This window comes from Sminthopsis crassicaudata, chromosome 1 (genome assembly GCF_048593235.1).
Source record: "Sminthopsis crassicaudata isolate SCR6 chromosome 1, ASM4859323v1, whole genome shotgun sequence".
Lineage (NCBI taxonomy): Eukaryota > Metazoa > Chordata > Mammalia > Dasyuromorphia > Dasyuridae > Sminthopsis > Sminthopsis crassicaudata.
Window position 1 is genome coordinate 581,174,824 of NC_133617.1, and position 576,716 is coordinate 581,751,539.

General features: G+C 34.4%; 4 protein-coding genes and 2 long non-coding RNA genes across 19 annotated transcripts; 2 read left to right on the forward strand and 4 right to left on the reverse strand.

The window, feature by feature from the left end:
* Positions 1–2,298: 2,298 nt before the first annotated feature.
* Positions 2,299–142,446, reverse strand: CERT1 (ceramide transporter 1). 2 transcript variants are annotated; one of them, XM_074282296.1, is made up of 18 exons: positions 141,834–142,446; positions 132,424–132,558; positions 113,592–113,708; positions 77,433–77,540; positions 74,199–74,337; positions 61,920–62,003; positions 56,840–56,997; positions 43,717–43,809; positions 38,119–38,205; positions 34,625–34,720; positions 33,992–34,069; positions 23,033–23,128; positions 19,798–19,930; positions 15,366–15,436; positions 10,054–10,182; positions 9,251–9,380; positions 6,498–6,634; positions 2,299–5,479 (listed from the first exon to the last, which is right to left on the reverse strand). In XM_074282296.1, exons 1-17 carry the CDS (start codon positions 141,927–141,929, stop codon positions 6,507–6,509), a joined length of 1,878 nt encoding a protein of 625 aa, XP_074138397.1. In that variant the 5' UTR covers positions 141,930–142,446; the 3' UTR covers positions 2,299–5,479; positions 6,498–6,506. The 2 variants fall into 2 exon arrangements, with proteins under 2 accessions (XP_074138397.1, XP_074138398.1); XM_074282297.1 differs by lacking the exon at positions 33,992–34,069.
* Positions 141,736–244,370, forward strand: POLK (DNA polymerase kappa). Of its 4 annotated transcripts, none has more exons than XM_074282293.1 (16): positions 141,736–141,786; positions 153,043–153,197; positions 178,756–178,897; positions 183,397–183,516; positions 199,935–200,087; positions 215,525–215,656; positions 220,268–220,421; positions 223,108–223,362; positions 227,693–227,817; positions 229,475–229,641; positions 234,791–234,823; positions 239,662–239,758; positions 240,559–240,730; positions 241,478–242,380; positions 243,165–243,216; positions 243,433–244,370. In XM_074282293.1, exons 3-16 carry the CDS (start codon positions 178,766–178,768, stop codon positions 243,515–243,517), a joined length of 2,580 nt encoding a protein of 859 aa, XP_074138394.1. In that variant the 5' UTR covers positions 141,736–141,786; positions 153,043–153,197; positions 178,756–178,765; the 3' UTR covers positions 243,518–244,370. The 4 variants fall into 4 exon arrangements, with proteins under 4 accessions (XP_074138394.1, XP_074138393.1, XP_074138395.1 ...); XM_074282292.1 differs by lacking the exon at positions 141,736–141,786 and adding an exon at positions 142,467–142,676; XM_074282294.1 differs by lacking the exon at positions 141,736–141,786 and adding an exon at positions 142,765–143,366.
* Positions 147,500–156,061, reverse strand: LOC141551051 (uncharacterized). The gene is made up of 3 exons (XR_012484769.1): positions 155,985–156,061; positions 147,649–147,777; positions 147,500–147,569 (listed from the first exon to the last, which is right to left on the reverse strand). It is a non-coding gene; the product is annotated as an uncharacterized LOC141551051 (long non-coding RNA).
* On the reverse strand, positions 241,459–314,205 carry LOC141551049 (uncharacterized). The gene is made up of 3 exons (XR_012484768.1): positions 313,980–314,205; positions 307,209–307,317; positions 241,459–241,587 (listed from the first exon to the last, which is right to left on the reverse strand). It is a non-coding gene; the product is annotated as an uncharacterized LOC141551049 (long non-coding RNA).
* ANKDD1B (ankyrin repeat and death domain containing 1B) lies at positions 256,174–339,583 on the forward strand. 10 transcript variants are annotated; one of them, XM_074282306.1, is made up of 16 exons: positions 258,262–258,385; positions 263,925–264,185; positions 274,159–274,262; positions 278,641–278,739; positions 285,468–285,566; positions 285,669–285,773; positions 293,417–293,515; positions 294,680–294,778; positions 301,961–302,059; positions 307,842–307,940; positions 310,001–310,096; positions 312,720–312,818; positions 317,424–317,519; positions 332,419–332,620; positions 333,430–333,561; positions 338,865–339,583. In XM_074282306.1, exons 3-16 carry the CDS (start codon positions 274,215–274,217, stop codon positions 338,924–338,926), a joined length of 1,434 nt encoding a protein of 477 aa, XP_074138407.1. In that variant the 5' UTR covers positions 258,262–258,385; positions 263,925–264,185; positions 274,159–274,214; the 3' UTR covers positions 338,927–339,583. The 10 variants fall into 10 exon arrangements, with proteins under 10 accessions (XP_074138408.1, XP_074138401.1, XP_074138399.1 ...); XM_074282300.1 differs by lacking the exon at positions 263,925–264,185 and having other exon boundaries at positions 258,137–258,385; positions 338,870–339,583; XM_074282298.1 differs by lacking the exon at positions 263,925–264,185 and having other exon boundaries at positions 258,138–258,385.
* Positions 339,584–349,120: 9,537 nt separating this feature from the next.
* On the reverse strand, positions 349,121–406,101 carry POC5 (POC5 centriolar protein). Its single transcript, XM_074282308.1, is given in 13 exon segments — positions 349,121–349,525; positions 354,301–354,480; positions 359,145–359,281; positions 366,386–366,437; positions 366,439–366,540; positions 369,020–369,199; positions 371,469–371,573; positions 374,043–374,219; positions 377,178–377,383; positions 381,838–381,921; positions 386,596–386,737; positions 393,358–393,452; positions 405,754–406,101. Coding segments are annotated over 12 exon segments (1,587 nt in total). The 5' UTR covers positions 393,442–393,452; positions 405,754–406,101; the 3' UTR covers positions 349,121–349,387.
* Positions 406,102–576,716: the final 170,615 nt, after the last annotated feature.

A 576,716-nucleotide genomic window follows, 5' to 3' on the forward strand; every position in this document is an offset into this window, starting at 1 on the left:
TACAACAAAAATTCACAAAGTGAATGATCTGTATTACTGGAAGTAAAACATCTTCATTCTAATCATGAGAGGCCTCAATTTTATTCAAGAGGAAATCGCTTGGCCTCTCTAGGGATGCGAGCTGGAAGTCAAGACATGTGGAGCAACTTTGCTTCCCCTACATGTCTGCAGATTCCAGTTTTTCTTGTCAAGAATTTGTCTCAAAGAATGCCTGGAAGCACATGACCACTGGACATGTCATGACTGTGCCCAGCTGGGTTCTGGCAGAATGTTTTATCTGAGCTAATGAGTCAATATATCTAAGGCTTGCCAAGAACTTCACAAATATGAACTGATTTAGGTGTTATTATAATCGTCATTTTACAAAAGAGGAAAGTGACTTGCCTAAGAACACACAGCTAATTGTCTCAGATTGGATTTGAACTAGACTTTTCTGCCTTCAAGGTTAGCACCTTACCACTAAACCTCTTAGCTGCTTGCTGTATCTGTAGTTGTGAGGAATCTGATGGTCCTTTGAAGTTTATATGGATGGAAATCATTCTGTTATAAATCCAGATATTCATTCGCCTCAAGTGAGAAAAAAAATAAACACAAAAGAAACAGGCATCATGATTCAGGAGACATCTCTGGGTGGGAGATTAATAACAAATTTTATCCCTCGAAAGCCACCAGAGAAGAAAGGACCAAAAAGGACCAAGAGGAATGTGTAGATCCAATATATGAACTCATTTCTAGCTTCTCAGCCAGTTAAAAGTCACCACGGTACCAGCACCTCAGTGACTCATGGCAGAAGATGGCTCATCAATCCACCATACATTGGAGTGAAATGAGGCAGACAGTGTTGTGTGTGTTCTACACAACCCATCAAGGGAAAAAAATCTAAATCTTAGCACAATCTAAGGACTGGACACTCACTGGTCATTCCCCCATTACATGAATTATTATTGTTAAATAAACTTGCAAATTAGTATAATACACAACAAAATGTAGTGAGTGTATTACAGAGTTATAAAATAAGGAACCTTTTAAAGTAGGAGTGGGGGAAGAAGTCATGACTAACCAGGGGATTCAGGAAGACTTGAAAAAGATGCTGAGTCAAATTTTAAAGGAATTTCAAAGAGTAGAGAGGAAGAAAGGGCATTTGAAGTACAGGTATCCAAAAAAAAAAAAAAAAAAGAGTATTGTGTACCATATGTCAAGCACTATTGGCATATTGGGTAACTATTAAACTTCAACTTTGCTGAAGCTACTGTCAAAGTGTCTTTGCTGATTCTCTAGAATTCTGTTAGGTAACAAAGACACAAGTATCAAGAAAACAATAGTAATAATAATCCCTACTCTCAAGGAGCTTACATATAATTGTAAATTTATAAGTATAAATATAAAATAAATTTAAACAAATGGCTCCTACATTTCTAGTTCTAGGCATTAAAAAAAGCAAATAATTTCTTCAGGTTTTTTTTCACCCACAAGAATGTTTCAAGTGCTTCTTTATTAATGAATGTCCACTTTTTTATTTATGGTTAAGCTCAAATTTGTAGGGTAGGTAGCCCTGGGCAGCATTTTAATTTCCAATGCTCTTTGAAACACAATCCATTTTTTGAAGGTTCTTCCAAACTACAAAGATATTGAAGTATTTCTGCAGTTCTTAAAGAACTATATAAATGCCAGCTATAACTATTATTTCTTCTCAGCAATTATAAACATTCATCCTCTTAGAATCCATAAAAATTAGGAAGTTTAAAAAGCACTAACTGAATTTGTGGAAGCATTATTCCTAGTAAGAAGCAGGATAAGAAGGCAATCTAATCTTGTTTTGAGTATTTGCTAATCATATAGGAATAATCTAAGGATTGCTAAGACTTTCCATTTCTAATGATTCAATGAGAAAGATGAAAGTTTAATACTATAAGTAGGTTTGTTTCAAGTGTGGAAAATTATTTGATTCTCAGAGATTGTGTCTGAGGACAGAAAATGCAAACATTTCAACAAAATGGCCTTGTCAGAAACTGGACAGATACATGGATATTACTGATATCCTAATACTGATCTGTATAAAACCCACAAAACTGGCAATTTTCCTAGCATAGAATCTTCAAAAAAATAAACAAGGGATATTTTATTAACTCTCAGGACACCTGTTCTTTTGAACTTGTGTGAAAAGAAAAATTCTCTCATTTATATTTATCCAACAAACACTGTGTTCCAGAGAATGGCTGCAATTTTTCCATTGGTTTCACAAATGCATTTTGGGAGGACACTGGGTCAAAAAAAAAACAAAACAAGCAAGAAAACAAATTTGTCCATAATATTTTAATACTTTTTCCACTTTTAAATACTGGTTTTAATTTTTGATTGTAACATGGAAGATCCAATTAATTTTTTTAACATCAGGTTCATAAAGCTATCATAGAAGTTACACTCTACACACTCTCAAGGTACTTGAAAATCTTATGTTTTTGAGTCTGTAGATGAATAATGACAATAACCCTAATACATCTCAATCTGTACAAGTGTGACAAAATATTGGTGAATGATTTTTGGTGAATGGACAAACTGATTAGTTTAAAGAGAACCTACACAGCTTCATAAGAGAACCAGTTCTGTCCAACAGAATAAACTTGACAAAATAATCAAGTTCCCCCCCCCCCTCAAATAAGGAAAATTTCCTCAAAAGCAACTGACACTGATGTACAGACATAAATTAGTTAATGGGGAATTGACAAAATGGGAAAAGCCATTCCTCCTCCTCATTACACACACACACACACACACACACACACACACACACACACACACACACACACACACACACACACACACACACAAACTTATGTACTCAAAAGATACAGACACAAAGTTCCTCAGTCTGGCTGTCCCTGTTATTAATCCCCAAAAATATCCTGCATAGTAACCTACCCTCTTAAAATTCAGAGTCCCCTCCTGAACTGTACATTGGCTGTGCTGCACAGGGACAAAGCTCCTAATTCACCAATATTTTGCATTTTAGAATTTGCAGTATCTTTACCACAGCACAAAGGGGTATTAGAAGAGATGTGGACAGAGGGGAAAGTAGGAGGATACAAATTTAAAAGTATCTTCGGCATGAGAAGTAAAAATGATCTGGGGGAAAGAGCATCACTGATACTTAATATGTGGGAATTAGCCTTATGAAAATAGTTCTACAGGTTCTGAATATTTACTAAAAAGATCAGCACCTGGTTCTGAATTTTGAACTCTTTCCATTCTCTAAGTTTCACTTCTCCGAGTAGGGTTAGCACTAGAGAAGTACTAGTGCACTAATTAACAAGTTATTTAACAAATAGCATCTTTAGTGTGATCATTTTATTTACAGAATAAATTGCAAAAGTACATCACATTTAGTGCAAATGCAACTGATGATATTAAGATTTATATACTGTTTTTGTAAACTCTCCATAACTTTGTAAAATAAAGCTGTCCAATTAAATTACTAAACAGTTATTTGACTCTGTTCATGATAGTTATCAGAATTGCAATATTTATAACTGGGCATAAAGAATTTTTTTCAAATTCCCATCAGTGACTATGGTAAATGAAACTTTTTCCTCCCTCCCCCAACCTGATTGTAAAAGTAGATAAGATTTTTGAGGTATAAATTTTTCTCTTTGTAACATCACTATATAAAGTGTTCACTGGTGATGTAAACAGGTTTCATCATTTTTGTCTCATTTGCCTTACTAGTATTACCACCATATAGGCACTTTTCCACATATTCAAATCGTGAACAGCATGTTTCTGTAATAAGGCATATTCCATGCAAATAATTTTGAGAAAGGCAAATTAAAAAATAGAAAAATTTTATGGAGCATGAAATCTGCGTGCATGTAATGTAAGCACGTGTTTATATAAGCATTTTCTCTCTTTGTACAGAATAATAAATACTATTATATCTGATGCAAGTAATTCACTTCTAGGATTGTGGAGATTTAAGTGATCAGCCTCATCCCGTCATTAAATCATCTTGCATTAAACATCAAGAATCCATTATCATGTATGAAATATATACAGGACATGTTTCATACTACATGACTTTACAAAAAAGTATCAGACTTCTATTTCTACTGAGATGCATAAGTCAGCAAAACACCCAAGAAACGCCTCTGCGTTCTCTTTCAAAGACATAATCACCAAGAAGATTCTGAAGCCGGCAGTCATTTCTACTTCTTTAAAAGAGTACCATTTTCTGCCTCAACTCCAAGTTTTAAAGTTGTTTACAGTCATCTAAAAAGTTATTTTACATTTAAATTTTCACAGCAACTAAGGAGAACTCTGCAATTAAAATTAAGCAGAATCCTTTACTGTTCAATGAAGGTTCTGACCAAGAGGCAATAATAATATAACTCACATTTTCTATGCAAACTTCACAACACAGTTTTGAGACCAGAATCAGAAGGACCAGTAAACATGCCTTTTTTATGTACTGGGAATGTTGTCAAATGTCAAACTTATAAAGTCTGATCTACTTTAGTAAGTATTACAGTGCATCCTTTTGCAATTTCTGGAAAACATGAGCTCAGTAACCTTAATCATCTTGCCAGAAAACAGTCCTATCTATACCCAATAAGGGAAGAACAGATATTGATGCTGTTTTCAGGAAGGCAGTCTCTTGAAGGTCATAATAGAACCACTCTAGAAATTGCCAAATTGTGTTCATAAAAACAAACCCAAAAAACTATATAGCACATAGTACACAACTGAAAAATACAATAGAAATATAAAGATATCTGAGAAAAAAATAAAGCTTTTCACACTTTCTCCATCAGAACCAAAGTTCATCATAAGAGTAAGACAATAGAAAAGGCAAAGTCATTGGTTATTGACAGCCCTCAGTTATTGAGACATTTTACATGACAAGATGATTCATTATAGAAATCAGCAGCAATGGACTCTATGATTACACAAAGCAAAATCAGAAAAATCTGGCCATCTAGAATTGACTGCAGGCCTGAAAAAAAACAACAACAACAACAACAACAAAAAAAAACATACCCTTTATGTCTGGTGCACAGAAAGCACATATGTCCTTACCTTATGTGTTTGTATTATGTGCTTTAAAATTTGCACACAAAAACTCAACACATATATGAGGCTCTTAAGCAGGGTCATAGTAAATTAAAAGCTTTGCAAAAATTTCCCCAAATTAAAGCATTAATCCCCAGTTTGTGATTCAAAGTCCCCCACCCAAAGCAAGCAAATAAAAATATAGCCATATACATGTACTATTACATGTATTTGTAGTTATAATTAAGCAAGGAGAGCTAGTAGGAGAGAGCCAGTGTCAGATGTTCAGCATCACTGTGCAGAGTTTCTTCATTTCAGTGCAGAAAGCCAAAGTCGTGGGCCACAGAAAAGGCTGTAGATCCTACGTTCCAGCTTAGAGCATTCATTTTGGTTAATTCCTCCAACATGGAATGTTCACACAGCCTTGCTTTAGTCTCTGTAAAATGTACAAGAAGTTTAAATATGAGCAACATATTAATTGGAAGTCTTCAGAAGATCATTTGAATGAGTTTTTTCCTAATTACTGAATTCATTCATATGTTACTGGAACTGCTGGGATCCCAGAATTGTAAATGCATAGGAAGAACAGACCTTACAGGAAATTTAATCATCTTGCAGAACAAAAATCATTCCAAATTACAGCAGTTTTCAAAATGTTTCAAAATTGATGTTGGAGAGCACAGGATCTTACAAAAAGCTAGCTGTATATGAAAATGGCAAATGTTGTGATAAACCAGTTTAATATTTCAAGTCAACTGGTATCCTGGACATTTCAGATAATCTGAGATGTCAAAAATATTTAAACATATATCAGTATCTGGCAATAAGCTTCATTTTATTAAAGAAAAAAAATCCGGATTACAAAATAAATAAGCAGACTTAAAACCCTAATCATTGTTATCATTATAATTTTAGCTTAAGTGATCAATTCAACTTGTAAGGGGCTGGAGCTCTTGAGTCAAAGCACTGAGGTCGGACAATCGAGCACTCGAGGCTAATTACCGATTGGACAATACTCTATAAGAATATGCTTGGAAAACGGCCCTTCCCACTATCCTGTGCTGACCCAATCATTTGGTATATACAGAGAATTGTGGGGAGGGACGAGGAGGTGCAGGGAGACTAGCCAGAGTCACTTCTGGGCGGGAGATGAGGTGGTAAGGTTGCAGAGATCCTACAGATCCACTCCCACTCTCTTCACTTCTACCACTAAAGACCAAGAATAAAGACTTTTGCTTATCCTGACTCCCGCTGATTCTAAGGTACCCAACCTAATGCAGTTGCCACATCAACTCATGAATTTCCTAACACTTATAAAGGCTAAGAATATTAAGATTTCTAGCCTCATATGTATTAAAAGCAAATGACTTATTTTGAAAAGTTTTGGTATTAATAGTTGAACTTACTTTTTGATACTTACAGATATCACCAGACATACAAAGAAATAAGAATACCTGTTAATATTAGAACAAAATTGGTTTCCCTGTGGTTTTTTCTTGGACATAGGATGTGAACCGCTTTAGAAATTTGGGATATTCTCGTTTTGCCACTGCCCTTAACACTGATGCTGGTGCCCATCCTCCAGGGTTCACTAAATCAGACAAAGGGGAAAAAATAACATTAAAGCCCATAATTAAGAATACTCTCCAGTGTATAAGCTAGCAAGATTTATATTTATATACCTTGTCAAAATTCTTCTTTAGCAAACACTTAAGTCTAGACTAATTAATTCTTTTACTAAAAATGCAAAATTAAAAGATCCACAGTCATACATTAACATTTTAAATCCCAGCAAATAATGGGCTCTACACTTTATAAATAGGGATGAATTCTTATCTGGAAGTCATTAAGGCTGCAATACTAACTAGACAGAACAGGAACTTACATATCTAAAGTTTGACTTAATTGACAAAAGTATTATTTATGATCATAATCTCTTAGAAATTATAGGGACTAGTGGCAAAAGTACTGAACAAAGTATTAGGGAAATGAGTTCCAGTCCTAGTTCTGCTACTTGCTGAATGTTCTTAGGTAATCACTAATCTTCTCTGGACCTCAATTACTCTTCTCTAAAATGAGACAGTAGAATGAGATGATCTAAAGTCTTCTTCAGTCTTGGAAAATTCTATTACCTCTATGAATTTACTAAATGTGTAAAGCAAGGAAGGAAGTTGTCTCACGCCTACCTCACTGTAAGCAGTTACTTATCTTCATCCTGCTAGCTCTAAGAACTAAGAACAAATGTACTGTATGAAAAGATGTACATACAATAAACATTCAGAAAGAGCAAGAATATCACCAAAGCAAGCTCCTTGGAGACAAAAACAGAGTAGATTTTCCCCCCCTTTCTAATCTTACACTAGAGGAAAAAGAAGTCTACAATGTGACCAATTCCTGAATTAGAATTTTAGCTGCTATTAAATAATATTTGCCAATTTGGAATAATCTTACCAGCTGCATAGTATCAGGAATATTTGTTTCTAAAAATTAATGACTAATAAATTAGGACTAACATTTTTCCACACTCTACTGGTTCTTGAAACCAGACTGAGAAAAGCAGTCGCCAAACTAAGGCAGAATTATATTGGCATGGAATAGTTATTTCAATTTTCCCTTGTCCTAATTTAGCACCTCTACTGACATCTTTCTTCATTCTCATATGGAAAAAATGTTGATTTTAAACTTTTAATCATGTGCCATGCCAGTTACATTTTTAGAAGTTGTATGTATATAATATTTAGGTGGTACATCAGTATTCACAGGAAAACTATTATTGCAAGAGATTTAATGGATAACTTTGCATATGTGTACAATTAACTCTGAAAATATGCTTCACGCTTTGCACCATTGTAGTGATGATGATGATGAAAATAATAATAATGACAGTGTAACAATAAGAATTTGCACAGTGATTTAAAATTCGCAAAGCCCTTTAATACTGCATTGGGCAGATGAGGAAGAAACTGAGTGCCTGGCCCAGGATCACACAACTAATGGGTGTCTGAAGCAGGATCTATATGAAGCTTTTTCTGTTGCCAGGACCAGTGATCTTCCTCCACTGCTCCCCTCAGAGCATAAAAGGTTTTAGAATTGGGCTTAGAAAGGATTCTAGATGCTAGGAAGTCTAACTCCTTTATTTTTTATTCCTTGGTTTTTAACATGAGAGATACTTTTTACTATAAAGGAAACCAAGGCTCAGAGCGAAAAAAAAAAAAAAATCATTCCCTAATTAAGCAGCTAAGCTATAATGTGAACCTCAGTCTTGTGATTCTAAATCCAGCATCCTTTGCATCTTAAGAGTTAGCCTTAAAAGAGCAGTTTGGAGTCAAAGTAGAGAAGCAGGCATAAGGTCAGCCAAAGATCTTAACTGAAGTGAAAGATGGATGGTCTTATTAATGGAATTGCAGGAAGCCAGTGTCACTGGATAGAAAAGTATGTATCTGGGAGTGAGAGATAACAACTCTGGAAAAATAAGAAGCATCTAGATGATTAAGGGCTTTGAATACCAAACAGAAATTTTAACATTTAATTTAGTAAGTGATGAGAGAACCCCTGGAGTTTCAGAGTACTAGATGAATTGATTAGACAGACAATTTAGGAAAACCACGTGGGTGGCTGGAGGATGGATTTGAGAGTGAAGAGAAACTTGAGGCAAGTAGATACACCACTGACTATTGTATTAGGCCAGATGAAGGTGGTGAGGCAGAATGGTGGCAATGTCAGAAGAGAAAAGGGGGCATATTTGAAAGATGTTGCAAAGATTTAAGATGTCTGACAAATGGAGATATAAGATTAGAGATCAGAAGAGGGGTCAGGACAAGGTAAGAAAATGTGAGAATCCATCAGCAGAAAGATGACAATTAAATTCATGAATTCTGAAAAGATTGAACAAGTGAAATAGTATAGAGGGAGAAGAGAAGAAGGCCCAAGAAAAAGCCTTCTGGTTTTAAAAAGATTATCTTTTTTTCTTGAGGCAAGAAGAGTGAAAAGTAGGTGCAAATAATAAGGAAAACGTTCATCAAAAGCACTACTTTGGGGAGAATTATTGTTAATTTCCTTTCTCATTCTTTGAATTTTTAATTCTAAATGTTGTATAGTGAGGTAGTCATTTATTAATACCTTTCATACATTTGTCCTTTTCATCCTCTAATTACTACAAATGCATTATTCAAGCCATTAAGAGCAGCAATACTAAAAATTCACATACCATTAGCTACATATGTGATCTTGCATAGAATATTGTCTCGGCTTATTTCCTGGTTTCCCTCTGGTGGGCTTACCAAGGTTTGACATATCAAAGCAATATTTATTTTGGCACGAACACATCGATTGTTTACCTGCAAAAAAAATAACAAACCAATAGTTTTAGTAAATAAAAAATGTTTAATTAAACCAATATGTTAGATGAATGAAAATCCATTTTTCTTCTGATTTTTTCCTTAAAACTATTTAAATCAATATAAAAAAAGCAGTTACATAAAAATGGGAAGTACATGTGGAAAAACACCACCTCAAGTAATGCATTGCAAATGAAACAGAAGCAAATTCTGGAATAATCATCCTGGAAGAAAGAGGGGTGGCTTAAGAACCCCTGATGTAATTATAGTTACCATGAAGTTTACTATTAATTACCCTCAAAAGATATGATAAGAAGCTTTTCTGAGAGCTTTAAAACTATTTAAACACAACCCTAGGATAACAAATGAGCTATTATCATTAGTTCAGAACCTAAAATATTCTGAGTAATCCTGAAGATATGTTGCTACCACTATCAAATGTTCCTAATAAAGAAAAAATTATCCTATTCCCAGAGATATCCTTTGATACACCACATTTAGCTAATACTCAGCTACAGCTATAAATGAATGAAACAATTTTTCTTGTAGAGTTGCTCAGTTAATGCAACATCAAAGAAGAATCAAGCAGATACCTGGCAAGACTGCAATCCCTTTTGTTTTTTATTCAGAATTATGTCATTTTTTAGTGACAAAAAAGTTTTTAAGTACTCACAGGTGCACTATCATGATCCACAGAAAAATTACATACAATCCAAGTTTCAGGGTCATTTTCAGTCAATGCTGGAATCTTCCGAATGGCAGAGAGGTATAGCACATCACGTTGAGAAGCAGGCCACACCCTCTGTAGAGAAAGTAAAAACTTATTGAAAATATATACTATTTTTTTATTTAGATAATCTGATGATTCTGATAATATGTCACTACAAAAGCCAAACTAATATGCATTTTAGCCACTGACATTATGCAGAAGTAAAATATAGAAGTTTAGAAAATGAAAGCTGAGTTCTTCCTAAAAAGGGTTTAGCATGAAAATAAATTTACAGTTTTACAAAGCCATAAATTGAATAGCTGAAGAACAGCAAAGGTAAAGGACATCAAAGAATTTATAAACGAAAGAGAAGCAGAGTTGGTCATACAGTAAATGTAAGCAATGACTGGGGGATAATTCCACTGATACTCTTCTAATACTGAAAGGAAGAAAGGAAGGCCTCAAGAACAACGGCAAACTTTTAGAATGGGATGATAATTACACAGGCAGACCAAGCAGTGGAGGAAGAAGTTCCTGCATTAATGAGATGACAGATCAATGAAGATGATGATTACTGGGGAAACAGACCCATTTTAACTCTAGATAGGAACTGCACACTTCCAGAAAATATGCAGCTAAGAGTAGATAAAAATGTTAGACTCAGAATCAGGGACATCTGGATTTGAATCTCATACTTAATATTTAAAAGCCATTTCACCATAGCCTAAGTCTCACTTTCCTCCTGTACAACACGGATAGCACCTACATTGTAGTAATGAGATTCAAGTGAGGTAATGTATTAAGAAATGTGTAAACCTTCAAGTTTTACAAAAGGTTAGCTATTATTAGTCTAAATCATCAACTTAAGGACAGAAATAAAAATCAGGGACAACAGATTTTAAGAGGCAATAGTAACTAAACAAAACTTATTTAAAAGAATATCAAAACAATGAAACTAAAAATACTTTTATTACTCTGCCATATATTGGTTTCTCTACTGTAGTAGTGACTGAAGAATGGACTTTTTTGTAAATAAAATATCAAGTACCTTTACAGTGGTCATGATAACAGTTCTCTGTGCAACCTTTATATTTTTCCTTTTATATTCTTAAGTACACACACATATCTGTTAATATTTTAAAAATTTTAACTTTTTCAAAATAAATTTTAGCTCAAACATCTATCAAAAAGAATAAAGATTAGTTTATTGTAGTTTACTAGTTTATTTTTTAACTCAGATCCTTCTGGTAAATTTTCTTGCCTTAAACTCTCAAATAAATAAAATTTATGAACCATTAACAAAAACAGACATATTGGAATATTTAGTTTCCTTCATACTAGTAAGGAATATAAACTAAGAAATTAGTGTATTTTCTTGTACTATGCCTTTTAGAACTTAAGTCCTATTATTAAATTTCCCCTTCATTTTTTTCATGATTTTTCAATGTTTGGTCATTCATGGAAGACCTGGCTTCCCCTTTTATGGCATTGTTTCTTTTGTTTGTATTGTCAAAATATTTTGGAGATAACCTATTTCCCAGAGCCCTTTAAGCAATGCAGGTTGTGTCCTGAACCTGGCATAACAATAAAATTTTGTGCTCTCTGTATGCCATCAGCCTCTGGCAAAGTATATTGCTTGGACCAGCACCAAGTGCTAATTAAGGTACTTAACTCTCCTTATTTCCCAGGGCCATTCATCACATGTTCACAAACCCTGTTATGCTGTACTCCTCTTCCTCTCAAAGAATTCTGATTGTGCAGCCCACATAATAATCATAATATCCTTGACTTGAGGCAATGACTGTTCCTATGGGACTCAAGAACACCAATATCGTCCTAAGAAATGTCAACCATGAGAATTGTTTCAAGACCTAAGAATGTTATGTTGTGAGCCAACACCTTTCATGTATATAAGTGGTCCCAACATCAACAGCTTAAAGCCCCCCCCTTTTTAGGGTAGAGATACATCTTCCACCTGCAGCTAGTGTTTTCCTCACTCTAAAATTAATTAAACTTCTGTTGGTCTTCTGACTCTCCTGTCTCTAGCTTGCTCTGTTTTGGTTCCAGCCACCCATAGGTTAGAGGCAGGATCTAGTCTAGCTGATACTAAATGGTATCACAAGTGGGAATGAACAACTTTCTAGTACAGGTGGCAGTAAACTTGGTGTCACTGGAAATTTATTTCTCCAAAATCTGATGTTCCTTGTCTGATGAACCCACTGTCCTTTGTTCCAGTTCTAATCCCAGCTCAGCCTTTGACTGAGTTCAGCTTTCATTGTGAGGAATGTTCCAGGGCTTCTTTTCTTAACCTGGTTCATCCTAGATCATTCTGGTAAAGCTTTTTTTCTGCACATGTAATTGGCATTTCCCCCCATTTGCCATTTTTTAATTTGCTATTTTTATTTAGTGCACACCTCAGTTAAATTTGTATACCGAGTAACAGTTTATGGCTCTGGTTTTGTGTGTTCTAAAATTAGTTGAAACTAGTATTTTAATTGTGTGCTTGTTTGTATTTGTCTTGTTATTTTGTCTGTATCTGTGTCTCTGCATTTGTAAAATGTCTGTGCCATGTTCGTGCAATGACTTAGATTTTGTTACCTTGAAAGAAATATAGCCAGTAAGAACAACTTCTAAGAACTGTAGCAAGAGAAGACAACTGGGAAGATTAATGAATTTTCTTCTAATTTTGTCATAGCTGAAATAATTTTCCCAATAAGCAGAACTAATTCTCACTTTAGGCTTTCAGAAAGAGATTAGTTTAGAAGAAAACCTTCTAAGACACTTTTTTTTCCTGTCATTGCAACAGGCCAAGTTGGGACTACAGAAATAGGGGATAATCAAAGTTTAGAATCACTAACATCATCTTAGCAGATTTTGGAACTTGTGAGATAAATCATTAAGTAGTTTCACAATTAGTCATTTTAAAGTGGCAAAAGAGAATTGAGGCTTTCTGAAACATATCAGTAAGGTTTATGGTATCACTCTATACAGTATATATTAAGGAAAAATAAGGTTTAAATCTTTTTAAGTTTTAAAAGCAATTGCAAAATTAATAGTTTTATTGTTCTAGGGCACTGAAAGAAAGTTACTTTAGAAGAAAACCCAGAATGAAGAAAGTCAAAGGAAAAAAAGTGAATAGCAACCTCATGTTCATTCTTCCTTGGCTTTTCAGTTTTTATCCTATTTTGTCCCCAGATCTCCTCTGCAGCATTAAGAAAGCAAGGTATGGTCCTCTTAAATAAAGACTGGCATAGATACTGAAAAAGGAAAAGCACCCCAGAAGAGGACCCTTCCTATAAACCCAATGTCCCATACTTCCTTTCCCCAGAGTCATGTGTGATTGCCAACAAGATCATTATGATAGTAAACGGTGTCCCCTTTAATCTTTGGGGGGAAAGGGTTGGAAAGGGATCTTTGGGGAAGGGTGATCCAGAGTCTTAAAACCTCCTGGACTCTGGGAGGGGCCCACCCTCCTAGGGGTAACTCATTCAACTGGAAATCTCAGCCTGGGGCATGGTCAACTCCTCTACTGAGTTGAAGATCAACCCCAACTTGGGGATTGAATAAACCAATAAAACCAAAGGCCTGTCAATTCATTTTTGCTAATTCCTAACAGAAGTTTGCCTGCTAAGAAAGCTGTTTTCTTAGTGTAAACAAACCCATTCCTGCCACAAACCTGGAACCTGTATTCTTTGGGGTTTGTGAATTCTTTTGCAAAGCCTGCCACTGGACAAAGGGGATCTCATTGCTGTCAGGGGACCTCTCAACCCTCAATTCTCACACCTCAACAATTACAGACCATGACCTATTGTTAGCCCTCTCATTTCAGATTAGATTAAGAAAATACAATGCCAAAGAATTATAGGATAATTTAAAATGTGTTCCACCCTATCTGGGGGGTGGAGAGGGAGAGGAAGGGGGGAAGAAAAAGAGAGATAGTGAGGCTCCATATTGGAAGTGACCCCAACATTTTTGTGCCCTTGGGTATCTTTCTGCCCATCCCCTAGGATATCCTGCCCACCCTGCCCCAGCAGCTCCCCGAACTCAGCCCCTGCAGCTGTTGGGAAAGGACAGCCCACACAGTTAGCATTCCTTAAAACTCTACCACCTGAAACTATCAACAATGGGGAGACTGTCATCAGATACCCTAGCCCCTAGGAAGTGCCCTCTAATATACCCCTCTTTACCCTGAGCCTTAGTGAATCAGTGCCTCCAGGGCAAAGTGGGCTTAGCAGGTCCTTCCCAGCTGTTGCCTGGGAGAGTCCAGTGGCCCTGTCACCACTTAGAAAATCAGTATGAGGTGGGAGAGCCAGTCAGCCTGCCCTTGATGAATCCACTCTTCTGTTCCAGCCACAGAAAGAAAGTTCATCGTTCCCCCCAAATCCACCCTTGTTTTAGGTTCCTTATTTCTGTTGAAATTACCACTATTCTTCTAAACATCTAGATTTGCAATTTCAGTGCTATGCTTGACTGCTTATTTTTTCCTCATGAATTTTATTTAATCAAATAGATTTTTTTTTAATCTCCACATTACCTATGACATATGTCCTCCTCTCAACTTATATAGCCACAAAAGCCTTCTATTTGACCAACTAGCTTCAAATCTCCCTCACTGTAATCTATCCTCTTTCCAGCTGCCAAAATGATGGTCCTAAAGTGAAAGTCTTAGCATGTGAATTTAATAAAATGGAGTAGTTTTCTACTGCCTCTAGGACCAAACATAGACTATTATGGTATTTAGATAGAGTGCTTCATTAACTAACTGCCTGTTTCCTGCCTTTCAATCTTATCCTACTTTCCTCTGCTCAGTGAACTCTTATGTCCCCCCCCCCCCTGCTCCATTCACATAACTAGTCACTTCCTATACCCAGGCCTTCTTTGTATTGTATGTCTTGAAAGCTTAAAAGACACTTATTTTCTCTTCCTGGAATGCTTAGTTTTCTTGGAGATGCAAATCAAGTACCATATTCTCAGAGAGGCCTTTCCTGGTTTCCCCCTACTGCCTTCTTCTTTTTTCCTTCCTTCTATCCCAGGTTACTTTGTATCTGTTTTAATCAAACATAGATTTATGTGCATGTTGACTTCCTTGTTAAAATAAAAGATTCTTGGAGGCAGGGACATTTTTGTTTTTGTTATCTCCAGGGTCAAATGGTGTTTGGAACATAGACAGCCACTTTAAATCCTTTTTGGTGGATTACATGAATTACAGAGCAAGGTTTGGTATCAGAATATAATATATGAAAAAAAAAAAAAACAAAACCAAAAAAAGGTAGTACCTTGTGAGTCTGGTAAACGATGACTGCATTTTCAGACAACTTTTCTACAACATGGAAATTTTCTATAGTTGCTGAAATGAAAAAAAAAAATTAGACCAATAAATAACAATTTTTGTATCTTAGAATAGAATAAGTATTTCACATATTTATGTGACTATATTTGAATAGGTATGTGCCTGACAGTACTCAAATAAATGAGTTCATTCCCTCCTGAGGTCTTAAAGGTATTCTTAAAGTCAGAGGCTATCTGTTGGACTATTAAAAGAGAGACTCTGCAATGAACTTTTTTTCCCCCAAGACACTATATACTTTTAAGAACCCATCTGTCTTCAAGTTTTATTTTGTAGCAGAATGTACACTTGAAACTAATGGTTTCATATCAAATTTTATACAAAATAAGACAATTACAGGAAATTCCATGGAGATTGAGTGTTATTTTGAATCATCTTAGTATAGGAATAGGAGACTGTTAGGTTCTTACTAAGTGCTAAGTCGGTACTTAACAATTCTCTAGTTCCCGCCTGTACTGGGAGTTTTACTTGTGAACTCCTGGGGAGGAGCTTGCATGCTTAGGAGGAGCAAGTTCATTGCTTGAAGTAATTTTTCCCAGAAGCCTTTGTGCTATCCCATGCCCATTCTCTGGGAGGATAAAAGAGGGCGGCACTCCAGAGATAGAGTCTTGTCTGGACCAGACTTGAGGTGGCTCTCTAGAGGAAGAAGTCTCTCCTGTAGACCAGAGAGTGATTGGCAGTCTCTGGAGACAACAGCACATTACAAATTGGCATCTACAATGTGGGGCAAGGACTTTTGCTTATACTGACAAGGACTTATTTTGAACCCTTCAGAGGAGCTAGACCAGACCATCGCAGGAGACCTTTCATAAGATTATATAAAACCAGTGCAATGAGTTCTTCAGTGGAAAAAAAAAAAAAAGCAAAAAAAAGCAATATTTTAAACTATTATTTTAAAATTAAAAGAAGGTTTCACAGGCAGTCCAATGAATTAAAAATTAAGTCAAGTAACTAGTCAATAGTGATCAAGTAACATCAAACACCCAATATGTTCATCTTATTAAATATATTGAGCCTTTATAACAAAGACAAATAGAAAACATTAATAGCCTCTATACTAGGGTAATAAGTTGTACTTGCTAAATCATTTTCTAATATGCCAAAATCTAACTACTTCCTTATTTATTTAGTTCCTCCAACATATGTTTTCCCTGAGACAAGAAGGACCTGAATTCAGGTCTCAGATGCCTTATGCTGGTTCTGGGTTTCTGAGCATGTCATTTAACTTTTACATGCCCTAGGGAACTCTTTAAAAATTATATGAAGAGCAGCCACTCATCTAAATCAGGATAAGGAACTGTATCATGAAGTGTTCTCTTTACTGATGAAACTATAGGTATGATTTTTTAAAAGTGGACAAAGACTATGCTAGTATAAAAGGATGGACAAAATCCTACCAAGCACAACAAAAACAATGTCCCTGTCCTCAACTGACTTACAATTTAAAAGGGGCTAAGACACAAATAAATATTATAAAGAAGGAAAAGCTTTATGTAAAGAAATAGTTTCTAACTTTGTATGAAAGAATGATTTCAACAGACCACAATGAAGGAGTGTCTTGCCCAACAATACTGTATGAGGATGTATTCTGATGGAAGTGGATATCTTCAACAAAGAGAAGATCTAATTCAGTTCCAATTGATCAATGATGGACAGAATTAAATACTCCCAGAGAAGAAACACTGGGAAATAAGTGTAAACTATTTGCATTTTTGCTTTTCCTCCCAGGTTATTTTTTGCCTTCTGAATCCAATTCTTCCTATGCAATAAGAAATTCGGTTCTGCACACATACATTGTATCTAAGATATACTAGAACATATTTAACATGTATGGGACTGCCTGCCATCTAGGGAGGGGGGGGAGGGAAGGAGAGGAAAATTCGAACAGAAGTGAGTGCAAAGGGATAATGTTGTAAAAAATTATCCATACATATGTACTGTCAAAAAAAAGTTATAATTATAAAATTAAAAAAAAAAAAAAAAAAAAAAAAGAGTGTGCTGCCAAGTGTGATGCCAATGGGAATGAAATCAAAAGAGGAAGAACAAAGTCAGGGAAGCTAATTGTCCAATGTAGCAGAAATGTAGAATGTGAGAAAGGGAGACGAGAGAAACAAATTAGAAAGGTAGGGTGAAGCCATAAGTTATAAGGCCTTTAATGCTCAGTTATTCTATAAGAAACTAGAAGCCACTAAAAGTTTTTGAGAGATATAGCTAAGGGTCTAAGAATATGTATTATTTTTACAAAACTGTGAAGGCTGCAAAATAAAAAGGATATTTTAAAGAAAAACCATTTGGGACTATTATAGAGGTAATAAGTAACTGGAAACAATCAATGAAAAGCTTCAACAAGACTAGTGGCAATATGAATAGAGAAGAGGTCACAGACATGAGAGATGAAAGAGGCAAAAGTGAGAGCACTTGGTAGCATAAGGGATATGCAAAGTGAAAGAAAAGGAAAAACAAGTTTTTGAGTCTGAGTGATTAATGCTAACAACAGAACCAATAAATTTTAGGGACAAAGATGGTTTAGCTTTTGGACATAGTGAGTTTCATGTGCTGGTAGTACAATGAAGTAGAGATCTACAGATAGCCAGAAACTCAAAATTGGAGGTCAGAAAGATCCTGATTTAATATATGAAATCTGGAAGTAGTTTAGAAATAGATGATAACTAAAACCATGAGTGTAGGTGAAAAAAGTATAGAAAATAAGTGGATCAAGGACAGAGTATTAAGGAATACTTGCTTTTTACCAGGACAGTAGGATGAAATGAATCAATAAAAGAGACTGAGTACTAGTCTTCTGACTACTCTTAACTATTTAGGAGAACAGGAAGACAAAGTATCATGAAAGCCAAAGAAAGAAGGTACTTCAAGAGGAAAGGGATAGCCAAAGGAAAGGAGGGGGAGGAGGAGAAAGAGGATGAATTTGGTATTTAGGAAGTCAACATGTATCCTTGACATTTGGGACATAGCAGGGGCTCAACAAATGGCTTCCTGATTGACTTTGGAGAATTAAAGTGGTAATGTAGGAAGTCAGAGAGCAGGACTCTGAAGAGTAGGTGAATAGTGAAGAATAGAGACAGCAAGTATTAATCTCTCTAGAAGTTCACTACTGAATGGCACAAGACACACAAAATGGATGACATCATGGAAAGGATATATTTTGGGTTTAAAAAGTTGGGTTCATATTGCTTAACATTTTTGGACTTTTAATTTTTTCATCTGCAAAACAAGATTGGAATAACTGATCACTAAAGTACTTCCAGCTCTGAATCTATGAACTTGTGACAATAATTTGAAGGGGACAAGGTTGTTTGTTTTTTGTTGCTGGATTTCTGTTGTTGTTGTTTAATGACAGGGGAGAAACAGACACTGTTATTTAGAAATTAAAGAGCCCACTGATAGGGAGATACTGAAAATGAGTGGAGGGAGTGATTGATGGAGCACAATCTTGGAGGAAATGGGATGTGAAGGGCTGGGGTCAGTGGCAAAGAACAGGGAATTAAGCCATGACAAATTTAGGGACCACCTCAACATCTAATAATGGTACAGAGCATAGGAGGAAGGATAAGGACAAGTTCCATAGTATGGAAGAGAAAAAAAGGAATGGAAGGAGAAAAGGACCTTAGACTACTTCAATCTTCTCAGCAAAGCAGAAAGATCCTTTGTTAAAAAAAGGAGGACTAGAAACAAAAGTATAGGGAGTTCAAAAAGGGTTCAAAAGGACATAAATATATGATAGAAAAGGAACACTAGCCACAATAACTCAAATAGTTTCCTGACACTGATAATGATACTCCCTAGGTTACACTAATTACTTTGTGGCAGAATTGGACAATCATGAATATATAAGAGTTGATACATGAACATAGGTAAGCTTTTAAAGAAGTCAAATAAAAATTTTGACAGAAACAAATAGTCTACATTGAATTCTTACTGAAACATTTTTATTTATGAACTTCAGTGATTGTGTGTAAGTAAGCTTACAAAGACATCAGAATTCAATAGGGCTTTTTTTTTTTTTAAACTAGGTAGACAACATAATCTAGTAGAAAGAAGGGCTGAAAGATCAAGAAACATGGGTTCTACTCAGTTTTACCATTTACTAGCTATGTGATTTTATTCAAATAAATTCTCTGAGCCCATTTCCTTATCAGTAAAAAATGAGGATTCTGCCACCTGTCTTGACTATTTTCATATTTTTGAAAATCAAATGTACATTTCCATGTTAATCTTTGAAGTGTTTTACAAATTTTCTGGACATTAACTACTTTGTCTTTCTAAGTTTATTTCAGAAAAAAATTCAAGATTAAGAAATAATTTTTTTAAAAGTGGGATAAAGTAGATTAAAGATATCTTACTTTCCCAGTCATTGCGAACATCAACATTCCAGAAGTAACTGCAGACCTCATGTCCCGTCACTCCTTTGACTGCATGAGTAGCTTTCAGAGGATCCAAGACGATTCCATTTTCCTCTACCTCTCTTCTATAAACCTAAGGGGAATAAAATTTACTGAGAAGAAAAATTAAGTTCGAAAGACAACAATGCCTTCAAATGTAGTCTTTTTAAGGAACTATCTTCAAATCTATTTTCAAAATTAAATTCTCCTAGAATAAATTTGGAGTAAGCATAGGAATTAGATCAAATTCTAATTTATCTTCAGTGATTTAAGGAGAAGTTTTAAAATCATAAAATTTTTTATTAACTTTGGTAATGAGAACTATGAGATCTTTGGATATTTAAATTAGATAGCCATTATTTAGAATTCTGAATGATAAGCTCTGTGAAGTTACCATAACTGAGATCATCTGCTGAATCAAAAGCTGAGAAAATTAAGATACTTCATTAATTCCAATGCAAATCGATTAATCATAAATCATAAATCATAAATTGCATATTAGTACAATTTAATAAAAAGTTATTAAGTACTTACTATACAAGATACTATGCTAGCTGCCAGGGACACAAAAATAAAAAATTACATTTCCTACCCTCAAAATGCTTACATTCTATAGGACGTAAATAAAGATTTGCTCACAAAGCTTGTTGACTGACTCACAGATACAAAATGAAATTTATGTGACTTATTAAAGGAGGGCTTCATAGACAGCTAGTGCATAAACTAAACCTTAAAAAAGAGGATCCTGAAAGGTAGGAGCAAAGAAAGAGGGAATACAAGGCATTGGGGGTAGTGTGTGTGGAAGCAGAAATGGGATAATGTATGCCATTTTAACTGATACAAAGAATGCGTGAAACAAAAGTAAAGTGAAATAGTGCTTTGAAGGTGGAATTATATTTTTATGGGGCTTAGGTGTCTGGCTGAAAAGTTGGCATTTTATCCAAGTGGCAAAAAGGGACTAGTGAAGTTCTTAGGCAGGAGAATAATAAATGAGCAGCCTCTGTGTTTTAGATAGATTTTTTTCCACCTTTAAAAATGTTTTCTTGATGCTATTAAAAAAAAAAAATCATTTCCACTTTCTAATACCAGCCTCTTTCCCAACATATCTTTGTGAAAAAGAGCAGCTAAGCAACAAACCGACACAGAGACTGTAACTAACAGCACATGCCTCAAGGAAGATTGTTTTGGCGAGACTGTAAGGGGAGACTAGAGGTTGAGAGGATTGTAAAGAGACTCATGTTGATCACCAACTTCTTCAAGATATGTCTTCCCTTAGTTTCTCCAAACTATATCTCAGTTCTTTTACCTTTGGTAATAACTTTCCTTGATGACTTCTTGTCTTCTCTGTGACTCAATAAAAGGAAGTTTTCCTCATTGTCCTGAATTTGTGATTTTTCTCTAACATTCTCTCCCTTACTAATAAGCTCATTGCTACTATGACTTTAACTAGAATTTCTACCCTAAAGAGTCTAAAATCTGTATCTCTAGCTTTGACATAATTTCTGAGTTCTAGAACTGAATGCACAACTATCTACAACAGTGGTCCTCAAACTTTTTAAATAGGGGGCCAGTTCACTGTCTCTCAGACTGTTGGAGGGCCAGACTATATAGTAAAAATAAAAACTCATACTCTATCTCCACCCCTCAGCCCATTTGCCATAACCTGGCGGGCCGCATAAATGTCCTCAGGGGGCCGCATGTGGCCTGTAGGCCGTAGTTTGAGAATCCCTGATCTACAATATGGACTAGGTTCAAGCTAATTAATTTTTTTTTTCCTCCAAAATTCACTAGCTCAAAAGGTAGCATACTTGACTGGTTCATACTATTCACCAATCTCCCGTGTTGAGACTTTTGATATTTATTATTGTTATTCTAACTTCTCTAATCTCAGAGATCTAGTCCATTCTGAAAAATCTCTTGCATTTATCGTCCTCTGTTCCCACTATATACACTCTTTCCATCTTTTTAAGCTTTATATTTTATCCAGAAGCTAGCAGTACTCTGCACATAGTAATTGTGTGCTTGTAACACCTTTCACATGCTCTAAAAAAAGAGACAAATAAAGCATAATTCTCTGTAATTAACATTTTGCAAAAAGTTTCAAACATTTCTAGGATGAAGTGAAGAAAAATTAAGCTGCCAAAAGAAAATTTTAAACTAGCATGAAAAAAAACCAAAACAGAATTGTTTTGTTTAACTTTGCTATCATTTGGCCTAAATTCATTCAAGTTAATTTACTTAGGTCCTCAAAGATGTAGTTTATAAGAGCATAGGCATACAAACATCATTACTCTAATTACCCAAATAGCCAATTTAATGAAGAGGGAGGTCCAAACAAGATCTGACTAATCTTATTGCAAATAGCCTAATTCAACCAGTCTGAATGGAAACAAATTCTATGTTCTAATTCAGGAAGGCCAGATAATTTGTCATGGCTTTCTATCTGAATGTCAAATATTTCACAATGCTGATATTGTTTTCTTTTCCCTCCTTGAATTAAACAATAAAACTACTCTTCAGTGCTGCTCAGCAATTGTTTTATTCATTTCTTAATTCTCTGATACATCTGCCAAAGCAGTTGTTCCAAACCTTGACTCAAACCTCAAATATCCCTATCCCCCTACTCTCAACAAATTATTTCACTTGCTCTTTTAGTGGGGGGAAAATTAGCATAAACTCCCTGATTGAATTTCTAACTTACAATTTTTGTAATTACTAACTAACACCTACTAGATAAATAGTTTGGGACTGGGTCCCTTACTTTCTCAAATATCTCATTTATAAAACCAGAATCATATATACTACTACTTCACAAAGTGATTTTAAGGAAAGTGCTCTCTAGGTTTTAAAGCATTATATAAAAGACAGATTTACATAGAGCTTTAAATACTACTTCATCTTCTGTACTTCAAAATACCTCTTTCTTCTTCTTGGACCTCCCTTCTGTCTCAGAAGAACACATTTAACTTATCCAAGATTATCCTCTCCACTTGTATTCTTCATTCAATTAAAAGTTTTGTCAATTTCATTTTCTGTCTTTACTGATTGTTAACTCCATTTTATAGATCCTTTCTACCTTATAAAAGAAACTTTCTACTATTCTGTTGAATATTTTTCTTTCTTTTACCTTTTTAGTAAAATGTTATACAAATTATAAATTCTTAGATTAATTTCTAAATTATTTAATGGGCATTACCTTCATCTCTCCTTCTTCTACCACCAATTGCCAATTGGCATCTCCGCCTACATCCTGTAATGAGTAAGTCATATGGTTCTTCACCATCTCTTCAACCTTTAAATGAAGAACAGAAGACGCATTATAAGAATCCAAATTTCATTTATAGTTAAGGTACAGCCTCATTTAATTTACTAAGTTCCAGAAATGGTGCTCTTGGGGAGCTGAGCTCCAGGCATTAGTTAGTAGTTGTATATAATGCTATAAAGTTAGCCCACATTCCAGATTTTTCAGGTTAATTAAAGAATTGAGGGTCAAGGAAGAGAATGAAAAGATATGAATAAGGGAAAATATTCCAGGCAGGAAAAATAAAATCTGTATTACCTATAATCTTCTAATGAATGCTTTTATTCAGACATGTTCTTATGGAAAATGAATATGAAATATAAAGGGTAGAATGCTGAGCTTTCTTTAAGGTTTTGGTGAATGTTACTTTCTCTGGGAAATCCTCCCTCATGTCCACCATAGTTAATGCTCTCTCCTTCCTCTACCTGGCATCTAGTCCAATTAAATATTGGGACAAGATATCCTAGAAAGAGGATTATATTAATCAAAGATTTCCAAAGGAGATAATAAAATAATCCTTATTTCTTTAACAATACTTCCTATTTCATTCTTTTGTTATATATACTATGAAAATTTCTCTTCATGAGGTTTAAACACTTCTGCCTTTGGACCATAAGGTAGTTACTCCTACTCATCAGAAGATAAAAAATAGTCAAACTGCTTCATAATCTACAAAAAATGTATAAGCCCCATTTCTGCCAACCTACTATGATCAAAGAGCATGACTAAAACTGACAGATTGTTTCAGATTTACACCAAAAGGTGATCCTAGAAATGTTTCCTATCAAAAAGGACAACTTTTCACTGTTGGAAGGTTCATCTCACTTTATCTTTTCTGAGAAGACACCATCTACCATGAATTCTCTCTTTTTTTATTCAATGTAAAGTCCTTAATGTCAATCTTATTTCTTTTACACTCATTTCTGATAATAAAGTAGTTCTTATGCTTGCTAAGATTACTCCTTCTCTATATTAAGCCTTTGATCATCACATCTCCATCTTCTTTAGCAAATTCTCTCTACCCCCAATCATACCCCACTTTCTCATCCTCTCTCTCCCTATCTATTGGCTCCTCTCTTGCTGCCTACAAAAATTCCTCAGTCTTCTCTCATCTTTAAAAATTATTCATAGAACTCCAATATCCCCTTAAGCAAGAGTTCTAACTTCTCTTTCACAACCAAACTTTTTTTTTTAAAAAGCTCTCTATATAGCCATCACTTCTACTTTATCTCTTCTTTCTTTTCAATCCTTGATAATATAACTTTTAGCCTCAAAAACAACTGAAATTGCTCTCTAGAGTTTCTAATGATCAAATAGTACAGCACTGTCTCAATTCTTATGTTTCTTAAAGTCTCTGTAGCTTACCTGACACCAGTGACCATCATTTCTACTTGAAAATTCAGATAACTAAAATTCACTTACATTTATTTTGCATATATTTACATGCATGCATATATATATATGTATATATACATATACATACATATGTATATATATATATATATATATATATATATATATATATATATATATATATATATATACACACACACACGCACATACACATACCCACACACACACACAGAGCAAGAGAGAATTTTTTTTCCTGATAGAACATAAGCACCCTGAAAGATGGGATAAAATGCATTTTATTCACATTCCAGGTGCCTAACACAAGTATCTGGCATACAACAGATACTTAATATTTACTGGCTGACTTTTGCTTTGATAAAGGCTATTAACAATCTAAGTGTAGATTTGAACTCTATGATATAAAATACAAGCTTTGTGAAAAATCAAGTTTATTTGCAAAATGTGAAACCCTATTAAGCTCAGAAATCTAAGTCAAATATATGATTTCCCTAGTTTCTGGAGCAAAGGGACATTTAAGTTTTTAGTTCTGACTGACTTATCTATTTGTGCCTGGATGTTCTCTCCAATAATTTAGACTTTTGGCTCCCCAGCTTCCTTCCAGACTTAAGTCCAAATCAATCTCTCAAGGAAACCTTTCCTGGTCTTTATTTCACTCCACCACCCCCTTCCATGTTTTACACCTCTAAGATTACCTTCTATATACACTATCCTGCATCTATATAATGTGTAGCTAGTACTTAGCAAATGTTATAAGGTTTTCAAAGTGCTTTACATATGTTAACTCATTTGATCCTCACAACAACCCTACAAGGCAGGTGCTATTATTATAACCATTTTACAAATGAGGAAACTAAATCTAAAGAAAGTTAAATGAATTGCCCAGAGTCACACAGCTACTAAGAATAAGAATTCAAACTCCAGACTTCTTGAATTCAAGTCCCACACTCTATCCCACCAATGGAACCTGATGGCAAAGTCTATGTTTTTGCTTTTCTTTATAGCTCTAGAAATTGGCAGTACCTACATACTATAAGCAATTAATAAATGTTTGTTGGCTGAATAATTAGTAGGATATAAGCCATCTGAGTCCATACTCACTGGAAATTTTCTCTGAACCAATTTTCTGCTCTGTAGCCTTGCATCTCCTTCTTTCCTCCCTCACCTCTGTAGTTAGTAAATGATTTTTATTCATTCACTTATATTTTCTCCAAGGTCTTCCAGAGTATATATATTTCACTGTTATTGAAAGCATGATTTGTAAATGTTTCTTTTTTTTTTTCCCCTCTGAGGCTGGGGTTAAGTGACTTGCCCAGGGCCACACAGCTAGGAAGTGTTAAGTGTCTGAGACCACATTTGAACTCGGGTCCTCCTGAATTCAAGGCTGGTGCTCTATCCACTGAGCCACCTAGCTGCCCATTTACATTTGTAAATGTTTCTACTTGAGACAATTAAGAGACAAATGAAGTTCTTTTTTGCTATTCTATAATTTTAGCACTAAATTCCAGAAGAATTTTCATCACATGAATATATTACTTCTCTTATTACTAAAAGTTGACATTTTAAACTACACACAACCCTAAAATGTATAACATTTCAAATATTTACTATATATTTAAATATAAAATGGGGCACATACAAGTTAATGCTGAGAAAATTAAGTCTATTTTCTGATCAGTAAGACAGTTAGTTTAAACAGATTTGGCTTATTTGACCATAAATTCACACAAGTTTAAGAAACATTTCTTTTTTGTTTTTGGTGCTCTGTATATGAAATGTATTTGCTAGATCAACACTTCTGGTTCTAAAAGTACACAGACACAAACACACATAATACAAGGCAAGCAACTTGATCCAGAAATGAATTACAGATTTGAATATGTCACTCTCCTACCTACTCAACAATTTGTAGTGTTAGTGACTCCTGTTTACCGCAGGTATAAAATACAAATTTATCAGTTTGACATTTAAACGCCTCCATTCTGGCTTCAGCCTCATTTTATTACTTTCTTTCATATACTTGAAGTTCCAATTAGACTGGAACTAAATATTGGCTCTACTAACTATTCTTTGGGCTTTACATTCCATCTTCTACCTCCATATACTGTTGTAAAGTAGTCCCTCAAGCCAGGAATGCCATCCTACATCCCAGCCTCAAAGACCTTATGCGCGGCTCAAATACAATTTTTTTCTCTTAATGCTTTCTTCTAATCTCCTCAGTTATTAGGTTTTTTCCCTGCTTCAAATTAACTTGTATCTACTTATCCATAGAATTTATTACCTCCTCTGAATGAAGGCCAGCTTCTTAAGGGCAGAAACTACCTCCTTTGCCTTTGTGTTATAATGCCCTGCACAAGAAAGTTCTCAGTAAACAGAATTGAATTCTGTAGAGCAAAAGTTCTGCTCAAATCATTTTCAGTGATCAAAATTTGTGTTTCTCTGTTTAAAGAGACAGGTACTTTGCGTACACCCTTTAGTATCGAAGTTTGAGAAAAGAAACTTTTTTCCTAAAAAAAAATGGGAATAGACTATATGCCAACATCATCATTATGAACTACTCAAGAAATTCCATAAACCATTCATTATTAGGAAGACTGGATTTAACATGTTAAAACAACTTAATATTTAGGTACTATAAATGGAAATGGTCGTTTTTATTTGTAGCTACAAGGAAGTAAAAGTTCCAAGCAGATATGCTGAACTGCTATATAGATGCAATACTGTTAAACTCAAATAGAAAGAGGAACCACTAATCCATATATAAGAATCCCTGTGATCTGCATATCTGACATTTTTAAAATGAAATATTATCTGTTTTATTGTATTTTTATTTATTTTACTAAATATTTTCCAATTACATTCAAGCTGCACTGAGGAGTGTTGCAGGTCCCTTGGTAATATCTATACCATTAGGATAGGGTGAGGGACTAGACCTGTGATTTAATTTATCTATGGAATTCCTAGATAAGAAAACCCTTTGTATCAAGGCAGATTGGCATCTCCTCCAAAATTTACATTGTTTTAGATAGTTGTTTGAAGCAAAGCTTCTTAAACTATGAGTCACAACCCCATTTGGGTACAAACTGAATGTTGGAGTTGCTATACTTATGATTTATCAGTAAATGTTTGATTTGTATACCTACTTTTATATACTTTCTCAGGTGAAAAATGGTTGCCAGTAGATAAAGTTTAAGAAGACCTAGTCTTGAACACTGGAAGGTTAAGTGCCCTGAATAGAGTAAAATAGTCAGTATGCTTCAGAGACAACATTTGAACCTATATCTTCCTAGATTCAAAGCCCGCTTGCTTTCTACCACACAAAACTCCCTCTCATACACCTCTCATGTGAATATAACAATGTCATTTATATATAGTTAATAAGGATCAATCTCATATTGGTCCCCAAATTGACCACACTTTTGACTAGTATAAAAGCTGAGCATTGCTAGTAATTTACTTTTTAATAAACATATAGCATAAGTCTTTTTTTCAAGTTAATCTAATTGTCAATGTATACTACTTAAAATTCCTACTAATTGACGGAGACCTACATTTAATCCCAAATATGAGAAATATGGTAGGGTCAGTTCACCCACATCAGGGATATATAAAAAACAAACAAAAAACATGTAACTACTATATCATGAGAAAAAGACACATTAGAAGATGTAAAATGAACTCAAGATTAAAGGTAGTGAGCAATGTTGCTGTTAAGGAACAGATGACAAAACAAATTCTTCTTAACTGGGGAATGTATATCAAAATCATTAGTGAAACTAAAACAGAGTAATCTCACAAATCAGTGTCCAACTTTGGCAAACCAAAAGGTTTTTTTTTAACATAAACGAAACTTTTCCCACCAGCTTCCGTACCTCTTTGGATGTCTTAGTTATGTTAAAGACAAAGCAGAATTTGTTTTTGTAGGAATACCCAAAGTTTTTTAACGCTACCAAAAGCTACAACAGCATCTATGTGAAAAATTCACTTGTATATACCTTAATTTAACAAAGATTTATTTCACTCCAACTATACACATGCCAGATACCAAGTGCAGAGGCCACAAAGACTAAAAAAAAAAAAACGTAGTGCCCGCTATAAAGGAGTTCATGTTCTACTGTGGGTGAGAGCAGGTGGATAGTAGGAGAGAATGAGGGGAAACAAACATATACAGAAAATATTAACTAAAAACAAAGTAATTTTTTGAGGAGGAGCACTGAAAACTAGAATATTAAGAAAGGATTTCCTGTTAGTAGTACTTGAGTTGAAAGCTGAAGAAAGCTGGGGGTTCCAAGAGGCGGAGGTAAAGGGAGAAAATCAGAACAGGTACAGGAAGTGGTGTATATAAAGAGAAGTTAGAGTCGGCAAGATGTCCATAAGAAAAGTCAGCATGTTTGGAAAATTAAGTTTAAGTAATGTGTAATTAGCCCAGAACCAGATAAAGGACTTTCAACACCAGAAACATATTTTATCCTAAAATCAATGGGTAGCCATCAAAGCTTTGAGAACAACAGAATGACAAGGTCAGATTTATAGTTTAGGTAAATCAATTGGAAATAAGAAGGGTTGGATTCAGGAGTCTAATTAGGAGGCTATTACTGTAATTTAGGGTGGTAGCCATATGAAAAGAAAGAAATGGATTATTGTGAGAGATGCTAAGTAGAAATGATGAGCGCTCAATTGACTAATAGGATAGGGAGAAAGGGACAATAAGAATTAAGGGTGGTTCCTAGGTTTCAAACCCAGGTGCCTGAAGAATGGTGACACATTCAAAAGAAATAGGGAAGGCAGGAAGAAGGGCGAAGTTTAGTGGAAAAAGATGGTGAACAATTTTGAATATATTGAATCTGAGATACCTTGGGCTAACTGGGTGAGTAGATATCCAGCAGCAAATTTGATGTGCAGGACTAGGGTCAGAATTTTAGGGGTTAATACATAGATTTGTAAATCATCTACAAAAGATGATAATTGATTTTACAGGAGATGAAATCATCGTGAGAGAAGAGGGCCCGAAGAGTACTCTGGGATATACTTAGATAGAGGGAAAGACATACATGATAATACTTAGAGGAGACAGAGAAGAATCTCTGAAAGACAGGTATGGATTACAAAATTGAGAAGAATTTCATGAAACCCCAGGGAGTAAAATCTCTTCAGAAGGAAAGCTAATTCAGAGAGGTCAAGAAGGCAAAGACTGAAAAAGAGCCACTAAATTTTCAGTGAGAGATCACTGGTGAAAGAGACAGAAGCCATATTGCAAAGAAGAGAGTAAAAAAGAGTGAAAGTGAGAAACTGGAGACAATAAAAAAGTTTTTTCTTCACTGAAGCATATCAAACAGGTACTCAGAGATGACCAAAAGTAGTGCACAAGCCTGTTTTATTATGCAGCTGGATCATGCTTATTAATGATTAACACCTTGATATAGTTACTATGGTATCAATCATATATTCAACAGTTATCTTTTAGGTAGTTGGTAATCAATATATATTTGTTACAATAAGCATAACTTTAGAAGCCATAATTTTAGTTGGTCTGGAATGAAATACAGCTGATAACAAGTGATATGAACACAGGATGGAGAAAAAAGGTGGCTAATACACACACACACACACACATACTTCATTCCTGATAACGACATAACTATGTATCAGATTACATGCACATATTCAAAATTATTTTGTTTCATCCTTGGAGTGTTGCTTCTGTTCCCTTTGCTGCTTATTCTTCTGTTATCCTTACTCACATATCCTACAAGCCACTTTTTACCCATGACCATTTCAGAAAAACTGTTACTATAAGTCAACAATGAAATGATATTAATTGGCTACTGTCCAGGACCTGAATTCTAGTAATTTTATTCTTACACTTCAACTTCAGTAGTTTATCAATAACATCGATAAAAAAGCAACTCAGTGGCAAGAGCAGATCTAGTAACTTAATAGGTTAGAGAAATGCACATTTTTATTTATTTTGAACTTAACTTGATTCTATACCACACAAAGATGAAATCCCAAGACAACAGCCTTCTTGATTTGATGCTCAAACTTATTCAATGGATCATTGTACAGCCTGGCTCTATAAATAGAATTTTGTAGCAGTTTTCATGTCTTTTTGTTAATAAAATGTTTGATTGCTTTAAGTTTTCTTGAGATACTATGATTTTGCAGACTTAGGAAAAAATAGTCATTAATGGCTTAATGTCAATTTGTGGGGAAAATTTTAATGAAATATCTGGATGAAAACATAGTTAGAATACCTATCAAACTTAGGAGTATCAAACTTAGGAAAGATGAATAAGTTGTCATAACAGTATACAGAAAGATCTTGACTACCCAAAACATGTAGCTATATATCTAATAAGAAAATTTAAAATGCAGGGGTGCAAAATTCTCGATTTGGGTTATAAAAACAAGTTTTGGCTAGACAAAAATTCATTTGAAAAAGATCTGGGAAATATAGTGGATTACAAAGTGAAAATGAATTAACAGATCACTGTAGCAATCACAAAGCTAACAAGCTCTTTGGCTGCATTAAGAGGCCCTATCTTCAGAAAATAAGTAGTGACAGTCCTTTTACATTTTGCTCTAGTGAAGGGTTATCTTAAGTGGTATGCTTATTTTGAAAGAAGACACTAACAACATGGTAAATATCCAAAAGGTGACTTAAATGATGAGAGGATTTGCCATCATGCCCTTTAATAATACATGAAATTATTTGTTCAATAAATCATCAATAAGATTTTCATAATCATATAATGTTGAGTTAGAATTTTCCCTAGAGCAAAGCTTCTTAAAGCATAATTGCATCCTCAAATAGGGCCATGAAATTATGATTTATTATCAGCAAATGTTTGATTTGTATACCTGTATTATATAAGCCTATATCTTCAGCATCATATGAGGGTCTTGGGCTAAAAGGCATCACAAGTAGAGTAAGAAGCTCTACTCTAAAGGATAATTTTAACATGTGTAATAATCACCAATACTAAGTTAACTCAAGGTATTCTTGAACTTCATGGGGCAGTCAAACTCAATTAGGAGCTTGTTAATCATAATCTAGATGGTTGAGGTCAACAAGTCAATGCTAATCTCTATTTTCTTCTTTTCTTTATCTGTCACTGGAATGCTATTACCTGGATGTAAAGACTCTTAGCTCCCATATAATCTCTAATTCACCTTGAGAACAAGAAACACAAGAAAAAGAACTATGCCAGCAGAGCTCTAATCTGACACACCCCAATCATAAGCATGCACAGACAACCACCTCTAAATCTTCCATCTCTTCTTTGCAGCTTCTGTTTTCATAATATTAAAGGGAAGAGGGTAGAGAGAAATGAACACTAAGGATTTTTAGCTCTTTTTTTATTCATTACATGAATACATGCTTTACAAGCAGACTTGGAATTCTAGCTTTGTCACTGATTTGTTATGGATATATGGAAAAATCTACTAATTTACTTTTTATTTTTGCAAAATATGTATATATGGAAAGCATAGAAGATAGAGAAACAGCTCAAAGTTCCAGAACAGGTGGATTGTATGTCAGTGATTTCTGATTGGATTTATTTATGCTTTCCTAAATGATCTACACAAAACAAGTTTATCTGTTTTTGTGTTTAGGAACAAAATCTATCCTGGTAAATACTGAAAAATTTTGAGAAGGACACTAATATGTTAATATGTTCAAGAAAAAAAAAAACTTTTAAAGAGACATATTTTTAAAAAAGCTATCAGTATTAAATTTCTCTTCCTGTTCCAACTTCAGAGAAAAAATTGACATAAATCTGACTTACATGTAAAATTATAATTGGAAAATCTGTTTCATATTATGCCAAAAGCTTTTTTTAAATAGCTAAAATTTTCCTGACTATTCAGAAATTTTAAAAGTATATATATATAGATATCTCCCATTACCATTCCTTCCCCTAAATTATTTTACTGGCCCATTGAAAAATTTATTGCAGTAGCATGTAATATTAAACAAGAGAAATTTTAACTGTAGTATAGATTTAACAGTACATGCACCAAAATAGTTATAAAAACTCTGAAGGAATTGACATCAAATAACTAAGATAATATTAGCAACTACATATTATATATTATGATAGATAACTAAGTTTTTCTGGTAGTGGTACTAGATTCACAATGGAAATTTATAGCAGAAATTGATCATTCAACATTTAACTATTTTCTGTGTTTAATTATGAGCCTTGAATAAAGTAAGTGCTTGGTAAATGCTTATTACCTTATTAGGCCCAGTATTTTTTTTTTTTTTTTAAACAAGACAATTGGCCAGGAAAAGAGATGTAGTCTGTTGGGGCTATTAAAAAAAAAAAAAAAAATCACAAAACTAATAGCCATATTTAGGTATTGAACTGTAACAGTAATAGTAGATAGATTACCAGCAGAATAGAAAACTCCTTTGGCATTGTCAATTAGGTGAATATGTGCTATTCTGTCACTACTTCCCAGTTCTCTGATTGCTCAATGCTCGCCTATATTGTATGCTTGGACCTTTTCAATAACTATCCATCTCCCATCCAAAGTGATTATCTAATTCAAAAGAGAAAAGGACAGAAGGAAGGGGAGAGGGAGAAGAAAGGAGGGAGGGAGGGAGGGAGGGGCAGAAGAGAGGGAGAGAAGAAGAGAGGGGGAATGAGGGAAGGAGAAAGGTAGAGAGAGAGAGAAAGAGAGAGACAGATACACCCTTGAATAAAAACAAAAAATAGCAAAAGATGGACATAATCAAAATAATGATCACATGTATCAATGTAGTTTTAAAGCAACTCTACTTTAGTTATGCTTAAGCTACTAGATCTTCTTAAATACCTAACTTCAAAAGTCATTATTTTCTAATACATTGGGATAAAGATCTAGACCAAAATGGATCTCAGTTTATCTGAAAATAAAGGGGGTGGACTAAATAACTTCTCCAAAGTTCTTTTGACCTCTAGATTCTATGATTACATATATTAGAATGTCAATTTACTGATTTAATACAGAAAAAACCCTCTGATATAAGTAAAATGTAAATTATCCTAAGACCTTAAGAGTTGTACAGTACTAGAATGACCATGAGTAAAGAAGCTGAAGCCTCAAAAGTAGCAAAAACTTTAAAGTTATTGTACTGATTATAATTCAATTGTATTATTATTATAGACTCTCTTAACAAATCTCTATCATTTAGTCCCGTGTAATACCTCCTCCATTAGAAATGTGGTATCTTATATGAAGATAGTTACTATACAGCATATAAAAGGAAAAAATTCAAATTCCTTGCTCATGTATGCTCCAGGAGGTCAAAAGAGTACAAGCATGCATGGGAGAATAACTGTTTAGTAGAAAAAAGAATGCCTTTTTATTGTTTCTTGTTATTGATTTAGAACCAAAAAACCAAGTGACCTAACCCAAAGAATTCCAAGAACTAGAAAAATAGGATGAAACACAGTACATAACTCAAGTTCACTCCATGCATTTGTACAGTACCTGTGCGCTGAATCTGTGAACATCATCAGAGGCACTGACTAGATCAATGGAAGACATGGAGGAAGAGCGACTATAGGGCTACCAGAGACAGACAAAGAAAAAACCAAGTAATCAGAACAAAGGCACAATAGAGCATTCAGTACCAACTTCCAAACACAAGATAAAGAAAAGGAAAAACAAAGCACCATACGAAATAAGCACAGCAAAAAGTGCTGACTTCATGTACCTATTATGTATTTTGCTCCATTTTTTTTAAAAATAAGGAATGTAGCTTTTTACAGTACAAAGAAAAATGTCACTTAACCCTGATGGATGAAGAGCACTGATCAAGTTGCTTGTTTAATATTTCTGATTAATTTTTTATTTAAAAAAAAAGAAGAAAAATGCATTTAGTAGGATTTTTTTGTTTGTTTTACTTGGTAGGTACAGTGAAAGAACAGAGAGAAGAAAATGGCAAAGATACAGAATACAACAAATACAAATAATTTTCTTAAGTGATTTTTGAAGTGACAAAGTAACTGATAAATTTACTTAGGAAGGTTTGCAAATCATAGCATAAAATCTATTTTCAAAAGCTAAAGACAAAGTTATATGGCATAGCTTTCTATAAATTCTAAAGTTAATTTATCTTACCTGTTGAGCAAATCTATGAGTACCCACAGAAGAATAAACATCACTAGATGGTGGTAGGGATGTAGGCCAATGCAATCTGCTCTTTTCACTCTGTGACTGGAGGGAAAAGAATATTTTAAAAATATGTTGTAGCCAAAAGGTAGATCCCATTACCGGTTATTGAACACTCAGTTTTTATAAATCCATAAATATAGGGAAATCTAATAATAATAAAATGTTTTATTTTGCTAAATCCTAACATTTCATACCTGCCCATTATGCCACTAACTCACCCACCCATACAGCCACCACTGCCTTAGTCCACAGACAGATCATTGTTTTCAGACTATACAAATTTTCTTTTTGATCTACTTATATCTTTTACTCAAACCTTCTGAGCCTTAGTTTTCTTATAATAATACTTATACTGCCTATGATATCAGAGATGATGTGATAATAAAATGAGTGAGCAATATATACAATGAGTGAGCTTTGTAACTTTATTTTATAGTAACAGAATATATAATGAAAAGAAGACTGGATAGAAGAGATAAAAGATTGAGGGTAGAATCCTGTTTGTTACTTGTCCTAAGCACAGCAAGTCACTTTACTTTTCTATGCTTCAGTTTTATTAGTTTAAAAAAAAAAAAAAAAAAAAAGCAGCAACAGCATCATGTATTGGACAGAGATCTAGCCTCTGAGTAAGAAAGCCCAGGATTTTAAGTACAACTATTTCAAATTTGGATTTTAAAATAGGAGAAACACAGGCCAGTTTTAAATTACAAAGAAATCAATGAGCATAGCAAGATCAACCTTTTAACAAAAGGACTAACTTAAAATAATAAAAATACTGGGAGGTAGTACAGATATATTCCTTAATTTTACAGATGAGGTCCCTTACAGACCTAAAAGACCAACAAATGTTTACTTGCTAAGTATCTTCTGCTACTAAAGCAGTCAAAATACATATGAGAAACATCTCGAAGTGGCATAATATGCCTTCTAGTGGTGAAAGAGGTCAGGTGCACTATTACTGGATTAAGGCAGCCCAAAATCAGTTAAGATGAAAAGAAATGTTATATTTCAGATTCCACTGATGGAAATAAAGCTAATGTAATTGATAGAAAAAGCAAAAGTTAACAAGCACTAGTTAATTACCTACTATGTGCTCAGTAGCGCACTAGGCACTGGGAACACATTTACAAAAAGTGAGCAGATCCTGCTTCTTAAGGAGCTTATAATCTAACAAGGGAGGTGACATGGTCACAGATAAGTATGTATAGTTCATCTACTATAATGAGGGGAACAGGTTTAAATGAGTCTAGCTCTTATTCAAATAAGATCCTATGAAACAATTTAATATTATCATCTCCATTATATATCTAAGTAAACAGGCTCAGAGTAAATTGCTCTACAATCATAATAAATGACTATACTTTCTGAGGGAAGGTACCATACACACTTGCTTTACTAATTTAGTAACATATGTTAGTATATAGCCTTATGGACCCTAAATATTAAACAAGCTGTAAAAAAACAAATATAAGAGATATACAAAATACACTTATATAGGTAGTAGGATGGGTTGCATACAGCATTAACATTTGAAGAATTCTAAAAAGGACTCTTAAAGGACATGGTATTTCGACTAAGCCCTGAAGAGAACAAGGGTTTGTTCCAAAGATGTTTAAGGAAGAAAATGTTCCAGTCTGATTAAAAAAAAAAAAAAAAAAAAAAAAAAAGATGATAGAAGATGAAATGCCAAGTAGAGGAAAGAGCATATAGTTGAGTCTGCCTGAAGTACAGAATATTATGGGGAATGATGTTTAATTTCTCCATTATATAAAGCTACACTGTGAAGGTCAGTGAATGATAAGAGGATCCTAGAGGAAATGGAGAAAAAAGTAACATGATAACATCATCTGTTCTTTAAGGCTATTTAAGAATTATTATAAGAATTTGTGTAAATAAATTAGAGGAGCAAATGAATAATAGACAGAATCAATTGATGACATACAAGCAACTATTAGAACTAATAAGAGAGAATAAAAGTGAGGAAAAGCTGAAGAGAATGGAAAAAATGACAATGACTGGGACTGAAATAAGATATTCAGCATAAAAACAGAAGCATACAGCATAAAAGAAAGAGACTGATTTCTGCTAGTTTGTGTCATTATTACAAAGTTATAAATCTTTTTGGAGAGGGAAAGGGGAATGGTAATGCAGGTTATCTTAAATTGAGGGCTTTCTTTCACTTACTAAGTACTTACTTTCGTTACTAAGTAAAATAAACATTCAAACTATTACTCTTTTAATTGAGAAACTAAATTCATAGTATTGATAGAAGAAGGAGCTAGGATGTTTTTAAAGGAGAAGCAGAATAATACTACGTCTATTTATTTTGATGTTAAGTATACATGTAACACATAATGGTAGTATGCATACATGCATACACACAAAACACATTCCATGCATAAGTGATTTACTTGGTATAGGAAACTTCCAGTTGGGAAATTTCCTTTAGCAAAGATGAGCAGCTTTTCATGTTTTTGAGTTGCTAGGGTACAACCAAAAAATTAAGTAACTTGCTCAAGTTCAGCATTGCCAATGTGTCAGGAGCAATCCTTGAACCCAGTTTTCCTAACTCTGAGGCTATTTATATCCATTATACCACATGTCTATCAATAATTATATAGAATTTAATGAAAAAAAATTCTATATTCAATAGCAAGCAATTCTTAATGCTTTTCATTAGCAAAAAGTACTATAGTTCAACTTCCATTAGAAATAGCATTATGATGAAATGACACCATAAAATTCCAAAATCTGATACCATTTTAAGCAATATTAAATAAAAATTTTCAACAAAACAAAACAAAAAAAAAACTTAGATTCTCTATAGTTTTCTTTTACTGATGGAATTGACCTACTACTTTATTTTCACCCAAAAATATTTTAACAGAAAATAAAAATATCCAAAAATGCCAATTTATTATCACATGAATATCTCTTGAAATGAAAATGAAAGTACTAGGAAAAATTATTATCCATGAAATAACATTTTTGTTGTTGTTGTTGTTATTGTATATTTGCTCCTTTCCCCCCTGCCACAGCTTCCTGTGAATCTCTAGGGAAATGTAATCTTATCAACTCTAATGGACCTAAATTTATTTTATGTGTTTGCTTTCTGTGAGGACAGGGAAAGTACAAGGAAACTAACAGCAAAATTACCCTTATTGCAGAGTATACTTGGATGTGTTAAAGAAAAGCATATCTACCTTTCACTCCACATGTAATATTGTACTTCAGTCATACTTTGGCCTTGTAATGAAAAAGCCCAATGATTTCTTATCTACTATACTGAAACTAAAATGAGATCAAGAATATTTTTCAGAAAGATTTCTAAGTTCAAATCATTAATATGAAACAAGTTCATTCTTGACTTAAACAGAACCACTGCATATAAGAAAATGCTTACAACATTAATATTCATCTTAAAATATTATTAAAAATACCTGTTCTTCTATTTTATCTTGTCTGTCAAGAGCAGCTTCAACAGCATCAAAGAATTCCTCCTCATTAATCAGACTATTTGGACCTTCCTATTTCCAACACACAGGAAAAAAAAAAACATAATTAAACATACATTAGAACCATTCTCTGCTGCAGAGCTTTAATTCCAATATCAGTCTACTGAGATCTAATGCCATTAATTACATTAAAAAACAATTACAATGTCCCATATATAAAAGTTATAATTCTATAGTCATTCATTCAAATATCAGTACATACTTCATATAACGATCATAAATTGTGGGTAATACTAGCTAAACACATTAAATTCTTTGCCTTCAAGAAGCCTATAATTCAGTTGAAAAAAAAAATCACATACAGGGTTAAAAACACTACATTTGATTAAATGCTAAATGAGTCAAATAGTTGAGTCCTTTGAGAATTAAGAGAAAGAGAAAATTAATATGAACTAGACCAGGAAGGTCACATGAAAAGAAAAATAAGACATTCTGAGTCCTTAAAAGAGAAAAGTCTGAAAAAATTTCATTTCAGAAAATTAGAATAAGCAATGGGAAGGAAATTGAAACAAAAGTGATTGTGTCACAAAGTACATATAAAGGTGGCAAGGGATCACCTGGATAGAAAGTAGAAAAAGAATTGATAGTTTAGGCAATATATAATTTGGGCACAAAATCATGATAAAGTAATCTTGGGGAACGCCAACTACTTGACTAACTTTTGGAACTAGTGCTTCCTCTGCCAAAACTAGAGCAGCGAACAATTTCTTGACTAGCCTAAATAATAATCACATCCTTCATATATAATAACCAAAAAAAGGAGAAATCCATTTTGATCATTCTTAGCAATAACAAGGAAATGGATGCTGGGGTAAAAATGATATAAATAATAGAAGTCAGTGAAAACTCTATCACAGAATTTCTAGGAAAGCCTGGCATATGTCTCCAAAATTTGGGGAACCCAAATGTCTAAAAGTTTACAGTAAGGAGGGTTTCACATGAATGAAAATTTCCAGGGAAGTCAGCTTAGAAAGAATGGAAGAGTCTCTTTTTATCCAGCTCTAATGAAAATATTTAAATAAGTAATATTTATTATGACATATTTATGTAGTTCTTTTTTAGCTTTCTAGTTTAATATCAATCTCATAAAAGAAACTTAGAAGAATGTTTTCCTTTTCTGTTTCTGAAAATCTATAATGCAAATATCAATTCTTTCAAATACTATTAAATTTGAGAGAATTTTCCTTTAAATCTATTTAGATTATTGTTTTTCATTAATTCTTTACACTCTTTCACTCATTTTTTTTTTTTTTGAAAATGGAGTAAGATATATCTCTGTTTTTTTAAAAAAAATGTGAGTATTTTACTTTTTGGATAGATAAAGCATAATTTCTTTTGAATCATGACCTTTGTAGACATTTAGCTATATATGGTGGCTTCTGATAATTGTTTTATGCTGTTATCTTTTGTTTTTCCTATTTTCAATTTTATTTCCTTCTTACTTCTTTTAAACTTCTTTTACTTCTTAGCTAAACTTACTTAAACTTACTTTTACTTCTTAGCTAAAGGTTTACCAATTTTGTTATTTTTTTTCAAGGAAATATCTTTTAGTTTCATTTGTCTTTTGAGAGTGTTCTGAAGAATAAAATTCTGAAAACAAAATCATCACGATGAAGGGAGTTGTATAAAGAGAACAACATGGGGAACTCATCAACCTACTGAGGTTTTAAAGACATGTATTTAATACAAAAGCAGGTAAAGGAAACAGAATTTTTAAAAATATCATGATATATTCTATAATAAATGTCAGAAGAGTTAAGCTCAGAATGATTTAAAGCTAGTGTGAAAGCTAGGGAAAACAAAAATTATTTTTTGAAAGCCAAAGAAGGAATAGCATGACTATTTGGAGCACATGGGATAACTGATAAGAGAAGATGTTCATTTTTTATTTGACTTCTGCTTTCTACTCCAAGGAAAGTGATCTTTGGATCTAAAAGTTCTAGACAAAAAACATTGAATAGGTAGCAAGTAAAGTGTTCTAGTCATTTGGTCCAGTTGAATTTCATCTTTAAATATTTAAAGTACTAGTAAATAATAGTTGAACTGCTATTGGCAGTGTTATCTGAAAGATCATGGGGAATGGACCTGATGTACAACTAAAGAAGGGCGAATATAGTCCCAATTTTCAAAAAGGAGAATGGAATCTGTCAACTATAAGACAATCAGCTTGATTTGAATTCCTGATGTTTAAATTTTAGAATGTGTTACTGAATAGATGATGAGTAAACACAAAGAAACAATACTGTTTCATTAAGAACATATCATATTGCATTAAGCTTATTTCCTTTCTGAGCAATGGCGCTAGAATGATAGATCAAGAAAAAAGATAGTTTTACCAGGACTTTAACAAGTGCATTTGATATAGAATTCCGCGTCAATCTTGTGGATAAGATAAAGACCTACAGGCAATAGTACACTTATATGGATTAGTAACTGGATAATGAGTAGTGTGGAGAATAGATTAACTTGGAAAAAGGTATGCAGCAAAATGTACCAAAGATCTGAGTTTGGCTTTCTGCTGGTTAACCATTTCATCAATGATTTAGATAGATGCTGTGTTTATCAAATTTTTAGGTAAAACAAAGATAGCAGAGATAAGTAATTCCCTAGATGATGGAAGTAAAATGAGAAAAATACTAATGGGTGACAAGACTGGATCAAATCTGATAAAATTAAATGCAGTCTCAGTTTGAGTTAAAAAAAAAAAATCACAAATACATGATTACATATTAGTTTGTCTAAAAAAAGATTTAGGAGGTTTAATGAACTACAAATTCAACTGAGTTGAATTACATAAGCAAACATTCTAGATATAATGAGTGGGGATCTTTCCTGGAGTCTTACTCTGGTAGATTTCAGTTCTGAAAACTACAGGAAAACCTTTGATAAACTGTATAGATTTTAAAGGAAGGCAAACAGAATGGCAAAAGACTTAAAAATTTGTGCTGTATGAGAGGTGAAGGGATATTTATCGGGATGCTACAACTATGATTGTTTATCAAAAAGAAAGGAGGTGAGTGAAATAAATGACACACATGAAGAACAGTCTCAAGTATGTGAATAGATGAATTTGTCTAATTTGTTCTCTGGCAGAACCAGGAGAAATTGGCTTAAAAGTAGACCAATGTTACAATTAAATGAGTATCTTCACATAAGGCCCAAAACAGAATATGGAAAGAAGAAAATCTAGATTAACTAAGAAAAGTTTCCAAATAACTGTATCTATTAAAAAATTGAATAGTGTGGAAAGCAGAATATTCCCACACTTTGGAAAATATCCCTTAGTAGCTTAACTACCACTTGTTGGGTATGACATAGAGAGGATCCTTGTTCATGTTTAGCTTTGACTACATGGCCATTGAAGTAGCTTAGAAATTTGGAATTCTCTAATTATGAGACATATTAGTGCTCTGAGTAAATAAGATTAGTAAGGTTCAAAGAAATCTTAAGATTATAGAAATTTAATTATGATTTTGGGAATGATGCCTTCATTTTTTCATTATGTTTTGTCAAAAAAGATACGCATTTAAAATCAGATCTTTACTGACCGATGAGTCAAATCCAGAGCTCATTTCCCTACACCACGATTATCTCTAAGAAAGACAGACAGAAGGGACACCTAGATAGGGCAGTGAAAATTGTATGGGTCCTGAAGTCAGGAGGAATTGAGTTCATAATCCAGCCTCAGACACTTAACACTTACTAGCTATGTGACCCTAGGCAAAGTCACTTAAAGCCCAACTGCCTCACCAAAAGAAAAGAAAAGAAAGATATGGAAAGTATACAGATTGGTATGTATAAAGACAAGTAAAAATTTCTAAGTTTGAAGGGACACAGATATCTTAAAAAAATATTTTTCAAGTCATGAGGCAGAAAGTAAAGAACCAATTGAGAAGAATTTGAAGCTGTTAAACAAAGAAGGTCCTAAATGTCTTCTTTATATAATTCAATTTTGTCTGAGAGAAATATTAAAGTGAAGGAGAATGTAGGATTAAATAGAGAGAATGTAGGTAAAAAATCTAGTTGGTAGACAACTGAAAAAAAATCAAGGTTATGAGGAAACTGGAGTCTGGACTACAATGAAGATAAAATCAAGATGGAAGAAGAGATGAAAGAGTAAGAGATCACAGGTAAGATTAAAAAAAAAAGATATATAACTGAGAATCTAAACAAGAAGTCAGTTGGGCTTAAAAATGAGATCACTTTCATTGGATTTGGAGAGAAGTTTATTTCTCTTGCTTTTGGTTTTTGAACAAAAGTTCAAATATGACTTGGATTAGATTTTAGGTTATAGAAACATTCAAACACAGTCCATTAATTTTAAGTATCTTTATCTCTGATATTTTTAAATTCAGTTGTTAAAGAGTCTCACAGATAATTTATAGGCCAGATGATTTACCCACTGCCACAAAGTTATGAAATTTTATGAATTTTAAGATGTTTACCAAGTAATTATATGACAGACTGTTCATAATACACCACAATTTGCTATTTACAGAAGTGCTCATGTTTTAAAATTATGTAAATAATGTATTCTCATTTGGTTATCAATCACTAAGTTGATTTACTACATTGTTTTCAGAAATTCATTTATAAAATGTTATGTAGCTAAAATGTCATAAGTTCCTATGTACCTGGAAATAAGTGATGTCAATAAATGTTGGTTTCCTAAATTAAAAAAAATTTGGGAGAAAAAGCATACTTGGTAATTTTAACAGATCAAAAGGAACCAAACTGGTTCTTCAGTTAAAATAATCATGGAAAAATTTAATCTATAAGTATTACTTGGTAAACATCTTAAATTCAGATCAAGTTCAAAATCCTTCCTCAATGTCTATTTTAAAAACAGAATGGGTTCTGAGTTAAGATTCTTCCATTGGCAAGTTCCCTTCTTTTATTTGGGTTTTTAAATTGGAGGGCTGTGGGGAGGGGCACAAAATAATAAGCTCTTGCCGTATCATGGAAATTAATTTATGTTAGAAAACACATTTAGTTAATCTTATCTGAAGAGTTAATACAAAGAACTTAATCTGTTTCTGAGATCTCTTTATACTAAAACAAAAAACTCCAATTTCTCAAATGGATTAGGTCAATTTAATAACACTCTGATATTTTGTCATGAGAGTTCTCTCTTTTGACAAATTGCAATCACTCTAACTTAGTATATTATGTCTTGTGGAGTTGTTAAAGAGTCTCACAGATAATTTATAGGGTCAGATGATTTACCCACTGCCACAAAGTTGTGAAATGTCTGAAGGAGAATTTGAACTTAGCTAAGCTATCTCTCTGAAGGTGAAAAATTAAGTTAGAAAATCTTCCTGAACAATTAAAAAACATTAAATGTGCACTGATTGCTTTAAAATAAATTTAATAACTTGCTAATCCCTCTTAATGTTTTCTTTTAATATTCTCATTAAAGAGCAACAATGGAATTCAACAGTCTACCAAGTGGAAAAGGAAGCTTCTTAGTTAAGAGTTTTAGGAAGATTATTTTTTCTGCATTACAAATGATGAAACCTATACCTCATAATCTGGTCCTCCAAAATGGGATTTTTTCTTTAGTTCAGTCGCAGCGTTTTTGTAGGCTTCTTCTAACCTCCTTTTTTTCTCAATTTCCTGTTTAAAAAATAGGCAATTAACATAAATGAATTTTTAAAAAATACATATATGAATAAAATATTGCTTTACTTTACACAAGGCCCTCATTGCATCTAGAATTTGATCAAATAAGTTGTGGGTTTCTACCAAGTATGAGTAACTATGTATTATACCTTAGACTGACTTTTCAAGAATGTTGTCATTTATAAAAATATAAGACTAGAATTTTTTCCTAGATAAAATGACATGATCTGTCAAGTGGATTTAGTAACTACCAAAAGATCTTAATACATTAGAAGCAACAAAAAGGCCTAAAATAACTTTCAATAATTACTTCACTGATATACTTGTACCATGTTTGTATTTTCTCAATGAGTTCAGAGATATTTCTAAATAAAAGGATAGAAAAATTATTTGACTCCAAGGATGATGAATAAATACCTTGAAATAAAAAGAAGCCTTCTTTTACTTGTTTGTTACTGATTTATTGAAATTTTAGAATATTAAAACATTAAAGATTAGTGGCTGTATCTAGAGTCTAATAATTTGTATAAGTGTAACAACTTGCTTTTGATATTCAGTTTATTCATTTGTAAGAAGATAATACTTTTAATTAAACCTGTTCTCAAGATGACTAATCTAATCATTTTGAACTAAAATTTGTGACAAAGAACACAATCCAACACAGAAACTACATTTCTCTAGTATATAATTTTTGTCTTAGCAATTCTACTCTTCTTGGTTATAACAGAGAAAAAATTTTATTTCTCTTTTATAAAACTCTGAGTTTTTCCATTACTTAAAGAGTTTCTTTTTAGTTGTACAACTTAAATAGTTGTAGTTACTGTGCATTTGTTTTCTTGAGTCTGCTTGTTTAATTTGTTAAATTCTTCCAACTTTTCTTTAAATTATTCATATTTGGCTTTTCTTCCTAGACAAAAATATTCTATTCCATTCACATGTTTTTTTCTACATAAATTCCATACATATTTTGAAAACTTTCTATTCTTTAGCTATTCTTTATCTAATTGCTTGAGAATGCCATATATATATATGTGTATATATGTCATTACCATTTATTAGACTTTTATTTTTTAATAGTTTTTTAATTTTTCCAAAAACATGCAAAGATAATTTTCAATATTCACCTTTGCAAAACCTTGTGTTCCAAATTTTTCTCCCTCCCTCCCCCTCTCTTCCTCCTTCTAGACAGCTAGGAATCTGATACAGGTTCAACAAGCAATTTTTCTAAACATAATTCTATAGTCATCATTCTGCACAAGAAAAAACAGATCAAAAGGGAAAAACAAACACAAGAAAAAAAAAAGTGAAAATATTATGATTTGATCCACATTTAGTCTCCAGAGTTCTCTCTGGATGTAGATGGCTCTTTCTATCACAAGTCTATTTGAATTGCCCTGAATCACTCCATTGTTGAAAAGAGCCAAGTCCACCATAGTTGATCACCATATAATCTTGTTGTTGCTGTGTACAATATTGTCTTGGTTCTGCTCACTTCACTTTTCTGAAATTAGCCTGCTCATCATTTCTTATAGAACATTAATATTCTATTACATTCATATACTATTAACTTATTCAGTCACTTCCCAACTCATAGACATCCATCCACTCAATTTCCAGTAACTCGCCACTACAAAAAGAGCTGCTACAAACATTTTTGTACATATGGGTCCTTTTCCCTCTTTAATGATTTCTTCGGTATACAAACCCAGAAGAGATACTTGCTAGATCAAAGGGTATGCACAGTCTTATAGTCCTAGTCCTTTCAACATAGTTCCAAATTAATCTCAGGATGTTTAAATTATTTCACAACTCCACCAACAATGCATTAGTGTCCCAGTTTTCCCACATTCCCTCCAAAATGTATCATTATCTTTTCTTGTCACCCTACTCAATCTGAAAGATATGAAATAGTACTTCAGAGTTGTCTTAATTTGCATTCTAATCAATAGTAATTTATATCATTTTTTCATGACTAGAAATGGTCTTAATTTTTTCATCTGAAAATTATCTGTTCATATCCTTTTGACCATTTATCAATTGGGAAATGGCTTGTATCCTATAAATTTGAGTCAATTCTCTACATATTTTAGAAATAAGACCTTTTATCAGAAACACTGGATGCAAAAAATTTTACCAGCTTTTTGCTTCTCTTCTAATCTTGGCTTCCTTGATTTTGTTTATACAGGAAGTTTTTAATTTAATGTAATCAAAATGATTCATTTCTCATTTCATAATGTTCTCTAGTTCTTTTTTTGGCCAGAAATTTCTCTCTTCTCTACAGATCTGAGTGGTAGACTTGTTCTTATTTTTGTTCAATTTGCTTACAGTATCACCCTTTACATCTAAACCATGAACCTATCTCAAACTTATCTTGGTATAAGGTGTTAGATGTTTATCAATGCTTAGTTTTTGCCACAATTTTTTTCTAGTTTTCCCAGAAATTTTTGCCAAATAGTGAGTTCTTATGCCAGAAGATAAGAGTTTTGGAGTTTATTAAACACTAGGTAACTATACTCACTGACTTACTATGTCTAATGAACCTAACCTATTCCAGTGATTGATTCACTACTCTATTTTTTAGTTAGTAGCAAATGGTTTTGATAACTGCTGCTTTATAATATAGACCAAGGTTTGGTACAGTTAGGCTATCTTCCTTAATTTCCTAGATATTCTTGGCCTTTTGTTCTTACAGATAAATTTTGTTATTATTTTTTTCTATTTCTATAAAATAATTTCTTGGCAGGTTGATTGGTATGGCACTGAATAAGTAAATTAATTTAGGTGAAACTGTCATTTTTATTATATTAGCTTAGCCTAGCCATGAATAATTTATATTTTTCCAATTGTTTAGATCTGATTTTGTTTGTGTGAGAACTATTTTGTAATTGTGTTCATATAGTTCTTGGGTTTGTCTTGGCAGATAGACCTCCCAAGAATTTTATATTAAATATAGCTATTTTAAATGCATTTCCTTTATCTTTTGTTGCTGGATTTTGTTGGTAACATAGAAATGCCGATGATTTATATGGATTTATTTCATAACCTGCAACTTTACTGAGGCTATGAATGGTTTCAAGTCATTTAAAATTGATTCTCTAGGATCCTCTAAGAATACCATTATATCGTCTGCAAAGAGTGATAGTTTTGTTTCCTCATTACCTACTCTAATTCCTCCAATTTCTTTTTTCCCCTTCTTATTGCTAAAGTTAATATTTCTAGTACAACATTGAATAGCATTGGTGATAATGGAAAATCCTTGTTTGATCTCTGATCTTATTGGGAAGGTTCCTAGGACATCACCATTACATACAATGATTGCTGATTGTTTTAGATAGATGCTCCTTATCACTTTAAGAAAAACTTCATTTACTCCTATGTTCTATAGTATTTTTTAATACGAATGGGTAAGGCATTTCATCAAATGCTTTTCCTGTATCTATTGAGATAATCACATGATTTCTGTTAGTTTGGTTATTGATAAGGTCAGTTATACTGATAGTTTTCGTGATACTAAACCAAACTTACAGTACTAGTATAAATCTTACTTGGTCATAGTGTATTATCCTGGTAATAAGTTGCTGTAATCTCTTTGCCAACATTTTATTTAAGATTTTTTCATCAATATTCATTAGGGAAATTGGTCTATAATTTTCTTTCTCTGTTTTGGCCCTTCTTGGTTTAGGTGTCATCACTATATTTATGATATAAAAAGAATTTGGTAGCCCCCTTTCTTCCCCTACTTTTCCAAGTAGTTTACACAGTGCTGGAATTAACTGTTCTTTAAATGTCTTTTTTTTTTGGTTGTTTTTAAGTACATCATCATGTCATCTGCAAATAAGGGTAGTTTTGTGCCTGCTAATTCTCATATTAATACAACAGCTAATTATTTTTTAGAACTATGTAGTTCCTAATTAGTGTGAATAACAAATCTTCTGGAAGGGCATGTATTCAAATTCATACTATTTAAAAGTTATAATTTTGTAAAATATGGTAACTGGCTGTAGTCCAATGGAAATAGGTAGTAAAATTAAAATAATGAGACTTTCCTGGGAAATTCATCATTTATACTAATCAGGACCTAGTCAAATAATAGTTGAAAGAAAGAAACATTGCTCTAATCTTCTTTGTACTTGTTGAGGATGCTTCTTTTATTTCTACAATGCTCAAAATAAATTTTACATGTACCAACTACACATTCCAAGTAGTAGTAATCAAGCTGAGAAAATCTCATTCATTCCCCTTTCGAATAAACAATCCATGGGAAAGAAATTTAATTTTAATTCAAAATGCAATTTTAACTATTAATCATATAGTAACTCAACAAGCACTTACTAAATGTTTACTAGGGGCCAAGCACAAAGCTAAGTATTATGAATATAGAGAAACAAAGTTCCTGCCCTCAAAAAGCTCACAGTTCTAATAGAGGAGAAAACATGTAAACAACCATGTATATATGAGATATATACTGAATAGATAGGGGTGATGGTGATTAGAATCAGCAAGAGCTCTCAGCAGAAAATAGTTATAAGCTGGGTTTTGAAGGAAGCTTGAAGAGTCAGTTGGTAGAGGTGAGAAGGAAAAGTATTCCATCCTACTATATGTTGTTTACAGGAAACACACCTGAAACAGGATGAGACATTCAAACTAAAAGTAAAAGGGTGGAGCAGAATCTATTATGCTTCAGGCAAAACCAAAAAAGCAGGAGTAGCCATCCTCATCTCAGATCAAGCAAAAACAAAAATTGATCTAATTAAAAGAGATAAGGAAGGGCATTATATCCTGCTAAAGGGAAGCATCAATAGTGAAGCAGTATCAATATTAAACATGTATGCACCAAGTGGTGCAGCATCTAAATTCTTAAAAGAGAAATTAAGAGAGCTGCAAGAGGAAATAGATAGCAAAACTATAATAGCGGGAGATCTCAACCTTGCACTCTCAGAATTAGATAAATCAAACCACAAAATAAATAAGAAAGAAGTCAAAGAGGTAAATAGAATACTAGAAAAGTTTGATATGATAGATCTTTGGCGAAAGCTAAATGGAGACAGAAAGGAATATACTTTCTTCTCAGCAGTTCATGGAACCTATACAAAAATTGATCATATACTAGGGCATAAAAACCTCAAAATCAAATGCAGTAAGGCAGAAATAGTAAATGCATCCTTTTCAGACCATAATGCAATCAAAATAACATTTAATAAAAAGCCAGGGGAAAATAGACCAAAAAATAATTGGAAACTAAATAATCTTATACTAAAGAATGAGTGGGTAAAACAGCAAATCATAGACATAATTAATAACTTCACCCAAGAAAATGACAATAATGAGACATCATACCAAAATGTGTGGGATACAGCCAAAGCAGTAATTAGGGGAAGTTTTATATCTCTACAGGCCTACCTGCATAAAATAGAGAAAGAGAGGGCCAACGAATTGGGTTTACAACTAAAATTGCTAGAAAAGGAACAAATTAAAAACCCCCAGACAAACACAAAACTTGAAATTCAAAAAATAAAAGGTGAGATTAATAAAATTGAAAGTAAAAAAACTATTGAATTAATTAATAAAACTAAGAGTTGGTTTTATGAAAAAACCAACAAAATAGACAAACCCTTAGTAAACCTGATTAAAAAAAGGAAAGAGAAAAAGCAAATTGATAGTCTTGAAAATGAAAAGGGTGAACTCACCACTAATGAAGAGGAAATTAGAACAATAGTTAGGAGCTACTTTGCTCAACTTTATGCCGATAAATTCGATAACTTAAATGAAATGGAAGAATACCTTCAAAAATATAGCTTGCCCAGATTAACAGAGGAAGAAGTAAGTAGTTTAAATAGTCCCATCTCAGAAAAAGAAATAGACCAAGCTATTAACCAACTTCCTAAGAAAAAGTCCCCAGGACCAGATGGATTTACAGGTGAATTCTACCAAACATTTAAAGAACAACTAACTCCAATGCTATGTAAACTATTTGAAAAAATAGGGATTGAAGGAGTCCTACCAAATTCCTTCTATGACACAGACATGGTACTGATACCTAAACCAGGTAGATCGAAAACTGAGAAAGAAAACTATAGACCAATTTCCTTAATGAATATTGATGCTAAAATCTTAAATAAGATATTAGCAAATAGACTTCAGAAAATCATCCCCAGGATAATACACTATGACCAAGTGGGATTTATACCAGGAATGCAGGGATGGTTTAATATTAGGAAAACTATTAGTATAATTGACCATATTAATAATCAAATTAATAAAAACCATATGATCATCTCAATAGATGCAGAAAAGGCATTTGATAAAATCCAACATCCATTCCTACTAAAAACGCTTGAGAGTATAGGAATAAATGGACTATTCCTTAAAATAATAAGGAGCATATATTTAAAACCTTCAGTAAACATCATATGTAATGGTGATAAACTAGAACCTTTCCCTGTAAGATCAGGAGTGAAACAAGGTTGCCCACTATCACCATTACTATTCAATATAGTACTAGAAACTCTAGCCTTGGCAATAAGAGCCGAGAAAGAGATCCAAGGAATTAGAGTAGGAAATGAAGAAATCAAATTGTCACTTTTCGCAGATGACATGATGGTATACTTAGAGAACCCCAAAGACTCTGCTAAAAAGCTATTAGAAATAATTCAGAATTTTAGCAAAGTCGCAGGATACAAAATAAATCCACATAAATCCTCAGCATTTTTATACATTAACAACACAATCCAACAGCAAGAGATACAAAGAGAAATTCCATTCAAAATAACAGTCGATAGTATCAAATATTTGGGAATATATCTACCAAAGGAGAGTCAGGAATTATATGAGCAAAATTACAAAACACTTGCCACAAAAATAAAGTCAGATTTAAATAATTGGAAAGACATTCAATGTTCTTGGATAGGCCGAGCGAATATAATAAAGATGACAATACTCCCCAAACTAATCTATTTATTTAGTGCTATACCAATCAGACTCCCAAGAAACTATTTTAATGACCTAGAAAAAATAACAACAAAATTCATATGGAAGAATAAAAGGTCGAGAATTGCAAGGGAACTAATGAAAAAAAAGTCAGAGGAAGGTGGTCTAAGTGTACCTGATTTAAAGCTATATTATAAAGCAACAGTCACCAAAACCATTTGGTATTGGCTAAGAAATAGACTAGTTGATCAGTGGCATAGGTTAGGTTCACAGGACAAGATAGTGAATAAAAATAGCAATCTAATCTTTGACAAACCCAAAGATCCCAAATTTTGGGATAAGAATTCATTATTTGACAAAAACTGCTGGGAAAACTGGAAATTAGTATGGCAGAAACTAGGCATGGACCCACATTTAACACCACATACTAAGATTAGATCAAAATGGGTCCAAGATTTAGGCATAAAGAACGAAATCATAAATAAATTGGAGGAACATGGGATGGTTTACCTCTCAGACTTGTGGAGGAGGAAGGAGTTTGTGTCCAAGGGAGAACTAGAGACCATTATTGATCACAAAATAGAACATTTTGATTACACCAAATTAAAAAGTTTCTGCACAAACAAAACTAATGCAAACAAGATTAGAAGGGAAGTAACAAATTGGGAAAAATTTTTTACAGTTAAAGGTTCTGATAAAGGCCTCATCTCCAAAATATACAGAGAATTGACTTTAATTTATAAGAAATCAAGCCATTCTCCAATTGATAAATGGTCAAAGGATATGAACAGACAATTTTCAGATGATGAAATTAAAACTATTTCCACTCATATGAAAGAGTGTTCCAAATCACTATTGATCAGAGAAATGCAAATTAAGACAACTCTGAGGTATCATTACACACCTGTCAGATTGGCTAAAATGACAGGAACAAATAACGATGAATGTTGGAGGGACTGTGGGAAAACTGGGACACTGATGCATTGTTGGTGGAGTTGTGAAAGAATCCAACCATTCTGGAGAGCAATCTGGAATTATGCCCAAAAAGTTATCAAAATGTGCATACCCTTTGACCCAGCCATACTACTACTGGGCTTATACCCCAAGGAACTACTAGAGAAGGGAAAGGGTCCTGTATGTGCCAAAATGTTTGTGGCAGCCCTTTTCATAGTGGCTAGAAGCTGGAAGATGAATGGATGTCCATCAATTGGAGAATGGTTGGGTAAACTATGGTATATGAATGTTATGGAATATTACTGTTCTATAAGAAATGACCAACAGGAGAAATACAGAGAGGCTTGGAGAGACTTACATCAACTGATGCTGAGTGAAACGAGCAGAACCAGAAGATCATTATACACTTCAACAATGATACTGTACGAGGATGTATGCTGATGGAAGTGGATTTCTTCAACATAGAGAAGAGCTAATCCAATTCCAATTGATTAATGATGGACAGAACCAGCTACATCCAGAAAAGGACTGGGAAATGAATGTAAACTGTTATTTTTACCTTCTGAATCCAATTCTTCCTGTGCAACAAAAAATTCGGTTCTACACACATATATTGTATCTAAATTATACTGTAATATATTTAACATATATAAGACTGCTTGCCATCAGGGGGAGGGGGTTGGGGGAGGAAGGGAAAAAATCTGAATAGAAGTAAGTGCAAGGGATAATGTTGTAAAAAATTACCCATGCATATGTACTGTCAAAAAATGTTATAATTATAAAATAAAATAAAAAATTAAAAAAAAAAAAAAAAAAAAAAAAAAAAAGTATTCCAAGCATGGGAGACAACAGTTGTCTCTCTCTACTGAAGAGGCACTCTAAGGTAAAGAAGAAAAAAGTAGGCCAGTAAAGTTAGATCAAAGAGTGTGGGGAAGGTAGAGGGCAATATACAAAGAAAAGGGTATAAAAGAAGACTAAAAAATATGAAGGAGCTGGCTATTGTGTTAAAAATCAGAGGACTCAGTATTTGATTCTGTCTTTAAAAGGGAGCCACTGCACATTAATGTAATTGGGAAAATGGCTGTATCCATGCATTAATAATTAAAGTGGAATGTGGGCAGAGAAGAAATGAGTAGTTTTAGACATGTTAAGTTTCAGATGCTGATGACAATCAGTTTAAAAGAGCCGAAAAAAAGCCTTTGGTGACGGGGGCTGTAGCTCAGGGGACATTGAGGATGGTTACAAAGTTCTAGAAATCACCTGTGAAGAGTAATAATTGAACCAATGAGATCACCAAGCAAGATAACAGCTATGAGTCACAAAGATCAGAGTTCAAAATCCAGTTTCAGACACTTACTAGCTTTGTGACTGGGTAAAACATTTGAACTTTGTCTGCTTCAGTTCCCTCAATTGCAAAATGAAGATGATAATAACGGCCCCTACTTCCCAGGTTTGTTGTGAAGATAAGTGGAGGTAAAATTCAGAAAGCTCTTAATATCTTGCCTGGAACATAGTAGATACTTAATAAATATTAAAAAAACAAATTAAAAAAATATTTTTTTTATGCTATGGATTCTGTGACAGCATAAAATACAAAGAAAACCAATTTTATTGAATATATTACTATATTTAATGGGCCAAATTAAGGCCCATTAGTACAGAGAATTGAGAAGAGGGCTCACAACAGACCCTTAGGGAACATATTTAGTCTAAGTGACATGAAGATCCCACAAAGGAGAGAGAAAGAATGTTAAGGAACAATGTCATAGAAACCTACATTTCAAAGGAGAAAATGGTAGGAAGTATTTTTATTTGAATTTAGACTCTATGTCAATTCAGGCATAAAATGAAAAAATTATTTTAGTTAAAATCATTGAAATCAACAAAGGCCATTTTCCACACCAACAAATAAAATTATGTGAAACACACTAGTGAATATTATAATAGTGTCTTCTCCAATATTATTGATATATTACTTTAAGGTTTTCAATTTATACATATCTTAGGCAGAGAAGGAAAAATGACATTTCTTTGACCAATGATATATCTACATCCCATTATCAAGGGAATAAATGTGAACATGATTAATATAAAAATTATTTAAATTAATTTTATTTCCTTTAGCAAGTTATTGCTTAGGTCAAGTAGCACAAGACCATTAATGTTTATAAGGTTATAAAGAATTGACTTTTAAATGCTATTACCTCAAACTCTAAAAGCATATTTATTTAACCTATTAGGTTTTGTTTTTTTTAAATTTCTCCTTCTCTTCCCCAGTCTAAAGTGGTTCTTTTTGATTTCTGGTAGTATAAGTTATCTCAAAGAATATTTTATGTCAATAAAGCACATACATTACAGACCCAATAAGCCCAGTTGGCAATTTGTAGGGAGATAAGCTACTTTGCCTTTAGTTGAACAAAGGAAGCCTTTTGAATAGCCTTTTGATTTTTTTTCTATTTACCAATATCCATAACAGCTAAGAAAGAACATGAAATAAATAGTAGTTACAATATACTATAGTAATCTTTCTTTGAAAGAGCTGAATTACAAAACCTGGATGCTTAAAATATTCTTTTCTTGAATACCTAATACATCTATTGTATATTTCTTTTCTAATGAAAATGGAAAAAGACTATTTTAGGACTAATGAAAATTCTCCATTATTAGACATTTATTCCAAGATATTTCAAGAAGAGGTGGCCAAAAGCTGAGAGTTAGTAAAACTGGTAAGCTTAATGTGTGATTCTGCAGCATGAATGAAAAGGCCTGTTCTACTTGTGAGTGTGGGTGTTGTGTATTTACTACAATCATAAAAAGTTCAGCTTTAAGAATGGAGAACAGTCTATTCTTTATTTAGACACTTTGTTGACAATTAACCAAAGAAATTATGATAATCATAGAATTATAGCTCAGAATTCTAAAATTCTCTTTTCTTACTGGAATACTTGAGAACATCACTTAAAAATCAGTGTCACATCTCTGCTGTTGTCATGCATATCATGTATTACATTTATCATTCAATGGCCCTATATATATATATATATATTTTAATAATAGGAAACAATAGTAATAAAGTAGGTGTTCACTGATTAGGAAACATCCTAAATTGCGATATATGAATGTAAAGAAAAATAAGCAGGCTAAAAGAATTAACTATTAGAAGGATTCAGAGAAAAATGAGATTTATCTGAAAAGGTAAAGAGTAAAGCAATCAGAACCAGAACAATAAATACATTTATAATAATATAAACAAAAATATTAAATCCCAATTAATTACTATGATCAATTTTTATCTGGAAAAAATGATGAAACACTATGAGTGCAAAATATTGTATATGGAAGACACAATATTAAGTTTTGCTTATCTGTTTTTCTCTGCTATAAGGAAAGGATTAACCTGGAGGTGGAATGGGGAAGAAATTGACCATGGTGTAAAAACAAACGTTAATCATAAAACTAAAAAATCTAGATTAACCACTCTTATGGAAACCTAAAATATAATTCAAAACCCGATTCACCCATGGCAGAAGTAGGAAACTTTTTTTTCTGCCAATGGCTATTTGTATGTTTATAATATCATTTGCAGGCCATACAAAATTATCCATTTATAGAACTGAAGTAATGGGAAGCTCTCAACTCATCCTCTCCTGTGGTTACTTTAGTAAATGATTTCCTCACCCCAATCTATGGCCTACCCAAGAGGTCCAAAGACCAAGAGTTTGTCATAACTCAAACAATGTTCAGAAATAATGCCGTGTCTCTGCTCTGAGTTCAGGACTAAGTCCTGCCTCCAACATACCTTAACTCTGTGATTTGAAGCAAGCCATTTAATCTCTCAATATCCTAGGACATTCTCTAAGCAAATAAATTTTAGGCCAAGTGGAAGGAGTTTCCAGATTGATGCAATCATTAAAAGTAAATAAACAAAAAACCCTAAGCCTATGAGATTTTTGGCTTTGATCGAAATCACTGAATGGTATTTCCTATCAGAAAAAGAAATATTCTAAGTAAAGAATACAATAGCATTTTCATCGGTTTTATTTTAAACTTTTTGTAAAAGTATTCCTCTAAGTAAAAGTTCAATACAAATAGGTAAAGTATATTTAATGGGATATCACATTGATAGCTGAAGTAAGCTTAACTATGAATGCTGAAAAGTACTGACAGTACTAATAATTTGCTTGTAAAAAGTTGGGAACATTTTAAGTATATGACCTAAATTGTCAGCAGCCTAAGGACTGTGTCACTGTGTGCTACATTTTATTCTATAGTGCTCAGACTCAAATATTTTTTTTTTCCCCAAAAAAGCATAATATAAAAGCATCACAAAAATTTTAAAAGTCTTTATTTCCCTCAAGAGAACATGCTTCACAAATAACGAATAGTTGAGAACTAGTATATACCACAATTATAATGAAGTAGAGAGTTCAGAATCCCAACTTTTCAGGAAGTTTTTCCTAATCCCTCTTATTTCTAGAGCATCCATCTGTTGTTTGTAGGTAGGCTTTTTGTATTTAGTTATTTGCATTGTCTTCCTCATTAGACTAAGCTAGAAGCCCCTACTTGCAGAGTAGCATGAGCAAGATCTAACCTCAGACACCCACTAGTTCCAGTGACTTTGGATAAATGCTACTTTCCTCAATTTCCTTGACTATAAAATGGGAATAGTAACACCATCAACTATTGATGCTGTTGTGAGGATCAAACAATATTATAATTACAGACTGCTCACCACAGTGATAGGCACTTTAGTAGGTGGTACATAAATGTTTAGTCCTTTCCTCTTCCTTGCCTCTCCTGAAGAGCAGATTCTATTTTTATTTTTTTGCCTTTCTTTGTATCCCCAGTGCTTATGTCTGGTACACAATAACTTTTTAACACATATTTACCTACTGTCAGAAAACCTTTATAAAAATTTAAGTTTTTTGCTTTTTCAAAAGGTTATCCTTAAGGTTATCTTACCTCTTGCATTTAAGATTTTCTACATTGAAAATTTCAAGAGAAAGAATATCACTTACTATTTAGATCAAATTCAAACTTCTTTTGGATACTATTGATATCAGTTTCATTTAAATGTTATTTTAATCAAAATATCAATTTATTTTGAAGTTTTTTTTCAAAAGAAAATAAAAACTAGTCTTACCTTATCCAATCTCTTTTGCCAGCTGTCCTCACGTTTTACCATGAGTTCAATACAATGAGAAAGTGTTGCAAGTATTCCAGCAGTAGTTGCTTTAAATGTTATTGCTTCCCCTTTAAAGTCTATGCCATTAATTCCTTTGGGTGTCACATGTGGAAATACTGAAAAAGACATTTCAGTCAGCAACAGTTTTTTGAAGAAGAAAAAGTTCTACCATATAATGTTATCTTTAGAAAACTATCAGTGATGCTCTGGGATTGTATTTTTGCTCCTCAAGACCAACATTTTGCCCTTTTTTATCTAAAGGCTGTAAGTAAAGAGGATCATAACTGTGATACAGCTGTACATTTCATTTTTCTGGGTTTATTTCCTGGTATCTACTGGCTGTACTGCATATTCTGCACCCTGGGTATCATATGGGAGATGGGAGGAGAAAGACTTTATAAAAAGAACAGTCTGACAGTTTACAGTGGCACCTAATTATGGCAAGAATCACCTTAAAATTTTAAGCAACACTGGATTTTTTTTTTTTAAATCTGAAGGTAAGCAATAAAGCCAAATAAAGTAACATGAAGGTTTCAAATGGCTATTCAGTGCTTTTGAAAAGTTACAGAATCTATATACCAAATTGTGCTTAAATTCACTGTTTGTAAGATGATTTCATTCTACTAGCTTTATAATTTAAATAAAGAATTCAAGTAAATCTTATTTCTTCATTCAGTCCAAATCTCATCATCAAACTTATTTTTAATCATACTCTCTTAGGTAAAATAGTAATGGCTTGATTTTCAAATAACAGGCCTCCCATTCACTTACAGCAAGATTATACCTTGTGGCCTTATTGTCTTTTGGGGTTATTAGTCCCTTTTGTTATAATAATTAACTTGTCTCATACTAAGGATTTTAATTCTATATAACTGTTATTGTTCAAGCTTTACCTGGGAAAAATGATTCTAGGGCAAATGAAATTAAAATACTGGTTCTCTCTTGGTAATTTGTCAATATGAATATGTGTAGCACTTGAGTTCTATATAGGTCAGTAAGACTATCAAGGTTTTTCCATTCTAAGCATACATGGCAAGTTCTTAATATAACAAAGAAATGTTTGCTTGACTTCTGTGAAATAGTTAACTACCCTAAATCTTTGAGGATTGACAAAATCATCTCTAAGCTTCCTTGTTGTTAGGTTCTTACTAAGTGCTAATGAAATGAGATATTCTTACTGAGTGCTAAGTCAGTACTTGACAATTCTCTAGTTCCAGTCTTTACTGGGAGTTTTACTTCTGTGACCTCCTGGGGAGGAGCTTACATGCTTAGGAGGAGCAAGTTCATTGGTTGAAGTAATAGCACTTAGTAAGAACCTAACACCTTGTCTTTTCCTTTATTCAGTATGTGATGCTCTATGTTGTTGAATTTTATCCCTCTTCAGGAGGAAGTTCATATCAAACTCCCAAAGATTCAATACCTTTTTTTTTCATCATGTTTTCTAATGAGTTAAAAGCAAAGGTTAAAAAAAAAAAAACCCACAATCAAACAAAACAACACAAATATATTCTTTAATTTCCTTTGGGAAAAGGACAGAATATGTTTTACTCTAGAGTTGCTATGTTTTACTGAAGAGTTGCCATGAAGAATGAGGGAGAAGAGGCTACTTCGAAAACATGATTCCACAATTAGTAAATAAAAGAAAACAATTTAAAATTAAAAATGTGTCACTTAAACTCTGACCTTATAAAAATACCAAAAATCTTTTCTTTCTTTTTTTTTCTGAGGCTGGGGTTAAGTGGGGTTAAGGCCCAGGGTCCTCCTGAATTCAAGGCTGGTGCTCTATCCATTGCGCCACCTAGCTGCCCCCACCAAAAATCTTTTAAAAAATTTCAAATACTTGGAAAAAATATGGATCTAAAAAATCACTATATGAAAAATAGGCAAAAAACTCTTAATTGTAGCTAGTTTTGAAATTTTCACTCTGCTGAAAACTAATTCAAATTACATATTATATGGAAAATCAAGGATTTTCAAGCCAGAAACTCTGAAATTAAATTGTCACTTGAAACTTCATGGATTTCATACCTCGATAAGAGCAAAGTCTAGAGTAAGGAAGCAGTGAGGAAACAGTAAAATCCAAAAGACAGGAGGAATTCTTAACTTTTTTGTATGTTATTGACTACTTTGGCACTGTGGTCAAAAATATAAACTCCTTAGAATAATGTTTATAAATGTATATGCTTATAGGATTACAAAAGAAATAAATTACATTTAAATACAGTTATCAACTTTTTTTTTTTTTTTTTTTAATCTCACAGTTCTTTGGTTAAGAACCTTTGACCTACAATGAGGAAACAAAACTATCCCTCTTTGCAGATGCTATGAAGGTATACTCAAAAATGACTTGAAACAATTAAAAACTTTAGCAAAGTTGCAGGATATAAAACAAACTCATATAAATCATTGGTATTTCCATGTACTACTAACAAAGACCAGCAGCAAGAATTAGAAAAAGAAGTCCCATTTAAAATAACTGGAGACAATATAAAATATTTGGGAGTCTATCTTTTAAGAAAAACCAAGGAACTTTATTTAAAACAATTACAGAACACTTTTCACATAAAGTCATATCTAAACAACTAGAAAATATCAATTGCTCATCGGTAGGCTGAGCTAATATGATAAAAATGACAATTCTACCTAAATTAATCTACTTATCCAGTGTCATACCAATCAAATAACCAAAAAATAATAACAAAATTCATCTGGAAGAACAAAAGGTCAAAAATATCATGGGAACTAATGAAAAACAAAATACTAAGGAAAACTGTCTAGCACCAGACAAAAACTGTATCATAAAGCAGTGATCATCAAATTCATTTAGTACTAGCTAAGAAATAGAGAATGATGAATTAGTGAAATAAGGTAGGTACAAAGGACACAATAGTCAATGAGTAAAGTAATTCACTGTTTGATAAACCCATTGACACTTTCTGGGATAAGAACTCACTATTTGACAAAAATTGCTAAGAATAACACCCTATACCAAGATAATTTTGAAATGGGTTCATGACTTAGACATAAAGAGTGATACTATAAGTAAATTGAACAAAGTCTCTCTCTCAAATGTGGAAAAGAGAGGAATTTATGGCCAAAGCAGAACTAGAAATATTACAAAATGCAAAATGGATAATTTTGATTACATTAAATTAAAAGGTTTTTGCATAAACAAAACCAATGCAGCCAAGATTAGAAGGGAAGCAGAAAGCTGGGGAATTTTTTTTTTTTTTTACAGTCAATGTTTCTGATAAATGTCTCATTTCTAAAATATGTAGAGAATTGATTCAAATTTAGAAGAGTACAAGTCATTCCCCAATTGACAAATGGTTAGTTTTCAGATGAAGAAATTAAAACCATCTTTAGTCATAACAAAAAGATTCTCTAAATCACTATTGATTAGAAAAATGCAAATTAAGACAACTCTGTGGTACACCTCACACCTGACCTGTGAGATTGGCACAGCTGACAGGAAAAGATAATGATAAATGTTGCAGGAGATATGGGAAAACTGGAACACTAATCCTTTGTTGGTGGAATTGTGAAATGATTCAATTATTGTAGTGAGCACTTTGGAACTATCCCCCAAAGGCTATAAAATTATGCATACCCTTTCATCCAGCAGTGTCACTACTGGGTCTGTATTCCAAAGAGATCATATAAAAAGGAAAAGGAACCCACATGTGCAAAAATGTTTATAATGCCAAGAAATTGGACACTGAGTGTATGCCCATCAGTTGGGAAATGGCTGAATAAGTTATGGCATATAAATGTAATGGAATATTGTTGTTCTTTAAGAGATGATGAGAAGGCTGATTTCAGAAAAGCCTGGAAAGACTTACATGAATTGAGCCTGAGTCAAGTGAACAGAACCAGAATAACATTGTACATAGTAACAGCAAGATTATGTGATAATGAATTACAATAGACTCTTTGCTCTTCTCAGCAAATATAATGATCCAAAATAATTTCATATAGACTTGGAATAGAAAATGCTTTTTTTTCTATTGATTTTTCTCATCTGATTTTTCTTTCCCAACATGACTAAGATGAAAATATGTTTAAAATGACTGTATATGTATATAACCTATATGCTATCTTGGAAGAGAGAGGTAAGGAGAAAAAAACTGGAACTCTGATTCTTAACAGACATGAATATTGACAACTATCTTTAAATATAATTAGAGGGGAAAAAAAGAATAATTGACTTTCTCAGGATCACTTGAATACAGGTCCTCCTGATTCCACAGAGCTGGTGCTCTATTTACTGCACAACCTAGCTATTTCCTTTTCCTATAACTTCTGGTCTAAGCATTTTAAGTTACTGGTTCTGAAAAGCTATTTCCAGTCTAACTCCTGGGAAAATGATGATTAGAAGGTCTTTAGAAGGTTCTGGCTGGTTTTGATATAATGATTCCCATATAACTGTGTGTGTGAGAGAGACAGAAGAGAGAGACAGACAGAAAAAGAAAGGGAGAAAGAGAAAGGCACGCACGCAAAGGGAGAGGAGAGAGAGAACAGATACAGAGAATAGAGACAGACAATTTTGATTAGGCACGGCTAATCTGACCAGTATGTCTGTTGAATGTTGCATTTAAAATCCTCAAACCTGTTAGCTCCAACCTATCTTTCCAGTATTATTCATTACTCCTTTTTACTCATTCCAGCTAAATTGCATTCTTACTATTCCTTATACATGACATTACATCTTCTGTTTCTCATATGCTTATTCAACTTCACTTCTTAAAATTCTTATTTTCCTTCACAGCTCACCTCATGAAAACTTTTCTGATCTTTCTAGCTGCTAGTGCTTTCCCCCTACAAATTATTAAAAAATTATATTTGTATTATACTTGTCTTCCCTAACAAAATGTAATCTCCTTGAGGATTAAGATTATTTCACTGTTCTGTATATTCCTAGCATTTAGCACCTGATATAAGCAAACACTTTTATGTTTATGAATTGATGAACCAAAGCACCAAATATACCAACTTGCTTTTCAAAGAAAAAAAAATTGTTGACAAATGTGTTACTTACATTTTTCTTTATTGCCATTGGTATTATGCAATAAATCTCCATCAGTACGTGTTGTAGGAAAATCATCTTCATCATCTTCTACCACTAAACAAAAAAAAAATTATATATAGATATTAGGTTTATAGAATATCATAATAATCTGGAATGTATTTATTTCCAACTGCCAGAACCAACTTTGAGAATGTTTAATATAAACATGTAACTACACTAAAAAAGCCAATCCTTTTGAAATTCCATTTCCTGCTTTTCAATATCCTTTGTTCATTTTTTGGATTACAGTTGGTAGTTGGGGTAGGTACCTGCAATCACTTGGAATTTAAAAGGTTTCAAAGTCTAAACTACTATCAATGGCTAGGGTGAATACATTAGATACACTAAGTGTGACTCTCCTCAATAGTCCAGATCCCTTTATTTTTATTGCCCTCCTTTTTTAAGTATAATATGTGTATGTGTGTGTGTGGGAGGGGGGAGGATAAATTTGAATTTAAATTGAGCCACCCTTCCCTGACTTTTCTACAAAAGATCTTAGCTCTTCAATATTTATCTTCTGCATTTATTTCTAAAAACATATTCCATTTCCATTATCCACCACAATGTTTTCTTTATATCCATCTTCCCTACTTATTATTGTTGGCCTAAAACATGTCATCTCTGCTACCTTTACCCAAAGCCTTATGCCTTATACCAAACTATATCATTTTCTGGCTTGCCTATTTAATAATGTTGCAATACTACTTTTGTGTGCTGTGTGATAGGGAACTCTATTCAACTTAAGAAAAAGTTGTCTAAACTACATTGTATTTGTTTATCCTAGAGCTCAACAAATCCTGAGTTCTTGGACAGTCCTGGTATAAGTGTTATTTTCCTTTATCCCCCACTGAGGAATATATTCCTGCTATTCTCAATAAAAGATATTGTTACCTCTTTCAAAAAGAAAAAGAAATTTGCATATGAGGTGGGGAAAGAAACTGTATATTTACAAGTGAGAGTAGGCAGGAGGCACTCCACCCATGTACATGCCTCTTCTAAAACAGATGCTTATATTATTATTAGTGGTGATATTTTAGGTGTATATGTTTATGCACAGAGGTTGAGAATGAATTCATTTTATTTCAGAAATTTATCTCACATTTGTTCTCTGTTCCACCTCTACTATCATTACCTTGCTCAAGCTTACCTTATCCTTTTGCTTGGTTCATTATATCATTCTCCTAACAGATTTCCTTGCTCAAAGATCATCTGATATTTACTAGCTATATAATCTCAGAAAAATAACAACCTTCTAAATCATTTTTCTTCATCTGTAAAATAGGGATAATATCACCATTTCCTTCAGGGTGTTTTTTTTTAAATAAAGCAGTAATATGTTTTATGCTTTCCAAACCTCAAAACAGGTTATATAAATAAAATTAAATATTACCACTAAATGAGTAAATTTGATCTGATTCTGCGATGTCCCATTTCTAAACCTTTGCTCACAACATCACTCAAATTTAAAATTGAAATGTTCCCCTGACCTAATACTTTTACCTTTCCAACTCTTTCCTTTCCCTCAAAGATCCAGTTCAGGTTCCCTTTCTATTGATTACTTCTCTGCTGCCTTCACATATGTACAAATTTTACACATCCTTCTGGAGATAGAAAGGGGTAGTAAACAGAGAAGGAGAAAATGAGACAAAAAACAAAAATAATTTTACTAGATCATACCATAACCTCAAGTTGTTCTTTATTCTTTCTCTTCTCTTTCTTTCTCAAAATCCTTGAAAAAGCCATCTTTACTTCTCTCATTCAACTCTTAATAATCTACTTTTTAATATGATCAATTAATTGAAACTGTTTTCTTCAAAGTTATCAATTATCTTTTAACAGCCAAATCTATTGATCATTTTCCAGTCCTCATTCTTCTCAACCTACTTCTACCTTGGAAACTGTATACATTCTCCTCCTGGATACTCTTTCTTCTTTCTGCTCTTAATTTATCACTCTACTCTTTCCTGGTTCAAGTTGACTAATAGTTCCTTCCCAGTCACCTTTGCTGATGTATCATCTAAGTGATACCTTCTAAGTGCATGTATTTACTCAAGGGCCTATTATAGGTCATCTCCTCTTCACTTTCTGATGTGAACTCATCAGTTCCCATGGGTTTACTATGCTGAAGACTCCCAGACCAATATAGTCAGACTCAGGCTTCCTCTCACATCAATTACATATTTTAAGGATGTCTAAAAGTAGATACTTTTTTCTTCCACAGCTCATCATGCTCACAAACTTTTCTACTTCTATTTTTCCAGTCTTCCAAATCCATTATCTTGACATTATTCTTCACTCCTCACTCTCACTTATTTCCCATAGCCATTTAGATGTATAATCTTGTTTCTACTTCTACAACATCTTTCATATGTGACTCTTTAACTACTCACCCAATTAATACCTTAATTTGGCCTTCAGCACCCCTCTCCAAGTTACTACAACATAGTCCTAATCAATCTCATTTTTCCATTGACTCTAGAGTAAAAGATAAGTCTGTTTTGCTTTTAAAACACTTCGTAAACTTGTCCCAAACTATCTTTCCAATCTCAATAATCATTTTTCTCAAAGCAGTGTGTAATTCATTAATCTTTATTAATGATAAATTTTTCAGTTATGTCTTATTCTTTGTGACCATTTTTGGGGTTTCTTGGCAAAGATAATGGACTGGTTTGCCATTTTCTTCTTCAGCTTATTTTACAGAGAAAAAATCCAGCTTCTGAGGCTGGATTTGACCTTGGAGAGATTAATTTCTGCCTCTAGGTGTGGTACTCTATCTACCATACCACCTAGCTGCCCATTTAAAAGTCACTGATGAAAAACTGCTTTTATCTTCAATTCAACATTCTTCCTTTTGACTTCAGTCTTTTTATTTGTTGCCTCTTTACTACTGCTCCCTCCAATTTCCTTATACTTTATTCATGTCTTTAGCCTGGAAATACTAACCTCCTTCCTGGACCATGAATTCCATGACCAAATACTTTTCAACATTTCAATTTCCTTCGATCTATACAATTTTGCACAAACCTCACCAGATCATACCTAGACCAGTCAATCAGTAAGTATTTATTAAGCTTCTACTATGTAACAGGCACATTGCTAAGCACTAAGGATACAAAAGGAAAAGACAGACTGTTCCCTCAAAGAACTAAAAATTGAATGGGAGAAACAATAAGCAAACAAATGTGAATATGTACGTTATATATAGGACAAAAAGAAAATACTTAACAGAAGGAAGGCACTAGAATTAAGAAGGACAGGGAAAGATTTCGTGGAAAGGGTAGAATTTTAGTGGGAACTTAAAGGATGTAAGGAGGAGTATAACTGGAGCAGAGGGAAAGAAAGAGTATTCTAGGCATGGGTGAGAGCCAGAGAGAATACCCAGGGCTAAAAAATGGAGTCTCTTGTTTGTGGAGGCCAATCATTGAATAGAAAAATTTGTGTTGGAGAATAAGGCTGGAATAGTGGATAGCTAAGTTATAAAGAGTTTTGAATGTAAAACAGATGATTTTGTGTTGCATCATGGAGGTGAATATAGTTTAATAAGTGGGGGGTTGCATGGTCAGATCTGTACTTTAATAAAAATCATTTCCTGAGACAAATGGAAGATAGACTAGAGCAGTGGTCCTCAAACTTTTTAAATAGGGGGCATGACCCTCAGACTGTTGGAGGGCCAGACTATAGTCAAAACCTCACACTCTGTATCCGCCCCTCAGCCCACTTGCCATCGTTTGCCATAATCTGGTGGGCTGCATAAACGTCCTCAGTGGGCCGCATCTGGCCCACAGGCCATAGTTTGAAAACTCCTGGACTAGAGTAAGGAAACTCTTAGCAGGTGCAGGTTCTTGTAATCATCAAGGAGTGAGGAAATAATAGCTTGTACCAGGCTGGTGGTAGCATCAGACAAGAGAAAGGAACATATTCTAGAGATACTATAAAAGTGAAATGAACAGACCTTGTCAACAGATTGAGGGGATGCCCTGAAATTTGGGAGTTCATAATGACATGTAGGTTGTGAGCTGGGGGTACTGGATTGGATGGAGAGGTAGAGATGCTCTTCACAGAGAAATATGTAGGGAAGAGGATTTAGGGAAAAAGATAATGAATTCAGTTTTGGACAAGTGTAGTTTAATATGATTCATGGATATTCAGTTTGAGAAAGAAAGATGGAGTTATTAGTCTAGAGATCAGCAAAGAGATTAGAACTGGATCAAAAAGATTTGAGAGCTATCAGTATAGGAATACTAATTAAATCCAGAGCAGTTGATGAAATCACCAAATGAACTAGTGTAAAAGGGGAAAAAGAGAGTGTCAGAACAGAGATCTGTGGGACACCCATGTTTAGGGGGTATGATACACATGAAGATTTAGTAAAAGAGAATGAGAAGTGGTTAAGATAGATAGGCCAAGAATCAACTTAGAGAGACGCCCAAAAATCCCAGAGAGAAATGAATATCAAATAAAGGAGTATGGCAATGTCAAAAGTTGCAGAGAGGTCAAGAATGAAGATTGAGAAAAGGCTACTGGTTTGGCAAATAAGACATCACTGGTACCTGTAGGAGAGAGTAATTCTGGTGAAACGAGATTGGAAGTTGAATTGTAGAGTTGAGAAGAGAGTAAAAGGAGAGGAAGTGGAAGTATATTCTGTGGGTGGCCACCTCAAATTTAGTCACAAAAGATGACAGCAGGGACTGGAAAATCAAGTAACTGTTTTTTGAGAATATGGGAGATATGGGCATATTTATAGCCAGAAGGTAGGGCAAAATTGAAAAGAAATGAGAGAGTGGGGACAATGGAGAAAATGGAAGTCGGTAAAGAAAAGATGCAATTTTTTGGAAGAGTTAAGATAGAATGGGATCACTTGTGTAGGTTTCTCTTGACAATAAATAGGACCACTATTCATTGGGTAGGGATAACAGAGAAAATAGTGGCAGAAAGCACCTGAGTGATATGAGATGCAAAACAGAGGAAAATGGGAATTCTTGGTAAAGAACTTCAATTTAAATGTATGTATATATATATATATATATATATATATATAATATGACACAAGGCTATTAGTTGAAGCTGGGGGACATGAAAGATTTGGAAGAGAAACTTTGGAGAAAAGGCTAGTGAGCTAAGAAGGGAAATGTAGAAAGCTTGTCTAGCAGCAATGAGGGCTCAATTTGGGTTATATAACAATTTTGTAGTGAACTCAGTCAGGATGGGATTTTTCTCCACCTTAACACAGTTATATAGGAGCAAAGAAGGAAATGGTAGGAGTGAGCCAAAGGTAAAGCTTGGCAGGGCATAACAGCTGGTGGTATGAGGGATAAGGCATGTGAGAAAAAGCATAGAGCTGAAATGGTTCACTAAAGAGTCAAGATGGAGAAACGAGGAGAGTGTTTTCTGTATCTGGAAAGTACCCTAACTTTAGAGTATGGACTTCTCCCCACTAAGAATGTATGCCTACCAGCTAGACCTATTCTTTTATTACTGCTTGGTAATTTTACTATAGGTATCATCTGAGTTAATTATGACAGCTTAGAATAGTCAACTAAAATTTCTGATAAATTTAAAATTTATCTGTGATATAATTGAGATAGCATGATAAAATGGGAAGAATGGTGGATTTGGAAGAAAATGTAGATTTAGTAATTACTTAGTAAGTTACCTTGGTAACTACCTGCTAAGATATATAACTTGTAAAATACGTAAGGGGGTGGAAGGTATGACATCCAAGGCCCTTTCTAGCATAGAATATTTTATCTGCAAACATGGAACATGAAGAAAAAAAATTTTTTTTCAGCATCAAGACTAAAATGTCCACCAGATGGAGACATTTCCTAAGTTATGTTATCCTTTTCAGACAAGAAAAGATTTTCTTTAATTTGAAAAGAATCTGAAAAGTAGCTGTGTTTATAAGCATTAGTGAAAATTTTTTACTTTAAGAATTTTTATCTTCTGCAAAAGTATGCTCTTTTAGGCAAAGTGCTTTACTTGGAATTATGAGGTTATATTAGAGACTTTTTTACTATAAGGTATTTAAATCAATTCACCCTAATTTAGATATTAAGTATTTTCATTCTCTAGTCTGTAATAGAACCTCATAAATCCCAAGTAGAGCAGTGTTTTTTAGGGAGCTTTGGTTTTACTATGGGTTCTTTCTAATTTTATCTTCCATGAAGTTTTCATCTCAACTGTTACTGTTTATGCTAAACAGTGATTTCTTTTTATAACAACACAGGTAATTTTCCTTCTCCTTTCTTTTCTTTTTTGGCAAGGGAACTGTGGTTGGGTCACTTGCCTTTGGTCACACAGCTAATAAGTGTCAAGTATCTTTTAAGGCAGGATTTGAACCACCTAGCTGTCCTCCTCCCTCCCCCCCCCTCCCACTTAAAGCTCTTTTGATTAGGTTTACATGACTCAAAACAAATATACTGTTACCAGCTCTCCTTAAATTCACTGCATCCTTAGCCAAGAGGCTGTCATTTCTGTATTTTAAACTGTGGCCCAGAAATATAACGTTTTTTGTTAGATACAACTATTTTTAACCAGATATTTATTCCCCAAATCTACTCTTCAGCATTCATTGGCTTTGAGAGGTAGCAGTGATAGAAAGAAAAAACCAATCAACCAACCAATTATATTCCTAGAGGTTTTGTTTTTTTTGCGTGTGTTTTTTTTGGTAAAACTTTGTAATCTTTGGCAGTGTCTTTTGCTAATCTTCAGTTGGCTGTTTGGGTTTTTTTAATTGGTAGGATCATTTATATTCTTATAAATTACCAGATTTCATTAGCAGTCTTCCATTTGGAATAGTATTGGAAAGTTCTTGGTCACAAGAACTGGAGAAATTCTGGACATGACAGATCAACAGTGTCAAGTCATAAAGACAGAAAATGGATTTATATTTAAGGAATAGCAATATAGGGCCAGTAAGTGGTTCACAGAGTTTGTCATTCAGTTCTTTCAGTCATATCTGACTCTACGGGACCCCATTTGGAATGTTTTGGCAGATATTGAAATAATTTGCCATTTCCTTCATCAGCTCATTTTACACAAGTAACAAAATGGAGGCACATTGATTTGTTCAGGGTAATATAGATAGTAAATGTCTGACACCATATTTAACCTCCTCGAATGAATTTTACAAACGAGGAAACTAAAGCAAACAGGATTAAGTACCTCAGATCACACAGCTAGTAAATCTGGAGGATGATTCTTCCTTAAGTCCAGACATAGCACTCTATCTGCCACACTGCCTTGTGCCCCAGGAAAATAATATACTTCTCTATTGTTATTAGACTAATAGAGAGTTGTCTTAGAACTTCTTCGTAAGGGAACACTAATAATTATTACTCTTCCCTTTGAGCTTTGTGGGATTACTCTCATCTGAAAGAATTTGTAGACTTACTTTATCATTCCTTGGAAAGCAAGTAGGTATTTGTTTCTGAGAACAAGCAGCTACCTCTTTAAAAACATCTTACTTTTATATGGGGAGAAAGGGTGTCTTAGCTCCAAGTCTTTTATAATCCTTTTAAGTGATGTTCTTCTATTCAGAAGCTTCTAACATATAGAAAAATTTTCTCTGTTTCATCTGATCATATTTGTACTTCTTTTTACAATGAAACACCACTTGTTTTTTTTTTGTTGTTGTTGTTCTTTTGTTTTTGTTTTTAGGAGCTCTTCATCATTACTCTTAGATAATCTGGAGTGTAGAGGATCATTCCTCAAACCTTTTCAATTTGTGTTCTAACAAAAAGACTGGAGTTGGCAAGTTCTAATATAGTATTTGATCTGTCATCTATTAGCTCCTTTTATTATATGAATTATATAATCCTCTTCCAGATGTACATTTTGAAATTTTCTATGCATGTGTGTGTATATGTACGCATATACACATACACATTCTCTCTCTTTCTAGACAGAAATATGTGTGTGTCTAATAGCTGACACACACACACACACACATGTATATCTATGCTATAGCTTAGAAGCAATCAGTTTGTTACCTATTAGGTGATAATTAATTATGATTCTTTGTAGACAATTTATGATTTGAAACCAGACAACACCATCAGAAGAATAATGTTGTTAAAGAAGATGAAGCTATATGTGAGGCAGTAATGTGGGGTCAATAAAAGTATGGTGAAATTTTTCGCATATAATGTGGACTACTCTCTTCACTTAATCAAATGTGTATCCTGTCCATTTAGTGTAGTTTCTATCCAATATATATGGATCAATATATTAACCCAATGGTTTGCCCCATAGTCTGAACGATAGGCATTTTTATCTTTTGGGCTTTTAGTGTATGGCTTGATCTTCTGAGTGATCTTCTTTAATGAACTCACTAAAAAGTCACTAAAAATTCCATATTGTGGAATTTTATAATCAGCATTGTCATGGATAATAATTGTCATGGATGGATAATTAATTATTGATATTCTCAACACATTTTTTTTTGTAATAATGCCATTTATTTTCCCCCCCAATTATTTGGTATCTTTTCTGGTTTTTGGATATTCTGAAAATTGATCCCTCGTCATTTTTTGCTTATGTTGCCTCTACTAAGAAATGTCCTTGTGTTCTCATCCTGATACTCAGCCTGATTGCATTTTTTTAAAGCATCATTTTACTTCCTGCTGTGGTAATTCTACTAAAAAGGGGATAAATTTAAATTAATAGTTACCCAGGCAGACCTGCTGCATTTTTTAAGTACATATTGCAAATGTTGATTATAGTCTCAGCTGCATAGAAGATGGTTCTTGGATATGCAAATCCATATTATGCACACCTAACTTTACATAAAGAATTCTGAAAGAAATCTGCATTAAAAAAAAAAAACAAAACAAAAAACAACCCACTACCAAAATTATCTGTTAACCAACGATGCAATGTACACATGCATGTGCCCTCAAACCCCCATCCCCACCACTACCACCACCACTTTTATTTTTTGCTAAATTTCTCACTAAAATCAGGCACATGAAAGAGCTTTAACATTTTACTGCAACTAATTTCAATTCCAAAACTGAAATTATGATTAAAATGACGTTTGAATATTTGCAACAACTGGGGAAGAAAAGACAAAATCAATACTCACTGATTCAAACATAAAATATTCAATGACAAAGATTTGTATATATTTTTTAAAATTACTGTGGATGCGTATACTTCAAACCACAACTGAAGTGCAACCAAGATAATTTTTCCTAATGTATCTGATCTGAGCAAAATCTCAAAAACAAAACAAAAACTTTTAATGGATTCACATTCCCTCCTAAATCAAATACAAACTCTTTAACCTGACATTTCAATTCTCCACACTCTGATACCAATTTATTCATCTAGCTGTTACAACACATTACTACTCTTAAATCACTATTTCAGAAAAGCTGGAATCCTTTCTGCTCTCCCATCTTCCTCCTTCCAACTCACATTTTGAATTTATTTTGATCTAGAACAATCTGCTTTTACTTTAACTCTCTCTTCTGAAACCTTTTTCATTACCTCTTCAATAAAACCTTTCATAGTTCAATATTCTTAAAATTATTCCACTACTCTGACCTTTCCTACAATTTATTGTCTTCTATTTTCTAGAACTTCTAATTGCACATATTAGATCACTTCTTCCCTAGGTTGAGTTCCAACAAGGGTAGAGTTATTTTTTCATTTTTGATTGCCCATCATTGCATGGTTCCTTAGCTATCATTAGAAGGTAAACAAGTTTCTTAACTGAGTAACAAAATATGAAGAAGAAGAAAAGGAAATGACATTATCTCCATCTCCACCTATTGAAATAATTCCTTTTCTAAGGTGGCACATTTAACAACAAATCTTTTGATGATTTTACCTAGTGAGAAATTCTCTTTTCTTAACTCATTCTGCCATTTTATACCGGAACTAAATGTACCCAAATGAATTATTTGCCTCACGTTTTCCATAGTAGATTGTAAGATCTAAGAGGTCAAGGGCTATACTATATTCTTAACTATATCTTTCCAGCTCCTATCTAATATATGTAAGTCACTTAAAAATATTTTTGAAATAATTTATCTGTCAATATCTAAGATGTATTATAAATTACACAATTAAAATAACAAGTTCATATGGCCAAAGGAATATAAAATTGTGTGTACCATTTGACTCAGCAATAATACCACCACTAGGTCTGTATCCAAAAAAAATATAAAGTGGGGGGTGGAGAAGACACTATCTGCAGAAAAAATACTTATATTAGCTCCTTCTGTGTGGGCAAATGGAGGAAATGATCATCAATCAAAGAATGGTTAAACAGATTGCGACTGATTAACACTGTGCTATAAGACATGATGACCAGAATGATTTTAAATAAACGCGAAAAGATTTAATGAACTGATGCAAAATGAAGCAAATAGAAGTAAAGAGAAATTGTACAAAGTAAGAGAAATGTTATAGCTAGCATCTAAGACTTAGCTATTCTAATCAAAATAATTATACAAGACAATTCTGAGATTTAAGAGAACAAACTGATAGAATCTCAATGTAGACTGGGTCATATATTTTGTACTTTCATTATCTTTTGGGTTTTTTTTTGTTTTTTTGGGGGGGCTATATTTTCTTAGACTACGTGGCTAATATGCAAATGTGTTTTACATGACTGCAGATGTATAATCTATATCAAATTGCTTGATATATCAAATATATCAAGGAGGAGAAAGGAGAGAGAGAATTTCAAACTCAAAATTTTAAAAACTAAATGTTAAAAATTCTTTTTACACATAATTTGAAAAAATATAAAAAATATTTTAAAGGAATGGCTAGTTTATGCCCTGTCAATTAGATATAACTGGATGAACAATTTCAGTTATGTAATCCTTTTAAAACTTGAGATGTTCAGCTATTTTTCAGTTATGTCAGACTCTTCATGACCCTATTTGTAGTTTTCTTGGTAAAGTCACTGAAGTGGTTTGTCATTTCCCTTGACAGTTCAGTTTACAAATGAAAAAACTGAGGCAATTGTATTTAAGTGACTTGTCCAGGATCAGACAGCTAGTTAAATGACTGTCATATCTGAACTCACAAAGATGAATCCTCCTAATTTCAGGCCTAGCATTCTATCCACTATGCTGCCTAGCTGCCTGCAAAAACTGAGATACTTCTCACTATTTATAATGGTATTTAAAGAACATAAAATTTATTAGCACTGCTATTTCGCTATCAATGATGGTAAAGCAGATGTAGTGATGTTTTTAAATATCATGCCAACTACCATGTTCAATTCTATTTCTGTAACATGGTCATTAACTCTCTAAGGAATCACCTGTGTTTTTTCCTATCTCAATGCTTATTATTAATCTTTTTAAATTGTCATTTTGAAGTTATTACAATGATAATTCAATAGCTCACTTTGTAAAAATGCCCATTTTGGGGGGAGAGTAAGAAAAATGAAAGGATATATATCTGAGGAAGAATCCCCCCCCCCTTTTATGGAAGTAAAATGAATGGCTATTTGTCTTCTCTCTCATGAGAAAAAAACCGAATGTACTCTAGACATTTAATTTTAAGCTTATCCAATGATATCAAGAATAGCTAATTCAGGAAAAAAATCACACCATTAAAAAGTAAAATATGCAGCAAAGAATTTCATAAGAACAAGACCCAAAATATCAGGAAAGCCACTTACACAATTAAATTACTATTATTTATTATCTCATAGTGCTAGGAATTTCAAAGTTCATTCTAATTAACAGTTGTCAGTTTGTCAGAATGAAATCTACTAACAAAGTAAATAATTTGACAGGTAGACAAATTTCTATTTACTTAAGATCAAGACAAAATACCAAGTTGCTTTTCATTGAGGCAACACATGATTAACTTTTTTCCAATGGTCAAAGGCCCATGATATTGAAAAAAATTCTTTAACCTGTATCTAGAATAAGCATTCATAATAATTTGATAAATCTAGACCTCCATGGCAATATGATTTAAAAAACAATTGAATATACTATTTCCAAAAGACTTAACACTAAACTTATTTGAAATCGAGTAAATTAAAAATTCTGAAATGTGACAGGTTCTCTGAAGTGAATCATGAAATATCAGAAAAGTGCATTTATAATAAAGATGCTTTAAAAAGTCTTATTTGGAATTATGCTATAAATGTGGCTATTGTTCCTGATTTTGACAATTACCTTAGAAATGAAAATTCCCTTTTCTTTAGGGCAACTGGTTTTTAATGAATGCATGCTATAAGCAGAAATAGGGGTCAGCAATTGTCTAATTAACCTTTATCCCTCTGAAGTTCATCCTTGGAAACTGCATCTGCACAGGCATCAAAGTACTTCTGTAGAGTATCAACTTGTCTACATAAGATGTCTCTAAAGGTTTCCATTTCAGCCAATTTCTCACGCAAACTGTGGCCTTTCTGGGAGAAAAAAAAAAGACAAAAGGGAAAGGAATGAGCAAAAAATAATCCACATCTAGTAACTGTGCCTATTTTAGTGACCTTTCATAATCCTACTTATTGTATGATGTTTTTTTCTTATTAAAAAGAAGTCGTCTAGTTCTTATCAGGGCTAATGTTTATAAATGTGCTCTTGATTCCAGTTTCTTTCCAGAGTTTGTCTACTGATTATCCCTTCTTATCATTGACCTCTATTCACTTGGTTCCTAGACTAACATGATAAAGATCTGCTCCCTCCCCACCCCTAGCAGAAAACAAAATTTAAAAAAAAAAAAAAAAAAAAAAAAAAAATTAAGGTAAAAAGAAGAAAAATGTAAATAAAAACAAAAACCTTTACTTGTTTCTCCCTTCCTTTCAAATTACCCCCAATATGCTTCTTCCCCTTCATGGCAAAACTAGAAAACATTCTACTCCAGCTTTATCTTCCACTTACATCTAATTCCCTTATAATTTGGCTTCTGAGCTCACCAACTCAATGAAATTGTACTTTCCAAAAAAAATAATGATTTCTGATTTGCTAAATACCAAGACCGTTTCTCATTTTTTGTCTTTTTAAAAATTCTGTCACTATTGATTATCCCTTCTTCCTGGATACTTTCTAAGTTTTCTTAATGATGTTCTCTTTCAATTGTTCTGCATTCTTTTTAAATGCACTATTTCTCAATCACTTTTTTAATATCAACATTGACACATATCCTACTCTCCATTCATCCCATCCCCATTCCAGAAACAGCTGACTTGAAACTGAATGATTGAACCTAGAAGTAAGATCAACCTGGCGCATATAAACAGTGTACGTCCCATTTTAAAAGGGAAAAATAAATGCTGTTTTGAATTAAAAACTCCTTTTTTTGATATGGAAAAAGGAATGAAGTTAAAACTGTATTTTTTAAAAGTTAGATTGAAAATCATTGGATGTAACATAGCAAATGACAAAAAGATACAACAAAAATAATCTGGGTAGGAGTATAGAGAAAACACACAAAAGAAAAAATATCTTAGCCAAGTTATCAAAATTCCTCAAAGCCATGGATCATGGAATACCTTTTTTTTTTTTTTTTGGTGGTATTTTCAATACCAAAACATGAATAACCTATCAGGTGATCACAAAATAAGCATCAAAGGCCCTGAATTACAAACTCAAGTGGACATCAAGTCCAAACTCATCATTTCCACATGATGAACTGACATTTCCAAGGCCACATAGGGACTGAGCTGATAGTCAAGCACAATCTTTTGACTCCAAAGCTAACCCTCTGGCCATGGCACCAGCTTAGGGAAAAAACCTACTGTATGTGTAGAGCAGAGGCTCACAACATCCCATCCCAGGAGAACCAAATAACTGGGAAATGTTTAATGAACAAAAAATAAAATAAAATACAATACAATATAAATAATGTGAATTTGTGGTTTTCCAAATCATTCTTTGGCTTGTAGGATGAGTTTAGAAAATTGGTTTTTACCACAGAAAAGGCAAGAATGTCCAATGGCTCCAGTGGGCCCAAGGAATAAGAGTAATGACAAACCACTAGACATAGTATGACCATATTTTAACCTCCAAGAAATGATTCCTTTCATATGTGGACATTGTTTACAACTCAGATGAATAAGAGAATTCTTTATTCAAATGGTATCTAATATTACTGTATGTTTTAATTTACTTGGTAATTTTCCAGGTTAATTTCACAGTTTCAACAGCCAATTTCACAAACTGGTTATTTCTTAGCGTGAAATTATTGGAAAGTAAATTGTCCTTGATTTTAGCAAGTTAATTGTGGATATCTAGGTGATGCTTTGACAGATTGAATTATTACTTCTGTAGAGCTGGGAGAGGAATTTCAACCTCTTTGGGCCTTGGATGCTTCAAGTGAAACTTTAAGGGGTTGGAACACTTTAATTTCAGGTCCCCTCAGAGCTTTTAGGCTACAATCCCCCAAATAGGTAATCTTACCAAAAATAGATTTCAACTATTTAAGTAAAAAACAAAATTTCCTTAAGTTTACATATTCTGACTTTTCTACACCATTCTGAATAAAAACTTAAAATGTTTCAGTTATAAAAAGTGATGCTACTGTTTTTTATAATAGTTTTCCCTCATATCAGTATGAAAAATAATGATTTAACTGGTTCCCTTTTTTTAGGGACTGAATGTAAAAAGATGAATTACCCTGCTTGCTTAGTTTGATTTCTCCATTTTAGAAATAAGATAGTCAAATATCCTTTACATATTCACAAAAACCACTACTGCTATAAGAATTTTATTTATGTTTTACTCATCTATGACAAATTTAAGCACTTAAGCAACTTCTGCCAGTTCTTCTACATCTATAAGTCATAAACATATACTTTTTATAAAATTAATAATTTATTTGAAATTTTTATTTATTTTGACATTAGCATTCTCCTTCATACCAACAACTCTTACTTTCCAGCAATTAAGAGCTGGGTATTACCAAGTATTGATGATATGAACAAGAAATTTAACAAGTTAATGAGTATGTGACCTTTTGAGAACTATTTATAAAACTGCTTTTTAAAAGGCTGCATGAATTATACCTGAAAATAGATTAACTCATCATTAGAAATTGTAACCTCATTCTTCTGATACCTGAGCCTTTTTAGGTCTTAAAAAAAGTTTACAAAATAATCAAACATGAAAAAAATCACTTTAAAATGATGTAAAGAAATAAAATAAGCTGATTTTTTTATCTACTGTGTATGGAATTTTCTATTTTTTCATTTTTTTTTAGGGGTAAGAGAAGAGAAGGAAGAATAATATTTTGGAATATTTGTGGCAGAATTATAACTCATTTAGTTTGAAAAACAATGTCATATGAATAAGATCCCTTTTTTCCAACTACTTACTGCATGCTCTATATCCACAAAATAAAACTTAATGTTGTCAAATTATTTGGAAGCTAAATACCTTAATTGTGTTGGTCCCGCTCACCCTTCATTCTGACACAAATTAGTTTTTCTATTACTAAGGCTAAAAGATTTAAAATTTTTATTTTTCATTTATGTTTCATTCTTTTAAATTATTTGTAACAACTAACCTTGAATGATGAAGTAGATGTTGCTGAATACCCACTTGCTCCTGACACAAGTGATACCATTGAGCCATGTCGGCGTAAGCTTGATTCTGATCCATAACCAGATTCAGTCTAAAAAGAAGAAATTACAGATATTATTTCCAATGCAAACAAACTCAGTGAGTAAAAGCAATTTTCCTTAAAAAAAAAAAAAAAAAAAAAAAAAAAAGTTTATGGGGTAAACAATTTCAAGCAGCAGCTAAATGATTTAAGCCGCATCTGCAAACTTAATGATATACCTCTGAATGTTTTTAGGAAAAGATGTGACACTGCTCATTCTAATGTTCAAAAATGGGATAAAAACTCTGAAACTTCCAAAAAATTTTCAAAATATATAATGGATAATTTAACATTAATGTTAAAGAATCTGATTTCTCTTTTATTATTCAAATTCTAAATAGTTAGATCTGTGATCTTATTAATTTGGGTGTTTCCTCCACCAATGCAAGTCACAATCCATTCATGCCTGATTTCTCCACAATTCCAGTCCACATCCTCTCACAAATTTGCCACAAAGATCACCCTAAAATTTTATTCTCTCTCATCTTTTCAATCAGATTCCCTCAGTCTCCCCCATTTTACAATCTATGGGGCCCCATTTTTGCAGCCCGCAAATATAAACCAAGGTTTAAAAATCTAATTAAATACTATTATTAACCCCACAAACTTATAAGAAAAATCTGCACAGTACTAAGTACCAGTGCCTGGTATACATCAGGCACTTAATAGATGCTTGTTCCCTTTCCATGTCCTGTATCTTTCCTCTTCTTAAAGTCCTTAAAAAAAAAAAAAAAAAAAAGACTACATTTGGCACCTCTATTTCCTCTGCTTTTACTTATTTATATCTTCCTGACATGTAATGACATAGCATTCAAATGAAACCATTCTCTCCAAAGCTTCCAAAGATCTCTTAATCACCTTCTCAAAACCTCTGCAGCACGTAACACTATTGACCACCTAGTTCTTTTTATATATTGTATATTATTTTTACATGTACCTGGGTAAAAAATAAAATGCTAAAGAAATAAAAATTTAAGTAGAAAATTTTTAGGAGAATGAGGTAACTTCTTACTTAGAAAAGAATTCTAATCAATAACTGATATTGGAAAAAATTCAGTCACTTTTTACTGCTTACAAAATATTAACTAACCATTTTTTACTAACTAGTAATCAAGTTACTCTCACTCCCTTATCATAAAAATAGTTTATCCTAAATGAATACTGGTGATATCTTTCTCAAGAAAGAATGATCAATCAAAATTCAGTGCTATGGTTTATTCTATAACTCTTTATCTATAGCACAGTACAATAAATGTTGTAAATAAGAGACATAAGACTATTTTATGTTCAAGATACAATTTTTAAAACAGAAAAGATGCAGTACATTTAAAAAATATTTTTATAATTAAAAAAGGATTGAAGATGTGTAAAACAAAACTTTAGGTAAAAGAAACATTCATATACATGCAACAGTTTAATCCTATCACATGGAGCTCCTATTTCAAGTTTTCATAATTTATATTATAAAATGTACAATATAATGAATATTCTCATAGTTTATGTTAATTGCAGACAAGAAAAACTCTTCTTTAGATATGCCAAGTTCCGAGTGAAACTTAAGAATCATTTTTGAAATGCCTTGGCAATTGATACCCAAGCTAAGAAGTAGCACTAACTGTCCAAAAGGCAATGCTACTATCCTGAAGAGCAAATTTAAAAGACCGATTTGAGCAAAAAATGTCACTTGATTTATTTTCCAGTTTTTTCAAAAATTTCCAAAGTCCTTTTGACTTATTTCTTCATGATCACTAATTTTCTCTTCATATCTGTATCACTTTGAAATTTTAACAAATTAGCAATTTTTTTTGTAAATGGTATTTTATTTTTTCCAATTATATTTAAAGATAATTATCAACATCCATTTTATAAGATTCTGTGTTTCAAATTTTTGTCTTATCTCTGCCTCCCATACCCCCTCTTTCTAAGACAGCAAGCAATTTGATATAGGTTATACATGTACAATAATATTAAACATATTTTCATCACCACAGGAAAAAACAACAAAAAAAGTGAATATAGTTTATTTCACTTTGCATTCAGACTCCATAGTTCTTTCTCTGGATGTGAATACCATTTTCCATCATGAGTCTTTTGGAATTGTCTTAGAAATATTGCTGAGAAGAGCTAAGTCTCTCGTAGTTGATTATCTAACAATGTTATTACTATATATAACATTCTCCTGGTTCTTTTCATTTCACTTAGCATTAGTTAAGTTTTTTCCAGGTTTTTCTGAAATTCACCTGCTTATCATTTCTTATAATATTCCATTATTGTAACTATAATTTGTTCACCCATTCCTTAATTGATGGGCATCGCCTCAATCTCTAATTCTTTGTTAACACAAAAAGACCTGGTATAAATACTTTTATAGATGTTGGCCCCTTACCCTTTTTTATCTCTTTTGGATACAGACCTAGCAGTGGTATTGCTGGATCAAAGGGCATATGATGAACTAATATAGAATCCTTTGGGTATAGTTTCAAATTGCTTTACAGAATAGTTCACAACCCCACCAACAATAGCAATTTGGGGAATATGGTACATGTGTACATTCACACAAAATACAAATGATGCTGCTAAGGCAAAACACTGATATAGTTAAGAATAAGGGAGTAAAAAAATTCTCTAAAAAGAGATCTAAGGCTTAACTTCCCAGAAGTGAATCTTTAAGAATAATCTGAAAATGCTCAATGAAATTAGTAAGAAACAAAATTCAAATGATCTTCATCATTTTGGGAGTTATTCCTAATGATTCAGATCATAACTTATGATTCCTTTCCATGTCATCCTATAATTTTACCACAAAGGGTTCTACTACCATCACTGAGGCCTTTCTGAGTTTCTAATGATAAGAACATACCAATGGAACATTATTCCTATGACTCACCTCTGCCATATGAGCAGCTTTTCTCTTCTATCATAGTAATAAATGCCTTGGTGAATATAAACTGTTTTAGGCATTTTTGATTTTGATATGTGTAGATAGAAGACACCATATTGGAAAAGAGCCTTTAAGACGGTACTCCCCCTGCCCTCATTATCAAAAATAAACACTATGGGATCTTATAAATCACACAAATATTTTGTATAGATGTGAAGGTACCTCAAGCAGCCTAATTTGTAGATACATTTGTTCTAGTGCAACTATTATTCTCATCTTCATTCTGTTTCATTGTATTGCTGCATCCAGGAATGAATATGTGATGGTTCTACTATTCTTGATGGTGAAAAATCTTTTCTTCTTATTCATCTTGGCTATCTTTTTCATTGTCATCTTTAAATGCTCTTAAGATCAAGCATCTTCACACTTCACACTGTCTTCTGCTTCTTTATGATTTATGGATGATATTGCTAAAAATTGGCCATCATCTTCTATAATATTTTGGAAACTAATTTATTTTCTAAACTAGTGAGTTGCCTTTGCTATTCTTTCCAAGTCAGTCAGATTTTTAGTGACTAAGGTGCTTTCTGGGCTTTTTTGACCTTATAGAACCAACAAATTTGCCTAATAATAATAGCTTTTATTTATAGAGTACTTTATATATATCATCGCAGTTGGTTCCCCCAACCCAGAGAAAGATATCATTGTTACCTCTATTTTACAGACAAGAAAATTGAGACTGAGAATAGTTAAATAAGTTGCCTTAAATTGTATAGATAGTTTAGACACAGAGAATAGTGCCTAAGGCAAGTTTAGGACTTCCTGACTTTGAGTCCAGCACCACAAAATGACTATGCCACCTAGCTGCCTTTTTAGTATCAAATAACCATTGATAAAAAATTACTATAATCAGTGTTGGTATAACTTGTGTTATAATTGCTCATTTTTCATTGCTAATTAGATGTTTAGATCAAGATTAAATTATTTCAATTGTACACCATGTGTTTTTCTAATTATTTTTTTCTTTTTCTTGCCTTTTTTTAAAAACATTAATCCTGATCTTGTCCTGACAAGTCAGTGTTCTACCTATACAGAGACTGTTGACTTGGGGATAACTTGTTATCACTAAAAAGATTATTCCTGTTTGTTAATATACAATCAATTGCAGAGAAGATTTGTACGAAGTGATACAGAATGAGGTGAACAGAAACATTAAAGTATAATACTGTAAAAACTGAACTGTTAAAAGACTTAACTTTGAAATAGGCTACTTATTATCTTAAACAGAGATAGCTTCAATATGCAGAATGATACACAACATTTTTAGAATGGGAATATTTCCTGGCTGTGTCTATTTGGGGGAAGAAAAGAAAATCCTTGCTAATTTAAGAAAATAGTTAATTTTAAAACTATTTCATTATTTGAAATATTACGTGGTGCTCATTATTTCTTATCCAATTGTTCCCCACCTCCCCCCCCCCCAAAAAAAAACAAAAACTGTTAATGACATAAAGATTCCGGGCTTGTGTCAAAATATTCCAATCACTGATCATAAATCATTGGAGCTGAATGAGATTATCTGGCTCAAACCTCCCATGTAACAGGTGAAGAAACTAAAACAGAGAAATTAAATAAATGTATAGTTAAGAGATGAATAGTCAAGGAAGCAAAATACACAGATTGAAAATACTAAGTAAGGGTAAGCCAGACTTTAAACAGTGCATAATTAAATTTGTAACATGGGAGGAAACAATCAGTAGCTTTTAGTCATACTACTTTAATAGAATGTATAGGAAAGGCAAAAACTATATAAAAGGAGGCAAATTTGAAGGGGGAGAGAAGGTTTCTATGAGAACAACTTTTTTTCAAAGCAATATTTTAAAATTTGCTCAGAGATAACATGTCCTAGGAAATGTAGTACTAATGTAAGCCACACTGAGACCTGTGTTCGATGCTCACTTCTGACTATGAAAACCAGGAAAGAGTGAAAATATTATTTAAGTATTCTCAAGTTATCTAAAGTTGTTTGTTCAAAGTTAGTTTTCCAGAAGCAAATCTTGGGAGAGTCACAATCTCTGTAAATCTAATTTTCTTCAACTACAAAATGGGAATGATAATCTATGAAGTATTTTCCTTGCAAAGCTGTGTAGCCCTAATAAGAATATATAACATAAATAAGAACACAAATATTTTTCCTTTAGGTAGCCTCCCATAACCCACATTCAATACTTATTCCCATCTCTAGCATCTTTACTAATATTATAATTCTTTCTACTCTATACTTCTCTCTTGTTGAAAGAATAAATTAAATTGCTGCTAAGAGGATGAGATCAGAAAGAAGAGATTTATGCCAATGGTATTTTGTGGTAGGAAAAGTTCATTTGGATAATATATAAGAAGTTATTTCAACATAGATTAGCATGCCAATGACTCAGAAAAAAATCATCTTGATTATAAATTAACACTGGGAAAGTAAAACGTGATTAAGACACAATTTTCTTTGCCAAGATAGATATGATAAAATGAAGAGAGTATCATTTGGACAATATTTTGCTAACCAAGTCTAAGACTGAGTATTTACAAAGCTTGTATTAATTTATTTTTAAAGAGGGAAATATAACTGGAAATGGAAATAATAAAACTATCAATTTCTAAAACCTATTATGATGTTCCCAAGGATGGATAAATAACTTGCCTCCCAATATAAAATGAAGATTTTGGATATGTGGTAATGCAAGAGGTGAGAACTAGATATTTAGAAGAAAGTGAGAAAAGCTTTTTAAAAATGCATATAGGCTTGATCCACTCTCAATCTTCTATTCAAAAACCTTCATTTTGGCTATCTATCATGTACAGTATAAAATTCTTTAGCCGAGACTGAAGATCTTCTATAATCTTGTAACAACATACTTTTCCAGGTTTCTTTTGCATTCTTTCTCTTCACAAATTCTCCATTTTGACCAAAATTTACTATTTATAACAGAGCCGATTAGGTAGCTCAGTGAAGAGGGGCCTGAGTCTGGAGTCAGGAAAGCTTGAGTTTAAATTCAACCTCAGACACTTAAAAACTGTGACCCTGAGCAAGTCACTTAACCTGTTTGCCTTAATCCATTGCAGGACATGGTAAACCACTGTTATCTTTGCTAAGAAAAAACATGGACAGTATGGTTCATGGGTCCCAAATGGGTTCTATTCTCTATCTTATCTAGACTCCATCCAGGTCAGCTTCCATTCAAGAATGAATTGCCCAGTTAACTTACCTTGGTTAAAATCATTCTCTTCCTGCAAAATTCAATTTAAGTAGAGCTTTCTTCTTATTCTTCCTTCTACTCCCTCAATTCAACAAATCCTTTTCTCCTAACTCTTTAACTTAACACCTTAATTCCTCTACGCCTCACAATAAAGCAATGCTTTTATAAAAAAGCAAAGTAAATCAAACCAAAATAAATTATTTTGGTAGCAAAATGTTATAAGAAACAATTTCACATTAATGCAATATCATGTGAATGATTAAACAGAATTCTCTGACATAGTCACTTTCCAAAAATATGCATTTAGAATAAGGATTTAACCTCAGTTAAATTAATATATATGATGAAATACTTAAAAGAGCCATAGCATTTTCTTATTTTCACAATTATTAGTACCTTAGAAGTAATTATAAGATCACTAATTTTTACTAATTGGCTGATACACTAAGTGGTCATTGTGGCAGTTTAAATATCTTAATGAATACAATATTGTTTAATTCTATAAATGTCTAGAAAATCTTTGTTCTTGAAAGGCTGGCTAAGTTTTCACTGTACAAACTTGTACAAGATAAATGATTGTGAACAGATTAAAAATAATTACATAATTTAGGTTTGGCTCAATTCTATATAAAACATAAAATTAAAGATTTCATACTTTTAAATAATAAACATATCATGAAAGTTAGATAGAATTAGTTTTCTTGGTAAAAATAAAACCTCAAGTATCAATTTGGTTAAACTACAAAATCTTAAAATATACTGGATTATTACTTTAATACTTATTGGTTTGGAATCAGTACTTAAGTATTCGTGTGTATCATCAATCAATCAATAATAACTAAAATTTATTAAGGATCTCCTATATGCCAGATACTGTGCTAAGTATAAAAAATGGCAAAAAGACAGCTCTGCCCTTCAGTAGCTCATACATTCTAATGGAGGAAACAACCTGCAAGTTGTAAGTTATAAGTGTACATATAAGATGAACAACATAAAGGGAAGACTATCTCAAGAAGAAGTCACTAGTTTTGGGGTTTGGGAGTGGGAAAGGAAAGGACTTTTAGGGAAGCTAGATGGTACAGTGGATAGGGCACTAGCCCTCAAATCAGAAGGACCTGAATTCAAATTTGATCTGAGATATTTAATGCTTATTAGCTATGTGATCCTGGATAAGTCATTGAATCCCAATTGCCTCACCAAATTAAATAAATAATAAAAAGGAAAGTCCTTTTGCAAGCAGAATTTGAAGGCAGCCAGTAGGCAGAAGTGAAGAGGGAAAAGATTCCAGGCAAACAGAACATAAATACAAAGGTAGAGATTTAGGAGATAGATTGTCATATTCAAGGAAAAGCAGGAAGGTCAGTATAGCTGCATCCCAGTAGAGGAAAGGAAAATATAAAAAGACCAGAAAGATAGTTAAAAAAAAAAAAAAAAGTAATATTACACTCTTACATTAATTATTAACTTGTGATCCACTTTTTCCCTTCTGTTTTCAATAAAAGTCCAACTCCTGCTAAGGTCAATATATGAAGGACAAGGTTGATTGATGAGATTGTGCCTAGATCTCAAGGTATACACTCAGCACTTTTGGACTGGATCCCAACCAACTAGGAAAACCAATATCTGTTTAGAGTATACACAGAATCCAGTCTGGGGAAATCCTTATCCTAAGGAAAAGAATCCTTGTCCTTAGTCCCGTTCACTAGACTTTAGGGTGACAGCATTCTTAAAGAAAGCCAGCTAGAGAGGTCGGAATGAAAAAGCCTTCCCCAAGTCAGATTGTTTGGGGCTGATGAATCTCATGATCAAGTCACATGTTGAGCAGAAGGCACTGAAGAGATTTAGACCACCTCATCAGATGTCCACCAATCAGGGTTGAGATTTACTTGTCATAAGAATTCCCTTTTCAGAAGGTAAATAAAGTGTCCCAGAATCTCCCTTGATGTCTTAGGTTACCAAGAAAAACTATTCACCACAAATGTATTAATTGCTAAATAGATGAATTAATAAATTGGCTACTAATTACCTAGGAACTGTGATTCTCAGGGTTTTCAGTGGTTGTTGTAGGAAGAGAAGAACAGTTATTAAGGGTTTTAAAGGCCAAACCAAAAACTTTATTTTTAATTGGGAATAATTTTATCAACTGAAGAGGACAGATAGGAGAGATAAAAGATATGGTCAGACTTTCACATTAGGAAAATCATTTTAGCAGAAGGGAAGGAAATGGGTTGGAATGGAGTGATGCTTAAGGCGAGGAAATCAAATAGAAACCTATCACAATAGTCCATTTATGAGGAATTGACCTACACCAAGAAATGATGACCTATACCAGAGGAGGCTTTGTAAGTGAAGAAAAAAAGGACATAAATGAGAGAAAGTGTATAGTGAAAGAAATAAAATTTCACTGAAGACTGAATATGTGGGATGAAGAATGAAAAATGACACTAAGGTTGCAAACCTGGATGACTAAGAGATTCGAAGTGCCCTCATTAACAATGGGAAGTTGGGAAGAAAAGATAGGGTATGCAGAGTTCTGTTTTGGAAATACTGAATTTGAGATGTCTATGAGGCAGCTGATGATGCAAGAAACAGAACTTGCCAAAAAAAGTTTTGGCTGTATATATAGATCTGGACATAGGCATCCATGGTATTAAGTTAATAATAAATAACTAAGTCTGTTTAGTAATCCACAGAGAACATAATTCAAATGATTTACATTTACTTTTCTGTAGACTTTCAACTGAACAGGCCAGAATTAAGTTTGAAGAGCAAAAGTTTTGAAATAAGACCCCTGTTGGGTCCCACAGAGCAGACAAAAGTTTTGAAATAAGCAATCAATGTTGCCTACAAATCATTCACAGAATTAAATAGGTTCATGACTTCTTTAAAAATTAAGGCTTGCTTCTGACCATAGTTCTTTACAGTAAATATTTCAGAATAAGAAAATCATTTTTTAAAATGGCAATTTAATACTCTGATATTCTGGGTGATGGTTTACTATATTCCAATAAAGTTTTTTTAATCTCTATAATCACCTGTAGGTGTCGCTGTTTCACTTCAAGTTCATGATTTTATAGATATATATTATTCTGAACTCTGTTACCAGAATGTTTCATCTTATTCATTTATAAGGACTTGGATATGAATAATATTTTCTCCCTCCAATCAAACCTACCCTGATGATCTGCCTAAAATATTGTTTTCCTTAATGTGCACATGATCTGAAGACAATTAAGTCTTCCACAGGGTGGAGACAGGATGGCAGAGAGAAGCCAGAAAGTTGCCTAAGTGCTCCCCAATTTCTCTTGGAAACAATACTAAATGAAGCTTATAAATGGATTATGGCATGACTAAATCCACAAAAGATGAAATGAATGCCCAAAGGGCTATAAAACTGTGCATAATCTTTGATCTAGAAGTCTCATTACTGGGTCTGTTTCCTAAAGAGATAATAAAAAAAGAGAAAAGACCTATATGTGCAAAAATGTTTGCAACAGCTCTTTTTATAGTGGCAAGGAACTGAAAACTGAGGGAATGCCCAACAACGCAAATGGCTAACTGAACTGTAGTATGTGACTACAATGGAATAATATTGTGCTATATGAAATTGTGGGCAGGATTCTCTCAGAAAAACCTAGAAGGACTTCTGCAAAGTGAAAATGTACTTATTAACAAAGTAATATCATTACTGTAGGATGTCAACTGTGAATGACTTAGCTATTCTCAACAATACAATGATCCAACTCTAAAGGACTTGTGATGAAAAATATCCATTTTCAGAGAACTAATGGTGTCTGAATATAACTTGAAGCATACTTTATTTTTCTTGAAGTTTTTTTTGCCTTTTTTTTCTTTTTTAAAACAACATGACTAATACAAACTTGACTACCATCTAAGTAAGGAAGTAGGGAAAGGATTTAGAACTCAAAGTTTTATAAAATGAATGCTAAAACTTATTTTTAAATGTAACTGGGGGAAAATAAAAGTATACAAATTATTCTAACAATTTCACATTTTGAAAATGTTATATTAATCATTTAGGAATATATTTTAATCCTGGTGTGATTTACCACTGAAAAGAATCTTAGAAGTAATCGAAAATAAACCATAACCATTTAAAATTCCATATATTATCACTGGTCACTACAGTGCTAAAAGATCTCAAATAATAAGAATAAATTATCTCCTCCATCTTCCTCTCAAGTAATTATGTTTTTCCCCTCCATAAAATTCCTCCTTACGGAAAAATGTCTGCTGGAGGTATGAAAATGATCCTGAGTTCTCAAAGGCTGTGCCTGCCAAGTGTGGGTTCAAGTAAGTTCTGTTACTTATTAAAAAAAAAAAAAAAACTTCAAGAAAAGTTCCAGATCATTATTAATCACAAAATAGAAAATTTTGATTTTATCAAGTTAAGTCTTTGTATAAACAAAACTAATGCAGACAAGATTAGAAGAGAAGCAATAAACTGGGAAAACATTTTTATAGTTAAAGCTTCTGATAAAGTCCTCATTTCCAAAATATATAGAGAATTGACTCATAAGAAATTAAGCCATTCTCCAATTGATAAATGATCAAACGATATGGACAATTTTCAGATGATGAAATTGAAACTATTTCTACTCAATGAAAAAAGTGTTCCAAATCATTATTGATCAGAGAAATGCAAATTAAGACAACTCTGAGATACCACTATACACCAGTCAGATTGGCTAAGAGGACAGGAAAAAAACAATTATGATTGTTGGAGGGGATGCAGGAAAACTGGGACACTGATACATTGTTGGTGGAGTTGTAAACGGATCCAACCATTCTGGAGAGCAATTAGGAACTATCAAAAAGTTATCAAACTGTGCATACCCTTTGATCCAGCAGTATTACTATTGGGCTTATATCCCAAAGAGATATTAAAGAAGAGAAAGGCACCTGTATATGTAAAAATTTTTGTGGCAGCCCTTTTCATAGTGGCTAGAAACTGGAAAGTGAATGGATGCCCATCTGTTAGGATTCTTACAAGGTGCTAAGTCACTGGAATGGATAATTATCTAATTTAGCATGGGTCAGTATGATTGATTTGATCCTTCAAGGAGATGTTATGGGCTAGAACTTAAAACAAAGTACTGGTTGGAATTGGAATACAATGGTTAAATCTAAAGCACTGATTTAATCCTACAACAAATAATAATTTCCTAGTGATGAAATGATTGGTATGTACTCAAGTATGCAGCATATAAGCAAGAAGCTCTCAGAGTAGAGTGGAATTCAGATGAGGACTTCGAGAGATTCAGAGTCAAGATTCATTCCAACTTCCACCTTTGTGCTGGATGGAGACATTTGGACAAGAGCTCTCAGGGAACCAAGGAATCTGTTCCCAAGAAAACGATTACAATCTAGAGAAACAGAACATTACATTTCTTACAGAACAATAATATTCCATAACATTATATATCATAATTTACTCAGCCATTCTCCAATTGAGGGGTATAATGTTCTCTTATCTAAATTGTAATCGTTCTCTGGAAGCAGATCTCTTGGGGAGCTTCTAGAGGCAGTCTTCTTTTCAGTTCAGTTCAATAATCCCAAAATGCAGCCAGGAATTAAAAGTCTGGATCCTTTATTTTGTCTTTCAAAGTCCTTAATCTTTTCCTGGGCCCGGTTAGCTTTCTTAGAGGCCTATCTCTCTCTTTGGTTCCCTGAGAGCTCTTGTCAGAATATCTCCAGCCAGCTTCAGCCTCTTGTCCTCCCTTCCAGCATAAATGTGGAAGTTGGAATGAATCTGACTCTGCCTCCAAGAGTGTGGGATTGTGAGTTTCTGCCTTGTGAATCTCCTGGAAGTCAATCCTAGTTCTGAATCTCCCAAAGTCCATGAGCAGGCTTTTCCTTTAGACTTCTGAATCTCCTGGACTTGCGACTCTCCCCACTGAAATCCTGACTCTGAATCTTCCTCCCAGAGCTTGTCCTTTTATATATTCTCTAAAGGTGTGAAGTCTAATGTGTGAACCAAAGAGGGAACTCCCTTAAATGTGTAAACTCCTTTAAAGGTGTGAACCAAGTACATTACCTTGTCTCAAGTTCTGGCCCATAACATCTCCTTGTAGGATTAGATCAACCATACTGAATTAGATAATTGTCTCTATTCATTCCAGTGATTTAGCACCTTGTAAAAGTTCTAACACAGCAGGATGAATACAGAGAGGCTTGGAGAGACTTACTTGAATTGATGAGTAACTGAAATGAGCAGAATCAGATGATCATTGTACATTTTAGCAACAATGCTATATGAGGATCAATTCTAATAGTGGCTATCTTTGGCAATGAGAGGATCTAATTCAGTTCCAATCAATCAGTGATGAACAGAATCAGCTACACCCAGCGAAAGAACACTGAGAAATGAATATAGATTACTTCCATTTTTTTTTCTTTCCAGGTCATTTTTACCTTTCTAAATCAGATTTTTCTTGTTCAATAAGAGAATTGTATAAATATGTACATATATATTGTATTTAAGATATACTTTAACATGTATGAGTCTGCCTGCCATGGGGGAGGGGGGGTTGAGGGAAGGAAAGAAAAAGTTGGAATAGAAGTGATAAAAAAATTCCCCATGCATATGTCCTATCAATAAAAAACTCTAATAATTAAAAAAGAAACATATATAAAGAAAAATTACAAAGGCTCCTGTTTAAAAATTAGGAATTACACAAGAAATAGGATTAAACAATAACAACAACAAGAACAACAAACCAAGCCAAATACATTATGTATGATAAGGAAATTAATTAGTAATTTAGGAATAGATAGGAATAGATGGTTATCCATATGCCACAGTGTAACTGAAGTAATATTCAGAAACTCTGAGGCAAGGTACAAATTGATACAAATTGGTACCAAAGATACCTTCCAGTAAAAATGTATGAATGAATTGCAAAGTATACTACAGGAAGAGTAATCTAAGTTCATGAGGTCAAAGATTTAGTGAATCACTGGAATAAGTATTGTTACTCTTTGGACCTGGTACTACTCTCTAGTGTCCAGGAGAACAATTCCAATTCTTCTACAATGATAATTTTTTGAATATTTAAGGGAGAAAAAGATAGCAGTTTGAAAGACCAAAAAGTTTTCTAAGAGGTTAATAAACTCATTAGTTTCATATCAATTAAATCTTGGGGGTAAGAGGAAGAGAGATATGATAGCAGTGTTTATTCTAAGACATACTGGTACAAGCAACTCTTGGGAGATAAAGCCTCTTCATATTTGGGGTTAGCAAAAAGTGTGTACTACACACCCATTCTCCATATTGCAACAAAAGATTTCCATTTTAAATTTACAGTGTACCTCATATACTTATTAAAGTAATAAAGTAATATAGTAATAAAGCTTATTAAAAGGAGACTGTATTTTTATCTTATTATATTATTTAAAATATATCATGTGACCACTAGAGGGTATCAGCACAAAACACTGGACTTTGACAGCTGGCAATGGGGTTACTATTGGTCAAAGTACTATAGTAACCCTATTTCCTACTTTTATGACATGATCTACATACAACACTTTCCTTTTGACTTTGATTTTTGTAGTGTTAATTTCCATAACCTCTTAGGAAAAATGTATTTAAGTCTGATACTATTATAAATAATAAAATGTATTTAAGTCTGATAGTATTATAAATAATAAGTAGGTATGACAGTTTGCTATCTTTTATGGAAAAAAATATATTCCAAAATGAAAGAAAAAGTTATGGTTCAACAGAGGTAAGATTTACTCAGATGAAAGTAATGAACCAATTTTTATAAAATATTCTTAATATAAACTGGGCTTGGCTTATTCACTGTAGTGAATAATAACTATAGTTAATTAACCTGTATCTAGTGCAACATTTCAATAAACCTGCATTAAAATCTTACATGTGAATTTAAATAAGGTAATAAAAACTTATTTTAAGCATGCTTTTTACTAATGCCAGTTTATGTAAATTTAGTCTATTCTAAAACAAACTTATGTTTGATTTAGTACAACTTTATCTAATAGTGTAGAAAACAATGGCATAACTTTTCACCTTTCTTTATGAAAGTGAAATACAGGTATGGATCACTGCACATTCTGTCAGTTATTTAATATGCTGGTTAATTTTGAAGTATTTTCCCCCTTCCTCTTTTTTTTTTTTAAATGCCAACTTAAGAGATAGCTTTTTAGTCACCTCTCTAAGGAAATTTCAAAATGAAAACATCTAGCAATGTCATGGGATAGCTAGATGCAATAGTGAGATAGAGTGTTGGGCCTGGAGTCAGAAAGTTTCCTTTTCTTAAATTCAAATATAGCCTCAGACAATTACTAGTATAATCCTGGACAAGTAATTTAACCCTATTTGTTTCAGTTTTCTCATCTGTAAAATGAGTTGGAAAAGGAAAAGGCAAACTTCTTTAGTATTTTTGCAAAGAAAACCCAAATGGGTTAGCAAGAGTCTGAAAAAAACTGGAAAATGAATGAACATCAATGTCATAGTGAAAGCAAAAGATTCTATTTAAAAGTGGTAATAGTGATACCAAAAAGAAGGTCATTACAACAGTGTAAAAATGCACAGAATAAACCAGTTCAAAAGAAAGCATAGATAGGAAGATGATTTTTGAAAGTATCATAAAGGAATTTACCATATTCTTTGCAAAAAGCAAGTGGTATATGAAATAAGATATTCAGTTTTAGATATGATCCACTTTTGTGAGTTATGTATATAGAAAAGAGGGGTTTTTTTGTTGTTGCTTTAAGTTCAGAATAAAAATACAAATGTAAAGGAACATTAACATGCAGATTCAAGAGAAAAGTGGTTTTTCTCAATTTATCTTTATACCTAATCTTAATTATAAACTAGTTCATTCTAATCATTCAAGAGTTAAGTTTTTAGTCATTTGATCCTCTTCCTCATAATCTGGTCACTTATTAGGTTCTGTCATTTTTTATTAGTTGTCTCTCACAAGTTGCCACTTATTTTCAAATTCCACAGCAGTCTCCCTAGTTCAAATCTATATTACCTCATACCTAGACTCCTAGCTGCTCAGATTCAAGTCACCCATGTGGGTTGGTTATTCAAGATTTTCCAAAACATGACAATGATGTTTTACTTCTTTTATTAAACATTTTGCTCCAGCCACGTTTCCCTAGAATATATTTATAACTATTCTTCCCATCAATACTTTTGCTCAAACTGTTCTTCTCATCGAGAAATTTTTACTCATTTTTATATTTTTTAAAAGCCAAAAAGCTCACTTATTCCCAAACTAGATTATAAGCTCTATGAAGGCAGCTGTTTTTCCTTATACCTCCTTACAGTTCCAAAAATTATCTAACATAGCAGTTTGCACAATAATCATTTGATATATATGTTTCTTTTCAAATTCACACCTGCCCTTCTCAATGTTTTCTTCAACAGAAAATATAAATATATCTTATATTTATATGTACATATATATGCAAATAAAAAAATAAAATAAAATAAAATAAATATATATATATGTAAATTTTTTAAAAGAGTGTTGAGCCAATTATAGGAATAAAACATGTAACTAATACTTTTCTCCCCATATACTTCTTCCATTGAAAACTGGTGGTAGATTTGGCCCAAAAGTTAGCAAAAAGAGCCTATGAATTATTCCTAAGGTAAATATTCAATAAGTGAGTTGGAAATGCTTTTATAGGGGGGAAAAAAAGTTTAAAAGGAATCAAAACCACCACAAATCATAACCCCAAAGCCCAACTAACAACAAATTTAATAGAAATAATTGCTATTACTCTTTTCGTTATAGTTTGCCTTAGGTGAGAAAGGAATATTGCTTGGCCAAAAAAAAAAAAAAAAAAAAAAAAATCACTGATGAGGTAACTTTAACTGCAATTTTCAGTATTTTATCATCACTTTATGTGGAAGAGATGACAGTAACAGCATTAGGAACAAGAGTAAGGAGACAATAAATATTACTTTTTAAGAACCTTCCTAATCTTTATGATAGTGAATCAGTAACCTTAGAGATCACATAGTCTGGCCCCTTCATTTACAAATGAGGAAACTAAGGTCTTGGAGAAGTTAAATAATGTGAGAATATGTTTTTGTGCAATCAAAACAATATTTGTAAATTACTCTCAGCAATTGATATGAAAAATCCTGTCTTGGGTCCCCATTTTTCATAACCTTAAATGGTTAAAATTTAAATATTAAAAAAATATTTTAAAAAAGAAAGTAATAAGCCTAAAATAATTTTGTTCTATATTTTGTTCAGTGCTTCTTAGTTTCTTGGAAACCCAACTACCATGAGGACTGATGAAAATAGTTGGGGTAAAACAAATTAATTACTATAAGTACTCTCAGAATTCAGAAAAAAAGGGGGGGGACCATTCCAAAAAAACAGATGTTACTGATGATCAACAGTCTAACATGAGAATAAAAGCAGATGGACATGCTACATGGATACCCATGTACAAAGTTCAATTCTCAGTTTAATGAACACACTACTAGAGAATTTTTTACTCGCATTTGACCTAGACCTGTGATTTCATCTGTGTTTGAAACATCCAGTGTAGAAACATCCTCCAAAGATTTAAAGCAAAAATTCCTATGTAATTCTTAATGGTCAGAAGCTGAGGTACCTAAGAAGTTAAGAGACTTGTATAAAAACACATAGAAAGTAGGTGTCAGAAGTAGAACTTGAACCTAGGCCTTCCTAATTACAAGTCAAGGTCTTTTACTATATCAGTAATTAGATATAAATCATATACTACCGTTTTTAATTTTTATAAAGCCATGGAGACTAAGGGAAAGGATGCTGTTTGTCTATTTTTCATTTATATCTTTTTAGTATATACAGGATATATGCATTGAAAGGATTTAGCTATACAGAAGGATGAAGGAGAAACCAATAATCACTCAATAAATGACATCCTGTCACTCCTCCCTTAATTTATAATCCTTATGTTGAACAAAAAAAATATGATTATAAGAATTAGAAAAAGATGATTAAAAATAGGGAAATTTTCTGCTACTAATTTAACACCTTATTTTTGTTTGTAAAATAAGTGATTTAAATTAGATTTCTAAAGTCCCTTTGAACTTTAAATCACCTATCAGCAATTCTGTATCCTGTCTTGAAACCTGTATCTTGAGAAGACTGTAAGGCAATGGAAACTATGGTCCTAAAAGCTATGAATGGCTCTCCTACAAGTAACAACAAGAGATCCAGGATACAGCAACATAGCACCACAAAGGACAGTGATAATAAGCTCCAAATCCTCAGTACAGGAGAATCATGGGGAAAAGAGGGGAAAAAAAGAGAGAGAACACCAACATAGAGTTGTAAATTCGCCATATATGCTTTTAAAAGTCTTACTATCGTTGCTTTTGCATCCCATCTCCTGACTTTTCTTTTCTTCATTGACATCAGTGGCCAAAACATTAAAGTAAGATAGCACTGCTTCTACTTTAACAATTCAGCAATCAAACTACCTGAACAGGATATGCAATATAATGACAAAGCATTTCTGGCTCTTAAGCTCAATGAGCCAAGCATTAGCAAAGGAGTAGGAGGCTAGGTTTGGTCAAAAATTTTACTGATAATAAAAATGCCACCATTGCTACTTTTACTTCAATAGAAGAGGCCAAATTTCCCTCTTTGAAAGGCCTAGAATATCTTGTACACAGAAGGTTCTCCAAAAAGTTAACAAGCAAGAATAACCATTCCAAATTTTAACTGGCTATTCATAAGGCCATTAGGCTAGAATGCTATTATGCAACAATATAGGAACTCTCAATAGCATTGGATGGTTTTGAAATTTGAAAAGGCACTCTGCTAAATGACACAATAAATGATTGTTTTTATTTGATTGCCAGATAGGATAGCCAGATGGGAGAAGGCAACTAGAAGCTCTGAATGTATAAACAATAAGGATCATGTTTGCCTAGCTAATAATAAACATGCTAATTATTTTGTTCAATTTAGTATTAAAAAGGCAACATTTCCATCTGGAATACATGGTCATACATGAAGTACATGTAAACCAAAGACCATTACATTTCTAAGTGAAAACAACAAAACAAACAAAACAAAATCTTTAGCTGCTAGCCAGAGTATATTGCTTCACCTTTTTTACTGACCTGGGAGCTATGTAACCTTGCCTAAAAAATATAAAGGGGACAGGAACAACCAACAAAATAAACAAATCCCCCAACAACTAAACAAAAAAAGTTGGACATGCTCAATTGTGACCTTGCTGAAAATAATGACGCTACTAATAGTGGTTAAACCAAGCAGAATATCCAAATTATTCCTTCTCCAGTAATATGTGACTACGATAGAAAAACCCAACATTAACAGTTCAGAAAAATGGGGAGGGTGAAGAGGAAGGAATTATCCTTGATAGTACACAAAAAGCATGCTACCCAGAATCTAATTTGTCCTAATGCTTTGTCAAGACACTCATCAAAGAAAATATATTGCAAGTAGCCAGATAGCAGTACAAGTATTAAAGAGTCTTATTCAGGATCACACATTAAAAACTATAAGCTTTACTATAATCAGAACATTTTGGAATATATTACTTCCAAAGATATAAGAGATAGATTTACAGGAACCTTCAACCTTAAAGGTAGAAAAATCAGAGTAGGCTGCATAAATGTGGCATTGGATTGGAGTCTTGAAAAAGAATTTGCAATTAGATTCTAATGAACCTTGAAATTTCATCCAAATTAAGGAATACAAGTCTAAAACTGTAAGAAATGGGAAACCAACAAAAGCTTCTGATTTGTGAAGTCATACAATCACCAGATAAGAGCAGTTGAGATCAGACAGCTAGGTTAGGAAGAATATGGTGATAAGCAATAGGAGAGAGATAAATCAAAATAAAAATGCCCACTTGGTACTTAATTAGTTTCCTCCTAATCTAGCAATCCTGAAATCTTGGCAAAAACAATGATAATATTCCAAAATACATTTGAGTAAAAATTTGGCTGTCTTTAAGGTAAAATATTCTCAAATCAGATTTCACAATGAATTCTTTGGTTCTATATTCTGTGGCTTAAGGATGACAAATATATCATTCCAAGAGCCCTCCCCCAACAGATTAAGTGACTGAAGGACATAGTTTTCAATAGAATTACAAACTTTTGATTCTAAATCATTAGTAAGAGACATGCCAATGAAAATTAAGTCTGAGACTTTGCCTCAGCAAATTAGCAAACATGACAAAAAATAAAAAAAATTTAAAAGTCCATTGGATGATTATGAAAAAACTGGACACTTTTTGAGGTGTCTTTATGAATAATTCCACAATTATTGACTACTTTTTAGTCCCAAGATACCAGTACTATATATATATATATATATATATATATATATATATATATATATATATATATATATATATATATATATATATATATATATATATATATATATATATATATATATATATGTATATGTCAAGGTATATATGCCAAGAAAGGCAAAGACAAAAAGAAAAATCTCATTCATATTAAAACATTTACAGCAGAACTTTTTATAGTACCAAAAAACTAGAAAGAGAAATAGAGTAGGTAGGTGGCCATCAAACAAGGAAGGAAAAAACAACTATGATACATGAATGTAGTAATGCTCTACATTAAAGATGTATTAGATATTACATATGAAGATGCAAAGTGAAGCAGAACCAGAAAATTATTATGTATGATAATTACAATCAACTAAATGCAAGGAATAACAAAACTCATAATAACCAAGTTTTTTTGCATTATTATAATAGTACATATAATAAACATCATGCTACATGTAATAATACAACTATAACAAAGATGACATGAAAAAAATGTGCCTACCCTTTTTTTCTTTCTTCTTCTTCTTTATTTTATTTTTTTTTTTTGGCAAGACAGGTGCTACTCAGATTCAGTTTACATACTGGTTACTTTCTACCTGTCCTCTTTTTTTTATATATACTTTTTTTTTTTCAAAGAATACCTTTTTTGGCAGAGGAGAATGAAAACTATTGTATTAAGAAATAAAAGTGATAAAGAAGTAAAAAATGAATTTAAATTACAAACAAAACTTGTTCTATGTTCCATCCTTTGTTTTGTGTTTATGGAAGACCTTATTACCTCTATGGAGAAGTAGAAATTCTTCAAATTCAGATATTTCCAGGGAGAATATTGTGTAGGGGCAAAATGAGAAACAGAGCTATCACAGAGAAGCCTTCACAACTGAACTTGAAGGGACTGTAGAGAGGACAAATATGTATATGATAGAGCTATTAAGAAAATCAAATAACAGGAATGTTATTTGGTATTATACCCATAAAGACAGCAAACTGAGAATTGTTGACATGGTAGGCGGTGGTTTGGTGGAAAGCTCATTCCACACCCTTCTTTTAAAGGAAGTACAAGGGCAAACATGTCTACATTTTCTTACCAAGCTACATTCCTCTAGACTTCATTATCCTATTCATTGCCCCTCCTCTCTTCTTTTTATATATTATTTTCCCTCTTAAAGACTGTAAGCTCCTTGAGGGTAGGGATTTTTTTCAAAACTCTCCCCCGCTAAGCACAAAGATTGGCACATAGTATGTGAGCCTGGCACATAATAGGTGCTTAATAAATGTTATAGACAGACTGATTTAGAGACAACTAGATAGTATACAGTGTTTAAAATGCTAGATTTGGGGCTACTTACTAGATATAACCCAGGGCAAATCATTTTAAAAATCTCTAAGCTTTGATTTCCTTATCTATGAAATGGGAGGAAATACCTACCAAATGGGTTGTTGCTAGATGAGATATATGAAATGCATTTTAGAAACCTTAAAGGAATATATAAATGATATTTATTATTATTGTGACTATACTTGACAAATACTTCTTAAGTAACAGAGCAAAGAGGGAAATGAATATATGTGAAAATATTCATAATAGCTTTTTCTGTTGAAGTACCCATCCAAAAAAAAAAAAAAAGAGAGAGAAAAAAAAGAAAAGAAAGTGAGTGCCAAATGGGTAATGACTAAACAAATGATATATAAATGTAATACAATTTCAGTGTGCTTTGAAAAATGTCTAAAGGGATAGATTCAGAAAAACCTGGGAAGACTACAATATAAAAGGAAGAAGAAAAGTAATCATTAAAAAAAAACAAAAAACAAAAAAAAACCAGCCCAGTACTAAAAAGCTCATATGGGGACAAGGACAAAGACAGGCAAAGCAGTACTGGAATATGCTGTTAAATTTGAAATAAATTTATGTTTGTGTAGTTAGGCAAATGGGGTTAAGTGACCAGCCCAGGGTCACATAGCTAGTGTTAATTGTCTGAGGCCAATTTTAAACTCAGGCCCTCTTGACTCCAGGGCCAGTACTCTACCCAATGAGTCACCTAGCTGCCCTTGAAATAAATTTTAAAGGAAGCTATATATAGGAAAGATTAACAAGCAGTTTGTGGTTTTTCTCTTTCCATCCTTTTTTGTACAGGAAAATAGTCATTTTTGGTTGGTGTTTGATTTATAATATTAAAAATGGGACAGGGAAATGAATAAAATCAATTTGTATGAGCCCAGAACTTTAATGACAGATCATGTGTTCAAGTTTTTAAAACCTAAAATATATTATAAGATTGTTGGTACTTTGAATGGTACCACACAAAAGTCAAAAGCATGTAGGTGTGGTAATCTATCACAGAGGTAAAAACAAAACAAAACAAAGCACCACACCAATGAGACTACAATTTACACTCGTATAATCCTGCAAGATGTGCAAAATATTTTCCTGACAAGTCTATGATACTTGTTCAAGATTGTAATTCAGGTCTTGAACTATAAATCATTAATATCTATTTCAGAGATCAGAAAACAGGTTCTAAAAGATTAGTTAACAACTTGTCCATTAACACATAAACAGAAACAAATAAATCCAGATATCCTGAGTTATCAGAGTACAATTGACAAAAACAGTCTTGGAATCCAGAAAACCTGGTTTCCAGTCCTGCCTCTGACACATGGTTTTTGTGACGCTGGCCAAGTCATTTAATCTTTTCAATGCCCAATCACCAAGACTGTAATCTACAAATTTTTACAGGAAAAATGCACGTTCTCAATGGGAGTTCTTTATTCTCTATACCAATCAAGTGGTAGGACCCTCTTCTTACAAAGACATTGAAATTCAATAAATGGATAGATGAATGAAAACAAAAATCTCTAATTCACATAGTTTGCTATTTATCCTTTGTTTCCTAATTCCTACTTGTCCGTTTGTCAACTTTTCTATATTTTAAGACCTTTTATCCTATAAGCCAATAAATACATTTTTATTTTTCTAAAAGTGATATTACACTATAATTTCACTTTATTATCTCATTAATGATTGATTTCTGATGGGATTATTAATATTTTTTACCAAACAATCTGCTACCTTAGCATGAATCTATAATAACCTACTAGTTTCTAGATATAAAAGCAAACATCAAGGCCATTTATGGCTCATCACAGAAAGATGTTAAAGAAGTCAGTGAAATAGCGTAATGGATAGGAAGTTGTACCTGGAATCAGGAAGACTTAATTACATTCAAATTCTGCTTTAGACACTTAGTTGTGTGGTCCTGGGCAAGTCAGGTAACTTTTATGTGCTTCTGATTACTGATCCATAAAATTGGATATAGAATCTATCATCAAACTTATTACAAAAGGATCAAATAAGATATTTGTAAAGTTCTTTGCAAACCTTATAGGACTCTTTTAAATGCTACAGTTATTAACAATATTAATAAGGAAGGCAGCTTGTTATAATGGATATGGAACTACAGATCCAGAACTTGAGCATCTTTGTAAAAACACTTTGTAATAGAAAATATATTTCTAAAAATTACTTAGGAAAAGCAGTTGAAAATAATCATTGGTGGTGGGATGTTTACATTTTAAAGCTTTGATTTTTCTTTTAAAAAAAAGAATTCAAAGGGGCAGCTAGATGGTACAGTGGCTTAGGAGATAAGGTGTATTATGTAAAGAAGGGAAAGCCCAGTGTTACTGGACTGTAGGGTAGATGGAAATGAGTTAGGTATAAGGAGATTGGAAAAGTAAGAGAAGTTATGAAGGGCTTTGAACAATAAACAAGATTTTATATTTATCCTGTAACTGACAGGATCATTACTGAAGTTTAATGAATGGCATACTATGTGGGGATTGGAGAGAGGGACATATGATCAGACCCATAGTAAGAGATATCTGATTGCAGGATGGATTTGAATCAGGAGAGACTGGAGGTAAGGAAGATCAACTGGAAGATTATTGTAAAAGTCCAGGCATGCGGTAATGAGGAAGGACTTATATTAGTATGGTGGCACTATCAGAGGAACAGGGTTACTTAAGAAAGATGCTATGGAAATAAAATTAATAGGACTTAGCAACAGATTGGATATGGGAAAAAGGAGAGTGACAAGTCAGGGATGTTATCTAGTTTGGGAGTCGGGGTGTCTAAAGCAAAGATACTGCCATCTTTGGTAACAGAAAAAATAGGAAGACTTAGAAGGGCCTTGGAGGAAAAATTCAGTTTTGGGCATTTTGTATTTAAGATGTCTATCACAGACCCAAATTAAGATATCCAAAAGACAGTAGAAGATCTAAGTCTGAAGATTAAAAAAGAGAGCGATTTAAAAATTTCACCCTCATTCTACACATGGATACCATTTTATAATTACTTAGATGGAAGGATGCCTTGGAGGCAAGAGAAAAAAGTTCTATCAGATTCCTTAGTGATCCTCTGGGTACAATAGCATATCTCTTATCCTCCCTATTGACAATGAACAGTCTGATAGAATACATCTACATTTTTGTCAAGACCCTCCAATGGTTGAGAAATACCAGTATTATTTTCTTAAAATGAAAAATTTACCCTATTAAAGAGTCTAACCATTCACACAAAAAGTTATAACATCTTAACTAATTTAAACTAATATTCATAATACAAAATTAACTTTAAGCAGTTGTTCTATGTAAAGTAGACAGGCACACAAAGAATCTCTGGGTAGCTGTTATGAAATTTGCCAAAACTGTAGGTGATCAAAGCTGGCAAAACAGTCAGTGTGATTTTATATAACTGGCATTAAAAAGCCTGTTAAGGAATAACAGCTAAATTCAGCCACATAACCATTTGGTAATAGTTTTCCTTAGAAATTGGCAAACCTAATGAGCCGAGTCAAATGAAATAATGAAAAGAAATGGAAGCCTTTGGTAGCTACTTCACAATCAAAAGTATCTCCTAAAAAGTGTAACTAACAAAGCTGATTCACCAAGTTCTAAGAAAATTTAAAATCAACAGCAAGCAAACTTTAGGGAAAAAAAAAAAAAAAATCAAAGGTCCTTAGCAATATTTAGATGGTTCAACAAATCAGGTGTTTAATGAGAATTTAATGTACCCCATTTTAAAAATTGATGTTCAGTCATTTCAAACAGAACCTCCATTTTCTTGGCAAAGAAACTGAAGTGCTTTGCTATTTCTTTCTCCAGCTCATTTGACAGATGAGGAAACTGAAGCAAACAAGGTAAAATGATTTGCCCAGTTTCTGAAGTCACATTTGAACTCAGGTATTCCGAACTTCAGATTCAGTACTCTGCCCACTGCATTGCACCATCTAGGTGGCTGCCTCAACGTCTTCCCCAACCCCAACGTCTCCCCCAACCCCACACTATGTTCTGTCTGAGTAGGCTTGTATAAAACTCTTTAATAGGATACATAGAGAAACTGAAAAGATCTTCTGTAACGAGCTGTCGTCTCTAGAAGCTGCCGGATCACTCTCTGGGAAGAGATCTGCTGTGTCTTCTACTCAAATCTCTCTGACAGATTCTTCTTCCTGTAACGAACCGTTGTCTCCAGGCAGTTGCTGTTAACTCTTGTCCAGAGAAGTGACTTCCCTTCCTGCAGAGAGCCCCGTCAAGCCTGATGCAATGCAGAGTCTCTTCTATCTCTGGGAGTCCTCTCTTTTATTCTCCCAGAGAATGGGCGTGGGATAATGCAAGGGCTTCTGGGAAGAACCACCTCAGCCAATGAGCCTGCTCCTTCCATCAAGTCAACCTGAGTTCTCACCTTGTAATTGTCCAACCTGAATTCTCACCTTGTCACTATCCAGACAACCTGAGTTCTCACCTAGTAATCCTAACATCTCCCCCTTTCTTTTGATTTAAAACATAGGACAGTCATGATCTTGAAACATAAATCCATCAATATGGGAAGCATTACACATAATTACATAAATTACATAAGCACATAGTAACATAGTAACATAATACATGCTAGAAGTATATGACAAATAATATAATCAAATAATCATAAATTGAAAATTTATAAATGTCCATAAGTCCATTGTCCATTAGTCTCATCTTGTGTGAGGAAGTCCAATGATTCCTGCTGGTTTTTAAAGTTCTTTAACAGTCTTCTTATTATCCATGCTCTTTCAGTGTCAGATGTTTCTTAGATCTTCTCCTTTATTTTGAGGTCTTTCTCTTTTTCTGTCTCTCTCTGATGGACAAGGCGAATATGACTCGTTGGCACCCATCTGATTCCTTCTCCTGCTGAAGAAATACAAGCAAACCCTCTCCCCCAGGCAGCCAACCTATCTAATTTCCTTCTATTTACCACTTTCTAAATCTCTTCACATCACCTGGCAATTACATTGGAATTGTTTGCACTGGACACAGCCCTGTTGGTTTAAAAGGCCTGTATTCTCCCCAAGTGTAATCCATTTTTGCAATCTGATTGCCTTTTGGCTCACTTATCAGGTAATCCCTTTCTGCCATGTGATTGCTTTTCTGCTGGTTGATCAAATCAGAGTCCTGACCTTCTAAAGGCTCTTTGGGTGTAACATCAGCTGCCATCATGCCCCAAGTCTTTTTTGCCTGGGGCCCTGAACCTGGGCCCCTCATCCCATTTCCCTGAATTATTCTACACTCTGATACCCAATCTTCATAAACTTTTTTCAAAGGTAGTACAAATTTATACAATTTGATGCTTCAAATTAGTAAATAATTACTCCTGGTCCTCATGCAACACTACAGAAGATTGACAGAAACCAATGGGCTATTCTGAGATATACAAGCCAATTACAGTTAATGACTACAGAAACACTTTGATAATAACTATCCCTCTAATTAATCTGAATGTATTGAAATTTATCATTTGCATTTAATAACCAAATATAAGTAAAATGTAAATATCTTATGATCATTAAGATTTTAGAATTTATTTATGGTGATAAATAAAATGTCACTGGAATCCCTTGCTTCCTTCAAGGAAACTAGTTTAAGGGCCATCTCCTTAAGAACACTTTCCTGATTGTCCAAGTTGTTAAGTGTTCCTCTTTTCCCAACGGTTTATTTTGTTTATCTTCTACATTTACTCAACTCATTTGTAAACATGCTTTATTGACCTAGTAAAATGCAAATTCCTTAAAAGTAGAGACCATCATTTTTTATATTTGTGTCTACATCATACCACGCAATACTTGACATATAGTAATAATGCTTAATAAATGCTTGCTGATGCATTTTCATCACAAATGTCTTAAATGCCAAGATACTTAATTTTTTTTCAATAATTTTAAACTACTTGATTCTAACCAACTCTTTGGGCAAGATTTTGTTTATTTTTCTCTTAGCAAAAGCAAACTGTTTAATCTGAATCAATATTAGACTCCTACCTAACCTAACCTCACATGATTATTTTCTCCTCAAAATACTTAAAAATTATTACCCTTCTTAAATTCAAAAATATTCAATGTTATTTCTTAATGCTAATATGGAATTTATAAATTTACTAAAAATTGACAGAATTAAAGAGCTTTAAACAGAAACCACAAAGAAAATATATATTTTCTTCTTTTATCTTCCTTCTGATATTACAAAAATCTAAGAAATCGTATTTATTATTATTTTCACATGAAAACAATCTTATGCATGAGTGAGCAACAGTAATTATATCCTAAGAGAAAAGCTTTTAAACTTAAAAGGTTTTAAATAATCCTAGAATATCAATCTTAGTAAAACCCATTATAACTGAGAAAGTAAATCAATTTACTTTTCAGTTAAAATGTCTATATTAAATTCATAAATAACTAAATAAAGTACTGAATTAAGTGGTTAATATATGCTGAGCTTTGTGTTAAACACTGAGAATACATCTAAGACAAATAAAAATAGTGCTGGCTTGACTCTGTTGACAATAACCTATATCAAAATTCATCCTGATCTTCCCAAATTTCACTAAAACGTTTTATTCATTTCTTGCAGTACAATAGTATTCTATTATATTAATACATTATAAGTCATCCAACCATCCCCAAATTAGTGGACACCTATGTAGTTTTTCATTCTTTGGCATTACTAAAAAAAAAAAAAAAAATTAGTTTTGTACATAATGAACTTTTTATTCTTTCTTTGATCTTTTAGGGATACACATCTACTACAGCTCTCTGGGTCCATCTCCCTAGTATTTCCAAGAGACAATTACTCCAAAGAGTTTACAATTCCCTTCATCTTGGCCAGGATGTCATCTATGAAACCACAACACTTGCTCAGAAAAAGTGTTCTCTCAATGTATCAATTCCTCCTATATCCCCTTTCCCCCAACTTCGTTAGGATGCACTCCTACTATCTTGGATTAGGACTATTTCATATCCCCAGTTTCAAATCCTTCCTTTCTGCTATATCACCCATTCTTTTTTTGCTGAAACTATATAGCTGTCAGAGTTGAACTCTTTTACTCTTTAGAATATAATATACCCATTCTATTCTACATTAGCTATTTGAATTTCCTTTCCTTTTTATTTGAAAATTTCTTTCCTTGCTACAAAGTCTGCTATTAATGGGAACTTTTAGATTATGTGTTATTTTCCTTTTTTTTTTTTTTTTTTTTTTTTGTGCTTCATGTATCAGACTCTTCTCTACTTCACTATTTTTTGTGTTCCAAATCTGAAAGCTTTTTTTTTTTTTTTTTTTAAATTATACCTTTATTTACAAGATATATGCTTAGGTAATTTTTCAGTATTGACAGTTGCAAAACCTTTTGTTCCAATTTTCCCCCTCCTTCCCCCCACCCCTTCCCCCAGATGACAGGTTGACCAATACATGTTAAATATGTTAAAGTATATGTTAAATACAATATATGTATACATGTCCATATAGTTATTTTGCTGCACAAAAAGAATCTGACTTTGAAATAATGTACAATTACCCTGTGAAGGAAATCCAAAATGTAGGCAGACAAAAATAGAGGGATTGGGAATTCTATGTAGTGGTTCAGTCATCTCCCAGAGTTCATTTGCTGGGTGTAGCTGGTTTAATTCATTACTTCTCTATTGGAGCTGATTTGTTTCATCTCATTGTTGAAGAGGGCCACGTCCATCAGAATTGATCATCATAGAGTATTGTTGAAGTATATGACCTCCTGCCCTGCTCATTTCACTCAGCATCAGTTCATGTAAGATTCTCCAGGCCTTTCTGAAATTATCTTGATCATTTCTTACAGAACAGTAATATTCCATAACATTCACGTACCACAGTTTATTCAGCCATTCTTCAATTGATGGGCATCCACTTAGTTTCTAGTTTCTGGGCACTACAAAGAGGGCTGCCACAAATATTCTTGCACATACAGGTCCCTTTCCCTTCTTTAATATCTCTTTAGGATATAAGCCCAAAAGTAACACTGCTGGATCAAAGGGTATGCACAGTGTGATAACTTTTTGAGCATAGTTCCAAATTGCTCTCCAGAATGCCTGGATGTGTTCACAATTCCACCAACAATGTATCAGTGTCCCAGTTTTCCCACATCTCCTCCAACATTCCACATTATCTTTTCCTCTCGTTTTAGCCAATCTGACATGTGTGTAGTGGTATCTTAGAGTTGTCTTAATTTGCATTTCTCTGATTAATAATGACTTGGAGCATCTTTTCATATGACTAGAAATAGTTTCAATTTCTTTGTCTAGAATTGTCTGTTCATATCCTTTGACCATTTATCAATTGGAGAATGGCTTGATTTCTTATAAATTAACAGAGTCAACTCTCTATATATTTTGGAAATGAGGCTGAAGGTTTTTTTCTTCTGTATCCCCAAAAAACTTTCATACCAGAAATATTTTTCCTCATAATCTGCTAATTCATTTTAAAACTTCCAAAGCTAAAAATTCTGATGAGTTCCACTGAAACTCAAGAGTATGATTCTCACTATTATTTTATGGATTTCATTTGTCTTTTGAACCAGTCTGGCATTTCTTATTCTTTGTGCTTTGCTTTATTGGGATTCCACAGGGCTTTGTGTTTAATGAAGCACTTATTGAGAGCTATGTATTCTTTTTTAAGGTTTAATAGTAATCTTTTCTTCTAGTTTAAGGATTTTCTGTTGATTTGCCTGCTTGTGTTCTGGGTTTTAACTGAGTTTTCTTCCTTTTAAAATCTTTAGGATTTCAATGTTTTGTTTTTTGCTTAATGTTCTACTGCTTTTTCACTTATTGATTCCTTTCCCTTTGACAATGGGTACAACTCTGGGGATGGACTACAGAGCTTAGCACTCTCCCACGACAGGGTTTTATGGTTCCCTGACCTGGGTTGATGCTTTAACTAGTTTCTGAGGCAACAGAAAGAACTGGCTCTAGATGGATTCCAGTCCCCTTTTCCTTAAACCACACATATTGGCCCTCTGCCCCTAATTCTTTCTTTCTCTGGCCTGGCTCAGTTACTTTTCATCAGGTTGGGGGAAGGGCAGGGAAGGTATTGCAAATACACTCACTGTTGCACAGAGGGTCCTTAGCCTTGAGGATGCCTTCAGCAAAAAAGCACCATGCTCCCCACACCCCAGAAGGCTAGCAGAACTAATGACTGCTGCTTATTACCACTGTGAAGTGGGTAGGAAAGGATGAGGAATGCTACAGCAGGAGGAGATCACAGTGTTAGTCCTAAGCACAAACCCACAGGCTGCTTTGACACCCATTACAAGATAGGAGTTTCAAGATAAACTATGAATTTTCTGCCAGTAAGTCAAAGAGTAGCAACAAAACATATAAGAATAAAGGATTTTGAATGCCAGAGAAAAAACATAATTTCTGAAATGCTATATAACTCAAAAACAAATATAGTATGGATACTACTTAGCATTTTCTTTTCCCTTTTCCTCTCCAAAAGTTGACTGAAATATTGGAACTATACCTTGCTGAGTTCAAGGTATTTTAGGTAGGCATATATTGAAACCTTTAACTCAAGCCCTACCTCATAAAACAAGTCAAATCTGATATTATCAATAAATGCATTTCATGAAAACAAGGTAAAGTTAGGTAAATCAAGGACATTAAAAAAAAAAAAAGCAATAACATTTTTGGCACCCATTTCACTACAAATGTCAGCCAGGAACATTAGTATGCGCCCATCAAATTTTTTTAATTCTGCAGAACTCCTGATACTAGTGTTACCTGTCAATAAGAGCAAAATTCGGGAACATTAGTTTCTCAACATAAGTCTTCATCCAACATCCTCTAAGATGTAACATTCTGATCCTGGCAAGAAGATAAGGACCTTTCACTGCAGCATGTGACAAAGTGTTATTAGAATAGCAATTATAGCACAAAGTACAAAGAATTAAAACCTTTTCTGCTAAATCATTCTCTTTTCTCTTCTTTATGACTCCCCTTTATCTCAGTTATTATAAAATTTTCCTCAGCATTTTACCACACCTCCTTAGAGAAGCTTTACACTGAACTAAAAACCAGTGGAAAGAAAGTTCTTCCTCCAGAAAAATACATTCCAAGCTACATAAGGATATAAAGCAACATGCAAACTATGATAAGGGTAGTGAGGGATTGAAAGCAAGTGGTTAAAAGGAACAATCATAATAGGACAGCTTTTTCTGGAATCAAAATGCAAGTAAATGCATTGAGGAAAGGAGCATGATCAAACAAGGAGGAGCCAATTTGGGGGAAAATCTTTAAGAGTATAGGACAGGGAATATTGAACGCAGACAAGATATAATGAGTAATGAAACCAAGACTGAAGGATGGGGGAGAATGAGATATAACGGGAAAAAAGGTTAAAAATTACTCTCAAGATTCTAGCTTTGGGGTTAACAGAAAATAAATATTCTAATTGAAGATAAAGTTTGAGTAGAGGCTGGTAGATAGGAATCTAGAAGGCAAAAATACCTGTGGATCAAAAGAATAAAGAACCATGGCCAGGGCCCTAGAGAATTCTTAAAGCAAAAAGGAACTGTATTGATGGGAATACAGGAAATCAATATTAGAGGAAGAAATATCAATAATTGCACAATTAAAAATCCCAATGAGAATTTTATGTTTACTTATCCTGGGGAATATAACCTGTAAATCAGTAATATAATCTCCCATTGGTCAGTTTTGTCTGTATTTTCAATATTGAGCACTGAGCTTTATACATGCTGGGCACTCAGTATGGGATAAACTGAATTAACTCCAGATATTTGGGGGAAATGGGCATCATTCCAAAAAATTAATATAAAGTAAAAGAAGTTATAAACTATAAGATGTCTAAATATTATCATGCTATAAGCAGTACTGAATGTAGATAAATTCGGAGCAACATCAATCAACAAACATTTATGAAGCATCTTCTATGTGCCAAGCAATATGATAGGCTGAGAAATAAAACAGCCTCTCCTTTCAAGAAGATTACTTTCTACTAAGGCATGGGAAGAATTAAATAAATTAATGAAAAATAAACAGAACTAAGAAAATAATGCACTTAATTATTATACAACTATAAACCAAAAGAACTAAAAAAGAACCTGAATATTGTCGTGTAATTAAACTAAGAGATGAGAAAATACAGTTTTTTTCTTTTTGTTGAGATAGAAGAATTTGGATGTGGAACATTACAATACTATTAGGTTTGGATGATATAACATTCCTCTTTGTTAAACTTCTTAAAAACAAACAAACAAACAAACTTTGCTTCAAGAGAATGCTAGTTGAATAGGGGATTGGGAGGACAAATTTGAACATCAATGGAACATGAAAACCATGACATCAATAAAACTTGTTTAAAATGCACTTGAATAGGTGAGCTCTAAAGGCAAAAATATGATTAAGATAAATTAGAGGTAGGAAAAAAATTGTCTTCTCTTATACGATGATGCTATTCTAGTTTTACTGAACTTAAAAAGAATTTAAAGAAGTGGTAATATCAAGAATGTTTATTTAAAAAAAATGGTTCTCTAATCTAAAAGCAATGACAAGCACTTTGTTGAGAATATGGAAATAAACCTATTTCGACATAAAAATTAACAAATCTCCAAAAGGGATTTAAACTCTAATATAGGAGAAGTAGAAATAGATAAAATAGGACTTCTGTCTCTTCTTGTATTCTTTTTTTTTTTTTTAATAGCTTTTTATTTACCAGATATATGCATGGGTAATTTTACAGCATTGACAATTTGTTCCAATTTTTCCCCTCCTTCCCCCCACCCCTTCCCCCAGATGACAGGTTGACCAATACATGTTAAATATGTTAAAGTATAAGTTAAATACAATATATGTATACATGTCCATATAGTTATTTTGCTGTACAAAAAGAATCAGACTTTGAAACAGTGTGCAATTATTAGCCTGTGAAGGAAATCAGAAATGCAGGCAGACAAAAATAGAGGGATTGGGAATTCTATGTAGTGGTTCAGTCATCTCCCAGAGTTCTTTCGCTGGGTGTAGCTGGTTCAATTCATTACTGCTCTATTGGAACTGATTTGGTTCATCTCATTATTGAAGAGGGCCAATTAGAACTGATCATCATATAGTATTGTTGTTGAAGTATATAATGATCTTCTGGTCCTGCTCATTTCACTCAGCATCAGTTCATGTAAGTCTCTCTAGGCCTTTCTGAAATCATCCTGCTGGTCATTTCTTACAGAACAAAAATATTCCATAATATTCATATACCACAATTTATTCAGCCATTCTCCAATTGATGGGCATCCATTCAGTTTCCAGTTTCTGGCCACTACAAAGAGGGCTGCTATAAACATTCTTGCACATACCTCTTTTTGTATTCTTATATCCTTTTCTGGCTTCACAGGGTTTTTGTAGATTATTTTTAAGACCTTAGTCATCTTGTATTGCTATCTCCATGCACGTATGCATGTGAAGTTCTGAAGTTTTTCAGTTCCAGATTTTATTGTTGTATCTTCATCCAATACTTCCTTCCATGACTATCATCTCAGATTCCTATTTCTATTCTTTTTAAGAACTACTCACAAAGTGGGCCCATCAAAATCTCATCAAAACCAAGCCTATTGCTTCTAGTTAGATGAATGAAAAGTAAAACAGGAGGTCATTACACCTTTTCTTTTTTCATGGTTATTAGTACAGTTTAAAAACTCAGGGGCTTGTTCTGTCAAACTTTGGACCTCTTAAGCCAAGACTCTACTTATTGGAAAAAATGTTCAACAAGATTACTGCATGTAAATTTATCATATGGCACTAAAAGTTAATAATAACAGGTGCACTGGCAAGAATATAATCCTAGGGGGAGCTAGGTGGCACAGTAGATAAAGCACCAACCCTGAAGTCAAGAGGACCCAAGTTCAAATCTAGTCTCAGATACTTAACACTTCCTAGATGTGTGACCCTGGGCAAGTCACTTAACCCCAAATGCCTCAGCAAAATAAATAAATATAGTTTCTGATTTTCCCTTGGCAGATAGATTCCTAAATATTTTATACTATCAGTAGTTACTTTAAATGGAATTTCTCTCTGAAACTCTGTTGGACTTTGTTAGTGATATATAAGAATGCTGATGATTTATGTGGATTTATTTTGTATCCTGCAACTTTGCTAATGGTGTGGATTATTTCTAATAGCTTTTTAGTTGAATCTTTGGAGTTCTCTATGTATACCATCATATCATCCGCAAAGAGTGAACTAATCTTTAATTAAAGAAAAAGTGTCTGTTTCTTTTGTTTGATAATTTTCTAGACACATAACAAAATGTTAAAAAAAAAAAAAGTCTACTATCTGACAAATACTTTTGCATAAATACTATAAGAAAGCAGGAGATAAAAGTTATATTTACCTAGTTTTCCACTGGTCTAAGGAAAGTTTTATGATTAACAAAAGGAAAAAGAAACATGATCAATATTACTAAGAAACTACTTATAACAGGCTAGTTTTTCTTTTCTTTTTCTTGGCCAAATAATTAAGCAAGGTACTATCTCTGAACCAACCGAGAGCGACAAGAACAAATAGATGAAAAGATAAAAAATTATTTTAATATAGAGTAACATGAAGTTTAAACTTTCCCCCATTATTCCCTATTCCCATTATCATTCAATGAGCCAGTAAGAGGATCCTCAGATGTAATATTTAAGTTGAATTTCTACTTAATTGGTGAAAGCTGGCCTACAAATTACAAAAGTGGAGGAGTGTTACTAGTTTAATAAGCAAATTATTAGTAAAAGAGATACTGCCAAATATCTGTGGTATTTGCCTGCCTTCAATACACCTTTAGCAATGTATTTTTTTTTTTCATTCACACTTTAATATAGGCTATCATCATCTCTAAACCAGATTATAGCAACTGGTCTCTATAAAACCGATCTCCTAATCTTGACTTCTCATACCAATCTATCTAATATAAATATATACATATGTATATTTATACACTGTTGCCAGTTACTTTCCTCACAAATCAGACTGCATGACTCCTATACTCAAAATCCGGTGGGCTTCCAATTGCTTCGGGTAACAATATAAAGCAGCCTTCTAAAGGGCTTAGCAGTTCTGAGCCCAGAGCTACCAATCTTCCCTGAACATACCCTGCACCTCATAATATAATTTACTTACTCCTCTTTAGCTTTACAACTTTGTCCCAAACTACCATTATTCTCTCCCTTTCCCATACTAAGTTCTACCAAAACCCCACATTCTACTTTTCTTAGGCCCTCCCTAATTCCTTGAATGTACTCCTTTTACCTCTACTTTAAAAAACCTTTCTCTTTAAGATGCAGCTTAAGCACTAACTTTTATATGAACTGTTTCTTCAAATTCTCTCAACTACTATTACTAAGTTTTAAAGCACTATATATGTATATACACATAATATATCTGTGTATTCACTTTATATTTATGCTGAACATATTTTCTTATGTTTTTGTTTTCTACCATTAAGAATGTAAATTCCTTGAAAATAGGTTTTGTTTCATTATTTGTACTTCTATTTTTAATGCCTCCCTTGGCACCTGGCATACAGAAGGAATTTAGTTAGTACTTGAATGATTTGATTTTACCTTTAGATATTAAGTTATTTATGAACTTAACAAAAATTTAATAACTAATCAGACAGGGATGGACTTAAATATATTTCAAGAATTATATTTCAATGTGATTGGTTTCCTTTGTCATTCTATGTATTTTATTTAATGCATTTAAAAACATTATTCTAAGAAGTCCAAAAACTTCAAAAGGCTGCCAATAAAGTCCATAAAATATAAAAAGTTCTAAAACTCCTGGCCTAAGATAGTTACAGAATATATACTCACGTTCTCTGTTCCACTGCAATTTTGAGATAAATTCACTAAAGTATGTATTCTCCCTAAGCATACTCAAAACAGAAAAATCCAAAGAAAGAAATATGAACAATTAGGGAGGCAAAATGTTGCTCTGCTAAACAAATATTAACTTTACCAATTCTTTATCATAGCACTTTCCCTGAATTTTAGAAATTTAAATTAATTTTCCACTGTAAAAATTAAGTTTACACACAAGTTTTTAGGATATATCTATTATATCAAATAAGGTATACCTTTATTTCATTAATTTTCAACCCCCCCAAAAATTCTGTAATTTACTATCTTCTAAAGTTAAGAGGTTTCTTTATCCTTCTCTATTATTAATCTTCCCAATATAAAACAATAAAGACTCATACCTTGTGTTGTTCAATAGCATCTATCCATTGTTGTCTATGATCTGGATCCTGAGCTCTTAGATACCAGACACTATCATTTACACTAATATCAAATCGGCATTCATCAAAATCATGAGGCTGTAGAGGAAAAGGTAGATAGTGAAAATCAAAATTCATTAAGCATTACTATGCTTTATATACAAAATGAGAACATTAATTTGAAAATTTTTTTATACCAACATGAATAACTTATACTAAGTAACTCTTGTTTAAGGCTCTACACAAGGATGAAAAACACAAATACTCAACTCTTAATTTCTTCCAATTAACCCTTCTGCTATCTGCTGACCTCCATTTAGAAAACAGGGTAATAACAACTACCATCAAGTTTAATACTTTGGGATAGTTGTTCTCCTGACTCACTTTCTCCAATAATATCTAATTTCACTTTGCTACTGAAACAATACCAACTTAGTTTTATTTTTTAAGAAATCTGAATTTGCTAAATAAAGTATTTAAGAATAATCACATGATTTTAAAAAATAAATCTTTAATAGAAATAAAAAAGGACTTCCTAACAAGATGACTACTTGAATAAGAGGCAGATTTCCTAGAACTCATAATAACTATTCTAACAAAACACTGAAGTTCCCACTAGGCCAAATAATGAATGAGCAATAAATCAAATGAAAAACTACTGTGACTTCTTCAACCCCAAAATTGCACAATACAAAAATAGAAAATTAGAAGCTCTAGGGCAATATGAAAGCCTCTTCTCTGCCATGCTTGCCCCCACCTAGACTTTACAAGCTGGAGACAGGTAGATGTTTTTATGCTGAAAGAACCTGAGATGCCCAGAGGTAGACAGGAGCAGAAGGTTTCCCAAAAGAATCAGAAAGGTAATCAGAAAGACCCAAGGACACAAAAAGGCTCTTACGACTTTTTTTTTTTTAGAAACATCCCAGAGAGGGCTCTAAATCTCCAAGATTAGGGGATAGTAAGGTAAGGGATAGAACAGATACCCAAGATCTTAGTAAAGACCAAGTACATTTAACCTCCTACTACACCTAAAAGCACAGAAAGGAAAAGAGCCTGCCCTGAACACAAAGATCTAATTTAGGAATTAAATCTATAAAACTAGCATGGGATGAAATAACACAAATGGGTTACAATCTAAACCACTAGAAAACTCACAGACTCAAATTTAAGACGTGATAGGGACCTCAGTGCCATTTAGTCTAACTGCCTCCTTTTACAGAGGGGGAAGTTTAGGCCCAAGCAGATTAAATAATAAGTGTTAAGAGGTAATATTTAGATTCAGTTCCTCCAACTTGAGAGCCAGAACTCAAAAAGATAACATCTTCCAACCAGTGGGACATATATGCCCAAGTGCATGACAGAACTTAAATGTATTCTAAAAAAGTTTATGTTAAGCTTCTTGAACAAAGTTAACACACAAAATTTGGAGAGGGGTGTATATTTGTGTGTATCTGTGGGTTAATTACAAAAATTAATCAAAGGAAAGTGTTTAAAGAATGGATGCTAATAAGAACATTTCCTTGATTATACTGCATTATAGACAGGAGAGTTGTTCTATATATAGTAACCATATTGTCCAGAAACTCCAATCTTTTATATAACATGGATGAATAAATGGGGCCATTAAGATGGAACTTCCAAAAAGGCTATCTGCTTCGTGAAAAAAAATTTCTAGTTGACTTACTTTCTCAAGGAAAACTACATTAGAAAAATTACAAACAATGAAATATCTGCCAAAATGGAAAAAAACTGTTAGTACTCAAAGTACCAATCAAATTTCTTCCCTGAAATCAAAGCAGTGATACTATATTTTCCAAAACAGATCTCAGTTATCACACTAATATGCCTCTACAAATTTAACTTGCATGATCAATCTCTTTGAGCCTCTCAGATTCCTCCCTGGTAAAATTAAAAGTCTGATTAGACCTATAAGATCCCTTCTAGCTCTAAATCTATGAAACACTTAAGTTTTATTTACAGCAAAGTCAAGATTAGTACAATTTAGTTTCTTATGCCCTCATTGGCAATGGATACAGCTTTCACACAATTATAATAGAATTTATATAGCACTTTAGTATTTGCAAAGTCTCACTGGATCTTTATAATGTCACTATAAAGCAGGTGTTCTTATTCCATTTTAAAGATGAAGAAACTGAAGCTGAAAGAGTCAGCCAATAAACATTTATTAAGCACCTACCAGGTAGTATAAGAGTCAAGCAGACTTATCTTATGTGAGTTAAAATCCTGTATCAGACATTTACTAGCTGTATGATTCTGGACAAGTCATTTAACTTAATTTGCCTCAGTTTCCTTATCTGTAAAATGAGATAGAGAAGGAAATGGCAAACCTTTCCACTTGGCAAACTCTATTAAAAAAAAAAACTCAAATGGTGTAAAGAAGAGTCAAATACAACTGAAAGGACTTGAACAACAAAACATAAGAGCTGAGGATATAAAAAGAGGCAAAAAGACAATCCCTGCCCTTAAGGAAGTTCCCAATCTAACAGTGGAAGATTAAAAAGCAAAATAATATGAATAACCTATGTACAGAATAAATAGAAATAATTGAGAGAAGGTACCACAGAATTACGAGGCATTATAAAAGGATTCCAGTAGAAAATGGGATTTTAATTGAAACTTGAAGTCAGAAAGTAAAGATGAGGGGGGGAAATATTCCAGGCATTGGGGATCACTAGAAAAAATGTACAGAGCTGAGAAACTGCATTCCTTTTCATGGAAGACCAAGGAGGCCAGTATCACTAGACTAAAGCAGAGCTTCTAAAATCTTTTCTATTTGTGACCCCTTTCTACCTGATAAATTTTTACACACTCCTGGGTATGTAGGTATGTAAAGTAAGTCTACAAATCAAACATTTAGTGATAATAAATCATAGACATTTATTTTAATCTTGGGTATACATATAATTTTCTGGTATACATATAATACATAACATTTATTAAAAGCAAAAGCAAATGTGCTTAATAATGGGTATAAATGTGCTTATTTATTTTTACATAAAGAATTAAATCTAGGCAGAATATTTTATACTGTAGGACATAGGGCATTTCAGAAACCTTTTACTGCTGCATGAGAGTGCATAAAATAGGATAAGGTATAAGAAGATTGATACAACTGGGGGAGGAGGGAAGAGGGATTAATTATAAAGGGCACTGAATGCCAAGCAGAAGATTTTTTAATTGATGCTGGAGATAAGTGATAAGAAGCCACTGGCATTTGCTAAGTTGAGTTTTGGGGGCTGGGGTGGGGTGGTGGTGGTGGGGGAAAGACACATGTTGGAACTCTCTCTTTAGAAAAATCAAAACTCAAATCCCCTACATTAGTTAGATCAAGTAATTAGGATTTTTGGTCTTGCTTGGTCAGGATCACGTAGCTAATAAGTACTATTTCAAACAGGATTTGAACTGAGGTCTTGATTCAAATCCAAAGTTTTTTTCTCACTATGCCATCTACATTTAGAATATCAACAGTTAATATTTATATAATGTCCAAAAGCTAAGTAATTCTTAACATCTTTTGTCTTTGTTGTCCTTGTTACAACTCTGTCCAAGAGCATAAAAACAGTATGGGCCAGATATATATCTAAATAGGAGGAAGTATTGTTAATTTTCTCTTCCCTTTAATAGAAGAGGAAAAATCATCATTTTGTGGGACATATGATCATGTTGTATTGTAGTTCTCAAAATAATTTTCATAAAAGACCACCAGGAAAATAATTTTAGCTCCAGTTTAGAATATGAAGTAATTTGTACAACCTCTTTCCCTTAATAATAGGATTCAATGGAAATATTTACATAGGGTGTGCTAACATAAGCCACTTACGATATATGAAAGTCTATGAATGCTCTGACACTGCAGGAACCTAAAGTTATATAAAGGAAATATACTATGGTACATTTTCAATTTTTCTTTCTTTCATGAGTTGCCACAGGCAAAGATTTTATCATCAAGTGGCTAGTTTACAGAAGATGGATGAGCTATAGACCTACTTAACTAGGCTGCTGCTCACAAAAAAGACATAGTTAGCTTTTAGGACTTTATTAAAATAGCAACAAGGAAATGAAATGGGAGGGGAGAAAAGGAAGCAAATAATCACAGAAGTTAGAACTTCTATTTGCAGATTATATTTTAAAAAAAACCCAAAGATTCAACAAAAGGTGGGAATGAATTCTGAATTATCCAAAAAGCATAAAATCACCCCAATTTCTATATGCTTATTATTTTACTAGCAAAAGCTGGGAAACTGAGAGAACTACTTCTTATAAAAATAATATATTCAGGCATGCACCTAATAAAGATATTAACAAACATTGGGAAAAAACGCTTAATAAAAACCATTTAATGAAATTAAGAAAAGGATGAAACAATCCAATATAAATTTGATGGTAACATAGGCTCATGGGAGAAAAGGGCAAGGACAGGGTCAATCTTTGGTGCATCCTTGAAGTCATAATTTTCTTAGACCTGCATTTTTGCATAGGTTTTCATTTCAGTAATTCTTTGAAAAATAAGGGAGCTGGATTAAATAGCTTTACATTTCTATGGTCACTGTTAGATGAGGTAAATATGTGGTAAAAATGACAGTACTAGCAAAATAAATTTTTAGACTTTTATGCCATCCCAGTAGAATAACAGCTTAAAAAAAAAAAAGGAGACGGGCCAACATTGCCAAACCTTGAATACCGTCAACTTCTTGAGGGTAGAGACAACATTCTACTTCTTTTTGTGGTTTCAGCATTTAGCACATTGCTTGACACATAGCAGGCTTTTTAAAAGGATTATTGACTGACTGGAGTGTGGTAATGATGGTGATGATAATAATAATAATAATAATAATAAGAGGAAGAAAAGGAGCAGGAAGAGGAAACAAAGAAAAAATGAAAAGCAATTCAATGGAACACACCTAAATCATACAGAATTGGAAATACAAGGCAAAATACATTTGAAAGACTAGTACTTTATATAAACCCAGGCTAATCAAATAATAGTCAATATAATGGACCAATTTTCCTAATACTTTTCACTGAAAGAATGTATGAAACAGTATTTGATTCATATTTCATACTATATATACTATCATTAATTTCAAGCTAAATCAATCATCTATGTATTTTAAAACCACCACAAAAATACAAGAAAATGGAATGATTTTACAATAATTATGAAGAGAAAATGTCTATTCAACTGGAGATTAAAAAAAGAAGGAAAGAAAAAAGTCACAAACTATTCTGTCTGAATCTACTACAAACTTGGGGCAATATATAAAATACAATTTCATATATTTTACTTAATGAAAAATATTGGGAATATTATATAACCTCAATTAGGCACTCAATGTTATTAAAATCATTATTTGCCTTACCAACTTACTATGCTGTTCTCCACGGCAACTTTTCCAAAAGAGCTCTTTTCATCCCTCCTCAACCCTCTCCTGGTTTTCCTTTCCCACATCCTCTCAACTGAGAAAGCTGTTTCATAATTTACAGAAAAATAATTGGGAGCCATTTGCCATGAGCTCTCTCTTCTCCCCTCTTATATCACTCATATGTCATCTGCCACTATCTCCCCCTTTTCACACAAAAAAGTGTTCTGCTCCTTACAGAGGTAAGAAATACTTGCCCATACTTGCCTAAGCCCATTCCACCCAACTCTTCTAACAGCTTGCTGTCTCACAATTTAAATCTCTTCTTGCCCACTTGTTCTGCTCCTACTATCCACAAAATGCCCGAGTCTCTCTCATCCTCAAAAAATTTTCACTTGATCCTTCTACATGGCTATCATCCTTTATCTCTTTTGCCTATTGTGGCTAAATACCTTGACAAGACCTATAACAGGTACCCCTTACAATTTAGTTTCCAATCTAAAAACTCTATACTGAAAATGCGCTCTCCAAAATTAACAATTATCTTTTAGTCAACAAATCCAATGATCTTTTCTCGATTCTCATTCTTTTCAGCCTTTGAAATCATCAGTCCTCTTCTTGACATTCTCCTCTACAGGACATACTTTTCAGGACACCACTATCCTTCTCCTTCCACCCATTGAATTGTTTATTTTCAGTACCTTTTGCTAGATCTTCATCAAGGTCACACCCTCTAAACCATAGGTATGCCCATCTTTCGGGGCAATCATCTCTATTTCCTCACTTGGTGATTTTATCAGCTCCATGGATTTAATTATTAGCTTTATACTGATGATTCTCAAATCTATCATGCTCTAACATCTGTTACTCTAATATCACATCCAATGACTTTCAGACATCTTGAAGTGAATATCCAGAAGAAATCTGAAACTCAATATGTCAAAAAACAAAACTGAACACAATCTTTCTTGCTGAATCCTCCCCTTCCCCCTTACTTCCTCATTAGTGTAGAAGAGGCAACAACATCTGCCCAGTCTCTCAGGATCTTCAGAATCCAGAAGTTATCCTACTACTCACTATTTCTCACCTCCCATATCCAAACTACTACCAAGAGCCGTCAATTTTACCTCTGTAGTTTCACCTCGAATATATCCTTTTAACTCATCTAAAATAACTTTATTATTCTGGTACAGAAACTCATCAAAGGATACTTGGAATACCTCAATGATCTCTCTCTATGTACATGTATATGTATATAATATAATCAGACACTTAAACCTTTATTGACAGAATGACTGAAAACTCTCCTAGAAACATTTCATTAAAAGAAAAATATATAAAAAGAAAAATTTTAAGAGTATAATCTATTCTCTTATGGTAAATGTACCTCCATCATATAGACAAAGATACAATTTCAAGTTGATAGTGCTTGTAAAGCAACAGGCTCATATTATGCTAATACTGAATCTATGAATTTGTGTCATTATTGAGGAAAACAACATGGCAATATACACTAACTGCTACAACACTGGTCATACACTTTGACTTATTCCATTACTAGAATTATAACCTAAAGATGTTATTGAAAAGAAAGAAAATAGCTTTTTAGACAAAGAACAGCAATATTTAGAATAACAAAAAAAAAAATTTTTTTTAATCAAAAAACAAAAAGCTAAAAACACAGAAGGAATAAAGGATAAAACCATAGTCTAATAACTGAGGAAAGGCTAAAACAGTTTTAACAAGCATATCACCCTACTATCTATCTTTCAGACACCACAGGCAGTCAAAAACCAAACAGTCCTTGAACTATCGAAAGTTATATTCTCCTGATCATAATAGAATATTATTACATTCTTAAAAAACAAAAAAAAACACAGCATGTATGAGAAAACATATGGGGAAACCTGAAAGAAAAGTAGATGCAAAATGCCTACTACATAGTAGGTACTTAAAAAATTCCTATTGATTCACATACACACAAAAAACTAAGTTTTTTTCTTAATTTACTCATTAGTTTTTGACATTTAATTTTATAGGATTTCAATTTAATTTTTCTCCCTCCCTCTTTCCTATCCCCCCCAACCCAAGATGACAATCAATCTGACATAGGTTACACATGTACATATTTATCCTATTTCCACATTAATCATGTTTTAAAAGAATGAGAACAAAAGGGGAAAATATGAGAAAGAAAAAACAAAAATAGTATGCTTTAATCTGCACTCAGACTTCATAGTTCTCTGGATATAGATAACATTTTTTATTGTACATATTTTAGAGAACTGTCAGAGCACTTTATTGCTTGGAAGAGCTAAGTCTACTAAAATTGACCATTGGCATGTTGCTGTTACTATGTAGAATGTCCTCCTGATTCTGTTCATTTCACTAAGCATCAGTTAATATAAATCGTTCCAGTTTTTTTCTGAAATATGCCCACTATTCATTCCTTATATTCTATTACATTCATATACCACAATTTGTTCAGCCATTCTGCAATTGATGGCTACCCCCTTGATTTCCAATTCTTTGCCACTACAAAGAAAGTTGCTATAAACATTTTTGTACATGTGGGTCCTTTTTATCTTTTTAAAAAATTATTTCTTTAGGACCCAAACTTGGATCAAAGGATATAGTTTTATAGCCTTTTGGGCACAGTTCCAAATTGCACTCCAGAATGATTGGATCAGTTCATAACTCCAATAACAATGCATTAGTGTTTCAATTTTCTCCATCTTCTCCAACGTTTATCATTTTCCTTTTCTACCAAATTGGCTAAACTTGATAGTATGAAATGGTACCTCAGAGTTGTTTTAATTTAAATTTCTCTAATCAATAATGATTTGGAACTTTTTAATATTATTATAGGTAGCTTTAATTATATGAAAACTGCTTATTCATATCCTTTGACCATTTATAAACTGGGGAATGACTTGTAGTCATAAATTTGACTCAGTTCTCTACATTTTAGAAATGAGACTTTTATCAGAACCACTGTCTATAAAAAATGTTTTCCATTATTATACTTTCTTTCTAATCATGGTTGTAATTATTTTGTTTACATAAAACCTTTTAAATTTAATGTAATCAAAATTCTTTTTGTATTTCATAATATTCTTCATCACCTGTTTGGTCATAAAATTCTTCCCTCCTTCATAGGTCTTACAGATAAACTATTATTCTTTGCTCTCCTAATTTACTTATGGTATAAGATGTTAATAATTGTTTAGTATATGCTATACTACTTTAGTTTTCCCAGTAATTTTTATCAAATATTAAGTTTTATCCCAGAAGCTAGTCATTGAATTTATCAGTATTGAATTTATATTAGATTACTATAGTCGTTGACTACTGTTTTCTTGTACCTATCTTACCTAGTACCAGATAGTTTTGATGATTGCTACTTTATAATATAGTTTCTAGTAAGATCTAGTAAGGCTAATCATCCCCCTTCCTATGCTTTGCCATTCCCCCCATTACTTCTCTTGACATTCAAGATTTTTTATTCTTCCAGATTCATTGTTATTAATTTTCCTAGTTCTATAAAATATTTTTTAGCAGTCTGATAGGCACAGCAATGAATAAGTAAATTAATTTAGGTAGAATTGTCATTCTTATTATATTAGCTTGGCCTATTTTTCCAATTTTTAAAATCTGACTTAATTTGTGTAAAAGTGTTTTCTGTGTTCATATACTTCCTTTTTTTATCTTGCAGGTAGACTCCCAAATATTTTCTATTGTACCCAGTTATTTTAAATGGAATTTCTCTATTTTTTGCTGCCAGGCTTTGTTGGTAATATATAGAAATGCTGATTTATGTGGAGCTTATTTTTTTTGTCTTGCAAGCTTGTTAAACTTATTTTAAGTCTTTTTTAGTTGATTATCTACAACTCCCAAAATATACCATCGTATTATTGACAAAGAGAGAATTTGTCTTCTTCATTGCCTATTTTTTAATTCCTTCAATTTCTTTTTCTTCTCTTACTGTTAAAACTAACATTTCTAATACTACATTGAATAAAGGTGATAACAGACATCCTTGCTTCACTACTGGTCTTACTCAGAAGGCTTCTAATCTATCTCTATTACACATTAATGACTGCTGATGGTTATACATAGCGAGATAGATAATAGATACTGCTTATCATTTTAAGGAAAACTCAATTTATTCCTATAGTATTGTTTTGTTTTTAATAGGAATGGGTACAATATTTCATCAAAGACTTTTTCCACATTTATTGAGAGGTACTGATACAGTCCATTATGCTTATAGTTTTCCTAATACTGAACCAGTACTTCATTCCTGGTATAAATCCCAGATAGTCATAGTGTTTTATCCTGGTGATACATTGCTACAATCTCTTTATTAACTTTTCTTTTTTTAAAATTTCATATCAATATTAATTAAGAAGATTGAGCTATTAATATTCTTTTTCTGTTTTGGCCCTTTCTGGTTTAGGTATCAGCAACATATTTGTGTCACAAAAAGAATTTGAAAGGACTCTTCCTTTGCCCCATTTTTCAAGTAATTTATACAGTACAGGAATTGTTCTTTAAATGTTTGTGAATATATCTGGCCCTGGAGAATTTTTTTCCTTGAGTTCACTAATGGCTTCTTTAATTTTTTTCCCCAAATTGGGGTAAACTATTTTATTTTCTCTTTTGTTAACCTGGGCAATTTATATTTTTGTAAATGTTCATCCATTTTATTTTGAGTGTCATATTTACTGGCATACAATTGGGTAAAATAGATCCTAATTATTATTTTAATTTCCTCTTCATCAGTGGTGAATTTACTCTTCACTTTTGATACTGGTAATTTGGTTTTCTTCTGTTTTTTTTTTTTTTTAATCAAATTAACTAAAGGTTTATCTATTTCATTGGATTTTTTTCCCCATAAAACTAGCTCTTAAGTTTTATTTATAAGTTCAAAAGTTTTCCTACTTTCAATCTATTAATCTCTTCTTTGAATTTCAGAATTTCTAATTTAGATTTAAGTGGGGATTTTAAATGGTTTTTTTTTCCTTGCTTTTTAGTTGCATGTCTAATTCAACAATCTCCAAATTTTTTGTTATTTTATTCACGTAAGCATTTAGAGATATGAAACTTCCCTTAAGAACATCTATGGCTGCATGCCAGTTTTGGTATACTGTCTCATTATTATCATTCTTTTGGATAAAATTATTGGTTGTTTATATTGAACCACTCATTCTTTGGGGTTGAGATTAAATTTCCAGTTAGTTCTTAGTCATGGTCCTTTATTGTATATAGTTTTTATTACATAATGATCTAAAAAGGATGCATTTAATATTTTTACTTTTCTGCATTTTATTATAAGATTTTTAATGTTCTAACACAAGGTAAAAATGTGTATAGGTACCATATACAGTGGAGGAAAAAAGGTTTATTCTTTTCTATCCCCATTGAATTTTTCCAATGATCTATCATAGACTATTATCATAGACATATTAACTTTTCTAAAATTTTATTCACCACTTTAATTTCTTTTTTTGCTTATTTTGTGGTTACATCTAATTCTGAGAGGGGGAGGTCGAGTTCCTATATTAATATTGTTTTGCTATTTCTTCCTATAACTTTTCTTGTAAGAATCCAAATACTAGGAAAACCTACCACCACCTTTTAAGGTCACTTCTGGTTTTAGAAAATATTTCATCTTTGGGAAGTTCTTCCTGACTAAGAGCTTAAATCAGCCTCCTTTTTAACCTCTGTCACCAAATACCTGAAGACAGCTACCATATCCCAAGGCTCTTCACCAGGCCACTAGCTCTCTTCTAAAGGAGTAAATATGTGTCCATATGAAACCATGGTGCCCATAACTGAATCAAAGGCTCCAGGTGGGCTCTTAGGATGGCAGAGGATTGTGGAAATGTCACCTTTCCATTGGCATAAATTCAGCCCAAATTTTTGGGGGGCTTAATTTTTGTAGCCCTACCTTAATCCATTGCAGACTCATTGAACTCACAGTTCATTCAGATCTTTTTTTTTCAGGATAATTGCTAACTATGTCCTTTCCATTTTATACTTGTGAGATTGATATTTTCCTCTCCTCAGGAAATTTGCCCAGGGTCACATAGCTAGGAATTGTTAAATGTCTAGGCCAGATTTGAACTCAGAGAACCAGCCCTGAAGTCAAGGCTATCTACTGCACCACCTAACTGCCTCAAGGTTGATTTTTTTATACCCAAATGCAAGACCACGCATTTAACCTAATAGGCTTTCATTTCATTATATTTAATCCAATGGTCAAGCATGTAAAGATCATCCAATATATTGTTTCTGTCCTCCAACCCCAAGGTCAATGTCGCCTTCCATCTCTACCTTTATCCAAATCCTTAAGTACCATAAGAGCAATTGCAGATCCCAAGGGTAATCTTCTAAAGACCTCTGGTCATATTGATATTGAGTCATTAATAACTTCTTGACTTCTGACATCCAACCAGTTCTGAATGCATCTGTGTTATTGTCTAACCCATGTTTTTCCAGTTTATCCATGAGAATAAAATGAGATGCCCTCTGAACAGGTATCAGTCCAGGACATGGGGGCACTCACAGTGTTTGTAAAAAGATAGGTCCATCTTTGCATGGGATGAGTCAGAGAAGAATCTTTAGAACTCAATAGCTCTCATGTCTCATGTCCTCTCAGGTCCAGGCATGATGTATGAGGGCTAAGCAGATTGCCCTCTCTAATTATCCTATCTGTCTGCCTGCGCTTTCTCAATCTTATTGGCTGGTTCGTCATTCCCTTATTGCTAAGTGTGAGTATCCCCATGTTACAGGGTCTCCTAATAGGATCATAGGGTTGGAGCTAGAAAGGGGCTTACAGAGCAAAGCCTGGGACTCAAAATTTTGAGTAGATTTCAAGGATTCTGTGAACTTGGATGGGGAATAAATAAATTTAAAAAAAAAAAAAAAAAAAAAAAAAGGATTTAGATGCTATGCCACTTGGTGCATATTGTGTTTGCTATTGATATTACTTCATTGACTATATCTTTTTAGCAAGATAAAGTTTCCTTATCTCTTTGAATTAGATTTTTTTTTTTTTTTGCTTTTGCTTTGCCTGAGATCAGGATTGCTACCTCTACTTTTTTTTTTTTTATTTAAGCCAAATTATTAACATATTCTGCTTTACCCTTTATCTTAACTCGTGTATATCTCTTTGCTCCAAATGGGTTTCTGATTCCATTTTATGAGACTTCATCACATTCAAATTTATGATTACAAGCTATGCATTTCCCTCCATCCTACATTTTCTCATTTATACTCTTTCTTTCATTCTGTCCATCACTAATTTTGCTTCTGACCATCATCTCCCAGAAACTGTCCTCCCTTCTATCAATCTTCCTTCATTTTCTTTTCCCTTTCTCCTACTAACTTCTCTCCATTCTTTCCCTTTTCTACACTTCTCTATAAGAAGTCCAATAATTCTTAAATTCTCTTTCCTGGATCTATTTTCCAGTTCAATTGTTTCCCAATGAGGTAGTTTGAATTTTCTTCTTTTTTATTCTTTTTATTTTGTTTGATTTCTTCTTATTGTTTCATAGTCTTTAGCTTCCATTTGCCCAACTTTAGTTTTTAAGGTATGATTTTCTTCAGTTTTCTTTTGTATCTCCTTTTCCATTACTTCAATGGATTTTTTTTTTTTTTTTTACATTTGGCCAACTGAATATGTTTAGGAATTGTTTTCTTTAGTCTTTAGTTTTCTTTTCCAAGCTGTGACTTTCTCTCATATACTTCATTTCTTTTCCCAATTTTTCTTCTATTTCTCTTATTTGACTTTTAAAATCATTTTTGAGCTCTTCAAGAAGGCTTTTTGGGTTTGAGACCAATTCATATGTCCAATGAGATTTTTTTATGTAGGCATTTTGTCCCCTTCTGAGCTGGTGTTTTGATTTTCCCTGTCACCATAGTAGCTTTCTATAGAAAGCTTTTTTGTTTCAACTTGTTTTTTTTCTGGCCTATTTCATGACTTTCAAAATTAAACTATGTTCCTAAGATGCAGAGGGCATATCCCAAACTTCTTGTGTAGGGTCAATGATTTTGGGTACTAGGATAACCCGACCTGGTTACACCTGCTATTGCCTAGTTTCTGGGACTGGCAATCTGCCTCCTAAACTGGGGCTGGAGGTTCCACCATTGGTCTGCTGTGCTACTGTCCAAGTGAACCAGCCAGAGGTCTGTGCTGTGACTTTGACCTGCCCATTGCCTAGCTTGGATATCATCTGCATTGGGCTAGGCTGTGCTCCCCTTTCACCCAAATGAGAACGACCTTTCCTGAAGTCCTTTTAAGCTATTTGAAGCTGGAAAATTGTTTCACTCTCTCTTTGTAGGTCCCATTACTCTAGAGTCTGTTCAGAGACTTGATTTAAAGTTGTTGCTGAGGAAAATTGGAGTTCATGAAACTGCCTGGCTTCTCTTTGTCATCTTGCTTTTGCCCTACTCCCTGTCCCCAGTTTTAAGGGGAAAAAAAAAGCAAAAGTGAATATGAAAGTAAACAATGTTTCACTGTTTTTGTAATAGATTGTAACGTGCATTTTAAGAAATGAAGTTCAAGGTCTTATACATAGTAATTTTGTTTTTATACTTAGATGTCAGTAACCTTGAGCAATAACAAAAAGTTTACAAAAAAAACAGAATTCCCTTGAGATTCCTTTAAGGAAAATGTTTTTCAATTTCCTTATAGTATAGAAACACAAGGAAATGAAAGGCTAAATGAGGAAAGATTACTGACACCAGATAAAGTATATATGCACTATAAGCAAGGTTTTATGATAGTCAATTTCAAATGATAAGCAACTTACCATCAGAGTTTGCTATAACACCTAAGTCTCAATCTCTGGGAGTGTAAAATAGCAGCTATTTAATTTATATCATGTAATCCTAACAACTGTACTAAGGAAATGGCAATATTGTTTTGGGAGCAAGGAGAGAATAGAGGGGGAAATAGACAGGGAGGAGAATGAAGAAACCTGTACTTTCAAAAGTTACAGATCTTAAAGTTGTATGAGAATAATAAGTTAAGAGAGATATGGAGAACACCACAGTATAAAAAGAATGTGTCCAAAAATATCATATGCTTTGAAATTTTGCCTCAAGTTGACTTTACAGCCAGAAAAGGGGTGATAAATATTTCCTACTTTTCATCCTCACAATATAGCAGAGCCAAAAATACAGAATTCTAAATTGTGCCATTAGTACTGCAGTTCATTTGCATAAGTTGATTCCTGTGGACTATAGTAGGTATCTATTTTTATAAAATTTCTATAGGAAAAAGAGTTTGAATCACTGATTAGTTTGTGAAAACTTTAAAAATATACCTACTAAACTTTGTATTGGACAATAAGGCATTATTTGTTGTACTCCTGAACAAATTAAAACAAAATTTTATTTAGGTCCTAAATCTTCATTTCTGGTTATTAAATGCACACCATGGATTATAAAACTGATAAGACAACTAGTACCAACCCAAAATTATATTAGTTTCTCCTAAAGATGAGAAGAGATTCAAACATAATCCTTTGGACTGCCAAAGAAATATAACTTCTTACTAGGCAGCCCTCAATACCCCTAGGGTCAGAGCAGAACTTAAAAGGACAATCTTCTACTAATTTAAAAATATTCCCTTTCACTTATATTTATTACTAAAAGCAACATTATTTCTTCCAAGTTCCAGTACTGCTCACAAAAAATTAGATTCCTAGCAACAAAGTTTTATAAAAACAATGACAAATACAACAAAACAGATGTTTTGTAAAGAATACCACCAGAGAATTTAACAGGGCAGAGTATAAAATTGGGAATGTGTTCATTTGAAACAATAGTAGTATGACGGAAAGAGCACTTAAGCCTATGAATCAGAACTTAGTTCTGCAAACCAGCTGTGTAATTGTGGACAAGTCATTTTAGTACTTACCTGTAAAATAAAAGTAATGTCTTAGATGATTTTTAAGGTCCCTTCATACTAAATTTATATGGTTCTACAATTCATTAATAGCAATCACTTAAAAAATTCGGAACATAAGCATGTTTCCTACTGCAAAACTCAATTCAAAATTGACAATTATTTTTATTTGCCTGTTTTGAGTTTCCTTTTGCACCATCAAATTTGGTAGTATAAGCAAATACTAAGTGTTTAAGCTTATATGTCCAATAATTGTTTACACCTCACTTTTATGCATTAAGCCACTACACCATTCCAAAGAGTCCTTTCTCTTTTTCCCACTCTATGAAAAAATTCATACTATTAGGCTGAATTTCTACTTAAAGCTTACTGTGATTAGGAACATTCTTCTTTAAGTACATTTCTATTCTGAAACTTGTCACCTAACCCTAAAATCTTAAATCTCCTTATATGGTTATCTCTCTAAAAAACATAATTTACTCAGGCATATTAGACATATTCATTATGTACAACTCTTGTCCATGCCTATCCATAGTTTTGCCATGGGGTAAGGAGTTGACAGGGATGTTTCACTTAATACACTGCAGACTTTAACTTCCCTTGAAATTAAAGTTAATGAAGTATTTAGTCTGCCCAGTGGTTATTACTAGATCTCATCGTGTGACTAACTCTTTATCTTTTTGAATATGTTTCTTTGATGACATCCTTTATAAAAACTTCTCAGAGGAAGAATACTAAGAGGTAAGAAAATGAATAAGAAATTCTATACCCGTGAGAGAAACAAACAGTATGAAATAGAAAGGCATTAATGCAAAGTTTGGCAGGAATTTAATGTATATGAAAGTGAACTGAATGAAATAAGTCTTGGAGGGTAAGATGGAATCAGACTGAGGAGGGACCTTAAACGTTGGGTAAGGAGTTGGTTTTTATCATAAAACTGGAGTTCTTAATTTTTTTTTTTAATGTTATGTACACCTTTCGTTGTCTACCAATTTCCTGCATTCATAAATGAAAGAAAATATCAATTTTCAATTAGAGATTAGTGAAAATAAAGATATAATTTCCTCCTTTCCCATCAAATTCATAAACTTCCTGAAATCTATCCACAGATCCCAAGTTAAGAGCTCTATCTTAAATACAATAAAATGTACTGAAGGCTTTTTATCAGGGAAGCAACAGGGTCAGTCTTAGGACTTACAGGAAGATAACTTGTATAGTTTGTGGAAGATGAATAGATGATCATGATTGGAGGATAAAGGAGTGACAAAACAAGCTGCAAAGGGTGGTGCAATGTTGAAATAAATATCAAATGGGGGCCAGCTAGGTGGCGCATTGGACAGAGCACCAGCCTTGAGTTCAGGAGGACCCGAGTTCAAATGTGGTCTCAGACACTTAACACTTCCTAGCTGTGTGACCCTGGGCAAGTCACTTAACCCCAGCCTCAAAAAAAAAAAAAAAAAAAAAAGAAAGAAAGAAAAAGAAAAAAAAAAAAAAGAAAAGAAAAGAAAAGAAAAAAGAAAAAGAAAATAAACTAAAGCCTCTTCTTTGGGATCCTAAAACAAACAACAACAAAAAAAAAAAAAGGCAGCTAGGTGGCGCAGTGGATAGAGCACCAGCCTTGAATTCAGTAGGATCCGAGTTCAAATGTGGTCTCAGACACTTAACACTTCCTAGCTGTGTGACCCTGGGCAAGTCACTTTATCCCAATAAATAGATAGATAGATAGATAGATAGATAGATAGATAGATAGATAGATAGATAAATGAATGAATGAATAAATAAATGAGTAAGTAAATAAATAAATGAATGGATGAATGGATGAATGAATAAATAAATAAATAGGTCAGTAAATATCAAATGTTGAAATACTACCAGGAAATTTGAGTTTTAGTATTAGTCCACTCTCAAATATAACATGACTGCAAGAGTTAATTTCTTAGGCTTATAAAAATCCATATTATTCATACTTGTGTCTTCTTCCAGATAACAGCCCTGTAAAGTAGCATTGATCTAATAATTCTAAAAAAATTCATCTCTGTACTATAGATAAAATTGCATTTCAGAAAATCCCAAAGACCTTGTTATACCTAAATCACATTTAAATGAAAATCTAACATAGGAAGGTGTGATTAATTTTATTTGTGTTTATATGATATATATGTGAGATATATTAAAAAAATACACACACACACACACACACACACACACACACACACACACACACACACACACACATTTATATATTTGTAATCTTCACCATAGAAGTTCTTTGTAGTGGGATGCTTTCTTCTAGTCGCTTGAAATACTGGGTATTTGGGATGGATGAACAATAGCGGAAATGCCAGTCACAAAAAATGGTAAAACATTTTCAAATGTTTGTTTGTATTGTCTGCTTTAAATGTATCACCATCAGGTTCTGCTGCTTCATTCCCAGATCATATCCTCTTCTTTCTATCCCATTAATCACTAATCTTTGTATGATTCTTCCTCTATCCTCCAAATTCTTTTTCATTCTCACCGTGTCTGCTAATTGACTAATTCTCCTACTTATTTCTTTCATTCTGTACCTTGCTAAGATGAGATCTGAGCTGCAAATGCAATTAAAAAAAAAAATCTGAATTCAAAGTATTTATAGTCAATATCCTGACATAAAGACAAGAACTTACAGCACTGAAGGAAAGCATATCTTTTAGTTGTTAGAAATATAATAGCATCACCCTTTAGTTCCTTGCATACTTTGCATATGATATAGTTAAATCTCAATGGAATGGGGAAAAATACACCCAAACCACTAACCTAATCCCATTATATATAGGCTTTGAAAGTGAAGATCTTAGCATGGATAGTCACTGCTTATGACAACATATACCTTTGCTAAACTACCTTTCCCTGCCTTCTTTTTTAAAAAAATTCTTTTAAATAGTACTCTTGGTAAGGTAGGGAGGAGTGATATATTTGGAAACCAGCATGTTGCGACAACAAAAGATAAAATTAATAAATTTTTGGGAACAACATAAATTAATCATTGTCTCTAAATACTTTCACACTAACTCCTAATTGGATGAACTTCTGTATCCTAAGTTATTTTAGTCCTAAGCTATTTAAAAAATGAGAATCTATATTATATATGGATAAATTCCATAAGCCTTTTAATAGCACAGAAAGGTATATGAAATATTGCAAATAATACTTCTTTCCCTTAATCATATAATTCAAAATTATGTTAGATTTTCAGTAATTAGCATGAAACCTAAAGTTCACCTTTCAATTTCAGAGTAATATAATAATCTGTTATGAAAAAAACATCCTTCCCTGCACAGAAAATAAGTATTCATTCACTTCTAAACTTCAACAGATCCTTTTCAGATGACTGATACTCTTTGGCTGCCCTCCTGAAACCCTTTAAACCTTCTAATTCCACCAGCAATTACACAATATATAAGTTATACAGTGTATAAAGTTTGTAGCACAAGCATTTTTAAGGTAAAAATATTTATTTGAAAAGTGAACTCACCGTAATGACAGCCTTGCTGAGACAGATAGATCCCCGGCAACCATACTCTGTCTCATCTTCAGATTTGTAGTAACTCAGAGTATTATTTTTCAAAACTACCCAACGATCCTGCCACCCATGAATGTAATTTGTCCACTAAGGGAGGGAAAAAAAAAAATGAACAATTTACTGAATCAATAGTTAATTAAATTTTTACAAGTTTGACAATTCTATTTAAATTAATCTATGTATTTAGTGCCTTACCAATCAAACTGCCAAAAAATTGCTGTTATAGAATTAGAAAAAAATAATACCAACATTCATCTGGAAGAACATAAGGTCATGAATGTCAAAGGAATTAATGGAGAAAAATTGCAAAGGAAGGTGGCCTAGCTATACCAGAACAAAAACTACATTATAAAGCAATGGTTATCAAAACCATTGGTACTGGCTAACAAATAAGAATAGTTGATCAGTGGAATAGATTAGGTTCACAAAACACAAGTCAATGAATACAGTAATCTAGTGTTTTATAAACCCAAAGACTCAAGATTCTGGGATAAGAACTCACTATCTGACAAAAAGTACTGGGAAAACTAGAAACCAATACAGCAGAAACTAGGCATTGAACAATATCTAACACCCTATATATACCAAGATAAGGTTGAAATGTGTTCATAACTTAGACATAAAGGATTTTATTAGTAGAACATTAGGAGAAATTACAAAACAAATTAGGAAAACAAGGGATAGTCTATCTCTCAAAATTGTGCAGAAGGAAGGAATTTATAGCCAAAGAAGAACTAGAGAACATTATGAAATGCAAAACGTGTAATTTTTTATTATATTAAGTTAAAAAAGTTTTTGTATAATGCAGCCAAGATTAGAAGGGAAGCAAAAAACTGGGAAAAAAATTTTATATCCATGTTTCTAATAAAGCTCTCATTTCTAAAATATATAGAGAATTGACTAAAATTTAAGAATAAAAACCATTTCCCAATTGATTAAAGCCTCATTTCTAACATATAAAGAATTGACTCAAATTTATATTATTAATTTAGTTATTAATTATATTTTATAAAAATTTAATATTATATATTGATTTCTTCAGATGAAGAAATTAAAGTCATATGAAAAAATGTTCTAAATCATTACTGACTAGGGAAATGCAAATTAAAGCAATTCTGAGGTACCACTTCACACTTCTCAGATTGGCTAAGAGGATAGGAAAAGACAATGAAATGTTAGAGGGAACATGGGAAAACTATGATAGTTAATAATGTAAGTTACACAAACTTTCCCTTTACTCCAGGATTGTAAGACATGCAAAAAAAAAAAAAAAAAGGCAACAAATATGTAATAATCCCTTGGAGTACCCCTTAAAAACTGGCGGATGACTATGAACCTGTATCAGTGATCTTTAAAAAGTAAGAACATGGGGGCAGCTAGGTGGTGCAGTGGATAGAGCACCAGCCCTGAGTTCAGGAGGACCTGAGTTCAAATCTGATCTCAGACACTTACTACTTCCTAGCTGTGTGACCCTGGGCAAGTCACTTAACCCCAGCCTCAGGGAAAAAGAAAAAATTAAAAAGTAAGAACATATAACAGATGTGCTAGGAATGAAAGGCAAAATATCTGAATTTTCAAAAAGAAGGAAGCAAATGCATCTTTAAACTCTAAGCCAGTGCCTTTTCTTTTTCTCCATTTCCTGGAAAAATTGCAACTGTGATTGAAACACATCCAGAGAAAGAACTATTGAACTCTGATTGCAAACTGAAGTACAATTTTTTCAATTTTTTTTTCCAATATGGCTAATATGGAATTATTTTTGCATGATTTTACATGTGTAATAGATATCTTGCTTGTCTTCTCAATAAATGGGGAAAGGGCTGGAGGGAAAGATTTTGGAAGTTTAAAAAAAAAAGAAAAAAAGAAACAATTACTATCTAGGAAACAAGTGAATCAACAGGTTTTTTTTTAATCAAGAATAGATAACGTTAGATTAACCAACCCCCTCTCTTATTTTTGGACAGGGTTAAAAGTCTAGAAGATCAAAGGAATGCCACACACAGAGTTTACTCAGATTTCAATTTATTTATTTATTTGGAAAGTAAGATTTCAATGGCCATTCATAAGTCAATCCCACAGATGACTGGCATGCAAGGTTTGAACTGCTCTATTTCTGACCTGAACTGATTTCCTACTTCTTAGGCAGTCATATGATTATTTTCCCATCCACTCGCTGCCTCACGTTGGTATGGGGCTTAATAAAGATGTTCCATAGATTTTAGCTCTACTTAAGTTCAGAATTTCAGAAATGAAGAGATTTACCAAGATATATCAAACATAATTAGGGGAGATATCAAACTAGTTGAATGGCAAGATTAAAAAAAAAAAAAAACAAAAACAAGTCTTTAATGAGTCATTGTCAACTTGGAAAGAAGCACTCTAGGGCCTCAGCTCTGTGTCTTTTAAACTTTTAAAAAATCAATGATATATAATTATCAAATTAGTAATCTGGGAAGGACTGCTAACAACAGATATTTGAAAATCCAAAAAGATCTCAATGAGCTAGAATGTTGTGTTTAATTCAATGAGATGAAATCTAGTAGGGGAAAATGTAAAGTCTTTATACTTATATTTTAAAAAATAATTAACTTCATAAATGCATGTTGTGGAAGATTCATGGTTAGAGAGCAACCTATCTGAAAAAGATCTGGAGGTTTAAGTGAATTGCAAGCTAAATATAAATCAGCATGACACAGAAGCCAAAAATACTAAGAAGATCTTATACTACATTGAGAAATACGGTTTCCATAAAGAGGAAGAACGTAGTCCTACTGTACTTTGCCCTGGGTTAGTATCACAGCAACAATAATGTGTTTACTTCTGGACATCACACTTTAGGAAGGACATTAATGAACAGGGAACAAGAACTGGAGATATTTAGCCTGAAAAAGAATCAAAGTGAACATGAAAGCTGTCTTTAACTATTGGAAGGGATGTAAAATGGATCACACTTATTCTTCTTAGCCACAAAGCAGAACAAGGAGAAACAAATGAGCTACAGTGACTAATTTTTAACACAATTTTAAGGAAATATTTTCTTACTATTATAGATTTCCAGATGTAGGGGGAGAAGAGTGAGAGATGGAGTTTGGGCTCCTAATGGGTTTCCTCTAAGTAGGCATTTTGCAGGTCAGGGTTAAATAAATGGCTCAAATATTCTGCAGTAGAGATTTTTATTCAAATATGGTGAACTGTGTTCTGAAATAGAGAAGGAAAGATTCTTCCAGCTACCTTAGGGGTCCCTGAGTTCTTGGCCGTCATTTTGGAGAGAATATTACTTGGCGAAAGTCACACAGATTTGAACCCAGGTCCTCTGACTCTATATCTAAAGTTCTTATCACACCAATCTCTGCAAGATTCTTCAGCTGTCTAAACAAATTCTCCTATATCAACTTTACTACTCTTAAATACAAACAGGAAAAAAAAAATAAGATTGAAGCAGAGGCTTTAGATTCTAATGCAGTTTTTCTACTGTTCTTAAGTTTCCATTGCAGAACTCCCTCATTTTTCATTTGGGTATTATCATTTTCACAATGTTTCTTCCCTATTCTTCTTTCTTGTCTCACTGTCTACCAATTATGATTCTTTACATAAAGAACATTTTTTTTTTTGGGGGGGGGTGTTTTGAAATAAAAGTCATGGCCATATAGGTAAAACAAATTTGCTTAAATATTTTCCTTCTAATTCCCTATTATCTCAATTAAAACCAATATTTCACCATCTGGACTAACACCTACTTCAAGTCCAATTCAGCCCCAATAATCAAAATTTTCATACTTGTGATTAAAAAATAAATTCTACCAGTGATATCACTGGTATGAGGGACTACAGCAATAAAATTTATATGCTTTAGTTTCCTGGGAAACTAAAAAATAAAGGGCCAGTTACATATCATTGAGTAATAAGTATCAAAGGGATAAGTTGACTAATTCATCCTGACTCTGAAACCAATTCTTTTTCCCCAATTCTATGCTTCTTCTCATATTTGTTATATCCAAGTAATTTACAGATAAAATGTTACTACAATAATGAGTCATAACACAAAAATCTGGAGCTACAAGAATGAGTATAAGCCCAGCAATAAGTGGCTACAAAGAATTGTTTTAATACATACATACATATATAAGCATATTTCAGGTGCTTCCAACACTTGTCTTTACTATAGCTATAAGTAACTGCCAGGCAGAATAACCCTTTTTGGAAGCACAACATTTTTATATATCCATAAACAATAGGCATAGTTGTAAAATTAAAAATAAAACAAAATAAAATAAAAACTTCATTATCTGAATTGTTACAAATCATTTCCTAATGGCCTTGTTTTCTTCCAGCCTCACCCCCTACTGCCCGAAATTGGGGTTAAGTGACTTGCCCAGGGTCACATAGCTAGGATATATTAAGTGCCTGAGACCAAATTTGAACTCAGATCCTCCTGACTTCAGGGATGCTGTTCTATCCACTGTACCACCTAGCTGCTTCTCTTCCAGTTTTTTTAATGTCTCCCAACTCTCCTTACTTTTGTCACTCAAACTCATGGCTTTAACTATCGTTATGTAAACTGACCACCTTCCAAACAAAAATCTGTCATTCTAGCCCAGATCTGTAATCTAAGCTCTAGATCCACAGATTGCTAAAAGTCTGCTTAGTACTGAGTTTGATACTTAATTTCTAGAGGAAAAAACTACAGATTGTATTCTTTTCTGTTAAGGATACCATGATTTCCCCAGTTAAGCAAGTTTGAAATTTGAGTCACCATTTGATTCCTCCAGATTCCTTAATACTAAATCACCAAGTCAATTTAATTAATATGAAGTGTTTATATATAAATAGCCAAGGCTCAAAAATAATACAATCATTACCCTGAGGGAATTCAAACAATAATACAGGAGACATCACATATGTGCAAACAATTGTAACACAAGGTAGTATATAAGTACAAGGGAGAGCCAAAAAAAGTGCTTGTAAAAATGTAATGGGATGTTAGGGAGTGGGTAGTAGTAATAAGATGAGGAAAATACAATGGAAGATCCCCAAAGGTGGATAATGTTTCCTTTTTTTCATCTTTGCATCTCTAGCAATGACCACAAAGTATCTAATAAAGGAAGACTTATGTGGAGAAGGTTGCAACTAAGCAGAGCTGTGACACAAGCAAAAGGGGTTCCATTCTAGTCATGAAATGGGAGTCATTAAGTTAAGTGAAGTACACAGTCAGGATAGGGAAAGATCAAAGTAAAGGGATGGCAAAGAGTAGTATAGTTTTTCAAAACCACAGAAAACATTAAGTAATTTCAAATAGATAAATTGGAGTCAGACTGAGGAATGTATTTATTTATATGGCAATAGGGAGTCAGTGAAAATTTCTAAGCAAAGGAATGATGTGATTGGAATAATATTTTAAAATTTTTTAAAAACTACTCGGGAATAGACTTGTGATGGAGAGAGAGATCTGCATCCAGAAAAAGGACTATGAGGACTGAATATGGATCATAAAATTGTATTTTCATTTTTTGTTATTGTTGTTTACTTGCTTTTTGTTTTCTTTTTCACTGTTTTCCTTTTTGATCTGATTTTTCTTGTGTGGCACGGTAACTGTGGAAATATCTGCCATGTTTAACATATATTGGATTACATGAAGCCTGGGGAGGGGTAGGTAGAAGAGACAGAGAAAAAAATTTGGAACCCAAGGTTTTAAAAGAGTGAATGTTGAGAACTTCTTTGCATATATTCTGAAAATAAAAAAGCTATTATTTTTTTTTAATTACTTGGGAAACTGAAAATGAACTGCAAAATATTTGAGGTTGAAAAGAGAGAGATTTGACTCTGGAGTTAGAAAAGTTCAGGTCAAATACTGACTATGCTTACTATCATATGCAACTTTGGGCAAGTCATAATCTCCCCAACACTAAATTTCTTCATCTTGTAAGATAAGAGATGGTCTCTGAAGTTTTTTCTAATTCTAAATCTATGATCAGATGAAAAGGAGAAACTAGAGGCAGGAAGTAGTACATGTAGAAAGACAGCTATTGCAGTAACCCAGAGGGGGAAGACCTGGGTTTGGATGGCTACAGTGGGAAAGGAGAGAATAAATATAAAGGCTAACAAAAAAATAGGATCTGTAGTGCTTGGAAACTGAGAAGAGTACATATGTACTCTATGTAACTTTCTCACTTAAAGTTTTAGCAGGGCTCTGGCATCACCTCCTACACAAGGCCTTCTCCATCCTTGCAGCTATTAGTACTTTTTAAAAAGTTATTTTGTAACTAATCTTACATTTACTTATCTTTAAACATATCATATTCTCCCACTACCCCAGTGATTCCTTAAAAGCAGGAACCATTTTGGTTTTTTGATTCAATATACTTTTCCTTATGATCTGCTTAAAAAGCACAACTGCCTGAAAAATTAAGTTCAAACTTCTCACCCTAGCTTTTAAAGTCTTTACTGTTTCCATCTTATTTATCCTTCCTTTTCTCTTCACTTTTTACTTTTTTCCTTCCATGTTTAGCCAGTATGTAAAACCCTCCAAATCCTGCCTAACTACATCTCACCAACCACTAGAAGCAAATTTTACCTCTTAAGTTTTCCTGAATGTCACATAATGGTAACCTCTTATGGTGTCCCACACAAAATTGAATCACATGTATCATTCATATACCGTTATCTATTTAATGTATTTGTCTTGTCTCTCTCCTCCCCTCCCCCCAGGAATCTAACAGTTAAAACTGTTGATAATCTGAATTACTGTTGGAAGAGTCAGTTATGTGAAACTATATCCTTGTTAAAATACCTAAAATCTGGCTATGGAAATTACATAAAATTCCATGAGAAAGGTGCTTTCTTGATAATCTAATCTAACTTCAGTGTAGTTTCTTGAATACAAATACTTTCAAGCCATTACAAAATAGTCTAAGCCTGCAATGAGCAAGTAGTTCAAAAATTTGGGTTCTTTTACTTATTGTTTAACCTTGCATAAATCAAAATGTTTGAATCCCCCATTCCCTTCTCTATAAAGTTGGAGCAGAAGCTATCCAGAGCCCCAACTTCCAAATTTTGATTCAAAATAAAAACTGAATTTGAAAACAAAAGTTTTTAAGGCCTTAATTTTTAAAATTTGAAAAACCAAACCTTACTTACTTCAAAAAAATAAATTAAAAAAGATTTGTGAGGACTTTCTTTTAGTTTACAAGCGAATCTCTGGGATGCTTGAAACCAACTATAATAATTTGTATATTTCATTTTAAGTACTCAAAACTAGTGCTTGGTATAACCCTTCTAATCTAGATAAAATAGGCAGCAGTAATTTGGAGGGTTGTGTTCTGAGAAAGTAAACACAATTATTACTTTGGATGTAAAGTAGGATATAAAGTGGGGGAAAAGAAGGAGAGGAGAGAAGAAAAAATGGAGGTGTATACACACACACACACACGCACAATTTAAACAGTGGAGATTCTGTCTAGAAATAGATTTATATTTTTATTTTCATAGAAATAAATATGAATATATTGCTGACCAATTTTATCAAGGTCAGAAGGATTGTTAAACACTAAGTTTTTTTGTTTTTGTTTTTTTTGCTGAGGCAATTGGGATTAAGTGATTTGCCCAGGGTCACATAGCCAGGAAGTGTTATAAGTGCCTGAGACCAAACTGGAACTCAGGTCCTCCTGACTTCAGGGCTGGTGCTCTCTCCACTGCGCCACCTAGCTACCCCCCCATCGATGTTTTAAGAATCAAATTCTCACATGAAACTGAATGTGAGTTCCAGGCAATCAGGGACTTTTTTCATTTTTGTGCACTCCCAGCACAGTACCTGGTAAATAGTAAGTGTTTAATAAATGCTTATTGACTTGTGGGAAACAGTGGTTAATATTCAAATAACCGAGGAGTCAAAGATAGTTTTTCAAAAACCTATTCAACTTAAAATATGCTCAAAAACATGTGTTCAATGAAAATTCTTGATATGAGAGATCAAGAATCTGTTCCCTCAATCATAAGTATTGGAACAGGATTAAGACCCAAGAAAATTTCAATTGACCTAATACAAGATATATTTAGTATGTCAAGACTTGTATCTCCCTTTCTAAATCTCTTTCACTTTAGTCCATCTGGTGTCAAGATAACATTAAGTACCCCATGAAACAATTCCACAAACCAGATCCAAATGGTTAACCAAAACTATGGACTACTGGAAGTACAGTGGATTTCTTAATACTCAAGGGTTCCACATGACCTAGTATCTCATGACTAATATGACAAGTACTAATCCAATTCTCTCTCAAGGCTGTAGGAAAAACAAATTTAGTATTCACACCTATATACATACATAAATACACAAATACCAACATATTCACACACACATCTTATTAAATGATGGAGACTTCCACATGTAACTATGTGTTGCAAACATATATTTAAAATCAATACTGTCATGGCAGAATAGACTTCATTTCTCCTCTAAGAAATTTGCACTATTTAATAAGCAATTAGAACTTTTAGATCTTTGCTCAGCCACAAATGGGGGGTAACTAGATGGGACCCTAAATCGCAGTGACCATTAGAAAAAGAGTTTTAAGAATTCCTAAAGGAGTGAAGGGTCATTTCCCTAATACTCAATCTCCTCCTCTACGACCCCAAAGCGAAAGAATTTATTGCCAAGCATTTCTTCCTGAACTTAAAGGTCGGACTCCCAGTCTGACGTGTCCCAGGTTATTACGAATGTTTCTCTTGAATCTATCACGTGTACATCGAAAAGCTCTGTACTGGAGAAGGATAGGAGGGGGCAAAAAAAGATTTTGAAAACCTCCCCCCCCACTCTTGAATTTAGTTCTAATTCGTTCAAACCTGGAAAAATCTCCCAGCCTCGGATTTCAACCGGGAGGATTGGCGGAGGCTTACACCTCCGCGCCAGCCCCGCCCCCGTACCCACACCTCCGCGCTTCCAGGGCCTCTTCCCCCTCCCCAAGCACTACACCCTCCGATGTTTTTGGGGTGCGGCAACAGCCCACCAGCCTCGGCTGGCGATGTTCCCCTAAACCGGTTCAGCCGCAGCGAGCTGCTGCCGCCGCCGCCGCCCCCCACGCCTGGCTCTCCCAAGTCTTGGCTATGACACAATTTCTATAACCCCTTTTCCTCCCTCCTCTTGCTCTCCCCGAAAACGAAGGAGCCTCATTATACGAGCCGGTCACCGTTCTCCCGGCCTCGACCTCCCCAGCAGCGGCCGCTTTCCCCAGCCCCGAACCCCCTGGCACATTCCGCAGCCTCTGAGCAGGGTCCGAACGGACCCCACCCCGGCCCAGCCCAGGCCCCCCGGCCCGCCAGGTAACGACTCCCACCCTACCCCGGCCCGGTCCGGCCGGCGTCCTCACCTTGCTCAGGATCCCACAGAGCTCAACAGGCGGCCCGGACTCGGTCTCCGGATCCTCCTCCGAGCCCGACGAGTTCCAGCTCTGGTTATCCGACATGGAGGCGCGACAGTCGAGCAGGAGAGCGGCCCCCGCTGCCTGCGCTGAGCCCGCACAGGCGCCCAGCCCCCGAAAGGGAGGGTCCGGGGTCGGGACGCGGGTCCGCCCCGGCGCTGGGGGCAGGAGGAGATGGGACGGAGCCCGAGCGCCCGGGCGCCGCCGCGCCGCCGGGCACCGAGCGGACCGTGGAAGGAGAATGAGCGGCGAAGGGAGCTTGCCCTTCCAGCCGTCGGCCGCCGCCGCCGCCGCCGTCACCCCTATGCTCCGCCGGGCGCCGCCACCCGAGCCGCTACCCCCTCAGTGCCAGTGTCCGGGAAAGGGGAAAGTGGAAGGGAAAAAGTGACGGGAGGAGGAGAAAACGCAGCTGCAGGGATAGGGGTTCACTCACACCTCCGCTGCCGCCATCTTCCTGGCTCTAGCCACTATTTACCCTCCCCCTTCTCTTTACCCCTCCCCTTCATCCCTCCCATTCTCTCCGCCCTCTCCTCGACCCGCCCCTCGGCGTGTGACGCAACACGCACGACTCGAGGTGAGAGTGAAGGGGTGGGGGTGAGGGAGAGGGGGCGGAACTGTGGCTGTTGCCTAGGTATAGAGGCGAGTCCTAAACCCAATCCACCTCCCTGTTTCGGGTAATGGGAACGATGAGTCTAAGAGAGAAGGGTTGGCCGCACTGCATGTTGGGAAGTGTAGTGTTCCGCCGATTGCGTGGCCCGCCGGGAGGTGTAGTTGCGGTTCGGAGACCTTTTGGTGAGTGGGTCAGGCGGGGGGGGGGTGTCTTTTTGTACTGGGGGCAAGGGGTGGGCATCCTCTCGCGGCCCGCTGATTTCCTTCCCATACATACCCTCTTTTCAACCCCTGGCCCAAAGCGTTTGGGAAGAGCCTTGTCGCCGGCTGAACCGGACCGGACCGGACCGGACCGGACCGGACTTGAACTCCTAACCGTAGACTCTGGAGAGATCGAGGCACCTTAAGTTGTCTTTCGGGGTACCTCGAGATGACCAGACGCTGCTTCGCGCCCCGATTCCCTGGTGGCAGCTAGATAGCTAGCGTAGGCCCTTGCTTGACCCGGTGTGTCCGGGTGCCTCGCGCGTGCGCACCCCTGGAACCCCAACTAGTGCCACGGAGGATGCCCGGGCTTGTAGGGATGCTGCAGGAAGCAGATGGCTAGCACAGGCGAGCAGGGGACCACTGGAGCTTTTTATTCCTGCAAATATTTACTTATTCTTGGAAAGCCTCCTCTTCCCCCCCCCCCCCCCCGAGCATCTCGCAGAAGCCCTCTTCTGCATTGTATCTCTTTAGCACTATTCTTTGTACCTCTTCTGGGCATTTCATAACTGTAAACTGAAATCACATAGCCTTAGTTTTCTTAAAATGGACAGAATAAGGTGAAACGTGGAAGTAGAACGTTCCACTTTCCAAACCCGATGATCTTTGGAGGTGAGTTCTCTGTTGCCTTCCGAGAGGGAGGAGTCGTTGTTACCTTTCACTTTCTTTGACCTGTACCCTCACCAACTATGGCATCCTCAGCAATAAAAGTACAAAGCTTGAATTAGGGCCGAGTGACTGGGCTGGGCTTCAGGGCCACTGCCCTAAGAGAGCCCTTCTGGGACTGCCTTTAGCAAATAGCCGTGTTAGCCAGAATGATTAGTTACAGTAGGGAGCGGTAGTGGAGGTGAACTCCAGCCCTCAAACCCATCTTCCCACTTCCCCGCAAACGCAGTGGACTTCCTGTCCTAGAGTTCTTGTTCCCCAAATTTTTTCTATCTTTTAGTTTATAATACATTTTATTCTCCAAAACTTACCTTGTAAATTTTATATGAGGATGCATGTGTTACTGGTTGACCTAAGTTGTATTTTTGTTTTGGATTAGAATTATTTGTTTTGGCTCTATCAAAATAGAAACACCCTACCTTTAAATTTCAGAGGAAATGTGAACATTTCCAGAATTCTCTGTGTGTGACATTTTAAATACCTTAATTAGCTGCACGACCATGGATAGGATGATATGGAAAACTGGGGAGAGCCATTTTTGTACCTCTCATATTCCAGATTTTTTTTTTTAATTTCTTGACTTAAAAGCCATGAATTTCGAATTATGGTGAGGTGTTTGTTTTTTTTTTTTTTCCCCTGGTTCATTACCTGTTTTCCATAAAATCTTCAAATTGTAATTGAATAATATGGAACCAAATTACTATCATTATTAAAATGATACTTAGAACATTAAAAGCCATAATTGTCAGAAAATAAGGTGGAAAAGCTCTTTCAACTTCATTGAATTACAAATCCAGAATTTTTCAAACTTGAGATATTATAATCAAATTTTAACTGAAGCTGTTAGCAGATTGGTTTTTCAAAAACATATTTGATATTTAAAATTATGATTCCTTTTAAAATGGGCAATGCATTGTTGAGAAATTCCTTTCATAGTATAGTTTATATTTGTGAAAGCCTCATATGTGTTTAAAAATCTACTTATATTACATTTTATGCATTTTAAGTTAATTATATCTTTTTAATTACTAGCAGAACTGTTGCAATGCCTATTCACTTAGTGTGAAGTTACTACATGTAATGTCAATAATGTGAGAAATGTTTTTAAAGATTTTTGCCACTTTGTTCCTTTATATAACTAAACTGTTTTCAAGTTTTCCAAGTATAAGATCTCTTTACAGTGATTTGAATATATTATGATTCATTTTATTACTGTCTTACTATCACCTTGAAGAAATTACAATAGAATTATCTTTAATATGAATGTTATTTTGTTCTTAATAAGACTTCCTATCTTTTATACTGAGGGAGAACCTACAGGCAGTCTCCTGTGTATTAACACCAATTCAACAATATTTCTCACATTGCAGTCATCCCAGGAAAACATAATTATAACCCCCCTTCCTTTCTTTCTACCACCTCCTTCCCACTAATTGCTGCAGACCCTATTTCAAATTTCCTCTTCCCCTCATCAGCCTTTCACTGCCCCTTCCTGATCCTGATTTTTACTTCATTATGAATACTCCCCACGAAAACATCACATATCCAACATGAGGCAAAAGAGGAAGAAACAAATACTTTGAGTAGTAGGTTCCTTTCCCATTCCTCTCTCTCTCCCTAAAACAGTTCTAGCCTATCACCAAGAAAAAGGGGAAGTAAAACCATGGTTTTTTTTTTTGTTTTTTTTTAATATATTTTCTTGATGGCTGTCATTTTTTACAACCACCACTGACCAGTCATATTGCCATATGACAAAGAAAAACAATCTTACAGAGAGTGGATCTGACCAGATTTAAATTTTTTACCTAATTTTAGGTTTCTTGACCTCTACCATAAGTGAGAATTTGTTTTATTATTTTTTTCTCCAGGATCTTGATGGGTTTTTCATTCATTTAGAATTTGACTTCTTATTGGTGATATTTTCATCTTTATTACTGTTCTACAAACTACAATATATATTGTTCTCTTGATTATACATATTTTACTATGGGACAGTTAATACAAATGTTCCCACATTTCTCTGAATTTTAGTCTTCATATTGGTTAAATAGATTTTTTTTTGTCAATCTACTTATAATCGTATATTTCTAATATTCTTTTCAAGCACCATAACTTAGAACTATTTGAACATAACCTGTTAATAAACTGGGGGCCACCTTGAATTGATTTTGTTATTAGTCATAGAAAATTTTAGAGATAGAAGGAAATTTAGAGATCATGTAGTACAACTTTCTCATTTTATTGGTGAAGAAACTGACTTCCAGTGAAATGTTAGTGTCTTGCCACCACCAAAGTCTCATAAATAATGTGTCAGAGTAGCTCAAATTTAAGATCTTATGAATCAAAGTCTTGCACTCTTTCTACTGAACAACATGTTACATTCCCTTGAAATCAAGTATGATATAACAGAGTTTAAAATCAAGTATGATATAACAGAGTTTAAAATCAAGTATGATATAACAGAGTTTAGGTAGAATGTAGGTTTTGAAAATTTAGATGTATTTATATTAATTGATTGGCCAAAATATATGGTTTTAGAGTAGGTAACAATTGTTTTTTTGAAACAAAAACATCCTTTTTCTCCAATAAAACTTTTTAAGTAAAAAAAAAAAAAAGAAAAAGGTTATTATTGATCTTTTATTATCTCATATAATTATTAACAATTAAATACCTTACTATGACCTAAGTATTATTTGTGTATTCTGTGAAATATATTGGTTATATAATTCTTTGGAAATTTATGTTTAAAGTTTGCTTATTTTAGAAATATAATTTTTTTATCTAACATTCAGTCCAAAATTTATTATTTTTAAGATTATAAAAAGAAATTAAAAATCACACATAACTAAAACAATGCTTTAATGAAGTCTTTGGCTATAAATTATTGTTATCATAAGAAATTAGTAAAATTTCACATCATAATAATGTAAGAAGAAATCAATTTGGTAATAATATAAATTTAGAATCCAAGGGAAGAGAAATATGCAAATGGGTTATGGTAGAAACTTTACTTTCTTTTAACTTATATTCCATATTTCCTGGGCCATATTTCCTGTAGCTGCAAAGCATGGTCCTCAACAGATGGGAGATACCATATAAGAATCCTGACAAGATTTTGTACATTTTACACAAAGTTTGTAACACTTGTGTGTTGTTTTCAGTTCAGCTAATCTTTATTTACAATATTTGGCTGTCTTAAAATCTTGAAAATTTGCCAGAAGAGTATATGCTCTGAAATAATATCAAGTCAGAAAGGCTTTGAATATGAGAACCACCCTAGCTAAGTTCAATATACCTCGAACTAGGCAAGTAAAGAGTCAGAGATGACTATGAGACTGTGAGCATAAGTGTAATACCCCTACACTGCTTTGTTTAGGGTAATAAATACCTTAAAAAAAAATGAATGGAATTCAGATTCTCAGAATAAAAAAGTAATGGGAAATGGAGCTTTCATAAGTAAATTGACTTGTAAAATAAATACCTTTGGTTCACAGAGACCAGGATTTTCTATCTTTATAATTAAAAATATGTGCATTTTAAAAAGAAATATTTAGAAGTACTTCTCACTATGTCTTAGATGGGCCTAACCTGCCTATTTATACTCAGAGTTAACTACATGGTCAGCTCATACCTCTTAGTCATATAACCAGATATGAAGTATTAAATTTTTGCAGATTCCTCTCAATCTTTTAAAATAGATTTTTACTGATATTTTTGTTTTTACATTGTCTAGGTTTCCCTTTGCATTTTTCCCTCTCAATCCTGGAGTCATCCTTTATAGCAAAGAATTGTTTTCCCTCTTAATCTTAAACAAATCTTAAAGAATAGATTTTTTTTCTTGTGAAAACTATGCTCTTGAATTAGTGCATATATTTGATAGAAACAAAAATAAATAATTTTTTTAAAAAATTAGAATGTTTCCTTAAGTTCCAAAAAATTAAAAGTGTTTGTGATATGAATTAGAGTAATAAGAATGCTGCTACAATTAATAAGGAAGAATTTTTTAAAAATAGGTTTAATAGGAAATATGCATAATTTTACATAACTTAGGTCTTCTGTTTAAAGAATGAACCAATATTGCCATATAGGCTTCTTTACATCAAGGGGTCTCCCATCCACATGGCATGATCATTAAGGACTTCTTAGAGCCTGTAACAAAAGAACTAACTATTCACAGATCCTTTGATAATAAATAACAGTGAAGGTATAAAGTGGAAATTTTTCTCACCAAAGGCATTCATCACTGTGGAGGAGATTCAGTGCACAGTTCAAGTCCAACTGGAATATAGATAGCAAAATCCTTCCCATTTTGTGGATGACACTGTTAATTGGCATTGCAGAACATCCTGGAAGAGATCTGCAATCAAAGAATTTTGGCTAGTCCATCAATATAGAAAAAAACAACCGGATAAGGAATATCTATTGCTCAGGTTTCAATACACATTTGGATCAACTCCCTATACTGTCTGACATTGTTAATCTGGATGGGACTAATAGTATAGACAGTCAATGAAATGAATTAGTTGAAAAGAAAGAAAGCTAGTTAGATTGATTTGGGGATTTAAAATTGTTATCTTCATTTTTTGTTGCAACTACCCATGTCTAGTGCCTTTCAGTTACCTTCTTGAAGAAAGCATTCATTGTATATGACTTCTAAGTAATAGATAAGTCATTAGATCTTTTCATGTCTTGATCCTAAATTGTACTTTTTTTTAACATGCATTCTTTTGCTTTCCTTTCCAGTGTGTTATCTTTACATTGTAATCACTGATTTTGAAGGTAAATTTTTGAGACTCTTTGTCACATTTTTGGTAGTACATCCCTACATCTTTATCCATTGCAACAGATTGTCAAGGTATGAATTATAACTATGTGCAGAGAAGTCTCCTTTCATTTACTAGTATTGGGACACACTCTGAGAATAGCTACAAAAAATATTCCTCTTCTCTCTATCATCTTATGTATCTGTTTCTTGAAGTGCATAAGAAAAGAAAAATGTGTTTGAAGCAAAAATTTTGTTCCTAGTATATAGGGGAAAATGGCCTTTATTTACACTAAAATTTTTAGTTTTGTACTTAGTATTCAAAAGGCATTTTAGGAAAATCCTGTGTTATTTGACATTCTCATTGGAGAAGTATGAAATCCCTTTAAACTGATTAACACAAAGTACATCAACATTGGGTAAATAGTGATGCCATTCTCCACCGTCTTTGCAAGTACACATTTCCTTTCAGATTTTTCATTTGCTTTTGAGGTCTCTGTCCTTAACCAGTTTTTCTCTTAATACATTGAGAAACCCCTTGACACATAGATTGTTGAAAATGTATATTGTTGAAATTTTTGTTTTATTTCTTAAGTAAGAAACAATTAGATACAGTTTATTCTATTTTAACATTATTATGATTTTAGGATTCCCTTCTACTGAAAAATTGAGAAAATGGGAATTATCTTGTAAATGCTATATAATACACATGCTATTTGTAGAATATACAGTTCATGAAAATATAATTTATGGTTATTGAACATTTAGATTAGCAATATTTTCTGAAATTGTTTAGAGAACATGTATCAAATTAAAGAATATGTAATCTGATAAAATTTTATCTCATGTTCATTTTTTAAAATATTACTCAGGGAAAAATCATAAATAAAAGATATGAGGTAAGACTCGGTTTGGAAGAAAATGAACACATTTTTGAACTGTTTAAAGATGATAAAAAGAAAATTTGGGTATTTCTATTTCATGGATACTTTTTCTAGCTCTGAAAAATAACTGTTTACATTCTCAATTGTTTGTTTTCATCATCTCCGAATAGTAGGTATTTCTTTTAGATTACATATATAGAGTATATGTTGCATAATATCTCTCACCCCAATTAATTTTGGCAATTGTCTCCAAAGGAAATTTATTTTTTAAAATAATTGTGAAGATATAATTCATCCTTGTATATTATGATAATATGTATGATTTAGAACAAAAATTAGAAAAGCATTTTTAAAAGTTCATATCTCATCAACCATAAATAATTTAACAAGAGGCAGCTATGTGTTGCAATAGATGGAGCACCAACCCTGGAGTCAGAAGAATTTGAGTTAAAATATGGCCTCAGACACTAACTCTAATTGCCTCACAATTTGTTTTTCATGTGAAAATACTTACCTTAAATCAAATTAATTAGTTGGAATTTTTACTTTTCATTCACCTATTGTGGAATCAGATTGTTGCAGACTAAGTGATTAATCAAAAATTTATTAAGCTTCAGTCAGAGTGGTTAATTAGTTCCATTGTTAAGGTGTTATTAGTCCCAGTCTAAGTAATTCACTAATCAGCATTTATTAAGCATCTACTATATTTCAGACACAGTGATAGGTTATAAAGCTATAAAACAGTTCCTATCCATAAAAACCTTACATATATGTAAATATATTAAAAATAAATAGTAATTTTTGGAGAAAGATTAAAACAGACGCAGTGATCAGTTGAAAGAAGGTAGAGCTTAAACTGAGCTTTGAAAGAAGCAGATTCTAAGAAGCAGAGATGAGGTGAAAATGAGGCATGAAGATAAAATCTTTTATAAGGTCACAGAGGTGAGCTAGGGAATGTTGGGGGTAAAAGAAGGTGGCCAGTGTAGCTTTACCACAGAGCCCACAAAGGAAAAAAAGGTAGAGTAACCCTGGGAAGGTAAATTGGAAGCCAAATTATATTGAGCTTTTTATATGCTGCAGTGATAAAGAAAATAGGAAGCCCCTGTAGTGTGAGTAGAGGAAGGGCAAGGTCAGACCTACACTTTAGGCCTCTCAGTTTAGCTTGACTATGAGGGATGAACAAGGCTGATGATGATGCAACCAGGCAGGGAGAACAATTAGAAGCCTATTGCAATAGAACTATTCACTAGCTCCTTAGATATACATGGCAAGTAAAGGAGTATAGGGTATAGGAAATGCCTGAGATTGAGAACCTGAGTGACTAAAAGAGTAATGCCATCAGAAATGAAGTTCTGAAGAGATTTGTGAGGTAAGATTTTAATGATTTTGAGAGACCTCTAGGACATCCAGCTCAAAATAGGAAGTGGGTGATGCAGGCCTGGAACTCAGGAGAGTTTGGATTGATTCTCTAGATCTGAATTATCTGAATTGAGATGATAATGGGACCCTGAAGAGCTAATGAGATCACAAAGACAGAAAAGACGTCTAGGGCAGAGCCTCCAGTTTGTTGACAAAAGGTGGCATAACATAATTCAGTAAAGACTACTGAGGAAGAGAAATCAGACAGGAGAACCAAGAAAGACAGCAGCAACTTTTTAAAAATCAAAATTAGAGCTATCAATGATTTGGCTTTTAATAATGAGGTGATTCAAGGCAATTCCAATACACTTGTGATGAAAAGTGCCATCCATATCTAGAGAGAAAATTATGGAGACTGAATGTGAATCAAAGCATAGTATTTTCGCCTTTTGTTGTTATGGTTTGCTTTTTTTCTTTTTTTTTTTTTTTTTGTCACTTACCTGCATTTTTTTGCTCAGCATGCCAAATACATAAATGTTTAGAACAATTGCACATGTTTAACCTGTATCAGATTGCTTGCTATCTTGGGAGAGGGGAGAGAGGAAGAAAAATTGGGGACATGAGGTTTTGCAAAGGTGAATGTTGAAAACTGTCTTTGCATGTATTTGGAAAAATAGCATACTATGAAGAAGAAGAAAAAGAAGATGATGATGATGATAATGATTAGAGTTATCAGGAATAGAAAGGGGTCAGCAATATCACATGCAACTAAAAGGTTAAAAAACTTGACTGAAAAAATACCATTGATTTTTGACGATTAAGAGAACATTGGTACATTGAAGAGCAGTTTCATTTAAGTACTGATAAGAAGACAATGTGCAAAGAATTAAGTAAAAAGAAAGGAGGCAACATCAAATAACTCTAGGATAATGAGTGTGGACATGAAAGGGAAGAGATAATACTTTGATATGGCTGGGTCAAGTGATTTGCTTTTTTTCCTTTATTTTATTTTTTTAAATAATAATTTGAGTACATCTGGGCCTCTTTATGATCCAAGGGAAGGAGCCAGCAGATAAAGATTGAGAATTAGAAGGGGAGGAATGATTGTGGGGTAATTTGAGGATATTTGAGGGAAAGAGATCAAACACTTTAGAAAGAGTTGTCCTTGAAGAGATGGGATAAAGTTTAAAATGAGAATCATTACAGATATCTGCTATGAAAAATCATAATCTGAAAGTTATAAAATGCACAAGTCAAATTTAAGAAATGAAATAGAATTTTAAAAATAACTCAAATGATTTTTGTTTGCAGAGACATTTGAGATTTCTATAAAGTGAAAAAAAAGGAAGTAAAAGTCTAGCCCTCCTTAAAATTTGGAGATTGACAAGTCTTCCTTTAATTCATTTAAAACATTTAGATTTTAATAATAGCATTATTAAAAATGTTTTATTGAGACATGAACTGAGTTTTGATTGCAGACATGGAAACTGTACATCTTAAATAGAAACTTTTCCTCTTGTCAAGCAAACTAAAACATAAGCATGTCAGATGAAGTTGACATTTATTTAATACCTTTTTAAAAGCACTTTTTACAGATGTTTACTTTTGTTAATTTAGCCTAAGAAAACAAAACTTGTTATTGCAATTTAATTTGATTACTAAATTATTTTGAATTAAATCATTTGTGGGGTGAATGGAAGTATTCAGATACTTTTTGTTAACTTAATTTGTTAACTTAATTCACATGAAATGCTTTACTTTGTGTTACAAATATACAGGTTGCTAAGGCTTGAGAAATTTTGCATTTATCATTTCATGAGAAACAGAAATTTGAGATCACAAGAAACCATCAAAATTAGACTGAAACAAACTATTATGCTTTGGGGAATTAGATTCAACATATTGAAAAAAGTGGTTTTTTAAAAGATTTCTGAGAGAAAAAGGAGGAAAGGGGAAATACCTCAAACTCATTGAATACAACTTTTGCCTAGCTGAATTTCATCTCATCAGTCTCATGTTAGCTCCTGGACAGCAGGGACTATGTTATTTTTGTCTTCTTATTCCCAGAACTCAACACAGCATCCACTATGTAGTAGCAACTTAGGAAATGCTTGTCGATTGATCTTTCCTCTTAGCAAATTTTTTAATTACATGCTTATCTTAACAGACTTCTGTGAACTTGAAGTTTGTAGAAATTATAAAATCTTATCATTCCATATTTCTTATTTTTGTTGACATACAGTAAAAAGCAACAGGTTTTGAAATGGGCAAAAAGCCTCAATCAAGCATCTTGTCACTATGTCAATCACTGTGTCTTTTATTAATAGTTCATCTGGTTGACGTCTAGATCTGTATCAGAGAGACCATAAGATTTCAGGGTGTTTTGGACTATTTGAAAAGAGCATTTCTAGTATTAAGACCTATGTGTGATATTTGTTTTTACAAACCCTTTAAACATAGCTATGATTTCTCTTATTTGTATCTTTTGAGTTTTTAATCCAAGCAGTCTACAAAAGTAGATTGCTACAAATCTACATATAACAAAAAAAATAAAATAATGCATAAAACCTGAAACTCCCAAGTTGGTAATAAAGTTCATTTCTTTTTATATTTGTAGGTTAGAATGTACTTGGATTCTCTAAAACTTTTGATGTCATTTGAGATATCTGGTAAGGAATTTCTGAAGCAAATCTGTTTGATTCAGCAAAAGTGATTATTGAAGAAATTGCCTTCAGAACCTTCAAAGAGTTTTACAGAAGACATCCTTATTACGTGAGTGTTCCTCATATTTATGGCATTTTACTAACATTAACCATTACAATTTACTAATTTTAACTATTACAGTTTCTTAATTAGATTCTTAGGATATTGATTTCTTATTAGACTTTCAAAGGACATCAATAAGCTTTTAAATACTTTCTGCTTTGTATCAGGCCCTATGCTAAACCTTGAGGTTACAAAAAGAGAACAACAACAACAACAACAAAATCCCTGCCCTCAAGGAGCTCACAATCTAATTGGGGGGGGGGGAGGTCGATGAAAGCAAACAAATGTGAATTGGGAAGCTAAGTAAAGGATTGATAGGAAATAATTAAAAGAAGCAAGCACTAGAATTAAGAAGCACTGGGAAAGGCATCCTATAGAAGGGATTTTAGTTAATACTTAAAAGTAGCCTGAGAAACCAGGTGAAGATGAGAAGGGAGAATATATGAAGGATAGCCAGAGAAAATGCCAGGGTGCTGAGTAGTGTTTTATTCATGAATAGCCAGGAAGCCAGGGTCACTGGATTTAAGAGCAGAAGGTGGAAAATAAAGTGTAAGAAGACTGGATAGGTTGGAATAGGCAATGTTATGAAGGGCTTTGAATACCAAACATAGGATTTTGTATTTGATGCTGGAGACAACAGGGAGCTACAAGAGTATGTTATTAAGTAGGGGAGAGACAGTATTTCTTTTTTTACCTTTAGGAAAACCACTTTGGGAGATGAAGGAGGATGGGTTAAAGTGGGGAGAGTTCTGCTATAGAATTTTTTTTAAATTATTAAAGCTTTTTATTTTCAAAACATATGCATAGATAATTTTCAACATTTACCCTTGCCTTCCAAATTTTCTTCCTTCCTCCCTCTCCCCTAGACAGCAAACAATACAATATGTGTTAAACATATGCAATTCTTCTATACATATTTCCACAATTATCTTGCTGCACAAGAAAACTCAGATAAAAAAGGCAGAACATAAGAAAGAAAACAACATGTAAGCAAACAACAAGTATTTACTATGTGACAAAAACGATGCTTAGCACTGGGAATAAGACAGTCCCTGACCGAAAGGAACTTATATTCTAATAAGGAAAGGTAACATGTAAAGATCAGTTAGAATTAAGGTTCATATTAGTTGACTAGAAAAAAACTGTAGTGGTGACTTCAGAAAGCACCACAAGGTGCTTTTTTACTATAGATTGTACAGCTCTGCAGCACTCAGACCAAGACAGCCCAAAAATCCAAAAGGGTTCGAGGTAGCAAGCACTGTGGCCTATAAAACACACAGGACCCTCAATATCTGTAGGCTGAATCTCAAAGATCCAGAGGGCCCTAGTGCTAGGAGGTTTAGGTTAATACAGGAATATAGGGACAAATCAGGGAGAGTATTGTCCCACCCAAAACCACAGCAGGAACCAGAGACTGATGTCGACACAAAGTCCCACTTTGAGAAATAAAGCTGGAGAGATGAATAAATAAAAGAAAAAACAACTGGTATGAAAAATTACTATGGATTTAGAGATACCCAAAAAAATCCAATTTAAGAGAGATTAACTCTCTAACAACTTCAAGTAGAGGCTTAAAGGAAAAAATAGATGGCTATAAGAAATTAAGAAGGAGATAGTTTTTAAAAGTGAAATAAAAGCTTATGGAAGGAAGAATTGAAAAAGAAAAAGTGGCAAGCCCCCAGTAACAAGCTCTCCTCTGAAAACTAGACCAAAGCAAACAGAAATCAGTAAATTCACAATATAGCAAGAAATATTAGAACAAAGTCAAATGATTAAAAAATATAGAAGAAAATATAAGATAGCTGATATATAAAACAGGAGAAATAACTTAAGAACCACTAGACTTCTTAAAGATCATGATTAAAAAAAAAAAAAAATCCTGGATACTATATTTTAATAAATCAGAATTGAAAACTGTTTAGATCTGTTAGAAACAGAGGACAAAGTAAAAATACAAAGAATGTATTTCTCAAAAGAACCCAAAAAGGAAATGCCCTAGGAATGTCATAACCAGACTTCTCATGTTAAAGGAAAAAATATACAATCTTTTAGAAAGGAACTTTTCAAGCATCTAAGGACCAAAATCATCTGGATCACACAATATCTAGTAGCTCCTACTTTCAAGAAAAGGGGATTATGAAATACAGTATTCCAAAATGCAAAAAAAAAAAAAAAAAAAGTTTTACAACCACAAATCACTTCCCTTGCAAAGCTGAGAATAATCCTTCAGAAGGAAAAATAAAAAAACAAAAATGGATCTTTAATGGAACAGAGAAATTCATATTAGATCAGTTCTATAATTCCAAATTGTTAAGAGGTGTGTGTGTGTGTGTGTGTGTGTGTATTCTGCTTATCCTCAAACTTAGAAGCACTTGGAGCCAAAACTGAAATTCTACATTGTATCACTAGAGATTTCTATCCAAGTTAACATCAATCCATTAATCGTAACTATTTGAGTAATGTTATTCACCCAATTCCACTTCCATCTAAAGATACTGTGTTCTGGTTCACTTTTCTTCATTGTCTGTAAGGCTGTCATGAAAGACATGTAAGAATATCATGAGATACTTTTCCAGGGGCATTGCTAAGATCTAGGTATACTTTTTTCTTGGCATTCTAATCATGCCTGTCACACCCTCCCTGCCTTCAAAAGAAAGATATGAGTTACACAAAATTTGTTCTTTGTGAACTCATCTTGGCTCCTAATTAAAAAAAAAACAAATCGAGGGGAAAATCACATCTTTCTTACTTCCTTGCTTTTTTGAGCAGTATTTCCAGATAAATAGGACTCACCTACTCTTCTTCCTTCTTTTTTTCTTTGCTATTGCCAGTCTTATCACCATAAACCCTGACCATGTAAGTAAACTCAGATTAACATCTGAACTAAAGAAGCAGAAACTGGGTGTGGTTTATAGATTCCAAGCCGGAGCAAGATGTATTCACTAGGGAGGAAGTAGAGGAAGGAAATGCCAAGTAGAGATGTGGTGGGGTTGTGCAGGGCAGGGTAGTGAGGAGTTTCTATGGAACTGGTTGTTACTAGGTAGTTTGTATCTAAGGTATAGTGATATATCAGAATTAAGTAAGTTGACAACTTCCTCTAACTCCTTTGTTGGAATTCATGTTATAACTTTTTTTCTTCTGCTAATATATTAAATTACTAACCATTTTTCACCATTTTTAAAAAAGGTGTCACAATAGTTTGTATTCATTTCTCACAGCCGAGGTAGAACCCTGTCAATCACTGTCAGTTACTATTCTTATACAGTTGTAAACCTTGAGCTAACCATTTTCCATGTTGGTTCCTACCTACAAGATTGTTTTTTGTCTCATAATCTTTTATAATGCTTACACTGAAAGCAAAATCACACCTCAGAAGCCAAAAATAAAGAACATAGAATGGGAATTTAATATTATATATGTGTGTGTGTATGTATATAAAAGCAATTTATCAGACTATCAGAAGAGTTGCTTTAATTATTTGCTCTGTAGTTGGACACCTAAATCATTCATCAGACTTTTTTTTAACTAAGGTGAAAGATGTCATAGCAAATTCATACTTATCTTTCAAGTATTCCAAAACTAAGAGAAGCTTTTGCATAACCTATTGTATCATCTTTAGAGATATTTAGAAAAATAGGAGGAAAGTCAAGTAAATTTTAGCTTGTTTTTTGAAATAGGTATGTTCCTAAAAATTAAATCAAGGTCTATTTTGAACCTTTTATGGGTTGGGAAATTGTAATTTGCTTCACAGTTGTTAAGTAATTCTGATTTTTAACAAAATATTTTTTATTATTGGCTATATTGGCAAATTATGGCACATATTTGAATGGATAACCCAGCATAATGTATATACTTGATATCAATATGCATATTTGTTAAAAAGCTTATCAGATAACTAGTAAGATAAGCCTGAATTTGATTGGGCAGAAAAGATTTAGCTTGATTGCATATAGGAAATTCTACAGTGCTTTTCATTGATTCTTAACTGCCTGTTGCTAAAAACAAAACAAACAAAACTGGTATTAGTATTTTCTCAGTATTCTACATGGCTGCAGATCATGGAACATTATGATTTAAGAAAGACATGTGGTAGATAGAAGCAGTTTAAACTATGCTATCAAGGATAGCATCAGAGAAACTGTGAAAAAGATGTTAGGCTCATAGGATTTAAAATGGAAGAACTTAAGGACGATCTGGTCCAGCTCTTCATTTTACAGGTATGAGAAAAGAGACCCAGATTCCATTCATTTCATTAGCAACTAATTCTGAAGTCAAAGAGAGTGATTTAAATAACCTTTTGCTTGATAACTTTCTGTAAATTTGATAAGCACACTATTTGTCACGCTATTTTAAAGACAGACACACACATACTCTCTCTTTCCAGTTTTTTCATACCTCACTCCCTGCCACATATTCTTCAGTAAAGTGATACTGCCTTTCCTGGTATTCCAAGAACAAAACACTTCATCTCTTGACCATGGGCATTTTCTTTTCTTATCTCCTCAAGTCTTTCCTGCTTTCCCTTACTTTCTCTTTGTTAGCAGAAGACTTCATCTTATCATTGAATTGGAAAGTAGAGGCCATTTGTTCTGAGCTGCCTTGCCTCCTTTACCCTATGTTTTAAAATCTCTTGATATCATTCCCCATTTTCTCTTCCTTTTCTCCAGTCTCTGATGAAGAGGCTCTTCTTTCTAAGTTAGCCCGTCTGCTTGTACCCTTTGATTCTAACCTCTTCCATCTCCTCTGACAGATTACCCCTACGATCATCCTCTTTTTCTTTATAATTCAGTCTCTCCCTGTCTGCTAACTCCTTATTACCCAAAACTACTTAACTCTTATCTTGAGACCTCTTCTCTTTTCACTTTATATTATCTCACTTGATGAGTTGCTAGCAGCAACCATGGTTTCAAAGTATAATCTCTGTGAAAATGATTTTCTGATCTCTGGATCCAACCCTAATCTCTCTTCTGAGCACCAGTCCCACATTGCCAATTTTCTTTGGCACATTTCAAATTAGGCATCTCCTGGGCAACTCAAACTCAATATATCCAAAACAGAATTCATTATCTTTCACCCCAAACCTCCTTTCTTTCCAACTTTCCTATGTGTATCAAGCATGATCCTTCCAGTCACTTAGGTGTTTGGATCAGTATTATCCTCAGCTTCTCACACTTGAATTTATGTATCCAGTCTTCTCTATCTATCTTTTGTATATCCTTTTTTTTCTCTGCACTACCACATACTTTGAACAGGTCCTCATCACTTCTTTCCTGTAATTTGTTTCTCTGCCTCAAGTCTCTCCCCTTCCAGTATACCCTCTACTGAGTTATCAAAGTGATATTTCCAAAGGTCTCTCCTTCTCTACTCAATAAATTCCATCGACCCCATATCACTTCTTGGATCAGACATAAAATGCTCCACTTGGTATTAGAACTCTTTACAATCTGGCCTCTTCCTACACTGTTCTTATGCTTTACTTCTCCCCATGCATACTACAATCCAGCTACACTTTGCTTTTTCTTACACAAGATTGTATTATCCCACAACTCAATGCATTGTCCTGTGCCTGTTATTCATTCCTTCTGAGGCTCCTATTTTCCCTAGCTTCCTTCAAGACCCAATCCAAATCTTAGCTTTTTTGCAGGTGTCTTTTCCAGGTACCACTGCCCTGTTCTAGTCTTTTCTCTCAGAAACTACTTTCCATTTTCACTAAATATGTCTTTTACCTGCAGTTATTTCATATTGTCTCCATCATTAATATATAAGCTTCTTGAAAACATTTCCTTTCTTTATATCCTCAGTACTTAGCACAGCACTTAATAAATAGAATTATTGACTATACTTTTAAGTTATAACCCTATATCCCTTTCACTTTCACCAGTGAACTTTTTGAAAAAATAACGTATATTAGTTACCTCACTTTCTCTTTTCTTACTTATCTTCTTTCAATCTAGTATGTACCTTCATTACTCTACTGAAACTGCTCTCTCTAAAGTTATCACTGGTCTCTTAACTGCCAAATACAGTGACCTTTTCCTTCAATCCTTTTCCTGCTTGATTGAACTGCATTTGACTATGTTGACCACTCTCTTCTGTATTTTTCTTCCTCATTGGATTTTAATTTTCCTGCTTTCTTGGTTCTCCTGCTACCTATCTGATCATGCTTTTCAGCCTCCTTTGCTAGACTGTCATTTATGTCCCATCCTCTATTACTCAGTATTTGGTCCTGAGCTGTATTCTCTTTCTACACCATCTCTGCTGTTGATCTCATTAATTTATTGGGTTGATTTATTAAGTAAAAATGATTTGGAGAGCTTTAGAATTGTAAAAAAAAAAAAAAAAAAAAAAAAAAAAAAGGTAGGTACTGAATTTGGAGAGGAAAAATTGGGACAATTTGAGTACAAGTTGAAGGAAAAAGACTAGAACAAAAAGACCTGGGATGGAAGAAAAGCAGAAAGAGAATTTGAAAGACCCAAAGGAAGACAGAATAGAGACATTGAAGGGAACTCAAGAAGAAAATAGTAGGTAAAACAGGATTAAAATGAAATGGAAGTTGGATGTGGGTATGGAGGTACTAACCACATAAACATAAATTCCCTTAATTATTGTCCAGTTTCACCACAAAATGATAATCACCCTTTTTTTTTATTTAAAAATATTAATTTTTTTGATTTTCAAATATATTCTTCACCCTATCCTCTACTAACTTGCCTTTTCATCATAACAAAAAAAGGAAAAAGATAAAAAAAATGTAGTAAGTCAAAAATAACCAATACATCTATGGAATGATAGTATATGTAATATGCCATCTCCATAATCCCCTATTCTCTGCAAGGAAAAGACACATTTGTCTCTCAACATTAGCATGCCTAGCTTTCCTTTATTACAGGACCATGTTTGACCATCATAATTGCATAGTTTTTGACATGCAGTTGACATATAATTTAATAGATTCAATTTCTTGTTCTTTGTGGTCACATTATAGTCATGATATGTTGCTAGTTTTACTCAGCATTACTCCATTTAAACTTTCCCAGTTCTGTCTGAGTTCTTCGTAGTTGTTTTCTCACAGCCCAGTAATTTTCCATTATATTCATTTTATTTAGCCCAGTGGTTTTCAAAACCTGTGCCTCAAAACTTCTCCCAATATCAAGACTTCCACATTCCCTACTCTGCCCTTAGATGTATTGTGTAGCTGGCTTTGTGAATTTAGTATCAAAAAAGTTACAAAAGCAATTATACCCTTAGAGATATAAAGCTGTTTCCTCAGTTGTAAGTTTTTAGAAAGTAAAAAAAAGAAAAAAAACAAAGTGAAAGGACTAAGGGACAGAAAAGTGAGGCAGAAAAATCCCTATGAGTCTACATAATGAGTTTATCTGGGAATCCTAACTGCCTGGGAATCAGCTATATTGTCAGTTGAAATTATGAGTTAAAAAAAAAAAAGTTTGAGAACCAGTTACATAATCATTTATTCTCAATCAATACACATCTACTTTGTTTCCAATTTTTTGCTATTAAAAAAGTACTGCTGTGAATATTTTGCTATATATAGAAGCTTTCTTTTTATCTTTCATCTCATCTGTGTCACATAATATAGACATTTTATTAATTTTTTAATAGAATTACAAATTGTTTTCAGTTTTCCATAGGAGTATGTATCTAGAACTAGAAGGGTGCTCAGGATTTCTATGGTTGGAGCAGTTCATAGTTCCATTAACAATGCAGTAGTATGCTTGTCTCACATTCTCTCCAACCCTGACTATGCATCATTTTTTTATCTTTGCCAACACCTTTCTACTCTTTAGGAAATGACCTAAATATTCAGTGGTGGACTCAAATTGCAAAGTGTTTGGGGTTGGAAGAAATGTGCTTTTTTTTTTAACCACTTGATATTTCAAAAAGCTTAACCAAAAAAAGCAGAATTTTTTTCCATTCACATATGCAATACTGTATATAACTTGAAACTGAAGTAAAAATCAATCATATCTATCAGATCATAAAATGTTTGGTCCTTTTATAAATCACTTTTTAAAAATCACAACTATTTATATCTAGGACTTCAGATCTGTATACTTATAATACATATATATATATACATATGTATATATTTATACATAAATACATATTAAATTATTTTCTTGTTGATCACAAAACCCATATTTCTCAGAGTCAGGACATGAATGAAATCAGGTTTTCATGTCTTGCATACTGGCTTTCTGTTTACTTTGTCACACTGCCTGTTGCAACTATGCTTTTCGTACAGAAATTATACTTGACAAGAAATTTGTCCTAGCTTAAAAAAAGAAAGTTCATTAATAAGACTCTACTTATGAGAAATCTATATATTTCCTTTAAATATTTAAGTAATTTCCTAAAGAATGAGGGCAAAGATGAAAAATTATGGAAATAGTCTATGTTGGAGAGTATGTGAAAAGATAGACTCACTAATACATTGTTGATGAAACTATCAATAGGTCCAATGATAAAAAACTTCATCGCATTTTCATATTTTGTGATTTTAGTCTGAAGGGGAAGGAAATACAAAAAGGGACAAGAGTTTCATGCTTCTTGAAATAACTTTCCAGATACTTTTAAATCTAAAATAAATTTTGTTATAATGCAGAAAATCATTCAGTTTGAGATAACCTGACTGCAAGAAAAATGACCAAAAAACCCAACCATAGGCCATTTAAGTGTAGCAGGAAACAGCCCCTCAATCTAAGTAGAGCCAGTGGAAATGAGTGGTTTATATATAGCACAGTGCAGTCATTATTCAAAATGAGTACCAGAGGTCAAAGAGAAAAGGTTAAATTGAATTCATTGTTTTCTATGTTTAAGAAGACAAGGAAAAGCAAAACATTTTTTTTGCCCATAATGACTAGAATAAAATAGATTTTGATAATTCAAGGACACAGGCTTCAATTATTGATGACATCTATGTGGAACATTTCATTTCCTTATAAAGATGAATAAATCAAACCTTGCTAGACTTATTGATATATCTACTTTATGCATTTTTGCAAGAAACCTGAGTCCTCTGATCTTGGCATAGGTAAACTTTACCAAAACAATTTTATGACAACAATATTGTTATTTCTAAGCTAATTATCTGAAATGTCATGCACAAATTTTAAAAATACAGATCCTTTAAGACAAATCACTGTCTTACCATGTCTCCCTTATTTTGAACCTCTGCATTTGATTTTTTAAACCCAAGCAAAAAACTATACATTTTTTCCTATTAAGTTTCATCTTAAGGAATGGGGAGGGAAAGGAAGAGGAGATTCGAAAATGGAGAGGATATAAAACAAAAAATATAAGAATTTTTAAAATAAATTTTATTTGATTAAATTTGGCCCATGGTCAAGCCTGTCAGGATCTTTTTGAATACTGACTTTGTCATTCTCTGTGTTATCTATCCCTCGCATATTTGTGTCAATTGAGAATTTGATAAGCTGCTATCTATCATTTTATTCAATGTGCTAGTAAGTTAAATAGCAGAGTTCTAAGTATAGATCCCTGGAACACTCTACTGGGCACCTGCTTCCAAGTTGATATCAAACACCTGATGACTACTTTGGGGATTTCCTCATTCAGTCAGTTCCAAATCTACCTAATGGTACTATTGACTAACCCAGATCTTTTTATCTTCTTCACAAGAGAAAAATGAGAGACTGTCAAATGCTTTGCTCAAATCTAGGTAAACTGTCTGTAGCAGTAGTGTTCTCCTTATCTTTTATTCTGGTAGCCCTGTCAGAAAAGGACATAAGAAATTGGTCTAGCATGGCCTGTTCTCTATAAAGTCATCTGGACTCTGTGATTCCTACTTCCTTTTCTAGATGTTTTGATTATATTGTATCTTCAAGGATTTTGCCAGAAATCAAAGTCAAGTTTACTGCTCTGAAGTTTGTAGACTCTATTACCTTTTTTAAAAATGAAAACATCTATTTGTCCTGCTTGCTGTAGTCTTTCAAAGATCATTGACTGCCAGTAACCATATTATTCCATTGTTTTAGTTTCCTTATCTGGTTACCATCTCTTGCCTTCTGTGCCTTTATTTATCTTAAGTAGCAGCTCTCTATTAGTCTTTTTTGTTATTGTGCTATTTCCAATTCATAGGTTATTCACTTTTTCTCAGAAGTTGGCAGAGAGAATAGCTCGATGATACTTAAAGTTTCTTTAAAAGGAAAAAAAATACAAAATTCATTTATAAGAGCAAAAGGTCTTGCTCTTCATGGGATTTGGCAGCGGAGGTCAGAAATGAAGGAGTATTAGCACCATCAGATCTCAGAACTATGCTTAAAAACAGGATCATACAGCTTAAGTGCTTGTTTAAAAAAAAAAAAAAAAAAAAAAAAGTAGATCAGTGGAACAGATTAAATTAGCCAGATTCAGAAGCCAGTGTCTTTTAAACCAAAAAACACAAATAACAGAGGAGATGACCCATGTTCAAAAACTGGGAAAATTAGAAAGCAGTAAGTCAGAAAATAGATTGAGATCAGTATCTTAAATTTTATCTAGAGATATCTAGAGATACCGTAGTGCTGCCCAAATATATACTCAGAGTTAATATTAAATATCATGAAATCATAACTCTGGAGCTGGAAGGAACATCAGAGTCCATCTAATTCATTTCCCTCATTTTACAAATGAAGAAACTGAGATACAGAACTATTAAGTGAAAAGACCTATTGTATTTACCTAGTATGTTCATGATTACATATGCAATAATTATCGCAGATGAGATTTTAACCCATATTTTCTGTCTCTTTCCATTGTTTCAAGCTATATCAGCCTTCCCAAGTTTCACAAAGTAGACAATAGAAAGAGTCACTTTTCAATACTGGGGGAACATTTTAAGATAAAGACTTAGAAAGTCCTGTTACTTCTCTTTTCTCAACAGCATCTCGTATCTGTCCCTTGAGGTTGGAGCCAACTTTAGAACTATGATTATCTGATCCTTCTCTTCATTTACACTGCTGTCATCTTAAAATATTCATACACCAATACATAGAGAACTAGAGCATCTTTTTTGGGACCTCTAGCCTAAACTCCTCATTTTGCAGATGAGGATGCTGAGCCCTAATGAGATTGTTCTTTGTCAAGTCACAGATATTGTAAGCATCTAAAGTAGAATTTGAATCACCCAGTGGCTTTGGAGTGAGTGACACCTGGGTTCAGGTGCCACCTCTGATTTTACTGGCTGTATAACCCTTCCCAAATCACTCATACTCTTAGTGTTCCAACATTCTGTGAGATGGGCAGAGCAGGTGTTGTCAGCAGAGGGTCTTCTTCACTTAGAGGAAATTCCCTATAATTAGTGAAACCACAGGACTAGCTTTAAAAAAATTCAAATGAGATGGGTGGCTAAATTATGATGTAGCAAAAACAGTACTTTCTTTCCCTGACTACCTAGAGATATCATCTTTCCTATTTTTGTAAAATCAAAAAAAAAAACAAAACCAAAAACTGATGTTGATATGATCATATTATTGTGTACATAGAGAGCTATTAAGTGACTTTTTCCAAGAACTTTTTTTTTTGTTTTCAGTTCTGTCCATCTCTTCATGACTCCATTTGGAGTTTTCTTGGCAGTGACACACTAGAGTGGTTTTCCATTTCCTTCTCCAACTCAAAGGAAACTATTTTTTTACAGATGAGGAAACTGAAGCAAATAGGGTCAAGTGACTTGCCCAGAATCACAAAACTAGATATGAGGCCACATTTGAACTTAGGAATATGAGTCTTCCTGACTTAGGCCTGACACACTATCTATACTGCACCATCACCAGGCCATTGTTCAAGATTACACAAGTAATAAACATCAGAGACAGAATTTAAACCCAAATCCTATAACTCTCGAACCATTACTCATTCTGCTATACTGAGCTATGTCAACTTCCCCAACTTCTCAAAACAGACTCTAGAAGAGTTAATTAAGTTTGAAAGGGACTTTGGATATTAACTGATTAAAATTGGGGAGAAAAAATAAAAACAAAATGACTTCTCTCAAATATCTATCTTGAGGCTTGCAATTTATACAACAAGTTATGACCATTATGAACAGGTTAAGGCTAGAGAAGCATTGTAATTGTGAAGTGTAGTTGTTCCTGCTTCCTGTTTGTAGCTGACAAGGGCCAGAATTGTTTAGGCAAAGTTTGTTTAGCAAGTAGCATTCCCTCCCCCAACCTCAAACTAATCAAATAATCTTTCTGCAGACAATAGAAATAGCTGTTATTCTGCTCTAAGCAACAGGTTTAGTGGCTAGCTAAATGAATGACCATACTATGTCAGTCACAATCTAGGTAAAGGTTTTGAAATTTGTTTTTTTTCTGTTTGCTTTATCTTTGAAAGATTGCTTTCCCCAAAATATGTTTATATAGAACCAAGTTCAGTGCTCTACACAGAATAGATAATTATTTGGGGGAAGGGAAGAGAGCTAGCTTCAGTCAGGAAAGACTAGATTCAGATTCAACCTTTGGCATAATGCTTGTATCTTAGGCAAGTTCCCTTACTTTTCAGGGCTTCTGGGTAATTTTCTCAATGGGTAGTTAACAGAAAAGCTGTCCATCATAACTGTTGTAGTTTCCTTAGTAAATAGCTCCCAACATTGATGAAATCACAGGTCTCATACTCCCCAACTCAAAACCTCAAACTATTTTTAGTTCAATAAGATATATTGCATTTAAATTTCTGTAAGGCTTCCGGATTACTAAATTCTCCAGTGATCAATGCCTTTCACCACAGATAACAGTTTGATAGCTATGAAATGACTGACCCCTTTCATGCTAAGCTTATTTATAGTTGAAGAATTCACCCTTTTGGAAAAGTAAAATTTTGGACATAATTCCTACGTTAAACTTCTCTTCCTTTTTTCAGTATATTTCTTTTCCCTTAGGATTTTTTCAGTATTCAAAGGATTTTTTTATTTTATATAACCTTGGACTACCATATCCTAGAGAAATTTAACATCTTTTTTTGTTTATTTACATCATGCTCTACTTAGACCTTGTTTAATGATGTATATTATATATATGTGTGTGTATGTACATATATATATGGAAACATATATGTTTGTGTAATCATATAAGAATATAATGATGAATTTGGATTGTAATCCTATACTTTCTGAATTATTAATATACCTGCAGTAAACTTAGATGACTGAACCCGAGACAAGTAACCTGTTCATAATGGTCATAACTTGTATAAATTGCAAGCCTTATAATATGGAAGAAGTGATAATTCTAAATTTCTGGATATGCAAAGTTCAACATATAAAGTGATAATAAACACTACAATGAACACACTTCCATATTTCTGAGATAGCCACTTTACTTGAGAGAAGTAATTTTGTTTTTATTTTTTCTCCTCAATTTTAATGAGTTAATATCCAAAGTCCCTTTCAAACTTAAAAACCATGGTGATGTCTGTTGAATTGAAGGAAAAGTGACATTTTCCAAGATAACTAACTCTGAGTCAGCAAGGATATTCAGAAAATTTGACTTATCTGGATTTACTTTCAGTCTGGTGTGTGTGTGTGTGTGTGTGTGTGTGTGTGTGTGTGTGTGTGTGTGTGTGTGTGTGTGTGTTTACACAGAGAGATATAGGTGACTCCATTGCAATTTGTTTTTAATTTTAAAATTAACACTACACACCTGTCAGATTGGCTAAGATGACAGGAACAAATAATGATGAATATTGGAGGGGATGTGGGGAAACTGGGACACTAATACATTGCTGGTGGAGTTGCAAAAGAATCCAGCCATTCTGGAGAGCAATCTGGAATTATGCCCAAAAAGTTATCAAACTGTGCATACCCTTTGACCCAGCAGCGCTACTACTGGGATTATATCCCAAAGAAATACTAAAGAGCAGAAAGAGACATATATGTGCCAAAATGTTTGTGGCAGCTCTTTTTGTTGTAGCTAGAAACTGGAAGATGAATGGATGTCCATCAGTTGGAGAATGGTTGGGTAAATTGTGGTATATGAAGGTTATGGAATATTATTGCTCTGTAAGAAATGACCAGCAGGAGGAATACAGAGAGGCCTGGAGAGACTTAAATCAACTGATGCTGAGTGAAATGAGCAGAACCAGAAGATCACTGTACACTTCAACAACAATACTGTATGAGGATGTATTCTGATGGAAGTGGAAATCTTCAACATAAAGAAAAACCAACTCACTTCCAGTTGATCAATGATGGACAGAGGTAGCTACACCCAGAGAAGAAACACTGGGAAGTGAATGTAAATTGTTAGCACTAATATCTGTCTGCCCAGGTTGCATGTACCTTCGGAATCTAATGTTTATTGTGCAACAAGAAAATGATATTCACACACATGTATTGTACCTAGACTATATTGTAACACATGTAAAATGTATGGGATTGCCTGTCATCGGGGGGAGGGAATAAAGGGAGGGGGGATAATTTGGAAAAATGAATACAAGGGATAATACTATAAAATATATATATATATATATATATATATATATATATATATATATATATATATATATATATATATATATATATATAAAATAAAAAATTATTAAGTAAAAAAATACATAGGTATTTATAACTATGCATACATATACAGATATACATTCACATATATCTATGTAAGACTATATTATGCTTCTTCATCTTCTATTTCTCTGAAGGTGAACAACATCTTCCTTCATAAGTCCAAGCTTTTCCATGTTTTTCTAATCCACCAACTCATCATTTCCTACATTATTCTTATAGCATTATTCTAACCTTATACAGTCTAGTGATTTTAAATAGTTTCAAACAATATTGATTAATGTGGTTGGAATATAGTGTACTTTCCCTATTTTTCTTTTGATTAAATCTATTATAGCTTTAACTTTGTCTGAGATCACAATTAGTATTCCCGCTTTTTTTTTTAACCTAATAAATTCTACTCCTGATTTTTATTTTATATTTGTGTATTTCTCTTATTTCTTATCCCTCTTGACTCCTCTGCTTTACATCTATCCATTGCCTTGCCCTTTTATTTCTTATCCTATCCCCAAAGATCCCTCCCTTATCCTTTCCCCCTCAGCTTTTCCCTTTGCCTTCTTGTTTCTGTCTGGTTAGAAGATTTTTATAGCCTTCCAAATATATATGTAACTTTATTCCATTCCTATTAATCTACACAAGCTTTTATACCCACTCTTTATCATACTCCTTCACTGTCTTTATGATTTTACAAGACTAATTCCCTTCTAAGTGATTGTGTTGTTCTTTCTTTAACTTACCTCTGGTGTGAGTAGGCTTCCCTGCAAAAATCCCTCCTCTATTCTCTTCCCCTTCCCTAGCCTTTTAGCTTCTCAATTCTTTCTGAATTTAGAAAACTTTTATATTCTTATATGTGTATAATTATAGTTCTTTCTTTAACCCATTCCTGCTAAGGATAGGTTCCAGAACTACCAGCTCTCCTTCCCCATCTAATTCCTCTGTGTCGGTTCTTCTCTCATACCTCAATTGTGTAAGAAAATTATTCTTTTTACTTTTTCTTACATTTTTGCTTTTTAAAATCACATCATACTTAGCTCTATCCCAATTTTTCTTTTGAACTACTCAATTACTAATGACAATTTTAGACATATAGTTTACATTTCCACATGCAAAAAATAAATTGTATCCTTTGTAGTCTTTGTTATTTACCTTATATTTCTCTTGAATTTTGGATGTCAAATTTTCTATTAAGTAAAGGTCTTTTTGCAACAAAATCCTCAAAATCTGGCAATTCATTGAATATCCGTTTTTTTGTTCAGGATTATGCTTAATTTGCTAGGTATATTTTTGACTGCAACTCTAGTTTTTCGCTCTTCCCAACATCTCTAGTCTTTTAATGTAGCCACTGCTAGGTCTTGTGTGATTCTAATTGTAGCTCTTGTTGTATTTGAATTGTATTTTTCTTGTTGCTTATAATATTTTCTCCTTGAGCTAGGAGTTTTGGAATTTGGTTATAATATTTCTATAGGTTTTCCTCAGAGAATTCCTTTCCGTTAGTGATTGGTGAATTTTTTCTGTCTCCTTTACCCTCCTATTCTAACACTTTAGAGACAATTATTTTTTGTATCAAGTTTCTTTTTTTTTTATTGTATCTTTCAGATAGTCTAGTTATTCTTATATTTTATTTTCTCTATCTGTTCTCTAGACTTGTTTTTCTTATGAATTACTTCACATTCTCTTCTATTTTTTCATTATATATATATATATATATATATATATATTTTATTATTATTATTTCTTGGTCTCTTATAATGTCACTAGTTTTCCCCTTGCTCAATTCTAATTTTAAAGGAATTGTTTTCTTTTTTATATTCTGGATCTCCTTTTTTAATTAGTTGATTTTCTTGTCATAATCTTTTTGGGTTTTTTTGGATTGTTCTTATTTTTAAAAAATTTTTTTCAACTTCTCTTATTTGATTTTTAAAGTCTTTTAAAAATTCTAAGTTATAAGTATATAGCCATATTTTTTTTTCCTCCCATGTCCTTCCAAGTCAATTTCATTGGTGTAATTTTGAAAACTTCATTTAATAGCTGGACAGATTCTTTTTTTGTACTGTTGAATTCTATGTTTATTTTTTAATTATTTAATTTTTAGCATTTAAAAAAAAAATAGCATTTTATTTTTCCAGAAATATGCAGAGAGTTTTCAACATTCACTTTTGCAAAATCTTGTAGTCCAGATTTTTCTCCCTCCCTCCCCTAGACAGCAAGCAATCTGATTTAAATTAAACATATCAATTCTTGTAAGCATATTTCCTTATTCATCATGTTGTGTAAGAAAAATCAGATCAAAAGGGGGAAAAAACAGGAGAAAGAAAAAAAAAAACAACAAGCAAACAACCACCACAAAAGTGAAATTGTTATACTTTGATCTGTATTCACTCTTCATAGCTCTCTCTCTCTCTGGATGTGGATGACTCTTTCCATCCCAAGTCTATTGGCATTGCCTTGAATTATCTCATTGTTGAAAAGAGCTAAGTCCATCATGATTTTCGATCATATAATCTTCTTGCTGTGTACAATGTTCTCTTCATTCTACTCACTTCACTTAGCATAAGTCCATCTAAGTCTTTCCAGGAATCATTTCTGAAATCATTTCTTGTAGAACAATAATACTTCATTACATTCATATATATATACACTATAACTTATTCAGCCATTCCCTGATAAGCATCCACTCAATTTCCAATTCCTTCCCACTATAAAAAGGGCTGCTACAAACATTTTTGAACATGTGGGTCCTTTTCTTTTTTTTTAATGAAGTCTTTGGGATACAAGCCCAGTAGAGATGCTGCTGGATCAAAGAATAGGCACAGTTTTATAGTCCTTTAGGTATAATTCCAAATTGCTCTCCAGAAAGGTTGGGTCATTGCACAACTCCACCAGCAATGAATTAGTGTCCCAGTTTTCCCATATCCTCCTCCAACATTTATCATTAATATCTTTTCTTGTCATGTTAGTCAATCTGAGAGGTGTAAAGTGGTACCTCTGACTTATTTAGCATTTGGTTTTGTTTCTTTTACATTGACTTCCATTGAAAAGACAAGCTGTATGATATCAGTTTATCATTATTACAGCATTGTTCATACTATGCACAATGATCACCTAATACCTTTATTATTTAAAAAAAAAAATGTACTAGCAAATAAGAAAGAACCCCACCACTGAAACAGATATGAGAACAGGGAAGATGAGGATTCAGAAGACATTTTGGTTTAAAAAAAAAAAATTATTTTTAAAAAAAGCTTTTACCCCAAAGAGTAATATGAAATGTCTCCTTGCCCAAAGAGAACTTTGTAGAATACACACACACATACACATACACACATACAAAGATTTTAAAATTAAATGAGACATTGAGGAAAAAAAACTAAAAAAAATTAAGAAAAACAAGATTATGAAAAAAGAGCTAATAACCAAAAGAGGTACAGAGTCTCAAAGATGAAAATAATAAATTAGACATCAGGAATGCTTGAAAATCCCATATTTAATGAAATGTTCATTCCTCCTCCCTCCCCCCCAATAAAAGATGGCACTCAGTTTTGCTAGCTAGATGCTTCTTGGTTGTAATCCTAGCTCCTTTGTCATCTGAAATATTATATTTCAAGCCCTTCAGTCCTTTAATGTGGAAGCTGCTTAATCTTATGATATCCTGCCATGCGAAGGTCCGGGCTAGCTCCTCTGAAGGGCTCAGAATAAGTCCTTGCCCCATGTTGTGGGCGCCAGTATGTAAAGTTCTGATCGTTTCTCAGTTGTAATCTTCTCTGGGAGGAGGTTTCTTTTCTCTGTGAATCTTTTTCTCTGTCCTCTTCACTTGCAAATCCACAGGATGTCTTATCCTTGATCCAATCCAGAACTGACTTTCCAGACTCTGAACAACTTCTTTTATTCTCCCAGAGAATGGGCCTGGAATAACTCAGGGGCTTGTGGGAGAAATAGTTCAACCAATGAACTTGCTCCTCTTAAACATTAAGCTCCTCCCCAGAAGTTCAAAGGGGTAAAACTCCCCTTAAAGGCCGGAACTAGAGAATTGTTAAATACCAACTTAGCACTTAGTAAGAACCTAATATCTCATTATCTCATTAGCACTTAGTAAGAACCTAATACTGCCACTGTATTTGGAATATTTCTTTCTGGCTGCTTGTGGTATTTTCTCCTGGACCTGGGAATCTTGGAATTTGGCTGTAATATTCCTGAGAATTTTCATTTTTGGATTTCTTTCAGAAGGTGATGGGTAGATTTTTTTTCAATTTGTATTTAATTTAGTATATCAGGACATTTTTCCTTGATAATTTCTTGAAATATTACGTCTAGGCTCTTTTTTTTTCAGTTGGTCCAATACTTAAATTATCTGTCCTGGGATTTGTTTTCCAGATTAGTTGTTTTCCTTATGAAAATATTTCACATTTTTTCAATTTTTTTTCATTCTTTTAATTTTTTTTCATTGTTTCTTGATGCCTCAGAGAATCATTAGCTTCCATTTGCCCAATTCTAATTTTTAAGGAATTATTTTCTTCAGTGAGTTTTATACCTTCTTTTCCAGTTGGTGGATTCTGCTTTTTTAGTTCTTCAATGTAAGGATAACAGAATTTCCTATTTTTTTTTTCCCATTTGGTCTGTTCTGTTTTTTAAAGGTGGTAGTTTTTAAATATTTTTGTAAGCCTTCTTTTACAAATATGTTAATTCCCTTTTCATAATTTTCTTGCATCACTTTAATTTCTTTTCTCTATTTTTCCTCTAACACTCATTTCTTTCTTTAACTCTTTCAGGAATTCTTGTTGACTTTGGGTCCAATTAGCAGTTTTCTTTGAAGCTTTGCTTGTAGTTATTTTCATGTTATTGTCTTCTTCTAAGTTTATGTCTTGTTTTCCCTATCACTGTATTAGCTTTTTCAGGTCAAATCTTTTTCATTTTTTTTTTTTTTGGTCATTTTTCCAGTTTATTTCTTCACTTAGAACTTTATGTTAAAATTGGGCTCTGCAATTTGGAACTATACCCAAAGGGCTGTCGAACTATACATACCCTTTGATCCAGCAGTGTCTCTACTGAGTCTATATTCTAAAGAAATCAAAAAAGAGGGGAAAAGAGCCTTGTGCAAAAATGTTTGTAGCAGCTCTTTTTGAGATGTCAAAAAATTGGAAAATGAGTAGATGCCCATCAATTGGGGAATGGCCAAATAAGTAATGGTATATGAAAGGGATGGGATATTCTTATTCTATAAAAAATGGACTGATTTTAGAAAGGCTTGGAAAGATATGCATGAACTGATGTTGAGTGAAGCAAACAAAACCAGGAAAACATTGTACATAACAACAAAATTTGCAGTGATCAGCTATGATATACTTGGTTCTTCTCAGCAGTTCAGGGATCCAAGGCAATCCCAATAAACTTTGCATGGAAAACTCCATCTACATCTAGAGACAGAACTATGGAGACTGAATGTAAAAACCAGCATATGCTATACTATGTTCACTTTTTTTCTTTATGGGTTTTTTCCCCTCTGTCATGGTTTTCCCCTTTTATTCGAATTTTTCTCTCCCAGCATGATTCATATGGAAATATGTAAAAAATAATTAATGTACATGTATAATCAACATATGTACACACACACATGTAATTTTACATGTAATGGGTAAATAAAATTTAAATTTTTTTGAAGTTGGGCTTTGCCCCTCTAAGAATGAGGAGGCACTGTTGTCCCCAAGCTTAAGATTTTTCATGCTGCTGTTTTCAAACTGGGGGCCTGCAAGCTTTTGATGCTTCTAAGGTAGGGTAATTCAGAGTGAGATATGGTTGCTGCTCTCCCTGTCAGCACCTTGATCTTTATTCAAGAAGGGCCCGTGGTCCCTTGTAGCCACAAATATTAATGCTCTTAGCCCTGGGAACTGTGGCAAAGTCCTCTACTCTTCTGCAGCCTCAAGTGCTCACTTTCTTCTTGGTCCTAAAACTGCAAAAATGGCCCCCTAATACCTTGTTACCAATCACAAATAGTTCTTTCTACCCTTGGGTAGAATTGCCAGTCAGCACTATTCCTATCCAAGTGTCAACCAAATGTCCCCTGTAATCTCTTTCTGACCAGTTGTATGGCCCCCTCTACTGCTGCTATTGTCACAGCCTCCTCTCTCTAGGATCTTAAAATATGTTGTTTAGATTGGGACTCTAGTGTGAATTTACACAGTTTCATGACTTTCTGCAGAAATGCTTGGCAGTTCTGGAGTGATGTCAGAGAAAGGATACAGTGTGATGTTTACTCAAGGATTGACAATGTAGGAATAATAGAAGGTGAAGGGACTTACTGTTTCTAAAACATAGAAAGTACCTTAATATACCTGTTTATGGGAATGGTAAACTAGCAAAACCAGAGGAAGAGTAATAGAATAGGAGAAAAAGCAGCAGCCATCTGAGTGACTAGATTGTCACAATTAGGACAAAGAGCACAGAGGGAATTTTAACTTGAAAGGAACTCTGAGATATCCCAAAATTTTCACCTTCCATTTACACAGATTTGAATATAGATGGAAGAAGTTTTTCCTTCCTTTACACAGATTTGAATATAGATGGAAGAAGTTTTTCCTCCCTTTCCTATCCCACCTTCCCTCCTTACTGCCTACTGTACCAGAAACTAGTTAAGCAATTTGGTATAATGTGTCAGGATGTGTTTAAACTCTGAAAACAGTGAGGGAGCTCTTGTTCTTGTGCTCACTCCTCATAGAATATCCAGGAAACAATCCTTGATGAGATTTTTTTCTTGTAAATGAGAATGTTGGGGAAAGAAAAAAAATAAATAAATGCTTCTTAATTGAAAAAGAAAAAAAGGAAAAGAAATTTTGTAAGCATGTGAAGTGCAAATAACATGATGTGTTAACAAAAAGGTGTGGTTCCGAGATCAAATGAAAGAATTTACGGAGCTGAAGAATTTTTAATCGTTTTTATGTGTGTCAGTCAGTAGTTCAGTAGTCTTTAGGCTCTTACATGCCTACTATGTGCTAGACACTGTGCTAAACCCTGGGGGGAGGGAGGGAACTTCATTTTTTTTTTTTTTGTCCTTGTCCTACCTAAAAAAATCTTAATAATTTAGTGGGAGAAAATGAACACAAAAGAAATCTGAGAATGAGGAGGAAAAGAGAGTGAAAAATATCCAAGAGTTGGGCTTGATGGATTCCAGTCCAAGGATTGTAAGGAGGTGAGAAATGAATGAAAAAACTAGTGGGCATGGTACCCTCTATAAATGGAGATTTTAGGCAGGGCTTAGCCTTCTAATCTGTAATTCTTTACTTTAGCCTAATCAGAAGGGCAGAGGGTACTAAGGATACTGATGAAGTGGAAGTACAGAAGCTGATTCAATCTCTAAGGAAGAATGATGGGTTTCTTAATGATTATGTTTCCTGGAGGCGTGATGTAATCTAGTACAAGAGCACAATCTGGTAAGCAATGAATGTGCTAGGCATTGTATCCATTAGTGAAGCCTTTGAATCCCTTTTCAGAATAGTGTTTTTAAATTACAAGGGAAACCTGTTGCACTAAAATAGTTATCATGATAATAAAAAGAAAAAAAATCCCCAGAACCCAAGTTAAAAATTCATGCTCTAAAATGAGAACTGGAAACTCAACTGATGACTGGAGACCATAGCCTTATATTGAAGCAGCAGGTAGAAACCATCAGTAAGCCCAGTAATTTTTGAGAAACTGCATTATGGGAAATCCTTTCCTTAGAATCAGACCTCTGGCATTAATTGGGAAAATTTGAAAACTTGAAGGTGGAGTTGAAAGCCTTGGTTGGTATTTCCTTTGTTTCCAAATTTTTCTGTGTAGTTGTTGTATTAAAATTTTGAAAACAAGGAAACACCAACAAAGACTTTCAAACCCACCTCCCAAGTTTTCAAAATCATATATCAGGATGCTTCCAAGTATCAAGATTGTCATAGGATCCAAAGTTGGGATTCTGGGCCAGAAGCAGAGAATTTTTCCTTAGAAAAAATCCTTTGCTTTTGTACAAACAAAACTAATGCAAACAAGATTAAAAGGGAAGTAACAAATCGGGAAAACATTTTTATAATTAAAGATTCTGATATAGGCCTCATTTCCAAAATATATAGAGAACTGATTCTGATTTATGAGAAATCAAGCCATTCTCCAATTGATAAATGGCCAAAGGATATGAACAGACAATTTTCAGATGATGAAATTGAAACTATTTCCACTCATATGAAAGAGTGTTCCAAATCACTACTGATCAGAGAAATGCAAATTAAGACAACTCTGAGATACCACTACACACCTGTCAGATTAGCTAAGATGACAGGAACAAATAATGATGAATGTTGGAGAGGATGTGGGAAAACTGGGACACTGATGCATTGTTGGTGGAACTGTGAACAGATCCAACCATTCTGGAGAGCAATCTGGAACTATGCCCAAAAAGTTATCAAACTGTGCATACCCTTTGACCCAGCAGTGCTACTACTGGGCTTATATCCCAAAGAAATACTAAAGAAGGGAAAGGGACCTGTATGTGCCAAAATGTTTGTGGCAGCTCTTTTCATAGTGGTCAGAAACTGGAAGATGAATGGATGTCCATCAATTGGAGAATGGTTGGGTAAATTGTGATATATGAATGTTATGGAATATTATTGTTCTGTAAGAAATGACCAGCAGGATGAATACAGAGAAGCCTGGAGAGACTCACATGAACTGATGCTGAGTGAAATGAGCAGAACCAGAAGATCACTGTACACTTCAACAACAATACTGTATGAGAATGTATTCTGATGGAAGTGGATATCTTCAACAAAGAGAAGATCTAATTCAGTTCCAATTGATCAATGATGGACAGAATCAACTACACCCAGAGAAGGAACACTGGGAAATGAGTGTAAAAACTGTTTGCATTTTTGTTTTTCTTCCCAGATTATTTTTACCTTCTGAATCCAATTCTTCCTGTGCAACAAGAAATTCGGTTCTACACACATATATTGTATCTAGGATATACTGTAACACATTTAACATGTATGGGACTGCCTGCCATCTAAGGGAGGGGGTGGAAGGAAGGAGGGGAAAATTCAGAACAGAAGTGAGTGCAAGGGATAATGTTGTAAAAAATATGTACTGTCAAAAAAAAAGTTATAATTATAAAATTAATAAAGAAAAAGAAAAAGCCCTTTGTATGAAAAATAGTCCCAGCACAATGTTACAAAAACAGTTGTATCAACTGTGCATACTCTTTGACCCAGCTGTGTTTTTACTGAACCTGTATCCCAAAGAGGTCAACAAAAAGGGAAAAGAACCCCCATGAGCAAAAATGTTTGTAGCAGTGCTTTTTGTTTGTAGTGGCAAGGAACTGGAAACTGAGTGGATGGCCATCAATTGAAGAATATCTGGATAAGTTTTAGTATATGAATGTAATAGAATATTATTGTTCTATAAGAAACGATCAGAAGGATGATTTCAGAGAGGCCTGGAGAGACTTTTTTTTTTTTTAATAATAGTTTTTATTTACCAGGTTTATGCATGGGTAATTTCACAACATTGACAATTGCCAAACCTTTTGTTCTAATTTTTCCCCTCCTTCCCCCCTCCCCCCAGATGGCAGGTTGACCAATACATGTTAAGTATAAATTAAATACAATATATATATGTATGTCCAAACAGTTGTTTTGCTGTACAAAAAGAACCAGACTTTGAAATAGTGTACAATTAGCCTGTGAAGGAAATCCAAAATGCAGGTGGACAAAAATAGAGGGATTGGGAATTCTATGTAGTGGTTCATAGTCATCTCCTAGAGTTCTTTTTCTGGGTGTAGCTGGTTCAGTTCATTACTGCTCTATTTGAACTGATTTGGTTCATCTCATCGTTGAAAATGGCCACATCCATCAGAATTGATCATCATATAGTATTGTTGTTGAAGTATACAACGATCTCCTGGTCCTGCTCATTTCCCTCAGCATCAGTTCAGATAAGTCTCTCCAGGCCTTTCTGAAATCATCCTGTTGGTCATTTCTTACAGAAAACAATAATATTGCATAATATTCATATACCACAATTTATTCAGCCATTCTCCAATTGATGGGCATCCATGTAGTTTCCAGTTTCTGGCCACTACAAAGAGGTCTGTCACAAACATTCTTGCACATACAGGTCCCTTTCCCTTCTTTAAGGTCTCCCTGGGATACAAGCCCAGCAGCAACACCACTGGGTGAAAGGGCTTGGACAGTTTGATAACTTTTTGAGCATAGTTCCAAATTGCTCTCCAGAATGGCTGGATGTATTCACAATTCCTGGAGAGACTTATATGAACTTTTGCTGAGTGAAGTGAGTAGAACCAAGAGAACATTATACACAGCAACAGCAAGATTATACATTGATTAATTTTGATGGATGTGGCTCTTTTCAACAGTGAGGTGAATCAGGCCAGATCCAATGGTCTTGTGATGGAGAAAGCCATCAACATCCAGAGAGAGGAGTGTGGGGACTTAGTGGGGATCACAACATAGCATTTTCACTTTTTTTTTGTTATTATTTGCTTGCACTTTTTTTCCTCTTTTTTTCTTTTTGATCTGATTTTTCTTATGCAGCACAATAATTGTAGAAATATACATAGAAGAATTTCACATGTTTAACATATATTGGATTATTTACCATCTAGGTGAAAGGGTAAGGAGAAGGAAGAAAAAAATTTGGTACACAAGGTTTTGCATGGAGGAATGTTGAAAACTATCTATGCATGTGTTTTGAAAATAAAAAAGTTAAATTAAAAAAAAATTAAGTTGTTTCTTTTAAGATAACTATTAAAATCACTAAATACCCCTTATAGAAATTATATTATTTCTACTGAAAGAGACTTTAGGGATTATCTTGTCCAGCCTTCTCATTTTATACATAAGGAGATTGAGGTCTAAAGAAAGAAGTGATGTGGTCAAGTTCATCCAATGAGTCATTGACAGAACTGAGAAAAGAAACCTGTTTACCTGATTTCCAGTACATTGTTTTTCAACTGCATTGGTACTTTCCATTTTTGAAAGTAATTTTATCCTTTTTTAGGTTTTGCACAATGGGTAGTACAAAAGAGAATAACAATGACAAAGATGATCTTCTGCTTAGAATGGGACTCAATGATAACAAAGCAGGAATGGAAGGATTAGATAAAGAGAAAATAAATAAAATCATCATGGAAGCCACGAAGGTATGTTTTTGTTTGTCTTCATTAAACCATAGTAGAATTTTTACTTTCACTTTAAACATAAAAAGTAAATTTAAGATGGTTTTAAAGTTAATTTGTTCTTTGAGTTGTTACTGTTCTACTCTCTGATGTAGTACTTTTAGCACATAAACAATCGAACTGAATGGAATATTCATTTCATTATTTATTTTTGATGGTTTTTAACTTAATAGATTTTTATTACATAAGTAAGTTATGTTTTAACCCCGTCCCTATTGATCTACATCATTTGTTCTCTGAAATCTAAAATTATTTGCAGTTATTTTATGGTGATAACATACTTGGTAAAGGGTTTATTGATGTCCATATGTGGGTAAGGTCATTAATTATCCAGTATGGAGATACTGGTAAACATTAGCAAAGGAAGCAATTGATTATAAAGAGCTAGTCCTTAGCTTTGGGTGAGACTAAGTTGTGGTAGTGAGACTTTGAAACTAATTAAACTTTATTTCATTTTATTTCTTTATTTTGGTGTTGGATGTACCTCTCATCTCCAGAATGAAATCAGGACTCACAAGTGCCATACCAGTATTGATCATAAAAGAAATTTTAATCTACTCTGTTTTTCCAACCTAACTTGGTAGTTTTCTGCTCCTGGGAGTGCATCATATTGGTGCAGGTTTAGTGCACATATACAATAGGTATTAACCCTACTGCCATACTCCAACTATTCATCAGCCTCAGTTTCCTTAGCAACAAAAACTATAGGGCATAGACACCCAATTAAAGATTAGGTGGGGATAATAAATCTTTCAAAACTTGGTCATGTAAGCAGTAGAAGAATCTTTGGGACTGAATTGTGTGGAAAGAGAGGAGAGTACTGAAGGAAGAATAGATAATGACGGGAATTTCTGTATCAGGATTATCAGCAGACACACAGCTGTATTCATTCAGAATGCTATTATGGGTGAAAGGACCAAATAAAAACCATAGAAAATATGGGGCTAATAAGAAATATAGAAGCAATAAATTACTTGTGGTTAGGAGTCAAAGAACATTGTTGCCAAGGCAGCACATGAGAAAATTGGAGTTCTGAGACAAAACAGTTGAATTAGTCTTGGGGGTTTAATTAACTTTTTTTTGCCAAAATAACCATTAGAGGTGGGAACCCACAGGTGCAGACTTTTCAATCAGTAAACATTGGTTAAACGCCTACGATCTGCCAGGCTAAAGAGAGTAGTAATACATCTTTCTTTGAATGCTCTTTGCACAAGTGTAAGCCTTAATAGGTCTTTTAATCCTAAATCAGTTACCAATTTATTTTTTTCTGTTTTTAAGAGTTTCTCAGTTGATTTGCTTTATCTTCATTATTATTAGTGTATATTTCTAATTTGTGGTTGGGCTTATCCGGCCCTACAGCAGATGTGTCCACAATCTCTCCCTTTTTCTCCAGTGTTCCTTAGATGTAACATCCTTTTATGTTTTTTTTTTTAAGAAATTTTATGGTAAGCAACTATATGAGATCATATTTGGAAATAAACAAATAGAAAAAGTCCAGAAGTAACAAATTAAATTTCAGAGGTTTACAGAATAATATCCCTGTATCTTGATTACAAAATTCAGTTCCAGTTTTTTTAGCTTGCTCACTGATCCCCAGACTTTAAGATGAGGAGCCCTGGGGACTTTAACATTATTATAAGTAGTTCCATCAAACCTAGAAAATGCCTAAGAACATTGACTCACCTAACACTCTATACTAAGATAAGGTTGAAATGAGTTCATGATTAGACATAAAGACTGATATTATAAGCAAAGTGGAAGAACACAGGATAATTTACCTCTCAGATCTGTGGAGAAGGAAGGTGTTATATTAAGTTTAAAAGTTTTTGCACAAACAAAACTAATGCAGATAAGATTAGAAGGGAAGCAGTAAACTAGGGGAAAAAAAAATCCATTCAAGGGTTTTGATAAAGACCTCATTCCTAAAATATATAGAGAATTGTCTCAAATTTATAAGAATTTAAGCCATTCTCCAATTGATAAATGATCAAAGGATATGAACTTTGTAACTTTCAGTTGAAGAAATTGAAACCATTTCTAATTATCTGAAAAAAATGCTTTAAATCACTATTGATCAGAAAAATGCAAATTAGGACAACTCTGAGGTATCATACACCTCTCAGATTGGTTAAGATGACAGGAAAAGATGATGTTGAATGTTGGAAGGGAGGTGGGAAAATTGGGACACTAATACATTGCTAGTTGAATACATTCTGGAGAGCAATTTAGAACTGTGCCCAAAGGGCTATCAAACTCTGCATATCCTTTGATCCAGCAGTGTTATGCTGGGCTTATATCCCAAAGAAATTATAAAAAAGGAAAAGGACCCACATGTGCAAAAATGTTTGTGGTAGCCCTTTTGATAGTGGCAAGGAACTGGAAAATGAGTGGATGCCCATCAATGGAGAATGGCTGAATAAGTTATGGCATATGAATGCTATGGAGTATTATTGTTTTATAAAAAAGGACCAACAGGAAGATTTCAGAGAGGTTTGAAGAGACTTACATGAATTAATGCTAAGTGAAATAAGTAGAACTAGGAGGAGATCATTGTACATGGCAACAGCAATATTATGTGATGATCATTTCTGGTGGACATGGCTCTCTTCAACAAAGAGATTATTCAGACCATTTCTAATGATCTTGTGATGAAGAAAGCCATCTATACCCAGAGAGAGTACTGTGGGGACTGAGTGTGAATCACAACATAGCATTCTCACTCTTTCTGTTGTTGTTTGCTTGCATTTTGTTTTCTTTCTCATTTTTTTTTCCTTTTTGATATGATTTTTCTTGTGCAGCATGATAATTGTAGAAATATGTATAGAAGAATCGCATATGTTTAACATATATTAGATTACTTGTCATCTACAAGAGGGGAGAAGGAGAAGGGGGGAAGAATTTGGAACACTAGGTTTTGCAAGGGTCAGTGTTGAAAAATTATCCATGCAAATGTTTTGAAAATAATGGAAAAAAGACATTAATTAAAAAAAAAAAAAAAGGAAATGCCTATAAATCATTGTCATTTTTGGCTCATAGGGTCATAGATATAAAGTTGGAGGGGACTCTGGAAGTTCTGTTGTCTTATTTATAGAGGAGGGAACTGAAACTCAGAGATATTTAGTAAGTGACCTATTCAGGCTCATCCAGGCAGTGTAGTGGTAGAACCAGAATTCAAATTCAGATTATAGAACTCTAAATTCAACTTTGTTCCCATTATATTTAGCTCCAATCAAAATATGTACTGGTGACTTGGCATGAACACATTTTCTGCAGACTGAATAAATGCTTCACATTCATATGTATTATTATTTTAAGGGTGTTAAGTTCAGTTAATAAAACAGATTCATTCAGAATTGATATTGCATTGTATATTTTCTTAGCCAGTGGATACCAATGGTACAACTACCATGACATCAGATCTAAATAACATTGCAGGCCACAGTCGTAGGTGTTAGTACTGTTCTGTCTTCTGATGCTCCTCAGTCCTCTGGATTTTCTTTACTCTGTTAGGAATTCCTGACTTTCTATTCTTGTGTCATTGGTGTTCCTCTGCCTCCTTTTCTTTCTGTAGTAATTGTCTTTTTTCTTTCAGGGCCCTGGGACTGGAAGCAGGAAGTCCCAAGTTATATGGCCTCAGACTCTTATTAATGGTGTGACCTTGGGCAAGTCACTTAACTCCTTGATGGCTTAATTTCCTCTTCTGTAAAATGGGAATAATAACAGTATCAATCACTCAGGATTGTTGTAAGGGTCTAATGAGATTAGTCCTGTACCTGGCATGTAGGAGGTCCTATATACATGGTTATTTCCTTTCCTTCTTCAAGGAAGTGGCGAAAGACATACTGAGTATTAATAAGAAGATACATGTAGCTGAACTAAGCTTCATTTGCCTTATATAGACCAGGCTAGATTTGTCTTTATCCTGCTTCTTTACATAATTTCCACCAAAATTTAAACATATCCACAATAAGAAACAAACAAAAAAGATTGCATTTCTGGTTATTATTTTTTTTCCAAACTTTGTGGTTTAGAATAGAATATCTTGTTTAAAGAGAAGGGTTTTCCTCTAATTTAAATGACTAGTGATAATATTTACATTTCTCCAGTCTTCTGTAACATACCAGAGATCCACATTTAACAAAATATTATAATTTGCCCTTTTATCAAAGTAAAAAACCCATTTCAGCAAACAAAATGAATAGTCCTAAAAATAGAAATAGAAACAATTATCCTGGTCTTTGTTCTTACCTCTTCTAGGTATTACTCCTCATTAACCTCATAAATTGTTCTACAAAATGAGAATAATTATTATAGCTTCTGAACCTCCTTTAGAATTGTTTTTAAAATAATGCTACCTAAGAAAATTAAAGGGTTATCTTTAGAGTTTTGTTAGTCTCATAAATTATGAGGAAATAAAATGAGTTTCTGAAAACATTTTTCCTATGATTTTGTTTTTGTTATAGGGGTCTAGATTTTATGAAAATGAGCTCAAAAAGGAAAAGCAAGTAAACCAACGAATTGAAAATATGATGCAACAAAAATCTCAAATTACCACTCAGCAGCTCTGGAAAGCACAATTACAGGTAATAATGAAATTGTTATTTAGTAGTAGTTTGTATGTACTTTGGCGATGGAAAAGTGTTGAGAAGAAAAGAACAGCACATCCTTCCTGCTGTTGTTCCCATTATATGATGTAATATGTTCAAGTATTATCTGACAAAAATGATTTTTGGCTAATGCTCTTTAAATTATGGAGCAGAAAATTAGGCTAGGCTACATGGTATATTAGTATCTTAAGATAGCTCATTTAACTGAAAAGTTTAAGCAGGCAATTATCTCTTCAAATCTGACCTAAAGAGAAGTTTTTCCATCAACATGAAATGATTAAAATTTCAATTTACATAATAAAACTATCTCTTGTGATATGAGTTTAAGTTGAGAATTTTAAAAAATCAAAATGTAAAAATTTTTTGTTCTTTGGAGTTTTGTTCCAAGCTCAAAGCCTGTGCCCAGTGCGTCTGCCTTTATAACAAACCCTTTGCCTGGCTCCTTAGGGTCACCTAAAATGAAAAAGCATGTCTGATGGAAAAAACTTCTCTTGCACTTCCATGTTATAAAAGAATAAAGAATAAAAGAAGCATTTATTAAGTCCTTACTGTATTCCAAAACTAGACACATACAAATATGAAAAGCAAGATAGTCTCTGCCCTCAAGAAGCTTAAATTCTTTTAGGAAGAAAGAACATGTATAGGGTCACCAGACCAGGGAAGAGTGTGTTTGCTAGAAAAATCACCTAACAAGTCAGTGAATCGAGCTGTATGACAAAAGATTGTCTATGTCCTTCCAACAACAGTAATGTTGATTTAGTTATTATAGTCGCAATAACAGGGGAAAAGCAGGATGGGGGAATGTATGTTTAAGGAAGGGAGAAATAAAATATGACAAATGTGAAATTGACTGGAGAGTTTTACCCTGAGTTCTTTTTATAGTAATAATAATAATAATGATAATTTTTGAATATTCATGGTTGTGCATTAAAAAAATTAAATCATTAGTATGTTGGTTATGTAAATTAAGATGTAAATTTTTAACAAAATTAAACAGTGCCAAAGTTTGATTGTGCTTTAAGTTGACCATTTCCATTAGGTGGCACAGTGGATAGAGCACCAGCCTTGAATTCAGGAGGACCCGAGTTCAAATCTGGTCTCAGACACTTAACACTTCCTAGCTATGTGACCCTGGGCAAGTCACTTAACCCAAGCCTTGGGGGGAAAAAAATTTTGAACTTGACAAACTCAGCAAACATCATGAATGTTTTCATATGCAAAACAAAAAAAGAACAAGAAAAAGATTGTATATTAAACAATGAATTTCCATTACAGTTATTTTTACATTATACCTACTTTTTTTTTCTTTATTAAAGCTTTTTATTTTTCAAAACATGCATGGATAATTCTTCAACATTAACCCTTGCAAAACCTTGTGTTCCATTTTTTCCCCCCTTTCCCCCAACCCCTCCCCTAAATGGCAAGTAGTCCAATATATGTTAAACATGGTAGAAATATAATTATGCATACTTTTAAATAAAGGATATATAATCAATTAGGTATATCAGTTTAAAAACTATTCTGCTTGTCTCTGTCTCCTCTTCTGTTGATTAGTACTTTAATTATATTCCTTGTATTTTGCTTGGGGGGGGAGGGGAGGAAAGCATGAATATTGTTAACCATCCTCTTCAAATTATCTCAGATTTAGAAAAAACAAAAAAATAATTTCCCTTCTAACAAGTAAGCAGAGTTTGGCAAAACAAATCCACATATCAGCATGTCTCATTTTGCAATTCTGCTCCAACACCTCTTAGTCAGGAAGTAGGAAATAGTTTTCATCACTAATATTCCAAAGTCATGCTTATTTACTATGTTGATCAGAGTTATTAACTCTTTCAAAATTGGTTATCAACAAATAATGTTGATAAACCATTTTTATTCTGCTCACTTCATTGTGTCAGTTATACAAGCCATCAATCAAATTTATCAAGTGCCTGTACTAAGTGCTGGAATCCATCCTTTCTTAAATCTATAATTTCTTAAAGTACTATTGTACTTTACAATACAGTACAATACAATAGTTATATTCCATTACATTTGTAAATCATAATTTGTTTAGCCATTCCTCATTTAATGAGTACCTCCTAAAAGGTTTCCAGTTTTCTATTCCTACAAAAATTGTTCTTATGAATATTTTAGTGCATATGAGTCAGTTTTTTCTTTCTTTGATTTCTTTGGATTATATACAATCCAATACCAGTATGGATACTACTGGATCAGAGAATTTGGATGATTTGGAGGGTATAGTTAAAAATTATTTTCCAGAATATATAGATTAATTCATAGCTCCACTAGTTGTCCATTAGCATGCCTAATCTTTTATATGCCTTCTAACAATTGTAGTTTTCCTTTTTTGTTATGTTTGCCAAATAGGTGAATGTGAGACAGAGAGGGTTTTTTTAAATTTGTATTTCTCTCATTATTGGTGATTTGGAGGTTTCTTTTCATACAATTGCAAAAAAATCAATCTCTTTGTAAACAGCATAGGCTAATCTTTTTGTGAAAACTAATAGTCACAATTATAAAAATATAAATGCTATATTTTAGATAGTTTGGGAAATTTTAATGTCATTTAAATCAGACAAAATGGGCTCTGTCACAAAATGTATAAGGTGTTTCAACTCTAAATCTAGCCATGATATAATTAATTTTAACATTTTAGGCAATCAACATTCTTGAGTTCTTGTACATCTTATTGTTATTTTTGGCCTGTATTCTTATTTTAGCTACTGGAAATTTATTTCTTTTAAAGAATGGTATGTATTACAGTTACCTCTATTGAATAAATAACAAATTCTATATTCTTAAAAGAACTTGTGGTCTGAAAGAAACATGTTGTATTATGAAACAGACATAGAGTTGTTAAGTTTCTTTTATTTTGGAAGTATTATATATAGGTTTTCTTATAATTTTTGAAAGAATTTCAAGAATACATGTTGATTATTGGTTCTATTTATTTGGCTTTCTCAGAAGGAAAGTATGCAAATCATAGAGGACTAAAAAATGGAGGAGAGCTATATGTCAGAAGTATAGAATCTATAAAAAAGAGGTACTGGGAAGGAACTCTGAAACAAATTTCTCTGATAAAAGTCTCAATTCCAAGCATGAGAATAAGAGCCATTTTCCCAATTAATATATGGTCATTGAATATTAATAAATAGTTTTCAAAGTAAGAAATACAAGTGGCTACATGAAAAATGTTCTAAAGTATTAATAATTAGAGAAATTCACATTAAGAACAGCTCTGAAGTTCTCCCTCACACTTCAACATGTTGGCAAAGGTCAAAAAAGGAAAATGTCAAATATGAAGTCAGTAAATATTTATTAAGTGACAACTATGTATCGGGCTTCCTACTGTTAGGCTGGGGGAAAATAGGTAAATTAAATATATTGTTTGTGGTTCTGTGAATTGGTCTAACCATTTTGGAAAAAAAATTATAACTGTGAAAAGGTTACAGTTTATGTATATACTCTTTGATCCTGTGATACCATTATTAGATTTATACCTCAAAGATCAAAGAAAGATTACTTTCCCCAATGCATAGATTTGAGAAAGAATTTTTTCCCATGTTTTCTACTTCATCATGTGATCACTGATTTATCTCCTCTATTTTTTTAGCCTGTGCTATATATTTTTTTTAATTATTTCTTTGCAATATAATTTGAGATCTTTATAAGGTTTCTGCAGTCCCCTTTTTTTTTATTATTTTGGGGGGAATTATTGACTCTTTGTGCTTCTATATAACTTTTGTTATATTTTCTATTTTTATAAGATAATCCTTTGGTAATATAATGGCATATTATTAAATAAGTATTTATTTAGGCGTATTACTATTTTGTTCTTCCTAATCATGGGAAATTAGTGTTTCTCTGATTAATTAGGTCTACATTTCTATACTTGTATTTTTATAGTTCTCTTGTGTGTGGATTCCTATGTATTTTAAACATTCTATAATTATTTTAAACAGAATTTCTCTTTCTAACTTTTCTTGATGAATTTTATTGATATATACAGAGGTGGTAAATGATGTGTGTGTATTTTATGTCTTGTAACATTGCTAAAGTTACTCAGTTTCAATTAATTTTTAATTGACTGTTTTTTTAACTTCACCATATCTGCAAAAAAAAAAAAAAAAAGATAATTTTGTTTTTTCTTGTACTTATTCTCTCAGTTTCTTTTTCTTATCTCATTACCATAGTCAATATTTCTAGTACTTTCTCAAAAAGAAGTCATGACATTGACCATCCTTGTTTGTCCCCTGGTTTTACTGGAAAAGGATTCTGGTTTTTCTTTGTTACATATAATGCTGGCTCATGGCTTTTTGAAATTTACCACTTGTACGGATCTGTATACATATATATTATTTAAGGTATACTTTAACATGTTTAACATGTATGAGACTGCCTGCCAACTAGAGGAAGAGGTAGAGGGGGGGAAGGGGAAAGTTGGAACAGAAGTGAGTGCAAGAGACAGTGTTGAAAAACTAGCCATGCATATTGCATATGTTCTGTCAATAAAAAGCTATGATTTTAAAAATTGCATACTTCTATTAAGTTTCTATTTTTCTTAGTAATAAACCAATTCTGTATTTCTGGCATAAATCCAACATGGTTAAAGTATATAAGCTTTGTGATATTTTATTTTTAGCTCTTATTTTTTTATTTTTTTATTTTATTTTTTTTATTTAGAATTTTTTCCCCACAGTACATATGCATGAGTAATATTTTTTTTACAATATTATTCCTTGCATTCATTTTTCCAAATTATCCCCCCCTCCACTCCTTCCCCCCGATGACAGGCAATCCCATACATTTTACATGTGTTACAATATAACCCAGATACAATATATGTGTGTAAATAGCATTTTCTTGTTGCACATTAAGTATTAGATTCCGAAGGTATAAGTAACCTGGGTAGAAAGACAGTAGTGCTAAAAATTTACATTCACCTCCCAGTGTTCCTTTTCTGGGTGTAGTTATTTCTGTCCATCATTGATCAACTGGAAGTGAGTTGGATCTTCTTTATGTTGAAGATATCTACTCCATCAGAATACATCTTCATAAAACATTGAAGTGTACAGCCATCTTCTGGTTCTATTCATTTCACTCAGCATCAGTTGATGTAAGTCTCTCCAAACCTCTCTCTATTCCTCCTGCTGGTCATTTCTTACAGAGCAATAATATTCCATAACCTTCATATACCATAATTTACCCAACCATTCTCCAATTGATGGGCATCCATTCAACTTCCAGTTTCTAGCTACAACAAAAAGAGCTGCCACAAACATTTTGACACATACAGGTCCCTTTCCGCTCTTTAGTATTTCTTTGGGATATAATCCCAATAGCAGCAATGCTGGGTCAAAGGGTATGCACAGTTTGATAACTTTTTGGGCATAGTTCCAAATTGCTCTCCAGAATGGCTGGATTCTTTCACAACTCTACCAACAATGTATCAGTGTCCCAGTTTTCCCACATCCCCTCCAACATTCATCATTATTTGTTCCTGTCATCTTAGCCAATCTGACAGGTGTGTAGTGGTATCTCAGAGTTGTCTTAATTTGCATTTCTCTGATCAGTAGTGATTTGGAACACTCTTTCATATGAGTGGATATAGTTTCAATTTCATCATCTGAGAATTGTCTGTTCATATCCTTTGACCATTAGTCAATTGGAGAATGGTTTGATTTCTTATAAATTAGGGTCAGTTCTCTATATATTTTGGAAATGAGACCTTTGTCAGAACCTTTACTTTTTAAAATATTTTCCCAATTTGTTACTTCCCTTCTAATCTTGTTTGCATTAGTATTGTTTGTACAGAAACTTTTTAGTTTGATGTAATCAAAATCTTCTATTTTGTGATCAATAATGATCTCTAGTTCTCCTCTGGTCATAAATTCCTTCCTCCTCCACAGGTCTGAGAGGTAAACTATTTTCTGTTTCTCTAATCTATTTATTATCTCATTCTTTATGCCTAAGTCATGGACCCATTTTGATCTTATCTTGGTATATGGTGTTAAGTGTGGATCCATATCTAATTTCTGCCATACTAATTTCCAGTTTTCCCAACAGTTTTTTTCCAAATAATGAATTTTTATCCCTGATGTTGATATCTTTGGGTTTGTCAAAGATTAGATTGCTATAGATGTACCCTTTTTTGTCCTTTGTATCTAATCTGTTCCACTGATCTACTGGTCTATTTCTTAGCCAATACCAAATGGTTTTGGTGACTGCTGCTATATAATATAGCTTTAGGTCAGGTACACTTAGACCACCTTCCTCTGACTTTTTTTTCATTAGTTCCCTTGCAATTCTTGACCTTTTATTCTTCCATATGAATTTTGTTGTTATTTTTTCTAGGTCATTAAAATAGTTTCTTGGGAGTCTGATTGGTATAGCACTAAATAAATAGATTAGTTTGGGGAGTATTGTCATCTTTATTATATTCGCTCGGCCTATCCAAGCTCTTAGTTTTTTAAAAAAATAATTACAAATATTGTTCACTATAGATATTGACCTATAATTTTCTTTTACTCCCTGGTTTACATTTGTATACCATATTTGTGTCATATCAAGATTTTGGTAGAATCCTTTCTTTTACTGTTTTTTCAAACAGTTTACATAATACTGGAATTTTATCAAACTTTTGAAGAACATGTTTTTTTTCATTATTGTCATTATTTTTATTGAAATTATCTTTTCTATGATTTGGTCTTTTTTTTTTTTAATTAATTAATTTATTAATTAGATTACTTTTTACAAAAATTTCATGCATAGGTAATTCCAGCATTGACAATTGCAAAATCTTTTGTTTCAACTTTTCCCCTCCTTCCCCCACCCCTTCACTCAGATGGCAGGTTGACCAATACTTGTTAAATATGCTAAAGTATAAGTTAAATACAATATATGTATACATGTCCAAACAGTTATTTTGCTGTACAAAAAGAATCAGACTTTGAAACAGTGTACAATTAACCTGTGAAGGAAATAAAAAATGTAGGCAGACAAAAATATAGGGATTGGGAATTCTATGTAGTGGTTCATAGTCAACTCGCAGAGTTCTTTCGCTGGGTGTAGTTGATTCAGTTCATTACTGCTTTATTGGAACTGATTTGGTTCATCTCATTGTTGGAGAGGGCCACGTCCATCAGAATTGATTATCATATAGTATTGTTGTTGAAGTATATAATGATTTCCTGATCCTGCTCATTTCTCTTAGCACATGATTTGGTCTTAAAGAACCTTCATTTCTTTAACATTAAATTAGTGTTCAGTAGATTTTTAATGCTTTTTAAAATGGCCCTTTCTTTAATAAAATGTTTTATTTCATTGTGCTCAACAAAGGATATGTTTAATATTTGTTCCTTTTCTACATGCATTTGTAAGATTTTTAATGTCCTAATAATACATGACTTTTTTTTTTTTAAGATGCTACACATGGTTTGGAAATATATATACTCTAAAATTCCCTTCAGGTCGGAACTTCTTTCTTAGTTTTCGGTTAAATTTACCTCAGGCTAAAAGCAAATATGCTAAGTTTCCCTCATTGTTATAGATTTACTATTTCTCTTTGTAATAAATCTGGTTTTTTCCTTTAGAGATTTAGCTGGTCTTCTATTCAAGCAACATTTGTTAAGTATTTAAATTAGTTTAAACTACCCATGATAGTAGTATTAAACTTGTGGGTCTTTGTTAGACTAAAACTAATCTCTAACAAAAGAAATAAAAATACAGTATAATGTAGGTGATGTTAATTTTTTGTTTTCTAAGTTAGTATGTAACCAACAAAGATCTGTCATATTTGAACTTGTCATTACTAGTCTATAAAACCTTTCAGCAAAATGTAATATCCCTGTTTCTCTCTTTTAATTAAGTATTTAGCTCTGCTTTTTAAATTTTTTTTATTGTATACAACTATAGCATAATAGATTTTGCTTCAGTCTCTTTTTTTGGGGGGGATGTGCTCAATAATTTTTTTTATTATAGCTTTTTATTTACAAAATACATTAGTAATTTTTCAACATTGACCCTTGGAAAACCTTCTGTTCCAAATTTTTCCCTCCTTTCCCCTACCTCCTCCCCTATAGGGCAGGTATTCTAATACATGTTAAAAGATGTGTTAAATCCAATATATGTATACATATCCATACAGTTATCTTGCTGCACAAAAAAAAAAAATCAGATCTAGAAAGGAAAAAAAAAAACAAAACAAAACAAAACCTGAGATGGAAAACAAAAATTCAAGCAAACTACAACAGAAGGAGTGAAAATGCTATGTTGTGGTCCACATTCAGTTCCTACAGTTCTCTCCCTGGGTGTAAATGCCTCTCTTCAATACTGAACAATTGGAACTGGTTCAGTCCCTTATTTTAATTTTTTAAACTATTTGATCAAATAAGGGATAAGAGTGTATCACAGAAGATAAAGTAGGCAATTTTTAGTACATATGATTGAAGAGTTTTTACACACACACACACACACACACACACACACACACACACACACAGAAACCAAGGAGAGTTAAGATTAAAAAGAAAATAATTGGTGGGAAGACGAAGAAGATTAATTGGAGGAAAAAATCTTCTGCAGTAGATTTCTCTAATAAAAGACATTTTCAAGATACATGAGGAGAACTAAATCAAAAGTCTAAGAATAAAACCCATTCCCTACTTAATAAATGGTCTTAGAATATCAATAGACAATTCATAAAGGAAAAAAAAAAGCTAGCCTATATGGTTGTTAGTCCATTCAGCAGAACCAACCAGGTTAGGTGTAGCACTAATAAGAAAGACATGTGTCAGATGGCATACAAGAGAGTAATCTGTTTATTTGTTGGACGGAGGGTATAAACAGCTGTGGAATTATGTTCCTTGTTCCTTGTGGCTGAACACATACATTTAGCCAATTTCTAGTTTTTCTCAATCATGAGGCCTGCACATACATCAAATTCTTAGAGTCATAGAGATCTGTGTTTAGGTGATGAATGAGCATGTTTATACAGGTTTATGCAGAAATAGAGTTCACACTCCACCTTCTCTCTTTACATTTGGTCATACGAATATATGTTAAATACAGGCAATTCTAAGATATCATAGTTTACCTATAAGATTGGAAAAGATGACCAAAAAAGAAAGTAACAAATATTGGTGGGGCTGTGCAAAAGAAGGCACACAGTTGCACTGCTAGTACAGCTCTGAATTAGTATGATCATGCTGGAAAGCGATTTAGAATTATGCCCAAAACCTTACCAAAAGGGTAACTTTGATGCAGCAATACCACTGTTAAGCTTATAAATAAATCAGAAAAAGAAGAAATGGTTCCATTTGTACAAAATTATTTATAGCTGCTCTTTTCGTGGTGGCAAAAAAATAAAAATTTAGGCGATGCGCATCAGCTGGAGAATGGCTAAACAAATTATGGCATGTGAATATGATGTAATACTGTTTTGCTGTAAGAGATGATGGGGAAAGGTCATTTCAAAGAGACTTGGAAAGACTTGTATGAACCAGTGTAGAGCAAAGTCTTTAAGAATTCTTAACAGTCAAATTATCAATGACTTCTAATGTACTGAAAGGAATAACATTACCCCCATCATGACAAAGAGATAATGAATTAATACACAGGAAATGTAATTCATTTTTGGATGTGACCAGTATGGGAATTTTTTTTGCTTAATTGTGCTTATATTATATAGGGGTTCTATATGTCTATATTTTTCCTCCAGGGCAAGAGAAAAATGATTACTTGATAAAATAAAAAAATTTAACTAAGAGGAAAAGGATCCACATATGCAAAAATATTTATAGTATCTCTTTTTGTGATGGCAAAGAACTGAGAACTTAAGGCAGTGCCTGTTATTTGGAAAATAGCTCAACAAATTATGGTATTTGGATGTAATAGAATACTATTGTGCCATAAGAAATGATGAAGAAAATTGTTTCAGAAAAATCTGGGAAGACTTTAAGAATGGATGTAGTGAAGTGAATAGAATCAGGATAACATTGTAAAATATAAGCAAATTTTTTTAAACTATTTCTACTTATATGAAAGGGGGTTCCAAATCACTATTGATCAGAGAAATGCAAGTTAAGACAACTCTTGAGATACTACTACATACCTGTCAGATTGGCTAAGATGACAGGAAAAGATAATGACGAATGTTGGAGGGGATGCAGGAAAACTGGGACACTGATGCATTGTTGGTAGAGTTGTGAACAGATCCAACCATTCTGAAGAGCAGTTTGGAACTATGCTTAAAAGGTTATCAAACTGTGCATACTCTTTGATCCAGCAATATTACTATTGAGCTTATATCGCAAAGAAATATTAAAGAAGGGAAAGGGACCTGTATGTGCCAAAATGTTTGTGGCAGCCCTTTTCATAGTGGCTAGAAACTGGAAGATGAATGGATGCCCATCAATTGGAGAATGGCTGAATAAATTATGGTATATGAATGTTATAGAATATTATTGTTTTGTAAGAAATGACCAGCAGGATGAATACAGAGATGCTTGGAGAGACTTACATGAACTGATGCTGTGATATGAACAGAACCCAGGAGATCATTAAACACTTCAACAACAATACTGTATGAGGATCAATTCTGATGGAAGTGGATAGCAATGAGAAGATCCAATTCAGTTCCAATTGATCACTGATGAACAGAACCAGCTACACCCAGAGAAAGAACACTGGGAAATGGATGTGGACTGCTTGCATTTTTTGTTTTTCTTCCCCGTTTATTTTTACCTTTCTAAATCAAATTTTTCTTGTACAACAAGAGAACTGCATAAATATGTACACATATATTGTATTTAAGATACATTTTAACATGTTTAACATATATGAGAGGGGAGGGGGTGGAGGGAAGGAAGGAAAAAGTTGGAACAGAAGTGATTGCAAGGGACAATGTTGAAAAATTATCCATGCATATGTTCTGTCAATTAAAAAGCTATTAAAAAAAAAAAAAAAAGACAAGCTTTTTTTTTTTTTTTTTTTTTTTTTTTTTTTTTTTTTTTGCTGAGGCAATTGGGGTTAAGTCATGGCTAGGAAGCATCAAGTGTCTGAGGCCAAATTTGAACTTGGATCCTCCTGATTTCAGGGCCAGTGCTCGCTCTATTGCACCAGCTAGCTGCTCTGGACAAGCAACTAAAGAACTTTGATCAATGCAATGACCAGCCACAGTTAGAGAGGAACATCAATGAATCCTATTCATCTCCTAACAGAAGTGATAGGTTCAAAATGCAGAATGATGCATGGCAAATTTGGGAATTTGTTTACCAAGTATATTTCTTTCAAAAGTTTTTTTGTTTCTCCTTATTTCTTTTTGGGGAAAATGGGATGTAGAAATATTAATTTTTAAAAAAAGACCTTTTTTTCCTTAAATTTTAAAGCAAAAAAAAAAAAAAAGTTTGATTTGATTGAAATATCAATCATGAAGAAGCTCTATGGTCTAAGTAATTTATTTACTATGTAGAGAAAGAACCTACCAAGCAAATAATACACAATATATCTCCATATCTATAGTAATTTAGAGTTATTTTAATCCAAGATTTTGAAAAGAAAATTGAATAAAAACAAAATATATATTACCCATTATGTTGTAATATGGAATTTGATGTCTAAAATTAATGGATTTCTCTTTTGCATGTAACATACTAGGCTGAATTACATATTAGAAAGTTGGAGCAGAACTTGTCTGTTTCAAAATTAAAATTGTAATAAGGGAAATGGAAGGGAAAAACATTAAAAGAATTTCAATACATAGTTTATAAAAGCAGTGCTGTAGCACTGCTGGAAATAGATAGATAAGATTTCAGATATGGGTGACTAATTAGAGATATAGAAAAATGGAATGTCTGACTCAGAGAGGGAAGTGGAATTTGAGAAGGTTTCCTTTTGGAAACTATTAAGACTCACTTCCACTGTGGTGATATATGCAGAGGAGAGCTCTCAGTGTAATATATGAATAAAAGTTGGGATTTTCCCTAATGGACAGACTTTTAAATTTAGTTTTTATTTATTACTATTTCCCTTTCCAGAAGTGATGTAGTGTTAAAAATTTTCAAGTGTCCCACCCCTCCTTCATCTGACAATCATGTGTCATAATTCACTTTTCTAGATTAATTTGTTGTGTATATATGTGCATATATATTTGTTCTTAATCTTAATTAGTAGCTTTTAATTACTAAAATTTTATCTAACTTTCATATTTTTAAAACAGTTGAGAAGCTATTGAAAACAGTTGTTTCAGGGGCAGCTAGGTGGCCCAGTGGATAGAGCACTAGCCCTGAAGTTAAGAGGACCTGAGTTCAAATTTGACACTTACCACTTCCTAGCTGTATGATCCTGGGCAAGTCATTTAACCCTAGTTGCCTCAGCAAAAAGAAAGAAAAGAAAAGAAAAAAGAAAAGTTATATTTTTTATCATATTTGTTTATATTTTTATATTTATATATTTTTTATTTTTACTAAAAGCCAATCTTCTCAGAAATTTCACAACTGCTTTTTCTTTTTTTAAATATAATTTTAATGTTTCTCTTCATAAATCCTTATTTCTTCTCCATTAAACTGCTTTCTGCTCATTTTATTCTGTTTATCTATTCATTTATTCTTTACATAAATATTTACTGAGTGCCTCCTTTTGCTGCTTGCTTTGGTATATACAGAGATTAGTAAAACACAGTTCCTGCCATCAAAGTTTGCAGTATCTAGTAGAGAGGATGATATGGCCACATAAATAACTGACATGCAAGTTAGGATGTGATAAGTACCATAAGAGAAAGAAAAACTATTTTTCTTTAAAATTTTTAATTTTTTTTTGTTTTATTTTTCTCATTAAAGTTTCTCCCCTCAGCTACCCCCACTTCCCAGATTGAATTGTTCTTTGAGACAAAGAAAAAGAGCAGACTATCTTTCAATCTGTACAACATTCTGTCCCAGTTTGTCATGAGTGCCCAGAATAAAATAAAATGTTTGGGAGTTCAGAAGAGGAAAATATCTCTTCTGACTTAGGGCATCAGGAAAGGCCTCATCAGGGACATACTATCTGACTGGATATTGAAGGATTAGAATGTTAACACTGAGAAACTGGGAAGAGGATGTTAGTGAAATTGTTGTTTGTCCTTCATTTTTGAAGAGGATTATGACATTAGTGGGGTAATGCTATGACATGCAAGTGAATTGGATTGAAATGAGGGAGGTCTGAGCAAGTTCACCTGCCTCACGTTCTCCTCCTGAGCCATCTGGATCCAGTGGCCTTATAGATTAGGAGGAATGGAGATGGCCCTGGATGCAGTGGGAGACGTTGGCCTTTCTAAGCTCAGGTCTTCAACCAACCTGCCTCATTTGATTGAGGCCACACTCATTCTGTGATTAAGGATAAGTAGAGATTGAGGCAAAGAATCTCCTCTTTCACTTACTCCAAAAAAATCTAAAGAAATTATTAAATGAATCTGGAGAAGAAGATCCTCATATTTTCTGGCCAAAGCAGAAGCAGCATTACACATTATATTATGCTTTTCTTCACTAGTAGACATAAGCAAAGAATAACAAAGAATTTATTCTATTATTATTATATCCATGGTTGTTTAGGTTTTTTTAAAATCAATTTGTATCAAAGTAAAACTAAGAGTTAGTATCCTGAGAATTCATTGACAGTTATAATTATATGTTTGTTTCTTTTCCTCATAGAAAAATTTCCTTAGTTTAGCAAAGAAGGGAGATCTGAGTGCTATGTAACTCTAATTTTAAGGAGAGGGTATTGCTTTTGTATGTGAATGGGAAGAAATATGCTTTTGTAGTGAAAGAAGTGATATATTTTGTGACAAGTTTCTGGTGTTTGTGCCAGACTAAAGCTAAATCCAAAAGAATAATCCAGGTTGATGCCAATTTTTTTTTCTTCTAAATGATTATATCCTTGCCAAATGTAACCTAAAAATCAGCACTAAGTCTTTTAGTTTCTAAAATTATTTCTACTAATTCCCACATTTATTAATGTCATAATGAAGATTTACTTATCTGACAAGTATCCTTCATAAAAAAAATTATGGTCTTAACACTGTGGTCATAACTGCATTTTTCTAATTAAACTTGCCAAAATTTGTTTAGGGCTTTACGTAATTTTTGGGGGGTTTGTGTCTTGTGAGTCTATGCTTTAATTTATGTTTATCTTTTTTCTTCCCTTTGGGAAATTAGTGACAAGAAAGGAACAAAAACAAAAAACCCTGTGATAAGCATTTAAGAAGGAACTTTCTAAAGAATAACTTTTTATTTTCAAAATATATACAAAGATAGTTTTCAATACTCACCCTTGCAAAAATCGTGTGTTCCAATTTTTTTTCTCCCTCCCTTACCCCACCCTGTCCCCTAGATAGAAAGAATCCAATATTTGTTAAACATGTACAATTCTATGAAGGAATTTTCAATCACACTCAACAAGCAGGCTCTACCGAGAATATTGCAAGAGTAGACTTGCCCAGGCTGTTCTCATGCAAACTTATTTGTCATTGTAATAATACAGATAGAAGGTAGGTGCTGTCATAGATTCTCAACTCTTTTCAGAACATTTTTTTAAAACTCCCAGATTTATTAACTTCCATGTTGTTTTTAAGTGAATTTAAGTATTACTTTAAAATTCTTTGTAATCATCTTTTCAACATAATCTCAAAGAAGGGGCTTCATTCCTTCCTAGTCAGCAGATTGTGATGCAGAAAACTTATCATTCTTATGCCTTCCATTTCTGCCTATATTTTTAAGTTAATCATTTTAATTGAAGGTGTTGAATTCTGAGAGCTCTTTATCTTTTACATAACTGTCAAGGAAGAACTGCTAATAATTTAAACCATCTTTGTATTTCAATAAAATCTTTTTTTTTTTTAATTGTATTTTGTGGAACATTCTATAAACTTGGATATCATTATTGTTAGCATTGTTATTGGAAACTTAATTCTTTGCACAGCACAATATTTATAAACTATCTGATGCTTTTGTCTTGTACTAAACTGTATTAGAAGCATAATTGTAAAGAGAATAATTTTCTCGTCATTCTTAATAATCATGTTTCTAATAGACTAGAATATAATTGAGTGAATTAATCCCTTGTGTTAAAGTATATTAAAGCAAGTTTCTGTCTTCCTTTTAAGAGATCCATTCTGTTAAAGAATGGTTTCCAATTACACCGAATTTTTATTGATTTTTTTTTTATTTCTTTCATTTCATTTGAATCTTTTCCTTCTCTTTCTCCTGTCTAGCAAGTCCTTCTTTGTCACAGAGAATATCCAAAAAAACAAAAGGGAAAAAGCACTTCAGCAAAACTAGACAGCACATCAATTCCGATATAAAGTCAAATTATGCAGTATTTCACCGTCTTTTTTCCCTTGCTTATAAAGAACTTGTTACATTTAATTTTTTTTAAGAATGGGAATTTAGCTTTCATATAGAAAAATGGTACTGCTCTTCAATATATAGTTCCATTTTGCATTCACTTTCTATTTTCTCAGTTGAACTTACAGTTTATATTGATTGTCTATACTGAAATGGGAATATTGAAGGCATGGAATAGCAATGCCTCAATTTTACTTCCTCTTTTTACCTTGGTCAGTCACTGCTTAGTATTAAGATGCCAAAGTGGTTTATAGCATGCTAGTTGATCTATTCTTGGAAGTCATCCTGAATTTTGACTCAGCTGCTGAATCAGTATTGGATACTGTTTATGCAGCTGTTTATTTCAACACTGTTGTGGGAATGCTGCATACCTTTATAGTAGTCATATATCAATAATTTATTCAGCTTCTACCCTGCATAACTCTTTTTTAAGTATGCAGATTTAAAATCTTCTATAAACATTCAGTATATATCAGTTGCTGGTGATACTGATACATCACTCACATTTGGAGAAAGGAACATGAGTTGTTGGTTGTTTTTTGTTTTGTTTTGTTTTGTTTTTTAAATTTTGGCAGGCCATGATGCAAGGAAATCCTTCTCTCCCCCCCCCCCCACAAGGGAATAAAGGATATTTCTTCAGAACATCAAAAATATATAATAGGCATTATACAAGGCATTCTAAAATGATGGAGAAAGGACTACCCCTTAGAAGGAAGGAGAGAATTTAGAATTTAAAAAAAAAATAAAACTTGGAAAATAAGAATTTGGAATTAAATGAATAAAAATTTAACTTAATTAAAAAATAATAAAGCAGTCAAATAATAGAGATTTCATAGCAGTTGAGATACAACAAGATATTGTCCTCTCAGGTTCTGAATATATATTATGGGTATTCTTTTTCTGTTGACTCAGATTTAACACATTTTTTCTAAAAGTAAACAATATGGTAGTGCTAGCATTTTGCAGTTTCAAAATACGTATTTAAAGTGTTCACCTTTTTTTCCCATTAAGGTTGACAAGCTTGCAATGGAGTTGGAACAGAACCGCAACCTGTGCTGCACTATAATACACATTGACATGGATGCTTTCTATGCAGCTGTAGAAATGAGAGATAATCCAGAACTGAGGGATAAACCCATCGCAGTAGGATCAATGAGTATGTTGGTAAGTAAAGATCAAAGAGAGAAAAAATATTATAAAGTCAAGCAAACTTCCTATAAATTAAGCATATAACACAAGTTCTAGTTCTTTCCATTCCAAATTACAATTAGATCCCAAATAATGTGAATATTAAATCCTGTGAAGTGGTGGTATATATTTCAGTTCATACTATTTGAAGTAATAAATTGTATTAACATAGTCATTGGTACCAGTCCTTTGGAAATAGACAATGTGAATTTGATCTCTCTACCACACTCATTATTTGAACCAATTAAAACCTAGTTGTTTTTTGTTTTTTGTTTTTTCTTAGCAAATTATTTCTTTTCTTTCTTTTTTGTTTTTTAATAATAGGTTTTTATTTTCAAAATATATGCAGAAATAGTTTTCAACATCCACCCTTGCAAAACCTTTTGTTCCAAATTTTTTCTCTTTCCCTTCCCCCCTTCCCCTAGAAAGCAAGTAATCCAACATATGTTAAACATATGCAATTTTTAAATACATAGTTCTATAACTATCATGCTGCATCAAAAAAAATCAGATCAAAAAGGGGGAAAAAAATGAGAAGAAAACAAAAGGCAAATCAACAACACGAATGTTGTGATCCACATTCAGTCCCTACAGTCCTCTTTCTGGATGCAGATGGCTCTCAATCTTGTTTTTGCCATGTATAATGATCTCCTAGTTCTACTCATCTCATTTAGCATTAATTCATGTAAGTCTCTCCAGGCCTCTCTGAAATTTTCCTGTTGGTCCTTTCTTATAGAACAATAATACTCCATAACATTTATATGCCATAACTTTTTCAGCCATTCTCCAATTTATGAGCATCCACTCAGTTTCCAATTTCTTGCCTTTACAAAACGGGCTGCCACAAGCATTTTTGCACATGTGGGTACCTTTCCCTCCGTTATGATCACTTTAGTATACAAACTCAGTAGAAACACTGCTGGATCAAAGGTGTGCATAATTTGGCTCTTTGGGCATAGTTCCTAATTGCTCTCCAGAAAGGTTGGATCAGTTCACAACTCCACCAACAATGTATTAGTGTTCAAATTTTTCCACATCCCCTCCAACACTTATCATTATTTTTTCCTGTGATCTTAGCCAATCTGAAAGGCGTATAGTGGTACCTCAGAGCTGTCTTTATTTGCATTTCTTTGATTAATAGTAATTTAGAGCATTTTTTCATATGACTGGAAATAGTTTTAATTTCTTCATCTGAAGGGGCAGCTAGGTGGCTCAGTGGATAGAGCACTAGCCTTGAATTCAGGAGGACCAGAGTTCAAATCTGGTCTCAGACACTTAACACTTCCTAGCTGTGTGACTCTGGGCATGTCACTTAACCCCAGCCTGGGGGGGAGGGGAATTCTTCATCTGAAAATTGTTAGTTCATATCCTTTGACATTTATCAATTGGAGAATGGCTTGGATTCTTATAAATGTGAGTCAATTCTCTATATATTTTAGAAATTCTCTATATATTTAGAAACTTATCAGAACCTTTGGATGTAAAAATTTTTTTCCCCACTTTTTTGCTTCCCTTCTAATCTGTCTGCATTGGTTTTGTTTGTGCAAAACTTTTTTAACTTAATAAAATCAAAATTATCCATTTAGTATTTCATAATCTTCTTTGGCCATAAATTCCTTCCTTCTCCACAAAACTGAGAGGTAGACTATCCTTTGTTCTTCTAATATGCTTATAATATCACTTTTTGTCTAAGTCATGGACCCATTTTGACCTTTTCTTGGTAGAGGGTGTTAAGTATTGATCAAGGCCTAGTTTCAACCATACTATTTTCCAATTTTCCTAGCAATTTTTGTGAGATAGTGAGTTCTCCTAGAAGCTGGGGTCTTTGGATTTATCAAACACTAGATTATTATAATCATTAACTATTGTGTCTTGTGAACCCAACCTATTCCATTAATCATCCACTCTATTTCTTAGCCAGAATCAAATGGTTTTGATGACTGCTTTAACAAAATATTTTAAATAAAAGATTTGAAGAAGGGAAAGGAAATCTCTTCTTGATTTCTTACTACTAAAGTCATTATGAAATATTGTGCCCTTCAGAATTTGTTTATCTGAAATGAGTTTCACATGTAACATTGATTGACCAAAAAGTAGTTTTAAAACTACAATGGAAACTGAGGGGATGCCCATGAGTCAGGGAATGGCTTATAAAGGTGTGACATATTCATGTTATTGAATACTTTTATCCTGTAGGAAATGATGAAGAATATGACTTCACAAAAATTTGGGAAGACTTGAATGAAGTGAAGAAGAAAAATTAGCAGAATTTTAAAAACAATTTACAAAGTAATAATAATACTGTTGTAAATATAAACAATTTTGAAAGATATAGCCATTTTGATCAATTCAATGACCAACTACAATTCTAGTTCACTCATGATGAAAGATCTCCCCTTTGCATAAAGAATTGATGGACTTAGAATATAAATTAAAGCATACTTTCTTCTCTTTTCCTGTTTTTTTTAATATGACTAATAGGGAAATTTCTTTTGCATATTTATACATATTTGTAGTGAGGTTTTTTTTTTTCTTTTTGTTTTTTGTTCTCAATTGATAAAGAAGAGGAGGTCAGAGGGAAAGATTTTGGAACTAAAAACAAGATTTATTTTTTTTAAATCCCCCTCAAAATAAACTAAAAGGCCAAAGAAAAGAAAATACATACCCCAAACACACTACACAAATAATAATAAGATTCAATTAAGTAGAATGCTAGATGCTAATATGATTAAAAAAAAAAAAAAAAACAACTGTACTGTAACTAAAACTATTAAGATGCAAAAAGCAATTCATTTGAGAGAGAGATCCTGAAAACCAGTTGTCCTGAGAGTTTTTTCACTATCCATGATCAAATTGTTTATGATTGAGAAGGCTTAAAACTAGATCTGACTCAGGATAGTATATGTGTATGCATGTTGAACTCTGTATCAGTGGGAGGAATCTTACTTTGAGTTCCCACATCAATGAAATCATATTTTGATTGATTGATATTTGATATTTTATCTGTATACAAGGCAAAATAGTTCTGAGTTCCCAAAAGGACACATAAGCACAACTTCTAGATAGCATTTTTCTATTCTCTTTCTTTTATTATTACTGTTTTATGTTATCTCCTCTGATAAGATCTAAGTAGTTTGAATGCTGGGACTGTTTCATTCTTGTGTTTGTTCACCAAACCATGGCATATAGTAGATAATGAATGCTTATTGAATTTTTTTTTAAGAAAGATATTCCATAAGTATAAATGACACATTTAAAGAAATTAAGCAAAAATGAACGCTAATAAGAAAATCAGAAGACCAAATAAACAAATAATAGAATTTAGAATGAGAAGGACATCCGTTCTCAGCATCCATTTTTTCCAATCCATATCTGAAAGGAATCCCCACTTTAATATATCCAACAAGTGATCTTGCAAACTTCTGCTTAAAGACTCTGTAAAAAAGTAGAAACCCCTGTCTTTCAAGAAGGGCAATCTCATTCGCCAGGTCGTTTAGTAGCTGAGAGTGTACTTTATTTGCATTAAAAATCTTAATCATTTTGGTACTCCCTGCCTGTTGTATTGCAACTCCCTATTAGCCATTTCTATTCTATTATTTCTGTTAAAAGTCATTTTACTCAGTAGGAAAAAAATCCAAATGAGAAATGAGCAATTCATGTTTTCTTTTATTTCCAGTTATTGTCTCATCCATCCCTAGTTGAAGTCCTTTCTTACTTCCTTCTTCCTTTTCCTCCAAATATAACTTTAATTTATTTTTAAAAGACTAATTCCAAAGCATTTTTTATTATTTAAGAACTTAAAGAAATCATAGGAAGAAATTTAAGCTGGAATTAAAAGGTGCTTTTAAAAAGCTCAACAAGAAATGTGGAAGAAAATGAATATAAAGAATATAATAGAAAAACTCAGATAAAAATTCTGTTGAATCAACAGACAGCAGGCTTCTTACGGCAGAGCAGAAGCATTACAGTGCTTTAAGATTTGCAAAGCACTTTACAAAGGATCTGGCATGCTATGATCCATGGGATCACAAAGAGTCAGACACAACTGAACAATTCAAAACCAAAATCTCATTCTATCTTCACAACAGCCGTGAGAGAACAGAGGCAAACAAGGTTTAAATAATTCATTTAGAGCCACATAACTATTAAATCTCTAAGGTCAGATTTGAACTCATATCTTCCTGACTCCAAACAAAGCACTGTCTACTGCAAAATCTAGCATCACGAAATATAGTTCAAACCCCTTCAGCAGATTATATAAAGAATCAGAAAATTTTCATGTATAAGTGACAGACCTTGAGGATCAATCATGTAGCAGTCTCAATATTACTGACATTCCATAATAGATAGATATGATAATATATATATAATTATTATTATTATATTATATGTTATATATAATTATAATATAAAAGAAATTAAACACTGTATCCTAGAAAATAATTTTAAATATCCAGAAGTAACCTAAAGAATCTATAACATTATAAACAAAATATATATAGTCAATTTTAAATTAATTCAACAAATATTATAAATGCTTACTCTGTGAAAGACACTGTGGTGGTCCTGGGAGCCCAAAGACAGAAATCAAATAGTTCCTATCCTCATGGAGCTCACATTTTATTGGATGAGCCAATGGGGATATCGTTGTTCACTTGTTCCAGTCAGGCTCAATTCTTCATGATTTCATTTGCACTTTTCTTGGTAAAGATACTAGAGTGGTTTGCCATTTCCTGCTTCAGCTCATTTAACAAATGAGGAAACTGAGGCAGATAGGGTGAAGTGATTTAGCCAGAGTCATACTTGATCAGTGTCTGAGGCCTGATTTGAATTTGGGGAGATGAGCCTTTCTGACTCCAGGTTCCAACTAGCTGCCCCACCAACATGTATACAAGTAAATATATAGAAAATACACGTAAAATAACATACAGGAGTATAAGAATCCTAATAACTGATTTGAGGGTAGAGAAATTTGGAAATACTTATTGTGGATATTCTAGAAAGTAAAAAGTAGTATGTTGAAGAAAGCTAGGGTTTTTCCTACTTAGAAATAAAGAAGGGTTACTTTCTGGATTTAGAAGATATTTATACAAAGACAGAAGGACAGGGAATGTTGTATATAGGGAGCAATTAGTAGGGCAGTTTAACTAGAACAGATGGTGTGTGAAGGGAAATTATATAAAATAAAACTGGAAAGGTAAGCAGGAACTAAATTGTGGGAGACTGATTGCCAGTCTGAGAAGTTTATATTTTAAACTAGAGATTCTTGAGTAGAGAAATCTGGCCAGATCTTTGTTTTGAGAATATTAATTCTGCATAAACATGGATTGGAGAAGGAGAAAGACTGGAAGCAAGAAGGTCAGTAAGACTATTGTCATAGCTTAGATGAAAGACAGAAGCAGTATAAGTGGAGAAAAGGTAACAGATACAACAGAAGTTATAGATGCAAGATCCACAGCTTATTATATTTGATCAAATGTGAGAAATAAGGGAAAGGGAAAAGTCAGCAAGTATGATTCCAAGGTTATTAACCTGGATGAGAACCTGGTGATAACACCAACAAAAAATGTTTGGAGAAGAAAAAATAAAATGAGTTCTATTAAAAGGGCAGCTAGGTGACGCAGTGGATAGAGCACCAGCCTTGAATTCAGGAGCACCTGAGTTCAAATCTGGTTTCAGACTTAACACTTCCTAGCTGTGTGACCCTGGGCAAGTCACTTAACCCCAGCCTCAGGAAAAAAGAAAAAAGAAAAAAAAGGAGGGAGAAGCAAGAAAGAAGATTAAGGCAGAGAGGAAAACTATGAGCCAGATAACTGAATTTCCTGAGAAAGGAAGAATAACCTGGAGGCCTGTAGGATGATTGTGACAAGGAATTGGACTAGGTGTTGAAGTGGGAATAAATCCAAAAGAGATATTATTGAATTGAGTGGAAGGAAAGTCTGAAAGTTGGAATGAGATTGTAAGAATATGTTTACTCTTCCTCCTGGTCTAGAACTTGGAAGCCAAGGAGAAAGGCATATTTAGTAGAGAGGGTAACCAGATATACATTATTTTCTGCAAAAAGTCAAGTTTCAGGAAAATGGAAAAAAGTAAGGATAAAGTCTAAGACAATTTAGTTTAAAAATACAGGAAAAATCCAGAGGCTGTAATGGAGTGGGAGAACAGAGGATGAGAACTGTACAGATATAAAAAGTGGATAGGAATGATAGTAGCTAGATGATCACTCCTTGGTACTTAAAAATGTTTTTTTCTTTGAAGCACAGGGATAAGAAGGGTGCATGATTGGAATTTGTCTGCCATAGGATGTGGAATGACCTGTTGATAAATATCACCTCTCTGCTGAGATTTTGTAATGACAGCATGGGAGTCAGTGTGGGTTCTCACTGACTCAAACTCCCAGAAGATGACTGACTCATTCTTGTGATTTTCAATTCTAATGTCTAAGAGATTAGACCCTTGAGGATTAGGTTAAACTTCACCTAGAGTCTAATTCCAGGTCATAGTCCGCATACCTTCCAGGGATGTTCCTAGTGTGATAGTCATTGTTAGGTGTACTATCTTAGGGTTTGAGGTGACTTAGAGTCCCTTTTGTAGCAAGTATTCTGATACTCCTAATATACAGGGATGTTTTTTTTAATAGTTTTTATTTACCAGATATAAGCAGATATAAGTAATTTTACAACACTGACAATTGCCAAACCTTTTGTTCTAATTTTTCCCCTCCTTCCCCCCCGCCCCCCAGATGGCAGGTTGGCCAAAACATGTTAAATATGTTAAAGTATAAATTAAATACAATATATGTATACATGTCCAAACAGTTATTTTGCTGTACAAAAAGAATCCATCTTTGAAATAGTGTACAATTAGCCTTACACAGGGACAATCTTGAAAAGACTTGGACTCTTTCAAGGTTCTTGACTTGGAGTCCCTGGGATACAATGGTTAGGTTTCAGGAACCCTGAAAATTTGGATGAGAAAAAAATACATCATTATTTCAATATAATTGTTTCCTTTATAATGCTATGTATTTTATTTTATACATTTAAAAACATTCCAAGAAGTGGTCTATTCACTAGACTGTCAAAGAGGTCTGTGACGGAATTCTCTCAGGAGTTCTTGACCTTTATTCTCTTTACTCTGTCATTCAGAGGTTAATACCTATATTCAATTTTCTAGATACATTAAAATTCAACTACAAAACTACAATGATAAGGAAAGAAATATTTCAATCTGCTAAAAGAAAAACCAAAGAACAATAACCAGGAAAATAGTAGACTCTCTCTCTCTCTCTCTCTCTCTCTCTCTCTCTCTCTCTCTCTCTCTCTCTATATATATATATATATATATATATATATATATATATATATATATATATATATATATATATATATATATATATATATATATATATATATATATATATAATAAATTGTATTTTTTTCCAAATACATATGTAGTTTTTCAACATTCATTTTTGTAAGATTTTGTGTTCTAAGTTTTTTCTCCCTTTCTCCCTTACTTTCTCCCTCCCAAGATAGCAAGCAAGGAAATAGTAGGCTTTTCAAGGGAAACAAGGGACAAATGGGAATGGGGGGAGCTCTGTCCTAGCATAGACAGAACTAAGAAACCTGAGCCAAAAACCCAGAACTATCTACTTAGCGAAACTCAGTAGGCTATTTAAAAGCAAGATACTGACACTAGAGAAACATTTAGACTTTAAAAAGTTTGCAGAGACTTGTATAAAGTCTCTTGCCAAAGTCTTTAAAGAAGTTAGTCTCAAAAGTATTTGAAATTCACTCTTAAATCAGGATAAGGTAAATGTGAGCACCTTCTCAATATTATATTGGTTAAATCTGTATAAATGCTTCTAGAAGATATTTTAGAGAAATAAGAAAAAATGAAACAAAGAAGACAGAGACAACCCTACACTCTTCCTAAATCACTAATTAACATTTTGAAAAATATGTCAATGTTTAACCTATATTGGATTGCTTGCTATATAAGAGAGAGGGATGGAAGAAGAAAGGGAGAAAATTTTGGAACACAAGATTTTATAAAGGTGAATGTTGAAAACTATTTTTTCATATATTTGGAAAAATAAAAGGCTATTTTAGAAAAGCAAACAAGTTTTTAAAAGGTGAAAAAAACATGTAAAATATTATCAAGAATATTTAACATTTTACATGAACCGATGCTGAGTGAAATGAGCAGGACCAGGAGATATACTTCAACAACAATACTATATGATGATCAATTCTGGTGGACGTGGCCCTCTTCAACAATGAGATGAACCAAATCAGTTCCAATAGAGCAGTAATGAACTGAACCAGCTACACCCAGCAAAAGAACTCTGGGAGATGACTATGAACCACTACATAGAATTCCCAATCCCTCTATTTTTGTCCGCCTGCATTTTTTATTTTAATTGTACACTATTTCAAAGCTGGATTCTTTTTGTACAGCAAAAGAACTGTTTGGACATGTATACATATATTGTATTTAATTTATACTTTAACATTTTTGACATGTATTGCCAACCTGCCATCTGGGGGGGCAGGGGGAAGGAGGGGAAAAATTAGAACAAAAGGTTTGGCAATTGTCAGTGTTGTAAAATTACTCATGCATATATCTGGTAAATAAAAACTATTAAAAATATTTTTAAAATTTAAAAAAGAATATTTAACATTGTATTGTTCTGGAATGACCAACTGTAAATGATTTTGCTATTCTCAATAGTACAATAGGACAATCATCCACAACTACTCTGAAAGACTTATGGTGAAAAATCCTATCCATACCAGAGAAGGAATTGATTGTGACTGAATACAGATTGAAGCATTCTTACTTTCTCTCTCTGTTTCATACTTAATTTTTCTTGAAGATTTTTATTTTCATTAGAGTGGGAGATCTACATTTTCTTTCACAACTTGACTTTGATAGAAATGTGTTGCATAATTTCACTTTCAGTTTCTTAATCATGGGTGGGGATAAGGGAGAGAACATAGAATTCAAAAATTTTTTAAAACATGTAATAGATAAAATTTTAAAAATAGAAAAAAGATCTAAAATAAGAATATTTAACATTGTTGAAGTATATTTAAGGATAGTTATGTAACTATTTTAAATTCACTATACATACATAGGTAGCTGCCATTTTATAAAACACTCTCCTACTCTGCCAAAAGTAATTGCTGTTACTTATAGATATAGCATATGCTGAATATTTATCTTTTGTAAAAATGTCTGCTTTCTTGATGTGGTATAGAAATTGGTTTCTAATTTAATGAGATTTGAATCATCAGTTCTTTAAACTCATTTAAATAGTGTTCTATTAAAGTGACTCCAAAATGCCAAGACTGAATACCAAAATGACTTTACCCTTTCACTTAGTACAGAAAAGTTCTACTTTAAGGAACTTAGTGGAAATTTCAAAATTATAACCTAAACTTTGTTATTCAGTATTATTAAAAATTCAGTCCTGGGGTACTACAAGTACAGGAGTTCATATCAGCATGTCTTTTCTATTCTTCTGTATGTTCAGCTGTCATAGCAACCCCATCAAAATCATTTTGTACTTGCTTATATGAACTACTTTGTGTCCTCCTAATGTGTCCTGTTCAGTTTGTTCCAATTTCTCTCCCACACAACCCCCTTACACTAACGTGAGCATAATGCTGTTGTGAATACTACAAAGACAAAAAGGTTGTCAGTAGAAAAATATGGTAATTGATGGCAATTTGGTCTTGTTATTACAGCCTTGTTGATCAGATCAAGGGCAGTCATCTAGTCAGGAAAAAAATAATTTCTGCTCTTTCTTTTCAATTCAGTCTTGCATTTCTTTGATTCTTCACTGAAACTGAAAACACAGTCCATATTTATGATAGTGGGTTTTATTATGTGAATATTTTCTTCTCTTTGGGGGTAACATTTTATTTCAGGTAGGCTGGCAGCTTCCAGATGGCCATTTTGTGCCAAATACCTTTTCCAAGTCTTCTCTCTGGCCCCCATTCAGAATTTTATCTCTCAGAAGAGATGTACCCTACTCCACCTTCACAGCTATTTCTTAGAAAAAACAACACTAAGAGATGATGACATATAGGACAATTAAGTTCTATATATTTCTACACTTTATTGTGGACATACAGAATTTCAACTGAGGACAAGTATAAAAAAAGACTTAGTATGTCAAGATAAAAACTTCCTGGTGATAACTCAGATAAGCTTATTTGCTGTACCTTACCAAATCCCAATAAGATTTCCTGTATCCCAGACCTTGAGTTCAGATTATTAACTGTGAACAAACATCTCAAATTCTCATAAATGACTAGTTCAGTAGATCTCAACATAATCAAATATGAAGATTTCTTTTTAAAAAAAATTTTAGTTGAAAGGTTATTTTTTAAACTTAAATACTATGGTCATTTCCTGGTATTTTCATATACACCCCTAAATTGAACCTTCTCTTATAACAAAAGAAAAACATAAACAATTATGCAAAACCTAGTAACAAATGAACAAATATGATTCTATTCTATACCTATTTACAGCTCTATCAAGAAAAGGGAAATGTTTCATCATTTGTCTTTTAAGGCAAATATTGATCATTGCATTTAATTTGAGAACAGCTACCTTTTAGAGCTGTGCTGTATTATTAAAGTAATTGAGTATATTTTTCCTTGTTTTGTTTTCTTTCATCTATAACAGTCCTTACATATTTCTAAAAAATTCCTCATATTCCTCAATTCTTATAGAGCAAAAATGTTCCAAAACTGTTCTATTACATTCACATATCACAATTGCTTTAATCATTCCATAATCTAGACCATTACTTGATTTCCATTTTTCTCTTTTCTGTCTCTAACCTATTTAAAATATATACCTCCTATTAGAGCTGTTATTCCTTAATGCTTTGACTAATCACTTTTCTCTTATAATTCTAAGTAGTTTTGGAACAGATGGGACAGATCAGAGTTCTACCTATAAGATTTCTATATGCCCTGTCCAACATTGAATTTTTTTCATATTTTATCACCTTGCCAATATGATGGTTTAGAATTTTTTTAATTACTATTTTTTGTTCCAAACTCTTGATTTCATTCATGTTTCCTACCATGGGGAACTCTTGCCATCACTCAAAAAAATTCATCAGCTATTCATATTATCTTAGAAAATTGCTTGGGAAGTATCCCAAAAAAAAGATTAGGCATTTGCCCAAAGTCAATACATATCCAAAGTGAAGTTGAATCCAGCTCTTTCTCATCTTGAGTTCAATTCTCCACTATGAAACATTGTCTTCTTTACTAATTAATTTACATTTTTCTTTTTAACAATTTGGAACATTTTATCTAAATTTATTTTTTACCTTTCTTTTGAAAACCTTTTTTGTTCATACCCTTTAATAAAATTAGATTATTGGAAAATAGTTAAGGATTAATTTTTTTAATAATTATTTTCTTTTTTCTCAATTAACATGTAAATACAATTTTTAGCTTTCATATTAAAATAATTCTTGAGTTATAAATTCCTTCTCTCCCTTCCCTCCCACTTCTTTGAGAAGGCAAACAACTTGAAATTGATAATATACCTAAAGTCATACAAAAGACTTCCATGTTAGCCATGTTTGCAAAAGAAAATAGACCAAAAAAAAAAAAAAAAGAAAGAAAGAGAATAAGGTAAAGTTTTTGTTTTTAAGTATACTTCAATCTGTGTTCAAACTCCAATTTTTTTTCTCTGGAGGCAGATTTTTCATCATAAATCCTTCAGAATTATCTTAGATCACTGTATAACTGACAATAGTTATATCATTCACAGTTGATGATCATAATGTTGCTGTTACTGTGTATGATGTTCTCATCTGCTCTGGTCTAGCTGTGCTCACTTCACTTTACATGAGTTCATATATGTCTTCCTAAGTTTTTTCTGAAACCATCCTGCTTATAAGAACCTCTTTTTAATTTCAAACAGTTTTGTGCTCTCCTATAGTAGCAGTAGTTTACAATTAGAGTCCATTGATTGGAAAAATAAAAAATATAAACCTTAAATTTAAATTAGTGCCCTTTTTAATTTTTTTTTTAAATTTTTCTCCCTTTAAAAAATCAGTATAAAGAACTGTTGATTCCGGGTAACAATTGGAACTGAGAACTTAAGTGATTTGTCAGTAGTCACTCAGCTAATATGTATAAGGGTCAGAACTTGAATCCAGGTCTTCCTGAATCCAAGGCTGGTCCTCTATCCACTATGATATAACATCTGTAAAAAGCACTTAGCACATAGTAGTAGTTATTATATTTGCCTTTCATTCTGAAAGAGTACTATTACATGAGGGAGGTGATGCAAGTGAATTGGATTTAAGTGAGGTTGAGGGAGGGCTATGCAAGGTCACCAGCTTCACTTTTTGCTCCAGAACTATCTGGGTTCAGTAACCAGATAGAGATTGGGACTACTGGAGATGGCCCTGAATGCATTAGGTGCAGTATAAATGTTTACCCCATTCCTCTTCCCTTCTTCCTATGTCTTACTACCTCTCTTGAGAAAATCATAAATCCAGGTGGATTCAGATTTTAAATGAGTTTTTAACCTTATTAATCATAAGCAAAAATGAAAAACAGCAACATACATATATATATATATATATATATATATATATATATATATATATATATATATATATATATATATATATATGTGTGTACAAATTCAAACTTGTACTCAGTCATGTTGCATATTTTGTTGCTGGATCAAGATCAGAATGACAAATTTTGTTACTTATATGAATATATGTGTATATACTTATGCATGTGTTCATGCGCACACACACACAGTCTTTTCCAGTCACTCCAGAGTTCTGTAAGGGTCTTTGTTCCACAGCTTAAAAATAACTGCCTTATGACCTGTTTCTGCTAGCTTTATTTATAACATAATAGACTTTCTCTTGACTTCTTTGTAACTTATCTTTAACCATCTCAAAGTGCATAGATATTTCACGCTTACTCCCTATAAAATTTGAATTTAAATGTGCCAGTTGTTAAGTATTATCTAACAGTTCTATAGGAATCATGACAGTATTTATATGTAGGTAGTCTGACTTTCAGTATGGGAAAATTCCTAGTAATGATGCTAACCCATAGCTCATCTGCAACTAAAAGTCATAGAAGCAGATGCTGATTCCAGATTATTTCAACTCCCAAGGCCAATCCTCTACTGTGTGATGCTGAATCACATTATAAATATTTTAGCATTCTAAAAACGTGTATGATTATGTTTTATTTTTGTTTCATCCACATCTCTGTTTTTTTTGTAATTCTCAATGTGGAAATTCTTGAGGTTAGAAATCTTGGGGATTAAGTCCTCTTTGCTAATGAAATAGGTGGCCATTCTACGATGTATAGTCCTATAGAGTGTCCTGGGATAGAGATTTAAGTGATTTTTCCCAGGAATATATTACATATATTCCTGCAGAATATTTCAGAGGTGGAATTTGAATCCAGATTTACCTGACTGAGACCACATCTCTCTTTACAACATTGATTTCCAAACCATATTTGGCTTTAAAAAAAAAAAAAAAAAAAAAAAAGACACACCAGGCCAGATATAGTATACATGTTCTGTATTAGTTTATGGCATATAATAACATAATGCTTAAAGAGATATATGTAGAGAGATTCCATGTATGTATCACAAGATACTGTAACCTGAATTGAGATGAATTTGTGGTTCATTATCATAAGGAACTTCCTGTGTGAAAATTCATTCCAAATCCTCTAAGATTTAGTAGATATCCTGAGAAGTTGCCTGAGGTACCTCAAGGTTAATTGGATTGCCCAGAGCCAGCCTTGGTAGCTGCCTAAAGAAGAAACACAATTTCAGAAGTTCAGTTCAGAGAGCAACCTTTCTCCCTTCCTCTCCCCCCTCCCAAAAAAAAAAAAAAAAAAAAAAAGGATAGAGCAACATGCATTTCAGATGAATAAGTGTACTTCCCACAGCTGAAGACAGGAAAGGTATTAAAATTATCACTTTGGTAGACAAGAAATCAGGAATTGCCCATCCCATAGTATTGAAGAGAAGAGTGAATAGTCCATTGAAAACCCCAGAGTGTATTTGCCTTTCAAGGTGAGTTCAAATCTTCCTAGGTGATTTGGACTCACAAAGCAAGCCTATTTGTCTTGGAAGAGACTATAGAAAGAAAGATTTCACTTTAATATTAGAATATTGCTTTGTTGACAACATTGAATTCCCTTTCCTAGGGGAGCTTATGAATTATGGTGAACGCTTTATCCATACTTAATTTTTATTGGTGCCTGTGAGTCTTTGCCTGCCTTCTGCATATTTCAATGAAATAAAGACTGTCTCCTCCCTGGAAAAAAAAATTTTAATGGATTGCTCAAGGTCACATAGCTATTAAATGTCAAAAGATTTATACCTAGTTCTCCCTCTCACTCCTATGTTATATCATCGCCACAATACTAATATGTCAGTAATGACAAGCTAGCATTTGTTAAGAATGTACTATGTACTCAGCACAATACTAAGTAGTAGTAATACAAAGAAAGACAAAAATATTTCCTGCCCCCTGGGAGCTTAGAATGTAACAGAGTAGACAACAGATATGTAATTCTATAGAACCAAGACTATGTGCATAGTCTCAAAAAGGTATCATTAATATTAAGGAAGATGGAAAGTCTTGAACCAGGGAAGCTGCACCTCCTAGTGTGAGACCAACTAATGAAAATATTTGGAGTCAGAAGATTAATGTTCTTTGATTACAAAAGTTGTGTGTGGAAAGGAATAAGGTGTAAGAAAATTGGAAAGGTAGGAAGAGGCACTTTTATGAAAAGCTTTAAAAGACAAATAGGATTTTTCATGTAATCCTGGTGGAGATGGTTATTCTTCATTCTCAAAAAGAGACAAAATGATATCACTATGTTAGGGTCAAGATACAGGGGGTCTGACTTCGGCTAATCTTGAAGAAGGGAGTCACTGGGACTTGTTGAATGACACAGATAAGACTTGAGCCCTTGGGACCAACCATCAGATTGTTCCTATAGTCCATGTGTGAGACCATGAAGGCCTGCTCCAGGGTGATAGCAGTATCAGAAAAGGGAAGATTATAGGAAAGATATTAGTAGGAAGATAGAAATGACAGGTCTTAACAGCTAATTGGATGTTGGAAGTAAGAAAATGAGAAGAATGACAACTATTTTGTGAGCCTCAATGCTTATCCAGAAAAGGGTTTGAGGGGAGAAATAATGAGCAAATAAAATAAGATTTTGATTCTGAAGATTACCTTATAAAAGCAATGCTATTGCCTTGGGAACTTATTTTTAGAAATTATGTCTTGCTTATAAACTTCCCTAGATATATATACACCCTAATTAGATTTGAAAGTTTTTAATGTGATTGTTTTTCCTTTTCAGTCTACTTCAAATTATCATGCAAGAAGATTTGGAGTACGGGCAGCTATGCCTGGATTTATTGCTAAGAGACTCTGCCCACAATTAACAATAGTGCCCCCAAACTTTGACAAATATCGAGAAGTGAGTAAAGAGGTAAGAATGCTGGCTGATCGTGGAATTTCATTGATGAATCAAAATATTTTATTTCTTTTAAGTTTTTCTAAGTAAGAGGTAAAGTAGTAAATTGCAATTTGTTTATTAACTTGTACTGTCCAAATAGATTACCTGGATCTTAGTTCCTGAAAGTACTTTGATTACAAATGACCAGTTTGCTGTGTGGAAAACAGGCTAAAAATATCTTACATCATATCTTTACTTTTTTATGAAATTGTCAAAATCCATAAAAAGGAATTAATTTTTCCTTTTTTGTTATGTTCTTCTTTTCAAATGACTAGACTAGTTTGTATTATACACGAAAGTAGTAAATATACAAATTGGCAGTTTATAGTTAGGCAGTTATAAACAGTATAGTTATATATGATTTGTGTTGGTAAAGCCAGTCTTCTTTTCTAGAGATAAGCTTACTATAGATGTGGAATGAACATATGTTTTGTGCTTTGACCAACATGTTGACTTATTTTGCTTAGCTATATTGCTTAAATATATTTCTCTGTTGGGTGGGAGGGTTTTATTAAGTAAGAAGGTAGGTAAGGGAAGGAAGAGTGTTTTTTTTCTAAAGAGCATTAGTAAAATATTTAATTTTTACAAATAAAAATGAAATAATTCCATTTTTAAAAATATACGGTCTATTTTATTCCTTTAGGATTAGCCTTGTTATCTTCATTGCCATTAATAAGAACAAAGCTTTTGCAATTATGGGATTACAGTGAAATATATTTTAATTGTAAATGATTTCAATTTTTTTGATAAACAATATTCATTTTTTCCCAGTGTGAACTCTTAAGATTTAGAGACAGTCAAATAATTCTTAGAATCTCCTTTTGTCATCAGTTTCAAACTCTTTCCTAATCTAGTCTTTATCAAAGCTTTTATCAAATAAAATAATTGATTAGTTTGCATTTTAGTGCCTTTCTTTTTCTGGACCCACTTATTCCCTAGTTGAAGATGCTAATGATGAATAAAGTGTCTAAAAGGCTAACAGCCAAAGAGAAAAAGCAAGGAGATTAAATGGTATAAATTTTTGTTAATGTGTATTCCACATTATAGAAGAAAAAGCTATTAATATGAGTGGCCTCTGGTTGCAGTGGCTAGAGAGATGGACTCTTGAGTGAGGAAGGATTAAAGTCTAAGGCCATTCTCTAAAGCATCTTGGTTCTGGCCTAGTCATTTAACCCTCAGTACCTCCAGGCAGCCCTTTAAGACATTAAATTATAGAGCAGTTGCAATCTGTTTCAGTGGAAGGCATTCACCAGGCAAAATTCTCTCTGCAAATGTAATGAAAGTGCAGGGTGGAGGGAAGGAAGGGAAGTAAGGCTATCACCATCAGTTTACTGTTTTGATTTTATTTTTTTTTTAATATTAACATAGTAAATGTTGGTCTATTTTCCTAATGCCAGTAAATTTTATTAAAGTGGCAGATATGTGCCTGGCGTTGTGCTAAGTGGTAGGCTTCTTGCCTCAAGGAAATTACAGCCTAATGGAGGAAGATGGGAAAGTGAAAAGTATCCAATGCAAAGAAAGAATGATAAATTCAGAGAAGTCCCAAAATAATGCGGCAGAGTGGAGAATGAAGAGGTGTCTATCCTGAGCCCTCTGCTTTAATAGAGGTTTTTAAATTCATGGCTCTGCCTTCTCCTCAATGGGACAGTGGAGAGGTATGAATACCAAGACTGAAGACGTTTCCCAGTGATGAGGTTCTTAGAGCATAAAGAAGTAAGAGAAATACCAAAGTAGTGCAACCAGATTTGGAAACAAGGTGTGAATAAATCCTAAGAAAGAAAACAAAAAGAAAGAAGCAAGTGCCCCACTGTCCACTGTCTCTTTTGTAGTTCTAAATAAATAAAATAGCAAATAACAGTATGGCCAGGTTTTTGTGTTTTTCTTTAATACAGTTTAAACTCTTTAAGAGATTTAGTAAAAAAAAAAAAAAAAAAAAAAAGTATTTCCTTACTTTTTGACAGAAGAAACTTTTGGTAGAATGATTCATTGCATTCATTCATTATATCTGAAGAGGTTTCTTTTCCCTATTCCCTGAATAAGCTTGCCCAGGTTGATGAATTTTTTTTTTATTCCAGATTTGAGTAGTTTATGACTGTTTGCAAATAAGTACATTTCTAAATATGTCATAATTCAAATGTAGTGTTTACTAATGCATATTAATTTGGAGCTTAAGATCTTTGAAAGGAGTTGTAAAGAAGTAGAGATAACTAGTTATTCTTGAAACATTAAAACTTTTTCTTTTTTGCTAGAAAGTATATATTTTGGTTCTCATAATAACCTCTTATGTAAAAGAAGCTTATACAATTAAAAAAATTCCCCAAGAACTCTTTTTTCAGAATAATACAAGTTAGCTATTATCAAGAATGGGCTTTTTTTTTAAATTTCCTTTTCAATAGGATTCTGCTTATTCACTGACTTCTGACTTCTTTTGTAAGAAATTTATTCAAATGGCTTCTTCTATAAGAACTGATGTGGTTCAAATTATCTGAATAAAGCTTGTTGTTAATCTTGTTTCACAATTTTAATGACTAAGGATTTTTTAGGATTTAGGATTTTTATAAGGTTCTTTTAAGATAAATTTTTTTCTCAGTACATCTTTTTTTTTAAAATAATTATAAAAAAATTTTTTTTGACCATACATATGCATGAGTAATTTTTTTTTTTATAACATTATCCCTTGTATTCATTTTTCCAAATTTTCCCCTTCCTCCCTCTATTCCCTCCCCTAGATGACAGGCAATCCCATATATATTACATGTGTTACAGTATAACCTAGATACAATATATGTGTGTAAATCCAATTTTCTTGTGGCACATTAAGAATTGGATTCCAGGGGCAGCTAGGTGGCGCAGTGGATAGAGCACCAGCCTTGAATTCAGGAGGACCCAAGTTCAAATCTGGTCTCAGACACTTAACACTTCCTAGCTATGTGACCCTGGGCAAGTCACTTAACCCCAGCCTCAGGGAGGGGGAAATTGGATTCCTAAGGTATAAGTAACCTGTGTAGAAAGACAGTAGTGCTAACAGTTTACATTCAATTCTCAATGTTCCTTCTCTGGGTGTAGTTGTTTCTTTCCATCATTGATCAACTGGAAGTGTTTCTCAGAATATCTTAAGTGAGATTTATTATATACCTTCTGTGTGCAAAGCACTGTGTTGGAAAGGCTCCTGCAAGAAATAAAATAATAAAACATGGTCTCTTTCTTCATAAAGTTAATAGTCTTGTAGGATATTGACATATATGTAATTGTAATCCAAAATAATATATAAGTGCATTAGAGAGACCTTCTCTGACATGTATTTAATTATCACACTTGACAAACCACCTCATTGTCATAGTGATTTAGTTTTTAAAGCCCTCTTCCTTAGAAGAATCAAAGTCTGCCTCTCTAACTTTCACTCTTGATCATAGATCTGCCATTTGTAGTTGTACAGAATATGTATAAGCCCTCTTTTTGTGACATATTGTAGAGAGCAATCAGATCCTGTCCTAAGATTGATTAAGAGACTAACCCTTCCCAACAAATAGTCACCTTTTTTTTTCTTAAAGCTAAAGGATCAAAATCTTATTTCAGGGCTTCATCTTGAAGTTATTTGAAAAGTTGAAAACTATGAATGAATACCTATAGATAGGCCTTTATCTGACTGTATTTGTCATCTAACAATCATCCTTGCAAAATTGGGAGAAGCTCCTCACATGTTGACTACAAGGTGATGAACAAACAATAGTAGGTCTAATTTGCAGAGATTGTGATTTGTTTTAATGACAGATGTACCAACACTAAACAGAATCACAGAGCCTTGAATGGTAGGTGATTTTTATATTATTCAGCATATTTTTTTGGGTCAGAGCCATAATTTATCATGAGAAACTGTGTGAAAAGTCCCTCTTCCAATGCAAATTGGCACCTGTTTTGCAAGTTACTGCTTTAATCCAGTGAATAACGAGCAACCCATCAAAATGACAAAAGATTAAATAACAATTATTTTTCCCTATAGTTCAACTTTAGATTCCCCCCATGTGTTTAATATGGTATATAAATATATAATTGATCCTACATATACGTTTCTCACTTAAACTAATATTTTGTTCTTCAAGATTTTATGTGTATTATGTATATATTTCTGTTCATACTTTAATTAAAATTCATTTATATTCTAATCAAATAGAATTTTCAGTTTTTGTTCCAAAGAAAAAGAGGTGAAGTTCATTTAATTTCTTTCACTAATTAAAATTGTATTTCTTAACTGTTTTCCCCTTGATCTCCAAACTACCAGATCTGAAATCAGAAATTTATTTGGATCCTTAATCACAACCAGATGAGTTGATAAAAAGGGAGCTTATAAAGAGGAAATAAAAGCTTTTTCATGGTCTTTTGATTTAATGATCTATTTTCAAGCAAAGGAAATTTTATATAAATGTATTAAATTAATTACTTATCCCATAAATCTAGGAACTATTGATTGTAAGGTCGTAATGGAGTTGCCATGTCAGACTTTCCTAATGTAGGTATCAAGTAAATGTGCCAGAGGCTTTTGCTACAGCAGCAAAATATAAAAAACTTTTTTGTGTATTTATCAAGGTTAGAGAAATTCTTGCCGATTATGATCCCAATTTTATGGCCATGAGCCTTGATGAAGCTTATTTGAATATAACAAAGCACTTAGAGGAAAGACAAAACTGGTCTGAGGATAAAAGAAGATATTTCATCAAAAGAGGAAACACTACAGAAAATGGTATGCTATTTATTGGAACTGATAACTTAAAAAAATATATTTTTTAATTGTCACTAGTATAGGTAGAGGTTAGAAAAGGCTCAGTTACATTTGGGAAATTGTGCAGTGCTTTAAGCCATCCTAGGTTACTCTCCGAAATAAGGTAAAGCAAAAACCAGTCTTTTTAATAACATTCTTTTAGTGATAGTGTTTGGTTTCAAATAATGAGATGTCACAGATCGTTAAAGAATTAAAATTTGGAAGATGATCTAAAGAGAAATGGAGAGAAATATCATGGGATATGTGTAAATTACTGCATATTACTGACTTGCTCAAAATAAAAGGTATAAAAGAGATCATATGATTGGAAAAGAAAGTAGACTGGTCATATAAAAATAGAGAAAAACAAATGGTCAGTCAGATTACACCACTGATACCCAAGGTATGTTTAAAAGCCAAAAAGAAGGCTTCCATTTTGTTAAGTAGACCCTCTGTAGAAGATATATGGGAAAATATGGAGAAAAGTAATTAGATGAGAAGGGATTGGTGGAAGAATTGTAATCTGTATTTTCAGAAGAAACATGCCAAATGATGAGAGCAAGATTCCATTGAAATATAGAAATAAAATATTTTTGGGATTAGGAAAGCAATATGTGCTGTATTTAAAAATAAATGTTGATTTCTTGACCTTTTAAATGTTCACTAATCTGTTTATCTAAACCTGATGGCTCCCCTGATCTTTATCACCAACTGCCTATCAAACATTTCAAAGTATATATCCAAGAAAAATCTCAAACTTAAAATGTCTAAAACTATACTTTATTATCTTTCACCCAAAAAAGCACTCCCCTCTAATAAACTTTCTCATTTCTGTCAAAGGCACCACCATCCTTCTAGTGTATCTGGTTTGTAATCTCAGCATTATCCTCAACTCCTCACTATCATCTACCCTGCATCCAATAAATTACCAGATTTTATCTTTTCTACCTTCTCATCCAGCCCTCTACTCTATTCACATCCTATCATCTGAGTTCAAACACACCTTATCTTTTTCCTAAATTGTCTTTGAGTTGTTCTTCCTATCTCAAGGCACACACTATTCCAGTCTGCCCTATACACTGTTGCCAAAGTAAGTGCCATCTGATTTCCAGCTCATATTTCAGTGGCATCCTTCTTACTTCTGGGATAAAATGTAAACACCTCTATTTAGTTGTTTTTGTTTTTGTTTTTTGTTTTTTTTTTCTGAGGCAATTGGGATTAAGTGACTTTGCCCAGGGTCACACAGCTAGGAAGTGTTAAGTGTCTGAGATCAGATTTGAACTCAGGTCCTCCGACTTCAGGGCCAAACACTGCACCACTTAGCTGCCCCTTCTCTATTTAGTTTTTAAAACTCTTTACAACCACTCTTTGCTGACTCATTAAACCTTGCTTTTCTTCCCAATATCCTACAGTCCATTCATAGTAGCCTTTTCTGTTCTTCACACACAACATTTCATTTCATTTCTTACCCATTTGTATTCTCTCTTCTCGGAATCTTAATGCTTCTCACTTAATTCTCATATCATCATCTTATGCAGACCCGTGTGTGTGTGTGTGTGTGTGTGTGTGTGTGTGTGTGTGTGTGTGTGTGTGTGTACCTGAGCAATTTGACAAGTTATTTAGGTAGAAACGTGTTATTTTTTTTTAATTTTTTTTTTTTTTTAGAAATACAAGGTTTTTATTGCCCACTAGGCTTTTCTGTGTGTCAGTAATTAAATTAATTATTCATATTACTATGGATTTAAAGTTCAGGACTTGGTACAATTACACAAGGATCTGTACTTTTATAAAGAAAAGAAAGATGAAAAAATTTACTTCCATGTCCCAGACTCAGAAATCCTTTGATTCCTTTTCTCCCTGTGCTTTACCCTCACTAAATTTATCATTCTTTTTTTCTATTCCATCTATTTTCCATTTTATCTCTGCCTTTTCACTTTCCTCTCCCTGTGGTTGATTGTATCAAAATCTTAATAACTCTATGTTTGAAATAGGATAAATTAATTTTAGAATCCTTTCTATCTATTGGATATGTCCTTAGCAAATGTATCAAGTTTACATACAAATAGTGATGTAAAAAGACTCCTAATAAATAAAAGAAATTTGATTCTTGCATTGTAACAGCTTTCTATGAGTTAGGAAAAAAAATTTTTAGTCATCTTTCTTACAAATACAATTGGCAGTTTATTTAATTAATAAAATTAGGTCATATACATATTGTCTTTTTAATTAGTTTTGGATTATTTTCTTCTAAAATTTAGCTTACAAAAATATTTTTTGGCCTTAAAACAAATGCAAATACAAGTCACATTTTAACTTAAGTGCCTAATTATAATTTCAAGGAAGAAAATATAGCCAAGATTTTTTGTGTTGTTGTCTTTTTAATATTTCTTAAGAATATTACCATTCAGGACTAAAACTTGTTTTCTTTTAGTTGGAATTTAATGATATATTTGCCCTAGAAGACTTTTCTCTCTAGGAAGAGCTTTGAATTTATGTAGGCTTTGTTGCAAATAGTTCTATAAAAATGGTTGAGCTTCCCAACTTGACTTGGAATGGGTTGGGAAACTTAAAATATCTTAATTTTTATTTTCTTTGTGGATTAATTCTTATACATTAATTATATATTTCCTTAACATGAAACTTGTTTTATTTCTTTTGCAAAATTCAGATAAACCAGAAACTGTCATATCAGGGGCACCAGAGTTAAATGAAGCTGCCCTATCCATTTCTCCTTTACTTTTTGAAGATAGCCCTCCTCATCTACAGCAACAAGAACCAGAAATTCCTTCCCATGTACACTTTGAAGAACAAAGAGATCCTCAAGTCCTCCAAAATTCAGTTATTTTTGGGACTTCAGCTGAGGAAGTTGTAAAGGAAATTAGATTCAGAATTGAACAAAAAACATCTCTGACAGCCAGTGCAGGTATGTGAGACCATTGTGGGGACTAATTCAGGGATTCTTTTCAGTATTGCTAAGTACAGGATGCTATTGGCATTCATATTTTTAATGTTGCTTCAAAATGTGGTTCATTGGTTAGTAGTCAGCCAAATTTCTGGCAGCTTTAGGCTTCCAGAATAGCCATAGGCCTAGATGTAAGTGAAAAGGTTTTTGAGGACAAAAACATAAGTATGAAAAAGCCATTAAGTCATAGTCCATCTCAGATATGTGTTAGACTGTGTAGTACAGTTGTAAGGGGGTTGGTCTTAGGATCAGTCTTCTGGATTCTAGTCCCAACTCTTAAGAGCTGGAGGATCTTGGGTAAATTGGTTAATTTCTCTGAGTTTGGTTGTCTTAATTGCCTAATGAAGATAATATTCCCATTCTGTTAGGATTCTTACAAGGTGCTAAGTCACTGGAATGGATATAATTAACCAATTTAGCATGGTACTTAACAATTCTCTAGTTCAGTAATGTATTTACTAGAATTTTATGAGATTCACACCTTTAAGAGAGCATACTTTTAAGGAGTACCCACAAGCCCATTCTCTAGGAGGATATAAAAAGCCAGGATTCAGTCAAGAAGAGGACTTCCCAGGAGAACTTCAGGGGACTTTGGAGGAGAGGACTTCGGGAGATTCAGGGCCAAAGAGAACTTTGGGAGATTCAGAACTAGGATTGACTTCTGGGAGATTCACAAGGCAGAAACCCATAATCCCACACTCTTGGAGGCAGAGGTAGATTCATTCCCAAATCTACCTTCATGCTGGCTGGAGACATTGGGAGGATAAGAGGCTGCAGCTGGCTGGAGACATTCTGACAAGAGCTCATCAGGGAACCAAGGAGAGAGATAGGCCTCTATTAAAGCTAGCCGGACCCCAGGAAAAGATTCAAAACTTTGAAGGACACAATAAAGGATCTGAACTTTAACTCCTAGCGGCATTTTGGGATTATTGAACTGAACTGAAAGGAAGGCTGCCTTCAGAAGTTCCCCAAGAAACCTGACCCCAAGAGAATGATTAAAATTTTAGAGAAACAGAACATCACAATTCTAAAAAGAGTTATTTTGAAAATAAGTATCCTGTAAACTTTATAGCTCTATATAAATGTGAAATTATAGTAGAATAGTAGTAGTAGTAGTAGTAGTAGTAGTAGTAGTAGTAGTAGTAGTAATTTAATGAATTTTATACACAATCTTTGGCAGTCAGTATTTTTCCCTTAGTCCCTTCCTTACCTCCCCATTCCCTTTTTCATAGCAGGAAAAACAGAAGCAGACCCACTGAATAGTTGTGAGAAATGACATTGAGAACAGAAATGAAATCAGACAAAAGACAGAAATATCCATTGCAGTGCCATAGTCCTCTAGGGCCATTGAATGTAGGGCCAAATAGCCCTGCATACTTCAAGATCCATTAAGAATATCACTGAATTGGCACCATATGCCAACTGTTTTTCATAATTAGTGAGTCATCAGGAAAAGGTCTATTTTGTAGTACATGCTCTGTTTACTTACTAAAGCAGGAAAGTATGTGACTCATTTTAGAAATATTTGCATTACAAAAAAGATACTTTTTGGTATTTAAAATTATATTCTTTATATACCTGGAAAATTCACCTCACCTAAGTATCTCCTTCCCCAATAGGGTCAAAAAAAATGAAAAACTATTCTGCTTCCATTATTAACTCTGAAGTTGGTCTTTAAAGGTCTCTTTCATCTCTAGGCATGAATCCAGATTCTGATTTGAACTTTAAATGAAAACAAATGTTTTTATTTTATCATAGTTTCTGTTATACAACATAATAAGATGCTATCTCATTTTCAAAATTGTAGCCAAGCTTGTGTTTTCATGACAAATATATATTTTATTTAATATCAACATTGTCAGTTGTTAATATTAAAATCTTTTTTTAACAGTCATATTTCTATAATGCTTTAAAAGTATGTGCCTCACAAAATTCCCTGGGGGTAGCTAAAGAAACTGAAGCTCATAGCTGTGAACATTACCTCATACAGCTAGTCTGGCCCCAAATCCAGACCCCCCTAATCCCAATTCAGTAGTCTTTCCTCTCTGCTGAGCTGCCTCACTAATATACCATTTTTCATTGTATTTGCTACAAAACATTAACATAAAGGCATTTTAGATAATAAAGTGTCTAGATCTTGAAAGTAATATCATACCATAAAAATAATATTAATAATAATAAATGCAATTCTTTCATTAGGCTGTGAGCTCCTTGAGGCCAGGGACTTTTTTTTTTTTTTTTAATTCCCAGTGCTTGGCATAATGCTTGGTACATAGTAGGTACTTTAATAAAAGCTTTTTGACTTACTTTGACTTCTCACATTAGATTACATTCTTTAGAGAAGACTAATTTTTTTTTTTTATTATATATATATATATATATTTTATAATATTATCCCTTGTATTCATTTTTCCAGTTTACCCCCCCTCCCTCTATTCCCTCCCCCCGACGACAGGCAATACCATACATTTTACATGTGTTACAATATAGTCTAGGTACAATACATGTGTGCGAATATCACTTTCTTTTTGCACAATAAACATTAGAATCCGAAGGTACATGCAACCTGGGCAGACAGATATTAGTGCTAACAATTTTCATTCCCCTCCCAGTGTTTCTTCTCTGGGTGCATCTACCTCTGTCCATCATTGATCAACTGGAAGTGAGTTGGATCTTCTTTATGTTGAAGATTTCTACTTCCATCAGAATACATCCTCATACAGTATTGTTGTTGAAGTGTACAGTGATCTTCTGGTTCTGCTCATTTCACTCAGCATCAGTTGATTTAAGGAAGACTAATTTTTTAAAAGTCATTAGTAAGTTGGATTATTGTGGAAAAGGCATTTCACCAAGTGAGGATTCTTTATAGTGTTGTGAAACAACCTTAAATGGCTGTTTGAAAACTTTGTTTATATTTGTGTTTTTCTATGGAAAGGCATAGTGGTCTCTTTTGAAAGCACTTTTGAAGGATCTCATTTGCAGATTTTTTGTGTGTGCTCCAGGCTTTCTAATACCATTTTAAGTCTCTATGGATAAGTGCCTGCAGTACTAGGTATTATGCTATGAGCTGAGTAAACAAAGAAAAGCAAAAGAGCAGCCCTGCTCTAGATGAGTTCATAGTCTAGTGGAGGAGACAGCATGCAAACATATATGTACATACAAATAAATATGAGATAAATCAGAGAGAAGGCCCTAGTATTAAGAGGAGGTAGGGTGGTAGTTGAGACTTAAAGGAACCCAGAGAAGTGGAAGATGACAGAGAGAAAAAAATGTACAGTCAGAAAGTGGGAGTCTTTTGTTCAAGGAACTACAAGGAAACCAGTATCCTTTGGTTGCAAATGTACTTTAAGATATGAGAGTATTTAATTTTCTTCTTATATGTCTCTTGCTCTGTGAGGTCTTCAGATTTTAGGATTAAAAAGTTCTTCCATTTTGAAAAGCAGGAAAACAACATTATCTCTAAGACATGAAAAAGAAATAAAGGTTTAGGTGTTATCAGGGTACTCTTGATACGACAGCTCTAAACTCTGACGGCTTCAGTAGTATCTCAATAATTCATCAGCACATATTAAACTTCTGTGTGCAGATCACTGCCCTAGGAATTTAGAACACAAATTCTAAATTAGAGGTTGTCCTTGGCTTTATGGATTCTAGCATAAGGATAAAACACAAACACAAACTGCTGTGATGCACAGTATCACATGACAGGTGCATTTGAGTTGCAAACTAAAATGATTTGTGTAGTTTCTGTTCCTCTCATTTCCCTCAGAATTAAAGTGGACTTTATGGAGTATTTGGTGTGACTATCAACAACAAACTAATCAGATAGAACTGCATAAGAGGCACCTTTTCGCTGAATAAGCATTTATCTTAAATCTTCTTTTGGGACTTTTTGAAGAAGTAGGAATGGAGCCAATCAGTCCTATTTATGTAGAAAGTAGTGAGTAAGCTAAAATTTAAAAAAAAAAAAAAAAAAAAAAAAAAAAAACCTCATAGTAAACAATATCAGAAGCTGCTAATAGATCTAAAATTACCAACATAGTGGCTTGATTGTTCTCCCATCTCTTAGAGATCAGTTATTAAAGAAATCAATTTAATTCCTTTTCTATACCCAGGCTTAAAACCACAAGAGGCGTTGAGAATATTCTCTATACAATCTCCGGTTTCTTAAACATTTTATATAGTTATTTTATTCTATAAAGATGGATTTTTATTACACATTTTTAGAAAGCTGCCCTCAATCTCTTTGATTTTTCTGAATTTTTTTTTTTTTTTTTTTTTTTTTTTTTAGGCATTGCTCCGAATACAATGTTAGCGAAAGTATGCAGTGATAAAAATAAACCAAATGGACAGTACCAAATTTCTCCTAACAGACAAGCTGTGATGGACTTCATCAAGGATTTACCCATTAGAAAGGTGAGGTTTCTAATATAAAATGTTCTAAATACTCATATACAAAATATATCTTCTGTATATTGCTTTAGAGAATAGATAGATAAATAGGTTGAGTACTGAATGTAATTAGTAGTAGTTCTCTCTTCACTGAAAATAGGATAGATGAAAAGGCAGATGGTAGGAAAAAAGTAGGCTGGGCTTTAAGAACTTTCTGACTGAATAACAGAATACTAGAAATAAGGTTTTTAAAATCTCCTCCATTATTACATTTTTAGAGTGGTATAAGAAAGACTCTACAATTATAAAAGCCTATAGTTTAAAAGATTCTGAGACAATAAGGATAATATTATAACAAATCCAAATTTATGACCCAGACCCAATTTCTTAAGGTCTGGAGAGCTTTGAGATAGACTATTGTTCTTTGGAGTTTCAAGTTAACTAATAAATAATAATTCTATTTATTGATTTATTTTCAAATAAATAAATCTCCACTCCCCACAACTGCTATTTAAAAAAAAAAAAATCCCCAAAGAGATAAAGTACCTTATCTTGGAAGTGAGTCCCTAAAAAAAGGGAAACACTTCTCTAGCTGAGTTTTTCCTGAGCTTCCAAACATTCTGGGACTAGTAGAAAAACAGTATGATGGTTAGAAGCATTTGAATCAGGTATCTGTCCCTATTACTTTAGTATAATCTTCAAGAATCAAGTGTATAGACAAAATTCTTCAAAAGTACATCATAAAGACACTTATCTGCTTCTAGAGAAAGAACTTATAAATATATATATATACATGGAATAATTTACATATAAAATCCTATTTGTGTCTAATGGTAGCCATTTCTATCCATGATATAACTTTATCATATATTTAAAAGGAATAACTTATAAATAAATTTTATAAACTAAAAGATAGCTTTGTTATATATTTAAAAGGAGTGACAAGTTATACATAATATATTTGTAGTTTCATGTGCAATCATCTTTTTTATTATATGATGTTATGGAAATGTTTGTTATTCGATAAGTTAAAAATAAAATTAATATTTTAAACCCATCAAACCCCTTATAGGTAATATATTTCCCTGAAAAAGTTGATTTACAATTTTAATCCAATATATTTATTAGAAAACAAAATGACAATTTTTCTTTCCTTAAAATGGATTAGCATTATGTGCTGCTATATACTGATCTCTCAGGCATTCCTGAATGTTAATAAAGTACTTTGCAATGCACAAAAAAAAAAGGGATTTTCCAAGTATTAATTACAGTTTTTATCTAACTAAATTTGGGTGGCTATTATATATGGACAGCGGTAAAGTATGAACCTGACTATGGCATAATGGAAAGGGTATTGAATTTTGAATTGGAGTGTCTAAGTTCAAATCCTGGCTCCTGGACTGTTTTCTGCTCTAGCTTTATGACTTAAGGTAGACATTTGGCCATCTGGGATTCAATTTGCCTGATTGGAAAAGAGATAAAGAGGAGACTCAAATAAACTAAATGATCTCTTTCTCAGCCCTGTGATGATCATGGAGGGTTGTGAGCTAAGTCTCATTACCTTATAGTCATATCTCCAGGGAATTTACCTCCAATCTTACTGTTTTGAAAATTTGTTTCAATGTTAATTGTTTAAGATATCTTCTCTCTACTGTTAGTGATAATATCAATTCTCTTTTAGGTTCCAGGAATAGGGAAAGTAACTGAGAAAATGTTAAAAGCACTTGGAATTGTCACTTGCTCAGACCTTTACCAGAAGAGGGCCCTACTTTCTCTTCTTTTTTCTGAAACATCTTGGCATAGCTTCCTTCATATTTCCCTTGGACTAGGTTCAACACAAATGGAAAGGTATCCCATACTTCTGTTCATTATATCTCTCTATGTGATGAATGGCAATGTCAACAAATGTGGTATTAGTTATAAAGTTTGTATTTGAAAAAATTCCATTAGGCCAGTATAACTGGAAAAGAAAGAAGGTAGCCTTAATTTAAAAATATATTTCTATAATTAGAATACCTACATCACCAGGAACGCAAATAGAAATACACTCTTATAAGGAAGGTTAAAAAATACAAAAGTGATAAAATTCCTTCCTTCTACCTTTCTTAAATTTCTACTCTTGCTTGGGGAAACAGTTTATTTATTGAAATTTGGGCACATTTCCGCTTTGGAAAAAATGAGATCCATTATTTAACTAGATGGAGATTTGACTATGAGCACAGGTTCATAGAACTGTTATGATTTAGTCTATGAAGTTTTAAAGGCTTAAAACCTTCATTTGCATTTTAAAAACATTGGTCATTGAGCATTTAGGAATTGCCTTACACAAGAAAAAAGAAAAGATATTTCTTGGCAATGGGAAGATTTTTCTGAACTGCTGCTTAGCAAAGTTAGGCAAAATTAGGAAATCAAATATACAGGAATGACAGTGATATAAATTAAAATTACACTAAAAGACAAGATTCTTAATTATTTGTAAAGACTAATCTTAGTCATGTAAACTGATGAAACCACAGCTTTCTCATTTCAGATCAGAGATCAGATGAATAGATGTGAAATGTGGTTAGCTAGTTGCTGTGCTTGTGAATTGAGCTCAAATGACTTTTTTTCTCATAAAAAGCATTGTCCAGTGGGAAGGAAATATAACTGTTATGTAAAAGCAAAAGCTAACAGTAAAACTTTAAAAATTACTAAAGAGAAAAGAGAAATTTCTTGGCTGGTAATTGTGCCTTTGGGATTTTCCTTCTAATTGACTTTAAAAGATCCATGAATCCTAGAAATCATCTTTGACTCTTCTTCTCAACCATCTTCCAAATCTTGATATTTCTAAATGTCTTTCATCAAGTATTCTTTTCTCCATGTCTACTGTTTTTATCCTAATTCAGGCCTTATTTATCTCTTTCCCAATCTTTTTTAATAGATTCCTCACTGATCCTGCTGCTCTCTTATTTCCTCTTACATATTGTTATGTTATTAATAATGTAATTAATTTTATTTATATATACATATATAAAGATATATTGCTCTTTTCTGAGAGACAGAGAGCACACATGTTATATAACTTTTTATCAAAAACAGTTTTTCTAAACATTTTAAGCTTCCTCATCTGAAATTCAGGGACTTCCACAACATGGTTTTATCTTACCTCTGGTTTTTTCTTGCATTTGCCATGCACCTATATATTCCTATAATGGGCCAGAACTCTGTACTTGAAACAAGGATTCTTACAAGGTACTAACTCAGTGGAATTGATAAGACAATAGTTATCTAGGTTAGCATGGTGCTTAATAGTTCTCTAGTTCAGTACATGTACTTAGTACTTAATATAGTTGTTCCAGATTGACACCTATTCTACAAGATTCACACCTACAATGATGTAATTATACTAGAGTATATAACCTGGGACAAACTCAGCAAGATTCATTCATTCCGTCTCACACCACCATGGTGGCAGGAACCTGTCCTCCTTCATTTCTTCAATGAGATCAAAGCCCATCTGAGCCAGAGACAGACTCGGAAAGGGACTGGAACAGATTCGGAGAAAACAAAGAACTGGAGGCTGGAGAACAAGCTCTGAGACAGACTTCAAGACAGAGACCATCATGGTGGTCCCCTGGCACCCCCCACAGAAAACAAAACATATTCAGGAGGATCTCAAGAAAGCTAGCCCAGGCCTCAGGCAAGGAAACAAGACTTTGAAGGAGATAATAAAGAATTTGGACTTTATCCCTGGTTATTCTTGTGGTGAAAGCTGGACCAGAGACCTCCAGAAAACCAACCAGAACCTTACATTTTGGTGTCTGAACATGGGGCTAAGAACCTACATCTATGACCCAGAAATAGGGTGAGTACTAAAATAGACAAGAAGGAAACTTTGTTAAGGGATAAACTAGTGTTTCAGCTGAAATGGGACAAATGTTTAGAAAGGAGACTTCTCCACCGCAAGGAAAGTGTGTAGAAAGCATGGTTAGACTAATAAAAAACCAAGGTTTGATTGTAACTTGACAGCAGATCATTGGGCTTTTAGAAATATTACAGTACTCATCTCCTTGGTTCTCTAAGGAAGAAGAATTAGCCAAACAAGTAGAAACTAGTAGGAGAGCAACTAGGTGAATATTACAATGATAATGGTCCTGATTCAATTCCTAAAGAAACATTCTATACATATAACTTAATACAATTGGCTTTAGGAAATTACATAAGTATTAGAATAAGGGAAAAGAAGAAAGTGCAAGAGGGAGAGGATATTGACAAACTAGGTAAAAAGCATGAAGAATTAGACAAGAAAGGAGTTAAGTACAAAGCTTATGAAATTAAGGAGTATGGTGCTTCACAGCAGGAGCCATTAGGGCATTTCTCATGCTCTGACCTACCCCCCTCAATTAACCCTTCATAGGTGGAGGGAGGAGAAGTGGGAGAGGCAGTGACACCAACAGCACCACCTATGAAGCATCCTATGACAAGATTACAAAAGGCACTGGTTAAAGCTAAAAAAGGACAGGATATATCTGATTTAAAAATAAATGCATACCCTGTTATTCAAGAGTTTGACTCTTCAGGTCAAAAAGGGAGAAGATACACTCCTTTTGATCTGAAAATAATTAAGGATTTGAAAAAGGATTGCACTCTTTTTGGGGCTACATCATCTTATGTTAAGATAGTATTAGATAATTTGGCTTATGAAATTTTAACCCCTAGTGATTGGAAATCCATAGCAAGGACATGTTTAGAACCTGGACAAAACTTGTTGTGGCTTTCAGAGTATAGTGAACTATATAGAATATAAGGCCAATGATATAGACAAACCCTAGTTAATATACAAGTCACCTTTGACCAACTAACAGGTAAAGGTCAGTATACAGACACTTTAGCACAGATTAATTACCCTTTGATAGCATATGAGCAAATTGCTGTTGCTGCTATCAAAGCATGGGGCTCCCTCCCAAGAAAACAAGATAGAGGGGAAGCCTTCACAAAAATAGAGCAAGGTCCAAATGAACCCTTTGCTTATTTAATGGGATGTTTGCAGACAGTTGTCATATAAATTATTGGTGAAAATTCAACAATAGGAATAATGATCAAACAACTTGCTAGAGAAAATGCTAATGAGGCTTGTAGAAGAATTATACTGGGACTATACAAAGATGCTCCTTTATAAAAGATGCTGTGCCACAGTGGGCACAAATGCCCAGGCTATAATGCAGAACATGGTAAGACAGGGTCCTTCTTGGCAAGGGACTTCCAGGGAGACTCATCAATGCTTTCAATGTGGTAAAATAGGGCATTTGGAAGCTCAATGTTGTCATAGAGATAGAGTGAGAAGACAGCGTGAGAGAACAAGACCCAAAACCCCATGTCCAAAATGCAATAAGAGCTTCCACTGGGTTTCAGAATATAGATTAATGCAGGGAAATGAGAGGCGGGACCCAGCTCCAAGACATCAAACAAAAAACAGGTGGGTCATGATGGCAGCCAGGTTTACACCCAGAGAGTCTTTAGAACTTCAGTACTCTGATATGATCAATCAGCAGAAAAGCAATCAGATGGCAGAAAGAGATTACAATTGGGGAGAATACAGGCTTTTTAACTCACCAGAAGGGCCATGTCCAGTGCAAGCAGCTCTAATTTAATTGCCAGATGATAAGGAGAGATTCAGAAAGTGGTGACTGGAAGGGACCAGATAGGTCAACTGTTTGGGGGAGAGGGTTTGCTTGTATCTCTACAGATGGAGAAGGAATCAGATGGGTGCCAATGAGCACCTTGAGAGAGACAGAAAAAGAGAAAAACCTCAAAACAAAGGAGAAGACATAAAAAGCCTCTGATACTAAAAGAGCATGGTTGATAATGAGATTCATACCTATGATAATGTAATTATAATAGAGGATATAAGCTAGAACAAACTCAGCCAAACAGATTTTTTCTATCTCTGACCTTTGTGGAGGCTGGAGGTTGGAGTACAAGCCCTCAGACTGAGTGAGACAGACTTCCAGACAGAGACCATTGTGGTGGTGGTCCTGCTTCCCCCACAGAAATCAAGACACATTCAGGAGGATCTCAAGAAAGCTAGCCCAGGCCCCAGGCAAGGAAACAAGACTTTGAAAGAGATAATAAAGAATTTGGATTTTATCCCTGGCTATGCTCCTGGAGATTACTTTGCTGAAACAAAGGCTAGTCCAGAGACCTCCAGAAAACCACAAAACCTTTCATATTCCCTACTCTGTCTTCAAACTACATGATTTGCTATTTCTCTGGAATGCCATACAGGTTTTTTCTGCTACTGTGATTTTGCTCAGGATGTTCCATATCTTTATTCTAAAATGCCTTTCCTTCCCACAGTTTTTACCCTAAAGCTCAAATGTTATTTCTTCCATAAAGCTTTTCCTGTTTAATCTCAAAATCCTAACAGAAGTAATTTCTCAGTCTTCTTTATCCCTATCATTCTTTGTATTTCTGTTTATTATAGCTTTTGTGCATTTTTGTTAACCTTTCATTTTCTTCCCCATTTTACAACCAAAGAAAATCTTAGAGAGGTTAAAATGACTTGTTCGTAGTCACACAGATAATAACTATAATAGACAAGATTTGGATCAGATTTCTCCTCACTTTTTGTGGTCCACAAAAGATGTGATACTATTTCTGCTTTTCTGCATTTATTTTTGAGGTTTAATACATGGATAATTTTTGTAAAGTTACCATACATAGCTGAGATTATGTTTATTCCTTGTTATTTCCATGTAGAAGTCTATCATCTTAATTTTTCTAAAATTCTATTGAGATTCTTAGTTCTGTCTCTTTTATTGATGTTAGATTTGCATGTTCATTACACTTTTGTCTATCATACTGCCATATAACATGTTCTTAATTTCTAAATTTAACAATTTTTTTTCAGATCTCTAAAAGATGCCTGGTTTTCATTTAGATTTTCTAATTGTTTTTAAAAAGTAAATTACTCTGAAAAACTAAAGATTTTTTTTTTTTTTTTTGTTATTTTTTACAGGGATGGAGAGAGGAAAAGCATGAGTATTGAAAGGTACTGTGTGATCTTTAGCTATTATTAATTTTACAGAATTTTTTGTTCCACATAAATTTAGCATATATTAAAATGAATTTGAGTAAGATATTCTGTGGCACAAATTTTATTTAAAGCCATGGAAGTTTTCAGCGTAGCTTTGATACAGTTTGTAGCTTGGATTCAAAAGTACTATTTTTAGTATGATCCTTTTAGTGTATTGCTAGTATAGGTACTGCCCTCCACTATCACAGATTGTAGTACACCCACTTCCCCTTGGTCCCTTTTTATAAATTCTGCAGTGGAAATCTAACCAATCTAACCTTTCCCTGGGTCTCTTGATATTTTGTTCATACTAATGAAACATTCAACTGTCCCTCTGCCATCTTTTACTATTCACTTTCTTTTCTTTGTTTTAAATCAGATATTTCAATAAAGGGCTCATTGATTTTATTGTTTAAAGAAAACCTCTTGTTTTTGTATTAGTTTTATATTAGTATTTGTATTAATTCAATAGTTTGGAGTTTTTAAAATTATATTAATCTCTCCTTTGATTTTCAGAATTTCTACTTTGATTTTTAATTAGGATTTTTTAAATTTCTGGCTTCTTAATTATTTCTAATTGCATTTTCAATTAATTGATCCATTCTTTCTCTTTTTTTTTTTTTTTTTTTTTTTTTTTTTTTTTGTTAATGAAAAGTCTTTGGAGCTACAAAATTTTCCCAAAAAACTGCTTTGACTATATCCCCAAAATTTGGGTATGTTGCCTTATTGAAGTTATTTATGGTTTCTATGATTTCTTTGCCAATTGATCAATTCTTTAATTACTTAATCTCCAATTCATTTTAAATTCTTTATTCAGTATTTTTATCAGATATGATTTTTATTTGCATTGTGATCCACAAAAGATATCTTTAATATTTCTGCTTTTTTACATTTCTTTATGAGGTTTAATATATGGATAGTTTTTGTAAAAGTTCCACACATGGCTGATAAATAAGTTTACTTCTTTCTACATGCAGAGGTCTGTCACCTTAGTTTTTTATTCAGGTTATTAAATTATGTTCTCTTTTATTGTTGTTGTTTGATTTGTCTAAAACTGAAAGGGATACATTGAATTTTCCCACTATTATAATTTCATTCTTCCTGGTGCTTATATAAGTTTTCCTTTTAGTATTAAGTATTTGCTATAACATTGAATGTAAATATGTTAAACAGTAGTACTAATTCATTTTCTTTGATATCTTTCAACAGAGTATGTAGTTTCCTTGTTTATCTCTTCAATCAATTCTATTTTTTTGTTGTCTGAGAGAGATCATAATTGCTAATTCTAGTTTGTTAAAGTTCAGCTAAAAAAATTAGCTATTTCTCAAGCTTTTTAATTGAACTCTGTGTGAATCTTTGTTTCAGATGTTTTTTATAAATGAACATATTATCTTGCTGCTTTCTAATCTTTTATCCTGTTCTTTGTTTTATGGGTGTATTTACCCCATTCACATTCACAGTTATGATTGTTTTTTTCCCCTATCATATTTTCTACTCTTTTTTTTTTTTTTTAATAGTTTTTATTTACCAGATATATACATGGGTAATTTTACAACATTGACAATTGCCAAACCTTTTATTCTAATGTTTCCCCTCTTCCCCCCCCCCCAGATGGCAGGTTGACCAATACATGTTAAATATGTTAAAGTATACATATTTTCTACTCTTTGTTCCCTTCTTACTCTTTACAAATAATAAGAGGTCTGTATTCAACCAGTGCTTTATACTTGATGCAAATCGGCTTTCATTGTCCTACCTCTCTTCCCTTTCACTTCCCTAGGCCCTAATTGCAGGTTTCTTTCCTTTTAAACACCTCTTCATGATTTTTCCTTTGTGGTTAAAGGGTTTTTGCTTATAAATCTACTCTCTCTGTTTTTTATGCTTTTCCTTCCTTCGTTCTGTTCCCCTCTGTTTCTGTACTGAACTGAAATTATTTCTACCCCCAAACTCATCATATGTATTTGTGGGTATGGATGGGTTCTACTCTCCTTTGACTGGTTTAGATGAAAGTGATGTTCAAGTGACAGGTACTCTCCTCACTTCTTCCTCTTTTGTTTCTAATCCTCTTGTACACACAGATTATATCAGACAATAAGTTCTCTCATCCTTTCTGCCTTTTGTTTTCCTAGTGTAGTCATTCTTCCCATTTCCCTTTCTTCTTTGAAGATAATTAAAAAATAACAAAAACAATCCTATCATGTATTTAACTCTCTCTATGACCTTTGATATGGCAGATAAGTGGCATTGAGTTCAAATTCAGTCTCAGACAATTAACAGCTTTGTGATTCTGGGTAAATCACTTAATCCTATTTGCCTTGATTTCTTCATCTTTAGCTGGAGAAGAAAATGGAAAACCACTCCAGTGTCTTTACCAAGAAAAGCCCAAATCTGATCATGAAAAATCAGACAGGACTAAAATGACTGAGCATCAATAAATATCTCTAATAGGATTAGGGTTTCAAGAGGATACTTGTATCATCATCCCCCTAATAGAATGTAAATATTTCATTCTTGAACTCTTCTGCTGCTAACTTCTTGGTTCCTTTTCCCCCTTCTTTTGGAATTTTCTCCTCTTTGCAATATTTTGAAATTTTATTCCTGTGTCTCTAATATTCTAGCACTTAAAGCACAGATTTCTTCTCAGATTAGATTTCATTCTTCTTCCTGACTTTATATTCTTAAAAGCTATTTCTCTTTCCCCACATAATATAACTGATATTCAGGTGATAAATAGCCAAAGAGTACTTCTGCTATCAGCATTGATATCTATGGAAACTGCATAGATCAGTCATGACCTCCACAAAAGATTGAAGTTACAGAGTTATGTACAGATTGAGAACAGGAGGGTTTTTTTGCTATGCAAACTTTATTGTTATTGTTCATTTGATCTAACACAGCTGTAAGGCTCAGGAATATTGTCCTAAAAAACTCAGGCTAACATACTTTAATCATATGGAGCCTTGAATTATCAGTAGTTCTTCCCCTCCAAAATAGCGCACTATTCATATCTTCACCTTACATCACCCATTATTCAGCCCAAGTTCTAAGGCTATTCTCCTAATAGTTGTTTATAGTTTCATCTTCCTTTGTATGTTTGTATGCTGATCTGTGACAATCCATTTTTGGCAATTTGGGTCAGTTGTTATGGGAGATGAATGAGTCTGGGCAAGTACAGTAGATTCAGGTCCCTTAAGGACTCAATCTTGGCAATCCTGATAAAATTAACTGGCTAGAGTCCTGGGACTGACTTGCATGGATCTCCAAAACCCAGGTCTTCATTAATAGTATATTTATCTTTCATTATCCTTCCATGTGAGCTTGGTTATTTCACATAATAGAAATCTATACTAACTTTGTTATCGTCTTAGCTAAACCTATCCCAGCAAAAACTGAAGACAGTTTTGTCTTATTTTACATCTAATTCACAGTTCTTCTTCACTTTTCGCTTCAAATTATCTTAGAATGATATAATTTAACTGAGACTCACATGGAACTTTCTGCAGGTTCATTTAATCTCAGTTGTTTCCCTAGTATTCGAGGTAGGGCTCTTGGCAGTCTTCCATTATATTCCTTAATATTTTACAAATAAACTTGTCACGGTGTTGCCCTTGAACACTATGTTTCTCTGCCTGCCAAGAAAAATTAAATGTTTACACTTTAGGGCCATTTCTGGATACTCTTAAAGTTGTCTTTGTGATACCTGTATTGTATCACTTCAACTTTTCTCAATAAATGGTGATTCAGTCAATGTTGGTACTTTTGTCTATGTTTCATTTTTTAAAGTTTAAGCTAGTATAATTGGAACTGCTGTAATCACAGAGATCAACATATCTGGACCTTTTCTTCTCATTTAGTATTGATTTTGAGCTTTGCACTGGTCAGTCATTTGTGATTATCATGTGATTTGACAGTGGCAGCTGACTCTGGATTGATTGTCGTGTTATTGTAAGATATAATCAATTTCCTTTTTGTTATATTGTTTAGTGTTTGCCTTTTAGGCTTTAAGTTACTTACAATGTTGAATTAGAATTCAGTAAAGGGAATGTGTTATTGAGACTGAGCTTAGCAGCCATGAATGCTCCCAGGAAATAACTAACTTGATGGCACATTAGTAATTCAGAAAAATCCATATCAATGCACCAAACTGATATTTTTCTAGTCCTATGACATAAAGGAAACAAATATCACTTTAGTAAGAGTCAGGTATTAGTAGTAATTATATAATTACCAGTTTTTTAGACCTTATGATTTTTGTTTATCCAAGCAATCATTCTATTGATCATCCTTTCCTCTTTAAGCTACTGCTCTGTATTACAGAAGTGGGTATGCATTATGGGCCTGAGTATTCATGTGACATGATCATTGTTTATTAGTGAACCTGTTTTTGTAATACTGCCCGAGGAATAAGGTCACTAAGGTCACAGCAAATTTAGTTAACATTAAGAAATAATATGTATACAGTGCCTTTTTTTTTTTTTTTTTTTTTTTTTTGCAGTTTACAAGTATTTTTCCTCCCTTTTCTCCACTAAAAAAAAAAAAAAAAAAAAAAAGAAAAGAAAAAGAAAAACAAAACCCTTTCAACAAATATGTATAATAGAGCAAAGCAAATTCCCAGGTTAGCCTTGTCCAAAAATAGTTTAATATCTCTTTGGCTTTTAGTTGTCTAGATTATACAGTACGGATGCAAGGTATTTTTATTTAACTAGATTTTATTTTGATCAATAATATACAATATAGCACATGAAACATAACTTTCTCTCTATTATCATCCTTCAGCTATTCCTAAATTGGATTTAACTTTGTCTTTCATTTAGAACATTCAATGAGATAAGTAAAGCAGAGGAACTGTATAACTTGTGTCAAGAACTTTGTAATGATCTTGCTCAGGAACTACAGAGAGAAGGACTTAAGGTATTTCATTTTACTTTGTTTTTCTTATCTAAAAAATAAATTCTAACCTATAGTAAAGTTTGGATGAGGACACCAAAAAAAAAAAAGAATACTTAATACCATTTGTTTCCAGCTCAACTATGGAAAAAGAAAGACCCAGAAGGAATTTAGGTTGAGTTTGGGCCTTAAAACAAATGATTTTTGAAAAGGTTAGAGATTGATAGGATCTGAGAGGAGTGAGATTGAGGACCTCAATTTAACTGGAAAAATATGCCTAAGAATAAACCTTTTTCCTGAGGATTAGACCTTAATATTATATTAACAAGGATTAATCAAGACAAAAATTAACACACGATTTTCTTTATCATGCAAATATTCTATGGAATTGGGATTTAAGGTAAGGCAGTATTAGCTACAATTCTATCTATGATCCTTTAACAGGACCCTGAGAAGCTGCTCAGTAAGAAAATCCCTCTTGGTGGATTTCTGCCAGAATTCTTTCTGTCTCACCCTGCTTATTTGTTCTCCACTTCAAACAAAATACTGGTTAACAAAAAGGAGAGAGGAACAATGAATTTTTATTAAAAGCTTCAATTTAAGAAAAAAAAAAAAAGAAAAACAAATTTGAAAATATGTCCTAAATAAAGGATGCACTCCAAAATGAGACTCTTTGAAAGGAAACATAAAGACAGAGAGATAGAAAGATATATTATCTATGTATGTTAAAAGTAATACCACTTAAGGATCATACTTCAGTTTGTTACAATCTACTTGAGTGAATCCAGATTAGAACATATATTCATGTTTGGTTTGTTTAACAGGGCAAAACAGTTACAATTAAGCTGAAGAATGTGAATTTTGAAGTAAAAACTCGAGCATCTACTGTAGCAGCTGTTGTTTCTACTGCAGAAGAAATATTTGCTATTGCCAAGGAACTACTAAAAGTAGAAATTGATGCTGATTATCCACAGCCCTTACGACTACGACTTATGGGTATTACGTTATTAGATTTTTCACCTTTTTCTTACTTTAAGCTAACATCAAGCAAGAAATCATTATCAAATGATATAATATTTGTAAAATACTTCACACTGTGCTTAGTCAATATTTCTTCTTTTATTCCTTTCCACAAAGTAATGAATTTTAAAGTGTTTTAGCCTTCATATTTTGGGGTTTTTTTCTGTAACCTGTTTTAATTGTTTTTAACATTCTGCTGCCTGTTATCTTAGTTGCAAAGCAAAATGTTCAGTTGCATTTGACTGTTATGCTTTCTTCTTTGCCATAAGCTATACTCAAAAATGCAGCCTACTATTGCATAATAACAAAATCTTCCTAAATGAAACTAAATAGTGTACATAAATTTACATATATTAATAATACTGTTAAAAAAAAAATCAGAGTACATGTCTTCCTTACAATGTATCATAGTTATTTATATTTAAATGTAGCACACATTTAAACAGGATCAAATGAAATATGATCATTTGAAAAGATAAAAAAGTCTGTACATTCATACCCAGTCCAGGGAAGATATTATTTCACAGTACTTTATTATAAAACACAATAAGTTCCCAGTTAAGAATAGTCATGAGAGAGTATCTTTTGAATTAATAATAGTCAATTTTGTTCTGTTATTGTTGTATAAGTCAAGAAATATTATAACAAAAAAGATTTTATATGTCTCATTGGATTTGGTACTTTGAAGTTGAAATTATTTTTATGGCTGTTGGTTATATTCAGGTGTACGGATATCAGGCTTTTCCAGTGAAGAAGACAGGAAGCATCGACAAAAAAGTATCATTAGCTTCTTAAAAGTTGGAAACCACACCATAGATCCAGTTGGGTCTGTGCTGGAGAAAAATAACCAAGATCAAGTTATAAAACCTCCAGAAACATCTCACAAGCAGAGTTTCTTCACTAAAAAACGGTCAGAAATTAGTTGGAACCATCAAGATGCCTTTAAATTTGAACCTGAAACTATCCAAGGCTTCCAAATTTCACAGCCATCTAGTCTTTCAAAGGAAAAAATGAAAGAGAATGTAGATGACTATCAGATCTTTACCTGTCCTATTTGTTTTAAGGAACAAGGAAGAATGTGTTTGGAAACATTTAACAGGCATGTGGATGAATGTCTCAGTAGGACACTGATAGACTGTGACCCCAAAATGATGGCTGTCCCACAATCATCGTCTTTTTGTTCAGAAGTAAATCCAGATTTAAAATCCCATAATATTATAGAAAGCCCTTTAGTAGATTTTGTGCCTTCAGTAAGTGTGGATATGCTTGCTCAAGGAAAAAGTACAGAGGTTTTAAACACAGGAACAGAGGATAAGCACAATCAAAATCAGTATTCTAGTCTCTGGAGCAAGTCTTCTCTTGTTGAACGTTTTTATCAGAATTCTTCCCATGAAAATGAAGGATATCATGCCAAGCCTTCAGGTGGGCAAACCACCCTCCAGACCTGCTTGCTAAGAGACAAAACATTGGTGTGTCCTGTTTGTAATTTAGAGCAAAAGACTTCTGATCTGATGCTCTTCAATAGTCATGTAGATATTTGCTTAAATAAAGGTCTTATCCAGGAATTAAGGACAGACAAAGCTAGTCTGGTTGTGAATTGTCCAACAGAAAATCCTAAAAGTACTGGTAAGTTTGCCTTTTAAGTAATTTATTTTTCTAAATGTTTATATCCTTATTAATGGACTGAGGTCATTCAGTACAAAGTTCATCCAATTATAAAAAGATAATTTATGTTTCCATTTGAGAAAATATAATTGTATTATAATTGAGTTTAAATGAATCTGATACTGTTATTGTTTGAATTTTGGAAAAAGAACTTGAAATGTACTTAATGAAGACCAGAAAGAACTGAAAGCCCAGGGATTTAAGAAACTGTTGAGTCTACTTCAAGAAGCAATACCTTCAAAGTATATTTACAAAGGCAGAGTAGCAAATTGCTTATAATTGCAGTCAGGAAGCCTTTCACTGGCTTTTTGGATACTATCATCTACTTCAAAGTCTTTTTTTTCCCCTATACTTATATATAATTGCAGGATACAATACAATGTGCAATATTTGGTTTAATACAGAAAGTCATTTCTGCATTGATTGTGCTAAACTAAAGGAGAAAGAAAAGGATGGCTTATGTGGGACACAGAAGCAGTGGCTGGCCAAATCCTCTTATAAAAGAGGATTAAGTAAACTACTAAATCAGCTAGTAGAATTATAAAGAAACTGGAATAAGACTAAATTTCTATTAGTAATTGCTATTAAAAACATATGAAACATACTAGAAGTTTTTATCTTTAGTAATCTAGTCAGTGACATTTTTGTTTTTCTGAAATTTTTTTAACTTTCTGACCGACTGCTTTTTATGATATTTAAATTCATCATTTTATAACTTCTTAATTTGTTTTTATTGTTTCTCTAGGGAGCTCTAGCAAAATACAGAAGACTGTGAATATCATATCAAAACCCAAAAGGTATGATTAATTCAGTCATTAACAAAGATGGGCAAAAACTGGCCTTAGCATGCTTTATAAGAATGTGGTTGGATTTTTTTTTTTTTTTTTTTTTTTTGAGGGAGGGATAAAGAAATAAGCATAGTAAAAACAAAATTCAATTTTCTAGAAAGCTTGGAGGGAAAAAAAATGTGTCCTTGCCTACATTTCAACTAAGTTTATTCTTTTTTATTCCAGGCCAGGATTGATGACCCAGAATTCAACATCAAAGAAAACCAAACCAAATAATTTCAAATATACAATTGATAGCTTTTTTAAATGAATAGTAAGAATTTTATTTTAGAAGAGATCATTGATAAACTATGAATATTTTAAATTCTTATTTTAAAATTATAGATTCAATGAATATAAATTACTTAATGCTAGAATCTTCTGATACTGCTGTCAATAATGTTAAAATTGTAAATTTGTTTTGGCAGGAGCTAATAAGATGTGTTTATTTGTTTAGAGAACATAAAGTCACATTAATTGGGCCTATGGGCCTATTAAGACAAAAAGTTGTTTTTGTTTATTAGCCTTTTTAAAAATATCTTTCTACCTTGAAAATAATGAGAACATTGCCAAATGAAAACATTTGACAGTGATCCATATCTCCTATAAGCACTTGATTCACTTTTAAAATATTTACTCATAAGATTGGAAATAATTACAAAAACAGTATCTTATTTTGTCACATTTGACTTTTTCTTTTTTTAATTCACCCAAAAAATTTTTTTAAGACTGGATCTTTTTCTCTTGTTTTGGCTAGAAGAGCAGGGGCTACTCACAGGCCCAATCCCATTACTGATTGGCATAGGAATTTTGACCTGCTCTGTTTCTGACATGGTTCAATTTGACCCTCTTTAGTCAGTCTGGTCTTGTGTGTCTCTGGCTCCTCCTTAACCTTCCTTCTCCCCCCCATATCCCAGGAGCTCAAGATATTAATCTCAGACTCATTATGGGCACTTTGATTGGCTTAGTCCATTGTAGTTTATAATTCCAAAGCTCCAGAATCAACATCCCCAGTGGCTAGGATTAAGAGCATGCATACCTGACTACTTTTTATGAGAAATACTTAAGATAAAGTTTACATTTGTAAAGATTATGAAATGTATTAAAGTTTTGAATTATATAAAGCTCTAGTTAAAGATAGTTAATTAATATTTATAAACTAATTAATTTAAGTAAAAATTAATAAATTAATAACTAATTAAGGTTACCTTATTGGTTGTTTTGTTTTGTTTTCTTTTTTGCTGAGGCAATTGGGGTTAAGTGACTTGCCTAGGATTACACAGCCAGGAAGAGTTAAGTTTTTGAGATTAGATTTGAACTCAAGTCCTCCTGACTTCAAGGGCTGGTGCCACCTAGCTACCCCTACCTCATTATTTAAAGAAGAAAAAAGTAATTTTTTTTTTTCTTACTAGTAAAAAATTCTATTTTTGTTAAGAGTTTATCAGACTAAAAAGTTCTTTTTCCTGCTTTGAATAATTTTTTCCTCAGGTTTTCCCCATGTTTTACCTGTACATATTTGAATTAAATATATAAGAAAGCAAAGTTTTGGGGACAACATATTGGGATCTTAAACGTAACCTTTGAATAAAAGCAATAAAATTTGACCTCAATATAAATTGAAATTTGCAATCGTTAGGCTAAACATTTATTAACAGTTGTTTGAATCATCTTAATTTGTTAATTTTGAAAATACACTACAATTCACAAAACAAAATTATTTATACCAACCTCAGGATATTTTATTCAATGTTGTACTGCTGTCATGCTGTTTTTGATGATATTTTGTTATCTCTTCCTCAGTGAAATGTAGGATAGTATCAGTATTACTCAAGATCAATAACATCGGGGCAGCTAGGTGGCGCAGTGGATAGAGCACCAGCCTTGAATTCAGGAGGACCCGAGTTCAAATTTGATCTCAGACACTTAACACCTCCTAGCTGTGTGACCCTGGGCAAGTCACTTAACCCCAGCCTCAAAAAAAAAAGGATCAATAACATCATGGTGTTGTGACTAGAGAGCCAGCCTCAATGCCAGCAAGATCTGGATTCACATTCCCCACACTATCATATAGTGATTTTTATGACCCTGAAAAAAGCTACTTCACTTCTCATTTCTCTGGATGCCTCTGTAAGATTACAGAGAAGGTATCATCCTGCATTGGTATAGAATTTTCCTCACCTGCAAAATACCTTTATCGGTGAAATCACAGGTCTGGCCTCTGTCCCTATCATCAACAGATTCTAGGATCTCAGAATTATTACTAGAATATCTGGTGGTATTATAAAAACTAGGAAATCCATTCACTTCTGGGATAAATGTCAATTTGAAGAAAAAATGTCTACCTTTTAGAATATCTGGTGGTATAAAAATCTAGGAAATCCATTCACTTCTGGGATAAATGTTAATTTAAAGGAAAAATGTACACCCAAAGTACAAAGAACTGATGTCTTAACAAAGTGAAAGTGAAATACAATTATTGATACTTTTCTCTTATTGATACTTTTCTCTTTTTCTCTTTGTTCTTTATCTCTCCCTGAGATTAGGCAAAAGAAAGTGCTTTTCAGAAAGATCATGTAAGATTTCTATTTCATTGGACCTATTTCTGTACTGGTAGATAGCATGGTGGGGTCATAGCTTTGATGCATGATCTCTGATGTGTGAACTATATTTTCCTTGTTTTGACAGTAAATTATAATTGCCTGAATATTGAATCCTGTTACTTGTTTTCTATAGCTTAAATTCCTGATCCTTATGTTAATTGATTTGAAATTTGTATGGACACTGTATCATGAGTTATTCTTTGTCATTTAAAAAAAAAAATCTTACTTTGATTATTCAGAGATGTCTTCTGTTATTCTTGATTTCAGCCTAAAAGGATGATTAGGCCTTCCAGGGTGAATGAACTCTCTGATTTTAATCCCCTTAGTTTATGTATACTATAGAATCTGACATCATTCTATAATCTGTCCTACTCGACCCTTTGCTTTCAGCAGAACATAACATTTCTAATGATAACAATTATTAAAATTTCAAAAACAAATCACCTCCTTAAATAAAACAACAGAATAGACTTTAGAAAAATTCATAGTGGTAGAAAATAAGAATTATGACAAATGTACCTGACTTCATTTACTCAATTTTTGTCTGAATAAATAGGCATGGATCAGTAGGATTGGTTCTTAATAGCTTTAGAGATCTTTTCATAGCTTTAAATACACAATTTGAGGTTATGAAAAAATTCAGAAAGGTAGAATGTTTCTTTTTTTTAGTTGTATTTTATTTTTCCAAATACATGTAAAGATAATTTTCAACATTCATTTTGTAAGAGTTTGTGTTACAAATTTTTCTCTTTCCTTCCCTTACCTCCTTGCTCCCCAAGCAACAATCTGATATAGGTTAAATATGTGCAATCATTTTAAACATAGTTCCATATCTATTGTGTTATACAAGAAAAAATCAGACTAAATGGGAAAAAAAAAATTAAGAAAGAAAAAGCAAACCAAAAAAAAGGTAAAAGTGCTATGCTTCAACCCACATTCAGTCTTCAAAGTTCTCTCTCCATAGTTCCCTTTTTGGATGTAGATGTAATTTTCTGTAGAAAGATAAAATGTTTCTTGAACTACATAGGGACCCTAAGATGTAAATTAGAATGAGTCATTGATGCACATTAAATTGGTGAAAGTTATCACTAACATTTCAGAATGCAAGACAGCAATTTATATGATCCTAAACATATATTATTTTTCTCTTAGTGATTTTTTAAAATTAAAATTCTTCTAATTGATAAATGGTCAAAAGATATGAACAATTTTCAGATGAAGAAATTGAAACTATTTTTAATCATAGGAAAAGGTGCTCTAAATCACTATTGATCATAGAAATGCAATTTAAGACAACGCTGAGATCCACTACACACCTCTCAGATTGGCTAAGATTACAGGAAAAGATAATGACAAATTTTGGAGGGGATGTGGGAAAACTGGGACACTGATACATTGTTGGTGGAACTGAACAAATCCAACCATTCAGGAGAGCAGTTTGGGACTATGTTCAGAAAGTTATCAAACTGTGCATACCCTTTGATCCAGCAGTGTTTCTACTGGGTTTATATCCCAAAGAGATTTTAAAGGAGGGAAAAGGGACCCACATGTGCAAAAATGTTTGTGGCAGCCTTTTTTGTAGTGGTAAGATACTGGAAACTGAGTGTATGCCCATCAATTAGGGAATGGCTGAATACATTATGATATATGAATGTTGTGGAATATTATTGTTCTGTAAGAAACAAGCAGCAGGATGATTTCAGAGAGGCCTGGATGCTATGTGAAATGAGCAGAACCAGGAAATCATTATACATGGCAACAACAAGACTATATGATGATCAATTCTGATGGACATGGCTCTCTTTAATAATGAGATGATTCAAACCAGTTCCAGTTGTTCAGTGACTAAAGGATGCTTGTGGGCAGCTAGATGGTGCTGTAGATTGAGTACCAGTCCTGAAGTCAGGAGGACCTGAGTTTAAATCTGGTCTCAGACACTTAACACTTCCCAGCTGTGTGACCCTGGGCAAGTCACAACCCCTCAGCAAAATTTTTTGCCACAGCAAAAAAATAATAATAAAGAATGCCTGAAGGAATCCAGGAAAAATTGGGGAGATGCTCATGGGAATCAGAGGAGAGTTGGGGAGATAAATGATGCTTGACAGAATCAGGGAGGTGTTGAGAAGATACTTGATAGAATCAGAGAGAAGTTGGGGAGATAAAGAATACTTGATAGAAGCAGGGAGGAGTTGGGAAGATGGTTTCAAAGTGGATGACCTGATTAAGGAATTTCAGCCTTAGAGAACAAGCAGGCTTGAGTTCCCATCAATATCATGACTTTTTCCAGCTCAATTTAAAAGCTTATGACTAGAAAGGAGTCAAGGAGGCTGATAGGGGCCCTCCTTTGGGGTTATGGTGTAGAAAAGCACAAAAAGGCAATAGAACACAATGGAGTGTAGGATCAGAAAATAGAGGTTAATGATTCACTTAGAGGTTGAAATGGAGAAGTGAAGGGAGTATACCTAGTCTCACACTGTTCTAATTCTGTGCTAGAACACTACTCATTTGGCATCTCTTTATAGTCTAATGAGAGTCTCAGTTGCTCTCTTAGAAACCATTTCCTACATTAAATCTCTAGAAGTAGAACTCTTTTTCTTCCCCTTTATTGAGTTACACTTTGTTGTTCTTGATTCAGCCATCCTAGAACCTGGCATCCTGGAAAGGGCAAATCCTTTACTAGTATACCCCCAAACAGTTCCTGAGCATTGAGTTCTATTAGAGGCCTCTTTTGCCTCTCCTACAGTATTATGTGACTTCATTGTTCTGCCAATCCTTCTACTACCCCTGATCCTTTTTAACTTTAGTTTGAATGAGCTAAGACAGATTTTACCTTTTTGTTTGTGTTCAACACCTTCACCTATTATTTTGAGATAGTTGAACTTAGTTTCTTTCCTTAGTGATCATGTGATTTTAAGGAAAACATTTTTACTTCACTTCTCTTAAGAGAAGTCATGTCAGTCCTTCCAAAAAATTGCAACAAGTTCTTCCATGTTATCATATGTACTTCCCACCGTGTTTTCATTTCTGACCACAGTAGCACTTACTCTCATTTGTTTGCACCATAGTCATGGCTAAAAGAGCTTTGTTTGACCGCATATCTACCTATCTATCTATCTGTCTGTATATCTATCTATTGAGGCAATTGGGGTTAAATGACTTGCCCAGGGTCACGTAGCTAGAAAGTGTTGTGTCTGAGACAGGATTTGAACTCGGGTCCTCCTGACTTCAGGCCTGGTATTCTATCCACTGTGCCACATAGCTGCTCCCTCAACTGCATATTTATAATAAAGATTTTGTCGTTTTGTTCTTATTTTTGTGTTGTTTCTTGTTCCCTTTTTGCCTAGAATATAGTGGTTTGGAGGAGATGAGATAAGATAAATGCCTTATTGAAGTTAAATATTTTTATTCAAAAGCAAAAATATTAATGTCAATAAAAAAATCTGAAATTTGATTTTTTTTTAACCAATTAATTGGAAAATATGGTTGGAAGTGATATGCTGTGCCTTGGGAGACTTTTTTATAAAAGAAGACAGTTATTATTCTATCAAATTGGAATCCAAGCCTCTCTTGATGTGCTTTCCTGAATGCTATACCTAGGGTTCAAAAATCTCCTTGAGTCAACATCTTTTCAAAATCATAGTTGGACTTGCACATATACTATATATCCCTTTCATCCCAGAGATATTAACTCAAAGCAAAAGCATTTTAATTAAACAGAGTATAAGAGATAACAGGGAACATCTCCACATACACAAAGGGGCACATTTAAAAAAAACTGATTCCTACATCAACACTAAGAAATAGAATACATGTAAGCAGAACAACTTGTGTTTCTAGGAGTACATTCCAGCTAAAATAGATCTCTGCCTCTGAAGCCTCTTATTGCTTTCCTGCAGAGGTTGCTACTTTCTCCCCTGAGCTGTGAGCTGCTGAGGTCATCTGCTGAACTGCTTTATCTACTTTTCATCCATTTATTAGTTCTCTGCTGAATTGCTACTGCCATCTGTTGGCATTTTTCAAACTCTTGCCATTTGCTAGAATATATTTGGTATATATATTTTGCTAAGCAGCATATTCTGTGCTCATATGGTTACAAATCCCTTAAATGAGATCACAACCAGAGATATTTCAGCTCTTTTGCAATTCAGGCCCTAGGGAAGAGGTTTTAAAAAAAAAAAAAAAAAAAAAAGATTTTTTTATTCTCTTTCCAGAAGTGGGAGACTTTGGATTTGGAATACAACATATTCTATAGACAACTATAGATATCTTGGTAAGTTTTACTGATCTATTAAGTCGGCAAACAGCTATATTATTCAGCTAGTATGTGCCAGGCATTGTGCTAATTGTCAGGGATATATAAAGACAAAGAAATTTGCTCTCAAATTGCTCACAGTTTAAACAAACACATAAGGCATAAACTGAATAATTATATATAAAATTAAAGGAAAGGAAGGTCCCCTTGCAGAAGGTAAGACTTTATCAGAAACTTAAAGGAAGCCTAAAGTATTTCTCCTCTTTTTAAAACTTACATCATGAAAAATGGCTTGCCAGAGAGAGGGGGTTATATAACCTTTAAAGTTTAAAAAAGATTATATAAAAACATAAATTATCAATAAAAATAAGATTAAGTTTTTCAAAGGTGAAGGATTAAGAAAAAAAAAAGGGAAGCTTTCTAAAGGTAGGGGTAGAAAAGATCTGTAGCGAGATATTTGCCAACTTGACCAATGGGAATCTGACACATCCATTTCAGGTAAATAGTATATATGTATTTATTTCCAGTTTTTAAGTACATGGTACTATTTTTTTTTTAAAGAAAGTTATTCAAATTACATAATTACACAGAGAAACTAACTTTCCAATAAAGAAGTGATCAAAAGAAGAACTGCAATGATTAACCAACAATATTTGCTCCAAATCACAAATAGTAGAAATGAAAATGAAAGCAATTCAAGTTTCTTCACACTGAAGAAATTGGCAAAAGCTGACAAAAGATGGAAATAGTAAATGTTGGAGAACCTATGGGAAAGACAAGCACACTAATATACTGTTAGGGAAAGTTATGAATGAGTCTAATATTATGGAAATAATTCGAAATAATGTGAGAAAAGTGATTAAACTGTTGATATTCTTTGACCCAGAGATCCATCAATGGGCATATACTGAAAAGAAGTTAAAGACAAAAAGAAGAACCCATTAAGTCCCAAAATATTAATCTTCAACCATGTCTGATTTCATGACCCCATTTGGAGTTTTCTTGGCAAAAATACTGTAATGGTTTGCCCTTTCCTTCTCCAGGTCATTTTGCAGATGGGTAAATGGAAAGAAATGATAAATCATCTTGCCCAGAGTCACAAAGCTAATGAGTGTCTGAGGCTAAATTTGAACTCAGGTCTTCCTGACTTCAGATCCAAAACATTATCCACTGCATATCTTAGAGCAGTGGTCCTCAAACTTTTTAAATAGGGAGCCAGTTCACTGTCCCTCAGACTGTTGGAGGGCTGGACTAGAGTAAAAACAAAAACTATGAACAAATTCCTATGCACACATAGGAATTTTATTTTGAAGTGAAGAAACAAAATGGGAACAAATACAATGTTTAAAATGAAATTAAATCAACAAACTTACCAGTATTTCAATGGGAACTATGGGCCTGCTTTTGGCTAATGAGATGGTCAGTGTCTGGTTCCATATTTGACACATAACAAGTGATGCAAGTGTGCATCCGTTAGTCTTGATCTGGTTGGAGATTTCAAATGTTTCATTCTAGAAAAAGTCTGTTCACGGACATAAGTGCTGCCAAAGATGGTTACCATTTTGAGTGCATGGTTCCTGAGATTGAGGGTATGTCTCAAAGGGGAGAGATGCATAGAAATTATGAAGGCTGCTTGACTTGAATGCGTCTTTCAGAGAGTCACAATTCTGTAGTTCAGCCAGTTCCATTTGGTAAATTGTATCCACATTTTCAATGTCAATAGAAAATGGGTTACGGAAAAGCTGTATGTCCTGTTCATGGAGATGAAGCTCTTAAATCTAAATTGGAACCTTTTGCAATTTTTCCAATGAATCCTCACATGTTTTGTTTGGGAATGCAATCAGTGGTTTTTCTGCTAACAGATTTTGAGTTGTGGGGAGATGGCAGAAGTTTTCCTCCTTCACTTGTTTGATGAGGAGGAAAGCCTAATTTTACTTCAAATGCTTTGACAAATTGCATATCACAGATGAGCTTCCCCTTTCCTTGAAGGTGCATATTGAAATTGTTGAGTAACTCTGTTACATCTGTCAGAAAGGCAAGGCGCCATTTCCATTCTGCATCGTTGAGCTCTGGTGCTTCTTTGTTTTTTGAAAGCAGAAAAGTTGTAATCTGTGGAAATAAGTCATAAAAGTGTTTCAAAACTCTCCCTCGACTCAGCCAACGCACTTCTGTGTGATATAGAACATCTTCATATTCAACATTTAGCTCAGACAGAAATTCCAGAAATTGTGATTTATTGCATTAGCTCTAGTGAAGTTAACACAAGATACCACAATTTTCATAACAGAGTCCCATTTCAGTGGGACACAGCACTTGTTGGTGGATGAGGCAGTGTATGGCTATTGGATGAGAATGGTTATGTTTGTCCATCTCTTGGTTAATGTGAGTAATTACTCCTTTCTTAGACCCCACCATGCTAGGAGCACCATCACTTGTCACTCTGGCTAGTTTAGCCCAGTCCAGCTCCAAACCATTCATAGTTTGGCAAACCTTTTCATAGATATCCTCTCCTGTAGTTGTTCCTTTGTAGTGCAGCAAGCTCTTCTGTGACTTCAAAATAATTGTTCATTCCACGAATAAAAATTAGAAGTTGTGCAGAATAACAAACATCATTGCTTTTGTTGAGTGCCAAGAAAAAAAATGAATTTTTTTTGGTGGAGTTTTGCAAATGCTGATGCAGATTGTCTCCCATTTTTTCAATCCTCCATGTACTTGTAGGTCCTGAAAGACTCACTGTACTAAATAAATTGGCCTTCTCTGGACACATCTCTTTGGCAACAGAAAGAAGTCATTCTTTAACAAATTCTCCCTCCATGAATGGTCTTCCAGTGGGTGCCATTAGCTTGGCAATCTGAAAATTTGCTCGCACTGATGGAATATTCAGCTGCTTCTGCTTCACAAAAATATTTTGCTGAGTTGTCAATGTATTTTTCAATTTTAATATTTTATCTTTTCTCACTTCTCCAACCAAACAATTATATTTATCTTTATGTGGAGTTTCATAGTGTTGATGCAAATTATATTCTTTGAACACAGACACTATATTCTGGCATATCAGACATACAGCTCTTGTAATGCATGAAAAAATAATAAGTCCACTGTTCTTTGAACATCCTACACTGCATGTCAATTTTTCTTGACATCATTTTTTTTTCCCCCCCTGAGGCTGGGGTTAAGTGACTTGCCCAGGGTCACACAGCTAGGAAGTGTTAAGTGTCTGAGACCAGATTTGAACTCAGGTCTTCCTGAATTCAGGGCTGGTGCTCTATCCACTGCGCCACCTAGCTGCCCCGACATCATTATTTCTAAGGGATTCCAAATTGCTATTAGTAAAATACCTATATATATATATATATATATACAGCACTACAAAAACAATATACCAGCAATAACTTTGCCCACACAGAGACACACAGACTGCAGTGCCCAACTTCCTCCAAGCTGCCTCTGCGCTGTGATGCCTGTTTCTCGCACTCTCTCTCCCGCTTCAGACCTTCACTGCACACAAGTCACTGCTCAGGTGACCCTCCCAAATGCCCCTGGCTTCCTCTGAATCCTGGGATCAATTGTCATGATCCAGCGCTGCATGATCGTACGTGCTGCACTCGTATTTATCATAATCGCAGGAAAGACTGTGTATGTATGTATATAACTGCGCCATATATTGTATGTGCAGAATGAGCTTCAGTGACAAATAGTACATTGGGGCTTCAGGGGAGGTCGTCATGTGACTTGAAGCTGCACAAGTGTATGGGGACCTTAAGAATCTGGAGGGGGATGAAGCAGTACACCAGCTCTGCACCCCCTCATACTCAGGATAAGGGGGGGGGGCACTACGGTCAGACCCTCAGTGATTATAAGGTGATGACATATGTTAGTAATATTCCATCTCTTTATGAAACTACAGAACATACAATGATAAAACTGATGACCACAACAGCCAGAGGTTACTATGGATACAGGGCCACGGCCTGGTACCGGGAGCCTCACTCTGGGTGACAACAGCATTCAGTACCACAACATGCGCTAGAGAGGAAGCCGTTACATTGTCATTACAGCAGCAGCCGTGACATGAGCAGCCTGAACTGTACATCCCTCGCGCCTGTAGTGGTGGCTTCCGTTACTTTACAAGGCCTCAGGCCGTCAGTTCTCCTCTTCTGCATCTCTCTCCCTTCCCCACACCACACACCCCGGCCTGGGAACTCACCTCACCTCGGTATCACCTCACACTCTGTCTCCACCGCCTCAGCCCAGTGCCGAAGTGTGCGTCACTAACACAAGTTTAAGTCGAATTTCACTCCCTGTCTGATTTTGCCATAACCCGGTGGTCCGCATAAACGTCCTCAGCAGCCGCATCTGGCCCGCGGGCCATAGTTTGAGGACTCCTGTCTTAGAGACTTCACGAAATATTCACAGTAGCACTTTTTAGCAGAGAATTGAAAACAAAATAATTGCTATCAATTAGGGAATGGTTGAACAAATTATGCTAAGGTTTCACGGAAAGAAGTATAGCAGTATCTGAAGGGTTATCTCATGTAAAAGAGAATAGATTTGTTCCTAGAACAAAAGGGCAGATTTAGGAGCTATACAAATGAGCTTAGAAGCTAACTTGAGTTGATATAAGAAATGCTTTCAAATAGAACATACACAGGTCTGTAAATAGAAGATGTTCATTTGTTAGAATTATTATGCAGACAAATTCATGTATCATGCAGACTGACTGGGCTCTAAAAGTGACTTCCAACTATTGGAATCTCTGAAATCTATTGCTCAGTGTAATCTAACATCACTCTTAAGAAAAAAAACATTTTGAGCTTCCCTTACCATCAAATGAGCCCTCAGTATAAGTTCTCTTTTTTGTTTTTGTTTTTTATAAATTATGCCATGTAATCTCAAAAATTGTCTAAATTCTCATTAATATTTAATTCCTTAAACCCAAGATAGAATCATTCCATGTTGTTTTATAATATTTGTTAAATCAAAGCCAATTATTCTTTATTAAACATCAAGTTATTAATCAACAAGTATTTAATAAATATATCTATAGGAGCCCTTTTTATGAAGCAAAGATTTGGAAACTGAAGTGGTCATCAATTATGTAACTGAATAAATGATTATAAATGTGATGGAATGCTATTGTGTTATAAAAAATGATGGAGATGGTTTTAGAGAAACATGGGAAGACATGTGTGAACTAATAACATGAACTGAACCAGGAGAATATACAATGCAACAAAATATTGTAAATACAAAAGATTTTGAAAGAATTAGAAACTGGTCAGCTCAATGACCAATAACTTTCTTTTTTTTTTTTTTTTAAGTTATATTATTTCTTTTTTTTTTTAATTTTTATTTTATTTTATAATTATAACTTTTTTTTTGACAGTACATATGCATGGGTAATTTTTTACAACATTATCCCTTGCACTTACTTCTGTTCAGATTTTTTCCCTTCTTCCCCCAACCCCCTCCCCCAGATGGCAGGCAGTCTTATACATGTTAAATATATTATAATATATTCTAGATACAATATATGTGTGTAGAACCAAATTTCTTGTTGCACAGGAAGAATTGGATTCAGAAGATAAAAATAACAGTTTACACTCATTTCCCAGTGTTCCTTTTCTGGATGTAGCTGATTCTGTCCATCATTGATCAATTGGAATTGGATTAGCTCTTCTCTGTGTTGAAGATATCCACTTCCATCAGGATACATCCTCATACAGTATCATTGTTGAAGTATATAATGATCTCCTGGTTCTGCTCGTTTCACTCAGCATCAGTTGATGTAAATCTCTCCAAGCCTCTCTGTATTCCTCCTGCTGGTCATTTCTTACAGAACAATAATATTCCATAACCTTCATATACCATAATTTACCCAACCATTCTCCAATTGATGGGCATCCATTCAACTTCCAGCTTCTAGCCACTACAAAAAGGGCTGCCACAAACATTTTGGCACATACAGGTCCCTTTCCCTTCTTTAGTAGTTCCTTGGGGTATAAGCCCAGTAGTAGTATGGCTGGATCAAAGGATATGCACAGTTTGATAACTTTTTGGGCATAGTTCCAGATTGCTCTCCAGAATGGTTGGATTCTTTCACAACTCCACCAACAATGCATCAGTGTCCCAGTTTTCCCACAGCCCCTCCAACATTCATCGTTATTTGTTCCTGTCATCTTAGCCAATCTGACAGGTGTGTAGTGGTATCTCAGAGTTGTCTTAATTTGCATTTCTCTGATCAATAGTAATTTGGAACACTCTTTCATATGAGTGGAAATAGTTTTAATTTCATCATCTGAAATTTGTCTGTTCCTATCCTTTGACCAATAACTTTCAGAGTACTCACAATGAAATATGTTATCTATTTCCTGATTAAGTATAGACTGAAACCTTTTTTGGATATGTCCAGTAGAGGAATTTATCTTGCTTGATTATACATGTTTGTAGCTGGGTGGTTTTTTTCCCCTCCATGGGAATGGGGTTGAGGAGGAAGTGAGAAAAGACAAATTTTTGCTGACTGAAAAAAATTAATTTAAAAAAATATTTTGTAATTGAATCTCTAGAATGTGCTTTTATCTCCAAAACATTTTTTAATTTTGTTATTAAGAATAGGATTTTCAGCTAAGTGGCACAGTGGATAGAGCACCAGCCCTGAAGTCAGGAGGACCTGAGTTCAAATTTATATCAGACACAACACTTCCTAGGTGTTGATGACGTGTGAATGATGAGGTTAGTGGTAGTTGTTATGAGGTGTGAGAATTGGGGTGGGAATCTCCTCTGGTCGGTGCAGGTCCAATGCAAAAGAATTCGCAAACCCAAAATCTGTGTGGCAAAAGGGATTTTTATTGGCACTGAGAAGCCAACTTTGCTAGGAATAATGAGGGAAAGGAAAGGATCCAAAAGGAAGACAGACGTTAGTCAAAAGGTCCTATTAGGGAGATAGATAGCAAAGGTTAATCCTGAGAAGAGAATATCTTCACAGTGGGCAAAAGTTCTGGCAGGCAGCTTTGCCAAGAAGAGAGCTTCCTTGGCAAGCATAGTTCTGTATAGGACGTCTGCAAAGATTCAGGGTTTAGAGTTGTCTTTTATTAGCCATCTTGATGAAGGATGAGGATACCGAAGAAGAGGTTAGGCAGGAATGGGTGAAATTCCTTGTTCTGCAAGGATGTTCTGTGAAAGAATTCACTAGCCCAAAGACTATGGTAAAAAAGCTTTATTGTTAAAGAAACACCAAGAGGGATTCAATTGGTGGGCATATCATTCTCAAGAAAGAAGTGATCTGCAAAGAATCATTTTCTGAAGACCCATTTTATGCATGAGTCTAAGGATGGCTCAGGTGGATGTGAAATCTTGCCTAGGGTTGTGACTAAGGAAAACTTATCTTGCTCTGGAGGATGCAAGACCATTTAGGTTTGTAGCTCAAAGGAGACATTTTTTTTGGTGATTTTACATAATTTTACTGGACTCAGATCAAGCAGAGTTTTACTCTGAAGTCTGTGGACTTCAATTCAGAATAGAATGAGATTCCTTCAATGTTGTCAATGCCTGGGGGCTTAGATCTCTAATTGAAAAAAGATTACTTATCTTGGGAGTTTTGAGCTACTGGGAGTGGTTGTGGACTAATCTTCTACTGTAGGGTGCAACCACAACTGAATGAGACCACTTATCTTGATTCCCGGAGGTTGGGCCTCTCCCACAGGAGAGTTTCTCAGGGTTCATTTTCCCCCAAAAGTCAAAGGGGACATAATTTGCATCAACCCATTCATCAACTCTTTCCAGCTACAGACCTAAGCACTACTAGTATACATGGACCTAAAAGATTTTCTCCTCTGAGGAAATCAATAAAGCAGTCTTTACTAAATTTACTAAATTACTAAATTTATTGAAACTACTGTATGCAAACACTATGCATTCAAGACACCAAGACATCCGGGCATTTAATTCTGAGAGAATTCCCATAGCTGAGCTGAGGTTAATCTTAACTACTTCCTTTCACTGCCTACCCACCCATTATACATACACCTACCTGCAAGCCAAGCCTGGCCACTTCCCGGTGCCAGCAATTGTTCTGCCCTGGGGTCTGACTATGGAAGCAGATAGGGCATGGTACCAGCAGAGATCACACCTGAGCAAGGGACTCCGGGGAAAGGAAGGTTGGGAGGAGCTATGAAGGGACTGAGTGACAATCTGAGGAACACTTTGGCATGGTCCTGGAAAGGACTTTCAAAAAATGCAAAAGAGAAGGAGGTTTTGGAGAAGGCGACACTGGTCAGACATGATATCTGTAAGTATTTGGCAAAGTGGAGGTGGGGGAAGGAAAGGGAGTGATATAGGGAGAAAATGAGAAGGCTTTTCTAAAACCTGCATAACACCTAAGTTGCCGGAAGAGGAGCTGGATTTGACAAAAACAGAACAGTCTTTCAGCAGGAGAGCCAATCTTGTTAAAAAGAGAAAATAACAGAACTTCCCCAAAGCAGAATACCATTCAAACAGAGGGCCAGGCTCCCTCCCCCAACATCCTCACCTTCACTTCCACTTTTCAGTGCATTGTTCTCAAATAAGAATTCAAATGCATTTGAAAAGCACACCAAGAATAAATTTAGGGCATTAAGGAAGTTTATTAGAACCAACCAGATGGTTTCTGTCTGTTTTTGCCCTTGCAGCCCTCCTATCCATAACCTACCTCACCCTGTTCCACTGCAATAATCTATTTTCTAGCCCAAATTTGGAATCATGTCTAAGATTTGTTTCTTTTTTAAAATTAGAAATGCAACAGAAGTGCAATTACTTGGCAGAAATAAAATGTTTTAAATTATTTCTCCTCATCCCTCTTCCCATTTTTTAAATAGAGAAAAGGGGAAAGGTATGTTACTATAGAATGGGGTACTGACTGTGGAGTGAGAGGAACCTAATCCTTCCTTTGATATTTACTATCTATCTGACCACAATCTTCAACTTCAGTTTTTTCATCTGTAAAATGAAACAGTTAAAGTAAGTAGCTTCTGAAATCCCTTTCAATTCTACACCTCTGAATCCTGGAGTACTCCAAGAAAAAAAATTCAATATGACTTGTATCTTAATGTCTGCTCCTAGCTTTTCTTTCTTTTTTCTTTCTTCCTTTCTTCCTTTCTTTCTTTCTTTCTTTCTTTCTTTCTTTCTTTCTTTCTTTCTTTCTTTCTTTCTTTCTTTCTTTCTTTCTTTCTTTCTTTCTTTCTTTCTTTCTTTCTTTCTTTCTTTCTTTCTTTCTTTCTTTCTTTCCTTTCTTTCTTTCTTTCTTTCTTTCTATTCTTCATGCATGCTGAGGCAATTGAGGTAAAGTTGATGAGAATTAGGTAAGGAGTATCTAAATGAAATTAGGTTTAATTGAAGTCTACTGGCAGGTTCAGGGTACAGGAAGTCAAATGGAGCTCCCCTGTACCCTTTTCGATTCGGTGCAAGGATACAGAGTTAAATGAGTTCTAGTGGCGGTGCAGAGACCCCTGTAAAGGAATTTACAGACCCGAAAACCTAGATTAATAAAAGAGGTTTATTGTGGGGTTTGGAAGTAAGGTTGAAAAGACACCAGGGCCAGGGCTGGAACCCTTGACATGGCCGGGGTAAGGATGCCATGTTTGGGCTCCTGCAAAGAGTGTACTCCAGGGTTCCCTTTTTAAGGGGCTAGTGTGTGGAGTCCCATGTTGGCTCCTGGCTGGCTGCCAGCCAGGGTTAGAATTTGAATAGAATTCAATGGGTTTTTAGATAAGGAGGAAGCTGTTTATGTGGGTTGGGAAACCTGAGCCAGATCATTAGAGTGGGGGCTGGGACAGCCCAAGTTAGCTCAGATCCAGTGAGGGCTGGGAGAGTCTGGATACCTCCCATTGAAATTCATGGGGATTGGGAATTAGAAAGGAATCTTAACCCACATCAAAGTGACTTGCCCAGGGTCACACAGCTAGGAAATATTAAGTATCTGAGGTCGAATTTGAATTCAGGTCCTCCTGACTTCTGGGCTGGTGCTCTATCCACTGCAACACCTAGCTGCCCCTTCTGCTAACCTTAAATGTAACTTTAAACAAATTATTTAACCTTTCTAAGTTTTCCAAGAATAAAGTTCAATAAGGATTTGCTAAGTACCTAATAGGTACAAGGTACTATTCTTAAGCTTATGCTCTACTGAGGATGGATACAGCTTTTAAAAAGAGAAGTAAATGCAAGATAATTTGAGGGGAAGAGAATCCTAACAAGTCAGGATATTAAAAAAAAAACTTGAACATCTGAGCTAAACCTTGAAACTGAGCTAAGAGGCAGAGGAGCAGGGAACACATCGCAGTCATGAGGGCAGCCTGTGAAAAATTGCCAAGACAAGCTATGGATTATCAGAATGTAATCCAGTACAATATATGAAGGGTAATACTTTTTAGATAAGACTGGAAAGGAAAGCTAAAGCCAGAGTGTAAAAAGCTTTAAATGTCAGGCTGAATTTATTTAATTTTATTTTTAATATTTTCATTTCCCCGCCATTTACTGTGAAAAAAAATTTTTTTACATTTATTTAAAAAATTTTTTTAGTTCCACATTATCTCCCTCCTTTATCTCCCTTCATTGAGAAGGCAAGCAATTTGATGATGTAAGTTATATATGTGCAGTCACATAAAACACATTTCCATGTGGTAAAATGGGGTAAAAGAAGACAAATCAAAAAAACCCCAAGAAAAAGAAATTGATGTCAGTTCTTCTCTGGAGATGGATGGCATTTTCGTCATAGGTCCTTCAGAATTGTCTTGGATCATTCTATTGTTCAGAATAGCCAAGTCATTCAAGTTGGTCATTATATATAATATTGCTGTTACTGTGTATAATTTTCTCCTGGATTTGCTCATTTCACTTTGCATCAGTTCAAGTAATTCTTTCCAGATTTTTCTAAGAGCATCCATCTCATCATTTCTTATAGCACAATAGCATGCTATCACAGTCATATGCAACTTGTTCAGTCATTCCCCAATTGATGGACATTCCACTCAATTTCCAATTTTGCCACCATCAAAAGAGCTGCTATAAATATTGTTGTACAGATAGATCCTTTTCTTTTTTCTTTTTTTAAAAAAAAAACTCTTTGCATTATATAGCAGTGATATTACTTGGTTAAAGGATGTATGTACATGGTGTTTAGTCCTTTAAGAATAGTTCAAGGGGGGGCAGCTAGGTGGCGAAGTGGATAGAGCACCGGCCTTGAATTCAGGAGGACCCGAGTTCAAATCTAGCCTCAGACACTTAACACTTCCTAGCTGTGTGACCCTGGGCAAGTCACTTAACCCCAATTGCCTCAAGAAAAAAAAAATGGTTCCAAATTATTCTCCAGAATGGCTGGATCAGTATACCACTTCGCCAACAGTAACATGAATGTCTCAACTTTCTCACATATCCCCCAATATTTATCATTTTCCTTTTGTGTCATATTAACTAATCTGATAGGTATGGGGTAGAAGCTCTGAGTTGTTTTAATTTTGTGTATCTTATTCCCTCTTTGAGCTAATTCTAATAAGAATAAGCTTCATTGGCTTCCCCTCCTCCAACTTCCCCATTTCCCCTTTCATTATAAAGGCTTTTATGTAAGATCACTTACCTCATTCTACCTTTCCTTTTCTCTTAATATATTCTTTCTCACCCTTTAATTTTATTTTTTAGATGATTTTCCCCTTTTTATATACATACCTTCTCTCTATTTATACTTTTAACTGACCTAATAAGAAATTTTTTGGCATTAACAGATATCATTTCCCCATGTAAAAATGTAAACAGTTTAATCTTATTAAACACCTTATGATTTCTCTTTCTTGTTTACTTTTCTCTTGAGATTGTAATTAAAAGTCAAATTTTCAATTCAACTCTGGTCTTCTCATCAGAAATGTTTGAAAATTCTCTATTTCATTAAATATCCATCTCTTCCCCTCTTCCCCAAAGGAGTATGCTCACTTTTACTGGGTAGGTGATTCTTGGTTATAATCCTAACTCTTTTCCTATCTGAAAAAATCATATTCCAAGCCCTCAGTCCTTTAACGAAGAAAATGCTAAATATCATGTTATAACTACATGTTAGGATATTTGAAGTATTTCTTTCTGATTGCTTATATTTTCCCTGTCCTGGGCACTCTGGAATTTGAATAATATTCTTGGGAGTTTTCATTTTGGGATTATTTTCAGGAAGTGCTAGGTAGATTCTTTCAGTTTCTATTTTATCTTTTGTTTCTAGAATATCCAGAGTTTTCCTGATAATTTTTTGCAAGATGATGGCTAAGGTCTTTGTTCTTTGCTTTCAGGTAGTCCAATGATTCCCCTCCCCCCCCCCTTTTTATTAAGAAAAACAGAAAAGGAATATAAAACAAAATAAAGCAAAACAAAAGAGAACATTGACACATGGCCCAACAGAACATTAGGGAGGATTAGGGAGGATCCAAATATATAACACCAAATTACCAGATCAAGAAAACATGTGTGTGGGTGTAGAAGAAATAATGTTCATGAATGTCCATTTTTTCTTTACTTCCTTGTAAATTGTTCTTTGGTTCTCTGCTGCGCACCTTATTTATCTTATTTCTTTTCCTCCTTTTCCTCCCTATCATCACCCCCAAGCAAGCCACAGTTAAGAAAAGATTTATTTATATATACAAATATAGGTATACACACACACACACACACACACACACACACACACATACCTTTCCTATCCCAGCTGACTTTAATTCTGCTCCATAACTTGCCTTGCTATTACTTAACCTCCCCACACTTGAGAATCCCTCTTTTGTCCTCTTCCCTCATCCTTTGCTTCCCTATTCACCCATCCCTCCCTCTTTATTTCTTTATAGAGTTTGGAGGGTGCTATACCCTTTATGACATATATGTAGTGTTGCCTATTAAACCCATTCTCGATGTGAGTAGGTTTTCAGAACTACAAGCCTCCTTCCCTTTCTAACACCTCTATGTCTATTCTTCCTCTTCACCTCATTTGTATAACATGATTACTATTTTTACCTTAACTCTGCCAATCTTTCTTTTGAGCTACTCTATTGTTGATGTGAAACTTAAACATATGTTTCCCATGTAAAAAACAATTTGTCCATGTTTAAACAGTTTGTCCATGTTGAGTTCCTTAAAATTGCTCTTTGATATTGGCTCTTAAATGTTAAATTCAGGTTTGGTTCATAGAAAGTCCTGAAAATCTGCAAATTCATTGAATATCCATTTTTTTTTCCTCATTCAAAATTACAGATAATTTTGATATGATATTTTGGCGGCAGGCCTAGTTCTTTTGATTGTCTGTAGATATAATTCCCTCTTTATTGTGGCTGCTAAGTCTTGTATAATTCTAATTGTAGCTCCCATGTATTTTAATTGTTTTTTTCTTGTTTGCAAATTTTTCTCTTTGATCTCAGGGTTTTGAAATTTGGCAATAGTATTCCTCTGTGTTTTCTACCAAAAATCTCTTTGAGATGATGATTGGTGGGTGTTAGGATTCTTACAAGATGCTAAGTCACTGGAATGATAGAGACAATAGTTATCTAATTTAGCATGGTTCAGTATGATTGATCTGACCCTACAAGGAGATGTTATGGGCCAGAACTTGAAACAAGGTACTGAGTGGAATTGAGGAGACAATGGTTAAATTTAGTTTAGCATTAATTTAATACTACAACAAATAATGATTTCCTAGTGATGTAATGATTGGTGTGTACTCAGTGTACAGCATATAAGCAAGAAGCTCTCAGGGCCTAAAGAGACAAGTGCACTAGAAGCTCTGGGAGGTGGAGATAGATTCATTCCATCTTCCATCTTTGTTGTGGCTGGAGACTAAGCACAAACCCTTGGAAGTCAGGGAGATTCAGAAGCCAGAGCTCAAGCTCTCAGAACCAAGACTACAGAAGGCCTCCAGAAAGCTAACCAGGCCCCAGAAAGGAGACAAGACTTTGAAGGAAACAATAAAGGATTTGGACTTTAACTCCTGGCTGCATTTGAGGTGATTACACTGAACTGAAACAAAGGCTGCCTCCAGAAGTCCCCCAAGAAACCTGCTCTCAGAGAACATTATATTTTAGAGAAGAATATTACAGGTGGGTTTTTTCTATTTCTACTTTCCCCCTCATGTTCTATCACTTCAGGACAATTTTCTAGTATTATTTCCTGCATTATTGTGTCAAAATTCTCATTTTAATCACAATTTTCTAGCAGTTCATTTATTATATTTTCTTTTTTTGATCTGTTTTCTAGATTGTTTTTCTTCTGAGATATTTTACATTCTGTTCTATTTTCTCTTTTGTTATAATCTGTTTTGTTATTTCTTGGTCTCTCATAGCTTTACTGGCTTCCCCTTGCTAGATTGTAATTTTCAGAGTTATTTTCATCTTTGAGGCTCTATATATACCTCCTTTTCTAATTGGTTAACTTTTATTTTTCATAATCTTGTTTTTCTTGGATGGCTTTTATTTAGTTGGGTTTTTTTTTTTTTTTAATATATCTCTCATTTGATTTTTTAAATTTCTTTTGAGTTTTTCTATAACTCTCTGAGTAGGGAGCCATTTCATGTTACTTTTTGGGATAGAAGCTTTTTTTAAAACTAAAGTATCCTCCTCTGAAGATGAATCCCAGTCTTTCCTGTTTCCATTATATGTTTCAGTGATGGGGTTCTTTCTTTGCTGGTTCATTTTTTCTTAAATAAGAAGTATTAGTATAAACACCTCTAATCCTGGTGGGGGAGTTGATGCCTCAAGCTTCCTCTCCACTCTGGCACCTCTCCACTCTGACTAAGAACCCCAAACCAAGAGCTCCACTCTCAGTCAGCAGTGCCCCTATACCATTGCTTCTGCACTCACCAGGTGCTGGTTCCTTCTTGCCCCGGCCTGTGTCTTAGCAGCACAGTTGGGCCTGGCATTCCTAATCAGTGGATGTTCACTCTGTCTTCCTGGACTCAAACCCCAACTCCACAAATAGTCCAGGAGGTAAAAGTCTAACTGGTTCCTGCTGAGGCTCCAACCACACCTAGCTAGCCCAAGGGATTCCCCACTTGATGGGTCTTCAGAGTTAGGCTGAAGATGTCTGCACTTCAGACAGGTTCATCTCGGGCCTAGGGTCTTTCTTTAGATCTTGTTAAGGGGGAGGACATCTGTTCTACCCCAAGTCTTCTTGATTTTTCAGCAGTCTATGTTTATTCTGAGGCACAAAATTGTTCTATTTGTGGGGAAAATCTGAAGAGCTTGAAACTTACCAACTTAATGAATGTTATGGAATATTATTGTTCTATAAGAAACAATCAGGAGGATGACTTCAGAGAGGCCTGGAGAAACTTCATGAATTGATGTTGAGTGAAATGAGCAGAACCAGAAGATCACTGTACACAACAAGATTATACAACAGTCAATTCTGAGGAACGTGACTCTTTCCAATGATCTTGTGATGAAGAGAACCATCTATGCCCACAGAGAGGAATGTGGATCACAACATAATAGTCTCACTCTTTTTGATGTTCACTTGCATTTTGTTTTCTTACTCCTCTTTCTTTTTGAATCTGATTTTTCTTGTGTAACAAGAGAATTGTATAAATATATTTAAACATATTGGATTTAACATATATTTTAACATGTATAACTTATAAAAGAAATTTACCAATTTACGCTGCCATCTTCCCAGAATCTTCCTCCAACCATAGGTAATTTCTGTGAAGCTTAGGTCATTCTTTAGGACTCACTTGCTAAGCCTTAGAGCACTTAAAATCTTTTGTATTTGCACATTTTCTGCTACCTAATCTGTAGATTGCCTTGGAATTATTCTCTAATCTGTTCCTATGTGCTGTTTTGTCTCTTTAGCAAACGTTTGCAGGTACATGTATGTGCATGTCTTCTTTTATGTGGCCTGCAGCATCCCTCACAGTTATGATCTCACTGGTGCTTCATCAATGCCTAATGAGTAAAAAAGGTTTCTCTCAAAGTCACACAAGAGCATTGTACCTGTTCTAGTCTATTTCAAAGATATCAAAAATCTAAGTTAAACAAGATACATGAAAGTACTTTGACATATTTGGGGAAAATACTTATCCTTTAAAAGATCAGTGATGTTATCTTCAACATAAAGAAGATCCAACTCACTTCCAGCTGATCAATGATGGACAGAAACAACTACAGCCAGAGAAGGAACACTGGGAAGTGAATGTAAATTGTTAGCACTACTGTCTATCTACCCAGGTTACTTGTACCTTCGGAAGCTAATAATTAATGTGCAACAAGAAAATGGTATTTACACACATATATTGTATCTAGGTTATATTGTAACACATGTAAAATGTATGGGATTGCCTGTCATCTAGGGGAGGGAGTAGAGGGAGGGAGGGGATAATTTGGAAAAATGAATATAAGAGATAATGTTATAAAAAAATATTCAAGCATATATAATGTCAAAAAAAATTTATAAATAAAATTTAAAAATTAAAAAAAAAAAAAAAAAAAAAAAGATCAGTGATCTTGATTTTCCCTACCTTCTTAGAATGTAAGTGTAAAACAGAATTTCCTTGAGAGCGTTTTAAGTTGTAGAATTGCTGACCTCTGTTGGTAGAAGGAATTTCTTCATTGGCAGTGATGCAGTGGATAGACAGCCAGGCCTAGAGTCAGGGAGACTCATCTTCCTGATTTTAATCTGGCCTTCGATATTACTAACTGTGTGACCCTAGGCAAGTCACAGAGCCCCATTTGTCTCAGCTTCCTCATCTGTAAAATGATTTGGAGAAGGAAATGACAAATCACTCCAGTATCTTTGTTAAGAAAACCCAAATGGGGTCACAAAGAGTTAAATAAAACTGAAATGATTGAACAATTAAAAAAAAAAAAAGTCCTCTAAACTAGTGAAATCTAAGGTTTGGCAGAGAGGGGAAAAAAATCAAAGCAAAATCTGGCATTCTCCAATGATAATCAAGGCTGAGAGGATAGTCTGAGCAGGTCAAGTTGTCATTTCCTCACACAGTGCTTTCTCTGTGCTGTCTTCAGAACTCTGAAAGACTTAGTATTAAGTCCTAATTAGTTGATTTGCCTTGAGAAAACTAGCAGAATATTGTGCAGCAGAGCTATGGGGAAGAGACTGAAATTGGAGAACAGGGCCAACATAATGTCACATAAGCTTATCTACTGGATTCTTCCTCCTTTCTACCTTCATGAATGGAAACATCCTTTAAAAAGCAACAAAAGGTCGTGCATACAGACAATGGGAGTGTGATGGGAACTTTTGCTTCATCCCAATATTCCTCTTCATTAGTGCCAAGGTTTTATGGAGGATGGGAAGATACGAGGAAGGAAGGAAAGCAAATTGCAGTTAGTCACTGACTTGGGAAGGAGGCAAGGGACCAGTTAACGGTTTGGGATTAGAGCTGGTTGAGGAGGTCATTTGGGAGAGAACAGTCTATCTATCATCTGTTTCACATTTCTAAATGTTCTACTTTCAGCTTCCCGAATGAAGGCTAGTTGTACAGAGCACCACAGTTAGCTAAGTCACACAATTGGCTTTGACTTGGGGGATGAAAAACAACAAAGAGGAAATAATGATTTCAGAGAGCTGAGGTTTGTTTGTGCAGGCACTATGACACTTGCAGAGCCTTCTGATCCCAAGGAGCTTGTATAAGCAGTGGAATTAGCCTAGGTAAGCATGAAAAGTATAAATAAAAAAATCTGATTATGGTGGCCATTGATGTATTTCATATGACATTGTGAAATTGTCAGGGTCACTTATCTCAGTTGTAAGGCAATAGCAAAGCCAGTCAAGGTCAGAGGCTCTGTTCCCATATCAAGCCTTTTTATGGAGAAGAAGCATGGCGCAGTGAATAGAAAGATAATCTTTTTTTTTAAGCTTTTTATTTTCAAAACAGATAATTTTTCTTTTTTTTTTTTAAATTATATATTTTTTGACAGTACATATGCATGGGTAATTTTTTTTACAGCATTATCCCTTGTATTCATTTCTTTTCCAAATTTTCCCCTCCTTCCCTCCACCCCCTCCTCTAGATGATAGGCAATCCCATACATGAAAACTGATAATTTTTCAACATTGACCCTGGCATAGTCTTGTGTTTCAGATTTTCCTCTTCTTCTCCCCATCTCCCTCACCTAGAAGGCAAGCAATCCAATATATGTTAGACATGTTAAAATATGTGTTAAATCCAATATGCATAAACATATTTATACAATTCTCTTGCTGCACAAGAAAATTCAGATCAAAAAGAAAAGAAAGTGAGTAAGAAAACAAAATGCAAGTGAACAAGAACAAAAAGAGTGAGAATGTTATGTTGTGGTCCACACTCAGTTCCCACAGGCCTCTCTCTGAGTGTAGCTGATTCTCTTCATTACTGAACAATTGGGCTGGCCTGAATCTCATTGTTGAAGAGAGCCATGTCCATCAGAATTGATCATCGTATAGTCTGTTGTTGCTATGTATAATGATCTCCTGATTCCGCTCATTTCACTCAGCATCACTTCATGTAAGTCTCTCCAGGCCTCTCTGAAATCATCCTGTTGGTCATTTCTTACAGAACAATAATATTCCACAATATTCATATACCACAATTTATTCAGCCATTCTCCAATTGATGGGCATCCACTCAGTTTCCAGTTTCTGGCCACCACAAAGAGGGCTGACACAAACATTTTGGCACATACAGGTCCCTTTCCCTTCTTTAAGATCTCTTTGGGATATAAGCCCAGTAGTAACTCTGCTGGATCAAAGGGTATGCACAGTTTGATAGCCCTTTGAGCTAGGTCTATACTGCTCTCCAGAATGGTTGGATTATTTCACAACTCCACCAATAATGCATTAGTGTCTCAGTTTTCCCACATCGCCTCCAACATTTATCATTATCTTTTCTTGTCATCTTAGTCAATCTGAGAGATATGAGAGTTGTCTTAATTTACATTTCTCTGACCAATAATGATTTAGAGCATTTTTTCATAGGACTAGAAATAGTTTCAATTTCTTAATCTGAAAATTGCCTGTTCATATCCTTTGACCATTTATCAATTGAAGAATGGCTTGTGTTCTTATAAATTTGAGTCAATTCTCATTTTATAAATGAGGCTTTTATCAGAATCTTTGGATATAAATTCCGCCCCCCTCCCCAGTTTTCTGCTTTCCTTCTAATTTTGTCTGCATTGGTTTTGTTTGCACAAAACCTTTTTAACTTAATATAATAAAAATTATCCATTTTGCATTTCATAATGTACTCTAATTCTTCTTTGGTCACAAATAATTCCTTCCTTCTGCATAGATCAAATTATCCTTTGTTCTTTTAATTTGTTTATAGTATCACTCTTTATGTTTAAATCATGAACCCATTTTAACCTTATCTTGGTGTAGGGTGTTAAGCGTTGGTCAATGCCTAGTTTCTGCCATACTATTTTCCAATATTCCCAGCAACTTTTGTCAAAGAGTGAATTCTCCTGTGCTCAAAAAGTTATCAAACTGTGCATACCCTTTGATCCAGCAGTGTTACTACTGGGCTTATAGCCCAAAGAGATCTTGAAGGAGGGAAAGGGACCCACATGTGCAAAAATGTTTGTAGCAGCTGTTTTTGTAGTGGCCAGAAACTGGAAACTGAGTGGATGCCTATCAATTGGAGAATGGCTGAATAAATTGTGGTATAAGAATGTTATGGAATATTATTGTTCTGTAAGAAAAGATCAGCAGGATGATTTTAGATAGTCTTGCAGAGACTTACATGAACTGATGCTAAGTGAAATGAGCAGAACCAGGAGAATGTTATACATGGCAACAAGATTATATGATGATCAATTCTAATGGACGTGGCTCTTTCAAATAGTGAGATGATTTATCCAGTTTCAATGATCTTGTGATAAAAAGAGCCATCCAAACCCAGAGAGAGGACTATAGGAACTGAGTGTGGATCACATCATAACATTCTCACTCTATTTGATGTTGTTCACTTGCATTTTGTTTTCTTTCTCTTTTTTTCTCCTTTTTGATCTGATTTTTCTTATGCAGCAAGATTATTGTATGAATATGTATACATATATATTGCATTTAACATATACTTTAACATATTTAACATGTATTGGACTACCTACTATCTGGGGAGAGGGTGGGGGGAAGGAGGGGAAAAGTTGGAACAGAAGGTTTTGTAAGAGTCAATGTTTTTTGTTTTTTGTTTTTTGTTTTTTTTTCCTCCTTTTTTTTTTTATTTTATAATTATAACATTTTTGACAGTACATATGCATGGGTAATTTTTTACAACATTATCCCTTGCACTTACTTCTATTCAGATTTTTTCCCTTCCTCTCCCAACCCCCTCCCCCAGATGGCAAGCAGTCTTATACATGTTAAATATATTACAGTATATTCTAGATACAATATATGTGTGTAGAACCGAATTTCTTGTTGCACAGGAAGAATTGGATTCAGAAGGTAAAAATAACAGTTTACATTCATTTCCCAGTGTTCCTTTTCTGGATGTAGCTGGTTCTGTCCATCATTAATCAATTGGAATTGGATTAGCTCTTCTCTATGTTGAAGATATCCCCTTCCATCAGCATACATCCTCGTACAGTATCATTGTTGAAGTGTATAATGATCTTCTGGTTCTGCTCTGTAAGAGTCAATGTTGAAAAGTTACCTATGCATATATTTTGTAAGTAAAAAGCTATAATAATAATAATAATAATAACTTAAATAAAATAAAAAGTTAAATAAATATGTATTACTTTTCTTCTAAGGGAGGGGAAAGGAGGAAAGGAGGGAAAAATTTAGAACACAATGTTTTATAAGACTTGTTGAAAAATTATCCATGCATATATTTTGAAAATAAAAAGCTTTAATAAAATTTTTTTTAGATTAGTTATTTTTTTAAGTGAGTTCTTATCCCAGAAGCTGGTGTCTTTGGGTTTATCAAACACCAGATTACTATAGTCATTGAATATTATGTCTTGTGAACCTAACTCCACTGATCAACTGCTCTATTTCTTTGCCAGTACCAAATGGTTTTAATATAATATAGTTTTATAATATAGTTTTAGATGTGGTATAACCAGACCACCTTCATTTGCATTTTGTTCATCAATTCTCTTAAAATTCTTGACCTTTTGTTCTTCCAGCTGAAATTTGTTATTATATATTCTATGTCTGTAAAATAATTTCTTGGTAGTTTGATTAGTATGGTACTGAATAAAGCAGATTAATTTAAGCAGAATTGTCATTTTTATTATATTAGCTTTGCCTACCCATGAACACTTGATATTTTTCCAGTTGTTTAGATCTGACTTTCGTTTGTGTGGAAAGTGTTTTGTAATTGTGTTCATATAGTTCCTGACTTTGTCTTGGCAAGTAGACTCCTGAATATGTTATATTATCTACAATTATTTTAAATGGAATTTCTTTTTGCATCTCTTGGTGTTGGACTTTGTTGGTAATAGATAGAAATGTTGATGATTTATGTGAATTTATTTTGTGTCTTGCAACTTTGCTAAAGTTGTGAATTATTTATAGTAGTTTTTAGTTGATTCGCTAGGATTTTTTAAGTACACATAATATCATTTGCAAAGAGTGATAATTTTATTTCCTCATTACCTACTTTAATTCCTTTAATTTTTTTCTTCTCTTATTGCTAAAGCTAATATTCCTAAGACAATATTGAATAGTAATGGTGATAGTGGGCAATCTTGTTTTACCCATGATCTTACTGGAAATGGTTCTAGTTTATCCCCATTACATATGATGCTTGCTGATGGTTTTAAATAGATGCTACTGACCATTGTAAGGAAAACTCCATTTATTCCTATACTCTCCAGTGTTTTCAATAGGAATGGGTATTGAATTTTATCAAATGCAAAGCATAGTATTTTCAACTTTTATTGTTGTTCTTTGTTTGCTTTTTCCCCCCCTTTTTTGGTCTGGTTTTTCTTGCACATTATGACAAATATGAAAATATGACAAATATGACAAAATATGAAAAAGAAGAATTACATATATTTAAGCTTTATCAGATTGCTTGCTATCTTGGGGAGTGGAGAGGTAAGGGATGGAAGGAGAAAAATTTGGAACACAAAGTTTTACAATATGAGTTTTGAAATTGACTATGATTTTTGGAGAAGGGTAGATCCATGAAAAGATTTCCTAAGAGGGATCTGTAACCCTTAAGTGAGCCCTTATTATAAATATCCATTGAAGATAGATTTATCAATCTAGCCAATATCAGGACCAGGTAAGCTGAAAGTTTAAATTATTTTAAGATTTTCGCTTTGGAAGAAACTTGAGAAGTAATCTATTCTCAGCTCTTCTTTTAACAACATGGAAGCTTGAAGCCCAGAGACATAAAATGTCTTGTCACACAACTATATTCTCAGCAACAGTCTCCATTATACTACCCTGCTTCTCAAAAGCCGTTCTCTTAAACCTTTGATGCCCTATATCTCCCCTCTTTTCCATAATAATAGATTTATAGAGTGCTTCATATATCTCATCTCATTTGAACTTCAAGATATCTTTTTTAAGGTAAGCATTAAAGTGATTCTTTTTCCCCCTACCCATTTTACATTTTAGGAAACTGAGGATCAAAGAGGTTAAGTGACTTGGACATGGACAACCAGTAAAGTATCAAAGGCAAAATTAGAATCCAGGTCTTCCTGACTCACAACTTCAGCATGAAAACTCCATTACCAGAATGCCTCTTATGTTTAGAAGCATGGACCTAGAAAAGCAGAATGATCCCAGAAGTTCTTTTTCATAGTCTTGACACATAGAAGCGTTCCTAGTCAAGATGTCCAGTGACCAATGTTGCCTTTTGATTAGCCTTAAGTTCTTGGATAGTAGATGTCTATATGTCACCATGCTATACCAATAAAGTAATAAAACATTATTATCAATTACAGTTATTGCTTGCATTTATGCAATGTGATAATTTTAAAATAAAATTTCCTGAAGTCCTAGCCTATGGTATTTTTTTTTGGGGGGGGGGGAGGTAGTGCTTTTCTTTTGGTCAGTTTATGTAAGTGAAACTGTATTCCTCCCCTTTTATCCTGGCAAAAGTAGTTGTCAACAATTCCCTCCTTCTTCCCTCTGTTTCCCTTCCTCCCCTTCCAATGAAACCAGTATCTCTCAATTCATGTCTTAGGATGGAGAATGCATTGATATCTTCTGGGTGGTTTGATGAACCCTGCTTTTTGCTTGATGTTTTGACTGGCAGATAGGAAAGAAATAAGGGAGGAAAAGAGGAAAGGAGAAAGGAAGGAAGGAAGAAGGGAAAGAAGGAAGGAAGGAGGGAAGGAAAGAAGTGACGTGGGTCTAGTGGTCTTTAGAAATGTGAGAATCTGTTCTGGTCGCTCAATAGAAAAATCAGGTTGAGATCTCCAACTGAATGAGACCACTTGTGCAAGTTAATAGTTCAAGCCACTGGGAGTGGTCCTGGGCTAATCTTCAACTCAATAGAGGGTGCAGCTAATCCCCCACCAAGATTTCCAACAGAATGAAACCACATAACTGCCCTGAAGGGTGGTTCTTTGTCAGAAGAAAGTTTCAGAGTTCACCTCCAAAAGTCAAGAGGGACACAATTTGCATCAGAAGGAAGGAAGGAAGGAAAATTCACCTATGCTAACTTACAAGATGGGAAGGCCTATCATTTGAGTTGACTATACTTAGTTAAGTTTACATCCAGTAGAATACAAACTACTTGAGGGTACATGCATTCTGGTATTTAGATTCCCAGTGAGAGGTAGTTTGAAAAGAATGCTTTGTCTAGAGTTAGGAAGACTTGGGTTCAAATGTCACTTCTCACCCTTACTAGCTGGATGGAGTCATATTACCTCTGCACTTAAGACATATCTGTTACGTCATAGTTGACTTGTGATTTACTTCAGTAAAAAGATTTCCTCTATGGCGAGCTCCCCAAAGTGGCAAAATCATAGATCTTTTCACTATCTACAATACCTGCCATAGTGTCTTACATATAGTTCACGCTTCATAAACATTTGTTTAAAATGGATTTCTTGAGTGTGTGTTTTTTAATTCTCTCACTCTCCATTTCTCTTTTGCACTTGCTTCCTCCTCTAGTGCTGCCAAATGAGAGAAGCTTTCACCATGCTGCTAAAAGAAACAATTTGGATATCATGGAGCAGCTGATTGAGGAGAAGGTTAACATTAATGCTATGGACAATGTGAGTATATACAGTGTGAGTATATACTGTAGCATAGAAAATAATTGAGAGTAATGGCTGAGATGGACCAATTTTCTCAGCAGTCCTGGAGTAAGGTTAACACCTTATATTTACAATTGAATCCTATCCCTATATTTACAATTGCCTTTTGGATCTTTCCACCAGGATGAACACCAAAGTCTTGGGATCTGACCCTGAATTTGTCCTCTTCTCTCCTACATCATCTCCTTCTCCTAATTTCTCTTTCTGTTGATATTACTGCCACATTTTGCAATTACCTAGGTTCATATATTTGTCATCTTTGACTCAGATTCTTAGATCTAGAAATAAGAAGGACTTGCCTAGTACAATGCTTTTCATTGTACTGATGAAAAAACTGAATTCAGGAAGGTTACATGATTTAGTCTGGATCACAGTGGTAATTAGGGTGGGAGTTGGGATTTGAATCCAGGTCCTCTGACTCCAGTATTACTGAATCACTCCAGTATCACAGGAACACTGATACTGGAGTCAGGGGACTGGGGTTCAAATTCCAACTCTCATCTTACTAACCCAAGCTGGCTATTCTCCCTCACCTCCCACATCAAGTCAGTTGTCAGTTCCCTGTCAATTCTAGCTCCACATCTCACCCACCTTTATCCAGATCATCTTGAACTATGTTCCTAGCTCATAGTTACCATTCTCATCTTTTGTATATCCTCTCCCCAATTTATGCTTTGCACTATTGATGAGAGTAAAGCTCTGTATGATCTGGGTGAGCCCTGTAAAATTACATAAAATCACCAAAAAAAAAAAAAGTCTCCTTTGATCTACAAACTCAAAAGGTCTTGTCTGCAAGATAGCTTTCTTGGGAGAAGTTATAGCTCCAGGCACGATTTCACATTCATCTAAGACTTCCCTTAGACTCATGCATAAAATGGGTCTTCAGAAAATGATTCTTTGAGATCACTTCTTTCTTGAGAATGATATGCCCACCAATTGAATCCCTCTTGGTGTTTCTTTAACAATAAAGCTTTTTTACCATAGTCTTTGGGTTAGTGAATTTCTTTGCCCCAACCTGGGCTTTGAGAATGGAACCTCATCCATTCCTGCCTAACCTCTTCTTCAGTACCCTCATCCCTTATCACTATTACTAGAATAATAAAATATATACTACTAGCCTTGACATTTAAGGTCTTCCATCACTTGGGTTCAACCATCTTCTTTCATTTATTCTACTTTTACAGCCCAGCTAAACTATGCTTTGTGCATGTTCTCTTTCTCTCCTGCCCCAAAATACTTCCATGCTTTTGCTTACCTCGGCCTTGCCTGGCATGGCCCTCACCTCACCTCACCTCCATCTATCCATCCTTTCCTTGGAAGCCCAACTAGGGTGCTACATCCTGCATAAAGACTTTCATGACATCCCACCTCCAGGAGAACGGAATCTTTATCTTTTCAAACTAGATCTAACCTCTGCCCTGATTACCTTCTCCCTGTATCAAAGGTTTGTCTACTGAGGCATCTTTCCAGGTCAGAGAGGAATTCATTGAGAATGTAATTTTCTTTGTATTCCTTCATCAAAGGGAAAGGAATGAGGTAAGATACAATGAGTATAATTGCAAGCAACTGATACAGTGGATACAATTTGGTAAGATTCACTGTGGGTAGTAGAAAGTGAACTGGATTTAAAATCAAGAGTCCTGGGTTTGAATCTAACATTTATAGTCATCTAGCCATAGAAAAGATCTTCAAGTTTTCTCTTTTCTTAAAATAGAGGCATTCATATTTGCTCTAGAGGCAGGCAAAAACACGAATTTATTAGATTTTCAAGAGCTGCATAAATGTCAGTTGCTTTTATTTTACTAATAAAGTTCGGTGATTGAATTGGATTAAAAATGTGAAATCAGAGGGTACTACCTCCCTGGGTATGAGTTTATCTTCTCATTGGGGAAGGACGTGGGTGTTTGCTTGCATTTTAGTCTTCTCTGTCAGACTTAATACATTGCGGGTATGTGGTAAATCAACAGGTGAGATTAAAGACTTGGATTGCAATCTGCTTTTTCATTTGGGCCTCTCAAATTCTGAAAAGTCAGGACTTCCTTGGCTATTTGATCTTAGTTGATATTCTTCCACAGAATGTCATTTATGCTAAGTTCCTCCAAAGCTGAAATCTTTAGGAAAAAAAAAAAAAGACTGCTTAATAGCATTATTGTTGAGTTATTGTAAACCTTCCTGTCTGGCCAGAAACCTTTGATTTCAGCTCCTATCTCTATGGTGTCAGGTTTCGGAGAAATGAAGGGCAGCAAGGGAGAGCTAAATAGGTCCATTGCTAGAAATAGAGGTTTCCTGTTTCCCTGGATTTCCTGCATCTTCTTCTTCATTACGGAAATCCCTGGATACCCCTAACAATGTTTCTAAAAGTAGGACAGGGGTAGGGGAGAGAAAAAGAGATGTATAGGGCCAGTTGATAAGGACAATCTATGTGCATGGGCTTGTGTGTGTACATGACCACGTGTCAGTGTAATAGAAACTAAAACTAGGGAGTACCAAATAGTTGTTTATTGGGGCAATTCCCATAAATGATTATGCTTCCTCATCTACTCCATATGGAAAGTTCCTGGGTTTTTGTTTGTTTGTTTGTTTGTTTGTTTTTTGGTAGGGAAGGGATAAGAATTTTGCTTTTATCAGCATGGGAAAACTTTTAGCATAGAAAAATCTTTCTATGTATGCAGATCAACAATTTGTAAAATTCATATGAAATCTTAAGAGAGTTGCCTAGAGTCACTGAGAAGATTAAGGAGGGAATTGGCCACAGTCACACTGGCAGTATATGTAATGGGCATATGGAGTCTTTCAGATTCCAAGTCTAGCTCTCTCTGGAGATTTTTCTTTTTCTTTCTTTCTCTCCCTGACATTGGATTTGTGATTTCATTGGTATAAGGAACTCCCAGTTAGGAAACTCCCTTTTCCAAGGCACATCATCAACTGCCTTATAACTAAAGTCTGAGAGAACGGCCTGGCACATTGAAGAATTTAGTGGTCCTTTGAATCAGAACTAATATGTGTCAAAGGCTGCCAAACTGCCTTTCATGTGGGTTCCTATAAGGCATTAAATTTAATAAGCAGGTGCCCTCAGAGGTAGGTAAGTGTTGACATTTAAAAAGTAGGTTAAAATATTTGTTACAAAAAATTTGTTTAATTCCACTCCCCTACCTTACCCACAGTGGTAGGGGGTAGGAAGGAGAGGGAGAAATAAGTATAGATGGGGGGGGGGGGAAGAAAAAGAAAGAAGCATTGCAAAAAATCTGCAGATGGAATCGGTAAAGGAAGGCCAGAAAGAACTAGACAAGTAGGATAGTTTTGAAGTTACATGTTATATAAACAGATACATAGACATATATGTGTATATACCCACATATATATTAAACAAGGATATGCATAATCAAAAATTTAAAGTTTTATGTATGACCTTCTTCTATTATTACATATATATGGAAATTACTATTTTACTTTGGTATTTATAAGTTCATTTTTAAGTGGTAGTCTAAATTCTAGTTGGTAAGAATATCTAACTGCTTTTATATTTGTCAATCATCTGGTAACAAAGATGCTATCCTTAGACTGTATTTTAATGCTGACTTTCCACCAACAAAGATTCCCATCTAAGTAACAGGTACAATGTATGTTCTGGGAAAGGGGGGAAGATTTTAAAAAAAATAAGTTTTATAGACAAATACTGAATAAAGAGACTGGTTACACATTTCCTTTTTTTTTTTCTTGTATGAAAATTCTTAACCTCTACCCAAGATTTTGTGCTAAGGAAAAGAAAAGGCTTATTTTACAAGCTAACTCTGTTGTATTAGAAGAATGACTGGTTCTGCACTGAGCTTCAGCTCTTCCTAGTAAATTTTATATGCCTTATGTTTCTGGCATACATCCCAGTGGGCTGTAAACCTCCCCAATACTATGTGAAACCTAATGCATTTTTGAATTATGCTGTAAATAATTCATAGTACGTTCTAGGCAGACCAAAAACAGTAGAGCAGAATGATTTTAAAAATAATTTTTGTTAATATCTCTTATTTTTCACGTTACCACACCTTCTCCCAGGACCCTTTCCTTAGCTCCCTCCATAGAGCCATTCCATAAAACCAATATTTTTTTAAAAAGGGGAAGGGAAAAAAGGGGAAAAATTAAGCTGAATGTTTTTTAAATTAAAAACTCAAAGCAAATGTTGGCCTCTCCAGAAAGACTTTTTTTTTTTAAAGAGCAAACACTTTTTGATGACATGATAATTAAAATTTTCATTTCTAGTTCTGTCTTTTAAAAAATGCATTTTTATTCTCTACCATAAGAAACCTCCAATAAGCATTTACTACAAACTGTGTTTACTTAGATGAACCGCACAGCTCTGCATTTTGCCGTGGGTGGAAATCATTTATCAGCAGTAGACTTCCTTCTGAAACATAAAGCCAGGGTGGATGTTGCTGATAAGGTAAGCTCATCTTCACCTAATAGAATTGTGTGAGACACTTCCATTAAAGCTAGTGTATTACTGAAGAAGGAAAAAGTTATTGACTTGAGAGACAGACAGACAGACAGAGAGACAGAGAATGTCTTTTCCCTGTAACACATAATCAGTAGTCTTTTTCCATGGTGATGGTTACCTATGAAGTTTATATACATGTGAATATTAAATTAGGCTGTCTTTATATGCAGAAATTACCCTCTTATCTCATCATAAACAGAAGCAATGCTTTGGACTGGTTGTTCAGGGATGGTGATGAATTCCACAAGTGACCCTTGAGACCAATAGTATGCATTTTCAAGACAGGAAGTAGTACAGTTTGTAGTTATTGAACAGGCTGAAGCAAACTAGTTCACAGGGGGAATGAACCCATGACTTTGCCCTTGAGATAAAAATGTTCAATCACCTGAGCTAATAAACCACGGGGATGCCTGTTTACATATATAAACTGACCCACCCAGGAAGCTTCCTGCCCATTTACCCTGTTTCCTCTTTGTATTACTGCTCTAGTTTAAGAAACTATATATAATGCTTATAGATTCATGGGATTGAGAACTGGAAGGGACTTTTATGATAATACAATTCAAACTTTTTATTTTACTGAGGAACAAACTGATGCCTAAAGTGGCTTGCCCAAAGTGACATTGATAGTAAGCAAGAGAGCTTAAATTTGAACCCTCCACCTTAAGTGGAAGTGATGGAGATTTTCTTGTGGAAAAGCAGAAAGACAACTGACCCTGATGTGAGAGCACGTGAATTTCATTTCCATTTGTAGCAATGGAAAATTGTGTGATCATGGGCAAGTTGATTAAACTTTCTGGCCGTCGGTTTTCTCATGAGGACATTAGTCTTTTATGAAATTTCTGAGCTGTGTCTCAGTTTCACATTTATGATTTTTTTGATGATTCTATAATATGGCCCTTCACTGAAACAATGAAGATGTGGTGAATGAAACTAATGTATAGAGAAAAGGAGTATGAAATTGTAGCTGAATGAGATGAGGTGAGATCTTTCAAGACAGTTGTGAAAATCGAGTAAGGCTTCAGAGTTTGTGTAGGCCTGAAGGACTTTGAGCATAATTGAGTCCCCTTCCTGCTATCCTCCCATGATACAATTTCCTCCCTATTTCAGTCAAATATGGCAACTATGTACCCATTGGTCAAGTTCAATTTCGTGGGTAGATCTAGTATTTAGAATGTAAGACTCTCAGCCAATGAGGATGAGGGTCAGTGGTGGGAGGGGGTGTTTGCCTTAGGGATTAAAGGGGCTGTCCTGCCCACTGGAGGCCTTCCTCTCTTTGATTGTCAGTTGGAAGGGTGGGACACCCTTCTCCTGAGAATGTACTATAAACTTTGCTTTTCTCTAGAGCTCTCTCCAGCTTTTTTATTAAATGGTGACCCCTCACCATTTCCGTACCACACATAGCCAATTTCACTGTTTCACGTAGTTTAGTTTGCTAACTATAGTATAGACTAGTCTATGGGCCAATCATGAAGATTTCTTTTGGTTTTACTCCAGGGTTATCTTTTCCTTTTTTTCCCTTACAGTTTTCAAATATCACTGAAATAATATTAAGGAAATATTTATTTTTTGCCATTTGAATAATGGTCATGCCCTCTTATTGATTATGGAGGTGAATAACTGGCCATAACCTCCATTTATATAGAGGTGAATAACTGCATTAACCAAGGAGCAGACTCTATAGTCCCAGAAAACATTTCTTGTTTATCTCAGCTTTCATTATCCTGTTCCCAGGAGGCTATGCTAATGGCTTTCAAAGAGAATAAATAGTCTGCTTTCCTTTTTTGGTTTTGGAAAATGTTGCAATTGCTGATCCAAGTCTTAATAACATCTATACAGTCCTACTATGTTATTTAAATTCAGGACTGGTCTATGGCGTATTGAGTAGACAATTATATTCCATAAATAATAGAGAAAAATTTTCATTACCTGTTCTCTCTTTGGAGCTTTTTCAAAATGCATAATTGTGTTTTCCTGTAAATGTAATATTATATCTGGCAAGTATTCGGCAAGTAAGATCATTAGTTCAAAGACAGAATGTAATTTCTCTCAGGTAAAATATAGAGCAATTTCCTACATATTTTATTTTCTTGATCAAATAAAGATTGCCAATTTTAGTACTTTTATCATTAACCTAATTACTCTTAGGACCATGAGTGTATAAAAAATTTAAGTAAAAAATAAGAGTAGGTTTCCATCATGAATGGTTTGTTTTGCCAATTAATTATATGAATACTAAGCCCTATGTGACTTAGGCTCTTCAGTAGCTTCCTAATGAATATCTCTATCTTTAGCCTCTCATATCACATTAATCTCTTTTATCTATTCACATAACTGTACCTTGGCCCAAGCCCCGTCACTTCTCACCTCAACTATTATTATAGCCTCTTGTTTATAGACTTCTCTGAAGTTCATTCTCTGTGAATAGATGCCAAAGCAATTTGACCAAGTCACTTCTTTGCTTAAGAAATTCTAGGGGCCTCCCATTCCCTGCAGGATAAAATGAAGACTCTTCTGTTTGGCATACAATAAAAACTGACTCCAGCTTACCTTTAGCCTCATTTCCTATATGTATGTATGTATGTGTGTGTATGTATGCGTATATATATATATATATATATAAAACCAACTTAGTATTCAATAAACCTGATAATATAATTGAATTGGATGTAAACTTACTTGGTGAGCACAAAAGCCATTTAGCAGAAATTAGGATTAGACCAACATTCACACTATATAATAATAAGTTATTATTAACTCAGTAAGCTCAATATGGAAACTCAACCAAGAATATTAAAGGTCACATGACAGGATATCACACACACACACACACACACACACACACACACACACACACACACACACACACACAGAAAGAGAGAAACAAAGTGGGGAAGGGGGAACCAAACTACAAGTATGGTTAAGTAGAATTCTTAACCAAACAAGGGATATATTTGTTCACAAAAAAACAAAACAGATCATTTATGATTATATGTAATTGTATAGTTTTTGAATGAACAAAATCAATATAGCTATCATAAGAAGGGAAGCTATTGATTGGGTAGAAATTCATCTCATATGTCTAATCAGAGTCAGATAGCCAAGATATCTAAGGAGCTATCCAGGAAACTTTTATATACAGCTTATTCTGTGAAGCATCTGAATAGCTGAAGTTTTACTGTTTGTTCAAAATGCTGTATAAAATGCAAATATTTTAGCAGAGAAAGTTCATCATATAAGGTCAACTGAATTTTTTAAAAGGTCCCTCCCAGCTCTAACACTCTATGGACTATTATTTTTTGATTCTTTTGCCTATCTGAATAACATTTTACTTTATCTTGTATATTCCAATTTTCTCTTTGTTAGGTAACTGTTTTGTATTTCTATCTCTCATGTCCAAATAACTTATACTTTTTTTGTATTATCTATCTAGTAAGCATCATGTTGTCATATAAAATGGTAAAAGAATAATGTTAGAAAATATACCTTATTTCCTTTTCTGGATTATTTTTCCCATGTTTCTGTTATTCAGAATAGAATTTAGGAAAATAATTAGATGTAAGGAGGAATGCATTTTAAATTACTTAGGATAATATAGGAAAATATACTTTGAAATGTCCCAAGTAGAGTTACTCAATGGAATATGAAAACTGTGTCAGTTATGATATTTGGATTTCTATTTCAATTACTGGTTAATTTGTGCAGGCTTGCATACATGAATTTTGGAGATATATATGCCACATTTGTCTTTAAGTAGAAATCAGTCAATATGTTTTTCAAATGAATTGAATATTGAATGAATTCAACAACCATTTTCTAAGTTCCCTCTAGGTGTGTGTTTGAGTATTATGCTTAGAACTAGCAGACATATAAATATTAGATAAAAACCATTTTCTGCTTTCATGGGACTTGTAGATACAATAAGATCATAAGACATAAATAATTATCATGTAAAATAATATGATTGGCACACGAGAGAGGTGTAAGCAAAATACAACATGAGATTCAAAGATAGAAAAAAACGTTATCAATTTGGAAAAATTGTATTGAAGAATTTGTGTTTGGGAGGCTTTGAAGGATTGGTAGCATTACAACAGATAGAGATGGAAAGGATTAAGGATTGGATAGAGATAAACCAATGCACTGAGAACAGCATGAGCAAATGCACAGAAGTAAGAAAGTCAGAATAAGTAATCAATCCAGTTTGTTTGGAACAAAAACATAAAGAAAAAAAGTAATATGATGTAAACCTGAAAAGAGAGAGTTACACCAAATATTAATAGTCTGAATTTTACTCAGTAGAAAGTATAAAATCATTGAAGAATTTTGAGTGGAGAAACAACATAGCCAGATCTATGTAAAAGGAAGATGAGTCTACCAGTGAGTGATACATCAGTTGGATGGTTAGATTTAACTAGGAAGATTCTATTAGGGCAAAAGATTTTGGACTTTTTATCACAAGGAGCTAATTAGAATTATTAACACAAGGATATGATAAAATATATATTTTAGAAAGATTAAAATGACAATTGTGTCTGTGTTTTAGATAGGGAGACCAGTTAGGAAGTTAGGGTAGTCATTTGGGCAAAGTGATGAGGACCTAAACTATTCATTTTTTGTGTTCATTTTTAAAAAGTTTTGAATCCCAAATTCCTTCTGTCCCTTCCATCCCTTCCTTACCCACTGAGAAAGCAAGCAATATGATGTCATTATGCATATGAAATCATATTTTCATATTAGCCATATAATTTTTTTAAAGGTAAGAAAAATAAAAAGAATGAAAACATTATATTCCAATCAGCACTCCAAGTTTATAGTTCTCTGTCTGAGGGCAAATAGCATTTTCATCATAAATCATTCAGAATTATTTTGAATCATTATGTTGATGGGAGTAGTTATATTTTTCACGGTTGATTGTTACAGTTACTTTGTGTAATATTCTCACTTTGCTTTGTTCATATAAGTCTTCTGAGATTTTGCTGAAATCATCCTATTTCTTTATAGAACAATTCCATCATAATCATAATGATTTATTCAGTCATTATACAACTGATGGGTATCCTTCAGTTTCTAATTCTTTGCCTCAAAAAGTTTTTGTACATATAGGTTCTTTTCCTTTTTCTTTGATCTTTTTGGAAAACAGATGTAATAGTGGTATTGCTGGATCAAAGGTTATGAATAGTTTTATAGTCCTTTGGGTATAGACCCAAATTATTCCCTTGAATGGTTGAACCACAAATTGACTCATTAAAAATGGAAAGGAAGGAACAATTATAATAATGTAAATTGCAATAATTATTTATTAAACATCCACTATGCGCCAGATACTATAAAAGGCTCTGTGGATAGAATGAAGAGGGAAATGAACAAAACCAAGAAAACATTGTATACAGTAATAGCAATATTGTTTTAAGAACAACTTTGAGTAAACAAGTCATTTTGACTACTACAAATACCCAAATTAACAACAAAGCACATGTGAAGAAAAATCCTATCTACATCTAGAGATAAATAATATACTATATTATAAATACTGATAAATAGAAATATATATAATATACAATAATAGTATATACTTTATGTGTATATTCACACATACCCACACATATCTATTTGTGTCTAATGGTAGCCATCTCTAGGATGGGATGGAAAAGGAAAAAATTAGGGAGAAAAAAGAAATTTACAAAACTTTATTATATATATAAAAGGAATAGCAAATTGTCTTCAATTGATTTGCAGTTTCCTGTACTTCATTTTTTATTATATTATAGAAATGTTTATTTTATTCTATAATTGAATGCTGATCCCAAGTAACAATTGATGAAATGCAATTACTTCTTCTTGATAGAGAAGAGCTAAAGTACTAGTTCTATATATATATATACATATATTTGATATGTATATATCAAGAAATGACAATGATGTATAAAACAAAAAAAATCTCAATAAAATTTTTCTTAAGAGGAAGGGAGAAAATGAGATACAAGAAAGAATACAAAAGAAAAACATTTTAAAAACCCATCATTTCAAGTCTAAATATTGGGGAGAATGGTAGTGTCATCGATAGACAGGAAGAATAGCCTCATGAAATGAGAGGGGGGAACCAGACATATAACTGCCCTCCAAAAGACACTTTTTCAGTAGATGATATTCCTTTGGACATTGATCTTTTAGAGATTTTTTTTTTTTTTAGATCTATGAAGGCATGTTGGCTCTTTCAATTAAGAACTCATAATTACCTTTAATTTCAGACTTGATGGTCTCTGAGTTGTACAGTATTAGCCTATATCAAGCCTATCCTTGAGGCAATTCAGTCCATTCCCCTCCATTGTATCTGCATTGGTTAAAATTACCACTAAAGACCAGCAGCCTTTAGGGGAAATTAAAGGGAAAAAATGTCAGAGAAGGTCAACATAGAGATAAGGAACATGTCCAGCTTCTGTGACAATTTTGTAGGTAGCCTGGTATCTTTATATGATGATTGCATATATTTTGAGCTTGGCAAGGAATCCTTTCTGCTTTTCCCATAAGTACTTCCCCACTGCCTGGACTAATAGCAATCCAATGTTTCATTCATACTAACCTTAGTCAGATACCCTGCACTATAATGGCAATATATCAGATGTTATTAAATAAAGAATGCTCATATCGGTCTCACTGACTTTTTTTGGAAGCATGGCTTGACCGTCCTTCATCTTGCAGCCTGGTCTGGGAGTTTAGAAATCATGCTCATGTTAGTGAAAGCTGGAGCTGATCCAAAAGCCAAGAATCAGGTACGTTTGTCCTAGTTGATCAAGCTTGTCAACCAAGCACTTGCCATAATGGTGCTGGAAGCTCCAGATCTCTAAGAAATGTCTCACTTTGGCTTTCTTTAGGATGGAATGACTATCCTCCACTTTGCAGCCCTGAACAATAATGTGAAAATTGTGGAGTATCTTATCCAGGATCTACATCTGAAAGACCTAAATCAGCAAGATGAGGTATGTGATTAGCTTCCCATGGGCTTGACCCTGCTCTTTGACCAACTAGATTCTGTTGGACTGCCATAAATGGGCCTAAGCCCATTTTAACAAAACCAGAACTGGAAGCAGGAGCTTAAGGAAGGACAGTGTTGTCTGTGACAATATCTTGTAGTCTGCCGTCTATTGTAGGAGGTCTGGGGAGAACAGAAAGGATAGCTCAGGGATTCTTAACCTTTTCTGTGTCATGGATTCCTTTACAATCTGGTGAAGTCTATGAATCTCTTCTCAGGATAATTTTTTAAAATGAATAAACATTAAACTGCCTAAGTAGTTAAATGTTATAATAATTATATGTAGCTATGTATATATATATTTTATTTATATCTATCTATCTATCTATCTATATAAAAATGATCTGGATATACCATATCTATACCATGGACCCCTTGGAGGACAAGTTTGTGATCCCCAAGATCTTTCTTTCCCTGCCTTGTATCCTATACTCTGGTAACAATATCTAAATAAAGAAATATGGCCAATATTTAAGTAAAATTGTACTGATGAGGATTTTAAACTTTAAGGTTTGCCTTAGTCTTCTCCTAAAACTATAACTAGCTTTATAGTTATAACTAGTTTTTGCAGTGATAATAAATAGCATAAGAAGTACCCTCAAATCAACTTTTAGGACCAATTCAACTGAGGGTAGGAGACAAAGACTGGATAGCAGACCCTGTTGGTTGAGCTCCTAGCACACAAGACCAACGGGGGTGGGGGAGGAGCATGAAAGGAGAAGACAGGAGGGGGGAAAGTTTGGAGGGAAACTCCCTTGGGGTGCAAAAGCTAGGAGAAAAGGTATACTGTCTAGGAGCTTCGTGTTTTAATTAATTATTCTTGTTTCTTCTGTAGTTCTATTTAGCCTCATCTCATTATATGAATAAATAAACACAGCTGTTACATGTGGCTAAGGATGCCACCGATCATGAATTGTTGTACTCTGCAGTCTAGCAGTGTTCTCACAGATATCAAGGAAGTCTAGGTGGTGAGCATTACATAGGGCTGATATTATTAGTTCAGCTGGTGGAAACTTACTTCTGAGTCTAATATACAGAACTGGTTTGTTGACCAGAAAAACCTGATCCACTTTTCCTGCCTCTTCTTATAACAATCAGGGGCTCCCCTTACGGTCTCCTCTTTACTGGCCACTGGGGAATTTGAAAAGATTGATCTTGAGCAAAGCTGATTTTTTTATTTACCTCTTTGATAGACTCTTCAATAATTGAGGCTGGTCTGGAAAGATGTCAAGATAGAACAACAGTGATAAGATGCATTTGCCTGGGTCCAGTCCTAGCACTATCACTTACTCCCAGTGTGACTTTAAGCAAGTTATTTATCCTGCCTCTGTTTCCTTATTTGCACAATAAATGGGTTAGACTAGATGCTTTCTGAGATCCTCCAGCTCTTGGTCTGTTGTGTCACACACAGCCTCTGGCTTCTCATAAGTGAATTGACTTTCCTGAGTATGGCTGGTGTTTATAACTCTGTAATTTTGTCTCTCTTGGATTCGTGCTTTTGTTAGTCAGCATCTGAAGTCGGTGAGCTGGGTTTGAGGATCTCAAATGCTGCTTTTAGTACAATCTTCAAATAATTTATTATAGTAGGTATTTCCCCTTTGCTCAGCTTATAAGGGATTGTGAAATCAGGAACATTTTGTTCATAAACTAAATCAGATAGAAAGAGGCCTGTCACTTTTAACCCCCTCATCCTCACCCCATTCTAAGGTAAACAGAAAATAATAGGAGGCAGGATATTTACCCTGGACTAGGAAGATAAAGATAAAGGTATTTGCCTAGAGGGAGGGCCCCATGCTAGAGATTAAACTGGAACACTGGAGATAGCACTTTAACAGTAATAGGAACCTTTTCCTTCTGGAGAGTTTGGATATATCGGTTAGGAGTAATGGGAGAGTCCAGAAGTCCCTCCCAATTCTGTAATTCTTAGTTGCTGTACCTGAGGGAGGACAGAGAAGAAAACAAATGTTTAGATGTGTGTATAATGATATATAGACATTTTGAATAAATGTACAAACTATCTTCTGCCTCTAGAAAAAGAAATGTCAAAAAATATTTGAGGAAAGACATAAGGGAGGGCCTGAGGGGATACTCCTATAATTGCAGAGCATTTGCAAATGTTTATAGGACTTTGCAATCTTGGGTCAGATTCAGATAATGGGAGATTCAGTTGGCCCCAAAGAGGAAAGATGTGTGAGGTCTTAAAGGAGGGGAGCCTTGTGGAGGGGGAAAATAATGAGCAAGAAGATCTCTGAGAAGAAATGTGAGTTGTTTTATGGAACCGAGGTCAACAGTCAACATAGCAATCGATTTAAGCAGAGGATTTTCCCAGTAAATGGAGATGAAATTGTTAAGAACTTAAATCCATTAGAGAGGAAAATGAACTCTAGAGTCTGAGGAATCATATTGGAATAGAAGTTGAATAAATTTAATAATGTATACGTCTTGGAAGATTTAAAAAAAAAAATTAAAGCTTAGGAATAGACATAATTTAAAGCCCAGAAAAACCAGGGGAAAAGATCAAATAGCTAGCTTAGTTAAGTGGGGGTAACTATAGCTTCAATTATACAAACAACATAAATTAAGTAAAAAACTTTAATCCCAGTCAGAAAGGGCAGAGCTGACCCAAAAGTCCTATTATACTTGATCAGACCATGTTTTAAAGTTATTTCATTATACTTCAGAAATCTTTCTCATAAGTTGAAACACATATACACACCCTCTCATTCTACCACCTCCCCCCATCTATATATTTGCATGTCTAGATTTGGAATCAAAGGAATGGGGTTAAATTGCCAACTATATATTTATATATATATTTCCTCTATAATGTTTTCAAGTTTTTCAGTTGTGTTCAACTGTTTGTGGGGTTTTCTTATCATTTGGGATTTTCTTGTCAAAGATTTGCTATTTCCTCATCCAGTTCATTTTTTGTTTGTTTATTTGTTTTGTTGAGACAATTGGGGTGAAGTGACTTGCTCAGGGTTACACAGCTAGGAAGTGTTAAGTGTCTGAGATGAGATTTGAACTCAGGTCCTCTTGACTTCAGGGCTGGCGCTCTCAAACAGCTCATTTTACAAATGAAGAAATTGAGGCAAACAGAATTAAATGACTTTCCTATGGTCACACATCTAGTAAGTGTTTGAGGCCCAATTTCTCTAGGAACATGAGGCTTTCTATTCAATATCCACCTAGTTCCTTCTAGACAAGTCATTTAACTGTAGGTTAAGGTTTCCAGATGTACAGGAAGATGGGAATGGTGTAGATGACTAAATTTTTCTTCCAGTTATTGAACCCAGCCATACAAACATATAAATATATATGAAGCATATACACAGAACCCTCATTCTCCCACCCTGAATCTCCTTCATAAATTCTTGCTTGCTTTTCTAGCTAATTATCTTTTCCTTCTGTGATGGTTCTTGTTTCTATTTTGGATCCTTCAATCTGGTGCAGAAGAAAGCTGGTGATATCAAAATGAAAATAAGGCACTGTAGGAAGAGAGCTTAGTTTGATAGAAGGATGGATTCCCTACAAATCCAGCCCATAGAAATTCTTGGGTTTGAAATAATCAGGTAATTCCTGTGAGAAGAAAGTGACTGGCTTGGGTTTCAAGGATGACAGGGAATGTTTATGTAAATGTTGCTACAACTGATGGTTCACAGATCTGCAAAGTATTTTTAAAAAGGGAAAAAAAAAAAAAAAAAAAAAAAAAAGACTTGAACAGGAAATCTCAGCCCTTCAGACTTCCAGATATAATGAAATCCCCTTATCTATAGTGCACATAGAATTAAACTAAACAGGTCACTGAACCAAAAAGTGAAAAAAAAGAACAGGTCCTCTCCTCCTTCTGCAATTTATCCAATAAAAGAAAAAAAAAATCGGATTTAAGATGATAGATCTAATATTGGTGGGGACCACTCTCATTTTACAGATTTTTTAAAAAATGAACAAAAATTGAGGTCCAGGAAGTTTAAATCATTTGCCCAATGTCACATTTATAGCAAACTATTTCTCTGGGCCTCAGGTACTCTATTTGAAAAAGAAGGGTTTGGACTATCCAACTTTCCAGCTCTATTTAAATCTAAAGCTCCCAATAAAATTTGGAACTCTTTACCCCTTATCATCCTAGAAAGCATTTTAGATATCACTTGTTCTCATTTTCCAGATAAGGGAACTGAGGCCTGGAGAGGTAAGATTCCTTACCCAAGGTTACATAGATGTAGTTGAGACAGGGATACAGATTTTCTGACTTCCACTGTAGTGTTTTCCTTTAGGCCAAATGAAAGAGAGATCCCAAGAGATATCCATGTTTAAGCCCTGCTGAAAATGAATTTAAGCAGAGCAAGGAGGACAATGCTAGATCTTTCTCCCATTTTTTGATAAAGGAAAATAAAACTTCCTAGAACTGCTCCTTTGTAGATATTTATTGTATTTTATTTTTGAGGGTTTCCCTATTACCCCATTTTTTTGCTTTAACTACTGTAAAACAATGAAGAGTAGAATTCAAAGTTGCAGCTTCAAGAACTTACTATAAAGAGGCTTTCCTTTCTCCTTTCTTCCTCCTTCCTTCCTCTCCCTTCCTCCCATTACCTCTTACTAAATAATACATGCTTTTTTTCTATTCTTACTACGGTTGTGGTTATAGAATGCCAGACCAATTTGTAAATGTTTTCTCTTTAAATTGACCCCATCCTCTCCAACCCCCAGGAATGAACTTTAACCTTTCTTTAATCCCTTGAGTTTGAAAAGCATTTCAGAAGTTCTATTGGCTTTGTTGATGTCATCTTGGTTGTCTCAAAGTGGGCCCCAAGTGAGAGTTGGAGCTATTACCATGACCAGAAAATCCTATATTTAAAAAACAAACCAATCAATCCATACTCAGCAAAACTTTTTTTTTTTTTTTTTTTTTTTTTTTTTTTTTTTTTGTGGTCAATATTGGCTGGCTAGTTTCCTCAGTTCTCTATTTTACTTTATGGTAATAAGCAGATTCATGTGTATTTTTAAAGTGTATTGGATATTCCAGCACCTAGAATTATAGCTAGGAATTTTGGGAAATGGGATTAGCATTTCCAAGATTGTTCTTGAGACTGTAATAGGGCTGGGGAATATGAGGAGAGGAATATGAAGGTGATCAAAAACTTCAGGATATGGGAAGCTTTATAATTTAACTAATTATTACTGATTAGATGCTAAATGCCCATGTTTGACACTTCTCAAGTACTGTACTGCCAGTCATGGTTCTGCATATACTGTCACTTGGATACAAGATGACATCCCAAATAGAGAAATCAGAAGGTAGGATGAACTCTTATCCTCACATAGCCCCAGGGTATCTGGGGTTAAGGTATACAAAAGAGTTTTCTGGCTCATATTTTTACAGCCTCCCCAAAGCATAGTTGAACAGGTGAATTTGGACTAATACCAAGACATGTGAAACAAGTAACTTGAAGGAGGCTCTGAATGGTATGAAGTTGTGGTTTCAGTTACTTTTCCCTTTTAACTCAGTATCTCCAGTGGAAAGTTTAAAAGGATCCTAATTTCTGATGGAATTAGTCACTCTTGAAGAAAGCAGGTAGGAGTAAGAGTTGTTATCACAAGGGAGAAACTCATTCTCAGGCTCACTAAATTTACCTTTCTACTACATTCACAATTAGTAATGAGGGAAAGGAAAGGGGGAACCCCATTTGTTGGCGCATATAGTAAGATAATCCCATGAGGCGCAGTGTCTCCTGTAAATGAATTTACAGGCCCGAAAACCTAGATTGAGAAATAAAAGGTTTATTGTAGGAATTTGGAAGTAAAGTTCAGTTAGAAAGACGCCAGGGCCAGAGGTGGCCGCTGGCGGGCAGGAACCCTTACATGGCTGAAAGGATACCATGTGTTGGCTGGGAGGGCTCCTGTGAAGAGGGAGTTCTGGCTCACTTCTTTTATACCCAAAAGATTGTGGGCAGTTCCAAGTTCTCGGCGGGCTTTTCAGTTAGCTCATATCAGGTGAGGGCTGGGGGAAGCTGAGCTGAGGGTGGGGGCTAGGCCCGGATATTCAAAGGGTGCCTTTGACCAGGATTTGTGAATCAAGGTCAGCCAAGGGTTGGGCAATTAGAAAGGAATCTTAAAGGGACCTCAACCCCCATCATTAGGAGCACATCATCATGGAGAAACTGAGGACCAGAAAGGTAAAATAATTGGCTCCTAAGCAAGACTCAAACCCAGGCCTTCTGACTCTCAACATCAATCGGCATAAATCATCTACCATGTACCAGATACTTTTCTAGTCTCTGGGGACACAAGCAAAAATGAAACCTTTCTTGTCCTCAAGAAGCTTGTGAACTATTGAGAGAAATAATATAGATGTGTCTAGGTATCTATATACAATATAATTACATTCTAATCTTGAGCTATTTTGACATATTACTTCCAACAGTTTAGATGTGGGGAAAGAGAAAACCTTTAGTTTGCCTCATGTTTTAGCAATAGTGGGTATACCACCATCTCCATGAAAATCAAGTGATAAACATCTAAGTGTCCACCATAGCCAAGTGTTAGAAACCAACTCTTTGCCCATTGAAGATCCCTATAAAGTTGATGGCCAAGCTGACAACTTGGCTCAGAAATAAAGCTGAGAAGCCAAAGAGAGATTGCCACCTATTGTTTTCATTAATCCCATAAGCATATAATAAATAAATGCCTATGTAATAATCTAGATTCGGTCAAGTCCATCTGCCATTTCAAGTTCAAGACTGGTGTAAACTGAGGAATTCATGAAACATTTAGCCATAAACAAAAAGACTTTTCCTTGGCCATAGAAAGCAAAGTACACTTAAAACAGAACAAGGTTAATCAATGAGAATACAGCATTGATATAGTTAAACCCAGTTTCCCTAAAACTGCAGGTCCACTAAACAGATGTCTCAGCAATTTGTGCCCTGACCCTTCTCTCTTCAGGTAAAGAAGCTTTTCTCCTGAAATCAATTAAACCTGGCATATAATTACAATCCCTTTTAAGAAAAAAAACTAGCCTAGTCCTATGTGGGGTAGAATTTTAAGATAAACCAGCCCAACTTACTGGCAAGGCCCTGGGAAATGTTGCTTCTAAACCAGCCTAAATCAGGCTTCTAAAACAGGCCATCATACTAGGAGCTGAGAATATAAAGACAATGACAAGACAACAAAAGAAGAGAAAGAGTTTATATTCTATTTTCCCTTGAAATTCTGAAGATCTAGTGGACCTTTTTAAATAATCTTTCTCAACCTTTTCCTGAGGAAAATGATTTTCTTAGGTCCAATTGCTACCAAACCTGACTGGAATGACATGCATATGTACAAGGCAGGTAATTAAGTGTTGAGCCTAGGATCAGGTAGACTTCAGACATGTATTAACTGTGTGATTCTGGGCAAGTCACTGTCTCTATCTTAATTCCCCTCATTGGGGAAAAGAAAAAAAAAAAGATAGCACTTACTCTCAAGGTTATTGTGATGATCAAATGAAATAATTGTAAAGTGCTTAGTACAGTGCCCTGCATATAATTAATAATTATTATTAAAGCATCTGAGAGATGTAATAAAAACCCATGATTTGTGATTACTTTTCAGAAAGGAAGAAAGCCATTTCTTTTGGCTGCTGAAAAGGGACATATTGAAATGATAGAAAAATTCATCATTCTCAACCTGCTCACTTCAGAAAAAGATAAGGTGAATTTTATTTTTTCCCATAACTTTGGTGGAGTCTTTTTAAAGTATAATAAGGGTAGAGCAGTGACAATCAGCAATGAGCAATCCTTTAACATTATTTAAGGGCCAAAGGGTAGCACAGTGTGGTGTAACCCCCTCATTGTACAATGTAGGCCAAACTGGCCTACTTGCTGTTTCTCACAGCATTGCTATTTGCCCTAAAATCTAATAAAGAGTTATTTTTCTCATATCTATTGAACTGCTATAAGGAGGACTACTGCAAAGAGTGTGAGATTGGACTTCCAATATCCTTGTCATTTTTAAGATTCTATAATTCCAAAAATTTCTTTGTATATGCTTTCATATCTCTTTGCCTTTATTTAAAAAAAAAAAAAATTAATGGGAAAGTGCCAAAAAAGTAAGGTAGCAATTTTCAAATTTTAGCAAAGTCTAAATTTAGTCAACCAACAAGAATTTATTAAGCATCTACTATATGCAAGTAACTACAGATGTTATTGTTGAGCTATTCTTTATGACCTCAAGTGGGTTTTGTGCTTTTTTGGCAAAGTTACTAGAGTGGTATGCCATTTCCCTCTCCAGCTCATTTTATAGATGAGGAAATGGGGCAAATGGAATTAAGTGATTTGCCTACAATCACATAACTATTAAATATCTAAGGTTAGATTTGAACTCAAGAAGATAAATCTTCCTGATTCCCAGCCCCGTTCTTTATCTCCTGTACTACCAGATATGAGTGCAAAAAATGAAATAATTTCTACTTACAATGAATTTACATTCTAATAAGGGAGAGAATAAACAAAATATATACAACATAAATAAAAAGTTCATTAGCAACTGGGGAGAGCAGGAAAGGCTTCTCACAGAAGACACTGTTGAATGACATAGCCAGAACTTATTTATTCTGGTTGAATTATCCAAAACAAGCTTTCTTTGTCTACTTTTACTGTTGTAAATTTTAGGCCAGTTTCCTGGTCAATATCACCTTCATCCAAGAATGAGACAAACAAACAGTAATTGGCAAGAGTATGTGGAAATGACCATATCTTGAATGCCCTAGGAAATCAAATTCAAACCTTTTACAAGATCCAGAATCTTTATATAATTCAAGTATTGGAGGTACTTGTTTTCTTTTTGGGATTCTACCTCTTGTTTTCCTGATCTTAGGAGGGAAATACAGCTTTGCATCTAGCAGCAAAGCATGGCCATACCAATGTGGTAGAGATGTTGATAACCCAGGGGCAAGAAATAAATGAACCCAATGAGGTAAGTGCATTTCCTAGACATACAGGGGTAGAAAAAGATGACATAAAAGGCAAACAGCATTGATTTTCAAGGAAAGTCCAAAAATAATCTCTCTAGGTACAATTGTAATGATATAAAAAGGAGCTTAGTACATTCTTTTTTTCTTTATAATTGTATGGAAATTTTCCAACTTTGTACCACTTAATATCTGTTTATGTCAGTGATCCATTATAAACTCCTCTGAAACTACATGAACATAATTATAAAACACTTTTTATACAGATAAAGTCAGATTTAAATAATTGGAGAAATATTGTTTATGAGAAGCAGAGCCAATATCATAAAAATGACAATTCTATTTAAGGTAATCTACTATTAAATGCCTTCCCAATTAAATTACCAAAAAAAGTTTTGCTGAGATAGAAAAAAATAACAAAAATCATTTGGAAGAAACAGGTCAAGAATATCAAAGGAATTAATGAGAAAAAAAAATTAAAGAAAGGAGGTTACTGGTACTAGATTTTTTAACTATATAAAAAGAAAAAGAAGAAGACCCTATATGATCTAAAATATTTATAGCAACTCTGGGTGACAAAGAACTAGAAATCAAGGGAATGCCATTAGTTGGAGAATGGCTAAACCAATTATGTCATATGATTGTGTTGGAATTGTATTGGAACACTACTGTGATAGAAGTGACTTTAGAAAAACATGGAAAAACTTCCATGAAATAATGTTATGTAAAGTAAACAGAACCAAAAGAACATTGTGTATAGTAATGATATTATTGTTTAAAGAATAATTGTGAACAACCTAGTTATATACTAAAGGACCTATTAAGGAAGATACTACCTATCTCCAACAAATAGATGTATAAATAATTTGGCCTTACATATATTTATAAATTTATATCAAATGGAAGACTTCTTTAGTAAGGAGGGAGGAAAAAAGACAGTTCAGAACTTAAAATGTAAAAAAAAATTTAGTTAATTTGATTTTTAAATAATTAAATTCTCACACACACATGTTTACTTCAAAACTCAGGCCCTGGAGTAGCTAATAGAGGTGAAGAGAGCACTGACTCTGGAAACAGGGGGACCTGAGTTTAAATTCAGCCTCAGTTTCTTCCATCTCTACTTACTAGTTGTGTGCCCCTGGGCAAATCACTTAATCCCCAAAAGCCCCCAAACCAATAAATTAGACCCACCTTCTACATAGAATCTTTTCTGATCCTCCCAAACCCTAGAGTTCTCCATTTCCAAATTAGGAGGTAAATATTAGACTTATTTTAAATAGTGTAGGGAACTCCCAGATAAGAAAATTCTCTCTACCGTGCAGGTTAAAGTATTCTCTGCAATTTAGTCTTAGAATTACTAAGCAGTTGAGTAATTTGCCTGGGTTCACAGTCAGCATGTGTCAAGACTTCCACAGAAACCTTCCTGACTCTGAGACCAGCTCCCTATTGACTGTACCTTGGTGCCTTATAAGAGTGTGTGTGTGTGTGTGTGTGTGTGTGTGTGTGTGTGTGCTGTTTCCCACCACAGGTATAAGTGCCTGGTACATTGTAGGTACTTATTTAATAGAAATAATGGAAAACAACCTCTGGGAATGTGTAGACTCACCTATCTTCCTGAATGAACAAACTGCCTTGATTTTTTTTTTTTTTTTTTTGTATGTTATTGAGGGGGCAAGGTTCATTTTACTTCTAGAATGTACATTAATCTGTCCAGCTTGTAGCAGAAAGCATTATTTGTTGAAAACTGCTTTGCACCTCTCCAATGTACTTATCCTATAATAGTTTTATAGTTATCTATTATTTGAGTCTTATCTCTATTAATTGCATCAGGAAAGGGGCAAAATCTTTTCTATACTTTGCATCTCATCCCATGACCTAGACCAATGCTCCATAAAGAGTCCTAAGTCCAAAATAAAAGTCTGTTGAATAAATAAATGTCTCATGTTTCTTGGTCTATGTCCTCCCTAGTCACTCCTCCTGCTAGCTTATGTGGATAGAGTAGAGGATGGAGGCATTAGTTCTTCGCAAAATTTCAGGGGTGGCTGGGAATTGAAGTGGGGCAAGCAATTCTTTAAATCTCATATGAACATGTTTAGAATTGATGTCCATTTACTCCTGGATCACTATTAGGAAAGATCAACCTTTAAAAATAGTTATAGAAACCAGCTTTCTCGTTTCATTTTGTCATATTTAGCACTTTGTGATCTCATGGACCATAGCACACAATGCTGTCTATGGGGTTTTCAATGGAGAGATTTGACATTTTCTTTTCAGTGGGCAAACAGGGTGAAGTGTCCTGCCCAGTGTCACATAGCTAGGAAATGTCTAAGGCTGAATTTGAATTGAGGTCTTCCTCAGGCCTCCCATCCCCCACTCTATTCACTGAGTCACTTAGCTGATTTGAAGAAATTGGATAGCTACATAATTGAATTGCATTCAATGAGCAGTCAATTGATGTTTAAAGTTCTATGCAAAGAACTCTGCAATCTCTGAAAGAGATTTTTAGATAAGATTTTTCCTGTCCTCGGGGAGCTTACATTCTAGTATGGTGCATAACCATAATTTTAATGGAATAATTTAATGGAAAATAACACTCAAGTACCTAAGAGAGGTAGAAGCAGAATGTTGTGTGAAATGAGGTTAAGGGTCAATTTTATTATCAATTTAATTTTGAGTACTTTATAGCTTTATCCAAGTTTCAGTTTTACTTTACTATTAGAAATGAACAGCAGGATTTCAGCTCCTTTTAAAGCTATTTACAAAAAAGGAGCATGCTAGAGAAAACTCATAAAGTCTAAGTGGATGTAATTACCATTTATGATTGGTTCCCTTAATACAAAATAAGTTATATAATGACAACATTGTTCTCCTGCACAAAACCAATGATCCTAATTTAATCATGGACTCCTATGAGTCTCTTTAAAATAGCTGTTTTCTCAATTTAACAGATTTCCAGAATAGAGATAGATTATTGTCTCTGAAAGCTTTCTGTATTGTGGTCTCCAGTTGAGGAACCTAAATCTTAGGGAACCATAGAAGAACCCCCAAAAGGTTGGAGTCATCCTCCATTCTTTTTGAATAGCCAGTCACAGGACTTGTCTCTATTACAAGAGGGTCTCTCCACCTTCCTGCCCCTCAATACTCAACCTCCCCCTCCTTTGTCTCCTTGAGAAGCTGTGCAGGCTTTAGTCCCTGCCATTCTGGGCAGGTTGTGGGCCCCTTAGGGCAGTTTTACCTAACTGTGACCAGAGCATCCATACCAGTAGCTCTGCTGGTGCTATTGGAAAAATTCCTCTCCTCCTTTCCTAGTAGTATTCACACACCTTTTCCCTTAGATCATTTCAGCTGAATCTGTGTCCCTTGGCTGACCCTGTGTCCTCGGGTGGTGGCTGCTGTGTTATAGGCCCTTTCCCTTTTGTTTTGATAATTCTGAGTGACTGGTAAGGTATGAGCAGGAGTCAGATGCTAGCTGTGTTATAGACCTCCTGTGAGTGTTCCAAACCCACTCCTTTGCTTAACCTCCCTATTACTGTCAAAGGTAAACAACCTATCTTTTCTATTATTCCTGTTGCAACCTCAGTACCAAAGTCACTCTCCTCAGTAGTCAAATCTTGCTGATTTTACATTCATATCTTTTACATTGGTCCTTTCCCATCTAATCTCATACTACTACCCTAATTCTAGGCCTTTTCACCTCTGGAAATCATCTTCTAAGTGGTTCCCCTCCTTCAAGTCTCTCCCTTTTTCTTTTCTTTTCTTTTTTTTAATTAAAGCTTTTTTATTTTCAAAACATATGCATGGATAATTTTTCAACATTGACCCTTGCAAAATGTTATGTTCCAAAATTTTCCCCCTTCTTCCCACCTTCTCCCCTAAATGGCAAGTAATCCAATATATGATAAACATGTTAAAAATATATGTTAAATCCAATATAAGTATACATATTTATATTATTATCTTGCTGCCCAAATCAAGAAAATCAGATCAAAAAGGAAAAAAAAAAAATGAAGTCTCTCCTTTTTCAATCCAACTCCTAGACAGCTGCCAAACTGATTTTCCTAAGTGAAAATAATGCCAGGAAGATGAAGACTCATATTCCTGACTTAAAATCTGACACTATCAGCTGAATGACTCTGGGCGAGTCACTTACCTCTGTTTGCTCAGTTTGCTCATCTATAAAATGATCTGAGATGGAAAGTATCTACCAAGAATGGCCAAGACATGACTCAAGTGATAAACAGTGACAATGACTAAGTTACCCCATTACTCAGAAAATCCCAGTAGCTCCCTATTATCTCTGGGATTAAATAATATTTCATCTTTATCTCATCTCTTAAAGATGTCTTTTTTGGGGTAACATTTCATTATATATAATGAATATGTTTTATATTAAGTTGTATATTGTTTTATAATTATTGGTACAGAAATATATAACATGCCCTCCTGGCAGTTACAATTACTAGTCTGTCCTAGGCCCCACAGAGTACCTTTGACCACTGTCCTTTGCAGTGTGAACTCTACCTGGCTCGCCTCCTCTGAGGCCTTCAAAGGTCTCTGGCCACGATCTCTTGAATCTATAGTTTAATAACCGGTAGAACACTCAAGAACAGCCACGTGTAATCTTAAAAGCCTTTATTATACCTACTCACATAATGCCCTGACTTAATGCCCTGACTTTTCAGTTCCCTAGTGAACATTGGTCTGAAGACCCACATGTTTTCTATCAAACTCCTTACCTCTCTGGCTATCCATCAGCTTGGCTTGGCCACCCAGGCTAGGGAGCCAGGTTAAAGAGAGTGACTGCTGTCTGCAGTGGGCTTATAAAGGGCCTGTGAGGTCTCACACACAGCCAACCAGCGAGAGAGCCGTCACCCATTACGAAACTATCTCAATATGGCCAGGATCCCACCCACAGGGCAGTGCTATATCCACAGACATTACTTCCGGGCCACTCAATCTCCTGTTGCGCTGTGGCCGCCCATTTAAAGGACCCTTACAATTCCCTTCTCTTGTTTTGCGGGAACTGCATCCTTACAGAAATATACACACACACACACACACACACACACACACACATACACATACACATACATTTATTGTTGTTTAATTGTATCTGATTCCTCATAACTTAATTTGGGTTTTTTTTGGCAAAGACACTGGAGTGGTTTGCCATTTCCTTCTCCAGTTCATTTTACAGATGAGGAAACTGAAGCAAACAAGATTAAATGATTTTCCCAGAGTCATACAGCTAGTAAGTTTCTGAGGTCAGATTTTTAACTCAAGAATATGAATGTCTTCCTGACTTCAGGCCTTGCACACTATCTATTATGCTACTTAGCTGCCCCATATGTATATTTATTTATAAGTTGATATGTATATATTGGGGATGTTTAAATTTTTTTTTTACTGGCAATCAAGGAAGTTTGAAGAATACTACTTTCAATGAAGAGCATAGAGACTAGGACTAGTGCTAGATTGCATTTATTGAAAGGTTTGTAGATTTAGCTAGAAAGTCATCTAGTCTAATTCATTTATGTCTCAGATTGGCAACCCAAGGCACAGAGAGGTTAAATCATTTGCCAAAGGATACACAGCAATAAATGGAAGAGCTGGCATTTATACTCTGGTCCCTCTTATTCCCAATCCAGTATTCTTTCCTGGCATTTGGCAAACCTGAAATGTTTTATTGGCATGAAAAGCACTATGTTTAATTCTCACTTCCTTTCTTAATTTAATTCAGTTCAACAATTACTAACTTGTTTCCAAATGCCAACTCTGTGCTGGCACTGTTCTAGGCACTAGAAATACACACATACACACTCTCCTAAAATAGTAAGTCCTTGACTTCAAAAAGTTTACATTCTTAACATATTCTACTGCTAAAATGGGACAAAGAGTATGAGTAGGTTTCTCCATAATATAAATAGAGATGAACTAGGGATAGCAATCTTGAGCATCATTTATATTCCCTTCTCTCTTTCTTTTTCTTTCTGTCTCCCTCTGTCTCTGTTTCTATCTCTTTGTCTCTGACTCACTCCCTCTATCTTTCTCTCCTCCCTCTTTCTTTTCTCTCTACCATCTCCCCACTTTTTTTTTTAAACAATAGCAATCATTGCTTGATGTTTTTTTTTTTGGGGGGGAAATAATATTTTTTTAAAATTACATATAAACATAGTTTCAACATTCATTTTAAAATAAGATTTAGAGTTTCAAATTTCTTTTCTTTCCCTTCCACTCCTCTCTTCAATACAGTAAGCAATCCAATATAGGTTATACATGTGCAAACCATGTAAACATATTTCCACAGTAATCATGTTGTGAAAGAAGAAACAACAAAAGGGAAAAACTACCTACATACAGTACCTCACCCCCTCAAATGAAAGTAGTGTACTTTGATTTGCATTCCAACTTCGTAGTTCTTTCCCTGGATGTGGATTTTCCATCATGAGCCTTTTGGAATTATCTTAGAATTTACGGCTGAGAAGAGCTAAGTCATAATTCATCTTTGCACAATGTTGCTGTTACTGTGTACACTGTTCTCCTGGTTCTGCTCCTTTCACTCAGCATCAGTTCATGTTAAGTCTTTCTGAAATCATCCTGCTCATCATTTCTTATAGCAAAACACGATTCCATTCCATTCATATACTACAACTTGCCATTCCTCAATTATGGGCTCCCTCAGATTCCAATTCTTTGCCACCACAAAGAGAGCTACTATAAATATGTGTATTCATTTAGCTCCTTTTCTCTTTTTATGATCTCTTTGGGATATAGAACTAATAGTGGTATTGTTGGATCAAAGGGGTATGCTGGGTTGATTGCTCTTTTAGCAAAGTTTCAAATTGCTCACGGAAATGGCTGGACCTTGATTATTATTTTACCAAACTTTCCCAAAATCTTCTCTGACTATTAAACAGCAAAGCAAATCCTAGAAGGGGAATTTTGTGAAAAATTACATAGTAATAATAATAAATCTCACATTTCTACTTCAAATTTTGAAAGATGGGGTTTAGAGGAGGGTAGGGGGAAAATGCACAAGTAAATATAGTAAAGTAAATCCTTTCTTTCCTTAAAATTTTTAGAATCTAAACTCATTAATTAGCATCCTAAGGTTGAAAGAATCTGAGTGCTGGAATTGGATCATTGCGATTAGAAGACTTGTTACTCTTGTTTCTTTATTGTTACAGGATGGAGAAACGCCATTCTTTTTGGCTGCTGCAGGAGGTCATAAAGAATGCAGCAAATTATTACTGGATGCAGGAAGTGATGTCAACATTCCAAATAATGTAGGTACACATTACCAGAGTCCTCTATTAGAAATACTTCATGTGTTGTCTGCAGACAAGAGAAAGTCTAGGGACTGACCTTTTGTAGAACTGATAGCTTTCTGTCATCTGAGGTTTTGTTTCGATTTATTTCTCCCATTCCCCATTGATGTCTACTCCAAAGGAACATTCTTCGTCTCATTCACTTAGGAGAAGTTAGCTTTTTTTGTAGCAGGATAGAGAATGAAGGAATGAATTAAGGAAGCATTTATTAAGCCTAAGTGTGCTTAGTACTTGAGATGTAAATAGAAAATGTGAGACAGTCTCTATTCTTGGGATTGGGAGAGAGGATAAATCAACGTTAAGCTGAGGAGACGCCTAAAAATGTTAAGGGTTCAATGATGGGTGGGTGGCAAGGTCCTAGAGTTCCTTAGTTTTATAGCAATAGGTCAAATGCTGAGGCTCTGGTGGGCATAAGGCATATCTGGAAGGTTTGGCCTTTTTTGCTTCATCTAAGTTGAATGTTGGAGTTCAAAGGGGGCCCTAAAATGTTGTGGTTCTAGCCTAGCGTCAGGAGGTATCTCAAAAGAATTTTCAGCCTCAAACCCATCTCTAAGTCAAGGGACAAAGTTTATTATAGCTGTAACACTAATTAAAGGGGGTTAAATTCCAAAAGAGCAAGATAGTAAAGAGCAAGGAGCAAGGAGATAAATTTATGGGGAAAGGGAGAAAAACTACATATTTCATATCATTGATATGCTAATTTTATGGCTTAGAGGTGGAATTGAGGAGTGGTCAGAGTCTTTGTCTTGTTTTTTTTTTTTTTTTTCCTGAAATAATTTAAATTTTTTTTTTTTTTGTATTTAGCATGTTCTTATAACAACCCACTTAGATGTGTTATATTTACAAATAACATTATTAAATACCTTATACTTTAGTTAAACAAGAAAATTTCCCTAGTCTATAACAGTTTAGCTACAGTGTTATCAGAAAACAATATGCCAATAACTATCTTTACACTATATCAAAAAGATAACTTTCATGTAAACCTTTAAAATGTACAAAGAATGAGTATTATCTTCTTTGATCTCCACAATAACCCAGGGAAATATATGCTACTATTTTTTACAGATGACAAAACAAAATAAAGTAAATGAGCTAGTTAAGTATCTCAATGTTTCTACTCATTTCTTCTTCACTCAGACACCTATCTACCACACCAGTAAACTATATTATAATGTTAAATTTCAGCCTCTGATTTCAAAAGTTATATATATCAAGTATCTACTATTTTTCAGATATTGTGCAAGGAAAAATGGACACAAAAATAAGACTGAAAAAGCACTTGACTTAAGGTATCTTAGATTCTACATATAACAGATAAACAGATAATATGTATGATATTTGATTAGGGAAATACCACTAACAACTTTAGGGAAATACCACTAACAACTAATGGGACCACTATGAAATGTAATAATCTTATCTAAATCTTAGAAGACAGGTTCTTTGTGCATAGGTCCCTTATCTACAGGCAAAACTCATGGGGAATCCTTCAGAAGGTATATTTTTAGGTCTGAAGGTGGTAGACATCCAATTTTGTGTCGTATCTACTTTAACTTTAGGTACCTTATTATTGATGCTCTGTAGCTTCAAGAGTCTTGTTATTGCTGGACAGCAGTTATCTGATAGTCTGCAATCTTTTAGACTCAGTATTTTAGCTATACATGGTAAACTAAGGCAAGATAGCCTATGGGAAAAGATACAACATTCCTAACTGTACCACATCAAGAGGTCTAAGTTTGGGAGTGATTGCTCTACGTCAGTCATCATCTGAGTTTATTAGAAAGAACTGAAGTAAAGACCATAAGTGGTCTATTAACACATTCCTCAAGGAGCTCTGCACAAAAGTGAAGACTATATCCTCATTGGATTTCAAATTGAACCAGAAGTCTCCAGGCTCCATGAATATTCTTAGCTGTGCTCACTGAAGTAAGAAGGGGCTAAAGAGAAAGAAAGTTCTTGAAAGAAATGGTGTTCTGTCAGGAAAGGAGTTTTTTCAAATCACTAAAATTCAACTGCATGAACTATATAAACCAGTATGTTTCCAGGAACTGAACAGTAAGTTCCTCGAGGAACATTTGAGGAAGCAAAATGAAACTCAATCATGTACTTCTCTGGGGTTACTGGGAACTATAATAAATCCTTTTAATCAGGGTTTATGACTAAGCACATTTTTTAAAAGAAAAGGAAAGGAAAGGAAAAGAAAGTGCTTTTCCATGTGACTCTACCCTCTGCACAATCTAGGTTTTACTCATTTTTGTAAAGAATCTGGTACTAGTGGCTTTTGAAAACTAGAATCCGGGGTTTTAGTGATTCAGGGAGCACTGAATCCAAAGATAGAAAAACTATATTCAAATCCTGCCTCTTAACCATTTGTGTGAACCTAAGCAGGTCATAATTTCTTGAGCCTTTTCCCTCATTTATGAGAACAGGGGACTGCATGACTTCTGAGGTCCCTTCCCAGTCTCATTCTATAATCCTGTAATCCATAGACCTTAACACAAAATGAGGATATTACAGGGATAAAGGGAGAAAAGAATAACAAGACATTTGAGGCGGAAGATATCATCTCCAGAGAGAATGGGAAGGGAAGAAAGCTTGATATATAGGAGAGAATGTTTATTAAGCATTTTCTATGTAGCTAAAAGGTAAGGATTGGTTAATTGCTGTCCTTTATTTTGAAGATGGCCAAAAATGACACCATTATGTTAGTCTCAGACCACAGTATGTCCAAGTGTCTGGTCAGGCCAATATGAGTAAAGAGTGCTCTGTCCACATATAAATACAATTAATCCATGTGAATATTTGGAGTAGCTTCTCTTAATTTTGCTCATCTTGTGCTTCTTTTGGGCTAATCCAATTCTGCTTTGCTCATAGAGCAACAAACAAACAAACTACCAGGAAAACAAAACAGTCCCTATTCTCAAGGAGTTTGCATTCTAATGACAAAACATTAAGGGAATTTGGGAGGAGAGAAGAGAAGGTCTAAAAAAGCAGGCTGGTGTTGTGGTAGAATGGACCTGAGAGTGAGCAGGAAGTGAACTCAGCAGTTAAACTGCTGGGCAGGAGAGGTCTCCAGATATGGCATCCTTGGCAAGAAGTCACAATCATTGCCCACAGGACAGTCATCATCAAGGCAGCTGCTGTGGAGGTGGAATGAACAAGGCTGAATTGATGACAGGGTCTAAGGTTGAGTCACCAAGGCAGTAAGTTCAGAACAAGGGAAAGTCTGGAGTTTGGAAACTACATTCTTGCCGAAATTGCATAGAGAAACTTAGGAGAGAGAAGCTTTTAGATATTTTTTAGCTTAAAAATGCACTAAGTCTTTTGGGGATAGCATGTGTAAAGTTGGAAGAATAGGTGGGAGTCAGATTGTAAAAGATCTGGGATGTCGGAATAAGATATTTACTATTTATTAAGTGAGGAACTATCAAAGTTTTTTTTTTTTTTTTTTTTTTTTTTTTTTAAATTAAAGAGTGACATGATTGCAGCAGTACTTTAGAAAGATGATTTGGGTGAAGTTGGGATTCAAGAAAGAGTAGAGAGGTGGCTAAGACATCTGGGGTCAGGAGGACCTGAGTTTAAATGTGGCCTCAGATATTTACTGTTTGACCTCATGCAAATCTCTTAACCCCACGCCTTCTCCCATCCTCATTCATCCTCTCCTCCCAAAAAGAAAGAGTAGAAATTGGAGGGGAAAAAATCACTGAGACTCAGGAAGTTACGTTAGAGTCAATTTTAGTTTAATAACCAAGGTGAAATCCATCTTTCTGGTGCTTCTGTCCCTTTTTTCTAATGAAGCTCCTCTGGTGTTAATCAAAAGAACTTTAATTCTTCTTCTATAAGGGAGCTTGTCAAATACTTGAAAATAGTCATGTCAACCTCAAGAAGTATTCTGTTTTCTATTCTGGTTTGGTACAATTTGTGGCCTTCTCACCAGACTGGTCATTATTCTCTGGAATAATTCTCTTATCAATTTTCTTTCTAAAATATGGACCCAAACTGGATAAAATTGTCCAGATATTGTCTGCCTTATGCAGAACTACTTTTTCCTATGTTCTGGACACTGTTTGCATTATTAAATCATCTGGACAGGGGCTTAATAAGGGTCATGCCTGAAATGAGACATGTGCAAATGATATAACATTTCAGAAAAGAAATTTTCTCAATAGCAGATAATTCAACTGCTGGACTTAGTCAAAAAGACCTGAGTTCAAATCTGGCCTCAAATGCTTCTTCCTATCTATATGACTGTGAGCAAGTCATTTAATCGCTGTCTGCCTCAGTTTCCTCAGTTGTAAAGCGGGAAAAATAGGATTTAATCCTACCAGGTTGTTGTGAGGTTCAAACAAAACAGAGCTCTTAAGAACTGTGCCTGACCCAAAATAGGAGAGTCATGCATGTTTGTTCACCCTCCTCCTCCTCTTCCCCAACTTTCAATCTTATGGATATAACTCCCTTCACCCCCATGTTGGCTTTCTTGGTGAGCCTAGTCACATGGCTCACAAAGGAATGACTGTCAAGCTGGAGAATTGCCACCTTTTCCTGCACTGGGTTGTTATGCCTTAGAATATCAGGAAACTTTCTAAATAGCTTAGTTCTCAGGAACAATTAAGTTTTGAGGTTGAGACCCAACCACATGAGCAGATCTTGCTCCTATCACATGAAGTAACAGCCTAAAGCTATGCATGACTGAAGAAAAAAAAACAACACAGATAAAACCTAGAAGAGTTCTGAAGAGTGCAAAGTCATTTCTGATTAGGGCTAAATGGAGAAGGAAGGCTCTATGAAGAAAATAGTTTTTGGCTGGATCTTGAAGAATGGGTAGAATTTAGAAAACTTTGTTGTTGAATTTCTTCAGTAGTGTCTATTTGTGATCCAACATGGGGTTTCCTTGGCAAAGATATTAGAATGAAGCGGTTTGCCATTTCTTTCTCCAGCTCATTTTACAGGTGAGAAAACTGAGTCAAACAGGGTAAAGTGACTTGCCCAGGGTGTCACGGCTAATAAATGTCTGAGGCCAAATTTGAACTCAGGTCTTCCTGATCTAGCCTTATGTTCCATCTACTGAGCAACCTAGTTGTCCAAAAGAGGGCTAAGAAGGTACCTTTTAGGAGCTGCAGAGATTGAGGCTCATCAAGTAAAATAATTTGATTGAAGTGAAGGGTTTGCAAGAAAACGAGTCGGAAATGAAGCCAGATGTTAATTTCCTGTCCCTGGGAGAAAGGAAATTGTGCTTTTACTTCATTGGAACCTTGGGGAAAATTTATTCATTTGTGCTATATCTCTGCAAATGGTGGAAACCAGAAAAATCTATTGTGCAAATAAATAGAACCATTTTGAATTCTCCACTAACATACACTTGCTATGGCTTATCTGGCAAGGATTTGACCTTGGATTCTCGAAGGTCATGGCAGAAAAAAGGCAGGTTGGTGAGTTATACCAAAGTGGAAGCCTTGCCAGTTTGGTCCACTAATGGACTTCAGAAGTGCACACCGTCAGAGGGCTAGCCACCTGGTTGTAATTTAATTTAATTTTTTTGACCACTGCAACTCAGTCCATACATAAAACAATCTGCCAACATGAAGCACTATACAAATGTTAGTGATCATGACTATTACTAAGATGTGAAATTTCTATCCACAATTGAAATGATAGATCCTTGATATATTAAAAGCAGCATTCTGATTCTAACCTGAAAACCATTTCACCTCCCTCAATCCTTCTGTTTTTCTCTCAGAACAAAATTACTGCTTTGCAAATAGCAACCCAGAATGGCCATGTACCCCTTGTCACTTTTCTTCTCAGTGAAAACATTGTTCTGGACCAGAAAGCTGAGGTGAGTGATAAATAGTAATTTATCATTTAGGGGGTCATCATACCCAATTTGCGTTTCTTCTGTGGAACGATCTATTTTTCTTTAAAATCCAATCAACTATTCTAACTTTGGTTTCTGGAATTTCATGTTGGCTTTTCAAAATGACCCAACACACCCAAAGCAAACATTTTGATAGTGACCTTCTGTGTTGGAGCGGAACCAGGAAAATCCTTTCACATTTTTTTTTACTCTATTTTTTTTTTCTTTCCTAAGAATATTACTCATTCTGATTACAATTATCTGTTACTATATGTTCTGATAATTCCAGACTGAGGGTGTGACTTGAACTGGGCTTGGCTGTTTGGGAGGACAAGTTTTCATTGAAACTGGTTTGAAATTTTCTCAGTTCAGTCAGTTCAAAGAACTTCTTAATTTGTAGAAATATTTCAACCATCATGTTAATTGTATTCACTGACATTTCAAAACCTTGAGTCAGAGGCCTGATTCAGTCATCCTTTGTTATGTGACCGTGACAAATCACATCACCTGAGTCTAATTTCCTCATCTGTAAAGTGTGCATAATATAAGGAGGAAAAAGCTTTTTAAAAATTAATGTGCTATAGCTACTTTATTTTAAAAAATCTTTATTGATTATTTTTTGTTCTTGCATTATCTACATTTCCCAGTGTATCCCTTTTCTTTTCCTCCCCCAGAGGGCCTTTCCTTACAAAGCATGTTTATTATTTAGGGTGATTTTTTTTTTTTTTCTTCCTTCTGCTCAAGCATTCTAGAAGGTTGGAAGGGAAAAGGGAAAATAGGAAATGTTTCATACAACAGTTCAGTTTGTTCTGGCTATGGAGGATTGTATTAGAGGTGTCAAATACAGGGCCTGTACAAGTGCTGTAAAAATCAAATCAAATTTTAATAATTGGTAAATATTTACTAAATAAAAATACAATATGAACAGATATCGTTTTAAAACCAATGCAGAGTCCTTTATATACATATCTGTCTTTATTATTATTATTATTAGTCTTTATTAGGCTTTTAGAGTTTCCCATCATTGGCCTGTAATTCTTTACAGTAATTGTACCCACCTGTATAGACTATGCTTTACAGAAAGGCACAAATGGGTAAGCTTGGGAAGGATCTCAGGAAGATCACGACCCCCCTCATTTTCCATAGAAGAAGTCACAAAAATGCACAAGTAGAAGCACCGAGACTTGAACCCATCTCTCCCAGTTCTCTAAATCATGCTTCCTCCAGCCTCATGGAACTTTTAGGTCATTCCCACTTTCTCATCTTCTCCCTCCCAAGTCTTTCCTTTCTCTCCAGGCACCTTCCTTTTGACTTACCTTTCCTGCTTTAACTACCATTCTTCGCCCATTAATGACCTGCCTGTGGCCACACCTGCTTGCTCTGAATCACCCTATTTTCTTTCCAATTCAGCGATTCCCTTTCCTTGAACATTGTCACTCTCTCTCACTCTCACTTTCTTTCAGAAATAGCTATCCTTCTTTTTCTAATTACCTCTTCTTTTTGCTGTGGGGGGCGGGGTCAGCCTGGTATGGTGGGAGGAGTTCTAACTCTAGGAGTCAGAAGACCTGAATTTATGAATGCCATCTTTGCCTTGTCAAAGCTATGTGACCTTGAACAAATCATTTAACTGCTCTCGTTCTTAATTTCTTCATCAGTAAAATGAAGGTATTTATAGCCCTACCTTGTCAGATTGTTGTGAGAATCAAGTGAATATAAATAAAATGCCTTGCAAACATTAGAATATTATAGAAATCTTATATATTATTATTAATTTAGTGACTTTAACTTAATGTTTTAGGACATCACTTAATTACTTAATTTCTGATTCAGTTTCTTCATCTGTCCAATGTGAAAGGGCTCCTGTGGTCCATCCAGTGTTAAATCTAATAACTTTTTCAAGGTCACCTTGCTAGCAAGAAGCTAGATTTGAACCCATGAACTCTGAGCCCATGCCAATTCATTGTATAGCATGGTAGTGGTATGTGAGTAATATAGTTAAGGGAGAATACCCCCATTTTAAAGTGGTTTCTATCTTTCTGCAGCAGGATTCCCCTCTTCACTTAGCAGTTGTCAATAATCATGTCACTGTAGTGGACACATTATTGGGAGCTAAGCACAACATTGATGCCTTAAATCAGGTAAGCAACGTGAGGAAGGATCCACCGGTGATTCCTCATCTTCATATAAATATTATGTTGGATTGTGTGTTGTTTCCCGTGGAAGTCAAGGTGAATTAAAGGAGAAGGGCCAGCTCTTTAGAAGGATGTGTGCATTCTTCCACCTCCCTCCCTCTCCCACAAGCTTCCTCTGCTAGATGGATGGCAGCCAGTCCATTATTCAAATGTTCACATTGGATACATCCAGATATTTTGATAGAAAAACAATGACTTAGAAACCTATTGCTAGAAGAGTCTCTAAATCAAGAGCCACTCCCCAGCGCTGATGCACTGACATTGGCAGGGGGCCCCTTTCCACAAGAAGGAAGCTTTATTTCTATCTTGAAGTCATTAATGTGTCTTCCTTTAAGCCTGAAGACTGAAAGGCCACACGAAATATAAAAATTACATGGATTCAATTAACTGAAGAAGCGGCAAATGCTCCAAAAGATCAATCTATCACTGGCTCCATCTGGAAATGCTGAGACAGAATAATAAATATGATTTAGAGCCAAAAAGACCTCAGGGCTTGGAAGAACCTTCCACATCTTCGAGTTTAAAGCCTTCATTTTATAGATGAGCGCACTAAACTCCAGAGAGATAAAGTGATCTGCTTGTCCCAAAATTGCTTAGCTAGTCAGTGGGAGATCTGGGAGGAGAATGAAGCTGTGAATCACATTCTTGAGCCCTCATCTGCTGAGATTGTTATTCAGTCCGTTAACCATTGCTCCAAGCCTTGTTTGTGTTTTAACCTAATAAACATAGTGGCTGTTGTTGAAGCACTTCAATAGTGTCCACCAGTCCTGGTGACTCCATTTGGGGTTTTCTTGGTATAGTTACTATAGTAGTTTGCCTTTTTCTTCTCCAACCCATTTTACAGGTGAAGAACTGAACCAAACAGAAATAAGTGAACACAGCTAGTACATGTTTGAGGCTGGATTTGAACTCATGAAGATGAGTTTTCCAGGCCTAATATTCCATGTATTGTGCCATTGTGGGAGGTAGGAAGGCAGAGCATGGGAAAGGTCTGGGTTATTAAAGTCAGCTCCAAGTTGGAACAGAATGAAACTCAAGCAAGGAGTTTTCCATAATGGGACAGCTGAGGCTAGGCAGGCAATTGGGATCAAACACCTGAATGAGCAAGCCTGGAGTCAGGATTTGGGTGAGTTTGCTCTCCCCACATTGGAAGAGATCAGCTTGGACAGTTCAACAGGTTCTTGTACCTCCTGGTCTCTCAAAAAAATAAAAAAAAAATAGCATTGAAATCTTCTACTCTGGCCCCATATGGTCTCTAGAGTTGGAACCTAGAGTTGTTTAAATATAGCTCCAAACCTTAGTCCCAAAGGAACTTTTATTTATGTTTGTTTTCTAATTTCATTCTTTATTTTATTTTATTTTTTTATTTTGATCATAGCTTTTTATTTTCAAAATATATGCAAAAATAGTTTTCGGGGCAGCTAGGTGGCGCAGTGGATAGAGCACCAGCCTTGACTTCAGGAGGACCCGAGTTCAAATCTGGTCTCAGACACTTAACACTTCCTAGCTGTGTGACCCTGGGCAAGTCACTTAGCCCCAGCCTCAGGGGAAAAATTGTTTTCAACATTCACCCTTACAAAACCTTATGTTCTCAATTTTTCTCCATCCCTTCCTCCCACTCCCTCTCCCTGACACATCAAGTAATCCAATATAGATTAAACATGTAATTCTTTTAAACTGAATATTTATTTAAAGAGACATTGTTGGAAGGGATTTGGTTTCTTCTTAACTCCCTCTGCCTCAGCTGTCCTACCAGCATGGGATCCTAGCGTGTCCTATTTTGTTTTTATTTTCTATTCATCCGAACTACTGATCCTATTGAAAACAAGTCTGCTTACTGTGTCATAATAAATCATTGTACCTTCCATAATCTGTATAATAGATTCTTTAAAATAAAGTAAGATGTCTTAGAAAAAATTGATTAAAAATATTAACCAGAGAAAATTATTAAATAAGCAATTGTTAATATTGGGGAAACAGAAGTTATTCCTTTTGGAAACCTTAAAATCTACTAGGCCAAGCCAGACATTGGTGATAGTGAGGTTGAAATTTCTCCTCCAGGTGGGGAATCTCCTATTTTACTCAGGTTTGGGCTGGGATAAATTCTTTGATTAGATGGCATAAGGCTGGGGAAGGGGTGTTACATGATCAAAGTCATGCTTTCCCTCCTAACTCCCTCCCAGTCCCTCTCCCTCTCATTATAATATTCATTTTCTCTCATTCTTAACCAGTCAGAATTATTGCCATCCTCAAGAATGTCAACTCAAAGAAGAGAATGCTTAATATGCTTTGCAAACCTTGAAGTATAAGTGTCTGAGATTATTGTTACACAGGTGATAGTACAGGGAATAGAACCCCAGGCCTAGAATCAGGAGGAAGTGTTCAAATAAGGCCTCAGTCACTTACTAGCTAGTGTGATCATGAATAAGTCCCTTCACCCTGTTTACCTCAGTTTCCTCATCTGTAAAATGAGCTGAAGAAGGAAATAGCAAATCACTTCAATATTTTTGCCAAAAAACCCTCAAATGAGGTCACAAAGACAAAATTAACTAACAAAATTATGTTATAGAAGCAGCAGACCCCTCTGCATTTAGCAGCAGATCTTGGAAATGTGGAACTGGTGGATACCTTGCTGAAGGCAGGCTGTGATCTGAAGGCTGTTGACAAGGTAATAAGTCTAAATGTCTGCTGTTGCTCCAGGTTCAGTGTTAGCACATCTGCATATATGAAATACTCACCAGAGATGGTCCATATCGCCATTTAGTGAAATTTTAAATTTGCAGGGGTCATTGTGAAAGCCAAATGAGTCTGAATTGTATCTTTTTAAAAAAGAGAAATGCTGTTTTATATCTTCTAAGAATATACAATAGTTAGTATTTCTTAAAGCCAGTCTCCCAAGGAATACTAAAGCATAAATTATTCACAATTTACTGTTCATCCACAAAGCTTATAAGGTATTAGAAAGCTTCTTTATTTTTCCACTTCTCAAGGAGGTGGAGAAATCCCCTTAACTGAGTCTGGTTGAAGGTATTTGTTTGCTCAGGCACCCTTCCCCTCTCATTAATTAACTTCTTTTGTTCGGACATTACCTTCATTTCTGAGTAAACTTTTCTTCTCTTCTCCAACAACCATGCCTTATTAAAAAGGACAAAATTTTTAACAAGCATCTCAGCAAAACCAACACAATGTTCCACACCCATAAATCCCCACCTCTGCAAAGAAGTGAAGAAAGTACATTTTCCTTCTATCTCAACAAGTTTGCTACAATTAGCCTTTTTTTCTTTTCTTTTTATTTTTGTTGTTGGAAATTTCAACCCCACCCATTTCAAATACTATCATCTTCACGCTACTCAGGTCTGAAGGAATGTGGTTTGGTCATATTATTAATTTTAATTCCTGAACTAGCCAAAAATCCTGGGTTGGGGGAAGGAGAAACTAGATAGCTTGAAAAGGCCTAGAAATTGTAGCCCAGTTCAGCACTGACAAGTTACTCTGCTTGAAGGATTTCACGTGAAAAATCTGAGTTACATCCATACCACCTACAAATCTCCTCACATCCTCAGATAAAGTAGATAACAATGGAGGATGCTGAAAAAGAGGTTTCGGACCTTAGATGGTTTTGTCTGAATCCCTTCTGTTGATAGTAAATAATTTGGAAATACTCCTCTTCCCTCCTACTGCTTTTTCTTTAAAAGTCTAGCCTTTGGGGTATAGTGAAGAGTCAGGAAAAATGAGAGTTAGAATCTGCCTCTGATAGAAGTTATATACCATGAGGAAGTCTCAGGCTCCTCACCTCTAAAATGGGGATAATAATACTCATGGTACTTACCTCACTGGGCTGTCTTGAAGATCAAATGAGATCATGCTTGAAAATGGTTTCCACAAACCTCCTCTTCTAGCATTCACTTTTTATCCCCCCTAGTTAAATGATGTTTCCTGGGACCTGGTGCATTATTAATGAATAGAAGGGAAAAAAAAAAAAAAGGAAAAATGCTAAAACTATGACTTGGTATGGCTCTTCCCTCTTCCTGCAGTTTAATCTCTGGGGAGTATTGTGATACTTAATGATACCAATACCAGGAGCCTTCCCACTCCCATTCAAGCATATACTCCTAAGGAAAATGCTCTCCTAAGAGCAAAAAAACCCTGGCTCCCAGCATGCTGCTCTCCTAATAGACTAATTGCCATGATCGTGAATGGTGTTGAAAGCCAGCACTCAGATGGCAGAGATTAGGGGTTGTGTAAAGGCCTAGAAGTAGCAGTACTTTGTAATCCAATTACTGTGCCCCTGATTAGAGGCTGATTGCTTCCAACCCTAATTTTCAGGCTCATCTAAGACTCTCCATAAGTGGAAAATAGCCAACACTGGTGCCTGTGGGAATTGTACTTCTAGTGAGTCTCCAGATGCATTTAGGATGATAAAGAAGGGACAAGTTCTTCAAATCCCCCACTACCACGGTGCTGGTTGGAGTGGGGTTCTGGACTTGGACACCTCCAGCCACATTTTTAATTATTCCGATATCCCCATATCACAGTATCTTGACTAATTGTGTTCTGAAATTAACAGCTCAAACACATAAATGGAACAGACAGCACCTCACTTGGCAAGGTAGACTAAATAAAGTTTCTTAAACTGTGGGTCTCACCCCATGCGGAGTCATTTAATTGAATGTGGGGGTCATGGAAAATTTGGTGACAGTAAAAGGTATCAACTATTCTGCCCAGATTTAATTCTTTATGTAAAAATAAACAAGCATATCCCTTTCATTAGTATGCAAGTTTGCTTTCATTAAATGGTGAAATTGTTTTAAAAATTAATTTTATGAGTTACTATCAATAAATGTTTGATTTGTATACCTAAGAAATATCTACGAAATAAAAATTTCTTGGACAAAAGCTTTGATTTAGAAGAAGTAGGAAATCTCCATTAACATCCTTCCCTCCCTCAGTAAAGAAACACAACAAAAGCAAACCTGTTTTTTTGGTTGTTTATTCCAGTCCCCTAGATTTCCATGTAATCCTACTAGGTGAAGAATATCATGTAGTGGAAGTATCTCTGGACTAGGGCAACTTGACAGCTGATACCTAGTTGTTGCTTTGACAGTTCTATTTTCTCCTTCTCAGTAACCCTCCCGAAATATCTCTTCTCCTCCACTCATACACTTACTTACCTTGTACAGGGCCTCATGACTTGAACGATGGCTCGTCTCTCTGCCCCAAATCTCTAGCCACTTCAATCTGTCCTTTCTCTTCTCAGCTAAACTCTTTTCCTTAAGTCTTGGTCTAACTGTATCACCTTAACTTGCCTTCTACAACTCGGTAAACTCCAGTGGTTCCCTATTACCTCTCTGATCAAATATAAAAACCAGTGTTTTGGCTTTTAAAGCCCTTCCTACCTTTGTAGTTTAAAAAACAAATTAAAAAAAAAAATTGTGGTGGCAATTGGCAATTCTTTCCCCAAGATTACATAGCTAGAAAATATCTGAGGTCAGATTTGAATTTCGGAAGCGGAATCTTACTGTCTTCGAGTTCAGCACTCTGTATACTGCATCAATTAACTGCCCACTTAGCAGTAAATAGTGTTTAATAAATGTGTTGAACATCTAGTAAGGGCTTACTATATACTTGTTCAGTGACTGCCTGCCATTGCCATATGGTATAACCATGAATCAATCACTTATCTCTCAGTTTCCCCTTTTGTAAAATGGACACACTGTAGAAGGGATTTTGATAGAACTATGGGTAGGTGTTTACTGAAGTTCCAACTCTAAGATTTTGGCAATCTATGATCTTATGGCACAACTACTGTGCATACTTAAAAGGCTTTTAGGGAGGAGATGGTTTGAAAGCTAAATTGGAAAACAATAATGTTCCATTGTTTTCCATTTATAATTTTTAACATTCATTTTTTAAAATTTTGAGTTCCAAATTTTGTCTCTCCCTCCCCTTCTCCCTCACTGAGACAGTAAGCCATCTAATATGGATTGTAAGTAGGCAATCACAGCAAAAGATATTATTAAAATGCAAATGTTATCTCTGAGGGACAAATCCTACCACTAAAACCTTTGTCTCATTAGAGTCTGAGATTTTTCTGGCCCCAAGCAGGATTCTAAAGAGGAAATGGATCACTGGAACAGAGATTGAGAGCTAGAAGGGACCTTGGAATCAATCAGACTTAAGCCCAATCCCCTCCTATTACAAAGGGGGAAAACTGAGACACAGGGAAATCATGTGATTTCCTTTTCAGTATGCAGAACTACATCCTGTGGACCTACTGAATGGCATTGCTTCCATGTCTCATACAGCCAGTGAATTTTAGGGAGAAGTTAGCAAAGGTTTGGAGAATGAGGCTGGAGAGCCAGTCCAGTGGAGGACCTTAGACATCCAAGGAGCATTTTTTGGGGGGAAGGGAGAAAAGTAGAAGCTAGAGACCTCTGCAGGGATAGAAAAGATGAGGTAGGTTTGCTTTGGGGGATGAGAAAGGTCACGAGTTTCTATCTATATAAGGACCAGGCCCGTCCATCCTGATCACCTTTTGGCCATTGGTCCTTGGCCAATGAGCTGCTTGTGACAATAGAATAAAATATCAGGCGGGGAGACAAGGGAGACAAGAAGAGCTGTTGTTTCCTCTATATGGAAGATGGGATGGGAGAAATTAAGACAAAGCAATGCGATTGTGTTTATTTCTTGGGTTGAAATTTTCAGCCACAGGATAGACTGGAGAAATATTTGGAGAACCTATGACTTTTTTTTTTTTTTTTTTTTTAAATGAGGTGACCCTGTAATGCCAGAGAGACCGAGCAAGATAGAGATTAGAAAAACAATTTAATAATTTATTAAATAGGAGAGATTTGCTGGGACCAAATGGATCCATGGTTTGGTCCCAGGGCTGAATGAGACTATCATTTCAAAGAATCCAGAAGCAAATGTCAGGTACAAGATGAGGTAATGGAGGGAGGTACTAGAGAGGGTACTGATATTCTAACAATATCTAAAATGGATAAAGACCTTTATCGCATCAAACATTAAGAGGGCATAAGTATAGCTTAAGGTCTAAGATATAAGACCTTTATCCTAACGTTAAGAGGGAATGGTTATAACCTGAGGCAGAGGAACTGAATAGGACAATTAGGGAAACTGGGTCAGGACTTTAAAAGAGAACTGTGGCACCACCACCCTACAACTCCCTCTCCCCCAATGACATCCTTGCAGTGGTATGCTTAGAAATGAATGATGGCTATCAGAGCACTGTCAGCTATGTTTTTGTTCCCAGCAAGGAAAGACTGCATTAGATGTAGCAACCAGGAGCAACCATTCTCTCATCGTAGACATGATCATCAAAGCAGAGAGATATTACACCTGGAGAGAGGTAAGTAAGAAGAAAAAAATTAGCTGTGGGGTTCCTGGAGAGGGAATTTAGGGTATTTCGGTTTAATTTTCTGTAATTCTGCTTTCATATCTGGCCTTACTAGCTGGGGGATCTTGACTTAGTCCCTTAACTTGTTTGGCTTAGAGGCAGCTAGGTAGGTTAATAGATAGATTACTGGGACTGGAATCACAAAAACCTGAATGCAGATTGGCTCTCAGACACTTAGTAGAGCAATTGGATTAACCTCCCTTTCCTTAATCCACTGGAGAAGGAAATGACAAATCTCTTTTTTTTTGTCCAAAAAAAAAATAATAATAATAATAAAATAATAAAATTTCATGGACAATGTTGGCATGTTATGGACCAAGGGATCAAGAAGACAGCTGAAAGGGGTCAAATACATCTGAACAATAACAAAGAACTGCTTTCGGGCCTAGCCTTTCTGACAGGACCACTTAGGTTTTGTTCCCATTCAGAACTACCCACTGGGCCTGAGTGGAAAGTGGACCAAAAACACTTGAGCACCTCCCGCAAACCACTCTCCCTTCCTCCCCCACACACGTGGGCCCTCAGAAAGCTTTGGCAGATTTAAGGCAGCTTGTGGGCCAGCATCTACCAGGACCATAGTTCATGAGCCCCCACATGAGTCTTTTATTAGACCAACCATAGAACACATTAATTCAAAATAAAATTTCAATCAAACACCACAGTAAAATTTATGACAAGAACATTTTCTAAGACATACAGAGGAATGGTCTTCCACAGTGGGCTAGTGGGGAAAGTGAACACTCAATCAGTGAAGGGACATAAACATTGGGGAACGTATGTGACCAGTGTGTGTATGGCTAGAGGCAACTCTAGAGTTCCAAATGCGGAGTCCTGCTGATGACTTCTGGTGATATTCTCTCTCCCCTGCTTTCTGCTGGGTCACTCCTGCACTGCTCTATAATGCCATCTTCTGGTCCTCTGTTGGGATAGGATTCTCTGTGGCCTGCCTTAGTAGCTGCTGAGATCTCAGCTCTGCAAAACTCACAGCCTCAAGCTTTTTTGAAATGCATCTCCCAATCAGCCCAGTTCTGCTAGCTATCTAGGAAAATCCCTTTGGATATTTGTATTCTGGGGAAGCTAGGTGGGCCTGTGGATCCAGCCCTGGGTCAGGAATCATCAGAACTAGTCTGTGACACTTATTAGCTGTGTGATTCTGGAAAATCACCCTGTTTCCCTCAATTTCCTCATCTGTAAAATGAGCTGGAGAAAGAAATGGCAAACAATTGTATTCCACACAAATCATAGGAGATCTACTGTGTGGAAGACTCAAAAAGAGGCTCACGATCTTTCTCCTGTCTCCTCTTCCACCCCATTTTTATTTAAGTACCAGAATGTTTGAACTAGAAGGAGTCAATCGATCCATTTTAGAAGGAAATTGAGGGAAGTCATTTGAACAAAGAAAGCCCTACAACAACTAATTGAGCTGAGCCAGTGTTTTATCCTTTTTTTTTTTTTTTTTTTTTTGCTAACTCTCAACTACCAGGTTTATGACATCATGGACATATTCCTTAGCCAATATTCCAACAATCCCTTTCTTAGCCCCCTGTACTAGTGGACAGCCTACAGTCTCAAAGCATCCCCAACTGCTAGGTGGTGTGGTTCAAGGGTTGCTTCATTGGGAGCTTGTCTCCTCCCTTTGTATCGGGTTTTGATCACAGGGCCACCCCCAATCATTGAGGCCAAAAACACTTCATTGTAATTAATTCTTCAGTATAGGAACTCTGAAAATGGTGAAATTCTAAATGGGAAGTTGCACAAGCTTTGTTCTGGCACTATGTGGTAACCACTGGGATGACCTCTTTGAAAGTATAAAATGTTAGGTGAAAGTTGTCTAAAAATCCTAACTTGAGCTTTTTCCTCTTCTTGATTTACTCCTTCCTTTTTCTTATCCTTGTTCCCACTTCCTTTCTGATCCTCCCTCCCCCTCTGCAGTTTCCCTTTGAATTTCTGTTAGCTAAACAAATGCATCATTTATCTTCTGAGGAAGTAGGAGGCTGCAGGACACTCTAAGCTATTGTGCTTCAGAGAAATGAGGAAGCTGGGATAGTAGCTATGCTCTGTTTTTTATGCTATTTCCTGCTTAAGTAGGTGGGGAAATGGAATTATTGCTTGAGAAATGGGTTTCTCTGGTCAAATGCACTTCTTAGCTAAATGGAGGTTAACCAGAAAACCATTACGGTTGAAAAACTCTTTCTAAAATATGTCAGTAACCGCTTTTAGTACTTACTACAGTAAGTGACCACTCTTAGAACTTACTACAATACAAGGAGCATGAATGAATGAATGAATGCATGAAACATAGATTACAGGTGGATGGCACAGTGGGTAGAGTGACCAGGCTAGAGGCAAGGAGACCTGAGTTCAAATTCCACTTTAGAGGTTTACTAGTTTTGTAACCTTGGGCAAATCTCTTAATCCCTGCTTGCCTCAATTCACTCATCTTCAAATGGGATCATAGCACCTACCTCTCAAGGTTGATTTTAGGATCAGTTGAGTTTATTTGTAAAGCACTTGATACAGAGATTTAAATGGCACATAGTGCTAAAATGTGAGGATCAAATGAAAGGATAATTGTAAAGAGCCTAGCCTAGTACGTAGTAAGTGTTAGATATTATTATTATTACTGCTTACTTTGTGAAAAGCACTGGGGACACAAGTGTAAAGGGAAGATAGTCCCTCCTCTCAAAGAGCTCACTTCTAGTGGGGGAGAAAAAAAAACACAGAAGGCATGAGCTGTAGCTCAGATGGGAAGGTTTCATGATCCTTAGGGCAACACAGCAAACAGAAGGTAATGTCTCTTCACAAATGTCATTTCTTCTTCCCCTTTCCCCGCCAGGCACATCACATCAGTTTCTGATACTGAACCAATTGACAGGGCCGAGCCCTTTGGCTGCAAGAACTTTCTTTTCTCTGCTTTCCATAGGTGTGGGTATGACATCTGTAAGAATGAGAGCCAGACTTTATCTCCACTCCCAGAGTGACTACCTTGGGCACTGGGCTGAAACAAAACTGGTGTCTTTGGAGAATAGGTTGGGGGAGGTGCTCCACTCCACATAATTTATACTTTCTCTGAGGATTGAGGATTTTGCATTTTCTCAGAGTCATCACTCTGGGCACAGAGCCCATTGCTTTATGGTCACAAATGGAGGGAAGCAGCATGGTCTCAGTGGCTAGACAGGCACCCAGCTTCAGGATCAGAAAGACTTGAATATAAAGCCTGAAGCTGACAGGGTGGCTGTATGACCTTGCACAGATTACTTAACTTCTCTCTGCCCATCCACCTCGTGCCCTAAAGTGCAGAACATTGGTAGACTGAATTTTCTCACTGGGAGTTCTCTATACTAACCAAATCATTGGTCTGGTTATCCTTCTCCCCAAATGATCCTCCTCTTATCTTTGTAAGATAGTTAAGTCAGAGGCAGCTAGGTGGCGCAGTGGATAGGGCACCAGCCTTGAATTCAGGAGGACTTGCGTTCAAATCCTGTCTCAGACACTTAACACTTCCTAGCTGTGTGACCCTGGGCAAGTCACTTAACCTCAACTGCCTCAATTAAAAAAAAAGAAAAGATAAATCAGGTACTCTTTATTATTATATAGTAATAAAATGTCATTTATCATACATTATTTATCATTATATATTTATATATTACACATGATAGAGATTTATTATTATGTTATATGATAGAAATTTATTATATATTAGAGATAATGTGAATTTATCATGTATTTATATATAATGTTAATATATTCATAATATATGTTTATGATCATATATTTATATGATATATATTCTGTATTATGATATTTATAATACATATGTGTACATACATGACAATTTATTTTTATATTAGATGTATTATTATTATTGATTTTATAGATAAGGGAGCTGAGATATGGAACAGTTAAGTCACATATCTAAAATTACAGTTAGTGAGGGGCAAACCTAGTTTTCTTGATTCTAAGACCTCCCGTTGCTTCTCATACAATTTCCCTATACAAGACTGTAACTATAAAGAGTAAAGGATTCTTCTCCTAGAAGTAAATATTCCCTCTTAGCCTGGAGCCCAAATCTCACATTTGAGTTTCTTTTGTTGTTGTTTTTCTTGTTCTTAAATGATGAAAGCTGCTGGTATGAGGTAGGCAGGGAGGGGGACTTCCAACAGAATTCCCAGACAATGCCCCAAACTGTCATTCCAAGATATGATTCAGCTTTTGATTCAAATGACTTATTCCTACTCTGAAGCTTCTTCCTCTGAAAACATTTTATTACAACTAGTAGAAGTAGTAGTAGCCAAAGGTTAGTTGTACAGTGGATAAAGCACTGGGTTTGGAGTCAGGAAGACTCAAGTCCCTGAGTTCAAATCTGGCCTCAGATGTGTGACCCTGGGCAAATAAGTTACTTAGTCATGTTTGCCTCAGTTTCTTCATCTGTAAAATGAGATGGAGAAGGAAATGGCAAACTCTTCCAAGATCTTTGTTTAAAAAAAAAAAACAAAAAAAACAAAATGAGGGGCAGCTAGATGGCACAGCGGAAAGGGCACCGGTTCTGAAATCAAAAGGTCCTGAGTTCAAATCCAACTTCAAACTCTTAACTTGCTGTGTGATTCTGAACAAGTCTCTTAACCCCAACTGCCTCACCAAAAAAGACCAAAAAACCCCCAATCAAACAAAACAAATGGGATCATGAAGACTTAGCAATGACTGAACAGCAGGCACGCTATCACACAAGAGAAACAAAGAACCATTTATTTAAAATAGTTTAAATAGTAAAGCTGGGGATGTCCATAAAGTCATCTACAAACATTGTGACATCCAAGCAAACTGCCATTGTCTCCTCCCAGCCCTTCTTTTCTCAATCCTTGGGAATCTAACTGGATCTTGACTTGCAGCCTCAGTTTAACCGAGGCAAGTTAGACGTGGGATGGCAATGTGCCTGTCATAGGTCAGAGTGTCTGCAGAATACAGAAACCACGGTTCAGCAGCTGAACATGCTCTCATTTCTGGAGAGGAGCTGATGGATTACACAAAAGCATCCAGGGACGAGTCAGAGGGTTTGGGGACTGCCTCAGCCCTGAAGTCTCAGTGCCCAGCATCCAATCTTAGCAGGCGAGGTGGAACTCTCAGGACGCCAAACCCTCAGCAGGACCACACCGTTTTAAAATTCCTGGCTTTTTGTCTTCCCCAGTTTCTACTAAGTCATTTTTTCAAAACTTTGTCTCTCCTGAGACCTGTTGGGTTGTTAATCATTCTACTCTTTACAGAAGTATAGCTAGGTTTGTGGGAAAGTTATTATTATTGCTAATACTAATAGCTTAATTTAGATAGTATAATTATATTATTAGTGTGTTTTATCCAGATCCAAATTTGTAAAGCATTTGAGCATATTGTCTGGGATATAGTAAGAACTTAATAAATGTCTGTTCTGTACTCCTAGGGCTTTAAGTTTTGAAAAGTACTTTGCTTATATAATCATATTTGGTCTTCACCAGAACTCTATAAAATTGATGTTATTATTAACCTCATTTTGTAGATAAAGAAACAAGGCTGAGAAAGGGTTAAATGATTTTTCCAGTCCCTACTAAATATCTGTGGCAGGATTTGAACTTTACAACATTATTTTGCCTTGAACTAAAGTTCTTTTTTCCTCTAAATAGTATTTTTTATTTTTCCAAGTACATGTAAAGATAGTTTTCAACATTTATTTTTGTAAAACTTTGTGTTCCAAATTTTTCTTCTTCCCTGCCTTACCTTTCCCTTCCCCAAGACAATAAGCAATCAAGTATAGGTTAAATATGTGCTATCCTTTTAAACATTGTTCCATATTGTTACATTCAAGAAAAATCAGACCAAAAAGGGGGAAAAAAAACCATGAGAAAACATAGTATTAAGCTTCCATCCATATTCAGTCTCCATAGCTCTGTTCTTGGGTATGATTGGCATTTTCCATACCAACTCTATTGGAATTGTTATGAATCTCCTCATTTTTGAGAAGAATGAAGTCCATTACAATTGATCATCACATAATCTTATAGTTGCTATTATGTATAATGTTTTCCTTTTCCTGCTCACTTCACATAGGTCTTTCCAGGCTTTTCTGAAATCAGCCTTCTCATTATTTCTTATAGAATAATAATATTCAATTATCTTCATATACCATGACTTATTCAGCCATTCCCCAAATGATGGGCATCTCTCAATTTCCATTGAACTAAAGTTCCTGAACTAAACTTAACTAGAACACATTTTTTAAAAATTTAGCTTATTTTTTATTCTGAACTTAAGCACCATCAAAAAAAAAAAAAAAAAAAGAAAGAAAGAAAATGTTCTCATATAAACACTGGAATGCAAAAAAAAATTACATATGAAACTATGAATCTCTATTTTGTTTGGCTTTATTTTTAACTATATAAAAATTTCATACATTACTTTCAAAATTGTCCTGCCTGTCTGTGACTTCTGAACTTTGGTCCCCTTCTGTGCATATTTTGAAATGTTTCAATAGGTTTTTTTTTTTTTTTTTTTTTGCATTACTATTGCTAACTTTCATTCCCTTAACTTCTTCTACCTAACTAAAAATAAGGAGAGGAAAAAAAAAAAAAAACATCCTTGTGACATTAAAAATTACACAAGAATTCAATAATAGGTACTGCAGCTAATTATTCTTATCAACAGAGAGGTATGTTAATAATCAGATTATTATATGCTCAGAATTGATTACATGGTCAGGATGGACACAATATAATTTTTATAGAGGGCACAAGGAGCCAGTAAAGATTTACACATCAAAGAATAGGGAGCAGAAGGTGAAGATCTGCATCAGACAAAAATAATAAACTGATCAGTAGACACTGGGAATATAGCTGGAATTTGCAGACTGACCATTAATCCTGGAGTTATAGTCACATGGCATTCTTGTCTTAAGCAACTGATAATAAAAATGATTCGGAACATCTCATTACCTGACCTAAAGTTAGATATCTCTACTAAATTCTGCAGACTCTGCCTAGCTAATAAAATGATCTGCTGCCTCAAGAAAATGGCAGCAATAATTTATATATTCTTTATAGGCTCCATAGTTAAGAGAAATAGAAAGTACTTCCCCTATTTCTCCCTTACTATATTGATTCTTTTTATCCTGCCTTTCTTCTTTTTTTCCTTAAAACTCTGAGAATACAAACAATCCACTCCCTGGTTGCATTTTTATTACTTAATTTTTTCAATAGCACTTGAAGATATTAAGGTGCTGAAAGCATAATTGTTTACTTTTTAGAATGTTAACATTATGATAAATGTGGAAATATGTTTAGAAGAATTGCACATGTTTTAACCTATATTGGATTATTTGCTGTCTAGGGGAGGGAGGTGAGTGAAAGGGAGGGAGAAAAATTTGGAACCCAAGGTTTTTGCAAGGGAGAATGCTGAAAAATATCTTTGTATTTTGAAAAAAAAACAAAACTATTATTTAAAAAATGTTACCATTATATCATCCTACAATCCCTTGCGATTTTAAAAATATTTTTAGGTTTCTCCTGCTTTTTGGATTTGTATTTCTACCTTGCTATTGTGTTTTCATTAGAAATGCTTCATTGAACATCTTTTAATCCATGAAAATTCCATTTCTCTACCTATTCCCATAGGATCATTCTCAGCTTTACTAGATAGGCTATTCTTAGTTATAAGTCTATCTCTTTTGCCTTTGGAATATTGTGATCCAATTTTTCTTCTAATTTATGGTAGAAACTGCTAGGTCTATGTGATACTAACTATAGTTCCTTGTTATTTGAAAGGTGTCTTTTTGGCTGCTTCTAGTATTTTTTCTTTGATGTGAGAATTGTATTTGTGGGACTTTTTCTTTTGGCATCCCTTTCAGGAAATGATAAGGGGAGGGGATTCTTTATATATTTTTACTCTGACTACTGGTTCTAATAGATCTGGCAATCTTTCTTTATTTCTTTAAATATAGTATCCCAAGAGCTTTACCACAGTTTTAAGCTTTGATAGATTCACAAAACATTAAGTTCAATAACTTCTCCCCCCCCCCCCCCAGGCTGGGGTTAAGTGACTTGCCCAGGGTCACACAGCTAGGAAGTGTTAAGTGTCTGAGGTCATATTTGAACTCAGGTCCTCCTGAATTCAGGGCTGGTGCTCTATCCACTGCGCCACCTAGCTGCCTCCAATTCAATAACTTTTAATAAAGCCCAAAACTTAAAATTGCTAAGACTTTTGGGATGCTCTTAAATCATGTTTCTTGACATGTTTTCCAGGTTAATTGTTTTTTATATAAGTTATTTTTACATTTTCTTTTATATTTTCAATCATAATTTTGTTCTAATATTTCTTGCTGGCTCTTTCCATTTGGTCTATTTTGCTTTTCAAGGAGTTCATTTCTTGAGTAAAGCTCACCAGATCCTATTCTAACTATTTGTTTTCCTTTTCATTCTTTCTTGAAGAGTTTTAATCTCATTTTTTTAGCTCTTGCTTCATTACCTCTGGGTATTCATGTAGTTCTTGTAAACAAATTCATTTTTTTCCTTTGAGACTCTTTGCAGTTGTTATGTAATTATTCTATCATTTTAAGGGACTTCTAGATTAAAAAAAATTTTTATAGTTTTATTTTTCTAAATACATCCAAAGATAGTTTTCAATACTCCCTTTGCAAAACCCTATGTTCTAAAATTTTCTCCCTCCCTCCCTTAGACTGCTAGCAATTCAATATAGGTTAAACATGTGCAGTTCTTCTAAACATATTTCTTTGTCATGCTGCGCAAGAAAAATCAGATCCAAAGGGAGGAAAACCAGAAAAAAAAAAAAGCAAACAAATAACAACACATCCAATCTCCATAGTTATTTCTATGCAGAAAGTTCTTTCCATCATGTCTATTGGAATTGGCTTGAATCACCTCATTGTTGAAAAGTCATCTCCATCACAGTTGATCATCACATAACCTTGATGTTGCTATGTTCAATGTTGTCTTGATTCTACTCATTTCACTTAGCGCGAATTTATTTATTTATTTGTTCGTGTAAATCTTTCCAATCTTTTCTGAAATTATCCCGCTCACCATTTCCTATAGAACAATAATACTCCTTTACATTCAAATACTATAACTTATTCAGCCATTTCTTTCCAGTTTTTTTTTTACCATTACAAAAAAAGGCTGCTACAAATATTTTTGTACATGTGGGTCCTTTTCCCTTTTCAAAAATAGTTTAATTTTGGAAAAGAATTATTGATAGAAGTCAATATTTTCTTTGAATTACTTATCTCTCCCTCTTTAGTTCCTGGAGATTTGTGTCTGTGCCAGGATCCATACCCTGCTGAACTTTTGGGTGAGATGGTTGCTTCTCCTTGGAAGCCCTTTGGCTGGATAAAAATGGAGAATAAGAGTTAGACCTGTGATTTCAATGGTATGGGTGAGGCTCAGGCAAAGAAACTCCCTGTATCAATGAAGATCAATACCTTCTTTTCAACCTGTAGAATAATTGCCAAGAGTACTGAGAAATTAATTACAGAGCCAACATATGTCAGAGGGAGGGTCTGAACCTAAGTTATTTTGATTCAAAGCCAGCTCTTTATCCACTATACCTCATTTCTCCTGAATGATTAAGTCTTTCCCTTACAATAAAGCTTCTGCATCTCATACTTTAATGAAAGTTTTTTTTAAATGACATAGCTTACCCTCATATATTTCTGAGAAACAGATGAAAGAAATATAGAAATTTCTTTTCATATAACAGTGAAATTCTGTGCTCTTGAGGACAAATGAAAGTTCCTAAAATCTGCTCATTTCCTTATTCTTTTATTTCCTCTATTTCCGCCTGGCCACTGCACTTGCTGACAACATGCTTTTTGGCAAGCAGACAGCTTTGTGTTCCTCTTGCAGTAGAAAATGAGAACTATAGATGAGGGCTTTGGAATCCCACCCTAGCTTTTTTAAAGAAAGCCAAAAGGACAGAATAGCTAAGCTGCCCCATTAGCCTTGACAGATATGACTAGTGGTACAAGTGCTATACTAAGAAAATAGAACTATTCTTGTTACCCAGGGATTCTCATTACAATAAAATTGTTTATTGCACAAAGGGTTTGGACAGAGCCATACTATACCTACCTTTTTTTTTTTTTCTTAATTTGTGTCTCTAAGAGGCAACTCTGTTATGTACTGAGTTTAAGTGACCAACAACATCTTAGAGACAGATGGACTTTTTGTGAATGAAACCTTTGGGATGAATTTTACAAGTGCTGTGGTTGAAAGAGCACTGGCCTTAGAATCAGGAGACCTGGGTCTTCCCTCTGATACTTTATTGGTTGTGGGATTACTTTGGAGTCTTACTTTTTTCACTTGTCAAATATGTATTTTAATAATATACTATCTCATAGTTGTGAGAAAATAGTTTTTATAAATCTTAGAGCATTTTATAAAGACGAGTTATTATTAAATATAAAAGACTTAGAAAAGTTTATGAAATGAGGTAGCTGTTTTGGAACCTTTAGTTTTCTGGGGATGGGTTAAAGCTCATAGATTTAGAGGTAGAACAGAAGGAAGGTGAGTATTCTTTTAAAATAGTGCCAACCCCTTTGGGATTTGGCATGAGGGCTCCACTGGGTCCAGACAGGTTAGAGTACTCTATCTAAAGTACTCAAGAGTACTGAATTTTCCCAATCAAGAGACTCTATCTATAGACCCACATACATTGACCAAGTTCAGTCCTGGGAGAACCTGGTCTATAGAGAGAGGACTCAAGACTCTTTTATTTTTATTTTTTTTAATAACAGCTTTTAATTTTTTAAGTATATGCAAAAATATATTTCTACATTCACCCTTGCAAAACCTTGTGCTCCAAATTTTCCTCCCTTCCTCAGCAAGTAATACAATATGTTAAATTTGTGCAGTTCTTCTATATGTAGCATTTATCATGCATTAGAAAAAGCAGATTAAAAAGGAAAAAAATGAGAAAGAAAAAAAAAAGCATGCAAAAAACACAAAAGGTGAAAATACTATGTTGTGATCTACATTCAGTCCCCACAATCTTCTTTCTGGATGCAGGAAACTCTCTCCATCACAAGTCTATTGGAATTGGCCTGAATCACCTTATTTTTGAAAAGAGCCATCAGATTCCTTTTTTTCATTGCCTCTGGCTCTTTATATTACAATCCTGTAGCCCTGGGGAAATAATTAAAAGTTTGGTTTTGATCTAGATCTACCATCTCCTCAAATGGAAAAGTGAAAAGTACTCAATGTACAAAGTACATTGAGCTATAGAACAGCTATTTATTTCTTCCATGCAAAAGAAATGCTTAAAACACAAACGTATGTATTGACGAAGACAAACAGGAAATATTAATTTACAATTGTTGTCATATTCTCTGGGGTGGTTGATAATTAAATGAGGCATTTTATGGACATACTGAATAGGTATTTATTTCACCTTTGGCTCCCTAAGGGCCCATGTCTTTCTAGTATTCAGGCCAGAGGTTGGGTTACTCTTATTGATGGTCATCATCTCCCTGAACAGGTATCATAGTAGCTGCAGGAGGTACTTCCCATATTATGACTAGCTCTGACTCAGAGGCCCAGGAATTCTCAACCTCTCAAACTCATAAAGTGGTCTCCAAGTCTATGCCTCTTCACAGGGTCACTATGTAGTCATCAGTGCTCAGGGAAAGAAACATAAGGCAGATGATGCAAAAGACCCAAAATTCAGCCACACAGTTCCCCAGCCAAGTGTGTGCTTAGTTGCTACATTGTAGTTTACATTTTACTCTTGTTAAAGGAAGTTACATGCCATACATTCTAGAGACTGTAAGGAAAGGAGAAAGCCCAGGAGGTAGAGTCACTTCTGTTAAGGTCTACTGATGGGTGGCCAAACCTAGCGTCTCTGACCCAGCTTTGAGATGTGTGTGTGTGTGTGTGTGTGTGTGTGTGTGTGTGTGTGTGTCTCAAAGTGCCCAACCCTTCAGCACTGATTCAGAACATGAATAGTCCAGAAGAAGTCCCGGGTCCTGTATTTGGTGTAGGAGGAATTCATCAGTTTGCTCCCCTTACACTTATCTTTGTCTAGTTGTCTTAAGGGTGAAGACAATAGGAGACTCTCTTGAAAGAAGAGATAAGGGAGGAAAGCAGAGTTGGAAAAAGTTGTGTGTGTGTGTGTGTGTGTGTGTGTGTGTGTGTGTGTGTGTGTATGTGTGTGTTCTTTAGCCTAAGACACTATAATCAGTCATATCCTTACCCCATCCCATATTTCTACCCAATAAGTTTTAGTGTACAGATTATATTCTTTTTTCCTAGATTAAGTTTCTAAAGATTGGCCCAATTTTCTGGAATGAACCATAGAGTCCAAATTTTGCTAATTCCAATATAGATCCAGGTGATTTGGTCATGATGGAAGAGGGATCCTGGCCCCTTGATAATCTTAGTTTTTAATTCTATCTCCCAGTTAATACTTTTTTCTATACAGCTTTTGTTTCTATTATTACTAACCTTTTATTATTTTCTTCCTAAAATAAGCAAAACCAGGTATGTTTATATATAGAGAGAGAATACGTAGAAAAAAAACCCCAACAGAAACCAAAACTAAAACCAAAAAACAGTGTCCTAGTGGATATAGAGCAGCCTTCAAAGCTACAAGTATCTGGGTTCAAGTCTCACTTTTTGAACTTGCTTGCTGTATGATTCTGATCCAATCACTTATGCTTTGGGGCTAGGCATTCCCAAGACCATAAATTGCAGAGAAGGTACTGAAGTATGTTGGTAGGGGGAGTTGCCTTATCTTGGAGTTTCCTATATCAATTAAAATCATTTTTATTCCCCATGCCCATCCCTACTCTATCCCCATGCCCGTATGCCATTTCCCTCCTTATTCCTATTCCTTGTTATTCAATTATTTTTCAGTTGTATCTGAACCTTTTGGGTTATTTTGGTAAAGTAGTTTACCATTTCCTTCTCTAGTTTTTATACAGATAAGGAAACTGAGGATTAAATGATTTGCCCAGGGCCTCACAGGTAGTAAAAGACTAGATTTGAATTCAGAAAGATGAGTTTTCCTGACTCTAGGCTGGCCTTCTATCTACTGGCATCCCTATTTAAAAAAAAGAGAGAGAGACCATTTCTGCCATTACATTCTAGTGGGAGGAAATGGGTACTCAGCTATACAAAATATATCCAAAGCAAATACAAAGTAATTTGGGAGGGAGAGAAAGGGCTCACAAGAGGACATGAAGAAAGGACTTTAGGTGTGATACTTGAGATGAATCTCCAAGGGAACTAGAGATTTCTCACAGGAACAAGCATAGAGGGAGAGCATTCCAGGCAGAAGTGGAGAGGGAATGACATATAGAGGGAACAGCAATTGGCTGTTTAAAGAAGGTTAAAGTTTTAAAAAGGTTAAAGGGGGGGGGGGGCGCTTATATTTTAGCCTTGAGGAAATAGAGAACTACTGAAAGTTCTTAATCAGGGGAGTGGCCTGGTCATACTTCCATTTTAGGAATCTCAATTTGGCAATTTATATGGAGTAAAGAGGAAGATACATGCAGTCCCCAATCCTCCTGGGTGAGAAAAGTAGGTTAAAATGTAATTGGAGGGGAATTAGGAACAGCCCCAGAGCTAGGAGTTCAAATCTAGCCTCAAACACTAGCTTTGTGAACCCAGGCACTTAACTCCAATTGCCTAAAAAAATTGTAACTGGGAAATATTTAATAAAATCATTTAAAATACAATGAAACATAAGATAATATTGAATTTGAAAGCTAAGTCCAATATTTGGTCCATTGGGATCCTTATCTAAGATTTTGTAGCCGTTTTTATATTGAAAACAGTGGTATGGACAATAGAAAGCCCAGGGACAAGGAAACCAATTAGGAGTTTGTTGCTATAGGCCAGGAGAGAGGTAATATTCCCTTTAGGCAGTCAATAATTCAGAATGCAACTTATATTTAAGACTCTCTTGAAAGAAAATCTATGACCCAGCAATCCACCCTATTCTCTGGATTTGTAATATGAGACTTCTTCCAGTTTTCTTGTAAAGGGGATGTTTAGGAGGGTTCTATTGAGGGACAGAAATTGGACTTGATCCCAGTACACAGTGATGCAGAACCCAATCTTGTTTCAGTTATTAAAAAACCAGTATCGGTTTCTCCCCCTCCCCAATGGATACCTAAGCATTGTGAGTAGAGAAAAGGGCTTAAATCTAGTTACTGGTTGAGTGCACTTGGTTGAGGTTTTCATTAATTTTGTTTTGAATTCTCTAGTCCTTCCTTTTCTCTTATGTAAGAAAAAGGTTTGGGAGAGATGGTTCCATTTTCTTTCCAGTTCTTTCTGTAATTCTTTCATTCCTACCCCCTCCTTCCCCTTCAGCCTTGTACTTTGTGACCTGGGAGAAGGAAAACAATAAATGAGCTCTTACAAGGTAACACCTGAGAAAAACTGCCCTGCCAAGGAAGGATTTCAAGATTCTTAAATTTGAAGAAAGAAAACAAATGAGAATTTCAAGGAGGAACAGTAAGGAGTGGGGAGAGAGTCCCAGTGCTGAAGGTTATCTGTGATGACATTTCTTTGGCTGACATTCTCACTCTCCCTGTGGGTATTCTAACATCAGTCAGGTCACTCTTGGGGTGGAAGCATGCAATTAAGAACTGCAGAATCTCTACATCTTGAGGTCAGACAGGCTATGCTTTATGTTTTTGTTAGATATGTTCCCCACATTCTAGATGATGAAAGCTGGTCTGAAGACAAATGGTTCTGAACAAATGACTTGGGCAGAACATTTATCTGTTTTATCAAGGGTGGAAAATACTCTGATTAGGCTATAAACATAGTACATCTGAAATTGTCTGTTATCTTTATTTTCAATTTAGGAACTTAAAGGAAGCAGCTATGACTCACCAATAGACTCTGCTCTGACATTCAAACAAGATCACAGTTTGGAGACGAAGCAGATCCGCTCTTGCCTTTGGAAATTGGCTTACCATCAACTTAAAGCCCAAGACTGGCGGAAGCTGGCTCGCTCCTGGGAATTTTCAGATGCACAGATCAAAGCTATTGAAGAACAGTGGTCAGGTAAAAACCCAGGAGAATTTATTAGAAATGGGAAGCAAGGAGTGATGAAACTAGAAATTTCTGATAAATTGCTGAAGACTGGCAATTAGCAGCTACTTTCATCCTATAAAACAGGAACAGAGATATCAATGTTTACTGTGGTTTTTAAGAATTTTTAGCTAGTGACCCTGGAGAATCTCCTTGAAAACAAACTTTGCAAATGTTTGTTTTTTTTTTAAATTTTTTTTTGAGTCAAATCATAAAAGCTCAAAAAGGAATTGATATTTCTGACCAAATAAATCCACAGTAGAATGAGTACCAAAAGAAACGCTCAGTTCTTAACTGCTTGTTCTGTGACTGGATAGTCAACAGTGATAGATAAATGACCACCTCAGAAACTGTAACTAAAGAATAATAAGTATTTCTTAGGCTACTCTATAGGATTAGATATCCTGGCCTTTCTGTTTTTTACAAAATGTTCTGCAGCAATCACTGAAAGACAATAATTCAAAGTAATTAAATGATTTAACTAAATTACATTTGCCAGAATTAAAAAACATAGACTGGTTTCCGTTCATTATCTTGGATTTTATATATGTTTGTGTGTTACTACAATCTGTGGCCCATTACTGCTACAGGAAAACAACTGTAGTTACATAGACTGGATTCAGTCTTGATGGCTCACGTACCCACACAGGGTGTTCTTGGTAATGTCATAACTTTGACCAGAAAAATGAATGAATGTGCATATGCAAAGAAAAAGAGAATTTAGCAAAAATGAAGATCTTTCATTAAAAGAAACATCAGATAATTCCATATGTGTTATATAGGAAATGAAAGCTCTTGTGAGCATGGCTATAGAATGCTGCTCATCTGGTTGCATGGACTACTGATAAGACATGAGAACCCCATGAAACACTTGTATGAAGATCTGGTAAATGCAGGATTCCCAGAACTAGCAGGTGAGCAAAGACATATTTTTTTAAACAAATAATTTTCACTGTCCTGTCTTGCTTCAATATCCTGCAGGTGAATTCTTGTGTTCACAGAGGACAGGGGCAAGAATTACTGTCACTAAGGCAGTATACTACAATGAAAAGGGCATTCATGTAGGGACCATTATCCCCCCACCCCCAGATTTGCTAGCTGTGTAAGGGCCAGCCACTTAATGTCCCCAGTTTCCTGGCATGTAAAATCAGATTCTGTAGCCTCTGAGGTCCCTTTCAGCTTGATGATGTCCCGACCCAGCTTCAGATATTGACTCTAACACTAGGTGTTACATAATCCTTCTTCTGTAAAATAGAGGTAATTATATTTGAGCTGGCCATCTCACCAGGTTATCGTCAAGAAACTTGTAAGACTTCAGACCAGGACTTGTTAATTAGAGGAATAGTTCTACTGTACCATCAGCTATGTTATTATGAGAATTGCCTTGGTGTATAGGATAGTTTTCATTGTTCCTTATCAATGGCAGGAGGGGGCAGCTAGGTGGCGCAGTGGATAGAGCACCAGCCCTGAATTCAGGAGGACCCAAGTTCAAATCTGGTCTCAGACACTTAACACTTCCTAACTGTGTGACCCGGGCAAGTCACTTAACCCCAGCCTCAGAAAAAACAAAAACAAAAACAAAACAAAACAATGGCAGAAGGAGAGAAGACAAGTTATCTTTAAAATTCTTCCAGATCTAAATCTATGACCTTATGATTGTCTTTAGTCAGATAGAAATGAAATGGAGATAGACATTATCCCAATAGAGACTCTATTTACAAATAGTCAGGTTCACAGTCCACCTTGATAGGGTATCCATGATGATGACATCATAAGATTCCTTATAGCATATATTTCATGCTTCTCAGTTGATGATGTCATACATTCCATGCTGATGACATCATAGATTCCCTATGATATATTGATCATTCATGCTTCTTTCAGGGCTTTATGGAATGGTCTTTCTCATGTAATAGGTACATTGAAGCTTATTAGTAAATTCAAAGTCATTGTCACAAGATGTGGGGTCATCACCATTCCACTAAGGAAAGCCTGGATGAATTGAGGGACTGATCCAATATCTTGTCTTGGGTAGTGCTACCAATGGTACAGGTGGATATTTCATGAGAAATTTAATTGTTTCTACCCTTCAGCCAAACTGTCACCCTGCCAGTAGTAATATTATCGTCACCAGTATTGATTTTAATCCATTCCATCCCATCCCACACAATACTTTTCGTTTTTCTGTGCTTTCTGTTTCCATATATTTTTAACCTCCACATATCAGAATCAAAAATATTTTCTTTAAAAAGAGGGTCTACAAAGTGTACAAAATGTTTGCAGCCTCTCTTTTTGTAGTGTCAAGGAACTAGAAATCGGGTGGATGCCCCTCAGGGAATGGCTGAATAAGATGGTATATGAATGTAATGTTCATGAACTGATGCTGAGTGAAGTGAGCAGAAGCAGGAGATCATTGTACTCAGTAAGATTATGTGATGATCAATGTGATGGATTTGGCTCTTCTCAGCAGGGCACTGATTCAAGATAATTCCAATAGACTTGGGATGGAAAATGCATTCAGAGAGGCAACTATAGAAACTGAATGTGGATTGAAGCATATTATTTTTTACCTTTTTTGTGTGTTTGTTTGCTTTTTCTTTCTCATGATTTCTTCCCTTTTGGTCTGATTTTTTTTGCACAATATGACAAATATGGAAATATCTTTAAAAGGATTGCACAATTAAAAAAAAATAAGAAGATTTGAAGGTACTGGACATAGCATTAACTAACTTCACCAAGACTAAAATGGATAATATCTAGACTCAGACTTTTACAAGCTGGCTGGATCTGGGCAAGACATTTAATTTCCTTCATTCTCTTTTCCTACATTTGTAAAATGGATTAACAATGGGGAAGCTACCTTATGAGGTTGTAGACAACAAATGAGATAATATAACATAAAGCACTTTGTAAATCTTAAAGAGATATAGAAATGGTATTTATTGTGATGATTATGATGATGATGAAATGACTAATTATCAGTGTGGGAGTCATTTCTAAATCATCTGTGTAGCCATGACATTGACAAGTTAAAAGAAAATCAATAATATGTTAGAAGGATAAAGATGAAACTACATTATATACAATTTCTACAGCTTCAGTCTGGCCTATTCAAACAGGATATTAATGTCAAAACATAGAAAGACTATGATTCTGGTAATCAGTTCTTTCAGAAATTAACTGATATAAATAAATCACCAAAATGAAGTGCATGATCAGAAAAGTTGGTGACCTACTCATATTTCATCATAGTTTCAGTACGCTCATACTCTTGGAATGTTAAAAGATTTATTTAGTATATCATTTAGATTTTGGCAGAGCCTAACAAATAATAGGTTCTTAATGAATGCTTGTTGAATTGAATTAAATCCTGTGTAGAAAATCTATTAGAGAATATAAAGGAGAGATAGATATATTAGATGTTGATAAATTTCAATCTGCACTGATGGGTCCAAGAGTATTCACACTGTGATACCATGGATTCCTCAGAAGCATACACTTCATGCTTCTCAGCTGATGTATTTCAGTGCCTTATGGCATGGGTTTCCTCACATAACAGTCTCTAGTTTTATTTTTTATTTTTTGAAGAGTCTTAGAGAATTGCCTGAACCACTAAAAAGTTTGCCCAGGGTCATCTGACTATGTATCACAGGTATGACTTTCTGATCTCAAGGCCAGTTGTCTATCGACTATGTCTTATTATTTCTCCCCAATAATAAAGAATTAACCTAATGTCCTGCTATATCTTAGTCAAGCATAGCTTTATTCCTATTTTATAAGGAAGAAAGTATTTAACAAAGACACGGATCTCAAGCCTCTGTGCAAACACTGTGAAGGAGCTTCTTCATGAATTAGCATTAAGAACTTTTTATTACCTTTTGAGAAAAGAAACAAACAAAAAATCACACCAAAGAGATACAAAATTAAATGGAGTTGAGTCATTGAGGTTCAATGCATTTTGGGAGAATATTCTGAGAAAAATGTAAAATATTAATGAGTAAATGGTTTTTGACAAATTAGCCATCTCCAATTGTTTTGCCTGAAGGCAGCAAGATTTCCCATGGGAAAACACTTTCCTTTAGTTCTTCAGGATAGCAATCTCTACTTTACTCATAGTTCTTTGCACTGATTCCAAACTTCTTGAGGCACAACAACAAAGTGATAGACTTATAATTTATTAGGACTAGAATCCTCATTCCACATTACAGATTAATAGGCTTTTGTGGGTGAGGCAGAGAATTACCCATAATGGGCTAGGTGTTTTATGAGGAAATGCATTCTTTGTGTGTGCCAAGGAGGGAGTGCAGAAGCATGAGGATCATATGACTCTTCAACTTTTGCCAAAGCTCTGGGAAAACATTGACATGTTGGGAAAGCCTTTTCTTTTCCTTGTTGCCCATTCATCTGTGTAAGATTAATTCTAAAATCAGACTACATAGGAGTGTACTGGTAAATATTTTATAACCTTCTCATATGATAAACCTTTAAAATTAATCTGCATTATTATCTTCAATCTAGAAATTAACAAAACAATAAATGAAACTGATTTTTCACTTTGTTGATTACCAAGGTACAAGTAAGTGCTCAAATCGAAAATTTAGGAATTGGTTCTCCCAGCAGTTTTGAGTTGGCTCAAGCATACCCCTAGATATTCCTAAATTGGGAGCATTCATAATATTTTTTTCCTTAATCATATCCCCTATAGTTATTCCTAGAGTAATGATTGATAAATCCAAGTTAAATAAAACCAAAGAGCTATAAAGCTTGTTTGTAAGAAACATCTTAAATAATTCTAATGGCTGATTTACTATTAGATATAACAGAATAATAATGATTTACACAATGCTGCAAGGTTTACAAAACACTTTATATATATTATCTTATTTGATCCTTACAACAAGTCCTATCATTATCTCTGCTTTGCAGTTTCAGAAACTGAGGTTGAAAGAGGTTGAAGTACTTGTCCAGGGTCATACAGCTATGAAATGTCTTAGACAAATCCAATACTGTATCCATTATCCAATTCAAACTAATAAACATTTACTAAACACCTACTGTATGTCAGGCACTATGCTAAACACCAGGGATATAATTAACAAAAAGAAAGTCTTTGCTTTCCAGAACCTGACAATCTAATGCACTATACCGAGCTGCCTCAATCTGGCTTTTCTCATCAGCCATTCTGGTTGACAGTGGGGTGGATTGGTTAGGTATTTGGGTCCTTCACCATAATTTGGTGAAGTTGTTGCAGAATTTTCTTTGTGAATCCTATATGATTTAGAGTTATGCAACAAAAAGTATCACATGGTAAAATTTTAAGAAAGGCTTTTGAGTTTGCCTCTTATAAAACCAGGGATGCTCTTACACTCATGTTGATAATCTATAACTAAGTAAGGACAGTGTTCTGGCCCAGACCTGACTTAGGCTGGTCTAGGAATTCTGATTTGGGATTATAACAAAATGAAAATTTGTAGCCTTTCTAATGTTAAAAAGAAAAAAAAAGATCTGGGGCATCTAGGTGGTGCAGTGGATGGAGCATCAGACCTGGAGTCAGGAGGACCTGAGTTCAAATCTTCCCTTAGACACTTAACACTCCCTGGCTATGTAACCCTGAGCAAGTCACTTATCCCCAATTTCCTCAGCAAAAAAAAAAAAAAAAAAAAAAAAAGTTTGCTTAATCACAGCAAGGGAGAATATTCATCAAGGACATCATATCAGTTAGGTCAATGCAACTTTCCTGTCTCCATATTTACCACAGTAGAGAATCTGAGTAATGGTGCATAAAGCTCAAAGAGCTCCTGATTCTTCTTGTCTAGTTTTTTTATAATTAATTCTTATAAACTGCCTTAGTTCCTTGAGCCAATTAAGTCTCAAAGCTCATTTCATTTTTTTTTTAGGGACAAACTGACAGCATAAGTGGAAGTAATCTTAGAATATGTGGCTCTTCCCCTAAATAGAAATTATACTTGTCAGAATCAGATTGGTTAAATGTCAATGAATTAATGAAAGCCTTCCCCCTCCCCAGTTTTATTTTGTATCAAGTTGATGAACATATCTTTGCAATTTTTTCTGTCATGTAAGCTAGACAATAGAACATTTAAAATTTTTGTTAATATATTAATTTTTACAGCAAGTCTTTAATAAAATGTGATTTTTCAATGTGTTTTTAAAATTATTCCAGCAACTTATCTCTAATAAAAGTATTTTTGTTTTCCAGAGAAGATCCGACAACTACAAAATAGTACAGAGGCAAGCTCTAAGAAATGTACAATTTCATAACCTCTTGAAGAGAAATAATGTATATTTTTCTTTGACCCAGTAATACAGTTTCTAGGCTTAGATGATGAGATCAAAGAAGAAAAAGACTCAGATATAAAAAGTATTTATAGCAGATCTTTTTGTAGTGACAAAGAATTGGAAACTAAAAGAATGACTGAACAATTGGGAAATGGCTGAACAAATTATGCTATATTTATATAAGGGAAATTATTGTGATATAATAAATGATACAGTTTCAAACAAACCTGAGATTTTTATGAACTGAAGTATAAGAATAGAATCACAAGAACTGATAACATTTCAGTGAAAAACAACTTTGAAAGACTGATCAGTGCAATGACCAACCATGATTCCATAGAAATGATGATAAAGTTTTCTATCTACCTCTTGATAGAAAGGTGGTAAAGTTAAGATATAAAATTACATATCTTTTCAGACATGGTTAATGAAGTAATTTGTTTGGCTTGACTATGCATATTTTACTTTTATTATGATTTGGGAAGTTGTGGGATATGGGGAAAAAGAGGGGGAGATGTAGAAAGTCATTTAGTTTGGTGTTAAATTCAGAATAAAACAAAATAAAGTGTTATGGTAATTACAAAAACTTAAAATTGTCCTAGCACTTTTGGAACAACTATAAACACTTTTTTTTTTTTTTTTTTTTTTTTTTTTAAAGAAAAATTATGTAGGAATTATCTTATCTAGAATAGTGCTATAAAGGTTTTTGGGAAACAACCTAATTTCCCTTTACCTCTGGGGACAATGAGACCAAGATCCTTTAACAGAATAAGAAAAGGAACAATATGGTTTCTGTTCATCCCTTTCAGCATTTGTTTTTATTTTAAAAGAATATTCAGGGAGAATAACTGAAATTAAAATAATTTAAGTTCTCATGTTAAATTACATGAAGTACTCATTTTCTTTTGGTAGAAACTTATCTGGGTAAAATATGTTAATAATCAGGCTAAAGATATGCAAAACCAAATAAAAACAATAACGATATGAACCAGAGCATTGATACTACATTGTTGAAAGTTAATAAATATTCTTTTTAAAATTGGTTTAAAAACTCAGATTGTTGGTAAATGTTATGACTAGTTAGGACCTGGGGGTTATTTTTTCATTTGTTTGTTTAACTTACTTGCAGAATGAAATATATATGTATAATTACAAGCCCTGACTTTGTAAACTATTGGTCCTTTATTTAATATTTAAAGTGAAACAACAGTTTATCCTGATTACAACCTGTAATTTTTTTGACTTATTCTGAGCCCTTCAGAGGAGCTAGCTGGGACCTTCCCATTTTGGCGCCCGAATAGGGACTTGAACCCTGGACCCTCAGATTATGGGTCAGATTATTTTACATACCACTGGCATACCTTTTAATCCGCAAGGTCAGGCAAGAGTAGAGAGAAGAAACAGAGACATTAAGACACTCCTCCAAAAACAAAAGAAAGGGGGAGCCACAGGTAACCCTAGAGAACTTCTAAATTTAGTTCTCTATACCATTAATTTTCTAATTTTTGACAAAGATGCACTGGCTCTGGCAGACAGGTTTCATAACCCACCAGAAGGGCAGGGTCCAGTGCAAGCAGCTCCACTGTCCTTAAATAATCGCCAGGTGATGTGGAGAGACCCAGAAAGTGGTAAATGGAAGGGACCAGATAGGTTAACTGCTTGGGAGAGAGGGTTTGCTTGTATTTCTTCAGATGGAGAAGGAATCAGTTGGGTGCCAATGAGTCACATTCTCCTTGTCCATCAGAGAGAGACAGAAAAAGAGAAAGACCTCAAAACAAAGGAGAAAATCAAAGAAACATCTGACACTGAAAGCACATGGCTAATAAGAAGACTGTTAAAGAACTTTAAAACCAGCCAGAATCCTTGGATTTCCTAACACAAGATGAGACTAATGGACAATGGACTTATGGACATTTATAAATTCTCAATTTATGATTATTTGATCATGTTGTTACATACTTCTAGTATGTATTATGTTACTATGTTACTATGTGTTTATGTAATTTATGTAATTATTTGTAATACCTCCCGTATTGATGGATTTATGTTTCAAGGTCATGACCACCCTATGTTCTAAATCAAAAGAAAGGGAGAGATGTTAGGTTCTTACTAAGTCGGTACTTAACAATTCTCTAGTTCACACCTTTGGTTCCGGCCTTTAAGGGGAGTTTACCCCTTTGAACTTCTGAGGAGGAGTTTACATATGAAAAGGAGTTTACACAACCTTTAAAAAGAGCAAGTTCATTGGTTGAAGTAATTTTCCCACAAGCCCTTGAGTCCTCACACACCCATTCTCTGGGAGGATAAAAGAAGACAACATTGAGCAAGGAGTTAGTCTACTCTAGGACAGAGTTGGGATGGCTCTCTGGAGGAAGAAGAGTCTAGTATGGGATTGAGTTGAGATAACAGATCTCCTCCCAGAGAGCGATCGGCAGTTTCTGGAGACAACAGAACATTACATTTTGGTGTCCACAACGTGGGGCAAGGACTTTTGCTTATCCTGACAAGGACTTATTCTGAGCCCTTCAGAGGAGCTAGCCAGGACCTTCCCATTTCTCTACTTTAGAAGCATACTTCTAAATCATATCATTATGATATAAATTTAATCAAATGAATGAAAGAGGAAGTCACATATCATTTATCTTAATTTCCCCAACAAAAGAAGAAATGAATAGTGATCAAGCAAACTGGTTTCCTCCTGCAGCAAGTAAGATTACATATGTCAAAATCATATGCTATCAAATATGATACAGGCATATAGGCATGGTGTTAATATAATTTGCAATAATGTTATTAATATAATCTGGTCAAGTTCAATCAATATAATTTACCCTTTTCTTTCTTAATGTATAAAGTCCAGTCTAGCTACCTGGAGGCCTCAGGGTCAGCCAGAGTCAGGATAAGCAAAAGTCCTTGGTTTTTAGGAGGAGAAGTGAAAGAGATGGACAGAACTGCCACAAGCTCTTCACCAACTTTCCTTCTCCTGCTCCTCCTGCAAAGTGATTCTGACTTGTCTCACTCCACCCCCTAATATACTCCAAAAGATTGAGCCAGCACAGAATAGTGAGAAGGGCCATTTTTCCAAACACATGCTAATAGAGTATTGTCCAATAGGTAATTGAGCCTTAAGTGCTTGGTTGTCTAATTCCAGTGCTCCTATTCAGAGTTTCAGTCCTTTACACTAATGTTGTTCCAGTGCAACTAAAATCCCCCTGTAATACTGTTTTTCCTAATGTCAGAGTTGTGTGGAATTAATATTAGATTCATGTTGTGGACTACGATGTGAGATACTTTGGGTCACTCAGAGAATAAGGAACCAAGCACCAATGGTACCCAGAACAGAATATCATACATTAGTGGTGACTTGTTATGGATAGGCTATAGTAGGATTATTCTCCTGGACTATATATATACTATACTTCCCCTTATTCATAGACAGGGTGCTTCCCAATGAAGTTTTAGATTACATTATCTTTTTTTTTTTTTTTTTTTTTTTTAGCTTCTATTTACATTATTATCACAGTAGAATGGTTGGATCAATTCATAGGTGCATTGACATTGTAATTATGCTTGTCTCTCCCATTCTTGTGTCCTCTGCAAATTTGATAAGCTTGCTTTTAATTAAATCATTGATAAAATGGTTTAAAAGCACAGGATTAAGTCACTAGAGACTACCAAGTTGACATTGAATGATTAATGACTATTCTTTGGATCTAGCTATTCATCCAACTTCAAAACCGCTTAACATCAATTAGCTCAAGGGTAAGCAAACTAGAAACTGGGGGGCAAATCTAGCCTACACTTATTTTTGTATGCATCTTTTATTTTAAAAAATGTAAAAAGCACTTAACTCATGAGCAATATACAAATAGGTTGTGGGTTGGATTTAGCTCATAGGTCCTAGTTTGATAACTCTGATCTAACCTACATATTTCCATTTATACCCCAAGAACAACATGGGATCATTTGTCAAATCCTTTGCTAATATCTAGGTAAAAATATGTTTACAACAGTCTCTTCATTTACCAGTTTTCCAACCATGTCAAAAAAGGAAAATGAGTTAATCTGGAGTGACATGTTCTTGATCAAACCAATTTTTTGATTATTGATGAGGTTCAAGAAGTCATGAATGCATGGAGTGGTTTGGAATGAATTCACAGACTCAAACCCATCTTTCCATTAAGGAGCAAAAGCTTTATTAAGATGTTTAGTAAGCAAGCAAAGTTCCTGAAGAACCAGGGGAAAAAAAAAAAAAAAAAAAAAAAAAGGTTGAGAGGTCTTTTTAAACCATGCAAAAAAAGCCTTGGGGTTCACACCTCTACTTTGATTTTCTGATTGTACACAATTGAAGATAATCTTGTCAATACCCCTAAATTTGCCCAAATAGATACTGGGTTGCTAGAAACTTTTATAGATGCTTCTTTCCACTCCTCTTCATTTTTTTTCCTCTTTTTTTTTTTTTTTTTTTTTTTTTAAATCTTTTGCTCTTGTTTAGTCATATAGTATTTTTTCCATCCAACATGATGTTTTTTTTGTTTTTTTTTTTGCTTCTGAAGACAATAATGGTAAAATCCTTTAACAGAAGGAAAAAAAGGAACAGTATTGCTTCAGTCCATTCCTCTCACCATTATTTAAAAAATATTTTTTAAATTTAAATTTAACATTTAAATTTTAATTAAGTTTAAAATTAATTTAATTAAAATTTAATTTTAACTTTAATTTTAATTTTACTTTAAAAATTTTAATTTTTAATTTAAAATTTCATTTATTTGATTAAATTTATATCATTACATAATGATATGATTTAGAAGTATGCTTCTGTAATGCTGGAGAAACTGAGCAAGATAGAGATTAGAGAACAATTCCACAATTTATTTAAAAAGGAGAGATTTACTGGGACCAATTGGATCCATGGTTTGGTCCCAGGGCTGATTGAGACTATCATCTCAAAGAATCCAGCCATGAATGTCCGATAAAAGATTCTTCTATAATGTAACAAGAACAATGACATAATGGGGGAGGAACCTTGGATGAGGATGACCTAATGGAGGCAGGCATAATGGAGGGAGGTACTGGAGAGGCTCCTGATATTCTAATGATGTCTAAAATGGATAAAGACCTTTATCCCATCAAACATTAAGAGGGGGGAGGAGGCAGCTAGGTGGCGCAGTGGATAGAGCACCAGCCTCGAATTCAGGAGGACCTGAGTTCAAATCTGGTCTCAGACACTTAACACTTTCCTAGCTGTGTGACCCTGGGCAAGTCACTTAACCCCAGCCTCAGGAAAAAAAAAAAAACACACAAAAATAAAACATTAAGAGGGAATGATTATAACCTGAGGCAGAGTAACTGAATAGGACAATTGGGGAAACTGGGTCAGGACATTAAAAGGGAACTGTGGCATAACACTTCTAAAATAGAAAACTATCAAAAAAATCTTATTCCAGGTTGTAATCAGGATAAACTGTTGTTTCCCTTTAAATATTAAATAAAGGAGCTATGGTTCACAAAGTCAAGGCTTATAATATATATATATATATATATATATATATATATATATATATATATATATATATATATATATATATATATATATATATATATATATATATATATATATATATGTATATATATAAGTAATTTTTAAATATTTTAATTTTAATTTAATTCCTCTTTGTTTCAAGTTCTATGCCACTACTTGGGAAAGGCAAAACTTGAAGGATATAGTTTATCTGGGTCAGGTGACTTGAGCTTGTTAAAAACAGGCACTCTCATTATTTAAATATTTACTTTGGGATCCTCTACCTATTGGTTATATTTTGGGGGTTTTATCTAGCTCAAAGATTATTATCCTTGAAATAGAAAACAAGAGTTTGAGGGGTGTGAGAATTGAGGGTTGAGAGATCCCCTAATAGCAATGGAATCCCCCTTGGCCAGTGGCAGGCTTTGCAGAAAGAATTTGCCAACCCCAATGAATACAGGCTTGAGGTTTGTGGCAAGAATAGATTTATGATATTATATAAGAAAATAGTAGGCTAAGAAGACTTTCTTAGGCGGTAAGCTCTTGATTAGGAATTAGCAGAGTTGGATTGACAAGCTTTCAGTTTTATCAGGTTTGTCCTGGCCCCAAACTGGGGAGCAGTTTGAGAAACTGACTAATCTTAAACTCAATAGAGGAGTTGACCTGCCCCAGACCCAGATTTTCAATTGAATGAGATTACTTATCTAGGAGTTTCCCTTAAGAATGGGTATGGCTCCTCCCAGAGGCCAGGTGGATTTGAGAGTCAGGAGCACCTTTCCCCCAAAGATTCCTTTCTTACCCTTCCCCCCAAAGGGGGGAACATCACACACCCCCAAAGCTTAATGGGCACATAGTTTATATCAAGTTGAATAATTCATCAATTATCATTCTACCAACTCCAAATAGTTATCCAATTCATTTGACCATTCTTCCTCAAATAATTAAGATACTTTTTGTTTTCTATAATTCTTTTCACTTGGCTCAGCTTTTCCTAAGTTACTAGAACCTCTGACACAATTCTAACAGGACTATGTTATGTTTCTATATTAATGTTAACTCATTGTTCCCCTCAATAGATTTGTCTTTAAATTTCATTCTTGAATTTTTCCCCCTGCTTAGACTGTCTAGAATTGTAACTTTTAGATTGTAGGATTCCATTTTACCCTGAGCTAAAGATTCAAATTAATGGATGCTTGAAATGACTATCTGAAAAGGTTGCAGGGCTATAAGTATTTATTGAAGGATATGTATTTATTGTTTAGTTTTAAGTGCTGGGTGGTTTTTTTTCTCTTTTTCCTTATGACCTTCCCTTACCCTTCAACATCCCAATACAGTTTAGGATTTCCTCCAGTCTTTTCATATTCATCCTCTCCTTTTCACATTGACATATTTGGAGAGTGAAGAGATATTCCACAAGCCTCTTTAACTTCTATTTTAGATCAGTCATTTGGCCATAACCCAAATAGAAACACAGAGCTCTCTAGGACAGTAATGGAAAATTTAACCTAGTTTTCCTTTTTTGAGCCTTAGTCTTTAATTCTTTCTGGTTAGGATGAGTCCTGGAAAGCTAGATGGCTGTTGACATATAAAATCTAGAAGCCTAGTTACTCCTAAAGGCAAATAGGAGGAGCACTAATAGGATCATCTCCATCTTAAGTGGGCCTTTTGTTCTTAAGTGGCCTTTTGATTATACCTCCATCCCAGGGAGGTTTCTGGTAGAAATGGTCTTAACTCCACAATTTACTATATCCCATCAGAAAGCCAAGTTTTGACAGCAACCCTTCCTCCTTCCCCAGACTATATTTCCTCTATAAAAGATCTGCTCACACTCTAGATCTAGATTTGAGGAATCTTCCAAACTTCTTTAGGAATTTAGTCTGCTAGCACACTCTCCTTTCAACTATTAGGACTCCTTTTAGGGATATGATGGAATGAAAGTAGCAATTCCTAGTTTGAAATATATATGATAAAATTCACAGTTTTTTGTTTTTTTTTTTTTTTGCTAAAAGGGAAAAGGGACATTTATTTAGAAAAGGTTACAGACAAAATGAAGAGGTAAAATAAGTACCAGGAGTGATAAATATGAAATAAATTTGGGAGAACACATAGTAAGGGAAGTAGTTTTTAACAATTAATGATGGAAAAGATAAGTTCCCCAAGAGTGCTCATAATTAACTAGAAGAAAGGGAATAAACCATGATGGGGGAGTATGCCATCAACTGGCAGGCTAAATCTATAAAAGAATGTATCAGACTAACCAGAGTTACTATAGTAAAGAGAAAAATGCCATTAAAGGGAAGACACTATGAGGGAAAGAGAAAGAGGGCTTAATCCTTAAAAGGATTTAGCAAAGATCATCATATGCACATCTTTTTTAGGGGAAACATAACCTTGAGGTTTTCAGGGGAGGAAGGGAAGTATCAGGGAAGGAGCCAGATGGAATCTACTTGGCTGACCAAAGTCCCAGACCAGTCTAAAGATATCTCAATCAATATCTCAAAGGTTGTTTAAAGATGCTCAGAGATAAGAGGGATAGACTATGGAGGCTGATGGAGTTCCATCATCTATACAAACTGGATAGTCTGGGATTTGGTATGATGAGATAGTGGTAGTGAAGAGGTGCGAGATCTGGGATGGGGAATCTCCTCTGGTCAGGGTAGGTCCAGTGTGAAAGCCTTGCCAAGAAGAGAGCTTCCTTGGCAAAACAAATTCCTGTTTTTTAGCCGTCTGAGGCATGGGCTTCCATTCCAAATTGAATGAGTTTTCACTCAATGTTGTCAATGCCCCAGGCCTAGATTTTGGAGTTTGGAGCCACTCAATGGAACTATCGGGCCCTGATCTCCATTTAATTTGGGGAGGGCATTGTCTGGGAAAGGTATGCTTTTCCCAGGGGAGAGAGTCTGAGGCTCCGAATCACCCTTTTACAGATTAAAGGGGACACAGTTTTAGGGTTCAACCCCATGAGCTGGATGGGCTTCTTTCTGATAAGAGAGTAAGTTCATTTCATAAATCCCCATAAATTAGCCTTTGTGATCCTGAACTTGCAAGGCTTTAATGACATCTTCATCCTGGTTAACTGTGAGTTCCAGAAGAGAACTTGGATTTTTCCTTGTTAATAGCTAAGATCTTTCTTTGCTAACTTCCCTTGGAATTTAGCTACTCTTAGCAGTGTAATAAAACTTTTGCCCCTTGATTTGAAGGTCTATGCTTACAAATTCTTTTGAGATACTGTGGCAGTGGCTTGTAATGTCAATATACTTTTGAAGTCCAACACCTTCAACCCTCAACATTCATTCTTTTGGAGAACTAACAAGTAGAGAACTCAAAGACACGTGGAACTCCATCTTTGGAGCTGAGTGCCAGAAGCTTGTTAGTTGTACCTTTTCATCTCTGGAGATCAAGAAAGATTTGAGTTCAGTCTAGCCTTACATATATTCTAGCTGTGTGATCTTGGGAGTCATTGAAACCTTTGCCAATTTCTTCATCTATTAAATGGGGATAAGTACCTACTTCTCAGTTTTAGGAAGGATCAAAGAGGATATTTGTAAAGTGCTTTGCAAATCTTATGCCTCTATATTAATAGAGGCTTTTTGCTTGGAATCCACTCCTTTACCTTCATCTTACTAATCTTTCCTCTGGTCTACATTTCCCAGTCTTTTTTTTTTTTTTTTAGTTTCAGTCTTAAATCCATCTTTTCCTTCAAAACAAGCTATTCTCCTTCCTCTACTTCTCAAGTCCTCCAAATTCAATCTCTGGCTTTTATTCCTAATTTTAAAACACTCCAAACCTTTCACAATTTCTTCATTAACTCAGGCCTTCTCTGGTTCTTTTTCCCACATGATATTCTCATGGACCTCAAGTGACCTCACTTACATAAAGACTAGGCTTTTTTTCCCCCAGGGTTTTTTTTTTCAGGTATTACTTGCATATCTAACATTATTGCAGTTCCTACTTTGTCCCAAGAACTCTTGTCACTGCTCCTCCCCTGCTATTTCTAGGGATATGTTTCCCTGGAGGATCACTGCAGATTTCTCTCTTGGAAACCAAGGATGAGTTAGTATGTGGTCCCTCTTAGCCTTGATTCTATCTGTGTGTGTTCTCCATTTTAAAGGCCTACTTCAAGCACATAGTTCAGGTGATGACTAGACATTATTCAAACATCTTCAAATGTAGTGCTAATGGTGTTCCTTGTCAATTTGTGTAAGGAGAGAGAATCTGTCTCACAGAGAGTAAGGATGGTTTCCTTATATCTGGATCCCTAGTACCTAGCTAAAATAAGAAGCACTTAATAGATGCATGTTGATTAAGGCATCTTCAATGCCAGAACAAAAACCTCATCAGCTGTTAGTAAAGAGGATGGGGAAAATGCCCTTGGGAATATTCACAGATCCCTGGAATACCAATAGGCAGAAGGTAAAGATATTTAAAGCAATGCCAAAATGTTGTATTTACTTAATTACAAAGATTTCATTGTAGTTAAAAATCTTTTGAAATAATGTAGCAAAAAAAAAAAAAAAAGCATCCCCCTCCCTCAAACTAGAATGCTAAATACTAAGAGGATCATGAATTATACACTTGGAGTAATGACAGGAGTTTAACATATGGTCTCCAAACAAGCATATAGATATTTTAATTTAAAAAGGGCATATATACAATTTATTTCTTAAATAAAAGTTTATTAACATTAAAATAATTTCCACATATAGTTACAAAGGATATTTTATTTTCCTTAAAATACTTTTTCCACTGAATCAGTCTCTGGTGATTCTGAAAGATGAACATGATGTTATCCACAGTGTTTTGTTATGCCAGTTTAAGCTTCATTAGAAAGTTCCATGACAGCAAATCCATGAGAATTTTTTAGGAAGGGAAATCAGGAATTGAAAAAAAAAAATCAATCCCTTTCTATGTATAGTTATAGTTTAGTCAACCACCTTTATGGAGTGAGAAGCCAGGGCAGATGTTTTTCCACTGGGTCCTGTGTGTCTTGAAGATGTGCCACCTGTTTCATGATGTATAGTTCGAGGATATTTTGAGGCAAGAGCTTGAGGAATGGTTTGCTGAAAAAGAAAATGCAATACAATTTTGAATCATTTTTTTGTGGAGCTGAAATTGACAAGAAAGTTGAATGTTCCACCTTTTGTAGATTCTGAAGCTAGAAAGGGGCTCCATTGGGCTGGGAGGCTATGAAGGGAGAATATCAGGGAGGAGAGAGAGAGAGGCACAGCTCATTGCCCCAAGGTAGACAGATCAGAATGGAATTCCTGGGGCCACAGCAGAGATCTCTGGTGGAAGAGTGCCATATGCTTCAGAAGACAAAATGTTGGGCACAAATGGAATACCATTTTGTTCAGGAAGAAAAGATACATTGTTTTCAGGGGGATGAATTTTTTAAAAAATCACTTTTAAACTCTTTTTACTGGAATGTAGAGCTGCTCCATTAATTTGGATATTGAATACTTTTATGCAAAATTGGGAAAATTGTTCATTTGAAATATAACCTTGTGCTCTGGGTTGTTGTACAGAAAGTTCTTTAAACTCCTTTAAAAAAAAAAGCAGAGACTTGTAAATAAATTTAAGATATTGCTTCAAGGATCTGTAATTTTACTTCTGTGGATGCTCTCTGTAACAGTGGAAAATCTGACTCCCTCTACAACTAGGTGGTCTACTCTTTGTGTTGCTATTCTTTCTAGTCTTTCCTGCTTGGTGAGATCTTCTTGGAGTTTGTGCTCGAGTTCACTGGCCCAGCCTTCAAGTACCCTGACTCAGCTTCCTACCACAATGAAACACCAGAGGAAGCAGAATGTAGGAAATAATGATTATTAAAGATTGGTGGGTTGTACCAATTTAAGGGAGAAAAATTCAAATGTCACAAATTTTATATTATACTTTTTTCCATTGAGAGAAAAGCAGTTCCAAATAGGAAAAGATGTAAATTCTTCACTGTTGTCATTAGGGCAGTAAAACAAGCTTGGCAGGTCATATATATCTGGCACTGGATTTGATATGGAAATAGTCTATAATTTTATGGTTAAACTACTTCAGATACATAATGACCATTTTTGGTAGCTAGCAGTAGGATTTACTGTTAATGTATTTAACAAAATGGTTGCCTATGTTAAAAAGAAACACTATTGATTACTACAAACATATTTTTTCATATCCTTTTATATTTATCTTAAATGTTTTTGAGCTGAATATTTTAAATACTTTAATCAAAATATTTGCCATAAACTTCATAAAGCCAAAATATGTTTAAATTGAAAATAATCTGACTCAGTTAAAAATAAAAATTTTCTTTATGTATGTTTTCTTATGTATGACTCCATTAAAAATATTTCAACATTTTAATTAAGAATTTTAAGTGATTTGGGCAGGTCATTTTACTTTTCTGTGCTTCAGTTTATTATATGCAAAATAATGGGTTGGATTTGTAATGGATCTCTAAGGACCTCTCCAACTCTAAATTTTTGAGTCTATAATCCCAAGTGACTGAAGAAATTAAAAGACTTCTATTCTCTCTACTTGAAAGTTCTTCTCTAAATACATTTCTTTGGAAATTTCTTTATATTTAACAAACTTTTGGGCCAAAGAAAATTACTTGATTTTGCTGTGTAGGCCATGAAAGGCATGAGAAGTCAGTTTATAAGAATGTAAAACAAGTTAAATTGTTGAGGAAGATAAACACAGGAATTATTTTCTTCTGCTTTGTTTCATGGTGAGACAGCATATTGTATGAGAATGAGCCCTGCAATGGAAATCAAGATTGGCTGTATGACCACCTGCAAGTCTTTGGTCATCTGGATCTTCTGGTCTGTGACATTCTTTCCTGACATTCTAGATTAAAGGCAACTAGTATTTTATTAATTTTTCTTGCACAATACCAGAATAATTCTCTGTAAATATCTAGGTTAAGGACCATAATATTTAGATATAAAGGGTGTTCCAGAAGTCATATAGTTATTATAACCCCTCTCCCCTCATCTTACAGAGGATGACAATGAGATCCAGTCCAATGCTAATGCTATTTCTCTATACCTGCTGCCTCCCCAGTTGTTCTGCTTACTGGCAGTGGAATCTTGAAGTCTCTTCACCTCTTCAGACTACTTTCTTCAGTGGTAGAATAGGGTTTTTTGAATCAGATGATTTTGAAGGTCACTTTCATCTCATAAGATCTATCTTTGAATTCAGCTTCTGACTGGAAGTGTGCCTAAATTCCTACTTAGATGACAGAATTATGACTAATAAAATGTAATGCATTGATTGAATTCAATATGAGAAAATGGGTAAAGGACATTTTAAAGAAACCCATAGAACAGGAGGAGGGAAGCTATGTGATGTGGCAGACATTGAGCAGGATTAGAAAGACCTGGGTTCAAGTACCACTCCTCACACATGCTGTCTGTCTGACTCTGGACAGATTACTTAGTGCCCTGGGCAACTTTTTAAGACTGTAAGTTGCAGAAAAGGTGCCAACTTGCATTGTTAGAAGGTGTTTCCTCACCTGGGAATTCCCTATACCAGTGAAATAAGGGACCCAGTCCCTCTCCTATCCCTAGATATCAAAGATCTGTGGGAAGTAAAAAAAAAAAAAAAAAAAAAAAATTCATTGAGGATCATGAAGTCTTAATATTTCCTTCTATCGATAAAACATCGTGTCCTCATACTTCTCCTCCATCATTCATTCAATTGTTTACCTAAGAGAAGGGTAAAAACTGAGAAAATAGAAAATTTTTGTCTCTTGAAATCTCCTTTTTGAATTCCTCCTGATCTCTGGGCCCTTTATTTCCTAGTTTATCACTATAATATTTTAATTATTTGTATTGGTATATTAATCCCCTATTAGATTTCAGGCTACATGAGGGTGGGGACTATGTGGTTCTTTTAATCTTTATAACCTTAGTTTTTATTACTGCTTGTGCTACACAAAGTAGGTATTTAATAAATGATGAATTTGGAGACAAAAGAAACCAGATCAAAGATAAGCAGGAAGATAAAATACCTTGATATAGTAAGTAAAAAGTTCATTTCTAAAATTTCTAAAAGTTGTGGAAAGAAGGAAGAGAATTAGGGTTCAAAATTTATAACTTTTCATTAGAGACAGAACATAACATATGGTTTTCTTATGTATTGTGCAGTACTAGAATGGGAAAAACAATAAAGAGGAGAAATTGTTGCAAGGCTAAGTTAGAAAAAAAAAAGTATTTAAATTCCAAGTCAGAAGACCTGAATTCTATTTTCAACTTTTGGCACAGTTGAAAGAATTCAGCATTTGGAAATCAGAAGTTCAGTCACTTACTTTAACCTATGTGTTCCTTGTTAAGTCATCTAATCTCTCTTGGGCCTTGGCTTCTTCATCTATAAAATGAAAAGATTTAGACTAGCTGATCTCTAAGGCCTTTTCCACTTCAAAACTGATAGTTCTATGAATTGACTCATTTATTTGGTAAATTTTAAGTCATACTGATCTCTCCGAACTCCAGTTTTTCACAGGTAAAATGAGGCTATTATCTATTGGTATATGCTTTGGGAATGACAAAATGAATGGCTAAAGAAACGAGGGATGTTACATCTGGAGAAGAAAAAGTTTAATGAAGACATTTTCACAGTCTTACATCTATCTGATGGGTTGTCACAGAAAAAAGGATTAAATTAATTTTATTTTATCTCAAAGGGCAGCACTAGGACCAAAAGTTTTAGAAATTTAAAAAAGGAAGGTAGATTTTGCTTTAACATGAGGAAAAACTTCTAACTGGATGGGTCTTTAAAAATGAATGAATGTTTTCAGGGGGCAGAAAGGGGCTTCCTTATCACAGGAAATCTTTAAATGGAGGCTGAGTTTGTTGTTGGGGATGTGAATTAAGGCTTACAACAGATGCCCCTTAATGTCATCTGACTCTGAGATTTTTGCTGTTTGATAACAAAAATAATATGATTAAGATGTCAAGTCACTTATGCCTTAATAAAATATTTATTTTCAAAACTACTAAGTTAAATAATGAAACAGAAAAAATAGAAAAATGGATATATAAAAACAATGGCTAATGTATCAATTTCTTCTCATTTTGCCCACTGCTCAAAATGAAAGAAAATCCCACATATTTGTAAAGTTAAAAATAATTCTATTCAACCATTTAACTTAAGATAACAATTCCAACTCTTCCAAGTGCTTGGATCTTTTCCCTCTCTGGCTTTCTCCTTGACTCTGGTCTTCAGTTTCACTAGGAGTTCACTACAGCTGAAGTTTTATTATCAAATTAATCCAGCCAGCATTTCCTTAATTTAACCACTCTGATATCCTATCAGACAGTTTCATTGAGGAAGGAAGATAATTAAATTATCATCAATGAAGCTTTATCATTAATACTTTTGTCTCTGTGGTGCACAAGAAGTTAATGTAACCCTGACAATAGATGTAGAAATGATTTTCTTTCTCACAAATTTTTATTTACAGGTATGGATATTTTTGTTAAAGGAATGCAATTTAGGTAAACACACATTCAATTGTTTACCTAAGAGAAGGGTAAAAACTGAGAAAATAGAAAATTTTTGTCTCTTGAAATCTCCTTTTTGAATATTTTTTCTTTGGGACTGATTAATAACACAACCGTTAACAAAATTAGAAATCACTGATATTATTTACCTTTATTGCCAGAACACACTCAGTTCTTTTTATGAAAGATCTGATCAATTCTATAGCAGCTTTATATAGCCAAAAATATCTTATAGGAATTGATTCTGCAAAGAATGTCTTTTTAAACTGAAGGAAAGGTTGATGTAGAACAATGGAGTAAATAAAAGTTTTTTCACAAAAAGTCATTGAATATGGACTTACCTGTGTGACTGGATGATGTTTTTCTATAACAACGGAACTCATGGGAGGCAATACCCCCATTACAGCTAAACTGCCACAATTTCTACTGGTTTTAATAGGCAAATCAGATCTCCCTGCAATTCGAGCTGTAATTGTTCTTCCTGCCTTCTGTTGAACAGATGTCACAACTTTTGGCCCAAACTAGATGAAAAAAGAAGGAAATAATCAATGAGGAGTTAATCACCTTGCAGAAACAAGTATATATAATACTCAATTCAATTATTATTCTACTGGTTATGTAGTATTACATTTAAGTATAGTTAAAAACCTTACTTTAAAATGAATAACAAAGTACAAAAAATTTACCTCATAATTTCATAAGATTATAGCATTATAAAAATTATGAATAAGCCAAATCTGTATTATTCAGTGAAAGAGGTAACTTCAATTGTATACACATATATTCTAATATATAATAAGGACTTTACAAAAAATTAAAAGCCCAGAAATGAAAAATTTTGATAAAAATATATCAAATATTGTATATATATATATATATATATATATATACACACACACACACAAATGATAAAGAAAAACCCCTCAAAGGAAAATAGGGGAAAAGAGGGAAATTTTCAGATTTTCAAATCACTGCTCAAGTTTTGTCACTTAACCTAGACATATATAGCTATCATCTTTATTCTGCTTTCAACTGAGTGCAACAGAAGAAAACAAAAGAAAATATCTAAATTAGTTGAAATACACATTATAGGGAAATTTTTCCATAATTCTAGTGTCAGAATTAGTAGAGATTAGCATGCCATCTACTGTCCAACATGAATCAACTGTTTGTGGTATTTGCCTGTATAAATGCTGCATTTTGAAGAACATTTTCAGCACAAATACTTTCCCTTTATTTACTTTAACAGAATTGCAGCCGTTTCCAAAGAAGATTCCCAGGTGTTGCCCTTGTTTCCAGAGTACTAGTAAACAAATACCTGTCTTTTTCTGCTTTTTTCTCTGTTAATAGGCAGCTTTTATTTTCTTCTCCTAGTGAGAGTGGATATAGCACTTACTGGGGTATATTTTGAGTCAGTAGAAATCCTTTAAAAGCCAAGTCAAAATGGAATGGCTTTATCATGCTTGGTTTCGGGAAATGTTTTCTGATTCCTACCATCAGGGCTCCTCACATTTGTCCTCTCTGATCTTGTTGGGAGGAATAGCTTCAGCCATGAAATTAATATATATTTTTTGGATTTTATTTATTTATTGAAGCTTTTTATTTTCAAAACATATAGAGTGGAGGAAGTTGAGACTGGAAGTAGGGAGCCCAATTAGTATGTATATAGCAGTAGAGATAAGAAGTGATGAAGATGGTAGTTATTTTAATGGAGAGAAAGGGAAAGATGCAAGATTTGTGGTAAAGAGAGAATATATAAGCTTTGGCAACTAATTAAATATAGAAGACAAAGGAGAGGGAAGTTTCTTGAGCATGACTCAGAGGTTTGGAAGTTGTGTTATTACAAGAATGTTGATGCCCTCAAAAATTAGAGTGAGTTTTATTTTAGAAATGTTAAATGTGGAATGCCAGGTGAAGAAATTTAGCAGAGAGCTGGTAATGTGAAACAGTGCTCATGTGAGCAAGGAGACAACAACTTCTCAGATCTTCTCTTCTCTAAAGTTAACAGCTTCTGCAACTCAACTCTCCTCTGGCATGAACCTGAAGCCCTTCATTATTCTGGATGCTCTTCTCTAGACACTTTTATCAATGGTCTCCTTCAAATGTGGTACCCAGAACAAAATGCAATCTTTTACATTTGGTCTGACTAGGATTGAGTACAAAAGACTAATACCTTCAAAGTTCTGGATAATATACTTCATATATATACTATTAACTCCACTAAATCATGACCGTTCTCAAAAGAGCTATTACATTTTCTTCATCTTTTTCTCGGGAAGGTGATTCTTTTGGATGCAAGTATAGCATGTTGTGTTTATACTTATTAAATTTCATCTTATTTCATTAGTATAGGTCTTTCAAGATCTATTTGATGCTAAGTTTTTCACCAAGTGCTTCAGATATTCCTCTAGCTTTGGGTCATTTGTAAATTCAAATAAGAACGCCATCTATGCTTTTATTTAAATCACTGATAAAAAGACTAAAAAAACAGACATTCCTAAGAGCAGATACCTCCATCCAAACTGATACCAAGTATTAATGACTACTCTAGTAATTCAATTAGTTCTAAATTTGTCCTTCCAGTTCATGTCTATCCTGTCTACCAGAAGCTCTTGAAAGACTTATCATATGCTTTGGTAAAATATAGGTATGATATATCTAGAATTCTCTCTTTCTTTTTTTTTTTTTTTTAATAGTATTTTCTTGATTTAGCAATCTAGGAACTGACAAAAAAAGAAATGAAGTTAGGATCTGTTCTTGATAAACAAAAAAAAGGCTTAACTTGTTGCCTGTTGGGGGGAAATGGAGGAACCCTGGTCTTAACACATCTATATTATTTGTTCATGATTCTACCTTCTTGCACGGTTCTTTAAATCCTGAACTGGCTAGAGAATTCCCCATATATTACATGGATTTCTTTAGACAGGTATCTCCTCTTCCCTGGCTCCACTCCCCAGCAATTTCATTCTTGAGAATTTCCCATCCTACTTGAGAGATGACTTTCTTTTAAGATTTTAATAGGGGCAGCTAGGTTGCCCGGTAGATACAGCGCCAGCCTTGAAGTCAGGACCACTTGAGTTCAAATTTGCCTCAGACACTTAACACTTCCTATCTGTGCAACCCTGGGCAATTCACTTAATCCTAAATGTCTCAGGGAAGAAAAAAAAAAAAAAGATCTGAATAAAATAGAATTTTCTTTTCAAATAAAGCATATTTGCACAAAAGTATTCCTATTTTGAGATTAGGGAGTTGACCAAATATTTTTGTGGCTGTTAATGATTTACTTATGTCAAATTATTCATATATAATTAAAGGTGCATTGAAAGGCAAGGATACAAATGGTGAAGTCACATGATAAGCAGCTAATTTGAAAAATCTATACCTGAGTTTTATTCAAATATGTAGCATAAGTTTTACATAAAAGATTTAAACAAATAAGTATCTGTATACAGAATATCAAAATGTGTCAACACATTGTATTTTCATAGAATTATGTTGAGTTTCAGACATAGAAAAATCACAGAAAGGATACCTAAACATATAAGGTTCTTATTTGAGCCAGATTCACATGAGAAATAGTAGTAAGCCCCCAAAACTTTTCTTTTGCCAGTTTGAGTTCCATAAGAAATATTAAGAACTCAATTTATATAACAATTTATGCTTACAAAACACTTTCATCAATAATTCATTGTATTGTCAAAACCATACTTGAGGTTCCACAAATAGATCCTGAATAATCATGAATTATCTGTACTTAGTAGACATATAAATGATAAAAAGTGTGTCTCTTTCGTATATGTAGTGACCAGTTATGGTGTGCAGATGAAGGATCTGAGCTCATCTAGTATACTGTTGAAGTCACCTATAATTTAAGACTATATCATTTCTTTTAGCTCTAAAATCCTATGATTCTTTTTTTTTTTTTCCCCTGAGGCTGGGGTTAAGTGACTTGCCCAGGGTTACACAGCTAGGAAGTGTTAAGTGTCTGAGATCAGATTTGAACTCCGGTCTTCCTGATTTTCAGGGCTGGTGCTCTATCCACTATGCTACCTAGCTGCCCCCCCGCCCCCCCAATGATTCTTTTCATTAAAATGAATTATTTTAAAAAAACAAATAAGGAAAAATGGCTCACCAACTAATTTTTATTTAGGCAATTTACAAGACTTTATTTGTGAATGTTATTTCCAAAGAATGTCCAATTGCATATTTCATGCCATACTTCTGCTCTATGTCAATGTAGTTTGTCCCCATACCTGGAATGGTTTCTCTCTTACCTCTGACGCTTATTAATACCTAGTCCCTAGTAGTCCCCTTTGGTTTAAGTGCTGTGTCCTAAAGAAGGCCTTTCTTAATCCTCTAGTCATACTTTGCTTTTTAAAACACAATACAGGTTTTTGAACAGAATTAATCTACTCTAGGGAAATGGCACCACCTTGTGGTCAACCTCAGAAACTTGCTCAAGTCTTTTTTCTACCATTTCTGGTACCATGCTCTCTCCTTATCATTCATAGATTTATCCAAGCAATCTTTTTTCAATGTATTGATATATTCACATTAATCCCATTTCAAGGGAACTCTTGTCCAGTTTACCTAGGAAAATCGCTTTGTTTTCCTCACTAGTTTCTGTATGTGAATCAAAAACCAACCTGTAAGAGTAGCCAATAAGCAGTACACAAATGCAGCAAAGAAAATCAGTCATAAAAAGTTTAAGGGAAAACAATGAAAACACCAACATTATCTACTTCTAGAGACCTTTATAAAAGGCTTTTTTTCTTTTCTTTAACCAGCAACATTTGAGAAAAATAAAAACCCTTAATCACTTTTCTTACTTTCCATTTGGTTTAACTCCTAGTATTGTAAGAGTATCATTTTCTACCTATATATTTTTTTGGTTGTCCTAACAACAATTTTCTTTTTCTTTTTTTTTTTTTTTTTAAACCACCTGTTGTGAATAGATGATATTTTTAGCCTTATAATTAATGGATTGATCAAGGCTTCTGTGGGTTTGCCTGGAATCCAACTATCAATAACCACTTAAAACACAACTTTTATGGAAAAATGCATTCTGAATTTGTCTCCTTTCCCAGTCCCCTAAAGAAACAAAATAACAATAAATTTCCCCCCGAAACCTAATTTTAAGAAATGTTTTGTTCATAATTTAAGGACTTCTTAAAATTGTACTAACCATTTCTTCTGTTGCTGCTTGTGTTGCTTGTGCTGGTGGTGGTGGTACTGAGGGAATTGAAGGATCAAAATGAATAGAACCATCTTTCCCTGAGCCACTGGGACCATGGTCATCTTTCTTCTTTGTGCTATCTAAGCCTAAAAAAAATCCAAAGATGAACAATATTAAAACACTTCACCATTCTTTACCATGTTGTTCAATACAGATATAAGAATGGCTAAAATCATAACATGCCTAAGAATGTTAATTAAGAGTTAGCTGAAAGACAAAATGGGGAAAAAAAAAACTAAACAACCAAAACTGTTCCACACACCTTAAGTAATCTACATTATAAAATGCAGCTAAACTTAGGATAAACAGAAATTCTGCTCATAAGCTGGATCTATCTATATTAATATAGTTAGTATTAAAATACTTAGCTATAGGGATTTTAGAAAAAATTCAGTTGCTAGTTTACAAAGATACTTATATTTAATTGATTATGGTAACCTCATTCTATTCCAGTTGTACCCTTTTAAAACTAGGCCTTGAAATAGTTTTATTATTTTTTTTCCCCCCTGAAAGATTAATAACATTTTGTATTCCTTTCTTCAGGTAAATAAACAGAAGATGCTGAGAGATCAGGTCAGATCCTGAGGACCTAGAACTAGAGGGGGAAAAACATATCACTAATGGATGTTATTTGAGATGTGCTCCATTTGAGATGGAAATATACAATTTTGCTTTCTCAAATTAATTTCTCATTCTTCCTAGTTTTAGCTGAGTTTAATTATTTTTCCTGGAATACATATGAAAAAAACAAACTATTGTAAGATATGAGTTACAGTTAATATAGTTCTAAATTTGTTAAATTTTTAGTCACTTTATAATAAACTCAGATTTCCAACTTATAGCTATGATCTCTTATGTTTACAATGAATTTTGCAATGTAACATTAATGTGTAAAAAGGAATCAAAGCAAATCAAACTGATTCGATTTAATATCTGAATAGAAAATTTAATATCGTGTTAAGAAATGCTATTATTATATCAGTTCATATTCTCATTTAGTGAGGTATAATTTTTTTTTTTTTAGAAAATGACAAAATTCAAGACATTAATGCTAGGCAACTTTTTAAGATTACATAAGATATCAGTAATTTACTGAAGGGTTTTCCTTTTAGGTACTATTGATGATTAAATCACAAATCTTAACAAAAACTTTAAAAATCTATATAACATGTCAAATATCTTATAGATAATTCAACCTTATGGGGATATGGAGACAAGGGGATGCTTAATAGGCACACAGTAAAATTGGGGTAGAACTAGACCTAGATCCTGGGTCTAATTTTTATGCCAGTGGCTTCTTTCCTCATACCATTAACTTTTCATTTAACATTTTAAATTTGTAATTCAATAGCAATATGTTTATCCTTTATAAATCATATAAATATAACCATTTCATAAGAAAAAATTTTAAATCGCATTACCTTTTCTACATTTCCCCCCCACCATCACCTTATAAATATGGAAATTGACATCCCAGAGAAGCTAATAGCTAGGTTGAAATTACACATCAGAAATCAAGTTCTCAGAAGGACTGATTACATTTCTAGGCTAAGCCCTGGTATTAAAACAAGGCCAATATAAAAGCTTAACTGAACTTGCAGGTAACATATAGGGTTGACTTGGGAGGCACTTCAACCTAACAGATGTTCACTTCAACATATTCCCCCGCTGAGGTTTGGGGTCAGGACTGAGTTCAAGTCCTACATTGAAGACTCAATAGATAGATTGTCCCTAGCTCACTTTATCACTCATCTACAAAATGGGATTAACAATGATTGAACTACATGCCTTACAGGGGAAAAAAAATACTATAAAACCACCAAGAGCTAAACTAAATATATAATGATGATACTACAGTAAACATTATGAAACAACAATAATTATTACATTATTAATTAATGTAATATTAAATTATTACATTACATCTTGAACATTTCAGCAACTGACATTAAGTGTCTACTATATGCAAGACACTAGGGATTACAGGACTTTTCGAAGTGTACAATTTCTCTTCTTGAAAAATTTGCATACACACACACACACACACACACACACACACACACACACACACACACAGAGAAATCCCTCATCCCTTTTGAATGAGGGATCCAAACTGGGTATTCTAAGAAAATTTAAGATGGGAGAGAATACACTTGACTTGGAAGTATTAGAGGCGGCTTCATGGGAAAGGCAGAACCAGAAATTAAGCCTTGAAGCCTTCTGAAAGGCAGAAGTGAGTAAGTATACTCCAGACACAGGGATTAGCTTGCTCATTAGGCAAGAGATGATGAGTCCTTTGGAAATAAATAGTAGCTTAATTTGGCTGCAAAAGTAGTGTGGAAAGAGGAGGAATGTGCAATATGACTAGAAAGGAGTTATAAGTCAGAGGGGCTCATATGTCATGCTAAAGAATTTATTCTATGCTAAAGGAAATAAGAGCAATTGGAAGTTTTTAAGCAGGAAAAATACTTTGGTCAGACCAATGCTGCAGGAAGTTTATGCTGGCAGCTGTGGAAAGGATGTTTGAAGAGAAAGACTAAATAGGGAGACTAGTTAGGAGAATATATCAATTTAGTTAGGAGAATATATCAATTATCTAGGTGGCTGTGCGAATGAAGAGAAGTGCGTAGGGGAGATCACTTCCAGTTTATCCTGGGTACACTGTATCTTATTTGTACATAGTAGTTGTCTACTTCATTAGACTATAAACTACTTGAGGGCAGGGACTATGGTTTTTTGTTTGCTTTTTTTTTTTTTTAACTTGTCATTTGCTCAGAATTTAGCATAGCATCTGGCATATAGTAGGTATTTAATAACTGGTAAATAATTGACTAATATTTGGTACAGATGCTGAAGAAGTAGAATTGATGAGTTTTGATGATTGTCTTTGGGAAGTAAGGGAAGAAGAAAAGTTCAATATGACCTTTAGGTTTGAAATCTGAGCGACTGGGAGACTATTGGTATTGCAGAAGATAATGGAGAACAGACAATCCAGAAAGAAAGTGATAAACTAATGTTTAAAAAACCCCAAAGTGGGGCAGCTAGGTAGTGCAATGGATAAAACACCTGCCCTGAAGTCAGAAAGACCTGAATTCAAATCTGACCTAAGATACTTAACACTTCCTAGCTGTGTGACCCTGGGCAAATCACCTAACATCAATTGCCTCAGGAGGAAATAAACCAAAAAATAAAAATCAAAGAAGTCAATTAAGATAAAAGTTGAAGAAAAAGTCACATGATTTAGCAGGTGGAATAGCAAGCTGTGAACAAAAGATTCAGTTGAAAGATGGGATCAGAAACAAAATTGCAAAGAATTGAGACCAGAGTGAATGGTGAAATGGTGGCAAAGAGTTCAATCTACTCTTGAGAACTTTAGCAGTAACAGGGAGGACAAATCTAGGATGATAGTTGAAGGACATGGCACTGCTGAATTAGGGTATATTTAAGAAAGAGGAAGATGACTTTCTATAGGCAGAGAGGAAAAAGGTAAGAGACAGGAATAATTAATGGGTTAGTGTCATGAAAGAGACAGGAGGGGGAATTGAAAGAGAATGAACACCTTAGCAGAGTTCTGAGAAGGGAAGAAATAAATTCATTTGATATACTGTGTTCACTTCTAGGTAATTTGTCTTAGAAAGGACATTAATAAGCTGGAGAATGTATAGCTGAAGATAGCTTGAATGTTGAAATGCTTGGGAGATATGAGTTCCAATGGGGACATGAGGTTGTTTAAGAAGAGATGTCTGTCTTCAAATGCTTAAAAGGTTTTCAAACAGAAAAGAGATTAGAGTTATTTTCTGTGGTCCTATAATATAGAATTAGGATGAATGGGATAAGTGGCAAAGAGGGGAATTTAGGATTGATGCAGGAAAAATTTTCTAACAATTAGAGTTACTGAAAAGTAGAATGGGCTGCTTTATGAAGCTAGGGATTCTTCTTTACTGGAAGTCTTCAAGTAAAAACTTGAAGAGTACAAAGTAGAGAGGATTCTTGTTCTTTCTTTCTCTCTCTCTCTCTCTCTCTCTCTCTCTCTCTCTCTCTCTCTCTCTCTCTCTCTCTCTCTCTCTCTCTCTCTCTCTCTCTCTCTCTCTCTCTCTCTCTCTCTCTCTTTCTCATCTCCTGGAGTAGATGGCCTTGGAGTTCCCTTTCAGCTCTGACATTTTATGTATGATACAGTGGGATGCAGAGCTTCTAACAAATGACTTGATTCATTTGGGACAGTTTGTTGGATTCAGAACTGGTTGAATGACCAAAGAAGAATCATTAATGACACTCTATTGACTTGTAGAGAGGTTTCCAGGGATGTGCTATAGCAGGGATCATCAGTTCTTGGCTATGTTGTCAGGAACATGATTAAATGCACAGATGGCATTCTAATCCCATTTGCTAAAGGTGCAAAGCTAGGAGTCTAGTGCACTCAATCAAGTTGGGATTCAAAAAGACTAAAGGCTAAAATGAAAGCCTGAGGAAACTTTAAAGATATAAATATAAATTAGTCCTATACTTAGGTTAAAAACAACAACAGCAGCAGCTGCTCAAATATAAGAGAAATGAAACCTGTCTTCAAGCATATGTAGAGCTATCTCACAGAGAAGAAACTATGCTTGTTCTGATTGTCCTGAGGCAGTAAAACTAGTAGCGATGGGTAGAAGAATGCAGTTATGTTCAATTTAAGAAAAACTTGTTAACAAATAGAATTGCCCCAAGATGGAATGACCTGTTTCAGGAGGTAGGGGGTTCATCCTCACTAGAAGTCTTCAAGGAAAGGCTAGATAATCACTGGCTGAGATGTTGTAGGCACAGCAGACAATAGGAAATGAATAAGAATTGCAAGGAGCCCACTTGAAATTTGAAATTTGTAATGGAAGAAGCTGGCATGCTTTAAAAAAAAAAATTCTCTCAGCAGTGTGATTCAGGAGTAGAAAGGGGGAAGACAGATGGTGAGAGTGACTTTAGTTTGAGGATTAGCCAGAGCTAAATGTGGAAAGACAAAGGATAAAGGATTCTAGGACAGAAAACAGAGCCTGTTAATCAATAGACTAACCAATGTATCCAGACTGAAGAAAGAAAGGTCAGGTCAGACCAGGGAAAGATGGACTGTGAAAACAAAGGAATTGAGAGACTGGATGAAGAGGAGGTTTGAGAAGAATGAGGCAATGAAAGAAGCAGGAGATTAAAAGATGGTGATCAGAGGTCCCTGGCATTTAAAAGAGGCCTGGCATTTAAAAATCTTCAAAATTTGGCTTTAGCCTATCTTTCTAACTTTCACATTACTCTTCTTCACCATTCAACAATTCAACCAAAATGGCCTACAAGGTACTGCTCAATTTTAGCATTCTAGAATCTTTGTGCATTACTTTTCCATTTGATAGAAAACAGAGATACTAAATTAAAGTTATAAATTAAGTTAGTAGCAGAGTCAAGACTAGAAATTAGATTTTTTTTGGTTATATTCTTTTTTTCACATTATATCCCAATGACAGTACCTAAATAGCTAATATAAATTACTGGGAAAACGGTTACTGACCATTTCTTTTAAATAATTAACTACCGAGACTATTGCCATTAAATTTTATATTTGTCTTGAATGTCAATTTAGTTGAGGAAGCTCCTAAAAGTAGAATGGAATAGCAATTATATTTCAAAAATGGAAATCTACAATTGTGTAAGAAAATATTAACTAGCAAAATAGTGTAAGGAATTTGGCCAGTTTAGTATGAATGTAGAGATGTGTTTGTAAGTATCTCAATGCTTACAGACATTATTGACATCAGTAATATCAATGTTGAAAAATTTTGTATTTTGTTTTTAATATAGAAGTGTAAAGCATAAGTTATCTGCATCATTGCTCTTTCCACTGGGATTAAATTATCTGAGAATTAACTATAACCTGATTTGTCAGACATAACAATATGGAATATTAAAATCTATTATAAATCTAAAATTCCATAATGTTGATTGAAAATTGGCTACCTCAAATTTTTTTCAATAATAATTTATTACATGTTTATTATGAACTCCCAACCTTGGACCCAGCTCCCTTGACTGGTGGTCACCTCAGTTGCCCTTTACATCTAGATACGCCTTCAAGTACCCTTCACCTCCTGACCATCTCCTAAAAGATGCCATGCTGGGTAGTATTATGTAACGATAATGAAATCAAGTCTTGTCATTGTTCTTGGAAAGGGTTTGGCAATCATTCATCAGCCCTGTAAGTTTGTAAAAAAAAAAAAATCTCCTTGGCCACTACTTCTCTGAAAGTTTTCTTTCTCGATTACAATCTAAGCTCCTTAAGGGAAGGAACTTTTAAAATGGTCTTTATTTTTTTTATTTGCATAACTAATATTTATCACAATGCTTAGCCAGCAGTATATACTCATTACAACTGATTCTTTTCATTTATGGTAATTATGTTTTATATAAAGTTATTGCTAACACCAACTTAGTGAATATTGAATCTTGTTCTGATTACATTTGGTTTAGCATTTTCCAAAGCAGCCCCAGAGACTGGCGAATTTTGTCTTCTGAATATATCACACTGTTGATTCATAAACATTGAACTCACACCCAAAGACTCATGTTTGAATGAAGCTTATCTAACATATATTTTCTCCATCAGGTACATCACAGTCTTCTTGTGCATATGAATATTAGATAACACTTCAACACTGTGCTTGGGGACTATTTTAAAGAGTGAAACCACAAAAAACCAGCAGAAAAATGCAAAACAAAACAAAACAAAACAAAACACCCAACCCAAAAAAGTAAAAGAGTAAGAAAAGGACCCCTATTTACAATATAACAGCTGAAATAAGAAGCACTGCCTTGTTTGACCTCATATTGCCTGTGCTGGCAACTCAAATTTTTTTGCTGCTTTGCATATGTTCTCAAAAGTGCCATTGAATATTGATTGTGGGGTCACAAATAAATTTTAGTGAGGTAAATTCACAAATACAGAGTCCTCAAATATGAGGATTGATTGTAAGTGATTTTTTTTTGCATATATACATGCATGTATTCATTCATTATATGCAAAGGTATTATACTATGTAGCATATCACCAAGAACATAAAAGGCAGTATCTGCCTTCATGAAACTTACATTTCATATAACATTTTGAAGGTCACACTGTTTTGGCATGATATATAATAGTAATAAATGTGTATTTTAACATTATTTGCCATACTAACCGCTGTCACTTCTGCCCTGAAATATACTCATGGCTTCTAGATTTAATGCGCACGACGCCACGCATGAAAGCTTTTTTCATGGATTCTTCAAACTTTTCTTTTTCACACTGGAGTTTTTGTATTTCAGTTCTTGCAGCTTCCAAATTAGCATTTAACTAAAATAGAAAACATAATGATAAAAGATTTTAGACATAGAAAAACATGATTTTGCTGTCCTATAGAAATGATTTTCTATTTGTGAATCTTTTTTTCACAGGTAATTCTAAATGAACACTTTCTCTTGGTGTTTTCAATTTATTTAAAATAAGAAATAGTTAAAAAAAAAAAAAAAGAATGCCATGTGCCTTTATTTCTGATATGTCATTAGTATACCTTTTTGGTTCTTAATCTTTTTTTAAATTTTATTTTTATAATTGTATCATTTTTTAAATAATTTTTTTATAATTATAACATTTTATAATTTTATAATTATAACTTTTTTTGACAGTACATATGCATAGGTAATTTTTTACAACATTATCCCTTGTACTCCCTTCTGTTCCGAATTTTTCTCCTCCTTCCCTCTACCCCCTCTCCTAGATGGCAGGCATTCCCATACATATTAAATATGTTATAGTATATCCTAGGTACAATATATATGTGCAGAACAGATTTTTGTTGTTGTTGTTGTTGTTGTAAAGGAAGAATTGGATTCGGAAGGTAAAAATAACCTAAGGAGAAAAACAAAAAATGCTAACAGTTTACACTCATTTCCCAGTGTTCCTTCTCTGGGTGTAGCTGATTCTGTCCATCACTGATCAATTGGAATTGGATTAGCTCTTCTCTATGTTGAAGATATCCACTTCCATCAGAATTTTGGTTCTTAATCTAAGGTGAAAGCAGGAAATTTAAAGACTTTTGAAGTTTGAATGTATAATTTTTTTTGGAGGAGGCAAGGCAATTGGGGTTAAGTGACTTGCTCAGTCACATAGCTAGGAAGTGCTAAGTGTCTAAGGCTGGATTTGAACTCAGGTCCTTCTGACTCCAGGGTGCATTTTGAAGGAAATTTCCTTTTTTATTATTGCTTCTTGGATTTGACTATTAGTATATAGAAATGAATGTGATTTTTAAGCATTTATTTTGTAGCCTGAAACTTGGCTGAAGCTACTGGTCTCAATTGGTATCTTTAATGATTTCCTTGGATTTTTCACATAAAGGCACACACCAAAAGTCACACACCATCAATAAATTAGGAAAGTTTTAGATCTTCTTTCCCTATCTTTTTTATGCCTTTAGTTTCTTTCTTTTTTCTTATTGCTAGAAGTTGCAGAACTATGTCAAATAATAGTGGGGAGTAGTAGGCATCTTTGCTTCACTCATATATTTCCTGAAAAAGCTTCCATTATATCTTGTAAAGTTATATTAAAAGAGGCATAGACTACATTGATAGATCAGGTCATAATATAAGACATTTTTGCTCATCTGTTTTTCTTTGTCATGAAGGGAAGATTATTCCAGAAATGATGGTTAATTAAAAACAAAAAGCAACAATAAAACTTAAATCAAAACAAAACTTAAAGTCCAGAACAAGGAATGTGATAGCTTTGCTGTACTTTGCTTTGGTCAGATCATATTTAATATAGTGCTCAAATCTGGATGCCACATTTTAAGGAAGGACATTAACAAATTTGAGTATATATAGAGAAAAGGGCACCAGAAGTGTGAAGTCACTAAAGCTCATGCTACATGATGTTTCACTAAAAGAACTAGAAATGGGAGGACATTAGGGATGTTTTTAAGTATCTGAAGGCTGTCATGTTAAAGGAAATAGACTTGTGCTGCTTGGTTGATGAGAGACAGCAATTAAAAAAAAAAAAAAAAAAAAAGAGTCAAAGAGGTAGAAAGGTAAAATTTTGGTTTCACATAAGGAAAAACTTAGAAAGTAATGATGTGCAAAAGTGAAATGAGTTGCTTTAAGAAGTAGTCTCCCTTAAAGGGAAGGCCATATGACTATTTGTAGAGTTCAGCTATGGATTGGATTCTAGGGCCTCTGAAGTATCTTCCAACTCTGAAAATCTTTGAAATTATTTTCCTTCAAATCTGTTTCCTATTTTACTATAAAATCAACTTTTATACTCCATAGAAACAATATAATTTTTAAATCAGATAATTGCAAAAAACCCTGCATTTTAAAAAATACTCAGCTTTTTAAGGTATACATTCTGTTAATAAAAGATTTATCTATGATTTTATTTTGGTTAACATCCATGTATATTTTGAAGGATAACTTCAAAGTGGTCTTGCTGTAAGTTTAAATCTTCTGGAGAGGACTTCTCCATGAGAGTGTCTCTCACAGTGCTTAATATAGTGCACTTAAGAAATACTGGTGAATAAATGAATAATTTGTATTTTTAATGTTAGACAAATGAATGGTAAAGAAATTTGTATATAAATAAGTAAAATTTTAGAGGCTCAACTTAAAGATAATTAAGAAATCTGATTCTCTGGACTAGCTATTATTTTGAGTATCCCACTTTCAAAAATACTATTCAAATTCAGAATATAATAGATGGTATTTGTTAAAGTGGGCTACCTTGCTCATTTTTTTTTTCTTTATCATATAAAGGTAAATACCTTAACTGGAAAAGTACTTACTGCTGCAATTTGAGCTTCATAATCACAAGAAATCTGGATACAAATTTCTTCAGCTCTGGATTGACAAGCTTTTTCAACCACATCTTTCCATTGTGATTTCAGTGTAGAGCGCCAGGCCTTCCAGATTTTCTTCTTCAATGTTTTGTGGTAATGCTGGTCAGCTAGCCTAGCTTCATACATCTTAAAGTAATGCCAAAAGGGAAAGGAATCTCAAAGTCCAATAGATGATATGTGTGAAAAGTAGAATATTACTTTATGCATGCATATTAAAAATAATAATATTTCCTTAGAACTTCACTGATGGTTTTTTATCTGTATGGGTATATTTGCCATGTTATGTGGCTTGTAACCTATCAAAAAAATTCATCACCTTGTGGCCAACTAAATTATAAATATCTCAGCTAGCTAGGCCCAACGTTACTTATCATGAGGCTCATATTTGAAACTTTGCTAAATTGGCAGAATCTAGTGGCATAGGTTCTGAGAACCCAAAGTCACCCTCTTGCTATGATAAAGCATCAATTGAATACTTTAAATGAGGAAAAACAAATAATATCATTTAACATTTAGAGTTTACAAAGCTCATTCCTTGTAAACAGCTCCTGAGGTCCATAGTAAAAGTATTATCATTCCCATTTTGTAAGTAAGGACACTGATAATCAAAGATGTTATTTGTCTCAGTCACACAAATGATAGGGTTGGAACATGAAGACAAGTTGCCTAATTCCTAATCCAGTGCATGTTCTTTCCTCTTATATAATGTTAAGGATGTGTGGGGAGAGGAAGGAGTGAGTAGGGGGAAAAGGGACCATGGAATAAACAATCCACAAATCTATTTACCTCACTTGCTATCTTAGCATCAGATTTGCCTAATGCTTTTTAAAGTGAAAATGGAATCAAAGGAATAATAGAGAATGAGTCAGCAGATAAAGAGTTAGTAGCAATAGGTTTAGAAACAATCATTCAACAAGTATTTATTAGGCACTCACTGGTGCCAAGTACTCTATTAGGTGTTAGGGAAACAATTAAAAAATAATCTGTGCTCTCAAGGAGCAAATCTTGGGCGACAATATGTACTCTATAAGAATGTACTAAACAAATGCATAAATACAAGATAATTTGTAAGAGGAAGACATTAGCATTTGGAAGGACCTGGGAAAGGATTAATCTAGGAGCTACTGCTTGAACTTTGATGGAATTGGGATTCTAAGAGGTAGAGGTAGGGAGAGAGAACACTCCAGGCACAGAGGACAGCCTGGTAGAGGGTATAGTGATAAGGGAGGAAGTGCTGTGTGTGAAAAACAGCAGGGAAGCCCGTTTGGGCTGGACCCCAGGAAGCATGAAAGAAATAATATTTAATAGGGCTTTAAAAGGCTGATTGCAGTTAGGCATCCAACTTTCTGAGCTTAGATTGTAAAGGACTTTAAATGCCAAATAGAGGAGTGTTTATTTGTCCCTTGAAGTAATAGGAAGCCCCTGAGGTTTAATGAGTATTAGACCTATTCTTTAGGGAAATCACTGTGACCACTAGATAAAGCAGATATTAGAAAGAGGAGAGACTTAAGACTGGTATACAAGTAAGACATTACTGTGAAAGCCCAAGTAGGAGGTATTAAGGCTTAAACTAGGTTGGAGGCCTAAGAGGAGAGAAGAGATTTTATGAAGGTAAAAATGGTGATTTGGTACCTAATTGAATATGTGATGAGAGTGAGGAATGAAAATGATCAAGGATGTGACCCTGAGTGACTGGAAAAATGGTGGTGCCTTCAATAGGATAGAAAAGTTTGGAAGAGAGGTAGATTAGGGGACAAAAATAATGAGTTTTGTTTTGGACATGCTGAGTTTGAGAGACTACAGAATATCTAATCTGAATAATGAATTCATCTTTCCTCAGTGTGACAATTTATATAGGCAATATCAATTTGCCTAGGTGGAATTAGTACCAAACTGAACAAACAGAAATGAATGATATTTTTCCTCTTATCATCACATTTACCATCTTTTGAATAAAAGCAAATGATTTCACTGATGGAGTTCAGAACTTCAATGAGGAAACTATTTCTATTAATGCAGATCAAAATCTGTTCTGCAACTTTGAATCTTGGAGAGCTGCCTGAGGCACTAAGAGTTTAATGGCCTCCCAAGGTCATAAAACTAATTAAGTATCAAAAAACATGATCATCATTAACATACCCTATGGCAGCTAGTGAAACCCCAATATTCTGTGGCACTGCATGTAAGAGGAATTTCAATATATGACAAAAGCATCTATGAAGCATGCAATGAATGAGGCATGCGAATGTCTTCTAAATGAGATCCCATAAATTCAGTAACTCAGGTTTTGTCATCAGTTATCAAATAAAAACCAATAATTTCAACAAAAGCATCAATAAATCACTCTATCCCCTCTCAAGCACAGACATTTATTGTACTGTCTTTTTACACATACCTCCTGTTTAGCCTTGAAGTGTTCAATCCGCCAATGGAAGAATGTTTTCAACAAATCCATTCTTTCTTTTTGCTTGCTTGTAGCTTCAGTCAAGGTAGCAATTACCTATAAAAACAATGGACATATCATGTTAACAATTTGTACCAAAGCAACTGGTTTTTGTTTTATTTTATTTTTTTTAATTTACAAAAAAGTAATAAAGGAATCAGACTATATATGCTTACATTGAACTATTTTGTATTGCTGTTACCTTTAATCATATACTTCCATTTCAACAAGAATCTGAAAATTAACTTAATCATGATTTCCTAGAACTTCTAGGATAAAATACAAATTCCTCTGTTTAACTTTTAAAGGCCTAAATAACCTGGTCCCAACCTATTTTTCCATTAGTACTTTTCCTCCTACATTCTAATATATGGTCAAATTGGCCTTCTCTCTATTTCTGATACACTCTGCTCCTGCTTCTTTGCCTGTGCCCTGATCATTTCACCTGTATGCCTCTAATTTGTCTTCTTTCTGCCTCTGCTTCTGAGTTTCTCTTCCTTTAAGATGTGGCTCATGCATCATCTTCAATAAGCCTTTTCTAATCCCAACTGTTAATGTCCTCTCCTGAAGTTACCTTGAATTTAATTACTTTGTACATGTTTGTATTTGTTTATTTTTATTATGTATGTTGATATATGTACTCATCTCCCTCATTGGAATTGGAAACTCCTTGTGAATAGGGATTTTTATTATTTGTACTGGTTTCTCTAGCACCCAGTATAATAAGTGGCACATAAGGAGTGCGTAATAAATAGTGATTGTTCTGCTTGTGTTTTGGAATTTCAGCCTTTTCTCTTGAAGTTCTCATCATTCACTTTCTATCCCATTTATATCTCCAGGACTGGACTTTGGTCAGCCTCATCTCATACTGGGTAATTTAAGTCATCAGCCTCGGTCACTACTCTTAGTGCAGGTTAGGGTGTGTGTGTATGTGTGGGAAGATGTGTATACTCTCTGTAGCTGAGGATCTCAATGTAAATAGGCACTAACTTACAAGTTGGATTGTTCTTGTTTCTGTGTTTTTGCCTTGAATATGGAGATTGGAATGGTGGAATGACTGGATGATGAGTTTAAGAATAAGTGTTTTCTGATGTAAACACACAAAATTTTTACCTTGGGTAAAGAATACTGCTTCATAGTAGGTTTTATCTAATGTTTTCATTTGTAATTAGAGGAGGAATCAGTAGAGTTATAAGTGGGATGGTGAAGAAAAGAGAAGAAGTTAGGGGAGGGGAGAAGGAGAATATATACGAAACTCATTAATATCAAAGAAAAAAATCTCAAAAAGCCATCAATTTTAAAAATGAAAAAAAAACAAAAACAAAAAAAAACAAAAACAAAAAACAAAACCCACTACATGTAAATAAGTTATTTGTGGGGCAACTAAGTAGCACAGTGGATAGAAGCATGCAAATGCCTTGAAATCAGGAGGACCTGAGTTTAAATCTGGCCTCAGACACTTAACACTTCCTAGCTGTGTAACCGTGAACAAGTCACTTAATCCCAAAAGCCTCAGCAAGAAAAAAAACAAACAAAACCAAAAACAAACAAAAAAACCCATAAAAAAAAAGTTATCTGTGAATTGAATATGTTTAAGTTCTTATTCTTTAATATATACTATGCCTTGGGAATAGAGATTGGGGAGGTGCAACAAAAGGAATCAAAGGAATGGGAGAAGTACTGTATCAGAACTGTTGGGAGACAAGTGTTACTCCATTTTCTAGAACTGCTATCCCCTATAACTGACATAGGACCTTCTTCTCTACACTTGAGGTCAGTGGGAATTTTGAGTTCTATCTGTAATCCAAACTGGCAGGGAATGAGAAAGCTCTATCGTGCTCTCTATACTCTTGGGATTCTATCTATAGTAGCAAGTTAGAAGCTTCCTGAGAAAAGCCTCCTGTAGTTTGCTGTTCAGTCATTTTCAGTTGGGTCGATTCTTCATGACTTGGCTTGGTGTTTTCTTGGCCGAGATACTGGAGTGGCTTGTCATTTCCTTCCTTCTTCAGTTCATTTTACAAATAAGGAAACTGAGGTATGAAGTTAAATGACTTGTCTAGGATCATGAGACCAAATTTGAAATCAGAAAGAAGATAAGTCTTCTTGACTCTGGGCCTGTTGTTCCACCCACTGTGAACCTAGTTGTCCCAATGCTGTTACATTTCATCAAATACCAGGACCAACTAAGAACTAGGTAACAGTTACTCCTTGACTACATAAAGCCAGTGGCAAGGGTTCCACAATACATATCTTATCAATACATGTAAAAATCTTGTAGGCTGGGGCAGCTAGGTGGTGCAGTGGATAGAGCACCAGCCCTGAATTCAGGAGGACCCGAGTTCAAATCTGGTCTCAGACACTTAACCCCAGCCTCAAAAAAAAAAAAAAAATCTTGTAGGTAGATACATATATATATGTCTTTGAATTTTGGAAGCATTTTTCTTTCCCATACCTTAAATGATCAAAAATAGTTTTCATATTTTGAATAACTCTGAAATTAAAAATTAAGAAAAGAGGGAAAAGTACCTCATCTTTTCTTCCAGCAGAAGTTTCATAAGTTTTCTGCAGCTCAGTCAAGTCATCTATTTGGTTTTGCATTCTTCTTATTTGTATTGCTTGTTTGTCCTTCTCTCTTTTCATTTCTGCTCTATGCCAATCAATAAAATTAAGTTTCCATTTACTTAGTTCAGCAAGAATATTTGTCTGAGGAACAAAATAATTAACAATCAGCATATATAAGTATTTAGTTTTTAAAAACTATTTTAACACAGTCCATCTATTGCTAAATGATAGCACTAAAAAACCCATACTGAATGCAAATTCAATCCAATCTATTAACGTGGTTCAAAATAAAGAGCTAGAGATAAAAAAAAAAAGCAAACAAACTTTGTTTTCTAATAGGAACATTGAAATTTGGGATTTTTCCTTTATCAATCATTATTTCCCAAAATGTAAGATGAATATGCAAGACTTACTAAATTTATAATAGCCATGATAAAGAAATTCATTCATTCAACTTCAAATATTGTACATGAAACTTTTTCCCCCTTATATTTTAATGACTATTTAGTGAGTAGATACATTTGATTACTGATAAAATTCACATAAATGTGGAAAAATGGAGTCTGAAGAAATATTTGTCAATTTATTAAAATATTTACTGAACATATTCTATGTATAAAAATATTCTATTACATGCTACAGGATGGTGCGTGTACAACCATCCACAAGCTTTTGATCTAGATGAGGCAATAGGATCTGTCTGATAATAATTACAATATGAAAAAAGTATACAATAACTCACATATGGAAAAACATGGATAATAACTGGTATGGAAAGGTTAGGAGATATCTCTTTTGACTGGAATTATCAAAGAAGGTATCAATGGAGTTGGGTTTGATTTTGACAGACAGATTAGGAGCTGTACGTTTCAAGTGGTTGAAAGGGCATCAGTTAGGTAGGAAAGAGCCATATGTAGGGTACAGCCAATTTAAATTACTAATTGTATGTATTTACTAATTGTATGCATAAAGTATTATTTCTAGACTGAATGGCTTCAAAGAATGACAAATAAAAATACACTAGAACTTATAAGGACCAGTTTCTCTATGCACATGACTGATTAGCTTTAGTTATGTCTTATATTACTTGAAATTTTTTTAAAAATCATTTTCCAATTATATGTTTATGAACATACACATATATATTATACACACATATTAAAATTTGGGAAAAGTCATGCTGCTAGCATTTTCCCCACTTAAATATTTTTAAAAATATATTTTATATAAATATAAAAACAGATATTAACTTGTTTTTCTGAACACCACAGACATACATCTTATGTCACGATAGCAGATTCCATCATGATATATTAATTTTATTATGCTTGTTAGTTTACTATAGACTGTTTTTTTTTTTATTTTCTTTTTTGGTAAGAATTAGAAATTAAGAGGATGTCTAAAACTTTACTTTGATGTAGGAGCTATTTTCACTTAGTCAGAAAGAAGACACATCAGTACTTTAAGTGATAGACTCAGCTTAATTTGAGAGATAACATGGTACAATGGGTTGGGATTTGTAATCAGGAATACTTGGATTTAAATTATAACTCAAAAGTTTATTAGCTGTATGGTCCTGGCAAGTTACTCAAACTCTGAGTTTTTTATGAGTTTCCTCATCTATAAATGAAGGGATTGAATCCAAAGGCCCCTAAATTCTCTTCTTCCTCTCAAAAACTATTGATTCTATACTATAACATAAGTATAACATAAGACTGCTTGCCATCCTAAGATGACAGGAACAAATAATGATGAATGTTGGAGGGGATGTGGGGAAACTGGGACACTGATACATTGCTGGTGGAGTTGCGAAAGAATCCAGCCATTCTGGAGAGCAATCTGGAATTATGCCCAAAAAGTTATCAAACTGTGCATACCCTTTGACCCAGCAGCGCTACTACTGGGATTATATCCCAAAGAAATACTAAAGAGCGGAAAGAGACATATATGTGCCAAAATGTTTGTGGCAACTCTTTTTGTTGTAGCTAGAAACTGGAAGATGAATGGATGTCCATCAGTTGGAGAATGGTTGGGTAAATTGTGGTATATGAAGGTTATGGAATATTATTGCTCTGTAAGAAATGACCAACAGGAGAAATACAGAGAGGCCTGGAGAGACTTAAATCAACTGATGCTGAGTGAAATGAGCAGAACCAGAAGATCACTGTACACTTCAACAACAATACTGTATGAGGATGTATTCTGATGGAAGTGGAAATCTTCAACATAAAGAAAAACCAACTCACTTCCAGTTGATCAATGATGGCCAGAGGTAGCTACACCCAGAGAAGAAACACTAGGAAGTGAATGTAAATTGTTAGCACTAATATCTGTCTGCCCAGGTTGCATGTACCTTCGGATTCTAATGTTTATTGTGCAACAAGAAAATGATATTCACACACATGTATTGTACCTAGACTATATTGTAACACATGTAAAATGTATGGGATTGCCTGTCATCGGGGGGAGGGAATAGAGGGAGGGGGGGATAATTTGGAAAAATGAATACAAGGGATAATATTATAAAAAATATATATATAATAAAAAATTAAAAAAAAAAAAAAGACTGCTTGCCATCTAGGGGAGGAGGTAGAGGGAAGGAAGGGAAAAGTAGGAACAGAAGTGAGTTCAAGCGATAATGTTGTAAAAAATTATTCAGGTATTTGTTCTGTCAATAAAAAGTTATAATGAAAAAAATAAAAAAGAAAAAAAACCTATTGATCCTATGATCTTTGATAATGCCTAGGAGTCCCCAACACCAAATATTACAATGAAAAGCAATCATTTTTTAAAATGACATGTATTCCCTAAATGAATACATGGTTAGCTTCTGGAATAAAGTATGAGAGCCTGAACTGGCTTCAATACCACCTTTGATGTGCTATGGCCAAAGTCAAACAGTAACATGGTCCTATGCTTTAAAGGTTCAGTGGGGTGTCCAAATAAGTGACATACAAAGCTTGAAAAGTCAGTGAAATATGTTGGAGCACATAGAAATCATTGGAGAAAGTGAAACACAAAACCAAATAACCTTGAATTCTTGATGAAACAGAATGATGAACAACAAATGTTAGATTATATTTTCTACAAATACCATACCTTAAGACCTGAACACCAGAGATCAATTAAGTTTTCTATTTTTTGAAAGCTTTCATCAGTAATGCATGATTCATTTAAAAATCTGTCATAAAATTCCTTTTCTCTGGGATTAGAAGTTCCTGGTGGAGAGTCACTTAAATGATTTGAGCTGAAAAAGTCCATGATTGGATGACTGATCCTCTTTGGTGATGAAAATAATGGTAAAACTATAAATACAAACAGAAAATTCTTTATCAGTCAAGAAATATTAAAAACACTCCAAATAGTATTGGCTTCAGAAGTCAGTTGTAGGATGTTATCCTGCTACAAGTGAAAAAGAGATGAAAAAAGGGATAAATTTCTCTTTCCTTCTAACTGAACATCCTTAACTTGTCCATTTTTAATTTTTGTTGTTGATTGCAAAAGCTAAAAATGGATTTATCTTGCAGGCTTTGGAAATGATAACTCATTCCCTCCACCCCAACAACGTATAGTGAAATTTAGGATTAGTTTTTGGCTGCTTTGTCTTACTGTCATAGAGATTAACTCACAAGATACTTTATCATTATGGTAGCTTTTTTGGTGAATGTTCATCAGGGAATTCCTAACCATTGATTATTTTTATTCAAACTCTGTCAAATCTTTAACTTGACTCCTCAAGAAATGTCTATGAGCCATCAATCCAATTAAGCTGCTGCTTTTTTTAGTATTCAGATTTAGTTTTTAGGGAGAATATCAAAATCAATAAAACTTAGCTTTCTCAGTAGATATCGACTTGGTAACTGGACAAAGAGTTTACATTTAGAAAGCTAATGTCTAAACTAATGTTCACAGATGGTCTAAAAACTCTGGCAGCACCTTCTGATCTCATCATTGCAAAATGGAAAGGATTGAATGTCTTTTTGTAATTTCCCTGTTGTACTGGTTGTCATGGCTCAAAAATTCATCACTTCTCAATCAGGAAGCTGGTAATACCTAGTCCTTGGAAAATACACATACCCTGTCAATGAGAATTGATTTTATTTCTAATTTATTTTAAATTAGTAGAAGTTCCTAACACTTCAGCTTTATGTTTTGTTCTTAAACTTTCAAGACCAGATCAAAGATGAGCTTTTGCTGATTATTACATTAGACATTATGCTTTTTCCATATATAATCAATCCAATAATCATTAAATATAAACTTTTCCTAAGACACTATGGTAAGTCCTAAGGATACAGAGAAAAAATAATCCCTGCCCTGAAATGCACTATTATTGGAGATTCACTGCTTCCTGCCCTATACAAACATGATCACTGACAAGACAGGCAGCCTTATTACTGAGAACAAGATCAGAGTCAATCATACTCTAGTGCCTTTATCCATCATCTTGGGCCATAGCTATCTCTGCAATAGCTTTAAATATATCTTACTGGAAAACAGAAAATATATATTAGAATCTGCTTCTCCTTTTTAGTAGCATGGTAGTAACACCACATAAGTTAAACACATAACACACAGAACATTTATAGAGCATTTGCTGTTAAATATTGGAGAAAATAACAAGCAAGATTATCTATCTTTTTCTTGAAACCAAGATAATCAAGCTGCTCATAATATTCTCAAGTTTAAATGTCTTCTATATACTAGAAATGTAATCTTAATCTCACAAAATTTTAATTTCAACTTAATCACTTGATAGTTTAAGTGGTTCATTAAACATAAATACCCCTATTATAAAGTAATGTGTATTTGTTGATGGCATCAAGAATCCAAAAAAAAGAAGACATAAGTTCTGGCATTTTCTAACAAGTTAAAAAGATGTTAAATATAATCCCAGTCTGCTCTTATCTCAGAATCAAGTGGCTAAGTTTATTTCCAGTGTGTGGGGTTCTAGGGGATTTAGTTCTTTTGCCACAGCAACCTATGAAAGAAAAATTAAACTTATCTCTTAGTCCTGTGTGGTCCCCTTCTGCAGGGATTGTGGGAAATTGTTAGAAAGAGGGTCAAGAAATGCTAATAGTCATACTTTTTTAAAGCTCATTTAAAATGTCAACTGTTGGTGCCCTAAATCTTTACTGGTAAAATTAATTGGAACCATAAAAAAAAGTGAATCACATCACTATCAATATTTTCACAATAAAGAAAAGAGAAGAGAAAGTAAGTTGGATTGTTTTTTCCCTGCAAGAGATTCATGTCTCCCATCTTGTATGATTCTTGTCCATGTTCCTCAAAAAATCCTTCATTAAAAAACTCAGCAAAAATGCACCTTTCTCAAAGTCTTCACATTTCATGGATAACAGTGAAACATTTTGCCAATCTACTTATTATTTCACACTTGGAACTATAGTAATGGCCTGTCTACTTTTCCAATCATGCATTTCTTGGATGAAATGTCTTATGTTATTTCTGGTGTGTTGTTCATAACTAGAAATAAGATGAGATCTATTTGTTCTTACATTATCTTTCTACTATCCTTTGGGTCACCTCTAATTTTGATTATTTTGCTTTTTGATGTCTCGAGATACACAAATATACAACACCAATGGGAAAACACCTTGGGGTTAAAAAGATGGTTTTTTGTTTTAGAGAATAATTTGGTTCATTTTGGGAGGGAGGGTGACAAAAATGCCAACATAATCTTAACCTGCAGCATTAAGCATATGGTACCTTGATCACAAGAAACAATAATCCTTTTGTATTCTATGCTGCCTAGAATACTACATGCATTTGTGATGTCACATGCTAAGAGGGAGATTGGCAAAAGTAGAATATAATCAGAGAACCATGATGGAGGAATCTCTTGTACAGGTACATATTCTTTTGTATATGCTTTTGGGATCTACCACAACTACTAGATTATATATTTGATCTTTATTCTTTGGATTCTAGAGACCAGTCTACCTAGAGTTTTTCTTACCTGCTCACATCTGTTCTTTTGCTGGGGTTTTCCTCCTTTCTTGCTCACTCTTGAATGGAATGTATTTTCATAGCTTTTGCCTTAATTTCATTTTTAAAGTGCAATGTGTATATATTTGCACACAAGTACACACCACCTTCCCCCCCCCCCTAAAATACTTGAAGATTTTACTACTAGTAATTATAGGGAAATAAAAAAGGTAAAAACCAACAAACATTTTCCATAGGACCATAACTCTTCTAAAACTCAATTTAATATTTTACCTCTTTGTACAGTTCTGTGCTAGGTACTGGGAAAAGACAAAATTATACTGTTCTTGCCCTTAAGGAACTTACATGCTAATTGGGACTACATCAAATATAATGCTTCACTAACTGATTGGGTATTCTTCTATCTTCTTCTTTCTCTTTAGGTCTACCTATTTCCAGAGATACAATAAAATTAGGTCAATTAATAACCTTACAATACCCTCTAAGTATTCAAGTCAAAAGAAGAGCTAATTGTTGAGGCAAACTTCATGGTATCTTATTTTAATTAATTACCATGGTCATCCCAACCTTCAGCAACCACCACCCAGATCAATCAGCAGCTATCAGCATAACAGCAAGACCCTTCATTAGCAAAAAAGATTGCAGCTCCCTGAAAACTCTGATAAGCTTAGCATTTTTTTTAATCAATAAATTATTTTTTAAAATTAAGGTATATACATTGTTTTCATTTTATTTTTTAGACATAATACTAGATTGTATATTTAAAAGACAATTTAAGAGACAGTTTAAATGCAACTTTTAAATGTACTGGAAAACAAAAAAAAAAAAATCAAGTATCTCAATTATTGCTTTATTGTGGTAGTCTAGAACTGAACTTGCAATATATAAGATATTCCTGTAGAAATTAGGTGGAGCAGATTTCAATTTCACATAAATCTCTGATTATTAAAGATGGTTAACAATGAAATAAGGTACTTTTTGAAGTAAAGCATTCCCTATCATTAAGAATGTTCAAAGAAAGAGTGAACAGTCACAATCACTTCTCAGAGTAATATTAATTCCTATATTGGATGGGATTTTGACAAGATGACTTTTTTCCAAATGCTGATTCTATGGTTCCAAGTAATTGACAGTAGGTCATGGTAGTAGCTCTGTCCCATTCCTTATTCTTAAGAGCTCAGTATTCTTTTTATATACCACACATAGCACTTAACTCAGTTCATACCCTCAATATACAATGTTTAACATTACTTCACTTACTAGTTTAGTCACCTTATAATAAAATTTTAAATATGAAAATTATAATTTAAATAAGCTGACAAGAGAACATTAACCAGGCAACACTAAATTCAAAAGTAGTTGCATAAACTACTCACCGGAATTCTATGGATGAAGACTTATAGAAGACTATTTTAAATGATACATAGTGGGGGGGAAAAAAAAAAAGAAATGATACATAATGAAGTAAGCAATTCTAAAAGAACAATATAGACAATGACAAAAGAACCCAAAACATATAAAGTCAGATTAAAAGACATGACCAATACTGTTTCCAGAGAATTAGAGATGATAAAAACATATTTTCCTCTTCTTGGTAGGAGAGATGGGGGGAACTATGAGTGCAGAATGTCAAATAGTATCAGAGTTATTGAATTGATTCATTTACTTTGTTATTTTTCTTTGTGATATGAGAGGATTCTTTGAAGGGGGTAAGTGGGAGGGTGAAAGGAGGATAGAGGAGGAAGAGAATATGTAGTATAGGAAAAATCTAACTATTCCGAGATAATCATACCTTCTGTTTTTGAAATAATTGGACTCTTGATTTCTATGATTCTCTCAGATTCATTTCTGTGTTCTCTTCCTGCAGGGTCCTTTCCTGTAGTAATGGAGGATAAACATGATTCATACAGAGCTGAGTCTTTGTTAGAACAACTAATGAATCTCCTGAAGTGAAATTATGCATTCAAATTCCATACTATTTGGAAGTTATAATTATATAAAATATAATAATTGGTTCTAGATCTTTGGAAATATGCAACAGAAATTTGAATAATACAACCATTTAGAGGACTCTGTTCACACTAGGTAGGGATCAACTTTATACATTCTCGATTAAAATGCTTATACTATAGTGTGTATTATAGTAATATTGTACATATTCATTGAAATACAAAAAAATAATTTTTATATTAATGTAGCTCACTAAGCAAAAAACACATTGGGAACATAAGAGATATTTTAAACCCAGGATCAATGAAGAAAATAATTAATACCTGATAACCATTGGGGCACTCACTGGGAACTCAAGTAAAATGAGAGAATAAATTTAGAGCTTGAAAGGACCTTAGATGTCATCTACTGTCACCCCTTCATTTTAGAGAAAAGGAGACTAAGGCCCTGATTGGAAGCAACTTGCTTGAGGTCACAGAGGCAATTTTATCCCTGGTCTTGTGACTTCAAATCCACTACTCTTTCCACTATACCAGGATCCCTCCTCTAATATCAATTAATTACCAAAGATAGGCTTTTTACTGGTTTTTTTTTTGAGGAAGTGGGGGCTGAGGCAATTGGGGTTAAGTGACTTGCCCTTGCCTGGGGTTACATAAAGTAAGAGCTGAGTATGTGAGGCTGGATTTGATCTCAGGCCCTCTTGATTTCAGGGCTAATGCTCTATCCACTGTGCCATCTAGCTGGCCCCCAAAACATTCTCCCCTGGGAAAAATAAAAAGGATTATGATATATTTCTTTATCAAAGAATCCTGTCATCATGGAAGTCCAAGCTGAAAGGGGCCTTAAAGGCTAATATAGATTGACCACAACTTTGGACAAGTAAGAGAAAGGAAGTCCAAAGAGACAGAGTCACTTCCAATTCCATAGGGCCCTTTATTTTATGCTTTATTAAAACTAAAAATAAATCCCAACAACATTCTTCAAATTTACCAGTCTAGCAAAAAAGACTGACAAAGATCAACACCACTGTAGGAACAGTATGCTTGAAGAAGCTGGCTTCAGGATACTATCCTTTTTCAAAACATTTTAAAAAATAATATAAAACTCTGCCAAGAACCGAAGTCAGTCTTACCAGTCTATAGTTTGCAAATTCCACCCTCTTTTCTTATGGGAAAATAGGAATGTTTAATTTACTTCATGATTTTTCAGAGTAAAGCTCAGTGTGAACACTTAGAATCAGCTAAATGTTCTCTAGTACCTCACTTATTTTTGCTTTCAACTTAGGCAGTGTGGGTACCCTGGAGATTCTAAGATGCTTTCTAGGGATCCATGGGGTAAAAGTTTTTTTCATAACACAAAGACATTTACATTTCTGACATATAAATATGGATATAATCACATATATAAAAGTTTATCACATGCAAAAAAGAGGGAGAGAGAGGGTCTCAATAATTTTTGTATGTGTAAAGATAGTGGTCCTGAAACCAAGAAGTTTGAGAATCACAGATGTAAAGAAACTAATGATGCTGACTTGTAAACATGGCTACATGGCTATTTACAAACTCTAAATTAGTAAGTAACCCTGTAAATAGCAAACAAACTCTGAAGAACCAGCAAAGAGTAAAATTGAAAAAATTTTTGGTTGAACCCATGGGAAACATTTAATACTCTTTAGTAACTCTGTCATGTGCAAATAATATTAATTTTATATATGTAATTATTTCAGAATTTTAGCATTTTCATGCTTACTAATAAAAGAAAATGTGTTTATATACACATATATCCACACCCACACACCCTCTTTATACTTCAAATTCAGAGATGATCACTGTCTATTTGCATGTAAATAAAAAGTCCTCATAATCCCTTCAGTGACTTTTTATGATTTTATTGGTGTAGACATTTCTTCTATCCAAGTAGGTGTAATTTCATGCCTTCTGATCCTCTGTAATTCTTATTTATGTCTTCCCATAAATCCTAATTTGTCAATCTTCTTATCTACCCAATGTGCCATTGCTTCTTAAAAAAAACACAAAAAAAAAAACAACACAAAAAACATGCATTTTATATTCTGTTCCTTTCACTGTTTCATTACTTCAAACAAAATGCTTCTCATGTAACTTCCATTACTTATATCTGTTCTGAATCAGCCATATTGGATGTCATCCAAAACAGGTCCTTTATGTCTATATCCAAATCACTGAGAAAGTCTTAGCATCAAGAATGTTTAGACTTGAGGACTGTGTAATCCCCAAGGTCCACCTGATTCTTTTGGCACGACCACTGAAGCTATGGGGTACAGTTAAGGTGTGCTCATTAGGTCATTTACGGAGACATTGTATAAACTTCTATGAGCATCTTATTGTTACCGAATTTAAGAGAGAGTCTGGAATAGTGGAATTAACATTTGACTAGGAATCTTAAGTCCTGAGTTATAATTATCACTTGCCAGTTATAATCTGATACTTGGTTTTTTATCCTAATAACAGATAAGTACAAATAAATAAGTACTTAATCTCTTTGTGCCTTGGTCAAGATCTTGCACCTGTAAAATGGACATAATGTATGCCTTCATAAATTTATTTTAATGATCAAACGAGATAAAGCTTAAAAAAGCACTTTGAAATGTAAAGTAGCACATAAATATATGGCAATATTAATATAATAATAACATCACATAATACAAACTATAGAGAAGTAAGCATGGAATAGTGAATACAGAGTGTCCTTGGACTCGGAAAGTCCTAGGCTCAATTCCTGAATTCCTACTGAATTACATAGTGCCCTATGTAACTCTCTTGCATTTTTAAGTTATCAGAGAAAGTCCTAATTTGCACTGGTAGAATGAATTGCCAATATCAGTGAAAGGATAGGTCTGGTCTAGTACAAAAAAACCAAAAACATGGGAAAAGAGAGTAAGCATAGCTGTGTAAAGTCTGCAGGTAAAAAGAACTAATAGCTCTTAGAAAAGTCAAGAATGAATACTAAGAGACTAAGAAGTTCACTGAACAGGGCTGTCTTCAGGCTCTATGCTCTGGATTTCTCTGTGATTGTTTCTTTTATTTTCTTTCTTTCTTTTTCTTTTTTCTTTTTGCCAAGGCAGTTAGGGTTAAGTGACTTGCCCAGGGTCACACAGCAAGGAAGTGTTAAGTGTCTGATACCAGATTTGAACTTAGGTCCTCCTGACTTCAGGGTTGCTTCTCTATCCTCTAGGATTTTCAAATACCAAGCATCCCTGGAGGGTATTTAAGCTGCAAATGTTAGGTGGCAATTAATGAAATAAATTATTTAATCCATTTTTAGGTCTGTACATTGTGCTTTCTTAAGTGTGTAACAGTGTAATTAAGGGATAATATTAAAAAAGTTTGCGCTTAGTTTATTTCTAAACCATATAGTGATAAATAAAAATTTCTAAAATTTGTGAAATTTCTGAATAATCCAATATTATCAGTCTAACAATTTATTTCATTGTGTTTCTATGATGAATCAAAGGAAAAGTTATGTGATACTACAACAAAATCTTTCTTTATTCAGGATTTGAGTGTTTATACACCAAAGGTTTAAATGGAAATAGATTTAAAATAATTAAACTGAAATCAATCTTCAAAAATCTCTTGTAAATTCCTTAAAAATTAAACAATCTTTATCATCCTATACTATTAAGGAATATGCAAAACACTGGACTGCAATTACATTACTAATATCAATTCTGTTCCTTAATTCACTAATACAGTTTTAATATTTTTTCAGCAACTTCAATCATCATCCTAAGAAAGCATTTACCAAATACCCACTAATCCCATAGAAAAGTGAAATATTTTCTATATGAGGAAAGTTAACTTCTAACCTGCTCACAGAAGAAAATTTTTATTACTAGTATACATTTTAAAAATAAAACATAGTTGTGTATTGGCTATGTTAGGATCCCACCTCAAGATCACCCCTTTTTCTATTCCTTTCTTTCTATTAGGATACATTTGCTTTCCAGAGCTAAGGCCTAGCAAGCAAGCTATGTCCTAAGTTTGGCAGAACAAAAATCCTTTGCACTAACTCTCTGGATGAATTTTATTACAGCTAAGTCACAGAATTGGCTCAAACCAGCCCCAGTTGGTCCTTGACCTCAGAGAAGCACCTGCAGGAACCAAGTTCTAGTCATAAAGTCCTGCTATGACTTTTTTGTCACTAGGCAAACCTGCCTCATTGTTGCTGTTATAGTTCATTGCCTGGTTCTTTGTCTATCCACTGTTATAAGTATCAAGGTTTAGCTTCACGGCTTTGGGTCTCTTCATTCTTAGAGAAGACCCTAGCATGTGTGTTTAGTTTTCCTCCTCCAATAGAAAAAAGAAGGCTTTTTGCCTAAAACCTTTGTGAACTATTTGGTTTTATTTTGTTTTTGATATTTAACAGTTGCTGTGTAATTTCTGTGGCTATTTGGTCAGAGTATACAATTGGTAACCTCTATGGCTTTTTGGTCATTTTATTTTCAGGGTTTGACAGTTAAGAATCTAATTTTATATATTTAAAATATGTACTCAATTATAAATTAGATCAGTATTGTTCACATGTGGCAATCTTTTATATTAAAGGTGTATTCTCTCACCTGAAATATGTGGCTCTTCAGCCACTACACTCAATATCCTGTCATCTGTTCCTCCTAATGACTTAGGATAAGACTGCTTTGAGGTAATTGTATCACTCTTTGGTGTCACCACAGCATATCGAAGCAGCTCTTCATATTCAGTCTATAAGAAAGCAGTCACCAATAACATTAAGATGTGATTATGATTTAAACAACTATTTTTCCCCCCTTGAGGCTGGGGTTAAGTGACTTGCCCAGGGTCATACAGCTAGGAAGTGTTAAGTGTCTGAGACCAGATTTGAACTCACGTCCTCCTGAATTCAAGGCTGGTGCTCTATCCACTGTGCCATCTAGCTGCCCCTTAAACAACTATTTTTAAAGAAAAGAGTTTTCTACCTCAATATTTTAAAATGACATTCATGATAAGATTTTTTCATAATTATCAGGGCTATATATCATAGTGAATAAATTTCTTTTGGAGGAAAAAAAAATATATATATATATATAAAAACCCACCCTAACTTTTTTATGCAACAGAGACCTGAGTTTCTGAATATCTACCTTATGCCAACTTAATGATGATACAAGCTAAATGTTGCCCAAGAGTGCTTATAGTGCATACAGAAGTGGCTTATCTACAGTTTGTCAACTGCTGTGGCTGTCAATACAATATAGAAAGGGAATAAATCCTCTTGCATTCTATACTGCCTTGTATGAAGCCAAATTGTCCTTTTTTTAAATAAAAAAATTTATTTATTTTGGGGGCAGCTAGGTGGCACAGTGGATAGAGCACCAGCCTTGAATTCAGGAGGACCCGAGTTCAAATGTGGTCTCAGACACTTAACACTTCTTAGCTGTGTGACCCTGGGCAAGTCACTTAACCCCAGCCTCAAAAAAAAAAAAAAAAAAAAAAAATCATTTTGTTGGATATTTTCCAATTAAATGTAAAACTTTTAAAGTCATCATTTAAACAAAAAAATGAGTTCCAAATTCTCTTTTCTTTCTATCCCTCACCATCCTTGAGGGTAAGCAATTTGATATCAATATACATGTGAAGTCATGCAAAACATTTCCATATTACCCACCCCATCAAGTCTTTCTTGAAAATAAACATTTAAAAGCTATGAAACTGTACTCTTTATGTAATGAACCAGACAACTATTTCAGTGCTTTGACTAAATTCTCTGCAGAAGTGCACCAAAAAGAGACAGTCAAAAATTAATTTAAAGAGTCAAATTGGCTTTACAGTACATAACTTAATTGGTAATCTGACGTATCTGGGATAGCCAAAGAAGCAGAAAGACAAAATAGGTCTCTGAAAAATAGAAATATGGGTGTCACAAAATTGAAGTATTTTACTAAAAGAAGACTCTCAGGTACTGATTCGGAACTTGCTTATAAAAAAAAAAAAATTAAAGCTTTTTATTTACAAAATGTATGCATGGGTAATTTTTCAACATAGCTCCTTGCAAAACCTTCTGTTCCAAATTCTCCCCTCCTTCCCCACCTGTTCCCCTAGATGGCAGGTAGTCTAATACATATTAAATATGTTACAATATATGTTAAATCCAATATATGTACACATAGTAATACAGTTATCTTGCTGCACAAGAAAAATTGGATCAAGAAGGAAGAAAAAAAACTAAGAAAACAAAATGCAAGCATGCAACAACAGAAAGAGTGAAAATGCTATATTGTGGCCCACAGACCTCTTTCTGGGTGTAAATGGCTCTTCATTACTAAACAACTGAAACTGGTTTGAATCATCTCATTGTTGAAGAGAGCTACATCCATCAGAACTGATCGTTGTGTAATCTTGCTGTTACTATGTACAATAATCTTCTGATTCTGCTCATTTCACTCAGCATCAGTTCATGTAAGTCTCTGAAATCATCTTGCTGGTCTTTTCTTACAGAATAATAATATTCCTTAATATTCATATACCATAATTTATTTAGCAATTCTATAACTGAAGGGCATCCACTCAGTTTCCAGTGTCTACACACTACAAAAAGGGCTGTCACAAACATTTTTATACATGTGGGTCCCTTTCCCTCCTTTAAGATCTCTTCGGAATCTAAGCCCAGTAGTAGTAACACTGCTAGGTCAAAGGGTATGCACAGTTTGATAACTTTCTGAGCATACATAGTTCCAAATTGCTTATTTTTAAACTTATAAATACTAATCTGGAATGCCACTGGCAGATTTATGGCAGACTAGAAGCAGTGAGGACATAGGAAGCATATTACTGTAAACAGGCATTTAAAAAAGAGAATGAAGTGATAACTCAAGGGATGAGACAGAAAATAGTAAAACAACAAGAACAAGTAAAAATTATGGCAGTTTGGGTGATTTAGTATATGGGTAAAGAACTCTATATGTGCTTGGGCTCCTGACAGCATTGTGGTACTACAGAAGATTACAATGAAATACATATTAATAACCCTAAGTCTTCAAGAAAAGATGAATGCAGGGAAGTGTATAATTCACCTTAGAAATATTTATATAAAGAGGGTTTGATATTTACTTTTAATATTTTAGAACAAAATGAAGATTTACTTACATGAAACAGCCCATTCTTTAACAATACTAGATAAATAAATTGTTATTATAGGAATGTAGTTTCTGAGTTGGAAGGAACTTGGAGATATAGGTCCATAAGGACACAGAAATCCCTCTGCACCATCTTTAGAAATTGGTCATTTGGCAACTATTGTAAACTTCCAGTAAAGAGGAATTAGCTAATGTAGCAGCTCCTTTTTAGACAACTTTCATTCATCATTAGTAAATTTGTCCTTATATCAAGCCAACATTATATTGGTAAATTTGTCCTCTAGGATCAAATATTATAAACCTAATCCCTCTCCCACGTGATAACCCTTTAAATATTTGAAACAGTGATGATAGTGCCACTAAAACTTCTCTTTTCAGACTACACATCCCTAGCTTTTTCAAGTGATCCCAATGTGACATAAAATGGTTTTCAGTCCCTTTATATCCTGGCTGCTCTCTTCTGAAAAAATGTTAAGTTTGTCAAGGTTCTTCTTAAAATAATAATAATGATGATAGCTAACATTTATATAATACTTATGTTATAAGTATTGTGCTAAGCACTTTACAATTATATACTTCATTTTTTCTATACTTCATTTGATACTCATATCAAATACCTGAGAGGTAGGTCTGTTACTATCCCCATTTTGCAGATGAGAAAATTGAGGTAAAGAGATTAAATGACTCATCCAGATTACACACCTACTAAATTCCTTAGGATGGATCTGAACTTAAGTCTTCCTGATTCCAGGTCCAGAACCCTATCCACTGCATCACCATGTGGTACTCGTCTTTTATTTTCGAAGAGGACCAAAATGACATTACTATGTTAGAGCTGAGTTACAATGTGTCTGACTGGGGCCGATCAGACCAATATGAGGTTGGAATGCTCTGCCACAGGTTAGACAGACAGAGTCCACATGAACATTTGGGGTGGGCTTTCCAACTTTGAGCATTTCATATTTCTTTTGGGCTAATTTAATTCTGCTGTGCTCATAGAGCAGAGCACCTTCTCTGATGAGGGCAGGCCATGCTGGGCCCTGTGTCAGTGTTTCCCATGTCATACAATCAATTCTAAAGTTTTTAAAGAGAGATCTTGGGAGTGTCCTTGTACTGTTTTTTTTTTTTTTTTTTTTTTTTTTTTTTTCTGACTACCTTGTGAGTGCTTGCCCTGTGTGAGGTCTTCATAAAATAATTTTTTTGGCAAGTACATATAGCATTCTAAGAATGTGGCCAGCCTACTGAGTTGTCCTTTCTGCAGTAGAGTTGGAATACTTGGCAGGTTAGTTCGAGAAAGGACCTCAGTGTCTGGAATGCTACCCACTGCACCTGGACCATATGGTGGTCAGAACTGAACACAATAAATATTCCAACAGGGCAGAATTTAGTCACCTCCTTGATTACAGATAATTTGTTTCTATGGGTAAGACCATCATCCTAGATTTTCTGTGCTGTCACACCAAAGTGTAAATTTTTGTTAAAAGTTTTAAAGCCCATAAAACTTTCTCAGACTCTTAAGAAGGTTTCTGGATTGTAGTGATCTTTTTGGAACAATGATAAGGAAAGTGGCATGCAGGATTATGAGGCATTATATATTGAATGTAATTCATAAGGCACAGAATAGTTCAATAGATAAGTTAGCATTTTAATTTTGGGAATCTAAGGAGTACTAGATTCTCATATCTTGTAGCTTTCTCATGCATTTATATATATAAAATAATCTACTAGAGTCCCCCTCCTAAACCAAGTAACCACCAAGAAACTGATCAGAATTTTCCAGGAAGACTGGTTGCTAATGCTCTATAACTGATTTTTTTTTGGGGGGGGTGTCAATAAAGTTGTTCCCTTTTTTACCTGGTCTTCTAGTTCATTCATTCTCAAATTCCGCAATTAGAGATCACTTCCTTCCTCTTAAGGCAACTTTGCTGCTTATTAAAGTGAAATATACTTGAAATCTTATAACTCACTTAAGCTTTAGTGAGAACATTAGATTTTTTTCCAGTTAAATAGGAAGATGAATAAAGGAAGAGGTCTCTATTTACATAACACTTTTATTTTCCTTATAATAACCTAATAAAGTAGGTCATATAGGTTGTATTGGCCCAATTTTACTGTCAAAAAAAACTGAGGACCAGAGGTGTGAAAATAACTTTCCAGAAAGAAATGCAATGAAAAATTGTGAAGTAAAGCATTATTCTGAGTTGGGCTCATGCACAATTCATATTTCATTTCATTAAATTGTCCAATAATACAGATCAATCTTCCTATTTTCTAAATTTCCAAATCAATAACAGCAACTATGAGAATAATTTCACTTTACCAAAGATCTTTCTACAGCTATTATTCATTGTACAGGGCCAATAAGGACGTTTTCTTACACAGTTGAAACCAAGTCTATGCATCTGTAGAAGCTGCAAAACTTACATGCTACACTGGTATAAGTGTGTAATGATAAAAATGCTTCCTTTTAAAATTCTATTTTGGTGGTGTTTTTATTGGTGCCATTGAGGCACTATTCTATATTTAGAAGTTTAGAAAAGTAAAATATTTTACATAAAGTCACATCCTCCATAGTCAATGTAAATGATCTTTCTACTGCATCCAGTGTCTTAGACAGCAGAATGTGTTGAAGGTTACAGCAACAGAGATCAGAATGTAAAGCTAGAACACTCTTAGAATTTGTGACATCACAATTTTGAGCAGTTGGTCATTTTTTAAAAGATTTTCACTTTCGCTAAAAACCAAAGTATCATTTCTGAGAAAGTTAAATATTACCTTCTTATAAATTTCTTTGCATATAATGTATTATAAAATTTCAGGACTCTCAAATCAACAAACATTAGATGCCTGCTATGCGCTTGCATTGTTCTAGATTCTCCCAATTTATCAGTTTAAGTCTCTAAAGAGAGAGAGAGAGAGAGAGAAATAATACTGTTTTTTGGGAAAAACAAAACAAGCAAAAAACTCCCTCTGTAGATATGAAGTTTATTAAGCAATTTATTAAGTTACAAATTATAGTAGTGGATAAAGCTCTACTGAAATGGTTTAAATCGAGACTCAACAATTGGATTGGATCAAATTTAAAAGGTAGGTGAATATTTCATTTTTTTAGGGTTCTTAGTGGTTTAAGGAAGGCAAAAAAAAAATTCATGTGCCATCAGTTAATGGGGTAAATTAGATTTTATGTGTAAATGAATATAATACTTTGAATATCCTTGAGATATCCCTTCCCACCCCTTCTTGTGTTTCTTTTCTTCCTTGTAAATGATGTCTTTCTCTCTTATCAAAATAAAAATGTTGTGAACTGAGGATTCCTATCTTCTCCAAGAAAATGGGATACAGTTACCACCAGAGGTTCATTCAATAAATACAAAGATTAAAATAAGAATTCTTTCCTCAAAATCTAGAAATCAAATGGGGCATTCCTATATAAATGACTATAGTACTAAGTAGAATGTGACAGGTATATAAGAGACGTTTAAGATAAAATATTGTGTCAGATTTACATAGGTTTGGCTGGAGAGGTGGGACAGAAATCAGGCAAGGTCTTTCAGATTTGCCTATCCTCATCAATGGAATGAAATAATTTTTAAAATTAGGGATAGGAGAAGAAAGCAGACAATTTCACACACAGGTACTTGGCTATAAAAAGGTAGCCACACTTTGGAGAGCTTTGAATACAAGGGAAAAGAGTTAATATTTTACTAGGAATTTAGTAAGGAGGTAGGTAAAAGATTATTCTTTAGAACAATATTGTTCATTAGAAAGATTACCTTGGCAGCACCATAAATAAATGAGGAAGTGGGAGAGAACTATTGGAAGAAAGAGAACTATTATTTTTGATCAAGCAAAAAGTCATTAAGGCCTGAATTACAGAAGTAACAGTGGAAAGAAGGGGACAGATAATATTGCTGAATTAGAATGGAATCAACATATTGCCCTGCACCTCTTTTCATATATGCCTACTTTTCTCCCTCTTGTTTTAAAAAGGACAACAGTTTCTCTTGTCTGTATAGTAGGGTAAAGCTCTCCCCCAATAAATAATCCCAATAAAGTGGGATTATTGCCACTATGCCAAACACAATACCTATTCCAAATATAAGATGCCATGATAAAAGTACTAGATACCACACTAACTTAAAAGTAGGCATTTGATGAATTTTAGAATGAACACATTCATGATTCCTATAAAATCCATTAAAGATTCAGATGATATTAACTCTAACCTACCTGAAGACCTGAAGAAACCGAATTATCTGGATCAACGTCTCTTGGCAGATCTGTAGCTGAGGTTTTCTCTTCATCTGAGGACATTCTTTATAATACTGTAAAAGAAGAGATTAAACTTCCTCTGTAAGTAAAATATTTTCAGTTATGTGCAGTAAAATTCTAAATAAAAATTCCTATTTATGACAACAAAAGTTAAAAAACAAATATTTATTATGCACAAAACACATTGCTAGATTCTAAGAAGGGGAAACAGGATTATTAGAAGCCAAAGAGATCAGTAGGCAGAACAAAGGAAGGAAAGCACTTTAGGGATGGGAAACAGAGAAAATGCTAACAGCCAAGAGATGGTCCCTTATTTATGGAATATCTAAGAGGCTAGGATCACTGGATGAAAAAGAATGTATCAAAGAATTATAAAGAACTTTGAAGGCCAAACACAGTATTTTGTTTTTGCTCATGAAGACAATAGAAAGTCACTAAAGTTTATTGACTAAGGAATGACATGATTGGAGTTGAGCTTTATGTAAATCACTTTAGTGGCTGAGTGGAAGATGAATTGGAGTAGGGAGAGATTTGAATGAGGCTGGCAGATCCCTGAGCAGGTTATTGCAAGGGTTCAGGAATGAGGTGATGAGGTCTTGTACTAGAGGGTAGTAGTGTCAGAGGACAGAGGGGGTACCTATACAAGCAATGTTGCAAAAGTGGAATTAACAGGTCTTGGCAACAAATTGGATAGGATGGGATGAGAGATAGTAAAGAATCCAGCAGAGATTAAGGGTTTGGGAGATGGTCTTGCTCTTTCTATTAACAGGGAAGATAGGAGGTAGGCAGAGTTTAGGGAGAAAGATAATATAAATTCCATTTTGGGCACGTTGAGTTTAAGATGTCTACTTAACATCCTGTCCAAAATGTTTTAAAAGGCATTTAGAGATGAGAAATTGAAGGTTTGGGTAGGTAGATTTGAGCATTAATCAGAATAGAGATGGTAATTAAATCCATAGAAGCTGATGAAATCACCAAGTAGTACAAAGAAAGAAGAGAGTCAGGACAGAACACTGATAGACAACTATGATTAAAGGGCGTGATCTAGAAGAGGATCTAACAGAGAAGACAGAGAAACAGTAAGTCAGATGGGGAGGATGAGAACCAGGAGAGGGTAGTGCCCTAAAAGTCTAGAAGAGAGGATCAAGGAGGAGAGAGTGAGCAACAATGACAAAGGCCACAGTGAAGTCAAGTAGAATAAGTATTAAGAAAAAACTATTGGGTGCATACTCTTTGACCCAGCAGTGTTACTACTAGGCTTATATCCCAAAGAGATCTTAAAGAAGGGAAAGGGACCTGTATATGCAAGAATGTTTGTGGCAGCCCTCTTTGTAGTGGCCAGAAAGTGGAAACTACATGGATGCCCATCAATTGGAGATTGGCTGAAATAAATTGTGATATATGAATATTATGGAATATTATTGTTCTATAAGAAATGACCAATAAGGATGATTTCAGAAAAGCCTGGAGAGACTTCCATGTACTGATGCTGAGTGAAATGAGAAGGACCAAGAGATCGTTATATACTTCAACAATACTGTATGATGATCAATTCTGATGGACATGGCCATCTTCAACAATGAGATGAACCAAATCAGTTCTAGTAGAGCAGTAATGAATTGAACCAGCTATACTCAGCGAAAGAACTCTGGGAGATGACTATGAACCACTACATAGAATTCCCAACACCTCTATTTTTGTCTGCCTGCATTTTTGATTTCCTTCACAGGCTAATTGTACACTATTTCAAAGTCCAATTCTTTTTGTACAGCAAAATAACTGTTTGGACATGTGTACATATATTCTATTTAATTTATACTTTGACATATTTAACATGTACTGGTCACCTGCCATCTGGTGGGGGGGGGGGGAAGGAGGGGAAAAATTAGAACAAAAGGCTTGACAATTGTCAATGCTATAAAATTACCCATGCATATATTTTGTAAATAAAAAATTTTGTAAATAAAAAAAAAAAAAGAAAAAAAATCATTGGATTTGGCAACTGAGAGATCAGTGGTAATTTTAGAGAGCTGTTTCAATAGAATGAGAATAAGTGAACTAGCAGTGCTACTCAAATAGTGGTAAATTCCAGAGTTTCTAGTTGTGCTATGCCAAGGCACACATTTTGTTTTAGTGATAATTTAACCATTTATCTCATTGGTCATACAAATTCAGGCTCTTAAAAACAGGACAAGGCAGAGAATACAGTCTTTCAACTTGAAATTAATCCTATATGTTGTGGATAGTTGTGGAAAATCAATGAACTTTCAGTGAATCCAAAAGTCAGTATAAGAAATTTCAATTAAGGATGCTGGAAATTGTTTCAGTTATTATTACATATGTCCTTAAAGAATCATGAACAAGGGGCAGCTAGATGGTGCAGTGGATAGAGCACCAGCCCTGAAGTCAGGAGGACCTGAGTTCAAATCTGGTCTCAGACACTTACACTTCCTTGCAGGGTGACCCTAAGCAAGTCACTTAATCCCAATTGCCTCAGCAAAAAAAAAAAAAAAAAAAAAAAAGGAATCATGAACAAAAATCTTTGATGTCTTTTATTACCAAGATCCATTTTCCATAGGAACTTTGGGAGTAGGTCAATTACTAACTCATAAATGAGTTGTCACATTTCCTTTTACATCATGGAATCATAAGAACACCAAATAAACTAGATTAATCTGGCAGTTGAGTGCATAATTACATATTTTAGTCTTGCCATGTAAAATAGTTAAGTAATTTGTCATAGATGTTCCTTTGAGTCAAATTGCCACAGGATTCAATTATGAGAACTCTTCTGTTCTCTTTGAGATACCTTTCTTCTTTTTCTGAGGGCACTGACAACTGCATGCATTCATTCTACACATGTTCAAGAGTTCAACGATTGTTTTCAGGTGACTATAATGTAATCTTTTGTGCCATAATTAACAATGAAAAGGTTTCAGAGAAATCTGGCAAGGACTTGGGTGAACTGATACAGACTGAACTGAGCAGGAGCAGGAGACTAATTTGTGTAATTACAACAATGTAAATAAAAGCAACTTTGAAAGATTTAAGAATTCTGATCACTGCAATGACGAACCATGTTATTCGCTTCTTGCCCCTTGAGTGATGGGCTTAGGGTGCAGAATGATAAGATTTTTGGACATGGTCAAGGTAAGAATTTGTTTTGCTTCACTATGCATTTTCTTTTTCTTTTTTTTTTATCTTTTCTTGGGGGAAGGAAATCTAGTCCCTTTTCCCTCTTATCTCTAAAAAAAAAAACAAAACAAAAAAAAAACCAGGAAAACCCCCCCCAGAAATCAATATAGACTAACAAGATGGCTTTTAAAATTAACATGCTGATTTAGTATATAAAATTTCCTTAAAAGAAAAAGGAGTATGTAATAGAATGTTTCATGTACAACCTTCTTTTCCTATGCTACATTGTACATGAAAATGCTCATTTTATTTGGCCTTTGTTAATTTAAGAATTAAAAAAATAATTATTAATCATCATTTTCAACAACTATTCATTAGTGGAAACTAGTATGGCAGAAACTAGGCAGTGACCCACACTTAAAACTGTATACCAAGATAAGGTCAAAATGGGTTCATGATCTAGGCATAAAGAATGAGATTATAAATAAATTAGAAGAACATAGGATAGTTTACCTCTCAGACCTATGGAGGAAGGAATTTGTGACCAAAGAAGAACTAGAGATCATTATTGATCACAAAATAGATAATTTTGATAATATTAAGTTAAAAAGGTTTTGTACAAACAAAACTAATGCAGACAAGATTAGAAGGAAAGCAATAAATTGGGAAAACATTTTTACAGTTAAAGGTTCTGATAAAGGCCTCATTTCCAAAATATATAGAGACTACACGTCTCAGATTGGCTAAGATGACAGGAAAAGATAATGACGAATGTTGGAGGGAATGCAGGAAAACTGCAACACTGATGCATTGTTGGTGGAGTTGTGAATGGATCCAACCATTCTGAAGAGCAATTTGGAACTATGCTCAAAAAGTTATCAAACTGTACATATTCTTTGAACCATCAGTGTTTGTACTGGGCTTATATCCCAGAGATCTTAAAGGAGGGAAAGGGACCTGTATGTGCAAAAATGTTTGTGGCAGCCCTCTTTGTAGTAGCTAGAAACTGGAAACTGAGCGGATACCCATCAATTGGAGAATGGCTGGGCAAATTGTGGTATATGAATGTTATTGAATATTATTGTTCTATAAGAAATGACCAACAGGATGATGTTAGAGAGGCCTGGAGAGACTTACATGAACTGATGCTAAGTGAAATAAATAGAACCAGGAGATCATTATACACGGCAACAAGACTATAAGATGATCAATTCTGATGGACATGGCTCTCTTCAACAATGAAATGATTCAAATCAGTTCCAATTGTTCAGTAATGAAGCCATCTAACCCAGAGAGAGGACTGTGGCAACTGAATGTGGACCACAACTCTTTCTGTTGTTGTTTGCTTGCATTTTTGTTTTCCTTCTCAGGTTTTTTTTTTCTTTTTTCTTTCTAGATCCAATTTTTCTTGTGCAGCAAAATAATTGTATGAATATGTATATATATATATAGGATTTAACATATATTTGAACATATCTAACATATATTGGACTACCAGTCATTTAGGGGAAAAGGAGGGGAAATTTGGAACAGAAGGTTTTGCAAAGGTCAGTGTTGAAAAATTAACCAAGTATATATTTTGTAAATAAAAAGCTATAATAAAAACAAAACAAAACAAAACAACTGTTCATTAGGAAATATACCACAGCTCATTTGGTTCACTGTCAACTTTCTTAAAAAGCATTTTTAGTTGATATTTCTTCATTTCTACTCTACCTACTAGCACAGTTAAAAGGGATTTCAGCAGCTATCCAATTCATCCCACAGAAGGAATCCCACTATAACAGACCTCACAAATGGTCTTCAGTCTTCCTAGAGAACACCAGTAAGATGGTATCTATGAAAATAAAAAGAACACAGAAACAAGAGACAGAGAGGACTTGGGAGTGGTGATAGGAGGGGAGGAGAGCAGCCCATTTTACTTTTGGACACATCTAAGAGTTAGGAAGTTTTTCCTGCAAACCTAAATTTGTCTCTTTTCAATTTCCCATCCATTGTTTGTCCTTCTTCCCTTTGGGGCCAAATGGAGAAAATCTAATCCTCCTTGTATATGAGGACCTTCTGAATATAGGAAGATAGCTGTCATTTACTATTCTTCCTATTTCGTATATCATGCTTTCCCCCCTACTTTAGGAGGGCATTGGGACAAAGACTGTTTGGAGCATGGGATCCCTAATATAGGGAAACAGTTAAGAGATATGGTTTCCCAGTAGTGAAACTCATTTTCTAAATGAGGACTTTTTGCTTTACTTCCTGAAGACTCTCTACTACATGAGTGCAATAACCTTATTATTTGTCATATGAGGAAACAATCAATCTTGACAAAATGGTTCTAGAAAAAGAAAATCCATTCCAGGATCTTTGCCAAAAAAACAAAAAAACAAAACAAAAAAAAAAAAACAAACCCAAAAAACCAAAACAAACAAACAAACAAAAAAAACAACCCCAAAAACAAAAACCCCAAATGAAGTTACAAAAAAATCAGACAACACAGTAACAAATACCTATTAAAAACCTGTAAGTTTCTTGAGGCTAGGAACTATATTGACTTTACTAGACCAGGGCATGACTGTTTTCTGGGTCTTAGTAAAGTCATGAACTGTGGTCATGAGCCTTCCATAATGCCAAGCTTTTCAGGAATGACCTTGGCCAAGGAGTGGGGATGGAAGTGAGGGTTTTAAGCAGTTGGTAGTATAGGAGATATTACTGACAAATGTAAGGGAATTATATTTCTCAAAGTTCCTATTGGAACACAGGGGAATTAGCAGGAAGAGAAGCGATAAGGACACACTTTGCTCTATACTCCATGTGAGCGTCAGCTTTTTCATAGTATTAATGAAATCAGTGGACTCTACTTTATACTGAACTTCAGCATCGCATCACTTAATATTGGCAAAATCATATTCCTGAAAGATAGCAGTGGCTTTTCCACTGATTACCAATTTTGTATTCTCTGCCTTGACAGTATCCTTGAACTTGATTCCATATGAGTAGAATTACATTGGAACACATTAACCTTGTATCTGAGGTGACTGATGGCCACAATGTCCATTCTGCTTGAGGTGAATATATCCCTGATTACCAGTCACTCAAAGATTCACTAACTTTTACCATTTTCTCTGTCTATAGCAACAGATTCTGGTATTGAGTTTTGGAAAGGAGTTGAGAGCCTCAACCAATCCTCCTATGAAAATCTATAACAATCTGGCTTCTACCTACCACAAATGAAATAGTCTTTCCAGAGTTCACCAATTACCCTCAAATTCTCCAAATATTGCTTCCATTTTCATTTAATCTCGCTATAGTAACTAACAACTCTTATCTTGTCCTTCCCTGATTCTTCTTACTTTTTCTGCCTCTTAAATATAGTTGTTTTGCCAGTGAACTCTTCATTCTAATTCAACAAACTAATGTCTCTTGTATATGCGTCCTTTCATTTTCATAGCAATTACTCTAGGTCTAGTACTCTGCCTTTCAGGATAAGTATTGCAATAGCTTCTTCATTAGTTCAGCAGGATTTAATTTCTCAACTCTCTAATCCACCTGATACAATATTGCCAGATTTTCCTACAGCACAGTTACAGTCACATTATTCTCTTCCCCATAATGCCTCTTCAGTGTCTCTCAATTAAAGGTTCAAATTCTTGCACACAGCATTCAAGATCCTCTAAAATAAACTCCCAGTTTTTTTTTTTAAGGCCCATCTCCTATCACTTCTTTAAACATACACATAAACTAAATTATTCATTTTACCAAATATGTTCCATACCTTCTCCATTTCTGTACCTTTGTTCATATTGTTTTTTCTGCCTAGAATGAATGCCCTCCCCCACTACATCTATCTAAATCCTATTATACTGTTTCTTACATGAAAATCTTCCCCAATCTCCGTAACAGTAAAAGATCTCTTCGTTTTCTAAATCTCCAATGCACTTGGTTTATATACTTCTTATACTACCTTGTACCAAAGGTACTAATTAGTACAAAGGTCTACTAATAAAATGCCTTGTTTTATTTTTTCAAAAGTGAATTAACCAGTTGATAACTTTTCTTTATGTGCCAGCCATCTTTAAATATTTGCTAATCCCATTTTCATAAGGAAGATTAATCTGGGCAGTATGCTGGATATCTCTGATTTCATTCCCTCCTGCCTCCTTTGTGATCTCATTCCCATCAATCATACTCTCCTCTTTCCCTCTCTCTCTCTCTTATCCCTGTCCTGAATTCTTCTCTCTCTTACTTAAAAATATGGTTGTTTTTCACCTATCCTAAAAAAAGTTTTTCCTTCACCCTATTGTAATATCCCACTGCTGCTAAATTTATAGAAAAAGCAGACTATACTGGCTGCATCTACTTTCTCACTACTTTATTATCCTTCAGTGCCATGAAATCTCACTCCTATATCTATGACAAGAGAAATTACCCTCTCCAAGATCAATAATGACCTCATCACCATATCTATTGGTCTATTTTTTTTTTTCCTATTCTCATCCCTGGCTTCTCTCCTTGTAATAATAGCTAATACTTATATAAAATATTTACTATGTACCAGTCATTTTAATCCTTTAATCTCTTTGGGATAACAGACCCACTAAAGACACTGCTGGATCAAAGGGTGTGTACAGTTTAATAGCCCTTTGGGCATGGTTCCAAATTACTCTCCAGGATAGTTGGATTAGTTCACAACTCTACCACTAATGTATTTTTTTTTTTAATTTTAATTTTATTTTATAATTATAACATTTTTTTGACAGTACATATGCATAGGTAATTTTTTTACAACATTATCCCTTGCACTTACTTCTATTCAGATTTTTTCCCTTCCTCCCCCAACCCCCTCCCCCAGATGGCAAGCAGTCTTATATATGTTAAATATATTACAGTATATTCTAGATACAATATATGTGTGTAGAACCGAATTTTTTGTTGCACAGGAAGAATTGGATTCAGAAGGTAAAAATAACAGTTTACACTCATTTCCCAGTGTTCCTTTTCTGGATGTAGTTGATTCTGTCCATCATTAATCAATTGGAATTGGATTAGCTCTTCTCTATGTTGAAGAAATCCACTTCCATCAGGATACATCCTCATACAGTATCATTGTTGAAGTGTATAATGATCTTCTGGTTCTGCTCGTTTCACTCAGCATCAGTTGATGTATGTCTCTCCAAGCCTCTCTGTATTTCTCCTGTTGGTCATTTCTTATAGAACAATAATATTCCATAACGTTCGTATACCACAATTTACCCAACCATTCTTCAATTGATAGGCATCCATTCAATTTCCAGTTTCTAGTCACTACGAAAAGAACTGCCACAAACATTTTTGCACATACAGGTCCCTTTCCCTCCTTTAAGATTTCTCTGGGATATAAGCCCAGTAGTAACACTGCTGGATCAAAGGGTATGCACATTTTGATAACTTTTTGGGCATAATTCCAGATTGCTCTCCAGAATGATTGGATCTGTTCACAACTCCACCAACAATGCATCAGTGTCCCAGTTTTCCCACAGCCCCTCCAACATTCATCGTTATTTGTTCCTGTCATCTTAGCCAATCTGACAGGTGTGTAATGATACCTCAGAGTTGTCTTAATTTGCATTTCTCTGATCAATAGTGGTTTGGAACACTCTTTCATATGAGTGGAAATAGTTTTAATTTCATCATCTGAAAATTGTCTGTTTATATCCTTTGATACCACTAATGTATTAGTGTCTCCCTTTTCCCAAATCCTCTCCAACATTTATCATTATCTTTTCCAGCCATCTTAGCCAATCTCAGAGATGTGAAGTGATACCTCAGAGTTGTTTTAATTTATATTTCTCTACTTAATAGTGATTTAGAGAATTTTTTTTTCATATGACTAGAAATAACTTTTAATTTCTCCATCTGAAAATTGTTTTTTCATAACCTTTGACTATTTATCAATTAGGAAATGGCTTGCATTCTTATAAATTTGCCTCAATTCTCTAAATATTTTAGAAATGAGGCCTTTATCAGAAACATTGTCATCTCAATAGATGCAGAAAAAGCATTTGATAAAAACTAACATCCATTACTACTAAAAACATTAGAGAGTATAGGAATAAATGCATTTTTTCTTAAAATAGTCAGTAACATCTATTCAATACCATCAATAAACATTATATTTAATAGGGATAAACTGGAACCATTCCCAATAAGATCAGGAGTGAAACAAGGTTGCCCAATATCACCATTACTATTCAATGTTGTATTAGAAACACTAACTTTGGTAATAAGAGTTGAGAAAGAGATTAAAGGAATTAGAGTAGGTAAGGAGAAAACCAAATTATCACTCTTTGCAGATGATATGATGGCATACTTAGAAAACCCCATAGAATCTACTAAAAATTAGAAATAATCCACAGTTTTAGCAAAGTTGCAGGATACAAAATAAATCCACATAAATCATCAGCATTTTTACATATCAACAACAAAATCCAACAGCAAGAGATACAAAGAGAAATTCCATTTAAAATAAATGTCAATAGTATAAAATATTTGGGAATCTATCTGCCAAGGGAAAGTCAGGAACTATATATGTGCAAAACTACAAAACACTTTCCACACAAATAAAGTCAGATCTAAACAATTAGAAAAATATTAAGTGCTCTTGGATAGGTCGAGTGAATATAATAAAGATGACAATACTACCTAATCTATTTATTTAGTGCTATACCCATCAAACGCCCAAGAAACTATCTTACTGACCAAGAAAAAATAACAAAATTCATCTGGAAGAACAAAAAGTCAAGAATTTCAAAGGAACTAATGAAAAAAAAAATCAAATGAAGGTAGCCTAGCTGTACCTGATCTAAAATTATATTATAAAACAGCAGTCACCAAAACCATTTGGTATTGGCTAAGAAATAGATAGACTAGTTGATCAGTGGAATAGGTTAGGTTCACAGGACAAAATAGTCAATAACTATAGCAATGTAATGTTTGACAAACCCAAAGACCCCAGCTTTTGGGATAAGAATTCACTATATGACAAAAACTGCTAGGAAACTGGAAACTAGTATGGCAGAAACTAGTTACTGACCCACCCTTAACACTATATAAGATAAGGTCAAAATGGGTTTATCTAGACATAAAGAATGAGATTGTAAATAAATTAGAGGAACATAGGATAGTTTACCTCTCAGACCTGTGGAGGAAGGAATTTGTGATCAAAAAAGAACTAGAGATCATTATTGATCACAAAATAGATAATTTTGATTATATCAAATTAAAAAGTTTTTATGCAAACAAAACTAATGCAGATAAGATTAGAAGGGAAACAACAAAGTGGAAAAACATTTTTACAATTAAAGATTCTGATAAAGGCCTCATTTCCAAAATATATAAAGAATTGACTCAAATTTATAAGAAATCAAGTCATTTTCCAACTGAGAAATGGTCAAAACATATGAACAGATAATTTTCAGATGAAGAAATTGAAACTTTCTAATCATATGAAAAAGTGTTCTAAATCATTATTGATCGGAGAAATGCAAATTAAGACAACTCTGAGGTACCACTACACATCTCTCAGATTGGCTAAAATGACAGGAAAAGATAATGACGAATGTTGGAGGCGATGTGGGAAAACTGGCACACTAAAACATTGTTGGTGGAACTGTGAACGGATCCAACCATTCTGGAAAATGCCCAAAACTATGCCCCCAAAGTTATCAAACTGTGTATACCCTTTGACCCAGCAGTGTTGCTACTGGGCTTATATCCCAAGGAGATCTTAAAGAAGGGAAAGAGACCTGTATGTGCAGCCCTCTTTGTAGTGGCCAGAAACTGGAAACTACGTGGATGCCCATCAGTTGGAGAATGGTTGGGTAAATTATGGTATATGAAGGTTATGGAATATTATTGTTCTGTAAGAAATGACCAGCAGGAGGAATACAGAGAGGCTTGGAGAGACTAACATCAATTGATGCTGAGTGAAATGAGCAGGACCAGGAGATCATTATATATAGCAACAAGAAGATTATACGATGATCAACTGTGATAGATATGGCTCTCTTCAACAATGAGATGATTCAAACTAGTTCCAATTATTTAGTAATTAAGAGAACCAGCTACACTCAGAGAAAGAACTATGGGAAATGAGTATGGACTATAACATAGCATTTTCACTCTTTCTGTTATTTTTTGCTTGCATTTGTGTTTTCCTTCTCAGGTTTTTTTCTTCCTTTCTAGATCTGATCTTCCTTGTGCAGCAAGATAACTGTACAAATAAGTATACATATACTGTATTTAACATATACTTTAACATATTTAACATGTATTAGACTACCTGCCATCTGGGGGAGGAGGTGGGGGCAAAGGAGGGGAAAAGATGGAACAGAAGGTTTTGCAAGGGTCAGTGTTGAAAAATTACCCATGCATATGTTTTGTAAATAAAAATCTATTTTAAAAAAATGTTGGATGTAATTTTTTTCTCCTAATTTTCTATTTCCCTCCCAATCTTGGCTACATTGGTTTAAATTTAATATAATCAAAATTAGCCCTTTGCATTAAGTTTTTCTTTTGCCAGGAATTCCTCCCTTCTCCACAGATTTGCTCTCATTTGCTATATTATCACCTTTATGTCAGGAACCCATTTAGACCTTATCTTGGTACAGGGTGTTAGGTGCTGGTCAATGCCTAGAAACTCAAAATTTAAAAAAAAAATGCTAAAAAAAGACAAAATATATTTTGGTAACTTTCAATATAATTGATTTCCTTTCACCAGCTGCCAAAAAGGTCCGTGACACCAAAAAAAGTTTAGAGTTCCAGTCCTAAAAACCGAGACAAGAAGAAAAACTAACTTTAAGGTAGTAACTGAGAAACAAGGATTGCTAGCAATTTAAACAGACGAAGAAGGAAGGGCGGGGGGGGGGGGGTGGGGGGGGCCGGGGGGGGATTTAAAGAAAACTCATCCGCCGCGAGGTGACATCATCACTTTCCCCCTTCAGACCCCGGGGACCAGGTGGTGTCCCCTCCCCCCGATGCAGGTCGGAGAGGTGGGGAAAGGAGAAAGCGCTACCACGGGTGGGCAGAAGGGCAGCACTTCCACGGTCCGGCAACGGGTCATCACAGCTCCAGTCTTTCGTTAAACGGCGCCCAACAAGAGCCGAACTTTTAAATCCTCCAAAATGTTCCCCTGCCCCCCAGCCAAATAGCCGGCCAGATCCCGCTCGGGGGCTCTGGACCACGCACCTGTCACCGCTGGCTCGTGACCTCCGGTTTCTAGTCCGGCCAGCTCCGCAGTAGACCGGCTTTTACTCTAGGATAGTCCCGGGCCCCGGTAGCCTGACAGTTTCAAACCGCTTGGAGGAGTTAAGGAGGATCCTGTCGGTTGGCTCTGTGCTTTCAGTAAAATGTCGTCTGATTGGCTGTTTTCTTCAGGGGCGGTGTCTTCTTGATTCCTTTTTAATACTTAGCCCGGTCTCTACCAATTAAGAAAGGGAGTGTGAACGCGAAGGGGTGGGGTCTAGAGTTCCCGGATCCCAAGCGTTACTAAGGAAGCTCTGAAGTGTCTTTAGGAGCATGGATGATCTCGCTACTGAGCATGCGCAGTCTAGTTCTTTAAGAGCGTTCTTTCTAGACACTCCGGGCTTCGCTAAATGAGGTCTTTGCTGTCTCCTCTTGGTGTGACTGGGAGGAGCTTAAGGAAAGCGGAAATGGGGAAGACGGGTCTCTCACACGACGTGTACGACCGTACGAAGGCTTGCCTCAGTTTAAGGAAACTTAAACTTAAGGAAACTCGTCTGTCAGACGAGAGGGTTGAACTAGATTCATGAGTCCGTAGATGTGTGAGAGGACGAATGGTGCGGTCAATAGACCTGGCCCCGGGGTCTGAGAGACTGCATTGTCCGTGGAGTCTTTGGTTTCCTCACTTGTAAAATGAGGGAATTGGATTCATGTCCTGTGAGCTTTAAATCTAAGTCTTGAGTTCAAGTCCTCCCCTCTTTTGAATAATTGAATAATTTGAATAATTGAATAATTCTGACTGTGGGACCTTATGGCGTCTCAGTGTCCCAGACAACTCTGAAATTATAAATTGCACCACAGTTTGGATCTGCATCGGTAGAGGGAATTTCCTAAACTGATGAAATTGGGTCCAGTCCGAAAAAAAAGTACAAGTTAATTATGGCTTTTAAATTCAACTAAATTTGACAACTAATGAAATCAGGTCAGTCCTTAAAAAAAAAAAATACGAGTAAGGCTTTTAAATTCGGTTATATTTGAGAACTAATGGAAAGTCCAATCCCTAACAAACAGCATAAGCAAGGCTTTTAAATTCAGTTAAATTTGACAAGCTTTTATTAAAGACATAGTAGATCGGAAGCTTTGTGAGAGAAGAGACAGGACTTAATTCCCAGGAGAAATCTACTTAGTGTTTAAGGCTTCCCGGATTGAATCTGAAGTTGGATAACAGTAAAACAGGAATATGATTGTGTATCTGCCTCAAAGTGTTGTGAGGAAAATGGTTTAAGGTTTACAAATTAGAGCCAAGATAAGTGGATCCCAGATCCTATCACTTAGCTCCAATAAATGATCAATATTCCTGGGATTCTCCTGTTTGCTGACATGCATTTGCTGTTGCTGAATTCACTTCAATAGCCATTTATTTCTGACTGAATGTTGAAACCTGAGTGATTCCCTGGGGTACTGAATGGATGGAGTCCCTCTGGGCGTCTGTTTCTTTTCATGTAGTTGTACAGAACTGCTTTAAGCATATTTCTGTGTTGGTGTCTTTCCTTTTTTTTTTTTTTTTTTTTTGCCTCCACTTTGCCCTTTGTAGGGGAAGGATGGGTATTTGTTTTCAGTCCCAATCTCTGTTTCAAGAGCACATTTCCTACATGATTAATTTCAAGGAGAGAAATTTAGAACTGTTAGGTAGGAGGAAGGATCATGGATATAATTATAATATTTTAAAGCAGAAAGAGATCTGGTCTAAATCAAAGTCATAGAAAGAGTAAATAGCTGAGTACTAGTCTTCTGCTCCAAATCCAATGGTCATTTTAATGTGCATTTGCACTTAAACAGACAGCAGATATGTTTAAACTCTTCACTTCCTTTCCATTTCTAAGAAAAGCAAGAAAAAAAAGGTTTTTTTCTGAATTAGAGAAATCCAAAGTTTTCCCACTTTTCATAGTTTCATAGAAGTTCATTTATATCCTGTTATTTTTTCCCATCCCTGCCCCCTTCCCCATTTCTGTTTTATCTGAGAAAAAAGTGAAAGAGAGAAAAAAAGGTAATAAAAATGGAGGAGGTAGCAGATAAATATGGAAACAGAAAGCCAAAATTGAAGAAAGCCAGGAAAAAGGGGTAAAGTGAAAATAAAGATGGGGGAAGGTTGTCACAAATGTCTTTGATGAAAAAAAAAGTTGAAAATTCTATATAATTTTATAATAATTTATTATAATAATTTCTACATAATTTTATAATATATAACAATAATAATATAATGTTTTATATTAAATATTATATGATAATATATAATAATATTATGATATATTATAATAATTTCTATATAATTTTCCTTGTAAAAAATTGTGAGGGTGAAAAAGTTGAATAATAGGAAGACTCCTGGCATGATAGTCTAGGAAAGAAAGATACTACCAAGGAGCTTTATTGTCCATTTCCTTCCCTTTTTACCTAAACCAGCTTTGCTTAACCCAAAATTGTTTTGAGGATCTTTAATGTTTTGGAGTTAATTGCTTAACCAGAAAGATAAAAAAAATAAAAACAATTTCAGAAAAGGAAACTGAAACACGAGTTTAAGCCATCCAGCGCTTTGTAGCTGATATGGGGAAATCAAAGCTATTTCCAGCATGAGACTTTGGCTCCTATTCTCGTTGCTGCATCACAGAATTTCTAATAATAATGTAGCAATGGCTATCACTGAGATGTGGGAATGTCATTGTGTGGCTCAAAGGAAGGCAGAATAGCTGTCCCTAGTCTATTCCCTCCCAGTGAGGCTAACTCTTTAATTCTTTTTTTTTTTTTTTTTTTTTTAATTTTTTTTTTTTTAACTCTTTAATTCTTATCAAGAGTAGTTAGGACCAGAAGCTCTGATCACTCTGCTTTTCACAGAGAAAACAGGTATTGGGCTAGAATAATATTTATCTGTTCCCTTAAATATTTTTAGTTTAGAAGATGTGATTTTCAGATTCAAGCTAAACTGCCAATCTAGTTCTTTAATGGAGAAAGGAGGACCCCAAGCTCTGCATTTGTCTTGACTCTTTACCAGACACCAGTTTCACAATGAACACACATATGGCAAATGACAAAGAAACCCATTTATTTTAGTCAATAGCAAAAGAAAAAAAAGCATATACATGAGAATATATATTAGACAATATAGAGTGAAGGAGCTCTCCCAATGGATTGAGGTACCTCAGATCAACTAAGAAGGAATTCTAGATCCCAGTCAAGAAAAAGTTCCCTGATGTCTCTAATAGAGCTGGCCAGGGTTAGAAACATGTTGGAGAATGCTAACTTCTTACTTTAGTTTCTTCCCATTGTCTTTTACTTAAGTGACCTGAAGTGGGGCTGCCATCTTTCATCTTGAAGCTAAAAGTCAGAAGCACCTGAAGTGACTACAGAGCCCAAAGAGACTCAGAAACATCATTATGTCTCTGATATATATATCATTATATATTTTATATATTATATAATATATATATTATAATTTTATAAATTATATATAAAATATATATATATTGTATATATATATATATTTTTTATTTTTTATTTATTTATTTATTTTTTTTTTGAGGCTGGGGTTAAGTGACTTGCCTAGCTAGGAAGTGTTAAGTGTCTGAGACCAGATTTGAACTCTGGTCCTCCTGAATTCAGGGCTGGTGCTCTATCCACTGCGCCATCTAGCTGCCCTCTTATATATTTTTATAACTTCCCTTTGCATCTTGAAAATCAAATATTTATTTTTTATGATGAAATAATAGTTTGTATATTTTTAATATTGTGTCTCTTTTTTTTTTTTAACAACTTGAAACAAATGAGATTTCTTACAAAGAAGTTACAAAGGGCTGCATTATTTTTGTACAGAGTGCAACCTAAAAATCATGAGGTAAGGAGGGAATTATTGTAATAAAGATCAAAATGATATCAAAATCCAAAAACCATCATAATGGCACTGAAGAGTTGTGGTTGAAAGATGCTCATAATTTAATTAATCATCTCAAAATAAAGCTAAAATTTTTTTCTAATGAAAATTGAAGAAAAGTTTCTTTTGGTTAAAAACAAATTAAAACCAATAAAACACTTCTAATACCCACATAATTTCTACAGCAATAGAAAACAAAACACTTAGAGACCTCTTCATCTTCTTTGATTCCCATTAGTATTTTTAGATTATCATAAATTATTATAAGAGTGTTGTCTGTTATTTGATTTTGTTTCATGTTCTCTAAAATAGGCATGTCATCAGGTAAGAACTAGGATTGGATACTTACTAGAAATATTTTATCCAAGAATATTTTTCTTCTATTAAGTTTTCCTTATCCATGTTATGTGGATTTCAATTTAATACAATAAAATTAGTATATTTACATTATCTGTATCCCTTAGGAATACAGACATAAGCAGAAAAAGAGACAATCCTCTAGCCATAGTTATGAAAGATTGCTGATCTGTATCTCTTCATATTTATTTAGAGAGAGTGACTTTTTATATTCAAGTCACAGATCCATTTTGAGCTTATTGTCTTATATATGAAAGATGTTTATCTAAAACTAATTTCTGTCATAATGCAATTATTCATTTATTCTCATCAAATAGGGAATATTTTCCAAACAATTTATGTTTTGGAGTTTATTAAACATTCATTTATTGAGTTAAGTTTCTGATTCTTTCTTATCTGGTTTGTTCTATTGATTTACTTCCTCCACCCCACCCTCTAGTACTAAATAGTCTTTTTTTTTTTTTTAATTTTTATTTTATTTTATAATTATAACTTTTTTTTGACAGTACATATGCATGGGTAATTTTTTACAACATTATCCCTTGCACTTACTTCTATTCAGATTTTTTTCCCTTCCTCCCCCAACCCCCTCCCCCAGATGGCAAGCAGTCTTATATATGTTAAATATATTACAGTATATTCTAGATACAATATATGTGTGTAGAACCGAATTTTTTTTGTTGCACAGGAAGAATTGGATTCAGAAGGTAAAAATAACAGTTTACACTCATTTCCCAGTGTTCCTTTTCTGGATGTAGCTGATTCTGTCCATCATTAATCAATTGGAATTGGATTAGCTCTTCTCTATGTTGAAGAAATCCACTTCCATCAGCATACATCCTCGTAGTACTAAATAGTCTTGATGATTCCTGCTTTGTATTTATGGTATCTCTTAATACTACATAAATCTTCCAAGGTTCTACAGTCACAGTATATCATGAAAAACATAAAGATCAGAGAACCATATGGTCACATCAAATCCATGGGTCCCCTGTCAGTAGGAATAGAAGTCTTATTGCTCTTTCCCGGTGCTGCCTGCTGCAATAGCTCTTTAGTCTGTCATTGACAAAAACAAGAAAATGGATCATAACTACAATAATGCAGTATGATATGAAACTTGTGGTTTTCTCTAGTCATGGTAGCCATTCTCTTTCTCCCCAGTTTCATATTTTTCCTGCTAGGAGTCTTCACTCTGGTGCTTCTTGCTCCTTTGTCTTATGCAAATTCACGTCATTAGCTCAGCTGGCACAGTGTTGTGTGGACATTGAAGTTGTACTAGAAGTATCCATCCATTCTATGTTGCTATTGGCTGGTGACTATGTCTATTCAGATATACTCCATCAAAATTCACAGACAATACAAGTAGGATGGGTTGAATATAATAGATAATTCTTCATAGCTGAAAAACTCAAAGTTCTTGAGGAAAGTCTTTTTTTTTTTTTTTTTTTTTTTTTTTTGTAATCATAGTGTTTAGCACTGTATCAAATACATAGTAAGTGCTTAATAAATCTATGTTTATCGCAGATAAATTTTGCTTATGTATCTTCCAAATTCTTGCAATGATACATCATATACTTTTCAACCTTTCTTTATCAGTGTTTTTACTTTTATTTATTTTGCCTTTTGTCATAAATTTCTAGAGGGCAAGGACTACCATATTTCTTTTGTCTTCCTTCTTAGCATCAAATATAGTGCTTTATATATAGAAAATCTTTAATAATTATTCAGAGACTAAGAATCATATGGAATGTATTTTCTTCACTGCTTGAAGGGAAATTTGCCCTGAATGTACTTTTGTAGTGTTTAACAATTCATCAAATGAGATGCTTAGTACTTCAGAACTGACCCTAGATGATTATTTCTGGGATTCAAATATCTGCTATTTGTAAGATTTGCTAAACTATGCAGTAAAAATAATGTTTATTAATAGAATCAATGCTTTAGTGACTAGGGGGCTACAGTCCCCAAAAAGGTATTCCTCTTAGAATTAGGAAAAAACAACCAGAAGAAACATTTTGACTATGATAAGGATTATGCTTACATATTTGTAGAATATTTACATATTCCCAAGATATAACCAAATTGCTAATATTTTATTTATTATTTACTGATTTGGAAGTCTGTTATTAATACAATAGAATGCTTCCTAAATCTAAAGAAGAAGGTTTGAGGTATACACTGAAAAGGAAAACATCTGTTTAAAATGGAAAGAATGTAAGTTGAATTGTAGCTTTGGAAACACTAACATGTCTATTAAACAAATACTTTGACAGAAGATATTGCTGAAAGATGATGAATATCAACAAAAGGAGAGCTAGTTAATAAGAATTTGTTTATCTAGCACTAAGGGAATGAGATTGGGAAAAGGAATGTCATGTCAAATTAAGAGTAAACAAGCCTGATGTTCGGGAGTAGACTTTAAGGGGGAGGAATCTGAATTAAGATTCTGCCTTGTGATGATTTGTTACTGATGCCTGAGCTTGGTAACTATGGTTCCCTCCTCTACAGCCCAGTATCCCTTGAAGGAAGTGCTAAAACCAAGAACCTGCAGAGTTATGACTGTGGAGGAGAGGTTGATCCTATGATGAACCTATTAAGTGGCAGATACTCTGGCCAGAAATCCTGGATGAAACAACTTTTGTACCTCTTTCTCTACCATTTAAAAACTACAATAGATGTGTTTTAAAAAATTATAAAGTGAATTTGTTAAATAAATCATACTTTTATGTATATTTCTGTTAAAAATTAAACATATACTCCATATAAAAATAGCTTTGATTTGAAAACATTTGATGGAGGTAGTTTAAGATATTGTCAAATCCATGGCAAACTGACAAAACATTAACCAAGTTCAGACTTAAATTGAAGAAAATAGGGAAAACCATCACATCATATAAATATGATCTAAGTAACATTCATTTTGAATGTGATGTAGAAGTGAAAAATAAATTTAAAGGATTAAATCTGGTAGATGAAGTGCCTGAAGAATTATGGACAGGGGTTCAAAATATCAGGAGATAGCAAAAAAACCCTCCAACCAACCAACCAAACAAACAAAACAAACAACCCAACAAACAAGAAAGATTAAAATGGTTCTCAGATAAGGCTTTGCAAATAGTTGAGGAAAGAAGGAAAGCAAAAAATAAAGGAGAAAGGGAAAGATATATCCAACTGAATGCAGAATTCCAGAAAATAGCAAGGAGAAATAAAGTTTTCTTAAATGAGAAATAAAAAAAAAAATTGAAGGAAACAATAGAATGGGAAAGCAAAGAGATTTTTTTCTTTTTTTTTAATTAAAACTTTTTATTGACAGCAAAGAGATTTTTTCAAGAAAATTAGAGACATCAAAGGGATGATTCAAGCAAAAATAGGCATATTAAAAGGCAAAAATAATAAGGCCTTAACAGATGCAGAAGAGATTAAGAATAGGTAACATGAATACCCCAAAGAACTATACAAGAAAGATTTTCACATCATTGATAACCATAATGGTGTGATTACCAAACCAGAGCCAGACATCATGGAGAATGAAGTCAAGTGGACTATAGGAAAGATTAGTGTAGGTGACAGAATACCAGCCGAGCCATTTAAAATTCTTAAAGTTGGCACTGGTAAAGTGCTGTATTCAATATGCTTACAAATTTGGAAAAAATCAATAGTGGTCACTGAATTAGATCAGTTTATGTCCCAATCCTAAAGTAGGGCAATGCCAAAGAAATGTTCAAATTACCAAACCAATTGCACTCATTTCATTCACCAGCAATGTTATGCTTAATATTCTTCAAACCAGGCTTCAGCAATATGTGAACCAATAATTCCCAGAAGAGCAGGCTGGTTTTCAAAGAGGCAGAGGAACTAAAGATTGCCAACATTTGCTGGATTATGAAGAAAGCAAGGGAGTTCCAGTAAAATATCTATTTCTACTTCAGTGACTACACACTAAAGCTTTTGACTGTGTGGATTACAACAAAATGTGACAAGTCCTCAAAGTCCTCAGGAGTTCCAAACAACTTTTTTGTCTCCTAAGAAAATCTTATACAATTTCAAGAAGCAACTGTGAGAACTGAACATCGAACAAATGATTAAGATTGGAAAAGATTATAACAAGGATGTATATTTTTGCTTTATTTGCTAATTTACTTTATTACTTATTTACCTTACTTACTTAACTTGTATGTAGAATATGTCAAGCAAAATGCCAGGCTGGACAAATAAAAATGCAGAATTAGGATGTCTGGGAGAAATATCAATAATAGATGTGCAAACTATCATTCTGATGGTAGAAAATGAAGAGGGATTAAGAAACCTTTTGATAAGGGTGAAAGGGAGAGTGCCAAAGTTGACTTGAAGCTTATCATAAAAAAAATTAAGGTTTTGATAACTTATCCCATCACTTCCTAACAATTAGAAGAAGAAACGGAAACACTGCCAGATTTTCTATTCTTGAACTCGAAGATCACTGCACATGGCAATTGCAGCCATGATATTAAAAGGCACTTGCTCCTTGGAAGGAAAGCTATGGCAAATATGAGCAGTATATGAAAAAGCACAACATCACCTTTATGAGAAAGATCTGTGTAGTCAAAGCTAGAAGTTTTCCAATAGCAATGTCTAGTGATCATAATTACATTGTCAGGTTATATTAATGCCACACTACAGATTAAACTACTTAGACACAGTACGCTAGTTTTGAGAAGAGAGATTGACAATGTCACCAAGATTATAAAAATATAAAATATTAACATTTTAAAAGACCAAAGCAATACAATAATTATCATAACTATTAATTAACATCGTTTCCTTATATCTTAGTAACCCATTCTCAATATCCATTTAATCAGTATATTTTAAGTCTCATTGGATTATAGACTTTATTCCCAGGACAGCTCTAATGGGGACTCTGATTTTCTAGTTCCAAATCTAGAGGTTCCCAGATAATTCTGATTTAATATAGTTTTGTAAATTTGGTTTTTTAATCTTGAAACTTCAGAGAATTTATATTACTATGTAATGTTTATATTTTTACCCAAATCCTGTAGTTGATATAAGAATTAAAAAAAACAAACTTTTTTTAGGGTCCGACTGTAAAATGAATTTTTTGTCCTTATCAGACAGATACTTTAAGATAATTTCACTTTCCTTATCATTATCAATACAATTTATGTGTAAAATCCTTAATCCAACTTTGAGAATTTATTACTAAAACATATTCAAAAACTGAATTTCCATGATAGATAAATTTGGAAGACAATCATCTACATATTATATAGCTCTTAAAGAAAGAAAACACTCTAATCCTGTTACTTTTTCAAAATTTACTTTTCATTTATTTAGAAAACTTTCACATTACATTGTTTTATTACCTTGTCTAGTCATTTCCCCCGAAGGAGAAGATCATACCTATAGAATAATTTGACTATAAATACAGGTTAAAATTTTAAGATATTCATACTTGCATTCTATTATAGTAATGAATGAGATAGAGTGAGATCTCTAAAAGACAATTTCGAAAATCGAGTAAGATTTCATCTATTCGCAGAGTTGGAGTAAGCCTGAAGGTAGTCCTTGGGCATTAACCCAAGGATGTATCTACCTCCCCTTCCTGCTATTCTTCCATGACATCATTTCCTTCCTATCTTAATCAAATATGGGCATATGTACTTACTGACCAAAGTTCAATTTCCTGCATAATTCTCACATTTAGAATGTAAGATCCTCAGCCAATGAGGATGAGGGTCAGTAGTGGGAGCGGTTTTTGCATTAGGAACTATTTAAACTGCTGATCTGTCTCCAAAAGTGCCTTCAACCTTTGATTGCTTGCTCAACTAGAGGGGAGCCTGCTACTCTCAAGAACATATAATAAACCTTCATTTTGCTCCTAAAGATATATCCAGATTTTTTTTTTTATGGTGGTTAATCACCTCTCTAAGCCATACAATTATAAAGAGTTGTTGCAATATCAATCCATCATTTAATAGATTTAGTATTACACTTTACTAAAAAGAAAAGAGAGAGACATAGAGAGAGACATAATTATAACAATGTTATATGTTATAATACTTTACAATCATATTATTTTGATCTTCACAACCATCCTGGAAGGCAGATATCATTATTATTTTTCTTTTTACAGATCAGGAAATGGGGACAAAGAGAAATAAGACAACTTGCCTAAAATTGTACAGCTAATAAATTTGTACAAGTGGATCATAATTCAAGTTTCCCTACATTCTTTAGCATTTTTTTCAACATCTGTATTTGGGAATCTGACCCAGAATAACAAGGAGAACTTTCTCTTGACCTGGAAGAAACACAAGAATCTCTTTGACTTAGATAAGGTGCAAACTGTTTTACCTTTTTTTTTTTTTTTTTCTTCTTCACTTTGGGATTACTTCCAAATTAGCTGCAATGCTTCATTACCCTAGAACACTGAAGCTATTAATCTTGTCATCTACTTTTAAAACTTTTAGAAAATGTAATCCTTATTTTTCTTTAAAACAAATTCTACAGAATGGTCCCAAAACTTAATAAGATACTTCAGAAAGGAATGAGTTCCTGGAATTATCCCAAAGTATCAGGAATGTCCCCCTGAACTTTTAAAATGATTAATTTCCAGACTTCTTAATCTACCAACATTTTTTTTTTAGCAGTTCTACAAACCAAACTGGCCCCTAAACTGTGGGCTGTGGATCTTATCAGAGCAGGTTAGAGACAAAAGAGTCAGGAATCAAAAAGAAGTTTAATTTCAAAGTGATAGAAACAGCTTGTAAGCAAGGAGGAATCTAGACATAGGGGGCCTGCCCCTAGTGGGAGGACCTGAGGCTGTGTGGGGAGATCTTATACCAAGGGTTGGCCAGTGGGCTTTAGCCCTAATAATAAGGGATAACTATGATAAGTTTGATTTATTCTAGGAATTCATGATCAAAACAGGGGTGCTTGTTTGATCTTGTCCAATACTTGTCCGAGCTCAGAAATCACCTGATCCTCTCAAAGCAATCTAATAATTATGTAATTTTACCAGAGAGTGAGCACAAAGGATTGTTGTTACATTAAGCACAGCTTGTCTTAGCTCTATAAAACAGAGTGTCTCTTAATATCGTGAAAGGAAAGATAGGCAGCGAGGTATCCATTCATACAATGGTTGCAGTGCTAGACTTGGAATCACAAAAACCTGAGTTCAAATCCTGTCTCAGACATTTACTAGCTATGTGGTCCTGGGAATGTCACTTAACCCCTTTCTGCTTCAGTTTCCTCACTTGTAAATAATAATATTACCTAATGTTGTGGGGATCAAGTGAGATAATTGTAAAGCACTTAGCACAGTGCCTGGCACATAGTAAGAGTTATGTAAATTTTAGTTATTATTATTAGTATTAGTATTGGGGATAAGTAGTACAAAGGAGCAGTGGTAGGAAATGGAGCACCTGGTCTGAAGAATTGTAAGGTCAGGTTGGCTAAAGTGAGTAAAGAGTGGGTAAAAAAACCTTGGTGTCAGGTGATGAAGGGCTTTCCCAGAGGAAAATGTATATTTGCTCCTGGAAGTTAGGTAGCCACTTGAATTTTTTGAATAAAATGATAACATTGTCAGACCTGAACTTAAGAAAAATAACTAGCAGCTACATGTCTGTGAAAGATAGATTGGAGGAGGGAGAGACTTAAGGTAGGAAGATAAATTAGGAGACTGTTGCAATGGTTCAAGAGAGAGATAATGAGGATCTGAACTAGGATGATGGTTTTATGAATGGATAAATTGAACAGACTCAAAAGATATTGTGGAGATGAACATGGCACAATTTGGCAATTGATTAACTCTATGAAATAAAGGATAGTGGGTGGTTGGGAATGTCATTCAGGTTATGTGCAAGGGATACTGGAAGGGTGATAGATTACTCTTGGAAGAAATAGTGAGATTTGGGAGAGACGTAAATTTTGGGCAAAGATAATGAGTTCTATTTTGAATATGTTGAGTTTGAGATCTCTTCTACTTTCCTTTCCCCACAAGGCCTTAGTTTCTTTATTTGTAATATAGAAGATATGGATTAGATCATTTTGATTATTCCTTCTAATTCTGAATTTTTTTGATCCATTTATCTGGTCAGTCAGAAACAAACAGCCTGAGGAAATTTCCATGAAAATGTGTTGGGAAGGCCCAATTTACACCGATTATATTCTTTGTCTCCATTCCTTGGTCTAAGACATATTTTGTAATGTCTAAAGCTGCTGTTAGAATGAAGCTTGGACTACTTGCCCTAATCTGGACTTAGTCTATATTATATATTTAAAGTTCAGAGAAATCTTCTATTTGAGATATATACTGTACAATCTTTCAAATGGATTAAATCTTTTTCTACCAGGCACTTGAGGGATGAGAAGGAAGCAGCAACATCAAATGCAACAGCTCAAAATCTACTTCTTGGCTCTGGTTGTTAGATAAGTTAGATTTACTAAGTGACTTTACATTCTTCTTTATCTGCTCCACAAATAGAAAAAGTGATTTCACTTTGTGAAAAAATGGGTCCATTAGCTAAGAGGATTAAAGAGGGTCAATTCCAGGGCTGGATACAGTTTATATCATGGTTAAATTTTTATTGTTAAGTATTTACATCTTAGAAATAAGAAAATGCTATAAATCTTGGCTTGATTTATTGTTTTGTTGATAGTTTTAAGAAAATGATGGAGAAAATGTTAAAACTTAAACAGCAAAAACTTAAAAGTCTATATCAAGCATTTTCAGAAAGCCAATTAAATATTTATAGCACACCTTTAATTCAGTTTTCTCTGAATTATGGAATCAAGTCATTCTCAGAAGGTGATTTTGGACCCACATTAGGTTTCACTCAATCACCTGGAGCAGTCCTTAAGTTCAAATGACTTGATGCTAATTTGGACTTGAACTCTGAGGATGGCCTTTATGGGATCCTTGAATATCCATCCAGCTTGAAAAAAACACGAGGCCTTTTAAATGAACTACAATTAATTCTGTTTGATAGGCATATGCCTTAGACTATTATTTACTTTAAAAGCCTAGATTTTTGGCGTTTGCTCCAAAGTACAAAAGTAGCAAACTGTTTAATCACATCTCAGGGATTACTAAATTTTGATTCTATCCTGTTTTACGATGTAGAGAAAATCAATATTCAGTCTGTCTTTTACCCTGTGGATAGAGGGTCAAGTTGTTGTTTTAAAGTAATAGAAATAGAAGAATTCATTCCCTTAAGCTTCAAAGGTACTTTATTCAGTCAGATTTTCACTTGCCAGCTCTGCTGGGTACAACAATCAAATGCAATCATGCAAATAAAATAAAATGGTGGGAGGGAATGAAGCCATCTAGACATCTGGATCCGGAGGGAAAAAAGACAGCTGGAATATTAGCAAAGTAATAGATTAAATAGTTCCTAATGAGCAAATCTACAAAAGAAACTGTCAAGAAAAATAAACCTTTATCAGGACATTTGAAAACACTTCTGTTTTCCATGATCAATGTAATTTTGTTCTCCTAGTAAGTGAGAATCTGCAACCAAAAGAATGAACTAGAAAGACATAATGATAAGACAATTATCACATTCATCCCAGATGTTGGAAATCTTGACCTATTCCTTGATAACTCTACAATTGAAAATTGAAAATATAACTTGAGGAAGATAAAGCTAAGTATTTTATTGACCTTGAAGTTGGAAGACTGTGAAAACAAAAGAATTCTGATTTTTTGTGTATTGGAATTTTAAAAAGCAGGAAAAAAAAAACCTAGAAGAAACTATTATATTCAATTAATTAATACAAATCTAAAAACTGGAAGTCTGGTAATAATAGTAAATACACATTGGAAGTTATTAGCATTTTATTTTTTATGAGCTTTTTTTTTTTATTTGTTTCTTCAGCACTAAATGAATACTTCTTTCAAATCAAAACATCACCCTCATGATGTCATTGGTCCTGTTTGAGGACAAAGGATGGACAACATAATGCACAAAATAGGGGCTCTAAAGCTGGAGGGACCTTAGAGACCATCTAGTATAAATTCCTCATTTTCCAGTTATAGAAACTTAGACCTGGAGAAGTTAAATGACTGGCACTAAATTATAGGGCTTTATGCATGAGAGGTAGGTTGTAAAGTATGGTTATCTGCCAGAATAAAGTCTCCTTTCACTGTACCAACACTCTATGAAACTGTCTCCCACATAAAGTCTCCCTGTGGTGAGGTAAGTGCTTTGTAAATTTTGACTTTTTCATGTACTTGTTCACGTAGGAAGCCTGTCACCTACCATACTATTCTAATGAATTAAATCAAGTAAGCTCCAAGTGCTACATAAATGTGAAGTTATCAGCACAATGGAAAGAATTTTTTTGGAGAGGGGCACATATCTCTAATTTCATAAGTATGGAGGTCTGCCATTGTAAAAGCTCTTTCTACCAAAGGAGATAGACTATTCCTTTATAATTTATAGCTGCCCCTCTATTATGTGATACTGCTCTTGCTATTAGAATTAAAGCATTAACTAGAGATGAAACAATACAATGATAAAAAAGCTTCTTCTCTGTCCTTCTTATATTTAAATTGTTTATTTAAAAAAAAATCAGTTTCCAGGACTTATTGATGAACTTCTACTCAAAAAATGTGATAGTTAGAGGGTTGGAGATAGGCAGAGTAGGGTTTAAGAATTACCTCTGACATATAATAGCTATGTGATCACAGTCAAGTCATTCAACCTCTCAGGTCATTTGCCAATCTTCACAGATAGAGGGGGTTTCCATAAGAGCATTCTTCCACAGTAATGAAATCATGGTCTGTTCCTCCCCTCCATTCCCAAAATAAAAGAGTCTTGGTTATTGTCCTTAGTTTTTGAAGAGGATTAAAATGGCATCACTCTATTGGAGCGTATCTCGTGTCTCGCTGTGGCTGCTAAGACCAATATAAGCTTAGAAGTCTCTACCACAGGTTGGGCATGAATAGTCTATTTGAACATTTGGAGTGGAGATGTCTCTAAAATTGTGCATTTCATGTTCCTTTTGAGCTACTACAATTCTTTTTTGCTCATAGAGCACTGTGCCTTATTTGATATCAGCATGCTATGAGTAGTTCTTTGTCATTGTCTCTCAAGTTTCACAATTGATTCCAGAGTTTTTCAGAGAGACCTTGAAAATGTCCTTGTTTTGCTTCTTCTGACCACCATGTCAGTGTTTGCTTTGTGGGAGTTCCCTATAAAATAGTATTTTAGGCAAATAAACACCTTCTATTCAAACAATGCAGGTAAGTCCATCAGAATTGTGCTTTCTGCAATAGAGTTTGAATGCTTGGCACTTTCGCTCAAGAAGGACCTCAGCATCCAGTACCTTATCCTGTCAGATAATCTTTGAAATATTTGCAAGACAGCAAATGGAAGCACTTGAGTTTTCTGACATGGTACTAGAGGACCACCCAAATTTCATAGGTATACACCAATGAGGGCAGCACAATAGCTCTGTAGACCTTCAGTTTTGTAGGTAATCTGATAGTTCTCTCTCACACTTTCCTTTTCCTCTCAAATATTGAACTAGCTCTGGCAATGCATGTATCAGCCTCATCAACTATATGTACATCCCTAGAAAGTATACTGCCAAGGTAAGTGAACTTATAATGGCATTCAATATTACTCCATTTTCTATGACTAATGGTTCCACATACAAATGGTGTGGTGTTGGCTGGTGGAGCACACGTGTTTTCTTGATATTAATTGTTAGGTCAAAATTAGTAAAAATAGCAGAGACCTGATCCATATTTTGTTGCATCTCAACTTCAAATTTGCATTTAGTGTACAATCATTTAAGAATGAAAAGTCATGCACCAATTCTCCCTCCACTTTAGTCTTGAGTAAGAACCTTGGTTGTAGTAACAACAACAGTAACAACAAAAGCTACTTATATGCATCTTCTTTGAGTCCCATAATAACTCTCTAGCATAGGTGCAGGGACGTGACAGAACTCTAATAATTCAATACTTCCAAAAGTCCTCATCAACAATGCACATTTATTAAGTGCCAAGTAAAGGCAGCTAGATGGCTCATTGGCTAGAATGCTGAGCCTGGAGGCAGGAAGACTTGAGTTCAAATACCACCTTAGACACTAGTTGTGTGACCATGGGCAAGGCACTTCATTTTTTCTTTGCTTCTGGATAAGAAAAGGGCAAACTACTCTACTATTTTTGCTAAGAAAACCCCATGAATAATATCACAAAGAGTCCAACAAGATTAAACCACAATAATGTGCCAACTACTCTACTAAGCACTATGCATACAAAGAAAGGCAAAAATATAGTATTTGTCTTTTTTACAATCTTAAAGAGCTCACATTATGAGAGAGGCAACATGAAAAAAACCATGAACATATATGATATAGAGAGGAGAAATGAAGGAACATACTGGCAATGGTGCAACTGGAAAGACTTCTTTCAGAAGGTGGAATTTGGCTGGGTCTTGGAAGAAGCCAGGGAAAAGGAAGTCAGGAAATGGAGACCCAAAGGTAGTAGCAAGGAAGGAAGTAAAGAAGGGAAAAAAGGAGAGAGGTAAGGATAAAAGAAGAAAGGAAAGAAATAAGGAAGGAGAAAGACAGAGAGAGAGAAAGAGAGAGAGATAGAGAGACAGAGACAGAGAGAGACACAGAGACAGAGACAGAAATAAAGAGAGGCAGAGAGAGTGAGAGAGAGAGAAATGGAGTCAATAGGTAAAGAATAGGATGGGAATAACAGCAAGAAGACTATTTTGTCTGAATCATAAAGCACATATAAAGGAGTAAAGAGTAAGAAAACTATTGAAAGGTAAGAAGGATTTAGTTATGAAAAAATTTAAAACTCAAAAAACATTTAGTACTTGATCCTGGAAGTAATAGAGATCCAACAGAGTTTATGGAGTAGGAGGACTTATAGACCAATGATTTCTTCCATGTGGACAACCCTTTTGCCAGGCTCATTATCTTTTTATGAATCTAGAGTTATGTTTGCAGATAGATTATTTCATGATGAGCCCTTCTAAATGTTGCTAAGGTAGTCCTCAGATAGATGTAGGTTCTTTCATGAGATTCACATTCAAAGTCTTTCCAACTTGGTAGAGTTTTAGAGCCTTTGAGACGTACCCTTACCTATGATTAAAAGGACAGAAGATGAGAATGAGTAATTCAATTCAACAGGTAGTTACTGAATACTTACTATACTCCAGATATGCTAGGTGTTGGAGGAAAAAATAGTCATTTATCAGAAGGAATTTACATTCAGGATTGACATTTGTAAGCCCAGTTTTTTTTTTTTTTTTTTTTTGTTTTGTTTTGTAGCAATAGCTTTTGTTTTTATACCATCTAAAATTTCCTCTATATCTAGAGGTGTGTTGGAGTTTGTTCAGATCAAGAAAGCAATTAATGCTGGGAAAATTGGTAACTCTTTTGGCAGAAACTAGGCATTGACCCATACATAACTCTGTATATCAAGATAAGGTTGAAATGGGTTCATGGTCTAGACATAATGTTATTATAAGTAAATTAGAAGAACCTAGGATAATTTACCTCTCAGACCTGTAAAGGAGGAAGGAATTTGTGACCAAAGAAAACTAGAGATCATTATTGATCAGAAAATTGAAAATTTTGATTATGTTAAGTTAAAATGTTTTTATACAAACAAAACTAATGCAGACAAGATTAGAAGGGAAGTAATAAACTAGGAAAACATGTTACATTAAAAGGTTCTGATAAAGTCCTCATTTTAAAATATATAGAGAGAATTGATTCAAATTTATAAGAAATCAAATCATTCTCCAATTGATAAATGGTCAGAGGATATGAATAGACAATTTTCAGATGAAGAAATTGAAACTATTTCTGGTCATATGAAAAATGCTCCAAATCACTGTTGATGAGAGAAATGCAAATTAAGCCTATTCTGAGATACCACTATACACTTGTCAGATTGGCTAAGATGACAAGAAAACATAATGACGAATGCTAGACGGGATGTGGGAAAACTGGGACACTGATGTATTGTTGGTGGACTTGTGAATATATCCAGCCATTCTGGAGAGCAATTTGGAACCATGCTTAAAAAGTTATTAAACTGTGCCAGCAGTGTTACTACTGGGCTTATATCCCAAAGACATTTTAAAGGAGGGAAAGGGACCCATATGTGCAAAAATGTTTGTGGCAGCCCTTTTTTTTTTTTTTTTTTTTTTTGGTAGTTTTTTATTTTTTAATCTTTATTTATTTTCATTAAATTTTTTTAAATTTTATAATTGTAACTTTTTTTGGCAGTACATATGCATGGGTAATTTTTTACAACATTCTCCCTTGCACTCACTTCTGTTCCCAATTTTTCCCTCCTTCCCTCCACCCCCTCCCCTAGATGGCAGGCATTCCCATACATATTAAATATGTTAGAGTATATCCTAGATACAATATATGTGTGCAGAACCGTACAGTTCTCTTGTTGCACAGGAAGAAGGTAAAAATAACCTGGGAAGAAAAACAAAAATGCAAACAGTTTACACTCATTTTCCAATGTTCCTTTTCTGGGGGTAGCTGATTCTGTCCATCATTGATCGATTGGAACTGAATTAGATCTTCTTTATGTTGAAGATATTCACTTCCACCAGAATACATCCTCGGGGCAGCTAGGTGGCGCAGTGGATAGAGCACCAGCCCTAAATTCAGGAGGACCCGAGTTCAAATCTGGTCTCAGACACTTAACACCTCCTTAACACCCTGGGCAAGTCACTTAACCCCAGCCTCAAAAAAACAAAAACAAACAAAAAAACCCCAAAAAAACAAAACAAAAAAAAACCAGAATACATCCTCATACAGTACTGTTGTTGAAGTGTAAAATGATCTCTTGGTTCTGCTCATTTCACTCAGCATCAGTTCATGTAAGTCTCTCCAGGCCTCTCTGTATTCATCCTGCTGGTCATTTCTTACAGAACAATAATATTCCATAACATTCATATACCATAATATACTCAACCATTCTCTAATTGATGGGCATCCATTCATTTTCCAGTTTCTAGCTACAACAAAAAGAGCTGCCACAAACATTTTGGCACACACAGGTCCCTTTCCCTTCTTTAGCATTTCTTTGGGATATAAGCCCAGTGGTAGCACTGATGGATCAAAGGGTATGCACATACAGTTTGATAACTTTTCGGGCATAATTCCAGATTGCTCTCCAGAATGGTTGGATTCTTTCACAGCTCCATCAACGATGCATCAGTGTCCCAGTTTTCCCACATCCCCTCCTGTGGCAGCCCTTTTTGTAGTGACAAGAAACTAGAAACTAAAAGGATGCCCATCAGTTGGAGAATGGCTGAATAAATTTTGGTACATGAATGTTATGGAATATTATTGTTATATAAGAAATAACTAGCAGGATGATTTCAGAGAGGCTTGGAGAAACTTATAAGAATTGATGCTAAATGAAATGAGCAGGACCAGGGGATCATTATACAAAACAACAAGAAGACTATATGATGATCAATTCTGATGGACCTGGCTCTCCTCAACAATGAGACAATTCAAACCAGTTCCAGTTGTTCAGTAATGAAGAGAACCATGTACATCTAGAGAGAGGACTGTGGGAATTAAGTGTGGACCACAACATAGCATTCTCACTCTCTCTATTGTTCTTTGCTTGCATTTTGTTTTTTTCCCTCAGGTTTTTTTCCCTTCTTGATCTGATTTTTCTTATGTAGAAAGATAACTGTATAACTAACTATACATACATATATTGGATTTAACATATATTTTAACATATTTAACATGTATTGGACTACCTGCCATCTAGGGGAAGAGGTGGTGGGAGGGAAAATTTGGACAGAAGGTTTTGCAAGGGTCAGTGTTGAAAAATCACTCTGCATATGTTTTGTAAATAAAAAGATTTAATAAAATAAAAGAAAGCAGTTAAAATTTTAGCCTGAGCATTTATTCCTCAGAAATTGGCAAATGCTTCAAATCAAGGCTTGATTTGTTGTTTTGCTAATTGTCTAGACTTAAGGAAGAGGTGGGAAAATGTTAGTAGTACAGAATCAAATGTACATTTTTTAAAATGGAAAAGAAGAGAAAAACAGTAAAACAGATCAATTTTTTTGGAAAGCTCTGAGAATATGTATAGTGTACTACCCCTATGCATTTCCCACCTCTTTAAAGAAAGGGGATGGGAGTGTTTTCTCATATTTTTTCCTTGGAGTCATGCTTTTTCTTTCATATTTGCAACATTAACATAATTGTTCTGTGGTCATTTTTTCTATTACATAGTTGTAGTTATTGTATATATTGTTTTCTTGACTCTTGTTATTTCACTTTGCATCAGTTCATTCATGTTTTCCCATGTTTCTCTGTGGTCATCATAATTGTGAATTCTTGCAGTGCAGTAATATTTTTTTACATTTATGTGCCATAATTTGTTTAGCTGTTCCTCAATTAATGATTATCTACTTTGTTTCTAATTCTTTTTTTTTTTTATCAGAAAAAGTGCTGCTACAATCATTTTGGTATATATGAGGGCCTATCTTCTTATCATCTTTAATGTATATGCTTAGCAGTGGAATGTTAATTTGTGGCAAAGGGTATTGGCATTTTAGTCACTTTTTTTGCATAATTCCAAACTACTTTTAGAAATGGTTGAATCCAGAGTTCCATCACATGTTAGTGTGCCTGAATTTCCATAATCTTTTCAACACTGACTATTCTCATTTTTTGTTATCTTCACTAATTTTCTGGGTGTGAAGTGAAAATTTAGAATTGTTTTGATTTGAATTTCTCTTATTAATGGTAATTTGGAACACTGCTTCATGTAGTTGGTATTGGCTTTTGATAACTATTTGCTTCTGTGCTTTTGTCCAGAGTTCTTATCTACTTGTGAACAATCTCAGTTTTTGCAGGATTCAGTTAAATGGTGGCTTTTCTCTATTCTGTTCCTTGAAGAGTTATATGACTTCATTATAATAATATTTTACACAGATTATTAGATGATAATGTGTATAAGTGAAATAAAGTAGAGAGACTGTGCTATACAGTCAAATGAATTGTAAGTATTGTGAATAAGGCTTGTGGATTATAGGGATAAGGGGATTTATTTTATGAATTTAGCTAGGGATAAAAAAATAAAGAAATGAAGAAAATACCCATATATACAAGGTCAGAAGGTCAGGCAAAACAGAAAAAGAAGAGCACAGTATACTTCTACAACCCTACTATGAAAAGTCAGGGGTACTCACTTGTGATGTAATGACTGTTATAATTTTGAAAATGCAGGGGATTATTGGTAGGCTTTTAGTTTTATTTTCTTTGACCTAAAATTCTGAGGTAAATAGTGAAAAGATGTACTAATAAAGATAATTGTTGATAGCACACTGTCTCAAGATCTGACCCTCCTCTCCATTTTGGGTGAAGGGGCATATACATAGGGATGCTTAAAGCTTTATGGCTTAGGTATCTTGAGGTCTGTAAACACATATGACTAAAAGGCCACTTCTGTTCCCTGGCCTTGTGGAAAATTGCTTATAAGCAGAAAAATCTTTCTCAGGAAATCCTTATGCTCTTCTGTTTCTCTGAAGTGAGGCAGTAGTACTCCAATGTCAAGGAATGTCATCCTTGAAACTCAGAGATATAGCTTTAGGGTCTAGAAGAGTAATATAATAATATTAAGTACTACCCTTTTAGCACTTCAAAGTTCACAAAGTGTTTTCATCATAATAACTCTGGGAGAATGGTTCCATATTTTACTGATGAAATTCAGAGAAGTTGAAGGGCTTACTCATGATCACATAGCTAATCAGCATCTAGGATATAAACCCAGGTTCCCTAATTCCATGCCTAACATTTTTATTTTTAATTTTTTCCTCCAACAGCATTTTGTTTTTTCAAATGCTCATAAAGATAGTTTACAACATTCATTTTTTTGGTAAGAATTTGTGTTCCAATTTTTTTTCCCTCCTCCTTTATCTTTCCTTTCCCCAAAACAGTAAGTATTCTTTTACAGGTTAAACATGTACAATCCTTTTAAACATATTATCATATTAGTCACATTGTAAAAGACAAATCACATCTAAAGGGGAAAAAACCATGAGAAAGAAACAGCAAACAAACAAACAAAAAAGATGAAAATGCCTATTATGTTTTGATCTACATGCAGTCTCCATAATTTTCTCTCTGGATGTGGATAGCATTTTCCATCACGAGTCTGTTGGTATTGTCTTGAATCACTGTATTGCTGAGAAGAATTAAGTCCAACACAGTTGATAACCACACAATATTCCTGTTATTGTGTACAATGTTCTCCTGGTTCTACTCATTTCATTCAGCATCAGTTCATTCGGCAAAAATTTTTCCAGGCTTTTCTGAAATCACCCTGCTCATCATTTCTTATAGAACAATAATTACATTACATTCATATACCAAAACTTATTCAACCAATCTCCAACTAGTGGAATTCCAAATCCTTGCCATTACAAAAAGAGCTGTGACAAACATTTTTGTACCTCTCTTTTATCATTCCTTTGGAATATAGATCCAGTAGTGACACTGCTGGATCAAAGGATATGCACAGTTTTATAGCCCTTGGGCATAGTTCCTAATTGTTCTCCCAAATGGTTGGATCAGTTCACAACTCCACCAACAATTATGACTTACATTTTAAATTTGAATCATACTGATGCTTCTTATTCAGTTCCAACAGTACACGCCAGAAGTATTATTATTCTTATTTTATAGATGAGGAAATAGAATATTGGGAGGTAAAGTGACTTGTCCAATGTCAGCCAGTAGTTGACTCATCTTAGAAGCCCAGCACTCTTTCTACTAAATCACATTAACTCTCCAAAGAGGAAAGGTCAAATCCTAAAAGAAACAAGACACAGGGTAGCCTCACAATATGTGAACAAAGATTTTTACCTCTAGAAACACCAAGAAAAAAGATGGAGAAGGGGATGAAAGATGCAGCAGTACTTCTGTTTAAAGTAGGAGTAAAGTGCCCTTGGGGCTTCTTTTTTCTAGTACACGCTATACAAATGAGATGTTTCCTTTGCCAAGCATCCCACAAAGAAATGAACACTATATAAAAGCTTGGGATCTCACTTCTGGGCACTTGCTAGACCATTTAAAAAGAAAAAGAAAAAGAAAAAAAGAGGAAAACAAAAAGAATGAGGAGAGATTTACCAAACTATTTTTATATTTTGTTTAAATAGATATTTCTTGAACATGTGTATGTATAAACCCATCCATATATGTTATTTGTATCCTTCTTTACTTCTTTGTACTATATATAGACAACTCTTAATTTACTTAAATTCACATTATGTAATTTTGACTACATAAAAATTCTGGATCCCCCCCCCCCCCCCCCCACACACACACTTTACTTTACTGTGTCCTCCTCTTTCTTTGCTCTTGCCTCGGTTCAATTTCATGGTCTTCCACCTTGGAACCAGAAAAAAAATCTTAAAAAAAAAACCAGAGCCCTAAAAAACCTCCCTGCAATTGAACATAGAAGAACTGACCCACTGAATAACCATCATCCCTAGCTGATCAGAACTTGGCTTGTGACTTTCTATTCTGAGAGAGAAGACCTTTGCCCTGCTTTGTCACCCGTACCTTTGGGTCCACCCTACATGTCTGTCTTCCCTCTGTTAGCACTTGGGTATCTTGTGTTTGTTCTCTGTGCTCTCTTTTTTTTTTTTGTCCCCACTAGAGTCCTGGAACCATGTGATGGCCCCCTTCATGCCTCCCTCTTTTTCTGACACCTCAAATTTACACTAGATGCAATTGCTTTATGTAGAAGACTGGGGAAAAGTTTGAGAAAAAGTCCACTTACCCAAAGGAAGAACTGTCTGCATTATCTTTACCTTGTTAAAGCAAAAGTTTCTTAATGATGAAAAAATTTTGTAATCCTTAATATCTCTGATATTTCTTAATAAAGTTTTTTTCTGTACTTCTTTTTATTCCTGTTCTTTGTTAATTCAAACAATCAAAATTGATTTTCTTTGATTTTATTGATTTTCTATATGAAAGAATTTCTATTGTAAATCATGTTTTTACTTAAGAATCATTCTGAGCTTCTTCCTTGGATTTCAAGAAAAATATCTGTTAACCAGTGACTGTACCTTGTAGTTTTTCTTGCAGGTACCCCAGCCCCTCATCTTCAATTTCCAGTTTGCAAGACCAGCAGGAGCAGGCTGGATTTCAGAGTGGTGCACATGCCAGAAAATGAGTGAAAAATGGAATTTCAGATCTAGAATAGACAATTTAAGAGACAGTATAATAGATCTATCACCTTCCAGCAATTTAAGAACTTGAGGTTTCAGGATATACTAGACCATAGTCAGTGGGTGGGTGATGCTGGTACACCTTACTGTCAGAGTGATTTACTCAATCAGCCCTGACAGAGAATACATCTTGTTGGTCCAATATTTGGTACTTTGGGAATTGTGGAAGCTTTTGGCGAAAAAGTCCTTCGCCCTTTTAAAAAGTATATTTAAATCACAAGCTGCTTACGTGAAATTATTCTTATCTACATATACTTTTCCTCCTTGTACCTCAATAACAAATATTAGAATAAGATATTAAAAAAAAAACCAAACAGATTCCCACTTTTCTTCTTGGTATGACTTTGTCCCTCATTTCTGTATGTCTTTTTCTTCAAACATTGTCATTTTGCCATGGACCTGAGAATCAACATTTATTTTGTATAGCTAAGATTTCTCCCAGAACTGACTGATGCCTGCAATTTTGTGTGTTAGTAGGCATGTAAGCTGAATACAATTTTTTACCAAAGTATAGATATTTTTATCTGCCCTAGTAGTCTCTGCATAGTGAATGAAAGTATATTTGTCATATCCACACCAGGTGGCAGTCTATCATACTATTGCTCTAACACAGATCCAGATGTTAGAACACATGCCCTCCCTCCTCCCCACTAGTAGAGCTCTGCAAAAAAAATTAACATAATTGAACACAGGATAGATAAAGGAGAGCTTTGCATTAAATAACCTTTCTTTGTGGATAATTTTTGGATAATTTTTTTCTATGTGTTTCTGAGAGATCATCTGAATCATGAAATAAAGATTACATTTTGGAATCATTTCTGAAATTTGTCAATATATGCTATAAAACACAACTTTTAAAATTTGATTAATCAAAGCACTTCATGCTGTATTATAAGCTAATCACTATAAAAAAACCTTTTTACTTCAATTCTGCCTCAGTTCCTCTCCTGGGTCTCTGAAACAAGTTACAAGTTACCTTCTCACTCTGGAAAATCCCTCTTCCTCTTTGATCTCCTTTTCCCATCGGTAATTTCTTTCCCAAACTTCCATTTTGAGGAAATCATCCTTTATTTATCTCTTAATTTTATCCTGTCACTCCAGACTTTGCCCTTGTATGGATACTTCTTATCTTCCTCAACTCCCTCACCTATATATGTTGTTTTTTCCTCTTAGAATACACTTCTCCCTTCCACAGTTTGACTTTCCCTATATCAGGGACTGGCATCATAAATCAAATAGGAATTTTTTTGAGTTTCGTGGAATTCACAAATGACATGCAAAGGCCAGCAGTTGACATAGAAAAAGTTTAGAATCTCAAAAATGAATAAAATATATGTAAATATGAAAAAACACAATTTTTTAAAAAGCAAAAATTCAGACTTCTTTGGTAGGAAGGGAGGACCAAAAATTTTAAAGTAGATTTTCCAGATTGTGGGGGTCTGGACTACTTACCCCTCCCTTGACCCATGATATGGAAATGATAACTTTCTTTGATGGAACTTCTTCCTTTTGCTTGTATTTCTATAATTTCTTTCTCTAGTATTTTTCATTTTGAATCCTTTGGAATTGCCTTGAATCATAGCATTGCTAATAGATAAGTCACTCATAGTCTATCACCATATAATATTGCTGTTTCTATTGTACAATATTTTCTTGGTTCTACTCACTTCTCTCTGTATCAGTCCATATAAGTCTTTCCAGGTTTTCTGAAAGCATCCTGCCTATCATTTCTTATAGTACAAAAGTATTCCATTATATTCACAAACAATAACTTGTTCTGTTATTCCGCAATTGATGGGCATCCCTGAAACTGAAGATTTTAAAATAAGCAATTTAAAGTTTTCAAAAGATCCAAAGAAAAGATTTCTCCCTGCCCCATATTCATCATTTTAGGCCTAATTAGAGATTTATTTTCTTTGTAAAAATAATATTTATTGATGGTTTTTGTTTCTTATACCACCATAGTATCCCATGTATCCTTTCTCCTCCCCAGGTACCATCCCATTTGCAAATGGTAGTTTTTGTCTTTTCTTTTTTTTTTTTTTTCTTTTCTTTCTTTTTTTTTTTTTTTTGCTGAGGCAAAAAAAAAATAAAAATAAAAAAATAAAAAAATCCTTGTCCAGAATCACACATCTAGGAGGCATTAAGTGTCTGAGGCTAGATTTGAACTCAGGTCCTCCTAACTTCAGGGCTGATAACTCTATCCATTGCACCATCTAGATGCCCCCAGTTTTTGTCTTTTTAAAGGGGGAAAATAACTGATCAATACATTGAAAAAGTCCCAAGGCACCTGCAGTGTGTAACTCCTCCATCAAAGGTAGATTGGGAATGTTTTCTCATATTTCCTCTTTCAAGTCCTCCTTGATCTTTATAATTTTGGTATATTTACTTTTAATTATTTCCATTTACAGTATTAGTGACTTATATTCAATGGTACCAGAAGCATGATATAATGGGAGGAAAGCTGATCTTTAAGTGAAAAAGACCTGGATGTTAATTCTGCTCCTGAACCATACTAGCTATATGACCTTAGGCAACTCCCTTAATCTTTGTGGAGATATATTGGTGGAAGGACTTTCCATGCCAGAAGTCCTTCATAACAATATAATGATAGGATCAAAGCAGGATGATTTCATAGTTCAATATTTTTTATCTTGTTTCTAAGGAAAAAAACTATTCAAGTTATAAAGTAGGTACTCAAGAGTGCCTGAATCAATATTTATTTGTAAGGTGGGTGCACTGAGAGGAATATTAACAATTTTAGATTATATTTACTGGGATAAAATACTTTTCTTTCTAATGAGAATCCTGAATGGATTAATAGTTTCCTAAGATTCTGACTTGCTAGGATTGTGATTAGGTAGTTAAGAGAATAGATCTGATTTTTTTTTTAAACCTGGAAAAACGGTGATTTTTCCCCCCCTCCAAGTAATTTAATTTAAAAAATTGGGGTCATTCTAAATTCATTCTTAGTCAGTAGCTTGTGACAAAGAAAAGAAATCTTAAAATAATAAACCATTTTTCCCCCCTAAAAAAAAACAAAAGTCATTAAATCAAGACCTGTCATTACTGTTGCTTTTCTCAAAAGCATTTGATAGTGCATGGTGTGCAGTAGCTCATTAAATCCTATTGATTTGGGGCAGAGTTTTATGAATCTCCCTGACTGTTATAAATGGTTTGTGAAATTGCTGATCATGTAAAATGAAAAGAGTGGTTTAGACAAACAAGTTTCCTAACATTTCATGGACCTATGTGATATATGTGTAAAAAGAATCATGGCAGAGAGGAGGATATTAAAAGATAGAAAGAAATGCTGCCATACAAAATTTCAACTCAAGGTAGTTTCACATGGAGCAGATCATACACTATATTTTATAGAAAAAAAAGAAAAAGAAAAAAAAGAAAGAAAATTAAGACAAAAAGAAGAAAGTCTTGCAAAACACTGTTTTATTATTTCATTAAGAGAGTGTGGCATCTGATAGATTTAGAAGCTAGAGAATTTAAGAAATTCTCTATTTAAAAGTCCATGGATAGAGCTGAAGTTGATTACTTTGAGTATGATAAAGAAGTTGAGGGAGTGTGGTACAATGTGAATCAGAGGACCTGGGTGTAAATCCTGAAACTGATGCTTCTTTACCTCTGTGATTTTGGGAAAATTACCTTATGGCTCTTAGCCTGTTTCCTCATCTTAAAATGAATGGGTTGAATTATATAAATGCCAATGAAGAAGTTTAATATGGTAATTCAGAGCGATGATGATAGAAATGAGGAAAACTTAAGGGGTTGTCAAAAGTCCCAGAAGATTAACTGCAGAAATCAGGGAGAAGTAGTGTTCAATTTTACATATTGATCCAGTTTTAAGAATAGTGATAGGACTACCCTTGCTTCAGCACAAGGGAAAAAGCAAGAACAGTAAAAAGGAGCTTCCATTTACCATGTTTATCACAATAATGGAAGGAGTTGAATATTGAGTGAAGCTGGTTCAGAGAAGTTAAAATGACTCTAAGACACACTAAGTTGCAGGGACAGATAATGAAACTGATGAGGGTTGGGGTCCCTTTAAAATTCCTCTCTAATTGCCCAACCCATGACTGACCTTGATTCACAAATCCTTGTCAAAGGCACCCTTTGAATATTCGGGCCCAGCCCCCACCATCAACAGCTCAGCTTCCCCCAGCCCTCACCTGATCTGAGCTAACTGAAAAGCCCACCGAGAACTTAGGGGTACCATCTTTTGGGTATAAAAGAGGTGAGCCGGAATGCCCTCTTTGCAGGAGCTCTCCCAGCCAACACATGGTATCCTTCCAGCCATGTAGGGGTTCCTGCCGGCCCAGTGGCCACCTCTGAACCTGGCGTCTTTCTAACTGAACTTTACTTCCAAATTTCTACAATAAACCTTTTATTTATTAATCTAGGTTTTTGTGCCTGTAAATTCATTTTACAGGGGACACTGCGCCTCATGGGATTATCTATGCTTCGAGAAATGGGGTTCCCCCTTTCCCTCATTAAAACCATTCAGAGAACATGAGTTGGGAAGCCAACATATAGATGGTGCAGCTACTCAGTCAGTTGCTAAAGTATATTTATTTCTAATCCTTTCCAGATGCAAGGTATGAATCTAGAACTATTTAAGTCCAGATTGACTATTTAACTTAGAATCTCTGCTGATGCTGGTACTATTGAGACTGAATATCTTGAGTCTAAGGAAAAAAAGAATGCAACTGAAGTAGATTATTTAGATAGAAAAGAGAGCTATGATTGTGAAACTGGGGTAGTTTTTGCGTCAGGTTTTCTTGAGCATTTACCCCTGCTCATCTTTTATGGGTAAATTCATGTGAATTCCTATAGTTTACATAGTAAGAGCCTGGAATTCAGGCATTTTCTTACATCGGACTACTTGTGACAGGAATTTTTAACCTGGAATTCATGGACTTCAGGGGATCCTGAACATGTATGGGGGAAAACTGCACATCTTTATTTTCACTAACCTCTAATTTCCTTCAATTATTTTAAAAAATATTCTGAGAAGTTTGTCCATAATCTTCATCAGACTTCCAAAGAGATCCATAGCATAAAACAACAATCATCACAAAATAATTAAGAATCCTTGGTCTAGAGAAAGCAGATGATTGATGAGGACTCTATCTTAGAATCTCTGGGTAGACAATTATTGTTGTTGCTGTTTGTCCTTCTCACAGGACCATAATATCAGGGAGGTGATGTTATGACATGCAAGTAAGCTGGATTTGAGGGAGGGAAGGTGGGGCAGGCTCCCCTGCCTCACTTTCCCTTGCAGAGCCGTCTGGGTCCAGTGGCCAGGTATAGATCAGAAGGACTGGAGGTAGCTCTTGATACAGTAGAAAACCTTGGACTTTTTAAGCTAAGCTCTACAACCAGTCTCTCAATTTGACTGAGGATACAACTATTCATTAATTAAGGCTAGGTAACAATTGAGGCAAAGAATCTCCTCTTTTTATCCAGTCAAAAATAAACAAACAAAAACAATCTAAACAAGCAAGCAAACAAACAAATAAATATTGGAGGCAATCCTCAGGGTTTCTGGCCAAAGTAGAAATGATTGCTATTTATATTCAATTTAAGTCTATCTGGACCCAAACAATGACCAAATTGTGCTTGGCCTGGGACTTATTGATAGCCAATCAAAGAGAATTACTGTGGTTTACACTAAGGTTACAACTAGTCTTCTCTGGTCATTCTGGTAATTGACCCAGGACAAGCAGATGATGTGACAAAGAATGACTGAGAGATACCCATCTGAGACTTTCCCTCTCCTTGACATAGGGGGTAGTTGAAAATAAGGAAGATAGTTCTTTTATACATTGAAAGAGACATAACAAAATAGTATGAGATAAATAATAGACTAATTTCAGGCGAATTTCTGGTAGAAAGTTTATACTTACCCCAGGGCTCAATGATTCACTAAAGTAGGTGCCCTCTCCACCTACACAGATCATAATTTCTCTACAATTTAATAGATTGTTCTTGAGAGTTGTTGCAGCTGAAACATTCATCACCCAGCAGCCAGTCTGTTTCCTTTTGTATTGCTAGCGTGACTCTCAGACAATAGACAAAATCTATCACCAAATTCATACCCGATGCTTTTTCAATCTGGTAGGACATACTAAGACTTCCATTCTCCTAAAACAGCCTTTGATGAGCATGGGGTCATTTGTACACCACAATGAGGTATCAGAGTAGTATTTGAATAGAAGAAAATTAATATATCCTTATTACACAATTGCTTCCTCTACTGCAACCCCCTCTCTAGAAACCTCCCTTCCCTCCCCCCACTCCAAACACAAAATACAATCATTCACCTGGGAATTTCACTGAAGAAAAATTTACATCTGTTAACCAATTTACAAGCTTAAAGATTTGCCTGAGGTGATTCCAATAGATTTGTGATGGAAAATGCCATCCACATCCAGAGAAAGAACTTTGGAGTCTGAATGTGGATCAAAGCATAGCATTTTTCACCTTTTTATTACTGTTGCTGTTTGCTTGTTTTTTTCCTTTTTGGTCTGATTTTTCTTGCACAGCATGATGATTATGAAAATATATTTAGAGAATTGCATATGTTTTGTTATGCCTCAGTTTCCCTGAATTGTTTTGCCTCAGTGTCCCTGTTGGCAACCCCCATTCCTGGCCATTAAGACTGAGACAATTAGGACTGGGAACTCTGGCCATTAGCATTCCAAAGAGTCATAAAATTCCAAATGGCTTATTTCAAATACTTAAATGGGACCCTTCTGAACTTCCAGTTCAGACTTAGTGTCTTCTAGCTTCTTCCCTCTCAACTAGTCAGAATTTATGATCCTTCCCTCTTTACCCCCAACCTGTCAGAACTGAATTTATGGTCCTTTCCTGGAACTTACACTCATCCAGTGCTCTACCCCCTTGCCTTTGTTTCCCTGATTGCTGGAGTCCTATATGAGTCTCTAGAATACTTTGCTTGTCACTGAATGCTTTAAGACAAAAGTCTGATTCAGCAGGCTGGCTAAGATGGCTTGGCCAGTCCTTGACCAGTTTCCATTATTAAAATATCAAAACCTCTCTCTAATTTCTATTTTGCCTCAGTTTCTCCAGCACTACATTTTAACCTATATCAGATTGCTTGAAGTCTTGGGGAAGGGGGAAGAGAGGGAGAAAAATTTGGAACACAAAATTTTGCAAAGATGAATATTGAAAGCTAGCTGCAAATTTGGAAAAATAAAATACTATTAAAATAAAATAAAATCCCTGGTCAAAAAAATTTGTTGCCAGGGCATTTGTAGGTTAAGTGTATTGGTCAGAAAGTCAGGATTCATCATAATTGGGCTTGAACAGAGGTTTTCTTGACTCTTGAGATCAGCTCTCTGTTCACTATATGGTATCAATTATTTGTTATTTTCATTTGGTTGTTTTTCAGAACTGTCCAACTCCTTGCAACCTTGTTTGGGTTTTTTGGGCAAAGATATTGGAATGATTTGCCATTTCCTTCTCCAGTTCATTTTATATTTACACTCATTAACTGTCTTCACAATCTATTTATTATTGATATTCAATTAAATATTTTTGATGCATGTAGTATGTTTAAAGGGTAGGCAAATAAAAGGCATATTGGATAGATCACTGTACTGGGAATCAGAAAGACTCATCTTCCTAAGTTCAAATCTAGCCTCAGACATTTACTAGCTGTATGACCCTAAACAAGTCAATTAACTCCATTTTCCTCAGTTTCCTCATCTATAAAAATGATCTGGAGAAGAAAGTAATAAACCACTCCAGGATCTTTGCCAAGAAAACCCCAAATGGGGTCATGAAGAGTTGGACATGATTGAACTATAAGAAATAAAATTAAGGTTTTTGTTTGGAACTGATGTGGTGCTTATATGTGTGTTCTCTGGCCATACTCTCTCAGGACCTGTCAGACTGCTGAGGTTGGGAAGGGAATCCCCAAAGTTTGGGTTCACAGACTAGTGTCACAAGGTGTCTCAAAAGAATTTGCAGGATGGGGGGCAGCTAGGTGGTACAGTGGATAGAACACTAGCCCTGAAGTCACTTAACACTTCCTAGCTGTGTGAACCTGGGCAAGTCACTTAACCCCAATTGCCTCAGAAAAAAAAAAAAAAAGAAAAAGAATTTGCAGGATTGAACCCATTCCAAGTAAAGTGGCAAAGTTTATTTGTAACTGTAATGTCATTACAAGCTGGCTAACTTCCAAAAGAATTTATCAAGGAAACCGAAGTAAAGAGACACATTTATCCCACTTTCTGTCGTTGACATGCTAATTCTATAGCCCAGAGGAATAGTCTCTGGAATTTGGTTATCATTGACCAAAAGATTATCTATCTGACAGCACTGAACTGAGGAATGGTCTCTTCAGAATCAGTCAGCTCTGCTGTGGGAGTTTCTTGAGGCAGACTCTAAAACCAGATTTATGATTACTGACTTAACAGAATCCCTCCTAAAATCAAGGGACAACAAAATCATATTACATCAAGATTACATTGCTCCTCAGACTTCCCGGGCACCCTAAATCATTTGTGAGGCTTCTCTTTTCTTTACTGTCTGGAATTCATATTAACTATGTTCCACTCATTTTAGGGGCTCGACTAGCATCCCCAAACTTCAGGCATCTTTTACACAGGCACATTTACTTAAAAGATATAGCAAGAACACATCTAAAAACATTTCCCTCAATATCTCTGGGGACATAACTCAACTCCCACATACACTGCAGGCTTTTAATGGCTGGAGTCCTGAAGGTCACTGCAGATGATGGCTCTGTTCTGGGTTGGCTGTAATGCCTGGCTTGGATTGCTGGACTCCTGAATTCTGATAGCTCCCATTCCAAACCTTTGTAATATTTAAGGGTGGACATTTTAGTCCCTGCATCTAGAACAGAAAAAAATTTAATAAAAAACCTGCCAACTCAAGCCCACTTCTCAGGGGACTGTAGGACCCGGGAGAAGGAGAGTAAACCTCACAGATTCTTCTTCTTACAATTTGATTCTCTTCCTCAACAGTGAGTGAAGGTGTCATCTCACTACCTTATTTGGGATTTCAGAAGGAAGCAAGGCCAGAGCTGACTCAGATCCTTTTGAAGTGCTAACAGTTAGCTACACAACCAACAGAAAAAGGTTTTCATTCTAAGCTAACTAAAACCAGTTACAGAATGTCCACACATGCTCCAGTCACCAGTCTAACCCATCAATAAAACATTGGTTATAGAATGGAACAACACAGCATACAGCAAAGGAAGAACCATTAACAAGGCATAATGCAAAAAGTATTGGGTTTGGACACTAAATAATTGGGTTCAAAGTTTAGTTCATTTATTTACTATATCTGTGATTTTAGTAAGTCACTCAAGCTTTTGGGATGCTAATTTTCACATTTTTATGTAATGGAAATAATGAGAGGAACTGTTTTGTTATGTTGTGCTGGGGTGTGGGCTGGCTGTCCCATGGAACATGTGTGCAGCCCAGCCTTCACCCTGGTCAAGGTTCTGGTAGCCCTATGGTTGGGCCGATCCTGGTGACGCGTACCCTGATCACTTGCATGCATGCATGAGTAGAGATTTCTGTCTGGTCCCTTGGTCCCGTGATGGGAATTAACTAATGAGGATTGACCACTACACACCAAACAGACTTTAAAAATTAGTCAGTCAATAAACATTTAATAGGCACTTACTACATATTAGGTGCTGTGCTAAGTGCTGGGGATAAATGTTTTTAAAAAGGTAGTTCCTGCCCTCAAGGAGAAGGGTGAATCTAATGGATGAAGACAACACAAAAAAGGAAGCTGAAAAGGGAAGAGAGAAGGAAAAGGGAAAGGGAGGAAGGGAAGTACCTGGAGGGGGAGAATGATGAAGTCTAGCCAAAGGAGAACAGCTAGTAGAAAATGAAGAGGTGGGTGCTCTGAGAGTCCACTTTAAATGAAGGCTCTGGAAATTCTTTGCTCTACTTTCCAGTTCTCAAGTCAAAGGGGAGTGAAATCATGGAGAGCCTTGATTGATTAAATACTTTTGGAAAGGGACATACTCTTGATAGGTGAAAATCAATGCTGATTGATGAACAATTAAAGAAGAGTAGATATATTAATTTTAAGGTGAGCTAAAAATCTTCAATTCATCCTGCTGAAAACATGGCTTGATCATGAAACTCAACTGTCTTTAACAAACTGAACAAAGGAATTCACCCCTACCCAGATCATCCTGGTGGGTTTTTGCCTTCATAAGCTGGGCTCCTCTACAGGGAGGGGTTCAATGACATGGTCTTATTTTCTAAAGATCACCTATATTATATTCTGTTTACACTTTAAACAGAAGTAAGGTCTTTTAGTTGGGTGGGATTCCAACCAAAATTTCAGAACATGGAACCTGGAGGGTTTGGGTCATCTCATCTATCAGTAGAATCCTTCAAAGACTGACTGACTGAATGAGGAAATAAAAATCCTAATTTAATAATTAGTTGTTAATATATTAAAAACTAAACTATTGAGAGTATAACTCAATAGTATAACTTAAAGGAGGATTTAGCAAATTATGTTCTAATGCCTTAGACTTTCTTGGGAGGTCCATATTTAAACTTCATTAGAACATAAAGCAGTTATGAAATTACTGAATTGGTATTTCACATTTTACTTTGCCCTTCACTGTCAAAACAATGTCTTCTGATAAAATAAGCTTGGATTAGTTCCCTTATTGGTGGTCTTCTTAAGGATTAGTAGAGTAATTATCGGGGATACCACCTTTTGTCTCTAGTCACTTCTAACAAAAGAATCTAGGTTGCCTCTAAGCCTGGACTCATCAGCCTTGGGATAGACTTGGGATATTCCTGATTCATTTAGGATCAGGAAAGAGCAAATACAAAAATGGTGATCTAAAACTCATGCTCAAGTTTGTCTAAGGTTGTTATAATGGTTATTTAGTCATTTAGTTGTATTGATCTTCATGACCCTATTTGTGGTAAAAAATACTGAAGTGGTTTATACTTCCTTATCCAACTCATTTTATAGATAAGCAAACTCTGGCACACAGGGTTAAGTGACTAATCCAAGATCATGTAGCTAGTAAGTATTGGAGGCCAGATTTGAACTTGGGAAAAACAAATTTACCTAACTTCAGGCCTGGCACTCCATCCAATGTACCACATAGTTGCTCCATTATTTAGACTAGAGATGGGCCATGTGCTCATGGTTGCATCGTGATCGGGACAAGAGATAGGATAGGCTCCCCCTTCCCAGCTCTTTATAGTAAATGTCATAGAAAATTGAGATGGTCCAAAGCCAAAAGGGAGGAGAAATAAGAATATTAATCAATTTCTTTTAAATATCCACCAACTATTAACTTCCTGATCAGTGGTCAATTAGGGGACTGCTTTGTTATCTCAAAAAAAGCTCTTTTAGCTCTAAGCTGCTACATGGTCAGAAGCAGGGTTTTTTCCCTCAGTGGGACCAAGTGTTGAGTCAACATGACCCTGGAATTTCTGGAAGTTTACAGGGGTGCTCCAGGCACATATCTATAGACAGATATATCTATAATAAACATTTATATAATATAAATATAGATATATATGTATATAATATCTCTCTTTCTCACCTCCTAGCCCCATATCCCTACACACATATATAGGTAAGACAATTTTCAATATCATCTTTCTTGACAGTGATTTTTTTTGACCTTCCTTCTGCACCCTTTTTCTTTTTTCTTCTTTGTCTATTCTCTCTCTATCCCTCTTTTTCTGAAAAAAAAAAAAAAAAGGAAAGAATACTAAGTCCTTGTAACGGATTATAGTCAAATAAAGTATATTTCCATATTATCCATGTCAAAAAAAAGTCTCATTCTGCATTGAGTCCAATCACCTCTCTGTGAGAAGGTATAATAAAAGTGAATTTTTGGGAAGACAAAACACTACATTTCCCACCCCTGCATTCACCATTTTGCTGTGTATGACCTTGGAATCAACTGCAGGACTACCTAATCATCTGCAATAGATGGTTCTCTTCAGTATTTTCTTTGCTCCTTTAATTGATATTTAATTAAAGCAATGGCTTCACTAGGTTGAAAGGATTGCTCAGTTTAATGACTTTTGGGGAATGGTTCTGAATAGACTTCCAGAATAGCTGGACAGTTTACAGATACACCAATATTAAAGTACCTATTCCCCAGTATCCCCTCCAATAATTGTCATTTTCCTTTTTTTATGGTCAATATTTTGGGTTTACCAATATATTGAATTTTAGGTGGAAATTTAGAATTGCTTTAATGTACATTTTTCTAATTATTAAATTTGGAGAATTTGTTTTTGTGCATGTGGGGCTTTTTTTCCTTTAAAATCTGTTTATATCTTTTGACCATTTATCTGTTGGGGAATGGCTCTTATTCTTATATATCTTGGATATGAAACCTTTATCAGAGAAACTGGTTGAAAAGATTTCCCTCCAGCCACCTATTTTCTAGAAAAATCCTGCTAATCTCTTTTTGGAAACACTGTAGATATGACCAAATCTTTATTCCTTTCTTCTTTACAGAATTCTTCTTGAAGAGGGGGGCGGAGATAATAAACTAGAGAGAAAAATCTGACCTTTTCTAACTGGAGTCAGATCTTGCCCCTTCTTCCAGAGTTGGAACCCCTGAAAAGAATACCCTGATCCTTGTCCCTGGGCTATTGGTTTTTTATGTAAAATAAAGGTAAATCATAGGTTTTAGAATTGGAAAAGGTTTTAAAATCATTTTGTACAACTCCTTCATATAACAGAAGAGAAAACTGTAGCCCAGAGAAGTCATATGCAAGTTTTCTTGAGGTAGTATATTACAAAAGTAGGATTTAAATCTAAAGTGATTTTTATCAAAGTCCTGACTGAAAAGTCAAGTTCAGCTATGACTTAAAAAAAATTCCATATTTTTCTTTCTTTGATTCCTAAGATTCCTTCTGTCTATAAATTTGCAATCTCATGCCCCTTAAAGTTTGTGTCATGTTGTTTCTTCTTGGAATGCTTTCTTCCAGATCTACCAAGCACCTTACCCTTGCTAACTTTCAGTCTCTCTAAAGAGCTTTTCTAAACTCTTCAAGTGAGTAGTTCATACTACCTTGGTCCAGAATTCCCATCACCAACTCATACATTCTGCTACCCAAATACAATGCATCAGAAATTCGCCAGTTTATGCAATAGTTCATTCACCTTGTGTCTTTGCTATTCTGTGATCTGCTCTGCTATAATTATTGGTTTTTAATTTTAGTTTTGAGTACATGAAAAGTAACTGTAGACCAACCATGTCATTAAGAAAGACAAACTATTGCTGTATTAAAAGTATTTGAATCAGTCACAGTGTTTTTATTTCTAAAAGCATGCAGTCTGCTGGCCTGGTCCCATTGTTCCCAAAGTTGTAAAGAGGCATATGTGGCAGAACAAGAGCTTTGTATTCCTATACTTGGGACAATATAATTTTGTCCCCAAGCTAGTGACACAATTAATATATTTGGAATCTCTATTGGAGAATTCTATGTTTTTGATCAAGATTCATAATTAGTTAATTGCATAAATTGTAATAATAATAACAGTAGCCACCATTTAATTATCACTTTAAGGTTTGCAAAATGCTTTAAATAAATTATGTAATCCTGACAACTCTGGGTGGTTGGTACTATTATTATCCCCATTAGTAAAGATGGGGAAACTGAGACTGAGAGAAAGTAATTGATTTACCCAGAGTCACACAGCTAGTGCTAAGGTAAAATAGTTGACACAGTGAATAGAGTGTAGGGCTTTAGAATCAAGAAGACATGAGGTCAATTTTGGCTTTACTAGCTATGTGATCCCACTCAAGCCACTCAACTTCTATTGGTGGAAGCCACAGATGACACATAAAGGTCAGCAGATGACACAGGAAAAAGTTTAGAAACTCAGAAATGCATAATATATATATATATAGCATTGTATAATATTAATATATTTTATTCTTTAATACCATGAAAATTCAGACTTCCTCTCTGGTACAAAGGGAGGACCAAAACATTTTGCATGGATTTTCCAGATTGTGAAGGGCACTATATCTCTATCTTCCATGAAGTGGAAGGGATAACTGAATTTTTTGGATGAGGAAACTGAGATTCTGAGAACTCACATGACCTGTCTATGGTCACTCAGCTAGCCAGGTAAGGACCACTTTCAGATATCAGATTCAATGTGTTCTGAAAAGATATGGTAAATGGAATAAAATATTTCTCAAGTTTTCTTTAAAATAAATATTCTGAAAGCTTGAGATGAAATATTCTTGGAGCATCCTATGGTAATGCCTTACTTAGCTAATGTCCTTGGGAAATAAGCTGTTTCACAAAAGTTCTTCATCTATATAATTGAACTTTACTTCCTCAAACACCATCAAGTTAAAAAAAATTCAGTTTTTTGAATAAAAGTCTTTTTTTCTTCTTTGTGAGGCAATGGAGTTAAGTGACTTGTCCAACATCACACAAGGCCATTTTTGAATTCTGGTTTTTCTGACTTTGGAACCAGTGCTCTATCCACTGCCTCACTTAGAAACATCCTAGATGAAAGTCTTTTCTAAAAATGCATTATAGCCTCCTTAGAGCATACTAAACATAATTTACTTTTCTACTAGATTCAGGGTTGTCACTTAAAAGCAGAAATCATTATAATACAAATCTAGGACTGTTTGTTCCTATGTGAAATGGTTCCATTATGTTGGACCTTTTTATTTCTTCCTGGGCTTTGTTTGCTACCTCCTACAGCTGTCAGTGTCTGAATCTAGTAGACTCAGTGCTTTGCTGCTGCTGCTAATGGTGGTCTACTGCCTACTCTTTGAAGAGCTGAAGTTTATTAAGGGAATTCTGATGGCCAAGCTTATTAAAAATGGAACTTCATTTTATATAGTTCTAGTGCAATAGCAGAGCTTTAGTGAAAGTGGGACAGCCACTCAGATGAGAAGATGCCAGCAGCATTATATTCCTGCAGAAAGTAGAAACATATGAGCATAAGAATTTTTTTTTTTAGCAAAAACTATTGATCAAGATAGAAAACTACCAGATGGGGATTTCCCCTTGCAACATTTTGAGCTCTTTCGCCTTGGATTTTTTCCTTCTACTCCTGTCTGGGAGATTTACAAGGCTTGCTTTGCTTGTCAGAGTTACTAATTATAACTATAGCTCCATTTGAGGGTCCCAGAGGGAATATGTACTTCTCATGGTGGCTGACCTTGTGGGTAGTTGTTTTCTTTACAACTTCACAAAAAAGAAAAATGTATTTCTCTCACTTCTGAACTTAAGCCAACTTTCAGGTAATTGAACTTGTCAAAAGACTGGATGTTGGGTATTACTGTTCTGTATTAAAATAATGGTAGTTTAACTGATGAGCATACCCACCAAACTCAGAGCAAGACCTGTGTCATTTTTCTGTTTTTTTTTTTTTAGCCTTTATACTATAATGTTCCTTATACTCCAAGTTATATAGTTTTTATTGTTCCCCCCTCAAAAAATAAAACAAAACAAAGGGAAAAAAGGCAGCTGTTTTCTTTAATAGATTATCTACTCATATATTTTTACTTTGAATATTATGCCCAGAGATGGGATAGCTAGATGTCTTAGTGGATGGTCAGCAGAAAGACCTGTTCAGATTTGATCTCAAATGCTCAGTAGCTATTGTGGAAGGTAAATGTATCTACCTATAATAAGAGAAACTAAGGCAGATATGATTGGCCCTGAGGTCAGTGCTAAGAAGAAATCTGTGTTGAGTTCCATGTCTGAATGGGATGCAGAAAACTGAAAAAATGAGAATGAGGAAGATGACTTTAGAGAAAATATTTAGGAAAATAGGATTAGAAGAAGAAAAAAAGATCCTTTCTTTGTAAATTCACAACAGGTTTAGTATAAACTCATTTGGAACTTATTATTTGTTTTAGTACCAAATTAGAATGTGTGGGGAAAACTATGACCAAGTTTTACAGGCTCCATTATTTACCCATACAACACTCCTGGGAAAGAGGCAGGTGGCAGGTATTTTTATCCACTAGTAGGAAGCAAAATTACTTTTCCATGTTTCCTGGGACCCAGTTTCCAATTACCAGTCTCTGATTAGATAGAGGTGTGTTAGTATTGGCAGATGAATGAGTGCTGTATTTGTTCGTATATGAGATGCAGTTATGAATGTCGTGTAACCTTATTTCCAAACCTTGGAGTTTCATGTAATAACTTGTTATTGAAAGCTGATGTGTTATCTGATGGAAGTTATTTAACACAAAAACTGAAAAGCATTGGCTGTACTTGGTGGGGCTCGTTATCTTATCATGAATGTATTCCCAGGTCCCCAATGCAATGGATCTCTTAGAAAAGCTACCCAGAGGTTCAAGAGACCATCTGGTTCAGCACCCAGCTCACAGCCTCTAGAGTAGGGGGTTACATACTGTTCAAAACAAAAGGTACTTAATTATGTATCCTAGTAAATAAAAGGGCTAAAGAAGAAGCCTCATGGATACTATCCCACAGATGAACATGCTGCCAAACTAATCTAAGGCCTTATACCACCTACTGATCTGCCAGCTTCTAACTCCCCTCCTATCTCACTTCTTAATGCTGCTACCAGACTCATCTTTTTTCTCTTCTGTTCAGAAATCTTCAAAGGCTTTCTCTTCTCTACTGGGTAAAGTTTACATTCCTCTGAGTGAAGTTCAAGTCTCTCTATAATCAGATGCCATCCTACCTTTCCCCACACCTCAAATTTCTCCCCCTTTGCACTTTGTTCCAGCCAAAGTTATCTGCCCAAAGTCTCTGCCCTATTAGTCCATTTTATTCCTGTCATATTGCTTGCTGTTGGTCCTTTGCTCTTGGAGAGGACAACAAAGAGATGATCATGGTATGCAAGTGATTTGGATTTAAGTGAGGGAGGGCTATGTAAAGTCACTCACTTTTTCCTCTTCAGCCATCTGGGTCTGGTGGCAAGATATAGTTCAGGATGACTGGAAATGGCTCTAGATTCAGTGAAGGACTTGGTCTTTTTAAGCTAAAGTCTTAAGTTTGACTGAGAAAACAATCAATGTTTAGGGCTAAGTAAGAAATGAGCTAAATAATGGCCTTTTTTACCTAGCTAAAAACAACAACAACAACAACAACAACAAAAACAATTTCTATTTAGGTTCAATCTCATCCAATCAGGGCCAAATAATCAAATGGGGCTTGGCCTGGAACATACTGTTGGTCAATCAAACTTGAGTCCAAGGAGACAATAATCTCTGGCCCTCAATGTAGTCTTGGATTCACAGCACATGCTCTCTGTGCATGAAAAAATGATAACTCACATTTTGTACCATTTGGAGGTTTATAAATAATTTGACTCACAACAATTATTGTGCAGTGTCTGGCTCAAATATTTTTTCAAATAAGTAACTGACCCTTAAAAAGCAACTTACTTGTGTTTTACTTGAAATAAAAACAATTAATAACTTTTTATTTGTCAAAGTACATGCAAAGATAGCTTTCTTTTTTTTTTCTTTTTATTATAGCTTTTTATTAACAGAACATATGCATGGGTAATTTTTCAACATTGTCCCTTGCAATCACTTCTGTTCCATTTTTTCCTTTCCTTCCCTCCACCTCCTCCCCTAGATGGCAGGCAGTCTCATACATGTTAAACATATTAAAGTATATCTTAAATATAATATATGTGTACATATTTATACAGTTCTCTTGTTGCACAAGAAAAATCGGATTTAGAAAGATAAAAATAACCTGGGAAGAAAAACAAAAATTCAAGCAGTCCACATTCATTTCCCAGTGTTCTTTCTTTGGATGTAGCTGGTTCTGTTCTTCACTGATCAATTGGAACTGAATTGGATCTTCTCATTGCTGAAGATATCCACTTCCATCAGAATCCTCATACAGTATTGTTATTGAAGTGTATAATGATTTCCTAGTTCTGCTCATTTCACAGCATCAGTTCATGTAAGTCTCTCCAAGTCTCTTGAAATCAGCCTGCTGGTCATTTCTTACAGAACAGTAATATTCCATAACGTTCGTATACCACAATTTACCCAACCATTCTTCAATTGATGGGCATCCATTCAATTTCCAGTTTCTAGTCACTACGAAAAGAACTTCCACAAACATTTTTGCACATACAGGCCCCTTTCCCTCCTTTAAGATTTCTCTGGGATATAAGCCCAGTAGTAACACTGCTGGATCAAAGGGTATGCACAGTTTGCTAACTTTTTGAGAATAGTTCCAGATTGCTCTCCAGAATGATTGGATCTGTTCACAACTCCACCAACAATGCATCAGTGTCCCAGTTTTCCCACAGCCCCTTCAACATTCATCATTATCTTTCTCTGTCATTCTAGCCAATCTGACAGGTGTGTTGTAGTATCTCAGAGTTGTCTTAATTTGCATTTCTTTGATCAATAGTGATTTGGAACACCCTTTCATATGAGTAGAAATAGTTTCAATTTCATAATCTGTAAATTGTCTGTTCATATCCTTTGACCATTTATCAATTGGAGAATGGCTTGATTTCTTATAAATTAGAGTCAATTCTCTATATATTTTGGAAATGAGGCCTTTATCAGAACCTTTAACTGTAAAAAGTTTTCCCAGTTTGTTGCTTCCCTTCTAATTTTGTCTGCATTAGTTTTGTTTGTACAAAAGCTTTTAAAGCAAAGATAGTTTTCAACATTCCACTTTGTAAAATGTTGTGTTCCATATTTTTCTCTCTCCTCCTCTAAACAGCAAGTAATCCAACATAGGTTAACTATATGCAATTCTTCTAGACATATTTATACATTTATCACACTGCACAAGAAAAATCAATTAGAAAGGAAAAAAAATATGAGAGAAAAAAATTAAACAAGCAAACAACAATAGAAGAAGCAGCAATAACAAAGTAAACACTTTTTTTTTTTTTCCTTCAACACTCCCCGTAGTTTGGGCACAATGGACAGCTGTTGTTTTAATTGTGAATGACAGAGTAGGGCTCTAGGCCTCTTGCAATTACTTGATGAATCTCAATCTGAAAAGAGATTAGGATTCCTCAAGAAGGAATATTTCCCTAGCTCCCTTTACTGTTAGTAATCCCTTTACTGTCAACTCAGCAATCATAATGAATTCAAGGATTCAAGTAAAGTAAACCTCCCCAAAAGCCCCCAAAACTCCTCATAGAATGATTGCAAATCTTATTGCTCTAGTGAGGGAGTTGGGGGGGAGAGGAATGACAGAGGTCTTCGTTCCAATGACAAGGAAAAAAGAAATCACATCCATGATCCAATAAGCCAGACCCTTCAGGGACTTCCTGGAAGTACTGATAGTTTTTGAAGAAATTGGTAGCATGAGTTCCAGGCAGCCTTGGGAATATCAGTGAATAGGCTGGGAAGTGTCCTGGCTCAAGTAAACCTTCAGAAAGGAGAGACCCAGGAACAGTCATTTTCATCTTGTATAAAATGAGGAGTTGGTCTAGATGATCTCTGATTCAATGACCCTGTGTGTTAACTAAGCCCTCTCCTAGTCCTATTTCTTCAGTTATCAAGTATGGGAGATGGACTAGAGAGTCTCAGTCTTTTATCCTATAATAAGGTCATTTAGATGAATCATTTGGGCAAGTTGACTAACTTAGAGAGACAGTGTGTCCCAGTGTATAAAATGCAAGACTTGCAGATAAGACTACCTGGGCTCATGTCCAATTCCTGATATATTAACTGTGGAGAGAGGGAAGCATTTCACATCCTGGGAACCCATCCATTTCTGTGACTATTTACAGGTACTGTATCTTTCAGAGTTATTTCAATAATTTAGCCAATTCATGGCCTCACAAATGTGAGTAGACACACAGCAGCATAAATAACAACCCATTCAGACCTTCTCATCTTGTGCTATTTTTGCTCATGCCATTGCATATATTCTTCAGAGGACCTGCTTATGTCTCTGGAGGCTCTCTTGTGCATCCTACCAGTATGACACTGAGGCAGTCCAACTGTTATCACTCATTTGCCCTTCAAGTCTGGGCCTTCTATATATAAATGAAACTGAAAAAGAACAATAGATGAATTGATAGATGAATTGATAGATTGAGCAGATGATAGGCTGATTTAAAAAAAGGAAAGATAGATTGATAGATAGGGAAATAATTTATTAAGCTTTTATGTGCTAGCCACCGTACTACAAGCGAACAAGTAAAGTATAAGAAAACAATATATTCCCTGCCCTTAAGGAACTTATATTGTAATAGAATTACAATATTAAAAAATTAGAATTAGAGAATTAGAAAAGGGGAGTGGGGAGTAGCAACACACCTTTTTATTTATTTAATATTTTCCCCAGTTATATTCAAAACAAATTTGTACATTTGTTTTTAAATTTTTTGAGTTCTAGGTTCTCCCCCTCATTTCCATCCATAATTAAGAAGCCTAATGTAAAACATTTTCATAAGTCAAGTGATGAAAGAAAACATAGATCTCTCACCCTAATGAAAATAAAAACCCTTAAGAAAAATTAAGTTTAAAAAGAGAGAGAGAGAAAGAAAAGATGCTTCAATTCAAACACAATCACAAAATATTAAATAAATAAAAAGATTGAGCTATAGGGGTGAGACGAGGTCAAGGGTTAGAGAACCCTGTGCCTGGGATCTTGTGTTCTACTGTGTGTACCAGACATACTATCCTCAGGAGTCCTGGGGAAGCTCTGAGGTATCTCCACATAAAGTCAGATGCTAGATGTTGAAACTGAATGAAGCGTGGGAGAACCTCTTACAAAATTTTCTACTGGGAAAAACCAGCGACTGAATTTTCCCTGATAGCTTTCAAATGGATTTCAATTTTCTGAAGGGCTTCTGTTCTGCCTTGGAAGGTAATGGAATGGATGGTTTTTAAATTGGGGGGCTGGGGAAAGCAAAGAGGAGAATTAACAATACTGATGCCAGAAAGAGAATTATTGAAGCATTTTATAAAATGCACAGGAAAGAACAGAAGGATGTTCATTTTATACATGAGAAAACTTGATATCCAAGAGTTTGAGACTTGTCTGAGATCAGACCACTAGCAACTAACTGAACTGAGATTCAAATACAGATATTTTTATTTAAAGTAGTAATTTATTTTTTCCAATTATGTGTAAAGACAATTTTTGTTGTTGCTGAGGCAATTGGGGTTAAATGACTTGCCCAGGGTCACACAGCTAGGACATGTTAAGTGTTTGGGGTCAGATTTGAACTCAGGACCCTCTGACTTCAGGGCTGGTGCGCTATCCACTGTGCCACCTAGCTACCCCATAAAGACAATTTTTAACATTGACTTTTATAAAATGTTGAGTTCCAATTTTTCTCCTTTCTTCCCTCCAATCCCTTCTTCCTAAAACAATAAGCAAACTGATATAGATTATACATGTGCAGTCATCTAAAATATATTTCCATATTACTCATGTTGTGAAAGAAGATACAGACCAAAAAGAAAAACAAAAAATAAAGTGAAGATAGTATGAGTCTATCTGCATTTAGGCTCCATCAGTTCATTTTCTGGATATAGATAGGATTTTCCATCATGAGTCCTTTGGAATTGAGAAGAGCTAAGTCATTTTAGTTAGTCATATAGTGTTGCTGTTACTGCAAACATAGGTCTTTTGACCTTCATTCCTATGTTCTTTCCATTATGTTATACTGTCCGGAGAAGGGGTAAGGCTGTAAAGAGAACTGAGTGAATCCCCTCATCTTCCACGATTGTTTTTTATTTTTATTTTTTTTGCTTCCCCTCTTCATGCTAAAGTATCAGCTAGCCTCAGGAAGAAAGGAAACCTTAATTATGTCAGAATAGGATTTTCTGTCCCGCAAAATCCTTCTCTCACTCTGTTAGCTTTGAACAAGTCTCTATTAAAAGATGAATTTTCCAGATGTGGAGACAACTTTGTGAATTATAGAGGAAGATGGGTCCCACTGAGACTATGGAGACAAGCAAAAGTGGGATAAGAGAGTTTCCATTCTTCCTCATTTTTTCCCTATTCCCATTTCTTTCTTTCTTACCATCATGTCCTGTAGCCATGTCCCTCCTACTCACTGGCAATGGGGATGAGGTAATTAATAAGAACTGGGACAAAGAGTGGAGGGGAAGGTCCCAAGTAACAATGGTATTAGAATTGTAATGCTTTCCATAGCAGTAATAAAGAGAGAAAATAAGGAAGTGAAAATCATATTAGAGAAAGGTAAAAAAAGATCTTAGGATACAGCCACAGGATGGGTTGTCATACAGAAGGAATGCAGGAGATAAGATTGGCTATGTTCCAAAAAGAAAATCCCAGACAAAGAAAGGAATAGGTACAGAACCAGATACTTCTTTTCCTCACATTTTTGTCTCATTTCAATTATCTTGAGATTGTGATGGTCAGTAAAAAATGTCATTGTGAAGAATAAATTTTGACACAGTCCTCTATTTTATTTTTGACAAAACACATAATTTTGTGGCAGTAGGAAGAAGAGTGATTGGTTCTGAGTGTTTTTAATCAAGCACATTTCCCCCCTCTTTCCCAAAAATCTCATTAGGAGCCCAACAGTAGGCTCTCCATTCCACATCTGTGAAGGATACAGTTAGTGCACTGTGCAACCAGCCTTTGGGTAATGATGATCAGGTAATGTGAACTTCTTGCTTCAGCTGCCTACATGCCTGCTGTTTATTTCTGAGGCTGCAGTTGTGTGTGTTGGGTTTTTCCCCCTTCGGTCTGACTCATTCTGAATCACACAGAGCACATCCTTGCTAAGATGGCACTCATGGAACAGAGGGCTACCCAGACTCGTTCTGCCCCATTAAGCCATTGTGGGCGCTGCTCTACTAGAGATGTCTGTTGTGCGCTCAGTACAAAAAGCTCTGAGAGGGCGTGGGTGGTACATGGGTGGATTGAGGCAGAGGGGAGGTTTTGTGCAGAGGAATGACTTTTTTTTTCCCTAGGAAAATATGCACTGTGAAATCATGAGTATATGCTAATACATTTCCCTGATCTTAGGTGAGGATTCTATATGGACAATTCTAATGATGCTATTAGAAAAGTCCTCTCTGTATCTTTGCAGCTCAGTGTGAGATAATATGAGCAGAGGGATATACTTGGTGGATTAATGCATCCTTATAACGGCCTCTAAGAAGCAGCTACGTGAGCATCCTGAAGGTCGGGCTTACAGCCCTCCAGGCTTTCCAGGGAGATGAGCTCCTTACCTCTGTGGCAAGATATTACCAAATGGCATTTTCTTGACCATTACTTTCCATTAAATCAATTTTCTTGTCATCTTTCCACAGGGAGTTTGAGAATGATACCCAAAGCAGTATGAAGCCATATGATCTTCAAGATAGAGGGAAGTTTCTGTTCATTAAGAACCTATTGAGGCTGAGCATGCCATATACTCTGACAAATGTAATCAGTAAAGGGTCTCCCTGCACCCAGTGAAAGCATTTTCATATAAGCAAGAAAAGGGGTCATTATGGGCAACGGGGGAAAACATCTGTTCCTTTATCCCTCAGACATAAGTTTGGGGGGTAGGAGAGTAGGGATGCTGGTAAGAAGAGAATACATTAATGCTACATTTGGAACACAAAAAGAAACCAAGGGCATTCAATTATTAAACCTTTCCTTTGTGACTTGAGCAAGTTACTTAACTGCTCTCAGCCTCAGTTTCCATATCTGCAAAAGGGAGATAAGAGTAGGAATTTATCTTATAGGATTGCTCTGAGGCCCAATGATATGATTTATGTAAAGCATTTTTCAAGCTTTGAGGCACTAGATAAATATCATCCATTATTATTACTGTTAACAGCAAAATATTAACATCCAATTGATTTATTTTAGTAATATCAGCATTTTAATTGTTATAAGGTACAGAGGCCTTGATATAAAAACCCAATTATTCATTAATATCAAACATTTTGAATAAAATGTGATTGACTCTGAAAAAACATTTTTAAAAGGCAGATTTTGTGCATGTGTGTGTGTGTGTGTGTGTGTGTGTGTGTGTGTGTGTGTGTTTTGCATTAAAAGAAATGCACAGACCAGAGAAATGGGAGATGGGAGCTGGGGTAAAGATAGCCCATCTTTTAGTCACTGCAAATCTTTTGATTTGAAAGCCCCTCTATAGTTGTAAGTTAGAAGAAAGCACTCCCCCTCCTTCTTGAAAAAGTGTAGCTTGCAGTGAAATCCATTATCTGCTTCCTCTGAATTCAGTTCACACACAACCCTCTCATAGGCTATGAGGAGGTTCAATCTGTTCCAGCACAGTAACCACAATCCATTAAACTCTATTCCCTGTAGCCTTTGTTCCCAGTTACTGTTCCCACATTCTGTATTTGGAAGAGAGAGTTTTTGAAAAAAAAATACTGACTTTATATATGGACAATCAATTTAACTCCTTCATTGCAGTTTTGAATCTATTATCCCAAATACAGCATGTACATTGCTGGGCAAAGATAATATCATGAAAAGGAGATAAAAGACAATGAAGGCTATTTGTAACAGTAGAAATTGCATTAGTGATTGACATTTCTCTGTGAGGTTTTTGGCCATGTCTCCCTCATGGGGCAAAAAGCTGAGGCAGTTATTTAAATAAGTCAACCTCAAATTTCCACCTGAACTATCCAGATGTTGCTGTTCATCTCTCTCATTAGACTATGTGCTGCTTGAGAGCAGGAACTGTCTTGTGTGTATTGTATTCTTGGAGTGTAACATAGTGCCCAAAACATAGAAGATGCCTTAATACATGCTTGTCAACTTGACTTTTAAAAACCAATCCTAATTATAAAATGTTCTGACCCATATTTTATACGTAATAATGAAAGCAACAGGAAAAGATGTCTTAGTTCATATTGGGAATGAATTTCCTTATCTTTAGATGATTGTAGATAAAAAGTGAAAGATTCTTTTTGGAAAGAATAAGGAAAATCAAGGAAAATTGTGTATCACATTGTTTCCAGCTAAACCTGCAAAATCTCCATGACAAGCTTAGATCAGGTTGTATCTGTATGAAATAAAACATGGAAACTTCTGCATTGCAGATGAAACCTGGTACTAAGGAAATACAAGGTTTAGTAGGCAATCTCTGAGACACAGCTCATGTAAAAGAAAAATAAAAAAAAGAATGAATACCAATGTTTTTGAATCCTGAAAAGATTCTCTCTCTCTTTTCTCAACAGTATTTTTTTTCCTAATACATGTAAAGACAGTTTTCAACATTCATTTTTATAAAAATATGATCCAAAATTTTCTCTCACCCTTCCTTATCTTATTCCTCAAGACAGCAAACAATCTCATATAGGTTAAATATGTGCTATCAGATTCTCAAAACATAAATAGTTTCAGAGAATATTTATTAATATTCCTAAATTTAACTTTTGGATGAAATGCTTCAAGAATTTGTGGGTATATTGTTCCCTCTCTCTAATGCTGCATATAGGAAACTCTCCATATCCCAGTCTTTGTGTGTTGCTACGGCTAAAAAAATTCACCCAATATTCAAACTTTTGGTGATAAGAATTTTCATATTTAGGTAGAAAGGTCCTTGGTTGACAGATATGGACGTTGCTAGACCTTTAGTCTTTTTAGTCTGTACCTTAATGCAGATTTAGAAAGCTTCAGGATCCTAATGGGCAGTGTAAAGAAAGAAGGAATAGGAGTCAAGATAATAAAGCAAGCCAGTTTTATTGGGGCAACATACTTGCAATGGAAAAGCAGTCAAAGAGAAAAAAAAGGTCAGATCTACTGGAGTCTGGGTAGTTCTCTCATTCCTCACTGGGGCCCCAGAAAAAAAAAGTAGCACCTCATTCTATATAATTTGGTGGGTTTTTATAGAGTTCTTTTTATTAGGATCAGGCATTTGAAGGAAAGGATCATGGAATTTAGATCTAGAAATATTGATTTATGTAGGAGGAGAAAAGCCTTCTGGAGACATAACAACTAATTGACATTCAGATTTTCAGCAGGTCAGAAAGAGTCTTTGGGCCATTACTTTTGCTCTTATTTGTTAGAATGATTCAGGGTTTTTGAGCTTTTTGAGGGCTTCTTCATTTATTGGGACAGGAAGTATATTACTTAGGTCATTACAATCTAATAAGATTGGTACTTTGCTATCATAGCTTTTGAGAACACAGCGTCATCTCCAAGCTGTTATGAGACATTGTGGAATAAAAATTTAGTAGATTTACTTTACAGAAGAAAACAATTGTAAGATAACAATTGAAAATATAATTGCTGCTTCTGGAGAGAGAACCTGAATTCAAATTCAGACTCTGACACTACTTGTGTGATCAGGGGAAAGTCATTAATCATTTTGTATCTCAGTTTCCTCATCTGAAAAATGATCCTATGCACATCTAATAGGATATAACAAATACATCAGGGAAACACAAACTCTATGAGAATTCAGAAGAGCAAGACTTCACTTTTGGTTAGGAAACTTCATGAAGGAGGGGGCTCTGGATCCGAATGAGATTCCAAAATGAAAACCTCTGGGAATATTAAAGTCAAATTCCATGGCTTCCTGGTCAAACAAACAGCTATTACATACAACCTGAAAGAAACAATACAAATATTGTGGATCCATATTCAAGATAACACAAGATTTAGTAACTTCTACATTAAAGAATTGGAAGGTTTGGGGTATGATATTCCAGAAGGTAAAGGAACTAGGATTACAATAAAGAATCACGTGCTCCACAAAAATGAGCATAATCCTTCAGGGGGAAAAGAGATATTTATGAAATAAAAGACCTTCGAGCATTCCAGACAAAAAAATTGTAGCTTAATAGAAATTTTTACTTTCAATTTCAGTTCAAGAAAAGCATAAAAAGACAAGCAGACAAGAGAAATCATAAAGGATTAAATAGAATTAAACAGTTTACATCCCAAAATGGGAAGATGATACTTATAATGCCTAAGAACTTTCTCTTTATTAGGGCAGTTAGAAGGGGCATGTATAGACAAGAGGGCACAAATATGAATTGAATATGATGTTATAATGTCCAAAAACAAAAAAAAAATTAAGGAGTAAGAAAGAAGAATGTATTGGGAGAAGGAGAAAGGAAGAGCTAAAATGGAATGAATAAAAGAGGCACAAAAGAGCTTTCACAGTGAAGTATAAGATGGAGGTGGGTGGTAGGCAAGACTTGTTATATTATTGTTATTGTCTCGGAGAGGGAATAACATGACATGCCTACCCAGTTGGGTATAGAAACCTATCTTAACCTATAGGGAAGTAGGAAGGGAAGAGGATGGCAAAAAGGGGGAGGCTGGTAGAGGGGAAGGTGGATTGGAGAAGGCAGTGGTTAGAAGCAAAACACTTTTGAGGAGGAATATGATAAAAGGAGAGAGAGAGAAAGAGAGAAGAGAGAAAGCAAGTTTTAGGAAAAAAGGGTAATATCGCAAAGCAAATTTGTCAGATCTATGTAGAGAAAAATTTATGACCAAATAAAAGCGAGAGCATAATGGCAAGTAAAATATATAATTTTGATTACATTAAATTAAAAACTTATACAAATATTTGGGCAAATTTCTCTAAATTCTCAAATATATAGAGAATTACGTAAAATTTATAAAAATATGAGTCATTCCTTATTGATAAATTGTCAAAGTGTATGAATAGGCAGTATTCAGATGAAGAAATCAAAACTAACTATAGTCATATAAAATGTGCTAAAATCTATTGATTAGAAAAATAAAAATTAAAACAACTCAGAGGTACCACCTGACTTCTATGAGTTTGGCAAATATGAGAGAAAAGAAAAATGACAAGTGTAGAAGGGATATAGGAAAATTAGGATACTAATGCATTGTTGGTAGAATTGTGAATTGATCTAACCATTCTAGAGAATATTTTAGAACTATGCCCAAAAGACTATAAAACTGTGTATACCCTTTATCCAGAAATACCACTATTAAGTTTGTATTCCAAAGAGATTTTTAAAAAGTATATATATGTACAAAAATATTTATAGCAGCTCTGCTTGTCATGGCAAAGAATTGGAGATTGAAGGAATGCCCATAAGTTGGGGAATGGCTGAATGAATTGTGGTATATTATTGTGATGGAATACTATTATATTATAAGGAATGATGAGCAGGTTTCAGAAAAATCTGGAAAGGCTTACATGAACTGATGTGAAGTGAAGTGAACAGAATCAGAAGAACATTGTACACAGTAATGGCAATATTGTATGATGATCAATAGTGAATGACTTAGCTATTTAGACAATTTCACAACACTTAGGATAAAAAAATGCTATCTATCTTTTGAGAAAGAATTGATGGAGCCTGGATGAGATTGAAGCATGCTTTAAAAAATACCTTTTTTAAATTTATTTGGTCTATATTTTCCTTTATAATGCTAATGAGGATCTGTGTTTTGCATGACTGTCCATGTATAACCTATATCAAATTGCTTAATTTATCAGGGAGGGGGTAGGGAAGGGAGATTTAAGGGAAAGAATTCATATCTCAAAATTGAAAAAAAAATGAATGTAAAAATTGTTTTAAACATGTAGTTAAAATATTAAAGATAAGATGTTATGTTTTAAAAAGATAAGCAAAAAGAAGATAGAAAGTTATTTATAGATTTGAAGCTGGAAGAAATCCTAGAAACTGTCTAGTCAAATGACCTTATTTTATAAAGAAAGAACCTAATGTTTGGAGAAACTCAGCCATACAGGGGACAGAGATGAGATCTGAACCCAGGATCTTTTTCTCCCTCCAAAATACAGTACTCTTTCTTTTGTACCATATTATTTAAAGGAATTATTCAATCAACAAGCATTTCTGCATCAGTAGCATTTCTGTTCCTGAGTGAGGATTCAAAGATAAAGTTATTTCTGTTCCCAAGGAACTTATATTCTTTTTTTTTTTTTTTAATTGCTGAGGCAATTGGGGTTAAATGACTTGCCTAGGGTCACCCAGATAGGTAGTGTTAAGTGTCTGAGTCCGGATTTGAACTCAGGTCCTCCTGACTTCAAGGCTGGTGCTCTATCCATGGAATTTACATTCTTTTTGGAGAAACAATACATATATATATTATGAAAGGATCAATATTTCCTTGGGAGCAGTTTCCTCCTTTCCTTCTCCTCCCTTCCCGCCTCCTCTACAAACTGATTGCTCTGACCTCCCTTGACACAACTCCTGGTCTTGCAGTACAAAAAGTTTAACCTCTATAAAATTCATACCCTTTGATCCAGCAATGTCTCTACTGGGTCTGCAACCCAAAGAGATTATAAAAGAAAGAAAAGGTCTCACATGTGTAAAATTGTAGTAGCTCTTTTTGTAGTGGCAAAGAAGTGGATATTGATTGAGTGGATACTCATCAGTTGGTGGATGGTTGAATAAATTATGGTACATGAATATAAAATGGAATATTATTGTTCTATAAGAAATGATAAACAGGCTGCTTTCAGGAAAGTCTGGAAAGACTTACATCATCTGACACTAAGTAAAGTGAGCAGAACCAAGAGCACATGATACACACTAATAGCAAGATTATGTAATGATCAACTGTAATGGATTTGGTTCTTCTCAGCAAAGTGATGATTCAATACAATTCCAATAGACTTGGTTTGGAAAATTCCATCTACATCAAGAGAGAGAACTAAGAGACTGAATGTGTATCAAAGAATAATATTTTTACCTTTTTTGTTTTTTTTTCTTTCTTGTGCTTTTTCTTTCTCTGATTTTTCATGAAAAATACTGAAATATATTTAAAAGGATTGTACATGTTGAACCCATATCAAATTGCTTGCTGTCTTGGAGAGGAGGGAAGAGAAGGAGGGAGAAAAATTTGGAATATAAAATTTAAAAAAAATGAATATTAGAAACGCATTTTTATGTATATTTGGAAAAATAAATACTATTGAGGAAAAAAATAAATCCAAACCACACTTGCCTCTTAGACTTTGTAAGTGTCTAGATCATCCAAATGGCTATACCCTGATGACTCCTTGACAAGTGCATTTCTACCTGGATATGATGTGGGAATGGACAGAGAAACTAAGTACTATTGTATTCTTATTGGATATTCTTAGTATGTTAGCACAAAGTAAACCTCTTTTGCTAAATGTTCAGCAATTTGGAAATACCTTAGTTTTCTTTCGAACATCAAACCTGAACTAAGAGGGTGCTAATGATAGATAGAGCTGCTCCTACAATACATATGAATACAGAATAAATAGTTTGGAGTAGAGGGCACTAGCAAATGGGAGGCAGACCTGGGAAGATTTTATATAGAAGATGAGTTGAGTTTTTTTAAAATTACTTTTATAAAATTTTTTTGAAAGTCCATATACATAGGTAATTTTCTTTTTACAACATTATCCCTTGTACTCCCTTCTGTTCCGAGTTTTTCCCCTCCTTCCCTCCACCCCCTCCCCTAGACGGCAGGCATTTCCATACATATTAAATATCTTATAGTATATCCTAGGTACAATATATATGTGCAGAACCGAGTTTTGTTGTTGTTGCAAAGGAAGAATTGTATTTGGAAGGTAAAAATAATCTGGGAAGAAAAACAAAAAAAAATGCTCACAGTTTACACTCATTTCCCAGTGTTCCTTTTCTGGATGTAGCGGATTCTGTCCATCATTGATCAATTGGAATTGGATTAGCTCTTCTCTATGTTGAAGATATCCACTTCCATCAGAATATATCCTCATACAGTATCATTGTTGAAGTGTATAATGATCTCCTAGTTCTGCTCATTTCACTCAGCATCAGTTCATGTAAGTCTCTCCAAGTCTCTCTGTATTCCTCCTGTTGGTCATTTCTTACAGAACAATAATATTCCATAACATTCATATACCATAATTTACTCAACCATTCTCCAATTGATGGACATCTATTCATTTTCCAGTTTCTAGCCACTACAAAAAGGGCTGCCACAAACATTTTGGCACATACCGGTCCCTTTCCCTTTAGTATTTCCTTGGGATATAAGCCCAGTAGTAGCAGTGCTGGGTCAAAGGGTATGCACATTTTGATAATTTTTTGGGCATAATTCCAGATTGCTCTCCAGAATGGTTGGATTCTTTCACAACTCCACTAACAATGCATCAGTGTCCCAGTTTTCCCACAGCCCCTCCAGCATTCATCATTATTTGTTCCTGTCATCTTAGCCAATCTGACAGGTGTGTAGTGGTATCTCAGAGATGTCTTAATTTGCATTTCTCTGATCAATAGTGATTTGGAACACTCTTTCATATGAGTGGAAATAGTTTTAATTTCATCATCTGAAAATTGTCTGTTCATATCCTTTGACCATTTATCAATTGGAGAATGGCTTGATTTCTTATAAATTAAAGTCAATTCTCTGTATATTTTGGAGATGAGGCCTTTATCAGAACCTTTAACTGTAAAAATGTTTTCCCAATTTGTTACTTCCCTTCTAATCTTGTTTGCATTAGTTTTGTTTGTGCAAAAACTTTTTAATTTGATGTAATCAAATTTTCTATTTTGTGATCAATAATGATCTCTAGTTCTCCTTTGGACACAAATTCCTTCCTCCTCCACAAGTCTGAGAGGTAAGCTATCCTATGTTCCTCTAATTTATTTATGATTTCGTCCTTTATGCCTAAATCTTGGACCCATTTTGATCTAATCTTAGTATGTGGTGTTAAATGTGGGTCCATGCCTAGTTTCTGCCATACTAATTTCCAGTTTTCCCAGCAGTTTTTGTCAAATAATGAATTCTTATCCCAAAATTTGGGATCTTTGGGTTTATCAAACACTAGATTGCTATTTTTATTCACTATCTTGCCCTGTGAGTCTAACCTATTCCACTGATCAACTAGTCTATTTCGTAGCCAATACCAAATGGTTTTGGTGACTGCTGCTTTATAATATAGTTCTAGACATTTGATTTTTTTTTCATTACTTCCCTCGAAATTCTAGACCTTTTGTTCTTCCATATGAATTTTGTTGTTATTTTTTCTAGGTCATTAAAATAGTTTCTTGGGAGTCTGATTGGTATAGCACTAAATAAATAGATTACTTTAGGAAGTATTGTCATCTTAATTATATTCGCTCAGCCTATCCAAGAGCACTCAGTGTCTTTCCAATCATTTAAATCTGACTTTATTTTTGTGGCAAGTGTTTTTTGCTCATATAATTCCTGACTTTCCTTTGGTAGATATATTCCCAAATATTTTATACTATCAACAGTTATTTTGAATGGAATTTCTCTTTGTATCTCTTGCTCTTGGATTGTGTTGGTAATGTATAAATGTATAAAAATGCTGAGGATTTATGTAGATTTATTTTTTATCCTGCAACTTTGCTAAAGTTCTGAATTATTTCTAATAGCTTTTTAGCAGAGTCTTTGGGGTTCTCTAAGTATACCATCATGTCATCTGCAAAGAGTGATAGTTTGATTTCCTCATTTCCTACTCTAATTCCTTGAATCTCTTTCTCGGCTCTTATTGCCAAGGCTAGCGTTTCTAGTACTATATTGAATAGTAATGGTGATAGTGGGCAACCTTGTTTCACTCCTGATCTTATAGGGAAAGGTTCCAATTTATGGCCATTACATATGATGTTTACTGACGGTTTTAAATATATGCTCATTATTTTAAGGAATAGTCCATTTATTCCTATCCTCTCAAGCGTTTTTAGTAGCAATGGATGTTGGAGTTTATCAAATGCTTTTTCTGCATCTATTGAGATGATCATATGGTTTTTATTAATTTGATTATTATATGGTCAATTATACTAATAGTTTTCCTAATATTAAACCAGCCCTGCATTCCTGGTATAAATCCCACTTGGTCATAGTGTATTATCCTGGGGATGATTTTCTGAAGTCTTTTTGCTAATATCTTATTTAAGATTTTAGCATCAATATTCATTAAGGAGATTGGTCTATAGTTTTCTTTCTCAGTTTTCAATCTATCTGGTTTAGGTATCAGTACCATGTCTGTGGCATGTAGGACTCCTTCAATCTCTATTTTTTCAAATAGTTTATATAGCATTGGAGTTAGTTGTTCTTTAAATGTTTGGTAGAATTCACATGTAAATCCATCTGGTCCTGGGGATTTTTTCTTAGGGAGTTGGTTGATAGCTTGTTCTATTTCTTTTTCTGAAATGGGACTATTTAGACTACTTACTTCTTCCTCTGTTAATCTGGGCAAGCTATATTTTTGAAGGTATTCTTCCATTTCATTTAAGTTATCGAATTAAAGTTGAGCAAAGTACCTCCTAACTATTGTTCTAATTTCCTCTTCATTAGTGGTGAGTTCTCCCTTTTCATTTTTAAGATTAGCAATTTTCTTTTCCTCTTTCCTTTTTTAAATCAGATTTACTAAGGGTTTGTCAATTTTGTTGGTTTTTTCATAGAACCAACTCTTAGTTTTATTAATTAATTCAATAGTTTTTTTACTTTCAATTTTATTAATCTCACCTTTTATTTTTAGAATTTCAAGTTTCGTGTTTGTCTGAGGGTTTTTAATTTGTTCCTTTTCTAGCAATTTTAGTTGTAAACCCAATTTGTTGACCCTCTCTTTCTCTATTTTATGCAAGTAGGCCTCTAGAGATATAAAACTTCCCCTTATTACTGCTTTGGCTGTATCCCACACATTTTGGTATGATGTCTCATTATTGTCATTTTCTTGGGTGAAGTTATTAATTATGTCTATGATTTGCTGTTTTACCCAATCATTCTTTAGTCTAAGATTATTTAGTTTCCAATTATTTTTTGGTCTATTTTCCCCTGGCTTTTTATGAAATGTAATTTTAATTGCATTGTGGTCTAAAAAGGATGCATTTACTATTTCTGCCTTACTGCATTTGATTTTGAGGTTTTTATGTCTTAGTATATGATCAATTTTTGTATTGGTTCCATGAACTGTTGAGAAGAAAGTATACTCCTTTCTGTCTCCATTTAGCTTTCGCCAAAGATCTATCATAACAAAATTTTCTAGTATTCTATTTACCTCTTTGACTTCTTTCTGATTTATTTTGTGGTTTGATTGATCTAATTCTGAGAGTGCAAGGTTGAGATCTCCCACTATTATAGTTTTGCTGTCTATTTCTTTTTGCAGCTCTCTTAATTTCTCTTTTAAGAATTTAAATGCTGTACCACTTGGTGTGTATATGTTTAATATTGATACTGCTTCATTATCTATGCTACCCTTTAGCAGGATATAATGCCCTTCCTTATCTCTTTTAATTAGATCAATTTTTGTTTTTGCTTGATTTGAGATGAGGATGGCTACCCCTGCTTTTTTGGCTTCACCTGAAGCATAGTAGATTCTGCTCCACCCTTTTACTTTTAGTTTGAATGTATCACCCTGTTTCAGGTGTGTTTCCTGTAAACAACATATAGTAGGATTCTGGCTTTTAATCCAGTCTGCTAACTGCTTCCTCTTTATGAGGGAGTTTACCCTATTCACATTTATGGTTAGAATGACTAATTCTATATTGCTTGCCATCCTGTTAACCCCTGCTTATGCTTTTCTCCTTTTCTTCCCTCTTACCCCCCTACCCAGGATTAAACTTGTGAACACCACTTGCTTTTCACAACCCTCCCTTTTTAGGATCCCTCCCCCACCTTAAAGTTCCTCCCCTTATTTTACCCCTTTTTCTCACAATTTCTGTATTCCCTTCCCCTTAGCTTACTCCTTCCCTCTCACTTTTCAATGGAGTGGAAGAAGTTTCACCATAAATCAAATATGTCTATTGATACACACTATGTTCATCTCCCTCCTTTCTTTCTCTCAGATATAATAGGTTACCTTTGCCTCTTCATGAGATGTAGTACCACCACTTTATACTTTTTTATGATATAATTTCCTTTCCACCTCTAGTTTCTAGGACAAATTATACATGTATTCTTTACATATCTTTATGGCAGAAGTATAGTTCTCAATATTTCTTTTTACCTTTTTAGAAATCTCTTGAGTTTTGTATTTGAAGATCAAACATTTTGTGTAAGTCTGGTTTTTTCATCAAGAATAGATGGAATTCATTTATTTCATTAAATGTCCATCTTCTTCCCTGGAAAATGATGCTCATTTTTGCTGGGTAAGTTATTCTTGGCTGTATACCAAGTTCCTTAGCCTTTTGGAATATCATGTTCCAGGCCCTTCGTTCTTTTAATGTGGATGCTGCTAGATCCTGGGTTATCCTTATTGTGGCTCCTCCATATCTGAATTGCTTTTTTTCTAGCAGCTTCCAGTATTTTTTCCTTTGTTTAATGGTTCTTGAACTTGGCCACTATATTTCTTGATGTTTTGATTTTAGGGTCCCTTCCAGTAGGTGATCGATGAATTTTTTCAATGTCTATTTTACCCTCTGTTTCCAAAACGTCTGGACAGTTCTCTTTGATAATTTCTTGGAAAATAGTGTCCAGGCTCTTTTTTTCCTCACATTTTTCAGGGAGTCTGATTGTTTTCTAATTGTCTCTCCTGGATCTGTTTTCCAGGTCTGTTGTCTTTTCAATAAGGTACTTGACATTCTTTTCAATTGTTTTGTTTTTCTGGTTTTGCTTGACTACTTCTTGGTTTCTCCTTGAGTCAGTCATTCATTTCTCTACTTGTTCGAGTCTAATTTTCAATGATGTATTTTCTTCACTCACTTTTTTAATATCTTTTTAAAATTGTCCAATTGAGTTTTTAAGTGAGTTTTTTTCTTCTATGGAATTTTTTTCCATTTCATTCATTTTATTTTTTTAGAGAGCTGTTTTCTTTTTCCAGCTCACTAATTTTATTTTTCAATGATTTGTTTTCTTTATCCACTCTGTCTTTAAATGCGTGGAATGACTTCTCCAGGCTCTCTTGCCAAGCTTCCCTTTCCTTTTCCCATTTCTCTTCTAGCTCCCTTGTGAGAGCCTTTTTGATTTCCTCTATGAGATTCTTTTGTATTGAGGAGCAGCTCATATCCCCCTTAGGGGATTCCTCTGGGGACAGTCTGTTTTTAGTCTCCTCATTATTTGAAGTCTGCTCTCTCTCCATACAGAAGCCGTCAATGGTTAGAGCCCTTTTGAATTTTTTGTTCATTTTGTCAGAGCAGAATCAAAGAAAACAAACTGACAAGAGAAACCATTGGTCTGTTTTTTTTGGAGGGGGAATGAGGCTGGATGGTGTTACCAGGCTTTCTCTACAGACTGAGGGAGACAGCAGCGAGGCACTAACAGGACAGTGATGGCTGAGTCTGGGCTCTGAGGCTCTAAGAATGCGCTGAGTCACTCTGGGTGGGGGTGGGGGTGGCCGGGTTCTGAGAGAGGCTAGTTTTCTGGGGTTTTATTCTTCACCTCCGGTAATTACACCTTCTGGCTGCTCCTGGCTTGCTGCCAAGACGGAATATCCACACTGGGGTAAAAGTTTTTTCACAGAAACAGAAGAAATCGCACCCTTTCCCCCTCTGGTCGAGCTGTGTAAGTTGCCTGTCTCACTCTCGCTTTCTGTCCTCAGTCTGCCCCCGAGCAAACACAGACCTTCTCTGGTGAATTTCAAGGATGTCCTCTTTTGGTGATTATTTGTGGGTTTCTTTTCTGGTCAAGCATCAACTCCGAGGCTTGTCATGAAGTAAGTCCTGAGAGAAAACACGGAGTTCAAGCAGCTGTCTGCCTCCACGCTGCCATCTTCGAGTTGAGTTTGAACCAAGTAAAGGATTCTAGAAGGCAGAGATGAGAAGAGATTGCTTAACAGGAATGGGAGCCAGTTAGTGCATGAGTCTGGAGATCGCAGATGAAGTGACATGTGTGAGAAACATTCAGAAAGCTAGATTATATAGCACATGAGAATGGAAATAATTTTTAATGAGGTTGAAAAAGGCAGCATGGGACTGGATGAGGGCAGGTCATTCCCCCTGTTCATTTTGAGTAAAGTTTAGACCAGAGTTGTGTCAGTTTCTATGACTAAATTTTTCCCCTATTTCAAGTATCTTTGTCTTCTTTAATGTAATGTCTACTTTGTAAATCCTTTGTATTCCTCATGTTTTGAGGAGATCTTGGATACTGCAGAATCATTTTTGCCACAAGGAGGCATTGTGGGAGGAATTCAGTGGTGGAAGAAATTAGATGCATTTACAAACTGATTTAATTATCATCCTGATTTTATAGGTGATTTGCTGTGTAACTGGAAAATTTCTGTCCTCATAGTCTCAATTTATCAAATGGTGATGATTGTCAGTCAGTGAAATTCTTTTAATTTTAAAAAATAAATATAACTTTTCAATCACACAAACACACATACATGCACTTTCTGCCCTTTCCACCTCTCCTTCTGCCTTAAAAAAAAGAGAAAAAAAAAACTTGTCCTTAAATCAATATGCATAGTTAAGCAAAATAAATCCAATCATTGTTCATTTAACAAGCATTTATTAATCATTTACAATATGTCTAGCACTCTGCTAAGCTTTGGTGATATAATTTTTTTTTTTTTTTTGCTTTGAAGGAACTCACCTAATCATGGGGGAGACAATATAAATAACTAGGTATATTTCATATACATATGTATATATATACATACACAGAGAGAGGCAGATAGACAGAGACAGAGAGAGACAGAGAAAGAAACACAAAGAGAGACAGCGAGAGACAGAGAGAGTGAGATGGAAGAAAAACTGAGGGAGCTATCACTAGCAGCTAGGGAAAGATCTTTTGAAGAAGACTGGATTTAAACTGAGTTTTAAAGGAAGCTAAAGAGAAATTAAGATGAGGAGATGAAGGACTAGAATATTCCAAGCACAAGGGAAAGTCAGTGCAAGGGCACAGACAGTTAGACAAATAGGTCAGTGTAGTTGGATTGTAAAGTGTAAGAAGACTGGAAAGATAAGAAGGGTAAAGGCTATGAAAGATTTTAATTATCAAATAAGACTTTATATTTGATGCCACCAGAGCTCCTTGAACTGAGGGTGACATGGTCAGACCCAACTTTGAGAAAAATTTCTTTGGCAACTGAATAAGAGTTTAATTGAAGTGGTGACAGACTTGAGGCAGAGTGACTGATTAGAAGTCTATTGTACTAGTTCAGGAGAGACTAGGTCAATGACTGTGTGACGGAGGGAAGGGGATATAAGAGAGATGCTGGGAAGCTGGAAATGACAACCATAAATATGTGAGGTGAAAGGATGATGAAAAATGATGCTACACTGAACAGTACTAGGGGAGTAGGAAAGAAGGGAGGGTTTATAGGATAAGAAAATAAGTTCTGCTTTGGAGATGCTTTTGAGAAATACAATTCAAGATAACTAAAAGGCAATTAGAGATGTTGAACTGGAGAGCATCAGAGAGATTAGGGATACACATATGGATCTGAAAATCATATGCACTGAACTGAGAATTGGACCTGGTCAGATCACCAAGTAAAATCAAAAAGAGAAGAGGGCATGTTGGAGTTTTTGGGATCATGCATAATTAACTGATATGTTCTAAATGAAAGACCAGCAAAGGAGAATAAGAAAGAACATTTAGATAGAAGACCCAGGAGACCATAATCTCATAAAATCTTGAGGAAAATGTATCTGCATCTGGGAGGAAAAGGAAGTCAACAGTAGCAAATATTACAGAGAAGTCAGTAAGGATGAAGATTTTTGAAAGATCATTAGACTTAGTAATTGCCTATGTAGATAACTTATAAATACTATTTCGGCTGAGTGATGAAGTCAAAAGCTAGATAACAGAGGGTTTAGAAGCAAGAGAGATGAGAGGAATTGGAAGAAATAATTATAGACGAGTTTCTCAAGTTCAGTTGAAAAGGAGGAGACAAATGGGATGATAGCTATAGGGAAGGGCAGGATCCAAAGAGGGTCTTTTTTCCCTTGAGGATGATAGGGACATATCATATTTATAGGCAGCAGGGAAGGATCCAGTTATATAGGATAAGATTGGGGGGAGAAAGAGAGACAGATAAACACAGAGAGACAGAGACAGACACAGAGAGAGATATAGAGAGGGAGACAGAGGCAGAGGGAGAAAGAGACAAACAGAAAGACAGAGGGAGACACAGAGACAGAGAGAAAAAGAGAGTGAGAGACAGAGACAAAGAGAGGCAAAGAGACAGAAATAGAGGAAGATAATGAATTTAATTTGCTGCAGAATGTAGGAGGAAATAGGATCAAAGATAGAGGGGCTGGTTTTGTCTAGGAAAAGAGCTACCTCTTTATCCAAAACAAAAGTGAAGAAAGAGAGAAGGGAAGATAATCTGTATGATAAGAGATAATGGGGAAGAAAGAAGAGGGAACTCTCAGTAAATGGATTAATTTTTTTTTTTTTTTTGTAAAGTATGAGATAAATTCCACATATGAAATGGTTGAGGGTGGGTAGGAGAAGGTGCTGTGGAAAGCTTACAGAGAGATGAGAATGTTTAAAATAGTTACTATGAACAATAAGATAGTGAATTGATTAGAAAGCAATGGAACATTTATTTGCTTTGCATGTTTTTCTTGTCTCGGTGAAGATCCAATTGAGATGAGATAAAAAATTTGTAGTGGAATCCTACACTGAAGTACCATAATCCTTTTTCAATGTCATATCAAGTACTATCAGTAGTACTAGCACATGATAATTAATACTGATATTAGTATCAATCATGATACTAATGATAATGTCAAAAATATATTATTTTGGGTAATATAAAGTATTACCATATCTGAAGTTTCTAACAGTTTTGTTTTGTTTTGTTTTGTTTTAGTGTGAAACAAAAATCTTTTTAGTGAGAGAATTCTATGGTTGAGGCTTGAAAACTAGTTTAATAACATATGCTAACACAGAAGTTTTATGAAATAGATTGTATTGAACTCCCCGGTGAGGATGAATAGGAATCTCTACTAAATCTTGACATGTATAGACTTGTGTTTGACATCAATTTTACACTCAAAGGATGGTAGAGAAGTGAGGGGCAGACAATGAATTTTCTCACAGTCACTCTCAGGCATCATGGTACTCCTAGAGATGTTTCCATCTACCTCACAAGGTTGCTGTAAGGAATAAATAATCCTTGTCACATATATGAATATTTTCTCATTTAAAAAACTATTAAATATCAGTTATTGAGCAGAATGGTCCGTGTTGTAGGCCAACCACCTCCACATAGTTTGGCCCTTTCTTGAGCTTAGTCTGCACACCATCACTGATACCTGACACTTAATTGTACCAGGTTTCATTTGGTGTTTTTTGCTCCTTTGCTCATAGTAAATCCACATTAATACTCCCAAGGTAGTTTTTGGAAACTTGGTTTGAAAGGTAACTATCTATCATTGTCAGAAGATAAATGTCTAATTTCTTACTTGAGTGAATTTATGATCTTATCCAACAGTATAGGTTGTAAGCTATTCACATTCTCAACCTGTAAGGCTCTTCTTGTCTATTGCCTTTTTGGAAATTTTCTACAGAGGATTCACCTATTATGTCCTAGATCATCTTTAACACTCTAAACATCACATACATTACAATGGAGCACAATGGCTATCCATAGGATACCTTTTGCTCTATGACCACGCCATATCTTTTCCAGCCCCATTTTTCTTTGATGACATCCTTTATGTGACTTAAATATTTTTTATTTTATTAAAAAAGTAGAAAAAAAGGAAAACAAAACAAAACAAGACAAAACAGAAGACTGCCATGTGCCCAGAAGAATATCAGGGATGAACAATAAATTACTGGTTTAAAAAAGGATATATAATAATAAAAGAAATTATATTTACAAGTGTCCATCTTTTCTTTACTTCCTTGAGAACTGTTCTTTTCTTCTTTGCTGTGCACTTTACTTACTTTCACCCCTTCCTTCATCCCTTCCACCTTCCCCAAGCAAGGTATAGTTAAATAAGGATATTTTTATGCATACACACACACACACACACACACACACACACACACCTTTGCCCCCCACATTCATACATGTATCTTTCCTGTCCCTGCTAACTTTGCTTTAATTCTGCTCCTTAACTTGCCTTGCTTTTACTTAATTTCCCTCCAACCCCAATGGATCCCTCCCTTGTTTTATTCCCTCACCTTTTACTTCCCTCTCCGTCCATCCCTTCCATCTTATTTCTTTATGGAATTTTGAAGGATACCCTTCATGGTATATATGTAGTGTTGCCTAATTGACCTATACCCAATGTGAGTGGGTTTTCATAACTAGTAAATCTTCTCCCCCCTCTGCACCTTGTTTGTATAACATAATTACTATTTTTTATCTTAACTCTGCCCCAACTTTTTTTCTGATTAATTAGTGATGTCAACCTTAAATATATGGTATACATTTCCATGTAAAAAACATAAACAATTTGTCCATGTTAAGTTCCTTGAAATTGATCCTTGATATTGACTCATATATTAATTTTTCTATTGAGTTTGGGTTTGGTTGTAAGTCCTGAAAATCTGTAAGTTCATTGAATGTCCATTTTTTCCTCATTCGTTATTATAGATAATTTTGCTGGATAGGATATTTTTGGCTGCAAGTCTAGATCTTTTGGTTGCTGGTATACATGATTCTAGAACCTGTGGTTTTTTATTTTGGCTGCTGCTAAGTATTGTATAAATTTAATTGTAGCTCCAGAATATTTCCATTTTTTCTTGTTTCTTGCAAGATTTTCTCTGTAATCTGTGGTTTTTCAAAATTTGCAGTAATATTCCTATGTGTTATTGGATAATTGGATTTTTCTTCTGTTTCTATTTTCTTCATATGTTCCATCATTCCAGGATAATTTAATTAGATTATTTCTTGCATTATTGTATCAAGCTTCTTTTCTTGGCCACAGATTTCAGGTAGTCCAATTATTCTTATATTTTCTCTTTTTGACCTGTTCTCCAGATCTGCTGTTTTTCTTATGTTTCACATTCTGTTCTATTTTTTCATTCTTTTTATGCTGTTTGTTTCTTGGTCTCTTATAGCTTCACCGGCTGCCTTTTGCCTAATTCTAATTTTCAAAGAGTTGTTTTCATTTTTAAGACCCTGTACCTCCTTTTCTAATTGGTTAACTTTTTATTTTCATAATCTCCTTCATTTTCTTGGATGATTTTCATTTATTTGCTTAGTTTTTTCCCCCAATATCTCTCATTTGATTTTTAAATTCTTTTTGAGTTCTTCTAAAAATTCTCTCTGATAAGGGAACCATTTAACATTACCCTTTGGGGTAGAAGAAGCTTTTTTTTTTTTTTTTTTTTTTGTACTTCATCATCCTCCTTTAAAGATGAACCCCAATCTTCCTTGTTCCATAGTAAGTTTTTATGGCTAGATTCTTTCTTTTTTTTTCAATTCTTTTTTTTTTTTTTAATGAAAAGTATTAGTGTAAACACCTCTAATTGTATGGTGGAGTGATAGGGCCTCTAACTTCACTTTAACTCTCTCCTTTAACATAGAACCTCAAACTAAAAGCTCCCCCTTCCTACAAGTGCCTGTCTCCAGCACTATCCCTGCCCCACTGCCTTTGCACTCCCTGGCTGTGCTGGTTCCTTCACTCAGGGCTTCATCTCTGCAGCACAGCTGGACATGGCATTCCTAATCAGCAGAGGCTCCCTCACTCTTCCCAAACTCAGACTCCTGACACCACATGCAATTGGGAAGTAAAAGTTTTTTAGTACCTGCAGAGGCTCTTGACAAACCCAGCTAGACCCAGAGTTTCCCACTTGGTGTTTCTTGAGAGTTAGCCTGGAAGTCTTTACACTTCACACTAGTTAATCTCCAGCCTGGGGTTTTTCATAGGGTCTTCTTGGGTTGTACCAGGAGGATTTCTGTCCTGCTCCAAGTCTTCTTGATTTTTCATCAACATATATATATGTTTGTCCTCAGGTGCAAATTTATTTGTTTGTGAGAGAAATCTGGAGAGTATGATTTTTTACTGACCTACTCTGCCATCTTCCCAGAATCTTCCCCTATGTGGCTTTTTTTGCACAATTATTCACTGGGGATATGTTATGGTCTGCACCTTTGCTCTTTGTGTTTCAACTTTAATTCTTTGGAAATTAGTGTTCTGTGGCTTGCAAACATATATACTGTAATTCCAGAACACATGATAATGGATCTTTGACTTTGTGAGTGTTGGAAACTCTCTCTTCCTATGAAGATAGCCACCTGTCTATTGTAACTCTTTAAACAGGTTACCTTTAAACAAGTTATTCTTCTCTTCACTCTGGCTTCTGACCTCATTGTTCAACTCAACATCTCTCTAAAATTACCAAGGATTTCCTAAGTACCAAATATAATGGCCTCTTCTCAGCATTTGATACTGTTAACCCTCTTCTCTTCCTGTAGTCTCTCTGGGTTTTCATGATGTTGCTCTCAGTTCTCCTTTTATCTATTTTATTCTTGCTCTCCGTTACTGGATCTTCATTCATGACACTCTAGATAACTATTGATGTCCTTCAAAGCTTCGTCTTGGGCCTTTCTTCTTTTGTCTCTTTATGCTATCTCACTTGGTGATTTCATCAGCTCCCATGAGCTCAAATCTCATTTCTGTACATATGACTCCCAGATCTATATATTCAGCCTCAATCTCTTTCTTAAGCTTTCGTTCCACAGCATTAAATGCCTATTGTGTATTTTAAGCTAGTCTTATAGTTACCTCAAACTCAACATGTCTAAAACAGAGGCTAAGTCCTCTTTCCAAACTTCCCTATTTTTGTTGAGGATACTACTTGCCTTCTAGTCACCTATATTAAAGACTTTAGGATCATACTCAACTCTTCACTCACTCTCACTTCATATAGCAAATCAGTTAATGCTTTTTTTTTTTTGTAAATGTCTTCTATAGTATCTCTTGTGTATGTTCTCTTCCTTCTACTTTCACACATTTATTAATCATCTAATTTAGACCTTTCATTTCTTGTCTAAACAATTTGACTAGCTTTTTAATGCTCTCCCTGCTTCAATTCCCTGATACTGCAATCCATCTTTTACATCATTACCAAACTATTATTCTAAAACTCAAGTACACAACTGTTTTCATCTTCTCCTTTTACTCTATAAAATCAAATAATTCCATATTTCCTCTAGCTTCAAATATAAACTCTTCCTTTTTTTTGGTATTTAAAATCCTTCACAACTTGGTATATTTTTCTCTCTCAGTTTTCATATACATTACTCCCTTTTTTCCATCCGTGATCTAACCGCACTGACTTAATTGATTTTGCCTCAAACATAACTATCTCCCATTTGTTTCTTTGTACCCTATATGTTAAATCTCTTAGAATTCCTGACTTCCTTTAAAGACTCAGCTTAAATGCTACCTCCTGCCTTGAGGGGTCTTTTATTGGTCCTTCTAGCAAAGAAGGTTAAGTGGCACAGTGGATAGAGCACTGTAACTAGAATCATCAAGATCTAAGTTCTAATCTGTCCCAAGACACTTATTGGTTGTGTCACTTACAATTTGCTTCAGTTTCCGCATCTGTAAAGTGGGAATAATATTGGCACCTACCTGTTACGGTTTTCTTGTGAATCAAATGAGATAATTATTACAAACTTTTAGCACAGTGCTTAGCATATAGTAAACACTATATAAATGTTGTCTATTACTACTAAGGATATCTTCTAACTATTCTTTTTATTCTGTATATTCCCGTGCTTAGCTTGAAACATAGCAGGTGCTTAATAAATGCCAATTGACTAGATTTCTCTCTATACGTCACATATCCATTGAATATAAGTTCTTCATATTTGCTAATATAAGAGAAAAGGAAAATGATAAATGTTAGAGAAGATGTGGAGAAATTGGGATGCTAATGCATTGTTGGCGGAATTGTGAACTCATCCACCTATTCTGGAGAGCAATTTGCAATTATGCCTAGAAGGCTATAAAACTGTGCATACTTTTGATAAAATAATACCACTGCTAGGTCTGTATTCAAAAGAGATCACGGGAATGGACTTAAATGTGCAAAAATATTTATATCAGCTCTTTTTTGTGGTGGTGACAAATTGGAAATTATGGGAATGTCCATCAATTGGGGAATGGCTGAACAAGATGTAGCACATGAATATAATGGAATACTATTGTGCTATAAGAAATGAGCAGATGGATTTCAGAAAAATCTGGACTTATGTGAACAAATGCTAAAACCAGGAGAATATTGTATCCATTAAAAACAACATTGTGCAATGATCAACAGTGATTGATTTGGTTCTTCTCAGCAATATAACAGTCTGAGGCCATTTCAGAAGACTCATAATAGAAAATGCTATCCACTTCCAGAGAAAGAACAATGGAGTCTGAATGCAGAACAAAGTGTACTATTTTATCCTTTCTTAGTGACTTTTCCCTTTTATTCTGTTTCTTCTTTCATAACATAATTAATGTGGACATATGTTTCCATGAATGCATGTATAATCTATATCAGATTGCTTGCCATCTTGGGGAGAGGGAAGCAAAGGAAAGGAGAGAGAAATTTGAAACTCAAAATACTATTTACCAAAAAAAAGAAAGATATAAATTTTCTGAAGATAGTCTATTATCCTCTAGCATGTATTGCATGAAGTAGTTAATTCCCACTAAGATGCTGTTTTAGAAACGAGCAGTTTTATATTTATTTAGGTGGCACAGTGAATAAAGTGTTAGACTTGGAGTCAAGAAGAACTGAATTTCAACACTGCTTTAGTCTCTAACTGTGTGACCCTGAGCAATTATTCAAAGTCTTTTGGCCTCAGTTTCTTTAGCTATAAAATGAGCTTATGAGCCTAGCACATAGTGCAGTAATGACTTATTATCTGTCCTGTTATTTCTCAACTACAGTATTTTGATGTTAAAAAATCCATAGGGCATTATTCTAAGGAGAAGCTTAGAGTCATTAAAAGCATTGCAAGACTTTTTTTAAAATGTTTTATTTTTTTTTCAATTTCATGTAAAAACATCTTTAACATTTATTTTTAAAATTTTTGAGTTTCAAATTCTCTCTCTTCCTCCCGTTTTCCTTCCCTGTGATAGTAAGCAATTTCATATAGAATGTGCAACCATGCAAAACATTTCCATTAGTTATGTACACAATTTACTTTTTTCTTATTATTAAAGCTTTTTATTTTCAAAACATACATAATTTTCAACATTCATCTTTGCAAAGTCTTGTGTTTCAGTTTTTTTCCCTTCCTCCTACCACCTCCCCGGATAGTAAGTAATCTATGTTAAACATGTGCAATTTTTCTATACATTTTCCCCCAGTTATCATGTTGCACAAGAAAAATCAGGTTGAAAAGGAAAAAAATGAGAAAGAAAGCAAAATGCAAGAAAACAATAACAAAAAGGTAAAAATGCTAGGTTGTGGTCCATATTCAGTCCCCACAGTCCTTTCTCTCAGTGCAGATGGCTCTCTTCATCACAAAACCATTGGAACTGGCCTGAATCATCTCATTGCTGAGAAGAGCCACATCCATCAGAACTGATCATCATATAATCTTGCTCTTGTTTTCCTGGTTCTACTCACTTCAGTTAACATCAGTTCACATAAGTCTCTTTGAAATCATCTTATTGATCATTTCTTATAGAACAATATTCCATAACATTCATATATCATAACTTGTTTAGCCATTCTTCAACTGATGGGCAACTGCTCATTTTCCAGTTTCTTGTCTCTACAAAAAGGGCTGCCACAAATACTTTTGCATATGTGGGTCCTTTTCCCTTTTTATGATTTCTTTGGGATATAAGTCCAGTAGAAACACTGCTAGATCAAAGGATATGCACAGTTTGATAACTTTCTGAGAATAATTCCAAATCGCTCTCCAGAATGGTTGAATTAGTTCACAACTCCACCAACAATGTATTAATGTTCCATTTTCCCACATCTCCTCTAACATTTGTGATTATGTTTTCCTGTCATCTTAATCAATCTGAAAATGTGTAGCGGTACTTCAGAGTTGTATTAATTTGCATTTCTCTGATCAATAGTGATTTAAAACATCTTTTCATATGACTAGAAATGGTTTCAATTTCTTCATCTGAAAATTGTTCATATCCTTTGACCATTTAACAATTGGAGAATGGCTTGAATTTTGAGTCAATTTTGAATCAGTTTTCTACATATTTTAGAAATGAAGCTTTTAAAAATCTCTCCCCCCCCCAGTTTATTTCTTCCCTTCTAATCTTGTCTGCATTGGTTTTGTTTGTACAAAAACTTTTTAACTTAATATAATCAAAATTATCCATTTTGCATTCCATTTCCTTTTCCATAGATCTGAGAGGCAGACTAATCTTTGTTTTTATTTGTTAATGATATCACTCTTTATGCCTAAATCATGAATCCATTTTGACCTTATCTTGGTATAGGGTATAAGGTGTGGGTCAGTGCCTAGTTTCTGCCATAATAATTTTCAATTTTCTCAGTAATTTTTGTCAAATAGTGATTCATTATTCCAGAAGCTGGGGTCTTTGGGTTTATCAAACACTAGATTACTATAGTCATTGAGTATTATATGCACAATTTTCTAATGGCAGTGATACTTCTGACATACACCTATTATGTGATCCTGGGCAAGTGATTAGTCTCACATAACTTTCTTAGATATCTATATAAGTTATAAAACATTTACTTATGTGTATTGTTGGAGGGAGTTTCCTTACTGAAAATTCCCTACATTAATGAAATTACAGATCTAGTTGAAAACAAACAAACAGCATTCACAAACTTTCTTATGAAATGGTAGTCTGTGTGGATATCTATTCTTTTATCCAGTCCTCATTTCTTAGTGTCAATAGCTTATTTAGGTGGCAAGTGGTTTTTATCTCAAAAGGATGTTTTATTTTTTCCTCCTAATTTGATAATAATTTTGATCTTTATTTTATCAAGTTGATGATATGACTGTATCCAAACAGCTGAATTAGAAATGTCTTCCATATCTGTAATTACAATTTTCTATTGATCATAATTAATTTTACTTTGCAGTGTTATTTCTGGCTTATTATATGTAGTACCTCCCAAATATTTTTGAAGAAAGTATTTATGGTATATAGGCATGGGATTTTGGTTTAATGATAATTGCTAATATGTATTTAGCACTTTGTAGTTTTCAGAGCACTTTTACATGTATCTCATTTGAATCTTACAATGATCCTCTGAGACATCTGTCTTGTTTATGTTTCTTGTTTCTTACTTTTGAAACATGTTTTGAAAAATATTTTTCACTTTTTTTTGATATATCAATTTCTACACTAAATTGACCAAAATTTAAAATATTTTGATACAATTTAGAAGGTTTTATCAAATTTTTAAAAGAATTTTTCTCTGACCTCATTCCCTGTAGCAGATGTTGGTATAAAAAGGACTATTCTTTTCATGGTGGTTTCTTGGTAAATGTTAAACATGAGCATATAGTATTATTGAATTCCATGAAGTGGTATCTTTTGACTTTGGACACACTTAAAACCAAGTGTGGCAAGTCTTTTGTTACTACAAAGAGAATCTATGGATCATCTCCATTTAGGTAGTTTCCTATTGTCTTCTTGTTTCATCCATATAGAGAATGGCAAGACTAATATTATTCTGTCACTCTAGTCACTTGTCTACTTGTTGATCACCAGCAAAGAGCTCACAGCTGGGGAATAGATTGTCTAAAAATTGTGGTCCTTAGAACCCTCTGCCATCCTTAATATATCTCTGACATCCACACTACAGAAACTTAAAAAATCCACACTTGACTAGGATCCTTTTGTACTGTATTTTATGGATTTTTCCCCTCCTTTAATAAAACTACTTGAATGGAGTAAAGAAAGAGAATTCCAGAGAAATTAATCATTGGTAACCATCCCTTCCACAATTTCAGTCTCACAACTTTCTGAGCTTATTCATTCTTCTTCTGGATTTTCCTTGAAAATAGGAATTTATCAGGACCAAAGTAACAGAAGCAATAAGGATCTACTTTTTTATCCCTCATAAAGTGATCCTATAGTTTCCATTTTTAGTCAGGAAATATCACTATTGTTTGGAAAGATTTTTTTTTTAATCACAGGTCCTGACAGGAGCATTTTATTGTGATGCTGTTGTAGGTTGGGGGTTCTCAGAGGATAGTCTTGTCTTAAAACAGTAATCAGCAGGGATGAACCTATGATGAACTTTGCTTCTTAGGCTCTTGTCTGAGACAAGAACAGATGGGAATAAAAGGGAGAAACCAGTCATCCTTGGCAACAACTATTATCTATAAGATTTTGTTTGTATAATTAATTTAAGTTCTTGAAATCACTCACTGACTTGTCAACCAGGTATTTTCTTCTAAAAGTACCTGATATTTTTATACATATTTAGAACAACAATAGCACAGTTGTTAAGAAATTTCACCTTATTACCTAGTTCTGAATCAACAAAATAAAAGCAAAGGGGATAATTAAAAACAAACCGAGCAATGATACACTGAAACACAATTAAATCTAAAGGGTTCCTTTTAAAATAGGCTTTCTAGCTAATTTCTTCTTTCTTTTAAAAATTAATTAAAATTGTTATCTTCTATTTACCCCAAATTGTTGTATCAATCTTTCCCCTCCAGGACTTCCATTCCAGAAGTCATCCCCTGTTCATTCATTTATTCCTTCATTTACCAGATATAGGTTCAACCTCATTTGTAATGCAATATTGCTTTAGGTTCTGGGGGCAATACATAAATACTTGAGATAAGTTCCTTGGCTTTGAGGAATTTATAGTGTCATCTAGGACATAACACATAGAGGCCAGAGAACTTAAATAACAATATAAGCTGTCATCTATGAAAGTGCCAAACAAATGGGAGAAACAATAGGAGATGTAGGAATTCAAAGACAAGAGAAATTACTGAGGGATGACAAGGTAAAACTTCCTAGAGGAAGTAAAAAAATGGGTCCTATAGGAAAGATCATTTATATGCAGAAGATTGGGGAAGATATTCCAAGTGAGGGACCACAAACAAGAAATTCAAATATTGAGAAACACTTCAACTGTAACTCCTTTGCTACCACATAAGCTCTTGGATTTCCAAATGGGTAGATCTGCATGAAGAAGTCCAGTACCACTAAGATGCTGCTTCAGAAACCAAAAGACTAGATGTCAAACTGGATAGTGTTTGACAGGAAGATCTGCTTTCAAATCCTGCTTTAGACATTTACTAACTATGTAATTCTGGGCAATTAACTTGATAGTTTTAGCCTTTTTTTTTCTTTAAAAAATTTTAAAGAATTTTTAAAATTTTGATTTCTTTATCTGTAAAATGAGCATAACATCAGCATCTACTTTACATGTCTGTTGTAAGAAACAAATAAAATAACATTTCATAAACCTTAAAGTATGTATATATATATATATATATGCATATATATATATATATACATATATACATACACACTCACAAATCAGTATAGATCTCTCTCTATATATATCTATAGAGCTACAGATACAAGCACACATATTTATGTGTACATATATATATATCTTCTTCCAACTTGGGCTGGCAAAACTTGTTCTTCATTAACTCAATCAGTCAACAAGCCTTTAATAATTGCTTATGGGCCAGATGCTTGGCTAGTTCTGGTGATACAAAGACAAGGATATAAAGACAAAAGTGAAACAAATCTTGACTTCAAAGAGTTTGCATTTATATCAAATTAGTTATATATTTATCAATGACTGAGGGATACCATTTTATAGAAATAAATGAGAAACAAAAATCTAAGAATTAAATTTAAGTTTTGAAAATTTAATATAATTATTTATAAGTGTTCTCAGGTTATTTTAATTTTAAAAACCAAATTGCAATCTTTTTTTAAAGCCAGATTATATTTTACTTACCAAAGGAAATGCTGTTGATCATCATAACAGGGTGTTTTTAAGAGTCAGCTAGATGGTATAGTAGATAGAGTGCTGGGCTTGGAATTAGGAAGACTCATCTTTTTGATTTCAAATCTGGCCTCAGACATTTACTAGCTATGTGACCCTGGACAAGTTACTATTATGTTAATCTCAGTTTCTTCATCTATAAAATAAGCTAGAGAAAGAAATGGCAAACTGCTTCAGTATCTTTGCCAAGAAAATTCCAAATGAGGTCGTGAAGAACTGGACATGACTGAATAACAACAAATTCCCTCAAAATGTCATATAATTTTGAGTTTATATACTTTGAAGTGAAATGCAGCAAATAGTGTGAAAGCACAAATTATCTGTGTCATGAGTCTTTATTGACTGATAGTCACAATGGCTGTTCATATAACATGATCAGAGGTATGTAAATTGGAATTTTATTTCATTTTGGATTCATATAGGATTAAATCTGTGTGTCATTTATTGTTAGTTGGATGGAATTCATTAAGTTGGTTTCAGTTTTGTGGACTTTGATTTGAAATCCATTGTCAATAAAAAGAATGAATTTATTAATGGTAGAATTGTATTCATAAACAATAATTTTGACCATTGCTTTCTGTTCATCTGAAAAGTTCTTGTATACTTCTTGGGAAAATTTTAGCATAAACTATTCTTTTTAATATTTTATAGAAAGCAAATTTCAGTGAGTAGTTGTTAATGATAATAATAACTATGGATGTACTCTAAAGCTCTGTGTTAGACCCTTTTCACTTTGTATTCTCTCAGTGACTTCGTCAGTTCCCATGGGCTTAATTATCATTTCTGCAGATGGATCTCATTCTAACATAAGACTATTTCCATAGCTTCTTAATTGGTCTCCTTGATTCAAATATCATCCCTCCCCAGTGAAAATGAAATATCATCCTTTCCCATGAAAAACTTCTAAAACAATATTCCCAAAGCATAGCTCTGACCATATTATTCTCCTGATCCAGAAGTTTAGTACCTTCTTATTACCTTTACAACAACATGCAGACTCATTTATTTGGCATTTTAAGCACTTTTTTGTTTGTTTGGGATTATGGGCCTTGGTCCAAAGAGCCTGATATAGAAACTTCCTCCCCTCATATGAATGAGCAACTCTCTTAGGATTTTTATTATTGAAGGGTAGCTGGGGTGTCAATGAGCATTTAAGTGATTCACTTATGGTCATAGAGCTAATATAAATAGGAGGAAGTATTTGAAGCAAAGACTTCTTCACTTCAAGGCCATCCCTCTATTCACTGTTCAGTAGTACCTTTCTGAAATGTGACAAACACCATGAGATAAGAAGGAATGGAATTCTTGCCTAATAGAGGGTTCAATTGAGAGGCTTGTATTTTTATTATTTTTCTTTCAGAATTTGGGAAACTCATGATTTGCCTCAAAATATTTTTAGTAATAAAAATTCAAATGGCAGCAGTTAATTAAGAATGTTAATTGCTCAGGACTCCATTGTAGAAACAAATTACATTTTTATTTGTTTTGCTTTTAATTTTTATTCATTAATAATTATTTCTTTTGGTCACCATTTCTATATATTATATCAAATATTATTGTGGCAGATTATTCATTTTATTGAGGAGGAGAAAATCCTTAATTGTCTTTCTATAAAATCCATGAGTGCAGGGGTTTTATCTAGATTTAACATTACACAGTAGTACATTAAGAGATATTTAAGTTTAATTGAATTGTCCTTAATTACTGGAGAATCAGGAAATTGTTCTTTCAAACTGAATTTCTTCCCATGTGGTAAGTTAGTTCAGAATATATTTCCTTATATATAATGTCTTTCTATAAGATCCATGAGTACAGGGGTTTTATTTAAATTTAACATGGTACAGTAGTACATTAAGAGATGTTTAAGATTAATTGAATTGTCCTTTATTACTGTAGAGAATTAGGAAGTTGTTCTTTCAAACTGAATTTCTTCCCATGTGGTAAGTTAGTTCAAATTATATTTCTCCTTATATCTGAACTAGCACTTCTGACCCCTATATCTGATTCTAGGAAAATTATCAAGAAGATAAACTTTACCTTCAGTGCCACTATTTTCTTATTTGGACAAATTTCAACAAAAACAGGTAGGTGGGGCAGAGGAAAGGATGATAGACCTGAAATCAGGTAGACCTGAATTCAAATCCATCCCAATAGCTGTGTGATCCTGAAAAATTCATTTAACTTCTCTCACCTCAGTTTCCACAACTAAATAATGGGGATAATAATAATAATACTTACCTCACAGGATTGTTGTGAGGATCAAATGAAATAATATTTGTAGAATGCTTAGCACAGTGCTTGCTACATAGTAGATATTTAGTAAATGTTTATTTCTTTCCCCAAATTCATGGATTCCGAGGTCTTTTCTGGGATCTGTACTACATTTCCGTATTCAATTCTTCTCTTCCCTGCCATGCTTGGAGCCATAGAGAATGCCCTTGGGACAACTATTGCACATGTAATTGCCTTATTTTTTGGACCAGGTTCCTGTTGTGTTCCCTATGAAGCATGCTGGGAGATGAAGGACCGATGGCTGGCTGACATGTCTAAATAGAAGATATCTAAAAAGATATATAGAGGGAGAGAAGAGTACATATGGTGAAAAAGAGAAAATTATTGATTAATTTAAATAACTTCCCAGGGTAGAAAGAGAATATATGTATTAATTAAGATCCTTAGGCAATGAAAGTCAGCAATGATTGGAAGGGGGAAAGGTGGAGGTGGGCTTTAAATAGTTGGACTAATACTGAAAAATCTAGATTTTTTTTCCTGGGTTTGGTTGAGAAGGAAAGTTCCTCCTAGAAAAGGGAGTAGTGAAGGAAGTGACTGGGAAGGAGTACCCTCATCTACAGAAAGGAGGGGAATGATTGGCAATCTTATTCATCAGCACAGTACCACACCACTACTAGACAAAGAGGAGAGAGAGAGAGAGAGAGAGAGAGAGAGAGAGAGAGAGAGAGAGAGAGAGAGAGAGAGAGAGACAGAGACAGAGAGAGAGAGAGAGAGAGAGAAAGAGAGAGAGAGAGAGATAGTAGTTGACCCAATTAAGTCTATAAAACATATTTTGTACATTTAAAAACACATAATTATAGAATTTTAGAGAAGAAAAGCATTTTGGACATCACCTAGTCCAATCATTTTATGTAATAGTGCTAAATACTTGGGCATCTTAATGTTTTCAGTTGAAGACTGAGAACTAGAGAGGGAGAATTCTCTTTAAGCACTCTGAATTAATTCAGTTCCAACTGTTTTCTCTTAGCACTCCCCATGCTACTTAAAGTGCTTGAATATTTTTCTACCACCTTTTCCTAGTGCCCCACTGACATGCTCCATAGCCATCACCCCAGAAAAGGTTTCAAGCTATTTGAGACAATTCTGAAGATTCCAGTCAATCAGAAAATGAGAGCTGATTTCACATTTTTGCAAGCAAATTTCATTATAGATGGAATGCTGCTTGAACAGCTCATTAATGCTGCTGTTGAGGATCCTCTTAAACGACCAGGCTAATGGAAAGACAGATCACATGGGCAATCGTACAAGAATTAATGTGGACTCGAGTGGGTTTACTAAAGATACTTTTGCATACTTCTGAAGGGGATGGACTATTTCAGCCTGAAATGTTCCTTCCTCGATTACTTATTCTCCTGCTTTTCTTTCAGGTCCATCAAAATCCTATAATTTTTTGGAATCCTTTCTCAAACCCTCTTAATTCTAATGCTTTTCTTCAGTTATTTCTTATCTTGTTTATATCTTTATATATATACATATATATATATACATGCAAACACACACATACGTATATATATATATATATATATATATGTATATATATGTATGTATTCATTTGCATGTTGTCTCCCCCATTAGCTTCTTGAGGGCAGGAACTGTCTTTTACCTCTTTTGTATCTCTAGTGCTTAGGATAAAACTTGATTGATATTTATTAATTAATCATAGAACACTGTGTTCCCTATCACTGGACATCTTAAAACAGAAAAAAGGATGATTATTCATGAGGGATTCCAGTTCACACTCCCCCAAAACATAGATCTTTTCATAATAACCTTAAACTGAAAATTAAGGAGGTGCCCACCTCTTGGGGAATATTTGAATAAATATGAATGTGATTATTACATTATAAGAAATGGTGAAACAGACAGTATCAAAAAAATTGGAAAGACTTTTATGAAATAATGTAGAGTGAAGAGAGAAGAACTAGGAGAATAACATGTAATGATAGTGGCAATATAATGAAAATTAATTTAAAATTATATTATTTTTATAATAATATATCCTGTATAACAAATTTATGCATAATATGTAAATATTGCAATAATATATAATATAAATTACATTTAAATTATAAAGAAAAACAATTTTAAAGGACTTTGAAATTCTGATCAATGCAATGATAAATTACAATGCCAGAAAACAAGATGAAGCATTCTTAGGGAAGTACTCCTTCTAGGGAAGCATTAGAATCAGTAAGAAATACACTTTTTGGTTGTGGTTGATGTGAGAATTTGTTTTGCTGGACTATGAATATTTGTTTAGAAGATTTTGGGTTTTTTTATTGTACAATTGGGAGAGAAGGAAAATAGGAAGGACAGATAACTGTGTATAAATAAGTGAATAAAATGCTATCTAATGCCTAAAAAATTTGGGCTATATATCCACTCAAATTCCTCCCTTTAGAGTTGGAATTGTTTCATTCTATGCTAATGATTCTTTGGTGCAGAGCATAGTATCTGCCACCTAGTAGATGTTTAATCAATGGTGATTGGTAAAAAAAAAAAAAAAAAAAAAGTGGAAGCTGGTCAATTTATACACACACACACACACACACACACACATACACACATACACACATATATCTGGGGGGTAGGGAGAGGAGGGAAAATGAATTGCTATTTCATTCACTAGTTGGCTGTACTCCTGACTCTCTGGATTTTGTCACCATGACTCAGCTCACCTTTTCACTCAGGAACTATCCTCAGTGACCAGGGCTTTCTCACCATTGGACATCCCACCACTATGCTGACTCCATCCTCCCACTGTGGAGTTTGTTGATTTGGCAAACTCCATTATGAGGACTATCCTGCCTGGCCAAGTTTTATTTCTCTCCAGCTGTGCTTCTGACCATCCAGATTTTTGACACCATATATGTGTGCTGGTACCTACTCTCTTTTCCTTTCCCTTTCATCCCAGATCTGTTTTATTTCCTCATTAAAAAGTAACTTCTGTGAACTTTCCTTTTGCTTGTATTTGTATTTTGAGCACTTAGCACAGTACAGGGTACATAGTAAGCACTTAATAAATGCTGTTGTCTGTTGCAGGGAGGCTGCTGGATTTATTCTAAAAGGAGAAGGCTATCATTGAACTACACAATTAAATCATTGTTTCTCTAAATAATCGAGTTGAGATTGGCAATATTCTGTTCTCATTTTATTTCTGGCTCTTGGGATCTTTGTATTTGTGTGGCACTGCTCCCATTCTTGATTTCTTTTGCTGATTTTGGCTCTGTCCTTGCCTCACACAATGAGGGAAACAGTGCCCAAAAGCTTATTTTAAGTTTTATCTGTTTGGCTGGTTTTTAACCTTATTCACTCTCTAAGATGACAAATAACAAAAGAGTTGCTGAGTTGCACTGGTGAAGGAAGTTTTTGGATCAGGAACATCTCCCCCTATCCCTCAGGTGAAATAACAGGTTAAGACAACATCAAAAATCTACTGTGTATTTCCTTAAGGATCTTCTTAAGGAGAAATTATTAGTTCAGATTTTCTATGGGAAAAGTGTTTATTCTCAAGAGAAGTGACTATAAAGCTTGAAAATTCAAAAAAAATTTAGCTGCTTTCTGTTTAATATAAACATTCATCCCCCTTTTTTTTGCATTTAAAATGTGGATTTGCAGTTTTTTCTTCATATCATGGGTCTCTCTTCACAAAGAGAAATGGATTGATTTGAAAGGTGATTGGGTTCCTCCTCTTTCAAGATCTCTAAGCAAAGTCTGGGTGACCACTTGTTGGATATGTTATAATAGGAAATTATCTTTTGGGAACAAGTTGAACAAGATGGGTACCAAAATCCCTTCTCTCACTGAAATTCTGTGATTCAGCGACTCATTTACAGATCCTAGCACTAAATGAGTCACATAATGCCATTAGTAACAGCTATCCCTAGGGGAAGTTACCATTTATTAAATTCTACCTTATGAAATAAAAAAGCCTTGTATAAAAACTTGTCTTTTAGGGTTACTTGAAAATGAGGTTCACAGAGCAGCAAAAAGGTAGGGAAGACTCAAACTATTTTCCCCCTTAGTATTAATGAAAAAATATCCAATCAATTGGAATAATGGGCTTTATGGAAACCCAGAATTGAAGGAAAAGATTTGGCAAAAGGTCAGCCTAGAGCCAGTCTCTGACTTATGGTTTCTGGGGTGAATTTTCTCCCCTTACTAGCCTGCTCCCTTGGCAGAGGGGGCACACTTCCTTCCTTCCCCTGCCCTGCCTCTTTCCCAGGAGAGCAGTTTCATGTCTAAATTATATGCCTCTATCAGCTTAGAAACATTTTGTGTCTTGAGGTAGGCCTCTTCTCCCTGACTATTCCCCAGGTAAATCTATCCCTGGCCTTCCCAATCAACCACCACTCATTCCAGGTACAAAAAATTGCTAGTTAGGTGTCCAAATTTGGGCAGGAAGTTTCCTAATTCCTAGCAGTCCCTCTCTTTATGTTGTTTATTGTAACGTGCTGTCGTCTCCAGAAGCTGCTGGATCGCTCTCTGGGGAAGAGATCTGCTGTGTCTACTCAAATCTCTCCAACAGATTCTTCTTCCTGTAACGAACCGTTGTCTCCAGGCAGTTGCTGTTAACTCTTGTCCAGAGAAGTGACTTCCCTTCCTGCAGGAGCCCCGTCAGGCCTGATGCAATTCAGAGTTTCCTAATTCCTAGCAGTCCCTCTCTTTATGTTGTTTATGCCTAAACTCAACAGTGTAAAAGCATAGGTGAGAAATATGTAAGTCATTTTTAAGTTGACTTTCGTGAAAAGCAGGAGGAGAGAGGGGTTTTCTCTAAAGGGCTCCCACAAACATTCCGTTGCTATTGTTTGATTCAGTCCTCCCACACAACTTGTTATAGTTGGAGCTTCTGGGAGACAAATTAGTTCCAATACAATACAAGTTGGTGGATTTTACATTGGAGTCTGGAACAGAAAGTCTTTTTCATATGAAAATTCTCACATAAAAATTCCACTCAGTAAAGCAAAATTAAAATCACATTTGCATCTCTATAGTGAAATAGGATAAATGTGCTCCATAAGGTAAATAGGTCATAGAATGGTGAGCTATATAATGGAAGAGATAGTCAATTTACAAGTTCAGCTAAGGATAGGGGGACTGCTCTTCCTGGAATCTGAGAAAGTCAGTACAGAAAAGATATTTTTTATAATTATGTGTTTTCATTATAATCCCATGGATTTAATTTTATATATTTAAAAACTTTATTATGAAGAGGGATCCATTGACTTCATCAGACTATCAAAGGGATTCATAACATAAAACAAAAAAGTGATGAACCCCTCTCATAGACTATCTGATAGTCAGGGGTTGAAAGCTTCTTACTTGTTCTGTAATATTTCTGGGACTACTACTACTGGCTATTCCTCTACTGTCCCACTTGTTGTTTGTCCTTCATTCTCAAAGAGGACCATGACATTAAGGATGTGATGACATTACATGCAAGTGATTGTATTGGGGGCGGGGGGGCTGTGCAAAGTCACCTGCCTCACTTCTCCCAAGCCATCTAGGTCTAGCCCAAAAGAATGTAATACATGCAAAGTGCAACTACTTTTCTAATCACACATTTATTTTAATAATATCTTCTTTTGGGGCAGCTAGGTGGTGCAGTGGATAGAGCACCAGCCTTGAATTCAGGAGGACCTGAGTTCAAATCTGATCTCAGATACTTAACACTTCCTAGCTGTGTGACCCTGGGCAAGTCACTTAACCCCAGCCTAAAATTAAAAAAAAATAATATCTTCTTTTATAACTTCATGTATGCAAGTCACTCTTAGTAATATGTGAGAGCTTACTTAAGTACATCATGCATTTTTTCCATTGCTTAGCTGTCATTTTATTTCTTAATGGAATAGTGGTATTCCATTGGTATGTTGACATCAAACAAGGTATTAAACAGGAAAAATATATTTAATAAAGCTATAATAAAGATATTTGCAGAAGATAACCTATGTAAAAGTCAATCAAGGTAAGGATTTATTGAAGATAAGATGCTCCAAATATTTATATTTACAAATAAAATATTAACTACATTGAGTTTAGGATTATAAACATTGTTGTTTTAGTCTTTTTAGTCATATCCAACCTTTTGTGACCCAATTTGGGGTTTTCTTGGTAAATATTCTGGAGTGGTTTTCCATTTCCTTCTTTAGTGTATACATTTTGTCAGACAATTATGACTGAAGTGACTTGCCCAGGGTCATACAACTGGGAGGTGTCTGAGATTGGATTTGAACTTGTTTTTCTGATTCCAGATCCAATGCTTGATGCACTGAGCCACCTCTACAAAGCATTAGTAAAAATTCACAATAATATGATAGAGATTGGTTCACCTAACCATCTACATTGCAAAAACAAAGTGGATGATGACATATGCATATTTGTTGCAGCCAGCAAAACAAGTGGGCTAGTGGCAATTGAAAATGAAGAGATAGGGTTGCTGATAATTCAACAGAGCTGTTTAGTAAGAAAAACCAAATTGCTTATATATCTTAAAACAATATGTTACTATGAAAAACATAGTGAGCAATCCTGGTTTCTGTTTTCAATGATCTAACTCTCTGAAGAATGCTGCCAGTTTCTGGGGACTCAATCTTCACAATGCCCCAGTAATTGTGTCAGGACCTGATGCATTCGCATGATTTTAAGCTTAGCTTAAATGCACTTTTGATTAATCTTAGAAGGAGGGGAATGTCTCAGTTTCTGAAGTTTCTAGCTTCCTGGAAGTTCTCTACACATATTGACACACCTTCGACTATTTCTTAACTTGTTACTTCATTCTTATCCTACTTATTAGGGCAATCAAAGGATATGTTCTGATACATCTTCCCAAATTAATAGAAATATCCAATCTCATTAATTAATTAGATAGGTCTGAGCACTATATTTGTTGTTCAGTTAATTTTTTCAATCATATTTGATTCTTTGTGATCCCATTTGGGTTTTCTTGGCAAAGATACTGGAATGGTTTGCCATCCTTTTCTACTTCATTTTACTGTTGATGAAACTGAGGTAAATAGATTTAAATAATTTACCCAGTGCCACCTAGCCAGTAAGTGTCTGAGACAGAATTTGAGTTAAGAGGATGGAGTCTTCCTTATTCCAGGTCTGGTGCAATATCTAGTTGCCACCTGGATGCCTGAGATCCACTTTAATGCCTTAAATAAGCTGGAGAGACCTCTTTTCCCCTAAGATTTTTCTCATCTCTCTCTCGATATAAACCCCTCTAGTCTCATAGGCTTTAAAAACCATCTATATTTTGGATATGCAATTCATTCACAGAGTATCACATAATATAAAGATGTATTCAAATATTTCAACCTCTTATTGGAGTGAAAAGAGCACAATCAATGTTACCAGTACCTATCAAGTGTAATTTTTGATTTCTCAATTCTGGAAACATAGGTCCTCTATTTTAGATCTCTCAGGATGACAATGAAGTCTCTGAAGAATTCTCTGTAGGATACTTTTTCCACAGAATGAGCTAAAGTCAGTTTTCTAATGACATTTTTCTTTAATATTTCTCAAAAATGGCAGTTTATTCCTTCAATTTCTCATGAAAGAAATCTTCTTAGTTTTTTCCTTCTCTATTCCTATGGGCTCTAGGCAGGACAATACCCTTTAGTTGACAAATTATAACTTTCCCTAAAATTTTCTTCCCTTTTACAGACACATTAATGATGTTGATAGCTTCTGTGGGAGGGATTATTGAATGCTTTGTGAACCTTAAAATGTTATATAAATGTCAGCTGTTTTGTCTAGTGCATTATTGTAGAAAGATCTTTGGGGGACGTTCAGATTCAGATCTAATGACTTTGTTCCCAAGCTCCTGGGCAGGTTGTTTCTTGAATTTTCATTTTCGATAATCCAGAAGATTGACAAATCATTCTCCAATTGTGTTTCAAGTACCATAAGTGACTCTGGGAAAACTGGGTAGAGTTATTCAAAACATACTACTTCCCAACTCATCTAAAGGAATGAGAAGGTTCTAAAGACTGGTGCCTTTAAATTGATTTTCTCAGATTGTATTTAATGTGGTTTAGCCACCTTCGCCAATTTTATTTTCATTTTTAATGAAAATAATGTGCTTATTGAGCATACTAGGGACTTCTGAAGGGAGTCAAGTGAGGCAGTCTCATCACTGAGGACAAGAATAGATCATCATATGAATAAAAATCATTTTGTTTTCCATCTGGATGATGTGCTGCTTGTGGGTCATATCTTCTGCTTACTTTGGTTTGTCTCTTGGAGTTTCTTCAGTATTTGAAAGGAAGAAGAATCAATACATTGAGTACTTTGCTCTACATTGCCTTGCTAATCTTTTATCAGCTATAATCATTAGGATAAGAAATAACTATGATTTTCAGTAAGAGCAGGGCCTTCAGGAAGAAAAAAAAAACCCTATGCGTTGCCAAACTATAATGTAGTTCCAGGGAAATTCCCGTATTAGTTAACCTTAGAAGTATGACCAAATTATTACAAAGTGTGTATCTTAATAATGTGACTATAGTAATTGTACTTATATATTAATTTTTTATATTTTTTAAAGTGATAAAGCAAGAAAGTCCTGTAAAAGGCTAAGTTAGACATCATGGGAAGATGTCACAAAGTTAAGACAGTGATCTGCAAAATGCAATCTTGCATGAATCAGTTTCTAGAGGATTTTGTTGCACCATACATGGATCACAAGATCTATAAATAACTATGAATTTTGTATCTTAAGAGTATCAGACTATATAGGATTGTAGAACCCATCTTTGTTTTGTTTCTTACAAAGGTTGGTTTCTTTGTCCAGAGATGCTTCCTGGTTTCTTCCTTTTTTTCTTCCTTCCTTTTTTTCTTTTCTCTCTTTCTCTCTCTTTCTTCCTTTCTCTCTTTTCTCTCTTTCTCTCTCTCTCTTTCTCTCTCTCTCTTTCTCTCTCTCTCTTTCTTTCTTTCTTTCTTTCTTTCTTTCTTTCTTTCTTTCTTTCTTTCTTTCTTTCTTTCTTTCTTTCTTTCTTTCTTTCTTTCTTTCTTTCTTTCTTTCTTTCTTTCTTTCTTTCTTTCTTTCTTTCTTTCTTTCTTTCTTTCTTTCTTTCTTTCTTTCTTTCTTTCTTTCTTTCTTTCTTTCTTTCTTTCTTTCTTCCTTCCTTCCTTCCTTCCTTCCTTCCTTCCTTCCTTCCTTCCTTCCTTCCTTCCTTCCTTCCTTCCTTCCTTCCTTCCTTCCTTCCTTCCTTCCTTCCTTCCTTCCTTCCTTCCTTCCTTCCTTCCTTCCTTCCTTCCTTCCTTCCTTCCTTCCTTCCTTTCTTCAGTTTTATGAGAATGGATGAATGAATAAATAAATAATGAAAAAATATTTATTAAATGCTTATTATGTGCCAGACAGGGGCAGCTAGGTGGCATGGTGGATAGAGCACTGGGCTTGGAATCTGGAAGATTCATCATCCTGAATTAAAATCTGGGATCCAACACTTACTTGTGTGATCCTGAAGTCATTTAACTGTTTGCCTCAGTTTCCTCTTCCGCAAAATGAAATGGAGAAGGAAATGGGCAAACTACTCCAGTATTTTTGCCAAGAAAATCCTAAGGAGAGTCACACAGACATGATTAAAATAACAGCAATAATAAAAAAGTTATCACAAAAAATTATGATAACTGGATTTTGGTACAGTGGTAAGTAGAGGGTGAACAAGGGGACAAAAGGTAAAATGGTTTAAATCTTTGTGCAAATAAAAATGGATCCAATCAAGACACTTTCCTGATCAAGAAGGTTGAGTGGGTTTGATTGTCTCCAGGATAAAATGCTAAGGTATCTGCTTGACATTTAAAGTCCTAGGCCTATGGCAATTTGTCCTCTTCATGTATTCTACTTTTCAGTGTTGGCCCAATTTGTTAACCCCTATGCAAGAGATTCCATTTTACACTTTTAGTGCTTTTGCATGGTCCCCATTATCTGGAATACATTTGTTCCTTATCTCCCCCTTTTTAGAATGCCTAACCTCCTTCAAACACAAGCTAAAGCATTACTTCCTTCAAAAGGTCTCTCAATTCCCCAGCACATTACTTTGTAATTATTGCTTTGCACATCATTTTGCATCTACATAACTATCTGTATATAGTTTCCTTTCAATAGAATATAAGTTTCCTAAAAAGGCTGTCTTGTAATAGCTGGACTGTCTGGAAGATCTGAGTTCAAATTCTGTCTCAGACAATTAGTTACTAATTGTGTGACCCTGGCAATTCACTTAAACATTCTCAATCTCAGTTTCCTCATCAGTAAAATAGAGATAATTATAGTACCTACCTCCTAGAGTTGTGAGGATTAAATAAAATAACCCACAAAAAGCATTTTGCAAACTTCAAAGTGCTATATAAATGCTATTTTGTCATTTGAGACAAGGGCTATTTTACTTTTTCCATTTGTTTCCTGGACACTTTCCAAGCCATGCTACCTTCATTCCTGCCATCATTTCTTTCTCCAGAGAATCCTGGATTCTATCCCTGGGACTGCAGGATCTGGACTTTCAGCTTATCTTATCCAAAACCAGACCTCTGCTTTACTTTCTAGCCACCATTTCCAAATCATTTTGATATATAATTCCCTCGTCACTCATACCAGCTCCCCTTTAGCTGGTTTAGCTTCCCCAAAAAGGGAATGTAAGCTCCTTGAAGCCAGGGACTATATTTTTTACTTTTTTTTGTATCATTAGTTTACAATGCCTAGAGCATGGTAAGCATTTAATAAATTATTTATCTATCAGCCTATCAGTTTCTATCATATCTATCTACTTCCCTGTCTCTATTTCTATTCATCTATCCATTCACCTGATGAGGAGTTGAATGCATTGTTGTACAGAGAAAAAGTGAGATTGATCCTGAGACAAGCAAGGAGAAGTCACAGATAGGGATCAGTGTAGCTCCATGGTTTCACCCTCTGGAGAAGTTATCCAGTCAGAAATCCAAGTTATGTCAAACCCCTGAGTCCCGGGGGTAATGGTCTTGGGCAACTTTACCTTGCCATATCCTGTCAGAAATCCAGTTATCTCCCTGAGGCTAAGTTTTCCCTATAAAATCTATTTATGGCCATGCCATTCTTCTTTTGGGTCAGTCCACCGTGGCACTCTGCCTTATGTCTTTCCCTTTACTCCTCCCCCATGCTACGTATCTCCTTACCCCATCATGCCTTGTGTTGTCTATCCTGACCCCTTCTCCTTGTTATAGCTAACTAACTCTTTTTGGGGGGCTAAATCCCTTTCAGGATTTAGCCTGCCAGCTAAGGTCATGCCCCAATCTCATGGGGACTCTCTTTCTACTGGGTTCCACTGAGGAACTTGTCTTTCATATGCTCTCCCACTCTATTTCATATTTACCATTCCTGGTATCTGTGTCATCCCTTCATTTTGTCCGTAATTTCTTCCTTAAATAAATCTACTTTTTTTTTTTTGCCAAAGAGAATGGCCAATTTGAATTCTTTACATGATCAAACCCCAACTTTTGGTACCTACTGTCATCTCGTGTCTACCATCACATCCATCCATCCATCCATCCATCCATCCATCCATCCATTCATCCATCCATCCATCTATCCATTTATATCTATTGGTATATTGGTCTATCTCTCAGTCCCTTTGTCTTCTTGTATCCCTATTTAATTTGTCTTCCTTTCTAACAGGTAGCACAGTAACTTGCACAGAGTAAACACATAATAAATGTTTGTGGATAAATAAATGAATGATATGGTCAACAGGAGTCTAAATTTAAACACACTGAGAAATTTAAAAAAAACTTAGATTAAGTACTGCTTCAGAGGGGGATTCTGTTTGTATGTTTTCCCTGATCAGTTATCCAATGTCACCCTGACTCAGGAAAATGATTCATTGCCCTGAATCACACAGCTAGTCTTCTTCAGGAAGGAGTTAATTATCTAAGACTCAAGTTTTTGTTTTTATTTTTCACTTTGCTGCAGGTTTAAGTTCAATTTAATAAACAGTCATCAAACACTTACCGCCTTAAAGGCATTGTGCAGTAGGCCAGGGATCTGAAGATGAAAAATGGCAAAGTCCCGGCCCTCAAGGAGCTTAAAATAGAATAGCTTGGATTTATTCTTGTCTTGCTTGCCAGTCTTCTCTTCATAAAGAATATTTTGGAGGTCACTGGGGAATATTAAGACATCAATGGGAAAAACCTCACTGATTAAGAATATTATCATTTTTATTTGTGAGATGAAAGCATTTCTAGGTGTGAATAATAGCAAATATGTTTTCTATTAGTATAGGGAGAGAGTGAGTTCAGGAGAGCTCAACTAAGATACTGCAGGTAAAATGCAGGGTTTGGGAGAGTTCCTACTGTGAATGAAAAGCTCAAATAGTGTGGTTAGGGGAGGGATAGATCTGCCTAGAATGGTCACTCTTGTGGAACTCCCTGGACTTTTTAAATGCTCACACCAAGAAATGCTAACATTTCATGCTTATTGCAGTCATTTAACCTAATCAGTGTATGAAGGATATAATTGATTTTTCTCCCGTAGGAGGAACATAGAATAACAATGCTATAATTCTGTATGTCCCTATTCTATAGTGACAGCCTGTCATCTTCTCTAATTTACCAGAGATTATGAGTAGACAATGTACGGAGGAGGAAGGTAGTTGCCTGGTAACCATCTTTTTAAACTTTCTTAAATGTAATTGCTTCTGTGCCAGAGAAACATTGATCAGCTTAATTTCTTTTGATTCGAATGCATCACATTTACATTTAACTTCTCTAAGCACTTTATAATAAATAAAATGCTGGCTCGCTTCAGGTAGCAAATGATTTCATATTCAAGTTGTGTTAAGGTAAGTCCCCTTTATTATGATCATTATCCAGGTTAGAACAAATTGTTACTTTCAAATGGTTATTCTGACTTTGTCATATTTCACGCCTTTTTTTTTTCCTGGAGCTTTTCAGAGTTAAAGAAGGGGATTATGAAAGAGAATGAAAATGATTAATTTTATCTAGAATGATTCCAAATGCTAACAGCTCCATTTTCTGACCCATGTGTCAGAAGCTTGGTTGTTGTTGTCAACCTGCAGCCACTTTTCCTGTGAATTTATGTTGAAGTGGGAGATATTTTTACCTCAATTTTCATTCAGTTCAACAAGCACCTACTATGCGCCAGGCACCGGAGTTTTATTTTTATTTATTTATTTTTTTAATCAGAACTGTGATTTTATTAGTATATGGAGCTCTTGTTGAGGAACAGCCTCTATTAGTGCAAATGGGTGCTTGCTTTGCAAATTATAGTGATAGAAAGTTGAAACATTGAGAGATTAAATCACTGGTCCAGGGTTACATAATCAAAATGTATCAGAAGCAAGATTTGAACACGTCTCCCTAATTCCAAAGTGAATTCTCTATTTGTGTTGAACTTTGATATTGAGATGTCAAACCAAAAATGAAACAGTTCCTGACTTTTAAGAGCTTGCATTCTGCAGCATATTATGTATGTGATATAAATATAGATATATTTAATATATATTAAATTATTATTATATCAAAATATATTTATAAATATATTAAAATATGATATTTATAAATATATTAAAATATAATATTTATAAATATTTAGATATAAATTTTGGGGGTCTATAAAATGGCATAGTGCATAGAATTCTGGGTCTGGCATCAGGAAGATTCGTCTTCAAGAGTTCAAATCTGGCCTCAGACACTTACTGGGCATCATACTTACTTAGCCTATTTGCCTCAGTTTCCTTATCTGTAAAATGTGTTGAAGAATAACATGGCAAACCACCCCAGTGTCTCTTCCTAGGAAACCTGAAATGGGCTTGTGAAGAGTCAGATAAGAATGCAAAAATGATTTAATAACAAAAATATATAAATTTATACAAATTAACTACAAAGTAATTTCTTTTGGTAGGGAGAAAGAGCAGGGAAGATCAGGAGAGATCTTTTGTAGATGGTAATATTTGGACTGAGCTATAAGGAAGCTCCCAAAGGCTAACCCATCCCAAAGGATAGAGTGAATGGGAAGAACATTCTTGGCATGGAGCAATATCCTATACTAAAGGCTCAGAGATGTGGGATGGTATGTTTAGTTCAGGGAATAATGGATACTGTACACTAGTCAGAATGAAACATAGAGTAATAGAATGTAAGGGTGGGAAAATACTTGGGGAGCTAGACTGCAAAGAACTTTATTATATATATATTATTTTAAATTTTATTTTATTATAGCTTTCTATTTACAAAACATATGCATGGGTAATTTTTCAACAATGACCCTTGCAAAACCTTCTGTTCCAAAATTTCCCCCCCTTCCCTCTACCTCCTCCCCCAGAAGGCAGGTAGTCCAATATATGTTAAATATGTTAAAGTATATATTAAATCCAATATATTTATTCATATTTATACAGTTCCCTTGCAAAGAACTTTAAAATTTTTTTATTATAGCTTTTTATTTACCATATATATGCATGAGTAATTTTACAGCACTGACAATTGCCAAGCCTTTTGTTCTAATTTTTCCCCTCCTTCCCCTCTTCCCCAGATGGCAGGTTGTCCAATACATGCTAAATATGTTAAAGTATAAATTAAAAACAGTATATGTATACATGTCCAAACAGTTATTTTTGCAAAGAACTTTAAAATAGAATATGTAAACATATAAACAAGTTTATGTTTTATTTTAGAGGCAATAAAAACCCACTAAAGCTTCTTGACTCAAGGAGTGACATGATTTAGCTTATGCTTTAGGAATATTCATTTGGAAATTGTTCAGAGGATAGTTAAAGTAGCAAAAGGTGCAAGAAGTACAGTTAAGAAGCTGATGTATAAACATTAATTAATTAATAATTATTAAATAAATTAATTGTAGTTATATGTTATAATAATTATTAATTAAGACATGAGTTATGGCAGGGCTTTTTCCATTTGTTATCCCTTTTCACCTGAGAAATTTTTATGTGAACCTGGGTACATAGGGATATAAAATGGACATAAAAGTCAAACATGTACCTGTATGATATTATTTTGCAATTGTCACAGTTTTATGAGTCCTCATATGGGGTTGTGACTCACAGTATTATAATCTGGGAACTAAGGTAGTGGCCATGCAACTAGAGTGAAACTAATAGATGCAAGAGATGTAGAGGCAAAACCAATAAGATCCAATAATTTATTGGCTATGGAAAATAAGGGAGAAGGAAAAGTAGTGAATGACTGAAATATTAAATCTGGTTGACTGACAAGATGGTAATGTGCTTGATAGAAACAGGGAAATGAGGAAGAGAAGTAGGTTTGGGGGAGAAGGAAAGATGATGAGTTCTATTTGCAACAAATTCTACTTGTTAACTTTGAAATATCAGTGGATGGAGATGTCTAGCAAGCAGTGATGATGTAATCCTGAAACTCAGGACAGAGGGGAGAATTATGGATCTAGATTTAGGATTCATCTGTGTAGAGATGATAATTGATGAGATCTCTAAGAGTAAATATAGAGAAGACAGGAAGATCTAGGACAGAGACCTGGGCTACAGCCATGCATAAAAGGTGGAATACAGATGATGATTCATCAAAGAATATTGAAAGGGGAACAGTTACGGAAATGACATTAAACCCAAGACTGTGTTATAGCTACTATATAATCAGGTGAAATCTTGGCATTCAATATTGCAAAAGGGGAAAACAAAGTTTACAATGAAGAATTATATCCTGCAGAATTGAAATATACTCTTCCAGGGAATCAACATAAGCAAAAATTCCAAATGTTCTGAGAAAAAGGCCATGGCTGGGCAGAATGTTTGAAATGTAAACCCAGGAGAAAAGAAACTTAGAAAAGTAGATACATTTGTGCATTTGGAGGGGAATAAATGATGATAAATTACATTTCAATATGGGGAGAAGAAAGAGGTAGATTGGGTAATCCTAAAGTCTCCAAAGGTCACAGAGGTAGCAAGAAAAACATCAGTGCAAAGCTTGAAAATGGTGGTTTTGTTCTGCTTTGATGGTTTTAAGAAAGGAAAGAGAAGAGAGGGGAAAAGGAATACATTAGAGAAAAAATGGGGAAAGTAGAAGATTTTTTTTGTTGGGGTGCCTCAGAAGAAGAAGACACAAACTTGGAGGAAATATTGGGAGATGTGGGGATCTCATGAACCTCACTCATTTCTGAACTTGGCAAAGGAGATTTAAAAAATACACATATATACAAAAAGTTTGGTGTAGAAATTAAATGCATAGTATTCAATAAAACTAGGAAGGGCTTAGAAAAGTGGAGAAAGAGATTTAAGAGATTCAGTAGAAGAGCAAACAAGCTTTGAATGATAGATGATAAAGGAAGAGATTAAAGGAAAAGAAAATTTAAGAATCTCTGATTGGGATCTGGACTGGATAAAGAGAAGCAGGACTGGTGTGATACCCCTTCAATTATAGATGATTTGTGTTGACTTATTGGGGAATCCGTCAACAAGAAAATTTTCAAAAAATAATTAAAGATATGGAGATAATTATTGAGGGAAAAAATGAACAATCATAGCCGTGGGTTTGTCAATAGGATGAATTCATAAAAAAGAAAAGGATAGCAGAATGGATTAGAAAGTAGAATTCAACAATGTGTTGACAGGAAACTGGTGAATCATAAAGATTCACCCAGAGTTAAAATGAGGGAATAAAATAGAATTTATTTTTGTCTCAAATGAATAAAAAAAAAACAGGGATGGCAGTCATGAGTCAGACAATGCAATAGTGAAAACAAACATGATTAAAAGATGTAATAAAGGAAACTACATTATATTTAAAGGAGCTAGAGATAATGAAACAATTTGACTATTTGTTTCTTTTGCTCCAGCTAACAAACTACCTTTCCACCCATGAAAAATTTCCACTGTTTAAATTAGGTATTATGTACCTCAACCACTATTTCAGGAGAGGATCTAACCATGTACCGCTTCACTCCTGACTCAGTTCTTTGGAATTTTATGTCTGAATCCAGTGCCTCAAATTTGCTATATTTAATGATGCATAAGTTGCATGCAGTATTTCATGGAAAGTAGTGCAGCACATAATTAGTCATGTAATTAGTTAGAGAAGCCAATAGGATTGAGGCAATCCACTTCTATAAACTCTTAGATTATAGCTAGCATTTATAGCATTCATATAATTATATATATAATATACTTATATTTATATAATAGATATAATAAAATTAGGTTTACAAAATATTGTATATTTATTATCTTATTTGATCCTTACAAGAACCCTTTGAGGTAGATATACTATTATTTTCTTTACAGGTGAGAAAATTGAGGCTAAAAGGATTTAAGTAGTTTTTCCAGGGTCACATAGTAATTGCATATATGAGACTGGATTTGAATTCAGATCTTCCTGACTACAAGTTCAGCATTCTCACCCATTAGGAAGCCTATCTGCTTAAAGACAAGATAATATTACCCTAAAATAGTCATTGCCTCCTATTCCACTGAAAAATAGAGCCCTCCTTCATCATTTTTTGCAGCAGCTACTAATGCCCAAGAGTCCCTAGCCTCTAATTTCACTAAAAGCATTAAAAGCTACAGATTCTGGAGTACTGGTCAATCCCCTTCACCAACCCCTACTATTAAAACTTCTGCCATTGTGTTTTCAGGATATCCAAGTGGTATAGCTTCACTTGGCTCTCATTTTCTCACTCTCTTCAGGTAATATTTGGTTGGAAGTGCAGGGTTCAGAGTTTATATCTGTTTTTAAAAATATTTGCTCTCTTGTGTGTTATATCAAACTAAGTGTCATAAAAACTATGATTAATAATAGCATTTCTATGCAAAAATCTATCCAAAATTCTGAAGAACCAATTTATGAATTTCTGGTCACAACCTATTTGCATGTTTGGTACATAATGCCCTTCGAGACCTTAGAGATCATTTAATGCATTTCCTTCTTTTGCAGATGAGGGAACTGAAGCCATTTGTCCAAATTCATAGAGTAAAGTAACAACAGCTAGAGCCAGAACCCAGATTAATTACTTGCCAAGGGGTCACATAGGTAGGAAATATCTGATTTGAAATCAGAAACATGGGTCTTTCTGGCTCTAGGCCTGTAACTCCATCCATTGCATCAGTTTATTGCCCTAAGACTTCCTAAAAGTAGAGAGCAGGCCACAGACTTTTGTTCCCCTGTATTCTCCACAGTGTGTAGGCCATTTGGGGGCATATAGTGGATGCTGAATAAATTCCTGTCGAAATGAATTTCATAACTTAAAACTATTCTCCTTTCTCATTTTCCCTTATTTTCTTTTTTCATCCTACTAATTTCCCTCTCAACTTGTTCTTTATCTATTATTTTTGAAAGGATCAAAGACTCAACTAACTTTAAGAAAATTTGATATTGCAAATGAGGTTCTAGAATCCTCCCAGGATATCTCAGAGGGCCTCATCTGGTATTAGGACTGAAAAACCAGGAAATTCTGATACAGCATCTGTTAGGTTTAAAGAGAAGTCTCTCAGTTGTTCTAAGAGTGTTTTGGTTTAAAATAAAAATTCTTAATATTTGCCATTTCTTATCATGGATTTGGTGATAGGAACACTGATCAAATTCTATTACTTTGAACTTCATAAGGATATATATTCAAATACTTAATCATATTATGAAATCTTCAAATAACTTAATCGTATTATATTGACTCTTACTTCTGCCCTATATTATAAGGCCTGCTGAGAAACGAAAGGTATTGGTCACAGTGAGTAGAAGAACCCTGACCTTGACTGGGGAAGGAATAGAATTGCTAGGATTGCCTCTTAACAGTGAACATTTTGGCTGCTGCTTTAGTAGCTGATTAAACCAGGGGTCTTAAGTAGATGATGGGCTCATAAGTATTTGATAATTACATCTCTCTATTTGCAATGTGATTTTTAAAATAAATTTTTATTAATGTGTATCTTTTATATTACCATAGCTTTCCCCAGCATTTATCTTACTTGTTCTCCCAGAAAAGTCATTCCAAATAACAAATACTATAGTATTTTTTTAGACAAAAAAAGAACAAGGAAAAAATCAGCATAACTAACCAATACATCAAAAAAGTCTGAAAATATGTGTGATGTGCAACTTTTGTGGGCCTCCATGATCCGCAAAGGGATGAGGGTAAGAATGTCTTCTCATATCTCTCCTTTTGAATTTACAAAATAATTTTAATTGAATTCAATGTTCCTATTTAACATAGATATTTTTCCTTTCATATGATGTCCATTTGAGTAAAGGGTATGATGAAATATTTTGTCATTGAGGAAAATTGTTGTGAAGTCAGTAGTTTAATACAGAAATAATTCTGTATTAAATTAAATACTAAATTCTGTATATAAATAATCCAGAAATAATTCATTTTAATAAACATAAAATCGTTATGTTTGGACTGGACTCACATATCTTGATTTTGGAATTCAGAGAATGGATAAAGAAAGATAAGAAGATCCTACAGACAAAAGTTCCATAAAATCAGTTTACACAGAAAAAATAGGAATAATAATGATGCATACTGTGTATTTCTTGACAGAAAGGTGAGAAGCTTTGGGTGGAGAAAGAGATGTTTCCACTGCAAAATTTTGTTTTGTCTGACTTTGAATATTGTTTGAAGATAATATTTCAAAGCCTTTTTTTCTTTTTTTTCTTCATTGAACGGAGTGGTAAAAGGGACAGAAAACTGATTTTGTTCATTAAAAAAAATAAATTTTTTTTGAAAGAGAAAAAATGCAAAGAATGGGAGTAGTTTTAAGACCAGTGGGCAATACAAACACAGATGATCCTCATGAGGAATAGAAGAGAGAGAGTTAATTAAAGAAATTGATGTCACAGGAGATTCATGAGTCAACTGAGGTTTTTACAAGTACATATACAAAAGAAGAAAGTAAGGTCAGAAAACCAAGAATAATGACTGAATAGCCCCATCCTTTAATTACAGGATCACAAGTGCTAAAACTTAAAATTAATTGAGGCTGAGAAAGGGACATTTTCCCAGCTGAAGTAGGGAAGGCAGAGGAAGAGAATGCTGGTAATGGATGATGCTGATGAGACAGAACTACTCAATTTTTGATTCTGTTTTTCCCTGTCAAAAAGATTGATCTTCTGATTAGAAAGTACAGAGCTAAAATGATTGCTAGGCAATTGAAATCTAAGTTAAGTGAGGCCATGGTAAAAATATATTTGTCTGCCTTCAATGAGTTCCATCTGGTAGGCCAAAATGAATGCCATGCTTAGATATTGAAAACACTTATTGATGTGATTGAGCTCTGGTTCTGAAAGGAATGGAGTATGAGGAATGTAAAATATGCATACTCATTTTCCTACTTTGAAAAAAATTGGTTTAAATGAATTGAAAAAGGGGAGGATTCTGGGAAGATGGTGGAGTAGGTTGGTAAATTTCAAACTCTCCAGATTTCCCCCACAAATAGAACAAATTTGCATCTCAGTGAATCTAGACTGGTGAAAAATCAAGAAGATTTGGTCCAGAACAGGGGTCCTCCTATTATAACAGAGAAGATCCGAAGAAAGACCAGGGGATGGGGATTAACCTGTGTGAAGTGCAAACAACTCCAGGTTAGCTCCCCAGAAGCATCAAGTGGGAACCAACCCTTCAGGTTAGCTGATTGTGGTTGGAGCTTGTAGCAGGAACCATAGAGACTTTCATTTCCCCAAAAGTTTGTGGAGCTCCGGTTTGAGTCCATGAGGATTGAGAGAACTTCTGCTGATTGGGAATGCCAGACCCAGCTGTGCTGCTGAGATGGGGCCATAGGCCAGAAGAAACCAGAGTGCAGCGGGGTAAGGACGTTGATGGCTGTGGATACTTGCAGGAGGGTGGGCTCTTGGTTTGGGATTCCTTGTCAGAGTGGAGAATTGAAGGAAAGCTTGAGGCACTATCCACTATGATTAGAGAAGCTTACACAAATACCTTTTATTAAAAAAAAATAAATTAGCAAAGAAGAAAGAATCCCACCATTGAAACATATTATGGGAACAAGGAAGCCTGGGGTTCATATTTAGAGGACACAAAAAACTTTTACCCCAAAGAGTAATATGAAATGCCTCCTTGCCCAGAGAGAATGTATAGAAGAACTCAAAAAAGAATTCAAAAATCAAATGAGAGACATTGAGGGAAAAAAAATCCAAGAAAAACAAGAAATTTATAAAAAAAGTTAATTACCCCCAAAAAGAGGTATAGAGTCTCAAAAAAGAAAATAACTCCTTGAAAATTAGAATTGGGCAAAGGGAAGCCAGTGAAGCTATGAGAGACCAAGAAATGACAAACAGGTTATATAGTATGAGAAAATAGTACAGGATATGAAATGCCTTATAAGAAAAATGACAGATCTGTAAAACAGATCAAGAAGAGAAAACATAAGAATAGTTGGTCTATCAAATAGGATACTATCCAATAGGAACGAAAGTAAAGTATTCTTGGGTTCCAAAAATAAAGGATACAAGTAAAATATGGGAGCAGGCATGGCTAGATACCATTTAAGTGAAAAAAGATCTTAATGGATCATTAACTGAATCAATGATGTGATTAGGCAATCAAATAAGGTAATGTAAGAATAATTTGCATAATCAAAGTATAATGTCCAAAATGATGAAAGTGATAGTTCTTTGCCATGTCCCCATCGTATCTGTAATATTTGATTCATTTATAAGTTTCATTCATTTATAAGATTCATTTAGGGAAGTGGGGCCATGTAAAAAGGAGGATGATCAGAATGATGAAGAAATTGAAGACCATGCCAAAAGAAGATGTGTCAAAAAATGGGAGATTTGTAATCTGAAAAGAAATATAGAGGAGACACAAAACCTGTCTGCAAGCATTTTGAAGTGCTATCATCTGAAAGATTGATTAGATTTGTTCTTTTTACCCCAGAATACAAATTTAGTAGCATTACATGGGATTTTTAGGAGTGATTCTAGCTTGATATAAAAAATTGAAACAATTAGAGCTGTCCAAAAGTATACTAACATTCTCTGCTGTATGTGGTTGTTTCTTTTTTCTTTCTTTTAAAGCATTTCATATTTATTTTTGACATTCCTTTTTTTCTGAATTTCAAAATCCCTTGCTTCCACCTGTTCCTTTCTTACTAATCAAAAAAGCAAGCAATAGGACATGTGAAATATATGTGAAATCATGCAAAACATATTTCCAGATTAGCCATGTTGCAAATAAGAAAAATAAAGTGAAAAATTTATGCTTCATTTTACACTTAAGAGTTCATTAGTTTTCCTCCTGGAGGCAGATAATATTTTTCATCATGAGTCTTTTGGAATTGTCTTGGATGTTGATCAGAGTAGCTAAGTCTTTCATTCCTACAGTATTGCTATTGCTATGTATAACAATCTGGTTGTACTCATTGGCTCTGAATCAATTCATAGAGATTTTCGTAGGTTTTTCCTGGAACCATCCTTCTCATAATTTCTTAGAGCACAATAATAATATTCCATCACAATCATATATCACAACTTGTTCAACTGATGGGCATTCAATTTCAAATTCTTGCCACCACAAAGAATATTTTTATACACAACTCTTTTGGATTTGATCTCTTTGGGAAACAGACCTAATAGTGGTATTGGTAGGTCAAAGGGCACACACAACTTTATAGCATAGTTCCAAATTGTTCTCCAGAATGGTTGGACTAGCTCAGAATTCTCCAATAGTACTTAATGTCCCTGCTTTTCTAAATTCTCTGTCATTTGTCATTTTTCTTTTCTATCATATTAGTCAGTCTGATAGGTGGTATCTCAGAATCATTTTAATGTGAGACAGTAAGTTTCTCATCACTGGATTCTTCAAGTGGAAGCTGTATCACCATCTACTGAGGGAGTTGTAGGGATTGTTGCTTTAGGTACCTGGGGTGGACTGCCTTCCAAGTCTCTTTGGACTTAGAGATTCTACTATTTAAATCAATTCAACAAACATTTGTCAAGTAATTCCCAAGTGCAGAACACTGTAGTGGGTGCTAGTGGGAGGATATGAAGATAAATAAAACAGAAACATATGTCCTTATCATTTTCAAAGATGCTAGTTGGGAGTAGCTTCCTTGAAGAATGAAACATTAAACAGAGGCTTGGATGAGGAAGAGAGGGGAAAAGGGAATTCAGAATTAAATATATCCCTAGTCAGGGTGGGGGCGCTGTGATGGTCCTAGATCAGCCACTGAAGATTCTGAGAGAAGATAGAAGATTCTAAGAAGGGACTGTTGTTCATCCTTCATTTTTGAAGAGGATCAATGGTATCATTGGGTGATAACTTAAGTTGTGATTAAATTGGATTTAAATAAGACAGAGTTGCACCCAAGTCATTAACCTCATTCTCTTCCAAAGTCATCAAAGTCCAGTGGGCAAGACAAAAATCAAGATAATTAGTCATGGTCTAGGATGCAGTGAATAATCTAAGTTCTTCACAATACCAGCTTCACCTATGAATCTGATACCGAATGGAGAGATGGCAAGGGACTAAAGATAAAATTGACCAATATCATAGTTTTGCCCCTCCCTCCCCCACCAAATACCATAAAAACTGAGAGAAATTACTCAGTAGATTCAAAAAAGATACTAGATATTAGGCTTGAGATTCTCTTTTCATTTAATCCTTCTTAATCACTAGTTTATGGAAATAGAAAGTATTCAGTTGGTGACATGATCTTGCCAATGGTATAATTAGAGGATAACTTTTGTTATACTTTTGCCTAGTTCTGCATTTGCTTTAGCTGATTAAAAGTGAAAGTGATTCATCCAAATTTTTGGGATGTTATGTTTTCCAATTTCCAGTAATTTGATAAAAAAAACTCACTCACAAAGACATTAAGTTTTTACATGAGTTCTCATTGGTGTGTTGCTTTTCCTGGTTGATACCCAGGAAGGCATGGCACCTGCTATAGGTCAGAGCCGAAAGTCTTGATGTAGGCAGAAGCCTCCAGAAGAAAAAGAAAGACACACACACACACACACACAGGGAGAGAGAGAGAGAGAGAGAGAGAGAGAGAGAGAGAGAGAGTCGAGAGAGAGAGAGAGAGAGAGAGACGAGAGAGAGAGAGAGAGAACGGACGAGAGAGAGAGACAGAGAGAGAGAGACAGAGACAGAGACAGAGAGAGACAGAGAGAGACAGAGAGAGACAGAGAGAGACAGAGAGAGAGACAGAGAGACAGAGAGAGAGAGAGAGAGAGAGAGAGAGAGAGACAGGAGAGAGAGAGAGAGAGAAGAGAGAGAGAGAGAGAGACAGGAGAGAGACAGAGAGAGAGGACCGAGAGAGAGAGAGAGAGGATGAGAGAGAGAAGAGAGAGAGAGACAGAGAGAGAGAGAAGACGAGAGGAGGCTTGAAAGATAACAGGCCAGAAAGTAAGGGAAAAAGCACAATTTATTGTAAAATTAAGGAAGTTGTAACTGGAAAGCATTCTCATTTCCTCCAATGCCGATTAAATCTCATTTTAAATATCATCTTAAAAGCACTGAAATTATTGCCAGGTATGTGCAGGGCCAGATGGAGAACGAGTTTCAGAGGAAGACATCAATGTCTAGGTCAGAAATAAGAATACAGCAATATCAAAATATAGGTTAAAAAGCAAAAGAAGAGTGGGATTGAGAAATCAAAAAGAATAATTTAATTCTAGAATAAATATAGCTGCATGGATTCACTGAAAAGTCTTCACACAGTTTGTAGCTTCTTATAGGTGTAGATAAGGTTAATCTCTGCTTTTTTAGCCTGCGCAAATTGGACAGCTTTCTGTCTTTTGTGCCAGCCTTAGCCTCTGACCAAGGAGGTGAAATCAAGAAACAACAGATGAGTAACTTATGTGTTATATTTTTAATCAGTCAATATCAAAATTATATGAAGGAACCCTTTCCCCACTTCCAGGACCTTTCATTGATGATGTGCCAGAGGACATGGAAAAGATTCACTGAGGATTAGAAGTCACAGAGTTAGAAAGACTGGGAGGCTGCCTTGTTAGCTAGAACTTTGTGGTGCAATGAAAAACCAGACTGCTATTATGGGTGGAAAACAGAAAAAACCAAGACTTGCTGAGTGGAGGACCAAGAATAGAACCTCACAGAGACCTGACCATGTGAGATCATAGACATTTTGTTCAGATCACAACTGCACCAAGATCATGAGGCAGAGTGCCTTGAAAGTTCTCCTCTGCCTTCATTAGTCAATCTACTGCCATCAAAGGATACTCTTGGTTGGACTCTTTCCCTTACAGTTAGCAAACTTCCACCACCTCTTACTCTTTCAAATGCAGAGATATAAAAGGCCTGATTGCCTAAGACTAAATCAATCATCTTCTTAGCACCTACTTTCCATTCTCCATTCATCTCATTCTACCCTCCAGTGATACACTCAAGATCTGCCCAAACCTCTACTTTTCCTTCTGGAATTCCCAAACCATAAAGAGAAAATTCCACTTTATTTTAGACCTTTCCCTTTCATAAGATTTCCTTCTACTTGCATTCACAGAAACCTGGATCTTCCTGGGTTATACAGCAAGCCTTGACATCCTTCTTTAATATCTTGTGTCCTTTCCCCTGAATCATTGCAGCAAAAAGGAAGCCATAATACTTGCTCACCATTGTTACATCTAGACTCTCTACTACCACCAGTCCTCCTTTGATATTCATTCTATTCAAATTACTAATCTAATACATATCTTACTGATTGTTAACTCATCAGTCCCATGGAATATTCTCTTTATTCAATGAATTAAATGCCTGGCCTATAACATCCCTCTTTACCCTTAATTTTTTTCCCTTATACTTTTCCTAATCTTGGCCTCTTAGTGTGTTGATCTCCAAATTTTTTTGATTGCATACTCCTATCAGTTAAATATTTTTTGAGTATGCACCCTTTTTTTCTTTCTCATACACACATATATACATTTGTATATATAGACACACATATATTATATATGTAACATATGCATTTAGATAACCTGCACATATATACATAATGTACATGTATATGATGTACATATGTTACTAGGCATACACACACACACACACACACACACACACACACACACACACACACACATATATATATATATTTTGCTGAGGCAATTGGGATTAAGTGACTTGTCCAGGGTCACACAGCCAGGAAGTGTTAAGTGTCTGAGGCTAGATTTGAACTCAGGTCCTCCTGACTTCAGGGCTGGTGCTCTATCCACTGCACCACCTAGCTGCCCCTAATAGGTATATTTTTAAAACAAACAAAATCTAAAATGAAACATGAAATAAAATATTTTATGCTCTTGCTAAAATAAAATAGTTTAAGGAGCAGGATTAAAGTAGAAGAGTTAGCAGAGGTAGGAAAGAAGAGATATACACAAACACTACAACAGGGATCAGGAGTAGAATTTATTAGGAAAAAAAGTATAGCTAGTAATCATTGATCTAGACAAAGTCAAATTTAAAGATTTAATCAATGGAGAAATCTACATTATATGCCAGTCATACTAATATTGTTTTAGATGCATGTTTACATATGGGTAAATGTATATGGATATATATATATATATTCCCTGAGTATATGTAGATATAGTATGCATGTAGATCCATGTATGTGTGCAATATGGATAAAGGTATATGTGGACATATGTAACATGTGTGTAGATATAAATATCTATGTATTTATACAGAAATATACCTGTGACTAACTACAGCTTTCTTGGGTGAAGTGAGGGAGGGAGGAATGAAAGGGGAAAAAGAATAAAGTAAAAAAATGTGCATCAGAGAACAAAAAAAAACAATCTACAAGGAAGCAAAGAAAAAATGGACACTCATGAATATAATTTCTTCTATTACTATGTATCCTTTCTCTAAATGGAAATTTATTGTTATATATTTTGACTCTTCCCTGATGTTCTACTGGGCACATGACATTGTTCTGTTTTGCTTTTTTTTTTCTTCTATTCTGTTTTTTCTTATTTAATGAAATAAATAGAAATTAAAATAAAATAGCTTCCTTATTAATATTTTTATTATGAATGAATGAATGCACATTTGGCCTGGTTTCAGGACTACCATTCCACTTTCCTGCTTAATTCCATGCCATGTTCTTTTCTCTCTCCCCCAACTTTTCCAATTCCAGTTCTGAAAAGAATAATCAAATGTTACATCAATACCATCATCCCATGCAAAAATGTATCAATCAATTGCCCAATAATTCTTATCACCCTTCTCTCTGACTTCCCTGGCTCTCTTCTCTGGCTACTATATATACCTATTATTAAAATGTAAGATGCTTGAGAACAGGGATTACTTTGCTTGTTTGGATTTATCATTGGTACAATTTCTAGCACATACTAAGTGCCGAATAAATAACTTTTCATTCCCTTTCTTGAATTCTTTATCCTGTTGCTGATCATGTCTTAACAAATCTCAACTTTGGACTACTCCATGTACAGGCATACAAAGAGCCTGAGTCAGGTGTGCTGACATATTGTTCCCCTCAATTCTAGTTTTTTGTTCTAATGGCTTTAAAAAAATCAGTCCTAATCTTTTTTGATCTCTTTTTTTTTTTTTTTTTGATAGTGTTGACCATCTTCTTACCTGTGTACTCTCTCCTCCTCAGGTTTTTGGTGATATTCTCTCTGTCTGGCAGCTTCTTTTTTTGGGGGAGGCCATCATCCTTTCACAATCACAGAGTACTAATATTACTTTCCAACTCTGTCATGACCCCTTTTTTTATTTTCTACACTTTTTCACTTGATGATCTCAGCAGTTCCCATGAATTCAATTCCTTCCTTATGAAGATGACTTCCCAAGCCTAGTCTTAGTGTCTTTCTAAATTCCATTCCCTCATCCTGAACTACCTATTAGACATTTCAAATAGAACATCCTGTGGTTGGATATCCTGTTGTAGGAATCAAATTCATCATGCAGAATGCATTATTTCCTCTTCCAAATTCATTGCTCTTTCAGATTTTCCTCTTAATGTAGAGTATCCAATTACCCTCTCATCTAGGTTTGTAATCTAAATTTCTCACTCTCATTTATCCCCCATCAGTTGCCAAATTTTGTCATTTCTATTTCCACAACATTTCTAATGTACATATCCTTCTCTCATCTCTCATAATTACCACTCTAAGCTAATTTCTGATATTCCTGTTCTACATTTTGAGGTTTTTTTTTAAACTGAGGGTAAATTTGGTTACATGATCAGCCCCAGGATATATAAAGAAGTCACGGAGCTCAAATTATGCTAGGAAACTAGTAAGTCATCTCAAATGAAGAATTAAAGATTATTCACCATGACCAAACTTCTTTTACTCTCCACATTGCATAGACACATGGATATGCTATGTGTTTTTACAGTGTAATGGATAGATTGCTGTACTTGGAATCAAATAGACCTGGGTTCAACTCAAATTTGTAAAACTTAAATAGTAAGTGACCATAGACAAATAAGTTATCATCTAAGCCTCAGTTTCCTTATCTGTAAACTGGGAATAATAATACCTATAACTAAACCTATTTTATAGGATTATTGGGAACTTGAATGAGATCATGTATACAAAGTACTTATACAAAATTGTATTGATTAATCTATACAATGATTAAGAATATCTTTCAAGAGAGTATCAAAATGGTTCAGGAAACATAAAATAGGGGAAAGGACCCATATGTGCAAAAATATTTGTAGTGTCAAGGAACTGGAAATTGAGTGGATGGCCATCAGTTAGAGAATGGCATATGGATGTACTGGAATATTTTTGTTCTATAAGCAATGATGAGCAGGCTGATTTCAGAACATCCTGAAAAGATTTACATGAACTAATGCAGAGAGAAGTGAACAGAATCAAGAGAACATTTGTATACAGTAACAAGAAGATTATGTGATGATCAACTATGATGGGCTTGATTCTTTTCAACAATGCAGTGATTCAAGGCAGTTTCAATAGATTTGTGATGGAATCTGTCATCTGCATCCAGAGAGAGAACTATAGAGATTGAAGGTGGATTGAAGCCTAGTATTTTCACCTTTTTTGATTGTTATTTGTTTGTTTGTCTGTTTGTTTTTCTTTCTCATGTTTTTTTCCTTTTGACCTGATTTTTCTTGTGCAATATTATGAATATGGAAATATGTTAACAAGAATTGCACAGGTTTAACCTATATTGGATTGCTTGCTGTCCATGGGGGGAAGAAGAGAAAGAAATTTACAACACAAGGTTTTGAAAAGGTGAATCTTTGCATGTATTTGGAAAAATAAAAAGCTATTGGAAAAAATTCAATTTTGCAACAATAACAAAAAAAATGGATTTGGCAAACTTTCCCAGGCAATACTCCATAGGTGACCACATTTTTGCGGTACATAACTGACTGCAAGGTAGCGAGAATTCAAAATCCCACTGTGCTAGCTTGTAATTTTTTCACTAAAAAAACATTCAATTTTGTGAAACAAAACACCACCTTTTAAAAAATTTTCAATGTATAAGTCCAAATCGTGCTTGATTCCTTGGAATGTAATAATAGACTTAATTTTGTTCTATGACCTATTTATTATCAAGTGAGACAAAACAGGGAGATACACGCTCATCAAAAGTATTTACCTCACATTGTGAAGGATTTTCAACATGGAATCCAAATTGAAGAGAGATTCTCTAACAAGGATGAGATGTTCCAGAAGCTTCTATTTATGCAAGATATTATGCTTGTTATATCAATGCCTAAAAAACTCTGGGGAGCCTCCTACACGAAATTTGTAATCACTCAAAAGAAGTTGGTTTAACTATGCATGCAGGAAAACAAAAAGAATTGGATGAAAATTGCCTATTGCTCAGACTATGATATGCAGTTAAATGGATAGCCTATAGTTCTCATCCATCATCCTTTATCTGTGACAGATGATGCAAATGGACAATGAGCTGAGCCCAGAGTTAAAAAGGAAGAGGAAAGTCAGCTAAGATTGCCTTTCAGAGTCTGCATACTGGTTTAAGGATCCCAAGCTTGTCCTTCAAACAACAGTCTAGCTTCTTAAACAATAATGCTTTTCCAGTGCCAGTGTATGACTCCAAATCATGGAATACTCTGGTCTCCAAAGAATTTAAGATGACAACAAATCAAAGGGTATTTTAAAGATATATAGTGGACATGAACAGTTCATGAAACATCATAAATAAGTTATATAAGAGACATGCTACAAAGGATGTTGTCAGAGAATTATATGATTGTATAAAAAGGATCAGCCAATATTTAAAAAAACTAGTGGATGCAAAATACTCTTTGGAATGGAAAACCAAGTAACATAAAATAATTACTTCCCTTTGAAAATAACATGGCAAAAACTTGATGAAATTAGTACTTCTAATAATAATTATAAAGTCAGGATGAGTCATCAAGTACCTGGGCTTTTTATATTTTGCAGAAGTATATGTTTTTGGCAGCTGTTTAAAAGTCATTTCTTTTTGACATGTCAAACATCATGAAACATGTTAGTCTCAAATGCATAATATGATAATATACTGGAAATGGAATGTGCTCAGCTTCTGAATGTAGATAATCTCCCACTCTTGTGGTTAACTGATGGAGCTATAGTGTGGGAGGAAGGAACAATGGGACTGGGTATCATTATTAGAAGATTGCCAAGGCAGCAAAAGACAAAAAAATCAAGGAAAAAATGAAAAGAGAAAAGATAATGTTTAACTTTCTAGCTTATTTTGTTTAGCTCAACCACATATCTTAAAATAGCTTATGTATTGTTTCAATTAAAATTTAACAAAAGGGTAAACTGAGACAGTCCCCCATGTAAAATAACATTTGTTAGCAGGGGCATGCTGCCTGTCAATAAATAAATGAGTCAATGGCTTGTCTCCATTTATGCCAAAGATCCCAAAACAAAAAGAACAATTTCCCTTATTTATATTTTGCTAAGTATAGATCAAAGAATAAAACAGAGAGGATAACATTTTGGTTGAAGACAACAGGATTGGTTATAAAGTTAAGGCCCTGGGAACAACTTTGTTAGTTGAAAGTTTGGTAATTGGGGCTAGTAATAACCCACTTTCCTTTCTCAAAACATTAAGAAGTGCTCATTATTTGAATTCAGATTAAGCAGCCTAATGTCTATTAGGACAGCAAACCAGACATCCTGGAAGGATAGCTTATGTGCAAAGATATCAGTCAATCCCCTTTTCTGTTCACTGCCCTCCTACCCCGCCTCCACCCCCCCCTCCCGCCCCATCCCAGGTTCTTTAGGCAAGAATGGGCCAGTGTTTACAGGAGACTTAGATTTTTAAACTTTACCCATTACAAGGCAGCTGAATCTTTGAATTAAGTTCAGAGAGAGAGAGCTATGATTTATAGGACAAAAACAGTTACAGAACAAAATCAATTATAAATAGGATCAATAAATAATGATACAGGATTTTTAATATAGTATTTCTATAAGACAGTTGAAGTGCATAGGTTCAGAGTGATCCAATCACTGTTTTAGCTATATTGTATTCAGTTCAATTGCATTCAGTTCAATTCAATTCAATTTAATGCAGTACTATGCATTGATCTCACTGAGTACAGAACCACAGAACCTATGGGAACGCCTTCTTCAATGTCTACCTAAATCTGTATATTCCATCTGCTTGTGGAAGGTTGGGTGTACTAGTCCATATGAATCCCTTTAATTATATTTAATTATAGCTTGTCTTCTGTCTAAACTCCAGAGGTGTCTCCCCTTCCTAATTGGCATCTGATTGGGCCCCTTAGGGCTCCTGGTTGCTCTGGATATAATATTGATGAATGGGAAGTTCCCAGCTTTAATCATTCTGCTAAGATGAAAGATGACCATGACTTCCTAGCAATTCTTCTGAAGAGCCCTATAGTCACCTGGATATTAATATTTGCTCAGTCCTTGCTATCTATCTTGGACATGACTCCTAGGAATCATTGAATTTTTATATCCTCCCTGTAAATGAACCCTTACAGATCACATTGTGCCCACTGCAACAAATCCCCAAATAGTGCAGAACCTTTTAGAGAAGATCAAGCTTACCAGCCTCATAGGAGGAAAAAAAAAAACACACAAGTGGATGATGAATGGCTATTGCCAGATTATGATACATACATAGCCCATATATCTTTTTTAAAAAAATAATTCTTAAATTTTTTTAATAATAGCTTTTTACTTTCAAAACACGTGAAAAATAGTTTTCAGCATTCATCCCCACAAAATCCTGTGTTTCAAATTCCCTTTCTTTCTTTCTCTCAATCCCTTCCCCCAAAAAACAAACAATCCAACACAGGCCAAACATGTGCAAATCTTCTATACATATTTTCATATTTATCATAATGCATAAGAAAAATCTGATCAAAAAGGAAAAAAATAAGAAAAGCAAGCAAACAACAAAAAAAATGGTGAAAATTCTATATTGTGATCCATTTTCAGTCCTCTTTCTAGATAGAGATTCAATTATAGATCTTGTCCAGAATTACAAATATCTTAAAGAGACACTGCAAATGAACAGTAATAAGAGTCTAGGATTGTTTGAGGTTGAGAAACTCTACAGTTTTTTCAATGACTCGATAATTCTAAAACATAATCCTGTCTTTTCAAATATCCCTAATTTTCTCATGATGCAAATCATGGCATACTATAATCTCCAAGAAATAAAATTTGTGGGTTCCTTAAATGGCAAGATAAAGTACAAGGTGGTTACAAATAGAGTGCTTCATATTACTCTTGATGATTTGGAGATTTAAGAAGTAGAAGAGATGTGACCAAATAGATTTATGAATGGAAGAGGAAGTGGACCAGTCATATAACAAGAGCAAGGATAACAGCAGCTTGAAGGTTACTTTGTGATAATTTCCAGTGTCCATCCTATATTAGTACTAATATTATACCAATAGATCTAAATAAAAGCTCTGGATGCATTAGGGGAAGATGCAGGCAAGTATGGCAGAGTATAAGAAACTATGAAGGTGTCACAATCTGTTGAATAGGAGGGACTGATCACATTGACAAGGTCACAATTCCACTGAGTGTTAAAGTAAGAACTTCATGGTGTTCCTATAAGAAAAGTGTTTTATGAATTTTAAAGTGTCATATAAAGGTGCATTGTCATTATTATTGTTAAAAGGATTTGATGCTCCCTCATGGTGTTCCTATAAGAAAAGTGTTTTATGAATTTTAAAGTGTCATATAAAGGTGCATTGTCATTATTATTGTTAAAAGGATTTGATGCTCCCTCATTACTGTAATAGAATTTTTGTACATTCTGATCATAATTTTTATACTAACTTTGTAACAAATCTTGATCTATTTTCATTTAATTTCTCCTGCTCATAGAGAAGTAGAGATTAGCACCGTGGAACTTGAATAAAAAGCCTGGGTAATTTCTGGTTTGCCATTGATAGTTCCAATGTAGTACACCAGGCATTGAAAGTAGAAATTATATTCTTAGGGACTGAGGAAATATATAGCTGGAGAATTTGATGGTGGAAGATAGGGAAATAATTGCCTGAGGTAAATCTGAAAGATATCAGAAAGGCTATCTGTTCCAATCTCCTCATTTTACAAATGAAAAAACTACAGAAATTTAAATGATTTCACTGATGTCCTACAGGTAGTAAGAGACAGATTGGGAATTTGAACCTAGGTCCTCTGACTCCAGAGGCAGCATTAATTACATAGTTATGTGGTGTGGTGGACAGAGCCATGGATTTGGAATCAGGAAGATTTTTTTTCTTTTTTTTTATTATTATTAATTTTTATAATTATAACATTTTTTTGACAGTACATATGCATAGGTAATTTTTTTTTTTTTTACAACATCATCCCTTGTACTCCCTTCTGTTCCAAATTTTTCCCCTCCTTCCCTCCACCCGCTCCCCTAGATGGCAGGCATTCTCATACATATTAAATATCTTATAGTATATCCTAGGTACAATATATATGTGCAGAACCGAATTTTTTTTGTTGTTGTTGTTGCAAAGGAAGAATTGTATTCGGAAGGTAAAAATAATCTGGGAAGAAAAACAAAAACAAAAGCTCACAAATTACACTCATTTCCTAGTGTTCCTTTTTTGGATGTAGCTGATTCTGTCCATCATTGATCAATTGGATTAGCTCTTCTCTATGTTGAAGATATCCACTTCCATCAGAATACATCCTCATCCAGTATCATTGTTGAAGTGTATAATGATCTCCTAGTTCTGCTCGTTTCACTCAGCATCAGTTGATGTAAGTCTCTCCAAGACTCTCTGTTGGAATCAGGAAGATTGGAAATTAATCTTAAGTAATGAAAATGAATTAAGTAAGATATTTCCTGACTCTGAGTGAGTCACCTTTGTCTCTCTTTGCCTCAGTTTTCTCAATTGAAAAATGGGAATAATAATAGCACTTAACCTCAGAAGGTTGTTGTGAAGATCAAGTGAGTTATGTGTAAAACACTTAGCACAGTGCCTGGCATATAGTAGGTACTATATAAATTCTTATTCTCTTTTTTCTTTCCCCTTTCCACTATCTTGCTATGTTTCTCTCCATACTCTTTATATTAAGTCTAGAAATAATGAAGGGGACATCATGCCTTCATAACATCCCATTTGAATATCAAATAGTATTTTTTCCCAACCAAGATGCCATGAATGCCAGATCTAATGAATGATATCCATTAAGGACTTTACTGATGAGACTGTCTACCCCCAGTTACTCTACAGGTTCCTCAATGATTAAGATTTTTAGAAGTGCTGAATTTTTCTATCTGTTCAAAGAAAGCCCAAGCTAAGATATCCTTTCTCACTGTCCTGTGACAAATACCACTCTTTGGGAAGCAGGAGAAAAGCTATGAGGTTTAGTACCCCAGTATTCTGGGGTCTTTGTCCATTCACATCTTTCTTTAACCACTCTCCCATCACTCTTAAACAATTGAATTGTGTTTGAGAATAAAGAATGGAGGGGTAGAGCCAAGATGACACACGGTTTCTCTCTGACCTTCTCTACAATCTTCAAACTAATTACAAAATCCAGTCTCTGACTTAGCTCTGGACCAGCAGAACCCACAAATATTGGGAATGCAACAAATTATCAGCAGAAGATAATTTAGAAGATTGCCAGAAAATGTCTGTTTCAATTGGAAATGGGAGAGAGGCAGCCAGTGCAAGCAGCTGAGTACAAATACTAGTGCAGACAGCACAGAGTCCCATGGTGATGCAGATTCTGCTGGCGGTTCAGAGACTCCATGTGGCAGAGAATTAAGGGGGAGGAATCTATAGGAATCTACCACAGTGTTGGCCACTCTGCCCTGGTTGCAAGCCAGTAGATAAGCAGAGAAGTTATAAAACATTCAACATAAACACAAAATGTAAAGAGTGAACCCCAAAATGCCAGAATTCCACAGGTCCTGGTCATGCCCATCCAGCACTGGGAGTGAATCAGCCATTGCTGCTTGGAAAACCTCCCCCACACTAAAAGCAAACCTTAACTTTTTAAAAAAAATGAGTAAAAAAGTTAAGAGTATTCTGATGATAGACAGCTTCTATGGTGAAAGAGAACAAATTTCAAACCCTGAGAAGACTAAAGGCAGATTGTCTCCAGGTAAAGCCCCAAAAGATGATATAACCTGGTCCCAATCACACAAGCTCTCCTTAATCTTAAAAGGATCTTAAAAGAGAGCTAGAAGAAAAATGAGGAAAAGAAATGAAAAATTCACAAGAGGGTTTGGAAATGGCAATGCAGAAACTATATGAAGAAAATTCACTACAAAATAGACTTAGTGAAATGGAAATAGCATATAATTCATTAAAAGATATATTTGATAAAATGGAAAAAGAAAGCAACTCCCAGAAAAACAGAAAAAGAAAATAACTCCTTAAAAACAGAATTTGTGAAATGAAAAAAAATCCATAGAACAAAACAACTCATTTAAAAATTCAATTGGACAAATGCAAAAAGAAGTAAAAAAAGTAAATGAAGAAAAAAATTCACTAAAATTTAGAATTGAACAAATGGAAATGAATGATTCAATGAGACAAAAAGATCAGTCAAGCAAAATCCCTCAAAAATGAAAAATAGAAAAAAATGTAAAAAACAACTGACCTGGAAAATAGATCAAGGAGAGACAATCTAAGGATTATTGGAGTCCCTGAAATACATAATGAAAAAAAGAGCCTAGACATTATTTTTCAGGAAATCATCAAAGAGAACTGCCCAGATAACATAGAATCAGAAGGTAAAATGACCATTGAAAGAATTCAATGAACACCTCCTGAAAGAAAACCCAAAATTAAAACCCAAAGGAATATTGGGCTAAATATTACAAGCAGTCAGAAAGAAATAATTCAAATACCAAGGAACCATAATAAGGATTATTCAGGACCTAGAAGCTTCCACTTTACAGGATTGAAGGGCCTGGAATCTAATATTCTGAAAGGCAAAGGAACTTGGAATGCAGCCAAGAATAAATTACCCTGCTAAACTGAGCATTTTCTTTCAGGGAAGAAGATAGACATTCAATGAAACTTGTGAATTCCATTTATTTTTGATGAAAAGACCAGAGTTAAACAAAAAATTTAACCTCCAAATATAGAACTCAAGAGAAGCATAAAAAGGTAAAACAAACAAACAAACAAACAAAATCTTGAGAACTGTATTTCTGTTATGGGTATACATTGAGGGTACATGTATAATATGATTTTACTGTTATAATATAAAAAAAGAAACTAGAGATGGAAAGGGGATTGTAACAGGAAAAAAAAAAAGGGGAAAGTGGAGGCAAAATAGGGAAATTATATCTCAGGAAGAGATTTGGCCCAAAGAAAGAATATCAGATATATTTGGTTTCATTGAGAAACATTTCTCATCTTATAGGAAAGTGGGAGGGGAAAGGAGAAAAAGGAAGGAGAGGCTAAATAGAAGGGAAAAAAGAAATAGTAGGGGAAAGGTATAAAAAAAGGGGAGGATCTCTAAAGGAGAAGGATTGCTTGAGGCAAGTAGCGCTCTTAAGTAAAATACTGGGGAGGAGGGAAAGAGGAAAAGGAAAGAAAAAAGTATAATTGGGGTTAATAAGATGGCAGGAAATACAGAATTAGTAGTTTTAACTGTAAATATGAATGGGATGAACTCTCCCATAAAACATAAGCGAATAGCAGACTGGATTAAAAACCAGAATCCTTACAAGAAACACATTTAAAGGCGAGTGATACATGCACAGTAAAGGTAAAAGGGTGGAGCAGAATCTATTATGCTTCAGGTGAAGTAAAAAAAAAAAGCAGAAGTAGCCATCCTGATCTCAGGTCAAGCAAAAGCAAACATTGATCTAATTAAAAGAGATAAGGAAGGAAACTATATCTTGCTAAAAGGTACCATAGATAATGAAGCAATATCAATATTAAATATAAATGCACCAAGTAGTGTAGCATCTAAATTCCTAAAGGAGAAATTAAGAGAGTTGAAAGAAGAAATAAATAGCAATAGGAGATCTTAATCTTGCTCTCTCAGAACTAGATAAATCAAACCACAAAAAAAAAAAAAAGAAAAAAAAAGAAAACTTAAAGAGGTAAATAGAATACTAGAAAAACTAGATATAATAGAACTTTGGAGAAAACTAAATGAAGACAGAAAGGAGTACACTTTCTTCTCAGCAGTTCATGGAAGCTATACAGGCATTGACCATATATTAGGACATAAAGATCTCAAAATCAAATACAGAAAGGCAGAAATTTTTTTTTCAGATCAGGATGCCATAAAATTACATTCGATAAAGGGCCAGGGAAAAATAGACCAAAAAGAAATTGTAAACTAAATAATCTCATCCTAAAGAATGAATGGGTGAAACAGCAAATCATAGACACAATCAATAATTTCATCCAAGAGAATGACAATAATGAGACAACATACCAAAATATGTCGGATACAGCCAAAATGGTAATAAGGGGAAATTTTATGTCTCTAGATGCTTACATGCATAAAATAGAGAAAGAGAAGATCAATAAATTGGGCTTGCAACTAAAAAAGCTAGAAAAAGAGCAAATTAAAAATCCCCAATTAAATACCATACTTGAAATTCTAAAAATAAAACAAGAGATCAATAAAATTGAAACTTAAAATACTATTGAATTAATAAACAAAACTGAGTTGGTTTTATGAGTTAGACAAACCTTTAGTTAATTTGATTAGAAAAAGGAAAGAGGAAAATCAAATTGTTAGTTTCAAAAATGAAAAGAAGAGAAAACTAGAGCAATTATCAGGAGTTACTTTGCCCAACTTTATGCTAATAAATTTGACAACCTAAATGAAATAGAGGAATACCTACAAAAATATAGATTGCTCAGATTAACAAAGAGGAAATAAATTACTTACGTAGTACCATTTTAGAAAAAGAAACAGAATAAGCTATTAATCAACTTCCTAAGAAAAAATCCCCAGGACCAGATGGATTTACATGTGAATTCTACCAAACATTTAAAGAACAATTAACTCCAATACTATATAAACTATTTGAAAAAAATAGGGAATGAAGGACTCTTACCAAATTTCTTTTATGATACAGACATGATACTGATATCTAAACCAGGTAGGACAAAAACAGAGAAAGAAAATTATAGACCAAACTCCCTAATGAATATTGATGCAAAAATCTTAAATAAAATATTAGCAAAGAGATTACAGATAACCATCCCCAGGATAATACACATGACCAAGTAAGATTCATACCAGGAATGCAGGACTGGTTCAATATTAGGAAAACTATTAGCATAATTGACTATATAAATAACCAAATTAACAAAAAACATATGATTATCTCAATAGATGTAGAAAAAGCATTTGATAAAATCCAACACCCATTCCTATTAAAAACAGTAGAGAGTATAGGAATAAATGGACTTTTCCTTAAAATAGTCAATAGCATAAATTTAAAACCATCAGCAAGCATCATATGTAATGGGATAAACTAGAACCATTCCCAATAAGATCAGGTGTGAATAAGGTTGCCCACTATCACCATTGCTATTCAATATTGTATTAGAAATGCTAGCTTCAGCAATGAGTTGAGAAAGAGTTTAAAGGAATTAGAGTAGGTAATGAGGAAACCAAATTATCATTCTTTGAAGATGATATGATGGTATACTTAGAGAACCCCAGAGAATCAACTAAAAAGCTATTAGAAATAATCCACAACTTTAGCAGAGTTGCAGGATACAAAATAAATCCACATAAATCATCAGCATTCTTTTACATCACTAACAAAATCCAACAGCAAAAGATACAAAGAGAAATTTAAATATAACTGTTGATGATATAAAATATTTGGGAATTTGTCTGCCAAGGGAAAGTCAGGAACTATATAAGCAAAACTACAAAACAATTTTCACACAAAAAAGTCAGATATAAGCAATTGGAAAAATATCAAGTGCTTGTGGATAAGTTGAGTGAATATAATAAAGATGACAATACTCCCTAAACTAATCTATTTATTCAGTGCTATATCAATCAAACTTCCAAGAACCTATTTTTACTGAACTAGAAAAAATAATGACAAAATTCATCTAGAAGAAGAAAAGGGCAAGAATTTCAAAGAAATTAATGAAGAGAAAAGCGAATGAAGGTAGCCTTGCTGTACCAATCTAAAACTATATTATAAAAGCAGTGGTCATCAAAACCATTTGGTATTGGCTAAGAAATAGAGAAGTTGATCAGTGGAATAGATTAGGTTCACAGAACAAAATAATCAATGACTGTAACAATCTAATATTGGACAAACCCAAAGGCCCCAGATTTTGGGATAAGAATTCACTATTTGACAAAAACTGCTGGGAAAATTGGAAACTAGTATGTCAGAAAGTAGGCATAAACCCACTCCTAATACTGTATACCAAGAAAAGGTCAAAAGACATAAAAAATGATATTATAAACAAATTAGAAGAACATAGGATAGTTTATCTCTCAGATTTGTGGAAGAGGAAGGAATTTGTGACCAAAGAAGAACTAGAGACCATTATTGAGCATAAAATAGATAATTTTTATTATTTTGTACAATCAAAACTAATGCAGACAAGATTAAAAGGAAAACAATAAACTGGGAAAACATTTTTACTTCTAAAGGATCTGATAAAGGCCTCATTTCTAAAATATAGAGAGAATCAACTCAAATTTATAACAGTTCAAGCCATTCTCCAGTTGATAAATGGTTAAAGGATATGAATAATTTTCAGATGAAAAAATTGAAACTATTTGTAGCCATGTGAAAAGGTTCCAAATCACTATTGATGAGAGAAAGGCAAATTAAGACAAGTCTGAGATACCACTACATACCTGTCAGATTGTCTAAGATGACAAGAAAAAATGATGAATGTTGGAGGGAATGTGGGAAAATTGGGACACTGATAAATTGTTGGTGGAGTTGTGAATGAATATAACCATTCTGGAGAGCAATTTGGAATAATGCTCAAAAAGTTATCAAACTGTGCATACCCTTTGATCCAGTAGTGTTTCTACTGGGATTATATCTCAAAGAAATCTCAAAGGAAAGAAAGGGACCCATGTGCAAAAATGTTTGTGGCAGTCCTTTTTATAGTGGCTAGAAACTGAATGGATGCCCATCATTTAGAGAATGGCTGAATAAAATATAGTATATAAATGCTGGAATACTATTGTTCTGTAAGAAAGGACTAGAAGGATGATTTCAGAGAGGACTGGAGAGACTTACACAAATTGATGCTAAGTGAAATGAGCAGAACTAGAAGATCATTATATATGGCAATAACAAGACTATACAATATGGCTCTCTTTGACATTGAGATGATTCAAACCAGTTCCACTTGTGCAATGAAGAAGAGAGAACCATCTATACCCAGAGAAAGGACTGTGGGAACAGAATATAGATCGCAACATAGCATTTTCACTCTTTCTGTTGTTATTTGCTTGCATTTTTTCTTTCTCTGTTTTTATTTTTCTTCCTTCTTGATCTGATTTTTCTTGTAAAACAAGAAAACTGTATAAATATGTATACAGATATTGGATTTAACATGTATGTCAACATATTTAACATGCATTGGGCTAACTGCCAGCTAGGGGAGGAGGGAGAGGGAAGGAGGAGAAAATATGGAACAAAAGGTTATTCAAGGGTCAATGTTGGAAAAATTATCCATGCATATGCTTTGTAAATAAAAAGCTTTAATAATAAAAAAATTAAAAAAGAAGAGAATAAAGAATAGAATTATACTTGAGATGACGTGTTGGAGTACAGCAATCCTAATCACCTGAACTGGGTTTTACTGATTGAGCATCTGAGTTCAGATGTCTGCAAGGTGTCTTCAAGGGTGTCTGCAAGGTTATCCAAGTAGGGAAAGAATCCTGGGCTGGAGCCGGGAGACTCAGGTTTGAACCTGGACTGCAGTTATTAAGCCTCTCTATACTTCAATTTTCTCATTTAAAAGTGGTGATGTTATTTATGCTATCTGAGTCCCAGGACTGTTGTGAAGATTTAAAAACTTGTGATTATATCACTCTAGGGAAATTCCAATTAGAAAACTCCTTTTACTAATGAAAATCTACAACAACATTTCAATTTATAGTTGTAAGGGTATTGTTTGGGGACATTGAAAAATAAAATGATGTTTCCAGTCATGTGTCAAAGATGGAACCTGAATTCAAGTCCTCCTGAATCCATGAGTAGTCCTCTGTACACTATCTAATGCTCTCTAATTTTAGGGACAGTGCCTTTAATATATTTAGATCTTATATATACATGAGTTATAAGTCACTCCATGGGACTGCTGGAGATATTGACAGAGGCTAGGGCTTTTGATGCCCTGGGAGAAGGAAGAGAACCGTCCTAATAAGTCTAGCCAAAATCTTATTGTCTTGATGATGATTTCCCAGTTCACTGCCGACCAATGATCTCTCTTTTTTAGGACTTCAGTAATCATGAACCCAATAACAACTTGACTATTTCCCATCAGCCAGGTGGCCTAGTGGATAGAGCATTGGGCTTTATGTCAAGAAGACATATCTTGCTGAGTTCAAATCTGGCCCCAAACAATTACTAGCTATGTGATCCTGAGCAAAGTCACTTAACCAGATTTTCTTCAATTAACTCATTTGTAAAATGAGTTGGAAAAAGAAATGACAAACTATTCTATCTAGTATCTTTGGCAAGAAAATCCTAAATGGGATTATGCAGAGCTGGATGCAACTGAAATGACTAAAAAGCAAAAATCTCCTGTCTAGTATTAATCTGCAGTTATTTCCTGAGATTTTTAAGTTACCTTTGCAATGAAATGGTTCAAATCTTCAAGGACAAAGACTGCATTGTATTATATTTCACACAGTTCTGGGCTTTGAGCAGCATCTGGGCAAGAGATTTCTCACTTTGGGTTTTCTGGGAAATGATCAATAAATCAATGAAATACAACAAATTTCATATTGATTCAATGTTAGCTCAGCTTCTAGGAAAGAGGCACTTTGATATATTGTTATTGGAACTGGTAGAAACATTTTAGAGAGTAATATGATAATAACCACTAAAAGACACGAAGCTGGTAATGCTTTTGATCCATTGATTCTATTACTAGGCCTTCCTAAAAATTATGAAAAGAAGAAAGCATTCAGCTATACAATAACTTTCACAGAAGTTGTTTCTACTGCCGACCATTGGATACTACTTGCATTTCTCTGATTAGAGGATGGCTAATTAAATTATGGCAGATTAAAGTAATAGAACATTTCAGCTATGAAATAAATATGAAGCATATATGGTCATATGGAGAGACCTAAATGAGATCACCAGAATTAGAATTGCACACATATTGATTACAATTATATGCAATTTTCCCTTCCACATTGTGACTTTCCCCATCACTATTTTAATATATGGTGGGTCAGCATAAGAAGATAGATGGGAGTTTTTTAGGAGTCTTGAACTCCTAAGCACAGATGGCATATGAAAGCCAGAAGATGACACAGAAAAAGTTTAGAAAATCAGAAATTTATACAATGTATGTATAGTATTATATAATATCAACATATTTTGTTTTTTAACACCATAAAATTTACCCCAAATTTACAACACTATAATGTAGACATCACATAAAAGAAAAAGAAAAACATTCAAACTTCTTAGCTATGGAGGGAAGGACAAACATTTTTTCATGGATTTTCCATATCAGAGAGGCACCATGCTACTTACTCCTGTGATATGGAAGGGATAACCGTATATGAAAAATAAAGATGATAAAGTTTAAGGAGGAAGAACTTTAGATAGATTTGATAAGTGATATTCAGGAGAGAAAAATAGTTTACTCATTCATTGACTTATTTCCTTCTGCCTTGTTAGATGACAATGATAAGGATTTATGTAATATTGTATTCCTTATTTTGTTTATTTATTTTTTATTACTATACGTGTACACAATATATGTATATACATACATATATATATATATATATATATATATATATACATATGTATTAGTATAACTGATACATGTTGAATAGTTGAACTTGGTACCAAAAAGACATGAATTCAAATATGGCTTCAGCTACTTCTTGGCCAGTTTTCCTTATTATACTATGAGGATAATAATGCCAAGTTTCCCATGGGGCTTTTGCAGAGATAAAATGAGATATTTATGAAGCATTTTGCTAACCTTTAAATGTTATATAATTTATTTTTATTATCATTCTCGTATGATTGGAGAAATCACTTGAATTCCAAGTATCCTGAGCATCTCTGTATATTTCAGAGAAGTTGTCAATCAGAATTGGTGGAGGGTATTTTCTCATCTTGTATTTGATCTTATGCCAATGAAATTACTGGTTCAGTCTCCTTTTCTTTCCCTGTTCCTATTAAATATGTTTGGGTAAAATCTGGTCATCTTGTAGTTACCAAAAATAGTAATGTTCTCCCCCATTTTACCCCTAAAATAATCTGTCATGAAAATAATTGTAGTTTATGTGCTAACATATGGATAGCTAGATAGCATAGTGAATAGAGTAACAGGCCTGGAGTCATTATGATTTCAAATCCAGCTTCAGATACTTGTTATGTGTGTGACCCTGGGCAAGTCACTTAACCCTGTTTGCCTCAGTTTCCTTATCTATAAAATGATCTGAAGAAGAAAATGGCAAATCATTCCAGTCTCTTTGCCAAGAAATGTTTTCACAGAGTCAGATAGAAGTAAAAAAATGATTGAATGACAACAAAATGTACATACAACTGTGATAGAAGATGAAGAGAAATAAAAATTCTATGAAGAACTTGATAGAATCCTTCAAATTAAATTAACATATGCTCTTGGGCTAATACATGAGATGATAGATTAGAAATTAGTAATTAAATACAGATCATTAGAGTAACAAAGCATGATTTTAAAAAACTCGAAATGAGGAATGTATTCTGCCTTTTGGAGAAGAGATGGTAAATAATAGTTGTAGAATGTGTTTTGCATTTTCAGAAATGTCCAATGCATTGATTTTTAAAAGTTGACTATTTGTTGCAAGGAAGGTTTTATTTAGAGATAGTCACTGGCAAGCAACAAAGATGATTAAAAAAAGAAAATAGTAACAAAATATTTTTAATAAATTAAGAAATATGTTTAAAAGACCAAAGGCTTGAACCCTAAAGAAATACTTCCTACATCTTATATCATTTCTTCAAGAAAAGAATTAAATAATACCCAACATGTCACAAACTGATTAGCAATTTTCTCTGTGTGTTTCTCTGTGTTTCTGTGTTTCTCTCTGTCTCTCTCTGTGTGTCTCTATCTCTGTCTCTGTCTCTATCTCTTGCTCTCTCCTCACTCCACACACAGAGAAATTCTGGGAACTGATCAATAAACTTTAATTGACAGGAACCAACTCACTTCCAATGGAAAAGCTAATCCTGAATCAGTTATTTGATTTGTTAGATCAATGACAAAAATTAGTTACGAGTTAAAAGGAATAGAAACTAGAAAAAAGAAATAGTCTGAAATGAAAACAACTCTATCCTAATCTTCTTAAAAAAGTTATTGATTAAAAAAATGGGCTGTGGATTAAAGATAGGACATTGGCACCGACTATAACAATTTAATTCTTAGGTTTAATTGATTGCCAATCACTGCTATGAGGAGACTAAAAGCCTCTAAAGTATTTTATTTAGCAAACACGTGGCACATTCACCAAGCAGAGAAATAGGGCAATTGTTGAGGGCAATTTTGATTTAGAAAATAAAATTGATTTTTAAAGTCTTGCAGAGAATTATGATGGAAGATTATGAGCAATATTACCTCATAAAATATAGAAAAGCTGTAGAGGAAAAAATATTAAAGAAGGTCTGGTAAGAGACTCAACTAAGCTGATCATCCTGAGTATGTTTAAAGAATAAAATGGAAAGACAACAGAAAAAATGGGGGGAAATTAGCAAAGACTTTTTGTAATAAATTCTTGTCATTAACAAGAGCAGTGGAATGATCATATTTATATTTTAACATTATAAATATTATGTATATATGTATGTATGAATGTATGTCTCTTTCTATTTATCTACTCTCATTTGATCCTCACAACAACCCTGTGAGTTAATTCAATTCAATGAGAACATATAATGTTCCTGATACAGAATTTAAGTGACTTACTGAAATTATTATAGTTCTTCATTGATATGGACAGGAATCTCTGTATATTTGAAGTCTGACTATTCAAGAAATGAGACTGGTGTGTGTGTCTATATATGTAGAAATATATTAAACTATGATATTGTCATCAAAGAAAGAAATCTTTTATATGGAAGAGTCATTTACAGATGCTAGGATGAGTCCACATATGGATAGCTTTATATCAAATTTGCATCATATAAATGAAGATTTTATTGGTTTATTCACTAAACAGACAACAAAAAGAAATTGCAGCTAAATGGAAGGATGACTCATAGGTTGTCCTTAGAGAAGTCAATAAGAATTTGGTAGAGTTGGTTTTATTTTGTCCAAAGTCAACAAGAGATATCGTTTCATGGAACACTTTATCACATTGCACTGTAGCACTCAGAACAATATTTGAAAAAAAAAAAAGGCTAACATGAAGACAATTGTAGTGAATTTGCTATTGTCTATTACAGGGGATGATATGGTAGAGAAATTTAAGACAAAACTCAGTAAGATTCTAATTTAGATTAATATATACTTTAATATTTGGTGGGTAAAAAACAAAGGTCATAATAGGGAAATTTCAAAAGTCTAATATTTTAATGGGCAACTAGGTGGTGTAGTGAAGAATAGGGTACCAGTCCTGGAGTTGAGAAGATTTATGCTCCTGAGTTCAAATCTGACCTCAAATACTCAGTACCTGCATGATTATGGGCAAATTGCTTAACCTTTTGCCTCATTTTCCTATCTATGAAGTGATTTTCCTGTTATATTCTAAGACATGAAATTCTACCTTTCTGTTCATTGATTTTATGGATTCATTTTGTTCTATTCCACGTGTTTAAAATTGACCAAGATTTCAATTTCCAGGAAGGGAAAAAATAATGCAGTCAGTTTCACAGTTAACTTCTTAGTTAGTATGTGATTAGAAAAGATAAAACTATAGTTTACATAGTCATGAACTACAAAAATCCATTGTGTATGTAATACAATTTTAATGATGTATTCTTTGTGTTCTATTTAGAGCTTCCTGGTTTATGTTTTTGTTTCTATTGCTGTTGACAGAAGGATAAACAATAACAAAGAACTAGGGAGACGTAATAAAAATTGATTATTCTGATTTATTATCAAATATTAAGAAAATAAAAAACCCATGAGAGAGTCTTTTCTCTTCAATAAAGAATTCTGATTTGGACAATATTCTCCATCAGTATTTTCTGCCTTGCTTAAAAATAAAGAAGACTGATTCAGAATCTCAAGATCTCTTCTAAGCTTCTTTCTGTCTCTGCCTGTCTATTCATTCTTTGACTCTTTCATGTAGGACAAGCCATTTCAATTTCCATCTTCATATGTGAAAACTTACCTGTGAAGTACTTTTCTTGAATTGCCTTTTGCTGGACTGGACATAAAATATACAAGCATCCTCAGCATCAGTTCTACTTATATCCAAACAGGTATACCAGGGCCAATTCCATTTATTAAATAGATATCTTAATATTAGGGGGAAATGTATTTCTTTCCTAAAATGTTATTTTAAGAAGCATGAAGTGATTCATATATCTAGAAAAACTGAGCTTCTCAAAGATCTCTAGATCATCCCCCCACCCAAAGTCCTTAGGAGTGATGATTTTTCAAGGAAGGGGTTAAGACAAAAGACATTCATTCAATTCCCCCCCTCCGCCCCCTCTGCATGTGACCAATTACTTTCTCTGTCAATTTATAACAACCTAAATTGAACTTTAAGTATAGCAAAATCCCTTAAAAAATCAAATATGTCACTTGTCTCTTCTGTCATGGAAGAAATGGGGACTTGCTTCAATTATTGTCTGCATCTTACTCAGGATTTACCTATATTTCCAATCTGGCAAGCAGCAATAGTTATTATTCATCATTCATTTTCTAAGAGAATCAATAATATCACAGCATAATATGCTTGTAAGCCAATTGGACTTAAGAGAGGCAGAGTTGTGCAAAGTCATCTATCTACCTCATTCTTTCTTTCTGGGTCATAAAAGTTCAGTGAGAAGACAAAAGACAGGGTGATGGCGTGGGATGCAGTGGATGACCTCAGTATTTTTAATATTCTAAAACAAGCTCTTTTGCTCCACATTCCCTGGTTTAGCCAGGTGGCTGTTTATGGAGGCTGTTGGAACAAATTGTTCTCTTTTATTCATTTTATCTGGGGGGAAGGGCATTGCTTGCTTAGTGTAGACATCCCCTAACTCGCTGATTGATTTGAGGGCTATTGTAAGGCCCTTAGCCTAGGTTAGCCCATCTGCCAAGACGGTTTTATTGGGATGTGGTCTCTGTGCATGCTAGAGCTACTAGAGCCACAAATGAATTGAATCAGAAGTGGATACCAAAAGTGGATGAGTAGCTCTGCAAAGTGGATGAGGACTGACAAACTCTCACACTAGAGTTAATCAGTCCTCCTTAACATAATATGCCCCAGTAGCAGAAAAAAGACATTAAAAAACTAACACTTTGTGTAACATACTACTAGAGAATGCCATACTCTACAGCTCATGATGAGACACCACATTTAACCATTAAGGAAAGTCAAGTCTTAGTCAGGGATATAAAATAAATTGAATTTCTCACATACCAAAGCATCTCAAAGAGTCATAGAATGCTGGATTGGGAGAAGCTTCTCGAGGATAAACACTATTTTCATGTTGTTTTAAATTGCATAATTCCAGACCTAAATGCTTTCTGGATGGAATCGAATTGCTCTGTCAGTGGTATTTTGTGTCTTTGATCAGTGATTATTATTTGCCTCAGTTTAGCCATCCTTGTGACTTATGTGACTCCCTAATTATGAGATTCAACTCACTATCTGTTAAGGACAATGCCTAAGTGAAGTGGCAGATCAATTCTCTGATATCCTCCACAGATGTGGATCATTACATCTGAAGGAGTTGTAAAGCAACCTTTACTGACACAGACATTGCTTGTGAACTGGGAATGAAATAAATTAGAGGCAAGAGGGAAGAGGAGAGAGGTCAGAGAACAGCAAAGGCCTCTCAGTCTCCTTGCGTCATCATCATCATCATCATCATCAATAATCATCAATCATCCTCATCCTCATCCTCATCCTCCTCTCACATGAAGAGATCCATTCTACAGGTCTGAGTTAGACCTCCAGCAGGTGCTCCCGTATCACAACAACTATCTGTATAAATCTTATTCTCTTCTTTATAGCAATCCAAAAGCTATTAAAAATAGACTTGAGGGTATGAGATTCTGACATAGATTTTGGCAACAGAAGATCCATTGCCTATGGTAATCTTCCTAAGATATTCAATCCTATTTCTAGGGAACAGAATCTCCCTGGTGACCCATGCCTGGCTTTATATCCTGCCTTTGTTACTAATTGTGTGATGTTGGTCAAGTAATTTATTTTCTCTTGACCTTGTCCTTTATTTTTTCCCCCCATATAGTGACATATAAGCCCTTAATAAATGCATTTCCTTTATTCTATCTTTCCCCTTCTTCCTCATCTCCCATAATTAATGTGGTTTCTGCCACTTTCTCCTCCTTCACCCTTGTCTCACATGTTGAGGACCTTATTCCTTGCCAAGGCTAATCTTCTACCTGTTCCAGCAATCTCAGTTCATCTGTCTCCTCCAACAGATTGCTCCCACCTGTCATCCCAATTCTATCACTTATTTTCAGTCTCTACCTCTCTACTGACTCCTTCCCTGCAAACCTGCCCATGTCTCACTCATCTGAAAAAAACAACACATATTTGGTCCTTTCATCGCTGTTAACTTTCTTCTCTTTTGTGCTTTGTACCTAATTCCTTGAAAAGGCCTTTTACAATAAGTACGTCTGCTTCCCCCCCCCCCCTTTTAATCTCTTACAGTTTGTCTTCCCTTATTGTTCCACCACAATCACTCTCTCCAAAATTACCAATGATATCTTAGTTGTCAAATCTAATAGCCTTTTTTCAATTATCATTCTTGACTTCTTCACAAACTTGACACTTATTCCATCCTCTTTGATCCTCTCTTCTCTCTAGGTTTTTGGTTTACTACTCTCTCCTGGTTCTCATCATACCTATATGACTGTTTTTTCTGACTCCTTTGGTAGATGTAATCCAGATTATTCCCTAAACCACAGATATCCCTCATGGTTCTGTCTTAGGCTCCCTTTTTTCTCCCTCCCTACTATTTCACTTGATCTCATTAGTTTCCAGAGATTTAATTATTATCTCTGTACTAATGATTCTCAGCTCTAACTATCCTGTCCCAAACTTCTTTACTGACCTCCAGTCTCACATTTCCAACTACATTTCAGAAATCTAAAAAAGATTGTCCAATATACGTCCTAAACAGCACTCATCTTTGATCCTAAACTCTTACCTTCTTTACGTTGTTTATTACTATAGAAGGCAACAGCTTCCACTCAGTTTTTCAGGCTAGAAACCTAGGAGTCTTCCTTGACTCCTCACTATCTTTCAATTCCTCATAAACAATCTATTGCTAAAGTCTATTGATTTCACATTTGCATTATCTCTCAAATATGCCTCCTTTCCTCTGATCCTGCTACCGTTCTAATGCAATTCCTCATCACCTCATCCCTTAATTATTGCAATAGCCAACTGGTCAATCTGCCTCAAGTCTCTCCCCACTCCAATCCATCCTCCATATAACTACCAAAGTGATTTTTCTGAAATCAGGTCTGATTAGAGGATTAAAGTAAACAGAAATGAAATGATTATCCAGGGTCAAACAGCTAGTATCTAAGGCCAGATTTGAACTCAGGAAGATGAGTCTTCTTGATTCTAGACCCAGCACTATCTATTGTGCCACCTGGTTATTCCATTGATGTTTCTTGGTAGACATAAACTTAATAGCTATCATTTATATAGTACTTGCTATGTTCTAGTAACTGGGACTGAGTACTTTACAATTATGACTTCATTTGAATCCTGAGAAGTAGATACTATTATTATCTGCATTTTACAGATAAGAAAACTGAGGCAAACAGAAAACTGAGGATTAAGTGACTTTCCCAGAGTCACATAGCTAGGAAGCATCTGAGGCCTTATTGAACCCAGGTCCTCCTGACTCCAAATTACACCCTGTATCCATGTGCCATCTAGATAACCCTAGAACCAAGTATTTGCTTATTCTGTTCTATCACTTTGACTCAAATTCTAAATAACACATGCACAACTGTCAACAAGCAAACTTCTCTTCTAGCCCTTCTCCACTTACAAATTTAGAGATAAAAGATTGTTTAAAGAATATCCAAATACCATATACTACTATATAAAGGCTGTACATGGAACCTCTGGAAGACTTGAATTCAAATTCTTCCATCAAATATTTATCAGCTATATGGTCGATGGCAAATCACTTAGCCTTGGAACCTCATTTTCCTCATTTATAAATTGGGGATAATATATCTATGCACGACTTAGCTCTTCTCATCAATGCAGTGATCCAAAACAGTTCCAAGGGACCAATGATGGAAAATGTTATCTACATTCAGAGAAAGAATTGTGGAGTTTGAATGCAGATTAAGCATACTATTTACACTTTACCTCTTGTTTTTCTTTCTCGTGATTTTCCCCTTTCGTTCTGTCTTCTTTCACAACAGGACTAATATGGAAACATGTTTAACATGATTGCATCATGATGCATAACCTATATCAGAATGCTAGCTGTTTTGGGGAAGAAGGGAAGAAGTTGGAGCTCAAAATTAACAAAAAATGAATATTGAAGATTTTACAAAAATGAATGTTGAAAACTATCTTTGTATTTGCAAAAAAATACTATTAAGTAAAAAATATAAATAAATAAAATGGAGATGATTTTAAAAATCTGTAATATTTGACTCAAGTTTTTTTGTGAGGATCAAATGAGATAAACTATGTAAAGTACTTTTTAAAATGCTCTGTAAATGTCAGTTATTATTGTTATTATTATTATTATTATTATTATTATTAACTGTGCTTACAAATAGCATAACAATGAAGAACAAAAGCTCCATTACTGTGAACTGACAGATTAGTGCATTATTGTGAGACATGAGTAAGCTACTTCTGCGCAATGTTATTTTAGTCATACAAAAACAAAACACAGTATTTGTCATTAAAATTGAAATAGCCTCTAATCAAGCACAGCTTGATGTCAATGACATAAAAGCAATTATGGTGCAATCAAGCAAAATAACATTGTTGGCAGCTTCCACTTATTCCCAACATTTCCACTTTTGCAAAAGTCAAGCATTTATTAGTATGACTGTTAAAACCAATCAGTTACTCTATTGACATTATCTCCCTTGGTGCATCTGAGGGGCTCATGGCCACACATGGTGTATCTCAAACTCAAAGCCTGCTTCTTTCTTGGTTTAAGCCTCCCAAATTATTATGGGATACAAATCAATCCTGTTGGGTCTTACAAACTCCACAAAGAAGCAAAGCCTTTGTTTTTGTTAATTGAATTTTTTGTAATTTTCAATCTCATTTATTTCTTCATTTCTGAAATGGGCAGTAAATTATACTACAGTAAAACCTTGATCAACAGGAATGCTTAGGGAATGGGAAATTTAATTTTCTTATTAAGTTGGGACTAATGAGAAAACTTTTCTTTCTTGAACAATTGTGATCAAATTCTTATAAAAAATTTCTAAAGCAAGATTGAAGAAATCTTTTGTATTGGGTCAACATAGGTGTTAGCACCTCCATCCTGTTGCTGAATATTTTCAGCATAATTGCACGGCATAATAAATGGAGGCTATGGGGCTGGGACTGAGTGCAGATTTAATACATTCAGGACCTGAAAACCAGTTGCTTATACCCAGATATGAGAACAGAATTCTGCCTATTGCCCCAGTTTCTTTCTGGTTTTTGAGGGGCACTACTGCATCTTAACTGATGCTATGCTCTATTTAGTAACTTAGATGTAGCATAAATAAATGATTGGGCTTGGTACCAGGAAGACCCAAGTTCAAATCTAAACTTGGACATTTACTCAGACACCCTGGATAAGTCAGTTACCCTCAGTTTGCCTCAGTTTCCTCATCTGTAAAGTAGATATAAGAATAGCAATTTCTTAAAGATAAAATTAGACAATATTTGTAAAGCATCTTGCATACCTTGGAGGTTATATATATACTAATTGTTACCATTATCATAGGACCATGAAGAGTATGAGTCCTTATCAATTGTTTTTTCTTCTATTCTATATTGGGTAAACTTTCTTCTCCTTCTTCCCCTTTCCTTGTGATTCAGACCCTATCTGCTGAGGAGAAAGTACTTTCCTCTGCTACTTCTCATCATATTCTCATCCCTACATACCTTATCCCTACCATACCACAGTCTATGTCTTATTCTATCATCACAACTTTTTACTGATAGCCTTTACAAAGGGATATTTAGTGAAAAGACTTGGCAACAATAGAAGTACAAAAAATTTCTCCAAATGGGTTCGCCCTCTTCCCTATTTTGATTATTGGGGAGAATGGACTCAAACTTCAAGCAGTTTTACAAAGCATTTGTCCCTCTAAGTTAACATCCAAATATGACAGTGCAAGAATGAATCTCTCCATTCCTCTCTCATCATTGTGTAGGATTGGATACTTTGGTTTGAGGGTTTATTCATTGCTCAGTATAGCCAGGTTACTGCTTAGGGCTGTGTTGTGGTGAACCTAGCAGGCAACAAATTCTGGCCTGGACTCTGACTGCTTAACCTCTGGTAACTCCATTGGCCTTTTAAGGAGGAGAAAATGATATACAAAACTCCTTCATCCAATCACTGGAAAGAAGATATACAGAGTTGCAAAAGAATGCCATGACTATGGATCACATATCAGTCTAGATGGGGAGAATCTGAGGTCTTTCTATTAGCATATCTTTCTCACTTAAGCCAAATAGGAAAGAAAGAGAGGTCTTCTGTCCCATTATGTCCCCTGGAATTCTTGCTCTATTCTTAACAAATCCTCTCTTATCACAGATCTTTTCATCTTACGTTTTTTTATTGTCTGTCAATTATTGTCCCTCAGCTCTTGCTTCCTGGAAGAATCCTGAGTCTCCATCAAGAGTGGCTAAGTTTAAACATCTATTGTCTGTTTAGATCTCATTTCTTTCTTTTTTTCTCTTCTGTTCCTTAATCACGCAATAGCAAACAGCAGAGCTATGATTCAAAGCCATACTGTCCTGTCTAATTTTAATGTTCTTTCCATTATATCACAAGAAAATAGGTATGTCAAAGTCATAATTTATTCAGTTTCCTGTGGGTTGAGTGGTGCCCAGTCCTCTAGTTATTTAACCTGTTCAGTTCAACAGTGCATTGATAATAATAAAAATTCAAAGTTGTAATAGCAAAGATCAAAAGAAATAGAAATGCCAACAAAATTCGAAGGAGAAATTTACATCATCAATTTGCAGGGAACTCTGTGATGTCTGATATAGTTATGTCCAAAACAACAGGAAAAGGAGAAGAAATTGTTAAGACTAGAGTTGGTGATGGTCTTGTGACACAGTTATCACAGTTTAACCCTTTTTGTATCCTGTGCTTAAGATAACATTCGATTTAGGAATCAATAAAGAAGGACTTTCCCGGGATATGCACAACTGTGAATCAATGAAGAAGGTCTTTCCCAGGGATTTGCACAATGCAGTTGAAAATAAATCCACACACACACACATACATAGAAAGGAAGTAACCCAAGTAACCAGACCAGAGTTGCAAGGTTCTGCCACAGGATTTTACCTAATCCTCTTTTCTCCACCCCTTTCTTCTATATAATCAGCTTTAAAGTAATAGCATATGGACTGCCTAGAGAACATTATCTCAGATTATTTTATATATATTGTGACATTATGAGTAACTCCATGTTGACGGGTGGGTGAGAGAAGTAAGTCTTCTGGTATTAAGTGAATCTATGATGAAGAAATCTTTGCTAGAGCAACTTCACAGACTCAACTTCAGTGATGATTTGAGAGTCTCAGACTTATTAGGGTTAATGGTAATAGTTGCAGGCTTCCCGCTCTCACACTCAACTGTTCCTCCCTGATTGTGGTAATAGCCTTAAAAAGAGAGAGACATGAAGTGAAAGAGCATCAGTCATCAGTAAGTTGTCTGGTAAAGGAGAAAGCAAATGGAATTCCAGTTTTACTCTCTGGCTTTGATATATGTTACCAAATTGCTCCCTGCTCTCATTTAGCTTTTTCAATTTCAGTCTAGATATCTGATGTATGAATAGGTTTCTATTCCAAAGTGCATGAGGCTAAAAAATACATAGTATGTGGTACACATCAAACATGTCTCAAAAACATAATTAGGCAGCAAAAATTAGACTCCAAATATGATCCCTCTCCATCCCCCATTCCCCTCTACTCCCCCTATATATAGTAATTGGGAATGAGGTCTTTCCAATTGTAAAATGGAGAAAAAAGAGGACCTACATTCCTGGGTTATTGTGAAGGTCAAAGGAGATAATATTTGTAAAAAGTTTAGCAAAACACTTAGCAATATTAGGTGCTTAACAAATTCTTGTTCTCTTCTATAATGTTCTCGTTTGGTTTTCTGGAGGTATTTGGGCAGCCTTCTTTTCAGTTGAGTAATCACCACCAAATAGCCAGGTGTTAAAGTCCAAATGTCTTTATTGTCTCCTTGTGCCTGGTCCTCAGCTAGCTTTCTTGTGGCCTTCAGAAGGACTTGGTTTCAGTGGAGAAAATGCAGGAGGACAGGCCAGGCACCATAAGGCTGATGAAGATGGAAATGAATCTCTCTTTCCTTGGCTCTGAGAGCCTGCCACCAGGAGCCTGACCAAAGATGGAATGAATGTAGTCCAGTCCTTGCTGGCTGTTATATCTTCCATTATCATAGGTGTGAATCTTGTGGAACTATATTAAGTACTAAGTACATGTACTGAACTAGAAAACTATTAAGAACTGTGCTAAACTAGATAACCATTGTCTCTATCAATTCCATTGACTTAACACCTTGTAAGATTCAACTTCCTTAGTTCAAATTCAGCTTCAGATATTTACCAGCTGTATGACCCTGGGCAAGTCAGTTTATCCTATTTGCCTCAGTTTTCTTCTGTGTAAAGTGATCTGGAGAAGGAAATGATAAATCACTGCATTATCTTTGTCAAGAAAAAGCCAAATAGAGTCACCAAGAATTAGTCGCAACTAAGCAACAACAAAGCAAGCTTGGCCCTTGTATTCTAGCTTTGAAAGGAACACAGGGTTATTCAACCTGAGTACTGCTTAAATTTAATGCATTAAATTGTGTCTAACTTTAACTGTGAGAAAATGGTTGGCTGTAATAGGAAACTAGTAATCAGCTTATATATCTACAATGCTTTAAAGTTTATGAAGTACTTTTCTTGCAAGCATTCTGTGAGTTAGGCAAAGGTTTATCTTCTTTTACAAGTAAAAAAATAATGAGTTCAATTTGAGTCAATTTGAGAAGTTCTAATATGTTGTATTTCAGTGAGAATGAAAAGGTGTCCAGGCTCACATAGTTAAAAAGGAAGCATGGGGGACAGATTTTGAGGCGGTCCACAAGATCAGATAGCTAAAGATGACCAGAACTTTAGAGGTCAGATAATGTGGTTCCCTCTTTAGGCAAAGAAACTGAGGCCCAGAAATTAAAAGGATATATTCTGAACCAAGATTCACACAAAGATCTTTTCCTTATAGGCTATAGCTTCATTCATGAACACTTTTTATAGAATTTAAGAGTTGAAAGGAAATGCAATATCCATTTAGTCCAATCCAAACAGGAAAGGAATTCCCATGAAAACATCATTGTCAAGTAATTGTCTAGGTTTTGTCTGAGGAGAAGGAGACAACCCTTTCTTGAGATGGTCTATTCTGTCTTGGGAAAAATCTAATTATTAGGAAGATTTTCCAGATATCAAGCCTAAAATTTACATCTTTTTAACTTCTAGTCAGTGCTTCTGATTTTGTCCTTTGTTCTTGTCCCTTCTTCACATGGCAGCTACCATGTCCCTACTGAACCTTCTCTGAACTCCAAATCCTAAATTCCTTCAACTGATCTTTATATTTCATGAGTTCAAGGTTCTTCACCATCCTGGTTTATCTACTTTAAACATTCATTAGTTTATCATTGTCTTTCATTAATTGCAGTGACCAGAACTGACCACAATGTTCCAGATGAGCTGGACAGAGTCCAGAAGGACCAATGCCTCCCTACTCATGGAAGCCATGTCCCTATTATATAGTCCAAGGTCATATTACCTTTTTTGGCTGCCATATCACACTGCTGACTCATGTTGAGTTTGCAGTACAATAAATTCTCTGGATCTTTTCCAGAAAATTGCTATCCAACCATGCCTCTGCCATCTTGTGCCATCTTGTACTTATGAAGTTATTATTTTTGTTCCCAAGTACAAGATTTTATATTTGTCCCCAATTGAATTTCATCTTATTAGATCCAGATCAATACTCTAGTCTCTCAAGGTCTTTTTGTATCTTGACTCTGTCATTCAATATGTTAGCTATTCCTTCTAGCTCTGTCAATTGCATTTGATAAGCATGCAATGTATGCCTTTATCAAAGTTAATGTCAAAAAATGTTAAATATTAGAAGACTGGGATATTCTATTGACCACATTGACATTGAACTATTAACAATTATTTTTTAAGTTTGACTGTTTAACCAGTTCCTTCTACATAATTATCTTATAGTCCAATCTTCTTATCATTAAGTTGTGATCCTATTCAGGCTTTTTTTTTTTTTTTTTTTTGGCAAAAATCCTGGAGTCATTTATTCTTTCCTTCTCCAACTCACTTTAAGATGAGGAATCTGAGGCAAACTGGGTTAAATGACTTGCTCAGAGTCAGATAGCTACTAAGTATCTGAGGCTAGAATTGAACTCAGGAAGAGGAATCTTCCTAGCCTAGCCACCTTATATATCATCCATCCTCCTTACATAGTCCAAATACATTGCTTTATTTTTTATTTATTTCATACAAACACTTTATCAAAAACTCTGCAACTAAGTAAACTTTTATAATTCAGGAAGTCAAAATGAGTGATAGTGATGACAAAGAGAATTTTGTATCAACTGAAGAAACCTTTCTAAAACTATATTGACAAAGCTACACAAAGAGACAGAGTAGTTTGATCTTCTGGGAGTTATATGCCATTCCTGCAAGACCAAAAAAAATTGCTGCTGCAGCATCCCAACATAGTTAATTTTCAAATGAAAGGACCTTAGTCACTTAGGTAATTTGATTCAGCCCATCTGACTGAGTGAATTAAGTACAGAAATTGAAGTCAGGACCTTAGAGCTTTTAGTCTTGGCTCTGACACCCCCTAACAATATGGCACAAGCCAAGTTATATTTCTAATGAATATTTGAGCCTGAAAATCTGTAACATTTCCAACATTGTGTCATCAAAGGAGTCATCAAGTTAATCTATCACCAAATGATTTTAACTAGAATGTCTAAGATAACTTTAGCCCTGATTTTGGAAGTAACAAGTAGAGAGGTGATGAACTTGAATTCTCCTGGCTTTGTTTCTGACTCTGGACTTTGCCACCATGACTCAGTTTGCCTTCTTTCCCTGGAACTTCTTTTAGAATCTGAGTGAATCATTTCTCCTCCTGGTGAGCTTCTTTCAGGACTTTACTGGGGGGATAGAATCAATCTAGCTTTGCTTCATTACCTTGGTTGAGTTTTTGATTCTTCACTCATCACCACTAATGCCTCCTCATGGGTACTTTATTCTCCACACATTTAGCTCCCTTTTATGTGTTGTCTTCTTCCATTAGTTCTTGAAGGCAGGGACTGTCTATTTTTGCATGTATTTGTAACTCCAGTGCACTGTTCCTGGCACATAGTAATTTATGATGCCATTGGGAAGACACACAAAAACATACCTTACGGTATATCATTCAGTACCAAATTGTATGCCTGTGATGTTTTCCATCACTTTAACAGTTTAGGAACACAGAGTTAACTTTTCCAAGCTTCATCATTTTCTCCAAGGCACTAAGCCTACAAAGGAACTGCTTCCCTTATGATTCCACATTAATGAAACTGTCAGGTTTTTTGTACTTTTAGAAAGTGGTTTATCCAATGTCTTCTTAAAGGAATCATGCTTCTTGTTAAGAACATGTATTTTTAGACATAGGTGGGAAGAAGCCTGTGAAAAAATAAGCACACAAAAGCCCTCTTGATGGAGCTAGGAATGAGTGGAATCATGTTAGAAAGCAATTTGGAATTATGTAAAGAAAGTGATTAAAATGTCCATAGACATTTTGATCTGGAAATCCCACTGCTAGAAATTTATCCTAAGAGAAAAGATAGAAAGTCCCCATATGTATCAAAATATTTATAACAACATTTTTTGTAATAGCAAATAACTATTATATTGGTACTTTCTCTTGGTGGACGCAGAAGCACTCCTTGGCCCCTTTCTTCTTTGCTGGGAGGATTCATGCTGGCCCTACCTCAGATCTTTATTGGAAAAATATTTCCATTTTCTAGCAGTAATGTTTGTTTGTTTTCTATTAGGACTATTATTAAACATTATATTCCCTGTTTATTGAAGTCACTTTGATGAATTCATAAATTTATCACAGAGCCAGAAATGTCCCTAATAGTGCTTGTGCTTAAGAATTCTTTTATTTAAAGAAAAATTGTGTATTTATTCAGTAGGGTTCAACACTTCAAATATCCTAATGTCCATTACCTTAAAGACTCTCTAACTCAGTAGAACACTGGATCTTAAGAGATTTGGGATGTTCTAATGTAACTAACCCCCTCCCCCCCAACACTCTATGCTCATTTTCACTTCAATGCCTTTTGTCATACTAGTCCCCTAGCCAGAAATTCCAATCCTGATCTTGCCATATTCAAATTCCAGGCATTTTTCAAGACCTCAAAAATCAATACAGAAAATATCATTAAAATAATCATTTAATGATCCCCTACTATGTATCAGGTACTATGCTAGATAATTGGCACAGAAAGCCAAATTGGATCAGTCCATACTTTTAAGGAACAAGCATTCTGTTGGGGAAAGCAACATGTACTTATACAAATACTATATTCAAAATGCATACATGATAATTTTGGTGGGAGAAGCTATTAGCAACTAGGAGGAGGGAATCAGTAAAGGCTTTAGGAAGAAGATGGCTACTGGAATTGAGCCTTGTTAGAAAGCATCACCCATATCTCCAGAGTTCTAATCCATAATGATCTTTTCTTTAAATGCCTTGAATACTTAAATTTTATACATGTGAGGAAGTCATTCATATTTCCATTTACAAATTGTTCAGTTTAAATCCACAGAGATATATAGCTTCCCTAGATTGGTGTTTTCTTTTCTGTGTTCAAAAGTTCTATACAATTTTCTTATACTATTTCCTGAATTAAGGCATTTAGGTTATTTGATTTATCATACTTTCCCAGGAGATCCATGCTCCTCCAATAATCTCTGTGTATCCTGTTTTCAAGGTCAGTTTCTTTGACTTGTTTAGAATATGTTTTTTTTTTTTTATTAAATATTTTTGCCTTTTGCTTCTCATTTGTCAAATTTTCTTCCCTTCAATATTTTGTTTCAACATTTATTTTCTCTCAGTTCCTGCTTTTTTGAAGATAGTCTCTATCATATAATTAACTTTTTCTGTTCTGTTGTTCATATTTATTAATTCTATATTAAGAATTCTGACTTCTTTGTTGAGTTTTCATTTCTCATCCTAAATTATTTCCTGATTTATTATTTCACAAATTATATTTTCTACTCCCTTTTTGCTCCCTTCTCCCTTCTTCCCTGTGTGTCTTTCTGTCTCTCCTCTCCAACATTGATTCTGAGAGTTTTCTTTTTAATCATTTATTCTAATTCCGGTGCGTAATATTTTTCTTTTGATATTTGAGAATGAGGAGTGTTAAAGAGAATATTTATTCTGCCATTTTCCTGGTTACATAATATTGCCAGTGTTCTTCCTATTAATTTCTCTTTTAAAAACTCATATTGCTTTTTTAATATTTGTTTTAAAAATCCCTTTCATTTCTAAAGATATTTCTCCCTATTCTATCTAGAGAATCATCCCTTAAGAAGATAGAAAGACCAAAAAAATTACAGTTCAGTAAAAACTAATACATTAATTAAATCTTACATGCAGTGTTCTATACCCATAGGTTCTTCTCTCTTCAAAAAAGGGAGGGATGTTCATATTACTTCTTTGGAATCAAACTTGATTTTTAAAATTTAGATACAATTTGTTGTGCTTTCTATTTACATTGTTGCAATAATCATGATAGTGTTTTTCAAAGTCTGCTTACTTTCAGATAATTCTTTCCATGCTTTCCTTTATTCTTTAACTTTTCCCAATCTTATGGTTCAGTAATATTCTATCACATTCATGTGCCATTATTTGTTTAACCATTCATTATCCAGCCATTGGATATCTATATTATCACCTGTTCTTCAGTATTATAAAATTCCTTGTGAGAAATATTTGGATGTTTATGGGACTTCTACATTTTTTGCCCTTTGGCTATATTGCTAGTGGACTGCTAGCAGATCAAAGGGTATGGACATTTTAATCACTTTCTTAACATAATTCTAAATAGCTTTTTGGAAGAAGTTCATTTCAGCTCATTCCAAGCTCCACCAACAGCACATTAAGTATGCCTCTTTTTCCAAAGGCTTCTTTTGACCTATGTCTTAAAATATATGTCCTTAATAAAAAGCATGGTTCCTTTAAGAAGACACTAGTAGAAACTGTATTCTAAAAGTGCAAGAAATTTGATAATTTGGATGATGTGGAATCATCAGGGACACTGCTCAGTGCCTTGGAGGAAATGAAGCTTGGAGGAGCTAGCTTTGTATTGCTAAACCTTTAACAAGGATGGAAAACTTCACAGTTATACAATTTGGTACTGAATGATATGCTGTAAGTTGTGTGACATCAAAAATTTCTTAAGGAAATGAATAAAAGTACTGGTCTGAGAATGAGGAAACTGGGTTCCAGGTTTTTTGTGCCACCGATTAGCTCTGTGACTTTGAGTAATTTCCTCATTACTAGATATTATTAAATAGAGATTGGATGGTTTATTGGGAATGTTATAGAGCATTCCTAAGTAGGTATAAACTTCTAATGTTCATTAGATGCCCTTTGAAGTTTCTTTTAATCACAGGATTTATGGATAAGCAAAAAAGTATCTACTGATTTTAATTTCTACCAGTCAACTAGTTCTTTCCCTGCTGTCTATTCACATATAAATCTCAAATCTTTAAAAACAAAACAAAATCCTCATTAGATCTTAAATCCTCCCCAACTTCTGGCTATCTCCTCCCCTTCTTAGATAAACTATTTGAAAAAAATTTTTTTTACTCTTCTTTCCACTTCTTCTCTAACTCTTCTAAACCCTTTGCAATCTTCTTTTTAAATTTCATCATTTAAATGAAACTGCTCTTTCCAAAGTTACTCTTTATGGTCAAATATAATAACCTCTTCTCAATCCCCATCCTTCTTGAACTCTAGGAAATATTTGACACTGTTGACCTCCATCTGATTATTTTCATGTCTTTAAATTATCATTCAAATGACTCTGCTCTCTTGCATACCTCCTATCTGTATGACTATGACTTCTTGGCCTCCTTTGCTGAATTCTTCATCCATGTTATATGCATAAATGAGGGTATCCTCAGATTGTAGGTCCTGAGTCTTTTCTTTTGTCTTTACATTATTTCATTGGTAATTTCATTAGCTTCCCTAGTTTCAATTATCTCTATGCAATTGACCTCCTGATTTATATATCCAGCCTTAGTTTCTCTCCTGATCTATAGTTCTATATCATGTTTCCTATTATATATTTAAAATTGGACAACCTGTAAATATCTCAACCTCAACATATCCAAAACAGTACTCTTTTTTTTTTTTTTTTTTTTAACTCTAAAATTTGCCCTGCTTCTGAACTTCCTTCTTTTGGTTGATGGTACAACTATTTTTCTTTCATGCAAGTTGACAACCTTGACTCTTTGACTTCTGTATATCCAGTCAGCAAATTTTGCTTATTTTTGCAAATCTCTTATATTTGTCCTTTTATTTTCATTCCCACAGCCACTACTCTAATTAAGGATCTTATCAACTCACATATATATATATATATATATATATATATATATATATATATATATGTGAGTTGATAAGATCCTTAATTATATATATATATATATATAATACCAGTTATCTTTATTTACAGATGGAGAAACTAAGTTAGATGAAGTTAATTGATTAGCTCAGGGCCACAATCTACTTAAATGTCTGAGGCAGAATTTGGACTCAGGTTTTCTTGACTCTAAGTCCAGAAGTTTTCTATTGAAGAAGCTAGTTGTCTGTTCCTCATATTATGGTCCATCTCCCACCCATTGCTATCCTTCTTGACATCTAGGACACACTTGAAACTATTGACCATCATCTGGTTATTCTCTCATTTTGGGGTTATCATAACACTGCTCTCTTGTACTCCTTCTATCTGTGTGACCATGACTACTCAGTCTCCTTTGTTGAATCTTCATTTATGTCATATCCACTAAATGTGGGTGGCCTTTACATTGATCAGCCATCATGCCGGAATGCTCTGTTTTCTCCCCTATATCTGGTTTTCTTCAAGACTCACTTCAAATGACAGCTTCTGTGGAAGACCTTTACTTGTGCCTTAAATTGATAAAGTACTATCAATCTTCCTTTAAGGTAACCTTGTGACTACTTCACATAAATCTTATATGTTCCTATATGTACATGCTATATTTCCATATATATATATATATATATATAAAATCTCCTTAAGGGAATTTTAAAAAATTGTTTTTGCATCCTTTTATCTTAATACTGCTCTTAGTGTATAGTGAGCATTTAATAAATACATGTTGATCAATAGCTTGCTTACTATGTGCTTAGTCTCATGCCTAATGTTAGGGATACAAATACAAAAGCAAGGAAGTTGCATCCTAATGAGTGAGACATACACATAAATACATGTATATTTGTATGTGAATATTTACCAACATATTTATGTTATATATATGTATATACTATATATACATACATACACATATGTGTAAGGTTATTAAGAGGAGTTTGGTGAAGGAAATCACAGAGATTGATCACCAACCAATTAATATCCTTTCCAAACCAATGGTCTTATTGATGTTACCATTGTGCCCAGAGCAAAAGGCAGAAGATGGGGACAGCATGTGCTCAGAGACATGGAAGAAGGCAAGATGATCCTATATATAGGATTGGTTAGTATATGAAGCATGATTTGGGGGCCAAATAGATATAATTGGCTTACTAAGTGCCCAGTCATCTAATCTTCAATCAAGATGGCTCATCCCCGGGGTGGATTAAGTGGCTACCTTCTACACTTATTTTGTAGTCCTAAAACTGACATTATGCATAAGTGTGTTCTGACTTTAGAAGTGTGACTTAGAAGTCCAGGAAGGCCTCCTGTATTTAAAAAATAATGCATTTCTTTTATATTCCAGCTCAAGGATGACAAAAATTCTGCAGGGTTTTTTTCCTTTGGTTTAAGCCAAGCAGTTTAGTTTCCTCCATTAAAATGCAAATATCTCTGAGGAAAGTATCTCATTAAGCCTTATCAATCCTTTATGCCCTAGATCCTTTCCTAACAGCAGGTTTTCTCAGCAAAGTGGGTTGAGAAAGTGGGAGGACACTCATTTGTTCATTTGTTGTTTGTTCTCCATTCTTGAAGAGGACTGTGACATTAGGAAGGTAACAGTATAACTTGCAAGTGATTTGGATTTAAGTGAGAGAGGGCTGAAATTTAGAGGGAAGAATGGAAAATAGACCAGGGGGAAAGAAGAAAACTTAGAAGATTAAATTCTCCAGCTTTTCAACTTTGCCTAGAGACAATCTTGTGTGCCCCTCACAGCAGCTGGACACAAAGCTAGTTTTCAGTACATATTTACTTGTTTAGGTTTTTCAGACTACAGATAATCTGTATTTTCCTTCCTATCCTCCAATATACCAGTAACACTTGGCTAGAGGCATAGAGAGATTTGCAAAAGAGAAGGATTGAAGGACTACCCCTGTTATCTCAGTATTCCCATTCTCTCTAATCCCCCCATTCATTCTACCTGCTTTCAATTATTTAGAGATTTGTAAAACTGAGAATGCAAAATATCCTAGCTGGCTGACTTGGTCTTCTGCCCCTTAGTTCTATCTCCTTGCTTCCACTAGATGAAAGCTGGTTTGTGTCAGTGAATTTGTAGGAATGCAAAGCAACAGATTTAATTGGGCTCCAGGTGGAGGCAATGAGGACAACTTAACTAGTTTAAAATCCATTTGCTTCCTTTGAAGGAAGAAATTTAGGGAGGTAGGTAGGGGGGTATTATTCATCTCAAATTTTGTCACTTGCTATTTGTCAATCACTTTTTTAGTATGTCAGCTAATTCTCAAGATGAACGAGAGCTATTTCTAGGCAACTGGAGAGATATTAGTCACTAGTTTTCAAAATCTTATTCAGTCTTCACATTCACAGGATATACATGAGAGCCTGGTAGCCCTTTGGAATGAGAATGAAGATTTCACAGAACTATTTTTATGGTCTATCAGGGTTCCTAACTAGACTGAAAGCTCTTTTAGAAAGGGGAATATCTCTTCTTTCCATTCCTCATGGCTAGCTACTAAAGCAGTATCCTGGAGGGCTGTTATTGTTATTGTTATTAACTTGATGGATTTTTTGTTCAAGTGTGAATGTGTCTGACCTTTCAACCATACTTTGCTAAGAAGTATGTATCTGGAAGCATTTCTTCTCATTTTTATTTCTTTGAACTCTGCTTCATATACCACTTTCTACATGAGGTTTTTCATGATTCATTATGCTGCTAGAACCTTCCATGGAAATGTTTAATAATTAGTTCTCTTGAAACAATGAAAAGTGAAATGAGCAGAACCAAGAGGTTGTATACAATAATTACAATATTGTTTTAAGGATGACTTTAGACAAATAAGTCATTTTCATTATTGCAATGATTCTCAATATAACAACAAAGGATCAATGAAGGAAGACACTATCTGTATCCAGAGAAAGAACTCTTAAATAGAAGTGTGTATAGAACATTTTTACATTTTTTTGTGTATAGAACATTTTTACATTTTTTGTGTATAGAACATTTAATAATTGTACATTATTTTGTATAATGGTAGCTATCTCTAGGGTGCAGGGGAGGGAAGAAAGAAAAAAAAGAAAATTACCTGATAACTTTATTATATATTTAAAAGGAATAACAAGCTTGCATAAGAGATTTATAGTAAATCACATAAAGTGGAACAAAATACAACTATAGTGTAGGGAAAGAAGAGAGGAGGATAAGCATTGTTTGAACCTTAACTGGTTGGATTTGGCTCAAAGAGGAAATAACATATTCCCTAAATTATTCCCTAAATTAAAAATTAGTAGAAAAATAAGTAGCTCTAAATATGGGGGATTCATGTTAAAGTCTAATCTGTTAACACTTGTAAATACTTTCCTAAGTGTAGACAATCAAAGAAACAAAAACAAAACAATAAATCAATCCTGATTTGTAGTCTTTTCAAATTTCTGAGATGTAAATGTTCAAATAAAAATTTATTAATTGACTGTGAGCTGGTTTAAGCAGCTCCTGCTCTTCCCTACTTTTTACTTTGTATGTATTTTGGATGAGCATATATCTTTACTTATCATTTTGCCTGATAGAATATGAAGTCCTTAAGGTCAGGGGCTATTTCCATTTTGTTTTGTAGCACTGAGCACAATTCCTGGTACATAGTAGATATTTAATAACTGTGTGTTGCTTAGTTGATCAAGCCAACAAGTATTCAGTAATTAGATTTAACATACTGGACATACAGCCCTGTGAATGTTTGGCAGTCTTACTATTGATTGCTGGTGAAAGTGAAAGCCAGAAATGAGCAAAGCTTTTCAGTCAGTGCATCTTCAATTGTTGACTCTTTTCTCAGAGCCACCACTTTTGGGTTCTGTATTCCAGATTCCGACTCTTAAAATAGTTCAAATCTACAAGTTTAAACAAAAATACATTTCTTTCAATGGACAATACAGGAAATAATCCATTTGGCAAACTTGGACAGAATACTGAAAGTGCTTTTTGATTTTTTGCTCAGAGGAATTGGTGGTTCTTAATCATAGCATTAGGGCAATTAAATGGCAAGGCAATGCCAAATAGGGTCATGAAGTCAGACACAAGTGAAATGACTGAACAGGATTAATTATTATTTTTATGGAATGCATTTTTGCCCTGAGCCTGGAAAAGAAATCAATAGTGTCAAAAAACATCAAAAAACATTCAGTAGCTCTATGATTCAGTGGTTTATTTTTTCCCAACACTGGCCTGAGGTTATATAGTATAGTGCCTGGAAACACCCATCCCCATCCTATCCCACACTCCCATAAATATATTTTCTCATTCAGATAAGCGATTCCTGGTTTAAGGTACTGTGGATCTTTATTCCTTCAAAACCCATTGCTCATTATTATTATTATTTCAATCAATTATCTAAAGGACACAATTCATTAAAAAAAAAAACAACAACCCAAGATTTAAGAAAGAAGGTAAAAAAAAATAGCATAGAACTAACTAGTTGTTTTCAGTTTATCTTATATGGCTACTTCTTGAAAGTTATATGCTGCTCTTTCTTTACTGTTAATGTTGCTCCATTGAATTAGAGTCTCTTTCTGTTAAGCTCCTCCAAATTTCTCTTATAAAAGGAAGAGTGAACTCCGTCATCATTCTTTCCATTTAAACCCAAAGGCTCTAGCTCTTTTATAAAAGCAAAATCCTCACACAGCTAATCATTTGACAAAGAAAAATCTTCCTTGATTTTATCTATTCTTGTTACTCCCTCCAATAAAGAGAGTCTGTTCTCAGAACTTTGATTTTGGTTGGAATTGCTGCTAAAAAAGAAAAAAAATCCTCCCAAGAGCCAAGGCTCTTGAATGCAAAATAGCTAACTAACACAGTTTTAAGTTTATTTTTAATTCCACTTTCTACTCATTAAGGATAATGTTTCTGCTAGGCATGGACCCACATTTAACACCACATACTAAGATAAGATCAAAATGGGTCCAAGATTTAGGCATAAAGAACGAGATCATAAATAAATTAGAGGAACATGGGATGGTTTACCTCTCAGACTTGTGGAGAACGAAGGAATTTGTGTCCAAAGGAGAACTAGAAATCATTATTGATCACAAAATAGAAAATTTTGATTACATCAATTTAAAAAGCTTTTGTACAAACAAAACTAATGCAAATAAGATTAGAAGGGAAGTAACAAATTGGGAAAACATTTTTACAGTTAAAGATTCTGATAAAGGCCTCATCTCCAAAATATACAGAGAATTGACTTTATAAGAAATCAAGCCATTCTCCAATTGATAAATTGTCAAAGGATATGAACAATTTTCAGATGATGAAATTAAAACTATTTCCACTCATATGAAAGAGTGTTCCAAATCATTATTGATCAGAGAAATGCAAATTAAGACAACTCTGAGATATCATTACACACCTGTCAGATTGGCTAAGATAACAGGACAAATAATGATGAATGTTGGAGGGGATGTGGAAAAACTGGGACACTGATGTATTGTTGGTGGAGTTATGAAAGAATCCAACCATTCTGGAGAGCAATTTGGAACTATGCCCCAAAAAGTTATCAAAATGTGCATACCCTTTGACCCAGCCATACTACTACTGGGCTTATATCCCAAGGAAATACTAAAGAAGGGAAAGGGATCTGTATGTGCCAAAATGTTTGTGGCAGCCCTTTTTGTAGTGACTAGAAACTGGAAGATGAATGGATGTCCATCAATTGGAGAATGGTTGGGTAAATTATGGTATATGAAGGCTATGGAATATTATTGCTCTGTAAGAAATGACCAACAGGATGAATACAGAGAGGCTTGGAGAGACTTACATCAACTGATGCTGAGTGAAATGAGCAGAACCAGGAGATCATTATACACTTCAACAATGATATGAGGATGTATTCTGATGGAAGTGGATATCTTCAACATAGAGAAGAGCTAATTCAGTTCCAGTTGATCAATGATGGACAGAATCAGCTACACCCAGAGAAGGAACACTGGGAAATGAGTGTAAACTGTTAGCATTTTTTTGTTTTTCTCCCCAGGTTATTTTTTACCTTCTGAATCCAATTTTTCCTTTGCAACAACAACAAAATCCAGTTCTGCACATATATATTGTACCTAAGATATACTATAACATATTTAATATGTATGGCAATACCTGCCATCTAGGAGAGGGGGTGGAGAGAAGTAGGGGAAAATTTGGAACAGAAGCGAGTATAAGGGATAATGTTGTAAAAATGTTATAATTGTAAAATTAATTAAAAAAAGTGAAAACAAGGATAATGTTTCTGTCTAAAGTGTCCATCTGACTTAGAATTAGAAAACCTTGTAAATGCCTGCTTAATGTCCTATTGCCAATCTGAAGCCATTTAATATCACTTTAGGGGTTCCCTTTCTAGAAAATCTCTAAAACTCATTTGGTTTAGAGATTTACTTATTTTCTTAAGCCCAAGATTCTTTAGATTTCACAGGATAATGAAAGGAAGAGACAAACAAACAAAAGCTATGCTTAGAGGACAACATCATTGTCTTTCTTTAACTAGGCCCAGTTTTTACCTTTATCATATGTTTTGTTGGCAAAAATCTTGCTAGACTTTGCTACACTTTTCAATGAGGAACCCTCAAAATTTATCTTTCATATCTCCTTTCCTCTTCTTTCCCCTAAGTTTCACTTCTTGCCATATCTTGTCTTTACTCCTTTTTCTTCACTTTTATTTTAAAGATGAATTGTTATACAAAAGCTTTATTCCTTTAATTTTGAGGTTTAAATTTCATTCATAGAAACATAAGATATATCTATAGCTTAAATGCTTCTTATACCTGCAATTTTCCTCTTTGTTATTTCTCTCTTATTCTATATTAGTGCCTAACCAATCCTTTACAATTTCCTAAACATTTCCCTTTTTTGCCTTCTATTCCTCTACCCTTCTTTCTAGCCAATTCTTTCTTTTTTGGCACAGATAATTTCTTCTTTCTCCTCATACATAATAATAATAGCTCACATTTACATAGTGCTTCAACATTTGCAAAACACTTTATGTTATCTCTTTTGATCCCTAATGACCATTCTATAAAGTGGGTGCTATTTGAATCCCCCTTTCTACAGATGAAGAAACTGAAGTTAAGGGACTTACAGAAGGTCTGGATGCTCAAAGCAGGATGTGAACTCAGTTGTTGACTCTAACTCAACACTATCTACTGTGCTCCCAAGCTGCCTCTTCCTTCCCTCTTCCTCTTCTCCCTTTCATGTTTCAGACTCACTCTTCAAATGTCCTTCCTTCTTTCTTATAGCTTTAAAACTCTTTTTGATCTGATTTATCTGCTCTTGGTATTTTGACCTTCTTGCTTTTCCATTTCTGACTATTTAAGATTTTAGGGGTAGGAGTGGGAGGTAGAGTGGGATTTGTTGGTTTTGTTTTATCTTGGTCTTTTCAGAGTGAGGGGGATAGATAAATTAAATAGAAATGGGCAGTCTGAATTGATAATTAGTCTTAGTAATAATGACATTTAAAAAATGCAGTTTTATTACAGTAACTGGTGTCTGAGAAAGACTGAGAGAGAACAATAATTTATAATGATAGAATTCATTATGTAATGACAAATGCTGGTGCTAAAGACCTTTTCTTAAGTAGGCCAATATTTCCTATAGATCCACTATGAATTTGTTTTGTAGACCTTTTCTTATAAGGCTCTGAATAACAAAGCCACATCTGGATTCATGCTGTAGCCCCCAGAAAGTTTTTATTTATTTTATTTTTATTGCAAATCTGGTTGTAACAAATTCTGAAATTACTACAAAGAATTCAACTGCCAATAATCTCTGCTAAACTTTGACCACTGATTGATTGGTCTGTTGCTTGCAATGGAAGGGAGGGATGTGTGTGTGTGTGTGTGTGTGTGTGTGTGTGTGTAAAAAGGCCCTTTCTGCTGTGGTAGTCATATTTCTGTGCTTTGCCATTAAATAAGGCCATCACAGAATCACAGAATTTAATTTGGAGAGGACTTCAGAGGCCATCTAGTACAACCTATATCTGAACAGGAATTGTCCTTTAACTCCCCTTACCCCTCCTTTCAATGTTTTGAAATACCTCTTTCCCTTTTCCCAAAAAATGTACCTAAAACCCAAAATTATAAAAGAAAATATGAAGAGCCAAGGATGGCAAGTGGTTAAAATACCTTCATTTCCCCTCCCCTCCTCATCTCTCTGTCCCTTTAGCTTATGTTTTCTCTTCTGATTCTGTACACACATAGGTTGGTTGGGACTCAATTTCCACTTCAGATTCAGCAGACAGGAAACATGACTCTTGCCCTTTCAATCTGGATTCCTTAGAAATTCTGACCTTTCTCCACCTCTCACAGCATTTAATTTTCTTTCCCTTCCACCTCCCTTGCTATGCCCAAAGCTCCTAGGACATTCCCTACATTGCCTGCAATGGTACCATCTGATCCAGCTTCCTCTCAATGCTTCTTCCTTTCTGTCTTTGCACAAGAACCACAAAGAACACAGAGCTTTTTGGCTAGATCTCTTTTCCTTGGAATTCCAAAGTAGCTCTAAGATACACAAGGTAATTCAGCATGTGATTCTACACTGTCCTATTTTATCTCTACTTATTTTGTTATACTTCCACAGAAATTTGGAAAGCTTTCAGGGTATATGGACTCATACTTTAAAAAAAATGGCATCATCTAGCATAGTGCTGGTCAGTTAACTGTAACATAATTTTTAACTCTTTTCACTTTATTTGACTTTTCTCTTAAGTGTCAGCTAGTGACACGGTACATACATTACTGATCTTAGAGTCAGAAAAATCTGAGTTCAAATCCTGTTTCAGACACATATTACTTGTGTAATCTTGGGTAAGTCACTTAATTCTGTTTGCCTTGATTTCCTCACTTGTAAAATGAGCTGGAAAAGGAAATGCTAAACCACTCTAGTATCTTTGCCAAGAAAATCTCAAATGGAATCATAAAGAGTTAGACATGACTGAAAAACAATGAAAACAAGTTCTAGAGAGACTTTTTTGATGTGGCCCAGAGTTATATTTAGTATTCCTCATTTTCTATTGTATAGGTTAACCACCTACTTAGGATCATGGATTAGAGCTGATCCAGACTTTTAAAGTCATATATAGACCAATCCCCTCCTTTTATATAGTTGAAGATTTTGAGGCTCAGAAGTTAATTGATCCCAATATCATAGCTAGAAAGTAGAAGAGCCAGAACTTGAATCTAGATCCTATGATTTCAAATTCAATGTTCTTTCTGCTGAGCTACATTGCCTCCCATGTTTAGGCTGGATCTTCATTTTCCTTTTTTGTTATCTTCTGGGCTACATATCCCATATGGATATATAACCATGGATAACCAGATATATAACCATGGATAACCAGGTCCTGTAATTTTATATACCACATCACAAGTTAGTGAAATTTATCCTTGCTTCCCATGTCCTGAGCAGACAAAATGCTCTTGTGTTTCAGCCAACAGTGCAATCTCCTTTTGCAATAAAACTGATGATGTGTCATTAAAATGTAAGCATCTAAGAAATTGAATTGTTCTTTTCACCGAATCAAAGCTTCCCCTGATTTTACCCTTTTAACTTACCACTTCATTTGGGCAAATATTTGAAAATCTATCTCCTTGACCCACACAACAGGGCACCTGGAACATTCTGCCCCTGCTCATTTGTTCTACTTCAAGATTCTACTGCCCTCACTCTTGTCCTCTAATGCTACTTCTAAATTGCCTATTGTTCATTGCCAATCATTTCTCCACTTGTAATAAATTTTTTTCTTCTGTAGTTCATTCTCTGGGGACTCAATCTTACAATTTTAACTGTTGTTTCCTGGATCCAAAATCTAGCTATATGACAATATATTAATGTGAAGCTCTTATCATGTCAGTAAAGCAGATTATCTAAATATGAACCCCAACAGGTCAAGCTGATGCTAACTCTCGGAAGAGAAAAGTGAAATTTATAACATTCACATCCTTAAATTGGCTCCAGAGAAAACTTGTGATCATGAAATTTTGTTTCAGTTAGAAGAAAAACAATAAGGATAAAAAAAAAGTCCATTTAGTCTGTGATACAACAGAATGTACACTTTGATGGCTATGGTGAGTCCAGGGTTTGGTCCTCAGGTTCTGAAATTCTCTTGTTGGTTCATCTACAGATGACCAGGCTCTGAGAAATAAATTCACATTAAATATTTAAAAAAGTTAGGATGCCCACTTTAACTCAGCTCAAAGTCTACTTTCTGGAGCAGGTTTTCCCTTTGTCCCACTCTTTCCCAACCCCCCATTTGCTAATGCATTTCCTCTGAGATTATCTTTCATTTGCAATATATATATATATATATATATATATATATATATATATTTATATATATATATATTATATGTATGTGGCTATTTGCATATGGTTTCTTTCATTAGGATGTGAGTTCTGGGAAGGCTGGGAATGTCTTTTGTTGTTTGCTCAGCACTTAACATAGTGTCTGGAACATTTTTTTTTTTAAACTTTTGGCTAGTTGTTTCAGTCATGTCCAACTCTATATGACTCCATTTGTAGTTTTCTTGGCACAGATAATGGAGTGGTTTTCCATTTCCTTCTCCAGTTCATTTTAAAGAAAAGGAAACTGAGGCAAACAGGGTGAAATGACTTACTCAGGATCACAAAGCTAGGAAGTGTCTGAGGGCAGATTTGAACACATAAAGATACATCTTTCTGATTCCAAGTCCAGCGTTCTGTTCACTGCGCCACTTAGCTGCCCATCTGTAATATAATGAATGCTTAACAAATCCTTATTGACTGACAAGAATCCTAGTATCTGCTCTCAGATTACTTGCTTTAAAATCATGAAATCATATCACTGTAGTCTAGAAAAGGGATACAGGGGTGATTTAATCCAACTCAGACCTGAACAAGAATCCCTACTCTTAGTCCTAATGAGTGGACCACATCTCAATCCTATTTTGTAAGGAAGAAGTTTCTCAGCCAGAGTCAAAAGTCTACTTATTTGCAGCTTTTTCTGTCTTTCATTCCATTTTCTGCCCTCTGGATCCAAGAAAAATGTGGGTGTTCCCTTTTCTTATGATTTAAAAACTTGAAGGCAATGGTCATTATCCTTCCCTCCATTCCAAGTCTTTTCTTCTTCAGACTATATATGTCCTTTGGTCCTTCACCCTAACCTTCATAGCATTTTCTATAATCCCTTCAACAATCTGGCTGCTTTTCTTGGGACACATTCCAATTTGTCAATACCATTCCTAAAACTTGGTATCCAGAATTGACTACAACAACCCAGCAATGGTTTGACTAGAACAGTGGCTGATCACTTTCCTCATTCTGGATTTTGTTCCTCTCTTAATGAAGTCTTATAGTAGCTGCTGATAAGTCTTGTACAATTCTAATTATAGCTCTAGCATATAGAGTGATTTTGATTTCTATAGCATTTGTTCAATTGTTTCAGTAGCATCCGACTTTTTTTTTTTTTTTTTTTCTTTTTTGGTAGAGATACTGGGTGGCTTGCCATTTCCTCTTCCAGCTCACTTTACAATTGAGAAAACAGAGGCAAACAGATTAAGTGACTTTCCCAGGGTCATATAACTAGTAAGTATCTGAGGCTAGATTTGAACTCATGAAGGAGAAATCTCTGACTCCAGGACCAGCATTTTATCAACTGTGCTACCTAGCTGCCTAGATAGTGAATATCAATTGACATCATAAAAATTATTATATTTTAATAGACAGGAAATAATTGATTACTAAGTTGGCATCCTGAATCTTCTTGTTATACAAACAAGCCACAAGCTTGTTAGAGCAAACATAAAACAGGAAGAAAAAATAAAAATAAGCAAAGAATATAGCAGAAACTTTAAATAGTTCCACCGACATACCCTATTAAAATAAATTATTAAGGGACAGTGGGAGATGGAACATGGATGAAGGAAAGGATATTGCCATATATTATAGTGATTTCATAAAGAAGTTTAACCTATGCAAATCAGCTACTATAAGCAAAAACCTCAAAAAACATAAGAACTATCTGAAAATATTTGACCCAAAATTTGTCACTCAGAGAAGTACAGCAACATTAGTTAAGGGTATGAACTTATTTTTAAAATCTCATGGAAAAAAGATTTTGGAAGATTAAGAGCACTGTCTTTTCATAAAATAGCAAAATCTGAGGAGGGAAAAACAGTTTAAAGAAAGTTGGGCAAGAGACATTACTAAACAAAACAGCTAAAGATATTTCAGAGTGAAACTGAGAGTGCAACAAGCAGATCAAAGATGGAAAATACTTGCAAAGATTTTAAAGACAAACTTTTCTTTTACTTTCAAGGACAATCATGCCCTAGGATATTTTTACTCTAACTTCCAAGCCTCAGATGTGATTCTTGATGAAACAGAAATGGAATTGGTAATGAAGAAAGTAAAGATAGGAAAAGCAGCTAGAGGCAAAGTTGAACACTGAGGAATCAATTCTCAAGGTATAAAAGGGAGACTAAGGGACCAAAGACAAGGAAAAAAAAATTCTCTTATTGTTATTACTTTCAAGAGAGAGAGCTCCAAGTGAAGTGAGTAGAACCAAGAAAACATTATACACAGCAAAAAGATTATGGGATGGTCTCTTTTTAAAAATGAGGTGATTCAGGCCCAATTCTAATAGACTGGTGATGGAAAGAGTCATCTTTATTTAAAGATGTATGGAGAGTATGGAGACTGAATGTGGATCACAACATTGTATCACCTTTTGTTGTTGTTATTGTTGTTGTTTGCTTGCGTTTTTACTCATTTTTCCCTTTTCGATCTGATTTTTCTTGTGCAGAATGATAAATGTGGAAATATGTATAGAAGAATTACACGTTTAACATATATTGGATTACTTGCTATCAAGGGGAGGGATAGGGTGAAGGGAGGGAGAAAAATCTGTAGCACAAGGTTTTGAAAGAGTGAATGTTGAAAACTACCTTTGCATATATTTTGAAAATAAAGTGCTATTATTTAAAAAAGCACATCAATTACTACTTAGGCAAAGAAACAAGAATTTATTAAATGACTACTATGTGATTGCCACTGTACTTTATATTTTACTAAGATGATCTTGTCTGACCCTAGGAGTTAGGTGCTATTTTTTTATTTAATTTTTTAATTTTCAAAACATATGCAAGAATGATTTTTTAACATCGACCCTTGAAAAATCTTACATTCCAATTTTTTCCTCCCTTCCCCCCATCCCCTCTCCTAGATGACAAGTAATCCAATATATGTTAAACATAGTAAAAATATGTTTATATAATTCTCTTGCTGCAAAAGAAAAATCAGATCAAAAAGGAAACAAATTAGAAAGAAAATATAATTCAAGCAAACCACAACAAAAAGAGTGAAAATGCTATGCTGTGATCCACTACACTTTCCACAGTTCTCTCACTGGGTGTAGATGTCTCTAATCATCACAAGATCATTGGAAGTGGCCTAAATCATCTCTCTGTTGAAAAGAGCCACATCCATCAGAACTGATCATCATAGGATTTTGTTGTTGCTATGTACAATGATCTGGTTCTGCTCATTTCACTTAGCATCAGTTTATGTAACTCTCTCAACAACAAAAAGGAGTATACTTTTTTTTCTCAGTGGTTCATGGAACCAATACAAAAATTGATCATATCTTAGGACATAAAAGCCTCAAAATCAAATGCAGAAAGGCAGAAATAATAAATGTATTTTTTCAGATCATGATGCAAAAAATATTACATGCAATAAAAGGCCAGGGAAAAATAAGCCAAAAATTTATTGGAAACTAAATAATCTAATCCTAAAGAATGAATGAGTGAAACAACAAATCATAGACACAATAATTTCATCTGGAGAATGACAATAATGAGAAAACATATCAAAATTTGTGGCATGAAGCAAAAGCAGTTATTAGAGAAAATTTTATATCTCTAGATGCTTATTTCCAAGTAATAGAGAAAGAGAAAAACAATGAATTGGGCGTACAACTAAAAAAGCTAGAAAAAAAGAACAAATTTTAAAACCCCAATTAAATACCAAATTTGAAATTCTGAAAATAAAAGTGGAACCACTGAGAAAAAAAAGTATACTCCTTTTTGTCTCCATTCAATTTTTTTTTCAAAGATCTATCATACTTAACTTTACCCCTGCTTTTTTTTTGTGAACAACAAATTGTAGGATTCTGGCTTTTAATCTAATCTGTTTTCTGCTTCCATTTTATGCCTGGACTCTTTTTTCATCATGTTTTTTAGGAAGAACAATAATCCTTAGATCATCTCCCCTAAATCTGTTTTCCAGGTCAGTTGTTTTTCCAATGAGGTATTTTAAATTTTCTTCTATTTTCTTCATTTTTTTGTTTTGTTTTTCTGATTCATGATGTCTCATTGTGTCATTTATTTCCATTTGTTCAACTCTAATTTTTAGTGAATTAGTTTTTTTCAATTACTTTTGTTAGTTTTTTTAATTTGGCCAATTGAATTTTTAAATGAGTTGTTTTGTTTAACGGATTTTTTCTATTTCACATATTCTGTTTTTCAAGGAGTTGTTTTCTTTTACCATTTTGTCAAATCTATTTTGTAAAGAGTTACATGCTTTTTCCATTTCACTAAATCTATTTTGTAAGGAATTTTCTTTAGATATTTTCTATGTTTCCTTTTCCAAACCCTTTTGCAAAGTTTTCATTTCCTTTCCCCATTTTTCTTCTAACCCTCTTATTTTTCCTCAGTTTCCTTATCTGTAAAATCAGCTGGAGAAAAAATGACAAACCACTTCAATATCTCCACAAAAAAACAAAACAAAACAAAAACAAACAAAAAAACACCAAATGGAGTCAGGAAGAGTTAGAGTGAATGAATAACAACAAGGGATAGCTTGCCTGCTTCATTGGTACACTCAAGATATCAAGGAAACATAGGGAGGTACCAAAACATTGGATCTATTCCCTTGTAGCAAATGTATGGGAGGACATGGATGAGAAGAACACAGGATGCACAAATTGTGATTGGTAGTGATTTGCATCACTTGGAGGAATAACCACATTGCTAAGATCATAGAGCTGGATAATATAAAAGTTTGTTGATTACTTTTAGCTGATTTAAAACAAAAACAAAAGCTGTTTAGGGAATATATGTTATTGTATTACTGTTACCTTGAAATACTGATGATATTTAAGAATTAAGTATGTGGATGACTGCTCTCAAAGTCCAATTACAAGCCACTCTTCTTCGTTCTTCAGAAGATTTAACTATAAACAAATCTCTATCACTAATAGTCCTTGAGCTGAAAAGGACCTTAAAGGACATAGAGTTCATCATGATCTTTTTGTGGATGAGGAAAGAAACTGAAGCCAATAGAGGTTTTGTGACTTTCTTTTAGTGGTTTTCAGCCATGTCCAACTCTTTGTCTTCCCGTTTAGGACTTTCTTGGCAAAGATATTGGAATAGTTTGCCATTTATTTTTCCACTTCATTTTTTACAGAGGAAGAATCTGAGGTAAACTAGGTTAAGTAACTTGCTTATAGTTACACTACTGGTTAGTGTCTGAAACCAGATTTGAGCTCAGGAAGATGAATCTGCCTGATCTTAGGCTTGGTGGAGCCCCTGTGATTTACCTGCCCCTGTGGTTTGTTTAAAGTCACACACACACACACACACACACACACACACACACACACACACACACACACAAAATACATATAATAAGACCGAGATTTGAACTCAGTTTCCTATGATTCTGAGGTCAGTATTCTTTCCACTATGCTATGCTGACTACAGACAGTAACAAATAGCTCCAATTGAGCCTGTAGGTAGTATACAAGAGAATGTACTCTTTGCAGATGGACCTTGGCAGCTTTCTTTGATGCCAGGACCTTCTGTCCATTGAGAACTGCATTCTCAGTGCAAAACTCCATTTTCCATTGATCTGCCTGCTGGAATAATATTCTTTTCCAGTGGCATCCTCTCTTTATCCTCACCTATTTCCTAACCAGACTTAATGCCTCTCTGTCAGGATTTCTAACCTTATTTCCAATCCCCTTAATAAACCTCTTCTATCAATCTAGGTTTTTAGATCTGTAAATTCCTTTACAGAGAACCTCTGCCGACAGAAGGGAGTCCCCAAAACTCCCTATCCTTGTGCCGAATCCCAAGGGGATGCAGGGAGACAAACCTTTCCCTTTGGTTCCCTGAACCTCAAACCTGCCACTAGACCTTATTTAACTCCTGACCACCAGAAACCCTAATCTAATTTTGGTTCCCTAAATCTAGACCTTATCATTTTATAGATCTGCTGTGAGCAAAACCTCCTTCACTCTATTGTAGAATGATTGTTCATGCTTTTTATCTTTTTCTTTGTTTGCCAGGGACATATATTGATTCCTTATTATGTACAGACTATTTCACTCCTGGAGTTAAAAAAAAAAATCTCACCTCTATCATTACCCTTCCCTTCCCTTTGGGCTATTACTTGTTAGTGTTTTTTAAAATACCTGATTTTAAGAAAAATAATATGATACCTTTGCTACTCATAGCACATAAACGGTGTAAAATTTTTTTAGGTCAGAGTCTGTGACCTGACTAGTGCTTTTAGGTTCTTGTCATACAGGGGATTGCCTTAGGTCTTAGAAAAGTAGGGAGATGGAATGTTTTGGTGCAATCTGACATAACTACACTTTTGTAAACCTTGCTTTTGTGAGGCTGAAAGGCTGTCTACTGCCATTAGACAGTATTACTGGTTTCTTAGAATTAAGGTCTTAGAGGCTCCCATTACATGATAAGAGCAGTAGCTCATGTCAAAATATTTTCTTTTTTTTTAATTAAAGTTTTTATTTTCAAAACATATTCATAAATAATTTTCAACATTTACCTTTGCAAAATGTTGTATTTCAAATCTTTTTTACTTCCCTTCCCTCCAAGCCTTTTCTAAGACAGCAAGTAATCCAATATATTAAACATGTTCATTTCTATATACATAAAATCTTTTCCTATTGCCTGCAATTTAACTAATGAAATTTCATTTCATTAGATTCCCTCATTAACACCATGAGTAAATACTGAAAATCTTTAAATCATAGAATTTAAATGCTAGAATCCTAGAATCATAGAGTCTTAGAAATCATCTAAATAACCCTTTTATTTTACAGTTGAAAAAGCTGGGGGTAGTGATTATATAGCTTGTCTAAGAGATTTCCTCTAAAGCAGGAATGCTTAATCTTCAGTCTGTGAATGTGAATGGGAAAAATTTTGCATTTATTTTCACCAAGCTTTGTTATTGTAATACTATGTTGTTGTATTTTCTTTCTTTTTGTTGTTGTTGTATTTTCTTGGCAAAGATACTGGAATGATTTGCCATTTCTTTCTCCAGCTCATTTTTCAGTTGTGGAAATTAGGGCAAATAGGATCAAGTGACTAACTCAGAGGCACACCTTGGTTTGTAAGTGTCTGAGACCAGATTTTGAATTTAGTAAGATTAGTCTTCTTGACTCCTAGCCCTATGTTCTATTTACTTTTCCACCTAAATAGAAAGAATGGTTGTCCAAAGGATTAGCACTTGTAGTGTGGGGCTTGTCAAGTCCTTTTTAAGGCTGCTCATTCATCTTTTGTGTCCACCCATCATCCAACTTTCACCTGTGCCTCCAAGAAGCTGTGTACCATGCGTTATGGCTATATCCTGGTAATACATCTTGGCAGACAGGTTAACCAGCTTGTGGATAATTGATGAACCTTAAACCCATTGGTGAGTTATGGGGGAGGTGTCTATTCCAAGCATATGAAGAATTTCTCTCCAGGAGAATGGGTGAATGAGAACAATTTATTACAATTTTCATGAAGGTGGCTGAAGTAAGTGTGGAGTGCTTAGAGTTTGGTCAGACATCAAAGATCCTAAAGTAATCCACTGCATTTTGCACTATTGCCTGTCATCTTGACTTTTGTCTTGCTTTTGGTCTTCAATATCTCTGGAAGAGGGAATAAGTCTGATGACTTTGTGCAATTCTGCCTCACTCAAATCTAATTCATACTTAAGTCAAGAGCTCACCCCATGATATCACTGGTCCTCTTCAAAACAGAATAACAAACAACAACAATATTATGTACTTTTTTCATTTATTTGAAAAATTTCTTATGAAAATGGACCCACTGACTATGCCCAAATAGCTATCAAATTGTGCATACTCTTTGAAGCAGCAGTGTTTCTACTGGGCCTGTACCCCAGAGAGATCATAAAAAAAGAAAAAGAACCCATATGTGCAAAAATATTTGTAGTGGCAAGGAACTGGAAACTGAGTGGATGCCCATCAGTAGGAAAATGGCTGAATAAGTTATGGTTTATGAATGGAATATAATTGTTCTATAAAATATGATCAGCAGGATGATTTCAGAAAGACCTGGAAAGACTTACATGAACTAATGCTAAGTGAAATGAACAGAAAGAAGAGAACATTGTACACAGCAACAATAACATTATTCAATAATCAGTTCTTATGGATGTGGCTCTTTTCAACAGTGAGGTGATTCAGGGCAGTTCCAATGGTATTGTGATGGAGAGAGCCATCTTCACTCAGCAAAAAAATAGTGAGGACTGAGTGTGAATCACAACATAGTATTTTCATTTTTTGTTGTTATTTGCTTACATTTTGTTTTCATTCTCATTTTTCTCCTTTTTGATCTCATTTTTCTTATACAACATGATACTAATGGAGATATGTATGAAGGAATTGCATATATTTAACATATATTGTATTGCTTGCCATATGGGTGAAGGGTAGAAGTAGGGGAGGGAGAAAAAGATTTGGAGCACAGGGTTTTGCAGGACTGGATGTTAAAAGGTATTTATGCATGTGTTTTGAAAATAAAAAAGCTTAAAAAAAAGAAAATGGATCTATTGGTTTCATTAGACTGTCAAAGGGATCCATGACACTCTTCAGAATTTGTATTAAAATAAACATTTAAAATAAGATGAGTTCAACTTTCTGATTTATATATCAAGGACACAGATCTCTTATTCTTTTTTAAATTTATAGAAATTATTATCACCTGAGTCATTGAAAAAATATCACTTGAGTCTTCACCATATTGCAGTCAAGTTTTTGGTTCAATGAAGAAAAATTCATTTATATAATCTGTTGACTGGAAATTTGGCCAATGACAAGTGATAGATGGAATGAAAATAATACCTTCACAATGACCAATTCTTTATCTTCAGTTATAATTGACTGAGAGATATCTTTTAGAATGCTAATTCTAAAATTATGAGTCATGAAACTCACAGCCAATTTGACATAAAGTCTGCCCTTGATCACTATAGTCTAGAGTAGGACAGAAAATTTTAGTATGTGCTTTCTGCTTCCAAGTTTCAAATCTTGGGTCATACTGTGCATTTGACATAGCTCTACAGTTACAGTTACATAGTCTACATCTACAGAACATTTCTCTCTTTAGTTGTTGCTGTTCCATGTTTAGGATACCCTTTCTCCTAACCTCCTGCACCTAGCTTCCCTTTTTTCCTTCAAGACTAGGCCCAAATAAAACCTTCTGGAGGAGACTTTTTTTTTTTTTTTTTTTTTGGCACTCTTCTGATTCCCCCAATCCTTGATGCTAGCTAACTGGGGAATGGGTAATTGAGGGAAAAATCTTTGCAGCAAATTTCTCTGACAAAAGACATATCCAAATTGTACTAGGATCTGATTAAAATGATTAGTTTTCAAAGGGAAAAATCTAAGCTATCAACTATTATATGAAAAAATCTTGAATAATTAAAGAAATTAAAATTATTGAGGTATGACAGTGACAACACTGCCTTTGAAAAACTAAAGGCAAATTTCACAGATAGGGCAATGGAAAGGCACTTTGTAGGGGTGATCAGGCCACAACATATAAACAATGAAAAGATCTAAAGCAGGACATTAGTAAAGGAAGTTATCAAGGATGATTAGAAAAGAGGATAGGTTGTTTGTGTGGTCAGAATAAGGAATGATTGATGGATAGCAGAATGCTCCATTGGAACTCTTCTCTTGTTGGGAGAAATAGAGGAAGACTTCTAGCACAATGTCTGGACTTATTGTGGTAACTTTTGGGAGAATCAGAACGAGAGTCACACAGGATGGGAAGGCACTGGTGAATTGTACATTACTTAAGGGAACTTGAAAATCACTGAGATCAGATATCTACTTGAAAATAGTAGAGGAATTTATCCTCTGGATTGTCATAGCTTTTTTACTTGCTAATTTTTTTTTATTACAGGGGAAAGGACGTGAAAGTCAAGACCAAGATCAATGAGCAAAAGTTGCCCAAAACAACAACAACAACAACAACACACATTTAGATTTATAGCAAGGAAAAAAAAAAGTCTCTTTCCAATTAAAACAGTCCAGAAGCATAATGGGCTGTCTATGTGGGAAATAGCTTCCCCCATTGAAGTTTTTCTACCCAAAAGCCATATGAGCAGTTTTGAGATAAATTATAGAAGCAATTCTTATTTAGTATCAAGTAGGATCAGATGGCCTCCAAGGTCCAGATCAACTTTGAAATTTTGTGACACAGAACTTTTCCTTTCTACTCTTCTACCACCCCTACATCTAGGCTCCATTTCAGGTCATATTTTAAAGTAACCTCATTTCCTAATTACTAAATTTCCCAATTCCTAAAGCCATCTTTTTAATTGTTCCATTTTCCTTCCAATAAACAATCTGCTCCTCATTTCTTTTAACTCTTTTCTCTAATGGAAATTATGCATCCCTAGCAATTTAGCAAATGTTTGATCTAGGTAGCATGAAAAAAAATTATTTCTGTTTTTATTATTGGCAACTAAATGGTCTAGTAGATAGTAGATCTGGAGTTAGGAAGATTCAAGTTCAAGGCTAGTCTCAGAAACAGTTTTTTTTTTTTTTTTCTTTTTTCTGAGGCTGCCCAGGGTCACACAGCTAGGAAGTGTTAAGTGTCAGAGACCAGATTTGAACTCTGGTCCTCCTGAATTCAAGGCTGGTGCTCTATCCACTGCGCCACCTAGCTGCCCTTAGCCTCAGAAACTTAATAGTTATACAACTTTTGGCAAGTTACAGCTTCCAAATGAGATATTTGTAAAGTACTTAAGACAATGACTGACAAATAGGAGGTGCTTAATAAATGCTTGTTTCCCTCCTTCTCTCCTATACAATTTCTCTGTCATATAGACATTACATATGGCTCAATTCATCAGAAGTTTCCATTGGTAGAAAGGGTGCATTTAAATATATCTTCATAATGATTTATTTTACAGACATAAATAAAAATGTTGACTTTTTATTGCATAGGCCATGATCACTATATATCTAAATATGATAGTGACAATGGTGTGTAATACTCTTATCAATTAATTAACTAACTAATTAGCACATTAAATAGGAATAGAAACTAAAACTGTGATTTCCTTGATACAGGGATATCCTAAGTAAAAAACAAAACAAACAAACAAACAAAAAAAAACTTCTACCAATGAAGATTTGAATTTTCTCTGTAATTTTACTTTGAGAGTTTCCTACCTGACCAAAAGATTAAGTGACCAATCTTGAATTATGGTATGAACTTGAACCCAGGTCTTTTCCCTACACTTCATTTATTAGTATTTTTTTTCCAATTACATGTAAAGATGGTTTTCAACATTTACTTTTATAAGATTTTAATTTCCATTTTCTCCCTTCCTTTCCTTATCCCTCTCCATGATGGTAATTGATACACATCACATTGTACACATACAGTCATATTAAACACATTTCTACATTAATCATGCTGTAAAAGAACACTCAGAACAAAAAGGCAAAGCCATGAGAAAGAAAGAAAAAGTAAAAACAGTATACTCCTATCTGCATTCAAACTCCTTGGTTCTTTCCCTGGATGTGGATGGCATTTTCCAACACGAGTCTTTTGGAATTGTCTTGGATCATTGTATTGCTGAGAAGAGCTATATTTATCAAAGTGTATTCTCACATAGTATTGCTGTTACTTGTGCACAATATTCTCCTGGTTCTGCTCACTTCTTTTGGCATTAGTTCACGTAGATCTTTCCACTTTTTTCTGAAATCTTTCTGCTCATCATTTCTTATTGAACAATAGTAGTCCATTAGTTTCATACATAACAATTAATTCAGCCATTTCCTAATTGATAAGCATCTCCTCAATTTCTAATTCTTTGCCCCCACAAAGAGAGCTACTATAATCATTTTTTGTATATATTAATTCTTTCCTGTTTTTTATGATTTCTTTGGGATATAAACTTAGTAGTGGTATCTCTGGATCAAAGGGTATATGAAGTTTTATAGCTTTTTGGGCATCATTCCTAATTGCTCTCCAAACGGATCAATTTATAACTCCACCAATAATGCATTAGTATTGAAACCAGGTCTTTGGGGACTTCTAGGTTGTTATTCTACCCACTACAGCATGCTGTTTCTAAATTAAATGAATGATTTAAAAATGAATATTCACTTTAATTATTGACTCCTCATGGACTAGTTTTGGGGTCCTTTCTGGCATCTCCCTGGATCTTTAAACAGGAACTAAAAATGTCTTATGTCTGTCTAGTGGTAGGTTGCCTGTTCCCAGGGCCTGGCCCTTTTAAAAACAGATTATAGATATCATTGGGGACAAAGAACCTTTCTTAGAGCTCTGGAATAGGACATGAGTACTAACTAGTTCTAGGAACTCTCAAGACTAATAAGTCTTTGCAAAAATCTTCCTCAATATGCAAATTTATTAGTCACTCATTTTACTTTTGGTCAAGCTTTGTTTTCTCATCTGTATGATGAAGGAGATAAGATTCCTAAGGGCCTTCTAGCTCTAACATTCTGTGACCCTTCTGGAAACTCTTTTGGCTAAATTCCTATTTCAAGCCATCAAAATGTTCCCCTTTTCAACAGTTTCTTCTGAGATCCTTGTTATGCAAGCAGTAAATCTGTGGTTTGTTTTCCTTCCACTGCTGTCTTTGATGGCCAGTTCTCTGACCTTGCTTGATGTTGTATCTTTAACCTTCAACCCTCTCCTCATGCAAACAGTGGTATTTATCAGAGATATTCTTTCTATTGGCTCCCCAGCTTCCTGGGTGCAATACTTTCCCCACAGCTATAATAATCTGTTTTCATTTTGCTCTTTTAGAAACTGTATAATTTTCCTTCAGCATACTATTTGTCACAGTCATAGAAAAGCACATATTGTGTGGGTAACTTGTCCTCAGTACAGGGTTATTACTGGGTGCTTTCTCCCTCAAAGTTTTGACTCCATGAAGTTAATTTACAGTTTCCAAAGCATTTGCTTTCACTTAAAATAACAAACAGATTATAGGGAAAAGGTGGGAATAAGGTGTGAAAACTTGTGGAAGGACAAGTTTAGTGGAAAGGGAAGGGGAAGTAGCATAGTATATGTCAAGGGTAGCCTAATTTTTTAGTGGGCAAAGAGCACCAGCAAGGTGAGATAGATGAGATAGATATGAGTGTAGCAGAAAGAAGACCAAATATAGAGTCAGATATTATTGTTTAGATGTTTTTTGATTGTGTTCAGTTGTCTATGGAGCCTTTTTTTAGTTATCTTGGCAAAGATACTAGAGTAGTTTGCCATTTTCCTCTCTAGCTCATTTTCCAGATGAGGAAATGAAGCAAACAGGGTTAAATTATTTGCCCAGGGTCACACAGATACTAAATGTCTGAGGCCAGATTCTATTTCAGAAAGAAGACTACCTACCTCTAGCCCAATGCTCTATCTGCTATATTACTTTGCTGCCCATAGAACCATGACCTGGCTTTAAATTCCAGCTCTGCTACTTGATGAGTTGGGTGATATTGGCAAATCATAAACTTCCTAGGTTTTAGTTACTTCATCTATAAATTGAGGGGTTTGGACTGAGCCTTTTCAAGTTCTAAACTGATGATACCCATTAAAAGCTAATGTGTATTTTACAGAACTGGCATGCCACCTACTACAAGATGCTATTTTGGCAAACAAAATAAGAGTTGTAGGATAACAGATTTGATCACCCTCATGATCATTCATTCATTCATTCAATGAGCATTTAGATATTTGAGGCACTATGCCAGATATGGAGAACACAATGACAAAGATGAGAGAATTGTTGCCTTTAAAGAAGATGCGTTCTATTGTAGAAATATAGAGATAAAAAGCACTGAGGGGAGAACATTGAGGGGAGAATATGGACATTGGTCATACAAGAAAAGAGATATTAGTTCTGGTTGGGATTCCATACATGAGGAGAAAAGGAAAGGAACAAGTATTTACTGTCTACTACATGTCTGGCATTATGTTAAGTACTTTACAAATATTACCTCATTTGATATTCAAAGCAACCTTAGGAGATAGGTACTATTACTATTCCCATTTTACATTTGGGGAGACTGAGTTAGTTAGCAGTTAAATAAATTGTTCAGGGTCATACAGCTATTAAAGAGTCTGATGCTGGCTTGGAATTCAGGACTACCTCACTCTAGGGCCAGCATTTTATTTTTTTATTATTATGGCTTTTTATTCATCAGATATATGCATGGGTAATTTTATAGCATTGACAATTGCCAAACCTTTTGTTCCAATTTTTTCCCTCTTTCCCCCCCAGATGGCAGGTTGACCAATACATGTTAAATATATTAAAGTATAAATTAAATACAACATATGTATACATGTCCAAATAGTTATTTTGCTGTACAAAAAGAACCGGACTTTGAAATAGTGTACAATTAGCCTGTGAAGGAAATAAAAAATGCAGGAGGACAAAAATAGAGAGATGGGAATTCTATGTAGTGGGTCATAGTCATCTCCCAGAGTTCTTTTGCTGGGTGAAGCTGGTTCAATTCATTACTGCTCTATTGGAATTTTTTGGTTCATCTCGCTGAAGAGAGCCACATTCATCATAATTGATCATCATAGAGTATTGTTGTTGAATGATCTCCTGGTCCTGCTCATTTCACTCAGCATCAGTTGATGTAAGTCTCTCCAGGCCTTTCTGAAATCATCCTGCTGGTCATTTCTTACAGAACAATAATATTCTATAACATTCATATGCCATAATTTATTCAGCCATTCTCCAATTGATGGACATCCACTTAGTTTCCAGTTTTTGGCCACTACAAAGAAGGCTGCCACAAACATTCTTGCACATACAGGTCTCTTTTAGGACCAGCATTTTATATCACTGAGTCAGCTAACTGCTTCTGTAATGGAAGAATACAATAATAAGTCAAATTAAATAAGAATTCAGAAATACTTTATGTGGTGGTGGTGGTGGTGGTAGCACTCTTGGAGCTGACATCGTCTCACAACCAGTTATGGATGTCACTGAGGACAAACAGCCTTTCTACAAGTTTTGGGACAGAACACAGTTCTAGGGACTCTCAGGGCTACAATACAATAAAAAGCACAACAAAAAAGTGAAATGATTGTTGATTTCAAAAAATGTATGCATTTTATTTTCATGAGGAATGGGAAAAGTTATGGAAATAAAATGTGGAAATATGCAAATAAAAATATTATGCAGTCAAATATAGGCAACAAAAAATAGGTGAGATTTGTAGTGGCTTAGACTTCTAATAACACAACAATAACAACATCTCAAAGACTTTCAAAGTTGTTCCTAACAACCCTCTGGGACATGCCTAAGTGATGGAGGAAGAAGCCATATAACCCAGTTCTCCCCACAACTACCCCAAAAAGATCTAAGGAAAGCACCAGACTAAAAAGTGTTTGGAAAATAATAGGAGAAAATACTGAGTCATTTTCCTATCTTTTTAAATCTATTTTTCCCAGATATCTCTCTAGAGTAGCTTGTGAGAGCATTATTATCCTCATTTCACAGGCAAAGAAATTGGGGCTTCCAGAGCAGATGTGGATTCATATTCACAAGTTCAACAAAAGTTCTTTGTGGCATTAGAGGAGTTACTGATTCCAGTTGTAGGTTTGAGAGTGATGAGCTTGAAAAAAAAAGAAAAAAAGAACAGTTGTCTCTAATCCAGGAAGGTCCTAGAATATATGATTCCTTTTAAAAGAGTTCATACATTTGATTTCTTATTGATGCGGAATAAGAAAGGGATTTTCCTTTTCTAAAATTTTGAAAGCTACATCATAGGAGTTTTTATTTTCCTTTAGTCCGACAGTAGGGCTAGAAAGGTAGTAGAGAACAACACAAGTGTTAGTTTTACTCATTGAATAGAAATGTCTATTTTTTTCTTTTTTTTTCCTTTTTTATTTATACTTTTTTTCACAGTATATATGTATATATGCATGAGTAATTTTTTTTATAACATTATCCCTTGTATTCATTTTTCCAAATTTTCCCCTCCCTCCCTCTACTCCCTCCCCTTGATGACAGGCAATCCCATATATTTTACATATGTTACAATATAACCTAGATACAATATATGTGTGTAAATACATTTTCTTGTTGCACGTTAAGTATTGGATTCCGAAGGTATAAGTAACCTGGGTAGATAGACAGTAGTGCTAACAATTTACATTCACTTCCCAGTGTTCCTTCTCTGGCTGTAGCTATTTCTGTCCATCATTGATCAACTGGAAGTGAGTTGGATCTTCTTTATGTTGAAGATATCCACTTCCATCAGAAAACATCTTCATACAACATTGAAGTGTACAGCGATCTTCTGGTAGAAATGTCTATTAAAAATGTTCTGAGGAAGTTTGGTCCAAGGACTGCTAGCAGGAACTCCAATTATTTTTCAGCCTTTGGTTATTTATTACCCAACACAAGAAGACTTCTTGTCTTTTTGTTTTTGTTGTTAGTAGGAATACTTTAGTATTTGCTGAAATAATTGGCATCAGGGGATATATTAGCTGTGTGATGCTCCTGATCTCTGCCAGAGAAGGTTAATCTTAGTTGACTTTGAAGAGTGGGTTAGTAGGAGAATAGAATACAGGGGCTTTGACATGGTTCTTCTTCAGTTGTCCTTTCTGATGCTGAACTTTAGGACCTGTGTCTAGTCATGTGTGACTCAGGCTTAAAGGGCTCACATTTTGAGGTGGTGAATGATTCTCTTACTGGCTTTGGAGTTAGAAGAAATGATAACTCATTGAATCATAAAAGGGATAACTCTCTCTTCATTTCTGGCTTTAAATCTAGTCAGGACTGTTTTGTGTGGCTTCAGAGGCAGGAAAGGGGAGATCGGATGATTTGTCCTGTTCTACTCTCTATCCCTAGTCATGAACAAATAGTATTTGAAACATTAAATGCTGCCTACACAAATCTGACCCTGGTTTGGACTGCTTTTTTTCTGAACTCAGACTAATGAGTACTCCCAAGATGGATGTGTGAGTTCAAGTGGTATAGAGGTCTTCCTGAGTTGGATCTGAATGGCAAGAGGAGTGCCCAGCTACTACATTAGCCCTTTTGGAGAAAATGATTGCCAATAAGAAAATTGGCCCAAACCTGTATATATATCAGGATTATTTTGGATTATACAAAGCCAAGGTGAAATGTAAAATGTCTAATTAGCACTACTGCCATTTGTTTTATAATCTGAGGAGATTGAAATATTTGCCTCTCAGAGGATTATAATAAGTTATAAATTAAATTATTAAATCCTGTTTAAGTTGTCCTGTTAATTTGCATTGTGAGGATTTGTTTGTTTGAGGTTTTCTGCATTTCCTGTGTAGGAATAAATTATCTCTCCCATACTTGAACTGATATGAAGAACCATGTCTTTCATAGTTGATCATTACAGATCTTGCTGTTGCTGTTGTACAATATTTTCCTGATTTTACTTGTTTCACTCTATCAATTCATGTAAATCTTTCTAGGCCTTTATAAAATCAGCCTGTTCATCATTTTTAATAGAATATAAATTTTCCATTACTTTCATAAACCATGATAGAGTCAGCTATTTCCCAATTGATGGGCATCCTCTCATTTTAGAGTTTCATTTTCTCTGGTATTAGGTTTCACTGGGGAGAAATGGCTATCTAAGAGGATTTATACAATCCTTCATTATCCTACCTGATCCCCCTCATCTTGGCAAAGTTTTAATTGGATCTATACTCTTGTTTTTGATAAACTCTTAACCACCCAGCCAACAAACAATTTTTAAACAGTTATTCCATGAAAGCTACTCACTGGGCTAAATTCTAATTTGTCTTCAAGAAGGTTACAGTCTACTTTGTTAAACTTTGCCTTTTTCTTATTTTATCTTGCTCTCCATACTGAGATAGCATTACAATATAATTAATTATATTATAATTTATAATTTAATACATTATATTAAATATCTGTTGATTTTCCTCTGCCCATGCAGGCCCAATATGGCCCCAAGTGGCACAATTTTCCATATCTTCAGTAATAGCCTAGTAATGAGATAATTTGAATAGCACTTTATTATTTTACATTCAATACCTCATTACCTCATTTTATTTTCAGGACCATCCTGTGAGATAAGTAGAAGTGATATTATAGACGGAAGAACTGTGACTGAGAAGGCACATTACTTCCCCAAGATCCAGGGTTTCTGACTCCTGTTACTCTTTCTTTCTACTTACATGATCCTGCTTTCACTTATCACCCTTTAATAGGAACTAGACTCGATTCATAGATGATATCTGATTACCTCCAAAGTTTAGGGCACTGAGGCTTGCAACTACTTCCTCAAGCAGCATTTATCCTTTGTCCTTATATGTGGAAATAGCAGAAGTATGTGCTGTAGGTGTATTTTAATGTCATTGTCTAGCTGGGGGAGTTGAATGTATGTATACGGAGAATTTGGATGACTGGCTAATTGTAGAGCCAGAATGCGTGTTCTTGTTTTAGCTGAGACATTGTGGGTGAGTAAGGAAGTCTGCAGGAACCACAATGAGAGAGGCACAGGCTAGAATTAGAAGTAACAGGTAAACTGAAGGCCTAAGAAGTAAAACAAAAGAAAATCTTATAATCTCCCCTGTTGAAGAAGATCTTGAAGGGAAGGAAATGCCTCTTAATAATAATACCTGGCTTAAATTTTTTTTTTTGATATCTTTAATGTCACTTCCAGATCCGAATATATACTTCAATTACTATTCACTAAATCATCCCATGTAACAACAACAAAAGGAAAAGGAAAAATAAAAAGTTCAGCAAATCAACCAACACTTCAGTTTGATGACATTGAATAATCAATAATAATCCTTTCCCTTTGTAAGGAGGAGAGGAAGGTACCTTTTTCCATCTCCTCTCCAGGCAAAGACTGAGCATTATAATTATTAAGCATTTAGTTTCTTTTTTTGTTTTTTTCCTTTTATGTTGTTAAGGTCATTATGTATATTGTTTCTCTGGGCCTGCTCATCTAAGTCTTCTCATGCTTATGTGAAGTCTTCATACTTGTTTCTTATAACACAGCAATATTCCATTATGTTCTTATCCTATTATTTCATCATTCCTTAATTAATATCCATCTACTTTATTTTTTGTTGTTGTTGTTTGTCACCATAAAAAATGAATGTTTTGGATACAGTAGATTCTCTTTCTGTCTTTGATTTTTAAGCAATGGGGCTTGGGGATTAAATGGTGTGGACATTGTAGCAACTTTTAAAAAACATTATTTCAAATTGCTTTTCAATAGGCCAATTCATAGTGAATGCTTTTATTTCCCTAGAAAGCAGTATGTAGCATAGAGAATAGAGTATGGGGTCTATATTCAGGAACACTTGTCTTCTTGACTTTAATTCTGACCTCACACATTTATTAAATTATTTCCTCATCTGCAAAATGAGCTAGAGGAGGAAATGGCAAACTATCCTAGTATCTTTACCATATGGGGTCACAAAGAGTCAGAAATGACTGAAAAATGACTGAACTGAATCTTTCCCTAGGTCCTTATCTTTAACCTTTCAACTATTTCCTCTCTTGTAATAATCTTGTTTTGAAAACAAAGACAAAAATATAAATTGACATTTATATAACATTTTATAGTTTGTGAAACACAGGATTACAGAATTTGAGAATTGGACAAAACTTTAACAACCAAGCCCAACCCATGCATGAAAGGAACATCCATGATAATTTACCTGACAAATATTTGTAATGGGCTGACTGTGACTCAGGCTTGTCCTGTGGTGACATAGGTTCAAAACCAGAACAAAACTAAGACATTAGAAATTTATCTAACAGTTAACAAAAAGAGGTTTATTTGGCCATAGCAGAGCAAGAGCATTCAGGGCCAGGAAAAGGTGTTTAACTAGAATAAGCACTGGGTTCAGCTAAGCACAGCATTCCAGTATTGTGTCCTCAGGGAAAGGGTTCAAATCCCTTGTGTTCTAATTATTTTGTATGTACCTAACCCAGAAGTAGCATTAGTCAGTCAAATCTCAAGGAGAAATTTAATGCCTTTTAAAGAAGAATTAGTTTGTGGTGGATGGAGGAGGTGGTTTGGGTAATGAACTCTCTTTCTTAGTGGTGAGCCCCTAAATATCTTCTAGAGGTTTTTTTCATCATGTAAACGACATTTAGATTATTGGGCAATTCTGACCTCAAGGATGCAATAAGCCTGACATATATGGAACTGATTTAGGAAAAGAAATACTAAAAGAGAACCATAAAAGTAACAAAACAATATAACAGTTTCCATATGGAGAACATGAGATGATTGAATATGGGAAAACAAAGACAAAACATTTCTTTTGTGTCAAAATTTTATTCCATAATTCTTGGGCTGATTCCAGGTATTTCCTATATTTCTTGGGCTGATTCCCCCTAGGTTTCTTGTGAACCCTTTGCAAGTTACTTTTTAAAA

What these genes read in the sequence shown, in the direction of transcription:
- CERT1 (XM_074282296.1), bottom strand. Translation starts at nt 141,929, where the DNA reads ATGTCGGATAACCAGAGCTGGAACTCGTCGGGCTCGGAGGAGGATCCG. An exon ending in TTGGAGGACCAGATTATGAG is followed by an intron (nt 38,206 to 43,716) that starts GTATAGGTTTCA and finishes TGTTGGAAATAG; the next exon opens with GAAGGTCCAAATAGTCTGAT. An exon ending in TCGTTTACCAGACTCACAAG is followed by an intron (nt 10,183 to 15,365) that starts GTACTACCTTTT and finishes CTTTCTCTACAG; the next exon opens with AGGGTGTGGCCTGCTTCTCA.
- POLK (XM_074282293.1), top strand. Translation starts at nt 178,766, where the DNA reads ATGGGTAGTACAAAAGAGAATAACAATGACAAAGATGATCTTCTGCTT. An exon ending in TCTGGAAAGCACAATTACAG is followed by an intron (nt 183,517 to 199,934) that starts GTAATAATGAAA and finishes TTTCCCATTAAG; the next exon opens with GTTGACAAGCTTGCAATGGA. An exon ending in ATCATATCAAAACCCAAAAG is followed by an intron (nt 243,217 to 243,432) that starts GTATGATTAATT and finishes TTTTTATTCCAG; the next exon opens with GCCAGGATTGATGACCCAGA.
- ANKDD1B (XM_074282298.1), top strand. Translation starts at nt 258,205, where the DNA reads ATGGTACCAGCAGAGATCACACCTGAGCAAGGGACTCCGGGGAAAGGA. An exon ending in ATCCAAAAGCCAAGAATCAG is followed by an intron (nt 285,567 to 285,668) that starts GTACGTTTGTCC and finishes GGCTTTCTTTAG; the next exon opens with GATGGAATGACTATCCTCCA. An exon ending in ATCTGAAGGCTGTTGACAAG is followed by an intron (nt 312,819 to 317,423) that starts GTAATAAGTCTA and finishes TTTTGTTCCCAG; the next exon opens with CAAGGAAAGACTGCATTAGA.